The 418,706-nt window shown below is 32.9% G+C and overlaps 12 protein-coding genes and 4 long non-coding RNA genes across 32 annotated transcripts; 7 read left to right on the top strand and 9 right to left on the bottom strand.

The window, feature by feature from the left end:
* Positions 1-1,589: 1,589 nt before the first annotated feature.
* On the top strand, positions 1,590-5,596 carry LOC142230412 (fidgetin-like protein 1). The gene is made up of 7 exons (XM_075301054.1): positions 1,590-2,070; positions 2,225-2,385; positions 3,134-3,270; positions 3,329-3,618; positions 4,845-4,922; positions 4,983-5,324; positions 5,390-5,596. The coding sequence occupies exons 1-7, from the start codon at positions 1,666-1,668 to the stop codon at positions 5,507-5,509; spliced, it is 1,533 nt and encodes a 510-aa protein (XP_075157169.1). The 5' UTR covers positions 1,590-1,665; the 3' UTR covers positions 5,510-5,596.
* An 806-nt stretch (positions 5,597-6,402) lies between these two features.
* On the top strand, positions 6,403-18,004 carry Ucp4A (Uncoupling protein 4A). Of its 2 annotated transcripts, XM_075303149.1 has the most exons (6): positions 6,403-6,629; positions 6,701-7,299; positions 11,108-11,217; positions 12,603-12,919; positions 12,997-13,177; positions 16,788-18,004. In XM_075303149.1, exons 2-6 carry the CDS (start codon positions 7,009-7,011, stop codon positions 16,960-16,962), a joined length of 1,074 nt encoding a protein of 357 aa, XP_075159264.1. In that variant the 5' UTR covers positions 6,403-6,629; positions 6,701-7,008; the 3' UTR covers positions 16,963-18,004. The 2 variants fall into 2 exon arrangements, with proteins under 2 accessions (XP_075159264.1, XP_075159263.1); XM_075303148.1 differs by having other exon boundaries at positions 6,403-7,299.
* Positions 18,005-19,366: 1,362 nt separating this feature from the next.
* LOC142232363 (E3 ubiquitin ligase Rnf121) lies at positions 19,367-22,358 on the bottom strand. Its single transcript, XM_075303150.1, has 7 exons — positions 22,166-22,358; positions 22,064-22,098; positions 21,855-21,996; positions 20,439-20,593; positions 20,154-20,382; positions 19,850-20,085; positions 19,367-19,785 (listed from the first exon to the last, which is right to left on the bottom strand). Exons 1-7 carry the CDS (start codon positions 22,205-22,207, stop codon positions 19,665-19,667), a joined length of 960 nt encoding a protein of 319 aa, XP_075159265.1. The 5' UTR covers positions 22,208-22,358; the 3' UTR covers positions 19,367-19,664.
* Positions 22,359-23,701: 1,343 nt separating this feature from the next.
* LOC142228665 (uncharacterized) lies at positions 23,702-32,986 on the top strand. 3 transcript variants are annotated; one of them, XR_012720237.1, is made up of 4 exons: positions 23,702-24,321; positions 24,380-24,535; positions 31,410-32,228; positions 32,311-32,986. XR_012720237.1 is itself a non-coding variant. In XM_075299154.1 (3 exons), exon 3 carries the CDS (start codon positions 31,481-31,483, stop codon positions 31,943-31,945), a length of 465 nt encoding a protein of 154 aa, XP_075155269.1. In that variant the 5' UTR covers positions 23,702-24,321; positions 24,380-24,535; positions 31,410-31,480; the 3' UTR covers positions 31,946-32,986. The 3 variants fall into 3 exon arrangements, 2 of the variants coding, with proteins under 2 accessions (XP_075155269.1, XP_075155270.1); XM_075299154.1 differs by having other exon boundaries at positions 31,410-32,986; XM_075299155.1 differs by lacking the exon at positions 24,380-24,535 and having other exon boundaries at positions 31,410-32,986.
* Positions 25,973-28,302, bottom strand: LOC142228666 (uncharacterized). Of its 2 annotated transcripts, XR_012720239.1 has the most exons (3): positions 28,144-28,282; positions 27,829-28,072; positions 25,973-27,765 (listed from the first exon to the last, which is right to left on the bottom strand). It is a non-coding gene; the product is annotated as an uncharacterized LOC142228666 (long non-coding RNA). The 2 variants fall into 2 exon arrangements; XR_012720238.1 differs by having other exon boundaries at positions 27,829-28,302.
* Positions 30,529-31,776, bottom strand: LOC142228667 (uncharacterized). The gene is made up of 2 exons (XR_012720240.1): positions 31,637-31,776; positions 30,529-31,294 (listed from the first exon to the last, which is right to left on the bottom strand). It is a non-coding gene; the product is annotated as an uncharacterized LOC142228667 (long non-coding RNA).
* A 4,276-nt stretch (positions 32,987-37,262) lies between the features above and the next one.
* On the bottom strand, positions 37,263-39,194 carry LOC142228664 (uncharacterized). Its single transcript, XM_075299153.1, has 2 exons — positions 38,964-39,194; positions 37,263-38,080 (listed from the first exon to the last, which is right to left on the bottom strand). Exons 1-2 carry the CDS (start codon positions 39,103-39,105, stop codon positions 37,542-37,544), a joined length of 681 nt encoding a protein of 226 aa, XP_075155268.1. The 5' UTR covers positions 39,106-39,194; the 3' UTR covers positions 37,263-37,541.
* Positions 39,195-40,007: 813 nt separating this feature from the next.
* Positions 40,008-41,214, top strand: holn1 (CD2 antigen cytoplasmic tail-binding protein 2 homolog holn1). Its single transcript, XM_075300433.1, has one exon. It carries the CDS (start codon positions 40,193-40,195, stop codon positions 41,117-41,119), a length of 927 nt encoding a protein of 308 aa, XP_075156548.1. The 5' UTR covers positions 40,008-40,192; the 3' UTR covers positions 41,120-41,214.
* Positions 41,215-42,581: 1,367 nt separating this feature from the next.
* Positions 42,582-48,689, bottom strand: LOC142228842 (gametocyte-specific factor 1 homolog). Of its 6 annotated transcripts, none has more exons than XM_075299364.1 (7): positions 48,286-48,434; positions 47,864-48,098; positions 47,146-47,788; positions 46,735-46,891; positions 43,431-43,606; positions 43,049-43,324; positions 42,582-42,843 (listed from the first exon to the last, which is right to left on the bottom strand). In XM_075299364.1, the coding sequence occupies exons 4-6, from the start codon at positions 46,886-46,888 to the stop codon at positions 43,058-43,060; spliced, it is 597 nt and encodes a 198-aa protein (XP_075155479.1). In that variant the 5' UTR covers positions 46,889-46,891; positions 47,146-47,788; positions 47,864-48,098; positions 48,286-48,434; the 3' UTR covers positions 42,582-42,843; positions 43,049-43,057. The 6 variants fall into 6 exon arrangements, with proteins under 6 accessions (XP_075155479.1, XP_075155480.1, XP_075155478.1 ...); XM_075299365.1 differs by having other exon boundaries at positions 42,582-42,832; XM_075299363.1 differs by having other exon boundaries at positions 42,582-43,324; positions 47,146-47,617; positions 47,679-47,788.
* A 1,041-nt stretch (positions 48,690-49,730) lies between these two features.
* LOC142227954 (uncharacterized) lies at positions 49,731-50,201 on the bottom strand. The gene is made up of 2 exons (XR_012720020.1): positions 49,981-50,201; positions 49,731-49,913 (listed from the first exon to the last, which is right to left on the bottom strand). It is a non-coding gene; the product is annotated as an uncharacterized LOC142227954 (long non-coding RNA).
* Positions 50,202-51,546: 1,345 nt separating this feature from the next.
* Positions 51,547-84,402, top strand: Ankle2 (ankyrin repeat and LEM domain-containing protein 2). Its single transcript, XM_075298777.1, has 10 exons — positions 51,547-51,970; positions 76,525-76,680; positions 76,743-77,221; positions 77,287-77,436; positions 77,723-77,800; positions 77,872-79,162; positions 79,230-79,501; positions 79,570-79,688; positions 82,308-82,439; positions 83,700-84,402. Exons 1-10 carry the CDS (start codon positions 51,859-51,861, stop codon positions 84,262-84,264), a joined length of 3,354 nt encoding a protein of 1,117 aa, XP_075154892.1. The 5' UTR covers positions 51,547-51,858; the 3' UTR covers positions 84,265-84,402.
* A 557-nt stretch (positions 84,403-84,959) lies between these two features.
* Positions 84,960-94,889, top strand: p-cup (presidents-cup). The gene is made up of 7 exons (XM_075298778.1): positions 84,960-85,576; positions 87,013-87,164; positions 87,231-87,413; positions 89,371-89,757; positions 89,827-90,119; positions 94,212-94,357; positions 94,444-94,889. The coding sequence occupies exons 1-7, from the start codon at positions 85,333-85,335 to the stop codon at positions 94,809-94,811; spliced, it is 1,773 nt and encodes a 590-aa protein (XP_075154893.1). The 5' UTR covers positions 84,960-85,332; the 3' UTR covers positions 94,812-94,889.
* An 11,921-nt stretch (positions 94,890-106,810) lies between these two features.
* Positions 106,811-278,920, bottom strand: LOC142229152 (uncharacterized). 6 transcript variants are annotated; one of them, XM_075299695.1, is made up of 9 exons: positions 278,713-278,920; positions 275,668-276,028; positions 236,083-236,124; positions 196,778-196,831; positions 148,703-148,802; positions 110,778-110,869; positions 108,013-109,154; positions 107,776-107,955; positions 106,811-107,316 (listed from the first exon to the last, which is right to left on the bottom strand). In XM_075299695.1, exons 6-9 carry the CDS (start codon positions 110,824-110,826, stop codon positions 107,206-107,208), a joined length of 1,482 nt encoding a protein of 493 aa, XP_075155810.1. In that variant the 5' UTR covers positions 110,827-110,869; positions 148,703-148,802; positions 196,778-196,831; positions 236,083-236,124; positions 275,668-276,028; positions 278,713-278,920; the 3' UTR covers positions 106,811-107,205. The 6 variants fall into 6 exon arrangements, with proteins under 6 accessions (XP_075155810.1, XP_075155806.1, XP_075155805.1 ...); XM_075299691.1 differs by lacking the exon at positions 236,083-236,124 and having other exon boundaries at positions 275,668-276,090; XM_075299690.1 differs by lacking the exon at positions 236,083-236,124.
* A 4,648-nt stretch (positions 278,921-283,568) lies between these two features.
* On the top strand, positions 283,569-331,638 carry X11L. Of its 3 annotated transcripts, none has more exons than XM_075299688.1 (10): positions 283,569-283,696; positions 296,440-297,740; positions 299,560-300,327; positions 300,405-300,539; positions 306,534-307,775; positions 316,212-316,515; positions 320,915-321,036; positions 321,435-322,367; positions 324,913-325,053; positions 330,911-331,638. In XM_075299688.1, the coding sequence occupies exons 2-10, from the start codon at positions 297,060-297,062 to the stop codon at positions 330,980-330,982; spliced, it is 4,398 nt and encodes a 1,465-aa protein (XP_075155803.1). In that variant the 5' UTR covers positions 283,569-283,696; positions 296,440-297,059; the 3' UTR covers positions 330,983-331,638. The 3 variants fall into 3 exon arrangements, with proteins under 3 accessions (XP_075155803.1, XP_075155802.1, XP_075155804.1); XM_075299687.1 differs by having other exon boundaries at positions 320,897-321,036; XM_075299689.1 differs by lacking the exon at positions 296,440-297,740 and having other exon boundaries at positions 283,616-283,696; positions 320,897-321,036.
* Positions 283,827-306,374, bottom strand: LOC142229151 (uncharacterized). The gene is made up of 2 exons (XR_012720341.1): positions 305,675-306,374; positions 283,827-285,209 (listed from the first exon to the last, which is right to left on the bottom strand). It is a non-coding gene; the product is annotated as an uncharacterized LOC142229151 (long non-coding RNA).
* A 28,994-nt stretch (positions 331,639-360,632) lies between the features above and the next one.
* LOC142229528 (neprilysin-21-like) lies at positions 360,633-362,507 on the bottom strand. The gene has a single exon (XM_075300090.1). The coding sequence runs from the start codon at positions 362,489-362,491 to the stop codon at positions 360,653-360,655; it is 1,839 nt and encodes a 612-aa protein (XP_075156205.1). The 5' UTR covers positions 362,492-362,507; the 3' UTR covers positions 360,633-360,652.
* Positions 362,508-418,706: the final 56,199 nt, after the last annotated feature.

Below are 418,706 nucleotides of genomic sequence, written 5' to 3'. Positions count from 1 at the left end.
ACTCTATTATGAAACCAAATTAACGTACCCAACTTTTCAAACCCTGTCTGCATTTCAAATGTTGATTTTTTTCGTTATCCAGTTATTCCCGAGGAAGATTTATTTGGTCTGAGGAAAAGATCGATTTATCTAGTTTAGGGCCAGGGCCATTAGTCTCTTAACACTTTCGACCCCGAATTTTTACCGGTATAGCTAACAAATTTTTTATACTTTTAGATCAATGTCGAAGGACGCCAATAAGAACCCCTGCAAACTATCAGAAAAAGTGCATTTTAAGGTAATTGTAGAAGAATCATTGTGGTCAAGTAAAACACGATTGTGTAGATGTTTATAGATTTGATTAAACATTTATAATTTCTTATAAATATAAAATTTTTCGGTTTATCTCATCACATTTAACATATTTTTTTGCATTAATAAAAGAATGATGTTGAGTTTTAAGTAGCAAGTTACATATTGCAGTGTCTATCAGCCAGTTTGTTTATTTTCGATGGAGACAGCGTGCCTGGAAAAATATTTGAAAAACGATCACTTTATTCTATTTGGAAAGTGTTCACCGTATACTTTTCACAATTTTAAGCGTAATATCTATGTTTTCAGAACTTTATTTTCGTTTTTATTTAAGGCCGGTATGCACCTCTAGCGAAATTTTCGGTAGCAAAAATTTATTTAAGTCTACAACAAAAAAACAGGGTTGTGTACACAAATTTTAAACCAGCTAATCACTTTTAAAAATTTTTAATATATGTTCCAAATATTCCAAAAATAAATTGTTTATTATTTACAGACCGTTTAAAACTTTTACGCACACAATGATTGTAATAAATTAAATGTTTGCTGCCAAAATATGATTTTTACAACCCTGTTATTTTCATTAGAGGTGCGTACCAGCTTACGAAATTGAACGCTACCGAAAATTTCGTTAGCATAAATAGCAATGCATTTCTTATGGGAATGAAATTTTTCGCTAGAGGTGCATACCGGCCTTTAAATAAAATATAACAATCTGGTTGCGCTTGGCGTTTCACAAAAAATAAAATGGCTCTTCTAACAGTAGTGATGGCAAAATACTTTCATGTACATTTTGTACTTTTTGATATGCTTCCCCCATCACAGTTCGCGATGGTTGTGGTGACATTTACGAGTCTGTGGTAGCGATGAGGATGAAATGGAACTTTGAAATGCTGGCAGGGTTTACAGACTATCAGTTATTCCGGACGGAATGTCGGTGTTTGTAAAGAATCTTACAGTCGGATCGATACGTCTTGTCGGCGATGATTAAATAATCGGTAAATGTGTTATCGATCCAATAAACATGCAGCAGTATCGATTATGCCTTCGGACTTAACTTATAATGTGCACAATATATGGGATATGTTCGACACGAGCACTGTCGTCCGGAATAACTGATAATCTGTAAAGCGCATAAGATTCTTTACAAACACCGACATTCCGTCCGGAATAACTGATAGTCTGTAAAGCGCATTACAGTGTGTTGGATCGATACCACTTGTCGGCGATGACTAAATAATGTACCAACAATTTTCGAAGCATTTTGCCACCACTATTGTCAGAATATATGCTTCTTATTTGGCAACAGTGATTATTGGAGAACAGCTGATAGGTTTTGCGCCCGTTTGAAAAATTATTGATATTATATTTAAAATGATCAATGAACAATGTCAACTTACTATGAACAAACGTCAACATACTATACTTGCAAGTGAATTTGTGGACAACAAGTTACATATGATGGAACACTTAATGATGGACAATGTTCAAATAAAGGATATTGTGTTATTGCAAGTTTCGCAAAGTATTAAAACGCAAACCGGAGGACCGCCCAAAATTCGGTATCCAGATATAGAGAACTTTACAGGCGATGGTAAAAACGAATATGAAAATATGTTCGCGACTTCTATCAACATGGAAGACGAAACTACCCACGTAAAACAAAATAGAGATACTCCGAGAAACACTATGGATAAATTTTTAAATCGTCAAACCACCAATAGAGATCCGAATGGATTTTTTACAGCGCGTGAAATGTTATCTACAAAAAACATGAAGGTAAGAACATGAAATTTTCTATTATCTCTAATATAATCAAGCTGTTTAGCTTGAAAACATGCACATATCCAAACAATTATTCTGCTTATTTCATAGGTATTTGCATAATTACTTCCAATTGAATCTAGTATTTTGTAATTATATCATCTTATAGAATAATGCCCACGACCCATCGAGCCAACGCAAAAGCGATACCTATATGAGTAACCAAACTGCAGATTTTTCGTTTACCGCCACTAAGAAAAAGCTTGGCGCATTAGGACGCATTTCTAATAATGGAAAAAAGAACTTTGTGCCACCGGTACGCGGACAAATGTAAGTTTATACGAATTTTCATATACTTGATATTAGAGGTCTGCATCGAATAACTTTTCACTACATGTATGCAATTCGCTGTCGAATATAGTACATACACTGTCTTTCTCTCAGAGCGCAAGTAGTGAAGTGAAGAGAACGCTTGCTTGTCAAATACCACCAAATACTTATCCGAAACAATATGTGTTCCGAAAAAAAGGAACAATAAAAATGTAAGTACTTGAGAAAAAAGTACAACATGGATTCTCTTCACTTCACGTGGTACCACAAGTATTGCTCACTTATGTGCGAAGCAAAACTTTCCATTATTATTAATCATAGATATGTATGTATGTCACATATTTCATATATTTATGTATGTCACATACTTACCTTAACGTTTGCCGTTCTTTATATCAATCCGAAAACATATATTATGGAGAGTAACTGTTTTCTTGTATTTCTGAAACTGCATGTGGTACATAGAGTACTCTATGAAGTTTTGTTCTCGCAACATACTCGACGTGATCACTCTGAGTACACTTCAATAAGAGAGAAAGAGGAATATGTGTTTGTTGGTAGTGATGACATCAGAGTAGCAACAAGAAGTTACTCGTGGCTTTTGGTGTTCATCAAAATGTGTACCAATAGTTTTGCGACTCTCTCAAATAGATGTACTCATGTAGCAAGTACACGTGTACTCTGCATGTACAAATGGAATTGTGCAGACCTCTACTTGATATGTAGCTAAATATTGTCGTTCCATAAGGTCATCTACAAAGGAAATGCCTTCAGAAGAAACTACTGAAATGGGAATGGAACCGTCACACCCAGCTTTAAAGAATATTGATCCAAAAATGGTGGAAGTTATCAATAATGAAATTATGAGACAGTTTAAACCAGTTGGTTCGTAGAAAGAGTCAAATTCATAACTACGCTTCAATATTATATATTATTTTAATAGATTGGTCGGAAATTGCTGGACTTAATTATGCGAAATCAATTATCAAAGAGGCTGTGGTTTATCCTCTTTTGCGTCCCGACATTTTCACGGGTCTTAGAAGACCACCAAGAGGCATTTTATTATTTGGTCCACCGGGAACAGGAAAAACTTTAATTGGAAAATGCATTGCATCACAATCGAATTCGACGTTTTTCAGTATTAGCTCTGCATCTCTCACATCTAAATGGATGGGAGAAGGCGAAAAAATGGTTCGAACCTTGTTTGCTGTTGCTGTGGCTCGTCAGCCGTCGGTAGGTATATCACTTAGAACTAATAATTTCAATTCAAAGAAATATGGTGACTAATTTACTGAGGCGGTTAACCACGCATGAACAATTCTGTCCATTGTGAGACATATTACATACAGCCATTTACCTTTTTTCCGTCGAAAACCCAATGATACATTTTCGTTGAATTAAGCTTATTTTTCCTGAAACTTAAACAGACTTTATTATACGGGGTCCATACTAACTTTATCATTCCGTTTGTAACACATCGAAATATTTATCTCAGACCCCATAAAGTATATATATTCTGGATCGTGGTGAAATTATGAGTCAATCTAGCAAAGTCCTCTCATCCGCTCCTCTGTTCAAATCATAAATGGCCATTTATTGACTATTTTTAGGTATAGCTCCCATATAAAACGATCCTCAGATTTGACTAAAACAGCAAATTTCATCCGATCTGGTTGAAATCTGGAATATGCCCTCCAACAACATTGCGAAAATTCGGTCCAAATGATATATTCCCCCATATAAACCAATTCCGAATTTGTTCCATATCGGTCCATAATTATATAGCCCCCACATAAACCAACCCCCAAGTTTTGACTTCTAAAGCCTCATAGAGGAACAAATCTCATATTTACTGAAAACCAGGTGACTAATTTACTGAGGCGATTAACCACACTTAGGTTAGGTAGAGGGCAAACTTTAAATTCTGGCTTACTTAAACAATTCGACCCATTGTGATACCTATTACATTTGTTCCGTTATAATGATTACAGAGGGGAGTTCTTTGGAGACATCCTGTCACACTTTTGAAAGCCACGTGCTACTTGTTTGGGCTTTACTCATTGACTCTGATAGTTCAACACAGAATGGTTTAATACATTAAAAGTTGCAAAAAAAAAATATTTAATTTGTATTATAATTTATGAATAAATGAAATGAAATGAAAATGAAATACTTTCAAGCGGTTCTTGAAGTTCTTGTTTATATGCCCCAGTATTATATATGTTCAATGAATAAAAAAACTATTTGAATTTGAATTTTATTGAATTTTCAAGTTTCACATACAACAAGATATTAATAATCTTATAATTACAGTATGTGAGTCAAGTTGAATGCTAGTTAACAAGATGATAATAAACAAGGAATAAAAAAAAATAATTATAAAAATAATAATAATAGACAAAATAAATATTTAATTAAAATAAAAAACATTTGAATTTGAATCCTGAAAAATATTTTAGGTTATCTTTATGGACGAAATTGATTCATTACTTTCGAAGCGCTCTGAAAATGAAAACGAGGGAACAAGGCGTCTTAAGGTAAGGTAATCCATTCAATATGTATGTCACAACGTGGAAAAAATTAATATGTGAATTTAGACCGAATTCCTTGTAAGATTGGACGGAGCGTCTACTTCAGACGATGATCGAGTATTAATAGTTGGTGCTACCAATAGACCTCAGGAATTGGACGATGCTGTTCGTAGACGTTTCGTTAAGAGACTTTATGTACCCTTACCGGAGTTGGATGCACGTGTTGAAATCCTTAAGAATTTATTACAAACAGTGGACAATAATTTGGAAACATCCGATTTGGCGGAAATAGCCAAATTGGCAGAAGGATATTCGGGAGCTGATATGGATAGCTTATGTCGTGAAGCTTCAATGGAACCATTAAGAGAGCAATCGAATGGATGTATACTGACCGTTACTATGAAAAGTGTATGCCAACTACAAACAAAATTTCTTATCAAATACATCCAAAATTTGTATTTTTATGATTTCAGATACGAGCGGTAAACAGAAATGATTTTCATATTGCACTTAAAAAAATCCGGCCAAGTGTGTCACAAAATGACCTCGATCAGTATGTAGAGTGGAATAAAACGTACGGGTCGAACTGTTAAATTCTTTAAGAATTTAAGAAAAAAATAATGTTCGATGTTCAAATGATTATAATGTCGTTTATTGATAAATAAAGAAACTGCAGAAAAGTTACGAATTTTAAAAACAACAACAACACAAACATTCGATTTGGTGTTGGCGGGTACTTTGAATGGGAATGTTCCAACTCATTGATTGCATAATACATTGTCTTTTGAAATTGATTGGTTCAAATAAAAATAAAGTCCGGAATTTGATTAAAAATGTTTGGGTTAAAATATTTATTATTAATTTAATAAAAATAAAAGTTTATCCAAATAATAAATTATTAAAATTTATTGAAAAATAGTTGAAATTCTTTTCGGAAATAGTATTTACACACATACTACACAGAATTTTTTTCTTTCTTATTCAATCACGAAATAATTAAACTTTTAATTGAAACATCTTCAGTAATGCGCTTTACAGACTATCAGTTTTTCCAGACGGAATGTCGGTGTTTGTAAAGAATCTTACAGTGTGTCGGATCGATACGACTTGTCGGCGATGACTAAATAATCGGTAAAATCGATCCCATAAACATGCAGCAGTATCGAGTATGCCTTCGGACTTAACTTATAATGTGCACAATATATGGGATATGTTCGACACGAGCACTGTCGTCCGGAATAACTGATAATCTGTAAAGGGCATAACGAAAATTTGTAGAGATTTTAGCGATCAAAACTGAAATTTTGTGCAGTGTGTGAACATAGATAAAGCTGTTTGTTGTATATTAAATAATTTCGATGTTCTACTTTTAGTTGTCTTGCCATGTTAATCACTACTTTATTTTCCAACCATGTCAAATGTGACCGCTGTCAAAATACAGCTGATTAGTCCGGTCTTTTGTTGTCAATTCGTTTTGTTGTATTATTTTGTTAGTTGAATTGATAAGACCAATAAATTTGCCAAATAAAAGCGTATAATTCAATACAGCGAGATGAGCAGAACGACGCTAACCTTAACCGAATGAAAGTCGTATAAGTTATGTAAATTACTAGCCTCAATGCAAAAAGAATGAGTTTTTGTGGGCCAAAGATTGAAATTGGTCGTTAATAAGGAGTTGGAGTATAGTGAAAGAAAAAGTGGAAAGTGTTATGAGTGCGTGAGAACAAGATAAAAAGCTGAAAATTTGTTGTACGCTAACAGGTTTTCTTTTTTGATACTGATAGTCGATGTATGTTTGCAAATGCGGAAAATGCAATAACGTCGGAAGTAAAGCTATGCAGACACTTGCCAAAATTTTCGATTTTTATTTAACTCTTGGCGCGCACCATATTTATTTTTGGTGATCAGCACGACACCGACGTCTTTATGAACATTTCCATCACTATCCTTATTGTCGAGTTGCTGCATTATTGTTTTCTCTCTTGAAGGAAAAAAAAAACATCCGAAACAAAGAACTTTTATTGTCTGTTTGTTTTGTTTACATTGACAAAAATAGCCAAGTGAATTCTTAAGGCCACTACAAAAAACCAAAATGCAAAGCCAAAAACAGACCGTACCAGCAAACACTGCCGCTGTAACGCCACCTCCCGCCACCGATCCAAATGCATCACCTACTGCTACTGTTGGTGCCCGTAATCAACTTAGACCCGTCATCTCTTTTGCTGATAGTTTTGCATGTACATACATTGTGTCTGTTGTCGGTGCAGCCAATGCTGAATTAGTAACATATCCTCTGGATTTAACAAAAACTAGATTGCAAATTCAGGGAGAAGCAGCCCGGCATCAAGCTGCAACCAATGCTGTGGGCAAGGCCAATCCACAGGTGAGAAAAAAATTATTGATATATGTGTGACTATACCATAAGAAAGACATGTGATCTTGGTGAAAAAAAAAATCATTATGGTTGGCTTCCAGATGGTCTTAACACAATCATTGATAACATATAGAAAATCGTTATGCTGATAGTATTTGATTAGTTTAGGTTAGGTATAGCGACAGCCAGTTTCTTACGTTCATACCGCAGGTGATAACTGACTAAGATAAATATTTCCTGTGCTGTGAATTCAGCATAACGAATTCACAACATTTTTCGAACTATGGCCAAACGAAAATTTCAAAAAAAAATTTGCACAAAATCGAATTTGGCGACAAAACTTTAGAGGCTCATAAAAGACGAACGGCAACCAATCTAGAAAAATGCAAAAATTACTTTACTCCTCTCATCGAGAATTCGTACTTTCGGCTGGGATAAGTGATTTTTTGTTTGGAATCAAAAAGTTGAATTTTGCGTCACAGTGTTATTTATCGTTCGGTAAAACAGCTAATCCCACACAAAAAAATTACTAGCCAGTGGTCTATCTTCCGTTTAAGTATTAAGCGGAGCATGAGAAACAGGCCATTAAAATAGCGTACAGATCAAATATCATAAAATTTAGCATAAATCTTTCCCGGTCAACTTCGGAACTGAAGCTCTATACAACGGCGTGTGATTAGCTTTATAAAACATCGAAGGAGCAAAACGAAAAACGGTATTGTAATAAATAAAATACTATGTCTATAAAAGCTAAATACCTAAGATAAGATGGCTACCTATTATCTCAGAAATGTAATACCATTTGGTTATCTTTGAAAATATCAATAACGTTACCGAAGTGAAAAAGTTATGGAGGAATATTTAAATGGGAAAGTTCATTTGGAAATTACCAAGCTTCAATCTTTTTCAATAAAATCAAAAACTATTCTCTGGTTAAAACAAAAATTTTAAATTGAATTAAAATAGCAATTTTAGTCATTTATGGGTGTTATATCAAGATATCTTCGAGACATTTTTATATATGTATCAAAATTTTATACTATCAAAATAATATTATATACCATATATCAGTACGCCCATACATTTCGACTCGATATGCCGTTAGGTTAGGTTAGGTTAGGTGGCAGCCCGATATATCAGGCTCACTTAGACTATTTATTTATTTTATTTATTTTATTTTATTTTATTTTATTTTCATTATGTAATTTTAAGCCACATAGCGGCCAATTTATGTAAATTACAATGGACTACTAACCGTGACTAAAGTATAATTGAAGTTATGACAATGTGAAAATATATGCGAGTATATAAAAAGTATAATTACATATATGAGGTATAAAATAGATTAATTAATAATATGACAAAAAATGAAATATGACAATTATAATTAATAATATGATAAAAAAAATATAAAAAAATGAAATATGACAAAACATTTTTAGTTCATGATTGAAAAAAGGCAAAATAAGAAAATATTATTTACTCAAACAAGCACAACAAAGCAGCACTACTAACTCGAGTTTGGATAAGCTTCATGCAGGTGATCCAAGATGATCGAGTAATCTTTTACGATATGTCGAATCAGAAATCGAGAAGTCCTTTAAATTAGTAGGGAGACAGTTATAAGATCTGGCGATTCTAGCCTGAAATGACTTGTCTATTCAGTCCATTGTGATACCACATTGGTGAACTTCTCTCTTATCACTGAGTGCTGCCCGATTCCATGTTAAGCTCAATGACAAGGGACCTCCTTTTTATAGCCGAGTCCGAACGGCGTTCCACATTGCATTGAAACCACTTAGAGAAGCTTTGAAACCCTCAGAAATGTCACCAGCATTACTGAGGTGGGATAATCCACCGCTGAAAAACTTTTATGGTGTTTGGTCGAAGCAGGAATCGAACTCACGACCTTGTGTATGCAAGGCGGGTATGCTAACCATTGCACCACGGTGGCTCCGATATGCCGTTAGTAACAGATAGTTCCATTTAAATATTGTTTTATTACGAGTTCATTTGAATAAGGTATTCCTATAGGTGCATTGTTTACCAAGAAACTAGTTCGTTCGCACCTGTAAAATGTCTGTGCTAATATACTCACCATCGCTTAATGTACATAAACAAGCTAATTATTAATGCTTTTCAAACAGAAAGTATAAATAAAAAAATCTGCAATATTAAAAATATAAGCTTAATAAATGTTGAATTAGTATATCGTATTATTTTCCTATAATCATATGAACAAATAAAAACAAATTAAAAACAATACTTTGTTGATATACAAAATAAGTAAATAATTGAAAAACAAGCACGTGATACAGTTGCAAAATGATCTCAAAATAAACCGAGTTTTAACATATACCAAGAAATATATAGACATCTAAGTCAATTCACAGCACAGTTGTTTATCTGCACTCTGTAGAAGGCGATGATTTCCAATTTGTCTTTAATTTGTTATCTTCCTTTTCTTCTTTCTACTAATATTGATGTTGGGTGACATTGGATTGAAAGGAAAATTTTATTAATAATGCCCATATGCAAAACAATTTATTGATAGTTTATGGAATGAATTTATATGACAAAAGTAGGCTTGAAGTTTTCTTAACTTTTTTGTATATATGGTAAAATTATTTATACGGTAAACTTAATTCATCAGGAGACTTTCAAGGGCTCAGCAAAATGTCAAAACATATTGTTGACATTTTGACTTTTGTTTAAATTTTTAAAAATTTAAATATGAAATTCGTAAATAATTTAAATGCAGTGAAAATGCGTAAAAGTTGTTCAATGTTTTTCACTCAAAATGGATTTACATACCATTAATAAACATTTTTTATGAGTTACACAGAATTCAAACAAATATTTTTGGATTTTTTCATTAACTTTTTACTGACATTGTTCTTTGCTGCTTTTTGAGCACGGTTGGTAGATATCTACAAAAATTGTAGATTTTTACTGTTTGGTAGATTTGTAGTATTCCTGATGATTTTGCGAAATCTAGCAAAAGTATTCCTCTCCAATTAAAAGGTAATTCACATATTTTTTATATTTTTTTTCCTACAGAAATAGATTTTTGATACGCATTGTCTTTTTCATCTAGATTTATTTAAGATTTAAAAAGAATATATTTTTTTATTAATAATTTTCATTATTTTAGAAAAAGGAATCGCAAAAATAAAATGATTTTCAAAAGGAAAGCCGAACATAGTACAACCAAATCATGTTTTGGAAAGGTCGAAATGTAGACTTTTTTCCATTCCAAAAGTTCAATTATTCTTTGTGCCAAGATAAAAGAAAACTCTGAGTAATTTCTACACACAAAAAAAAAATCTGATTCAATCACGAAATTAATTGATCCAATTAATTTTTAATTGAAATGTCTTCAATCACAGAAATGATAGTACCAATTAAAATATTAATTGAAAGTCAATTAAAAAGTTAATTGATCCAATTAAAAAATTAATTGATACTATTATTTTTGTGATTGATTTTTGTTTCAATTAAAAAATTTGTCGAATCGATTAAATTTTTAATTGAATATTTTTTAAATATCAATTAAAATTTTAATTGGAAAAATTTTCGTGAAATTGTTTTGTGTGTACGATTGAACACTCTTTAAATCTTCCAAATGTCGTTACTCTTTTTTGCAAACAATCATCCTCAATGTTTGAAAATGTTTGCAGTCCTTTTTCTTAGAGTGTAGATACTATATTTATTTTTATTCTTCATTCAACACTGGCAACATGCATACACAGTCATATATTTAAGAGTTAATTAAAATAAATTGATCGAAAGAATATAAAAACATTTCTCTTTTTAGGCTCAATATCGTGGAATGATAGCAACCGCAGCTGGTATAGTTAGAGAAGAGGGACCATTGAAACTATGGCAAGGTGTTACACCGGCGCTATACAGACATGTAGTTTATAGGTAAGATAATATGAGCGCAATATATAAATATACTACTATGAGCAAAAACTAGTAAGCATTTGTTCATAATTTTAAAATTCTTTTCTGACAAATAGTTACAATGCGATGGCAATAAGGTGATATTCCTCGATCGATCCTGGCATCCGAACCTCTTAAGGCAGATTTTCAGAATGAATACTTCAAAGTAAAAAAACCCTTTTTGTTATGAATACATATTGTTTTCACGATTCGCATTCGTGATTTTCTTTCCAATCTTCTTAAATTCAAGTAGACAATACGATCAAACAGCAACAAAGTTTCTAAAGCGCTAGATCTGACCTGTCTAAAGAACTTGCCGTGCAAGCTGATGTCTCGGTTACTGAAGTTACAAAGATTCCTTCAATATATACATATGTAGCATTGTTACGTACATTCAATAAACTGACAATATTCAACCTATCCAAATAACGAGGTGTATTCGCTTGCCATACCAAACCATTTTCCACTCATCCCTATATAAGGTGTTTTGCAGAATCGGAAGTAGAATCTCAACTCATTTTTCCTAAATCAATATGTAAAGGAAAAAAATATCATCCATGGTTAATGAAAGACCAGAAAATATAGTAATTGTCCTAATATGTTCGGAATTCACATAATTTTTTTTTGCTGATTCAATCACCAAATTAATTGATCCATTTTTTAATTAAAATGTCCTCAATCACGAAAACGATAGTGTCAATCACAGTTTTAATTGGGCATAACAAATACTTGATTAAAAAATTAATTTCATTAGCAAATTTCAATTAATTTTTTATATGATTCAATTAAAAATTTAACTATTGTTGATTGTGATCCCCAATTAATTTTTTAATTAAAAACGTAACTATTTTAAATTACTATCTTAAAAAACTTACGGCAATTTTCATGTAGTTCCGTAAGACTTTAACTGTCAGTTAACAGAAAATAATTCTCTACGGTTAGCTTATACATAGGCAATGTCACAAATATATCCATAGTGCAATGTGACAAATATATCCATAGTAGCACTAACGAAGCTTCATGAAAACGGGGGTTAATATTTTTAGTTTGATTAAAAAATTTAATGTTTGAAATAAATTTTTAATTAAAAATTATACATTTTTTTTTAACTGGCTTAGTCTTCCGAGTTTGATTAAAAAGTTAATTGTATCAAATAATTTGTTAATTAAAAAATTTAAAAATTTCAATCATTGGCTTAATTATTTTAATGTTTCTATCTTGATTGATTTTCTGTGAATGGCGGAAAAAAGCATATATGTATAGCAAAAGTATAGAAATGATTAATTTATCTTAAAATATGCAATATTCCCTAAGCTCCTTTGGCAATATAAATTTTATAAGAATAATTTATTTTTTCCATGTTTCAGTGGTGTTCGAATTTGCACATACGATTTCATGCGCAAAGAATTAGGCAAAAATGAAAAAGGACAAAATGTATCTTTGCCAGTGTGGAAATCAGCCCTATGCGGTGTTTCTTCTGGTGGTTTGGCTCAATGGTTAGCATCTCCAGCTGACTTAGTAAAAGTACAAATACAAATGGAAGGTAAACGCCGTTTAATGGGTGAACCGCCACGTGTACACAGTACTGCTCATGCTTTCAAAGAAATTCTGCGACGTGGTGGTATCAAGGGCCTGTGGAAGGGTAGTATACCTAATGTTCAGCGAGCAGCATTGGTAAATTTAGGTAATGTACTATGAACCAAAAACTAATATTGGACAAGAAATATATATATAACACAAACTATTTTAATTCAATTCTAGGTGATTTGACTACTTACGACACAATTAAACATTTGATTATGAACAAATTGCATATGCCCGATTGTCACACGGTACATGTATTGGCGTCAGTATGTGCCGGATTCGTTGCTGCTTTTCTAGGTACCCCTGCTGATGTTGTCAAGACGAGAGTTATGAATCAACCCACAGACGAAAAGGGCAGGTATGTACAGTTCTTACAAAAATTTGGATATGTGTTGATGTTTACTTTGAATTTACGTGTTGTGTTCAATGAATCCTATTGATAGGTACTTAGTCTCACAATATGATGTAAGAGTATGACAAGAAAACAATTTACTATGGTTTTAATCAAATCTGTCTACTGTCGAAATTTCTGCCAAAGGGTATATTTAACTTCGATTTGATATTACTCAATATCGGTCTCTGGTTTCACTTGGTTTTGAAAGATAAATCACGCAGAGATTTAAAGAAATGCTGTGTACAGTGACTTTTCTGTTACTGTTACCAATAAAATGTTTTAAAGTGTTTCAATGTGGTCGTAATTCGGTATCGGAAAACAGCTTCCACAGTATAAAGTGAGAAATATTGGACGATTCCATATTAACAGACCGCGGATTTCATTGCAGGAAGTGTATAACAACATATATTCTTTTTTTCGAAATAAAAAATAACCTTGAAAACATAATGGTTTTCTTAGCGTTACACAAAAATAAAGGCGGCCCTTTTTGAGTTCTCCAGTAATATGAAATATGTGATACATTGTCGATTTGTATTTATAAGATTTGAATTTCAAGTTTTTGTTGGTTTTTGACAAAAAATATCTCCAAACCTTTCCCAATATCATTGCAGTCCCATTCTATAATTCTTTATTCGACTTTATTTTTTGTTTATTTTGCAATACCATACTTGATAAGATCATTTGCGCAGAACCCATCAATATGTCACCAATTTTAACCTACACACAATTGTACTACACTATAATAGAAATTCATATGTCAAGATTAGTGCCTTAACAATTAGCACACATTCACATATTTCGTGGGGTCTTATCAAAAACAAACAAACAAAAAAGAAATATAAAGTGAGTTTGCCTTTAATGGAGGCACGGTCTCTTAGAGTCTGATATGATTCTTTTTTGCTTCCACTCCCTCTTGCCGTAAAAAGTTTGTGATTGATTCGTAATCAACAAAATTATCGTATATAGTATATAATTAATTTGAAATTTTAATTTTATTAAAACTCTAAATGGTGACAAATTTTTTAGCTTAACAATCATGTTTTATTACAAAATGAGAAAATGCTAGAAACTATAAATTAATTCATATTGGTCAGATATTGTTTATGAATGGTTGTTGCCAATAAATTAACTTTATCTTTACGATATTTAATTATCTTCAATATATTTATGTTGAATCCACTTGACCCTGATTAATTCTTTCAAGTGGTTAGAAATTAAATCTTTGTATTGTTATGAGTAACTTCTAGCATATATACCACCAATATAAAATAACCTCATTATATTTGACATATAAAAAGTTTTAATCCAGATAAAACAGAGAGTTTTCTGGTTTACTTGAAATGGAAAGTAGGAGCGTAGGTGGAGTTCTCTACATATACACCAGGTGCTCCCTAAAGGACCGAGCGCTTTTTCTTATTACGTAAAAAACAAATAGGGAATTCCATGTTCCCCAATTCCTCGATACCTTGATGGATCTACAATTTCTAATCCAAATAATTGAACCGATTTACGTAAATTTTTTCCCGAGAGCATGAGGGTTGTCTTTTATATTTCGAAAATAGGTTTATTGTTTTTCAAAATATTGCTCATTAAGATCTATACAAATTAGCCAATTGTCAAAGCACTTTTGCCGCTCTGATTGAGGTTTCTCCAAAACATACATTCTGAACGCATCAACCGATTCTTTAAGTGTAAAAAAACGTTGAAATCTCATTTTATTTTTTATGTACGGGAATAAAAGTCATTCGGTGCCTAGTCAGGACTATATGGCGGATGACCCATCAAATCGTAATCGTGAGTGTGCGTGAGTAACGAATTTCGGAAAAATACGCTGAAGAAAATAATCTCGCCAACGGACAAAAACGCTCACGAGTTGAATTCATTTACAATTTTAGTGACACCAGGGACGTTAAGAGTTCAATAACACTCTCGATTTTAAACATATTCATGTTTTCAAACACGTCCCCAAAGTAAATTACACGTAAAACTATTCGTGAGTCACGACATTTTCCGTGAGTCACGATATTTTTCGTGAGCCACGACATTTTCGTTCGTGAGTACAAATTCTCTTTTCGTGATTGTACGTGAGTCCTACCAAACAATATCGTGCGTGTGCGTGAATAAGATTGTTCCGTCGTGAGTGTGCGTGAGCATGTGCACACCTATATGTGGGATTCAACGCGAAAAATTTTTTAACGGTCAAATGTTCATGCAATATTGAATGTATGCTGGATCTAATGCCTAGGGTTGTTTTAATCTCACGATAGGTCACATGACGATATTGCAATATCAGTTGGCGTACAATGATGCTGTATCAATGACTAATTTTGGACGACATTCCCGAAATTCGTCTTGGAATGAACTACGAAACCGGTTGAATTCCCCTTACTATCGATAAACACTGGTTCTTGAGGGAGTTTCGGCGCCAAAAAAAATGCATTAAGTTCATCGATGCACTGTTGTTGATTTAATCCACGTCGAAAGTTGTACGATTTAATTAAATTTTTTCGGCGATATGAATCTTTTAAGTTGCTGTAAACAACGCAAATATCGCTCGCATGTCAAAATCTTCCGAGTACCTATAACCTCAAAAATGTCAAGCTTTACGATAGAGATTTTGGTTTCCAACACTGGGGTTGCCCAATACCGAAATATAAAAAGGCAAAACTCATACATTTTATTTATTTCTTTAAATTGAAATAAAATTCAGCGGCGTTTTTACTAGAGGTGTGCGCGTGACTAAAATGTTACTTCCACTCACGCACATTTACGAAGCAAAATGTTTATTCACGCACGCTCACACACGATACGTGTTGTAGCCAATCCCACTCACGCACATTCACGAAATGAAAACCAGTACTCGCGCACGAACTACTTTTAAAGATTAACGTTCACGCACGATTCAATTCTCGTGATTCACGCCAAATTCACGAGCCCACGACATTTTCCAAACGGAAATCAACAAAGGTAACAAACTTCAAAAATAGAATATAGTTCGAGAGCTAAATTAATTTCAGTTAATTCATACGAGTATGAATTAAATCTTGATTTTTTTCGTGAGCTCGACTTTGCAGAAAATTTATTCACGCACATTCACGAACCGATTTTATTTCACGCATTCGCGAACCGATTTATATCACGCACGACATATTTATTTTAGTCCCATTCACGCACATTCACGAGACTTGCTTTGGATTTTGTTCACGACTCACGTGATTCAGGTGTGAATCACGCGTGTCACGCGCACAACTCTAATTTTTACTTTCTTGTGTATAAAGGGCCTCTATTTGAATTGATAAAATCTTTCCTATTGAGGCCAAAGTTGAAGTTGAAACTGGGCTGGATGATGAGTTTTGGACACTGCCTTGGAAAATTAAAATTAAGAAGCGGTGGAAAAAAGTATTGTCATAACGTATTATACAAAATTACTAAATAAAAACCGATGAAATAAATGAAAATATGTGTTTTACTATAGTACTTGGACCAGATACTTTTCAATTGACCTCTTTCTTTAAATTGCATTGTTTTCAATATATTACTGAAATTCTAATAATCCCACATTTTTTATTTGCAGAGGACTTTTGTACAGAGGAGCAATAGACTGTCTACGCCAAACGGTAAACAAAGAAGGATTCCCTGCTCTTTATAAGGGATTTTTGCCTTGTTGGATACGTATGGCACCATGGTCTTTGACATTTTGGCTATCATTTGAACAAATACGCACAATGATTGGTGCATCTAGCTATTAATTCCATAAACACGCACACATACACACTATTAACGGCAAGTTATGTTTGTTTTTTTGTTTAATCCGACTATCGGAAGAAAAATTCGCATACATAATATACATATAAAGAACTATTGCATGAAAATGTATATCCATACATACAAATCTGTTATATTCGAAATTCGTGATCGTCAATAACTGATAGTAGTGTGGCCCTTTAGCCAATGTGACAGTGCCTTTAAAAATGCGCCAAATAATAAATTTTGAGAAATTATAATAAAAGTATACAAATGTACGTTGAAAAACCGATCAAGTTGAAAAATAATTAAACTGCATTGGCGATAAAAACATTTAAATCGAATATAATTCGATATATGTGTATATACAAGGGTGTGTGCATATACATGTGAATGTATTTGTTGTTATATTTTTGCGTTATTTCCTAACCATAGAAGTAGCCTTTGTTAAATCTTAATCATTTTTCGAAAACAAAAAGCAACTCCTATTTCAGTGCCTATAATTTTAGATATCTTTGCATATGCATATGTACAAAATAATTATCTCTATACTCTTGAGTTTGGCTAAACAAAAAAAAAACAAGAAATGGTTTAAAACAATGTTGAACATTGAATTATTACTCTTATATAGAACAATTTAAAATAGTTATAACTTATATATACATAGTTGTTACACAATTGCTTCGTTTTATTTTATTGGGTCAGTTATATTTTTTATACTAATAATTTTTTTAAAACATTTTTGTTGTTATATATGCATATAAAAATTATTAGCTAAAAAAAGTTATGCCTTGTTTCGGTAGATATATGCGAAAAGTTCTTTAATTTTTTTAGCACTCCAAATAAAAGTAGACTTTTGCGAAGGCTACCATATATTATTTATTCCTTAAATTTATGCTTTATAATTTGATGTTTGTTATATGTTATGGTGTAACTGCATAAAAATTGTAATAAAAAATGAAACGAAATAATGAAACGATAAAGCAAGTGACAATATCAACAAAATATTTTTATTAATAAAACAGTAAAATTACAAAAGATGGAAAATCATTTGTTTTTATTATTATCGTTTTGATGAGACAGATAAAGAAGTGGGGCATTGCAATCTCCCAGCAAATAAGAAAAATAGACAAAAATAATTTCAATTGTTGATTAAATATTGATATTATAACAAAAACATTGGTTGAGTTTCCAAATCCTGACCCAGAAAAATCAAAAAATTATGGAAAAAATCATTTACTCACGTGAATTGTTGTAGTTTTCTTGTTCGAATCTTTGCTGAAAAATGTCATTCCCGATATCGACAACATGCTTTAAAATACACGTAGCGCCAATTTTGCTTTTCATCAATTAACAATAACCGTTAACTTCAAATCCGGACCACATAAGTATCCCAGGAAAAAAAATTTGGAAGTTCTTCCAAAGGCATAACTTTAAAAGCACTTCGCGAAGATGCACTCCAAATGATGTTCTTTATTTTAACTCCCCAGGAAGTTATTTTATATCAATTTTTTATAACTTGGTTTTTTCATACTTTTAATGGGTAATTTTAACTTTTTTGTTTCATAAAATGGTACAAATCATTTAAATTTTGTCGAAAAAATGCTAAATCCAATCTGAAAAAATTGTGATTTTTGACAACATTTGAGTTCAAACGTTTCCGACAAGCGTTAGAATCCATTAAAAATTATAAAAAATTATTTATTTGACAAAATATTACAGAATTTTTTAATTTACATCCAAAACATTGAATTCGGATCACACCTAAAGAAGTGATGTAAATTCAGTGCAACGGCTGTTGAAATGGAGGACTTCCGTCCTATGAGAAGCCCATGTTAAAGTCATCGCTTCTGCGTCAATTTTGCACCACTTCCGGATCCAAAAAGAACATTTTCATTGCTTTTTTGGCGACGCTTTTTTTTGCTGGGTAGTAAAGAAGTTTCCCACGATGATCCGATGCAGTGAAGTCGATGTGAAGTCAACCTGAACTAAAGGATTATTGACTCAAAATTATTATGAATTAATATCCTCTAAAGTTTTTAGAAGATTAAGAAAGTTCTATGCAAAATGGGCGCCGAGTGAGCTCATCTTTGACCAAAATCAACATCGAGTTGATGAATCGAAACATCGTTTGGATATGATACAATTTAACAAATTCTTGAGTCGATATATGGTAAATATTGGTCCAAAATTTCATTTGAAAGTCCAATTGTAAACGGAACATTCGGCTGGAATGCCTGTGGTGTCCGTAGTTAAGGATGACCATCAAATAATTTTCATTTACAGCCTTGAAAAAGGATGGACCCTAAAACAAAAAAGCATATCGCACATTTTGCCCTTTGGGATTCTCCTCGTTGAACAAAGTTCATAATTCAATCAAGATTTTAAATGTGAAGGCATTTGGAATCGTTTGTTTTTTATTTCTTTTGAATTTTTTCATGTATTTATGAAATAAAACTATATTTTCATCTGATACTATTAATATTTTGGTCTTACAATTTACGATATTATTACAAGTTTGTTGCCATTCGATATGGCAACATTAGGCATGATGAATCTCACTTGTTGAAAGGACACACAAAGGACAATAAAAAAAACAAAATCAACAGAACAAAATGACATTTAGCACATAAATTGCTATATTTATGTGTGGATACGGTTTTGACAATGTATAACTAACTTGACTAGAAGTTGAGGAAAATTTTTACTATTCTAATCCTAAAGCGTAATTTATGCCCTGGACGATGAAAAAAATCAGCGGTTGCCAGGCTACCAAAAAGCGAATCCAATCCAAAAGACGGCCATACAGAACATGAGGGCGCTCCCATCTAAATATTCAAAGTAATTATAATTTATATTGATCAAGTTATATAGTAATTTAATTAATCTTACGGATTGCAAAACATCTTTTTCAGGTCCACCTTTTCTTTGCAATAGGGGCATGTTTGCTTTTTACCCACTATGCACCAACCTCGTATGCAAAATTCATGAAATACATGATTACACGACAGCTTGTACGTATTTTCTATAATACCTTCCTCTTTTTCACTAACTAACAGCTGATTTCCACATACAGCACAGACATTTTCTTCCAAATGTCTAGTGGGTATACCCTGAGGAGTATAATACTAAAAATATAAATTAAAATATGTGAATAATTATTGACTTTAATCTACACTAATAGAGAACATTTTACCCCAATTAATGATGCCATTTTCTCTGAACATATTTCTGATATATCTCTCCCAAGGACTCCAATATAAAGTCCATAGAATACAAACATCAAGCCAACGTCCATCCATACATTTGGTGCTTGATTAAAAATAAAATTAAAACCTAAGAAGGTGGCCATCATTATCAGATAACCAACGATTCCAAGGCCATAACTTAACTTGTAGATAAAATAAAACCATTTGTAAACCAGTCTATAACAATATGGAAAAGATTATGATTGAACGTTAAAGAATAACAGTTTTATTACCTTGGAGTTGTTCCCTCGATGGGTTTACTAATAGCCTTTCTTATTACTATTGCTGTTATTATCGAAAATATGGACCAAATTATAATAAAACGTATCCATCCATAAAAAAATGATATTCCAAGAGGTATGACCCACATTGCCAACAATGTGACAGCCTAAAATAGAGAAAGTATATTGAAAAGGAAATCTCCAAATAATTCTGCAAAAAACGAAGAAGCGGCAAGGGTACATAGTAAAAGATTTAAGAGACCTTTATAGCTGACAAGTTGCAAAGATTCTTCCTAAATATCATACAGAATCATGTTTCTAAAGCGATAAAGAGCAGCAAGAGCTCAAAATCTATTAGGCCGATTGAAGTTAGCTCATTGTAGATAATACGATTTGTTTCCGAAATATATCTTGACTTTTAGTCCCAAAAATCCTTAAAAATGTTACATATTGCTGCACAAACCGCTATTGCTTTATATTAGTTAATAAAAAAATGTTGAACTTAAATTCAATATGAATGCAAGGCCGAGGGAAACCATAGTGCATATGTCCTCACGCAAAAGGATAAAAGCGAAAATGGTTTTAATCCAAGAATTATAATTATAAGTAAAAAAATATTTACAGATGGGCTTATTGAAATAATGCATCTACTACTTTTCGATATATTGACCAGTCTGGGGCATAGCTTCGAGCTATCATTGTGATTGGAAAAAGGGCGATACTCAAAATAATTACAGACATTCAACACATTCCACTGAACCAAAAGTACTTCTAACAAAAAATGCTAAGTCTCAATTTTGCAATAAAAATGGCGGAAATTTGTTTGAGATATTTTATTTTTTTTTTTTATTTATCGAACTCAAAAACCTTTGGCCTGCACAACTCTCTCTGCGATGGCTTAATAGTTCGGCAATAACGATGGAAGTCCTCCAATGGTTGCGAAAAAACAACAAATGGTGTGAACACTTCAAGGAATTTGAATTCAATTATGTTTATTCGGTGTCATAAAACCCAAAGTATTTGTGGTTAATAAAGGATCCCGTAACTGCGCAAAACATGGAAGGAAGAACTGACCAATTGAAACAAAATTTTCCAATTATGATAGAAACTTTCATGTTCGGAATAAATTTCTCAATTTTCTCCGCTCAATTACGATTCTACAAGGCGAGTTATGTTGATCTAAAACGAATTTCAGGTATGTGGATTAGGACTCTGTATGCAAGGTGATCATGGTAACCATTGTCACAATGGATGCGACAGTATTACCACGTAAGCTTTGATAAAAATTAATTAACTACTATGTGAAATCACTAACTAACCAAAATGTTTTTTTTAATATCATTTCATTCTGTAAAAAGAATTTAAAACATGTTTCTTATCTTATCGTACAAATTGCACTGAATAGCTGAACACTTTTTATATACTTACAGAGTAGGATCTATAGTGTTTTTGTTTCCATTGTACTAAGGCTATTTGAGCCACGATTAAAGTTATAAACAGTACCAGCACCATTTCTGAATGCATTTGTTCGTGGCCTCTATGTTTTTCATGCATCATTTGGTGATCATATCTGCGGGTTCCAAATGGATAACATTATTATTAGCTAACATCATAGTAAATACTACAAGAAAAATTACCTTAATTTTTCCTCGGGCGTCATATCGGCGATGGACTAAGATGAAAAAAACAGTCTCAGAGTTAGACTGGGTTAAAAAATGTAATTGCAATTCTTTGATTACCTTATTAAAGTCGACGGGTGCATGAAGGCTCCGATGATCCATTTTTTGTTTTTGAATCCTATTGGATAATTATAAATTTGTGTTATTTAAAGAGATTTGTTGACAAATCATTAGTTAAATATAAAAAAAGCTGAAGTATGTTCGTCCAGCCTTGTTAAAATAGACAACATATAGCATTCACAATAGTATGTCGCACAATGAAATGTCACAATCTGAATGATTCAGGAGTAGTGTTGCCATAAAAAACAATATGTGTTCGAACACATCAACGTCGATAAGCGACTGACGAATTACATATCTCATTAATGCGTCTTATGCGCTTTACAGACTATCAGTTATTCCGGACGACAGAGCTCGTGTCGAACATATCCCATATATTGTGCACATTATAAGTTAAGTCCGAAGGCATAATCGATACTGCTGCATGTTTATGGGATCGATAACATATTTACCGATTATTTAGTCATCGCCGACAAGTCGTATCGATCCGACACTTTGTAACATTTTTCACAAACACCGACATTCCGTCCGGAATAACTGATAGTCTGTAAAGCGCATTACAAAATATAAGTTTTTCCGTGTGTTTGTAAAGAATCTCGCAGTGTGTCCAATCGATATGACAATTCGTTGTTATCGAGCCCATAAACATGCAGCAGTATCGATTATGCCATCGGACTTATAATGTGGCCAATATGTGGGATATGTTCGACACGAATTGAGTCAATAAGGTAAATGAGAATAACGGGCCCGTGTTGTTTTTACGAAAACAAATTTCATCTTCCTCACTTTCATGAATGCCGTGGCAGGAAACTTACTGCTAAGAATAATTTTCAATTAAAAGCCCGATAACGAAAATATCTTCAGTTTGCTTTTTGTTAACTAATAGCTAAAGCATAACCAACAACATGGAATGGTCGTAGTTATAAGGTTGTTATAAGGTAAAAAACCCGGTTTGTTAAATACTATGAGCGTCAAAAGTGTGTCAACACCAAAAAACATTTTGCATTTCGTAAGATTATTGAAAACCCATAAAACATATATAGTTTTGTTCAACTAAATATAAAGTTTTATTCAACCGTATGAGAATAAAAGTGAAAAAACAACAAAATTCTTTCTTAACAACATTTGTATAAAAACCTCAACATTTTACGCGTCAAAAGTCAGTCAACACTTGGATCACAACTTATTTATTATTGACTCACTTGGCGTACCGTTACTTTTGCACGAAGTAATGCGCTTTACAGATTATCAGTTATTCCGGACGGGATGTCGGTGTTTGTAAAGAATCTTACAATGTGTCGGATCGATACGACTTGTCGGCGATGACTAAATAATCGGTAAATGTGTTATCGATCCCATAAACATGCAGCAGTATCGATTATGCCTTCGGACTTAACTGATAATGTGCACAATATATGGGATATGTTCGACACGACCACTGTCGTCCGGAATAACTGATAGTCTGTAAAGCGCATAATGCGCTTTACAGACTATCAGTTATTCCGGACGGAATGTCGGTGTTGGAAAGAAATCGTAGAGTGTGTCAATTCGGTCAGATTTGTATACGATAAATTTATTATCGAAAGCTATCGATTATCGTTTAGTTTTGAATTATCGAAATTTGCTGAAAAATAATCAAGAAGAAGAAAATGGAAAACGGTAAAAAGCGCCATATTCCAAATAATTTAATGCAAGAAGAGCAACGCAAAGTTTTGGCCAAATAATCCTCAAACACTTTACGTAACAAAAAAAATACTAATTTTTTGAAAATCTATCTTCAAACAAAATGGACCACGTATTTACCATCGAATTTATTGAATTATACAAGAAGTGCCCACAACTATGGAAAATAAAATCAGATGAGTATAGGAACAAAAACTTACGTCAAATGGGCTATGACGTTCTACTGCAAAAATGCAGAGCCCATAATAATACGGCAACGGTAGAGGACGTTAAAAAAAAGAATAATATTAGAAGCGCATATAGACGCGAACTAAAAAAAAATTCGACAGAGCGAAAGATCTGGCACTGGAACGGCCAGTGTATATAAGCCCACTTTGTGGTACTACAAGCACCTATCCTTCCTTTCGGACCAAGAAAGTCAAGAAGAAGGAACCTGTTCGGAGGAGCTTTTGGAGGAGTTTTTAGATGTTGACGTAAGTAATTATATTATCTAAATTTTATTCGTAATGTTTTAACAATTCCCAGTTCCAGTTTTATTTTTTATATGTTCACATTTTCTACAATAAAACAAGTAAGGAAAGTCTAAAGTCGGGCGGCGCCGACTATATTATACCCTGCACCACTTTGTGATCCACATTTTCAATACCATCTGAATTCCTTCAAATTTGTTGAGTGCTGTATATAAAGGTTTGTGTTCCCATATACATACATTTAAATCTGAACCGACAATATATTTAAGGCTTCTTAGTGGAAAATATATTTAAGACTTGTTAGAAAAGCTATTGACTTAAAATTTAAGTCGGTGAATGCCCTGGGTGGAACACAATGTTAGTAGAAAATAATATGGGATTATATATGAACCAATTTAAAGGCAACTTCGCAAAAGTGTATTTATGATTTATCGGCTGATAGTTATGTATTAGAAGTTTAGGAAAATTGGAGTCATTTTCACAAAATTTCGACTAAGCTGTGGTGGTTTTGCAAAGAAAATGTTGGTATTTTGACAAAATCAGAAAAACATATATATGGCAGCTATACCTAAATGTACTAGTGCAAAATTTAAACTAAATTGGGCTAAAACTCTGGCTTCAGGGACCATATAAGTCCATATCGAGCGGAAGATATATATGGGAGCTATATCTAAATCTCAACCGATTTCAATAAAAATTGGCGCACTTGACCCTATTGCTAATTCTTCTCCGTGTACAAAATTTCAACTAAATCCGAGAAAAACTTGGCCTATTTGGTCATATGAGTGTAAATCGGGCGAAAGATATATATGGGAGCTATATCTAAATTTGAACCGATTTCAATAAAATTTGGCACACTTGACTTTATTGCTAATTGTACTCCTAGTGAAAAATTTCAACCAAATTGGACTAAAACTCTGGCTTCGGAACCCTTATAAGTGCATATCGGGTGAAAGATATATATGGGAGCTATATCTAAATCTGAACCGATTTGTACCAAAATCAATAGGGTTCTATTCTGACCCAAAACACATACCTGTGCCAAATTTGAAGTCGATTGGACTAAAACTGCGACCTAGACTTTGATCACAAAAATGTGTTCACGGACAGACGGACATGGCTATATCGACTCAGGAGCCCATCCTAAGCATTTTTGCCAAAGACACCATATGTCTATCTCGTCTCCATAGTTTACTATACCGATGGTCAATCGTCTGTATGTATATGTAATTTTGTGTGCAATGTACAGCACTCAGTTTATGTCCAATCGTTCTCAAATTCCGAGTTTTACTTTGACTCGGAGACAATCGCTATTGATTTTGAAAAAATATGTTCATATTTAAATATAGCTCCCGATTTACACTCATACGACAACGGTAGGGCAAAATTTCACTCTGAATTACTTAAACTTGTGCACTGAAAATAGAATCACATTTAGAAAAACCTCCTAAATAAAAATTGTCTGCTATTTATAAGTTCGAATACATAAACATGTTTTAGTTTGATAAAAACAAAATATGAACTTGGCTATTGTAATACAATTAAAACAATATGTATGAATATCTATAGTATTTACCCAAAAAGCTGAATATATATGTAGTACTGTAATGCCCCCTCAAAACGGTCAATAAAAATTTGTTATATCTCAGCCATATGTCAGAAATACGTAATAACGTTTATAAGATATAAAAAACAAACAAAATTTGTACGTACCAATAACCATTCTCACAAATTTTAGCAAATTAGTTTGGTTAGCTTCTAAATATGAGCAAAAAAATCGATGCTGTCGCGCCAGTTATAATAATTCTACGTACATTCATTAATACAATAAAATAAAGTTAATAATACTTGTATTCAAGTCTATTTTGTACTCAATTATGGTGCCACCAGAGATGGTCTGTATCAAAAATTTTTAGGTTTGCGACTGTCGCAAAGTTGTTAACGTCACATACGCGTAGTTGTTGTAATTTAGTACTCTTCAATTCAAATACTTTGTTATATTGTTAATTTTTTAGTCATAGCAATCTTTGCATTTTTGGTTGAAAAATTTTTTTCTGTGTTTGAAGTTTTCAAATGTTTTTTTCTTCTTTTTTTTTGTGTTACCAATAAACGTTTATTTAATTTGTACACCACGGCAATTTTATTTGGGAATTTTGGAGTCACGCATTTTTCTGCTGCGTGGAATACTAAATAAAGGAAAAATCCTACAGTAGTAAATGTAGAAAAAGTCACAAAAGTCGAAAACTCAAAAAACTGTAGTCTAGTTAGCTAGGCAACGAATTCGATTATATCCAAGACGATGGAATGTGAAGTTTCAATTCTTTGGAATGTTCACAATATTGCTTTTGCACAAGTAGGGGGCTTTTCTCGTCCTTCCTTAGCTTAAAGTTCAGCCTCCTCAAGGTATTTTGAGCACTCACCAACGGGAATTTCGATACCACCTAAGAAAATGGGCTTGACCGCGGGAAAACTTTCATAAATGTCTGCAGAAACTGGTAAAATTAATTAATAAATGTTCACAACTTCTATTCCAAATAAGGTTTTCTGCAATGGGTTTATGGGTTTTGCGACATACTTTTATACTGACGCAAATGTGTGTCGCAAATGTCACAGTTTGTGACAGGCCAATCCTGGGTGCCACTATACGCTGCACCAAAGCAAAAAGAAAGTAGGTTCACATGAGTTCAAAAACATATTAATGAACAGCCTTTGGTCAGAGTTTAGGCTGTTTTCCTATGGACAGAGAATAAACTGGCCTACGCTAAACAAAATGGTATACGTGACTAGTTTCGGTCTTACTTTCGAATATCTATCACTGCAACGATCATAGATATTGATTCATACGCTTAAACATAGTTGGAAAATGTTCTTTAACCTTCTTTACGGTGCTATTATCACGGTCGAAGTAATGTCTGCACAGTTTCCTGGTCTGGCCCACACGTGATAATTGGACAATATTGATTTCTTTATATGGCTGCTGTGATATAGTCGAAAGCATATTGTTGGACGTTTGTGGTTGGAATTTTTGGAATCAATAGTACCGTTGTTTACAGATTTTTTTAGCGGCAACCTTACTCTTAAAAATGCTCCAGGCACAAAAGTCCAACGGATTGAGATCATTTGGTGGTCATTTAGCGATATAAATTAAGCAAGAAACCTCCTTTTTAAGCCACTCTTGGATGAAGCATACTGGGTGTTTAATCCTCTTTCAATTTCCGTGGCCCGCAGCCAAAAATAACATTTGCTCTTGGAGGTGATCATATTCCTCATCTACGTGTAACGAAAGTCACTTGTAGTTTTCCAGCCAATTATAACGAAATCACACTACCACGTTGGAATTCAATCACAAATAATTGAACGCAATAGATGAAAATACTTTTGTAAGCTTGCATGGTGTGCGAAGGCGATTGTGACAGCATTCCTGGTCTCGATACCTTGTGGCGACTGCTGTGAAAGAAATTGGAAATTTTATTTATAAATTTTCGATACATTCTAATGTGGCAAACTTACTAGATACTGCATTTGCATTTGACTCATCATTTGCTGTTAAGGATTAAATTGGACACGATGGTTATATTTACACACTAATTAACAAACACAGGCTATTTAAATAAATATTTATTATGATTGAGAAGGGTTGCCATTGTAGTTTCCCAAAAATATTAAAAATTCGTAGCCGCAATTGTGAACGTCTCGATATTATCTCAAGTTGATATTACTAAGTTAAAATAGTAGATGTGAATCAGTGCTGCCGCTAGTGAAAAATTGAGTGAAGTAGATTTTGGAGAAAAGTGGAGTAGATTGAATAAAATTGAAGTAGCATACATTTTTGAAAACAAAACAATAGAATTCATTTTATTATACCCTCCACCATAGGATGGGGGTATATTAACTTTGTCATTCCGTTTGTAACACATCGAAATATTGCTGTAAGACCCCATAAATTATATTCTGGGTCGTGGTGAAATTCTGGGTCTATCTGAGCATGTCCGTCCGTCTGTTGAAATCACGCTAACTTCCGAACGAAAGAAGCTATCGACTTGAAACTTGGCACAAGTAGTTGTTATCGATGTAGGTCGGATGGTATTGAAAATGGGCTATATCGGTCCACTTTTACGTATAGCCCCCATATAAACGGACTCTCAGATTTGGCTTGTGGAGCCTCTAAGAGGAGCAAATTTCTTCCGATCGGGTTGAAATTTGGTATATGTATATGGTCCCAAACAGCCATGCACAAATTGGTCCAATTCCCCCCTATAAAACGATCCTCAGATTTATATGGGGGTTATAATAATCAACCAAAACTTTATTTCTGTAGAAAATTTTGTCAAAATTTTATTTCTATAGAAAATGTTGTCAATATTTTATTTCTATAGAAAATTTTGTCAACATTTTATTTATATAGAAAATTTTGTCAAAATTTTACTTCTATAGAAAATTTGGCAAATATTTTATTTCTATAGAAAATTTTGCAAATATTTTATTTCTTTAGAAAATTTTGTCTAAATTTTATTTCTATAGAAAATTTTATCAAAATATTATTTCTATAGAAAATTTTGTCAAACTGAATTATAAACGTATTTAATCGGCCTTCTTTGTTTAAAATATACCCCGTATGGACTAACTTACAATTTAGAAGACGGTGTTAAGGAATTTGAAGTGTTATCGCAACCCAAGTAGTTGCATTGTAGATGACAGTCTTTAGTAGAAGTTTCTACGCAATACATGGTGGAGGGTACATAAGATTCGGCCTGGCCGAACTTACGGCTGTATATACTTGTTTTAACATAAAAATACTATAAAACCAGTAAGGAAAGTCTAAAGTCGGGCGGGGCCGACTATATTATACCCTGCACCACTTTGTAGATCTAAATTTTCGATACCATATCACATAAGTCAAATGTGTTGGGGGCTATATATAAAGGTTTGTCCCAAATACATACATTTAAATATCACTCGATCTGGAAGAATTTGATAGACTTCTACAAAATCTATAGACTCAAAATTTAAGTCGGCTAATGCACTAGGGTGGAACACAATGTTAGTAAAAAATAAATATGGGAAACGTTTTAATCTGAAGCAATTTTAAGGAAATTTCGAAAAAGTTTATTTATGATTTATCGCTCGATATATATGTATTAGAAGTTTAGGAAAATTAGAGTCATTTTTACAACTTTTCGACTAAGCAGTGGCGATTTTACAAGGAAAATGTTGGTATTTTGACCATTTTTGTCGAAATCAGAAAAACATATATATGGGAGCTATATCTAAATCTGAACCGATTTCAACCAAATTTGGCACGCATAGTAACAATGCTAATTCTACTCCCTGTGCAAAATTTCAACTAAATCGGAGTTAAAAATTGGCCTCTGTGGTCATATGAGTGTAAATCGGGCGAAAGCTTTATATGGGAGATATATCCAAATCTGAACCGATTTCAAGCAAATTTGGCACGCATAGTAACAACGCTAATTCTACTCCCTATGCAAAATTTCAACTAAATCGGAGCAAAAAATTGGCCTCTGTGGGCAAATGAGTGTAAATCGGGCGAAAGCTATATATGGGAGCTATATCTAAATCTGAACCGATTTTGCTGATATTTTGCAAGTTTTTCGAGACTCATAAAATATTCGGATGTACGGAATTTGAGGAAGATCGGTTGATATACACGCCAATTATGACCAGATCGGTGAAAAATATATATGGCAGCTATATCTAAATCTGAACCGATCTGAACCAAAATCAATAGGGATCGTCTTTGAGCCGAAACAGGACCCTATACCAAATTTTAGGACAATCGGACTAAAACTGCGAGCTGTACTTTGCACACAAAAATACATCAACAGACAGACAGACAGACGGACATCGCTAAATCGACTCAGAATTTAATTCTAAGCCGATCCGTATACTAAAAGGTTGGTCTATGATTACTCCTTCTTGGCGTTACATACAAATGCACAAACTTATTATACCCTGTACCACAATAGTGGTGAAGGGTATAAATATCGTATTAAAAATCTGATATTTATTAATGGAATGGAATAACATTTACGAAAATTGAACAATAGGTTTTTTGGTAATTTTCCTGGTAAAGTTTTTGCGTTTTATTTTAGCACTGGTTATCAGTGCAAAAAGAAAACAGCTCTTATGATGTATTTATATCCACTACCTATTTACCAGAAGTTCAAAAATGAAAAGATAGCACAAATATACATTAATTTGTTAACAGCATGATTATATTTTATTATTGTTGAAGTAAGTACAGAAATCGTTTCTAACAAGTTTTCCCAAAGATGAAAGATTATCATCTATATTATTATCATTGTTACAATTTTGTTGTGGTATCTCTGCCATTTTTCTATTTTGTAAATATGCATTCGGAGTTTTAGATTTTAAAAAGTTGTGGAGATAGCATATTGCAAGCACAACAATTCTAGTTTTTGCGGGGCTAAGGTTAATAGTATCTAAGAGTATTCTGAATCTTGATGCTATAATGCCGAATGCATTTTCTACAATCCTACGTGCGCGTGACAATCGGTAATTGAAATAAATTTGCTCTATTGATAATGTGGGCGTACAATAAGGTTTCATAAAATGTTTTCCTAATGGAAAAGCATTGTCGGTTACAAAAACATAAGGCAATTCAATATTAAAATTATTAATTCGTTCTGAATTAGGTAGGTTCAACTGGCCAGATTCGTACATACTACGGATTTTGCTGTTGGCATAGACACCTCCGTCTGAAACACGTCCATTGGCTCCAACCTCAACCATCAAAAATTCACAATTAGCATTAACCAAAGCCAAAAGCACAATACTGAAGTTTTTTTTTGTAATTGAAATAGTACGATCCTGAGTGGTTCGGTTTTCTTATTTTAATATGTTTTCCATCCATTGCTCCTATGCAATGTGGAAAGTTCCATAAATTTTCAAAATCAACTGCGACTTCTTTCCAATCATCTTCACATCTTGGCAACTGCAAATAAAAATTTTAATAGAGTATTAATTTCTATGGTTTTATTGTACATCCTATTTAACAGTCAATACAAAAATATATTTTATATAAAATATAATTTCATTATTATTTTCAGAAAGTTGAGCCGAAAAAAAACAGTCCTTCTGGAAAGAAAGAAAAACTCTTTTGGAGAAAGCCATAAATATAATGGAGAACACCAAAGAAGATTATGCTAGCAAATTAGCCAGCACTTGGGAGGAAGAGTTCAGAGCTCTTTCTCCCAAACAAAAAATGTATGCAAGTAGGATTATTAGCGAAACCCTCTATTTAGGACAACTGTCACACTTAAACGAAAACTCATACCGCTCTGTAGAAATTGCTCTGACGCAAAACGCCTCTACATCACATAAACGCCCTAGATGGGACAATATAAAAACTTTAACAGACATCGAATTCGAAGAGGAATATTTATGCGGGTCTTCATTGGACTTCAACCCCTCAACATCAAGGAAACACAAATCAAAAACCAACATACCCATTGCTTCTTCGAGTGAGCGAATAAGTATAAATGTGGAAAGCGATAGCGATAGCTCTGAAGAGGGATGGACGGGAGAAAGAAGCGCAGGTTATAAGTATGAAGTTATCAGTGAGGGAATGCACTTTTCGCACTAAAAAACACTTAAAATTATTTTTTTATACTTTTAATAATATTTTTTACACAGGGCAACACAAAAACTCCAAACAAAAAATCACACCAGCCGAAAGTACTCGATGAGAGAAGAAAAGTAGTATCTGGATTTTGCAAAATTGGTTGCTGTTGGTTTTGTGGCCAAATTCGATTTTGTTCACTTTTTTCCAATTTTCGCATGGCCGTAGCTCGATAATTGCTGTGAATTTTTTTGCAGTCTTCAGAAAAGCTACAACTCTTGACTCGCCCAATAAAATCTTGAATATAGTAAGTCGAATAATTTCATCTACATGTTTAAAACCCCAAAAACGTAACGAAAACAACGATTTTTTCCGTTTTTCGACTGCAGGTCTTGAACTAATGAAAATATTATCAAACAATTAAGGCACTAAGAGCAACAATTTTGATGAAGACTGCAAAAAAAATCAACACTTTTCACGCTATGGCCATGCGAATATTGCAAAAAAGTGCACAAAATCAAATTTGACGACAAAAATACACAGAGGCTCATTAAAAACGAACAACAACCAATCTAACAAAATCCAAATACAACTTTTCTTCTCTCATCGATTGCTTTCGACTGGGATAAGTGATTTTTTATTTGGAATTTTGCGTCGTAGTGTTAATAACGACACGCTAGTACCATTGTTTATTTTTATTTTATGTTCTTTATTAATTAATCCAAACTAAGCGAACTAATATTATCTATGTATCTACGATTTATACATTAACATATACGTTTAATCCATTGATACCTCAATAATATATGTATACATATATGTACATTTCGTTTATTAGCCTAAATAGGCAATCGTTTCACAAATATAGATTTATGTCATATATGATATATTTCCGTACAAAATACATTTTTAATTTTATATTAATATATGTGCCAAAAAAGTAGTATTTACTATAATACGTTCAATGTGATATATCTGTTTTATAGTATATAAACGATAGAATTTATGTACAAAACTAAACCTTACTAAAATTAAATAAAGACAAACTTGAATTTACTATAAACACGTAGTAATTGTTTTTGTTATACAGATAAAAGAATTTCTCTCGAGAAGTAGTCGCTCCACTTTTTTCTAGCCCATATTGTGGAAAATCTATCTTTCACATAAAAATCTGAGTGTCCATAATTTCCATTCGGATACATTTCCATCGAGTAGCAGTGTCTCCACCATTTTAGCACTAAAAAAACTATCTTTCACATATAAATCTGGAAACCTATTCGTTTACATTTTGCAACAGTCGACACATTCAGAAGATTTTTGGCAAACAATTTGTATACCACTCGCAAGCAATAGTTTCAATGTATTTTTGGTTAAAGGTGAGTATTAAGTTCGAGTTTAGCCGCTAAAATTTTCATGAAAAATTGCGATTTTAGCGGCGAAAGGGTGTATTAAGTTCGAGTTTAGCCGCTAAAATCGCCATATTTTCACGATTACTTTTCTTAAATAGTCGATTTTTATGAATACATGTTATAAAATATAAAAAGTTTCTTTGTGCAAATCCCCAAGAGTTTATAATAAAATTTGCAAGAAATAGGTATAGTTGTATGCCCTTTTTAGTATAAAAATGCTGCTAAACTCGAACTTAAAACCCACCTTAAACTATTACTTTTCTATGTCTCCTATTCTTTTGGCCAATTTGTAGGGATTATATCGAACACAAATATTAAAAGTTACTTACACGTATGTAATTCCTAAGCGATTTTATGATGGCAAGACATGTTTCTATTATAATTCCACTCAAGGTAGATGTTCCCATATAAACTTCAAGTCCGAAAAAGTCTGTCCCGTTGCCAAAAACTGTAACGTAGCTATTAATCTTTCATTTGGAGTTTTCGCATCTCTCAAATGAGTGTCCTGTTTTTGGATGAGTGGACTTATCATATCCAGCAATTCCTCGAATACGTGGGTGTCCATTCTCAGATAATTCTTGTAGTCTTGCGGGGCAGTTAAACTCAATTCTCTTACGAGACGCACATTTGAAGGAGATCTCTTCTTCAACCATCCTTGTATCCATATTCTCTTAACGGGCTGCTCCTCTTTTTCTATTAGCTCCAATAAAAACAAAATTAAAGCTAATTTGATTTTTTTTTTTGTTTATGTACATATTGTTATTAAAATTTCACAAAAATTAAGCGGCTTTATTTTCTAGTCAATGTTATTGTTTACAAAAAATATCGATACCATATCGATTTCTGCTATCGATTTTTTCATTGGTCTGTCAAACAAAAATTGCAGTGTGGTTAATGCGTACGATTTTAATCGAAAAGTTGGACGCGGGCATTGTCGTCCGGAATAACTGATAGACTGTAAAGCGCATAATGCAAGAAAATGATTATTTATAAAGGGTGATTCTTTTGAGGTTAGGATTTTCATGCATTAGTATTTGACAGATCACGTGGGATTTCAGACATGGTGTCAAAGAGAAAGATGCTCAGTATGCTTTGACATTTCATCATGAATAGACTTACTAACGAGCAACGCTTGCAAATCATTGAATTTTATTACCAAAATCAGTGTTCGGTTCGAAATGTGTTTCGCGCTTTACGTCCGATTTATGGTCTACATAATCGACCAAGTGAGCAAACAATTAATGCGATTGTGACCAAGTTTCGCACTCAGTTTACTTAATTGGACATTAAACCAACCACACGAATGCGTACAGTGCGTACAGAAGAGAATATTGCGTCTGTTTCTGAGAGTGTTGCTGAAGACCGTGAAATGTCGATTCGTCGCCGTTCGCAGCAATTGGGTTTGTGTTATTCGACCACATGGAAGATTTTACGCAAAGATCTTGGTGTAAAACCGTATAAAATACAGCTCGTGCAAGAACTGATGCCGAACGATCTGCCACAACGTCGAATTTTCAGTGAATGGGCCCTAGAAAAGTTGGCAGAAAATCCGCTTTTTTATCGACAAATTTTGTTCAGCAATGAGGCTCATTTCTGGTTGAATGGCTACGTAATTAAGCAAAATTGCCGCATTTGGAGTGAAGAGCAACCAGAAGCCGTTCAAGAACTGCCCATGCATCCCGAAAAATGCACTGTTTGGTGTGGTTTGTACGTTGGTGGAATCATTGGACCGTATTTTTTCAAAGATGCTGTTGGACGCAACGTTACGGTGAATGGCGATCGCTATCGTTCGATGCTAACAAACTTTTTGTTGCCAAAAATGGAAGAACTGAACTTGGTTGACATGTGGTTTCAACAAGATGGCGCTACATGCCACACAGCTCGCGATTCTATGGCCATTTTGAGGGAAAACTTCGGAGAACAATTCATCTCAAGAAATGGACCGGTAAGTTGGCCACCAAGATCATGCGATTTGACGCCTTTAGACTATTTTTTGTGGGGCTACGTCAAGTCTAAAGTCTACAGAAATAAGCCAGCAACTATTCCAGCTTTGGAAGACAACATTTCCGAAGAAATTCGGGCTATTCCGGCCGAAATGCTCGAAAAAGTTGCCCAAAATTGGACTTTCCGAATGGACCACCTAAGACGCAGCCGCGGTCAACATTTAAATGAAATTATCTTCAAAAAGTAAATGTCATGGACCAATCTAACGTTTCAAATAAAGAACCGATGAGATTTTGCAAATTTTATGCGTTTTTTTTAAAAAAAAAGTTATCAAGCTCTTAACAAATCACCCTTTATTACCTTTAGTCAGTTTAGTTATTATATTACCTAATTGTTATTTGAAGCGAAAAGATCGTTTTTATAGAGAAGTCGCAGTCAGAACCATGAGAACTGAAATCTCCTTAGAAACTAAGAAAATAATAATCGATTAAGGGAAAATGGCAAATGGTTCCGCGAAATTTCCAAAATTATTGGAAGACACCACACAACTATAAAGAAAATTGTAGATAAATTGGAAAACTACGATCAATTGGACAATTTCAAGTAGTCAGGCCGATCAAAACTATTAAGGAAGAGGGATGCAAGACGGATTGTTTCGAGACAGAGAAGATCGTAAACACAACTACCATAAGAAGAATTTAGCATATAAGTGGGTTACATGGCCGCCGTCTTCGAAAGAAGCCATCCATTTCGAAAGTAAATAAGTAGAAACGGCATGATTATATTTAAAACTTTTGTTCATTGAACTCAGAATTGGTCTTCCTTTATATTTTACAGTGCTTTTCGGAGCCAAATATCTAGAACATACATTCGTCAGTAAAAAAAAAACAGTATTCCAAATGAAACGTCGTTTTTTTTTTGTACTTTTGAGCATAACTAAGCAGTTTCTGCTTATTTACTTCCGAAATGTATGGCTTCTTTCAAGGACGGCGGCCATGTAACACACTTTTATGCTAAATTCTTCTTACGGTAGTTGCTTTTACGGTCTTCTCTGCCTTTATTGTATCTTTTTGCAATCTACACCGCACTTGTGCCAGAATTTTTTTTGTTGACTGCGAAAACAATCCATCTTGCATGCCTCTGACTTAATCGTTTTGGTCGGCCTGACTGCTTGAAATTGTCCAATTGATCGTAGTTTTCCAGTTTATCTACAATTTTCTTTATAGTTGTGTGGCGTCTTCCAACAATTTTAATTAAATCGATCTTTTAGCTTCAAATAACAATTAGGAATGAATAAAGGTAATATAAATAATCATTTTCTTGCATTACTTCGTGCAAAAGTAACGGTGAATATAACGGTACACCAAGTGAGTCAATAATAAATGAGTTGTGATCCAAGTGTTGACTCACTTTTGACGCGTAAAATGTTGATTTTTTTATACAAATGTTAAGAAAAATTTTATATTTTATTTTTTCACTTTTATTTTCATAAAGTTGAATAAAACATTATATTTGGTTGAACAAAACCTATATGTGTGTTTATGGGTTTTCAATAATCTTACGAAAAGCAAAATATTTTTGGGTGTTGACACACTTTTGACGTTCATAGTATATTTATAACTAAAATCCAATAATAGGGCCCGAAGTATCAAATAAAGAAGTTTACAATTATTTTTTAATAAAGAAGCAACAGTGAAAGTCTTTCGCACGATAACGTGAGTTTCTACATGTAACAAAAATTTCATAAAGGGTAGTACTAATAGTACTATTTTCTATAAAATGTTCACTTTCAATGTAATGCATCAATTTAGTAGAAGATGTAGATATGAATACTAATTTATAGCCCAATTCTGAATATTATTTCTCCCAAGTTATTCCCTTCTCTTATTGTTTAAAATAGCAAGATTTTATTCCCGAGGAAAATGAATTCCCAGGGAATGCATTTCCCAGAATGCGTTTCTTGTTTAGTGGTTCAAAGAATTCTATAATTATTTTATTAACTACATTTTTATTGATTTCCTTGATTCCCTCCAAGTTATGAATTTTGTTAAAAAAATGTATATTCTCATTGGTAAAGGTAGGAATAAATTCGTGTTAAGCTAAGAAAGTCATTACCAAATGTATAAAATTATCGAATATAAATTTTAATGTCAAATCTCATTATAATTTTATATTTAATTTATTGTCAATAATTGCATCTAATGAGAATATACTAGAATATACTACTTCTACGCAGGTTAATGAAAATATTTTTTACTTAATTACGACTAAGATCTTTTAAAATCTTTTATTTTACTTTCGTTCCATTTATTTTTCCGTCTTAAAGTTGTAAACTCGTTTGTTACTTCTTTGGCATGGGCAATTCCATTAACACCTTGCCTATAATGGAATACTTTGTCTTTCCTTTCTTTTTTCACAGCCCAATATTTTGTCTCATTTGCCGCTATAATATCATTACCATCTATCGCAATGGCATCCAGTTGAAATTGAGTCGGTGCACAAGAATCACATGGCTTGTCCACACATCTTCTCTTAATCACTGGTTTTTTCTCGGGACCTTTTGTTTCGTATTCGAATTCTTCATATGGCTTTACATAGTCTTCGTAATCCTTTAACAATCGAACACGACTTTTAATTCGAATTTTTTTGCCATCTGATCTTTCTTCAATATCACAGAAGTAGTATGTTTTTTCTAACATTTCTGATAACTTCTTTGCCATGTGTTTTTGCATTGACGCTGGTAAATTGAAGTCAGTACCACCAGCTTCATCCTCAATTGCGACATAGCGTTGAGATTTCAGATGGTCTGCCAAAGAAAAATTATATACGTTTTTAACATTACATGTTTAATGAAAAATTGCAATAAAAGCTTGAATCCTAATTGGACGAATCACCAATGCAAATTAAAACGATATTTAAACCTTTCATTAACTCAAACATCATTTATGAACACTTCGGCTTTACAAAACTTATCTATAAGTTTTGCAAAGCTGTAGTTATCGGTTAATAAAGTACCTATGTTGCCGTTGAAATATCTGTATTGCTTAGGCTTTATGGGCTGCAGTAGAATCGTTATTTGCTTTATAGGCTTAGTAAAAATATAATCGGTGTGCACTTACTCATATAAACTATATTTTCTCTTATACTTATTGTAATGTTAGTGGCAAATATGTACACAAAACACCAGTAAATTGAATTATAGGTCCCATATTTATATGGCAAAAATTCCAAAATGTTTTATTTGATCTCTTTAACGTTTCAAATCTTCTCTACTTACTTGCATACAAAACATGAAATGATGAGTTGAGCCCATTGGGTCAATCGTGTAGAAATTACAGGTGTGATGCATATACTAAATGAAGTCTGCCTTTCAAACTGGACTATAAGAAGGCACATTATCATTCAGCTAAATATAAAATCGGGCACCACTCATAGTATTACAATTAAATTAATAGTTTAATAGAGATTGAAACTGTGTCTATGACACATACAGTACTTTGTCTACCAAATCTTTTCGTCACCCAAGTAAGCTTTAAGTAATGTGGCCTCCACGTATATGACCACCTACAGCATTTGCTGACGCAAATGACCTATTCTTTACAAATATACATATATAATAACACTACTCTTTCGGATGGATTAGTTTAAGAAACATTGATAAGTCCGCTTCTTTTTCAGGACAAACTTACCTAGCTTCTCACAAGCTACTTTATTGTTCAATTCATTATCCTCTTCATGTTTATCTTTAAACATGCCATTGTGTAATAGAGTCGTATCAGATGCTTCCAAAAATTTTCTAACTTGTTCCTCATCATCGGAATCGCTCGACATTTATTTTGTATAAAATTGAACGTTTATTTTTCAAGAAATTTCACTTTGTTTACAAACAAATGCACGTGCACCTCAGAGATGAAAAGATATGGTACGGCAAGAATGGTAAAGCAGACAAATGGTACCATACTTTTTTCGTACTTGCAGTAGAGAAATGTCTTATGCGACGTTCAGACGATAAGTTTCTCCGTATGGAATGTCCGGATAACAAAAATTTCGATAAATGTGTTATCGATCACATTAACTAGCTGCAGTATCGATTACCTTCGAACATATCTTATAGTGTCGCCAACATCTGGGATATGTCTTTTTTCATGTGCCGTCCACACTATAAGTTTTTCCGGACGATAGTACTCGTGTCGAACATGTCCCAGTGGTGGCCACACTATAAGTTAAATCTGAAGGCATAATCGATACTGCTGCATATTTATGGGATCGATAACAAATTTACCGATTATTTACAGCCTGTTCCTGTATGTCGATCGAGCTCTGTCGATCGACTGAAATGGAAACAAATAGCTGAATTTACAACCAAAAATCAGTTGTTTCTAGGCATTTCAGTCGATCGAAAGAGCTCGATCGACATCAGAAACAGGCTGTTAGCCATCGCTGATAATGCGTATCGATTGGCCACCCTTTAAGATTCTTTACAAACACAGACATTCCGCCCGGAAAAAGTTATAGTCTGGACGGAAAAAATTATAGTCTGGTCTGCGTTCTCATATACTTGAGAATCCTTTATGTTGACCAAAAACGAATGCATCTCAATTGTTTGATCCAAATATTGGTCGAAAAAAGTTTAGTGCGAATGGTGCAAAATCACCAATATCATAAATCAGGTGATCAGCTGTATTCCTCATTTTACCCGTTGTCACTTACTATGGATATGCGGAGTTTCTTCTTCTTTTTGTCGGCTTTTTGTTTATTACATTCTTAAAGTCAATATTTTTTAAATTTATCTACGTATTTGGAATAAATACAATACAATTCTTATGTAGAATCCATTCTTGCGTCAGGAAAAAGTTAAAAAATACAATATAAATATATTAGCTGTCACCATTATATCTTTCATATAAATATTTTTGCAATGGATTCCAAGAGGAAAAGTGATTTGGATATCAATGATATATCAAATATAGAATGTAAAAAACATACATTAGACTCCGATGAAGAGGACAGTGACGATTATGAAAGGGAAGACAGCAATGATGTGGAAGGTGAAGAAGATGGTGTTTCCAATGTACGGGATGACGTCAAGATTACTCCATTTAACATGCGGGAAGAGCTAGAAGAGGGACATTTCGATAAAGAAGGTCACTACCATTGGAACAAAAGCAATGAAATTAAGGATAATTGGTTGGACAATATTGACTGGTTAAAAGTGAAAGAAGTTGGAAAACAGGAAGATAATAGCGATAAACCAGGAAATGTAGACACAATCGTAAACCAAAATCAAATATATGCGAACATACTTGAATTTATGGTAAAAAACGAGACGGTTTCGGAAACCATAAGGCGCCTTGGTAAACAAAGGAAAAAAATAAGTACTGCCGAAAGAATTAAGAACAAAAAGAATGGTATTGTGGATGTTGATGGTGATAAAATAATGAGATTAACGGAGATGGTGAATACTATACTCTCCACGGGAAATATGGACGTATATGAGATGACATATAAATCTATAGAGGACATAGTAAATTCGGCACCATCCACATCAAAAAAATCCGCCCCTGACTTAGATATGTATGCAGACGACTTTGTTGAGAAAGAAAAAAATTTCAAAAATGAGTACTCCGATCTAAAGGATGTCAAGGAATCTGAAAACAAAGAAGTTCTTTGGGAATACAAGTTGAGCCAAAATGAAGCTGATGAACTTCTGGGTCCTTTTAAAACAATAAAAATGCTAGAATTATCGAAGAGTGGAAAATTTGGCGATGGGGTATACGTCAGAAGAGTTGGTGAAAAGTCAAATTTTTATACAAGTAATCGCATAGATTTTGAATTGTATTTGTGAGAAAAAAAATTACGTATATTATATAAAAATTGTTAATCACAGATGAAAAGTTCATGCAATTAAATGTAGGGCAGTATAATTGCTCAAAAGACGAATTTCATCACACTCCAAATAATTTTTTCTGATTTTAAGGTGAGTATTAAGTTCGCGTTTAAGGTGAGTACTAAGTTCGAGTTTAGCCGCTAAAATAGTCATTTTTTCACGATTACTTCTCTTTAATAATCCATTTTAAGGAATACAAACTTTGTGAAAATTTGGTTTGGGATATTCCCCATCAAGTTATAATGAAATCTGCAACAAATATGTATAATTTTATGGCTTTTTTACTGCTTTAGTTTTCACTTTAGTGAAAATTAGCCGCTAAACTCGAACTTAATACTCACCTTTAGTCGCTAACTTTCACTATAGTGAAAACGAAATCAGCAAAAAAAAGTCATGAAATTATACATTGTTGCAGATTTCATTATAACTTGATGGGGAATATCCCAAAGCAAATTTTCACAAAGTTTGTATTCATTAAAATGGATTATTAAAGAAAATTAATCGTAAAAAAATGACGATTTTAGCGGCTAAACTCGAACTTAATACCCACCTTTAAAGATTATTTTTTCATTGCAGTGAAACTAGTACAATTCTGTATGGAAACAATTTTTAATAATTTAGGACAGTCCATCATATTTTTTAATTTGATCTTGTTGTTTTTCCAAAACAGGAAATAATCTCGTTTAAAAACATGTTGGTTTGTTTTTGTAATAGCTTGGAGAATTTAATATAATATTCCTTAAGTCAATGTTTGCACGTGTGGTTATAACAGGGTTTTGTGATTTCATCCATTTTTGTTATGCGCTTTAATACCTATCAAGGAACTCTGAGATGCGATCACAGCGTATTTGTGGTGATTGGTTTCACCGCTTTTCTCGACTTGTTAATGATAAGTAAGCATTGCTTTAATACGCTAGGTATCCAATTTGGCGCTACTAACCATCGGATATTGTTTATGGTGAAATTCTCTTTTATCAACGTGTGTTGCTCGATTCCATTTTAGAAAATTCACAAGTTTGATAGTAGGAATCTCAAACAAGGCACCTTTGTCGTAAAAGCTAACACACCTCCAAATATGCTATTGAAGGATACTTCAGGCTTTTGTTAAATTTGTTAGCTTTGTGACCCTTAGAAATCATTTGGGGGAGGTTGATATTATTCTAGCCATTGGTTTAATATGGTAGCGCACTGAGGGTACGAGAAATTTTGGCAATGAAAACGATTATTAGAGCATACGTTTACTACGATGGCAGAATTTTTTTCAGTTGCACATGGAAAGTGCGTTAGCCGGGATTACACCGAAGTTAACATTTTTAATTATGTACAATGACGGAGGATTAGCAACTTGTAGGGAGGGAGGGAGCCATATATAGTATACCTTTTACCTTTTTCATGTAAAAACGCTGTTATTGTGAAAGGCTTTTGGTTATGGTTGGTCTATGATGTTTTATTCAAAAAATAGTTCATCATTTATTGGTAAACATTTAAAAAAATATTTGATTTTTAGTAAACGCAATCTTAATATAACCTATATAATGCTTATATTTGTCAAAACATATCATTACCATTTAAAGACCAAACTTTCCAATGGTTTTCAATATAATTAAGGGTTGTACTATTTTCGAGTTAAAAATCACTATATGTCCGCACAGATCTATTAAATTGAATTATCTGCTTTAACACTGACCGCGAAAACAGAACATGTAAATAAAATGTTGAAATTAAGACATAGGTTGCATTAAAAATATATCCAATCAGTAAAATTTAGGAAAGCAGTATAAAATTTAAACAATTAGGACAGTTGCCACTTTTAAAGTACAATGATTTGGTAACATACAAGAATAATCACAACATAAAAATGAAAACAGATACATTGAAAAAAATCACCTTGTAAATCTAGTTATCTATACCTAATAATCGTAGACGTTCCTGCTTGCGAAATGCTTTCCTTTGCGACGGAGGTACTCCTTGTATAGTGCGTATAACATCTGCTTTGGCAGCGTATGCCTGTGGATTATAAGATGGAACGTCTTCGTCATTGTCCCAATTTTCTTCACTATCACAAAGTGGCACAGAGGGAGGAATTATTGGCCGAGTTGGTGCCTTTACTTCATTGCGGAAATGTTCAAATGTTTTGCGCTCGGTGCATACAGTAACATGGAACTAAATAAAATAAAAAAAATCAATTAAATCATCATTAAATCAAAATCAAGTGATTATTTGTTAGAAAATCGAAATTATTCCACATCATTCACCCTTACGTGCTTACCTCAAGCTCTGGTTCGTTTAAGACGTGTGTTACATTAAACGGACACGTTACTTTTTTCTCATTTAGATGATTTTTCCTGCAACGAGTAAGGTGGACTTGCATTCTTGACCTAAGAATTTGGTGATGCTTATCATATGGACATGACAATAAGTCTTGTATGTCGGCGTTTTCCATTGCTGCAGAAAGAAAAAATTACAAAATATCCAATGTGTTGAATGGTTTTTGTTTATAAAAACATGCAGTGTTGCCAAGAAACAATTTTCCCAAAAAGGTACCTAAATTTTACCATGGAAGCAAAATTTAAATTTTATAAGGAAAAAGTTGGCAACCCTGAGAACAAGCAGACGTATATCTTAATATCAGAAAACAATTTTTTATTTAATTTAAAAATATTTGGTAATATTGTTGACCCAGGCAATTCTACTGCAAATTCTGCAAAGAATATGCCTGGCCGTATACCTCGCGACATGGAGTGTGATGTAGTAGAGGTAGAAATACCCTCATCAAACCAAATTCAACAAGTTGCCACAGCCGGCAACAATAACAATGAGCAGCAAATCATAACCCAATCTAATGACCGCAAAAGGCAGCGGCTTGAAAAAACAGCACCATCTGATATTGTAATTCCCGACCTGTCGGAGAAATTAAAAAATTATAAACCTACTGACGAGAACAGGTTTGGTATCTTAGGAGTATTGGCAGATGTCAATATTGAATGTCCAGCACCAAGCACCAGCTCGCAAGCGTCAATTAAAAATAACACCAACAACAAAAATACACAGAAACCAAAATGGTGTCCTCCAATCTTCATCTACAATGTGAATATAAAAACATTAGTTGACACTCTCCGCAATACAATTCCAGCGTTTTCATTCAAAATTAAAAACATCAACAGAAACAAAAGCAAAATTTACTTTGCAGACACAAATGTTCATACATCGATGATGGCAATTCTAAGAGAGAAAAATATCCATTCTTGTTCTTTCACACCGAAAGATTTGAAACAAACTTCTCTAGTACTAAGAGGACTTACATCTGACACTGAGATTGAAGAAATAAAATCTGAAATAAACAACACTGTTCCTGATACTGTGGCAAGCATAGTCAAATTTACAACCCCAAATTCCATTAAAAACAACATTGATACCGGCCTTTTCCTTGTATCTTTATTTCCAGGGAAAACATTGAGTGACATTTCTAAAATAAACAGTTTACAGAGCCAAATTATTCAATGGGAAAAGCCAAAAAGAAAAGGAACAGACGTACAATGTCGCAGATGTCAAAGATGGGGTCACACTTCAAAAAATTGTAACTCGGCTTACAGATGTGTAAAATGCGACCAAACTCATAACCCAGGTGAGTGTCAGAGAAGACGAGAGGACAACAATGAACCCTTCTGCAATAACTGCAAAGAGCCTGGACACCCCGAAAACTGGCGAGGTTGTCCAACATACAAAAAATATGCAGCGGCTAGAAAACAAAGGCTGGTCAAAGCGGCTGAAGAACGTACCTTAGCAAGAAACAATGTCCACAAAGCGATTGGCATGTCTAACGTTATCCCAGACCAAAGTTTTGCCAGTCTTTTTCATTCACGTCCGGTTCAACAACATCAAAACCTTCCATCATTGAACAATTTATGAAGTTGAGTTCAATTTTTCTGGAGTCTGAAGAGCTGTCAATTGAACAGGAGGTAAATATCTTCCTGTCTGAATACCCGAAGATGCAAAAATCTGAAGCCAAAGCCGAATTTATTCGTATTCTGAACAAAATTAAGAATAAATATGGACCATAGATCCATAAATTTCTTAACGTTCAATATAAGATCACTGGTTGATCGCAGTCGTCAAATCGACCTTAAAAATACTCTATTTCACAATAAAATAGATATTGGGTTCATTCAGGAATGTCACCTGAAAAGTAAAAAAAGAGTGAAATTGGATGGTTACAACTTTATATATGACTACTCACCATTGGGTGTTGCTGTTGTTTTAAAAAACACTTTTTTTTATGACAAAGTCTTATTAGACAATGTTGGCATCAAAACTTCTCTCATAAAAGTTGAATCGTCTTTTAATAATTCCACAAAAAGATACTTGTTTGGGTCTGTTTATATACCTTGTAATCACCCTGCTCAGCAACTTGAAAATGATTTGGAAAATTTACTTCGGCTTTGTCAGGATTACGATGCTTTTGTACTCGGTGGAGACCTCAATTCAAAAAACCCCGCTTGGGGGGATACCATCGAAAACTCAAATGGCAAAATACTTTTCAATTGGCTGGAGAATAATACTTTAGATATTACCAGATTATGTGATTCATCGCCCTCTTATCCGAACGGCTCCTCATATCTTGACCATTTCTTAGTCAGCTCTCAGCTGATCAGTGGAAACATGACGAATCTTCAAATATCAACATTATCATCCTTTTCAGATCATTTCCCACTTAAACTTAATTTAAAACTGCAACATACTGACTTTCTCCTCAGAACTCCACGTAAAATTACATCATATAAAAATACAAACTGGAATAATTTTCGCCATGATATGGACTCTGCCTCAAGTAGATTGTTGCCTCAAAACAACAATAATCTAGAAAATACCGAAATCGACAATTTAATAAATGAATTCAATGAGGCATTTAAGGTAGTACATAACTCACACTCACAACAAATAGAGATCAATGACAATAAATTCCCGTTGTCAGAAAGGACAAAGAAACTATTCAAAATTAAACACAATTAGCAGAAGCAATTGAAAAACATCTTCCATCGTACTGGGAACAGAGTGAGTAGCGAATATATCATTATCTCAAAGCAAATCCAGCTGTTAAAAATAATAATAAAAGACTCTGTTAATATTGAGCAAGCGGAAAAATTTAATAAGAAATTACAAAATATCAAACCTGGTCCGTCCGCCTTTAAGGAAATATACCAAATAACGGGTAAAACAAAATCTCCATTTTGTAGCCAAATTATTATCAACAATGATATTTCAAAGAATCCCAACGAAATAGCGTATCATTTTCAACAATACTACAACACAGTCTTTCAGAGAACAATACCCATACAACCAGTTTCAGATTTAAATACAAAAGTACCCGCTTATATTGGCGCCACAACCTCACATATATACTCATTTGATGACGAATTCAGTGCATCACAAAATCCAGATAACCTCCATTTCACTAATATTGAGCGGATTAGAAGCATTATCCAGAATATAAATAATAAAAAGTCAAGTGGGATAGATGAAATCTCAAACTTTATTATAAAAAAATTCCCCAGCTCATCAATAAAATTACTTACATGTATATTCAACCATTGTATCAATAATGGATATTTTCCTTCTGTTTGGAAAATTGCAAAAATCTTGCCTATTAAGAAAAAAGCTGATAGTGTTGAACCGGCAGACTTCCGTCCAATCTCCCTCCTGTCTAACATTGGAAAATTGTATGAACATGTCCTAAAGGAGAAAATAGAAAACGGTTACATAATTGATCCTATTCCAAATTTCCAATTTGGTTTCAAAAAGGGCCATTCCACTCAACACGCACTTTTGAAATTCCACAATGACATAATTTCAAATCTCAACAACAAAAAATGTACTATTGCTATAGCACTAGACATCCAAAAAGCATTTGATTCCGTTTGCCATATCGGAATATTGTATAAACTTGTTGAATTGGAAACAGACCCATACATTGTAAAAATACTTACCAGTTACTTTACGAACAGAAAATTCTCCGTAAACATTCAAGGGATATCCTCCAACCTAGGAGAAGTCAATAGCGGGGTTCCTCAGGGCAGTGTTCTGGCCCCATTATTATTCAACATTTTCCTGAGCGATTTTCCACACACTCATGCGGACTCACAGGCAATTCTCTATGCGGATGATTGTCTAATCTACGCCCATAGCACTTCTCCAGCAGATGCTCTACGCAAAGCCACATATCACCTGCAACTTATCAGTGACTTCTATATACAGTGGGGAATAAAAGTCAATGCTTCAAAATCTGAAGCGATATGCATACGAAACGCTTCTGGCAAATGCCCGAGGTTTGTAGTCCCGGAGAGCAAAACACTCAAACTGACATTAAATGGTATTGAAATTCCCTTTGAGACAGAAATAAAATATCTTGGGATCACATTTGACAACTTGTTGAAATTCAACACACATGCACGATCAACGCTGAAAAAGACGAAACGGGTACTTGGATCTTTCTCCTACATATTGGGAAATAAATACTTGCCTCAAAAAACAAAACTTCTACTTTATAAAGTAGCTATAAGGCCAGTATTGATATATGGATTTCCAATCTGGTTCACTATCTCCCCGACAGTGGCTAATGAATTGGAGATCCTTGAACGAAAAATATTAAGAAAATGCGTCAACGAGCATTACCAAAGCCGTGATAAAAAATTTTCAAATACTTACATTTACGAATTATCTGGAATTCAACCACTTTGCAAGTACGCCCTCAACACTCAACGAAAATTCATTGAGCGGCTTGCCACACATGAAAATGACTTGCTGAGCACAATATATAGCACTGACGAAAACTCAAATTGGTCTGACTCAAAATATCTCTCATCTGTTGCCATCATCAACGAAATTCTTGACAATGAACCAGCTAATCATAACTTGCCACAGTTCTACCAGAAGACGACTCCTGGAACACATAGAGGATAAATAATATATATAAATTAGTTTTCATTAACCTAGTCATAAAAAAAATAATAATGATATGATCACTTATACACTTCACTAGACGAATTTAAAAGTAAACAAATCCTCTCAATACTATGTACCTGAATACATTCTCGATTCAACTGTGATATTAATGTAGAAATACTTACCTTTATTCCCTAATTGTTACTGTATTAGCATTCGTCGCTAACATATAAATTGTTATCTCGTTTTAAGTGTTTTTTAGTTATAGTTTATTAATTAACTATTTATTATTAACACAGACACTAACGCTCTGTAAGAAATCGTAAAGGCCAATGAGCAAGCCTTATCTCCATTCATCTAATGTGCAATGTACGCACAATCGATAATTTATTATCAAAGCAAGTTGCTATCCTACTAAATAACCGTGTATTAGAACAAGACAGATATAGTTCTAAGTTTACCATAACTTATCGATAAGTCAACAACAACAAATGTAATCGAAATGAAAAAGTCTCAAATAAAACATACTTACTTACTTACTTACTTAAATTTTATAAGGGCTGTTTTCTTTTAGCACTGGATATCCTAAGCCGTTAAGGACTAAAAGAAAACAGAGTACTCGCTTATCCAGAACATCTCCAAAAATATGCAACACTGTCATCAGCTGTTTAAAAACAATCACAGAAAAGAAGTTAAATCTTGCATTTTTAATATATGAAATGCTCCAATTTGTAATAAATATTTACTGCTGCGATTATTTATGACACTGTACCACTTTGAATTAAATGTTTTTTGATAAATTAGTCACAATAAGTTGCTATTGTGAATCGCTTTATCACAATACAATCCGGCAACATCGGCGCGACTTGCACTGATGATTTGTTCTGGACAGAACGCCAGTGCAACGATGTTCTGGATAGCCCATACAAATGTTTCATCCAGTGCTAAAAGAAAACAGCCCTATAGATAAATTTCATGTTTGGTCTAAACTTGTGTTTAATAAAAAAACTCGCAGAATAAAAATATTGCTATTTTTAGCATAAACATATTTATACTTATTATACACACGCATATGTTCTCACATTTTCATAACATGAATTTGACTTTATTCATAAGGTAAGTACTATGTTCGCTTTTCGAGTTGAAATTTTCGCGGTTACTTTAATAAAACAGTTCAATATGAAGCAGATAAATTAATTCAATTGATGCGCGGTTTCTTGTTCCCCTAGATTTCGGCAAGACTTTACAGGAATATTTTGGTTTTAATTTATAATTTTGATTATTTCAGGAAAAGTAATCGCGAAAATAAAGTGATTTTCAACTCGAAAACCGAACATAGTACCCACCTATAGTTACCCTGCCAACATTTTTTGAATTTGGGGGCGCTTCTGAGAATCCCCAGTACGTTGAAAACAATCATATACGATATCAAAAACTCGTCGGAAAAGCGCCGTCACTATTGAGAAGTTGTACCACGCCAAGTTACTACAAAAAGGTTTCGCATGAGTGCAATTATTAGGTGCCTTTATAGATCAATTTAGAACGACGCCAATAAGAGACCCTCCAAACAATCAGAAAAAGCACATTTTAAGATAGTGGTAAAAGAATCATTGTGGTCGAGTAAAACACGTTTGTTTAGATATTTAATAATTTGATTAATTATTTACAAATTCTTAAAAATATAACATTTATACCACTATCACGTCACATTTAACATAATTTTTTGCATTAATGATGAGGTAGAGTTACAAGTAGCGAGTTACATGTTGCAGCGTCTATCAGCCAGTGTTTTTATTCGATGGAAGCAGCGTGTCTGTAAAATATTTGAAAAACAATCACTTTATTCCATTTGGAAAATCAAAAATTGTTCACCAATATACCTTTCACAATTTTAAGCGTAAAATATATGTTTTCAGAACTTTATTTTCGTTTTTATTTAAATAAAATATAACAAGCTGGTTGCGCTTGGCGTTTCACAAAAAATAAAATGGCTTTTGTAAAAGTAGTGATGGCAAAATACATGTATGAAGTACATTTTGTACTTTATGATATGCTGCCCCCCATCACAGTAGGATGGTTGTAGTGACATTTACGAGTCTGTGGTAGCGATGAAGATGAAATGGAACTTTGAAATGCTGGCAGGGTAGTAGTCCGTTATACTTTATATAAATTGGCCGCTATGTGGCTTCAATATAAGTAATATAATATATATATTATAATTATAAGTTTATCCTGACAAAATGCTACGAATGGTCGGCCATAACAAAAATATCGATAAATGTGTTATCGATCACATTAGCAAGCTGCAGTATCGAGAATGCTTTGAACACTACTATTCTATTCGAACACTACGACAGAGTTTCGCCTATTTTTTGTGTGCTGTCAATTTTTGCCCTTATGCTTCGTCCAGATTATAAGTTTTTCCGGACGGAATATCTGTTTGTAAAGAATCTTGCAGTGTGGCCAATCGATACGAATAGTCGGCAAATGACTAAATAATAAAATGCTGGACGGCGCATTACACTGGATGAACATACATGATAACAACATAAAAAAAGAATAAGCACAAAAAATTTACGAAAAGTTATTGGTCAATCCATTTGTTTGATAAAAAATAGAAGGAATCAATAAAAATCTGGACAAAACAATGATTCGTGAAGTAATCCACATTTGATAAATTAAAACTTTTTTGATAAATTGCAAAATTCTTCTCGACTAGTTTTCCATTGAATGGAAGTAAAAATTTTCGAAGTTATTTCCACAATTCTGGTTTAGATTTATATATGTATACAAATTCCAAACAGAATTGGCGATCCATACTTATAATGTTGTGCTTTTTATTAAAACGCCATATAATTTGTCAGATTGTATTCTAAAGGAATTTTTTCAAAAAAGATTTAAAAGCGTGCTGGATGTAAGCATTTTTGCAATGCTTGTTTTTATTGACAATTAAAATCATTATGAGTTAAATCAATTTGATATAAAATCCCTAATATAAATATACTATGAACGGAGCATTGATCTCTAGATAAGTTCGGGAACACACCGATTAATAGTCGACAAGTCGAATTCACTGTTTACGACCGATAATTGTTTTAATAAAAGAATATCGTAAATTGTTTGGAAATGTCTAAATCGATTATGAAATAAATATCGATTACCCATTTATTTCAATTATCGTTACTACCTATAGGTAAGTACTATGTTCGCTTTTCGCGTTGAAATTTTCGTGGTTACTTTATTAAAACAGTTCAATATAAAGCAGACAAATTAACTCAATTGATGTGTAGTTTCTTGTACCATTAGTTTTCGGCAAGACTTTACAGGAATAAGTTTGTTTTCATTTGTAATTTTGATTATTTAAGGAAAAGTAATCGCGAAAATAATGTGGTTTTCAACTCGAAAACCGAACATAGTACCTACCCTATAGCAGAATATCGTTTTTAATACACGATTGTTTATAGGTGGCTAGACGTCTTTTATTTGTGATTTTAGCATTTCGCCAAACGTGAGGAAATATTGCAATTTGATTACAAAGATACAAATGACATCAAGAAGGCATTTCTTACAACAGTTAATTGTTCTTTAGAAAACAAAAAAACAAATGCAATGATTTGAAATTTAGTACTTCTGAATAAGTGTTGTGAAACAACGCAAAATCTCCGTAAATTTATTTTTCTATTGTGGAATTTTTACATATACAAGTTGTGAGAATAACCAAACATATTGTGTGAACGAGGTCATCTATAGCCCTCGCAATGCCCTTTTATGGACTATATATACCCGTGAAGGGCGGACCAAGTTCTGGAACAACTTCGAATTCTGGTGCCAGCAGCATTAATGATGACGCTACTAGCGACAACGTAACCGGTAAGTCTTCAACAGAAAATTCCTTGCGAAATATATTTCGACATATTTCAGCATATAGGGATTTTTGCCAAAACATTCATAATGTATTTAAAGGTTAGAATTATGTTCTTGTTTTTCTTGTTGCTTGTGCATTACGCCTTCCTTAGTCTGTTGCTATTTATTCGCGTATTTACCACATATGCGTTTTGTTGCTGTTGTTTTCTTTTTGTTGTATTATAAACTGTTTGTGCTATGGATGCCGTACACACGCACAAGGTATTTCACAACACTGATGTGCAAAATTATGCGCGTAATATTTTTCTGGGAATTTCTTTTAAAAAATCTTGGAAATTTTATAATATGAAATGCACTTTCTAATAAACTATAAAAATTATATTTTAGTGTTTTTGGAGAGGGCTTAAATCTACTTTGGTACAAGTGGTCTTATGGGTCCGTGTAGATTTTTCCATTCTAAACACAAAATTTTTGCCGGAAAGACCTATTTACGGATTTAAGGGCCCCTAAAGTTTTCATTGTCATGTATATTGGTTTTAGTATTTATCGCACGTAATCATCCTAAAAGTACTATATTTAGAATATCATGGACCCGGAGAGGTCCTGGGTTCGCGTTAGCCCACTTTGGACAATGTCCAAAGCCCGGCCGAAGGCCTGCCGTCTGTACGCCAATTTTCAAGTGTCATTATCTCGAAAACCGCTCTTCCGACAAAATTTTTTGCTTCATGTTTTCTCTTTAAAATGTACTATTTTTACCAAAAACGCAATTTCATTCATTTCATGAAAAATTGATGTCAGAATTAACAAAAATATAAAGAAAAATACCGATTTTAAGATGTCGATATTTCGAAAACTAGGCTTTTTAGGCAAATTTTTTACGTAACATTTTCTCTTTAAAATCCCTTCTCCTACACTCAAAAAAAATTTTACTTTTTTAACACCTTTTGCTAAAGTAGATTTGTTCTCTTGATTCCTTTTAAGGATGCCCTGAAAGATCATATTGGACTTTTAACATCATATTGATTAGATAATTGCGCAGTAGCATTTGAGTTTATGATTCCTAACATCATTATGAATTAGCAAACTTATTAGATGACACTGTAAGGACAATTATGGAAAATGTGTAACCGCAGGGTTTCACATTTTCACCCAATCAAAATCGCCTTTCTACCATTCAGTCCATTGTGATACCATAGTTGTGAAAATCTCTAATAACACTGAGTGCTGTCCTATTCTTTATTTATCTCAATGACAAATGACCTCTACCTCCTAACTATTACACCACCCATGGTGGCTTCAACATCAAGTTGAGATTCGTTTTAGCCATATATTTGTCAAGTGTGACCATATTCCTAATATTATTAATTATTATTCAGGTTTGGATATATGACCCAATCCTTACCAGGAGTGGCTTTGGGGCACATGCTCTGTGGAGGTGCCACATGAATAACGAGGTGCGTCGTAATACTCGCATCACCAAAAAATCATGGAAACCGTATTTGTTTGAATCATTGGGAATTTATAAATCTGTTACAAGCTACGAAAACTCGTCATGTGGATCATTGTGGGAATCTTATTTTCATGCATTTTTTGTAGTTTTCATTTAATTCTTGTCAAATGTATAATATTGTGAGAAATTCAAGCGTACACACCTATTTTTACCAATGCACTTTCTAGCAAATTATAGATTGAAATATGTAGTTAAGCATTGAATGATATGCCCCATTTACAGCAAATCGAAAATTATTTGCCGTGATACTTTTTTTACTTTAATGCTCGATATGGTATGGAATCAATCATGGTTAAGTGATAGCTTGTGCAAATCCTGTAAGTCGACTTTAAGAGTTTTCGATTTGTTTTGGAAATCATTTATATTTCCATTTACTATAGTAAGCTTGTATTCCGCTTCATACTACAAAATATATTAGAAAGCTACAACTATTTCCTCGGTTCTGATTTACGCAAAATTCCAAATTTTTCCCCCAAAGTTTTTCCAATAAAATTCCTTTTTCGTAAGAAAAGTAAGAACGTAGAAAAAAGAAAATAGGAACCCTAATCTTGATGATATAGGCATTCTTAATATCGGCATAAATTTGACAAATTTATGTTTTTTTTTTTTTATTTTAATAAATGGAGTATAAAAAATAATACACATTAAATTCTAGATAAGTAAATGCAGAGCACCCACTAAAAATATGCTGCTAAAGTTTTGCTTTCTCCATATCAAATATCTTCATTGGCACGCTTATCGGATAGCATTTTGAATCTCTATATTAAATGCTTTTTCTCATTGTTAAAGATTTTAGTTCTTTTTTGGTTATATTTTTGTTTTCGTTTACAAATATTAAATGATATTATCATTTATTTGGTATGTTGTATGGTGGCTTTATTTTTTATTTTATTATACGATAAAACATTTATTTTTTTCCCTTGTTGACATTTTATGTCATTCACTGAAAAAGTGCATTCAACTTTGAAGCAGTATTGATTTATTAGAGTGTTGTGTAAAAGTAATTCGATACTCTTCCAAATGGGATGCTATTGGCTTTTAAAGGATTAAATAAGGAGTATAGATCCTTATTGAAAGCTGGAAAATATAATGTGTGTGAAGATAAATTCGAATTTAAAATTGCGGCAGAGGCCTTAGCCGAGACACAAACCAGCACCTTCAATGTAATTTTAAATTCGAATTTAATTTTTTAAATTCGAATTTAATTTTACAAATATATCATTTTTTTGAAAACGCTAAGAATTTTTTAATGGAATTTGATAGAATTCGTTAAAGACGGCCCTGAGTATCCTTAATTTGAACAAATTTCATCACAAAAATAACTTAGAAACCGGCAAAATTAAAATTTTGTTTAACAAAAAAGGGACCATTGTGCGAAAACCGTTCGGGGTTCCAAAACGAAACTACCACCATTGGATAGGGGTTAGTGCGTACTATTCAAATTCGAAATAATTTCATTAGAAAAGTATTTCAGAAAGCAGGAAATTGGAAATTATTTTCCGAGTCAATTTTCACAAATGAGGCCACTGTGCGAAAACCCTTCGGGGTTCCAAAACGAAACTACCACCATTGGATAGGTCTTAGTGCGCACTATTCAAATTCGAAATAATTTCATTAGAAAAGTATTTCAGAAAGCGGGAAATTGGAAATTATTTTCCGGGTGAATATACACAGGTGAGGCCACTGTGCGAAAACGGTTCGGGGTTCCAAAACGAAACTACCACCATTGGATAGGTCTTAGTGCGTACTATTCAAATTCGAAATAATTTCATTAGAAAAGTATTTCAGAAAGCAGGAAATTGGAAATTATTTTCCGAGTCAATTTTCACAAATGAGGCCACTGTGCGAAAACCCTTCGGGGTTCCAAAACGAAACTACCACCATTGGATAGGGGTTAGTGCGTACTATTCAAATTCGAAATAATTTCATTAGAAAAGTATTTCAGAAAGCGGGAAATTGGAAATTATTTTCCGGGTGAATATACACAGGTGAGGCCACTGTGCGAAAACGGTTCGGGGTTCCAAAACGAAACTACCACCATTGGATAGGTCTTAGTGCGCACTATTCAAATTCGAAATAATTTCATTAGAAAAGTATTTCAGAAAGCGGAAAATTGGAAATTATTTTCCGGGTGAATTTACACAGGTGAGGCCACTGTGCGAAAACGGTTCGGGGTTCCAAAACGAAACTACCACCATTGGATAGGGGTTAGTGCGTACTATTCAAATTCGAAATAATTTCATTAGAAAAGTATTTCAGAAAGCGTAAATTTGAAAAATATTTTCCGGGTCAATTTTCACAAATGAGGCCACTGTGCGAAAACCCTTCGGGGTTCCAAAACGAAACTACCACCATTGGATAGGGGTTAGTGCGTACTATTCAAATTCGAAATAATTTCATTAGAAAAGTATTTCATAAAGGGGAAAATTGAAAAATATTTTCCGAGTGAATTTACATCAACGGGGCCACTGTGCGAAAACCGTTCGGGGTTCCAAAACGAAACCACCACCATTGGATAGGTCTTAGTGCGCACTATTCAAATTCGAAATAATTTCATTAGTAAAGTATTTCAGAAAGCGTAAAATTGGAAATTATTTTCCGGGTGAATTTACACAGGTGAGGCCACTGTGCGAAAACCCTTCGGGGTTCCAAAACGAAACTACCACCATTGGATAGGGGTTAGTGCGTACTATTCAAATTCGAAATAATTTCATTAGAAAAGTATTTCAGAAAGCGTAAATTTGAAAAATATTTTCCGGGTCAATTTTCACAAATGAGGCCACTGTGCGAAAACCCTTCGGGGTTCCAAAACGAAACTACCACCATTGGATAGGGGTTAGTGCGTACTATTCAAATTCGAAATAATTTCATTAGAAAAGTATTTCATAAAGGGGAAAATTGAAAAATATTTTCCGAGTGAATTTACATCAACGGGGCCACTGTGCGAAAACCGTTCGGGGTTCCAAAACGAAACCACCACCATTGGATAGGTCTTAGTGCGCACTATTCAAATTCGAAATAATTTCATTAGAAAAGTATTTCAGAAAGCGGAAAATTGGAAATTATTTTCCGGGTGAATTTACACAGGTGAGGCCACTGTGCGAAAACCCTTCGGGGTTCCAAAACGAAACCACCACCATTGGATAGGGGTTAGTGCGTACTATTCAAATTCGAAATAATTTCATTAGAAAAGTATTTGAGAAAGCGGGAAATTGGAAATTATTTTCCGGGTGAATATACACAGGTGAGGCCACTGTGCGAAAACGGTTCGGGGTTCCAAAACTAAACTACCACCATTGGATAGGTCTTAGTGCGTACTATTCAAATTCGAAATAATTTCATTAGAAAAGTATTTCAGAAAGCAGGAAATTGGAAATTATTTTCCGAGTCAATTTTCACAAATGAGGCCACTGTGCGAAAACCGTTCGGGGTTCCAAAACGAAACCACCACCATTGGATAGGGGTTAGTGCGTACTATTCAAATTCGAAATAATTTCATTAGAAAAGTATTTGAGAAAGCGGGAAATTGGAAATTATTTTCCGGGTGAATATACACAGGTGAGGCCACTGTGCGAAAACGGTTCGGGGTTCCAAAACGAGACTACCACCATTGGATAGGTCTTAGTGCGTACTATTCAAATTCGAAATAATTTCATTAGAAAAGTATTTCAGAAAGCAGGAAATTGGAAATTATTTTCCGAGTCAATTTTCACAAATGAGGCCACTGTGCGAAAACCCTTCGGGGTTCCAAAACGAAACTACCACCATTGGATAGGTCTTAGTGCGCACTATTCAAATTCGAAATAATTTCATTAGAAAAGTGTTTGAGAAAGCGGGAAATTGGAAATTATTTTCCGGGTGAATATACACAGGTGAGGCCACTGTGCGAAAACGGTTCGGGGTTCCAAAACGAAACTACCACCATTGGATAGGTCTTAGTGCGTACTATTCAAATTCGAAATAATTTCATTAGAAAAGTATTTCAGAAAGCAGGAAATTGGAAATTATTTTCCGAGTCAATTTTCACAAATGAGGCCACTGTGCGAAAACGGTTCGGGGTTCCAAAACGAAACTACCTCCATTGGATAGGTCTTAGTACGTACTATTCAAATTCGAAATAATTTCATTAGAAAAGTATTTCAGAAAGCGGAAATTTGAAAAATATTTTCCGAGTCAATTTTCACAAATGAGGCCACTGTGCGAAAACCCTTCGGGGTTCCAAAACTAAACTACCACCATTGGATAGGTCTTAGTGCGCACTATTCAAATTCGAAATAATTTCATTAGAAAAGTATTTGAGAAAGCGGGAAATTGGAAATTATTTTCCGGGTGAATATACACAGGTGAGGCCACTGTGCGAAAACGGTTCGGGGTTCCAAAACGAAACTACCACCATTGGATAGGTCTTAGTGCGTACTATTCAAATTCGAAATAATTTCATTAGAAAAGTATTTCAGAAAGCAGGAAATTGGAAATTATTTTCCGAGTCAATTTTCACAAATGAGGCCACTGTGCGAAAACGGTTCGGGGTTCCAAAACGAAACTACCACCATTGGATAGGTCTTAGTGCGTACTATTCAAATTCGAAATAATTTCATTAGAAAAGTATTTCAGAAAGCGGAAATTTGAAAAATATTTTCCGAGTCAATTTTCACAAATGAGGCCACTGTGCGAAAACCCTTCGGGGTTCCAAAACTAAACTACCACCATTGGATAGGTCTTAGTGCGTACTATTCAAATTCGAAATAATTTCATTAGAAAAGTATTTCAGAAAGCAGGAAATTGGAAATTATTTTCCGAGTCAATTTTCACAAATGAGGCCACTGTGCGAAAACCCTTCGGGGTTCCAAAACTAAACTACCACCATTGGATAGGGGTTAGTGCGTACTATTCAAATTCGAAATAATTTCATTAGAAAAGTATTTGAGAAAGCGGGAAATTGGAAATTATTTTCCGGGTGAATATACACAGGTGAGGCCACTGTGCGAAAACGGTTCGGGGTTCCAAAACGAGACTACCACCATTGGATAGGTCTTAGTGCGTACTATTCAAATTCGAAATAATTTCATTAGAAAAGTATTTCAGAAAGCAGGAAATTGGAAATTATTTTCCGAGTCAATTTTCACAAATGAGGCCACTGTGCGAAAACCCTTCGGGGTTCCAAAACGAAACTACCACCATTGGATAGGTCTTAGTGCGCACTATTCAAATTCGAAATAATTTCATTAGAAAAGTGTTTGAGAAAGCGGGAAATTGGAAATTATTTTCCGGGTGAATATACACAGGTGAGGCCACTGTGCGAAAACGGTTCGGGGTTCCAAAACGAAACTACCACCATTGGATAGGTCTTAGTGCGTACTATTCAAATTCGAAATAATTTCATTAGAAAAGTATTTCAGAAAGCAGGAAATTGGAAATTATTTTCCGAGTCAATTTTCACAAATGAGGCCACTGTGCGAAAACCCTTCGGGGTTCCAAAACTAAACTACCACCATTGGATAGGGGTTAGTGCGTACTATTCAAATTCGAAATAATTTCATTAGAAAAGTATTTGAGAAAGCGGGAAATTGGAAATTATTTTCCGGGTGAATATACACAGGTGAGGCCACTGTGCGAAAACGGTTCGGGGTTCCAAAACGAGACTACCACCATTGGATAGGTCTTAGTGCGTACTATTCAAATTCGAAATAATTTCATTAGAAAAGTATTTCAGAAAGCAGGAAATTGGAAATTATTTTCCGAGTCAATTTTCACAAATGAGGCCACTGTGCGAAAACCCTTCGGGGTTCCAAAACGAAACTACCACCATTGGATAGGTCTTAGTGCGCACTATTCAAATTCGAAATAATTTCATTAGAAAAGTGTTTGAGAAAGCGGGAAATTGGAAATTATTTTCCGGGTGAATATACACAGGTGAGGCCACTGTGCGAAAACGGTTCGGGGTTCCAAAACGAAACTACCACCATTGGATAGGTCTTAGTGCGTACTATTCAAATTCGAAATAATTTCATTAGAAAAGTATTTCAGAAAGCAGGAAATTGGAAATTATTTTCCGAGTCAATTTTCACAAATGAGGCCACTGTGCGAAAACGGTTCGGGGTTCCAAAACGAAACTACCTCCATTGGATAGGTCTTAGTACGTACTATTCAAATTCGAAATAATTTCATTAGAAAAGTATTTCAGAAAGCGGAAATTTGAAAAATATTTTCCGAGTCAATTTTCACAAATGAGGCCACTGTGCGAAAACCCTTCGGGGTTCCAAAACTAAACTACCACCATTGGATAGGTCTTAGTGCGCACTATTCAAATTCGAAATAATTTCATTAGAAAAGTATTTGAGAAAGCGGGAAATTGGAAATTATTTTCCGGGTGAATATACACAGGTGAGGCCACTGTGCGAAAACGGTTCGGGGTTCCAAAACGAAACTACCACCATTGGATAGGTCTTAGTGCGTACTATTCAAATTCGAAATAATTTCATTAGAAAAGTATTTCAGAAAGCAGGAAATTGGAAATTATTTTCCGAGTCAATTTTCACAAATGAGGCCACTGTGCGAAAACGGTTCGGGGTTCCAAAACGAAACTACCACCATTGGATAGGTCTTAGTGCGTACTATTCAAATTCGAAATAATTTCATTAGAAAAGTATTTCAGAAAGCGGAAATTTGAAAAATATTTTCCGAGTCAATTTTCACAAATGAGGCCACTGTGCGAAAACCCTTCGGGGTTCCAAAACTAAACTACCACCATTGGATAGGTCTTAGTGCGTACTATTCAAATTCGAAATAATTTCATTAGAAAAGTATTTCAGAAAGCAGGAAATTGGAAATTATTTTCCGAGTCAATTTTCACAAATGAGGCCACTGTGCGAAAACCGTTCGGGGTTCCAAAACGAAACCACCACCATTGGATAGGGGTTAGTGCGTACTATTCAAATTCGAAATAATTTCATTAGAAAAGTATTTCAGAAAGCGGAAATTTGAAAAATATTTTCCGACTTAATTTACATCAACGGGACCACGTACCAAAACCCTTCGGGGTTCCAAAACGAAACTACCACCATTGGATAGGGCTTAGTGCGCACTATTCAAATTCGTATTAATAATATTTGGTAAGGATTTGATGAAAAAATTCAACGTAGTTACTAGTGCAAACAAATTTTAATTCGTAGAATAGCGCCGTTCACACTATCATTTATTTATTATCCCAGATTTTAGTCACACTATAATGTCCACATCGTGATCGATTACACATTATAGATTTTTTACTGGTCGCCGACAATTCTTAACGTTAGAACACAATGTAACATTCCGTACGTAAAAACTGATAATAGAACGGCGCATTAGAAATAATATTCAATTAAATAACAGTTTTGTGTTTCCAGGTATCTGAAACAAATATCAATTTTATCAAATTTCATTATATCTTGTTTAATGGGTAAGAATTGTTTTGCGCTTTCGAAAACCTTGTACAACTTAAAATGCAACAACTTGGCAGTACTGACACAATACATTTGGAATGATGTATATATCTCATTCACTCGATCTTATTCACTAGCTATAATTGTGTATATGATATGTTGTATAACTGTCTCGCTCGATGCCCATACCTATAAACAAATACAAAAATGTTTGTTTTGATTTTGTGTTGTTTCTTATTGGTATGGAAATACATAGTGAGTGAAAAATATTCAACTGCGTGGAATATTTTTGGAATTTCTGTATGCCATTTGGGTCATTGAATTCTATGCAAACTTGTGTGGTGTATAGCTTTCGCCAGATTTAGACTCATATGACCACAGAGGCCGATTTTTAACTCCGATTTAGTTGAAATTTTGCACAGGGAGTAGACTTAGCATTGTAGCTATGCTTGCCAAATTTGGTTGAAATCGATTCAGATTTAGATATAGCTCCCATATATATCTTTCGCCCGATATGCACTTATATGGACCCCGAAGCCAGAGTTTTATCCCGATTAGCTTGAAATTTTGCACAAGGAGTACAATTGGTAGTATAGTTATGTGTGCCAAATTTGATTGAAATCGGTTCAGATTTAGATATAGATTCCATATATATTTTTCACCCGAAATGGACTTATATGGCCCCAGAAGCCCGAGTTTTGGCCCAATTTGGTTGAAATTTTGCACTTGGAGTACAATTAGTAATATAGTCATGTGTGCCAAATTTGATTGAAATCGGTTCAGATTTAGATATAGCTCCCATATATATGTTTTTCAGATTTCGACAAAAATGGTCAACATACCAACATTTTCCTTGTAAAATCGCCACTGCTTAGTTGAAAAGTTGTAAAAATGACTCTAATTTTCCTAAACTTCTAATACATATACATCGAGCGATAAATCATAAATAAACGTTTGCGAAGTTTCCTTAAATTGCTTCAGATTTAAATGTTTCCCATATTTTTATACCCACCACCATAGAATGGTGACGGGGGTATAATAAGTTTGTCATTCCGTTTGTAACACATCGAAATATCGATTTCCGACTATATAAAGTATATATATTCTTGATCAGGTAGAAATTCTAAGACGATCTGGCTATGTCCGTCTGTCTGTCTGTCTCTCTGTCTGTTGTAATCACGCTACAGTCTTCAATAATGCAGCAATCGTGCTGAAATTTTGCACAAACTCGTCTTTTGTCTGCAAGCAGGTCAAGTTCGAAGATGGGCTATATCGGTCAAGGTTTTGATATAGTCCCATATAAACCGACTTCTCGATTTGGGGTCTTGGGCTTTTAGAAACCGCAGTTTTTATCCAATTTGCCTGAAATTGGAAATCTAGAGGTATTTTAGGACCATAAAGAGGTGTGCCAAAAATGGTGAGTATCGGTCCATGTTTTGGTATAGCCCCCATATAGACCGACCTCACGATTTTACTTCTTGTGCTTATAGTTGAGATTTAGATATAGCTTCCAGATATATGTTTTTCTGATTTCGACAAAAATGGTCAAAATACCAACATGACTTCATCGTTCTTGTCTAAAATGATCGGTTATGAAATATGATTATATGTATACTAATTTTAATATAAATTGGTTTAGATACCAAGCTATAATGAAAAGCAAATTCATAATATTTAATACATAAAATTATATTACGAGTTATAAAAATAGCGATGCTGATGCTTACATAATCTATCATTTTCAACGTAAAAACATTGTTTTCTTTTTTTATTTTATTAAAAGGAAGACGAAAACTGTATGTACAAGGTTTTATAGTTGTGCTTTTAAAGCAATTTAAATAAAAAATAAATATTTAAAGGCGTAAAATTTCTTAACTATGATTTTGTAAAAAAATTATTTAATGCGAGGCAGTCTTTGTTACTCTTATAGGCTATATGATGAAAAAGCTAACACAATTATTTTAAAATCTTACTTCTAAAGAAAAGCGTAGACTATGCTATTTTATATATTTAGATAAATATTTAGGTACATACATTTTTCTTCAAATGCTTTGATTTTAGTTCCCTTTATATTTATTTAAAAAAAAAATAACAACTGATGTTATATTTTTGAAATATATACATAAAAGTTTAATTATATAAAATATTTTTCGGTTTTGATTTGATAATGAGTAATATAAAAAAAAAAAAAAAATAATTCAGATACTTATGTAATATAGTCTGATAAGAATTTTTTCCATCTACAAAAATGTTTTTTATTTACAGGAAAACTGCACAAAGAACAATATTTCACCGTTTTTAACTATTGCTTCTAAAGTAGAGAGTAGATTATGCTACATTTTGTATATATACTGTTTCGAATAAAATGAATCATTTTTCGAAGCAAAAAACTTTTTTAAATCAAATGAAACCTTTTCAAATGAATCCTTTTTTTATCATTTTCAAATTTCCGCTTTCTGAAATACTTTTCTAATGAAATTATTTCGAATTTGAATAGTACGCACTAAGACCTATCCAATGGTGGTAGTTTCGTTTTGGAACCCCGAACCGTTTTCGCACAGTGTCCTCATTTGTGAAAATTGACTCGGAAAATATTTTTCAAATTTCCGCTTTCTGAAATACTTTTCTAATGAAATTATTTCGAATTTGAATAGTACGCACTAACCCCTTTCCAATGGGGGTAGTTTCGTTTTGGAACCCAGAACCGTTTTCGCACAGTGGCCTCATTTGTGAAAATTGACCCGGAAAATATTTTTCAAATTTCCGCTTTCTGAAATACTTTTCTAATGAAATTATTTCGAATTTGAATAGTACGCACTAACCCTATCCAATGGTGGTAGTTTCGTTTTGGAACCCCGAAGGGTTTTCGCACAGTGGCCTCACCTGTGTAAATTCACCCGGAAAATAATTTCCAATTTTCCGCTTTCTGAAATACTTTTCTAATGAAATTATTTCGAATTTGAATAGTGCGCACTAAGACCTATCCAATGGTGGTGGTTTCGTTTTGGAACCCCGAACGGTTTTCGCACAGTGGCCCCGTTGATGTAAATTCACTCGGAAAATATTTTTCAATTTTCCCCTTTATGAAATACTTTTCTAATGAAATTATTTCGAATTTGAATAGTACGCACTAAGACCTATCCAATGGTGGTAGTTTCGTTTTGGAACCCCGAACCGTTTTCGCACAGTGGCCTCATTTGTGAAAATTGACTCGGAAAATATTTTTCAAATTTCCGCTTTCTGAAATACTTTTCTAATGAAATTATTTCGAATTTGAATAGTACGCACTAACCCCTATGCAATGGTGGTAGTTTCGTTTTGGAACCCCGAAGGGTTTTCGCACAGTGGCCTCATTTGTGAAAATTGACCCGGAAAATATTTTTCAAATTTCCGCTTTCCGAAATACTTTTCTAATGAAATTATTTCGAATTTGAATAGTACGCACTAACCCCTATCCAATGGTGGTAGTTTCGTTTTGGAACCCCGAACGGTTTTCGCACAATGGTCCCTTTTTTGTTCAACAAAATTTTAATTTTGCCGGTTTCTAAGTTATTTTTGTGATGAAATTTGTTCAAATTAAGGATACTCAGGGCCGTCTTTAACGAATTCTATCAAATTCCATTTAAAAATTCTTAGCGTTTTCAAAAAAATGAGATATTTGTAAAATTAAATTCGAATTTAAAAAATTAAATTCGAATTTAAAATTACATTGAAGGTGCTGGTTTGTGTCTCGGCTAAGGCCTCTGCCGCAATTTTAAATTCGAATTTATCTTCACACACATAAAATATATCACCAATATTTTTTAATTAAAATCTTGAATTAAAAAATGAATGGATTAAAATAATTTGATAAATAAAATAAAAAACCAATCGCAAATGTTATTGAATTTATTAAATGCCTTATGTAATTGATATTTAATCTTGCTATAAATTCCGTGATTGGAGCCATTTCTATTAAATATTAATTTCTAGAACGAAACGGACCATTTGGTATTGAGACGTGATAATATTGGTAGATAGACATGAAAGATAAAAGTTTTAAGGGTTGTATTTGTAAAATTGGAAAAAATAGAGGTTCTTTGATCTACTTCAATTTGGGTGCGATTATAAGTAAGCCTGACTTCCTTATAACCGAGAACCATTTATGCCTATCATGGGTCTCACCGCAGTACACCACATAACCAGCGTTGCCAATTTAGCTATTTTCCCTCTAGATTTTTTTGAAGACGTTTAGCGGGAAAAAATGCATTTAGCTTTTTGCTTTTTTTCTGGCTTCATTTATTATTCTCCAAAGTAATATACACAAAGCCAAACCTGGCCTAATTAACAATATATTACAGATTTATGCAGTAATAAACTAACTACAATAACAGGTTTATTAAGAAAACATATTTAAAAAAAATCTAAAAGAATTGAATAACAATTAAGCTAATAAATAAATATATAATAAAAATATTAGAATAAAAATATTAAAATTTTTATATTACAAGACCTTGGCTCCCCAGCCTACAACAATAAAGAAATAAAAAAAAAATATGTGAAATTATGGTCCATTATTGATGACTAGAAAAATAATTGATTTTTATCATTGAATACATTCTTTTAAATGAAGAAAATGTCTTCGAGAAAATTCCTTAGTAGAATAAGAAAACTTTCTTAAATGAAGCGGAAGATGATTCCAGATTCTAGCGACACGCACTGTAAAAGATCGATCACAAACAGCCGTATTAAAGCGAGGGAAAATTATCTGCGGATTTCTGATTGACCTTGAAAAAATAAAACGGCTTCGGAGCAGAGGTGGAGAACCCGTATTTACTAGCCTATAAAACAACATCAAAACCTTATGCTCAATATACATAGGAAAAGGCACCCCTAGAAACTCTAATACACTGCCCGAGGTGTGATCATTGCGCCTTAAAGAGAAAACAAACCGGACAATCATATTCACTATTCGTTGTAGCCTACTAAAACAAGCCAAATTCGCACCTGATACTACTTCAATACAGTAATTAACAGAAGACATTAGTAATGAAAAACCCAATCTCTTCCTAATATGAACTGGCATAAACAAATTTAGCGAGTAAAGCCTCCGAAGAGTGGACATAACTTTCGAAAAAATAGAGTCAACATGATGTTCAAAACTAAGTCTCCTATCCAACACTACACCAAGACATCTCATCTCAGTAACGAAAGGGACTCCATAACCATTGACTTTTATATTCAATTCTACTTCATTATTTGTATGATAAAAGAACATAGCTCTAGATTTAGAGTTATTTATGACAAACTCATTATCACAAACCCACCGACTAAGCTATTTTTGTTTTTTTTTATTTTCGTCATGTTTCTATCGAAATATGGATAAAACGGCACTTTTAGTAAATTATTAGGAATATTAGCATTTGACTCGTTTATCCTTTTTATGTTATTATAATATTCTAAAGTTATTATGATATTACTAAATTCAAATAGTAGATGTGAATTGCTTTGTATACTGAAAAAATATTGTCGTGAGGCCAATTATTTCATGTCCTTAAAATATGAACGTGAATTTTGGTTATAATAGCATTTGAGAATTTCTCTTATATAAACTGTTTTCCTTGTCCAAAAGCCGATAAATTCGTTCTGTCCTTATAGTTAAGTGATTCATCTTAAAAATGGGTATCTTTACAAGAAAGAAGGCTAGGGTTAATTCTAAAAATTTATTAAATTAATGAAATAGTCTTTAAATTTGTGGAGTTTTTGTATCTTGACCACAAACCAAAACAGCGTTCAAAACTAGAAGATATTTTTCAACACTTTATTTTAAAAACTTTATATATCTATCAACATATGGCCCATGGGGGCTCAGTTTGATTAAATAAATAAATAAATAAATAAATTGGACAACAATAGGTTTGTTTGGGTAATTTTCCAATAAAAGTTATTCTGTATAAACTTGATATTATCCAATGCACCTCTATGTGATTTTGTTCAATATATCGCACATCGGATTTGTTGATGATTAGCCAGCTGATAACACACAAAAAAAATTTTTTCTGATTCAATCACGAAATTAATTGATCCAATTAATTTTTTAATTGAAATGTCTTCAATCACGAAAATGATAGTATCAATCACAGTTTTAATTGGTCATTGAAAAAATTCTTGATTAAAATATTAATTGATTTCATTAGCAAATTTCAATTAATTTTTTAATTGATTCAATTAAAAATTTAATTGATGTTGATAGCCAAACTCAATTAATTTTTTAATTAAGAAATGTAACTATTTTCAATTATTTTCTGAATTGGTTTTTATTTGGATTAACAATTGATTGTTTGAAATACATTTTTAATTAAAAATTAAAAAATATTCATCACTTTCTTTAACTGACTTAGTCTTCCGAATTTGATTAAAAAGTTAATTGTATCAATTAATGTTTTAATTAAAAATTTTTAAATTTTCAATCATCGACTTAATTGACTTAATATTTCTATCTTGATTAAAAAGTTAATTGTATCAATTAATTTATTAATTGAAATTTTTTTCAACTTCAATTAACTTTTTAATTGGAAATATTTTGGTGATATTTTTTTCTGTGAATTGCAAGTTTTACTGGGAAATGTAAACGAAGGACTTCCAGTAAAAATTTGTGATATAAATCAAAATGTATCGAGTACGCAAACAGAGCTAGTATGACTTAGATATTGTTACAGTGTCATAGAAGTAGAATTAAAATTATTACAATTAAAATAATATGCATTTTAAGTGAAATAAAGCCTTTAAGTTTGTTAAATTTCAATCAAAAATATTACTTTTGATACAAAACATTTAGCTTTTTTCTAGCTATTTTTTAATCATTTTTTACCTATTTTTTGGGCAAATCTAGTGGTTTTTGGTGAAACAATTCTGGCAAAGCTGCACATAACACATTCTTCACACTTCTCAAAAAGTTAGTTGTTCTGACTCACACGTGAGAACACATTTTTCGGACTTCTGAAAGAAAAATGACAGAAACTATAACCTAAACCTATTATGGCGGTAAACGGATTGTGGAATTAAAAAAATTTTGGATAACTTTTATAGCTTTTCCTATTCTCACCCAGCAAAAACTTTCATTACCCGGTAATCTTGTAGTAATCCTACTTAAAAAGTGATAACCACTGATTAATTGGAATCGCTCCGTATTACTTTTACATACACATGTCCTAAGAAGAAAGTACTTCACCTCAGGCATACATTCGGTTATGAAATAAGTAGTGTATTGAAAGCATATGATCACCTAATATGTAATCATTTAGTCATAGGTTAGGTTAGGTTAGGTGGCAGCCCGATGTATCAGGCTCGCTTAGACTATTCAGTCCATTGTGATACCACAGTTGTGAACTTCTCTCATATCACTGAGTGCTGCCCGATTCCATGTTAAGCTCAATGAGAAGGGGCCTCCTTTTTATAGCCGAGTTCGAACGGCGTTCCACATTGCAATGAAACCACTTAGAGAAGCGTTGAAACACTCAGAAATGTCACCAGCATTACCGAGTTAGTCATAGATGTACCGAAGTTACAAGAAATTAAGTGCTTCTGTTACCGATTCCAATGGATCAATGCTGTAAGATGAACACTACTAGAATAGGAACTTTTAAAGTAAATTAACATTTTTCTAATGAATTGATGTTGAAAATTATGCATAACTCTATACACATAAATTCCATACATGGATATTTTTTTATCAAATCTATATCGAAGCTTATGATTTGATTTATTTGATTTTGATTTTTCCCGGTTCCAAAAATTTTGTCTTTACACTATTGATTTTGATATTAATTCCGAGCCATAGAAACTGAGAATTTAAGTAAGGACACATAACAGATAATGGTGTCTTCTCTTTTAAATTTAAGTTCTGAATACTTGATGCAAGGAGATAATTTTGAATTTATTAGTTTTTTTCTGCTTTTTTCCTTCATGTGCTATCAGAAACCTTTAAAAACGTTTTAACGTCAACTTAAATTTCAAATAATATTAACCATCAGGAATTTCTGCGAGGATAAGAGAGGTTTAACTGAAATCGAACTAAAAAACAGCAAGCTTTTCGATGTTTTAGCAGAGTTTTCTTCTGTCTGCTATTTACGATATATCCTGCAAAATCGCATCTATAAATCGTTGGTGTTCGAATAAACAGTGCTTTGACAGTTTATTCGGATTCGAGCATGATATTTCCTCAGATGTGGTTAATACTTGTTTTAACAAATAATGGAGATAAAAGATCTTTATACAAAATAATATTTTACTACAATATGGAAGCTTTTGTAGAATATTACTGCATTGAGTTTTGTTCTACATATGTATTTTTAAAAAACAAAAACACCACATGTCCCAATTTTTGTGTGATATATGGTAAAAATATAAGCATCAACACCCCCTGCCTTTAACATACCATTCATATTGCTTCTCTCCCGTCTATTATGTATCTGGGGTCTATCATACATAAACATAGAGAAGCTATAAAACTGATGAGCGAAGAAAAGTAAAGCAAAATGCTAAATTACGTACTTTGGTGTTCTTTGTTTTGTTCGTAGATTTTAGTATTAGTTTTTGTTTTGTTTTGTTTTTTGTTTGTTTTTTTTTTTTTTAACTTTGGCAAGCTAATTTGCAATATAGAATTAAATTGTTTGTCTAGAAAAAATATATTGATGTTAATGTGGGGGAATACGAAGTAATGAACTTTGAGTGGTAACATCTAATGCTTTCAACAAACATGAATATCGAATGATTTTCCGAAATAATATTTGATTGGGCCAAGAGCACATGTAGGTAATTGTGTTAAATATTATCGACGATACTACGTAAAGGGTAGTTGACACAAAGTGTTACCAAGTTTTCCCTGGTATATCTGGCAACATGAAAATGACAGCTATATCGTACATGTTTTTTCATCAGCTCACTATAATGTTTCCAAGCCACCAAAAGTTTTTTCGTCTGAGTTATTTAAAAATGCTGTTATTCGTGATGGAGCTGAAGCATAGGTTAGGTTAGGTATAGTGGCAGCACGATATTTTCCTCTCACTTAGACTATTCAGTCCGTTGTGATACCACAGTGGTGAACTTCTCTCTTACACACAAAAATTTTTTTTCTGATTCAGTCACGAAATTAATTGATCCAATTAATTATACCCTGCTCCACACTGTGGAACAGGGTATTATAAGTTAGTGCATATGTTTGCAACACTCAGAAGGAGACGAGATAGACACATGGTGTCTTTGGCTAAAATGCTCAGGGTGGGCTCCTGAGTCGATATAGCCATGCCCGTCTGTCCGTGAACACATTTTTGTAATCAAAGTCTAGGTCCAATCGACTTCAAATTTGGCACAAGTATGTGTTGTGGCTCAGAATAGATCCCTATGGATTTTGGAAGAAATCGGTTCAGATATATATATATATATATATATATATATATATATATATATATATATATATATATATATATATATATATATATATATATATATATATATATATATATATATATATATATATATATATATATATATATATATATATATATATATTATATATATATATATATATATATATATATATATATATATATATATATATATATATATGTTAGCCTTTTGTATATGAATAAAAGACTATGCTTTTTATTGCTAAAAACTTATTATTTATTTTGTAGAACTTTTATGTCTGCTTAGATGCTTCTAGAACAAAATGAATGATGAAATTCAATTACTGAAGTATGTGTGCGCGCTCTGACAATAGAGCTGCCAGATTGTAATAAATATTATATAAGATGTTTATGTAAGATGTAGGGTTACCCCCAACATCTCCCCTTTTTAAGTTGAAATGGGTGATCTGGAAATAGGATCTACAGGTTGTCTTCGTGTGGTGATACGCTTAGGAAACCAATGAGGAGAACCTATAGGTGTTTCATAATTATCATCGCTTGATGGAGGTGTGATGTTGAAATCCTCGAGTAGAAAATCCAATGGCAATTTTGTGTTTGGCTCAGTTCGTGTTTCATGATCTGGAACTCTGGGTCTGAGTTGATCCGTATGTGCTCTTACAAGAATCTTCTTCTCGCCTACATCTATGATGGTGTTGTAGATAACGTTGCCCACCTTTTCGATGATCTCACCATGAACCCAATAGCTTTTATTTCCTTTGAAATTCTTTGCATAGACCAAGTCACCTGGTGCGAACTTTCTATTTCTGGCGCCATGCTTGCTATTGTACTGAGATTCCATTTGGTGGTTTACTTTTCGCTCAGTGTATTGAGGTTTTCTGATTGCGTCGAAAACTGTTCTCATTTTTCGACCGATGAATGACTCTGCCGGTGTTTTACCCTCTGGTGCATTTGGATTTGGAGTTGATCTGTAGACTTCTAAGAACGTCTGAAGTGCTTCTGTAGGTGTTTCTTCCCCTTCAAATTTCTTTAAAGAGCGTTTTAGAGTATCTACAAAACGTTCGGCTTGTCCGTTCGAACTAGGATGGAAGCGTACGGTTCTTGTGTGCTCAATAGATCTTTCCTTACACCAAGTTTGGAATTGGTCAGAGCAGAACTGTGTACCGTTGTCTGATACAAGCTGTTCTGGATTTCCAAATTGTGCACAGTATTCATTCAACATTTTTATGGTTGCAAATGAAGTTGTTGTTGTTGTCTCATAAATCGCAGGGTATTTTGAGAATGCATCAATAACTAAAAGATAATATTTACCTTTCACCGGACCAGCGTAGTCAATATGGATTCTCTCGAGTGGGCGTGTCGTTAATGGCCATGAGCAAAGGTTGGTCTTCACCGGATTTTTTGCTGCACGTTGACAATTTTGACATTTTCGGACGTAGTCCTCGATTTGTTTGTCGATATTGGGCCAGTAGACATAACATCGAGCTATTGACTTACCCCGTTCTGCAGATAGATGTCCTCTGTGAAGTTGTTTCAATACCTTTTGTCTGCATTTTTCTGGTACTACTATGCGGTTGTTGAATAAAATACATCCATCTAGAGTTGATAGTGATTCTTTCCGATTGTAGTATTGTATAATTGATTCATCTACATTTTTACTGCTTTCAGGCCATCCGTTGTTTATGAAATTGATGACAGACTGGAGAGCTTTGTCGTTTTTAGTTGCGTAGACTACTGTATTGAAAGTGAGTGGAAGTGTCGAAACTGCCTCGTCGACGTCTCGGCGTATATCTTCCTCGAGTGCCACTGAAGCAATGACGAAATCATCAGCTGGCTTTTCATGATCACTAATGAGTCTGGATAATACGTCGGCGTGACCAAAATCCCTTGTATTAATATATTTGATTTCGAAGTCATACGCTAATAAAATTAAAGCCCAGCGCTGTAACCGGTTGGCTGTGTAGATTGGTATTCCTTTTTTCGATCCAAATATTGTCAGGAGTGGTTTGTGATCGGTGTGCAAGGTGAATTTTCTACCGAACAGCATTCTGTGAAACCTTTGCACAGCGAATATGAGAGCGAGACCCTCCTTCTCTATTTGACTGTAATTGCGTTCAGCGGGAGTGAGTGCTCTGGATACATGGTGTATCGCCTTCATTCCTCCGCCAGGAAACATATGGTAGATGACACCTCCAACCCCGTGTGATGATGCGTCTGCTGCTACGTGAATAGGCAGATTCGGGTTGTAGTGTGTTAAGAGCAAATTCGATGTTAGAATTTTCTTAAAGTCATCTAAAGATTTTTGACATTCTGAAGTCCAGATAAAATTGTTATCCTTTTTTAATAAGTCGTCGAGAGGTTTGCGTAAGGTGCGCATGTTGTTTACAAACTTGCTGTAGTGATTGATTGAGCCTAGAAGAGATCTAGCCTCTGCAACATTTTCTGGAATTTTCAGATTTTGAATGGCGCTAATTTTGCATGGATCAGGTCGTATGCCGTCTTTATTGATAACCTGTCCTAAGTATTTAATTTCTTTTTGAAAAAAATTACATTTTTCAAATTTTAATTTGAAACCGAAATCTTGTATTCGTTGCAAAATTAAATCCAAGTTGGTCTTATGTTCAGCGATAGACTTACTCGCTAACATAATGTCATCAATATACGCTTTGGTACCCTCTATGCCTGAACATAACTCATCCATAATTCTCTGGAATGCTCCTGGAGCAGATTTTATACCAGGTGTTAGTCGGTTAAACTTGTACAATCCCTTGTGGGTATTTATGGTGAGTAACTCTTTGCTGCTGTCGTCTACCTCTACTTGTAGATATGCATCAGACAAGTCCAGATGACTGAAAATTACGCTGTTGTGGCAGTCTGAAAGAATTTCCTCTGGAGTGGGTAGTGGATACTGGTTAGATTCTACCATAGAATTGAGTCCTGTAGAATAGTCTGCGCAGATGCGAATTTTTCCATTGCGTTTGCTGACTACAATTGGAGCTGCGTATCTTGACGAATTTACGGGTGTAATAATTCCTGCACTTTCGAGTCTCTGTAGTTCAGCTTCGATCTCTGTTCTAGCTGCATATGGAACAGGTCTTTTGGGAATGAATACTTCCTTGGCGTTTGGCAGCAACTGAATGTTGACTTTGGTTTTTGTGCATAAACCCAATGAGTTGTTATCAAACACTTTTTCGTACTTACGTTTCAGAGCTGCGATATCGTCATCGAATTTTATTTGGTGACACCAAGAAGTTATCGGTTTGTCCCAAAGATCGAAAGATTGAATCCAGTCGATTCCCATGATGTTCAGTTTTTCGACATCTGCAATGTAACAATTTAAGAATTTCGTGACGTCATCGATGGTTACGCTGCATTTGAACTTTGCGATGAGGTTGATTTTGTTAGCGTTTGCGTCATTGGCGCTATCCTTTGTTGTGTAAGCTTTGGGCTTACCAATACTTTCCCATGTGGAAGTTGATATGATGGATATGTCCGAAGCGGTATCGATTTGTAGACGAACAGGCTTGTTGTTCATTAGCACTGTTGTGTATTTACGAAGCTTTTGAAATTCAACATTTCTTGTATTGAAAACTGCGTTTGTGTTGAACGTCTTCTTTGATTTCTTAAACTTCTGCTTCTTTCCCTCTTCCATGTTTGAAGGTTTTGGTGATTTGCCTAATTTTGCGCTGACACAATAGTTGTCTTTGTGTCCCAGCTGGTTGCACTTGTTGCATTTGTGTTTTTGAAATGGACAAAATTTTACGTAGTGCAAATCCCCACAGAACCAGCATGGTGTCTTAGGTAGTTTGTGTTGTCTTGGACCTTCGGTAGATTTGTTGACAGAACAGACAGTTTTTGATTGATGTTCAATCAAACTGTTGTCTGATTTCAGGTCTAAAATACGCTGAGTCTCATCTACGAGTTTGTCCAAATTCATTTCGCTGTTCTCGTCGAGTAATTTTAGCAAACGAATTCGTATTTCGTTATCTCTGGCCGACTTCAAACCCAGAACGAAGATTAAACATTTAAACTGATGGATGGTTAACTCACTCATTTTAAACAATTCACATTGGAGATTGACTTTGCTGGCGTATTCGCGGAAATCTTCCCCATCTGTTTTTGCTAATTGCAAACACTTATAGCGTTGTGCGACTTGAGTTTCTGCTTTTCCGAAGAGCTTCTTCAGTTTTTCCACAGTGTCCTTAAGTGTCATTTCTTCTGGTTTTGTTGGCAGAACATAATTTGCGAATCTTTCGTGCACTTGATTTGGCATCTTCCTCCATAAGAGAGCTACTTTGTCATCGTCGTCCAATGCGCTTGCCTCTTTTTCGAAGACATGAACAAATCTATTGTACCACGTTTGAAAGATAAGACCACTTTCTGGCTCATATTCGAAATTTGTCATGGAATGCGCTAAAGATTCCATCAAGGCTGCTTTGGATGTACCTTGTCTCGGGTTGTTATCTGTTGTGGAGCTTGCGCTTTGCGATTGAATGAGCAAAGCCATTTGTTCGAGCAATAGCGTCTGTTGAGCCATCGCCTTTTGCTGCTCCTCCAGTAATTTCACAACTATGTCGCTAGGCATGTTCATTCCTGAATACTGGCGTTTTACAACTGATTTTATTTTACGACCGTCCTCGTCGCCACTTTTGTTAGCCTTTTGTATATGAATAAAAGACTATGCTTTTTATTGCTAAAAACTTATTATTTATTTTGTAGAACTTTTATGTCTGCTTAGATGCTTCTAGAACAAAATGAATGATGAAATTCAATTACTGAAGTATGTGTGCGCGCTCTGACAATAGAGCTGCCAGATTGTAATAAATATTATATAAGATGTTTATGTAAGATGTAGGGTTACCCCCAACAATATATATATATATATATATATATATATATATATATATATATATATATATATATATATATATATATATATATATATATATATATATATATATATATATATATATATATATATATATATATATATATATATATATATATATATATATATATATATATATATATCTGAACCGATTTCTTCCAAAATCAATAGGGATCTATTCTGAGCCACAACACATACTTGTGCCAAATTTGAAGTCGATTGGACCTAGACTTTGATTACAAAAATGTGTTCACGGACAGACACATTTAACGGATGTGATATGGTATCGAACATTTAGATCTACAAAGTGGTGCAGGGTATAATATAGTCGGCCCCGCCCGACTTTAGACTTTCCTTACTTGTTTTTTAATTGAAATGTCTTCAATCACAGAAATGACAGTATCAATTAAAAAATTAATTGATCCAATTAAAAAATTAATTGTAATTGGCTTTTGTTTTAATTAAAAAATTTGTTGGATCAATTAAATTTTTAATTGAATATTTTTTAAAACTCAAATTTTCGTGAAATTTTTTTCTGTGTATCACTGAGTGCTGCCCGATTCTATGTTAAGCGCAATGACAAGGGACCTCCTCTTTATAGTCGAGCCCGAACTGCGTTCCATATTGCAGTGAAACCACTTATAGAAGCTTTGAAACACTCAGAAATGTCAGCATAATCCACGATCTCGTGTATGCAAGGCAAGCATGCTAACCATTGCACTACGGTGGCTCCCAGAGTTGGTGCATAATGGTGTGTAAATAAAAATAGCTAAAAGGTATTATTGTAAGGCTACGATCACTGAAAAAATAACTTTAAAAAGATGAACGTAAATGGTGCGGCGGGTAAAAGATCAATGGATGGCTAACGATACGAAAACACCCCAAGTAATAAACTAACCAATAAGATTCGGAACCGTCACATAAAGGTTGTTCAATGCGCCAAAAGCCAATTCGATGGACATTTCAATTTGAGTTATTTTAGACAGCAAGGTAAGGGCTTAAAAATACGCCAGTATTGATGCGCTGAAGAAAGCCAAAATACCGGAAAATTAAATTCGTACGGCTTTCAACTCATTTTTGATAGACTCAGGGTATTAATCAAGGCAAAAAGTGGACAAATAGAGCAATAGTGGATAATTTTTGAAAATTAGATAACTCTACATTTACATATGGCCTTCTGAGTTGTTGACACTTTATGTTATCTAACCTGTAATTTAATTGAAACACTATTGTCAGATAGAATAACGATGTATACAAAAATTAGTAGCTCTAATGATATTCGATCAAGTATAAAAAAATTTTAATTTAATCCTTTTATTTCATATTTATTTAAATAGAACCCCAATCGGTATTCAAGACTAAAACAGATGCGTTGAAAGTTTTAAAAAAACATAAAGACGCTAGACTCAAAGAATTTCCAAATGAAGACGAAGCTATAAAATACGCCCAAACAGGATTTGAGATTGTACAACAAAAATATAATGATGTTCGCAGTAAGTTTAATTTTTAGTACATAAATTTTGTAGATTATATTAAGAAACATTGAAAATTACAGCTTCTACTGCTTCATTGGAAACACCTGCATTCAGAGCTCCTACGAAGCAAGAATTTGTGCGGTTTCGTAAAATGATTGAGGAAGGAGACTATAAGCGTGTGAAACAACAAATTTGGGACAACCCTAGATATCTTGTTAGTTCTGGTGATACACCGACAACGCTGAAAGAAGGTTACCGCTACAATGCTATGCATGTGTGTGCATTATCCAATAAACCCCAAATTGCTGAACTTATTTTAAAGACTGTCTCTGATACGAAATTTGCCGATCTTTTGACTGGGAAAAAATACGATCAGAAAATGTGCCAAGAATTGTGTATTAATCTCTTGGACTATTATCTCAATATACCGGAAAAAGGTCGCAGTGATACACCATTGCATTTAGCATCGAAATTCGGGAATGTAGAAATGGTCGAAGTTCTGCTCTCTTATCCAGAGTGTAAATTAACTCGAAATAATGAAGGAAGATTGGCAGAAAATGTAAGGAATCTAATTGAAAATAGTGATTTATTCCATGTAATTTTGGTGGTCTCTTTATTTTTCAGATAATCTGTGAGCGTAGCTCAATTAAAGATGGTAAATTTAATAAAATCCAGGAATTGTTTAATGAGAGGTATTATGTGCCTGTTTTACGTTGTGTCGATAGCTCTATACCCGCTCAAATAGGTCAACCATTTGCGGCCAATAACCCACCTGTAAGTTTTTTTGAAAAGAAAAATCATTTACAATTGATTATTGTTGATATCAACTCATTTTTATCAACAATTATCAATTGGAAACGTCTATATACAGGTCGAATATAAGAAAAACATCCATAATTTAAGAAAAATAATTAGCCAAATTTTTTACAATTTTGGAAAAGACAAAGAGAGTAAGGCAGCCAATAGTAGGGACTTGAGAATTCTGACGATATTTTGCAATGCATAGTAAAACTAAACAAAAACCAGAACGTCTAAAATTTGCATCTTGTATATTTTTTAGCAACTTAACTGTGATCCCTTAAGTCCTGAAGTTGAAATTAAAGCATTAGCAGGTCCTATGACCCAGGATCAAGCAAAGGTATTTCTTTTGTATAATTTTTTATCTAATATTATAAACTGTGTGATTAACTTTAATTAAAATATATGTAGAAATTCTATCGACGCTGGAAAACTCCACCTCGTCTGGGTAGTAATGTTTCCTCGCCAATTGCTAATAATCCATTCATATCACCAATGAAATCTCGAAAAAGTCTACCGTCCACACCTCGGGGACCGGGTAGTGCAACTAACTCACCCACTGCCATTCTTCAGAGACGTTCGTTATTTAATTCCACACCGCATCGTCATAATGCAACAAATGATTCCAATGGTTTCGCCGATCAATCAATAATACTTAATGACTCATATGATAATCATCAAAATGGGAATCACGATAAAGAAAATGAGCGAGAGGCGTCCAATAAACAAGAAAATAATAACAACCACAACATAGAGAATAAACTAAAATCAGGCCTTTGTCCTGATACACCATTATTCAAAATAAAAAGAGATGTATTTTTTACTTATCGTGAGCAGTGTATCGCATCGCCCATAGTAGGGGGCATTGACAATAATCGAGACATTACTGACTATATGAATGTTTCTGATATATATGATAGTCCTGGTTTCAAGGAGCGTCATGTAAAGAATACGGATGCTGAAAAAGGCATTGAGTGCATTGGCCGCAATTTAGCAAAAGAACAAAATGTCGAGTGGCGAGAATACTGGGATTTCTTAGAAGAGTTTATAGACATTGCATCGGAGAAAGGCATTGCAATCCTAGAAAAATATCTAGCACAAAAACAAGCCGATTATGAAAACGAACAGAATAAAAAGAAATCCCTTGGACGTAATGATGAAATTATGGAAGACGTATGTTCGGCTTTGGAAAAATTCGGTTTTGGAGCCACTAAAAGCACAGATATGACAGATGCCAACAGTCGATGGAGAAACGGTGTTAACCAGCGATTCGAAAATGGCTTTCGAAGCACGACTACTGCACCAAACATAAATGCTTCCATAGCTCAGCAAGCAGCGACGCCTTATACATATGTAGAGAAATCATTACAAGTGCATGCTCGTCGCATGACTAAAACTATTGTCCATAATATTGAAAATTCTGTTTCCATAAATGATGCTTTAATTTTGGAATTGCGTCGTGTAAAATCATTAATTTATAGTTTCAAAGAAGATGCCAGTTTTGCAAATGTTAAATTCGAAAAAGTCCATTCCCGCGTTGGTAATTTAGTTGCGACATTCTTAGAAAATTCTCAAGAGATCACATGTGAAATGAAGGGGAAAATTTTGAAAATTTTACGAAGCCTTCTTCATACCCAGGAAGAGAGACGTGAGCATATTGAATGTGTTTGTAGACGTATTTTATATAAGTTGGAAAATCCAAGTGAGTATATATTTTAATTTTGTTTCTATAGTTTTTCGTATGATTTTTAAAACGTGATTTCTTTTAGCTGAGCAAATTTTACCAGAAAATTTGAAAACTGAAGATATGTGTTCCAAGGTATGGTCGCAAGAAAATAATTGCACTTGTCAGTGGGAGACTAACTTGAGCCGCAAAACCAGCCATCGTAATCGCATGGAAGCACGATACAAAAATCATCAACGTATGAAACAACAAGAAAAATCAATGAAGCAAGAGGAAGATGAAAAGAATTCCACTGAGTACCGTAATCCAAAAGCTGATATTGATTCTTCTGATGATATTGATGAGAATGTTTTTTGGGTAAGCTTTATTTGGAAGGCGCATAGAAATCTTAATGAAACAAATTTATGGATTTTCTTATTCCAAAGTCTGATTTCAGTTCCGACAGTGAAGAGGAGGACGTATTTGTAACTCCTCCAGAGAGTCCGTCACAGTGGAATCATTTAAGTGAAGATGAAGACGATGGATATAAAACATTTATTTATGGGTAAGTGTCATATTTATGAGAAAAAAAAAACTGATTTGGTTTTCACTGAGAGAGGCATATTTCTGAAATTTGGAATAGACACGTTTTTTTGCAGTATTTATATAGCCCCATATAAACCGACCTGCCGATTTGACTTTTTGACACCATAGAAGATGATCGGTAATCTATAGATAGTATATGTCTACGAAGATATATGACAAATTTGGTATAAATCGGTATATGTTTTGGTATATTATAGCATTGCTTACTGAGTATCGTGCAGTCATCATTCTTATTGATTAGGATATGTTCTAAAAATGGTGTATATAGGAAATTTTCTAATATAGTCCTTTTATCCCTTTTATATACTGAAGCATTGAGTCTGGATATATTTCAAACCTATAAATAGATAATGAATATGATTTATTTCGGTCCATTTACTTTAATCTGGAATGTATCCATTTTAAGGATTTTCACTAGGTATATTTTTGTTCCAATGTTTTAAGAGTCATTTACACTGAATGAAGACTCCAATTTGTTATTAAACAAGTATATACGGACTTAAGCCGGACCGGGAATCTTAAATACCCACCACCATGAATCAAAAAATATAATTTTCCTTAGAAAACTCTTCGGCAGATTACTTGATAACACATATATAGAATTTCAGATTGATTTGATGACAGATACTCTGCCAAGCAAACATATATACCAACATAGAGATCTATAGATCGGTCTTTATGAGGTAAATACGAAAACATGAACCGATACACACTATATTCGGCGTACTTATGCGTAGACCAAAAATATCTTTAGATTTTTAATTTCAGATAAATCGGATTAAAATTGCGGTGTCTAGAAAGAAGCCCAGGAAGTCAAATCGGAAGATCGGACTATAAACGGTGATACGGTCAAAATTTGGTCAATATAAACTCGACTTATTTCTTTCAATTTTGCATTTAAAAAACCTGAACACCCCTCATTTTGAAGGTGTGTGTGTAGAATGTTGCTCCTATTTTGATTTTGGAATTCACTCTTCAGTTGTCAAAATGCCGTCCAAGCAAGAAGAGCAGCGTATCAAAATTTTGCTCGCGCATCGCCAAAATCCGAGCTACTGGCAAAATCGCTAAAAGTTGCCAAATCAACCGTTACAAATGTAATTAAAGTGTTTGGAGAACGTTTGTCGACAGCCAGGAAGTCTGGATCGGGGGAAATCGAAAACCGGAAGCCGCTGAGACGACAAAGAGAGTTGTCGGTAGTTTCAAGCGAAACCCTAACCTCTCTCTCCGAGATGCCGCAAATAAGCTGGGTGTATCGTCTACAACCGTGTATCGAGCCAAAAAACGTGCCGGACTATCGACTTACAAGAAGGTAGTGACTCCAAATCGCGATGATAAACGAAATACGACGGCCAAAGCGCGATCCCGGAGGCTGTACACGACGATGCTGACGAAGTTTGACTGCGTGGTAATGGACGACGAAACCTACGTCAAAGCCGACTACAAGCAGCTTCCGGGACAGGAGTTTTATACGGCAAAAGGAAGGGGAAAGGTAGCAGATATTTTCAAGCACATAAAACTGTCAAAGCTCGCAAAGAAATATCTGGTTTGGTTTGGTTTCAGACAGACCGGGTAAAAGTTCGGATGTCTAGACGCTCAAGAAGTCAAATCGGGAAATAGGGATATATGGAGGCTAAACTAAACCTTGGACCTATACACACCATCTTTTTATGGACCCAAAATACCTCTAGATTTTTAATTTCAGACAAATCGGATAAAAACTACGGTTTCTAGAAGCCCAAGAAGTAAAATCGGGAGATCGGTATATAAGGGGGCTATACCAAAACATGGACCGATACACACAATTTTCTACACATCTATTTGTGGTCCTAAAATACCTTTAGATTTCGAATTTCAGATAAATGGGATAAAAACTACGGTTTCTAGAAGCCCCAGATCCCAAATCGGGGGATCGGTTTATATGGGGGATATACCAAAACTTGGACCAATACACACCATTTTCGACGCCCCTATTTGTGGTCCTAAAATGCCTCTAGATTTCCAATTTCAGGCAAATCTAATAGAAAATACGGTTTTTAGAAGCCCAAGACAACAAATCGGGTTATCGGTTTATATGGGGGCCTGGACCGATATAGCCTATCTTTGAACTAGGCCTGCGTGCAGAAAACAGACGAATCTGTGCCAAATTTCAGGACGATAGCACCATTATTGAAGGCTGTAGCGTGATTACAACAGACAGACGGACATGCTTATATCGTTTTACAATATCTCCCTGATCAAGAATTTATATACTCTATATAGTCGGAAATCGATATTCCGATGTCTTACAAACGGAATCACAAACTTATTACACCCCCCATCACCTATGGTGGTGTGTATAAAAATGTTAAAAAACCACAAATTTAACAAATTTGGATAATTTTTCGAGATCCTGAAAAATCCCGAGATTTCGGAACGGGATTTACCCCTAAATTGAATGCTTTAGAATTTTGTTTCTATGTAATTTTTGGCATAGGTTTTGTTTGGCACTTGTGTGCAATTAAAAGATTAGTTTATTCCATTTTTTCATCGTTTATATTTATTTATATTCTTGTTTTTATTCATTGCCTTCTCTTTGTAGAAACGAACCCACGAAAAGGGATCTTGATGTATTAAATGCAATCTTTCACGTTGACATAGATAAATCAAAACATCCTACTGTTCATTCCTGGAAAACAGCCCTAATGCGCTATTCTAATGATGAAATGGACTTGTAAGTATATGTATTCATTACTAAATAATTTATATTAAATTGCAAAAACATGTCACAGTTAAGTAGCTTTTTAAAAAACACACTTGTAGAATTAGTGGAAGAATCCTTTTTAAAGGTTCGCCTAGACAGTAGTCCGTTGCAGTAGTACATTGACATAAACCTATAAACCTATACATTCATACATGAGGTGCCCGATTGATTTATTGTACTTCACCCCAAATTTTTAAAAATTACCCTATGAGGCTTCGATCTTGTCTTGAAAACATTAGTCATCTAGTGTGCTCTTTAAGTTTAGACGGGGCTTCATTAAAATGATTACATTTGCAAAGCTAAATAGAGGAAACTTATCTAGTCCCGAATATACTGTCTAAACATCAGAGAAACAATTCTTTATATTCAGTTCGAGTCTCTGCATCTCTATTATTGATTTTTATTTTATTTTCATTATTTAATTTGAAGCCACAAAGCGGCCAATTTATATAAATTACAATGGACTACTAACTATGAATAAAGTACAATTCAAATTATGACAACGTGAGAACATATGTGCGTATTTAATATGTGCAAATATGTATATAAAATAATATAAAAATAAATAAATTAATAATATGATAAAAAGAAATAAGACAAAACATTTTAGGTTCCCAATATAATTAAAAAGGCAAAATAAGATCGCATAATCTCTTTCGATATGTTGAATCAGAAATCGAGAAATCCTTTAAGTTAGTAGGGAGGCAATTATATGATCTGACGATTCTAGCCTGAAATGACTTGTCCCTATAACCTCTGGCAAGTGGCCATGTAAAATCGAGGTGACTGAGCACTGAATATCTTGTGGAAAAGAACATGAGACCTGAAGTCAATAAACTTCGAAAATGGGCACCCAGGAATTCCTGAACATGAGGGGAAATATGGTCATATCGACGAAGTGAATGTAGATAACGGACTATTCTATGAATTGCTAGTTTAACCTACCTTATATTACCAAATCTCAATGCCGTAAAGAATATTTCTATTTCTTCAACCATACAATGCTTGAGCAATGCTACATTCGCAATCACAAGTCTACTTTTCTGAAGATGACTACCAATATATATATTAGATCCTAGAATCAAGGAAATCCATCATATGCAACAGAGTTCCTAGCATTTAGTTATTCGGTACTGTGGCAGATTAATAGCAATTATTCAGTGCAATAAATTTGATGTTTTACCTAAATCTAAAAAAGAAATTTTATTTTAAACCTAATTTATTTCACAGTTTCCCATCACCAAGAGTTGTAAAAAAATCCCATACATTCACAACCACAACCAACAAAAACGACTCTGGCATGCTTCCGAAAACACCACCCTCACACCACAAATCTCAAACCTATATGCGTTCGAATTCTAGTGCTTCCTTGATTCTGAACTGTTCCAGGCAGCAACAATCATCACAACCAGCAAATGCAATAATAAGGGAGCCAATACTGCAGCTGCCTATTGCTAAACGTTTGTTTGGCTCACCAGGAAAACCGAAATCTGTGAATGCCACCAAGACCGAAACTATTAATACCACAGATACAATATCATCAACAAATATAACCGATGTTGCATCAGTGGAGTCTATTAATAACGAGAAGTCGTTAGGAGTTAATTTCTCTTCACGCTCAATACAATTGCCTTTGACGCCTTTGAATAAAATTCGAGGCCTTTTTAGCGCCTATCGCGAGCGTATAGAAAGCAGTCCTTTAGCATCGCCCATAAATGTGAACGAGCGAAGTAACAAGGAGGGAAATAAGAATTTATCGTTGCTAAATATTTCAGAAGCAGATTATTTATCATAGAGTATTTAGCAATTATGCAGTGGTATTAAAAAAAAACATTTCAAGTTTTCACTTACATTTTTATTTCACTTTTTTTATGTAAATATGCAATTTATATTGCTGAATATAATTTTTTACCAATACTCACTCCATCGTTAATTGTTGTCTTTCAAAAAATTTGAATTTTTGTTATTAGCCTATTTTCTTTTTTGCAAAATCAACCTGATTGGCCACTCACTATTCTATATAATTTATGCTTAATCATACATACATATATTGCAATGTTTTTGTTTTAAATTCATAAATATGTCATAGATTTTACGAATTTTGCCGAATATGTTTGTGTTTTTTTTTTGTATGATTCCATACGGAGTCTCTTAATAGGGTTGTGTAATTTCACTTCAATTTGTATCCGTTTTAATTATTTCTCTAGAACATAAACACAATGCTGCCGAATTTCGAATAAAATATTCATGCATGTAATATACAATTAAATTTTCTATGATCAATATGTCATTCCCATTTGTATTAAAGAATGATTGATATACGCAATTTTCAATGAAATATAGAAGCGTTTTAAACAAATTCTCTGTGGTCCAGTTTAATTTCTTAAGTTTATATTGAAGTTTGGAATATAAGGTAGAAAACACCTCTGGTGAAAATGTTAATACCCATAAGACGTGTACGACAATTTATGCAATACTTTCGCGAGGAAGAAAACAATTGTTACAAAGAACTTTTATTAAATTCGAAATTTTTTAAAACGATTGAATCTTATTTAAATTGTGTTCAAAAGCTTAAATTGTACCTGTCTCGAACATCGTATGGCGCCAAAGAATTTTAAAATTTTTTAACTCGAATTAAAAAAGCGATAATAGTGCGACCTCCACCGGAGGATTGCCAAAGTGCGTCCGTTTTGTTGATCTATTTTTAAGGTAAAAATAATGGCGGTGAAAAAGTCATATAACTTTCTTGGAAAAGTAGTCAAAAACAATAAAGTCATAAAAAATTTAAATATTGAAAATTTCACTCGAATTATTTTCATTGCAGAACATAAGATTTTTTTTATTAATAATCGCTTTTGATACAATGGTTACTCCAGCATTACAACCTTGGGAACGCATAGCCTGGACTCCAGAACAAGAACAGATAATTTATCGTGACTGGGGCGTATATTTTACTAATAAACAACAATTGGATAAAGCCGTGCATTATTATGATAAGTCTTTGGAATTGAAATCCGACGATCTGAAATCGTTATTCCTTCGAAGTCGCTGTAAGCGAAATATAGCGCAAACAGAGGGAGCATTGAAAGATGGCAAAGCTGCAGCTTGTAAGTGGAAAGTATTGCTTTAATTAAGCATCACGATAGGATGCAGAAAATTTAATAGAGTTTATACAAGTTATTCTATAAAAAAGTGTCCATGTAGTGTGGCGGTACTTGTCTTTCCCACTGATAATCTGAGAGCATGGTAAAATCGATTTTCTATCGTGTATTACATTCTACTCAATGGCCACTGGCAACCAAAGCCGACTCGTATTTGTATTATGTGTGTGGGCGAGAGTTTCCGCGGAGTCTAAAAGAAATGGGAAAATAGAGCAATATATAGTAGATCAATTATCCAATTCATGCTTTTGGAAGATGAGTCGTTCAACGAAATTTAACAACGAACATTTTGTTTTGACAATATCGTATTGGAAGCCCAGCGATTAAAGGTGTGCTAGATAGACGAGTTGTGGCTGTCACGTTCGCTCATTCCGCGCACGTGAAACACAGCGGTGTTTGAATCTGCCTACGAGGCGTACGAGAGAGTTTCTTTTGTTATTTTGTGGTGGAGACCAAGGAGCAATCGAAACAGGGGTATCCACTTGGCGAAAGTGACACGAAGAAGGCAGAGACCGTTAGCCGGAAAGATGATATTAACCGCGCGAGTTCGTACCCTAAACATTGTCCTTGACTAAATATTTTCCATCGTGAGTGATTATGGGCGTAGATGAAATTTTACTCACGTATTTTAGTACACACCGGAAAACAAAGAAGAAATAGCGGACTCCTCCCAGCGAACAAACTTCGAAGAAGGCAAAGACTATTGCATTATCCGGAAAAGTGATAGCCACAGGGATACAAAAGTGGAAAATAGACTTTTTGTCAAAAAAGTCTATGTCGAACTTGCATCCTCATCATCGACCAATTGACTTTTGATTTTTTTTACAGTTCACCATTTGGAAAAAACAAAGTATAAAATTTGACCTTCGGAAAATTCGATTTCGAATCTCATTATAATCCCCATACGATCTAAGGTGTATGCAACTACCAACGAGAGAGAGAGATTTGAGAACTATTGCGAAGTAGAAAATTTGACCTTCGGAAAATTCGATTTCGAATCTCATTATCCCCATACGATCTAAGGTGTATGCGACTACCAACGAGAGAGAGAGAGATTTGAGAACTTTTGCAAACTTGGCTTGTTCTATGCATTCTCAAATTGAACTTGTTCTCGGTACCATCATGTCAAGATATCCAAATAATAAGTGCTCAACTCGTTCAATTCACTTTATTCGTCTGTTCTCGCCAGTGGTTAAAGAAAGAATTATTTAAAATATACTAGAGTTACCATATTAAAACTACTGGAGTTACCATATTAATACAAAAATAATTTCAAATGCAGAAACTATTTTCGTTGCCATCAACCAACAGATATCGTTCATCTTCTGTTAGGTCAAGAATGCTTATTGTGTCCGAAATGTGTTGTAATTCCTTTATTTCAGCAATTGATAATAATAATGCTCCAATTAATTTGGAAATCTGTGACACTTTGTACGAGTTGAATCAATTTGAAAACTTCAAAGTTGAACTTCACGATAATACTCGAAAATTTTGTAGCAGTAAGGTGGCGACGTTTCTAAATCGCTTGATTGTGGTAAGTGAGAAAAAAATACTAACTAAACAAAAATCTGAATAATGATTTATGATGATTTTATTAAAGGTAGATGAAAATTTTAAAGATTCTCTTGGTGACCCATTGGGTCCCTTCATATTGAAAAATGGAAAGCATTTCCCAGCTGTTGTGGAAGATCTAGAACGTTCACAACATGTGGATACACGTCCTTTATGGAAGATACTTAAGGAGCAAGAAAAATGTGATGTCTTAAGTATTTTGGAAAAAGAGGTATGAGCTTATTGTTCCATAGAAAAACAGTTAAAATAAAGAAATAATTGATATTATTAATATATCAATTAAATCAAACCTCAAATACACACAAAAATTGATTTAATTAACATTTTAATAATAGGGCTGTTTTCTTTTTGCACTGGATGAAACATTTGTATGGGCTATCCAGAACATCGTTGCACTGGTGTTCTAACCAGAACATCTCATCAGTGCAAGTCGCGCCGATGTTGCCAGATTGTATTTGGATAAAGTGACGCTTCTTCGATTCACAATAGCAATTTATTTTGACTATTTTATCGAAAAACATGAAATTCAAAGTGAAACAGTGTCATAAATAATCGCAGCAGTAAATATTTATTACTAATTGAAGCATTTCATACATTAAAAATGCAAGATTTCAGTGTGGCATATATTTGGGGATGTCCTGGATAAACGAGTACTCTGTTTTATTTTAGTCCTTAACGGCTTAGCATATCCAGTGCTAAAAGAAAACAGCCCTAATATCCTCTGATAATAGGGCTGTTTTCTTTGTACATTTGTATGGGCTATCCAGAACATCGTTGCACTGGTGTTCTATCAGAACATCTCATCAGTGCAAGTAGCGCCGGTATTTCCAGATTGTATTTTGATAAAGTGACGATTCTTCGATTCACAATAGCAATTTATTGTGACTAATTTATCGAAAAAATTAATTCAAAGTGGTACGTGTCGTCAATAATCGCAGCAGTAAATATTTATTACTATTTGAGCATTTCATCACTAAAAATGTAAGATTTAACTTCTTTTCTGTGATTATTTTTAAACATCTGATGACAGTGTTGCATATTTATGGAGATGTCCTGGATAAACGAGTACTCTGTTTTTTTAGTCCTTCACGGCTTAGTGTATCAAACAGCCCTAATATTTGTCTCCCTTGTTCTGTTTCCATTTTTGGTCTAAGGAAATTAAACCGTTCAAAACTAAAGTCCGCTCTATTCTAAATTCCGATACAATTTACCCAGTAGTAAATGACCGTTGAGCACCTCTGGCACTGCCATTAGGCGTTTAAGCCGTTTGATTTCCAGGAATATGTAGTACCTCTAGTGTTTCCTCATTAGACATTGTCCTGTTTTGAGCCATTCTCATTCTCTCTTATATCTTCCCTGATTGTTGTTGTAAGCGTTCTGGTCCGTTAAGCATTGTTCTCTTAAAGAGCATCCTGGTGGAGTTCCTCCATAGACATTATAATACATAGATAATCCACTATTCTCTTTAAAAAAAATGTGTCAGTTCCAAAAAATAATTTTCTTACATTTCGTTTTGATTTTTTTTCGTAAAGAGTCAGTCCCAAATATTAATTTTCGTGCATTTTCTTTTGTGTTGTTTGTAAAGAGCAATGCTGCTCAAAATTAAATTTCGTATTTTCGCGGTTTTGGTCACAATTTTTTGTTCAAATATAAACTTTTAATATATTAATTTATTTATAATTTATAAACGGTCTAATTTTGTGTAAAATTGGTAAACAACAAAAAGGAAAACGAAAGAGATTGTAAGCGTGCTCTTATTTTTCTTGGTTTATCTTAATCTTCGGAACTGTCAAACATAGTTTGACACCCATTGCTCATCTATGTATTATAATGTCTATGATTTCCTCATATTACATAACTCCTCTCACTTTCTTGGGTGTCCGAAGCTCACATTCAGCGGTAAAGCCACCACGGATATATATAGTTGGTCATTATCTTCAGACAACTCATCACCATGGCCACGAGGCAGGTCGTCAAAATAAACTTTCATTCATTTGATCATTTATCCTATCATCCATTGATTCTACTCTTTGTCATATCGTCCACCATGGTCTCTGAGGGCAGTAGCATTTCGTCTCCCTCATATGATCGGCCCTGGTAGAAGGAACACAAATATTTTTGCGTATTAAATGTACAAGAACCTATTCATTATTAATAATTGCTCATAGGAAATTTTACTTTCACCTCGGGAATTGGCGCGACGGCGACGAGCCTTCAAGGTTTTCAATCAAATCTATTTGAATAAAACTTGGATTGATGTACTCTTTCTGAAACAATTGCGTGGCAACAAAAATCTTCTCTTACAACAATCAAAAGTGTCGACACCTTATCTACGTAATTTATGTGCTACAAAATATGATTTGGTAACGAAATTTTTGAAAATGTTACGGGCCCGTAGCCCACTATATACCGAACAATTGCGTAAATGTCCCAACAAGAAAATAGGAGAGAAACGACGAGAGGAGTATTTATACAGAGTTCAATATCAGACACGTCGTACAATGCTATCGCAATTGCGTGCGATTCGCCGTCTTAGAGAGGACGGTGACATTGAGGTATGTTATAAACGATTTTTAGATTTTGGAGTGGAAAAAATAATATGTCGTTTACTATTCTATTCCTAGAAACTGTCAAAATATGTTGAAGAGGTTCTGGGAGATTATGCCGTGCTCAAGACCCATCGTGTAATGCCTTGGAAATTTGAATTTATCAACGAAGTCTGCAATATTTTGGCATTGACCCATACTGATACATATGTGTTGCTAGATGATGTTCTCCAGACCCAAGGGAAGGAACGATTATTACGCCTCTTACGCATGCCAAATGATAAGTCAAAGGATATTGTGCAGTTTGTCTTTGGTGATAAGTCTACGTATAAGGAACCAGATGCTCCAGATTATAGTCAAATTGCTTATAAGTAAATGTATACAACGTACTGTGGGTCAAAGCGCGAAAACGGTCGAAATTTTCTTTCTATGACAATTTTTGTCGAAATTTACTTTCTATAGGAAATTTCGTCTAAATTCACTTTCTATAGTAAATCTCGTCGAAATTTAATTTCTATTAGAAATTTCGTCTAAAATCACTTTCTATACGAAATTTGATTTCTGTATAAAAATTTCATCGAAATTTGATTTCGATAGGGAATTTCGTCGAAATTGAATTTCGATAGGAAATTTCGTCGTAATTGGATTTTTTTTTTAGGAATTGTCGTCCAAATGGAATTTCTATAGAAAATTTCGTCGAAATTGAATTTCGATAGGAAATTTCGTTGAAATTGGATTTTTTTAGGAATTGTCGTCGAAATAGAAAATTTCGTCGAAATGGAATTTCTATATGAAATTTGGTAAAAATTAAATTTCTATAGGCTAATTCGTCAAAATTTAATTTCTATTTTTTTATAGGAAATGTCGTCGAAATTGAATTTGTATGGGACATTTCGTCGAAATTGAATATTCATAAAAATTTTAGTTGAAATTGAATTTTTATAGGAAATTGGTCGAAATTTCTATATAAAATTTCATCGAAATTTGATTTCGATAGGAAATTTCGTCGAAATTGAATTTCGATAGGAAATTTCGTCGAAATTGGATTTTTTTTTGGAATTGTCGTCGAAATGGAATTTTGATAGGAAATTTCGTCGAAATTGAATTTCGATAGGAAATTTCGTTGAAATTGGATTTTTTTAGGAATTGTCGTCGAAATAGAAAATTTCGTCGAAATGGAATTTCTATATGAAATGTGGTAAAAATTAAATTTCTATAGGCTAATTCGTCAAAATTTCATTTCTATTTTTTTATAGGAAATGTCGTCGAAATTGAATTTGTATGGGACATTTCGTCGAAATTGAATATTCATAAAAAATTTAGTTGAAATTGAATTTTTATAGGAAATTGGTCGAAATTAAATTTGTATGTAAATTTTGTCGAAATTGGATTTCTATAAAAAATGTTGTCCAAATTGAATTTCTATTTGAAATTTCGTCGAAGTTGAATTTCTATACTTTGTACACATAGTTTCGTCAAAATTTACTTCCTATAAGAAATTTCGTCGAAATTTACGTTCATAGCAAATTGATCGAAATTGAATTTCTATAGGAAATTTCGTCGAAATTGAATCTCTATAGGAATATAGTCGAAATTGAATTTATATGGGAAATTTTGTCGAAATTGAATTTCTATAAAATATTTCGTCTAAATTGAATTTCTATTAGAAATTTCGTCGAAGTTGAATTTCTATAGACAAATTCTTCGAAAATGAATTTCGACGAAATTTACTTTCTATAAGAAATTTTGTTGAAATTTACGTTCATAGGCAAATTGATCGAAATTGAATTTCTATAGAAAATTTCGTCGAAATTGAATCTCTATAGGAATATAGTCGAAATTGAATTAATATGGGAAATTTTGTCGAAATTGAATTTCTAAATTGAATTTCTATTAGAAATTTCGTCGAAGTTGAATTTCTATATGCAAATTCTTCGAAATTGAATTTCTATAGGAAATTTCGACGAAATTTACTTTCTATAAGAAATTTTGTTGAAATTTACGTTCTATAGGCAAATTCGTCGACATTGAATTTTATAGGCAATGTCGTCGAAATTTAATTTTCATAGGATATTTCGTCAAAACTGATTTTTTATAGGAAATTCCGCAGAAATTTGCTTTCTAAAAGAAATTTCGTCGAAAATTACTTTCTATAAGAAATTTCGTCGAAATGTACTTTCCAGAAGATATTTCGTCGAATTTCTATAAAAAAATCTCGTCGAAGTTGAATTTCTATAAAAAATTTCGTCGAAATTGAATTTATATTGGAAATTTCGTCGAAATTGAATTTATATCAAAAATTTCGTCAAAATTGAATTTCTATAGGACATTTCTTCGATATTTACTTTCTATAGGCTTATCCGTCAAAATTGAATTTCTAATTGTATATAGGAAATTGCGTCAAAATTGAATTTGTATGGGACATTTCGTAAAAATTGAATTTTTATAAAAAATTTAGTCGAAATTGAAGTTTTATAGGAGTTTTCGTCGAAATTGGATGTTATAGGAAAGTCGTCGAAAGTGAATTTTTATATGACATGTCGTCGAAATATAATTTTTATAGACAAATTCTTCGAAATAGAATTTCTATAGGAAATTTCGTCGAAATTTAATGTCCATAGAAAATTCCGCCGAAATTTGCTTTTTATAAGAAATTTCATCGAAATTTACGTTCATAGGCAAATTCGTCGAAATTGAATTTCAATAGGAAATTTCTTCGAAATTAAATTTCAATAGTAAATGTCGTCGAAATTTAATTTGTATGGGAAATTTCGTCGAAGTTGAATTTCTATAGTCAAAAACGTCGAAATTAAACTTTTATAGGAAATTTCGTCGAAATTGAACTTCTATAAGACATTTCTTCGAAATTTACTTTCTGTAGACTAATTCGTCAAAATTGAATTTCTATATTTTTATAGGAAATGTCGTCGAAATTGAATTTGTATGGGACATTTCGTCGAAATTGAATATTTATAAAAAATGTAGTCGAAATTGAAGTTTTATAGGAAATTTCGTCGAAATTTAATTTTTATAGGAAAGTGATCGATATTGAACTTGTGTGAAAATTTTGTCGAAATTGAATTTCTATACAAAATTTCGTCGAAGTTGAATTTCTATAGGAAATTTCGTGGAAATTTACTTTCTATAAAAAATTTCATCGAAATTTACTTTCTACAGAAAATTTCGTCGAAATTACTTTCTATAGGAAATTTCGTAGAAATTTACGTTCTATAGGCAAATTCGTCGAAATTGAATTTTTATATGCAATGTCATGGAAATTTAATTTCCATAGGATATTTCGTCAAATTTGATTTTTTATAGGAAATTTCGTCGACATTTAATTGCTGTAGGAAATTCCGTCGAAATTTGCTTTCCATAAGAAATTTTGTCGAAATTCACTTTCTATAAAAAAATTTCGTTGAAATTTACTTTCTATAAGAAATTTCGTTGAAGTTGAATTTATATAAGCAAATTCTCCAAAATTGAATTTCTATAGAATTTCTATAGAATTTACTTTCTATAAGAAATTTCGTCGAAGTTGAATTTCTGTAGGCAAATTCGTCGAAATTGAATTTCTATAGGAAATTTTGTCGAAATTGAATTTTTATAGGCAATGTCGTTGAAATTTAATTTCCTTAGAATATTTCGTCAAAATTGAATTTCTATAGGAAGTTTTGTCGAGATTTGTTATCTATAAGAAATTTTGTCGTAATTTACTTTCTATAAGAAATTTCTCCGAAATTTAATTTTTATAAAAAAATCGTCGAAATTCAATAATTTCGTCGAAGATTTTTATATATAAGTAATTTTGTCATAATTTACTTTCTATAAGAAATTTCGTTGAAGTTGAATATCTATCGGAAATTTCCTTGAAATTGAATTTCTATAGGAAATTTCGTTGACTCTCGGAATTTTTGCCAGGAAAAAATTAGTTTTTTTTGATTAAATCACAATATTAAGTGATCCAATTAATTTTGAATTAAGAGTGCTTGATTGAGTCAATTTGTGTGATTATTTTTTAAATTTTTGATAAAAAAAGTTTATTCAACTAACTTTATACCTTTAATCGAATATATATTTAAATCGATTAAGATTCCAATAGAGAAAATATTGCTGAGGTTTTTGTGTGTATAAACTGGCGTCTATCAAATTTTAAACCAAATTATAGAAGATTTTCTGTAGCAGGTTTTAATCTACAGGTTAGAGTTTGCGAGCCGAACTCAGGGATTCGTTGTTGATAAATAGGGGTTTCGTGAAAGTCGAACATTAGCAATGAGAAATAAACAAGTTCGCCAAAATCTTCAATAAATATTTCTTCTATTTTTGAGAGGATGTAATTAACGTTAACACCCTCTATCTCATGAGAAATATATATCTAGAATATCAATTGTTTGATCACCTTTTGGCATTTTGACCCACTGTGCAAATTAACTGAAATAGTAATAATTGGAATGTTCCTATAGAAAATTTCTGGCCCGCTTGGAAAAACGCATGATATTCGCTAAATATTCCATAGAAAAATGTTACCTACTGCATGAAATTTCCCGGGCTCATTTAAAGCAAGCTCATTTCGATGAATGCTGTTCGTGGGCACGCAAAGCTATTGAAGGTAGTATTATCGAAATTTGTTTAATTGTTTTGGAAATGTATCGACCATTACAATCTCGATTTTTTATTTTTTTTTTTTAAATTTAGAAACGAAAAATTGCAATAGTATCATATGGCAATTTCTCAGCATTATGTTAATAGTTAAGGCCTATGCTGTTCTACATAAAGTCGAACGTGCCAAAGAGGCTTTAGATGAAGCTATGGCTATTGCTGTACGTCTACGAAGTCAACAACTACGCTCTTTTATAGATTTCTGCCAGGCTCTTAATGAAGAGGAAATTGCTTTGAAGAAACGCAATCAATCCGTAGAGTCCATACGGAAACGCCGTAGTCGTGTATCTCTGGGCAGTCGAAATTCTATGCAATCGAAAAATAGCACTGAAGATGGAGAATTAGGGCAAGCTTCGTCATCTGTGGCTGGTGCTTCAGATGGAGCGGGAGATGGGGCTATGTGATGACTTAAATAAAATTAACTCCAATAAAAATTTTTACTACTTTGAACTCGCAAGCAATAAAATTGTAAATTTCAAGAAGGTTTCGTCCGCCCAACAGGTCCTGTAACTAGCACAATTAAACATCGAGCTGGAAGTCAGTTGTAAATGTCCAGTTACAATTAGAAATATTTTTTAAATCGTACATTGCTAGGAAATGGGCTAAGGGAAATGGTCTAGGAATTAGGTATAGTGATTCTTACCATTGTATGTTACCAACAATACCAAATTTCAAGAAGGTTGGAACCAAAGGCTTATCGATATATTGAAAACATTTAAATCGACCTATGGACATTCAAGACAATGCCGACTTAGCTGGTGATGCTCATATCTAGCAATGCGTGACTTAGGATCTGTCTCATTAAGTTTCAGGCGTACACAGAAAAAAATTTCACGAAAAAATTTCCAATTAAATTCTTAATTGAGTTTTAAAAAAATATTCAATTCAATATTTAGTTGATTCAACAAATTTTTTAATTGAAACAAAAATCAATCACAAAAATTAATAGTATCAATTAATTTTTTAATTGGATCAATTATTTTTTTTAATTGATGCTATCATTTCTGTGATTGAAGATATTTCAATTAAAAAATTAATTAGATCAATGATTGAATCAGAAAATTTTGTTTGTGTGTATTTATCACCGTTATATTTTATATTCTCTGCGGAGACATCATCCCCACAGGCTTTAGGCGTTCTGGGGCACCACGGTACTTTTTGTACTGAAATATTATCAAAAAAGTACAAAGTGTAAATTTTATCGATCGTACTTAGAATATTTAGTACATTTCTCTTAAAAAAGAGCGTCGTTTCCCCACGGCAACCCCCACTTTAACCATCAAATCGATGGATTGTGTGCTCAAAACTGCAATTATTTGAGTCGATGTGTAAGAGCCCGCATTGTCGTGGTGAAGAGTATCCGGCAGTTGATTTTCCTGATTTCTTGGAATACAACTTGGAAGGAGGAATTGATAGTTATGCTCTGTTCTAGTGGTGTATGCCCAGTTTTTCGAAAAAAGGCGATCATTTGCTTGGAAGAGCTTCGTGCGCGAGTAACTCTTGTGGGATTTGGCTCATCATAAAAAAATCGTAAATCTACGATTCATACTCTGTTACGATCTCATAGATGTGTGTTCGAAGCATCGTCATCGTATTTTTGGAGCTTTTCTTTCGACCAATTGACACGAGCCGTTTTTGAGCGATTGATAAATTGTGTGGGATCCAACGCAAACAAATTTTTCATGCAATATTGAATATATGGCCGTCCCACTAATGCCTAGATTAGGTTAGATATAGCGGCAGCTCGATATTTCAGGATCATATAGGTTAGGTTAGATTAAGTGGCAGCCGGAATTGTTTCAGGCTCACTTAGAATACTCAGTCTATTGTGATACCACACTGGTGAATTTCTCTCTTATCACTGAGGGCTGCACGATTCTAGGTTTATCTCAATGACAAGGGACCTCCATTTTACAGCCGAGTCCCAACGGCGTTTCAAATTGGGGAGTAACTACTTAGAGAAGGTTTGAAACGCTCAGAAATGTCATCGTCATTACTGAGAGCGTATAATCCACCGCTGAAAAACTGTTTGGTGTTTGGTCGAAACTAGGATTGAACCCATGACCCTTTGTATAAAAGGCGGTCATGCTAACCGTTGCATCACTGTGGTTCCCTCTTATTCCTAAGGTCAATCTCACGATAGGTTACATGATGATCTTGAGTTGGGGTACATCACCATAGTTTCTGGAACAACAACTGATTTTCGACCTTCACGATATTCGTCTTGAAGTGAAATACGACCTCGGTTGAATTCACTATACCATCGATAAACACTGATCTTTGACGGAGCTTCATAGTCAAAAATTGAATTAAGTTAATCGATGCACTTTTGTTTAGTTAATACATGTCGAAAGTTGTAAGAAAGTTGTTTAAGTTGCATTAAACCCTGCACCACTTTGTAGATCTAAATTTTCGATACCATATCACATCCGTCAAATATGTTGGGGGCTATATATGGTATAAAGGCGAATTGGATAGAAACCATAGATTCCAGAAGCCCTAGAAATATAATCGGGAGATCGGTCTATATGGGGGCTATACCAAAACATGGACCTATACTCACCATTTTTGGCACACCTCTTTGTGGTCATAAAATACCTCTAGATTTCCAATTTCAGGCAAATTGGATAGAAACTAAGGTTTTTATAAGCTCAAGACCCCAAATCGGGAGGTCGGTTTTTATGGGGACTATATCAAAACTTGGACCGATATAGCCCATCTTCGAACTTGACCTGCCTGCAGACAAAAGACGAGTTTGTGCAAAATTTCAGCACGATTGTTTTGTTATTGAAGACTGTAGCGTGATTACAACAGACCAGCGTTGCCAGAATTGTTTCACCAAAAACCGCTAGATTTGCCCAAAAAATAGTTAAAAAAAGCTAAATTTTTTTGTATCAAAAGTCACATTTTTGATTGAAATTTAACAAACTTAAAGGCTTTATTTCACTTACAATGCATATTATTTTCATTTTAATTCCACTTCTGTGAGACTGTAACAATATCTAAGGCATATTAGCTCTGTTTGCGTATTCGATACATTTTGATTAATATCACAAATTTTTTACTGGAAGTCCTTCGTTTTGTGGCAGCTACCTTCCCAACACCTCTATTTTATTTACTTGTTATTTTAAAATATTAAATGATGCTTTGGATTTGGTAAAAAAATGATTTGTCATATTTTTAAATAAAATTTTAGTTTGGATTTGAAATTGTGAAAAATTCGAAATACATTACTTTTATTTAAATTGTAGAAAATACCTATAGTTTACATTTCCCAGTAAAAACATTTTCCTTTTCTTCATGAGCTATCAAAGTGCTTTAAAAACGTGCTAACGCCAACTTAAATTTCCAAATTCAGACTCGACTTCAAGTAGAAATTAATGTATATATATGTTTTTAAAATAAAGTGTTGAAAAACATCTTCTATTTTTGAACGCTATTTTGGTTTGTGGTTAAGATGAAAAAACTCCTCACATTTAAAGACTATTTCATTAATTCTTCCTTCTTTCATGAAAACATACCCATTTTTAAGTTGAATCACTTAATTATAAGGACAAAACGACTTTATTGTCTTTTGGACAAGGAAAACAGTTTAAATAAAAGAAATTCACAAATGCTATTATAACCAAAATTCGCGTTCGTATTTTAAGGAGACGACAATATTTTTTCAGTGCACAAAGCTATTCACATCTACTAGTTTAATAACTTTAGAATATTATAATAACATAAAAAGGATAAACGAGTCAAATGATAATATTCCCAATAATTTACTGACAGTTTATCTAACAAATTTGTATGGTAATAGTAGATTTAAAGTTTACGATAACTTTTATGTATATAATGAAAAAACTTTACAACAAGGTGTATTTGCTACAAAAATGCCCGCATAATGGCTGGACTCATTATTAATGTTTCAACTGAGCTTTGAAATATGTGGAAACCATTATACTTGCAGCAAGGCTTAGATAAAAACGCCGATTTATCCATATTTCAATAGAAACATGTCGAAAATAAAAAAAGCCAAAAATAGCTAAAAGGGTCATGAAAAAAAGCCAGAAAAAAAGCTAAAAGCTAAATGCATTTTTTTTCCGCTAAACGTCTTCAAAAAAAGCCAAATCTACACGCTCACAAAAAATCGCTTCTGTAACATATACTCCCAAACATATTTTGCTTCAAGCATATATATTTTTGGGTATTGCCCAAACATTTATATGTTTGATCTCTTCCAATATATAATATGTTTGAAAGCACATTGGTCTAAACAATATATGTTTGGGTAGTCTAAGTTCCAAACATTTTGTATTTTTGCATCCAAATTCAATAATGTTGTCTTCCAAAAAACAATATGTTATTATGTGAACATATAATATGTTTGGAAGCATTTTGCACCCAAAAATATTATATGCTTAAAAAAATTCTCCCAAACAATATTGTGCTCAAAATTTTATTTATTTATTTATATATTTACAATCATAATGAATTATGAAAATAAACAGGTAATATAGGTGATAACAACATAGGTTTTCGACCTGAATGCTCAAAATTTTGTTTCTGCCCAATTGTATATTCCCTCACATCTTTCTCACTTCCACGAGAAAAAAGCTAAATTGGCAACGCTGCAACAGACAGACAGCCAGACAGACAGACAGACGGACATGGCTCTATCAATTAGAATTTCTGCCTGATCAAGAATATATATACTTTATATAGTCGGAAATCGACATTTCGATGTGTTACAAACGCAATGACAAACTTATTATACCCCCGTCACCATTCTATGGTGGTGGGTATAAAAATATGGGAAACATTTATATCTGAAGCAATTTTAAGGAAAATTCGCAAAAGTTTATTTATGATTTATCGCTCGATATATATGTATTGGAAGTTTAGCAAAATTAGAGTCATTTTTACAACTTTTCGACTAAGCAGTGGCGATTTTACAAGGAAAATTTAGGTATTTTGACCATATTTGTCGAAATCAGAAAAACATATATATGGGAGCTATATCTAAATCTGAACCGATTTCAACCAAATTTGGCACGCATAGCTACAATGCTAATTCTACTCCCTGTGCAAAATTTCAACTAAATCGGAGCAAAAAATTGGCCTCTGTGGTCATATGAGTGTAAATCGGGCGAAAGCTATATATGGGAGCTATATCTAAATCTGAACCGATTTCAACCAAATTTGGCACGCATAACTACAATGCTAATTCTACTCTCTGTGCAAAATTTCAATTAAATCGGAGTAAAAGATTGGCCACTGTGGTCATGTGAGTCCATATCGGGCGAAAGATATATATGGGAGCTATATCTAAATCTTAACCGATTTCAATAAAATTTGGCCCACTTGACTATAGTACTAATTGTTCTCCTTGTGCAAAATTTTAAGCAAATTAGGGTAAAACTCTGGCTTCTGGGGCCATATAAGTCCATATCGGGCAAAATATATATATGGGAGCTATATTTAAATATGAACCGATTTCTTCTATTCTGAGCCAAAACACATACTTGTGCCAAATTTGAAGTCGATTGGACTAAAACTGCGACCAAGACTTTGATTACAAAAATGTGTTCATGGACAGACGGACGTGGCTATATCGACTCATTAGCCCACCCTGAGCATTTCTCGTCTCCTTCTGGGTGTTGCAAATATATGCACTAACTTATAATACCCTGTTCCACAGTGTGGCGCAGGGTATAAAAATATAGAACATTCCAAACAATTTTTGATAGGATTCCTTGAACAATATCCAGAACTCTGGCAGCATGTGAAAATTGAGCAAGGTAGAGCTATTAAATTATGGGTTTGCCGATCCTTAAAGTGTTTTCCATTATTCGATAATCACTTCAGATCTATTAAATACATTAAATTGGAGACTTTTAATCAGGTTTTTGTCAATTCAATCATCTGTGCAACGTTAAAAAATGAACAAAATGTTTTTTTTTTTTTTGAAAAGGATTTTTATTTAGAGAAAGTTTTTTTTTCAAATTCTTATTTGTGATGTGTCTTATTACATTCCTAATGTATTTTATATATTTTTTGTATTAAAATTAAATTTTATGTATTTCTTGCAATTTAATTATTTTGCTCTGTCGATTTCGTGGCTTTTTTACTAAGGGGATTTCGTTTGATGTATGTTTTTCAGTTTTTATAATCTACAAAAAAGAATCATAATTCAAATGCCGCATACATTGTAGAGTTTAACTTAAATGTTATACCCCATTTTCATAATTAATAAATTAACAAATTAAGTAACTTATAATAAAATCTCTAAGATTTTAACATTTTTCCTTTTTGTATTTTTTTTTGTATCTCGATTTCGTTTCAGTTTTGTTTTGTAAAATTTTTAACAATATTTTGTTTCTTTTTTGATTCTATGCAAAATTATTTTTTTTAAATAAGGATAAGAAAAAAGAGTTTAAAGTTTTGAGATATGGTGAACTCAAAAAACCAATGATCCTAATAATACTTTCTTTAAAAAAAATTCATTTTCTGAATGTGTAACGTATGTTTTTGTTCATAAATAAAGATTTTTAATAACAGGGTCACAGTTATATAGCGGAGGGAAGGGGTGTGGCTGAGTAGGTGTTCACCTCAATCCAATTTCAAAAATGTTATAACATCTAATTTAGAATAATTAATTAATTCCTCCTCTGAAATAAAATCTTGGTTCCACCCCTTATAATTAGAATTTTTCAATGTATATTCTAACACATGTATGTATGTGACTAACATAGGATGTATTTGGTTTTTAAAATAATTTACTATTTTATTTCATATATATATTGTTTTTAAATTGTTTTAATTTTTTAAATATACTTTGAACGGAAAATGTTGTTAACTTTTCTAGGTTTTCTTATAACTAAGATGTTTTTGTGGTATGATATTATGGGATAAGGGAATGACGGATTATAACACAGTTTAAATGGAGAAGTCAATCAATAAATTGTGAAACATTTTAAAGGTTTACACTCAGAAAGATATCATTTATATCCAGGGAAAAATATATGATATACATATAAACAAGCACGGAATTTAATTTCCATAGAAAACATCTTTCCTAAAGGAAGTTTTGTCGAAATTTATGTTTTATAGAATATTTCTCCAAAATTTACTTTCTTAGGATACTTCGCGGAAATTTACTTTCTATAGAATATTTCGTCGAAAATTACTTTCTATAGGAAAGTTCGCCAAAAATTTACTTTCTTTAGGATATATTGCCGAAATTTACTTTCTATAGGAAATTTCGTTGAAAATTACTTTCTTTAAGGAAGTTTCGTCCAAATATACTTTCTATAGGAAATTTCGTCGAAATTTACTTTCCATAGCAAATTTCGTCGAAAATTACTTTCCATAGGATATGTCGTTGAATTTTACTTTCTATAGGAAATTTCGATAAACTTTTTATAGGATATTCCGGCAATATTGTATTTATATAGAAAATTTCGACGAAATTTAGTTTCTATAGGACATTTCGTCGAAATTTAATTTCTATAGGACATTTTGTCGGAATTTACTTTTTATAGGAAGTTGATCGAAATTTATTTATATAGGAAATTCCGTCGAAATTTACTTTCCATAGGAAATTTCGTCAATATTGTATTTATATAGAAAATTTCGACAGAATTTATCGTCTATAGAAAATTTTGTCGAAATTTACTTTCCATAGGAAATTTCATCGTAACTTACTTTCTATAGGAAATGTTGTCGAAATTTACCTTCCATAGGAAATTTCTTCAAAAACTACTTTCCATAGGATATTTCGTTGAATTTTACTTTCAATAGGAAATTTCGACGAAATTTACTTTCTATAGGAAATTTCGTCAATATTGTATATATATAGAAAAATTTCGATGAAATTTAGTTTCTATAGTCGTCGAAATTTCATTTCTATAGGACATTTTGTCGGAATTTACTTTTTATAGGAAGTTGATCGAAATTTACTTATATAGGAAATTTCGTCGAAATTTACTTTCCATAGGAAATTTCGTCGAAAATTACTTTCCCTAGGATATCTCGTTGAAATTTACTTTTTTTTGGAAATTTCGATAAACTTCCTATAGGAAATTTCGTCAATATTGTATTTATATAGAAAATTTCGACGAAATTTAGTTTCTATAGAACATTTCGTCGAAATTTAATTTCTATAGGAAATTTGGTCGGAATTTACTTTTTATAGGAAGTTGATCGAAATTTACTTTCCATAGGAAATTTCGTCAATATTGTATTTATATAGAAAATTTCGTCGAAATTTACTTTCCTTAGGAAATTTCGTCGAAATTTACTTTCCATAGGAAATTTCGTCGAAACTTACTTTCTATAGGAAATGTTGTCGAAATTTACGTTCCATAGGAAATTTCTTCAAAAACTACTTTCCATAGGATATGTCGTTGAAATTTACTTTCAATAGGAAATTTCGACGAAATTTACTTTCTGTAGGAAATTTCGTCAATATTGTATTTATATAGAAAAATTTCGATGAAATTTAGTTTCTATAGGACATTTCGTCGAAATTTCATTTCTATAGGACATTTTGTCGGAATTTACTTTTTATAGGAAGTTGATCAAAATTTACTTTCCATAGGAAATTTCGTCAATATTGTATTTATATAGAAAATTTCGTCGAAATTTACTTTCCATAGGAAATTTCGTCGAAATTTACTTTCCATAGGAAATTTCGTCGAAATTTACTTTCTATAGGAAATGTTGTCGAAATTTACGTTCCATAGGAAATTTCTTCAAAAACTACTTTCCATAGGATATTTCGTTGAAATTTACTTTCTATAGGAAATTTCGACGAAATTTAATTTCTATAGGAAATTTCGTCAATATTGTATTTATATAGAAAATTTCGACGAAATTTAGTTTCTATAGGACATTTCGTCGAAATTTAATTTCTATAGGACATTTCGTCGGAATTTACTTTTTATAGGAAGTTGATCGAAATTTACTTATATAGGAAATTTCGTCTATATTGTATTTATATAGAAAATTCGCCAGAATTTACTGTCTATAGAAAATTTCGTCGAAATTTACTTTCCATATGAAATTTCGTCGAAAATTACTTTCCATAGGAAATTTCGTCGTAATTTGTTTTCTATACGAAATTTCATCGAAATTTAATTTCTATAGGACATTTCATCGGAATTTACTTTTTATAGGAAGTTTTATCGAAATTTACTTATATAGGAAATTTCGTCAAAATTTACTTTATGTAGAAAATGTCGTCGACATTTATTTTCTTCTCGAAATTATTATCTATGGGAAGTTTAGTAGAAATTTACTTTCTATAGGAAATTTCGTTGAAATTTATTTTCTATGGGAAATCTCGTCGACATTTACTTTCTATAGGGAATTTCGTCATTCCTGTCATTAGGAAATTTCATCGAAATTTAATTTCTATAGACATTCCGTCGGAATTTACTGTTTATAGGAAGTTTTATCGAAATTGCATCAAAATTTACTTTCTATAGGAAATTTCGTAGAAATTACTTTCTATAGAAAATTTCATCGGAATTTATTTTCGTTGTTGTTGTTTTTGATTTCAGCATAAAACCATGCATTGACTAAACTACAAGTGTAGTTTAACCAACAGAGGAAAAGTTTTGCTGCAAGTAGAGGATGCTGATGAGAAACGAGCGTCCATCCAACCATCTTGCAGTCTATAGGGCTTTGCCCAAATAAATTTGACAAACATTCTTTTCCTCTGTTGGTTAAACTACACTTGTAGTTTGATCGATGCATGATTTTAAGCTGAAATCTAAAACAACAACAATGATTAAAGAAAAAAGAACCAACAATAACAAAACAAAAGGAATTTATTTTCTATATTTACTTTCCAAATTTTACTTTCCAAATTTACTTTCTATAGAAAATTTCGTCGACATTTATTTTCTATAAGGAGTTTCCTAGAAATATACTTTCTGTAGGAAATTTCGTCGAAATTTACTTTCTATAGGAAACTTCGTCGATATTTACTTTCTATAGGAAATTTCGTCGAAATTTACTTTCTATATGAAATTTCGTCGTAATTTGCTTTCTATAGGAAATTTCGACGTAATTTGCTTTCTATACGAAATTTCGTCGAAATTTACTTCCTTTAGGAAATTTCGTTGAAATTTATTTTCTATAGAAAATTTCATTGAAATTTATTTTCTATAGAAAATATCATCGAAATTTATTTTCTATAGCAAATTTCGTTTAAACTACTTTCTATAGAAAATTTCATCGAATTTATTTTCGTCCAAATTTACTTTCTATAGCCAATTTCGTCGAAATTGACTTTCTTTAGGAGTTTTCGTGAGAATTTTCCTAGAAATTTACTTTCTATAGGAAATTTCATCGTAATTTGCTTTGATTACGAAATTTCCTCGAAATTTACTTTCTATACGAAATTTCGTAGAAATTTTTTTTCTATAGGAAATTTCATCGAAATTGACTTTCCATAGGAAATTTCGTCAATAATGTTTTAATATAGAAAAATTCGACGAAATTAAGTTTATATAGAACATTTCGTCGAAATTTAATTTCTATATGACATTTTGTGGGAATTTATAAGAATTTTTTATAAGAAGTTTTATAGAAATTTATTTATATAGGAAATTTCGTCAAAATTTACTTTCTATAGGAAATTTCGTAGAAATTACTTTCTATAGAAAATTTCGTCGAAATTTACTTTCCATAGGAAATTTTCGTCGAAATTTACTTTCAATAGGAAATTTTCGTCGAATTTACTTTCTAATATTTTTCCGAAATTTACTTTCTATAGGAAATTTCGTCGAAATTTATTTCCCATAGGAAATTTCGTCGAAATGTACTTCCCATAGGAAATTTCGTCGAAATTTATTTCCCATACAACATTTCGTCGAAATTTACTTTCTGCAGGAAATTTCGACGAAATTTACATTCTATGGGAAATTTCGTCGAAATTTACATACTACACACATTGAAAATTTGCTGTCTATAGCAAATTTGGTCCAAATTCAATTTCTTAGGAAATTTCGCCAAATTGAATTGGGCAAAACCTTTCAGACTGCAATATGTTTGGATGGAAGATCGTTTCGAAACTGTTCCATTCCTCATTAGCATTCCCTTGTTGCGAAGAAACTATCAACCAAGTATCAGAATATATTTGTATACTTCACTAAACACACTGTGAATTATACTCGAACCTCCTGAAAAAAAGATTTTTTATAGTCGACTTTGCCTTCATCATGTTTACTGTCTTTTTATAGGAAATTGCATCGAAATTTATTTTCTATAGGAAATTTCGTCGAAATTTATTTTGTACGGATAATTCGTCGAAATTTACTTTCTATAGAAAATTTCGCCGAAATTTAATTTAAATGGGAAATTTCGTCGATAGTTTATTTCTATAGGATATTTCGTTGACATACTTATTACATCCCAGCAAAAAAAGCGTCGCCAAAAAAGTAGTGAAAATGTTCTTTTTGGAAATTGGCGCAGAAGCGATGATTTTAACATGGGCTTGTCATAGGACAGATGTCCACCATTTCAACAGCCGTTGCACTTGATTTGCATCACTTCTTAAGGTGTGATGTGAATCCAGTGATTTGGATGTGAATAAAGAAATTTTGAGATATTTTGACGAATAAATAATTTCTAAAAAATTTTTATGATTTTTAATGCTTGTCTGGAACGTTTGACATCAAATATTTTCAAAAATTCGCATTTTTTCTAGAAAGGATTTAGCATGTTTTTCGGCAAAATTTAAATAATTTGCACTATCTTATTAATTTTTAATCTGTTTCTAACCCGTTTGAAACAATAAAGTTTTAAATTTCCCATTAAAAATATGAAAAAAGTGAGTTATAAAAAATTGACTAAATGAACTTCCTGTGCAGTTAAAATAAAGAATATCTTTGGGAGGACATATTTGGAAGTGCTTTTAAAGTTGTGCCTTAAGAAGAACTTCCAAATTTTTTGCTGGGATGGTATGGTTTAATATGGATGTAGTGCGGCAATACAATTAAGCCTTTATTAACTATTTTCAATGAATTTAAATACATTTCCATATTCATTTTGTGTTTATATTTGTTGTCTTTATTAGTTAATTATTGCAGACTTGCTTTTGTTGTTCTTTATGGTATAGTTGTGTATCAACATTTTTTGTTTAAGAGGGGTTTTAGACGATGCAATTGGTTGCGTGCAATTTTTTGTATTCTCTTTTAAAGTTGCTTCTTAAAAACTTCAGCATTTATACGTTGAAATTTTTCATGCAATCGCTTGAAATTTCAAGTTTTAGAAATGTCAAAAAATTGCAAGAGGAACGGAAAACATGAAATTTTTTCTACCCCCTTTGCTTCTCTACCCCGTTTGCCTACAAACAAGAATTGCGTGCAATTATTGCATGCAATTATTGCATCGTCTAAAACCCTTCTAAGTTTACTTGAGTTAATAATGCCTTTCAATATATAATTTGGAAGGAATGATTTGTTTATTAATAACTTATCAATTTCTCTAAATAGAGATTTTTATAGAGTATGTTTTTCTGGATTCTCTATATTTACTGTCCTATGTAATTAAATAAAATTGAATTTTCATGATTTGATTTGTTGATTGGTTGGTTGTTGTTTGTTTCCCTTACGATTACAATGTTGAGAGAGTGTTTCAAAATGTTTTGTGGATTTTGTTTGATGGTATTTGTTAAATATCTTAGACTATATTTCTTTTTATTTAATAATTAATTGTTTGGTAAACAAGAAACATTTATAACTAAACTAAAACTAATAAAAGAAAAATTAAAATTAAGAAATTTTATAAAATTATTGGGAATTAAAGCTTTGTATGTTTAACAGTATCTGTCCAATAGTTTTGTATTGTCATGGCCTCCAATGAATTCAAAAATGAATCATTATCCAAGCTATACATTTCATCGGAATTATCCTGCAAAAAAAAAAATCGGTCAACAGTTAAATTGAATTTAATAATTGAGATAGAAAATTAAATTAAAATTATGTTTTTGTAGGAAAATCGATAAGTTTGAAATGCCTTTTTATTGGTAATTCAATTTCATTAGGATTTTTTCGAAATTTACATTCTAAAGAAAGTCAAAAATTAAATTGAATTGAATAATCGAGATAGGAAATAAAATTAATATTAATTTTTTTTTGTAGAAAAATCGATATTTTTGAAAGGATCTGGTATTGGTTTTAATTTCAATAGGAATTTTTCGAAATTTACTTTCTAAAGAAAATTTCATCGAAATTGCTTTACATTTTGTTTCTATTCGAATTCGTCTGTAAAATGAAGATGCTTTGACATGGAAATAAATTCTCATTGATAATGGGAATTTATTTTCATCGATAATGGGAAGTTCATTGGAAATATATATTGACTACTTACACTAACACGCATGGTGCTATCGTCAATATAAACACTGGAGTCCGGCTCACTTAAAGCCTGCGGCTTATTTAAGAATCGACGACGATAAAGAACTATGCCTATGGTACCAACTGTACAGCAGATACCGAATACTGTAAAACAGATCGCTGATATTGCACCCACATCCATGAAATAAGCGCGCTGAAAAGAAATCACAATTATATTCCGAAATGCCTAATGAAATGTCGTCTTGCTCACCTGTACAGATAACGCTTCGGACGATATATTACTCTCCTCGCTGTCATAATCATTGACTGTCGTTGAGGCCGATCTGGTCAGTAGATTTTTTGATTCTGGCGTATAATTAATATAGCCTGGTTTAAAGTCGGCCGATAGGCCTTTCGATTGCCTGCGACGTGGTTCATTTTCATCACGTCTCAAATCTTCCGATTTGTGAACATTTTCCAAAGTAAATGGAAATTTGTCCTCGCTCACATCGGTGGTGCTGGTCACACTAGGTGTTGGTGGAGAGACGGCAGCAATTATTTCATCCATGGTCCTGAGCCAATCTTCGGCTGTATTATGGGTCTTGACAATTTGCGGTGTTGAAGGTCGAGCATGGGGTGAAGCTGTCACATTACTGACTGATAGGTAGTTGACGGAGGAGGCCAAAACTGATGCCGATGCTGCCATTTCTGAAGTTGTATTGTTTCCCAAGGTGGTGTTATTTTTAAAATTTTGCGTGGAATTCGTATTACTTTGGGCTAGATTTGTGAAATTGGTATAGTTATTTCTTCTTCCCAGAATTCCAACTGCCTCTTCTTGGATTGGCGACGGTGGTGCTGGTGGGGGCACTGTGGTAATGGGATTTGAATTTGATTTTGTTTCTTCATCTTTTGAGTAATTCTCTGCTGATCTTTTGATTTCGTTAAGTTTCTCATCACTGGGATTCGATTGGTGGTGTCGTTCTTGCGATTTGTCCAGCTCTTCTTCAACATCAACCAATCCTAGAGGTTTTGTTTCAATGTCCTTTGGTTTACTGTCATCCTCATCCTCATTCTCATTCTCATCTTCATCGTAATAATAGTAATCGATCTCCAAATTGTTTTTATGTTCTGCAACAATATCTAATGTTGGAGTGGTGGTCTGGGCAGCTCTAGATGTATCCACACTTTGGAGTTTACTTTTTTCGACTGTCGCTGAGGTCCGGCCCAGCATTGATTGTGTACTTGATTCTGTTATCCATGATAGCGTTGTTGAAGCTTGATAGAGTCTGGTTACTAATTTTTTTGCTTCCTCATTATTTTCCGAATTTTTTAGATTGTATTCTGGAGGGGCGGAAGAGACGGAATCCTGCTTTGGATATGTGTGTACAATCACAATCTGATGGGCTGCGAAATCTGTGGAAAATAGAATATTAAAAATGAAATTAGTAAAGTACAGTAAATTATAGAAATTTAACAAGTCCAAGGACCGAAACATTGTTTTGCGAACATATGAAATATATGATATAAGGACCAACGTTATTTTCTTCAAACCGAATTTCAGAAAGAAACGAAGCTGTTTTAAAGCTAGTTTTGATGTTACGCGAGCATGTTCTGATAAGTTCTTAGCCTACAAAACAAGGTTTAGTAAAGTTATGATGTTCTTTTTGAATCCTTCTGAAAATACCTGTTCTCAAGCCATTCATAATTGGCCTCAGTGACAACGTTAGGTTAGGTATAGTGGCAGGCCAATATTTCAGGCTCACTTAGACTATTCAGTCCATTGTGATACCACAGTGGTGAACTTAGTGCTGCCCGATTCTATGTTAAGCTCAATGACAAGGGACCTCCTTTTTACTTAGAGAAGTTTTGAAACACTCAGAAATTTCACCAGCATTACTGAGCTGGGATAATCCACGGCTGAAAAACATTTTGGTCTTTGGTCGAAACTGGGTTTGAACCCACGGCCCTGTGTATGCAAGGCGGACATGCTAACCATTGCACCACGGTGGTTCCCAGTCGCCCAAATAATTCCGTATATTACAAAAAAATTCTTTCGTTAGGTTAGGTATAGTGGCAGTCCGATATTTCAGGCTCACATAGACTATTCAGTCCATTGTGATACCACAGTGGTGAACTTCTCTCTTATCACTATGTGCTGCCCGATTCTATGTTAAGCTCAATGTCAAGGGACCTCCTTTTTATAGCCTAGTCCAAACGGCGTTCCACAGTGAAACCACTTAGAGAAGTTTTGAAACACTCAGAAATTTTACCAGCATTACTGAGCTGGGATAATCCACCGCTGAAAAACATTTTGGTGTTTGGTCGAAACTGGGTTTGAACCCACGACCCTGCGTGTGCATGGCGGACATGCTAACCATTGCACCATTAAGACACCAAAACATTTTTCAAATATTTTCATACCCACCTCCGGTTTTAATTCCAAACTCGCAAAAACACCGAAACCTTTAACGGTTCTCAATTCCTTCAGTAATACGGGCGATATTTCACAGCATTTCAGCTCTGAAATGAATATACACAAAATACTCATGGCGTAGCGAGTATGAGTACCGATATGCTTGTTACTCGTACAAATCATAGATTATAGACTGCAAAGATTATCCGTTTCTCTGCGCGAAAACATTCAGCTCAAAAGATTATTTTTTTTTGCATTTCATGTTGATTTTTTTTAGGAAAGAGTCGTTCGTAGAAAGCAAAACCTTTTTTTCACGGTTTTGATCGCAATTTAACCATCTATGATTCCATACAAAGTGTATCCGAATATGTATTGGAATATACCCTTTCGTGAGTACTCGTTTTCAGTCTCTGATAGGTATTTAAAACCTAAAACTAATAAAGACAACAGTAGCTACGAGAATACACCGAGAATACCAGCTCGACAGGGTTGGACGATTTCTTTGCTTTACCACGTCTCACCGTTTATTGCTTATTTAATACGATGAGGACAGTATCGTTTCAATATCTCTGGCCTGGGATTTTTTTTAAATTAATATAAATATTTAAATCAACAATACTTACTACAAATTAATGTTATCCAGAACCAATGGGACCACCAATAGAAGGTCATGATGTTCTCCGTGAGATGTTGATATTGATAATGAATGAAGAAACTGCAAAACAGAGAAGAATGAAAACAAGATACCGATAAAAAAATGAAATTTTAAGTGAATCACAGATTTTATTTTTTATTTTTACAAAGACATGTGCCGTCTTGCATATGAAAAATAAGGGAACGAGTCATACAATTGCATCACAATGGTGGTCATTATCTGAGCTTACAGATAAAAATCGCAAGACATGGAAGGGGAAGATATAAAGCATGATGTATGAATGAATGGCTTATAACCTGTCCCTACAGAGTCATTATCGTCTTCATCATTGTCAATCATGACCATAATCGACATGGTTGACACTTGATACACGTCAGTTAATTATCCACCAAAGAAAGCCTACCCACCACATATCCAGTCAGCGGGGTCAGAGTGAATGACAATAACCATCTGGGGGATATTATTAGGTTTAATTAAGCTCCATGGTACACACAGTGGGGGATTTGTAGTAAAATATTGCAATACTATAAATTTTAATAAACGGTGTGGTCCAAAACAATAATGAATGAACCTCAAGTATATTCTACATACACAAATAATACCATCAATATTTTGTCATTTCAATAATAAACAAAATAGGTGGCATCCATATTAAGCCCCATTTACCCACTCCCGCCTCTGGGCGGTCTTCTTAGTGAAATATGCCTAACGACTTAGTTAAGAATATAATAGAGACTTTACAGCATGTATTGGATTGTACTCCATAGATTTTGTTTGGTTTGTTTTCTTACTTTTGGGTGACAAACCCTGAATCTGTTAGCAAAAAAAAGGGTTATTAGAAGGTTAAATAAATGAGCCAGATCGATTAATGTTTCCGCTCATTTCGTTCCCCTCTTTGATTTTTCGAACTGTTAAAACCAGGGCTGTGGAGTCGTGCCAATTTTGCTCGACTCCGACTCCAGCATTTTTCATCAGCTCGACTCCGACTCCGGGTAATATAACTAAATCTCATTTTAATAGCACTAATTTGTAGTTCTATTGTGCGGGTACCTTAAGTGGATCGATATAAAGTATCGTGTTTATTTATGTGTGCAAAAAAGGTCTTAATTTCACATTAGATGCCAATTGAACTCTATATTTCAAATTTAGGGCAATGTTTAATAAATAAAATAATGATATAAATACCCATCATAATATCAGAAGATACCAACAGTATATGTATTTGTGGACCAAAATTATTGATACTATCTCAAATCCTTTAAATTTATTGCGAGCTATATAAAGGTTTATATTCCCATATGCATGAATTTGAATCTGAATCGATTTAGAAAAAATTGTATATTAAAAATTGTACTTAAAATTTAAATCTAACGTTATGGGACGTAACACAATTTTAACAAAAAATAAAAATGCAAGGAAAGTCTAAAGTCGGGCGGGGCGATTATAATATACTCTGCACAACTTTGTATTTAGATCTACATTTTGATAAAATCTCAAATCAGACTTCTACAAAATCTTGGGCAATATTTGGGAAATATTGACGCAGAGAAGGAATATGATCACCTCAACCATGTTTCGAGAGCAAAATAATATTTTTGGACGGAGAACATGTAACATGTTTGCGGCAACCATGTTATTTTCTCAAAAAGCATATGTCTGATTTCGGCAATCATGTATATGTTTGCCGAGAAAAGAACATTTTTGCGACAAAAATGTTCCATGGTCACCGTCCAAAAATAACATTTTGCTCTTAAAACATGTTTGGGGTGATCATATTCCTTCTCTGCGTGTAATTGTTTAGACAATTTCGCAAAAATGCATTTATGATTCATTCATTGAAAAATTTGAAAATTTGAGTCATTTCTACAAGTTTTCGACTAAGCAGTGAGTATCAGTGAGCATACAATTTTGGAAAAATTTTTGTCTAGTAAAAAAAAATGTTGCAAAATTTTATATAGAAATAAAATTTTGCAAAATTTTCTACAGAAATAAAATGTTGACAAATTTTTCTATAGAAATAAAATGTTGGCAAAATTTTCTATAGAAATCAAATTTTGACCAAATATATAGAAATAAAATTTTGAATAAAATTTTTATAGAAATAAAATTTGGCAAAATTTTTTATAGAAATAAAAGTTTGAAAAAAATATCAATAGAAATACAATTTAAAAAAATTGTGTAGCAAACAAAATTTTGCAAAATTTTCTATAGAAATAAAATTTTGCAAAATATTCTACAGAAACAAAATGTTGACTAAATTTTCTATAGAAATAAAATGTTGACTAAATTTTATATAGAAAAAAATGTTTCTATAGTAATAACATTTTGAATACATTTTTATAGCAGTGAGTATCAGTGAGCATCAATAAGAAAAAAAATTTTGAGAAAATTTGCTATAGAAATAAAATTTGACAGTTTTTTCTTATAGAAATAAAATTTTGACAAAATTATCAATAAAAATACACTTTTAGAAAAATTTTTGTGTAGTAAATAAAATTCTGCAAAATATTCTACAGAAACAAAATTTGGACTAAATTTTCTATAGAAATAAAATTTTGACTAAATTTTCTATAGAAATAAAATTTTGACAAAATTGTCTATAGAAATAAAATTTTGATCAAATTTTCTAATAAAAAAATCTATTATTATAAAATTTTGGCAAAATTTTCTATAGAAATAAAATTTTGACTTAAATTTTTATAGAAATAAAATTATCAATAGAAATAAAATTTTGAAAAACTTTTTGTGTAACAAACCAAATTTTGCAAAATTTTCTATAGAAATAAAATTTTGCAAAATATTCTATAGAAACAAAATTTTGACTCAATTTTCTATAGAAATAAAATGTTGACCAAATTTTCTATAGAAAAAAAATGTTTGACAAAAATTTTTATAGAAATAACATTTTGACAACATTTTCTATAAAAAACAACTTTGAAAAAATTTTCTGCCAATATTCCACATATGTATATGGCCTTAAAATAAAATTTAAAAGAAAATAATTTCGATTGTTCGAAATATTTCAAATAAATTGATATGATCCAGCCCATCTGCTAGTCTAACATTCTAGGAAACATAAGATAGCCGTAATTGGAAGTTGATTTTCATTTACAATCATGCTGTACATTGATCGAATGAATAACGCAATGGAAACTAATTCGCGTAAAAACTTGCTTAGTTACAAAAATGTGAAGTGTTTTAAAAAATTTGGTTCAACCGGAGGTTTTTACGACTCCGGCTACAGCAAAATCTTCAGACTCCGACTCCGACTACGACTCCACAGCCGTGGTTAAAACCATATTTAAATCAAAAATATCTACGTATAAACAAGTATATACCCTCCACCATGGATTGCTGAGAAACATCTACTAAAGGCTGACATCCACAATCGAATTATCTGGGTAATGGCAAAACTTGCAGACGGCAAGGTATTTTAAAACATCTTAACATTGTCTTCTAAATTATGGACCCATTTTTGCATGGTGGTTAGATGCCACATATTGACATCACGTACCAAATTTCAACTGGATCAGATTAAATTTACACCTCCAGTGAGTTTCGGAATTCAAATCTGGAGATTGTTTTATATGGGGCTATATATAATTGGGGACAATTTTTGCATGGCTGTTAGAGGCCATAGACTAACACTACGCATTAAATTTCAATCGGATCGGATAAAGTTTTCTCCTCTAAGAAGGTCCGCAAAACTGGAGAGAAATGAATGAAGTGAATAGGTTGAATGAGCCTGAAAAAATGGGCTGCCACAATATCCTACAATAGGTTAGATAGGGTAACAATATGATTATACAGATCACACTATCCTAGGATTAAAATAAGTTTCTAAAAAATATCACCAAAATATTTCGAATTAAAGTGTTGATTGATGTTGAAAAAATGTTCAATTAATAAATTAATAAATTAAGCATTAAGTTAATTTAGTCAATGATTGAAATTTTAGAAATTTTTAATAAAAAAAGTTAATTGATACAATTAACTTTTTAATCAAACTCAGAAGACTAACGGCCATTTTCATGTAGCTCCGTTAGGCTTTAACTGCCAGTTAACGGAAAGTTAATTGCAAATATCTTTTCTCTGGTTAACTTTAACTGAAAAACTTTCGTCAGTTAAGTTCCTAACTGGCCTAGGGAATATAAAGGCAAGATGACAGCTTCGTCCATAATACGGTTTAAAAGTTGGTTAGTTAACGGAACACTAACGGAGCTTTATGAAAATGGGGGTAAGTCAGTTAAAAAAAGTGATGGAATTTTTTTAATTTTTAAATAAAATTTTTTTTCAAACAAACAATTTTTAATGAAACTAAAACCACAAAGATAAGAAAGTAATTGCAATAGTTAAGTTTTTAATTAAACAAAAAATTATTTGATTAATTGATTGCAAAAATCAACATTAATTAATTTTTTTAACCAAATATTTTTTTATGCCCACACTGAAAAAAATATTGTCGTGAGGTCAAAGATTTCACGTCTTTAAAATACGAATATAAATTTTGCTTAGCATAGGAGGCGCATTTCTCTAATATAAAGTTTTTTTCCTTGTCCAAAAGTCGATAAACTTTTCAATGAAGTCGTATTGTCCTTATAATTAAGTGATTTCACTTAAAAATGGGTATCATAACATGAAAGAAAAAATGTTTGGGCTAAGGTCAATTTGACTTAATAATTCAGAAAAATTCTTTAAATTTAATGAAATTGTCTTTAAATTTGTTGTCTTTTTGCATCTTGACTACAAAGCAAAAAATCGTTTAAATATAGGACATGTTTTTCAACACTTTATTTTAAAGACGTTTTTTACTTGAAACATAGCATATTTTCTACTGAAAGGCGAGTCTTAATTAGGAAAATAAAGTTGTCGTTAACTCGTTTTTAAAGGACTTTAATAGCATACGACGAAAAAAAGCTGAAAAAGCGAAAAATTAAAATTTGCTTCCTGGGAACAAGTACAAAAAAAAACCCAAATTTAAAAGAGAATTGTGTCTTAAAATTATCCTTACTTGTATTCTTCGCGTCTTTGGCTCGGAATCAATACCAAAATTTTTAAAGTAAAGACAAAATCTTTGGAACCGGGCATGCTTTTTTCAGTGCAATTAAAACTGTAGCCTATACTATCATTTCCGTGATTGAAGATATTTCAATTAAAAAAATAATTGGATCTATTAATTTCGTGATTGAATCAGAAAACAATTTTTGTGTCTATAATTTTCGTGCTCCATGTACTCCTCCCTGAAAAAAAAAATCATGCCCAGTTCCAAAGATTTTTCCCTACACAAATGATTTTGGTATTGATTCGGAGCCCACGACAAGGAGAATTGAATTAAGGATACTTTAAGACACAATTCTCTTTTAAATTTGAGGTTTGTGTACTTGTTTCTAGGAAACAAATTTTAATTTATTCGTTTTTTCAGTTTTTTTCTTCATGTGCTACTTAAATTTCGAAATTCAGACTCGACTTCAAATAGAAATTATGCTATGTTTTAAGTATAAAATGTCTTTAAAATAAAGTTGTGAAAAAATCTCCTATTTTTGACAGCTCGTTTGCTTGGTACTTAAGACAAAAAAAAAATAAACCGATATAAAGACGTTTCATTTCGAGAATTTTTAAAGCCAAGTTGACCTTAATCAAACTAAATTTTCTTTCATATTATGATACACATTTTAACTATAAGGATTAAAAGACTTTTTTGAAAAGTTTATCGACTTTTGGACAAGGAAAAAAACTTTATATCAGAGAAATGTATCTTCTATGCTAAGCAAAATTCGAATTCCTATTTTAAAACATGAAATCTTTGGTCTCAAGACAATCCTTTTCCAGTACATTTGCGACTTATTAATGAAGCAATAAACCACCGCTGAAAAATTGTTGCTGCCTGTCTGTTTTTCATCCCACAGGACTTCCATGATTCGATTTTAAATCCAACGTTAAGAAATTTTCCTAACAATTTACAACCGGAGTCTCCCAGTGTGCATTGAGAGCAAACATTCGGTTTTTTGATGAGATGAAGTCAACCTAATGGTTAAGTCATTGATGAATTCCAAAATGGTATGATTATGGCACTCTGTCATATCATAAAACAATGGTCAGTACCATCATCATCAACTAAAAATTGCTTTGTTAACATCAAGCAGCAGCGGCATGTTGATCAAGCGCAGTTTAAAGGCCGCTATGGTTGACAAAATAAAAATAATAAAATAAATAAATTATTTGTCATTTGTTTATTTGATTTGGTCTTCCTCTATAATTAGCACCATCGATTTGTTTACAAAATTTATTTAAAGTACATAACGTGAGAGAATCGTTTGTGGATAAATATAATTTTTGTCGTAGATTTATTTAAGGCAACTTTTTTATACCCACCACCTTAGAATGGTGATGGGGGTATAATAAGTTTGTCTTTCCGTTTGTAACACATCGAAATATCGATTTCCGACTCTATAAAGTATATATATTCTTGACCAGGGAGAATTTCTAAGACGATATAACCATGTCCGTCTGTCTGTGGTGGGTATTTAAGATTCGGCCCAGCCGAACTTACTGCTGTATATATTTGTTTTAAGATAATCTCGTATTTGGGTGTGAATTGATTACAAAGTCATATTAAATTGACACATTGTCTGAAAATGCTATGTAAGTGGACGAAATAACAACGGACATATGTTAAATGCGAACATTTAGTTTTTGGCAGCTTTAGCTAATTGCATGATAAACGAATAAATTATAACAGCGGGTTATACACTCATAGAAAAAAGGTCTAAGACAACATTCAGTGTCTGCTGTTACATTTGTAGACTTATTACACTGAAAAAATAATTACCTGATATTAAAGATTATGCAACCTAAATTTTAGAATGAGCAATTTACAAAATATTAAGAGAACATTTCTTTAAAATAATGCAATTTTTATTAAAATAAAGTTTAAAATCTTTGCTTCAATTTTTTTCATTAAATTTAGAACACAACTTTTGGAAATTTGCGTCCCTCCGTTAAAGGCGCATGTCTTTGAACCAAGGCAAAATTTCCTAAAAGTAAAGAAACATATTTTTGAGAAAGAAATCATCCTTAAATTAACTGAATATTGAATCTTTAAATTTAAGATAAAAACACTTCGAATATAGGCAAAACCTTATTTTGGGGATTTAGCATCTTTGGTTTAAAGTTTTTTTTTTTGAAATTAAGAAATCGCTATTTACTTTGAAGTATCTGTTATAATTTGGATTTTTAAACTGGCATTTGCTTGTACGTGCATAGCTTTATTAATATACTGCGAAAGGAGAATGAAAATTCGATGATTTCTGCATACTAATTGTAATTTTTTGATCCTGGATTTAAAGCCAGATAGGTCGCCAAAAAATGTCTTTATTTTAAAGAAGCCGCACCTTTGGCTCCGTATCAATACCAAAATCCTTAAGGGAAGGTCAAAATCTTTGGATCTAACTAACTTTTTTTAGTGTAGATTTTAAAATGTTACCAACGGCGTATTTAAAAATTGTACATTCCTGTTCTTTAATACCATTACAAATACAAAAAACGAATACGGATCTTGTTTTCAGTAATATGTATACTGTCCCATCTACACTTGAATTCAAAGTCCTTGACCTTCCTTTTAAGGATTTTGGTATTGATTCCGAGCCAAAGAGATGTGTGCTTTAAAATAAAGATGTTTTAAGATATAATACCTTATCTACACTGGAAAAGTATTATGCGTGGTATTAAAGATTACACAACCTAAATTTTAGGATGTGCCATTTTCAAAATTAAGGACAAATTTCTTTAAAATAATGAAATTTTAATTAGAAGAAAATTTTTTTACTAAATTTAGAATACAAATTTTGGAAATTTGTGTCCCTTTATTAAAATCGTATGTTTTTGAACCAAGGCAAATGGTCCTTAAAGTAAAGAAAAAATTTTTCATTTTAAGAAATCGTCCTTAAATTAACTGATATATAGAATCTTTATATTTAAGATAAAAACTCTTCAAATATAGGCTAAGACTTATTTGGAGGATTTTGTATTTTTGGTTTAAGTTTTTTTTCTGAATTAAGAATATATTTTTTACTTTGAAGTATAATATTATAATTTGCATTTTTAGGTGACTAAAAATGTTTAAAGAAGCCGCATCTTTGGCTCGGAATCAATACCAAAATCTTGAGGGGATGTAAAAATCTTTGAATCCAAGTAAACTTTTTTTTGAGCGTAGCTTTAAATCTAGGTTGCATCGAATAATCATATTTGCTAAATGTTCAAAATAAAACATAGCCTACACAGAAAAAAAATCACAAAAAAATTTCCAATTAAAAGATTGATTGAAGTTAATATTTTCAATTTCCAATTAAATCTGTGATTGTGATTAATTGGATAAATTAATTTTGTGATTGAATCAGAAAAAAATGTTCTGTGTATATTCAAACCTTTTTATTTTTATTCCAAGGATTCAATATCTTTTATTATTAAAATATTATTTCTTTAAAGATTTAAAGAAGGAAGGTTTTAGGTTTTTTATTTTGCTCAAAACCGGTCAGCCGATTAAAACCGAAGTAATAGAAATTAGTGAAAATGGGTTGTAACTCTCATTTTATTCTTAAAAAAACAAAGAATTAACCATTCCTTGTAATAAAATGAACATTTTAAAACAATCTAAGGATAAATTCATGCAGTATTTCCAGTGTGAAAATACATTTTTTGGTGCAACACAAACACAATTTATCTCTTCAGTTTTATCGAAGAATGCTAAATCTTCAGTTATTTCTCATCTTCAGTACCTCTTTCCAAATAGCTCGACTTTCTGAAGAAACATATGACAAAGTAGATAGAAATTTCATTGAAAAACAGAAAATCGGTTAACCGATAGTCAAAATCCGGTTTTCGCGATTAATCGAAAATGCCAATTTTTCCACTATCCGGTTTCGGTTTGTGTAATTAAATCCTACTAACCGATTAGCCAGCGTCAGTTTTCGACACCCTAGTCATGGACATTGGGACGGATCCAAATTCTAAATGATGCTAAGAACATTTCTACAAAATTTTCTTAAAAAATAGGAAAAAAAAATACTTATTTTATGATAATTTTTCTTTGACTTGATTAAACATATTAACTCGATTGTATTAAGTGGCCACTTGTAACATATTTTACTTAAACATTTCAAATATAAACAAACATTTTGATTAATTTGAAAATTATGAATTTTTTCATAAAAAGAAAGAGAAAAATACAAGAGCAAAGTGCTCATTTCCCACCAATACGGGGAATTTTATTACCATTATTTTAAATCGAATTATAAAAATTTTGAAATTATGTCAACATTCCACATTGATAGAAATCTGTTGTTGGAAATAATAATAATAACAATAATAATAATAATAATAATATTAAACAATGAGTTTACAAATCAAATGCAACCATATGTTAATTAAATATTGTTAATTTTGAGTTTATTCATTTATTCGTTTTGGATTTTTTATTTAAAAAATCATAATCGATTGATTGGGTATTGCATGTAAATATACTTGTCATTGCTATATAAATGACAAAAAACCAGGGTCTTTTGTTTACCAACATTTAAATGGGGAATTATGTAACGTCGTTAATAAAAAAAGATATGATTATGGTGCATCTATTGTATGTATTCAAAACAAAATGACCTCTATCAAATAAAGGAAAATTGTTACAAAATTAAAAAAAAAAAATACACAATGTACTGTACACACTTATATGTATATAAAATAATGTGGTAAATGATTGAGTTTGCTATTTTTCACAATATTATGTTAATTTCAGCTTACAAGCATATGACGACTAAACCACAGGAGTAGCTCAACTAATGGAGGAAAATATGTTTGTCACTTTGATTAGAGCAAAACTCTTTTAGACATTTTTCTTTTGAAAAAGTATTGGATAAGCTCGATATTGGCACCTATGTATGTAAAATCAATATTTTGTATTTATTTTTAATTAAAAGTTAAGGAAAGCAGATTGAAATGGAAAATCCCGAATCCATATTTCAAATTTTTAAAAATGTCGACCTTTCCGAATATTGAAAAGTGGACATTTTGTCTCTAATTACAATCCCTAGAAGAACATAAAAAATGTTTTTAATTTCATAACATACGGCGATGACGTGACACCCCACGAATGATTGAACCCAAAAAAGTGTGTAGTATTGTTTTCATTTGTTTTCGCAAAAAAAAATCCCACAGCGGCAATTCCATAGACACCAACCAAAACGTGCTTTCAATTAAACTATCCTCATGTATACGAGTAATGGCAACAGAAGTCTAAAATAAGTCAAAGCGATTAGCATAAAAAATGGTAATGGGGATATAATTGCCACATTTGGTAGAATTCTACCAAAAGTAGATCACTGGTAGATTGGTAGAAATTTTGTCGTTTCGAAGTTTTTTATTCTATAAGGTCAGTACTAACAGGTTGGCTGATAAGTCCCCGGTCTAACAAAGAAAAACACATTTTTTTGTCAAAATTCGTTTTTATTATTCAAGAGCGATACAACGATTATAACGACCTTCCAATTTTGTGATACCATTTTGGTAGTACTCCTTCGGTATTACCTCAAAATAGGCCTCAGTTTCGGCGATCACCTCTTCATTGCAGCAAAATTTTTTCCCTGCGAGGTCTGAGAACAAGAAAAAGTCGCTGGGGGCCAGATCTGGAGAATACGGTGGGTGGGGAAGCAATTCGAAGCCCAATTCATTAATTTTTGCCATCGTTCTCAATGACTTGTGGCACGGTGCGTTGTCTTGGTGGAACAACACTTTTTACTTCTTCATATGGGGACGTTTTGCCGCGATTTCGACCTTCAAACACTCCAATAACGCCATATAATAGTCACTGTCGATGGTTTTTCCCTTCTCAATATAATCGATAAAAATTATTCCATGCGCATCCCAAAAAACAGAGGCCATTACTTTGAGTCTTTCCACGCTTCGGTCGCTGTCCACTCAGCCGACTTGACTCAGGAGTGTAGTGATGGAGCCATGTTTCATCCATTGTCACATATCGACGGAAAAACTCGGGTGTATTACGAGTTAACAGCTGCAAACACCGCTTAGAATCATCAACACGTTGTTGTTTTTGGTCAAATATGAGCTCGCGCGGCACCCATTTTGCACAGAGCTTCCGCATATCCAAATATTGATTAATGATATGACCAACACGTTCCTTTGACATCTTTAAGGCCTCTGCTATCTCGATTAACTTCATTTTACGGTCATTCAAAATCATTTTGTGGATTTTTTGATATTTTCGTCGGTAACCACCTCTTTCGGGCGTCCACTGCGTTCACCGTCCTCCGTGCTCATTTCACCACCCTTGAATTTTGCATACCAATCAATTAAAGGGTGATACGGTCAAAATTTGGTCAAGGGAAAACGCGTGTAAATCGGTGAAATCGTTTATTTAAAAAATCTAATTAAATTTCTTTTTCAAGTTCAATTAGTATAAAATTCAGGAAAAATATTCAGTTAGGCTTTCGCTTTTCCAAATCTGAATTGCCGGGCCTCACGCTTGACACCTGCCATCAGATTTTGTACAGCCACCTTGTACAGAAAGCCAGTTTGCCTTGAACTGCTGCTCGTCCTTAGCAGTTTTTTTTTGGTCTTCTTTAGGTTCCGCTTGACAATAGCCCAGTATTTCTCAATTGGGCGGAGCTCTGGCGTGTTGGGAGGGTTCTTGTCCTTGGGGACCACCTGCACGTTGTTGGCGGCGTACCAATCCATGGCCTTTTTACCGTAATGGCAAGATGCCAAATCCGGCCAAAACAGTACGGAACAACCGTGTTTCTTCAGGAAAGGCAGCAGACGTTTATTCAAACACTCTTTCACGTAAATTTCTTGGTTGACAGTCCCGGAAGCTATGAAAATGCTGCTTTTCAAGCCACAGGTACAGATGGCTTGCCAAACTAGATATTTCTTTGCGAACTTTGACAGTTTTATGTGCTTGAAAATATCTGCTACCTTTCCCCTTCCTTTTGCCGTATAAAACTCCTGTTCCGGAAGCTGCTTGTAGTCGGCTTTGACGTAGGTTTCGTCGTCCATTACCACGCAGTCAAACTTCGTCAGCATCGTCGTGTACAGCCTCCGGGATCGCGCTTTGGCCGTCGTATTTTGTTTATCATCGCGATTTGGAGTCATAGTCCGGCTCGTTTTTTGGCTCGATGCACGGTTGTAGACGATACACCCAGCTTATTTGCGGCATCTCGGAGAGAGAGGTTAGGGTTTCGCTTGAAACTACCGGCAACTCTCTTTGTCGTCTCAGCGGCTTCCGGTTTTCGATTTCCCCCCGATCCAGACTTCCTGGCTGTCGACAAACGTTCCCCAAAGACTTTAATTACATTTGTAACGGTTGATTTGGCAACTTTTAGCGATTTTGCCAGCTTTGCATGCGAGTAGCTCCGATTTTCGTGATGCGCGACCAAAATTTTGATACGCTGCTCTTCTTGCTTGGACGGCATTTTGACAACTGAAGAGTGAATTCCAAAATCAAAATAGGAGCAACATTCTACACACACACCTTCAAAATGAGGGGTGTTCAGGTTTTTTAAATGCAAAATTGAAAGAAATACGTCAAGTTTATATTGACCAAATTTTGACCGTATCACCCTTTATTCAACATAGTTCCCTTCAAGAGCGATACAACGATTATAACGACCTTCCAATTTTTTGATACCATTTTGGTAGTACTCCTTCGGTTTTGCCTCAAAATAGGCCTCAGTTTCGGCGATCACCTCTTCATTGCAGCCAAATTTTTTTCCCTGCGAGAATCCTTTTGAGGTCTGAGAACAAGAAAAAGTCGCTGGGGGCCAGATCTGGAGAATACGGTGGGTGGGGAAGCAATTCGAAGCCCAATTCATTAATTTTTGCCATCGTTCTCAATGACTTGTGGCACGGTGCGTTGTCTTGGTGGAACAACACTTTTTACTTCTTCATATGGGGCCGTTTTGCCGCGATTTCGACCTTCAAACGCTCCAATAACGCCATATAATAGTCACTGTTGATGGTTTTTCCCTTCTCAATATAATCGATAAAAATTATTCCATGCGCATCCCAAAAAACAGAGGCCATTACTTTGCCAGCGGACTTTTGAGTCTTTCCACGCTTCGGTGACGGTTCACCGGTCGCTGTCCACTCAGCCGATTGTCGATTGGACTCAGGAGTGTAGTGATGGAGCTATGTTTCATCCATTGTCACATATCGACGGAAAAACTCGGGTGTATTACGAGTTAACAGCTGCAAACACCGCTCAGAATCATCAACACGTTGTTGTTTTTGGTCAAATGTGAGCTCGCGCGGCACCCATTTTGCACAGAGCTTCCGCATATCCAAATATTGATGAATGATATGACCAACACGTTCCTTTGACATCTTTAAGGCCTCTGCTATCTCGATCAACTTCATTTTACGGTCATTCAAAATCATTTTGTGGATTTTTTGATATTTTCGTCGGTAACCACCTCTTTCGGGCGTCCACTGCGTTCACCGTCCTCCGTGCTCATTTCACCACGCTTGAATTTTGCATACCAATCAATTATTTATTGTTGATTTCCCTGGGACAGAGTCCGGAAACTCATTGTCAAGTCAAGTTTTTGCTGCCACCGTATTTTTTCCATTCAGAAAACAGTATTTTATCAAAACACGAAATTCCTTTTTTCCATTTTTTTCACAATAACAAAAGTTCCTTCACAAAAGACGCTCTAACTCGCAAACTAATTGATTTACAAACGTCAAATTTTGACACGAATCATTTGAAGGTTGGTACTATATTAAAATAATATGCATTTAATACTAGCGACGCCATCTATCAGACCGGGGACTTATCAGTCAACCTGTTATGTTCGCTTTTCGCGTTTCTTTATTAAAACAGTTCAATATAAAGCAGATAAATTAACTCAATTGGTGCTCAGTTTCTTGTTACTTTAGATTTCGGGAAGACTTTACAGGAATATGTTTGTTTTCATTTATAATTTTGATTATTTCAGGAAAAGTAATCGCGAAAATATAGTGATTTTCAACTCGAAAACCGAAAATAGTAGCCATCTATAGAAATAAAATTTTACTAAAATTTTCTATATAAATAAAATTTTGCAAAAATTTTCTATAGAAATAAATTTTGCAAACATTTTCTATATAAATAAAATTTTGACAAATCTATATATATATATATAAAGTTCAAAGTATGTTTGTTTATTTGTTTGTTTGTATGTTGTAAGCTCGGAAACGGCTGAACCGATTTACTTGAAACTTTCAGAAATCGTAGGGCCTCTAGACAAAGATCCGCTACTTTATTTTTCGATAGTTGATCAAGGAGGGGACCTGTCCTTTGTCCGGCTTATTTTATGAGTGTTGTGAAAAAAACTAAATTCTCCGATTTACTTGAAATTCGCAGAGGACGTGGAATTAATATGGGGTACATTATATTCTCATATTTGGACGTGGAGGGGAGCCTGTCCTTGCCCGACTTTTGAAGCCCAATAACTTAAGTTCTCCGATTAACTTGAGCTCGAAAACGGAAAATTGAACTTAAGTTCTACGATTTGCTTGAAATTTTCAGGGATGGGGTTGGCATTTAGACAAAGACTCGCTACATAAGTTTCGATATTTGGTCGGAGAGAGAGACCTTTTTCCGATTTTTTTTAATACAGCGAAAATAATTTCATTTAATTTCATTTTAAACAATAATAATGATTGAAAAAGAAACCAACAGTAACAAAAAACCAAACTTCTTCGACTTACTTGAAATTTACAGGGAAGGTGGGGGCTATGAAGTTCATATGGGTACCTAATTTTTTAATATTTAGATGGGGAGGGAGACCTCCTCCTTGCCCGACATTTGGGCCAACGTTCTCCGAACAAAAACACCTAACTTTTTTCAATATTTGATCGGGGAAGAGGATGTCATTTTTTTAAATAATAGAGCAAAATTCAAAATACTGAGTAAATGATATGGGGTACGTGATTTTTCGATATCTGGTGGATGGATACGCGATTTTTCGATTTCTGGTGGAGTATGTACACCTCCTCTTTGTCCCATTTTCTTGAAAAATTTAAAGTTTTCTGATTTTCTTGAAATGTGCTGGGAAGGTAGAGGATGGTCCTTTATGGGAAATATTAATTTTTTTGATATTGGCCTTGGATGGGACGCTCCTTTCCATTTATTGACAGACAACATAGAAGGTGCTTCATTTTCCAGTATATATTCGGAAAGGAATCGTCCCTGTAACCGACATTTTGAAAAATGTTATGATTATATATTTAGAACTTTTAAATATTTACTTTCTCTCATTTTATTGACAGGAAACATAGAGTGCTTTTATTTTCCTTCATGGATTCCACACAGGAGGAAGAAAAAGGTGTACTTCATTTGTTATGCCAGTAAGGGGACTTCGTAGGTCCTACTCTTTAAAAGAGTTCTCCGGTTTATTTTTTGGTTGATAACTTGATCAAATTTTGATTGAAGGTCCAGCAATAAAAACGTGGGTTACGAATTGTCGGAACAATGTTATTTCGAATTTCCAAATTTACATGTTATCACATTTTATTAAAATTATTATTCATTAATAATATATTCGCAGAAATTTAAATACACTATATAAGTGTTTCACTTCAATGAATGAAATCTCTCTTAAAAGTAAGCGTGAATTCTGCTGAACGACTAAAAATGCTATGGGTAACAACAATTCAAGAAAAATAAACCACAGATGAAAGAAAAATGTTGTGTTCACCGGGAACCATGTCATCATTGCATTCATGTGAATTTTGCAAATAACTACAAATTCTTTGGATTTTTTTATTACCTTATCCTTCGAAATATTCTGTGAAGGAAAATATCTCATTTTTAGGAAGAACCATCCCTAAAATTGAGATATTTTTTAACAAATAGTCTCTCAGTTTTAATAAATCAGAAAGGCGCAGCGAAGCGGGCCGGGTTCGGCTAGTTTTCTATAGAAATAAAATTTTGACAAAATTTTCTATGGAAATAAAATATTGCAAAAATTTTCTACAGAAATAAAATTTTCAAAAATTGTCTATAGAAATAAAATTTTCAAAAATTTTCTTTAGAAATAAAATTGTCCAAATAGTTTGTATAGAAATAAAATTTTCAAAAATTTCAAAAAATAGAAATAAAATTTTGATGAAATTTCCAACAATTTCAAAAAATAGAAATAAAATTTTGATGAAATTTTCTATAGAAATAAAATTTTGACAAAATTTTCTATGGAAGTAAAATATTGCAAAAAAATTCTATAGAAATAAAATTTTGCAAAATTTTCTATGGAAATAAAATATTGCAAAAATTTTCTATAGAAATAAAATTTTCTAAATTTTTTTATAGAAATATGTTTCTATAGATATAAAATTTTTACAAAATTGTCCATAGAAATAAAATTTTCTATAGAAATAACATTTTAACAAAGTTTTCTATATCTTGACTACAAAGAAAAAAAGTTTTAAAAATAGAAAATGTTTTTCAGAATGTTTTTCAAAGATGTTTTTACTTGAGCATAGGTTAGGTTAGGTTAGGTGGCAGCCCGATTTATCAGGCTCACTTAGACTATTCAGTCCATTGTGATACCACATTGGTGAACTTCTCTCTTATCACTGAGTGCTGCCCGATTCTATGTTAAGCTCAATGACAAGGGACCTCCTTTTTATAGCCGAGTCCGAACGGCGTTCCACATTGCAGTGAAACCACTTAGAGAAGCTTTAAATGTCATCAGCATTACTGAGGTGGGATAATCCACCGCTGAAAAACTTTTTGGTGTTCGGTCGAAGCAGGAATCGAACCCACGACCTTGTGTATGCGAGGCGGGCATGCTAACCATTGCACCACGGTGGCATGATTTCTACTTGAATTCCAATACGGATGTATGGGTTTGACTTCTAGTGCTTCTAGAGACCGCAATTGTTATCCGAATTTTCTGGACATCTAGAAAGGTCTTTCGTTCAACATTACCCAAGACTTTTATTTTGGTTAAACATTTGAACCATTTAAAATGAATAGTGCCCAAGAATTGTGTGTTTGTTATTCAAAGTTCTTATAACTGTTGCGCATGCGCCTCGTATATTCTACTATTGCTCCTCTGTAATTATATGGATTGTATTCATTGTCATATTTATGTTTTGGATGGCAAATACGCAGTTTATTTAACACAGTTCAGAATATATTTGAATTTCAAAGAAGAAAAAAAACAACAATGAAAAATAATGAAAATGATGTCTCCATTCAATGTTTTACCCCCACATCATCACTGGCTTCTATTTTGTAGGTTAATTGTTTCGGGTTGTTTTTTAGTGAATGATGACATCGAATTTGTAATAAAAGTCACCTACACATTTTCATTATCTGAACAGCGATGGTGGACAATATGCTCAATTATTTTGATAATTTATTACATCCTATAACAATTAATGCCGATGTAAATGAAGCCAATATGATGCCTTTATATGTTATATTATTCGTTCTGGAAATAGTGACAATTGCAAGCTCGTGTCAATTTCATCATAGATTGGAAAAAGAAGCACGAATTTATTGGAAAAATTAAAGATTACATAACCTAATTTGTAAAACAAGTAATGTACCAGAGCTTGACCGAAGAATCGGCTTCGACATTCGTCCAAGAATCGATAATCGGCCTTAGGCTTCAAGAGGTCGATTAATCAAAGCCGAAGCTTTTTTAATAATTTATTTCATATCAAAAACACAAAGTACTAATAAGACAAACTCTCAAAGTCCTCCCTACACTGAAAAAAAAAATTTACGTGATATTAAAGTTTACGCAATCTCTATTTTAGGATGCGCAATTTACAAAATATAAAGGAGAAATTTCTTTAAAATAATGAAATTTTAATTAAAATAAAGTTTATAATCTTTGCTTCAAAATTTTTTTTACTAAATGTTAGTATATGGTCTCTAACAACCATGCAAAAATTGGTCCACATCGGTCCACAATTATATATAGCCACCATATAAACCGATCCTCCGATTTGGCTTGCGGAGCCTCTAAGAGAAGCAAATTTCACCGATCCGGCTGAAATTTGGTTATGGTGTTAGTATATGGTCTCTAATGACCATGCAAAAATTGGTCCACATCGGTCCACAATTATATATAGCCCCCATATAAACCGATCCGCAGATTTGTCTTGCGGAGCCTCTTGGAAGACCAAAATTCATCTGATTCGGTTGATATTTGGTACGTGGTGTTAATATATGGCCTCAAACACCCATGCAAAAATTGGTCGAAATCGGTCAATAATTATATATAGCCCACATACAAACCGATCCCCAGATTTGACCTCCGGAGCCCCTTGGAAGAGCAAAATTCATCCGATACGGTTGAACTTTGGTACGTGATATTAGTATATGGTATCCACCAACCATGTAGGAATTGGTTCATATCAGTCCATAATTATATATAGTCCCCATATAAACCGATCCCCAGATTTGACCTCCTGTGCCTTTTGGAGAAGCAAAATTCATCCGATCTGGTTGAAATTTGGTACGTGGTGGTAGTATATGATATTTAACAACCATGCCAAAAGTGGTCCATATCAGTCCATAATCATATATAGCCCCCATATAAACCGATCCCGAGATGTGGTTTTGGAGCCTCTTGGAAGAGCAAATTTCATCCGAGTTGAAATTTGGTACATTGTGCTAGTATATGGCCGTTAACAACCATGCCTAACTAGGTCCATATCGGAATATAGTTATATATAGCCCTCAGATAAATCGATCCCCAATCACACAAAAGTTGGTCCATATCAAGTTCATAATTCTATATAGCCCCCATATAAGCGACCCTCATATTTCAATTTCCATGTCGATTCGTAATTATTTGTAGACTTACCTATACATAACTTTTTTGTCTAATATATACCACGTATGGGCTAACTCACAATTTAGAAAACGATGTTAAGAAGTTTTAAGATACCACAACCCAAGTAATTCGATCGTGGATGACAGTCTTTCATAGAAGTTTTTACGCAATCCATGGTGGAGGGTACATTAGATTCGGCCTGGCCGAACATACGGCCGTATATACTTGTTTAATTTATAATTACAAATATTTTGGAAACAATCAATTTTTGAATCAAACTAAATAGGTTTATAAATAGTTATAGAAATTGATTGATCGGTCGAGCTCTAGTATATGGGAGCTATATATAATTATGGGCCGATATCGACCAATTTTTGATTGGTTGTTTGAGGATTTGCACCTGCCAGAGTATACGGAAGTCAACTCTTGGGATAGATTTATATGAGGGCTATATGTAATTATGGACCGATTTGGATCAATTTTTGCACTCCTCCAAGAGGCTTTGCAAGTGAAATCTGGCGATCGGTTTGTATGAGGGCAATATATAATTATGATTGTTAGAGGAAACGTACAGACATCACGTACCAAATTAGAAACTAGCTCGGATGAAATTTGCTCTTTCTAGCGTATGGGAAAATCAAATCTGTGGTTTGGTTTATATGGGGGCTATATCTAAAAGTGGTCGGATATGGCGAATTTTCAATAATATCCGATTAATAACAACTACTTGTACAAAGTTTCAAGTCGATAACTTGTTTATTTCGGAAGATAGCGTGATTTCAACATACGGGCGGACATGGCTAGATTTATTTATAATTTCACCAGGACCCAGAATATATGCACTTAATGGAGTCGAAGACCAATATTTCGATGTGTTACAAAAGGAATGACAAAGTATACTAACTTTGTCATTCCCATCCTATGATGGAAGAACAACTTTCTTCAAAATTAGATCATTTTAACTTAAAGAAGGGGTCACTTTATTTTGTGTGTAAGTTCTCTAATTTTTCTTACTAACATTTTCTTATTTACATAAAAATGTGTGAAATAACTAACAATAGTAGCTTCTCTTTGTGAATTCATCTCCCCCAAATCATTGGTGTTATCTAATATTATTACATTTCAAGAGATCCATAATCTTATTACATCCCACAAAATTTTTGGTATTCATAAAATTTTTTTGTTTGATCTCTAAGCTGTAAACAATAGCAATTCGGCAATTCAGACACAAACAAATTGTATCAAAAAACTATGAGAGACAATAGAAATGCAATCGAATGCCATAAAAATCATTTCTTGGGGCAAATCTCAAATAGTAAATAATCAAATATTAGCGAAAATATTAAAACTACATAAAGAAAACAAATTCCCATCATTGTCGAATCAAATTGAAATTTTATGGCAACAGTCAACACCATGGTACCCTTGGTTATATACCAACATAAATTGTCATCATCGACGTCATTGTGAATGTAGTGTAATAAGAGTTTTCAGTTTCAATACATTTTTTTCCATTTTGCCAAAATTTCTTTTTGTTGTCAACATTCGAGCCAATTGTTGTCACTTGACAAAGTTTCTGCTTAAAGCTGGTCACAAAGAAAGAAACCATCCAACCAACCAAATTCAAAGGCTTAATTATTTGGCCCATGAAATAAAATGAATGAAAAATGAGTTAATGTTTACATTTTCCCTTTGGCTAATGTTTGGAAGATTTTTTTTGTAATTGATTTTGATGGTTCATACTCTGCTTAGGAGCAAATGCTACCCAACTAAGTAAGTCGGTAACAATGTAGCGTCTTTATTTTGCGCTTGGTAGAAGAATGAGGGGTCTTTGTTCAAACGTCTGCATCTGCATCCGTATGTCCGTCCATTTCAGAAAGTAGAAATCATGCAATTTTACTTGGTACTGCGAATGAGGGTACAATTGTTACATATTGTCTACCTATCTACTTGTCTAACAAAATTTTCCGATTTACTGTAATTTCACTTTCTTTTTTTGTTATTCTCTTTTTTTCTGGTGCTTTGTACATAGTTCATACGGTGGTCTCCCACTAAATGTATGATGTGATTATTAAGCACATTATGATTAAATTTTGATGCTATCATACAAAAAAGCGAAATTAATTGTTGTGATTTATTGTCAAAGAGATGAAATTGATCATGGTGTAAATTTAAGGGAATATTTCCGGTAGATCGAAGGTGGAATTATATAATGATTTCACATTAGCACAAGTTAAATATGTAAAAAGTAGAGAGAGATTACACTAAACAAAACATATTGACATAATTTGTGTGATAAAGTAAATTTTAAGATACAAAATATTAAGGGTAAATTCCACACACAAAAAAAAAAATCTGATTCAACCACGAAATTAATTGATCCAACTAATTTTTAATTGAAATGTCTTCAATCACGAAAATGATAGTATCAATCACAGTTCACAGAAAAAATATCACCAAAATATTTCCAATTAAAAATTTAATTGAAGTTGAAAATTTTTCAATTAATAAATCAATCGATACAATTAACTTTTTAATCAAGATAGAAAAATTAAGTTAATTAAGCCAGTGATTGAAAATTTTTAAACTTTTTATTAAAAAATTAATTGATACAATTAAATTTTTAATCAATCACAATTAAATTTTTAATCAATTCAATTTTTAATAGAATTAATTAAAAAATTAATTGAAATTTTCAAATCAAATCAATTAATTTTAATCAAATTTTATTTTATGCCCAATTGAAACTGTGATTTATACTATAATATTCGTGATTGAAGACATTTCAAAAATTAATTTGATCAATTAATTCGTGATTGAATCAGATTTTTTGTGTTATAAACCTTCATTAAAATTTCTTTATTGCAAAGAAATTTACCCTTAATATTTTGTAAATTTTATATCTTAAAATTAACTTTATCATACAAATTACGTCAATATGTTTTGTTTAGTGTAATCTCTCCCTACTCTTTACATATTTAACTTGTGCTAATGTGAAATCATTATATAATTCCACCTTCGATCTCCCGGAAATATTCCTTTAAATTTACTCTAAGATCAATTTCATTTCGTGATTGAATCAGAACTTTTTTTTGTGTATTTTAATTGGGCATAAAAAAATATTTGATTAAACAATTAATTGATTTAATTTGAAAATTGAAATTAATTTTTTAATTGATTCAATTAAAAATTTAAATAATGTTGATTGCAAAACGTAACTACAGTCGAAGCTCGGTTTAACGAACGATATATTGTCAGACCCATTCGTTATTTAGAAAAATTCGTTAAAACGAACGGGAATATAAAATGTTCAATTTTTTTGAAAATCGTAGTTTTTTAACAGATGAGTAAAAATTCATAAGCATTTGGAAAACTACAGAGGCACTTAAAAATACTACTTTAAATAATCCTTAAAAACTGATGGACTTTAATATATCCAGGTTAGTTTAGATTGAAAAGGGGATCCAAGATTCGCTGTCTCATGATGACCTATGTACACCCATGTCAATATTTTCCTTGATGTGTGCTCTAAGTTCTTAGGCGAATTCCCTAGTTTGTTTCCTGTCCCCGGTTTCAAGATGGGCCAGGCTAGGTAGTGTTCATAGTAACATCGCCCTAAAACGTCCTACATACATCATTACTTTGCTGCTCTTGAAAGAAGCAAAAAATAAAATAAAGGGTGATTCTTTTGAGGTTAGGATTTTCATGCATTAGTATTTGACAGATCACGTGGGATTTCAGACATGGTGTCAAAGAGAAAGATGCTCAGTATGCTTTGACATTTCATCATGAATAGACTTACTAACGAGCAACGCTTGCAAATCATTGAATTTTATTACTAGAAAAGTTGGCAGAAAATCCGATTTTTTAAAGACAAATTTTGTTCAGCGATGAGGCTCATTTCTGGTTGAATGGCTACGTAAATAAGCAAAATTGCCGCATTTGGAGTGAAGAGCAACCAGAAGCCGTTCAAGAACTGCCCATGCATCCCGAAAAATGCACTGTTTGGTGTGGTTTGTACGCTGGTGGAATCATTGGACCGTATTTTTTCAAAGATGCTGTTGGACGCAACGTTACGGTGAATGGCGATCGCTATCGTTCGATGCTAACAAACTTTTTGTTGCCAAAAATGGAAGAACTGAACTTGGTTGACATGTGGTTTCAACAAGATGGCGCTACATGCTACACAGCTCGCGATTCTATGGCCATTTTGAGGGAAAACTTCGGAGAACAATTCATCTCAAGAAATGGACCGGTAAGTTGGCCACCAAGATCATGCGATTTGACGCCTTTAGACTATTTTTTGTGGGGCTACGTCAAGTCTAAAGTCTACAGAAATAAGCCAGCAACTATTCCAGCTTTGGAAGACAACATTTCCGAAGAAATTCGGGCTATTCCGGCCGAAATGCTCGAAAAAGTTGCCCAAAATTGGACTTTCCGAATGGACCACCTAAGACGCAGCCGCGGTCAACATTTAAATGAAATTATCTTCAAAAGGTAAATGTCATGGACCAATCTAACGTTTCAAATAAAGAACCGATGAGATTTTGCAAATTTTAGGCGTTTTTTTTTTTAAAAAAGTTATCAAGCTCTTAACAAATCATCCTTTACTTTCCTCCGGAACGAAATTTTAGACAAACGAAATTCTCCTCTCTTGTAAACTGATTTCTTCTAGAGCAAATAATCCCAATTTATGATAAGTGATTTAACGATTGTCCCTAAACTATTTAATTTGCTTTTAAGGATTTTTTTTGTCAAATGAAAACTTCGCTTGTCTAAAATTGCGTTCCTCTCAAAAGAAAACTCTTCTTTGAGTGTACTCTCAACGAGCACCAAAAAAGTTTATCAGCGGTAGTTTATCCCTCTCATTAATGATGCTGACATTCCTGTGTATTTCATAGTTTATCTTCAGCTACAAGAAGGAATTTCCTTGTCATTGAGCTAAATATAAAATCGGGTAGCACTCATTAATAAGATAAAAATTCACCACCAGTCCAACAGGCGATAATAAAATTTATTCATTTCTATACTCTCTTGATTTTAAAATCCTATTGGATCTAGACGTTTACCTATAGGTCAACATATTCCAAAAGATTTTCCTTTCTGGTACAATTGGGCTGCACAAAATAATACCGGTCCATAAGGGTTTGTCCTAGACTGGGTCACGAGGACCTGTCTAGTCCCACTAAGTTCTCATGTCTTTTGGAATGTGTCCAAGCCGTGTCATGCAGTGTAAATTTACACCGTCAATGACAAACCCGTGTTAAAGTGACCGGCCCTTGCATACGTTTCGACCAGAACTGGGGCAGGTTCATTCACACCAGGGAGTAGTCATGTACCGGTTCTGGGTAGATCCATTTCCCGTAGCGGATCTACCACTCTATCTAACATAACTTTACCCGGCCATTAAATATGTTTTTCCAAACATTTGATCGATTTGATGAAATCTAAACATCTTGGAAATGCCATACTTTGTGGATATTTCCGAAGGAGTTAAGTCATTCTCACAATCGACAAATATTACTGATTTTTTGTTGTTTATTTTGTTAAAATTAAAAGCGTTTTCGTAAAATCGAATGTAAATTTTGTCCAACCGTTCGTTATTTAGAATACTCAATGTTAAGAATTTAGACGTTCGTTAAATTGGATTTTCGCTAAATGGTATATTCGTTAAACCGAGCTTCGACTGTATTTGCATTTTTTAGTTTGATTAAAAATTTGATTGTTTGAAATTAGTTTATATTTAAAAATTAAAAAAAAAATCCATCACTTTTTTAACTGACTTAGTCTTCCGAGTGTGATTAAAAAGTTAATTGTATCAATTAATTTATTAATTGAAACAATTTTCAACTTCACTCAACTTTTTAATTGGAAATATTTTGGTGATATTTTTTCTGTGAATATTTGCTCGAAAATATTTTTTTAATTTTACTCATTTTTGAAATATTCGTTCTTTGATTGAAGTTGAATCTCTTGGAAGAAAGACAAATTGCAAAGAAATACTTTTTTATACAAATAAATAATTCAACTATTTAGACGTTGGTTTTTTTGGATTAAAGATAAAAAATCTTCTAATATAAGCTACGTTTTATTTTGAAGATGTTGCATCATTACATTAAGTTTTTTTTTATAGACTCCACCATACACAGAAAAGAATTTCACTAAATTTTTCACATTAAAGTTTAAGTTTAATTCAGTTTTAAAAAATATTCATTTAACAATTTAATTGACAACAATTTTTTTAATTGTAACAAAAATCAATCAATTTTTTAATTAGATCAATTAATTATTTAATTGACTCTCAATTAATTTTTTAATTGATACTACCATTTCTGTGATTGAAGAAATTTTAATTAAAAAATTTATTGGATCAATTAATATCGTGATTGAATCAGAAAATTTTTTTGTGTGTAGGATGGGGTGTACTAAATTTGTCATTCCGTGTGTAACATATCGAAATATTTATTTAATTATTTATTTATTTATTGTATTTTATTGACCTGCACAAGAATTACAGTCAGTGTTGCCAACTATTGAGAAACAAAAAATAGCTAGACAAATGAAATTTATAGCAGAAAATATCGAAATTATGTAAAAAATTAAACAGGACAAAATAGCTAAATGAAATTTATTTAATTATACCCTGCGCCACACTGTGGAACAGGGTATTATAAGTTAGTGCATATGTTTGTAACGCCCAGAAGGAGACGAGATAGACACATGGTGTCTTTGGCAATAATTCTCAGGGTGGGTCCCTGAGTCGATATAACCATGTCCGTCCGTCCGTCCCTCCGTCCGTCCGTCTGTCTGTGAACACATTTTTGTGATCAAAGTCTAGGTCGCAATTTAAGTCCAATCGCCTTCAAATTTGGCACATTTTCCTAATTTGGGTCAGAATAGAACCCTATTGATTTTGGAAGAAATCGGTTCAGATATAGATATAGCTCCCATATATATCTTTCGCCCGATATGCACTAATATGGACCCAGCAGCCAGAGTTTTATAGCGATTTGCTTGAAATTTTGTACAAACATAACACTTAGTCGTATAGTCAAGTGTGCAAAATTTGATTGAAATCAGTTCAGATTTAGATATAGCTCCCATATATATCTTTCGCCCGATATGGACTTATATGGCCCCAGAAGCCAGATTTTTGGCCGAATTTGATTGAAATTTTGCACTAGGAGTACAATTAGTAGTATAGTCAAGTGTGCACAATTTGATTGAAATCGATTCAGATTTAGATATAGCTCCCATATATATCTTTCGCCCGATATGGACTAATATGGTCCTAAAAGCCAGAGTTTTGGCCCAATTTGGTTGAAATTTTGCACAGGGAGTAGATTTAGCATTGTAGCTATGCGTGCCAAATTTGGTTGAAATCGATTCAGATTTAGATATAGCTCCCATATATATCTTTCGCCCGATATACACTTATATGGACCCAGAAGCCAGAGTTTTATCCTGATTAACTTGAAATTTTGCACAAGGAGTACAATCGGTAGTATAGTCATGTGTACCAAATTTGATTGAAATCGGTTCAGATTTAGATATAGCTTCCATATATATTTTTCGCCCGATATGGACTTATATGGCCCCAGAAGCCAGAGTTTTGGCCCAATTTGGTTGAAATTTTGCACTAGGAGTACAATTAGAAATATAGTTATGTGTGCCAAATTTGATTGAAATCGGTTCAGATTTAGATATAGCTCCCATATATATATGTTTTTCTGATTTCGACAAAAATGGTCAAAATACCAACATTTTCCTTGTTAAATCGCCACTGCTTAGTCGAAAAGTTATAAAAATGACTCTAATTTTCCTAAACTTCTAAGCGATAAATCATAAATAATCTTTTGCGAAGTTTCCTTAAAATTGCTTCAGATTTAAATGTTTCCCATATTTATACCCTTCACCACTACTGTGGTACAGGGTATAATAAGTTTGTGCATTTGTATGTAACGCCAAGAAGGAGTAATCATAAACCAACCTTTTAGTATATGGATCGGCTTAGAATTAAATCGAGTCGATTTAGCGATGTCCGTCTGTCTGTCTGTCTGTCCGTCTGTCTGTCCGTCCGTCTGTCTGTCTGTCTGTCTGTCTGTTGATGTATTTTTGTGTGCAAAGTACAGCTCGCAGTTTTAGTCCGATTGTCCTAAAATTTGGTATAGGGTCCTGTTTCGGCTCAAAGACGATCCCTATTGATTTTGGAAAAAATCGGTTCAGATTTAGATATAGCTGCCATATATATTTTTCACCGATCTGGTCATAATTGGCGTGTATATCAACCGATCTTCCTCAAATTCCGTACATCCGAATATTTTATGAGTCTCGAAAAACTTGCAAAATATCAGCAAAATCGGTTCAGATTTAGATATAGCTCCCATATATAGTTTTCGCCCGATTTACACTCATTTGCCCACAGAGGCCAATTTTTTGCTCCGATTTAGTTGAAATTTTGCATAGGGAGTAGAATTAGCGTTGTAACTATGCGTGCCAAATTTGCTTGAAATCGGTTCAGATTTTGATATATCTCCCATATAAAGCTTTCGCCCGATTTATACTCATATGACAACAGAGGCCAATTTTTAACTCCGATTTAGTTGAAATTTTGCACAGGGAGTAGAATTAGCATTGTAGATATGTGTGCCAAATTTGGTTGAAATCGGTTCAGATTTAGATATAGCTCCCATATATATGTTTTTCTGATTTCGACAAAAATGGTCAAAATACCAACATTTTCCTTGTAAAATCGCCACTGTTTAGTCGAAAAGTTGTAAAAATGGCTCTAATTTTCCTAAACTTCTAATACATATATATCGAGCGATAAATCATAAATAAACTTTTTCGAAGTTTCCTTAAAATTGCTTCAGATTTAAACGTTTCCCATATTTTTTTTACTAACATTGTGTTCTACCCTAGTGCATTAGCCGACTTAAATTTTGAGTCTATAGATTTTGTAGAAGTCTATCAAATTCTTCCAGATCGAGTGATATTTAAATGTATGTATTTGGGGCAATATATAGCCCCCAACACATTTGACGGATGTGATATGGTATCGAAAATTTAGATCTACAAAGTGGTGCAGGGTATAATATAGTCGGCCCCGTCCGACTTTAGACTTTCCTTACTGGTTTTTTACTAAAATTGTGTTCCACCCTAGTGCATTAGCCAACTTAAATTTTGAGTCTATAGATTTTGTAAAAGTCTATAAAATTCTGTCCAAATCGAGTGATATTTAAATGTATGTATTTGGGACAAACCTTTATATATAGCACCCAACACATTTGGCGGATGTGATATGGTATCGAAAATTTAGATCTACAAAGTGGTGCAGGGTATAATATAGTCGGCCCCGCTCGACTTTAGACTTTCCTTACTTGTTTTCACTTAAAATTTATTATTTTAAACAAAATCATACTAAATGGTATATAAATCAAGAAAGACTTCATAGTTGGAGTTGCTATAAAAATTGTTATTTTCAATATTTTTAAGGTATGTTTTTGTCATAACATGCGGCGCAATAAATATGGGCCCCATGAAAATTAACCCAAAAATCTAAACCAAATAGGACCCCAAAAAAGTATGTGGAAAACAACACCAAATATTAATGTTTTTTCTTGGGAAGTAACTTCATTTTATTTTTGAGGCCCCTTTGCATTATGAAAATAAACCCAAATATTTAAAATGAAAGCATAGACCGATGAAAAATATTTAGCACATTTCTGAATTTTTGAAAATATTTGAAATCAAACGTTTCAGACAATCGTTAGAATGCACTAAAAATCATAAAAAATTATGAAAATTATTTAGTTGGCAAAATATCAGAACATTTTATAATTCACATCCAAAACACTGAATTCAGAAGTGATTCATATTCAGTGCAAAATATGACATGGTGGACATCCGTCCTATAAAAAGCCCATGTTAAATTCATCGCTTCTGCGTCAATTTTGCACCACTTCCAGAGCCAAAAAGAACATTTTCACTATTTTTTGGCGACGCTTTTTTTGCTGGGTACTCAAAGAATCAGATTTAGAAATCTGTATATATGTGGGGGCTATATCAAAATATGTGCGCCAGACTAAAGGTGTGCGAGTGACACGAAATTATCGTGACATGCGTGATTCACGCGTGAGTCGAGATTAAAATCTGAAGCAACTCTCGTGAATGTGCGTGAATGGGACTACAACAAATATGTCGTGCGTGAGTAATAAAATTGGTTCGTAAATGTGCGTGAATAAAATTTCTGCAAAATCACGCTCACGAAAAAAATCAAGATTAAATTCTTACTCGTATGTTAACTGAAATTGATTTAGCTGTCGAACTATATTCTATTCATGAATTTTGTTACCTTTGCTCATTCCTGGTTGGAAAATGCCGTGATTCTCTTGAATTTGTCGTGAGTCACGTGAAGTCACGTGAATTCGCGTGAATCGTACGTGAACGTGAGTTTTTAAAAGTAGTTCGTGCGTGAGTACTGGTTTTCATTTCGTGAATGTGCGTGAGTGGGATTGGTTACCACACGTATCGTGCGTGAATAAATATTTGACTTCGTGAATGTGCGTGAGTTAGAGTTAAATTTCACTCACGCGCACACCTCTACTCCAGACTTCGCCTGCCTGCAAACAAACTAAGACTCCTTGTCTGAAATTTCGATTCAAAGAAAAAGGCAAAATATTTCTTCGTAAGGAAAATATTATATTTCTTTGTTAAAACAAAACGCGACGAAAGATCATAGAGATTTTAGTTACAATTCAAATGTGATAAGAAAAGTTTTTCCACATTTTAATGTCTGTGGTTATTACCACTTGGAAGGTGTTTGTTCGCGTGCCACATCCCATAAAACTAAAACAAAGAGCCGACCTTTTTATTTCTTTGGTAGAAAGTGACATTGGATGGGAAAAATATTTCTACTGCTCAACTGCTCATATTTACATATAAAGACTAATCGGAACATATGTACGAATGAAAAGAAATGTATGAATGAGCTAATTATCATACAGTGAGAAGGCAAATAAAACGAATTGTTGTAGGTATTCGAAATAATGAAATACAGATGAACTTTAGAGCTCATAAAAGCAAAGGCCCTGACGAGGTAAGATTTGAAGATCGATTCTATGGGTCTAAATAAGTTAATAGACTCAATAAGTTAATAGACTCAAAAATAACAAGAATGAACTACAGCGAGATTGAAATGGTAATGGCGCATAGGATTTGTTTCTTTATTTTTAGTTCATTTTTGCTATTTGATAAGGACGTTAATGGTAGTTAAAAATCAAAATATGTCGGAATCTGTTCGTTAAATTAATTATTCTCAAAATTTAAAATAAAATTTAGTTCAATTTTTGCCCGAGATAGTTCATTTTTCCAATAACATGGTTGGGTGGTTAAATTGTAAGGGCCGATGTTGATTGTGAACCACACCTAAACGCCAAGTTTTTTTTCGAATTTTATTTGACATTTCTCTATTTCAGACTTACTCAATTTGAACCATGGAGAGATACACAACGTGTTAAAGTTATCCAGACTTATTATGAAAATGGGCGTTCAAATCAAAATGCATATCGTGCACTTCGTGATTTTTTTGGTCAATTTGATCGTCCAAATGTGCGTACAATCGCAAAAATCGTGGAAAAATTCTAGCAAACCGGGTCTGTAGAAGATGTGAGAACACCAGTGCATGCTCGTATAGCTCGTACTGCAGAAAATATTGCTGATGTTCGCGATAGTGTGGCTGAAGAGCCGACCACCTCAACTCGTCGTCGTGCCTACACGCTCACAAAAAATCGCTTCTGTAACATATACTCCCAAACATATTTTGCTTCAAGCATATACATTTTTGGGTATTGCCCAAACATTTATATGTTTGATCTCTTCCAATATATAATATGTTTGAAAGCATATTGGTCTAAACAATATATGTTTGGGTAGTCTAAGTTCCAAACATATTGTATTTTTGCATCCAAATTCAATAATGTTGTCTTCCAAAAAACAATATGTTATTATGTGAACATATAATATGTTTGGAAGCATTTTGCACCCAAAAATATTATATGCTTAAAAAAAATCCCCCAAACAATATTGTGCTCAAAATTTTATTTATTTATTTATATATTTACAATCATAATGAATTATGAAAATAAACAGGTAATATAGGTGATAACAACATAGGTTTTCGACCTGAATGCTCAAAATTTTGTTTCTGCCCAATTGTATATTCCCCCACATCTTTCTCACTTCCACGAGATTTTTTAGTTCTTAGCACCTTTTTCTGTAATACAAACATTGTAGAAGAAATTATTCAATTGTATGATTTTTTATACCCTCCACCATAGGATGGGGGTATATTAACTTTGTCATTCCGTTTGTAACACATCGAAATATTGCTCTAAGACCCCATAAAGTATATATATTCTGGGTCGTGGTGAAATTCTGAGTCGATCTAAGCATGTCCTTCCGTCCGTCCGTCTGTCCGTCTGTCCGGCTGTCCGTCCGTCTGTGGAAATCACGCTAACTTCCGAACGAAACTAGCTATCGACTTGAAACTTGGCACAAGTAGTTGTTATTGATGTAGGTCGGATGGTATTGAAAATGGGCCATATCGGCCCACGTTTACGTATAGCCCCCATATAAACCGATCCCCAAATTTGGCTTGCGGAGCCTTCCCGAGCAGCAAAATTCATCCGATCCGGTTGAAATTTGGTACGTGGTCTAAGTATACGGTCTCTAACAACCATGCAAAAATTGGTCCATATCGGTCCATAATTATATATAGCCCCCATATAAACCGATCCCCAGATTTGACCTCCGGAGCCTCTTGGAGGGGCAAAATTCATCCGATCCGGTTGAAATTTGGTACCTGATGTTAGTATACGGTCTCTAACAACCATGCAAAAATTGGTCCATATCGGTCCATAAATATATATAGCTCCCATATAAACCGATCCCCAGATTTGACCTCCGGAGCCTCTTGGAGGAGCAAACTTCATCCTACCCGATTGAAATTTGGTACGTGGTGTTAGTATATGGTCTCTAACAACCATGCAAAAACTGGTCCATATCGGTTCATAATTATATATAGCTCCCATATAAACCGATCCCCAGATTTGACCTCCGGAGCCTCTTGGAGGAGCAAAAGTCATCCGATGCGCTTGAAATTTGGTACATTTCGTTAGTATATGGCCTCTAACAGTCATGTAAAAATTGTCAAATTTTATTACTATAGAAAGTTTTGTCAAAATTTCATTTCTATAGAAAGTTTTGTAAAAAGTTTATTTCTATGGCAATGTTTGTCAACATTTTATTTCCATAGAAAATTTTGTCAAAATTTTATTTCTATAGAAAATTTTGTAAAAAATTTATTTCTGTAGAAAATTTTGGCAACATTTTATTTCTATAGACAATTTTGTCAACAGTTTATTTCTATAGAACATTTTGTCAACATTTTATTTCTATAGAAAATTTTGTCAAAATTTTATTTCTATAGAAAATTTTGTCAAAATTTTATTGCTATAGAAAATTTTGTCAACATTTTATTTCCATAGAAAATTTTGTCAACATTTTATTTCTATAGAAAATTTTGTCAAGTTTTTATTTCTATAGAAAATTTTGTCAAAATTTTATTTCTATAGAAAATTTTGTCAAACTGAATTATATTATACGTATTTAATCGGCCTTTTTTTTGTTTAATATATACCCCTTATGGACTAACTTACAATTTAGAAGACAGTGTTAGGAAGTTTTAAGATACCTTGCCATCGGCAAGTGTTATCGCAACCCCAGTAATTCGATTGTGGATGACAGCCTTTAGTAGAAGTTCCTACGCAATCCATGGTGGAGGGTACATAAGATTCGGCCTGGCCGAACTTACGGCCGTATATACTTGTTGTACTTAGTAGCTTCATCGGCACGTAATTCCGTGCCTTTGTTAGTGGCTAATGTTTAATGGCTGTTGCATATCCCATTTCTAAAAATCTAGTATACTTTGAGTGGAAATAAGTGGGTGACTTTCAAAACTTGATACACTGATATCAAATACATTTTTCATATGTTTAGGATTGAAAATATTTCATGCGTTATTTAATTGATGTGAATTTAATTTAAGATATTAAATTAACTTACGATAAATTAATTTAAATTAAATTGTAGTAAAATAAAGTGTAAATTAAAATAAACTCGACAAAATTATATATAAGAAGATAATTTCGATAAGAATATTTATTGCACAAAAAAAAAAATACCAAAATATTTTCAATTAAAAAGTTGATTGAAGTTGAACAATTTTTCAATTAATAAATTAATTGATACAATTAACTTCAGGACAGAAACATTAAGTTAATTAAATGTTTTGTTAAAATCCGAATCTTATGTACCTTAGGTTAGGTTAGGTTAGGTTATGTGGCAGCCCGATGTATCAGGCTCACCTATATATATAATATATAATTATGGACCGATATGGACTAATTTTTGCAAGGTTGTGAGTGTCCATATACTAATACAACACACAAAATTTCAACTGAATCGGATGAAATTTGCGCCTCCCAGAGGCTTCGGTGGTGGTCAAATCTGGTGATCGGTTTATATGGTGGCTATATATAATTATGGTCCGATATGAAGTAATTTTTGCATGGTTGTTACAGACCATATACTTACACCACGTACCAAATTTCTACCGGATCGGATGAAATTTGCTCCTCCAAGAGGCCCCGGAGGTCATATCTGGGGTTGGTTTATATGGGGGCTATATACAATTATGGACCTATATGGACCAATTTGTGCATGGACGTTCGATGCTATATATAAACACCACGTACCGAATTTCAACCGGATCGGATGACATTTGCTTCTCCAAGAGGATCTGCAGGCAAAATCTGGGGATCGGTTTATATGGGGGATGTATATAATTATGGACCAATATGGACCAATTTTAGCGTGAATGTGAGAGACCATATACTAACACCACGTATCAAATTTCAACCGGATCGGATGACATTTACTTCTCTAAGAGGCTCCGCAAGATAAATCTAGGGTCCGTTTATATAGGAGCTATACGTCCGATATGGCCCGTTTGCAATACCATCCGACCTACATCAATAAAACCTACTTGTGCCAAGTTTCAAGTCGAGAGCTTGTTTCGTTCGGAAGTTAGCGTGATTTCCACAGATGGACGGACAGCCGAGGTTTTAGACCAATATTTCCATGTGTTACAAACGGACTTTATGGGGTCTTAGACCAATATTTCGATGTGTTACAAACGGAATGACATAGTTAATATACCCCTATCCTATGAGAGTATGTATGTATGTATATCAAACAATCAAATTTTTAATTTAAAAATACAAATTAGTTAAGAAAGTAATCGAAAATAGTTACGTTTTTAATTAAAACAATAATTGAGTTTTGTACTCAAAATCAACTAAATTTTTAATTGAATTAATTAAACAATTAATTGAAATTTGGTAAAGAAATCAATTAATTTTAATCAAATATTTTTTATGCCCCATTAAAACTGTGATTGATACTATCATTTTTATGATTGAAGACATTTCAAGTAAAAAATTAATTGGATCAATTAATTTCGTGATGGAATCAGAAAAAAATTTGTGTGTGATTTATGATTGATGTTTACTATACTTTATTTATAATTTTATAATGTACATTTAAATTAATATTAAATTTATAATTTATATTTAATACACTTGTAAAAACAGTAAACCCTTCAGGACACTAAATCCAATTTAACTATATTTTAACTATATTTAAATTATTAAAGAATAGTAACCGCGAAAAAAATTGTTAAAATTTTTCCAATATGGGAAAGTTTTCTTGACTTTAATAGTCTTTTTTTTTGTATACGTTAATTAAATCCATTAAAAAGGTAAATAATTATACACAAATGAAGTACACGAGGGTTGCCTTTTTTTATAATTCGGGATTAGAGTAAGGTGGACTTGCTAACTATTGTGGATTCATCCTTACAATATTTACATTTAATTCCATTAGAACATTTCCCACGAACATCCCACGAGAGGCAAGGGCAAAGGGAATCTTCTTTTGGTCATAAGAGTTACTGAGGAATTTAATTAGAAATAAATAAGACCAAGTGTAATGAAACTCATAATTTCAGACATATTTGAGAATATATTGTAAATCCCATTTAACATGATTTTACAAAATGTGCAGGTACAGTGGTCATCTCATAATCTGTAATGTTGCATGATTATTTCCTCGTATTGAGTGAAGTATTTTGATATATTTTTTTAACATAACTAATAAGTAAATATAACAAGTATATACGGCCGTAAGTTCGGCCAGGCCGAAGCTTATGTACCCTCCACCATGGATTGCGTAGAAACTTCTACTGAAAACTGTCATCCACAATTGAATTACTTGGGTTGCGGTAACACTGGCCGATGGCAAGGTATCTTAAATCTTCCTAACACCGTAATATATACCACATAGTCCATACGTGGTATATATTAAACTAAAAAAGGCCGATTAAGTTTAAAGTTTCTATAGAAATAAAATTTTGACAAAATAAAATTTTGACAACATTTTCTATTGAAGTAAAATTTTGACAAAATTTTCTATAGAAATAAAATTTTGACAAAATTTTCTATAGAAATAACATTTTGACAATCTTTTCTATAAAAATAAAATTTTGGTAGATTATTTTTGGCTCGAGTGGCAACCATGATTATGAACCGATAAGGACCAATTTTTGTGTGATTGGGGATCGCCTATATAAAACTATAGATCGATATGGACCAATTTTGCCATGGTTATTAGCGGCCTTATACTAACACCACGTTGCAAATTTCAACCGGATCGGATGAATTTTGCTCTTCTAAGAGGCTCCGGAGATCAAATCTGGGGAACGGTTTATATGGGGCTATATATAATTATAGACCGATATGGACCAATTCTTGCGTGTTTGTTGGAGACCACATTCTAACACCACGTTGCAAATTTCTACCGGATCGGATGAATTATGCTCCTCCAAGAGGCTCCGGAGGACAAATCTGGGGATCGATTTATATGGAGGCTATATATAATTATGGACCTATATGGACCAATTCTTGCATGGTTGTTAGAGACCATATACTAACACCACGTACCCAATTTCAACCGGATCGGATGAATTTGCTCCTCTAAGAGGCTCCGGAGGTCAAATCTGGGGATCGGCTTATATGGGGGCTATATATAATTATGGACCGATATGGACCAATTTTGGCACGCTTATTAGAGACAATATACTAACACCACGGACCAAATTTCAATCGGATCGGATGACTTTTGCTCCTCTAAGAGGCTCCGGAGGTCAAATCTGGGGATCGGTTTATATGGGGGCTATATATAATTATGGGCTGATGTGGACCAATTTTTGCATGGTCATTAGAGAACATATACCAACACCATGTACCAAATTTCAGGCGGATCGGATAAAATTTGCTTCTCTTAGAGGCTCCGCAAGCCAAATCGGGGGATCGGTTTATATGGGGGCTATATGTAATTATGGACCGATATGGACCAATTTTTGCATGGTTGTTAGAGACCATATACTAACATCATGTACCAAATTTCAGCCGGATCGGATGAAATTTGCTTCTCTTAGAGCAATCGCAAGCCAAATTTGGGGGCCCGTTTATATGGGGGCTATACGTAAAAGTGCACCGATATGGCCCATTTGCAATACCATCCGACCTACATCAATAACAACAACTTGTGCCAAGTTTCAAGTCGATAGCTTGTTTCGTTCGGAAGTTAGCGTGATTTCAACAGACGGACGGACGGACGGACATGCTCAGATCGACTCAGAATTGCACCACGACCCAGAATATATATACTTTATGGGGTCTTAGAGCAATATTTCGATGTGTTACAAACGGAATGACAAAGTTAATATACCCCCATGGTGGAGGGTATAAAAAAGTTATTAGCAAAAGACAAAGCAAATGAACAGTCAGTCTAAAATAAATAAAAATCGAAATTTTTATGCAAAATTAAAACAGCTGCGATTTATTTTGTCAGTTTCCTATAGCACATTCAGTTCACTTACTGAAAATTAATTATAATTTAATGCAATTTAATTTTATAGAATTTTTTTAATCTTAAATTAATTTAATTTATTTTTGTGTCGTTTTTTTATAGTGTATGACATATACATACGCGAAGAATATTATCCGTCTAGCTTAAGAATTTTCGATACAGTGCAATTTTTAGAGTGTAACTTCATTTTTATCAGCCTGGTGGGCATAACCAGCCAGGCTAGCCTTTTTATTAGTATTCTAGAAATGTTTTTGTATTATGAGTCCATTCAAGTTTTTTTCCTTTGGTTTTGCAGGTTTGCCTGTGAAGTGTTTAGTAGCAATGTTTTCGTTTTATATATTTTTTTGTCATTTTCAGAGTATGTCACGATGTTTTTCTGTGACAGCGCATGTTTGGTTTTTCGTTACCAGTTTTTTTTGGCTTTAAGGCCGGTATGTACCTCTAGCGAAAAATTTCATTCCCATAAGAAATGCATTGCTATTTATGCTAACGAAATTTTCGGTAGCGTTCAATTTCGTAAGCTGGTACGCACCTCTAATGAAAATAACAGGGTTGTCAAAAGCATATTTTGGCAGCAAACATTTAATTTATTACAATCATTGTGTGCGTACAAGTTTTAAAAGGTCTGTAAATAATAAACAATTTATTTGAGGAATATTTGGAACATATATTAACAATTTTTAAAAGCGATTAGCTGGTTTAAAATTTGTTGTACACAGCCCTGTTTTTTTGTTGTAGACTTAAATAAATTTTTGCTACTGAAAATTTCGCTAGAGGTGCATACCGGCCTTTAAATCTTTTTTTGTGTGCTTTAACCTTGTAAAGTAATTCAAATTTTACACCGTTGTTTTTTTTTTTTGTAAATTAAAAAATACTAAAATGTTAGTAATTACTAAATTACAAGAATATGAATTGCCCCCATAGTAAGCAGATTGGAGATTTTACATTTAAGGCTATTAATAAAACAGATATCAACAATAATCCCTGTGTCTATGCTTACCTGTGAAATGTGTGAACGTCGACTGGTTTCCTTTTCCGGAATTCTTACGTTTCAAATTATTTATGAACTAGTGTTGGGCTATTAAGTTGTTGTCATTGATCTGTAAATAAATAAAAAAAACATTAAAAAATTATAAAGTAACATACCAAAATAAACAATAATAACTAAGTATACAGTGAAGCTTTGTTTTTTTGTAAACAAAACAAATTGTTTAATAATATCCCCATATTGTTATGGTTATTATGCTCATGAGAAAATAATTAAAATAAAATTTATTTCATAAACATGACAATATAAACATTAGCGCATAAACCATAATGTTCATATTTATACATTAGGGAGCCTTACATTATATGGAATAAATTAAGAGATGACAATAAGTTATTTATTCCCCAAATGTTAATAAATGTCTTACCTTTAGAACAGTCAATGAAATTTTGTAAACCCAATATAAATTTGTTTAAGTTCATATTAATTACTTTATTCTAGTAAAATTACACTAGTTTACAAAATACAATTTTTTCATGTACATTTGATGAGCGTTGATTTTTCTTATGTATTTTGATCTGCTGAATTCGAAAATGAAGGTTAACATTTTTTTTATGGAACAGTTTTTGAGATATCCCGTTATTTTTAGTTTTTCGGCCTTTTTTCACTAAACAAATCATATATTGAGCTAGAAATGTCCGTTTATATCGTTGTTGGTACTTAAATGCAAGTTATTGAGGTGACGAGTAACCGTGTATAATTGGATCTGCGATAAGTTAAGTTCAAAATATATCTATGCAAATTGGGCGCATTTTCAAAAGAATGTTGTTTTACAGTGAATAGTACAAACCATTGAAAACAAGTATATACGGCCGTAAGTTCGGCCAGGCCGAATCTTATGTACCCTCCACCATGGATTGCGTAGAAACTTCTACACGGATGAAAAAGACTGTTTTTCATATGTTTGGCTATAAACATTATATGTTTGGAACACAAATTTTTAAACACAATATTTTTGAGTGCAAGCATATAATGTTCATAAACTAGCATAACATGTTTGGGACATATATGTTAATATGTTAGAACATATTATGTTTGGAACATAAAATGTTTGTAAATATAATATGCTTGGATGCAAACATATATTAATTTAGAAATAGCCTATAAACATATATGTGTTTAGTAGCTTGGAGCGCTATTTAACAGGGAGCGATATTGAATTAAGTTGGTGGTTGTTGCTTGTTATTAGAAAATTAACATTTTATTTTTCCTTGGGCAATTGATCAGCTACTTCTTTGATCCTTACAAACTGTGTGGTCCGCTGTTCGAATCCCCGTCCGGCAAAAGGTAAAATTAAAATAAAAAAAAAATCATAAAATTGAATAATTTCTTCTACAATGTTTGTATTACAGAAAAAGGTGCTAAGAACTAAAAAATCTCGTGGAAGTGAGAAAGACGTGGGGGAATATACAATTGGGCAGAAACAAAATTTTGAGCATTCAGGTCGAAAACCTATGTTGTTAGCACCTATATTACCTGTTTATTTTCATAATTCATTATGATTGTAAATATATAAATAAATAAATAAAATTTTGAGCACAATATTGTTTGGGAGAATTTTTTTTAAGCATATAATATTTTTGGGTGCAAAATGCTTCCAAACATATTATATGGTCACATAATAACATATTGTTTTTTGGAAGACAACATTATTGAATTTGGATGCAAAAATACAAAATGTTTGGAACTTAGACTACTCAAACATATATTGTTTAGACCAATATGCTTTCAAACATATTATATATTGGTAGAGATCAAACATATAAATGTTTGGGCAATACCCAAAAATGTATATGCTTGAAGCAAAATATGTTTGGGAGTATATGTTACAGAAGCGATTTTTTGTGAGGATGTACAACAGATCGTCATACACAATCGAATTACTTGACAAAATTTTTTCTATAGAAATAAAATTTTGACAACATTTTTTCTATAGAAATAAAATTTTGACAAAATTTTCTATAGAAATAAAATTTTGACAACATTTTCTAGAGAAATAATATTTTGACAAAATTTTCTATAGAAATAAAATTTTGACAAAATTTTCTATAGAAATAAAATTTTGACAAAATTTTCTATAGAAATAAAATTTTGACAAAATTTTCTATAGAAATAAAATTTTGACAAAATTTTCTATAGAAATAAAATTTTGACAAAATTTTCTATAGAAATAAAATTTTGACAAAATTTTCTATAGAAATAAAATTTTGACAACATTTTCTAGAGAAATAATATTTGACAAAATTTTCTATAGAAATAAAATTTTGACAAAATTTTCTATAGAAATAAAATTTTGTGTAGAAATAACATTTTGACAAAATTTTCTATTTGGCGATATGGACCAATTTTTGAGTGATTGGCGATCGGCTATATATAACTATAGACCGATATGGACCAATTTTTGCATGGCTCTTAGCGGCCATATACTAGCGTAATGTACCAAATTGCAACCAAATCGGATGAATTTTGTTCCTTCAAGAGGTTCCTGGGGACAAATCTGGGGATCGGTTTATATGGGGGCTATATATAATTATGGACCGATATGGACCAATTTTTTCACGGTTGTTAGAGATCATATACTAACACCACGTACAAAATTTCAACCGGATCGGATGAATTTCAAGTCGTAGCTTGTTTCGTTCGGAAGTTAGCATGATTTCAACAGACGGATGGATGGACACGCTTAGATCGACTCAGAATTTCACCACGACCCAAAATACGAGGGCAGTTCGGAAACTTCTTAGCCTAGCACAAAAAGCGCGATATAAACAGAAAAAGGTTAAGTATTTTGGAAACTTCTATCTCTGTTATGAACACATGTTAAATTTTGTTTCGATCTGGCAACTCCTTCATATAGAAACAGGTGTTCAAAAAAGACGCATACGCAAGTTTTTTACAAAGGAAAAATTAGAAATGCGTGCGTTAAATATTTACATAAAAAAGATTTATCGGGACAAGAAATTCATAATGATATGGTGAATGTGTTAGGTGAAAGTGCTACTTCATATGCAACAGTAAAAAATTTGGTTGCTGAATTTAAACGTGGTCGTACAAGCATTGAAGATGAACCACGTACTGGACGTCCAAACAGCACAAACAACAGAAATTGTAGCCAAAGTGCATGATATGGTATAAATGATCAACGAATAAAAGTGCGTGAAATTACTAATATCATGGGCATCTCAAATGATCGAGTCCATTTAATTTTGCATGAAGAACTACAGATGGAAAAGCTTTCTGCAAGATGGGTGCCGCATTTGTTAACAGTCGATCAAACACGCATAAGAATGAACATTTCTCAAGCTTGTTTGGATCGTTTTAAGCGAAATAAAATGGATTTTAAGCGTCGTTTAATAACTGTTGCTGAGTCATGGATCCACCACTATACTCCAGAGACAAAAGAACAATCCTAACAATGGACTGAAGCTGGAGGAAGTGCCCCAAAGAAGGCAAAAACAATTCAATCGGCTGGTAAGGTTATGTCAACGGGTTTTTGGGACTTCAAAGGTATTTTATTGATTGACTATCTGCAAAAGAGTAGAACAATAAATTCAGAGTACTACTGCAACCTTTTTTTGGCTTACAACACAAAAAAATAATTTCTCATCAAGACAACGCACCAGCGCACAAGATTGTTTTAACAATGGCTAAAATCAACGAATTAAAGTACGAGTTGCTTGACCTCCCACCTTATTCTCCTGATTTAGCTCCCAGTGAATTTTACTTGTTCCCAAATCTAAAACAAATTCCTTGCTGGCAAGCGTTTTACCTCAAATGAAAATGCAATTACAGTTGTAAACCACTATTTTGAAGACGTTGAGGAAAACTATTTTAATCAAGGGATAGAATTGCTAGAAAATCGTTGGGCTAAGTGTATTGAAGTTTCAGGAGATTATATTAAAAAAATAAAAATATTTTTGAAAAACTAACTATTCTCTTTCATTGATAGGCTAAGAAGTTTCCGAACCGCCCTCGTATATATACTTTATTCTTAGAGAAATATTTCGATGTGTTACAAACGGAATGACAAAGTTAATATAGCCCCCATCCTATGGTGAGGGTATACAAATTAATTGGATTAACTAGTTAATTTCATGAATCCGAAAAGATATTTTATTGTCAAATTATTGTATATTGAATTACATTATAACAAATCAAAATTTACTCTCATTAACCCCCATTTTCATGAAGCTCCGCTAATTAACAACATTTTAAACCGTACTATAGGCATACATGTTATCTTGCCTATATATTTCATATGCTAGTTAGGAACGCAAAAAAGATTTCACGAAAATTTTCCAATCAAAATTTTAATTGAGTTTTAAAAAATATTCAATTAAAAATTGAATTGATTCAAAAATTTTTTTAATCAAACAGTAAATTGAATAGTATCATTTAATTTGTTAATTGGGTCAATTAAATTTTTAATTTGTGTGTGCTGAAAATTATTCAGTTAAAGTTAAACGGAGTGAAAATATCTTCATTTATCTTTTTATAAGTGGCTGTCAAAACCTAACGGAGCAACATGAAAATGACCCTTATTATAATTATAATAAATTAAATAAAAATAAATTAAATTTTTCCATTTGTTTTGTTTTGTTATTGTTGGTTTTGTTCTTTAAGCATTGTTGTTGTTCTTTTATTTCAGCTTAAAACCATACATTGACTAAACTACAAGAGTAGCTTAACCAACAGAGGAAAAGAATGTTTGTCAAATTTATTTGGGCAAAGCCCTATAGACTGCAAGATGGTTGGATGGACGCACGTTTCGGAATTACCACATTCCTCATCAGCATCCTCTACTTGCAGCAAAACTATCAACCAATTATCAGAATAAATTCAGGCAGTTTATTAAACCCAACAAAAACCACACTTGAACCCTCCGAAAAAAGGTTTTGCATTGAGGAATGTGGTAATTCCGAAACGTGCGTCCATCCAACCATCTTGCAGTCTATAGGGCTTTGCCCAAATAAATTTGACAAACATTCTTTTCCTCTGTTGGTTAAGCTACTCTTGTAGTTTAGTCAATGTATGGTTTTAAGCTGAAATAAAAGAACAACAACAATGCTTAAAGAACAAAACCAACAATAACAAAACAAAACAAATGGAAAAAGAAGAGGAGGCACGCTCAAAATAAACCCAGCCATGTGAATTCAAATCGATGATTTGACAGTGGCGTAGGAAAAGAGATATGTTTGTTTCGAGTTTATTTCGGCATAAGCCGGCTATCAATGCAAAACCTTTTTTCGGAGGGTTCAAGTGTGGTTTTTGTTGGGTTTAATAAACTGCCTGAATTTATTCTGATAATTGGTTGATAGTTTTGCTGCAAATAGAGGATGCTGATGAGGAATGTGGTAATTCCGAAACGTGCGTCCATCCAACCATCTTGCAGTCTATAGGGCTTTGCCCAAATAAATTTGACAAACATTCTTTTCCTCTGTTGGTTAAGCTACTCTTGTAGTTTAGTCAATGTATGGTTTTAAGCTGAAATAAAAGAACAACAACAATGCTTAAAGAACAAAACCAACAATAACAAAACAAAACAAATGGAAAAAGAAGAGGAGGCACGCTCAAAATAAACCCAGCCATGTGAATTCAAATCGATGATTTGACAGTGGCGTAGGAAAAGAGATATGTTTGTTTCGAGTTTATTTCGGCATAAGCCGGCTATCAATGCAAAACCTTTTTTCGGAGGGTTCAAGTGTGGTTTTTGTTGGGTTTAATAAACTGCCTGAATTTATTCTGATAATTGGTTGATAGTTTTGCTGCAAGTAGAGGATGCTGATGAGGAATGTGGTAATTCCGAAACGTGCGTCCATCCAACCATCTTGCAGTCTATAGGGCTTTGCCCAAATAAATTTGACAAACATTCTTTTCCTCTGTTGGTTAAGCTACTCTTGTAGTTTAGTCAATGTATGGTTTTAAGCTGAAATAAAAGAACAACAACAATGCTTAAAGAACAAAACCAACAATAACAAAACAAAACAAATGGAAAAAGAAGAGGAGGCACGCTCAAAATAAACCCAGCCATGTGAATTCAAATCGATGATTTGACAGTGGCGTAGGAAAAGAGATATGTTTGTTTCGAGTTTATTTCGGCATAAGCCGGCTATCAATGCAAAACCTTTTTTCGGAGGGTTCAAGTGTGGTTTTTGTTGGGTTTAATAAACTGCCTGAATTTATTCTGATAATTGGTTGATAGTTTTGCTGCAAGTAGAGGATGCTGATGAGGAATGTGGTAATTCCGAAACGTGCGTCCATCCAACCATCTTGCAGTCTATAGGGCTTTGCCCAAATAAATTTGACAAACATTCTTTTCCTCTGTTGGTTAAGCTACTCTTGTAGTTTAGTCAATGTATGGTTTTAAGCTGAAATAAAAGAACAACAACAATGCTTAAAGAACAAAACCAACAATAACAAAACAAAACAAATGGAAAAAGAAGAGGAGGCACGCTCAAAATAAACCCAGCCATGTGAATTCAAATCGATGATTTGACAGTGGCGTAGGAAAAGAGATATGTTTGTTTCGAGTTTATTTCGGCATAAGCCGGCTATCAATGCAAAACCTTTTTTCGGAGGGTTCAAGTGTGGTTTTTGTTGGGTTTAATAAACTGCCTGAATTTATTCTGATAATTGGTTGATAGTTTTGCTGCAAATAGAGGATGCTGATGAGGAATGTGGTAATTCCGAAACGTGCGTCCATCCAACCATCTTGCAGTCTATAGGGCTTTGCCCAAATAAATTTGACAAACATTCTTTTCCTCTGTTGGTTAAGCTACTCTTGTAGTTTAGTCAATGTATGGTTTTAAGCTGAAATAAAAGAACAACAACAATGCTTAAAGAACAAAACCAACAATAACAAAACAAAACAAATGGAAAAAGAAGAGGAGGCACGCTCAAAATAAACCCAGCCATGTGAATTCAAATCGATGATTTGACAGTGGCGTAGGAAAAGAGATATGTTTGTTTCGAGTTTATTTCGGCATAAGCCGGCTATCAATGCAAAACCTTTTTTCGGAGGGTTCAAGTGTGGTTTTTGTTGGGTTTAATAAACTGCCTGAATTTATTCTGATAATTGGTTGATAGTTTTGCTGCAAGTAGAGGATGCTGATGAGGAATGTGGTAATTCCGAAACGTGCGTCCATCCAACCATCTTGCAGTCTATAGGGCTTTGCCCAAATAAATTTGACAAACATTCTTTTCCTCTGTTGGTTAAGCTACTCTTGTAGTTTAGTCAATGTATGGTTTTAAGCTGAAATAAAAGAACAACAACAATGCTTAAAGAACAAAACCAACAATAACAAAACAAAACAAATGGAAAAAGAAGAGGAGGCACGCTCAAAATAAACCCAGCCATGTGAATTCAAATCGATGATTTGACAGTGGCGTAGGAAAAGAGATATGTTTGTTTCGAGTTTATTTCGGCATAAGCCGGCTATCAATGCAAAACCTTTTTTCGGAGGGTTCAAGTGTGGTTTTTGTTGGGTTTAATAAACTGCCTGAATTTATTCTGATAATTGGTTGATAGTTTTGCTGCAAGTAGAGGATGCTGATGAGGAATGTGGTAATTCCGAAACGTGCGTCCATCCAACCATCTTGCAGTCTATAGGGCTTTGCCCAAATAAATTTGACAAACATTCTTTTCCTCTGTTGGTTAAGCTACTCTTGTAGTTTAGTCAATGTATGGTTTTAAGCTGAAATAAAAGAACAACAATAAATTAAATTAATTTATTTTATTTTAATTTCATAGTATCGCTTTAGAAAAACAAAATCAACACAACAATCTTCTTTTAATTTAATTTGAACTAAATTAACTTATAGAAATAATATCATTATTTTCATTGAGTGTACTTATGGTTTGAGTTGCGATTCTCCCAATGACTTGCAAAAGTTTTGTTTAAGAATAAAATAAACGAAACAGAAAATTGTTTTGACCTTGGATCTTAAAGATAATAAAGCTGTTATTAATAATGAACAAATATGATGAGTATTTTAGTATAAAGCAGTGGTAGAACTGTCATTACCAATAAGATATCAAATTCATAAGGAGAAGCTAAGCAATTGAAGTTTTGCTAACGAACTTTTGCATGACCACTTATAATATTTTTTGACCATGAAAAGATAGCTAAGAGAAATCTATTGGCCAAGAATTGACATCATTCTTAATTAATTTTAAAACTAAATAAGAAACGTCATAAAAATTTAGGAATATATTCGCGATATACTTCCTTATTTTCCATTTACAAGTGACCTCATTATGTTGACACCTTTAACGGCTATTCTAGGTCATCAGGGATTGGCTATTGGGCCTGCCACAATTTAAATGAATTTATCATTTCGCTTGACCAAAAGTCCCACCCGCACATTAGGCAATAATCAATTTTGAAATAGGCAAATATTTCATGGTATACATCCATAGGACGTATTACTTTCAAGTTCACTGTCACTGGGTCACATACCAATCCAGTTGAAATAGTGGTCAGTTGAGCTTTAGCCATCATAGAACATAAACATAAACATTTTCACAAATGACCCAACCCTTGACATGGTACAACGTAATACTCGTATTCCTCATTTCTTTAGATTATGTAAAAATAGCCAGCTGCTTGCCTTAAGGGTGTGACCATTGCGAGAGAAGAGTTGATTCCATAAAAACAAATAGACAATATACGGTTGGTTAACTCATTCGTTGAAATAGACAAACGACAAACTGAAGCAAATTAAATGAATGTTACTTGTTGAAACCTATTGGATGGTGTTTGTGTTATCTATTTTGGTTACTTTTTAAAAAAATTGGGTTCGCCAAGAACACCATATTGTAATATTTAGAGTTATTTTCAGAAGATTGTCGAAAATAAATGTCTATGCCATGCTAATGCGTTTCTAATGTGATACGAGGTTAGTATGCCATACACTAAAAAAAAGTTTAATTGGATCCAAATATTTGGCCTTCTATTCTGTTGATTCCGAGCAAAAGATGCGGCTTCTTTAAAGGCATTTGTTGGTGACCTAAAGGGTGATACGGTCAAAATTTGGTCAAGGGAAAACGCGTGTAAATCGGTGAAATCGTTTATTTAAAAAATCAAATTAAATTTCTTTTTCAAGTTCAATTAGTATAAAATTCAGGAAAAATATTCAGTTAGACTTTCGCTTTTCCAAATCCGAATTGCCGGGCCTCACGCTTGACACCTGCCATCAGATGTTGTACAGCCACCTTGTCCACCTTCTTCGCCGCAGAAAGCCAGTTTGCCTTGAACTGCTGCTCGTCCTTAGCAGTTTTTTTGGTCTTCTTTAGGTTCCGCTTGACAATAGCCCAGTATTTCTCAATTGGGCGGAGCTCTGGCGTGTTGAGAGGGTTCTTATCCTTGGGAACCACCTGCACGTTGTTGGCGGCGTACCACTTCATGGCCTTTTTACCGTAATGGCAAGATGCCAAATCCGGCCAAAACAGTACGGAACAACCGTGTTTCTTCAGGAAAGGCAGCAGACGTTTATTCAAACACTCTTTCACGTAAATTTCTTGGTTGACAGTCCCGGAAGCTATGAAAATGCTGCTTTTCAAGCCATAGGTACAGATGGCTTGCCAAACCAGATATTTCTTTGCGAACTTTGACAGTTTTATGTGCTTGAAAATATCTGCTACCTTTCCCCTTCCTTTTGCCGTATAAAACTCCTGTCCCGGAAGCTGCTTGTAGTCGGCTTTGACGTAGGTTTCGTCGTCCATTACCACGCAGTCAAACTTCGTCAGCATCGTCGTGTACAGCCTCCGGGATCGCGCTTTGGCCGTCGTATTTTGTTTATCATCGTGATTTGGAGTCACTACCTTCTTGTAAGTCGATAGTCCGGCTCGTTTTTTGGCCCGCAGATAAACCGACCGCCAATCACACAGAAATTGGTCCATATCGGTTCATAATTGTATATAGGCCCCATATATTTAAAGCGACCCCCATATTTCAATTCTGGCTCTTTAATTACAGCGCAAAAGTTCATATCGGTTCGGAATTGTTTGTAGAATTACCTATATATACCTTTTTTGTCTAACATATACCACGTATGGACTAACTTATAATTTTGAAGACTATGTTAAGAAGTTTTAAGATACCTTCCCATCGGTAAGTATTACCACAACCCAACTAATTCTATTGTGGATGACAACCTTTTGTAGAAGTTTCTACGCAATCCATGGTGGAGGGTACATAAGATTCGGCCTGGCCGAACTTACGGCCATATGTACTTGTTATTGTTAATCTTAAAGTCGATTTTTGATATTGTATTCCCAGTAGAGGATGGTGCTACGACAGTAATTCAGTACCTATTTTTTTGAAATTTGGTGGGGCTCATTTGCTTTCAAAGTATCCTTAATAGACTCAATTTTCAGAAAAGGGAATAACTGTCTTCTTCCGATTGATCTATAATAATCGAGTTGCTGAGATCGACGTATAGTTTTTAAATAAAACAAAAAAATATATATAATTAATACACCAAGAAAAAGATCGACGTACGTACTTGCAAACTTGTGAATGTTCACGAAAACAAAAACGCATGTTTACGAAAAATTAACCGCAAACGTTTTTTATTTACATGAACGGGCCTTTGTTTTCCAACAACTTTTTTGCCTATAACGAATCTTGTCTAGTAATCGTTTTTCGGAAACTCCGTTGGTGCGAGCTACGATGGAGGAAAAAGTTTACATATACAAAATAGTTTCTAATGTAAAGTAAGTACAGGATTGTCGACGCGAAGTGTTGAAAAATCCAAATTCAATTTTATCCGATGTATGAAATGATTCATATTTCCAATAATCAGTAATAGCGTAAAATTTGTCTATAAAAATAAACACTGCTGTAATTTCGCATTTGTTTTCTTTAAATAAACTATTACTTAATCAATTATAATTTTTTCAAATTCTATGAAAATTATGAAAATATTATTGGTCATTTTCAGCTATTTCCAAGAATATTCGAAAACAAGAAAGCCATATAGAAATTTGTCTTAGGCAAAATGCAGTTAATCTTCAGATGGTTTAATCATTCAGTTCATTCAATACGTGAGCACATAACAATAAACATCGTCAAATATTCAATAGCCTAATAAATGAAACCACGAAAAGTAGTCTAAATAAATATATCTAAGTTATATGGATTTTTATTTTCCAAATACAGCCCAGACATGGCATATGATGCTGATTGAGTGCATTTTGTATTGAATGTATGGTTCTCCATATTTCTTGGATTTATATGGCCGTCATCATTTTCATAAATATTACTTTGTTTGAGGTACGTGGAGACTTTCGCGGAAATGGGTCAATGTTAGTTTATAATTTTATTAAGTTTTTTTTGTTGTTGTTTGGAATTTAGAAAATATTTGTTTATATGGCGATATGGTCCAACTACTGCGTTTGTTTATTTTTGTTTTGGTAGATTCTATTATGCTAGGAAGTCTTTGATGCTTTGGATTATGTTTGTTTTCAGGCTAATCCATTAAAATGATAAATGACTGTTGACGCATTTAACAAAGCACGGAAGATAAATTCGGATATATTTTCACTTTTTCTTTAGGAAGTTTTCACAAAAATAATATAAGCCACAAATAAAGGAACACCTTAAAGCACCGAGAGAACAGTTACATCGTTTAAATAGAATTCAATTATAAAGAATCTTGTGAGTATCTATTGTATGATTTAAATATTGTATAGAAATAAGTTTCGGTGAAAGTTATAATGGTATTTAGCTGGCACGAAATGTTACCAAGTTCATAATGGTATTTGTGTCAAATTATGCGTTTCATTGAATTGTTTTGAAGTCGACAATATTTGAGTCTGACAACTTTTATAAAATTAAATTATAAAATTACAAGATTATTATTTCATTTAATAATTATGAATAGCAAATAGAAAAGTTTTCGTTTTGCAATAATTTCGTAACCCTGAAACTTTTAAACTTAAACCTTGCTAATATATGTAGTTCTGTTTTATGATAAGTTCAAATTAAAGTTGTAATGCCCGGTAGTATCTCTATTTTTTTTTTCGTTACAAGAACAATAAATTTTTGTGATTTGCGATTCCGAATATCGGAACAAGGGAGATAAATAATAAAATAATTGATTACCTCATTATTATAAACAAGTTTATAAAGCAGTAAATTCGGCCGGGCCGAATCTTAAATATAATAGGTTAGGTTAGGTTAGGTGGCAGCCCGATGTATCAGGCTCACTTAGACTATTCAGTCCATTGTGATACCACGTTGGTGAACTTCTCTCTTATCACTGAGTGCTGCCCGATTCCATGTTAAGCTCAATGACAAGGGACCTCCTTTTTATAGCCGAGTCCGAACGGCGTTCCACATTGCAGTGAAACCACTTAGAGAAGCTTTGAAACCCTCAGAAATGTCACCAGCATTACTGAGGTGGGATAATCCACCGCTGAAAAACTAGTTGGTGTTCGGTCGAAACAGGAATCGAACCCAGGACCTTGTGTATGCAAGGCGGGCATGCTAACCATTGCACCACGGTGGTTCCCTTTAAAAACTCTTCATCGTAGCGGGTTGATAATATATAGAATTTCTGGAAGGTTTGATGACAGATATTCTTCTAAGCAGATCAGTTCAACCAGCACGCTTCTCGAAGATAAATTTAATGTTTCTACCTATGAACTTCTTCTAAACACTGCCATCTACAATCGAATTACTTGGGTTGCGGTAACGCTTGCCGATGGCAAGGTATCTTAAAACTTCTTAACACCGTCTTCTAAATTGTAAGTAAGTCCATACGTGGTATATATTAAATTAAAAAAGACCGATTAAATACGTATATAATTCAGTTTGACAAAATTTTCTATAGAAATAAAGTTTTGACAAAATTTCTATAGAAATGAAATATTAACAAAATTTTCTTTAGAAATAACATTTTAACAAAATTTTCTATAGAAATAAAATAAAAAAATATTCCATAGAAGTAAAATGTTGACAAAATTTTCTATAGAAATAAAATTTTGGTAGATTATTTTTGGCTCAAGTGGCAACCATGATTATGAACCGATATGGACCAATTTTTGTGTGTTTGGGGATCGGCTATATATAACTATAGACTGATATGGACCAATTTTGGTATGGTTGTTAGAGGCCATATACCATATACTAACACCACGTTCCAAATTTCAACCAGATCGGATGAAATTTGCTTCTCTTAGAGGCTCCGCAAGCCAAATCTGGGGATCGCTTTATATGGGGGCTATATATAATTATGGACCGATGTAGACCAATTTTTGCATGGTTGTTAGAGACCATATACCAACACCATGTACCAAATTTCAGCCGGATCGGAAGAAATTTGCTTCTCTTTGAGGCTCCGCAAGCCAAATCTGGGGGTCCGTTTATATGGGGGCTATATATAATTATGGACCGATATGGACCAATTTTTGCATGGTTGTTAGAGACCATATACCAACACCATGTACCAAATTTCAGCAGGATCGGAAGAAATTTGCTTCTCTTTGAGGCTCCGCAAGCCAAATCTGGCGGTCCGTTTATATGGGGGCTATATGTAAAAGTGGACCGATATGGCCCATTTGCAATACCATCCGATCTGCATCAATAACAACTACTTGTGCCAAGTTTCAAGTTGATAGCTTGTTTCGTTCGGAAGTTAGCGTGATTTCAACAGACGGACGGAAGGACGGACGAACGGACGGACATGCTTAGATCGACTCAGAATTTCACCACGATCCAGAATATATATACTTTATGGGGTCTTAGAGCAATATTTCGATGTGTTACAAACGGAATGACAAAGTTTCATTCAATGCTGCCATTTTATATTTCTTACAAAAAAAATGTACATAAATCTTAACGAGAATATCGATCAACCCTACTGTTCATAATTTGTATGTGTACTTTTTTAAGTTACACAGTTTAAGTTAAATATAAATTGAAGTAGATGACAAGCGGTGAATCTAATTGAAGTGTGCTTATTATTCACCGAAAAGTTGTTTCTGTTATTCACCTCATTTATTGTTTAAACTGAAGTAAATATGGTATTTATACTCAAATGACCTGGGCGACATTTGACTCTGAAAGATTCCCGCAGTGCTACACGTCATACGGCCCAGACATGCCTTAGCGTGTCTGGGCCAAATGCTTTCATTTCATTTTTCTTCCACCGTATCGTGGCATCGTGCAATGTGAACTAAAGCAATTCCTCCTTTAATGGCATTTTGAGTACGTAATACGTAATTTTTTCACTACTTAGTATTTAAAAAAAAAAAAAAATATAAAATAAAATTTATATGCATTGTTTAAATTTGGAATTTTGGTTTAGATTTTCATCTCTTCAAGTGCTTGGTGTATAGTACATAGTTTTAATGTATTTTTCATTTGCTTTGTTTACTTTTTAGTTTTTTTTTATGCAGCGGAAATGTATCCACATTCATCTCTTCGAATGGTGGGGATATATGGTCACATAGCAGCTTGAATGTATGAAATGTGTTACGAAAATACTTTTCAAAATTGCAAACGCGTGACTTTTTCTCTTCAAACATAGAAGTATAGTATATGAGCATTTCTAGTTTTTTGATGGAATTTATTTAGGTTTCGTTTTGTATGTAGTTGCAGCAGATCGTTGCTATGGTTCTACATGAAAATGCAATATGAGCACGAACCATATGATGAATGTAACTGGAACCTTCAGATTAGTTTTAATTGTAGGATTTTAAATATTGTTGGCAAAGTTTACATCGACCGGGCTTAGGGGTTAACAAATGACGTTTTTCTGTATCACAATATTCATAACGCTCGTAATGCCACACCCAGAGAAGGAATATGATCACCTCAAACATGTTTCGAGAGCAAAATGTTATTTTTGGACGGCAAACATGTAACTTGTTTGTCGCAATCATGTTATTTTCTCGGAAATTATGTACCTGATTTCGATAACCATGTATATGTTTGCGGAGAAAAGAACATTTTTGCGACAAAAATGTTGCATGTTTCCCATCCAAAAATAACATTTTTCTCTTGAAATATGTTTGGGGTGATCATATTCCTTCTCTACGTGCATATTCCAATTTTTTTCTATAGCAAATTTTGTAGACATTTAATGGGCTTAAGACCGTGTTTAGTACAAAATGGATATGAGTATGAACCATGTACATGCACTGCAAAAATATTGACCTAATATGGAAGAGTATGCAACCTAAATTTAAGAACATGAAATTTATAAAGGGTGATTCTTTTGAGGTTAGGATTTTCATGCATTAGTATTTGACAGATCACGTGGGATTTCAGACATGGTGTCAAAGAGAAAGATGCTCAGTATGCTTTGACATTTCATCATGAATAGACTTACTAACGAGCAACGCTTGCAAATCATTGAATTTTATTACCAAAATCAGTGTTCGGTTCGAAATGTGTTTCCGCTTTTTTATCGACAAATTTTGTTCAGCGATGAGGCTCATTTCTGGTTGAATGGCTACGTAAATAAGCAAAACTGCCGCATTTGGAGTGAAGAGCAACCAGAAGCCGTTCAAGAACTGCCCATGCATCCCGAAAAATGCACTGTTTGGTGTGGTTTGTACGCTGGTGGAATCATTGGACCGTATTTTTTCAAAGATGCTGTTGGACGCAACGTTACGGTGAATGGCGATCGCTATCGTTCGATGCTAACAAACTTTTTGTTGCCAAAAATGGAAGAACTGAACTTGGTTGACATGTGGTTTCAACAAGATGGCGCTACATGCCACACAGCTCGCGATTCTATGGCCATTTTGAGGGAAAACTTCGGAGAACAATTCATCTCAAGAAATGGACCGGTAAGTTGGCCACCAAGATCATGCGATTTGACGCCTTTAGACTATTTTTTGTGGGGCTACGTCAAGTCTAAAGTCTACAGAAATAAGCCAGCAACTATTCCAGCTTTGGAAGACAACATTTCCGAAGAAATTCGGGCTATTCCGGCCGAAATGCTCGAAAAAGTTGCCCAAAATTGGACTTTCCGAATGGACCACCTAAGACGCAGCCGCGGTCAACATTTAAATGAAATTATCTTCAAAAAGTAAATGTCATGGACCAATCTAACGTTTCAAATAAAGAACCGATGAGATTTTGCAAATTTTATGCGTTTTTTTTTTAAAAAAGTTATCAAGCTCTTAACAAATCACCCTTTATAATATAAAGGACAAATTTCTTTAAAATAAAAAACAAAACGTCCGTCCATCCAACCATTTTGCAGTCCAAAAAAGTAGTGAATATGTTCTTTTTGGATTTGGAAGTGGTGCAAAATTGGCGCTGAAGCGATGAATTTAACATGGGCTTGTCATAGGGCGGATGTCCACCATTTCAACAGCCGTTGCACTGAATTTGCAGCACTTCTTAAGTTGTGATCCGAATGCCGTGTTTGGGATGTGAATTATAAAATTGTGTGATATTTTGCGAAATCAAAAATTTTTATATTTTTTTTATGATTTTTATGCATTAAAGTATTCTAACGCTTGTCTAAAACATTTGACCTCAAATATTTTCAAAAACTTACAATTTTTCTAAAATGTATTTAGAATTTTTTTCGACAAAATTTAAATACTTTGTACCATTTTATTTCTAAAGTATTTGAAACAAAAAAAGTAAAAATTGTTACTTAAAATTTTGAAAAAGCGAGTTATAGAAAATTTAATCAAAACAACTTCCTGGGTAGTTAAAAAAAATAACTTCTTTAGGAGGACATTTTTGGAAGTTATTTTTAAGTTGTGCCAACTTTGAATTTTTTTTGCTGGGAAATTTGCTTTGCTTGAAAGTAAAAAATTTTTCTTAATTCCAAAAAACATTGCAAAATAAGTTTTAGCCTATATTTCTCAAGATTAAATATTTCAGTTAATTTAAGGGCGATATTTTTAAATCAATTGTTTTTCTTTACGTTAAGGAAACTTCATAGAAAATAGATCAAAGATTTTTTCCTAAATGTAATAGACAAAAATGTTGAGTCAAAGATTATAAACTTTCTTTAAATTAAAAATTCAGTATTTTAAAGAAATTTGGCATATCGATCTCATTTATCGAATTTCATTCTCTTTTTGATATACCAAAGATCCCAAAATTCTATGATTCCACATAAGATTATTAAGATTATTTCTTAAAATCAAAGATACTTTTCTAAACCTTAAGAAAAATTGGCTTTACTTCAAAGCAATACGACTATAGCGGAGAGATGCAAATTTCAAGAATATAAACCTTCTTTTAGTTTAAATTTCATTATTTTAAAGACATTTGTCCTAAATAACATATTGTGTAACTTGCGCGCCCTAAAACTTTTGCATAATCTTTCATAATAGATCAATATTTTTTCAGTGTTGAATTTAAAAGTTACACTGAAAAACACATTTCACTGAAAGCTGCTTGCTCTAGAGGAAAGCCAAGGGGAAAAAATCGGCCGCCATGGTGGACTACGGAGAACTGAGAAGGTCTCAACAAAACTCTTGGGATGATTACTGTAGCAGTATTGAGAATACGTCAGAGGCTTCCAGACTACGGAAGGTACTGGTACTAGGTACATCGGAGGGAAATTGGACAACGTCCAGTGAGGAGACGTTGGAGGTACTTTTGGACACACTCTTCCCTGGAAATCAGACGGTTGAACCATGTTCCGGCGGTGTAACAGAGGCTCAGCGATCATTTCCTATCGAGGAAATTGTGTCGGAATCTAGAATAAAATGGGCTTTAAATAGCTTTGGACCATTGAAATCCCCCGGACCTGATGGAATTACTCCGGCGGAGTTACAGGCAGTGGCTGAAAGAATTATCCCCTGGTTGACGGTGATATATAAACTATGTGTAAACTTAGCATATATTCCAGAAAAGTGGAGGGAAACAAAAGTCGTCTTCATACCTAAAGTAGGAAAAGCCTCTCACTCGAGTGCGAAGGATTTCCGACCAATCAGCTTATCCTCATTCCTACTTAAGACCCTGGAGAGGATGATAGACATGTATTTTAGAACTAGCGTGGATTCAAGTTTGCTCTCGAAACGACAGCATGCATACTCGAAGGGCAGATCTACTGAGACCGCATTGCATGAACTAGTCAGCTTTATTGAAAGCTCACTATCTGTCAAAGAATACACAATCGTGGCGTTTCTAGACATCGAAGGGGCGTTCAATAATGTCCATCCGAGCTCGATATTAAATGGACTGACAACTCTGAATGTTGATCCAGGTATACTTGGGCTGTTAGACGAACTTCTAATAAAGAGGCGTATTTCAGCCACACTAGGGCAAGCAAACATACAAAGGTATGTGAACAGAGGCACTCCCCAAGGAGTAGTTCTATCACCTCTTCTTTGGAATGTTGCTATAAACAACCTTCTGGTTTCCCTAGAAAAAGAAAGGATAAAAGTGGTGGCATACGCAGATGATGTGGTGCTAGCTGTCAGGGGAAAATTCCCATCCACAATCAGAGATATTATACAGAGAGCTCTCCGGATGACTGAGAAATGGGCGAAAGATAATGGTCTTGGTGTAAATCCAGCAAAGACAGAACTAGTGTGCAAAATACCTTGGCGTTATTTTGGACAGGAAGCTTAATTTTAGGCTTAATATTGAAGAGAGGGCGAGAAAAGCCACGGTAGCTTTGTACTCGTGCAAAAAGGCAATAGGGAAAAAGTGGGGACTAAGACCAAAAATTGTGCATTGGCTATACACGGCAGTAGTTAGACCTATAATGCTATATGGTGTTGTAGTCTGGCGGCCGGCACTTCAGAAACCGACTTGTTTAGATAAAGTTCAGCGTATGGCGAGCTTATGTATCTCAGGCGCATTTAGTAAGACAGGAACAGACTCCCTTAATGTCATGCTACATCTATTGCCTTTAGACATTTTGGCCAAACAGTCAGCTGCAACAACGGCTGTGCGGTTGCGCGAGCTATCGCTGTGGTCGGAAAAAATGTACGGTCATAGTTCGGTCCTCAAAGTAATGCCAGATGTGCCTAACGTAGTGGATTACACCCTGGCAAAACCACTTTTCGAACAAAAAGTTTGAAACTCTAATTCCCAACAGTGAGGCGTGGTGTACACAGACCCCGGGGAATAAAAGATATATAGATTTCTATACTGATGGCTCCAAATTGAATGGACAAGTGGGCTTCGGAGTATATTCTAAAGATCTGGAAATTCGAATAGCGAAAAGATTACCTAATCACTGTAGTGTTTTTCAGGCTTAAATATTGGCAATAAGAGAGGTGGTGAATTGGCTGAGAAGTAATGTTCCAACAAATATTGGCATTAATATATACTCAGACAGTCAACCTGCAATAAAATCCTTGGACTCTGTGTTCCTTATCTCGAAAACGGCCATAGACTGCCGCAAATCTCTCAACGAGATGGCTGAGCAGTACAATATTCACCTAATATGGGTGCCTGGCCATAGGAACATACCGGGGAACTGCGAAGCAGATGTGTTAGCAAGGCTAGGAACTACCTTACATATTCCAGGGGAACTAGAATCTGTTGGTATGCCTCTGGCCACCTGCAAGCTCTTACTGCGTGAGAAGGCTGTTATGATGGCCAATATTCGATGGGAAAATTGCAAGGGTTGTAACGACACCAAGCAAATATGGCCCCATTTAAACTTAAACCTCACACTAGATATGCTAGTGTTCTCAAGGCGTCAGATAGCACTCCTGATATCTGCTATAACGGGTCGCTGCCTGATAGGCGAATTTGCAAAAACTATAGGTGCGAAGTATAATGACTATTGTATAAGCTGTCATGATGTGGAGGAAAAGGAATCAATTAAACACCTCTTGTGTGAGTGTCCTGCTTTTTGTGTAAGGCGTAAGCGAATTTTAGGAGCATATAGCTTTAGATTACTGGCTGACCTGGAAAACGTTAACTTAAGCAGTTTGTTAATGTTTTTGGAGCAATATGGTTGGTTCCACAAAAGTAAATAATAGAGAAGGTTCAGTGGTTAAGACTAGAAGTGCCCATATGTAATAGGTACTTTTAGTTAAATGTGGTATCACAATGGACTGAATAGTCTAAGTGAGCCTGAAATTTAATCGGGCTGCCACTTTAACCTAACCTAACCTAACCTACACTAAAAAAAATATTAACGTGATATTAAAGATTACGTAACCTAAATTTTAGGATGCGAAATTTACGAAATGTTAAGTAGAGATTTCTTTAAAATAATGAAATTTTAATTAAAATAATTTTTATAATCTTTGCTTCAAAAATTTTTTTAATTAAATTTAGGGCACACATTTTTTAAATTTGCGTCCATCCGTTAAAGTCGCATGTCTTTGAACTAAAGCTAATTTTCCTTAAAGTTAAGAAACACATTTTTGATTTAAAGAAAGTGTCCTTAAATTAACTGAAATATTGAAACTTTAGATTTAAGATAAATACACTTCAAATATTGGCTAAGACTTATTTTGAGGTTTTAGCGTCTTTGGTTTACAGTGTTCTTTGGAATTAAGAAAACATTCTTTACTGTGAAGTATCAATTATAATTTGGATTTTTTTGTTTGTACGTGAGTACATTTATTAATAAACCGCGAAAAGATAATTAAAATTTGATAAATGACGTCTGTATCCTAATTTTAATTTTATTGGTCCTATATTTAAAGCCCTCTAGGTCTCTAAAAAATGTCTTTATTTTAAAGAAGCCGCATCTTTGGCTCGGAATTAATACTAAAATCCTTAAGGGAAGGTCAAAATCTTTGGATCCAAGTAAACTTTTCTTAGTGTACGATGTGTTTTTTAACTGACTGAGTCTTCCGAGTTTGATTAAAAATTTAATTGTATCAATTATTTTTTGTTATTAGTAACTTTAACATTTTCAATCATTGACTTAATTAACTCAATGTTTCTATAGTGATTAAAAAGTTAATTGTATCAATTAATTCATTAATTGAAAATATTTGCAACTTCAATATTTTGGTGTTATTTTTTTCTGTGTGTTTGCAGCCTAGTTTAAATTCAAAGATTTTTTGTTAATTTCTAGCAACGACTCTTCAATGTTTCTTACCTAATAGGCCTCTGTGAAGTCATTAGCAATGACCTGGTAAAGCCGCAACCATATATGCCTTAATTAAAGTTCGAAATCAATTTGTTTTTTATGTTGGTATTTTAAGTGAAGTGAATGCAATCCATTTGGCTTGCTCTACAATTTTCCATTTAAATTGGTTTAAACTTCACAGCTGCCAATTAATGGCAATTTTGGATGGTGTTAAAAGTTTTGGTTAAACTACATAATGGATATTGAGAAATAATAAGAGAAACAAAAAAACCTAAACATAAGTTTTTTTGTGATTTATTAATATTTAAAATATTAAAAAAAGTAAACAAAAACAAAATTTCCACAAATCTATATCAATTTCCGCCAAAGCCATTTATCAGCAGCCTTGGCCACTGCCATCAAATATTGAAATAAATGTAAACAGAGACTGGAAAGAATATTTTGAAATTTTTATTTTTATTAAAACCTATTTCACTGCACATACGCCAGCTGTGGACAATTCTTGTTGGGAAAATTACCCTCAATATGTTGTGGAAATGTTAAATTTTCTTCGACCAAAACCAATAAAAAAAAGTATGTGGGTGGAATTCAATACCTATGCCTTACTAAATCTTTACACCCTCAAAAAAAATCGCTTCTTTAACATATGTTCCAAACATATTTTGCAGGAAGCACATATATTATTGCATACTGCCGAAACATTAATATGTTTGTTTTATGTGAACATATTATATGTTTGGAAGCATTTTGAGCCAAAAATATTATATGCTTGGAAGAATTTTTCCCAAACACGATTGTGCTCATTCCCTAACATACTCGTAATTTTCACTTCCACGAAATTTTTTAGTTATTGGCACCTTTCTCTGTAATACAAATAATGTTGAAGAAATTATTCACTTTTATAAATTTTTTAAATTTTACCTTTCGCCTGCACGGAGAATCGAACCGAGGACCATACAGTTTGTAAGCCAACACACTATCCACTGGGCTACGTAGCTGTTATAGTCACCAGTAGATAATTATCGTTTTAAGTTACATTTATATAGCATAGTTTGCAGCGCCCACGAGCCCATGCAAACATAACATTATTTAACAGAAACATACATTTGTTTGCCACGTGGAGCAGTGGTTAGCATGTCTGCCTTGCATGCAAAGGGTCGTGGGTTCAATCCCTGCTCCGACCGAACATTTTTTTTTGTTTTTTTTTTTTTTTTTTTAATTTACACATTTATATTTATACTATATTAATTTTTTTAAATGAAACATCGAAATGTGCGTTATTAAAGATTTATAGTCAGTAACAGTGCTTGATATAAACGAAATTGAATGATTTTTGGATAAAATATTATTTTTTATTGCAAAAATAACAATCTTGTAATAAAAAACTGTTTTTGTACAAAACTTTAAAATTTGGAATGAATTCAAAAACTAACAAAAGAAGAACGTGGAGTCGAGTATAAACATACATACATAATTTTATAATATAAACATAAATTTATTTAGGAGTGAACAGTTTTTTACTAGCATTTAACACCATCGCTCTAAAATTCCTTTTATTTTTCTTTAATAATTCATTTTAAAGAAAATAAACTTTTTAAATTGTTTTAGCTGTAAAAGTCGAACTTAATGCCCGCTTTTATATTTGATGGTGTCCGTCAACTCCTCGTGGACTACTTTTTAATAAAGAGAAACTAAACTTTGTTTTTTTACATTTTACTGTGTAATTTTTCACTATTTCCTCCTTATTTCATTTTACCGTCCCAACTCTAAAAAGAGTATAGTGCCCTTTCGTTATTTTTATGAAGACCCCTGATTTCTTTTAACGAACCAAGAAAAAAATAATGCCAAAATGATAAACAAAACACATGTCCACACATACATAAAATGCTGCTCTCAAGGCGAAAACATATGCTGTTTGTTTTTCAAATGTCTATTCTCTTGGTTCAGAATGTATATTCTCTTTATTCAAATTAAATAATATTTAGACTTAAACATATCAAATTTTTGGCCTTATCATAAAACAGTTTTCCGAAACAACATACAAGCGGTTTCACAGAAATTGTTCTCTTTTGACTCTTTTGCTGTGTTATATTGATATCTTTCGTCAACTCTCCCGGTTTCCATCTCTATTTCTCTCTATACTCTCTCTGTCGCTTTGAATAAAATATCACAACATATGTATGTTTAGTTGAAATTTGTAAATTTATATATGTTTGTATTCACACATATGATTTTTATGAAACATTCATGCCCCAAACATAATATATTCTAACATATTAACATAGATGTCCCAAACATTTAGTGTTAGTTTAGGAAAATTACATGTTCGCACTTAAATATATTGTGGTTTAAAATCGTGCCCGAAACACATTTTGTTTATATCGGAACATATGAAAAACATATTTTTCTAACAGTGTAGATATAGAAATTTCCCATGCTTCATCATTTTACCCATAGTGGGTAAATAACATAAAAGTTGATGTCAACTTAGGAGATAACTATGAACCCTGTGGAGACGCCTTCAGAATTTCTCGCTGGAATAAAAAACAAAATAAACCACAAAATGTGCTAATTTCAACAGTAAATTAGCTCTTGAAGAAAAAACACTGGAGGAAGAATAGCCAGCAATAAAACCAAATACAAATAAATCTTGGCACTGTTCTCATAGATACATAGGACCATAAAGTGTTATCAGCACCAAAATATGTTGGGTACACCATTAGCCAAAGCTGGAATATAATTAACCAAATATGACCAAATCTGGCGAGGAGAAAAAATAACGCAAATTAGTTAGATACCATCAAAACAAATGCCTTTTGTAGACAGACAGACTGTGGGAAAAGTCATTGTTCTCCCGCCAAAAATCATAAAAAACAACTAAAAGAAAAAATAATTAGGTTAAAACGCCTTAGCATTTTTGGAAGTACTCAGAATAAAGAAATGCCATGGTTTATGTGTACAAACAAAAATTAATGATGTAAATTCGGAAAATTCTTTAATTTAAATTTCTATGGACGTAATTATAGATCATTAAGGGGTTTACAAGAAATTGCAAGAAATAAGGAATACGTTGTTTAGATGCATATCTTTGGTACACTCCGCCAAGAGGAACATATATAATAAATTTTTCCCTTAACTTTAAAATATTTCATGTTGCAAATTGAATTACAAATAAAAATCCCTCGTTTAGTAACATAATGCTATATGTGGGAAAATTATTTTTTTTTTCTGGGAATCGAAATTTTACACCAACCAAGTTTTAAATAAATAGTTCAAATAGTTCGTTGGAGAATACGTGGCAGAAGAGGTGGTAATGTCTTGTACGATGTATCAGGCTCACTTAGACTGTTCAGACCATTGTTATACCACATTGGTGAACTTCTCTCTTATCACTGAGTGATGCCCGATTCCATGTTAAGCTCAATGACAAGGGACCTCCTTTTTATAGCCGGGTCCGAACGGCGTTCCACATTGCAGTGAAGCTTTGAAATCCTCAGAAATGTCACTAGCATTATTGAGGTGGGATAATCCACCGCTGAAAAACTTTTTGATGTTCGGTCGAAACAGGAATCGAACCCACGACCTTGTGTATGCAAGGCGGGCATGCTAACCATTGCACCACGGTGGCTCCCAAAATTGACAACACAGAAAATTGTAAGCAAACCCTTGGACGTCACATATCCCAACAAGATGGCCGCACAGTTCAATATACACTTAATATAGGTGCCTGGGTATACTGAGTGGCTGATTGCTTTATATTTGGCTAGAGTTCGGCTGGGCCGAATCTTAAATACCCACCACCATGAATCAAATATTATAGTTTCCTTTCAAATTTCAGGAGGGTTTGATGACAGATATTCTACCAAGCAGAGCAGTTCAACCAATACACTTCCCGAAGATAAATTTAAAGATTTTACCTATGAAGACCATTGTTGTTTGAGTTTTAATGTGCAAGAAAATGACGAAATGTGCAAGAAAATGACGAAATAAAGCCTTGATTTGAAATCTAAAATCTGTCGATTTTCATCCCCATAATTTAAATGATTGCGAGAAGTAAAATTTGGAAATTTTACATTCAGTTTCAAGCAATTTTCATGATCAGTTCGCCATCTATACCCTCAAGAAGTGAAATCGGTTTATATTGAGGCCGTGTAAATCCGAACACGTTTTTGTGGGTCTTAGATACCAGTATATTTATAATTTCGGGCAAATCGGATAAAAACTACGCTTTCTAGAAACACAAGGATTTAAATCGGAAGATCGGTCTTATGGGGGCTATACTAAAATATGGACCGATACTCATCGTTTTCGGCACATCTCTTTGTGGTCCTAAAATACCTCTAGATTTCCAATTTCAGGAAAATTGGATAAAATACGGTTTCTATAAGCCCAAGAAAGAAAATCAGGAGATCGGTCTATATGGGGGGACCGATACTCACCACTTGCAGCATACCTTTTTATGTTCCTAAAATACCTCTAGATTTCCAATTTGAGGCAATTTGGATACAAACTACGGTTTCTATTAGCACAAGAAATAAAATCGGGAGATCGGTCTATATGGGCGTTATACCAAAACATGGACCGATACTCACCATTTTAAGCACACCTCTTTTTGGTCCTAAAATACCTCTAGAATTCCAATTTCAGGCAAATTGGATAAAAACTACGGCTTCTATAAGTCCAAGAAATAAAATCAGGATATCGGTCTATATGGGGGATATACCAAAACATGGACCTATACTCATCATTTGCAGCATACCTTTTTATGTTCCTAAAATACCTCTATATTTCCAATTTCAGGCAAATTGGATAAAAACTACGGATTGTATAAGCCCAAGAAGTAAAATTGGGAGATCGGTCTATATGGGGGCTATATCAAAACATGGTCCGATAACCACCACCTCTTTGTGGTCCTAAAATGCCTCTAGATTTCCAATTTCAGCCAAATTGGATAAAAACTACGGATTCTATAAGTCCAAGAAATAAAATCAGGAGATCGGTGTAAATGGGGGCTATAACAAAACGTGGACCGATACTTTTCGGAACACCTCCTTATGGTTGTAAAATACCTCTAGATTTCGAATTTCAGGAAAATTGGATGAAAAGTACGGATTCTATAAGTCCAAGACCTTAAATCGGGAAGTTGGTTTATATGAGGACTATTTCAAAACCTGGACGGAATAACAAACTTATTATACCCCCGTCAACATTCTATGGTGGTGGGTATAAAAATTAACTTGGACTAAAGCCATTAAAGTTCCAAGTTCAGGAACTCAAGCTCCGACGATGATAATTGTGTGGGCCGCCGTAAAGGCTGACAATCGCTCCTCAACTATTGGAGTAATTTCGTCTATGTTAGGTAAAAAATACACCAGGTCATTAAATTTTTCTTGTTTTAACAACACTGAAAAAAATATTTACGTAATATTAAAGATTACGCAACCTAAATTGTAGGTTAGGTTAGGTTAGGTTAAAGTGGCAGCCCGATTAAATTTCAGGCTCACTTAGACTATTCAGTCCATTGTGATACCACATTTAACTAAAAGTACCTATTACATATGGGCACTTCTAGTCTTAACCACTGAACCTTCTCCATTATTTACTTTTGTGGAACCAACCAGATTGCTCCAAAAACATTAACAAACTGCTTAAGTTAACGTTTTCCAGGTCAGCCAGTAATCTAAAGCTATATGCTCCTAAAATTCGCTTACGCCTTACACAAAAAGCAGGACACTCACACAAGAGGTGTTTAATTGATTCCTTTTCCTCCACGTCATGACAGCTTATACAATAGTCATTATACTTCGCACCTATAGTTTTTGCAAATTCGCCTATCAGGCAGCGACCCGTTATAGCAGATATTAGGAGTGCTATCTGACGCCTTGAGAACACTAGCATATCTAGTGTGCGGTTTAAGTTTAAATGGGGCCATATTTGCTTGGTATCGTTACAACCCTTGCAATTTTCCCATCGAATATTGGCCATCATAACAGCCTTCTCACGCAGTAAGAGCTTGCAGGTGGCCAGAGGCATACCAACAGATTCTAGTTCCCCTGGAATATGTAAGGTAGTTCCTAGCCTTGCTAACACATCTGCTTCACAGTTCCCCGGTATGTTCCTATGACCAGGCACCCATATTAGGTGAATATTGTACTGCTCAGCCATCTCGTTGAGAGATTTGCGGCAGTCTATGGCCGTTTTTGAGTTAAGGAACACAGAGTCCAAGGATTTTATTGCAGGTTGACTGTCTGAGTATATATTATCAGCCAATTCACCACCTCTCTTATTGCCAATATTTCAGCCTGAAAAACACTACAGTGATTAGGTAATCTTTTCGCTATTCGAATTTCCAGATCTTTAGAAAATACTCCGAACCCCACTTGTCCATTCAATTTGGAGCCATCAGTATAGAAATCTATATATCTTCTATTCCCCGGGGTCTGTGTACACCACGCCTCACTGTTGGGAATTAGAGTTTCAAACTTTTTGTCGAAAAGTGGTTTTGCCAGGGTGTAATCCACTACGTTAGGCACATCTGGCATTACTTTGAGGACCGAACTATGACCGTACATTTTTTCCGACCACAGCGATACCTCGCGCAACCGCACAGCCGTTGTTGCAGCTGACTGTTTGGCCAAAATGTCTAAAGGCAATAGATGTAGCATGACATTAAGGGAGTCTGTTCCTGTCTTACTAAATGCGCCTGAGATACATAAGCTCGCCATACGCTGAACTTTATCTAAACAAGTCGGTTTCTGAAGTGCCGGCCACCAGACTACAACACCATATAGCATTATAGGTCTAACCACTGCCGTGTATAGCCAATGCACAATTTTTGGTCTTAGTCCCCACTTTTTCCCTATTGCCTTTTTGCACGAGTACAAAGCTACCGTGGCTTTTCTCGCCCTCTCTTCAATATTAAGCCTAAAATTCAGCTTCCTGTCCAAAATAACGCCAAGGTATTTTGCACACTCACCAAAGGGAATTTCAGTACCCCCTAAGGAAATGGGCCTAACCGTGGGAGTTTTGCGATCTTTGCAGTACATGACTATTTCTGTCTTTGCTGGATTTACACCAAGACCATTATCTTTCGCCCATTTCTCAGTCATCCGGAGAGCTCTCTGTATAATATCTCTGATTGTGGATGGGAATTTTCCCCTGACTGCTAGCGCCACATCATCTGCGTATGCCACCACTTTTATCCTTTCTTTTTCTAGAGAAACCAGAAGGTTGTTTATAGCAACATTCCAAAGAAGAGGTGATAGAACTCCTCCTTGGGGAGTGCCTCTGTTCACATACCTTTGTATGTTTGTTTGCCCTAGTGTGGCTGAAATACGTCTCTTTATTAGAAGTTCGTCTAACAGCCTAAGTATACCTGGATCAACATTCAGAGTTGTCAGTCCATTTAATATCGAGCTCGGATGGACATTATTGAACGCCCCTTCGATGTCTAGAAACGCCACGATTGTGTATTCTTTGACAGATAGTGAGCTTTCAATAAAGCTGACCAGTTCATGCAATGCGGTCTCAGTAGACCTGCCCTTCGAGTATGCATGCTGTCGTTTCGAGAGCAAACTTGAATCCACGCTAGTTCTAAGATACATGTCTATCATCCTCTCCAGGGTCTTAAGTAGGGATGAGGATAAGCTGATTGGTCGGAAATCCTTCGCACTCGAGTGAGAGGCTTTTCCTGCTTTAGGTATGAAGACGACTTTTGTTTCCCTCCACTTTTCTGGAATATATGCTAAGTTTACACATTGTTTATATATCACCGTCAACCAGGGGATAATTCTTTCAGCCACTGCCTGTAACTCCGCCGGAGTAATTCCATCAGGTCCGGGGGATTTGAATGGTCCAAAGCTATTTAAAGCCCATTTTATTCTAGATTCCGACACAATTTCCTCGATAGGAAGTAATCGCCGAGCCTCTGTTACACCGCCGGAACATGGTTCAACCGTCTGATTTCCAGGGAAGTGTGTGTCCAAAAGTACCTCCAACGTCTCCTCACTGGACGTTGTCCAATTTCCCTCCGATGTTTTAATGAAACCTGGAGCGGTGTTAGTGGATGCTAGTACCTTCCGTAGTCTGGAAGCCTCTGACGTATTTTCAATACTGCTACAGTAATCATCCCAAGAGTTTTGTTGAGACCTTCTCAGTTCTCGTTTATATTCTCTCAGATTCATCTTGTAAGTGTCCCAATCCTCCGGAGCTCTTGTGGACTTTGCTTTGTTAAAGAGCTTCCTGCAGGATTTCCTCATATTACTTAACTCCGTAGTCCACCATGGCGGCTGATTTTTTCCCCTTGGCTTTCCTCTAGGGCATGCAGCTTTCAGTGAAATGTTGAAGGCCTTCGTAATCCGCTCCACTGCGTGTTCGATATCTTGCACAGTGCTCATATTTGTCTCCGGCACTTCCGGTATCATCAAATTGAACGATTCCCTATACCTATTCCAATCAGCTTTCCTAACATTTGGCGGAAATATGGTCTTTGAAGTACGAACAGCCAATCTGAAACTGATGTAGCGATGATCTGAAAAGCTATGTTCCCTCAAAACTTGCCACTCAGATATCTTATCATTCAGTTCCGGAGAGGTCAACGTTACGTCCAAAACCTCTTGTCTGTTCCTGGTGACGAAGGTTGGTGCATCTCCCTTATTGCAAACTACCAGGTTAGTACGCAAAATAAACTCTATTAGCGACTCTCCCCTTGCATTAGTATCACTACTTCCCCAAATACTATGATGTGCATTTGCATCGCATCCCATAATGAGTTTTGTCTTTGTTTTTAGTGACTCCTCAACTAAGGTCTTAACGGCACAGGGTGGCATCTCCCTATCATGTCCCATGTAGACCGAAGATACCCAATATTTGCATGTGGATATCTCTAAACTGGCTACGACAGTGTCTGCATTGCTCAATGAAGGAAGCAGAAACAAGTTTAGTTCGTTTTTAGCAATTATACATGCTCGATTTATATCGTTACCGGTATTATGCAAAAGTTTGAAACCCGGAGTGCTTAATTCACAGATCTTGTTCTTATATATGTATGGTTCTTGAATAAGAACTATGTCTATGTCTCCTTTCATCAGGAGAACTTTTAAGGCAGCACAAGCGGCCTTACAATGGTGAAGATTTATCTGGAGGAACCGTAGAACCATCCAAATTTTCAACCACCGTCACATCAGCCGCTTCAATTGAGTCATCAAGGGCTTCCTCTTCACAGATCTCGGTGACTCTCGCAACAATCCGCAGTTCAGCTTTGGTGAGGCTTGAGCCTGTAGAAACTTCCCGCATATGATTTTCGCCATAGTCTGCAGGTTTTATGTCTCCTTCGGCTTCGCTAGGAGATTTTTTCACTGCTGACTCTACCGGAGGCTTGTCCGTTTCGGTATCCTTTGGCTGATCGCTTTTGTATACCTTCATATGGATATCATGAAAGCCATAACTTACGCGTCCTTGGGTCTGGGCTAGATGTGGCAGCGACTCTATGTTTAATATAAACACCGCATGTCGTCTTGGTCCATCCACCTCATCCAAACGACCAACCTTCCAATCGGCGGTTGGAAGATCTGGGTTACATTCTTTTAGTCTCTCTAGTATTGACTCAGGATCAGGAGGGTTTGCCGGTATCCATGCATGTGCTCTAGGTTTAGCCGGTATGTCTTTTTTATCGACTAACTCCAAAGCGGCTCCTTCCCAAACTTCACCAATTAGCATCAATGCAGCTTTAAAGCAATCCATAGACCTCTGGTCTGCAAAAGCTATTAACTTATATCGTCCTTGATACCATCCAGCATCTTGCCGTCGAGGACTTGGTCCGGGAAACTTTTTTCGCACCTCTGATTAGACACCAGACATCGCGTTCTCAATTTCCCCCCATTTTTGCCTTGGAATCATACCGTCCAATGCTCCTTTATTAATAATAGCCATCACAAGGCTGTCTTTTGCAACTGAGGCAAACGATCTTTGATCCCGTTTAGAGGATGGCAGCTCATCCGGTGATCGTTCCCTTTTTCCAGCTTCAAGAATTCCTTGAGCCCATTTTAAGGAATCGCTTTGCTTAGCCGACAACGTGCTTGGGTCGACTGATCCTAATTTCTTTAGGATAAACAAAGCATTTCTTCGTTCCTTGAATCTCTTTCGAGAGGGATTGCCTCCTTTTGATGTCGTCACCTTAGAAAAGGTTCGACTTGCCAAAGTGTCACCGCCAGTCGACCCGTCTACAGGTCGACTAATTGGGCCTGACTCTTGGTCGCTGCCCAAATTTATAACTTCAGTCGTTACCCGTCCACTGGGCCCTGAAGATAGCAACCCAGTGGATGACTTTGAATTTCGCTGCATGGTGGTTTATTATTTCCACCACACGTGAAATTCGTAATAAGTACTTATTACGATGAAATACTCCGCTATTAGAAAACACGTCCGTTCAGTTCGACGGTTGAATAAATATAACCTAAATTGTAGGATGCGAATTTAAAAAAATATTAAGGACAAATTTCTTTAAAATAATGAAATTTTAATTAAAATAAAGTTTTTAATCTTTGCTTCAACAATTTTTTTTATTAAATTTAGGACACAAATTTTGAAAATTTGCGTCCTTTCGTCGTAAAGTCGTATGTCTTTGAACTAAGGCAAATTTTCTTTAAAGTAAAGAAACACATTTTTGATTGAAGGAAGCCGTACTGGAATTCATTGAAATACTGAATATTTAAATTTAAGTTGAAAATGATTCAAATGTAGACTAAGATTTATTTTGAGGATTTAGCATATTTGGTTTAAAGCTTTTTTTGGGAGATAAGGAAACATTTTTTACTTTGAAGTATTCGTTATAAAAGAGAATGGAAATTCGATAAATGAGATCTGCATTCTAATTTTAATTTTATTGATACTAGATTTAAAGCCAGAAAGTTCACTAAAAAGAGCCTTTATTTTAAAGAAGTCACATCTTTGGCTCGGAATCAATACCGAAATCCTTATAGCCCCCATTTTCATGAAGCTCCGTTAGTGCTACGTTAGCTAACGAACTTTTAAACCGTGATATCTACATATCTGTCATCTTGCGTATATATTCCGTATGCCAGTTAGAAACTTAACTGCTGAAAATGTTTCAGTTAAAGTTAACCGGAGAAAAGACATTTCCATTTTTCTTTCTGTTAACTGTTAAAACCTAACGGAGCTACATGAAAATGGCCGTAGGTAGGATAAAATCTTTAGATCCAAGTAAACTTGTTTTTTGAGTGAATGCATTGTAGAAATCCCAAAAAATTATGTAAAATTTAGTTAACATTTTCATACGAGGAAATTAATTTAATAGTTTTCTTTTTTTCTGTGTAATATACTAAACTCAAGGTAGTTGACGACACATTGTCAAAAGAAATCTAACTATCTTTGTTACCAAGAAACAATTGATGACATATTAAAGTTATGGTCTTATTCATGGTGTCGGCAATAAATTTGCAAATGAAAGTTTCTTTAGAAAAACAGGCAAGGTCAAAGTGACGCATAAATATTTTGTCTCCAATGAAAAGAAACTATTCACCATCACAAAAATCACAAAAAAGTATTGTGATATGTGATTTGAATATAAAATGTAAAATTTAAACTCAATTTTAGAGACAATATGGCGCAAAAACAGGTTCAGACTTTTATTTTCATTTTATGTGGCATGAAACCAACAAATATCAACAATTCTAGAGATGAGTCATTTTGTGAGGCGTGAATTAAAACAAAATACCAATATGGTTGAGACGAATATTATATACCCTCACTATGGATCGCATAATAATAAATTTGTATAAAGACAACTGCTTTACACCAGTAAAGCTGCACAGAAAAAAAAATTCCGTAGTTAAACTAACGCTAAATTTAATTTATTTTTATTGGAAAAAAATTATTTGCTTGTAGTTAAATTTTATTATTTTTATCGAAATTTTCCACAGCCTTATGAAATCTTACCTTTTTTTAAGTATGTCTCAAAAATTTTATGAACTAAACGTAAGTATAAAGTTCAATGACCGTACACATAAGTTCAATAAGAACTAAAACAATTGAAAATTTTCGTACGATTCCCAAAAATAGTAAGAATAAACTACTGGATGGTTAAAATGGTCATGATTTGGCGCCAATGATTTTCTTCTTTACTTTTAGTTAATTTTTTTCTTCTATGAGATGATGTAATTTCGTAAACTGCAGTTAAAAAGTACAACAGGGCATTAAAATTTCCTGGTTTTAACAACGCTTTGTGGAAATCTTAAAATGTACAGTAAAATTTAGTTCAATTTTCGTGCGTGGTAGTTCATTCTTCCTATAAAACAGTTCACTATTGTTTTTCGGTGTGAGAGTCTAAAATACTGAGAGTCTATGGTATCTGTGTTAGTATATGGTATCCAACAACCATGCAGGAATTGGATCATATCAGTCCATAATTATATATAGCCCCATATAAACCGATCCCCAGATTTGACCTCCGGAGCTTCTTGGAGGAGCAAAATCATCCGATTCGGTTGAAATTTTGTACATGGTGTTAGTATATGGTCTATAACAACCATGCAAAAATTGGTCCATATCGGTCCATAATTATATATAGCACCCTATAAATCGATAACCAGATGTGACCTCCGGAACCTCTTGGAGGAGCAAAATTCATCCGATTCGGTTGAAATTTGGTACATTGCGCTAGTATAGGGCCGCTAACAGCCATGCAAAAATTGGTCCATATCGGTCTATAGTTTTATATTGCCGATGGCCAATCATACAAAAATTGGTCCAAATCGCCAAAAATAATCTACCAAAATTTTATATGTATAGAAAATGTTGTCTAATTTTTTTGAAATATATTTTTTATTTACTTCAATTTGTTACAATTCATAAATTCTATGTTGCCCCAGCGCCCTAATGGCTTTATAGGAGCTAACCTTATCAGTACCTGTAGACGTGATATGAATATTTACTTTTTATATAACAAATTCATTTACGTTTAAAAATTGTTTTACATTGAAAATTCATAATAATTTAGTTTAATTTACATGAAAACTATTTACATCAGAAGCATTTCCATATCACGTAATAAAAATGATTTTATTTCTCTTTTAAATGTAGAAATCCTGTCATACTGAATTATATACGTATTTAATCGGCCTTTTTTTGTTTAATATATACCCCGCATGGACTAACTTACAATTTAGAAGACGATGTTAAGAAGTTTTAAGGTACCTTGTCATCGGCAAGTGTTACCGCAGCCCAAGTAATTCTTTTGTGGATAACAGTCTTTAGTAGAAGTTTCTACGCAATCCATGGTGGAGGGTACATAAGATTCGGCCTGGCCGAACTTACGGCTGTATGTACTTCTTTTAATTGACATTGATGATTGATCGTCAATAATTTCAGTGATTGAAGACATTTCAATTAAAAATTAATAGGTCAGTTAATTTCATGACTGAAGACAAAAAATATCTTGAATAAACCAAAAAGAGCAAAATCACATTCATTTCAATTAAAATTCGAATTTTTTAACAAAATCGTTGAATCAATCATTTGCACACTTCATTTTCCCAAGATCAACAAACTGTATATTCATTTTCTTTATAGAACCTAAGCTCCACATAATGAATGATACCTCCATCATATGGTGGGGGTTATAATAAAAGATGTTCGTGTAAAAAGACTGAATCAAAAGATTTGATTGCGGCTTAACTGGAGGCAATCACCTTTTAAATGGTGTTCATCATCAGATAATTTTTTAATTTTATTTTGTTTGTAGTATTTTTGTTTTAATTCATTCCTCCTCATTCATTCCAAAATTTTGGGTGTGCGCGCATCAACAAACAAACATAAAATCAAAATAATTATTATAAAAATAACAACTTCCTTAAATGTATAAAAGAAACCAAGAAGAACACAAAGACTCCCTACATGGAAAAGAGCAACAGCCCTGGTTTTATAAAACAAAACAAAGATAACACAAATTCAAAATATTTTAACATAAAAAAAAAGATTTAGGCTATGCGTGACAATTGTCTCTTCTACAGCTTGGGTGAATGGCCAAAATTCCACAACACGTGTGGAATAGTTTCGATAATCCCATAAAGGTGCTTATTACAAACCAAAAATAAAAAAACTTTATTTTACTTTCTTTCATTAAAAAATTCCCACCACTAACATACATTGAATATAAATTTAAATTTATTTTCCACCCTAATATACATTTCTTATGATCTTATTTACATAACGAGGAATTGCAATTAAATCTAATAAACAATGCATGCAAATAAAACCAGAAAAACAGCCCCATTATCCAATTGTGTTGTATGAGCGACTTTGTGTGAACGATGAGAAAAATTAACCCATTAAAGGGGTCTGTTGCAAAATATATTTATGAACAAAAAAATTGTACTCAATAAAAATTAATCCGCAACAATTAGAATTCTGCGATTTTTTTGAAATTTTTAGGAAGAGTTTGTAGCGTATTCCTCAAAGAAAACTTGGGAACTTGTGAGAGGACTTACGGCAAAATTCAGAAGCTTCCGAATTTTAGTAGAAGTTAGAGACCTTTCCATGCCTGAGTTTTTGAAATTTCAGTTCAAGTGCCACGATTTGCCTGAAACAGGGGCATGCCAAAGGTTGAGTATCTAATTTTCTTAAAATATGGAAAGTGAGGAGAAAGTTAAAAACTTAATGTTTACGATTAATTTGAAATTTACATTTGGAAGTTGGATCCTCCCGACCAATCCCTTCTACACTGAAAAAAAGCATGTCTGGTTCCAAAGTTTTTGTGTTTACTTTAACAATTTTGGTATTAATTCCGAGCCAAAGAAGCGGAGAATACAAGTAAGGATACTTTTAAGACACAATTCTCTTTTAAATTCAGGTTTTGTGTACTTGATTCTAGGAAGCAAATTTTAATTATTCTTTTTTCCAGCTTTTTTTCGTCATATGCCATCAAAGTCCTTTAAAAACGAGTTAACGACAACTTTATTTTCCAAATTCAGAATCGACTTCCACTAGAATTTATGCTATGTTTCAAGTAAAAACGTCTTTAAAATAAAGTGTTCAAAAACATGTCCTATTTTTGAACGATTTTTTGCTTTGTAGTCAAGATGCAAAAAGGCAACAAATTTAAAGACAATTTTTTTAATTTTAAAGACTTTTTCTGAATTATTAAAGTCAAGTTGACCTTAGCCCAAACATTTTTTCTTTCATGTTATGACACCCATTTTTTAAGTCAAATCACTTAATTATAAGGACAATACGGCTTCATTGAAAAGTTTATCGACTTTTGAAAAATGAAAAAAACTTTATATTAGCGAAATACGTCTTCTATGCTAAGCAAAATTTGAATTCGTATTTTAAGGACATGAAATCTTTGGCCTCAAGACAATATTTTTTTCAGTGTATGCTTTACGAAAATTCAACTTAATTTATCCAATTTGCTGGAAATTTACAGGAAAAGTAGAGGGGGCTCTCGCATACAAAATCGCTTCATTATGTTTTGATGTGATATGGATCTGGAATGACGGTTGCCACTCGTGCCAAAAATAATCTACAAAAATTTTAAGAAAAATTTACCAACAATCTATCAAATTTGAAAAATGAAGTTTTTGAACAAATTCTTATCAAAAAATTTTTTGTCAAAATTTTATTTCTATAGAATATTTTGTCAAAATTTTATTTCTATAGAAAATTTTCTTAAAATTTTATTTCTATAAAATATTTTCTCAAAAAATTTTATTTCTAAAGAAAAATTTCTCAAAATTTTATTTCTTTAGAAAATTCTTTCAAAATTTTATTTCTATAGAACATTTTGTCAAAATTTTATTTCTATAAAAAAATTTGTCAACATTTTATTTTTATAGAAAATTTTGTCAAAATTTTTATTTCTATAGAAAATTCTCTCAAAATTTTATTTCTATAGAAAATTTTGTCAAAACTTGATTTCTATAAAAAAAATTTGTCAACATTTTATTTTTATAGAAAATTTTGTCAAAGTTTCTATAAAATATTTTCTCAAAATTTTATTTCTAAAGAAAATTTTCTCAAAATTTTATTTTGTCAATTTTGTCAAAATTCTATTTCTATATATAAAATTTTGTAAAAATTTTATTTCTATATAAAATTTTGTCCAATTTTTATTTCTATAGGAATTTTTTCTCAAAATTGGAAGGTGTTCCCATGTAGTATTTCTATAAAAAATAGAAAATCTTCAAGGATTATACCAATCTACCAAACAGTAAACTCTACCATTTTTGGTAGAACTTTTTTATTTTTTACCTTAAAATTTAAGTTCCCCGATTTACTTGAAATTTACAGAACACCTACACTGAAAAAAATATTGTCGTGAGGTCAAAGATTTCATGTCTTTAAAATACGAATACAAATTTTGCTTAGCATAGAAGAAGCATTTCTCCAAAATAAAGTTATTTTCCTTGTCCAAAAGTCGATAAACTTTTCAATGAAGTCGTATTGTCCTTATAATTAGGTGATTTGACTTAAAAATGGGTATCTTAACATGAAAGAAAAAATTTATAGGCTAAGGTCAACTTGACTTTAATAATTCAGAAAAATTCTTTAAATTTAATGAAATTGTCTTTAAATTTGTTGTCTTTTTGCATCTTGACTACAAAGCAAACAATCGTTCATATAGGAAATGGTTTTCAAAACTTTATTTTAAAGAAGTTTTTTACTTCAAACATAGTATAATTTCTACTGGAAGTCGAGTCCTAATTTGGAAAATAAAGTTGCCGTTAACTCGTTTTTAAAGGACTTTGATAGCATATGAAGAAAAAAAGCTGAGAAAGCGAAAAATTAAAATTTGCTTCCTAGAAGCAAGTACACAAAACCTAAATTTAAAAGAGAATTGTGTCTTAAAAGTATCCTTACTTGTATTCTCCGCTTCTTTGGCTCGGAACCAATACCAAATTTTTTAAAGTAAAGACAAAATCTTTGGAACCGAGTATGCTTTTTTTTTCAGTGTATTATAGGTTATATGGTGAACTCTTTGTATTTGATTACATTATTTTCGATTTTATTCTACCCCAAAGTTGGATCGTTTGTGAGAAACGGAGCGTTAAACGTTTGCAATTAAAGTTGTTGATTTTCTTGAGACGAAGTTTCCTTAAATGTGCTTGTGTGTGCATTACACACTTTTAAATAGATCACCTTGGTGTGTTAGTTTACAACAAGAATGTTCCGTGGTTCGATTCTCCTTCGGGGTAAAAAGTAACATTTAAAAATAATTTATGAATTCTGTTACATTTCAGAAGAGAAAATGGTGATAAATAAATCATGTCGAAATGGCAGACATTCAATTTTAAGTTATTTTTATTGCAAAAAAAATGATTTGCTTGTAGTTAATTTTTTTTATTTTTTGGGAAATTTTCCTTTTTTAAGTATGTTTCAAAAATTTTATGAACCATTGGTATAAAGTTCAATGGCAGAACTCATGAATTCAATATGAACTAAAGCCGAAGAAACTTTTTGTACGATTCCCACAAATAGTAAGAATGAACTACTCTGTAGTTAAAATGGTCATGGTTTGGCGCCAATGATTTTTTCGTTAACTTTAATTCATTTCTTCTTCTATTAGAGGATGTATATTGGAGAATTGCAGTTAAAAAGTACACCTGGGCAATTAATTTTTCTCCTTTCCTTTAAAAGACGTTAATGTTTATGCTAATTAATTTTCTTCCGATTTTCGTTAGATTAAAATTTCGTTTGGGAGGAATCATTGTCTGAAAAGTGTTCCCTTTCAGAAAACACAATTCAGACATTTTCGTTAACAAGTCCTCTTTTCGCGAATATCCCACAAATGTTGTTGTAAGTATAAATGTTTGGTATCTTATATTCGGTTATAACTGGCATTAGCTGGTTTTTTAAATCATTTTAAATCCCTACCATAAAAAAATGTATTTGCCCACAATGGGTTGAGAGGCTTTATTCATGTTGAAAGAATGTCTGCATCACAAGGTTACAGATTTACTGCATTTAAGCAAGGCTACGAACACTCTTCTTGACTACTCAAAAGAAAGTGAAAGAGGTTTCGACGACAAAGATTAATTGCACCAACCTTTGAAGGTGGATATGTGAAGGGCACATGCGATATTCTCAGAAAAGAAAGTGAGTTTTAAAGATATTGTATAAACTTTCTACACAAAAGGTAACAGAAATTTTAATATTGTCTTATAAAATAAATTAATAGTATGGGTTAAAAATAAAAGGACCAGGATTTACATTGTTTTTAAAATACATCATCCACTTAGAGATGCTATAAAATACTCCGAAATGACTTCAACATTACTAAGGGTCAGTCAGCCATCCTACGGTTAGTACTTAATTGGAGGATAAACCTAATCGCCAAGTGGCTACCTCATTTCCTCTATAGCATCACAAATTCTTCGTTTGAGGTCTTGATTGCTTTTGCTGGCCTTCTGGCGTAGACCTTATCTTTCGCCTGGCCCAAAAGGAAGAAGTCGCAGGTGAGGTCTCCAAAAACGGGGTTTTCAGCATTGGTTAGCCGGTTTTCTGTATTTCAATGAAATCTCTATCTACTTTGTCATATATTTGCAACGAAAGTCGAGCTTTATGTAGAGACGTATTGAAGAAGTGAAACCGATGATTCATTACAACACGTACCTCTAAATCGTATGTACCTGCCGATTAATTATAAATCCGCTTTTGCAAAATTGTATGAAAATGGATTTAAATTGAAATTTCACATATTTTTCAATAACGTTTTCTCCTATACACGAATTTACCTTTGCATCTAAAGGCTACTATACACAGAGAAGGAATATGATCACCTCCTACACGGACGAAAAAGACTGTTTTTCATATGTTTGGGTGTAAAAATTATATGTTTGGAACTCAAATTGTTTAACACAATATTTTTAAGTGCAAGCATATAAATTAAGGGGTGCATGTTTATGGGTGCTTTGTCTCAATCTGACTATAGCTCATAGTGTTGCCAGGGAAAATGTTCGGTTTACCCTACAACGATAAAAAAGTTGTAAAAGTAAGTTCAGTTAAGAAATGAGACTTCTATGGTCACACATAAGGTTATTAGGGTCAAATTTTTCAAAATCGGGCGATACATATATGGGAGCTTTATCTACATCTGAACCGATTTCGATGAAATTTTGCACATACAGTGAGTACTATAGAGGACTAGCTCTAGCCAACTTTGAGTAAGATCGGTTGATAAATAAGGGCTCTATGGCCAAATTTGGAAAATCGGGCTACACATATATATGGCAGCTATATCTCAATCTGAACCGATTTCGATGAAATTTTGCACATACAGTTAGTGCTATCGAAGATTACAAAATTAGAAAAATCGGGCAGTACATATATATGGGAGCTATAGCTAAATATGAACCGATTTCCATGATTTTTTGCACATACAGTTAGTGCTATAGAAGATTACATTTAGCCAAGTTTGAGTAAGATCGGTTGATAAATAAGGGTTTTATGGCCAAATTTGGGAAAATCGGGCGATACATATATATTAGAGCTATATCTAAATCTGAACCGATTTCGATGAAATTTTGCAGATTTGAAGGGCGATGAAAAAGATTATTTTTTGCCAATTTTGGTGACGATCCGTTTGTAAAAAAGCACAACGTAACCCCATTTGTCGAAATCGGACGATACATATATATGGGAGCTATATCTAAATTTGATCCGATTTCTTCCAAATTCAATAGGGTTCGTCCTTGTGCCCCAAAAACTCCGTGTACCAAATTTCATCAAAATCGGTTAATAATTGCGACCGGAATCCTGTGAACAACAAATACATGGACAGACGGACACCAAGCGCAAGATCGACTCAGGAGGTGATTCTGAGTCGATCGGTATATATTTTATGGGGTCTAAAGTCAATATTTCTGGTAGGCACATTTTTTGGCAGATCAAACTTCTTATACCCTGACCACTATTTAGGGTATAAAAAGAGGAAATCGGTCAATTAGTTGTGGGTAATATGTTATATATGGGAGCTATATCTAAATCTGAACCAATTTCGATGAAATTTTGCAGACTTAAAGGGTGATGAAAAAGTTTACTATGTGCAAAATTTAATGACGATCGGTACATATATATGGGAGCTATATCCAAAATTTTATCCGATTTCTTCCAAATTCAATAGCGTTTGTCCTTATGTCCTAAAAACGCTCTGTACTACATTTCATTCAAATCGGTTAATAATTGCGACCGGAATCCTGTGAACAATAAATACATGGACGGACGGACACCAAGCACTACATCGACTCAGGAGGTAATTCTGAGTCGATCGGTATATATTTTATGGGGTCTAAAGTCAATATTTCTGGTAGACAAATTTTTTGACCGATCAAAGTTATTATACCCTGACCACTATGTGGTTTAGGGTATAAAAATAAATGAGCTATATCGACTCAGGAAATAATTCTATGTAAATTTCAATTTATAATGTGCGCTCTAAGACCAAGATCATCATTACCAGATAGTTGTTTAACCGAAAAATTTATCTTTATCACAACAAACAACCATTTCCTTGAACAAATTTAGCAATAGCTCTTTATTTACTGTATTCTATTCATAGAGCTCTCCAATTTTGCGAATGTTTTGATTCACATTAGCTTTTCATAAAAAGCGATGAAAAAAGAACATTGGTTAAGTGGAAAATGTCATAAATTATTTCATTTATTTGCAAGAGCAATTACTGATTTGACGGCTAGCAATTATAACCAGCTGCAGTGCTTCGTAGTGGATTTGCCCCTGCTGTAGTAATTGTGCTTTCAACAAAGTTCTCGCCGGCAATTTGAGAAATAATGATGGTTTTTGTGTTTCAATGAAATGATACACTCACAGAAAAACTTTAAGAGATATATTTGCTTTCATCAGTATCAAACGTTTTTGATAGTAAGTTTCAAAAAATCATAACATTTGGGGGTAAAAATATGATACAGTTGTAAATTAAACTAAGATAAGACCAAGTTTTTTTTTTTTTTTGTGGGAGTCTACAGTCCTCCTGATTGAAGGAGACATAGATGTGGTTGCAATTTAATAACCATATGTATAAGAGAACAGAATTTGTGAGTTAAGAATTTCGGATACCAATTTGTTTTCTTCAATGATTAATTCCAACAACGCTTAGCCAGTCTAGAAATTGATCAATGCTAATATTGGGATATGTAATGCTAATTACATTCTAAAATTTGGAAGAGTAGATATATTAATACAATTGGTGCATCTCTGGTAGAGTTTGATTTGTGTACTAGTCTGAAAAGAGGTAGATGAGTCACCTTTCTCCACTAGAAACATGTAAGTGGTCTTTAACGTCACTTTGGCCTTACAGGTGTTAGCTGATAAGATATTTGAGTGTTAGCGTTAAGTGAACATATACTAGTGTTGACTTTAGAGAACAAAACCAAATTAAGATCTGTTCCATTTTGCATGCTTTTGAACCAATTGTCGATGGCCTTTTGAGGTATATCCATACATGAATAAGAAGAAGTCATTCGGTGCCAAGTCAAGATTTTTCGGCGGATGACCCAATGAATCGATGTTTTGAGGGCTCAAAAATTAGTGGTACGCTTGCGACATGTTCACTTTTTTTCGAAAATACAGGAGATAATTTTCCAATTCTTCGTGCGCGAGAAACTTTGGATCATCTTGAAACACTCAGACAGTCGACTGTTTACTTTAGGGCTCATACGATTAAATCCAAGATTAATCACCAGTCACAATTTCATACAGGTGTTTCGAAAAACCCAGTTCGTATTTTTGGAGAATTTCTTTCAATCGACACGAACCTTTTTTTGAGCGATTCACAAATCAATATCGCGATAGATCCATGACGATGTTGCAATATTGTTTGACGCACACCATCAATAGTTTCCAAAACAACAACTGATTATGGACGTCCTTCACGAAATTCGTCTAGGAGCGAACTACGACATCGGTTGAATTCATCGATATACACTGGTCCCCAAAAATTGACATAAGCTCATCGATGCACTGTTATTGAGTTAATACGAAATTTGTAAAAAATAATCAGCCGAAAATGTTCACGATTTAATTCCATTTTTTAATTTTAATTTTAAGTTTTAAGTTCTGAGTAACAAGTTGGCTGATAAGTCCCCGGTCTGACCGTAAAATGAAGTTGATCGAGATAGCAGAGGCATTAAAGATATCAAAGGAACGTGTTGGTCATATCATTCATCAATATTTGGATATGCGGAAGCTCTGTGCAAAATGGATGCCGCGCGAGCTCACATTTCACCAAAACAACAACGTGTTGATGATTCTGACCGGTGTTTGCAGCTGTTAACTCGTAATACACCCGAGTTTTTCCGTCGATATGTGACAGTGGATGAAACATGGGTCCATCACTACACTCCTGAGTCCAATCGTCTGTCGGCTGAGCGGACAGCGACCGGTGAACCGTCTCCGAAGCTTGGAAAGACTCAAAAGTCCGCTGGCAAAGCAATGGCCTCTGTTTTTTTGGGATGCGCATGGAATAATTTTTATCGATTATCTTGAGAAGGGAAAAAACATAAACAGTGACTATTATATGGCGTTATTGGAGCGTTTGAAGGTCGAAATCGCGGCAAAACGGCCCCATATGAAGAAGAAACAAGTATATACGGCCGTAAGTTCGGCCAAGCCGAATCTTATGTACCCTCCACCATGGATTGCGTGGCTGTCATCCACAATCGAATTACTTGGGTTGCGATAACACTTGCCGATGGCAAGGTATCGTAAAACTTTTTAACACTGTCTTCTAAATTGTAAGTTAGCCCATACGGGGTATATATTAAACAAAAAAAGGCCGATTAAATACGTATATAACCTAGTTTGACAAAATTTTCTATAGAAATAAAATTTTGAAAAAATTTTCTATAGAAATGAAACCTTGACAAAATTTTCTATAGAAATAAAATTTTGACAAAATTTTCTATAGAAATAAAAATTTGACAAAATTTTCTATAGAAATAAAAACTTGACAAAATTGTCTATAGAAATAAAATGTTGACAAAATTTTCTATGGAAGAAAAATGTTGACAAAATTTTCTATAGCAATACAATTTTGACAAAAATTTCTATAGAAATAAAATGTTGACAAAATTTTCTATAGAAATAAAATTTTGACAAAATTTTGTATAGAAATAAAATGTTGACAAAATTTTCTACAGAAATAAATTTTTTACAAAATTTTCTATAGAAATAAAATTTTGACAAACATTTCTATAGAAATAAAATTTTGACAAACATTTCTATAGAAATAAACTTTTGACTAAACTTTCTATAGAAATGAAATTTTAACAAAACTTTCTATAGTAATAAAATTTGACAAAATTTTCTATGGAAATAAAGTTTTGGTAGATTACAAAATTTTCTATAGAAATAAAATTTTGACAAAATTTTCTATGGAAATAAAATTTTGACAAACATTTGTATAGAAATAAACTTTTGACAAAACTTTCTATAGAAATGAAATTTTGACAAAACTTTCTATAGTAATAAAATTTGACAAAATTTTCTATGGAAATAAAGTTTTGGTAGATTATTTTTGGCGATATGGACCAATTTTTGTGTAATAAGTCATCGGCTATATATAACTAAAGACCGATATGGACCAATTTTTTTGCCATATATTGACAAAATGTACCAAATTTCAACCGTATCGGATGACTTTTGCTCCTCCAAGAGGTTCCGGACGTCAAATCTGGGGACGGTTTATATGGGAACTATATATAATTATGGACCGATATGGACCAATTTTTGCATGGTTGTTAGAGACCATATACTAACACCATGTACCAAATTTCAACTCTTCCAAGAGGCTCCGGAGGTCAAATCTGGGGATCGGTTTATATGGGGGCTATATATAATTATGGACCGATATGGACCAATTTTTGCATGGTTATTAGAGGCCGTAAACTAACATCAGGTACCAAATTTCAATGGGATCGGATGAATTTTGCGCCTCCAAGAGGCTCCGGAGGTCAAATCTGGGGATCGGTTTATATGGGAGCTATATATAATTATGGACCGATATGGACCAATTTTTGCATGGTTTTTAGAGGCCGTATTCTAACATCAGGTACCAAATTTCAACCGGATCGGATGAATTTTACCCCTCCAAAAGTCTCCGGAGGTCAAATCTGGGGATCGGTTTATATGGGGGCTATATATAATTATGGACCGATATGGACCAATTTTTGCATGGTTGTTAGAGACCATATACTAACATCAGGTACCAAATTTCAATCGGATCGGATGAATTTTGCCCCTCCAAGAGGCTACGGAGGTCAAATCTGGGGATCGGTTTATATGGGGGCTATATATATTTATGGACCGATATGGACCAATTTTTGCATGGTTGTTAGAGACCATACACCTAGACCACGTACCAAATTTCAACCGGATCGGATGAATTTTGCTGCTCCGGGAGGCTCCCCAAGCTAAATTTGGGGGTCGGTTTATATGGGGGCTATACGTAAATGTGGTCCGATATGGCCCATTTTCAATACCATCCGACCTACATCAATAACAACTACTTGTGCCAAGTTTCAAGTCGATAGCTTGTTTGGTTCGGAAGTTAGCGTGATTTCCACAGACGGACGGACAGCCGGACAGACGGACAGACGGACGGACGGACAGACGGACAGACGGACAGACGGACGGACGGACGGACATGCTTAGATCGACTCAGAATTTCACCACGACCCAGAATATATATACTTTATGGGGTCTTAGAGCAATATTTCGATGTGTTACAAACGGAATGACAAAGTTAATATACCCCCATCCTATGGTGGAGGGTATAAAAAGTGTTGTTCCACCAAGACAACGCACCGTGCCACAAGTCATTGAGAACGATGGCAAAAATTCATGAATTGGGCTTCGAATTGCTTCCCCACCCACCGTATTCTCCAGATCTGGCCCCCAGCGACTCTTGTTCTCAGACCTCAAAGGGATGCTCGCAGCGAAAAAATTTAGCTGCAATGAAGAGGTGATCGCCGAAACTGCGGCGCAACTTCCAATAATGGAGATTATTCTATGATATCTAGAAGGTTAGACGAAAAGATTAGTAACGATTCGAAATATCGATTTTAATTTTTGTTTTGCATTTTATTTTTTTTTTTTTTTAAGGTTGCACCGAACAATTTTTTGATATAGCATTCACATATAAACCGATCTTCCGATTTGACTTCTTGAGAGATTAAGTAAGGTTAGGTTAACCTAGTCTTTTTAAAAGGTCTTAGCTAGAGCGATCAATGTCGGTTTTTCTCGGTTTAAAAAAACCGGTGGACGGTGTTTTTTAAAATAAATAACCGGTTCAACCGGTTTTCATAAAAATACGTAATTTTGAAAGGAAACTCTAATTTTAATCACAAAAGATGAACGATAAAACTAACTCAATAATTTATTAAAAGTTGGACACAATTTTTTTAAATTCACCTTTAAGTTGCACCTTTTTGGAAGTGATTTCATTGCAGTTTATTAAAGCCCCAGATGTATTTTATAATTTTAGCATTTAATTGGCAATTTTATAATGGAAATATAAAAACCGAATGCCGGGTTTTGAGGCCTTGAAAACACCGGTTCTACCGGCCCCCCAGAAACCGACAAACCGGTCCGCCGGTTTTGATCACTCTAGTCTTAACATTTTGTCCAAAATAGAAGCCATATTATCGATCCAGATTTTCATACAGCCTTACATAAATCGATTTCTTGGGCGCATAGAAGTCCCCACATTCATTCGATTTAATTAAAATTGAAATTTGGGGCTACGAAATGGAAGATTTTGCTTCTTAAACTTCTGGAAGCAGAATTATTTCTTTATTTATTTATTTTTTTTTTAATTTTTTATAAATACATATGCTGAAGATTGTTGGTATGTGCTCATATTATGATGGGACTCTAATTAACATATGAAACATAGGGTCCAATTGACCTTAAATTCAAAATATATACACTCATAGAAAAAGTCATGCAAAACGATTCGTTCATGAAAGTGAATCAACACACATGTGGAGCATGCGGAGAACAGGCGGTGTCAAACTGACAACGATAAAATGACACCATGCGTTGTCGAAATAACAACCAGCGTTTACGATCTGAAAACGTTATGGTTACGAATTTATAAACAAAATTAAAAAAGATTTCCGCTAGCGTGACTCGAACCTGTGTTTTCTGCACCATACGCGTTAACAGTCGCCTTAGCACATTGCACCACCAAAGGAGTTGCCATAATAACGTCTAACGATTATTTTAAGACTTTTCATGGCCAAAGAAAAACGAATGCCGTTCATGAAATCGTGAACGCCCGTGGACGAAATTGTGAACATTCCGTTTTGATTTTTTGTGAACGTTTCCGTTACATTTTGTCAACGTCCGTTCACGACTATGGAACGTAATTTTTTCTATTAGTGTAGTTTTTTAGAACACAAAAATGATAAGGTTTCTCAGTGTGCAAGTGGCGTCAAATGTGATATTTAGTGCTCTTTTGCACATAAACATATAAGATTGACTTGACTCCACAGCCCCGGTGGAGACTACATGAAATTCGACCTGGCCTAACTTGCATTTGATATAATTTTTTGCTATGTAGCAACTTAAAAGTCTAGAACAACTTTCTGTTATGAATATTTAACAATTACCCCCAACAATTATTTCCAGCTACCGTTGTTGATAAACTTGATGGCTGTTGTTTTTTGTTTGGAGGAAATTGTTGCGAATCTTTTGTTTAATGTAAAGTGACTCTTTGGTGAGAGAATGCAGTGCAGGTTGTTGATAAAATGTTGTAACCTCGAATATACTTGGGGAACTCAAAAGGCAGCGTAGATTTGTGAAGGGTGTTAATTTCACACATTTAGGTATTGTACATTTAATTTATATTTGGTTCTAAGAATTAGTTACTCTAATGCGATAGTTTCAAACAATTGGATGTACTGCTTATTCAACGAATGGTTTGTGAATTATTAATGGATTTCTATATAAATGTCCATTTAGTTAAAACATAAAATTTATCATGTATATAAATGAACATACCTGTTTTGGAAGCTATGCCTTATGTCCAAGGTCAGAGATTTCTATGTATTTAATCTGAAAAGAAAAAAGAAATGAATATATTTTAGATTATTGGATTTAATTTTAATGAATTTATAAAATTTTATAATCTTTGAAAAGAAAGTTTATAATCTTTAATTTAAAAATGTTCTAATTCTTTAAACACGAATTTTTGAAGTTTGCGTCCTGTCGTTAAAGTCGTATGTCTTTAAAGGAAAGCCAGTTTTCCTTAATGTAAAGACAATCATTGGCTTTGTTAGTATATCGTAAAAAGAGAATGAAAATTCGATAAATGATAAATTTAAGTCTACACTAAATGATAAATTTAAGTCTACACTTAAAAAAAAGTGAACCCTATATAACACTAAAGCCAATTTAATTCCTTAATTCTTGCAATTATTACATTTTAAGAAAATTTGACTTATATAGATTTACTAAAAAAAAATCAGAATTTCTTCAAATTTGTACATTTTACCAATAATGCACCCATCATGAACTTGGTATGGAACTAAAGACTTTTTTGCAATTTTGAACTCCAATGTTTTCATTCAAACTTTGAAATTTCTTTTAACAAATTATTATGTCAAATAAATTTTCTTTAATTTGTTGAAAAATATTTACTTATTTTTGTGAAATCCGCGTGATATTTGCATTGGTAATACAGTTTTGTTAATTTTTTTATATCCTCCATCATACACTGAAAAAAAAGCATACTCGGTTCGAAAGATTTTGTCTTTACTTTAAAAAATTTGGTATTGATTCCGAGCCAAAGAAGCGGAGAATACAAGTACGGATACTTTTAAGTCACAATTCTCTTTTAAATTTAGGTTCTGTGTACTTGCTTCTAGGAAGCAAATTTTAATTTTTCGGTTTCTCAGCATTTTTTCTTCATATGCTATCAAAGTCCTTTAAAAACGAGTTAACGGTAACTTTATTTTCCAAATTAGAACTCGACTTCCAGTAGAAATTATGCTATGTTTGAAGTAAAAAACTTCTTTAAAATAATGTTTTGAAAAACATGTCCTATATTTGAACGATTTTTTGCTTGTCACGATGCAAAAAGACAACAAATTTAATGACAATTTCATTAAATTTAAAGAATTTTTAAGAATTATTAAAGTCAAGTTGACCTTAAATAAATTTTTTCTTTCATGTTAAGATACCCAGTTTTAAGTCAAATCACATGTAACACATCGAAATATTGCTCTAAGACCCCATTAAGTATATATATATATATATATATATATATATATATATATATATATATATATATATATATATATATATATATATATATATATATATATATATATATATATATATATATATATATATATATATATATATATATATATATATATATATATATATATATATATATATATATATATATATATAAAGGGGATTTGTTAAGAGCTTGATAACTTTTTAAAAAAAAAAAACGCATAAAATTTGCAAAATCTCATCGGTTCTTTATTTGAAACGTTAGATTGGTCCATGACATTTACTTTTTGAAGATAATTTCATTTAAATGTTGACCGCGGCTGCGTCTTAGGTGGTCCATTCGGAAAGTCCAATTTTGGGCAACTTTTTCGAGCATTTCGGCCGGAATAGCCCGAATTTCTTCGGAAATGTTGTCTTCCAAAGCTGGAATAGTTGCTGGCTTATTTCTGTACACTTTAGACTTGACGTAGCCCCACAAAAAATAGTCTAAAGGCGTCAAATCGCATGATCTTGGTGGCCAACTTACCGGTCCATTTCTTGAGATGAATTGTTCTCCGAAGTTTTCCCTCAAAATGGCCATAGAATCGCGAGCTGTGTGGCATGTAGCGCCATCTTGTTGAAACCACATGTCAACCAAGTTCAGTTCTTCCATTTTTGGCAACAAAAAGTTTGTTAGCATCGAACGATAGCGATCGCCATTCACCGTAACGTTGCGTCCAACAGCATCTTTGAAAAAATACGGTCCAATGATTCCACCAGCGTACAAACCACACCAAACAGTGCATTTTTCGGGATGCATGGGCAGTTCTTGAACGGCTTCTGGTTGCTCTTCACTCCAAATGCGGCAGTTTTGCTTATTTACGTAGCCATTCAACCAGAAATGAGCCTCATCGCTGAACAAAATTTGTCGATAAAAAAGCGGAAACACATTTCGAACCGAACACTGATTTTGGTAATAAAATTCAATGATTTGCAAGCGTTGCTCGTTAGTAAGTCTATTCATGATGAAATGTCAAAGCATACTGAGCATCTTTCTCTTTGACACCATGTCTGAAATCCCACGTGATCTGTCAAATACTAATGCATGAAAATCCTAACCTCAAAAGAATCACCCTTTATATATATATATATATATATATATATATATATATATATATATATATATATATATATATATATATATATATATATATATATATATATATATATGGTATTGCAAATGGGCCATATCGGTCCACTTTTACGTATAGCCCCCATATAAACGGACCCCCAAGTTTGGCTTGCGATTGCTCTAAGAGAAGCAAATTTCATCCGATCCGGTTGACATTTGGTACATGGTGTTAGTATATGGTCTCTAACAACCATGCAAAAATTGGTCCACATCGGTCAATAGTGATATATTTCATCCGATCCGGCTGAAATTTGGTATATGGAGTTAGTATAGGGTCTCTAATGACCGTGCAAAATTGGTCGAAATCGGTCCATAATTATATATAGCCTCCATATAAACCGATCACCAGATTTGACCTCCGGAGCCTCTTGGATGACCAAAATTCATCTGATTCAGTTGAAATTTGGTACGTGGTGTTAGTATGTGGTATCTAACAACAATGCATGAATTGGTCCATATAGGTCCATAATTGTATATGGCCCCCATATAAACCCATCCCCAGATTTGTCCTCCGAAGCCTCTTGGAGGAGCAAAATTCATCCGATCCGGTTGAAATTTGGAACGTGGTGTAAGTGTGTGGACTCTAACAAACACGATATGGACACGAATTGGTCCATATATATCGGTCCATAATTACATATAGCCCCCATAATTATATATAGCCTCCAGATTTGATCTCCGGAGTCTCTTGGAGAAGCAAAATTCATCCGATCCGGTTGAAATTTGCAACGTGGTGTTAGTATGTGGCCGCTAATAACCATGCCAAATTTGGTCCATATCGGACTATAGTTATATATAGCCGATCCCCAATCACACAAAAATTGGTCCATATCGGTTCATAATCATGGTTGCCACTCGAGCCAAAAATAATCTACTAAAATTTTTTTCTATAGAAAATTTTGTCAAAATTTTATTTCTATAGAAAATTTTGTCAACATTTTATTTCTATAGAAAATTTTTTCAAAATGTTATTCCTATAGAAAATTTTGTCAAACTTTATTTCTATAGAAAATTTTGGCAAAATTTTATTTCTATAGAAAATGTTGTCAAAATTTTAATTCTATTGAAAATTTTGTAAAAATTTTATTTCTATAGAAAATTTTGTCAAAATGTTATTTCTATAGAAAATTTTATTTCTATAGAAATTTTTGTCAAAATTTCATTTCTATAGAAAATTTTGACAAAATTTTAATTCTATAGAAAATTTTGTTAAAATTTTATTTTTATAGAAAATTTTGTCCAAATTTTACTTCTGTAGAAAATGTTGTCAACATTTTATTTTGTCAAAATTTTATTTCTATAGAAACTTTTATAAAAATTTTATTTCTATACAAAATTTTGTCAAACTTAATTATATACGTATTTAGTCGGCCTTTCTTAGTTTATATATATACTACGTATGGACTACCTTGCAATTTAGAAAACGGTGTTAGGAAGTTTTAAGATACCTTGCCATCGGCAAGTGTTACCGCAACCCAAGTAATTCGATTGTGGATGACAGTCTTCAGTAGAAGTTTCTTCGCAATCCATGGTGTATGGTACATAAGCTTCGGCCTGACCGAACTTACGGCCGTATATACTTGTTTTCCTTTAATCATTGTGTGTAGCTTATCCAACAGAGGAAAAGTATGCTTGGCAAATTTATTTGGGCAAAGCCCTATAGACTGCAAGATGGTTGATGTTTGGTTGGTTTTTTGAGTGCAGCCATAGAAATAATCGTGAACGGCGTTCACGTTTTAAAACGATCAGTTTATGAAAGAGAATCAATGGCAATCTGACAAAGATGGCACCATGCGTGGGCAAAATAAGCTGCTTCTGTTACGATTCATTACCGTCCGTTTACGATTTTGGAAGGCCATTGAAGAACCAAACAGTGCAAGAGTTCATCGATGCACAAAAAAGTTAGACTAGAAATAGCCAAGGAGTGGCTTCGCTTACACGAAAGAATTCTATTCTAAATTGAACCAAAATGATAGAGTTATTTGTCAAAAAGGTCCACTGAAAATTTGCACCTTCAATTGGTCACCAAAATTCAAGCGCCGCTGGGACCGTGGGATCAAATTAAATCCCTAATGTGATCGCGAAAATGTCCAAAAGACTGTATTGAAGCCCTGAGAAAATAAATATTTCCGCCGCCGAACATGGGCATTCCAATGGGACTCAGCACCATCGTACTCAACACACTGAAAAAAAGCAAAGATTTTGTCTTTTCACTAATGATTTTGGTATTGATTCCGAGCCAAAGAAGCGGAGAATTGAAGTAAGGATACTGTAGAGACAGAATTGTCTTTTAAATTTAGGCTTTGCGTACTTGATTCTAGGCAGCAAATTTTAATATATTCGTTTTTCTGTTTTTTTCTTCATGTGCAATTAAAGTCCTTTAAAAACGTGTTAACGACTACTTAAAATTTCAAATTCAGTAGAAATTCCAGTAGAAATTGTGCTATGTGTCAAGTAAAAATCGTCTTTAAAATAAAGTGTTGAAAGACGTCTCCTATTTTTAAACGATTTTTTGCTTTGTTGTGAAGATGCAAAAAGACAACAAATTTAAAGACAAATTCTTTAATTTTGAAGAATTTTTAACAATTATTAAAAACAAGTTGACCTTAGTCAAACAAAATTTTCTTTCATTTTAGGATATCAATTTTTAATTTGAATAACTTAATTATAAGGAAAAAACGACTTTATAGAAAAGTTCATCGTCTTTCGGACAAGGAAAAAACTTTATATCAGAGAAATGCGTCTTCTATGCTAAGCAAAAAACGCATTCGTATTTTAAGGACATGAAATCTTTGGTCTCACGACAATATTTTTTTCAGTGCACGCGTCAACCAAGAATGGTTTAAAATGGAGGTCCCTCTTTTTTTCGTCCACAATGGCCATCAAAATCTCGTCATCTTATTCCATTTGACTGTAGCTTTTTGGAAAGTAAGATTGGCGCTAAAAAATACGAAAGTGTCGTTCAAATCAAGACAGCGCTTTGCTGGGAAAGGACCAACTTGTGTGTGTGTGTGTGTGTTACTTCATTTTTTGCTTTGAACAAAAAAAAATGAAAAAAATTGTCATCCTGTTCTCAAACTATTTCCAAAATAATTTCTTAAAACATGATATCCTTCGGCATTTTGTTTATTTCATACCCGCCGAACACTTTCACCGTGTAAAACAAGCCAATTTTCTATACCGAAGACAATATACTTAGGAAGATGGGAAATTGGCTGCTGAGAACATTTGAACATTGACGACGCTAGGGCCCTACTTGTCGTTTACGCATTTGGTTCGACACATTAAAATGCAAATAAAAAGAAATTAAGAGTTGGAAATATCTTGGATTAAACGGGAAAATATCATTTTTAATTTATAGCTCTATATTTGACATTGTTCAATTTAAAAAATTAAGTTTTCATTTAAAAAATGCAAATAAAAAAAAATTACAAACACGTATGGACCTAGCGCCGTCAATGCAACATCTGTTATGAAGCAAGCCAATTTCCCATCTCTTGAAGTATATTGTCTTTGTTCTATATTCATATACAAGAACATCAAACAAAAATTCAAATATGAATGTTAAATGGAGGTTATATATTTTTTTTATTCCAAAATAGAAACCTCATACGACAGCAAAGGAAACAACGGTTCAAACGCCCAAACCTAATACACTACGCCCCTATGTGTAGGTGAACCAAATCCATTGGAATACCCATGCATGGTTCTATATCAATGACGACGGTATTCATTTTTTTGAAAATCACATGGAACCCCACCCTATTCCAACAATGTGACGTCGAAACCTTAATTTGATTTTATCGAACATTGTCATCCTGAGCATATTTTGGATAAAGAAACCGATGTGTAAAACACCGTTGAATGGTCAACAGTGATAGGCAGTAAATTGACTTCGACACAAAAAACAAACTGAAAGAATTACCAAAATGGAATTTGTGGATATAATGGCTTAACGTTTTCACATGCAAACATCGCACGTAATTAGAAAAGTATATGGAATGGTCGTGGGTGATGATGATGGTGGTCTACCATTAGACCAAAACCACATATAGAACGCATATTTACATAGAGGTTTTTTAGATGGTAAAATGTGTGTATATTGTGTATTTTGACGATTGACCAAATAATGGCTGGCTTTGTAGTTTCTTTGTAAGGTTTCATTTCGTTTAGGTGTTCCCAATAATAGTTGACCTAATTTCTTTAGATTGGTTTATTCAAATCTTGGATTAGTTGCAATAGGCTTATCTAAATGGTAATTTAATTGGTAGTAATAGTGTCATTGGGTCATGATAATTTATACGCATGTTGGAAGCAGGTTAAATTATATGTTTTAAAAGTAAGAACATTAAAAATAGTTTTTCGTCCTTTGCGGGTCACCATATTTCATGAAAGAAATGAGAAATGTGAAGCCTATCGAGCGAACAACAATAATGGGCGGACAGCCAGAACTAGATAGAATAGGCAAATGGTGTAGATCGCCTCGACCAGAGCCTTAGAGACTGAACTTTTGACCTATAGAGATTCAGATCAACCTCTGGGACTGGAGGACCCAGACCCCGAGATCCTATTCCAATTACTGAACCGCAGCACAATCCTGCAGCCAGAAGTGCGTGCCACTTATTTACAAAATTTGTGTCCTAAATTTAATGAAAACAAGTATATACAGTAGTAAATTCGGCCGGGCCGAATCTTAAATACCCACCACCATGAATCAAATACAATAGTTTCCTTTGAAAATTTCAGGGGGGTTTGATAACAGATATTTTCTTAAGCAGACAAGTTCAACCAGTACGCTTCCCACAGATAAATGTAAAGATTTTACCTATGAAGACTAGATCAGATTCTGAATTTATAAGAACCATTTTTTGTTTGAGTGTTAGAGGAATCATAAACATCTCTTGTAAGTGTGCAAGAAAATGACGAAATAACACCTTGATTTGAAATCTATAATCTGTGGATTTTCATCCCAATTATTTAAATGACTACGAGAAGTAAAATCTGGAAATTTTGTATTTAGTTTCAAGCAATTTTCATGATCAGTGCGCCTTCTATACCTTCAATAAGTGAAATCGGTCTATATGGAGGCCTTACCAAATGGGCTGATAAAACTAAATCATATACATTTTGTTATGGGTCTAAAATGCCGGTTTATTTTCGATTTGTGGCAAATCGGATAAAAACTACAATTTCTAGAAATCCTAGGAGTTAAATCGGGAGTTCTGTGTAATAACTCCCGATTTAACTCCTATACTAAAACATGGAAGGATACACACAGTATTCAGCACATTTAATTGTTGTTCTAGAATCTAGCCCCAAATCGGAGGGCCGGTTTATTTATTTATTTATTTATTTAAGTCTATGGATATAAATCCTTACAGACTACCGCTTAATAATAAATTATTTCTAAAATATGCTTAAATTCAGTTTCACTGAGTGAGAAATCTAAATTATATATTTCAGATATTGAATTGAATTCTCGAAGACACCGCAATAATGGCTCATTCATAGCATAATTAGTCTTATGTAAAGGAATATAAAAAATCTCACGTGCTCTTAACCTTCTTGGAGGCACATTAAAGAAAATTAATTCTAAAAGATTAGAACAATCAAAAAATCCACAAATAATTTTATATAAGAACATAATAGACTGCAATTTACTACGACTTAGTAAAGTTGGAAGTTTAATTAATTTACAACGTGAATCATATGAAGGAATAGGCTGTTCAAAATGCAACGAAGACAAGGCAAACTTTATAAATTTTTGTTGCACCCTCTCAACTCTGTTTACCAAGGAAACAGAAGAAGGTCTCCAAACGAGATTAGCGTACTCCAGTTTCGAGCGAACAAAAGATATATATAATGTTTTACGCACATAAGGGTCAAGGAACTGAGATGAATGTCGTTTAATAAATGCCAAAGCTTTGTACGCTTGAGGTAAAACATAATCAATATGAGACTTAAAGCAAAGTTTAGAATCAAATAATACTCCCAAATCTATAATCTCCTGAACTTGCATTAATCGCTTATCCCTCACATAAAATTCAATAAAAATTGGGAAATGTCTCCTAACAAAGCACATATAACGACACTTGTCAATGTTTAATGACAATTTATTCCAGTCACACCAATTAACTACAGAAGTAATATCCTTTTGCAATTTTATACCATCTAACAAATTATTAACATTTTTATAAATCTTAATATCATCCGCATATAGTAGACATCTGGAGTAAGAAATGCATCTGGAAATGTCATTCATAAAAATGTTAAAAAGGAGTGGGCCCAAAACACTTCCTTGTGGAACCCCAGAAGTACCTATATAAGGCCTAGAACAAACCCCATCTATTTGAACCATAAACACTCTGTGACTTAAATAAGATTTTATCCACCTCAAAGTTTGAGAATGGAAACCCATTTTATCAAGTTTAGATATTAACAAACAATGTGACACCTTATCAAAAGCTTTAGAAAAATCAAGATAAATAGTATCAATTTGATCACCTCTCTCGAAACTGGAAATACAAAAGTTTGTAAAAGTTAATAGATTAGTTGTCGTCGAGCGGCCACTAATAAAACCATGTTGACAATCGGATAGAAAAGGCTTCACACTTGCGAATATTTTTCGGTAAATTGCATGCTCAAAAATTTTAGAAATATTTGAGAGCTTAGCAATTGGGCGATAATGACAAATATTAGTCTTATCACCTGATTTAAAAACAGGCGTTACGTAAGATTTCTTCCACTTACTAATGTATATTCCATTAACTAAAGATTTATTAAATACTTTACTTAAAGGAACACATACCGTGGAAGCTACACTCTTCAAAAGAAAAGATGAAAATCCATCTGCATCAATTTTATATGACACCTTCAACTTCATAATAGCATCGTAAACGTCATTCGATTCCAATTGCAATAATCCGATGTCAACACACGGTTGAACCAGATCTAAATACTTCTCATGATTCACATTTCCAATTTCATCAAAATTGGATTTAAAATAGTCACTAAATAAATTAACAATTTCATTTGTCGAACTACCAGATTTATTATTGAAATACATAACGCTCGGATAATCTCTAGATGATTTAAGGGATTTCACAAAATCCCAAAAAGCATTTGAATTATTCAAAATCCTATCACTGAAATCAAGCAAATACTGTTTGTACAAGAATTTACTTAGAAATGTAAATTCACGAGAATAATGGGTGTAACGATCTCTAAAGGCATCATCATTTGTGGATTTATATAACTTATAAAATTTATTTCTTAAATTTTTTATTTTCTTTAACCCAGGAGTATACCAAGGTAATTTATGGGTTTTTGTTCTAGAAGTACGTACGTAGCAATTTACAAGAGAATTAATAATATTCGTGAATGAAGAAAAACAATCATCAACTGAAAGATCAGAAAAAATATCTATCCAGTTTGTACGTTCAATAGTACAATTAAGAACCGAAAAATCACAATTACTAAAATCAAAGTAACGTTGTTGACAACTGTCTCTTTCCGGATACTTCAAAAATTCAAATTCAATTTCTAAAGCAATGTGATGTACAGTAGGAACAGAAAATGGATTTTGAGCTATGCTTATAATAAATTTAATATTATCACTAATGAATATCAGATCCAAAATACGATTTAACAAATTATGAAAATAATTAATTTGACCCAAGTCAATATCTAAAAACCCATCAATTAAGTTGATTTCAATGTCTGAATTAACATTTGTTGCACACATAAATCTGCTATCAGCGATCTCTGACCAAACTATATTACTTAAGTTAAAATCACCAAATACAGCAACTTCACTATACTCATACGATGAAACTAAATCTAATACATTGCGAATATGAGCATCATAAATTAAATATGGACTATTAGGAGGTATATAAGATACGCAAAGTAATAACGATGTACGCCCACTTATATTGACACATAGCTGATCAAGTACAGAGTCAGGATTCGGCAAATTGATGTTAACAGCCTTTATCTCACGTCGCACAGCTAGCAGAACACCGCCACCTCTAGAGCAGTGCATTCTAGTGAAATCTCGATCTTTTCGAAAAACTTGAAAGAGCCTATAATCAAAGAACTCCTCTGCACAAAAATCAGCATTAAGCCAAGTCTCTACAAATATGATTATATCATAGTCACTCTGTGCAGTTAAGAAATAAATATCGGAAGATTTAGTTCGAATTCCTGACATGTTTTGATAATAAATACGCAGATTGTTATTGACATGGTCACGCATTAAGTTTTGTTCATTACTTGTTGGTTCCTTTGAAAAAATTTAAAAGGACGAACTTTTACATTTGATGGTCAAACTGTAGATTTAAAAACTTTATCGTAGAGATCGGCTGACACTCCAAGTTTGAAGTTTACTTTAGTAAATTCATCAATATTAGCATCCCTTTTTATTAATTTTCGGCAAAGCAAGTGTGATTTATCCACCTCTGCACGCTTTTCAACATAGTTTAATATTTGATCCTCAGTAACACAAGGCTTGAAAGAAGAAACATGAATCCATTTCCTTCGTGTAACGACATCTAATTCATTAGTTACATTTTCACCCATAACGAAACCATTGCGTTTTTTACGACGGCTCGGAACTTTAACCCATTCAGAAATGTTTGATGGGTTACTAGCAGTATCCATGTTATTCACCACACGAGAGAGAGGGCGAGAGCAAACATTCAGATTATCACCACTCAACCCAGTCAGAGCATCAGCATTAAGCAGATTTGCATTAGTTTGTTGGTCACACACAGTATTAATTTCACCACATGGACTTTGAACTATTTCATCTCTCACCTCGACATCGTCGTTACACTCAGCAAGAATAGACGAATTAACAACAGCATCAGTAATAGGAGCACTAGATGTATTACAACGCGAAGCATTACCAACAATGCTTTTGGTATTCCCTCTTAATAAATCATTCAATGCAGCTTTCAACTCTCTTACTTCATTCGAGAGCAAATTAACGGCTTTAATTAAATCTCCTGATGTTTTTATACATTCACCACAATTATAGACGACATTCTTCGATTTTTTTAAGATTAAATATGCTTGTTGATCATCAATTCCAGAACAAAATAAATGTAACTTAGAACTGCAAATGGAACATTTGACGTACTTTTCACTGTGCAAAACTTTAAAACATTTAGCACACAGATTTTTCGGAAGAGAGCACATATTGACTTATTATGACAACAGTCAGTCAACGAATGATGATAAGGGGGCTATATCAAAAACTGTACCGATACTCAAAATATTCCCTTTATGGTCCTAGAATACATCTAGATTTCAAATTTCAGGCAAATTGGATAAAAACTACGGATTCTAGAAGCCCAAGAAGTAAAATCGGGAGATCGGTCTATATGGTGGCTATATCAAAACATGGGCCTATACTCACCATTTTCGACACACCTCCTTAAGGTCCTAGAATACCTCTAGATTTCCAATTTCAGGCAAATTGGGTAAAAAATACGGATTCTAGAAGACAAAAAGTAAAATCGGGAGATCGGTCCATATGGGGCTATATCAAAACATGGACCGATCAAATCGGTACACTTTTTGATGGTCCTACAATACCTCTAGATTTAATATTTCAGGCAAATTGGATAAAAACTACAGTTTTTATAAGCCCAAGACCCCAAATCGGGAGGTCGGGGGGACTATATCAAAACTTGGACCGATATAGCCCATCTTCGAACTTGACCTGCCTGCAAACAAAAGACGAATCTGTGCCAAATTTCAGGACGATAGCGCCATTATTGAAGGCTATAGCGTGCTTACAACAGACAGACAGACGGACATGCTTATATCGTCTTAGAATTTCTCCCTGATCAAGAATATATACTTTATATAGTCGGAAATCGATATTTCGATGTGTTATGAAAAAAAGCCATCGGTTGCAGTTCTCTGGTAGTGGGTATAAAAATGGTAATGAAAAAATTTTGAATCTGTTTTTTTAATAAAATAAAAAAATAGAATTGAATCGATAAGACAAAAAATTAGGCTTGAAATAATAATTTGAATATCGAGAGAATTTGGATTTTTAAGAGGAAAGTACGAATATGGTATTACTTAAATGTCAAATTGAAGATGTATCAAATATATATCGGACCAACCGACTACTATGAATTTAACCTTTTGACTACCGATGCCCACTTAGGAGGACATTCGAAAATGACAACAAACTCTATTTTTGGTATTTTTTTCTCACACTTTGTCGAATAGGCCAAAAAGCTCTTATTTTCGTAAGGCCATTTGATCACAATTCAAGTATTAAGTTCTCAGAACATACTTATATAGCTCTTGAACTAACTTAGGTAGGTCCTCAAAAATTTTTTCTATACTAACAGCATGTATACATGCTGTTAGTACAAGTAAAAAAAGAAAGAGGAAATAATGTTATTCGCATTAAGTTTATTTCGGAAGTGAAAGGGGTTAGAGAAGAAAATTAGCGACGTTCCTTTTTTTCCTCATGCGAGATATGTGGGATACGAGCATTTAAGAATCGCTGGCCACAATTATATGACAAATTTCTGCCTTTTGTCTATTGTTTTTCGATTAGTTTTAAACAACAACTTATTTGGTTACCTTTTTTGGGCAGTTATAAATATGGCAAATGCACTTAAGCTCAATATTCTAGACACGTAAAGTAAACAAACAATGGTAGATAATTCAATTCGATTATTAATATGGAGAATATTAATGATCATCCATTGCGTTTTATATTGTAAATTGTCAAAGTATAAAATTCTTACAAATGTTTGATTTTATAAATCCAAAAATTTTTCGGCACATCTACCCGGATAAATCTCAAGCATAGAGCAAAACCTTTGTCACCATACTTGACTTAGAGGCTAGATTAATAAAGTGTATAAATAATTTCTATTTTGTTTACATTTTTAAATTTTAATTTGTATTTGAATCGATTAAAATTATGAACTGGAGCACTTACTAAAGCTTTGACAGATTGTCTTTCCCAATTCAAAATGTTTTCTCTAAGCTGATATGAGGTTTGCAACATTTTCCCAAAGACCATGAAATTTTCTTCACTTCAGTTTCGGCTTTCCTTACATACAGCAAAGTTATCTTTTCAAGATCACCATGGAAATGGATTCATGCCATGAAAATTTACGCCTCTACCTCAACCAACCATTTTCTAATTTGTACGCATGCGTGTAGACAAATCTAATAAATGATGGTTTATAGCCCCCCGTTAAAAGTTTTTTTTTCTGTTAAGTGTTGCGTTAAATATTTTACTCCATGTAAAATTCATGCAGTAATTCTTTAAAGTTACCTTTTCTTGCCTTCTTTTTTTTTGTTTGGTGGGGTGGTAAAAGTAGTTTAAGTTTTTGTTTCTAATTTGTTTGTGTTTTAATGACTGTAAGTTGGATGTTGTCTTTGTTTGTTAAGAAATACCTAATTACTATTATTTGAAAACATGGGAGTGTTCGGAAAGAAATGTTTTAAAATTTTCGGGATGATGATATAACTTTTGAAAAATTCAGATTCAGATTAGAGTTTATCCAAAGCAAACGAAAAATAAATGTAATGATCAAGTTTTATAAATTCACCTCCACAAATGCTATGAAAAAGATCATTGAGTTTTAAAGAAAAGCAAATGTACATACCATTAAAAAACAAAGTTAATGAAAACTCCTAAATCCAGTGAGTTTGATTTGATTTGAGATCATAAAAATTAGTTGACGTTAAACGTAAACAAATTATTTCCTCTCCAACGAAATTTTAAACAAAAAAACCATCATTTACCTTTACTACACTAAAAAAAAACCGTGAACCCACCAGGAAGAAAACTTTCGGTTAATTTTAGATAATTTTAAATTTTTTAGAAAATTTTAACTAAACAGTATTACTAACGCTAGCATCACGCTGATATCACAAAAATAAGTAAATGTTTTATTAGGCTTTTTCATTTGTTAAAGAAAATTTTGTAGTTTGAAGGAAAAATTGGACTTCAAAATTGCAAGAATGTCTTTAGTGACATACGAAGTTCATGATGAAGTCATTTGTAGTGAAACCTTCAAATTTAAAGAAATAATGAACTATTTGGTGAGAAATACGAATTAAGTAAATCTTTATGCTTAATTTGTGTATAATTTTTTCCGTTTTTTAGTTAATTTTATTACTAGAGTAAAGGAACCTTTCTCCAAACATACAAATAATTACGAACCGATATGAACTTTTGCGCGGTAATTAGAGAGCCAGAATTTAAATATGGGGATCGCTTTATATGGGGGCTATACACAATTATGAACCGATATGGACCAATTTTTGTGTGGTTGGGGATCGGTTTATCTGAGGGCTATATATAACTATAGACCGATAATGATCAAGTTTGCCATGGTTGTTAGACGCCACATACTAAATCAATGTACAAATTTCCACCAAATCGGATGAAGTTTGCTCCTCCAAGAGAGGTCAAATCTGAGGACCGGTTTATGTGGGGGCTATATATAATTATAGATCGATATAGACCAATTTTTGCATGGTTGTTAGAGACCATATACTAACACTACGTATCAAATTTCAATAGGATCGGATAGAGTTTGCTCCTCCTGGAGGCTCTGGAGGTCAAATCTGGTGATCGGTTTATATGGGGGCTATATATAATTAAGGACCGATATGAACTAATTTTTGCATGTTTGTTAGAGATCATATACTAACATCACGTACCAAATTTTAACCGGTTTTAATTGGGGACTATACGTAAAAGTGGTCCGATATACTCCATTTGCAATACCATCCGACCTACATCAATAACAACTACTTATGCCAAGTTTCAAGTCGATAGCTTGATCGGAAGTTACCGTGATTTCAATAGACTGGCATGCTTATATCGGCTCAGAATTTCACCACGACCCAGAATATATATATATATATATACTTTATGGGGTCTTAGAGCATTATTTCGATGTATTACAAACGGAATGAAAAGTTAATATACCCCCATCCTATGGTGGAGGGTACAAAAACGCTTTCGTATTTCCAACACAAGAAATCTGTGACCTCACGACAATATTTTTCTAACGTGGTCACGGTTGCCACAGTTGGTAGAAATGGTAGATTTTTTGTTGTTTGGCAGATTGGTAGAATTCTTGAAGTTTTGGTAGATTTTACAAAGTCCAATAAATAGGTTCTTCAATTTTCTATAGAAATAAAATTTGAAAAAAATTTACTATAAAATTAAAAATTTTCTATAAAATTAAATTTTGTGAAAATTTTCAATAGAAATAAAAAAATTTACAAAAATTTTCTATAGAAGTAAAAATTTTGACAAAATTTTCAGTAGAAATAAAAAAATTTACAAAATTTTCTATAGAAGTTAAATGTTTACAAATTTTTTTAGAAAAAAAAATGTTTTTTTGTTTGATTTCAGCTTAAAACCATGCATTAACTAAACTACAAGTGTAGCTTAACCAACAGAGGAAAGGAATGTTTGTCAAATTTATTTGGGCAAAGTCCTATAGACTGCACGATGGTTGGATGGACGCACGTTTCAGAATTACCACATTCCTCATCAGCATCATCTACTTGCAGCAAAACTATGAACCAATTATCAGAATAAATCCAGGTAGTTCACTAAACCCAAAAGTAAACCACAGTCTTGAAGTAAACAACAAATTTTTCAAAATTGGTATCAGAAGACCCTCATTAGAAAAGATCGCATAATTAAATTTGCAATAAATAATAAGAAATAAACTATTGGTTAGTCACTTCTTTAAAGACTAGTTGTAGTATAAGTTAACTGTAAATATGTATTTGCTTAAATAAATAAAAAAACAAAAAATTTGTGATGAGCTTATATGGATATCCTAACCACTTTACATAAGCTCTCATGTAAAAACAATCCGGATCAGGGTTGGCCTGTCGCAAACTGCGACTTTTGCGATATACGTATGCGACAGTATAATACCTAATTTTTAATGAAAGAACCTAATTTTGAATTAAATAAATTGTAAATATTTTTCAATTTAATTAGGCTCCCCGATAAAAGGAATTCAAATCGGATGAATTTTGCTCCTCCAAGATCGTATCGGATGAATTTTGCTCCTCCAAGAGGCTCCGGAAGTCAAATATGGAGAACGATTTATATGGGGGCTATATGTAATTATGGACCGATATGGACCAATTTTTGCATGGTTGTTAGAGACCATATACTAACACCATGTACCAAATTTCAGCCGGATCGGGTGAATTTTGCTCTTCCAAGGGGCTCCGCGGGTCAAATCTGGGGATCGGTTTATATGGGGGCTATATATAATTATAGACTGATATGGACCAATTTTTGCATGGTTGTTAGAGACCATATACCAACACCATGTACCAAATTTCAGCAGGATCGGATGAAATTTGCTCCTCTTTGAGGCTCCGCAAGCCAAATCTGGGGATCGGTTTATATGAAGTCTATATATAATTATGGACCGATGTGGACCAATTTTTGCATGGTTGTTAGAGACCATATACCAACACCATGTATCAAATTTCAGCCGGATCGGATGAAATATGCTTCTCTTAAAGGCTCCGCAAGCCAAATCTGGGGGTCCGTTTATATGGGGGCTATACGTAAAAGTGGACCGATATGGCCCATTTGCAATACCATTCGACCTACATCAATAACAACTATGTTACTTGTGCGAAGTTTCAAGTCGATAGCTTGTTTCGTTCGGAAGTTAGCGTGATTTCAACAAACGGACGGACTCAGAATCGACACAGAATTTCACCACGATCCAGTATATATTATGGGGTCTTAGAGCAATATTTCGATGTGTTACAAACGGAATGACAAAGTTAATATACCCCTCATCCTATGGTGGAGGGTATAAAAAGCTTGATACAGACCATCTCTGATCCGGATATGACTTTGAAAAAACCCATATCCTAAGGCATAATCGAAATATAGGAAATGAAATTGTCCTTGTTTCTATTCAATTTTTCAATTGATTTAGTAGATATGTTAACCATTGACAGCCTATGTAAAACAAAGGTCAGTTTTTTTGGCGCAAAAAAATATATAAAATAAAGTGAAGTCTCCCAAAATAACTATAAAATACTTTTATGACCCTGACATTGAACACATTTTTGTAGCCATAATATACAATTTTATTGCTAAAGGTCAATTAACTACTAAAGAGAAGTACTCGTACTAGATTAGCCAGCAGGCATATTGCCATCACGAAAAATTACTTGAAATTGTAAACATCTGTCTGGCCGTATGTCCATCACTGTATATACACTTCAGTTCATTGGATAATGCCCAGATCAAGTTGTCCAACACTAGAATGATTGGACTAAGTATCATCCATTCAATTCATTCACACTTCGTGAAATTATAGCCATGAAAAAACCCATATCCTAAGGCATAATCGAAATATAGGAAATGAAATTGTCCTTGTTTCTATTCAATTTTTCAATTGATTTAGTAGATATGTTAACCATTGACAGCCTATGTAAAACAAAGGTCAGTTTTTTTGGCGCAAAAAAATATATAAAATAAAGTGAAGTCTCCCAAAATAACTATAAAATACTTTTATGACCCTGACATTGAACACATTTTTGTAGCCATAATATACAATTTTATTGCTAAAGGTCAATTAACTACTAAAGAGAAGTACTCGTACTAGATTAGCCAGCAGGCATATTGCCATCACGAAAAATTACTTGAAATTGTAAACATCTGTCTGGCCGTATGTCCATCACTGTATATACACTTCAGTTCATTGGATAATGCCCAGATCAAGTTGTCCAACACTAGAATGATTGGACTAAGTATCATCCATTCAATTCATTCACACTTCGTGAAATTATAGCCATTTATAGACCTCTTTATAATGTTCGTGATGTGGTTATGGCCAATATGTTTTTTTTCTGTAATAAATTTAGTACTCCATATACATTTCTGGTACAAATTTGTATTGTATAAAGTAATGAGGAACTACAAGACGACCAGACCAGATTTTAAAGAAAACCCAAAAGCTCCAATATTTTATACATAATTAATGAAGATAATGCACAGTGGTTATACAGCACTAATCCAAAGAAGCGTTGTAGTATATAAAAGAAAACTAAATTCCTTATTATACAATAAATTAATAAAATTATCAAATTTTGTTTAGAGAAAAATTTTCCGCGAAGTGATTGAGCAATTTGATTTTGTTAAAAAAACATCCTTCTTATCTATATTCCTACCACTGTTACCAATTAGTTCCATTATTGGCTTTTATAAATATAAAACACTTAATGTTCCATGCAAAATGTTTGCACCGCTTGAGTAGATTCGTTTAATGCCTAATGTTACTCCTTTTGCTGCTGCTGCTGCCACAATAACTTCAGATAATGTAAATTTGTTTGTTATGAACAATAATTATCCTAATTGAAGCATAACAATGTTGTTGAACCAAACAAATAACATTTGCTGTTTTGTTTACGTGACGCTTGTTATACATGTTGTTCATGTTTATGTTGTTGGAGGAATAAAATGAATGTTTAGTTTTTTTTTAATTTGATGTGCATTTCAATGATGATGTCCAATATAGTTTTCCATGGTTGTTTTAAATGAATTTATTTTACTGCAAATCACTATGTGGTGAGTGTATATTATTTATTTGACAAAATATCACAGAATTTTTTAATTTACATCCAAAACATTGAATTCGGATAACACCTAAAGAAGTGATGCAAATTCAGTGCAACGGCTGTTGAACTGGAGGACTTCCGTCCTATGACAAGCCCATGTTAAATTCATCGCTTCTGCGTCAATTTTGCACCACTTCCGGATCCAAAAAGAATATTTTCATTACTTTTTGGCGACGCTTTTTTGCTGGGATTTAAAAGAGATGTTGAATCTAAGGATTAAAAATAAAAACAGGTGCAAATTTAGAGAAAATTTGTGATTTTTTGAAAATATTTGAGTTCAAACCTTTCCGACAAGCGTTAGAATCCATTAAAAATTATAAAAACTTATAAAAAATTATTTATTTGACAAAATATCACAGAATTTTTTAATTTACATCCAAAACATTGAATTCGGATAACACCTAAAGAAGTGATGCAAATTCAGTGCAACGGCTGTTGAAATGGAGGATTTCCGTCCTATGACAAGCCCATGTTAAATTCATCGCTTCTGCGTCAATTTTGCACCACTTTCGGATCCAAAAAGAACATTTTCATTACTTTTTGGCGACACTTTTTTTGCTGGGATTTAAAAGAGATATTGAATCTAAGGATTAAAAATAAAAACAGGTTCAAATTTAGAGAAAATTAAAAAAAAAAGTTGTTTTCTTGCAGTAAGTTCGACCGGCCGAATCTTAAATACTCACCATCATGAATCAAGTATAATAGTTTCCATGGAAAACTCTTCGTCGTAGCTGGTTACTTGATAATATATATAATTTCAGGGGGTTTGATGACAAATATACTCCCAACCAAGTTCAACTAGTACGCTTCCCGAAAATAAATTTAAAGATTCTACCTATGAAGACTAACTAGGTCAGATTCTGGATTTATAAGAACCAATGTTGTTTGAGTTTTAGAAAAATCATAAACATATCGTGTAAATGATGAAATAACGCCTTAATCTAAAATCTTAAATCTGTAGATTTTTTCCGCCATTATTTAAACGATTACGAGGAGTAAAATCTAAAACTTTTACTTTCAGTTTCAAGCAATTTTCATGATCAGTGCGCCTGCTTTACCCTGATAGAAGAGTTTTCTTTTCTGAGGATCGAAATTTTAGACCAGCAAAGTTTTCTTTTGACACAAATTTTAGAGGCAATCGTTGAATCGCTTATCAAAAATTCGGATTAATTTCCGAGCAAAAAAAGCGTCACCAAAAAAGTAATGAAAATGTTCTTTTTGGATCCGGAAGTGGTGCAAAATTGACACAGAAGCGATGAATTTAACATGGGCTTGTCATAGGACGGAAGTCCTCCATTTCAACAGCCGTTGCACTGAATTTGCATCACTTCTTTAGGTGCGATCCGAATTCAATGTTTTGGATCTAAATTAAAAAAGTCTGTAATATTTTGTCAAATAAATAATTTTTATAATTTTTTATAATTTGTAATGGATTCTATCGCTTGTCGGAAACGTTTGACCTCAAATATTTTCAAAAATTCACCATTTTTTCAGATTGGATTTAGCACTTTTTTGGACAAAATTTAAATGATTTGTACCATTTTTGAATTCTTACTCTGTTTTTAACCTATTTGAAACAAAAAAAGTTAAAATTACCCATTAAAACTGTGAAAAAACCAAGTTATACACAATTGAATTAAAAGAACATCCTGGGTAGTTAAAATAAAGAACATCATTGGGAGTGCATCTTCTGGAAGTGCTTTTAAAGTTGTGCCTTTGGAAGAACTTCCAATTTTTTTTTGCTGGGTTGCTCTTAACAAAAATACTTTATACGAAAAGGGAATTTCGTTTGTTTAAAATTTCATTCCGGAGAAAATATTTTTTCTTTGGGTGTACACTTAAGAAGTGAAGTCGGTCTATATTGGTAGCTTACCAAATGGACCGGTAAAAATAAATGCGATACAGATTTTTAAGGCTCTAAAATACCAGTATATTTGCATTTTCGGACAAATCGGATAAAAAAAAACGGTTTCTAGTAGCCCAAGGAGTTAAATCGAGATATCGGTCTATGTGGGGGCTATACCAAAATATGGGTTGACACACAAAATATTCGACTGACCTATTTGTGTTCATCCGGATTATAGAGGTCCTACAAATAAATTCGGTAAGTCTATATGGGGGCTATACCAAAACATGGACCGATACGGACCATTTTCGACACACCTCCTTATGGTCCAAAGATACCTCTAGATTTATAATTTCAGGCAAATTGGATAAAAACTACGAATTCTAGAAGCCCAAGAAGTAAAGTCGGGAGATCGGTCTACATGGGGGCTATACAAAAACATAGACCGACAACTGCAGGAAGCCGGGAAATCAAATCTGGGGATCCGTTTATATGAGGTATATATATAGTTATGGACTGGATTCAACTGGATCGTATGAGCCATATAAATTTACGGACCGATAGGGACCAATTTTTGCATGGTTACAAGACCGAATCTTATGAAATTTGTTCCTCCAAGAGAATCCTCATGCCAAATCTGGGGGTCGATTTATATCGGGGCTATACCTAAAATTGTTCCGATATTGTCCATTTGCAATACCATCCGACCTACATGGTCGGTGGATGGTATAAAAAAGTCGGTGGAGGGTATAAAAAATGTTCTTTGTGGATCCGGTAGTGGTGCGAAATTGGCGCAAAAGCAATGAACTTATCTTTGGCTCGGAATCAATACCAAAATCTTTATTTTTTTATTTCTTTCTGCTTTCACCATGATAGTGGTCTATAAACGTGAGGCAATATATGATCGAATTTAAAGATTGAAAAATTTTATTAGATTTATTAAAATCAAGATGTCCTCGGTTCAATGGAATTTTCTTTATGCATTGTTACCCATTTTCTGTCGAATCTAAAGGCAAGCGATCATCAAGTAAATATACCTTTCAATATCAAGACAAATCATTGAATTTGTATTTTAAAGATATGCTATTTTTGGCCCTGTGACAATATTTTTTCAGTGTACTTGTGCAATATTCAGTTCCCAACTATAATATTATCGTCAGGAGTATTTCTCATTTCAAGTGAAAAACAACTATAAATTCAATCCCAAAAGCATATTGTTACATTTTCTTCGGATCAACCCAATAATTACTATCACATAACATTTTTCTTTGCGTTTTAATGAAAAGTTTTATAACAAATGTTGGAAATATGCCAATATCAATATAGCAAAAACCTTAAAATTGGCATGCAAAATGGTAAAGTGGGCAAAAGTTGATTGCGAAAGACTCCCAACGGGGAATCATACACATAGATGTTCTTCTACTATGAAAAATTAAATTAAATTTTTAATTCTTAAAGTTTATCGATTTTTAAAATATATAATTTTTGAATTGTTCAATTAAAAAATAGTAAATTAAATTATGTTCGATTCAATTGAATATTTTTCTCGGAAAGATAACACCTTAATATTTTCAATTATAAAGGTCATTGAAGTTAAAACATGATCTTTTCAAAAAAAAAAAAAAAAAAATCAGTAAAGAAAATGATTAAAAATCATTGCTAATTAAAATATTAATTGTTGAACAATTAACATTTTATATAAATTTGAAATTATTTCCAATTAAAAATATTAATTAAAAATTTTATTCGGAAATAATTGTTTTCTATATACATACTATTCATTAATCTGATGAAAAGTGGAAGTGGTAGAAAAAAATAGCCGATGTGTTTGAAATGAAGGAATAAGAATACTTGGTTCCATGCCATTTAATATTTCAATTTCGGTCATATCATTTTAACTTAAATCCAAGTAAATAATTTACTTTAATTATAATTGAAAAATACATAAGAATGTCTGAAATAATTACATGAAATCTTAAAAAGTTGCAAATAATTGTTTCATCTAAAGGTGGAAGAATTATAAATAAAAAATTGATATACTATAAAAAAAATAATTGAAATTTGCTGAAATTAAACTCTCGATTAAGTATATTTATACCCTGCGCCACACTGTGGAACAGGGTTTTAAAAGTTAGTGCATATGTTTGCAACACCCAGAAGGAGACGAGATAGACACATGGTGTCCTTGGTAAAAATGCTCAGGGTGGGTTCCTGAGTCGATATAGTCATGTCCGTCTGTCCGTGAACACATTTTTGTAATCAAAGTCTAGGTCGCAGTTTTAGTCCAATCGACTTTAAATTTGGCACAAGTATGTGTTTTGGCTCAGAATAGATCCCTATTGATTTTGGAAGAAATCGGTTCAGATTTAGATATAGCTCCCATATATATTTCGCCCGATATGGACTTATATGGCCCCAGAAGCCAGAGTTTTACCCTAATTTGCTTAAAATTTTGCACAAGAAGAACAATTAGTACTATAGTCAAGTGTGCCAAATTTTATTGAAATCGGTTCAGATTTAGATATAGCTCCCATATATATCTTTCGACCGATATGGACTAATACGGTCCCAGAAGCCGGAGTTTTACCCTAATTTGGTTGAAATATTGCACTAGGAGTACAATTAGTAGAGTAGTCAAATGTGCCAAATTTTATTGAAATCGGTTCAGATTTAGATATAGCTCCCATATATATCGTTCACCCGATTTAAACTCATATGACCACAGTGGCCAATTTTTAACTCCGATTTAATTGAAATTTTGCACAGAGAGTAGAATTAGCATTTTAGCTATGCGTGTCAAATTTGGTTGAAATCGGTTCAGATTTAGATATAGCTCCCATATATATGTTTTTCTGATTTCGACAAAAATGGTCAAAATACCAACATTTTCCTTGTAAAATCGCCACTGCTTACCCGAAAAGTTGTAAAAATGACTCTATTTTCCTAAACTTCTAATACATATATATCGAGCGATAAATCATAAATAAACTTTTGCGAAGTTTACTTAAAATTGCTTCAGATTTAAATGTTTCCCATATTTATACCCACCATCATAGAATGGTGACGGGGGTATAATAAGTTTGTCATTCCGTTTGTAACACATCGAAATATCGATTTCCGACTATATAAAGTCTGCAGGCAGGTCAAGTTCGAAGATGGGCTATATCGGTCCAGGTTTTGATATAGTCCCCATATAAACCGACCTCCCGATTTGGGTCGTGAGCTTATAGAAATCGTAGTTTTTATCCAATTTGCCTGAAATTTGAAATCTAGAGGTATTTTATGACCATAAAGAGGTGTGCCAAAAATGGTGAGTATCGGTCCATGTTTTGGTATAGCCCCCATATAGACCGATCTCCCGATTTTACTTCTTGGGCTTATAGAAACCGCAGTTTTTATTCAATTTACCTGAAATTGGAAATCTAGAGGTATTGTGGGACCACAAATACGTGTGCCAATAATTGTGAGTATCGGTCAATGTTTTGGTATGGTCCCCATTTGAACCGATCTCCCGATTTGGGGTCTTGGGCTTATAGAAACCGTAGTTTTTATCCAATTTGTCAGAAATTGGAAATCTAGAGGCATTTTAGGACCATAAAGAGGTGTGCCGAAAATGGTGAGTATCGCTCAATATTTTGGTATAGCCCCCATATACACCGATTTAGTATAGCCTCCCGATTTAACTCCTTGGGTTTCTAGAAACCGTAGTTTTTATCTGATTTGCCTGAAATTGTAAATATTCTGGTATTTTAGGCTCACAAAAACGTGTATCGGATTAAGTTTTTATCGGTCCATTTGGTAATGCCTCCATATAGACCGACTTCACTTCTTGAGGGTGTAGAAGGCGCACTGATCATGAAAATTGCTTGAAACTCAATGTAAAATTTCCAGATTTTACTTCTCGGGTGAAAATCTACAGATTTAAGATTTCAAATCAAGACGTTATTTTATAATTTTCTTGCACACTTACAAGAGATGTTAATGATTCCCCTAAAACTCAAACAAAAATGGTTCTTATAAATCCAGAATCTGATATAGTCCTCATAGGTGAAATCTTTAAATTTATCTTCGGGAAGTGTCCTCAAGCCCTCCTGAAATTTCAAAGGAAACCCTAATATTTGGTTCATGGTGGTTGGTATTTAAGATTCGTCCCGGCCGAACTTAGTGCTGTATATACTTGTTTTTTACTAACATTGTGTTCCACCCTAGTGCGTTGGCCGACTTAAATTTTGAGTCTATAGATTTTGTAGAAGTCTATCAAATTCTGTCCAGATCGAGTGATATTTAAATGTATGTATTTGGGACAAAACTTTATATATAGCCCCCAACATATTTGACGGATGTGATATGGTATCGAAAATTTAGATCTACAAAGTGGTGCAGGGTATAATATAGTCGGCCCCGCCTGACTTTAGACTTTCCTTACTTGTTTTATTATTAAGTCTTGAATTTGATTTCTAATTATTTTTTTGTGATTGAAGCAATTTCAATTAAACATCTATTGAATTAATAAATTTCGCGATTCTATGCCTTCCAAGTGATTCCCAAAAATTCAGTAATTTCCAGTATTATGTTATAACATATCTAATACAATTAATGAAATATTGATGGCAAAATTTTGTAATATCGACATTTTGATCATATCAAAGGAATCAATAGCTTTTGCTGATTATAATACATTTTGCCATATTTTGTGAAACACTTACCACGAGCCACAAAAAAAAACTGGAAAGAAAATCAATTTGATGTCATCAATGATGCAATGACCTTCATTAAAATGACAATGAAATCTCCATTGGAAACCATTGATAAATCTATGATAACATCGCACAAAAGTAGCCGGGAGATTTAAGGCATTATTCAATCACAAGCAGAAATGGTTTGCTTTTGTTTTAGACTGCTCCAGTCCTCTTCCCAGGGATGAATCGTTGTGACAACCAAGATGTTTAACATCTGTGTTTCGTTGCTATTGAGAAAAATTGTGGGGGAGATAAGTTTATAAGAGACAATGTGAATCAAGCAAGATATATGTATAGAAACCACATTGAGTCAGAAGATGGCGACTAGCCCATCGAACAATTGTTTTTACTCCCGAAACCATCCAAATAATTTTGCTTTGCATGGATATTTGCTTATCTGATATATTAGTCCTGAACTTGAAATTATATATTAATTAGCTCAAAATCATCTCAGATATAGCCTTTTTGCTTTTCATTTAATCAATTTGTTGTTCCGAAGATCGCAATATTTATTAAAATTTTAAGAAATTTCTTTAATTTTTCTGCTTATTTTTAGAACTCTATTTGTTATAACGATTTATAGAATAATACACAAACATGTCGTGTTTAAATAAATTCAAACGCAAATGCTTTTGGTGGAATCTAAACAATATTGTTAGCTGTGAATAAAAAACATTTTCCCGCTGTTTAGTAGTAGTTTTTTTTTAGACAATCAACATGGTTTTTGGCAATGCTACCGGTGTCGATATAACGATTTATGATGTGGTACACCAACATTTTTATACCCTCCACCATAGGATGGCGAGTATATTAGCTTTGTCATTCCGTTTGTAACACATCGAAGTATTGCTCTAAGACCCCATAAAGTATATATATTCTGGGTCGTACACGCAAAGAAAAAAAAAAACGTTTGGAAAACATGTACGGAAAACGTTTTTCTTTTGTTAGAGTTTTTTGAATTGCTTCGAAAAGTATACACTTTTATCACCAAAAAAATTCGTTTGTTACAAAATGTTTATTTTTTTTTAATAAAAAAAGTTATTTTTGAACCAACAACACAGTCCATTTCGTTTATATCACACACTGTTCTTTTCTGACTTTAGGTTTTTAATAAGACACATTTTACAGTTCATAGTAAAAATTTTATATAGTAGAATGTAATGTTGAACATTTTTTCGGAATCTTCCGACCATATCTGGAATATATGTAAAAAAAACTTTGGTCAAAGCAGGGATCGAACCCACGATGCAAGTCGGACGTAGCAACCACTGCTCCACGGTGCCCAACTAAATGTATTTTTCTGTTAAATAAACTTTGTTTAATCGGCTCGTGGGCGCCGCAAGCTATGCTATATAAATATAACTTATATGGGTAATTGTCTATTGATGACAATAACGGCTACATAGCTCAGTGGATAGTGTGTTGGCTTACAAGTTGCATGGTCCGCGGTTCGATTCTCCGTCCAGGCGAAAGGTAAAAAAAAAATTAAAATTTATAAAATCGTATAATTTCTTCTACATTTTTTGTATTACAAAAATGTGCTAAGAACTAAAAAACTTCGTGGAAGTGAGAAAGATGTGAGGGAAAATGCAATTAGCCAGAAAAAACTTTTTTGAGTTAGTCTTTATGAAATTGTTTTTACATCCTGGAAAAGAATAAACGTTTATCACAAAAAGTATATACTTTTCTTCCAAATGCACTTCCTTTCAACGAAAAGCAAATGAGAAACGAACTTTGTTTGTCTCAAAATTTCGTTTGGGAGGAAAGAATTATTTTTTTGCGTGTAGTGAAATTCTGAGTCGACCTGAAAATGTCCGTCCGTCCGTCTGTTGAAATCACGTTAACTTCCAAACAAACAAGCTATCGACTTGAAACTTGGCACAAGTAGTTGTTATTGATGTGGGTCGGATGGTATTGCAAATGGACCATATCGGTCCACTTTTACGTATAGCCCCCATATAAACGGACCCCCAAATTTGGCTTGCGGGTCCTCTAAGAGAAGCAAATTTCATCCGAAGCCTCTTGGAAGACCAAAATTCATCTGATTCAGTTGATATTTGGTACGTGGAGTTAATATATGGCCTCAAACACCCATGCCAAAATTGGTCGAAATCGGTCAATAAATATATATAGGCCCCATATAAACCGATCCCCAGATTTGACCTCCGGAGCCCCTTGGAAGAGCAAAATTCATCCGATTCGGTTGAAATTTGGTACCTGATGTTAGTATATGATATCCAACAACCATGCAGAAATTGGTTCATATCAGTCCATAATTATATATAGCCCCCATATAAACCGATCCCCAGATTTGACCTCCGGTGCCTTTTGGAGAAGCAAAATTCATCCGATCTGGTTGAAATTTGGTACGTGGTGGTAGTATATGATATTTAACAACCATGCCAAAAGTGGTCCATACACTCAAAAAAAAGTGAACTCTCTAATTCACTAAAGCCGATTTAACTTTATTTTAGTTCATGGAATTATTATGTTTGGAGAAAGTTTCCTTTACTCTAATAATTTTTTGTGTACGTTAGTTAAATTATCTAAAACCGAGGAAAAAAATATACTCAAATGAAGCATAAAGATTAACTAAATTCGTGTCTTCCAGAAAATAGTTCAGAATTTCTTTAAATTTGTAAATTTTACCAAAAATGAGTCCATCATGAACTTCGTATGTCACTAAAGACATTCTTGCAACTTTGAACTCCAAGTTTTTCCTTCAAACTACAAAATTTTCTTTAACAAGTGAAAAAATTTAGTTATGTTTAATAAATTTTCTTGAATTTGTCGAAAAATATTTACTTATTTTTATGACATCGGCGTGATGCCAACGTTTGCAATACTATTTAGTTAAAATTTTCTACAAATATTGAAAATTTTCTAAAATTAACCGAAAGTTTTCTTCCTGGTGGGTTCACTGTTTTTTCAGTATATCAGTCCATAATCATATATAGCCCCCATATAAACCAATCCCGAGATTTGGTTTTGGAGCCACTTGGAGGAGCAAATTTCATCCGAGTCAGTTGAAATTTGGTACATCGTGCTAGTATATCTAGGTGCTAGGTCCATATCGGTCTATAGTTATATATAGCTCTCAGATAAATCGATCCCCAATCACACAAAAATTGGCCCATATCAAGTTCATAATTGTATATAGTCCCCATATAAGCGACCCCCAAATTTCAATTCTGGCTCTCTACGTATCGTGCAAAAATCCATATCGATTCGTAATTATTTGTAGACTTACCTATACATAACTTTTTTGTCTAATATATACCACGTATGTACTAACTCACAATTTAGAAAACGATGTTAAGAAGTTTTAAGATACCACAACCCAAGTAATTCGATTGTGGATGGCAGTCCTTCGTAAAAGTTTCTACACAATCCATGGTAGAGGGTACAAAAGATTCGGCCTGGCCGTATATACTTTTTTTAAACTCAAACGCAAATAATTTAGGTTCTGTATATTATGAGCTGAAAATAAGACGAATTTCATGTAACTTACAAATAAACCGGAAATTTTATATTTATATATTTTATTTAAAAAAAATTATCTATTTTTTTATTATTTTGTTTTCAAATAAATATTTTGTTTGTAAATAAAAGAGTTTTTAATCTTTCGCCTGACTCGACGAGAGATTAGAGGCGTGATTCATTCTTTGGCAGTATTCCAGTATGTAATCTTTGCTCAATATCAAGTTTAAAATCTTTTGAGTAGATTCCAGAATCTATTTGTCCATCCAGTTTGGATGGACAACTGGGTTTACTTATTTCTCTCTTAGTTTATATGTGCAATTTTCAAAGTCAATATTGTGATGACAAACTTCAATGACATTATCTTTGCAAGTAATGAAAGTAGTATTTTTTTCTTCGTCTTTTTTCCTTTTGTCTATCTTCGCTTAAGATACATAAAACAATGGGGGTCTCCTTATAGGCTTCATCTACAAGGTTATCAGCATTGTAAAATTAAATTTAGCTTAGACGACACAAACCTTGATCTGAGAAGCAGTAGAAATTCCCCATTCCAACATCACACACGCACAGAAAAACCATGTTTGGACATGGTTGCCGCATCCATTTAATGCTTATCTAGAGCATGTAATTGTCTTTGTAAAAATAGTTTTCGAGCGGAGAAAAATGTATGGTGGCAATAAGCATTTGAATGGTTCTCAAATACCGCAAACATGTTTTATCATTTAAATAATAGAATTTGAAACCATTAAATGGTCGGGAAAATCATGTTCCAGACCATTCCATTTTTTTACTTTTTTACAGGGAAAAAAGTATTTTTATAGGTTGAGTATAGACATGTCTAGAACCATTACATGGCCATAAAGACCATTTACATTTTTTTCGTGAACATTTAATTTTTTAACTTTTTTGCAGCGAAAAGAATTTTATAAAAACATTGACCAGGTACACACGATTTTCATTTTGCGCGTCAGTCGTGTATTGATTGTTTCTTGGAATGGACGAAGAATACGGATTTTTTGTGTTTTGTGTTAATTTATTTAAGTGGCACGTGGTTTTATGTGACCACAAAAAAAGGAAAGTGTAATTGAAAAAATGTACCTGTTTTTTTGTACTGCATTTTGCTATATGGTATCATTTATTTTTATTTGCAGTTATATGATGTCTGCGTTTGTACATTTGATGAGCACGATGTAAATATGGAATAATTACTTATTGTTGAGATTGAAATAAAATAGAGTGTGTAAAAATATATGATGTTTGCTTGAACGGCATTATAAATACAAATAAACAATGAATTAGTTTATAAATAAATAAAAACCAATAAATAAAATTAATTTTGTGTGTTTCTTTTCTCAAGTGGCGTCCTTTTTTCGACGATGAAAAAAGTTTTTTCATAAAGATCAAAACATTTTAGGTTGTGACCATGTTCTTTTAACTAGGAGAAAAACATTTTTAATGAATACCATAACATTTTAAATTGTGACCATTGTCTTTTCATTCAAACAAAATTCTTTTTATCAATATAATAACATTTTAGATGAGGACAATTATATTTTTCTTAGAACCATGTTCACTGAGCCAACATGGTTGCAGGTTAAAATGTTACATGGTCGCCGCAAAAATAGCTCCTATCATATTATTTTGCTCTTCGAATATGATTGTGACAATCATGTTTCTTCTCTGCGTGCAGTTATAATTGTAATTTAATATTATTACTACAAAAGAAGAGAATACTTGATGCAAGACAAAAGTGCCAGAAACCAGAAACGAATTGACTACTAAGGTTATGGATGACATAATAGATCTACACTCACAAAATTGGCTTACTTGGTAATCATTTGCAGCCAAAGATGTGGTTTCTTTACATTAAATATAGTTTAAGGAAAACAAAATCATTTCAATTTAAGTTTTTGCATATTTAGATCTAGGATACAAATCTCATTTAGCACAAATAGGTAAGCTTCTGGTAGAATAGGTTAGAGATAGTGGCAGCCCGATATTTCCGGCTCACCTAGACTGTTCATACATAACTGAACTCATTAAATCCAAGCGTAAACTTCACAAAAATGACCAATATCGCGTTACCCAATAGACAAGCGGACTTTTAACCATGCGTCGAAGAACTTAAGTAGAAAAATAAAAAAAAAAAAATATATATATAATGAAGATCGGTTTCATAAAGGATAAGAATACAAAAAGTAATGTTGAGAAAGTTCAATGTTTTGCGGTTCCAAAGTAACAGTTCAATGCCAATAGAAAGATATACTTTTATGGATGGGATGCTATAAGAAAATTTGAAAACATAAAAACGCCTGGATTTGATCTCATAAGCGAAGAAGTCCTAACAAATTTGTCTTAGAAAGGTGTAGCAAAATTAACTTCCATAATGAATGCTGTCTGGAAGAAAAACTACTTTCCACCTTTCTGGAAAGTTACCGAAATCATTATGATACAGAAACCTCATGAAGTACAGTCATATAAACCAATCTCGTTACTACCTGTGCTCAGTAAACTGTTCGAAAGACTGTTTTGTAACCGATTGGAAACTGTCGTAACTTCAAGGAACATTATTCCTGACCATCAGATTGAGTTAATAAAACAACATTCAAGGATAGAACAAGTCTATAGGGTAACAAGTTATATAGAAAAATCTTTTGAATACAAAAAAGTCTGTTCTGCGATGTTCCTAGACGTTTCCCAAGCACATGATAGAGTAAAACATGCTGACCTTAGCCGAAAACTTTAAACATTGCTACCACACCATTCTTGTAATCTCCTTCAATCGTAGTTGGAAGATATATACTTTAGATTTCGTTACGAAAATTCATATAGTAAACTACGGCAAATTACATCAGGCTTTCCACAGGGAAGCATTCTGGGAACCATTTTATATCTACTGTACACTCCGACCGTTGAAAAGTGTTTCATAGGAACATTTGCGGATGTTACAGTAATAATGGCGACAGGGTCAGATACGCTGACTTACATAAGTGGACTATAGATTGGGACTTGAAATGAAACAGCAATAAGTCAATCCATATTGACTTTGCTTTACATCACATAACCTACAATCCTCTATTCGTAAACGAAAATCAGATGTCACACTCACGATCAGCGCAAAATATCTTGCAATTACTTTGGACTCAAAGCTTAAGTGGCATGATCATATCGAGAGAAAAAGGGAAGAATTGATGGCAAAGTATAGAGTCGCAATTCAAAACTTTCGCTTGACAATAAAATCATAAACCCTAAATATAGAAAACACAACTTTTTCAAAATAAAGTTCTATGAAATGTAGTAAACTCATCTGATTTACATCGGGATCTTCAAGTAATTTCGAAACGGTGGAGCTTTCACAAATTACCAACATGAGAAGAAGACTGCACAGAGTTAAGACTCATGAGTTTATTACTAATTTTGCAACTACTTAAAATCTTATCCACAAACATTGTTTTTAAGAATAATTCAATACTAATATAGTATTATAAGGTTTTCTGTCTAAACTACTACTTAGTCACTTCTACACAAAGAGACTAGTTGTAGTATTATATTAGCATAGTATGTATTGTAAAAATTGCTTCAATAAAGAAAGAACTTAGACTGTTAAGTCAATTGTGATACCACAGTGGTGAAGTTCAATGACAAGGGACCTACCTCATTTTTCTAGCCGAGTCCGAACGGGGTTCCATATTGCGATGAAACAACTTGGAGAAGCTTTGAAACAATCAGAAATGTCATTAGCATTACTAAGAGGGGATAATCCAGAGCTGATCAATTTTTTGGTGTTTGGTCGAAACTTAATATAGTTTGAAGTATATTTTATAAATTTTCTTATGAAGTCAATATTTTTGCGCGTGTAAAATAGAATGGATTAAACGGCCAACCGACTAAGTGATGATGTTGATGGTGTTTGCTTCTTTAATATTTTTTGCCTCTTCATGGATTTTGAAATCTGACAATATGTTTGGCTTTAGGCCAGATTGTCAAGATTGTTGTCGTCGCTGTGTCTTCATCGTTGGTCATATTGAATTTCCAATTTATTTTGCCTCTTTCTTGATTTAGTTTTCTATTTCTTATTGTCCATTATTATGCAAAATAATCTATGCTTTGTTATTGTTTATTTGCATGCGCAGATGCATTCGCATAATTTAATTTAATTACTTATTTTTACATTAAGTCCTTAATATCTATGGGAGACATTTGAAGAAACTCTACAATAGTTCCACTTTAAGTGAAGAACTGGAAGTTAATATGAAGTTATAAAGCGTAGTAGAAATGAAATGTCCATAAAATCCAATATGGTATAACAATATTTTTATATGAGAGAGGTAGAGGAGAGAGAGGCTAGCTAGTTTAGCTGATACGAAGAGTTATCATATTCTCAATGATATAATAGGTTAGGTAAAGCGGCAGTCCGATATTTTACGTTCACGTAGAATTGGGATATCACAGGCGGTAAACAAAGGTATATATTAACGGTATTACAGCAACTTGATATTTGTTTTCTATAAATTTATTTACATTGTTTACAAGCCGCTTAAAACAAGTTAGTCGTAATGGAGTTCAAGTGTAATATTGTTGCGTTAAAACTGCTTATTGTAGAAGAGCTGATTGTAAACAAAATGCTTGTGTTTCGGACCATGAATCGTTATAATGATACGCGTACAGTTGTTAATTGCCATGGTGCTGGATGGACATGTGAAAAAAATCCATCGTATTGCAATGGTTAGCATACCCGCCTAGCATACAAAGACTCCTAAGTTCAATTCCACATACCAAACAATTTTTGAGCAGTGGCTTATCCCCTCTCAGTAATGCTGGTGTTATTTCTCAGCGTTTCAAAGTTTCTCTAAGTGGTTTCACCTTAATGTGAAACGCAGTTCGGACTCGGCTCGAAGGTCCCTTGACATTGTGGTAAACATGGAATCGAGCAGAATCAGCGACAAGAGAGAATTTCATCACTGGACTAAATAGTCTAAGTAATGCTAATATAACGGGCTGTCACTATACATAATCTAGAGTAGCAGTGCGCCGGAACCCTCTCTAATCGCCAGGTCACAGAGTAAATTCCACATATTATAGGGAAAACAAACTTATTTGGAACCGTGGGCATGTAAACATTTCGATTGTAGACCATGGCTGGATAAAAAGGCTGGTCACCGTCACATGAAACAAGTCCAATTTCAGAATTGCTTAACATTTGTGTAAGCAATTTGTGTAGGACTCGTTTTTCTATATAGATCAAAAGTGAAACGATTCTGAAATTTAGCTGACTTTCGCGGATGAATTTCTAACACTTGAAAGCTCCAACCCTAGATACAATTTCCTAGGATTACTTCTGATAACGGGTCGTTTCCTAATAGGAAGCTTTAAACAAGCTTGACAAGGGACGTCCACAGAAAAAAAATATTTCTTGTCTTCAATCACGAAATTAATTGATCCAATTAATTTTTAATTGAAATGTCTTCAATTACAAAAATGAAATTTCTTCAGTCACAATGTCAATTAAAAATTGATTGATCCAATTACATATTTAATTGATCCAATTAATTTTTGTGATTGATTTTTGTTTGCAATAAAATAGTTGTTGAACCAATTAAATTTTTAATTTAAAACTTTTTAGAATTCAATCAATATTTTAATTGGAAGAATGTTGGTGATATTTTTTGTGTGTATGCAGATATCCCACTTGATCCATCTCTTCATTATGATAAGCATATCTAACCCACCCTAATATACTCATAAATATATCCGCTATTTCACTGCTTCTGGTTTGTCATCAATATTACTTTGCCCTTTTCATTCTTTCCCCCGCTCTCCCAATTATTAATGAATGAAAAAAACGACATCACAATCATTCGGTCCAGACAATTAGTCACCGTTTAAGACCATTTTAGCCAAACACATACTGAGGAGAAACAACAAAAACACACGCATTAAATAAATATTTCAGAATGTTGCAAACGAGTATGATTTTTATGAATTTCAAAAACTGATAGTACAAACAACAATGTCAATAGGGTAATATTTTATTGTTGCCTATCCGTAGATAAGATAAGAAGAAAAAAAATATATTTTAGTTTTGTTATAAAAAACAAATATGAGAAAAAAGACTTTGTTTATGAATCACACCAGCAAAAACAACAAAGAAAATTTATAACCACACATATTGGCCTAAATGATTTATAAGCTTATAAAATATAAGCCGATTTTATTTTATTATTTTTTGGTTTTTTGTTGTATGGGGTCATAATTCGATACAAAATGTGGAGTAAATGTATTTATTTACCCTTTAACTACAGAATTACCTTTTATTTCTATAGAAGATTTTGTCAAAATTTTATTTCCATAGAAAATTTTGTCAAAATTTTATTTCTATAGAAAATATTGTCAAAATTTTATTACTATAGAAAATTTTGTCAAAATTTTATTTCTATAGAAAATTTTGTCAAAATTTTATTTCTATAGAAAATATTGTCAAAATTTTATTACTATAGAAAATTTTGTCAAAATTTTATTTCTATAGAAGATTTTGTCAAAATTTTATTTATATAGAAAATTTTGTCAAAATTTTATTTCTATAGAAAATTTTGTCAAAATTTTATTTCTATAGACAATTTTGTCAAAATTTTATTTCTATAGAAAATTTTGTAAAATCTTATTTCTATAGAAAATTTTGTCAAAATTTTATTTCTATAGAAAATTTTGTTAAAATTTTATTTCTATAGAAAATTTGGTAAAAAATTTATTTCTGTGGAAAATTTTGTAAAAATTTTATTTATTTCTATATAAAATTTTGTCAAGTTTATTTCTGCAGAAAATTTTCTTTGCTTGCAAAATCTACCAAAACAACAAGAATTCTACCAATCTACCAAAAAGTGAACAAATTTACCTTTTTTGGTAGAATTCTACCAACTGTGAATCGTGTCAGCAAGCCAAATCTGGGTCGGTTTATATGGTGGCTATACTTGGTCCGATATGTTCCACTTGCAATACCATCCGACCTACTTGCCCAAGTCGACATATTGATTCCTTCGGAAATTAGCATGATTTCAACAGACGAACGGACATCGCTAGATCGACTCAGATTTTCTCCACGAACAAGAGATATATATGGGGTCTGAGACTAATATTTTGATGCGTTACGAAGATTTTTGTCTTTAACACACAGTTTGAATATCTCATTTAATTTAAAATTTATCAAAAAATTGTCTTACTTCAAAGACAGGCGACTTTAACGGAGGGGTGCAAATTTCAAAGATTGATCAAAATTCAATTAAAAAAGAAAAGATTATGAAATTTCGTTGAATTAAATTCAGAAATTCAAAATTGATTTCCATGTAAAATTTGGGAATTATAAAAGCCGCTATTATTTTTAATGTATTCACCATCATTATATTTTTGCTCTAAGTAATAAGCAGAAAATTTTCTGTTTATTATCAAGAATGACCACAGACAATCGATTATTTCTGGCCACTTAATAATATTTACACAATCATTCATAATCAATTCAAGACAATTCTCACGCAAAAATATTTCTGTAATCTATTGTGTTTTTTTAAGTAATACCCCCAGAATATAGACAACAAATGACGCAGAAAAACACTTAACCAGACAGACTGACAGACGGGCCGATAAATATATCTCTCTATCTTTTCAGTTGTATTATTGGTAACGTTTGTGGTTTTAAAGAGCTAGCAATGTCTTTAAAACGTTCTCGAACTTGTACTCGTTTTAGTTGAGAGTATCAAACAATACATCAACCGCAATACTTATTCATGGCTATAGACATTTTCTCCCCCTTTCCATTATTTGCAAAAGAAAAATATTTTTTCAATATCCCATAATTTTCATGCTTCATTCATGCATTCGATCATTTAGACTGTCAGTCATTTTTTCATTCATTCTGCCCACAGCCCCATAATATTGCAGCACTGTTAGTAGACATTGACCCAAATTTGTATGGATTTAGAATACTTGAATGCGTTTCGTTTTTCTTACGGATTATTTTTCTGCTTTGTAGGAATATTTGAATTTGTTGGGTTTCAAACGTCGAAATTTGACCACAGGAATTCCCAACGGTAGACAGTTTAGTGAGACAGAGAGAATGAGAAAAAAATCAATAGTTATTGATTGTAATATCATAGTAAATACAAAATTTGTTAATTATTTTTAATTACATTTTAAATAGAGAACAGAAAAATGATTCATTAACATGACAAACAGTTTTAGACAAATCATTGACGTAATTGGCTTAGACGTAAGGAACCAGGTACGCCAGTTCTCTAAATCTATATGCCCCCAAAATTCGCTTAGTCCTTACACAAAAGTTGGATACTCACACAAGAGGTACTTGCCTCAGGAGTAAAAATTGATGCGGTTAGAATATTAGAACATCTGCACCCAACAAAAAGTGTTCCCACCGTGGAATAAAATGTAGATTTATTTTAGAAAATTTTAACTAAGATAGTTCTCCAATTGCAACATGTTACAAATAAGTTAATACTTTTTGCAAATTGAAGAAAATTTTTTAAAAATAATTAATTTTTTTTCTGTTGTTTAAGAAAATTTCATATGTTGGACGAAAAAATTGGATTTAAAAATTGTTAAAATGTTTTTGGCGCTGTACGAAGTTCGAGACAGCTACAATATTAGTAAAATTTACTCATTTTGGAGACTTATGAACTCAATTTAAGCAAACTTCTGCCATTTTAGGAAAATATGAACTAATTTATTTTTTAGTAAAATTGTGCACTATATTTGTATACAACTTTTTTTCTTATTTTTAGTTCACGTCATTAAAGTTGGCAAAAAATTATTCAAATAAGGAACATTTACTCATATTGTGCAAAATTTAACAAAAATCAACTAATCCTCATGAACTAAAATAAAGTTCAGTTGGCATTAGAGCCCCTTTTTCTGGGTGTGGTGTATGGATTGTAACCGCGATTGCCACAGTTGGTAGAATTCTACCAAAAACGTTGATTTATTACTGCTTGGTATATTGGTAGAATTCTTGTTGTTTTGGTAGATTTCGCAAAATATTCCTCTCCAACTAAGAAGTATGTCACATTTCCAAAATTTTTTATGGAAATAAAATTTTGACAAAATTTTCTATAGAAATAAAATTTTGACAAGATTTTCTATACAAATAAAATTTTCTATAGAAATAAAATTTTGACAACGTTGTCTTTATAAATATAATTTTGGCAAAATTTTCTATAGGAATAAAATTTTGACAACGTGTTCTATAGAAATAAAATTTTGACAAAATTTTCTATAGGAATAAAATAAATCCAATTTTACTTTAATTTAGTTCATGGAATTATTATGTTTGGAGAAAGTTTCCGTTACTGTAAAAAAATTTTCTATCCGATGAGTTTACTGTTTTTTCAGTGTATATATACAGCTGACTATAAAATTTTCTATAGAAATAAAATTTTGACAACGTTGTCTATAGAAATAAAATTTTGGCAAAATTTTCTATAGGAATAAAATTTTGACAACGTGTTCCATAGAAATAAAATTTTGACAACATTTTCTATAGGAATAAAATGAAGCCAATTCTGTAAAAAAAATTCTACCTGATGGGTTCACTGTTTTTTCAGTGTATATATACAGCTGACTATATTGGTTGATATGTCCAAAGAAGGCAATAGATGCATCATGGCATTAAGAAACTCTGTATAAATGGAAAAAAGTTTTATAAACATTAGGTTAGGTTAGGTGGCAGCCATTGTGATACCACATTGGTGAACTTCTCTCTTATCACTGAGTGCTGCCCGATTCCATGTTAAGCTCAATGACAAGGGACCTCCTTTTCTTCCAGCATTACTGAGGTGGGATAATCCACCGCTGAAAAACTTTTCGGTGTTCGGTCGAAGCAGGAATCGAACCCACGACCTTGTGTATGCAAGGCGGGCATGCTAGACATTGCACCACGGTGGCTCCCCACCACCGTGGTGCAATGGTTAAAAATTAAATGCTCTATTTCCTAAATTCGTAACAGTAAATACTTTGTAAAAGAGTAAATTTTACTTAAATTGTGTCTGTCTTGAACTCCATAGAGATATTTTAAAAATTTCACCTACATTTTCTTTATAGTTTACCAACTTTTTTATTTATAGAGATAGAGGTCGCAAATGTTTCTTACCTCGATTAAATTAGTTATCTTTTAACTCTTTAGAATTTTTACCTGAAAATAAACGAATAGAATAGGAATTAATAATATATACAATATACAATTATTTATGAAATTAAAAAAAAATATATATATTAAAACTTTTCTGAATTTACTTTGTTTTTAGAATAAATGCCAGTAAGAACAATGTCCTACCCAAGATGTTCTTTATTTTAACTACACAACAAGTTCTTTTAATTCAATTTCTTATTATATTTTTTCATATTTTTAGTGTGTATCTATAATAAAACGGTCGAAAAAATGCTAATTTAACTCTAGAAAAAAAGAGATTTTTTTTTTAAATATTTGAGGTCAAACGTTTCAGACATAAAAAATTATAAAAACTATATATTTGGCAAAATATCATAAACATTTTTTAATTCACATCCAAAACACTGAATTCGGATCACACCTTAAGAAGTGATGCAAATTCAGTGCAACGCAGCGTTGCCATTTTGGTCCCATTGGACCAAAATTGGTCCAAAAAATTATTAATTTTTAAAGTTGGTCCGATGGTCGGACCAAATAGAATTTGGTTGATTTTGGTCCATTTTTGCCAAATCAGTATTTGTTTCAAAATTTTCTATTGAGATAAAATTTTGACAACATTTTCTATAGAAATAAAATTTTGGCAAAAACTTCTGTAGAAATAAAATTTTGACAAAATTTTCTATGGAAATAAAATTTTGACAAAATTTTCTATAGAAATAAAATGTTGACAAAATTTTCTATAGAAATAAAATTTTGACAAAATTTTCTATAGAAATAAAATTTTGACACAATTTTCTATAGAAATAAAATTTTAACATAATTTTCTACAGAAATAAAATTTTGACAAAATTTTCAATAGCAATAAACTTTTGACAAAATTTTCTATAGAAATAAATTTTAGACAAAATTTTCTATAGAACTAAAATTTTGACAAAATGTTCTTTAGAAATAAAAAATACGACAAAAATTTTGATAGAAATAAAATATTGGAAAAATTTTCAATAGAAATAAAATTTTGGCAAAATTTTCAATAGAAATAAATTTTTGGCAAAATGTTCAATAGAAATAAAATGTTGACGTTTTCTTTAGAAATAAAATTTTGACAAAATGTTCTATAGAAATAAAAATTTGACAAAATTGTCTATTGAAATAAATTTTTGATAGAAATAAAATTTTGACAAAATTTTCTATAGACATACAATTTTGACAAAATTGTCTATGGAAATAAAATTTTGACAAAATTTTCTATAGAAATAAAATTTTGGCAACGTTTTCTTTAGAACTAAAATTTTGACAACATGTTCTATAGAAATAAAAAAAAAAATTTTTATAGAAATAAAATATTGGCAAAATTTTCAATAGAAATGAAATTTTGGCAAAATTTTCAATAGAAATAAATTTTTGGCAAAATTTTCAATAGAAATAAAATGTTGGCAAAATTTTCTATAGGCATAAAATTTTGACAAAATTTTCTATAACCATAAGATTTTGACAACATTTTCTACCGAAATAAGATATTGGAACATTTTTAACATTTAAATGATATTAAAAAGGGTCCGCTGGTACGAATTTTGGTCAAATTTTGGAAAAATTTTGGTCCAAAATAAAAATTCATTTTGGCAACGCTGGTACAACGGCTGTTGAAATGGTGGACACCTTTCCTATGACAAGCTCATGTTAAATTCATCGCTTCTGCGCCAAATTTGTTTTTTGGCTGGGATGTGGCAGTTCGGATTTTTTCTGTTAAAACTTCTCGCTTATCATTTTACTTAGGAACTGTGACCATTAAATAGTTCGGCGAATCTCATTACCTATCAATAGTGCCACACCTATGAGTAAAATTGAAATCGAGATTAATGTACAATGTCATACAGGCGCCAGTGTGTGAATAAAAACGTTGCTGCAACCAAACTAATTTTTTCTTCTAATTTCTGGTGCCCCTGATTGGAAAATGACATAACAAAACAATTTAAAATGGCTTGAAATGGAATTAGTAAAATTAAAAATCAGATAGTATTGTTGTATTATAGACATTAAAATGCAATTTGAACTAACAAATTAATTTAAAATTGAAATATAAAATTAAAATTTAGTTGCATTCGTACATTAAAAAAAATATTAACATAATATGATAGATTATGCAACCTAAATTTTAGGATACACAGCTAACACAATATTGAGGACACTTTTATTTAAAATAAAGACATTTTAATAAAAAGATAATTCATGATCTTTGGATTCAATTTTTTTCCATAAAAGCAAAGAAACATTTTTTGATTTAAAGAAATAACGTTTAAACTATCTGAGATATTGAAGCTTTGGATTAAAGATAAATAATCTTCAAATATAGGCTAAATCCTTAGAATAAAATTTGCATCTTTGATTTAACGTTTTTAGAAATCAAGAAAACATTTTTATTTTCAAAAAACTTTACTTGAATGCAAAGATTTTGACCATCCCTTAAGGATTTTGGTATTGATACCGAGCCAAAGATGCTACTTTTTGAAATAAGGACAGTTTTTAGGGACGTATCTTACTTCAAATCTAGGATCTATAAATTTAAAATTAGGATACAGATCTCATTTATCGGATTTTCATTATCTCTTTGCGATATAGTAACAAATCTCTTGTCAAAGACAGTTGAAAAATCCATTTTTTGACAGATACTTCAAAGTAAAAAATATTTTCTTAATTTCAAAAAAAAAAAAAAAAAAAACGTTAAACAATGCAAAATTATCAATGTAAGTATTAGTCTATATTTCAAGTTTTTATGTTTAATCCTAAGATTTAAAGATTATCTCTTAAAATCAAAAATGTTTCTCTTTACTTTAAGAAAAATTTGCCTTACTTTCAGACATACGACTTTCAGACATACACTCAAAAAAAGGTTTACTTGGATCCAAATATTTTGACCTTCCTTTAAGGATATTTGCTTCTTTAAAATAAAGACATTTTTTAGCGACCTATGTTGCTTTAAATCTAGGATCAATAAAATTAAAAATAAAATTACAATTAAGATAGAGATTCCATTATTTTACTTTAAACCAAAGATGCTAAATCTTCAAAATAAGTCTTAGCCTATATGTGAAGCGCTTTTATCTTAAATTTAAAGATTCAATATTTCAATTAATTTAAAGACGATTTCTTTACTTACAAAATGTGTTTCTTTACTTTAAGAAAAATTGACCTTAGTTCAAAGATATACGACTTTAACCGAGGGACGCAAATTTCCAAAATTTGTGTCCTAAATTTAATAAAAAAATCTTTTGAAGCAAAGATTATAAAGTTTATCTTAATTAAAATTTCATTATTTAAAGGAATTTGTAATTTGTAAATTTCGCATCCTAAAATTTAGGTTGCGTAATCTTTAATAATACGTAAATATTTTTTCAGTATAACAAAGGGAAGCAAATTTAAAGAAGAACATAGCTAATGCAATATTTTCTTTTTATTAAAATTTCTTTATTTCAAAGACATTTCTTCTTAATATAGTCCTAAGGCTTCATAATCTTTCATATTAGGTCAATATTTTTTTTTAGTGTATATGTTAGGTTAAAGTGGCAGCCCGATTAAGATTCAGGCTCACTTAGACTATTCAGTCCATTGTGATGTTAACTGACATATCTTCGTTATACACATACAAATAAATCGCAAAACAGAATGAAAATTCGATCAACGAAGTCTTTATCTTAATTCTAATATTATAGAACCTAAATTTAAAACCACATAGTTCTCTACACAAAAAACAAAAATAATTTCCAATTAAAATGTTAATTGACATTGATTATGTTTACCACAAAATTAACCTATAGAATTAAATTTTTAATTTAATTAAGCTAAGAAAATGATTGAAAGTTTTTTAGTTTTTAATTAAAATACGAATTGTCCCAATTAATATTTTAATTCATTTTAAAGATATTTCAAATTAAAAATTTAATTGAAAATGTTGGTCGTAATTAGATATACTATTCATTGGTCCATTAAATTTTTACTCAAATTCAAAGAAAAATTTAACTATAATTACAATCAGAAAATACATTCGAAAGTAGTGAAATAATTGTAAATGAATAAAAATATTTACTATAAATAATTGAATACCTTAATTAAAAAATTAATAGAGTTTACCGATCAAACTCAAATCCTTTTTTTTTAGTTGAATCTATTAAAAAAATTGTTAAATGTGCCGAAGAAATACAGTATTTGTTTAATCGGATATATTTTGTATTTCTAATTAATTCCGTGATTGCTACAATCATTTGAAGCAATTTCAATTAAAATTAAAATATAAATTGGAAAAAATAAGTACGCGATTAAATTTAAGCCGTATCGGAATCAATACCAAAATCTTTGAATCTAAATATGATTCAAATCATGTAAATTAAAATATTTTACATTAAATTAAAATCAATTAATGCATATTATTACAATATATTGATTTGAGCTTATATGCTAACTACTTATGGAAATTACATAAATACGATAATTATTCGTCCCCATTGAACCATCCCTTAAACTTTTTTATTATTAAATTACAATGTATCAAATTAAATTAAAAATAGCGCAATAAAAAATGAATTGGATAAAATTAAATTAAAATTATTTATATAAAATTTGCAAATGTTGACTTATTACGTTTTTCAAATAAATATATCATATTCTGTTTTTTTATAAATATCAAAGATATCTATTATTACAAGGGCAAAACTATTTCATATTCACATATCCATGTAAATAACTGCATAGAAAGGCAAAAGATGTGAACTCGGGATAATTAAATCGTGTCTCTGAATAATCGCGATCCTTGGTTGAGAGACTTCTTGTTATTATTCATGAAATCATGAAAGAGGTCGTCATCAACAATATAATAACAATAATAATGATAATAGTAATAATGTTAAAAAATTCTCATTTGATTTCATTCGCTCATGCATTCGACAGTTCTACGAATGTTAATTTTTTTTTATATAAAACTGGCTTTTCCTCAATGTTAAATATGGATGATTTTCCAAATCCCCTTTCACACCCTGGCATACGTTTGCAGTGAATGGGAATTTGCTACAGTTCAAGACATAAATGGAAACGTGTTCGTTTCATTTGTGTTATGGCTCAGTTCGCCTTCACTCTTGCAACGAGAATTTAAAGCCGACTTTGTTATGTTAATTCCGTTGGCGCCAATTGCGATAACTGCTCCTACTTTTTAATTGAATGCAATTCTATTTCGAGATTATTATTGTTTTGACTTGATGTTATTCGCTTGATCTTCAGTTTGTAGTGATTTTGTTTTTATTAGCATGAGACCTGAAACGCCTATGTAGTTTTAGATATTAAAGATTAAATTCGGTTTTTTAATTATGAACATTGTATAATTTTAAGTATTTTTTTTATTGTATATGGAGATTATACTACCGACATTTTAGGAGATATTGTTTGCACATTATTATAGAAAATTGTTTTAACTTTAATTTAAAGTGAAGCAGACCAACTTTTATATTTCGGGATTGGGCAAAAAAAAAACGTGAATACACCAGGAAGAAAGATTTTGGTTAATTTTAGAAAATTTAGATTATTTTTAGTATATTTCTACTAAACAGTATTACAAATGCTTCAAGAAAATTTATTTGACTTAATTAATTTTTTTCACTTCTTAAAGAAAATTTTGTAGTTTGAAGGAAAAATTGGAGGTCAAAATTGCTGGAATGTCTTTAGTGCCATATGAATTTCAAGATGGTCGCATTTGTAGTAAAATTTACAAATTTAAAGAAACAATGAACTATTTTGTGAGAAGTACAAATTTAGTAAATTTGTATGCTTCATTCGTGCATTATTTTTCCCCTTCTTTAGTTCATTTAAATAACGTACGAAAAATATTATTAGAGTAAAAGAAACTTTCTTCAAACATAATAGTTCCATGAACTGAAATAAAATTAAATTGACTTTAGTGAAATAGGTACTACATACACTTGAATTAAAAAAATATGTCCAACTTTTAGTAAATTGTCGATTTTTTTGTTTGTTTTAATTAAATTCGATTTTGTTTTCAAAATTACGTGTTTTTATGAAAACCCGTTATGCCGGTTATTTGTTTCAAAAACTACCGTCCACCAATTTTGGAAAAAAAGTCCGTTTTTAAAACCGAGAAAACTTGATCACTCTACGCCCTCAAAAAAATCGCTTCTGTAACATGTACTCCAAACACATTCTGCTTCAAGCATATATATTTTCAGAATGGGTCCAAACAAAATACTGTTTGTATTGTTCAAACATATTATGTTTCACATTAGGCATACACTGGTCGAAAAAAAATTGTAATGAAATTTTCTTTGTGTGTATATATTTTTAAGGCGCCAATTGGTTACTTTCATTTTTTTACTTGCAGCATACTCTCTTGCTTATAAGTGTATATGTCTTTCTTTCTAAACACATGTATGCTTATAAGGAATTTCTATATTAATATATATTTGCATCCACACATACGAGTATTATATGTAAAAAAAACAACAATTTTTTTCTGATTCAATCACGAAATTAATTGATCCAATTTAAATGTCTTCAATCACGAAAATGATAGTATCAATCACAGTTTAAAAAATTAATTGATTTCGTTACCAAATTTCAATTAATTTTTTAAATGATTCAATTAAAAATTTAATTCATGTTAATTGCAAAACTCAATTAAATTTTTAATTAAAAACGGTAACTATTTTCAATTACTTTCTAAATTGGCTTAGGGGTTTTAGTTTGATTAACAATTGATTGTTTGAAATAAATTTTTAATTGAAAATTGAAAAAAATGTTCATCACTTTTTTAACTTCTTCCGAATTCGATTAAAAGGTAAATTGTATCAATTAATTTTTTAATTAAAATTTTTAAAATTTTTAATCATTGACTTAATTAACTTAATGTTTCTATCTTAATTAAAAAGTTAATTTTATCAATTAATTTATTAATTGAAAAAATTTTCAACCTCAATTACTTTTTTAATTGGAAATATGTTGGTGATATTTTTTTTCTGTGTAAGCGACAATTTATTTGGGTGTATACATATCCCTATAATTATAAATGTGTCGAAGTTTTAAATATTTGTAGCGCCCACCAACAAGGGAAAATTGCTACTTCTACAAAAAGGGAGAACCGCAATGGTCTTAGATAGTATGACCTAAAATGAGAATTCAAAGTTTAAAAGATGTTGACATAATATAGACTTTATAGAAAATTTAGTAAACATTTTTTTAGTAAACATTCTTTTAATTTTTTTTTGAAAATTTTGTCAAAATTTTATTCCTATAGAAAATGTTGTCAAAATTTTATACCTATAGAAAATTTTGTCAAAATCGTATTCTCAGAGAAAATTTTGTGAAAATTTTATTCTTATAAAAAATTTTGTGAAAATTTTATTCCTATAGCAAATTTTGTCAAAATTTTATTTCTATAGAAAATTTTGTCAAAATTTTATTACTATAGAAAATTTTGTCAACATTTTATTTCTATAGAAAATTTTGTCAAAAGTTTATATCTATAGATAATTTTGTCAAAATTTTATTTCTATTTTCAATATTTTATTCCTGGAGAAAATATTGTCTAGGAATTTAATATAGAAATTTTTGTCAAAATTTTATTTCTATAAATTTTTTTTTGTCAAAATCGTATTCCCAGAGAAAATATTTTCAAAATTTTATTCTTATAAAAAATTTTGTGAAAATTTTATTCCTTTAGAAAATTTTGTCAAAATTTTATTACTATAGAAAATTTTGTCAACATTTTATTTCTATAGAAAATTTTGTCAAAATTTTATTTCTATAGATTTTTTTTGTCAAAATTGTATTCCCAGAGAAAATTTTGTGAAAATTTTATTCTTATAAAAAATTTTGTGAAAATTTCATTCCTATAGCAAATTTTGTGAAAATTTCATTCCTATAGCAAATTTTGTCAAAATTTTATTTCTATAGAAAATTTTGTCCAAATTTTATTTCTATAGAAATTTTTTTTGTCAAAATCGTGTTCCCATAGAAATTTTTTCAAAATTTTATTCTTATAAAAAATGTTGTGAAAAATTTTTTCCTTTAGAAAATTTTGTCAAAATTTTATTACTATAGAAAATTTTGTCAACATTTTATTTCTATAGAAAATTTTGTCAAAAGTTTATATCTATAGATGATTTTGTCAAAATTTTATTTCTATTTTCAATATTTTATTCCTAGAGAAAATGTTGCCAAATTTTATTCCTAGAGAAAATATTGTCTAGGAATTTAATATAGTGCAAAATCTACCAAAACATCGACAATTCTATCAATCTACCAAACAGTAAAAAATCTACCAACTGTGGCAACGTGGTTTCAATTCATTTGCGAACTTAATTTTTCAAAAGAATATATTTAATTTCTTCTTTTTATGTCTTCTAGGTATTGTCACCATAATCGAAAAGTCGACTTTGATTTTTTGGAATTTTGAAAAATTTGATTTTTTGAATATTGAAAAGTCGACTTTTTTATGAAATGTCAGCAAAAAAGATCTATATACCACGTTCCCTTTTCAATGTACATTTCACTTTTCGATGTTTTCGTTAAAAGTCGATTAGTTGTTTTGGGTATTAAATTCGAGTTTAGCCGCTAAAATCGTCACTTTTCACGATTACTTTTCTTTAATAATCCGTTTTAAGGAATACAAACTTTGTAAAAATTCGCTTTGGGCAATTCCCCATCAAGTTATAATAAAATTTGCAACAAATATGTATAATTTTATGCTTTTTTTTACTGATTTAGTTTTCACTTTACTGATTTAGTTTTCACTAAGGTGGGTACCTTAATATAAAAGTTCGATTTCTTAAAAGTCAATTAGTCCAAATTGAAGATGACAAAAAATCAAAATTGACAAAAGTCGATTTTTGAATTTCGTAGCCCCAGTGCAAACCATTTAACAAATATTTATCAATGAGACAATGGGCAAATGTTATATTCACTCATTGGCCATTGGCTTTTAAACAGGTCATATACAATATATTGGCAATATACTTAACTTCAGTTCATTGCATTATTGGATCACTGTTTATCATCGCAGGTATTTCCTAAACGGAAATGTTAATATTGAAAATGCCAATGAGTTTACGTTCAGTCTTTCTTTGCAAAATGCACATGGGCATCATTGAACAAAACATATTAATTAACATCATTGATTTACTTTTTTCTCATGTACAATTATTGCTTTTCTCATTCCACAGCGTAATATTGAATTGTTTTATATGAAATTATAGCAATTATAATACAATAGATATACAAATAGCAAACGGGATTGAGTCGTGTTATATGTTAAAATGAAAATTTCATCAAATAATAGTCCATTATTTATCGATCATCTGGATATTAACACATTGAATATTTTGTAATTATTTTAATCGGAAATATTAAATTGAATCCAGATTATAAACAGATAAGTTATGATATGCTAAATATATTAATTGAAAAGGTTATATGAAAGATTAAAAAAAGTTACTTATATCTGTATCACAGTCACGTGGGTTTAAGTAAACTACTATTCCAGCAATCGATCACTATTCAGAGTAAATTCTATTAGTCATATTGGAAAGTACGAATATCCAAGGAAGGAATATGATCAGCTAAAACATGTTTCTAAAGCATAATATTACTTTTTCACGGAGAACATGTAACATTTTTGTCGTTTCTAAATTACTTATTCTGCACTGAAAAAACAGTGAACCCACCAGGAAGAAAACTTTTGGTCAATTTTAGAAAAATTTGAATATTTTTAGAAAATTTTAACTAAACAGTATTACAAACGCTGGCATCATGCCGATATCACAAAAATAAGTAAATATTTTTCGACAAATTCAAGAAAATTTATTAGACATAATTAATTTTTTTCACTTGTCAAAGAAAATTTTGTAGTTTGAAAGAAAAAATTGGAGTTTAAAATTGCAAGAATCTCTTTAGTGACATACGAAGTTCATGATGGACGCATTTGTAGTAAAAGTTACAAATTTAAAGAAATAATGAACTATTTTGTGAGAAATACGAATTTAGTAAATCTTTATGCTTAATTTGTGTATAATTTTTCCCCTTTTTAGTTAATTCAACTAATGTAAATTATTAGAGTGAACTAAAATAAAGTTAAATTGGCTTTAGTGAAATAGAGAGTTAACTTTTTTTTGAGTGTGAGCCAGGATACCAGTTGTAGTTGATACCAGTTATAGTTTTTGTTAGGGATCCCATTTAATAGAATATACCAATAGGAAAACGCACTAATATGATGGATATTCGAATAAAAGCAAGTATATACGGCCGTAAGTTCGGCCAGGCCGAAGCTTATGTACCCTCCACCATGGATTGTGTTGAAACTTCTTCTAAACACTGCCAACCACAATCGAATTACTTAAGTTGCGGTAACGCTTGGCGATGGCAAGGTATCTTAAAACCTTCTAACACCGTCTTCTAAATTGTATGCAAGTCCATACGTGATATATATTAAATCAACAAAGATCGATTACGTATATAATTCAGTTTGACAAAATTTTCTATAGAAATAAAATTTTTACAAAATTTTCTATAGAAATAAAATTTTGACAAAATTTTCTGTAGAAATAAAATTTTGACAACATTTTCTATAGAAATAAAATTTTGACAAAATTTTCTATAGAAATAAAATTTTGACAAAATTTTCTATAGAAATAAAATTTTGACAAAATTTTCTATAGAAATAAAATTTTGACAAAATTTTCTATAGCAATAAAATTTTGACAAAATTTTCTATAGAAATAAAATTTTGACAAAATTTTCTATAGAAATAAAATTTTGACAAAATTTTCTATAGAAATAAAATTTTAACAAAATTTTCTATACACGCTCACAAAAAATCGCTTCTGTAACATATACTCCCAAACATATTTTGCTTCAAGCATATACATTTTTGGCTATTGCCCAAACATTTATATGTTTGATCTCTTCCAATATATAATATGTTTGAAAGCATATTGGTCTAAACAATATATGTTTGGGTAGTCAATTTCCAAACATTTTGTATTTTTGCATTCAAATTCAATAATATTGTCTTCCAAAAAACAATATGTTATTATGTGAACATATAATATGTTTGGAAGCATTTTGCACCCAAAAATATTATATGCTTAAAAAAATTCTCCCAAACAATATTGTGCTCAAAATTTTATTTATTTATTTATATATTTACAATCATAATGAATTATGAAAATAAACAGGTAATATAGGTGCTAACAACATAGGTTTTCGACCTGACTGCTCAAAATTTTGTTTCTGCCCAATTGTATATTCCCCCACATCTTTCTCACTTCCACGAGATTTTTTAGTTCTTAGCACCTTTTTCTGTAATACAAACATTGTAGAAAAAATTATTCAATTGTATAATTTTTTTATTTTAATTTTACCTTTTGCCGGACGGGTATTCGATCAGCGGACCACACAGTTTGTAAGGATCAAAGAAGTAGCTGATCAATTGCCCAAGGAAAAATAAAAAAATGTTAATTTTGTAATAACAAGCAACAACCACCAACTTAATTCAATATCGCTCCCTGTTAAATAGCGCTCCAAGCTACTAAACACATATATGTTTATAGGCTATTTCTAAATTAATATATGTTTGCGTCCAAGCATATTATATTTAAAAACATTTTATGTCCCAAACATAATATGTGCTAACATATTAACATATATGTCCCAAACATGTTATGCTAGTTTATGAACATTATATGCTTGCACTCAAAAATATTGTGTTTAAAAATTTGTGTTCCAAACATATAATGTTTATAGCCAAACATATGAAAAACAGTCTTTTTCATCCGTGTAGAAATAAAATTTTGGTAGATTATTTTTGGCTCGAGTGGCATCCATGATTATGAACCGATATGGACCAATGTTTGTGTGATTGGAGATTGGCTATATATAACTGTAGACCGATATGGACCAATTTTGGTATGGTTGTTAGCGACCAAATACTAACACCACGTTCCAAATTTGAACCGGATCGGATGAATTTTGCTCCTCCAAGAGGCTCCGGAGGTCAAATCTGGGGAATTGTTTATAGGGGGGCTATATACAAATATGGACCGATATGGACCAATTCTGGCACGGTTGTTAAAGATAATAACTAACACCATGTTCCAAATTTCAGCCGGATCGGATGAAATTTGCTTCTCTTTGAGGCTCCGCAAGCCAAATCTGGGGATCGGTTTATATGGGGGCTATATATAATTATGGACCGATGTGGACCAATTTTTGCATGGTTGATGGATACCATATACCAACATCATGTACCAAATTTCAGCCGGATCGGATGAAATTTGCTTCTCTTTGAGGCTCCGCAAGCCAAATCTGGGGATCGTTTTATATGGGGGCTATATATAATTATGGACCGATGTGGACAAATTAGAGCATGGTTTTTAGAGACCATATACCAACACCATGTACCAAATTTCAGCCGGATCGGATGAAATTAGCTTCTCTTTGAGGCTCCGCAAGCCAAATCTGGGGATCGGTTTATATGGGGGCTATATATAATTATGGACCGATGTTGACCAATTTTTGTATGGTTTTTAGAGACCATATACCAACACCTTGTACCAAATTTCAGCCGGATCTGATGAAATTTGCTTCTCTTTGAGGCTCCGCAAGCCAAATGTGGGGATCGGTTTATATGGGGGCTATATATAATTATGGACCGATGTGGACCAATTTTTGCATGGTTGATGGATACCATATACCAACACCATGTACCAAATTTCAGCCGGATCGGATGAAATTTGCTTCTCTTTGAGGCTCCGCAAGCCAAATCTGGGGATCGTTTTATATGGGGGCTATATATAATTATGGACCGATGTGGACAAATTAGAGCATGGTTTTTAGAGAACATATACCAACACCATGTACCAAATTTCAGCCGGATCGGATGAAATATGCTTCTGTTAGAGGCTCCGCAAGCCAAATCGGAGGGTCCGTTTATATGGGGGCTATAAAAGTGGACCGATATGGCCCATTTGCAATACCATCCGACCTACATCAATAACAACTACTTGTGCCAAGTTTCAAATCGATAGCTTGTTTCGTTCGGAAGTTAGCGTGATTTAAACAGACGGACGGACGGACATGCATAGATCGACTCAGAATTTCACCACGACCCAGGCGGTCTTAGAGCAATATTTCGATGTGTTACAAACGGAATGACAAAGTTATTCCATCCATCCTATGGTGAAGGGTATAAAAAATCATCCCAATCACTTGAAATTCTTGAATCGCTGGAAATAATTAAATATACTTTTTTCCGGCACCTTAGAATATAGAATAATTTTATGCTCGATTGTGGTTTATGTACCATGGCAGGTGTCTAGCACTTTGCTATATCTTGTATTTTCAAGTAATAATTACAATTATTGTCTAGAAGTAAATCTAAGGTTAAGGTTATTTGTGTTTTGTTTTAGTGTAATTAATTATCTTGAATATATGTAGTAGTTGTAGAATATTTGTTTCATGCTTATATATTTTTTCATGTATACGTAAATATGGAGCCTTGGTTTGAGGTCGTATTTTTTCTCAATTTAATTTTAAAGCTAATAGAGAATGAGAAACTTAGCTTATAATCACTATAATTAAGAAGGAAAAACAAGTGTGATGTAGTATATACGCAGTTACATTTTAAATTTTAATCACATTTAACGACAGTAATGGGCAATGTCTTGTGTTGCTAGAACACTCACCTTAACTAGACAAGTTAATTGGATAATAGATAATGTGCACTTTATAGTTAGAGGTTTTTTTTCTAAAACTATTTTTGTTAACTGTGCTTCTCCCATCTCATAGATCATAGAACTTAGAACAGCTTCAAACATTTTTGTGTAAAATATCAGCCAGTAAATAAGCATCGGTTGGTTAGATGAGTTTTATTATATCCGAAGAGTTATGTAATTATTAATTAAATTAATTTAATTTAGTGTTATTTAACGTGCATTAATATCATTTAGTAAATTTTATTATTAATTAGATTTAATTTAAATTTGTTTTCATTTTATTTAATTTATTTTAATGGGATTTAATTAATTTTAATTTAATTTAGGAAAGCTATTGTGGCTTTATATTCAAACCAATTTAATAATGTTATGTTCAAGTATATGCTAGAAAACTGCACTTTAAAAATTGTTAGATTATGACGCTTACACTGGAAAAGAAGCTTGCCCGGTTCCAAAGATTTTTTTCCAAAGGAGAAATTGATGTAAGGATACTTTTGAGACACAATTCTCTGATTTGAATTTATTTTAGTTCATGATAATTAGATGATTTTATTTACATTTTGTCAAATGTGAGAACACTTATTTTAATTATTTTAATTATTTATTTTATTTACTTTAATGACGTTAACTAAACGTAAGAAAAGAAAATTTATACAAATGAAGTACACAATTTTACTTAATTGGAAAATAATTCACAATTTACTACACTGGGTGAAGGTTACTTAAATTACGTTCAAAAGTTTCTCAAATGAGTAAATTTTACTTAAATTGTGTCTGTTTTGAACTTCATATAGCCCTAAAGATATTTAAATAATTTTAAATTCATTTTTTTAAACAACAGAAAAAAATATTGTTATTAATACATTTTCTTCAATTAAAAAAAATTATTTACTTTTTTGTAACATGTTGCAATTAGTAAAATATTTTCAAAAATAAACCCGTAGTTTCTTTCATGGTGGTGTTATTATATTTTTATTAGCTGATGGCCTTAGCAGCCAATGCTACGTTTCTCTTTTTATCATACATTTACTGTATGATTAAAATAAACAATAAATAAATAAATAATATTTTTATTTTTAGGACAAAACAATTATATATATAAAATATTAAATTATATATAAAATATTAAAACATTATTATTAGTTCGGCCAGACCGAATCTTATGTACCCTCCACCATGGATTGCGTAGAAACTTCTACTAAAGACTGTCATCCACAAGCCATCAACAATGGCTTGTGCACCCTCAAAAAAAATCGCTTCTTTAACATATGTTCCAAACATATTTTGCAGGAAGCACATATATTATTGGATACTGCCGAAACATTAATATGTTTGTTTTATGTGAACATATTATATGTTTGGAAGCATTTTGAGCCCAAAAATATCATATGCTGGGAAGAATTTTTCCCAAAGACGATTGTGCTAATTGCCTAACATACTCGTAATTTTCACTTCCACGAAATATTTTAGTTCTTGGCACCTTTTTCTGTAATACAAATAATGTTGAAGAAATTATTCACTTTTATAATTTTTTTAAATTTTACCTTTCGCCTGCACGGAGAATCGAACCGAGGACCATTTTTTATATTTGAAGGTGTCCGTCAACTCCTCGGACTACTTATTAATAAAGAGGGACTAAACTTTGTTTTTATACATTTTACTGTGTAATTTTTCACTATTTCCTCCTTATTTCATTTTACTGTCCCAACTCTAAAAAGAGTATAGTGCCCTTTCGTTATTTTTATGAAGACCCCTGATTTCTTTTAACGAACCAAGAAAAAAATTGTGCCCATAATGCCAAAATGATAAACAAAACACATGTCCACACATACATAAAATGCTGCTCTCAAGGCGAAAACATATGCTGTTTGTTTTTCAAATGTCTATTCTCTTTATTCAAATAAAATAATATTTAGACTTAAGCATATCAAATTTTTGGCCTTATCATAAAACAGTTTTCCGAAACAACATACAAGCGGTTTCACAGAAATTGTTCTCTTTTGATTCTTTCGCTGTGTTATGTTGATATCTTTCGTCAACTCTCCCGGTTTCCATCTCTATTTCTTTCTCTATACTCTCTCTGTCGCTTTGAATAAAATATCACAACATATGTATGTTTAGTTGAAATTTGTAAATATATATAAGTGTGCATTCACACATATGATTTTTATGAAACATTCATGCCCCAAACATAATATATTCTAACATATTAACATAGATGTCCCAAACATTTAGTGTTACTTTAGGAACATTACATGTTTGCACTTAAATATATTGTGTTTTAAAATTGTGCCCGAAACACATTTTGTTTATATCGGAACATATGAAAAACATATTTTTCTAACAGTGTGGTAATACTTACCGATGCCAAGGTATCTTAAAACGTGTTAACATCGTCTTCGAAATTGTAAGCTAATGCTATATAATAAACAAAACAGGCGGATTAAATACGTATATAATCCAGTTCTTGACCGGTATATATAGGGAAGTCTACAAATAATTACAAACCGATGTGAACTTTTGCGCGGTAATTAGAAAGCCAGAATTGAAATATGGGGGTCGCTTTATTTGGGGGATATATACACTATTGAACCAATTTTTGTATGATTGGGGATTGGTTTATTTGGTTTATAGACCGATATGAATCAAGTTTAACGTAGTTGTCAATGGCCATATACCAGCACAAATACAAAATTTCAACCGAATCAGATGAATTTTGCTACTTCAAGAGGCTTTGGAGGTCAAACTGGGGATCGAGGTATATAGGGGCTATATATAATTATGGACTGATTTCGACCAACTTTTGCATGGATATTAGAGAGGATATGTAAACACAATGTACCGAATTTCAACCAGATCAGATGAAAGTTGCTCCTTCAAGAGGCTCCGGAGGTCAAATCTGGGGATCGGTTTATATGGGGGCTATATATAATTATGGACCGATATGGATAAATGTTTGCATTGTTATTAGTGTCCATATATTTACCCACGTACCAAATTTCAACCCGATCGGATGAAATGTACTCCTCCAAGGGGCTCCAGAGGAAATATTTGAAGATCGGTTTATATGGGGGCTATATATAATTATCGACCGATATGGACCAATTTTTGCATGGTTGTTAGAAACTATATACTAACACCACGTACCAAATTTCAACCACATCGGATGAAATTTGCTTTTGTTTGGACCAATCCTGAAAATATATATGCTTGAAGCAAGATGTGTTTGGGAGTATATGTTACAGAAACGATTTTTTTTGAGGGTGTGGGGGCTATACATAATTATGAACCTATATGGACCAATTTTTGCATGATTGTTGTGGGGGATCGGTTTATATGGGGGCTATATATAATTATGAACCGATATGGACCAATTCTTGCACGATTGTTGCCGACCATATACTAACATTACGTACAAAATTTCAACCGGATCGGATGAAATTTCCTTCTCTAAGAGGCTCCGCAATCAATAACAACTACTTATGCCAAGTTTCAAGTCTTGCTTGTAGCTTGTTTCGTTAGCGTGATTTCAACAGACGGACGGACGGAGAGACATGTTTAGATCGACCCAGATTTTCACCACGATCCAGAATATATATATATACTTTATGGGGTGTTAGAGCAATATTTCGATGTGTTACTAACGGAATGACAAAGTTAATATACTCCCATCCTATGGTGGAATAAAAATTAAATCGGAATTCGACGAAAGAAAAGAGTGGTTAAATTACATTAATAAATTATATTATATTAAATTATATTTATAATTTATAAAATTCTTTAAGCTCTTTTTGAAAAGTACTTTGTTGCTGAGTAATTGAAGTTAAATTGGGAGATTTTTCCAAAGATTGAGGGTATTAAAACTTGCTGTTCAGATCTAGTGTATTTATATAGCAGTTGCGTTATTCTGTTATGTTAAATACCACAAGCGATATTTAAATATAACCAATAGTATTAGTTACTATGTAGTATTGCTCTAAGAAACAATTTCGTTAAACTGTTTGAATCTTCATCTTTAATCTTCTATTAAATCATCAAGTTTACGGTAAACTAAATAATCACGGTGCAGAGTAATTTATATCCCCCTCAACTTACCTCACTCAGTGCTCTAATTGAATGAATTGCAACTGGCTGAATCCCAAGTGATTCATGTTAATTTTTTTTGCATTCCATACACTTACTGGGGTAGATATTTTGTAACAACGAAATAAAATTTTTGCAATTTCCTGCACCTATTAAGCGAGTGAATACGTAGGTAGATGTGTGAGGATGATGGCGATGATGCGTTTCTTCTTCATCTAAGTCTATAAATTGTAACTGGTTTAGATATTCCTAAGAATTTATAACAGGAAGTAAATGCAGCTTAAACATTTTTTGTAAACTATTTTACAGTGCTTCCAGATGCAGTCTGATTGTTTTATGACCATTAACCATCATTATCATTATCACTTTGAAACAACAATGCATCCTTCCCGGTTGAGTAAATTTTGTTGTAAAGAAGCAAAAAAAAGAATAGACTTTTAGTATTTGGCCATATAAGCACTAAAAGTTATGTTATAGACGAGAGACTTGGAAGAAAGTTAAATATTGATGAACTTTAAATAAGGCTGTTACAAGTTGCAAGGTTCCAGTTCGCTGGTTTACAGTTATCTCTGGAATATTGACGTACTCAACCATCTACTTGAGAAATATGGGACAAACGATGGTCGCCTTGTAGAAGAGAAACACAAGTTACAGGGAAGCACAAAAAGTGTAAAATTGAATATTGAAAAAAAAAAAACTCAAGGTAAATGCTGAACCTTGCTCCAAAAGGCACACGATCTTACACAAAAGGAAAAACAAATTTATATAGTAAAGAGCAATAGACTTGCTATACTTAACGAACGTGGTGTCTTTCCGAACATCGCACGCTACAAAAAAGCTAAAGAAATTCCATGGATTTTGTCTTTACTTTAATTTTTTGGCCCACGAAGGATACTTTTAAGATGCAATTCCCTTTTAAGCTTAGTTTTTGGGTACTTGAAAACGTACTTTATACGGTTTCTTTTTCCCAGTTTATGAATATGTTCGCAATTTAATGACACACCCAGAGAAGGAATATGATCACCTCAAACATGTTTCAAGAGCAAAATGTTATTTTTGGATGGTGACCATGTAACATGTTTGTGGCAAAAATGTTGTTTTGTCGGCAAACATAACATGCTTTCAAAAAACAGATAAATAATTTCTGAGAAAAAAACATGGTTGCAGCGAACATGTTACATGGTCACCATCCAAAAATAATAATTTGCTCTTGAAACATCTTTGAGGTGATCATATTCCTTCTCTGAGTGCATGAAATCTTTGGGCTCACGTCAATAGACAAACTTTAATTCGTGACCACTCCAAAAAATTGAAAAATCCACCCAAAACCTAAAAAATTTTAATTTTTATATGAAAAACTTCTTTTGCCCATATCTCCTAAACTAAGGGTCCTAGAGCGAAAAGGACTTTAATTCGTGACCACCCCCAAAAAATTGAAAAATCCACCCAAAACCTAAAAAAATTTGAATTTTTATATGAAAAACTACTTTTGCTCTCCTTAAATATGTCTCATAGAGCGAAAAGAATTCGTGTCCACGAATTAAAGTCAAGAATTAAAGTTTTTTCAGTGTAGTCTCTCACTACGACAAATTTCACATTGCGCAGTTTATAAACACTAAAAATTGTCCATTTTAAGTGATCGTATGGCCACCTATGACAACCGGTAGCTGCTCCTATTTTCACTTCATCAAGTACCAAATTAAATGCAAGCGATTATCGGGAAACATTTGGGAATCTGTTTGGAGCCTATTAAACACGTTCTCTCATGGGATACTCGCCATTATAACAGCCTTCTTACATAAAGGGTGATACGGTCAAAATTTGGTCAAGGGAAAACGAGTGTAAATCGGTGAAATCGTTTATTTAAAAAATCAAATTAAATTTCTTTTTCAAGTTCAATTAGTATAAAATTCAGGAAAAATATTCAGTTAGGCTTTCGCTTTTCCAAATCCGAATTGCCGGGCCTCACGCTTGACACCTGTCATCAGATTTTGTACAGCCACCTTGTCCACCTTCTTCGCTGCAGAAAGCCAGTTTGCCTTGAACTGCTGCTCGTCAGTTATTAGCAGTTTTTTTGGTCTTCTTTAGGTTCCGCTTGACAATAGCCCAGTATTTCTCAATTGGGCGGAGCTCTGGCGTGTTGAGAGGGTTCTTGTCCTTGGGAACCACCTGCACGTTGTTGGCGGCGTACCACTCCATGGCCTTTTTACCGTAATGGCAAGATGCCAAATCCGGCCAAAACAGTACGGAACAACCGCGTTTCTTCAGGAAAGGCAGCAGACGTTTATTCAAACACTCTTTCACGTAGGTTAGGTTAGGTTAGGTTATGTGGCAGCCCGATGTATCAGGCTCACTTAGACTATTCAGTCCATTGTGATACCACAGTGGTGAACTTCTCTCTTATCACTGAGTGCTGCCCGATTCCATGTTAAGCTCAATGACAAGGGACCTCCTTTTTATAGCCGAGTCCGAACGGCGTTCCACATTCCAGTGAAACCACTTAGAGAAGCTTTGAAACCCTCAGAAATGTCACCAGCATTACTGAGGTGGGATAATCCACCGCTGAAAAACTTTTTGGTGTTCGGTCGTAGCAGGAATCGAACCCACGGCCTTGTGTATGCAAGGCGGGCATGCTAACCATTGCACCACGGTGGCTCTTTCACGTAAATTTCTTGGTTGACAGAACCGGAAGCTATGAAATGCAAAATGAAAAGCATTTCAAGCCACAGGTACAGATGGCTTGTCAAACCAGATATTTCTTTGCGAACTTTGACAGTTTTTTGTGCTTGAAAATATCTGCTACCCTTCCTTTTGCCGTATAAAACTCCTGTCCCGGTAGCTGCTTTTAGTCGGCTTTGACGTAGGTTTCGTCGTCCATTACCACGCAGTCTAACTTCGTCAGCATCGTCGTGTACAGCCTCCGGGATCGCGCTTTGGCCGTCATATTTTGTTTATCATCGCGATTTGGAGTCACTACCTTCTTGTAAGTCGATAGTCCGGCTCGTTTGCGGCTTATTTGCGGCATATCGGAGAGAGAAGTTAGGATATCGCTTGAAACTACCGGCAACTCTCTTTGTCATTTCAGCGGCTTCCGGTTTTCGATTTCCCCCCGATCCAGACTTCCTGGTTGTCGACAAACGTTCCCCAAACACTTTAATTACATTTGTAACGGTTGATTTGGCAACTTTTAGCGATTTTGCCAGCTTTGCGTGCGAGTAGCTCGGATTTTCGCGATGCGCGAACAAAATTTTGATACGCTGCTCTTCTTGCTTGGACGGGATTTTCACAACTGAAGAGTGAATTCCAAAATCAAAATAGGAGCAACATTCTACACACACACCTTCAAAATGAGGGGTGTTCAGGGGAGGGGTGAGGGGTGTTTTTTAAATGCAAAATTGAAAGAAATACGCCAAATTTATATTGACCAAATTTTGACCGTATCACCCTTTAGTATGAGCTTACAGGTAGCTAGACATGCCACCAGATATTAGTTTCCCTAGAATATGTAAGGTAGTTCGTAGCCTAATTCGATTTGTAATTCTCTGGCATTTTTATGTGATTAGGAACCCATTGCTTCGCCATTTAATTGAGAGATTTGTGGCAGTCTATGGCCGTTTTGGGACAATCCTAACATACCTGTCGACTATATAAAGTATGTATTTTTTTGATCAGGGAGAAATTCTAAGACGATATAACGATGTCCGTCTGTCTGTCTAGATGTCTGTCTCTATGTTAAGCAGGTCAAGTTCGAAGAACAGCTTTATCGGTCCATGTTTTGGTATAGCTCCCATATAAACTGACCCCCCCCCTATTTGGGATCTAGAAACCGTATTTTCTATCCGTAGGATCATAAATAAGTGTGCCGAAAATGATACCTATCGGCCCATATTTTGGTATAGCTCCCATATAAACTGACCCACCCTATTTGGGATCTAGAAACTGTATTTTCTATCCGTAGGATCATAAATAAATGTGCCGAAAATGATACCTATCGGCCTATATTTTGGTATAGGCCCCATATAGACCGATCTCCCAAGTTTACTTCTTGGGCTTCTAGAAACCGTACTTTCAATCCGATTTTCTTGAAATTGGAAATCTAAAGAGCCACAAACAGGTGTGCCGAATATGGTGTGTAACGGTCTATGGTTTGCTATAGCCCCCATATAGCCCGATCTCCCGATTTTATTTCTTGAGCTTCTAGAAGCCGTAGTTTTTATTCAATTTGCTTGAAATCTAGAGGTTTTTGAGGACCAGAAATAGGTGTTCCGAATAAATTGTGTATCAGAATAGATTTTGATATATCCCCTTAGGTTAGGTGGCAGCCCAATGTATCAGGCTCACTTAGACTATTCAGTCCATTGTGATACCACATTGGTGATCTTCTCTCTTATCACTGAGTGCTGCCCGATTCCACGTTAAGCTCAATAACAAGGGACCTCTTTTTATAGCCGAGTTCGAACGGCATTCCACATTGCAGTGAAACCATTAAGGAAGCTTTGAAACCCTCAGAAATGTCACCAGCATTACTGAGTTGGGATAATCCACCGCTGAAAAACTTTCTGGTGTTCGGTCGAAGCAGGAATCGAACCCACGACCTTGTGTATGCAAGGCGGGCATGCTAACCATTGCACCGCCGTGGCTCCCCTTATAAACCTATATCCCCCTTATAAACCTGCGATTTGGGGTCTAAATTATGTAGGTTTTTCAAAACCACAGCTAGGTGTGCTGAATTTTGTGTATCGGTGCATATTTTTGGCATAGCACCCATATAGACTGATTTCCTGATTTAACTTCTTGTAGTTTTTATCCGATTTGCCTGACATTGTAACGGATTTAGTTTTTGTCGCTCCATTTGGTAAGACCTCAATATAGACCGATTTCTCTTCTTGAGGGTATAGAAGCCGCACTGATCATGAAAGTTGCTTGAAACTGGGCCACATTTAGGTATAGCCAACATATAAACCGACCCCCAGATTTGGCACGGATATGGTTGTCAAAAATAATCTACGACAATTTTACAAAAATGTACTCTTATTTTGAAGTTTTTAATCAAATTTTTGTGGCCAGCGTAAAAAATGCTTTTTCTTCGAATGAAATATTGTATTATTTTATTTTATTAAATATATTATTTTATTTTATATATTATTTTATTATATATTATTAACAGTTTTAGCTTGCACTTACACAGGAAAGTTACTACTTCTACAAAAAAGAGAAGTTCCTCCCGATGGACTTTGATAGTATGACTTACACACAAAAAAATTTCACGAAAATTTTTCCAATTAAAATTTTAATTGAGTTTTAAAAAATATTCAATTAAAAATTTAATTGATTCAACAAATTTTTTAATTGAAACAAAAATCAATCACAAAAATAATAGTACCAATTAATTTTTTAGTTGGATCAATTAACTTTTTAATTGACCTTCAATTAATTTATTAATTGATACTATCATTTCTGTGATTGAAGACATTTCAATTAAAAATTAATTGGATCAATTAATTTCGTGATTGAATCAAGCAAAATTTTTTTTGTGTGTAACACGTAAATTAAATTAGTGAATTTACAGAAAATTTTGTCAAAATTTTATTTCTATAGAATATTTTGTCAAAATTTTATTTCTTGGAAAATTGTGTCAAAATTCTGTAGAAAATTTTGTTAAAATTTTATTTATATAGAAAATTTTGTCAAAATTTTAGGATGCTGATGCGGAATGTGGTAATTCCGAAACGGCCGTCCATCCAACCATCTTGCAGTCTATAGGGCTTTGACAAATCTACTTTTCCTCTGTTGGTTAAGCTACTCTGGTAGTTTAGTAAACACAATGATTTTAAGATAAAATCAAACCAACTAACAAAATTTTATTTCTTTAGAAAATTTTGTCAAAATTTTATTTCTATAGAAAATTTTGTCGAAATTTTATTTGTATAGAAAATTTTGTCAAAATTTTATTTCTATGGAAAATTCTGTCAAAATATTATTTATATTTTTTTTTTCAACTTTTCAAGAGCTAATTACACTTATATAGGTATTAAATTTGACCTTTTTATCTAACATAGACTCCATATGGACTAACTTCAGTCTTTAGTAGAATTTTGTACTGGAGGGTAAATAAGATTCGGCCATATATACTTGTTTTGCTATCTTTAATGACACGAACTAACTTCAGCATGCCCGGTTCCAAAGATTTTGTCTTTACTTTAAAAATTTTGGTATTGATTCCGAGCCAAAGAAGCGGAGACTACAAGTATACTTTTAAGACACAATTCTCCTTTAAATTTGGGTTTTGTGTACTTGCATCTAGGAAGCAAATTTTTATTTTTCGCTTTTGCAGCTTTTTTTCTTCATATGTTAGCAAAGTCCTTTAAAAGCGAGTTAAGGACAACTTTATTTTCTAAATTAAGACTAGACTTACTGTAGAAATTATGATTTTTTTCAAGTAAAAAACGTCTTTAAAATAAAGTGTTGAAAATCATGTCCTATATTTGAATGATTTTTTGCTTTGTAGTCAAGATGTAAAAAGGCAACAAATTTAAATACAATTTCATTAAATTTGAAGGATTTTTCTGAATTATTAAAGTCAAGTTGACCTTAGTCCAAACATTTTTTCTTTCATGTTATGATACCCATTTTTAAGTGAAATCTCTTAATTATAAGGGCAATGCGACTTCATTGAAAAGTTTATCGACTTTTGGACAAGGAAAAAACTTTATATTAGAGAAATTCGTCTTCTATGCTAAGCAAAATTTGCATTCGTATTTTACTTAATTTGTGTCTGTCTTGATCTTCGTATAGCGCTAACGATATTTTAAAATTTTTTAACTCCAATATTTTGCTTCAAAATATAAATTTTTCTTAAACCAAAAAATAAATACATATTATTTTTAATAAATTTTCTTAATTTTGACAAAAAAAAAGTATTTAATGTATTATTTGTATCATATTGCAATTAACCCTAAACAGCTTATTTACGTCTGAGAGACGTATGCGTTTTTTTTAGTTTTTCGCTCTCCCTCACGAAATTGATTATCGAAAATGTGATTTTTTTGTTACACAATAAATGAAAGTTTAGCCAAAAACGTGTTTAAATGATAAGAATCGGTGTAAGTACAAAAATTTAAAACAAAAATTCACAAATTTTGTCCACGTGATGACAAACTATGATACGTCCCACAGATGTATGTTTACCTTATCCGTGACTTTCAGTAGGATAAGCTTTCTAGGGTTAAATTCTTCAATAAAACTAAATTTCCTTTCATGGCGACTTCCCTTTCTTTTTTTTGTGTGATTGCAGTTTGTTGCTCTAAATGGATATAAGCGAATACAAATTCCACGCTCATTTTTTATTTACAACATATTTCGAAAATATAACTTCTCCAGTTTTTAAGTAAGCTATAATACCTGGCAAAACAATGGGGCTTCTCCCAACAGTTTCTCAACAAGAAGTCATTAAACTTTAAATCCAAACCCCACGTACTTCGAACAATGTTGAGTCAAAGCCCTCTTAACACCAAAATAAAAGACCCACATCTTGTGTTATATATTCGAAGAAGAAGAGCAACAACAAACAGACAAAAGGTGTATTGTTCCTCATGTTGGATGATTGAAAGCCCAGTTGAAAGATGACAACGAACAGACGATTGCATCTAGTCGCCGGTGTAGCCAGTATTACCAACAAATAACAACAATGTATGAGCTTGAGTATGGGGATATGGACATTTTCGTCAACCGACAAAATACGTGACTCATAAGATTTGACTTGTTTCCCGAAGATGGCAATAAGGAAGGAATTTGGAACAAAAGGTAGCACGAGAACTTTACACTTAAAGAAATTACGAGCGAAAGTCTGTTGTACTTCTGGTTTTAGAGAGCCTTAGCAGATACTGAATTCCCTTCGTGGAAACAATGTACTTATCAGATATACTCTGAGAAAAAATCATGTCCTAAGAAAGGACCTAAAAATCAATTTCCTTACAAATTTGGTACCCATTAACTCGTTGTTTAACGGACATTAGGCAGAGTAGAGTCGACGGGGTCTGATAGTTCCGCCATGTTATTGGAGTTTAATATACAGACCTTGGGGCAATGTGCAGCACTACCTCCATGTGGTTGTAATAGTTATTATGGTCACCATTCATGCAAGTGGTCATTAATTCCATTATAGGGGGTAGCTGACGCGAAATATTACCCATTCAATCTGTATCCTAATTTTATTTTTATAGATCCTAAATTTAAAGAAGCCACATCTTCGGCTCAACATTTTTGGATCCAAGTAAACTATTTTTGAGTGTAGAGTCGGAATTTGGAGTTCGATTCTTTGGATGAGAATCAATACCAAAATCATTAGTGTAAAAATATTTGAAGCCATACACTATTTTTTTTTCAGTGTACAATGCTGACTAACATTTCGGCGTGTAAGAAAGTAAATGGACTGCATTTTCATTACATCCTACTTTACCAAGAAAGAACAATAAAAAGTTGTCTGGACAACTTTCCAAGTTGATCATCTTTCCATGTACTTCTACTGATGGCTGAATAGGAAAAGATGCAGGAAACCTTTTCAAACAATAGGAACGACATTTCTGTTTGACTTTAATATGTGTTCTCCGTTATTGTATCTGTTCTTTGTTAGCCTTTTGTTTTGATGCTTTCTCTTCGAAAGCAAGATGCATTTGTGTTTATTCTGGAGTACTTAGGAAGATTTCATACCTTAGAACAAAGGATTTTATTCTTTCAAACTGAAAGGTTGTTCAACCAATAACCCAAGGCATGGATTTGGTGCTTTTCCACATTCCATTAGGAAACCAAACAGGAAACTTTGTGGTTCTTTTCAATACTACTTTAGCTTCATTACAACCACTAGATTGTGACCCCATCAAGTCACCTTCGTGCCTATTAAAAGTTGTTGAAGTCTTACATGTTTTTACATGAAAACAAAAACACAAAACAAGGAAATAGGAAACCTGTTATTCTCGCAAGAAATCTAAAAGATGCAGATACGGAGAGTAATGGAACAGCATCATTGAAGAATTGAAGTTAACCTGCTTATTTCAGAGAGGGAGGGAGAAAGAATTGATAGAAGTACATATCAGTGATGTCAATTTGGTGTTTATAGCACCAAATTTAGTGCTTTTTAATTTCTAAAAAATCACCAACTTGATTCTTTCTGGCATTTTCATTTAGTGCTTTTGGTGCTTTTTTCATTTTGAACAGCATTAAATTTAATTGATACAAAAATTTGGATTAGACTTTCAAGAGCTTAAGAAATTCAACTTTATTGCCAAATATAGAATTTGAATGTTATGAAGGTGGTATTGATTATTATACCCTCCACCATAGGATGGGGGTATATTAACCTTGACATTCCGTTTGTAACACATCGAAATATTGCTCTAAGACCCCATAAAGTATATATATTCTGGGTAGTGGTAAAAGGAGTCGATCTAAGCATGTCCGTCCGTCCGTCTGTTGAAATCACGCTAACTTCCGAACGAAACAAGCTATCGACTTGGCACAAGTAATTGTTATTGATGTAGGTCGGATGGTATAGCAAATGGGCCATATCGGACCACTTTTACGTATAGCCCCCATATAAACCGATCCCTAGATTCGACCTCCGGAGCCTCTTGAAGGAGCAAAATTCATCCGATCCGGTTGAAATTTGGTACGTGGTGTTAGTATATGATCTCTAACAACCATGCATATGTATATGGTCTCTAACAACCAGTCCATAATTATATATAGCCCCCATATAAATCGATACCCAGATTTGACCACCGGAACCTCTTGGAGGAGCAAAATTCATCCGATTCGGTTGAAATTTGGTACATTGCGATAGTATAGGGCCGCTAACAGTCATGTAAAAATTGGTCCATATCGGTCTATAGTTATATATAGCCGATGGCCAATCACACAAAAATTGGTCCAAATCGCCAAAAATAATCTACCAAAATTTTATTTCTATAGACAATTTTGTAAAAACTTTATTACTGTAGAAAGTTGTGTCAAAATTTTATTTTTATAGAAAATTTTGCCAAAATTTTATCAAAATTTTATTTCTATAGAAAATTTTTGAAAATTTTATTTCTATAGAAAATTTTATCAAAATTTTATTTCTATAGAAAATTTTATCAAATTTTTTTCTATAGAAAATTTTGTCAAACTGAATTATATACGTATTTAATCGACCTTTTTTTGTTTAATAAAGCGAGCCACCGTTTTGCAAGGGTTAGCATGCCCGCCTTGCATACACAAGGTCGTGGGTTCGATTGCTGCTACGACCGAACACCAAAACAGTTTTTCAGCGGTGGATTATCCCACCTCAGTAATGCTGGTGACATTTCTGAGGGTTTCAAAGCTTCTCTAAGTGGTTTCACTGCAATGTGGAACGCCGTTCGGACTCGGCTATAAAAAGGAGGTCCCTTGGAATTGAGCTTAACATGGAATCGGGCAGCACTCAGTGATAAGAGAGAATTTCACCACTGTGGTATCACAATGGACTGAATAGTCTAAGTGAGCCTGATACATCGGGCTGCCACATAACCTAACCTAACCTAACCTAACCTTTGTTATATTTGTTATATATACCCCGCATGGACTAACTTACAATGTTAAGAAATTTTAAGATACCTTGTCATCGGCAAGTGTTACCGCAACCCAAGTAATTCAATTGTGGATGACAGTCTTTAGTAGAAGTTTCTACGCAATCCATGGTGGAGGGTACATAAGATTCGGGCTGGTCGAACTTACGGCCGTATATACTTGTTTTTTTTAATTAATTTGGTTATTTAGGGTATTCTGTAGAAAAGTCTAACGACGAGTGCCGAATTTTTGAACTTGATAAAGATGTCGCCAAAAACGTTTGTACTAAAAGCACAAAAGCACGCATAACTGAAATAAGCAATAGACTCCTTCCATATATTAATAGTTTGAAAGTTGAAAGACATTCGTGATCAAAATGAATTGGATGAAAGCATTAAAACTGATCAAGGTGTATACTTGAATAGCGTTCATAACTTCATAAAATTACAAATTCAATACCCAAAAGTTCTATAATACATCTTCGGATTTTTTTTTTTTTAATTTTCGAAGTGGGAAGTGGTATGTTAGAATTTATAAGGTGCTTTTTTGCCTTGGGGAGTTGGCAACACTTGTACATATATATTGTAAGTGAGAAGATCAGATCTTGTCTTGTTAGGTCACAATTTTATAAGGCCATTGGGAAAGGAACAATCCCATAAATCAGTTTATAAGTGGTGAGATTGCACATTGTATATTAGCTATAAAGTTTTTTTTTACAGTTTAATAACATGTTCTTTTGCATATTTCATTTTGTACCTTTTGCCCGCACTCGAACTACGGACCTTCAGTTTTTTAAGGCTACTCTTAAAGAAAAAAAGCGCTTGGAAAACATATACCGAAAATGTTTTTCTTTTATTGGAGTTTTTTGAATTTCTTCAAAAATTTCAAACTTTTATCAAATTTTAAATTTTTGTTACAAAATTCTTAATTACTGCTATAAAATAGATAATGATTTATCCATTCCGTTAATCAAGTACTGTTATTTTCTGACTGTCTTTAATAAAGACAAATTTCATAGTAAAAATTTAATATAGTCCCTACACTGAAAAAAAAGCATACTCGGTTCCAAAGATTTTGTCTTTACTTTAAAAAATTTAATTGATTCCGAGCCAAAGAAGCGGAGAATACAAGTAAGGATACTTTTAAGACACAATTCTCTTTTAAATTTAGGTTTTGTGTACTTGCTTCTAGGAAGCAAATTTTAATTTTTCGCTTTCTCAGCTTTTTTCTTCATATGCTATCAAAGTCCTTTAAAAACGAGTTAACGGCAACTTTATTTTCCAAATTAGGACTCGAATTCCAGTAGAAATTATGCTATGTTTGAAGTAAAAAACTTTTTTTTGAAAAACATGTCCTATATTTGAACGATTTCTTGCTTTGTAGTCAAGATGCAAAAAGACAACAAATTTAAAGACAATTTCATTAAATTTAAAGAATTTTTCTGAATTATTAAAGTCAAGTTGACCTTAGCCTATAAATTTTTTCTTTCATGTTAAGATACCCATTTTTAAGTGAAATCACTTAATTATAAGGACAATACGACTTCATTGAAAAGTTTATCGACTTTTGGACAAGGAAAAAAACTTTATATTAGAGAAATGTGTCTTCTATGCTAAGCAAAATTTGTATTCGTATTTTAAAGACATGAAATCTTTGACCTCACGACAATATTTTTTTCAGTGTACGGGAAAAAGATCGGTAAAGGACTAGTCCTTGGTGTGTACGGACCCAATTCTAGTAAAAACGTATGGAAGGGACCGGTCACTTTAACATGGGTTTTTCATTGAAGGTGTAAATTTACACTTTAGGACATGTCTCGGACTTATTCCAACGGACACGTCCTGAGACAATTTAGTAGGAGCACCCCATAGACAGGTCCTCCTGAACCAGTCTCAGACAAATATATTCCTGTTTCATTTTGCGTATCCGAATCGCACACTCAAAAAAAAAGTGAACCCTATATTTCACTAAAGCTGATTTTATTCTCTTTTAGTTCATGGAATTATTACGTTTTAAGAAAGTTTCCATGCCATTAAAAATTTTTTGCGTACGAAAGTTAACTTAACTAAAGCAGAAGAAAAAATTATACACAATTGAAGTATAAAGATGAACTAAATTCGTGTCTCCCACAAAATAGTTCAGAATTCCTTAATATTTGTAAATTTTACCAATAATGCGTCCATCATGAACTTCGTATGGCACTAAAGACATTTTTGCAATTTTGAACTCCAATTTTTTCCTTCAAACTACGAAATTTTCTTTAATAAGTGAAAAATAATAATTTTGTCTGATAAATTTTCTCAAATTTGTCGAAAATTTTTTACTTGTTTTTGCGAAATCGGAGCGACATCTGCGTTTATAATACTGTTTAGTTAAAATTTTCTACAATTAATCAAATTTTTCAACAATTAAATAAAATTTTCTTTCCTGGCGGGTTCACTGTTTTTTCAGTGCACCAGAAACTTTTGAAATATGTTGAACAATAGGTTCTTCTCAAAAAAAAAATCAAAAACAAATTTTAATAGCAAGCGAGTATGGAATTCATTAAACTATGACTATGACTATTTAAAAATTGTCACAACCTGGAACGCCGGTACCAATCCTATGATAGGTCCGTCAGTGGCAATTTGTACCAACTTCCCGTAGGGTATTGTACAACAAGCATCTGAGATAAAAAGGGACAAGCTGTCTTTCCAGAAAATACTTCTAGATCATTTTATCAAAGGCATTAGATAGATCATGAATCATAAGGTCCATCTAGTGACACGGTCGCATAGTTTATGGAATCCAGGTTGATTACTTGCAGATGGAAAAGTTGTCACACACCTTGGGAAGAGCATTGTCTCAAGTATATTCGCTATTGATGAGAGACAGATCTGTACGATTCATGCTTTCCCCATTCCTTGCATGGCTTCTATAGCACTCTACCCATATTGAAGGCATTAGGTATAATGAGAGCTTCAGAGCACGGTTGCCACAGTTGGAACAATTCTACCAAAAATGATAGATTTTTTACTGTTTGGTAGATTGGTAGAATTGTTGAGGTTTTGGTAGATATTGCAAAATATTCCTCTCCAACTAAGGAGTACTAAAATTTTCTATAAAAAAAAAATTGACAAGATTTTCTATAAAAATATAAATATTCTATAGAAATAAAAATTTGACAAAATTTTTTATAGAAATAAAAATTTGACAAAATTGTCTATGGGAATAAAATTTTGACAAAATTTTCTATGGGAATAATCCATAGTACTTCCATAAGACTCTACTGGCTTGAGGAAGTGAACTATCTCTGCCTGGTACATCCGCAGGAAAATGGAAGGTACCACGTAATCTGATGAGAAGGAATCCTACTACACGAACTTAATATTGCTTCAGGTGTCCAAGCCACGTGTTTCGCTTGTATTCTTTGACTTTCCTACAAAACGCTTAATTTGGATCCCTGATTCAACTTGGAGTCCTGCCGTATTTTCGGTTCAGTTAGACCAGCGATTATGAAGCAAAAGGAATTGGAACTTTTTTTTAATTTCAAGTAGAATTATTAAAAAGCCTTCCCCAAGAACCCTCAAAAGAACACCTCTTAAAAACAACAATCAAAAAACATTCATAATTTATCAACATTCATAATTACTGTTTTATAGAGAAAAAAAAAATAAATGTGGAAGCCCAAACAAATTTGTCAACTCATATTCAAGTGTAGTTCCACCAAAAAGAATGGGGTCATAACATCATACTCAACGCTATTGCAATCGGTTCCATAGTTGTATATTTCCATGTCGCTGCTGTTGGGTGATGACGATGACACTGCAATCATTTATAGTGCGCACCATAAGTAAACCCCGAGTGTAAAGTAAATATGTATGCTGCACCGAAAAACAAAGTCATTTGCATGACTCGCTGCATTATAACAACTCCAATAGTTTATGGGCAATCTAGCCAGTATGTCTGGCGTTTTTTTTTTTACTTTGTAAATTTGCTACTGTAACTCTGACTGATTTTTGGTTGGTGGTGTAAAGTGTCAACATTTGAACAAATATGAGTTAAATGATGGGAAACCAAGTACACAAGTGAAGCAATCAACTGGGAAATGAACAATCAACATTTTTCCGTTTAGTTTGCATAGAAGTGGAAGGTAATGAGAGAGCTGAATATATCAGTCTATGCACCCTCAAAAAATAAATAATCGCTTCTATAACATTTGGGGTATATGTCAGAGTCACATTTTGCTTCAAGCATATATATTTTCAGTATTGGCCCAAACAAAATATTGTTTGTATTGTGCAAACATATTATGTTTCACCTTAGGGCATACACTGGTAGTAAAAAATTTTAATGAAATTTTCTTTGTGTGGATATATTTTTAAGGCCAATTGGTTATTTTCATTATTTTACTTGCAGCATACTCTCTAGGTCTCTATTTCTAAACACATATATGTTTATAGGCTATTTCCAAATTAATATATGTTTGCATCTAAGCATATTATATTTACAAACATTTTATGTCCCAAACATAATATGTTCTAACATATTAACATATATGTCCCAAACATGTTATGTTAGTTTATGAAAATTATATGCTTGCACTTAAAAATATTGTGTTAAAAAATTTGAGTTCCAAACATATAATTTTTACACCCAATCATATGAAAAACAGTATTTTTCGTTCGTGTGGTGCAAACTATTTTCAATACTAAGTTATCTTTTTCGACAGCGAGAGAAAGGAAAATAAAATATTAGTTCTCTGTTCAAGTGCTTCACTTGAGGAAGTCAAGTATTGAAACACATCTTTTCTAAATCCCTCGATAATGTAGGTACAATACTGACGAAAACATGTTTGGGATAAGCCACATACAATTGTTTACTGATAATTCTCTCTGATGATGAGATGTAGAACAAGGACTTCGGGTCCAAGATGTCGCTCTGAATACATAGACCAATCCTAAGTTGTGCGTGGATGGTCCAGCGTAGCCAAAACGGAATTTCATTTTGCATCGGATCTTCCTATTTCAAAGAAATCTTTATTTTTGTACTTTCTTTTCAACATATGTTAAGCAATGCACAAAAATTATTGTAGGATTTCCTCTTTGTGTTTGTTTGTGCCACACATCATGAGTGCTAAAGATTCTAAATAAAAATGTCGTGGTGTAATTAATACACGAACCATGGATCGCGAACAAAGTTCTACCAAAGACTGTCATCTAAAATATTTTAAATCTTCTTAATATTGTCTTCTAAATTGTCCATATACTGATAACACGTTCCAAATTTCATCCACATCACACCCTCAAAAAAAATCATTTCTTTAACATATGTTCCAAACATATTTTGCAGGAAGCACATATATTATTGCATACTGCCGAAATATTAATCTGTTTGTTTTGTGAGAACATATTATATGTTTGGAAGCATTTTGAGCCAAAAATATTATATGCTTTGAAGAATTTTTCCCAAACACGATTGTGCTCATTCCCTAACATACTCGTAATTTTCACTTCCACGAAATTTTTTAGTTATTGGCACCTTTTTCTGTAATACAAATAATGTTGAAGAAATTATTCACTTTTATAAATTTTTTAAATTGTACCTTTCGCCTGCACGGAGAATCGAACCGAGGACCATACAGTTTGTAAGCCAACACACTATCCACTGGGCTACGTAGCTGTTATAGTCACCAGTATATAATTATCGTTTTAAGTTACATTTATATAGCATAGTTTGCAGCGCCCACGAGCCCATGCAAACATAACATTATTTAACAGAAACATACATTTGTTCGCCACGTGGAGCAGTGGTTAACATGTCTGCCTTGCATGCAAAGGGTCGTGGGTTCAATCCCTGCTCCGACTGAACACTTTTTTTAATTAAATTTTTTATAATGAAACTTCGAAATGTGCGTTATTAAAGATTTATAGTCAGTAACAGTGCTTGAAATTGACTGAGTTTTGGATAAAATATTATTTTTTATTGCAAAAATAACAATTTTGTAACAAAAAACTGTTTTTGATACAAAACTTTAAAATTTGGAAGGATTTCAAAAACTCTAACAAAAGAAGAACGTGGAGTCGAGTATAAACATACATAAATAATTTTATAATATAAACATAAATTGATTTGAGCAGTTTTTTACTAGCATTTAACACCATCGCTCTAAAATTCCTTTTATTTTTCTTTAATAATTCATTTTAAAGAATATAAACTTTTTAAATTGTTTTAGCTGTAAAACTCGAACTTAATGCCCGCTTTTATATTTGATGGTGTCCGTCAACTCCTCGCGGACTACTTATTAATAAAGAGGAACTAAACTTTGTTTTTTTTTTACATTTCACTGTGTAATTTTTCACTATTTCCCCCTTATTTCATTTTACAGTCCCAACTCTAAAAAGAGTATAGTGCCCTTTCGTTATTTTTATGAAGACCCCTGATTTCTTTTAACGAACCAAGAAAAAAATTATGCCCATAATGCCAAAATGATAAATAAAACACATGTCCACACATAAAATGCTGCTCACAAGGCGAAAACATATGCTGTTTGTTTTTCAAATGTCTATTCTCTTGGTTCCGAATGTCTATTCTCTTTATTCAAATTAAATAATATTTAGACTTAAGCATATCAAATTTTTGGCCTTATCATAAAACAGTTTTCCGAAACAACATACAAGCCGTTTCACAGAACTTGTTCTCTTTTGACTCTTTTGCTGTGTTATATTGATATCTTTCGTCAACTCTCCCGGTTTCCATCTCTATTTCTTTCTCTATACTCTCTCTCTCTGTCGCTTTGAATAAAATATCACAACATATGTATGTTTAGTCGAAATTTGTAAATGTATATACGTTTGCATTCACACATATGATTTTTATGAAACATTCATGCCCCAAACATAATATATTCTAACATATTAACATAGATGTCCCAAACATTTAGTGTTAGTTTAGGAACATTACATGTTCGCACTTAAATATATTGTGTTTTAAAATCTTGCCCGAAACACATTTTGTTTATATCGGAACATATGAAAAACATATTTTTCTAACAGTGCATATAAAACGTCAAATCTGGTCAAATCTGGTCAAATCTGGTGACCGGTTTATATGGGAGCCACATATATCTGTGCACCGATATGGAGAATTTTTGAATGTTTGTTAAATGGCATTTACTGACATCACATACCAAATTGTTGCCACTCGTGCCAAAAATAATCTACTAAAATTTTGATAAAATGTTTCCAAAAATCTACCAAATTAAAAAAATCTTATTCTGAAGTTTTTGATTAAATGTTTGTGGTTAGAACGCCGAAAAAAATGAACTGTTTTATAGGAAGAATGAAAATCGCACGAAAACTGAACTAAATTTTACTCCACATTTTGAGATTTCCACAAAGCGTTGTTAAAACCAGGAAATTTTAATGCCTTGTTGTATTTTTTAAATGCAGTTCACTAAATTACATCATCTCATAGAACAAAAAATTAACTAAAAGTAAAGAAGAAAATCATTGGCGCCAAATCATGACCATTTTAACAATACAGTAGTTCATTCTTACTATTTTTGCGAATCGTACGAAAATCTTCTTTTGCTTTAGTTCATATTGAACTTATTTGTACGGTCATTGAACTTTATACTCACGTTTAGTTCATAAAATTTTTGAAACTACTTAAAAAAAGTAAGATTTCATTAAGCTGTGGAAAATTTCGATAAAAATAATAAAATTTTACTACAAGCAAATAATTTTTTTTCAATAAAAATAAGTTAAATTTAGCGTTAGTTTAACTAAGGAAATTTTTTCTGTGTATTAAAAAAAAATGTTTTTGTTTTCGTCGAAAGATATGTTTTATTTTAGAACTTTTTTCAGTACTTGCAATATTATATATTATTATCTCTCCTATTAGAAACAATTTTTTGGTGTATAAATATCCTTTCAGTGGTAAATGTGTCGGATTTTAAAGGTTTTAACTATTATAGCTTGTTCAAACAATGGAAATTACTACTTTTACAAAAAGAGAGAACTTACTGACAATGGACTCTGATAGTATGACCTAATCGAAACTTAATTTTTTTTCTCAAAATTTTATTTCTATCGCAGTTGTCTCAAAATTTTATTTCTGTCAAAGTTTTCTCAAAATTTTATTTCCATAGAAAATTTTCCCAAATTTTATTTCCATAGAAAATTTTGTCAAAATTTGGTTTCTATAGAAAATTTTGACAAAATTTTATTTCTTTAGAAATTTTTGTCAACATTTTATTTTATAGAAAATGTTGTCAACATTTTATTTCTATAGAAAATGTTGTCAAAATTTTATTTTATAGAAAATATTGTCAAACTTTTATTTCTATAAAAAATTTTGTCATCATTTTATTTCTATAGAAAATTTTGTCAAAATTTTACTTTTATAGAAAATCTTTCAAGAATTCTACCAATCTATAGTAAATCTATCATCTATCATTTTTGGTAGAATTCTACTAAAATTGTCAAAATTTTATTTCTAGAGAAAATTTTGTCAAAATTTTATTCCTATAGAAATAAAAAATCCAAAAAAAGGGTTTTTTAGAGAGGTAGAATTCTACCAAAATTGTCAAAATTTTATTTCTAGAGAAAATTTTGTCAAAATTTTATTCCTATAGAAATAAAAAAAATTCCAAAAAAAGTTTTTTCATTCTTTTTGTTTTGTTATTGTTGGTTTTGTTCTTTAAGCATTGTTGTTGTTTTTTATTGCAGCTTAAAACCATACATTGACTAAACTACAAGTATAGCTTAACCAACAGAGGAAAAGATATATATATAGAATATAGAAAATAGAAAATTTTGTAAAAATATTATTTTTATATAAAATCGTATAATTTTTTATAGAAAATTGAAGTACTCCTAGTTGTAGAGGAATATTTTGTAAAATCTACACTCATAGAAAAAAGTCTGCTATAAACAGCAGTCGATGTTTGCTGTTATATTTGTGTACTTCAGGGCCTAATGAACAACAATTTATAAAATGTTTAGGTTATAAATTTTTCCCCAAAGCATATTTAAGAAACAAAAGTAGTTTTTGGTATATTTTTGCACAGTAATATACTTACAAGCTCCTAAGTACGATCAGCAAACATTTTGTTTGTTATTAGCCTCAATCCGGTAAATATTCAAATTTTTGGTCAAATAATATAGATATTCATAAAATATTGTTTTAATTATGTTAGGATAGGTCCTAAGTTGAAATTTTTATTTGTTTTAGCCAAATTAAAACATGTTTTAGTGTAATCGAGCCTAAAAATAGCGGGAAATGTTTGCTATTTCAGCAAACAGTGACTGCTGTCCCTTTTTCAGCAGACTTTCTGCTGTTTTAGCAGACTTTTCTGTTGTCCCTACTAACAAATTTCTTTGGGTGTACAAAAAAATTAAGAATTCTACCAATCTACCAAACAGTAAAAAATCTACCATTTTTGGTAGAATTCTACAAACTGTGGCAACCAATATTGACCTGCTTGCAAAACAAAAAACAATCTGTACTAAATTTGAAGACGATAAAGCCATTATTGACGATAAACCCAGCGTGGTTACCCTGATCAAGAATATGTATGGATATTTTCCTGTGTTACAAATGGAATGGCAAACTTAATATAACTCCGTCACCATTCAATGGTATTGAGTATAATAAAAAAAAACTTAAAATATGAGAAAATTTTGATCGAGTTGATGAAAATGGACCAAATTTAAAATCGTTTGAACCATGTTGTGACCAGAAGCAAACAGAGAAGAAAGAGAATTACCCATGGACAATTTCTATCTCGTGAAGCAATACGAATAGATCGATGTAATGGGATTGTATTGTGGCACACCACTATACCAATGACTTAGAAATGGGATTTAATACATTGGACAAGTCTTAGAAAATACACCCAGAGAAGGAATATGATCACCTCAAACATGTTTTGTGAGCAAAATGTTATTTTTGGGTGGTGACCATGTAACATGGTTTTCGCAACCATGTTATTTTCTCGGAAATCATGTATCTGATTTCGGCAAGCAGGTTATATTTGACGAGTAAATAACTTTATAGTGACAAACATGTTACATGGTCAACATACAAAAATAACATTTTGCTCTTGAAACATGTTTGAGGTGATCATATTCCTTCTCTGCGTGTACGCTATTTGTCGGTTCAAAGTCAACATTTTAATTTTGGACAATTAAATGTCGCAAAAAACAAAATGAACAAAAATAAACTTAAACTTTTCACCCTCTCAGGGATTTGAACCTGTGCCTGTTGACTTTTCCACTTCCATGGAAGTTCTTTGGAGAAGGTTTTGCAAATACAAACATATCATATCGTATTTATACAAAAATATCATATTACAAACATTTAAATTGATTTTACGGCGCCTCAATGGCGTTTGTGGCTGAGTGTGTTAATGCGTCCTGTTATGGTGCCAACAAACGTAGGTTCAACCCCCGGTCGGAGCCAAAAATATATAAATGTGCAATAAAAAATATTGATAAAAATAAAAAGTGAAATTGGTGAAAAAAATTCTTTGATAGTTTTACTTTTTTAATTTCTTTATTCAAATGAACTTCCAAGACACAACTTCTAAAGTAATGCAATGGATCCAAAAACTAAGTACTTCCGTCCTATGACATGTCCATGTAAATTTCATTGGAGGTGATCCAAGATTGCACTTCTTCCGTATAACAAATTGGTGATCCAAAATACTTTTTTGGAAACCCGTTTTTGCTGGGTTCTTCATTAAACCCTATTCAATTTCACAATAGAGAGAAAAACAATTTGTACACGATGAAGAAAAACCGCAAAATTTTGAAATTAAAATCGCACATGATAGTCAATGGTAAAAGAAAATTGCTGGTTTGGAACGAGTCGTTCCCGAAACGCAAGATTGCAAAAAGAACAGTAGCAGGGAAGAAAAAACTGATAGAACCAAAATAAGCATCGACAAATACCACAAAATTGCATTGCATGTTGACGAAACTTATATATGGCCACTGATGAAGGAATGATGAGAGATGGCTCCACAAACCACTAGAATCGCTTGACTGCACTCAAGCAAATTGGCGCGAATTGTTTGATGTATGAATTACGGAATACAATTTTACAGTTAAGTATACCAAATAAATGTCACGCTTAAATGATTTACAGAACTTACCTTGGATTTAGCGATGAGCGATTTTAATGAGTTTGAGGTTTATCTTCACCAGTTATCCAGATAGAGGTTGATTTATTCAGGTATCGGGTATAGGGAAAACCTTGATGATTGAGATGAAGGTAAAGATATTTGGTGGTGGAGGGCGTTAACTCATGCGAATATATTTCGATTTTCTCTCTCACTCCTCTCACTTTACGATGACATTTTTGTTTTTTTTTTTTGGCACTTGTTTTTATTTGTACCGTTTTATTTTTTTCTCAGGATGTTTATTTCCTCTTAGGCCTTACATTTCACTTACTTACTACTTCTCATGGATAGGTTTTATAGTTTATTTTACATTGCTTTCCTTTTGTTTTTTGGCCTGTAATTGGGGTTTAAAAAAACACCAAAATTTAATTCAATCACTTCGAATTTTATTGATTTCTTCATTCAGACAAAAGAAACAAATGTTTATTTCTCATTGTGCCATAAACTCTCTTTCGTTTTGTGGTTTACGGTAATTTTCACATACGCGCACTCTCTATATCTCTCTTAAACCTCTCTGTATTCGCATTTATAACATTAACAGTTACAACCAAATTTTTAGTAGCGTATATTTTTATATTTTTGGCAGGTGACTAAAGGAATGATATAAGATAGGGTCGATACATTACGCTCACATACTACATTTTTCGAGATATCAAATCTCTTTTATAAGGCAAAAGACAGTTGAAATCTAGTTAAAGTGAATTTTGGAAGTGTAATGTGAATGTCATATTTTAAGAGATTTGAAATCTAGTTTGTTTCAAATCCTTTGAAATTACCTTGGCATTCGCATCCCTACGATTGTTACAAATGACACCCCAAAGAACCATTTCTCTATACAAATGCATAAATACTACATATTTTCCAATCAAAGCCTTTAGGCGCTTTCAGCAATATTAAAATTTATTGAAGTGTATAAATAAATCCATAATGACTGTCGCCATAAGAATACTTGTTTAAATGTGTTTCTTATGGGAACCGGAATCTAATTCCGCTAAATGACAGTATTATCGATAATTCTTGATTTGGAATTCACCATTGTTGTTGCATGACCACGTGTTCTTTTTTTTTGTCTTAATATAAAGAGACTTTCCTTTAGCACTCGGAGAGATGTTCTTTAGCCAAAGCTATTTAAACAGAGTCACTCCCGAAGGAGGTGCTCTACCACCTCTTCTTTGGAATGTTGCTATGACATACTCATATGCATATATGCTCACTTCCTAGAGCAATATGTTAAGTTATTTTTGGATGAAGAACATGGAACATTTTTACAGCAAAAATTTTGTTTTCTCCCTAAACATAATATGATTGCCGAAATCAGATACGTAATATCCAAGAAATTAACATGGTTGCGACAAACAAATCACATGATCACCATGATGACCCGAAATCGGATGGAAAAGTTGATTTTTGAGTATATTAAAAAAACCTGGAACTTAAGTAGTGTTTTTCAACCTGAAATATTGATAATAGAGGTAGCTGAGAAGTAATGTTCCAACAAATATTGGCTTTAATATATTCCAGGATAAACAATCTGCAACAAAATCCTGGTGTTTCTTAACTCGAAAACTGCCATAGACTACCTCAAATCTCTCGACGAGATGGCCGATCAGTACAATATTTACATAATATGGGCGCCTGGCTAGAGAAACATACTAGGGAACTACAAAGCGGATAAGTTAGAGAAGCTAGTAACAACCTTACATATTCCATGGGAACAAAAATCTGTCGATATGCCTCTGAGAACCTGCTAGCTCATACTGCGTGAAAAGCCGGTTACAATGGCGAATGTCCGATGAGTATTGGTTGCAACGAAAACAATCAAATCGCACACTAGATATGCTAGTGTTTTCAAGACGTCAGATATCACTCCCGATAACTGCAATAACGAGAGGCTGCCTGACAGGCGTGTCAGCTGAGCTATCAGGAGAAGGAATCAATTAAACATCCAATGTAAGATCTTCATTTAATGTGAGGAGTAAGCGATATTTAAGGGGCTTATAGGTTTCGATTACTGACGGAAATGGAAAATATTAACTTAAGCAGTCTGCTAATATTGAAATTCGATATGTGATCTAAGTTGGCGAAGGCTTAAAGTTAGTCCAGGCAAAAATTAATCCGTAGTCACCAGGAATTGACCAGCGAAACCAAGCCATTCATATTTCCTTTGCTCTTATTTTACACATCATTGTAAATGATATATTTGTCGTTTACAATCTATGTATATAAGTGTGTGTAAATACGAATAGCGTTTATAGGATACTGGATAGTCAGCCCAAGGCTGATTTAATTTACAGCAGAGGTGCCAATAAAATATTTTCTCGCGCTTAATAAAGAGGGACAATCGCTTGAGTAAAATAAAAGTCAAAAAGATTAAAATGTCAAAAAGTCATAAAATGTATACACACACACCCAAACTGGCTAAATGGCAATTTGTATTTTGCCCAGTCAATGCAAAAATTTGCAACCCTTAAATAGAGAGAGAGACGATGGGCAACACAGTAGCAGATAACTATTCGCTTTAACTATTATGGCTCAAAGATGAACAAAAATAGATACATAAACAACCGAGCAGAATGGAATGTCTTAATCATGAGTGGGTCGTTTTTCCATTTCCACTTCCTTTTAGCTAAAAGACAAGAAAGGGCCTTTTAAATGTTGTGATACGTTCGCACACACACACACGCACTTTCCAACAGACACTTGCTTGTCACTGCTATAACTATTTCCTCATGGTGATTGTTGTTGTTATGGTTGCGTTGGTTCTCACACAATTGGAACAGTAAAATCCTTTTTTTTTCTTAGCTACCCCACATTTGTCTTATTGTCTTATTCTCATCCCCGTTTTCTTTTGAGAATTCCATGGTAACTCTTGGCATACACACAAACACACATAGACAAGTGTATACAATATTTTTCGTATTAGATTTGCTTTTCCTTTTTCAATTATTGAATTTTTAATTAAGACTATATTTGCATTTTAATTCTTTGTCTTATTTTGTCTTTCTCCTATGCACTCACACTCAATCACACGGATGTGGTTAATACATTATTTAGGTAACTACAATATTTTTAGTATTGCTATATTGTATGTTTTTGTTTCCGGCCTAGCACATCATAATTGTTTAAACGTTCATAATACGACGGACGTTCGAATGACACTAGATAAACGACCTTTACCGTTAACACGTCTCGACCATTTGAAAAACTCCGTTCAACTGAAATATGTTGGCTTTAACGCTACATGCATTCTGGCTTATTACGTTTGATTGTCTCAGTACTCTTGTCTCGCAGCTCTCTCGGTGGGAGAAAATTTAATTCTGCCACAAAGGGGAATTCACGCTCTCTCTCTATCTCTTACAGTTTGCTTTCATTTTTTATATGGGGATAGGCAAATGGGTTTGTTGTTGTTTTGTTGGAATTCTTTTCGTTTTGGGGGGTTTATTTACAAGTGTGTGTGAATGCTTTTTTCTTTTGTTTTGATAGAGATTTTCGTAGACAACAAATCAAAAATATTCATTAACAAAATTCGTGTTTTTCACTTTTCATTAGTACAAAATACAAACTAGTTCATTTGTTTTTTTATTTCTTGTAATAGTATGTAGACATTTCAACAATTTATTTACATTTTGCAAAAGTACTGGGTAAATATTTTGCTTATAATAACCAGAAATCTATATGTGCATATTATTCAAATCGGAGTTTAGTGTTGCATAGATATGACCGTTATTCATTGTAATCGAACTATCGATTAATTATTTAATTTCGATGTGTACCTTTCCGCATGTATAACTTTATCGATTTATTGCGAGAAAGTTTTTTCTACTGGCTGCTGCTTGTTTAAATGAATAAATTATTATAACAAAATAATAAAAAAGAAAATAAAAATAACAAATATTTTCAAATGAGACTCTTTTGCTTTTAATGCGCCTTGCAGACTATAAGTTTACCCGGACGACAGTGGTCGTGTCGAATATATCCCATATATTGGCCACTTTATAAGTTAACTCCGAGGGCATAATCGATACTGCTGCATGTTTATGGGAACGGTAACACATTTACCGATTATTTAGTCATCAACGAATTGTCGTATCGATTGGACACACTGTAAGATTCTTTACAAACATAGACATTCCGTCCAGAAAAGCTTATAGTCTGTAAGACGCATAACATGTTATTAGAAAAATTTATCACAATAAACAGCTATTGTGAATCGTTCAAGATAGAATAGCAGTGAAACAGTGGTGTGGATGGCTAATACATCTTCTATAAAATTATATCACGCCACTCTTTTAGGTCATTGTCGGAAATATCCTCGAGAAAGTAACATTGTATAATATTAGGTTTGTTTTCTGTTTGTACTGGATACCCTAGTCTGACGGACTAAAAGAAAACAGTGTATTCATTTATGCGGGCCTGATTTTAGGCTTCTTTTCTTTTGGACCTTCCACCAGGAAATAAAAAGTTTTTGAAATTTTCGAAACAACACTAAAACATTGAAAAAATTGCAATTTGATTTCACTTTTTAATGTGCACCAAGAGAAGATCAGTGTCAATCAATTTTTAATTGATGGTTGTCATACATGTCGATCTTAAGATTTAAACTGGAAGTTAAAATTTTTATTCAATTTGTCGGAACTGGGTAATGCTTGCATCTTATATTGGCTAGTATTTCCAGTCGCTGTGAGTTATTAAGCAATTCATGTTTCAAATTGTACCAAATAGTTCATTGTAGTACCATCCCTGCTAACATTTTTTGAATTTGGGGCGCTTCTGAGAATCCCCACTACGTCGAAAACAATCATATACGACATCAAAAACTCGTCGGAAAAGCGCCGTCACTATTGAGAAGTTGTACCACGCCAAGTTACTACGAAAAAGTTTCTCATCAGTGCAATTATTAGGTGCCTATTTAGATCAATTTCGAAGGACGCCAATAAGAGCCCCTGCAAACTATCAGAAAAAGTGCATTTTTAACTTAATTGTAGAAGAATCATTGTGGTCAAGTAAAACACGATTGTGTAGATGTTTATTGATTTGATTAAACATTTATAATTTCTTATAAATATAACATTTTTCGGTTTATCTCATCACATTTAACATAATTTTTTGCATTAATAAAAGAATGATGTTGAGATTTAAGTAGCAAGTTACATATTGCAGCGTCTATCAGCCAGTGATGTTGAGTTTTAAGTAGCAAGTTACATATTGCAGCGTCTATCAGCCAGTGTTTTTATTCTCGATGGAGGCTGCGTGTCTGTAAAATATCGGAAAAACAATCACTTTATTCCATCTGGAAAGTCAAAAATTGTTCACCAATATACCTTTTACAATTTTAAGCAAAATAACTATGTTTTCAGCAATTCATTATCGATTTGATTTAAATAAATTATAAGAAGCTAGTTGCGCTTGGTGTTTCACAAAATATAAAATGGCTCTTGTAAGAATAGTGATGGCAAAATACTTTCATGTACATTTCATACGCTTCCCCCATCATGGCTGGCGATGTTGCAGTGTCACTTACGAGTCTGTGGTAGCGATGAGGATGAAATGGAACTTTGAAATGCTGTCAGGGCTTTAATAGTAAATTCACCTAGTTTGCATCATTAATACTTTTCTGCTTTTTATGAAGTCATTTTGCGGTTGTTAGTAACATTTTAAAAATGTGCCCTCTTCAATGACAAAATGAGGGCGAATTAATTATCCCCTCTTTTTATGGTTTACGAATTCGCAAAATTTGCATCTCTCCATAGAATTCAAACTACAAATAATTATAAATCATAAATTACAGATGCTGTTCTAACTGTCCAAAAATTTAATTCGAAAAATAAAGAGAAAAGCATTGACAGCTTTAAGGCCGGTACTCTGTTCGGTTTTCGCGTTGAAACAAAACCAAAAAATGCGAAAAATTTGCGAAATTTTTTCCATTTGTGATACTTTGTTTTTTCGTGTTGAAAAACTGACGTTTATAGCACGGCGCCATTTGCAATGTGAATTAAGAAATAATTTATGTATTAAAACCTATTTGTGCGGGTTTATAAATCAAACACGGACCATATTTTTGTTCCGAAACTATACAAAGGATCAAAGGAATAGCAGATCAATTGCCCAAGGAAAAATAAAATGTTATTTTGTAAAAACAAGCAACAACCACCAACTTAATCCAATATCGCTCCCTGTAAAATAGCGCTCCAAGCTACCTAAAAAAACGCCGCTTTCTATGTGCGAAATAATGGTTTCCATAAAAATTTTTCGCAAGAATGAACATAGTACCGGCCTTTACGAGTTCTTGGAAAAACAAAAAAAAATTGCGAATTAGTAAACCAGAAAAAGAAAAGCGGACGTATTTTTTCTCAGAAAATAGAACAAAATCCTGTCTTATATGCAGTTAACTTTAAACTTTATGAAAGTTAGGGCCAGTTTCTCAATGTCTTGTTATTCTTTATCGTGTCGATAAAACAGCTGCACCCATACAAAAATTTTACTAACCGGAGGTCTATCCACCGGTTAAAATTAATCGGAGGATGACAAACTGGCCATTAGTTTTTTTTTTTATTTGTATTCAGCTACTCATTTGACGACAGGGTTAATACCCACAAAAGGCATATTAATCCAGGTAAAGTCATGCAATCAGGTGACTAATATCGACATTCATCTTGTCAAAGGTTTTGTTTACGTTTAGTAGATTTGTTTACATTCTTTGTTTACATATATATTGCTTTTATTTACATTGTGTTATTAGTATGGGGTTCTTAATCAGTTTTTAACCAATTTGAAACAAAAAATTTAACATTCCTATTAAAAATATGAATAAAACATGTTATAAAAAATTGAATGAAAAGAACTTCCTGTGTAGTTAAAATGAAGAACATCATTGGGAGTACATCTTCTGGAAGTTCTTTTAAAGTTGTGCCTTTGGAAGAACTTCCAAATTTTTTGATGGGTAACTCTGCACTTCTGCCACATAGGATCAGCAATAATTTTTTATGAAATAGCGCAATGCCTCATGCAAACGATCCATAAACGATCTGTTCCTGATGTATTACAATTGCAACCGAATCGTTCGTGTTCTCTCACTTCACCTAGGCTCTGTGCAAATCGTTCCAAAGTTCAGCTTCCTTGGCTGAACGAAAATGTCTACTACGCTGTTGATTATTTTTTGCACGAGGGGCCACGCCGTCAATGGCCATAAAGAATAATTTCTGTGTCAATATAGTTGAATATGTCCTTCAACATATCCTCCTGTTATGTTGAGATGGATGTTTGTATCATCGAAATGGGAGCAATTGTGAATAATGCCATTCATATCCAAATAAAGATTATCAAAATCGGGAACCTAAATAGAATACACAAGAAGCTCATAATTATTTCCTCCAACTTGTTACATGTCTCTCCACACTTACGCATTGTTCCCAGGCCAATTCACTGAGACAAGGATACCGTTCGCTTATGTAGCGGAAAAATTTCGCCCCATTTTTTGTTGTTTTGTATTGATGTCTGCCTTAGGCATATTAATGGTCTTTGATATTTAACTTCAAATGACTTTTTGTTCTTTGTAATAAACAATTGTTGTCTGAAAACAACACTACGCATACACAAAATGTCAACTTAAGTCATCTGCGATTTTAGTTTGACATTATAATTATCATGGGGGGTACACACGTTTGCTCGTGACTTTACCTTTAATTAATATGCCTTGATACCCACATTTCTATGGCAACATTGATCAAATGCCATAACAACCAATCATTGAGTGTGCTTTTCCCATGTCTGAATACAGCCCAATTAGTAACATATCACAATACGAATATTGACACATTACGTTACGATATGAAACAGCTGATTTAAAATCATTGGTGTTGACATTTCTCATAAATGTCAGCGCAAAGCAAAATCATCAAACGGGCTAGAAAAAGAAATCGTGACGGACGTGAAAATTTTGTTTGTGCAACACCAAGAAAAAATCTGCAAAATTGAATGGAAAATTTGCAATATTGAAAAAATGGTAAAGTTTTAATTGATGAAGAAAGCAATGGAAAATGTATAAAATAAATTAAACTACAAAAGTTGTGCAATTTGTGGAAGTGTAAACGAAAAAACAAGAGTTTCGTTGAAAAGAAAGGAAAAAACCGAAGTTGAAGTGATTTTGTTGCATGATGGGAAGGAAGTAGTTTGCAGTGATTTATTGATTTTTTCTACATAAATCTATCTAAAAATAAGGAAATGTATTTATAACAAAGTGGAAATGAATAATTTTTGGTGATAAGTCAAAGTTAAATTATTTCATTAACAAGTGTCTGCTGTATGGTTTGAATAAATGTAAGCAGCAATAGATGGAATAAGATTTGGAATCCTTTGGCTGGTAGCCGTGTCAATGAAAGTCAGCAGCCAGACTCTTTTGTTCGCATCGTCATCATTACCTTGTCGGGTATATGTTTTTTCATTCCTCCTTTAGGTTTTCTTTGTTCCACCTTGGGGTGGTAGTTATGTGTGGTGGAGAAAGACAGTCTCTTTTTCTCCTCGCAGTTACAGAATCAAAGTTAGGCCCTTAGTAGCTTCTCAACCCGGCACCGAAAATTACTGGGAGTTGTGCTTTTTGTCTTGCCTTTACTTTCCCCATCTGTACATCTTCCTTTATGTCGTTGTTGCTGTTACATACATAAATCTGGAAAAAGGTGTAGTTGGATATGTATTCTCCACAACGAAAAGATTGTATGTACATTAGAGTAGGTATGTATGCCGTTTTGAAAACCACTTTGTTGTTGTCATTGTGTGGAGGGAGGTCCACGTCCACCCCCTCTGTGTGCATTGCTATGTATGGTTTTGGTTGGGTGGTTTAGAGGATTTTGATTTTTTTTTTCATTTTTTTTTCATGACTTTCAGATACGTAATAACAATACTGATGAAGATGGTGCTGCTGGGCTGATGCTCTTCTCTGTTGATGCATCAACAAATCTCAGCATCTTTACTCCTTGAATGTTGGCATTCCCTCTTGGCTCTTTCATATACATATCTCTTTTACTAGCAGAACAGACTTTCCTATATGACATTTTCATCATTCATCTCATATACTTGTATGCATTGTATGTTTGTAGGTGGTATAGGCCTGTTGTGGGATGTTTTTTTTCTTTATTTCTGCATTGAGTCTGATGATTTTGTGTCGTGTCCTCTGAGTTTTTTCATGAATGCAGCAAGTATTTTCCCCAGCGGCTTTATCAGTGTGTGTATGTGTTGAGGTCGTCTGTTTGATGCCCATAGACTTGGTTGAGAAGAATGATGTGATGGTGTTATTTTAAAGGCCAAGTTTACGATGACTCTCGGTAGGGTAAATTATTATTGAATGCACTGAATGCCGTCCATAGTTTTTTAATTTTTTTCTTCTTGTTTGGTTTTACAATTTCTGTCATGTTCTGCTTATTTCTCATTCGTTAGAAAGTTTTATATTGTGGTTATCCTCAAACGAGATTGAATGTTTAATAGGATTTTTTTGTCATACTACCAGTCATTGTAGAACAATCCTAGAATGAGAAAATAGAAAAGTGATATACCAAATGGCATATTCTCAATTAATGAATGAATATCTATCTACAAGGACTTATAATGGCTAAGGAGGACATACAAATTAAAATATGAGGGAAACTAAATCCTTATAGGAGAATAATCGTTTCATTCACCTACATGAGAACAATTTAGTTACATTCGAAAACAAAAAAAAAAAAAAATGCAAAAAATTGGTCAAACTGGAATAGATGGAGAGTTTTAACCAAAGAAAACCTGAAACGATAGCTATCGATTGGTTTAAATTTTTTTTTCTAAAAATCTTCTTAATTGCAGTAATACGAATTAGAGAGAAATGTGTCCACTGTGGCCAAATTGAAAATGATGGACATCCAAATTTATATAGGAAAGATAGATCTTTTAGACCCCATCCGATGTTAAAAAAGTGGATACACTGTTCCTCGAGAAAATGTTGTCCTGATGAAGCCATTAAACGTATTTGCTAAATATTGAAGAATAATGAAACTAATACATATAAAAACGATCTCAAGAATAGAATAATTCAATCTCAAGAATAGGGTGATTATTTTATATTGTCCACTACAGCTAATGTAAAATGATGGGTATCCTGATTTATAAGCGAAAGAGACATTTTTTAGTCCTCTATCCCATAAAAGTATATTAAAAAATGTGGGATTACCAATATATGGCCTACAAAAAATGGAAGCGTTGCTCCTCGGGAGAAATGTGTCCAAATGGAAAAGGATAGACATCCAGAGTTATATGTGAAAAATAGATCGTTTAGTCATCTATTCGATAAAACAAATGCATATTGCAGTTCACCAATGTGGTATCAAAATGGACTGAATAGTCTAGTCGGGCTGCCACCTAACCTAACCTAACCTAAATGCATATTGCAAAATGTGTTTGGGATTCCCAGTTAGGGGTTTTTTTCCCGGATTTTTTCCATTCCCGGGAAAGCGAGATTTTTTTCGAATTTCCCGGGATCCCGATCAAAGAGAAATCCGCTTCGATGTGCCATATATTTAGACGTTTGAATAAATTAGATATCGCATAAACCTACGGTTATAAGGCGTTGTCTGGACAACTAACAATGTATATTATGTTAATCTCTTATATCAGCCATAAATCATACTAAAGATATTTTGTACTACACAAAATACAAAAAAAAAAAAAAACGTTTACAATGGTTATAATGGACAGTCACTTTCGATATAGTGGTATATTTAAATATGAAGTTTATTTCGATGCCCTCATTCCAGAGTACGCTAAGTCGACTTAGCATGTGTTGATGGAGTTCGCTTAGCCTGTGTCTAAAGTTTTAAAAAATGTCCAATCCAAAAAGGGATAAATGCTTTGTTCGGTCTGAAGTGGTCTAAGCCATTTTTAGCCATGTTCTATTATCACTATTTTTAGTTCGTACATACTAAAAAAAATTATAAAAAATATGATTTTAAGACGGAAAATAAGGGAATTTTATCTTATATGGGTTTTGATAAATTTTAAAAAACAAAACTTGTTTCTTTTTTCCTGTAAAATTCACTTTTTAGACTTATCGCACTTTGGAATGTAGACATCGATTTTATATTAACAAAAATACTTAAAACAATGGTACTAAAAATAATTAAAACAAAAAACATTTGTTGTATATAGCTCTCAATTTTACATAAAATATTGTAAAGAAAAATTGCCGGGAATTCCCGCACTTAATTTCCGGAAAAGCGGTAACGAAAAAATATCGAATTCCCGGGATCCTGTTCCTGGGAAAAAAACCCTAGTCCCAATACATGGCCTATAAAAATGTGTGGTTGCTGCTCCAGTATGATCTATTCGAAAAAGCATCGAGTATCGAGATTTGTGTGCGAGAGATCGATTTGTAAGTTCTCTATCTGATGAAATATCCGCTTTTATCATTGAATAGACGACTAATGGCCATTTTCATGTAGCTCCGTTAGGCTTTAACTCCCAGTTAACAGGAAGTAAATTGCAATTATCTTCTCTCCAGTTAACTTTCACTGAAAATAATTTCAGTCCATAGTACGGTTTAAAATTTCGTTAGCTAACGTAGCACTAACGGAGCTTCATGAAAATGGGGGTAAAAGTTCTATCTTCCACATATGAATCCGAACATCTTTTTTGCAAAATGGTCGTAGCGGCCACATTTCCCTTTGTTTCTTTATGCTGCCTTATTGCTTTTCGCAAGATTTTTTATTTTATTATTATCTATTTAATTTAAGCAATTAAAAGCCTTCGGAGACCCACGTAGCGAATTACAAGTACAACAGTCTTTTGAATTCGTACACAGTTGCTTTTTTCACATATAGGTGGCGCTAAAACGAATATTCATATACGGATTTATTTTCCCTCGCATCCTCTGTACATTATGTGGCTACGGCAATAGAATGATTCACTTAATAAAGAAAACTGTGATTTAAATGCTTGTTAATAGGTGAGTACACACAATAGATATGATGACTAACACTAATGATGTTCCGATGCAACGTGCACATTTTTATCTACAATAATTGCATCACTTCTATAAATTTGAAGAAAATTAATGCAACTTGGCTTGGGTTATTTTGAATAATATTTAAGTTTTGTTCTCTCTAATACTTCTATGAAATCTTTAATGAAATTAATAGAACTAAAAAAAAAATACAAAATTCGTTCTTTTTCACAAAATGGTTTCCGATTACTAAAAAACCACGAGAAGATTCGAAAGCCTCCCAGAATGTAATAATAAGAAATAGTAAATAAAATATTTCTGTTTCAAAAAAAATTTTATTGAGATACAGAAAACCGATTAACTGAGGGTCTAAAACCCATTAACCGAAAATGTCATTCTTTCCGCAAGACGGTTTCGGCTTGTGGAATTGAATCCGACCAACCGATGGACGCCCTAGTAATGTTCCAACAAATATCGGCATAAACATATACTCCGTCGGCCAATCTGCACTCAAATCCTATGTCCGAGAAGATTAATTACTGACATAATTTAGTTAGCACAGATAAAACCAATTTTTAGCAGAGCTCATAAAGGCGTTAACAAAGCTCTTCAAGGTTTTTTAGATGGTATATAAGTTATTGTGGGACAATCGTTAAGTGATCAATGCACATCCTTTCCAGAAATTGGTACCAAAAATTCAATTTTATGAAAGTTATGAGACACGTGATTGAATGTAGCTATGATTCACAATCGCGGTTGCCAAAATTTGTAGAATTCTACCAAAAATGGTAGATTTGTTATTGTTTGGTAGATTGGTAGAAATCTTGATGTTTTGGTAAATTTTGCAAAATATTTCTAAGAGGTACTTTACAAATTTTTATAGAAATAAACTTATGAGAAAATTTTCCATAGAAATAAAATTTTGCGAACATTTTCAATAAAAATAAAATGTTGAAAAAATTTTCCATAGAAATAAAATTTTGAGAAAATTCTCTACAGAAATAAAATTTTTAAAAAATTTTCTATAGATATAAAATTTAGAGACAATTTTCTATAGAAATAGAATTTTGACATAATTTTCTAAGAAATAAAATTTTGACAAAATTTTCTAAAGAAATAAAATTTTGGCAAGATTTTCTATAGAAATAAAATTTTGACAAAATTTTCTATAGAAATAAAATTTTGACAAAATTGTCCATAGAAATAAAATTTTGACAAAATTGTCTATAGAAATAAAATATTTACAAAATTATCTATAGAAGTAACATTTTGACAAAATTTTCTATAGAAGTAAAATTTTGAGAAAATTTTCTATAGAAATAAAATGTTGACATAATTTTCTATAGAAATAAAATTTTGACATAATTTTCTATAGAAATAAAATTTTGACAAAATTTTCTATAGAAATAAAATTTTGAGAAAATTTTCTATAGAAATAAAATGTTGACAAAATTTTCTATAGAAATAAAATGTTGACAAAATTTTCTATAGAAATAAAATTTTGACAAAATTTTCGATATAAAAAATTTTAACAAAATTTTCTATAGAAATAAAATTTTGAGAAAATTTTCTATAGAAATAAAAATTTGAGAAAATTTTCTATAGAAATAAAATGTTGAGCAAATTTTCTATACAAATAAAATGTTGAGGAAGTGTTCTTTACAAATAAAATTTTGACAAAATTTTCTATAGAAACAAAGTTATGACAAAATTTTCTATAGGAACAAAATTTTCTATAGAAATAAAAGTTTTCAAAATTTTCTATAGAAATTAAATTTTTTCAAATTTTCTATAGAAATAAAAATTTGACAGAATTTTCTATAGAAATAAAATTTTGACAACATTTTCTATAGAAATAAAATTTTGACAAAATTTTCTATAGAAATAAAATTTTGACAAAATTTTCTATAGAAATAAAATTTTGACAAAATTTTCTATAGAAATAAAATTTTGACAAAATTTTCTATAGAAATAAAATTTTGACAAAATTTTCTATAGAAATAAAATTTTGACAAAATTTTCTATAGAAATAAAATTTTTTCAAATTTTCTGTAGAAATAAAATTTTGACAACATTTTCTATAGAAATAAAATTTCCATTTGTTTTGTTTTGTTATTGTTGGTTTTGTTCTTTAAGCATTGTTGTTGTTTTTTTATTTCAGCTTAAAACCATACATTGACTAAACTACAAGAGTAGCTTAACCAACAGAGGAAAAGAATGTTTGTCAAATTTATTTGGGCAAAGCCCTATAGACTGCAAGATGGTTGGATGGACGCACGTTTCGGAATTACCACATTCCTCATCAGCATCCTCTACTTGCAGCAAAACTATCAACCAATTATCAGAATAAATTCAGGCAGTTTATTAAACCCAACAAAAACCACACTTGAACCCTCCGAAAACAAAACAAATGGAAAAAGAAGAGGAGGCACGCTCAAAATAAACCCAGCCATGTGAATTCAAATCGATGATTTGACAGTGGCATAGGAAAAGAGATATGTTTGTTTCGAATTTATTTGGCATAAGCCGGCTATCAATGTAAAACCTTTTTTCGGAGGGTTCAAGTGTGGTTTTTGTTGGGTTTAATAAACTGCCTGAATTTATTCTGATAATTGGTTGATAGTTTTGCTGCAAGTAGAGGATGCTGATGAGGAATGTGGTAATTCCGAAACGTGCGTCCATCCAACCATCTTGCAGTCTATAGGGCTTTGCCCAAATAAATTTGACAAACATTCTTTTCCTCTGTTGGTTAAGCTACTCTTGTAGTTTAGTCAATGTATGGTTTTAAGCTGAAATAAAAAAACAACAACAATGCTTAAAGAACAAAACCAACAATAACAAAACAAAACAAATGGAAAAAGAAGAGGAGGCACGCTCAAAATAAACCCAGCCATGTGAATTCAAATCGATGATTTGACAGTGGCATAGGAAAAGAGATATGTTTGTTTCGAATTTATTTGGCATAAGCCGGCTATCAATGTAAAACCTTTTTTCGGAGGGTTCAAGTGTGGTTTTTGTTGGGTTTAATAAACTGCCTGAATTTATTCTGATAATTGGTTGATAGTTTTGCTGCAAGTAGAGGATGCTGATGAGGAATGTGGTAATTCCGAAACGTGCGTCCATCCAACCATCTTGCAGTCTATAGGGCTTTGCCCAAATAAATTTGACAAACATTCTTTTCCTCTGTTGGTTAAGCTACTCTTGTAGTTTAGTCAATGTATGGTTTTAAGCTGAAATAAAAAAACAACAACAATGCTTAAAGAACAAAACCAACAATAACAAAACAAAACAAATGGAAAAAGAAGAGGAGGCACGCTCAAAATAAACCCAGCCATGTGAATTCAAATCGATGATTTGACAGTGGCATAGGAAAAGAGATATGTTTGTTTCGAATTTATTTGGCATAAGCCGGCTATCAATGTAAAACCTTTTTTCGGAGGGTTCAAGTGTGGTTTTTGTTGGGTTTAATAAACTGCCTGAATTTATTCTGATAATTGGTTGATAGTTTTGCTGCAAGTAGAGGATGCTGATGAGGAATGTGGTAATTCCGAAACGTGCGTCCATCCAACCATCTTGCAGTCTATAGGGCTTTGCCCAAATAAATTTGACAAACATTCTTTTCCTCTGTTGGTTAAGCTACTCTTGTAGTTTAGTCAATGTATGGTTTTAAGCTGAAATAAAAAAACAACAACAATGCTTAAAGAACAAAACCAACAATAACAAAACAAAACAAATGGAAAAAGAAGAGGAGGCACGCTCAAAATAAACCCAGCCATGTGAATTCAAATCGATGATTTGACAGTGGCATAGGAAAAGAGATATGTTTGTTTCGAATTTATTTGGCATAAGCCGGCTATCAATGTAAAACCTTTTTTCGGAGGGTTCAAGTGTGGTTTTTGTTGGGTTTAATAAACTGCCTGAATTTATTCTGATAATTGGTTGATAGTTTTGCTGCAAGTAGAGGATGCTGATGAGGAATGTGGTAATTCCGAAACGTGCGTCCATCCAACCATCTTGCAGTCTATAGGGCTTTGCCCAAATAAATTTGACAAACATTCTTTTCCTCTGTTGGTTAAGCTACTCTTGTAGTTTAGTCAATGTATGGTTTTAAGCTGAAATAAAAAAACAACAACAATGCTTAAAGAACAAAACCAACAATAACAAAACAAAACAAATGGAAAAAGAAGAGGAGGCACGCTCAAAATAAACCCAGCCATGTGAATTCAAATCGATGATTTGACAGTGGCATAGGAAAAGAGATATGTTTGTTTCGAATTTATTTGGCATAAGCCGGCTATCAATGTAAAACCTTTTTTCGGAGGGTTCAAGTGTGGTTTTTGTTGGGTTTAATAAACTGCCTGAATTTATTCTGATAATTGGTTGATAGTTTTGCTGCAAGTAGAGGATGCTGATGAGGAATGTGGTAATTCCGAAACGTGCGTCCATCCAACCATCTTGCAGTCTATAGGGCTTTGCCCAAATAAATTTGACAAACATTCTTTTCCTCTGTTGGTTAAGCTACTCTTGTAGTTTAGTCAATGTATGGTTTTAAGCTGAAATAAAAAAACAACAACAATGCTTAAAGAACAAAACCAACAATAACAAAACAAAACAAATGGAAAAAGAAGAGGAGGCACGCTCAAAATAAACCCAGCCATGTGAATTCAAATCGATGATTTGACAGTGGCATAGGAAAAGAGATATGTTTGTTTCGAATTTATTTGGCATAAGCCGGCTATCAATGTAAAACCTTTTTTCGGAGGGTTCAAGTGTGGTTTTTGTTGGGTTTAATAAACTGCCTGAATTTATTCTGATAATTGGTTGATAGTTTTGCTGCAAGTAGAGGATGCTGATGAGGAATGTGGTAATTCCGAAACGTGCGTCCATCCAACCATCTTGCAGTCTATAGGGCTTTGCCCAAATAAATTTGACAAACATTCTTTTCCTCTGTTGGTTAAGCTACTCTTGTAGTTTAGTCAATGTATGGTTTTAAGCTGAAATAAAAAAACAACAACAATGCTTAAAGAACAAAACCAACAATAACAAAACAAAACAAATGGAAAAAGAAGAGGAGGCACGCTCAAAATAAACCCAGCCATGTGAATTCAAATCGATGATTTGACAGTGGCATAGGAAAAGAGATATGTTTGTTTCGAATTTATTTGGCATAAGCCGGCTATCAATGTAAAACCTTTTTTCGGAGGGTTCAAGTGTGGTTTTTGTTGGGTTTAATAAACTGCCTGAATTTATTCTGATAATTGGTTGATAGTTTTGCTGCAAGTAGAGGATGCTGATGAGGAATGTGGTAATTCCGAAACGTGCGTCCATCCAACCATCTTGCAGTCTATAGGGCTTTGCCCAAATAAATTTGACAAACATTCTTTTCCTCTGTTGGTTAAGCTACTCTTGTAGTTTAGTCAATGTATGGTTTTAAGCTGAAATAAAAAAACAACAACAATGCTTAAAGAACAAAACCAACAATAACAAAACAAAACAAATGGAAAAAGAAGAGGAGGCACGCTCAAAATAAACCCAGCCATGTGAATTCAAATCGATGATTTGACAGTGGCATAGGAAAAGAGATATGTTTGTTTCGAATTTATTTGGCATAAGCCGGCTATCAATGTAAAACCTTTTTTCGGAGGGTTCAAGTGTGGTTTTTGTTGGGTTTAATAAACTGCCTGAATTTATTCTGATAATTGGTTGATAGTTTTGCTGCAAGTAGAGGATGCTGATGAGGAATGTGGTAATTCCGAAACGTGCGTCCATCCAACCATCTTGCAGTCTATAGGGCTTTGCCCAAATAAATTTGACAAACATTCTTTTCCTCTGTTGGTTAAGCTACTCTTGTAGTTTAGTCAATGTATGGTTTTAAGCTGAAATAAAAAAACAACAACAATGCTTAAAGAACAAAACCAACAATAACAAAACAAAACAAATGGAAAAAGAAGAGGAGGCACGCTCAAAATAAACCCAGCCATGTGAATTCAAATCGATGATTTGACAGTGGCATAGGAAAAGAGATATGTTTGTTTCGAATTTATTTGGCATAAGCCGGCTATCAATGTAAAACCTTTTTTCGGAGGGTTCAAGTGTGGTTTTTGTTGGGTTTAATAAACTGCCTGAATTTATTCTGATAATTGGTTGATAGTTTTGCTGCAAGTAGAGGATGCTGATGAGGAATGTGGTAATTCCGAAACGTGCGTCCATCCAACCATCTTGCAGTCTATAGGGCTTTGCCCAAATAAATTTGACAAACATTCTTTTCCTCTGTTGGTTAAGCTACTCTTGTAGTTTAGTCAATGTATGGTTTTAAGCTGAAATAAAAAAACAACAACAACGAAATAAAATTTCGACAAAATTTTCTATAGAAGTAAAATTTCGACAAAAATTTCTATAGAAATAAAATTTTTACAAAATTTTCTATAGAAATAAAATTTTTACAAAATTTTCTATAGAAATAAAATGTTGACAAAACTTACATCAGAATTTCCTGCTTGTATAGTATTTGTAATAATGTTTATTGGCCTTGAAGGCTTTATATATTACAATAAAAGAAAGAAAGAAAATTTAAAAAAAATTATATAGAAACAAACTTTTGAGAAGCTTTTCTATAGGACTAATATTTAAATAAAATTTTCCATAGAAATAAAATTTTGACAAATTTGTTTATAGAAATAAACAAATTTTGACAAAATTGTCTATAGAAATAAAATTTTGACATTTTCTATAGAAATAAAATTTTGACATAATTTTCTATAGAAATAACATTTTGACAATTTTTGACTATAGAAATAAAATTTTGACATAATTTTCTATAAAAATAAAATTTTCACAAAATTTTCTATAGAAATAAAATGTTGACAAAATAGAAATAAAATGTTGACAAAAAAAAAAAAAATAAATAAAATTTTGACAAAATTTTCGATATAAAAAATTTCTATAGAAATAAAATTTTGAGAACATTTTCTATATAAAAAAAATTTTGACAGAATTTTCTATAGAAACAAAGTTTTGACAAAATTTTCTATAGGAACAAAATTTTGACAAAATTTTCTATAGAAATAAAATTTTGACAAAATTGTCTGTAGAAATAAAATTTTGACAAAATTGTCCATAGAAACAAAATGTTGACAACATTATTATCTCATTATTGCTCTACTTTATATATCTATCAACATATGGCCCATGGGGGCTCAGTTTGATTAAATAAATAAATATATAAAATTTTGACAACATTTTCTATAGAAACAAAATTTTGACAACATTTTCTATTGAAATAAAATTTTGACAAAATTTTCTATAGAAATAAAATTTTGAGAAAATTTTCTTAAGAAATAAAATGTTGAGAAATTTTCTATACAAATAAAATGTTGAGGAAATTTTCTATACAAATAAAATTTTGACAAAATTTTCTATAGAAACAAAGTTTTGACAAAATTTTCTATAGGAGCAAAGTTTTGACAAAATTTTCTATAGAAATAAAATTTTTTCAAATTTTCTATAGAAATAAAATTTTTTCAAATTTTCTATAGAAATAAAATGTTTTCAAATTTTCTATAGAAATAAAATTTTGACAAAATTTTCTATAGAAATAAAATTTTGACAAAATTTTCTATAGAAATAAAATTTTGACAAAATTTTCTAAAGAAATAAAATGTTGAGAAATTTTCTATACAAATAAAATGTTGATGAAATTTTCTATACAAATAAAATTTTGATAACATTTTCTATAGAAATAAAATTTTGACAAAATTTTCTATAGAAATAAAATTTTGACAACATTTTCTATTGAAATAAAATTTTGACAACATTTTCTATATAAATAAAATTTTGACAACATTTTCTATAGAAATAAAATTTTGACAACATTTTCTATAGAAATAAAATTTTTACAAAACTTTCTTCAGAATTGTCTTTTGTATATTATTTGTAATAATTTTTATTGGCCTTGAAGGCTTTATATATTACAATAAAAGAAAGAAAATTTGAATAAACATTTTCTATAGAAAAAAAAAATTTTAAAAATTTTGTATAAAAATAAAATTTTGAGATGCTTTTCTATAAGACTAATATTTTTCTATGGAGGTAAAATTTTTAGAAAACGTTCTAAAGAAATAATTTTTTTCTGTTTGGTAAAATTTTCTCCATATACTGATGTTAATCCATCAATAAGAGGGACGAGCAGTTCAATATTCATCAAGAAAATATCAGGTTGCGCAACTTAGTCCACAAAAATATATCATGCTACACAAATCAGTCCACAAGAATATATCATAATACACAGCTACCACAGAACTACATTGGTTACGAATGTGGATGAAAAGTCAATCGAGAATTACTTGTCTAAGTGCTCTGCTTTATGTAAACGTTGAGTGCATAACATTTTAAGAGGAATGTTGTTCACGAAATTTGGTATGGAAGTAAAAACTCACTCTCGCAACGTACTCAAAAGCGTCCTGGGCCCCGACATTATCCCACACCAAGTATTGGCCTAAAAGAGTGGACTGGTAATTTTCAAGGAGTTTTGATGAGAGTGATCTTGGTTCGTAAGTGTGCGTGATATTGAAATTAGTATAGATGAGGATGAGTAATTTTTAACTCTAGTGGGAGTGCGTCGGTGTGGTATACGGGAATAATTAAAGGGAAATAAATTCCCCCAATATGGTTTTATCTTAGTATTTGTCGTTTTAGTAAAAATCCAATAATTTCTCTTGCCTTTTTTCATATAAAATGAGATGATTCTAATTAAATTTCTCACGTGTATTTATTCCTTTTTTTAGTGGCTAAAACGAATACATTTTGCAATTTGACATCAAAAAAGAAGGATAACTTTTGGCAACAATGAAAATCAATTAACAAAACAAATGTGGAAGGTGAATGACGTTGGCCAATAACACCACCAATAAAACAACCAATGGAATAGGAAACATTGTGCAAACATGTTGAATACCCTGGTAAAAAAATGGCCACAAAGAACATAAAAATCAATTAACTTTTTGATTCAGTTCTATCAGAAAATAAATAACAGAAAATAGACATTGGCCAACGGCAGACAATTGACTGATACAGAGCACCATAGCTCAGCTTAATTCAAACATACGACTGAGGGGAAAAAAGACACGACCACATCGACCAACGACGACCATTCCAAGAAGCAAAAGTCAACGGCATTTAGAGATTAGAAATACAAACAAGAGAGAAGAGGGAAGAAAATCCCCCGCAGTTACATAGGAAACGTAAAGCTATTCCACAATAAGACGGGGAATCTTGCGGAAATCAAACAACCGACCTGCCATTAGCTATAGAGGAAGAAATCCAAAAGCACCTGAATCGTAATCAATCAATTTGGAAGAACGTAAAACCTAGAACGTAGTAGTAGTAAATAAGGATTAGCAACAAAATGAATAGCAATAGTGATAGTAGCTGTGGCACTACAGCGATGAATGAATTGAAAGGCAGTAGCCTTTCATCTTCTACACAGCACCAGCGAAATAATTATGCTATGGCACCCACACCACCCAATGACCTCTTGTATAATCATCATCATCATCAACTTACCGGCTCGGGATCTTCTTCCACAATTTCTACGGGTGGTGCAGTTGCAGCTGCTGGGACATCTGCCAGCAACAATAATACTTTTGGCACAATTAACAAAGCAACAGTTGATAATGGCAGCAGTGTCAACAACACTCTAACCACCACAATAATGTCAACAACGGCAACTAATAATAGTGGCAGCAGCAGTACAACAAACAGCAGTATGCACGATTATGATAACAGGCAATCATCAATAAACAATGGTACAGCAACATTGAGTGGTCTTGGTGGCGGAAATATGCCTGGTAGTGGTATTGTTGGGGGGTCGGCGTCGTCATCAGGTTTTTCGAAGCCGCAAGAACGTTATGTGTGGGAAATGCGTGCGCGCAGTCCAAATGTAACACCAGCCAGCACGGTACTTAATTCACCAGATCTCAATACAGACATGCAGTATAGCATACATCCTCATCAGAGACAGTTGCAACAAATACGTGTTGGTCGTAGTCCTGGTAGTCAATTTGAAGAACACAATATACTGCCACAGGTGGGTGGGGTCTTATTTGATTAATTTTTTTTTAATTTGTTTATATCGAATTTCAACACTTGCTTTTATTGAATAGTCGAATAGGGAATTTTGGGATGACTCTTCGGCTTTATAAAAAATCAGGAAATAACTGATATCAACATTTGTGATTATTAAATAGTTGGGAGGAATACTCCTTTTGCCAACGTGTTTACAATGCTTTCAGCGGTTAGGAATGTGAAAAATGTGAATGATTGAAATTTTAATGTTCATAATAAGAAAAACTTTTAACAGAGCAAAAATCCATAGGTATATTTATACCCACCACCATGGAATGGTGAGGGGAGTATAATATGTTTGTCATTCCGTAACACATCGATTTTCGAGTACATAAAGTATATATATTCAGGGAGAAATTATAAGATGATATAACCGTCTTCAATAATGAAGCTATCGTGCTGAAATTTTGCATTAACTCATCTTTTGTCTGCAGACAGGTCGAGTTCGAAGAGGTAGTATATAGGTCCAGATTTTGATATAGCACCCATACTAACATTCCGCTTTGCCTGAATTTCAAAATCTAGAGGTACTTTGGGTGCATAAATAACTGTGCCGAATATGGTGTGATTTGTTCTACATTTTGATATAGGCCCCATATAGTCGAATCTCCCGATTTGACTTCTTGGACGTCTAGACACCGCAATTTATATTAGATTTGCCTGAAATTCAAAATTTAGAGAATTTTAAGTCCATAAATAAGTGTGTCGGTCCATGGTTTGGTATAGCCCCAATATAGCCCGATCTTCCGATTAGATTTCTTTGGCTTCTAGACACCACCATTTTTTTCAAAATCTGGAAGTATTTTGGGTCCACACATATGTACACCGAATATGGTGCGTAGCGTTTTGATATAGCCCCCTTATAGTCTGATCTCCCGATTTTTATCCGATTTGCCTGAAATTAAAAATCTAGAGGTATTTTGGATTCATACAAAAGTGTGAGGAAGATGGTGTGTATCGGTCCATGTGTTGGTTTAGCCGCCATATAGTCCGATCTCCTGACTTCTTGGTCTTCTATACACCGCATCCGATTTGCCTGAAATTCAAAATTTACGGGTAGTTTATGTCCGTAAATAGGTATAGCGAATATGGTGTTGATCGGTCCATGTTTTGGTACAGCCCCCATGTGTTAAGTTTCCCGATTTCCATGTTGGTATATATGTATCTGTCATACATATATACTCTAGATTTTCAATTTCAAGCAAATCGGCTAGAAAATATAGTCTCTAGACGCCCAAGAAGCAAAATCGGGAGGTCGGTCTATATGGGGGCTATACCAAAACATGGACCGATGGGCACTATTTTCGGCATACCCTTTTATGGTCCTCAAGTACCTCTAGATTTTTAATTTCAGGCTAATTGGATAAAAACTACGGTTTTTATAAGCCCAAGACCTCAAATCGGGTATTGGTTTATATGGGGACTATATCATAACTTGGACCGATATAGCCCATCTTCGAACTTGACCTGCCTGCAAACAAAAAACGAATCTGTGCCAAATTTCAGGACGATAGCGCCATTAGACAACAGACAGACGGACATGCTTATATCATAGAATTTCTCCCTGATCAAGAATATATATACTTTATATAGTCGGACATCGATATTTCGATGTGTTACACACGGAATGACAAACTTATTATACCCCCATCACCATTCTATGGTGGTGGGTATAACAAAAAGACAAATATTTTGTTCAAAACTAACGTTTTTTCTTACTTAATTACAAAAACTTGGTATGCCTTATGATTTCACACAGAAATTTGTTCCTCCCATTTTAGGGTCTTGCTTCACCTGGCTCTCCAACCGACGTAGGCAAAGCTGATGGTCATTGCTTGCGTGATGGTGAAATTGTAGTTTTCGATGATATCGATACAAATTGGATGAACAAATCGAACAATTCATATTCTTCAAACCATTCCAAGCAACTTCGTGACTCATTCCATGGCAATGAAGATATCTTAAAAGTGACCAAAATGATTGGTCAATTGCCTATAGCAGAGTATGAGGGATCACCAAGACGTTTTGGTAATCAACCGCCACAGCAAGGCGGTATGCAAAAATCTACGACTGGAAACTCTATATCATCGTCGGGTAATAATATGTTACCAAAACGGCCACCTGGATTCCCACAAAGGGTGTCACCAATGGCTGTATTGACTCCGCAACAACAGCAACAACAACATCAGGAAGCAGCCCATGCACGTCATCAGAAAATGCAACAGCAACATCAATTCTATGCCCAGGCCACCAGCAGCGGAAGTTGTAGTAATGCTTCATTTTTCAACAACGATACCAATAAATCCATTGGCAATTTAATCGATATAGATGCTGATGACATAATCACCAATACTGGAACAACAAATGCGTCCATCAATCAATCACAAATATCAAATCATGATACGTCCAAAGTTAAAACACCCACATTTGATTATTTATATGAATTCTCGGAAACACGTAAAGTTTTAGAGGATTTCTTTAAAGGAAATCCCGATGACGATAAACGTTTTACTGACTTCACAGAAAGTGGAGATGATATGGGTAGTTGTGTAAGTTGAAAACAAATGTCTATTAATATATGCGAGGAACTATTCCATGTTCACGTAATGTGTTTTTTCTTTTTCAGGATACTCACCATGAATATACATCCCAGTGTACAATTGACGATGAGATGAATATAGAACAATCCTATATAGGTCAACGTTTAGCTAGAATACCCAAAGAAGAATTGTATATGGTGCATCGTTCTCCTAAGAAACATGTAAGTCATGAACATAATTTGATAATAACAAAGACTAAAGCCACATACTAACATTATGCAATACAAAATTTCAATACTTCCTTGGATGTTCAAATATTTTTTGTACCTCTTGCAGACTTAGCCCTAGTGTCCATCTATCCTTCTATTTTTGAAGGTCCCAACGATTGTTTTTTTATTTCTTGCGACAATAAAATTATATTTTCTTTCAAAATACGTGCTTTTATGAAGACCGGTTATGCCGATTATATGCTTCAGGTTTTTAAAAACTGAGAAACACCGACTTTCAAAATATCCGGTTTTTAATCACTCTAGAAAAAGCACAATCGACACCATACACTTCCAATGTGCTATACTTCTACAGTACGACCGTTTTATAAAAAAAAAATAAATTTTAAATTAAGGCTGGTAGCGGTCGAAGGAATATATCAATTCAAACACTCTTTGTGTTTGCTGTGCGATTTACCTTCCAAATGCAAAAATGGAAGGTAATGTGCGATTTACCTTCCAAATGCAAAAATGGATAATGTGGATAAAATATTGGGTTATCTACTTCCACATGACACCCACGAACCACATTCTTTTTTTTCTGCAAAAATAATACACATAACAGGTTGGCTGATAAGTCCCCGGTCTAACAAAGAAAAACACATTTTTTTGTCAAAATTCGTTTTTATTATTCAACATAGTTCCCTTCAAGAGCGATACAACGATTATAACGACCTTCCAATTTTTTGATACCATTTTGGTAGTACTCCTTCGGTTTTGCCTCAAAATAGGCCTCAGTTTCGGCGATCACCTCTTCATTGCAGCCAAAATTTTTCCCTGCGAGCATCCTTTTGAGGTCTGAGAACAAAAAAAGTCGCTGGGGCCAGATCTGTAGAGTACGGTGGGTGGGGAAGCAATTCGAAGACCAATTCATGAATTTTTGCCATCGTTCTCAATGACTTGTGGCACGGTCCGTTGTCTTGGTGGAACAACACTTTTTTCTTCTTCATATGGGGCCGTTTTGCCGCGATTTCGATCTTCAAATGCTCCAATAACGCCATATAATAGTCACTGTTGATGGTTTTTCCCTTCTCAAGATAATCGATAAAAATTATTCCATGCGCATCCCAAAAAACAGAGGCCATTACTTTGCCAGCGGACTTTTGAGTCTTTCCACGCTACGGAGACGGTTCACCGGTCGCTGTCCACTCAGCCGACTGTCGATTGGACTCAGGAGTGTAGTGATGGAGCCATGTTTCATCCATTGTCACATATCGACGGAAAAACTCGGGTGTATTACGAGTTAGCAGCTGCAAACACCGCTCAAAATCATCAACACGTTTTTGTTTTTGGTCAAATGTGAGCTCACACGGCACCCATTTTGCACAGAGCTTCCGCATATCAAAATATCGATGTATGATATGACCAACATGTTCCTTTGCTATCTTTAAGGTCTCTGCTATCTCGATCAACTTCATTTTACGGTCATTCAAAATCATTTTGTGGATTTTTTTGATGTTTTCGTCGGTAACCACCTCTTTCGGGCGTCCACTGCGTTCACCGTCCTCCGTGCTCATTTCACCACGCTTGAATTTTGCATACCAATCAATTATTGTTGATTTCCCTGGAGCAGAGTCCGGAAACTCGTCAAGCCAAGTTTTTGCTTCCACCGTATTTTTCCCTTCAGAAAACAGTATTTTATCAAAACACGAAATTCCTTTTTTTCCATTTTTTTCACAATAACAAAAGTTGCTTCACAAAAGACGCTCTATCTCACAAACTAATTGACTTACAGACGTCAAATTTTGACACGAATCATTTGAAGGTAGGTACTATGTAAAAATAATATGCATTTAATACTAGCGACGCCATCTATGTGTCAGACCGGGGACTTATCAGCCAACCTGTTACATGTACATTTCGCAGAAAAAAACTGCCAGCCTTTATAGGAAAAATTAACTGCCTAAAATTTTCAAAATTTATAAGCCGACTTCTTAAAATTTTTGTAAGCAAATCCGATACCTTCGTCATGCATGACTAAAACACTTCCATGGTCATAATGATTCAGTGTCGCCCATTTTGATAATGCGTGAAACCACTTACGGCTTGGACTCAGCTATAGAAAGAAATACCTTGTGCTAAACAGCTTCCTTTGAAAATACAGAAATTCAGTACTTGTTTTATAAAAATGGACTTGTTCGAATAAGTGTGTCAGTTTTAAAATCCGACTCATCGACTTCTGATGTTTTTGACAATCGATTCAATTTAATTACTCGACTTTAAAGTGTTTAAATTTTGTGATTCTGATCACAATCTTTCAACAGGCACCACTATACCTACGGTTGTTTTTGTCTGCTGAAACCTGATGAACCGCCATTTGCTTTTGGTGAAGTGTAAGCGGTGCTTGGAGTGTGCGAACGTTTGCATGAAAATTAACAAAATCGTAGGCATTTCTAAAGGATCAAGCGTCCATCCTAGAAATCATGTTGAACGACCCTTGTGTCTCACATTATTGCGATGGACTCTCTGAGATAGAGAAATACAATTTATATCATCCGCCCGTTGGGAGGAGTACTCTAGGTTATAACTCGTGAATAGAGAATCGCGTTTTGCGGATATAACCTATTGCTGTTGAGAGACATTAATACCTGCTCACTAAGAGCTTTAGTATTTTCTCCTAGATAGGAACCGAATGGTATAGGCAGAACCAATTTATAACTCCACATTTTGCATTAATGGACGAGAATTTCACTATCACACTTATGGGTGATTAAAGCCATTCGCCAGAATTGTCATTAACGTTACTGGGTCTGGGTACAGACCACCATCCTATAATTCTCATCATTGACCGATCTAACGATTTCATTACCTCTGAACGTCGGGCGTTTATTAATCTAAAGTAAACCGTTTCAGATACTAAACTTATCACCGCTTAATAATTCGGTATAGTACACAGAAAAAATATTTTTTGTATTCAATCAAGAAATTAATTGATCCAAATAATGTTTAAATGAAATTTAATCGATCACAGAAACTATAGTATTCATCATCAAAGTCAATTAAAAAGTTAACTGATAAATTAAAAAAAAAAATAACTAATGATTGATTTTCCTTTTTATTAAATAATTAGTAGAATTAATAAAATTTTTTATAGAAATAAAATTTTTACAATATTTTCTAAAAAATAAAATTTTGACAAAATTTCCTATAAAAAGAACATATTGACAAAATTTTCTATAGAAATAAAATTTTGACAAAATTTTCTATAGAAATAAAATTTTAACAAAATTTTCTATAGAAATAAAATTTTGACAAAATTTTCTATAGAAATGAAATTTATACAAAATATTCTATAGAAATAAAATTTTGACAACATTTTCTGTAGAAGTAAAATTTTGACAAAACTTTCTATAGAAGTAAAATTTTGACAAAATTTTCTATAGAAATAAAATTGTTAATTGTTAAAATTCCATAAAAAATAAAATTTAGACAAAATTTCCTATAAAAATAAAATTTTGACAAAATTTTCTATAAAAATAAAATTTCGACAAAATTTTCTATAGAAATAAAATTTTGACAAAGTTTTCTATAGAAATAAAATTTGACAACATTTTCTATAGAAATAAAATATTTGACAACATTTTTTATAGAAATAAAATATTTGACAAAAATTTCTGTAGAAGTAAAATTTTGGCAAAACTTTCTATAGAAGTAAAATTTTGACAAAATTTTCTATAGAAATAAAATTTTGACAAAATTTTCTATAGAAATAAAATTTTGACAAAATTTTCTATAGAAGTAAAATTTTGACAAAATTTTCTATAGAAATAAAATTTTGACAAAATTTTCTATAGAAATAAAATTGTTAATTGTTAATTGTTAAAATTTCCTAAAAAAATAAAATTTAGACAAAATTTCCTATAAAAATAAAATTTTGACAAAATTTTCTATAAAAATAACATTTTGACAAAATTTTCTATAGAAATAAAATTTTGACAAAATTTTCTATAGAAATAAAATATTTGACAACATTTTCTATAGAAATAAAATATTTGACAACATTTTTTATAGAAATAAAATATTTGACAAAAATTTCTGTAGAAGTAAAATTTTGACAAAACTTTCTATAGAAGTAAAATTTTGACAAAATTTTCTATAGAAATAAAATTTTGACAAAATTTTCTATAGAAATAAAATTGTTAATTGTTAAAATTTCCTAAAAAAATAAAATTTAGACAAAATTTCCTAAAAAAATAAAATTTAGAGAAAATTTCCTATAAAAATAAAATTTTGACAAAATTTTCTATAAAAATAAAATTTTGACAAAATTTTCTATAAAAATAAAATTTTGACAAAATTTTCTGTAGAAATAAAATATTTGAAAACATCTTCTATAGAAATAAAATATTTGACAAAAATTTCTGTAGAAATAAAATTTTGACAAAATTTTCTATAGAAATAAAATATTTGACAAAAATTTCTATAGAAGTAACATTTTGACAAAATTTTCTAAAGAAGTAAAATTTTGACAAAATTTTCTGTAGAAATAAAATTTTGAGAAAATTTTCTATAGAAATAAAATTGTGACAAAATTTTCTATAGAAATAAAATTTTGACAAATTTTTCTGTAGAAATAAAATTTTCTATAGAAACAAAATTTTGACAAAATTTTCTATGCGCGAGCAAAATTTTGATACGCTGCTCTTCTTGCTTGGACGGCATTTTGACAACTGAAGAGTGAATTCCAAAATCAAAATAGGAGCAACATTCTACACACACACACCTTCAAAATGAGGGGTGTTCAGGTTTTTTAAATGCAAAATTGAAAGAAATACGTCAAGTTTATATTGACCAAATTTTGACCGTATCACCCTATAAAATTGTGATAAAATTTTCTATAGAAATAAAATTTTGACAAAATTTTCTGTAGAAATAAAAATAGAAACAAAACATTTAATTCCAAGAACAAACAATTTCGAAGTAGTTTTTTTTTTAAATTTGGTAGATTGTTGGTAAAATTTTGGTAGATTATTTTTTGCACGAGTGACCACCGTGAGTGTAAATCCTACCATAAATTCTTTCGTGAGCAAAAATGTTCCATCATATTATGATCATATTGTCCATCGTCAGGTAGTGGATATAGAACTCACCTTGCGCTAAGTATCACTTTTCTGTCTATAGAACATCTTCGCCTTTCGGTTAACTTCGCATGTTGCAGTCCACGGTTTCGAGTGTCACGAAACGGCACAGAAACCTTTTCGGATTACCAAAAACATCGCTCTAAAATGCTATGACATTTGCGATTGTTGTTCGAGGTGATCCACCTCGCCGAGAGCATGTTCACATGTCGAAAATTTCGTCTGCCTCAGCTATCACGAGTGGCTCATCAAAAGCCGACGGCCGGTTATATAGAAACTCGGGCATGATTTATCTTAAAAAAACAAGAATTTAATAACTGACCGTATGCTCTTTTTGCATGTTTCTAGAATCCGCAGACACCCTCTTTTCCACACGCGACGGAAACAAAAATGCGATACAGATATGGCTAAGATTTCGATAGAAGCCATTTACGAGAATGTACTAAATTGTTCTTGCGATAAACATACATCGGGCTGTGAGACTAACTACTTATTACAGCACTCTCATGCCATCCCATAGTGGAGGGTTATTGAAGTATTTCGGGGTTTTATTTTCATGGGCAATGTTAAATGTAGTGTCAACGTACACACAAGACCCACTGATTCACTATTTGCTTTTTTAGGGCCAAATGTTAAATTAGGAATTATTGGATTTCGATTTAAAATTGTACAAGGGTGAGAGACAAGTGTTAGATATGCGCTACATTGGTACACACACACATACACATATAGACACCAACTAAGAGGACCAGACCGCAAAAAGTCAAAAGTGGAAAACATTGTCTATTTTTTGTGGTTTTCTCTTCAGTTTGTTTTAAGCATTATTTCTATGGGATTTATTTTTATCATTTTACTCTCCGTATATTTCCAGAAACAACAAACATCGTCAACGCTACAACAACATCAGCAGCAACCACACCATCAGTCACAGCCACAACAGCACCAGCAGCCATGTGATAACATTCTGTACACTGACAACAACGACATTGAATTGTATATCGATTCGAATAGTCGCAGTAGTGGTGATTTAGCAGACACAGAATTGGAGGCGAATTTACGACATCATTCGCGTAATTTCACATTATCCCCAGAGACAACAGATTACGATTCCAATTGTGGTGATTTGGATAGTTTGTCAAATGATATCAATTGTACCACGGATTATGGTAAACTGTATACGAGTATGCCAGTTCTAGAGGATGGTCTGTCCAGTGGTCATGCATCTGATACCGAGAACAATTGTCAAAAATATGATTCGTCCAATGGTGCTGGAAGTGTTGGCGGCAGTGGTGGTAGTAATGAGAGTGTAGGATTAAATGAAAAATTGCAGCATCAGCAACAAGAAATGCTCGAACAAAATAAATACAACAATAGTTTGAGTAAACAACAACAGCAGCAGCAACAACAACAACAACAGGAGTGCATGGATAATAATTGTAGTGCTAATAATTTAATTACCAATCTAGTTGATGTGGAAGAGATGATTAGTGGTATTGGTAGTGGTCTTTGTATTGGTGATGATTTGAAGCTGCAACAACAACAACAGCAGCAGTGTTTAGATCTAATTAATAACACCAACAGTTCTGATAGCAATTGTTGCATTAATGATAGTATATCTTATGAGCCTATATATGCCACTGTCAATAAACAGCACCATCAGAATCTGCAGCAGCAGCAACAACAACAGCAGCAGCCACAACATCAACAATCACCCCCACCACCACCTGCACCGCAACCACACCGTCCACAGTTACAACAACAACAACAACTACTACAATCTCAACGTCACTTGAAACATCCCGGCCGTGCTGAATCAGTTGAAATACAAGAGGCCATGAAAGAAATACGTTCAGCTTTACAAAGAGCAAAAACTCAACCAGAGAAATTGAAATTTTGTGATGAAGTTCTACCTCCAGATCCAGAATCTCCTATATGGGTACCACGTAAAAATACCGATGATTGTAATGTTTCATTGGATGCTGAAGGTGGTGGGTTGGTGGCAATGGATTCCAATAAATCCCATTGTGAAGATGAGGAACCAGATACTGATTTAGAAACAGATCGCTTGTTGGGTCAACAACGACACGATGAGCAGGATTTCTTTGATGATAAGGTAAGCTTGAAAAATTGTGAACTATTGCCACTTGTCCCTATCTCAAATATATGAGATACCCTAATATCTATGAACAGAATAAAATTTCACGAAAATTTTTCCAATTAAAAACTTAATTCAGTTTTAACAAGTATATACGACCGTAAGTTCGGCCAGGCCGAACCTTATGTACCCTCCACCATGGATTGAGTACAAACTTCTACTAAAGACTGTGATCCACAATCGAATTACTTGCGTTGTGGTAATACTTACCGATGGCAAGGTATCTTGAAACCTCTTAACATCGTCTTCTAAATTGTAAGTCAGTCTTCACGTGGTTTATATTTGACAAAAAAAAAAAAAACAGATTACGTATATAATTCAGTTATTGACCGGTACATACAGAGAAGTCTATAAATAATTACGAACCAACATGAACTTTTGCGCGGTAATTAGAGAGCCAGAATTTTTGTGTGATTGGGGTTCAGTTTGTCTACGTGCTATATATAACTATAGATCGATATGGACTAAGTTTGGCATGGTTATTATCGACCACATACTAGCAAAATGTTCCAAATTTCAACCGGATCGGATGAATTTTGCTCCTCCAAGAGCCTCCGGAGGTCAAATCTGGGAATCGGTTTATGTGGGGGCTATATATAATTATGGACCGATATGGTCCAATTTTTGCATGCTTGTAGAGACCATATACTAACACCACGTACCAAATTTCAACCGGATCGAATGAAAGTTGCTCTTCCAATAGGCTCCGGAGGTCAAATCTGGGGATCTGTTTATATGGGGCTACATATAATTATGGACCGATATGGACCAGTTTTTGCATGGTAGTTAGACATCATATACTAACACCACGTACCAAATTTCAACCGGATCGGATGAAATTTGCTTGTCTAAGAAGCTCCGCAAGCCAAATCTGGGGGTCGATTTATGTGGGGGCTATACGTAAAAGTGGTGCGATATAGCCCATTTGCAATACCATCCGACCTATATCAATAACAACTACTTGAGCCAAGTTTCAAGTCGATAGCTTGTTTCGTTCGGAAGTTAGCGTGATTTCAACAGACGGACGGACATGCTTAGATCGACTCAGAATTTCACCACGACCCATAATAAATATATACTTTACGGGGTCTTAGAGCAATATTTCGATGTGTTACAAACGGAATGACAAAGTTAATATACCACCCCCCCCCCTCCCCCCTTCAAATTAAGTCAAAGGAAAACGCGTGTCAATTGGTGAAATCGTTTATTTAAAAAATCAAATTAAATTTCTTTTTCAAGTTCAATTAGTATAAAATTCAGGAAAAATATTCAGTTAGGCTTTCGCTTTTCCAAATCCGAATTGCCGGGCCTCACGCTTGACACCTGCCATCAGATTTTGTACAGCCACCTTTTCCACTTTCTTCGCCGCAGAAAGCCTTGAACTGCTGCTCGTCCTTAGCAGTTTTTTTGGTCTTCTTTAGGTTCCGCTTGACAATAGCCCAGTATTTCTCAATTGGGAGGAGCTCTGGCGTGTTGGGAGGGTTCTTGTCCTTGGGAACCACCTGCACGTTGTTGGCGGCGTACCACTCTATGGCCTTTTTACCGTAATGGCAAGATGCCAAATCCGGCCAAAACAGTTCGGGAGAACCGTGTTTCTTCAGGAAAGGCAGCAGACGTTTATTCAAACACTCTTTCACGTAAATTTCTTGGTTGACAGTCCCGGAAGCTATGAAAATGCTGCTTTTCAAGCCACAGGTACAGATGGCTTGCCAAACCAGATATTTCTTTGCGAACTTTGACAGTTTTATGTGCTTGAAAATATCTGCTACCTTTCCCCTTCCTTTTGCCGTATAAAACTCCTGTCCCGGAAGCTGCTTGTAGTCGGCTTTGACGTAGGTTTCGTCGTCCATTACCACGCAGTCAAACTTCGTCAGCATCGCCGTGTACAGCCTCCGGGATCGCGCTTTGTCCGTCGTATTTTGTTTATCATCGCGATTTGGAGTCACTACCTTCTTGTAAGTCGACAGTCCGGCTCGTTTTTTGGCTCGATGCACGGTTGTAGACGATACACCCAGCTTATTTGCGGCATCTCGGAGAGAGAGGTTAGAGTTTCGCTTGAAACTACCGGCAACTCTCTTTGTCGTCTCAGCGGCTTCCGGTTTTCGATTTCCCCCCGATCCAGACTTCCTGGCTGTCGACAAACGTTCCCCAAACACTTTAATTACATTTGTAACGGTTGATTTGGCAACTTTTAGCGATTTTGCCAGCTTTGCATGCGAGTAGCTGGGATTTTCGCGATGCGCGAGCAAAATTTTGATACGCTGTTCTTCTTGCTTGGACGGCATTTTGACAACTGAAGAGTGAATTCCAAAATCAAAATAGGAGCAACATTCTACACACACACACCTTCAAAATGAGGGGTGTTCAGGTTTTTTAAATGCAAAATTGAAAGAAATACGTCAAGTTTATATTGACTAAATTTTGACCGTATCACCCTTTATTCAATTAAAAATTTAGTTGATTCAACAAATTTTTTAATTGAAACAAAAATCAATCACAAAAATTAATAGTATCATTTAACATTTTAATTGGATCAATTAAAAAATTAATTGACTTTCAATTAATTTTTTTAATTGATACTATCATTTCCGTGATTGAAGACGTTTCAATTAAAAATTAATTGGATCAATTAATTTCGTGGTTGAACACAAAAAATATTTTTTGTGTGTGTAGGTTTTTTTAATTATTAGGGATATTCTAAGACGACATATCGAAGCCCGTTTGGCTGTTTGTTTTAATCACGCCACAGCCATGAATAATGAAGCTATCATGCTGAAATTTTGCACAAGCTCGTCTTTTGTCTGCAAGCAGGTCAAGCTCGAAGGTGGGCTCTATCGGTCCAAAATTTGATATAGTCCCCATACAAACGGGGACCGATTTTGGCTCCTGAGTGTCTAGACACCTCAATTTTTATCCACTTTGATGAAATTCAAAATTTAAAGGTATTTAAGGCCCTTAAATAAGTGTGCTGAATATTGTACGTTTTCTTATAGCACCCATATAGCCCGATCTGCCGATTTAATTTGTGTCTAGAAGCCCAAGAATTTTAAACACCGCAATTTTTTTCCGATTTGCCTGAAATTGGAAATCTAGAGGTATTTTGGGTCCATAAATATGTGTGCCGAAGATGTTTAGTATTGGTTCATATTTTACTATAGACCGATCCTCCGATCTGACTTCTTTGGTATAGCCCCCATATAGCCAGATCTCTCGATTTGACTTCTTGAGCTTTTACAAACCCCAATATTTATCCGATTTGCCTGATATTCAAAATCTAGACGTATTTTGGGTCCATAAACAAGTGTGCCGAAGATGGTACATATCAGTCCATCACCTGATTTGACTTTGGGGCTCTGCTTGGCACAGTATCTGCCATCAAATCCACCTGAAATTCTATATATTTTAAAGGAATCCGCTACGACGAAGAGTTTTCGAAGGAAACGATTATATTTGATTCATGGTGGAAGGCATTTAAGATTCGGCCCGGCCGAACTTAAGTCCGTTTGTTTTGTATTAGAGAGATCAAATAAATAAGAATAAATAATAAGCTAATAAATTGCAGTGTTTCACAGATCAGGCCTACGCTTCATGCTGTAAACAATTGTCAAAACTTTACCAATGAATACCAAAAAATCGACAACAGTCTATCAAAAGGTTTCTAGTCAAAACCACAGACTTGAGAAACAAAAAATAATTTCTCTAATTTAGAAGCAAGTATGAAATTTCAGTCTTCAATAATTGCTTTGTGTGCGTGTGTGTGTGGTCTGAGGTCTGGTGGCTAATAATAAAAGTTGGCATTTTTAACCCCATGAATAATTAATTGAAGCATTGCACAGAGTTTAGATCTTAGTATGAATACACAATTAACCAGAATAAAACATTTAAAGTTCTTAGTTGAAAATCAAATTACAAATAAAAATTGTCAAAATAAATTAAAAATTCAGTCTTTAAAAATCGATTAGGTAGGTGGATTTTAATTTGACTGTGCGATATATTTAAAACAGGCGGCTGAACAATATTTTTTTGTGTGAAGTTAAATGAGACCGTTAATTGCCATATAGGATTTTTCAAGTTCTTAAGTAAATATGTTTAGTCGTGTTGATTGAAACCTCCTCCCCGATGAAATACTAACAATTTGGATATCTATTTTTTTACAAGAGAAATTTCCCAAAAATTTCAATTAACCCGGATTTGAGTTTTCATAATGTCAAGTTTCTCGTTTTTCGTCTCGTGATTATAACAGACAGATTATGGCGTCTTAGAATTTCTCTCCGATAAAGAATATATTCTTTTTATAATCAGAAATCGATATTTCGATGTGCTACAAACAGAATATCAAACTTATTATTTCCATCCTATGGTGGTGGGTTACAAAAATCGGGACAGGTCCAAAATTTCAAGCAAATCATAAAATATACCTTAAATGTATTTTGAGAAAGTTCCAGATATTTTGGGGTTCCAGATGGGAAGTACTTTTATTTCCTTGTCTTGAGTTCATATGTAACCCATTATGTTGAAAATAAAATTTTCATTCCATGAAACTTTAATGGTTTTTTGAATGGAAAAACTGCAATAAATAAAGCTCGATATCCAGATTTGATTTTTGTGGTGACTCTTTGGATGGGTCCATAATCTTATATTTCCACCATGCTCATATGATTGATCTATCGTTGGGAATATACACGTTTGCTATCAAAAACAGATTTGCCTTTCCTTTTCAGTATAATATATTTTTACGACTTGTATAGCTCTTTACAACCAAAGAAATTTGTTGGTAGACACACCAGTAAAATCTGCTGGAACAGCAGAAATTCTGTTGAAACAAGGGAAGCAGTCATTGTTTGCTGAAATAAAAAAAAAAATTCTCTGTTATTTTTATACCCTCCACCATAGGAGTTAATATACCCCCTTTGTCATTCCGTTTATAACACATCGAAATATTGCTCTCAGACCCCATTAAGTATATATTCTCGGTCGTGGTAAAATTCTGAGTCCATCTAGTGGTGTCCGTCCGTCCGTACGTCTGTTGAAATCACGCGAACTTCCGAATGAAACGAGCAATCGATCTGAAATTTGGCACAAGTAGTTTATATTGGTGTAGGTCGGATGGTATTGCAAATGGGACATATGGGACTCATAAGCGTAGGAAGGCCTCTGGGGAGGGGGCTTAGACCCCCCAGAAAAATTTTAGCCCCCCCCCCAGAATTTGAAACTCTACTTATGATTTTCCATTTTTCAATAAATGTCAATAGTTTTTTTTTTTTAATTTTTATAACAATTAAACAAGTATATTCAATCGCACAAAGTTCCGCTAAAGACTTTCATGAACAATCGAATTACTTGGGTTGTGGTAGCAGTTGCCGATGGCAATGTTTGAAGTCAGATATTTATGAAATACAGATGTGGTTGACCTTTTGATTGATTTAGTTTAGTCAATTTAATTAAATAAATAGTAATTGATATTAAAACTATTCTTTCATAAATTAATATCTTAATAATGCTGCGAAAAAGCGTCGCCAAAAAAGTAGTGAACATGTTCTTTTTGGGTCTAGAAGTGGTGCAAAATTGGCGGAGAAGCAATGAATGTAATATGAGCTTGTCATAGGACAAATGTCCACCGTTTCAACAGCCGTTGCAATGAATTTGCATCACTCCCTAAGGTGAGATCCGAATTCAGTGTTTTGAATGTGAATTAAAAAATTTTGTGATATTTTCACAAATAAATAATTTTTTATTGTTTTTATGATTTTTAATGCATTCTGACGCTTGTTTGAAACGATTTTCCTCGAATAATTTCCAAAATTATCGATTTTTCTATAATGGGTTTAGCAGTTTTATGGCAAAATTTGAATAATTTGTAGCAATTTATTTATTCTTACTCTTTTTTTTTTAACTATTAGAAAAAAAAAGAAAACAAAAAATTACACATTAAAATATGAAAAAATGAAGTAAAAAAACTTCCTGTGTAGTTAAACTAATTGAGGACATTTTTGGAAGTGCTTTTAAAGTTGTGCCTTTAGAACAACTCACAATTTTTTTGCTGGGAAAAGTGTGGAACTACTTTTAGTTGCTTTATTATAAATTAATTGTCGAGTTATTTTGATGTCTAATTTTTTATTAAATTTTATGAAATAAAACATTAATTGAACGTATAAGTTCAGTCTATACATTTTTAGCTAGGGGGGCTATAGCCCCCCCCTAGGAAAATTGTCTAGCTACGCTAATGAATGGGACTACTTCTACGTATAGCCCCCATATAAACCGACCCCCATATTAGGCTTTCGAAGGCTCTAGGAGGAACAAATTTCATCAGATCCGGTTGAAATTTGCTACGTGGTGTAAGTGTATAGCCCCCATATAAACCTCACCCCACCTAATTGACTTTACGGAGCCTCTTGGAGGAGCAAATTTCATTTGATCTGGTTGAAATTGTCTATGTGGTATTAGTATAGGGTCCCCAACATTCATGCAAAATTGGTCCATATCTGTTTATATGGGGGGCTCAAACTATATACAGAGCCCCCATATAAACCGATTCCTAGATTTGGCTTGTGGAGCCTCTTGGACGTGGAAATTTCATCCAATACTGTTAAAATCCGGTATGTTGTGCTAATTTATAGCCTCTACCAACAATGCAAAAATTAGTCCAAATCGCTCTATAATTATATATAGCCACCATATAAACCGATCCCTAAATTTCATTTCCTAGGCTTCCTGGAGGTGCAAACTTCGTTCGATCCGGTTGAAATTTTGAATGTGGTATTAGTCTATTGTCTTTAAAAACTATGCAAAAATGACATATCGGTATATAATTATATTTAGCCGATCTCCAGATATGATTTCCTGCGCTTCCTGCAGGGGCAAATTTCATCCGTAACAGCAAACAATGACTGCTGCTATTAGCAGACTTTTTATACCCACCACCATAGAATGGTGACGGGGGTATAATAAGTTTGTCATTCCATTTGTAACACATCGAAATATCGATTTCCGACTATATAAAGTATATATATTCTTGATCAGGGAGAAATTCTAAGACGATATAACGATATCCGTCTGTCTGTCTGTCTGTTGTAATCACGCTATAGTCTTCAATAATGAAGCAATCGTGCTGAAATTTTGCACAAACTCGTCTTTTGTCTGCAGGTAGGTCAAGTTCGAAGATGGGCTATATCGGTCCAGGTTTTGATATAGTCCCCATATAAACCGACCTCCCGATTTGGGGTCTTGGGCTTATAGAAATCGAAGTTTTTATCCAATTTGCCTGAAATTTGAAATCTAGAGGTATTTTATGACCATAAAGAGGTGTGCCAAAAATGGTGAGTATCGGTCCAGGTTTTGGTATAGCCCCCATATAGACCGATCTCCAGATTTTACTTCTTGGGCTTATAGAAACCGCAGTTTTTATTCAATTTACCTGAATTCTAGAGGTATTGTAGGACCACAAATACGTGTGCCAAAAGTTGTGAGTACCGGTCCATGTTTTGGTATGGTCCCCATATAAAACGACCTCCCGATTTGGGGTCTTGGGCTTATAGAAACCGTAGTTTTTATCCAATTTGTCTGAAATTGGAAATCTAGAGGTATTTTAGGACCATAAAGAGGTGTGCCGAAAATGGTGAGTATCGGTCCATATTTTGGTATAGCCCCCATATAGACCGATTTCTCGATTTTACTTCTTGGGCTTGTAAAATCCGAAGTTTTTATCCTATTTGCCTGAAATTGGAAATCTGGAGGCATTTTCGGGTCATAAAGAGATGTGCCGAAAACGGTGAGTATCGGTCCATATTTTAGTATAGCCCCCATAAGAACGATCTCCCGATTTAACTCCTTGGGTTTCTAGAAACCGTAGTTTTTATCTGATTTGCCTGAAATTGTAAATATTCTGGTATTTTAGGCTCACAAAAACGTGTATCGGATTAAGTTTTTATCGGTCCATTTGGTAATGCCTCCATATAGACCGACTTCACTTCTTGAGGGTGTAGAAGGCGCACTGATCATAAAAATTGCTTGAAACTCAATGTAAAATTTCCAGATTTTACTTCTACAGATTTAAGATTTCAAATCAAGACGTTATTTTATAATTTTCTTGCACACTTACAAGAGATGTTAATGATTCCTCTAAAACTCAAACAAAAATGGTTCTTATAAATCCAGAATCTGATATAGTCCTCATAGGTGAAATCTTTAAATTTATCTTCGGGAAGTGTCCTCAAGTCCTCCTGAAATTTCAAAGGAAACCCTAATATTTGGTTCATGGTGGTGGGTATTTAAGATTCGGCCCGGCCGAACTTAGTGCTGTATATACTTGTTTTCTATTAGTGTAGATACTTTGTTTCATAAACATAAATTCTCATATCAATTTTCTTATTTATTTTGTTTCTTTCGTTTCAGACAATCTGGCCGAAAACTTCACGCATTGGGTCAGGTTTAAATTCCAGTGATCATTCACCAACCACCTCGGATATTGCTAAAGCGCTGCATGTTAAACCGCAATTTTCATCGGCCACAATACGTCAAGGCATTGGTACATCATTAACCCCAAATTCACCTGAACATTGCCAAATGGTTGGTGGTACGGAAATACCAATGACAACACCAGAAAAGATAACCTATACAAAAAGTCCAACGGGTTCAATAAAATCACTTAAGGATTCTGCCAACAGTGATAAGAAAGCAAAATCACGTAACAAAGAGGGTAAGTTTAGCCAATCGGTTTGCCGTAAAAGGACTCATGTTGCAATGGAATTTCGTTTGAAAATTCACCAAACTTGGAAATAGAAAAAAATATCCCCTTTTCAAATGCAATAAATTTAACACATTTATTTTCTGTACTCCTTTTTGTGTCTTTATCTTCAATTTAATTGTCTTTTTGCACGCACTCATGAAATGTTTTTTTTGATTGGGGGCATTCTAACCGAATGTGTGTCGTTTATTTTATCGTGTCACATACTGACTCTTGGCACGAAATTCACAATCGATGTAAGTTTATAAAAGAGCACACAATTGTAATTAGTATTTAATTTCATGTATACAAACATTTTAAATATTTAGGCGTTAAAAAAAAAAATTAAGGATAATGGCGACGTTTGGTCATTGACCCGTAGGATAAATTGTAGGTCAGTGTGTCAGAGTTTTTAAAGCATATCCATCTGAAAGTGCTTTCAGGCTAAATCCTTCCTACCCTTCAACGGCTGTACAACACAAAATAAGATCCCAACGATAATAATTAGCAACGACATGATTTGTTGTAAGGCGGTTGTAATTGATTGAAATTAGGTAGCTTTAGGTTAATTTCATAGAAAAAGTTCAGCTACTAATAATAGGAAACGTCGACTACTGTTTTTAAGCAGAAAAGTTTATTTTGGACAATGAAAAGTTATCTTTTCAATAATATGGAAAAGCAAGCAAGTCAAGTTCGAAGATGGGCTATATGAGTAGCCCGCACATAGATTTTCATCTAGATATCGTCAGTTTATCCGATTTACTTGAAATTGGAAATATAGAATTATTTTCGGTCAAAAATAGGTGCTCCGCACACAAAAAATCGGATTCAATCATTAAATTAATTGATCCAATTAATTTTTTAATTGAAATGTCTTCAATCACAGAAATGGCATTAAAAAATTAATTGAAGGTCAATTAAAAAATTAATTGATCCAATTAAAAAATTAATTGATACTATTAATTTTTGTGATTGATTTTTGTTTCAATTAAAATTTTTGTTGATTCAATTAATTTTTTAATTGAACATTTTTTAAAACTTAATTAAAGTTTTAATAGGAAAAATTTTCGTAATTTTTTTTTTTCTGTATGAATATGATGTGTATCGGTCCATGTTAAAGCCCCATAGACACCCAATATGAATTGTTAGGCTTCTGGACACCACAAATTTTCTCCGATTTCCTTGAAATTAGAAATTTAGAAGTATTTCCTATTGTAGACATAAGAAATCTAGGGATTCTAGTTACACAATTTTTCCGATTTAATTGAGTATTTAAGATTTGGCCTGGCCGAACTTATTGGCGTATGTATTTGTTAGATAGTGTAAATATCTGATTGTGGAATCTGTCATAGGATGGTGTAAAATTAGGTCTACCTTTTGTAGCACATATAAATTAGGGATTGTAATGAGAATCCAAAAGTACACATTTTGAAAAAGCAGATTTTTCGACATTTTAAAATTTTAAAAAAGTAGATTTTCGACATTTGTTGGTTTTCAACAGCAAAGCAGCTACATTATATTCCAGTCTCAACTCATATTCGAATTTGTCGTTTAAGTTCAAATATTTGGTTTTGATCACTGTAAAAAATCGATTAATTGATTTTGACCAACATCAAAAGTCGATTTGAAACGTTTTCATAAAATTTCAAAAGCCGATTTGTAAATATTGAAGATAAAAAGTCGACAATTCGATTTCCGACTTTTTTCTATCCCTAATGGAAATATCGACTTACAGGTATAAAAGATATGTAGAACTTGAACAAATAACAAGTATACTTCGGCCAGGTCGAATCTTATGTACCCTTCACCATGGATTGCGTAGAAACTTCTACTAAAGGCTGTAATCCACAATCGAATTACTTGAGTTGTGGTAAAACTTGTCGATGGCAAGGTATTTTAAAAATTCTTCACATCGTCTTCTAAATTGTAAGTTTGTCCATATGCTGTATATTTTAGACAAACAAGGCAGATTAAATAGCAATATAAGCCTTTTTAGTTCTTGATCGGGTTATATAAAGGAGTCTATAAATAATTTTGAACAGGAGGCTCAAGAAGTAAAATTTGTTGATCGGTTTATATGGGGGCTATCTATAATTATAGACTGATATGGACCAATTTGTGAATGATTATTATAGATTATATTCTAACACAACGTATAAAATTTCAACCGAATCGGATGAATTCACCCCTCCAAAAGACTTCGGAGGCCAAATCTGGGGATCGGTTTATATGGGGACTATATATAATTATGGACCGGAATTATATATAGCCCCCATATAAACCGATCCCTTGATTTGGCTTGAGGAGCCTCTAAGAGAAGCAAATTTCATCCGATCCGTCTGAAATTTGGTATATGGTGTTAGTATGTGGTCTCTAATAACCATGCAAAAATTGGTCCATATCGGTCCAAAATTATATATAGCCCCCGTATAAGCCGATCCCCTGATTTGGTTTGCGGAGGCTCTAAGAGAAGCAAATTTCATCCGATTCGGTTGAAATTTGGTACGTGGTGTTAGTATATGGTCTCTAACAACCACGCAGGAATTGGTCCATATCGGTCCATAATTCACTCAACCCAAAGTGAACTACACTTGAACCTTCCGAAAAAAGGTTTGATAGTCGGCTACTGCCTAAACAAATTTGCTAGCATATCTCTTTTCCTTTGCCAAACTCAAATCATCGATTTGAATGTATTTGTATGCTTGCAAATTTGTTTAGGCAGTAGCCGACTATCAAACCTTTTTTCGGAAGGTTCAAGTGTAGTTCACTTTGGGTTGAGTGAATTACCCGAATTTATTCTGATAATTGGTTGATAGTTTTGCTGTACATCCAACCATCTTGCAGTCTATAGGGCTTTGCCCAAATAAATTTGACAAGCATACTTTTCCTCTGTTGGTTAAGCTACACTTGTAGTTAATCTGAGATCAAAAACAACAATAAAATTTATTTCTATAGAAAATTTTGTCAAAATTTTATTGCTATTGAAAATTTTGTCAAAATTTTATTGCTATAGAAAATTTTGTCAAAATTTTATTACTATAGAAAATTTTGTCAAAATTTTATTACTATACAAAATTTTGTCAACATTTATTTTTATAGAAAATTTTGTCAAAATTTAGTTTCTATCGAAAATTTTTCAAAATTTTATTACTATACAAAATATACAAACTATATACAAATGTCAAGATGTTATTTCTATAGAAAATTTTGTCAAAATTTTATTGCTATAGGAAATTTTGTAAAGATTTTATTTCTATAGAAATTTTGTCAAAAGAAGAAGAAGAAAGAAGTTTTAAGATACCTTGCCATCAGCAATTGTTACGGCAACCCAAGTAATTCGATTGTGAATGATAGTACAAGTTTCTATGCAATCCATGGTGGAGGGTACTTAAGATTCGGCCTGGCGGAACTTACGGCCGTATATACTTGTTTTTTTTTTTTTTTTTTTTTTTTTTTAATTTTGAAAATGATTTTAACCAAAGATGCAAAATTCTCATAATAAATATGGGCCTATATGTGAAACTTTTCTACCTTTAATCCAAAGATTCAATATCTCAGTTAATTTAAAAATTACTGCTTTAAATTAAAAATGTTGGTTTTACTAGTGTTGTAAATTTTGATTACTTTTAGGTAATCGTTACAACTCGTTACTTTAGTAAAAAAAAATTTAAAAATAAATTGTGTGTAATTTTAAATAATATTTTCTTCTTTTTGAAGTTTAAAGACAGTTTAGAAAGGTGGGTTCTTTCTTCCAGTTTTATTCTAGTGTTATAAAATGTGCTGTTTCAGAATACCTCGTTAGAATCAGATATCCACCAATCTGTCGTAATACAAACGTTTTCGACTCATTCAAGGTCTTAACATCAACTTGTTCACTATTCAAAATTTTTTTGTAAGGTTATGTCTAGATGGTATTATGAAATCATAGTTTGCCATTTTACGATTTTCTAAAATTAATATTTTCTCAGAAATCAAGATATTTGATTCCAATCCAAAGACTTGCTTACCGCCAGTAAGTACTCGTAATCAACTACTCGTTACTTTCCCGACACTAGCTCTTACTTTAAAGACATTTTGGCTTAGCAGACTCAGGACTTTAACGAAGGGACGCACGAAAATTTCGTTATTTTAAAGAAATTTATCCTTAATATAGCGTTTCCTAAATTTTATGCCGCATTATCTTTCCTATTAGGTCAATAGTTTTTGTCAGTGTATTTGATCTACTTTTGTAGAAAATATGTATATATCCAAATCAGTGATAGATGTCAATGGGCTTTAAATGTTTTAAAATACATATATTTAAATACATATTTTTAATATCTATTCTTCTTCCACTTCTTATAAATCTATATAGGTTTCTTGGATCCTAAAGTATTGATCGAGGGTGTCCTTTTTCGGGCCCGCTACCTGGGATCAACACAACTTGTGTGTGAGGGTCAACCAACTAAATCAACACGTATGATGCAGGCCGAAGAAGCGGTATCTCGTATTAAGGTAAGCTTTTCGCAACCCCAACTATTATACCCTTAACACTTGGTTCATTGCATTCTCTTTCTCCTTTTTATAATGCACGCTAGTGTAATTCTAAATTCATATTTAAAAAAAATTAATCAAATTAATCTATAAACATTTTTAAAAATTTCCCCCTTTTATAAATGCTGCTAAAAATGTTGAATTTGAATTTGCTTGATTGATTGTCTTAGGCTTTGGTAAGTTAATCACAATATAACCTTTCCCCCAAAATAACCAATCATGAATGTTGTTTTTTATGTTGTTGTCGTGTTGTTGTTTTTGTGTTTTTGGTATCATAACAAAGTATGTCGTCTACAGATCGGTATTATTCATTTATATTTAATACATTTCTTTTCATTCGATTTTTTATTTCCTCCTAGGCTCCAGAAGGCGAAAGTCAACCTTCTACAGAAGTCGATCTATTCATATCAACTGAAAAAATTATGGTTTTGAATACAGACCTAAAAGAGATTATGATGGATCATGCTTTGCGTACCATTTCCTACATTGCCGATATTGGTGATTTAGTTGTATTAATGGCACGCAGAAGATTTGTCCATTCCGATCCTTGTAATTCCAATGGTGGCTCGACCAATGCTGATACAGCTGATTCTGGCGCTGGTGGTAATAATGCCAATGGTACAAACACCTCCACCACCACCAGCACCGCCACCAATGGCAAAGACAAGGACTCGAAGGAAAATGGTTCCTCTGGTGGTTGCACATCAATCTCAACGTCGAATAACAAACACAATCGTACCCCGAAAATGATTTGTCATGTCTTTGAGAGTGACGAAGCTCAATTTATAGCTCAATCGATTGGTCAAGCATTCCAGGTGGCCTATATGGAATTTCTTAAAGCAAACGGTATTGAAAATGAGAATCTCGCCAAAGAAATGGATTATCAAGAGGTCTTGAATAGTCAGGAGATTTTCGGTGATGAATTGGAAATTTTCGCCAAAAAGGAGTTACAAAAAGAAGTTGTTGTGCCCAAGGCCAAAGGTGAAATTTTGGGTGTGGTCATAGTGGAATCCGGTTGGGGATCTATGCTACCCACTGTAGTCATAGCAAATTTGATGTCTGGTGGAGCTGCAGCACGTTGTGGTCAATTGAATATTGGTGATCAATTGATAGCCATAAATGGTCTGAGTTTAGTTGGCCTGCCATTGTCGACGTGCCAGAATTACATACGAAATGCAAAGAATCAAACAGCTGTTAAATTTACTGTTGTACCATGTCCTCCAGTAGTTGAGGTGAAAATATTGCGTCCAAAAGCACTATTCCAATTAGGGTTTAGTGTACAAAATGGTGTGGTAAGTTTAAAAAAAATTAAATTATGAAAATTCGAATATCGGTTGGTTAATGTAATCAGAATCGAGCATACATTCATTGATCCTGATATTGGTTTTGTAACAATCAGAATCCTTTTTTGGGGAATAAGTAAAGTCAACTGGCATACACCTAAACCAGTTCTCGGGTTGTTCTTCCCTCTAACTTTTTTCCCTTTCATACCCTTCCTTTATATCAGGAAGTCGGTGTCGTTAACAAATCCCTTTATTTGTCTCCAGTCCCCAATTTCAAGCTGGGTAAGTTTAGTAATCATCTCTTTCCCGAGATTGTGCGCCCATATACAGCCGCAAATCTATTAACGAGATGGCAGAGCAGTACAATATTCACCTAATATGGGCGCCTGACCACTGGAACACCCCATAGAACTGAGAAGCGGCCGAGTTCTTGCTAACTCATCCGCTTCTATGTACCTTACATATTCCTGATTAACTAGAATCTGTTGGTATTCCTCTGGCTACCTGCAAGCGCATACGGCGACACCGAGCAAATCTGGCCCATCTAGACACTAGAAATGTTAGTGTTTTCAAGACGTCAGATATAACGGGTCTCCGCCTGATAGGCGAGTTTGCAAAAACTAAGGACTACTGCAGGAGCTGTCATGATTTCAGGGACATACAGGTTTAGATTACTGGCGGACCTGAAAAATGTTAACTTTAGAAGTCTGCTAATGCTTTTGTCGGAAACAAGTTCCAATCTTGTATGTGGCGTAGTTACGGAAGTTTCAGGATATTCTTGTTGGCACAAGTTTATGACAACGGAAGTAGTGGTTACAGAAGTAAATTTGGTTGCGGAAGATTCTCACAGTTTAAAAGGCCTGCCGTAGCATCACATATTACCGAGTTTTGTATTCCATCAGAATCTATATTTCTTCTTTATTTGCAAATCCGTTATCGAGATATAAGCGATCATACAATAATTTAAACAAAAATATTAATAATTTCATTTCATAAACAGCTCTCGATTTCTTGCAGTTGAAATCATATATTCATCCCGGTAGATTGTCCATTCTTGGCTGTTTTTCAGCCAGTTAAGTTCTCCCCTGCCTCTTCCTCGTTGTCCTTCTATCTTGCCCTTTATGATGATTTGCAGAAATCTTTATTTGTAATTTCTCATGAGGTACGCAATTTTCGAGCTTTAATATTTCGTAGCAATTGTCTATCCAACCACATTCTTCTTAAAACTTCCTGGTTGGTTACATGATCTGTCCAAGCAATCTTCAAAAATCTGCTATACACCCGTATTTCGAAGGATTCAAGTCTCTTCTCATCAGTATTTTTCATAGTTCACGTCTCAAATGCGTATAGGAATATTTTACAAATCTGGCTTGGCAACATTCTTAGCCCACTGGGAATCGGTTTATATGGGGGTTTACACAGGGTTGTTAGGTGCCATATATTGGCATCACGTATCAAATTTCAACGTGATCAGATATAATTTGCATTTCTAGGAATAATTTGCATTTCCGCAAGCCAAATCTGGATATAGGTTTATATGGGGCTATACCTAATAGTGGTCTGATATGATCCATATGCAATACCATTCGACCTACATTAATAACAACTACTTGTGCGATGTATCAAGTCGATAGCTTGTTTCGTTCGGAAGGTAGCGTGATTTCAACAGATGAACAGACAGACATCGCTAGATCGACTCGGATCTACGTCCCAAAATAGATACATACATTATGGGGTCTGAAACCAATATTTCGAAAAGACAAAGTAAATATACCCCAACCTATGGTGGTGGGTATAATAAAAAGCTGGCTGTCACTTAAAACTAACCTCTCTTCTATCTTGTAATAGCAGGACAATGACATAGGTAGTGTTCCAAGGTCTTCTTCTTTTCGAAACACAAACATATACGATTATCCGCTGCTCCTATTCATCACCATTGGAATACACAGAATGATGTAATTTACATAGACTAATATCGTTTATAGACAACACTTCAAAGTTGAGTAATAGTAATAGGGAATAGAACAAACATTTGTATTTTGTTGTTGTTCTTGCAGCCCCTTCGAATCGTTTGTGTTTGAAAGAAAATAGTGATATTTGAAGATATTTTAAGCGCCTGCACCCTGCTATGAGAAGAGACTTAACTTTCCTTGTGATGTTCAGAGTGAAGATAGTTTCAGGTCTGTTGGGTATGATTATAAATACGGATAATGGTTTGGATGCATAGGATTTTGTTTTAGGAAAGAACTTCCTAATGTGTACTAACGAAGAACATGCTATCACCCCACGAACTTTGGTGGTGTTTCGTCGTAGATAGACTTTTAATAAGTAGCCCCTAATTCAAGTGGGGTAATTTGTAAAAACTGGTGGGTGGAGGATGAATATAAGACTATTTGTCGCTTCGAAAATAATCCAGCATCAATGTAATTGAAAAATGGAAAATTCTGATTACTACTCCTAATCGAAAATCAACTATATATTATATAATGTTATTTTATTTTCTTTTTATACTCACAAAATCTGTCATGCTTTATTTTATTTGGCTTTTGTATAGATTTGTAGTCTTTTACGAGGTGGTATTGCTGAGAGAGGTGGTGTACGGGTTGGTCATCGTATTATTGAAATAAACAATCAAAGTGTTGTGGCCGTGCCTCATGACACAATTGTCAAACTCCTTTCATCGTCCGTGGGAGAGGTAAGTATTGCAAATCATTATAAAGCCATTATTCATTTCAAGGCCTACTGAACTGGACAGAGAAACATGAGGGTTCTTAAAAAGTTGAATATGATAAAAATTGTTCTTAAATCATGTAGAAATCGAAACTTTCATACGAGTTGTACCATATTTTCAATTCGGTATTAGTGAGGACCGAGGAGAAGGTATACCACATACTCGTATGGTCCATGTTTTGCTATATTTCCCTATATATACCGTTTTCAGATTTTTGATATAAAAAGTTGTCATTCCCCTTGAAATACATACACGGATAGAAAAATATGTTTTTCATATGTTCCGGTATAAACAAAATGTGTTACGGGCTTAATTTTTTTTGAACACAATATTTTTAAATGACGACTTCATCTTAAGGATAGACACTCTTGTCAACAAACTCGGGAAGATGAGTCTGCAAAATGGCGAGGTAGTCTTTCTTCTTGATAATACCATCAATTTTCTGCAATGGCCCAATATGCCACCAAGTGAAGCAGCCCCAAACCATGAAGCTTCCACCATCATGCTTCACATTTTGTTTAACATGGTGGCGTTAAATGGTATCACCAGGACGACGCCAGCAATATTGTTTATCGTCCGATTGGAAGCGGTTAAATTTTGTTTCATCTGACCAGATAACACATTTCCAGCCGTTTTATGCTCTCTTGCAAACTTCATTTGATACTTTTCGGATAATGCAGGTTTATTTTTTTTTTACAGCTGAAACATAACCAATGTTGTAGAGCGCTCGTCTTACTGTATATTCACTAACTTGCTTATTTTTGGCAATAGTAGTACTTTTCGGCGTTACGGACTTGTTCTGCCATCATAAGGCGAGCGTCCGCTTCGGTCAACAGTTTTCGGCGGCCTCTGGTTTGCTCTTTGGGAGTAGCATTTCGTCTCCTTTTTGGACGCGAAAGACCACAGACTGACTTTTATTTAGTTCCTTGACTATTTTCCGCGATGAAGACCCATTATTAGTTAAGGAAACTATATTGTCCTCCACATCGCGCGATAACTTTTTCATTTTAATTTTTACTTGATATTATTGCAGTACACTTCCAATAAAGCTTTAACTCTTACTAGCAAACACGTTTCTAAACACAGAGTTGTATTACTGTTCATAAAGAAAGAAAAAAAACTAACGGTATATATTGGTTTTATGCTGAGCAGGGTTGCCATTTTGGTCCGATCGGACCAAAATTGGTCCAAAAAATGATTAATTTTTAAATTTGGTCCGATGGTCGGGCCAAATGGAATTTAGTTGATTTTGGTCCATTTTCGTCAAATCGTTATTATACCCTCCACCATAGGATGGGGGGTATATTAACTTTGTCATTCCGTTTGTAACACATCGAAATATTGCTCTAAGACCCCATAAAGTATATATATTCTGGGTCGTGGTGAAATTCTGAGTCGATCTGAGCATGTCCGTCCGTCCGTCCGTCCGTCCGTCCGTCCGTCCGTCCGTCTGTTGAAATCACGCTAACTTCCGAACGAAACAAGCTATCGACTTGAAACTTGGCACAAGTAGTTGTTATTGATGTAGGTCGGATGGTATTGCAAATGGGCCATATCGGTCCACTTTTACGTATAGCCCCCATATAAACGGACCCCCAAATTTGGCTTGCGAGGCCTCTAAGAGAAGCAAATTTCATCCGATCGGGCTGAAATTTGGTACATGGTGTAAGTATATGGTCTCTAACAACCATGCAAAAATTGGTCCACATCGGTCCATAATCATATATAGCCCCCATATAAACCGATCCTCCGATTTGGCTTGCGAGGCCTCTAAAAGAAGCAAATTTCATCCGATCCGGCTGAAATTTGGTACATGGTGTTAGTATATGGTCTCTAACAACCATGCGAAAATTGGTCCACATCGGTCCATAACTATATATAGCCCCCATATAAACCGATCCCCGATTTGGCTTGCGAGGCCTCTAAGAGAAGCAAATTTCATCCGATCCGGCTGAAATTTGGTACATGGTATTAGTATATGGTCTCTAACAACCATGCAAAAATTGGTCCACATCGGTCCATAATTATATATAGCCCCCATATAAACCGATCACCAGATTTGACCTCTGGAGCCTCTTGGAAGACCAAAATTAATCTGATTAAGTTGAAATTTGGTAAGTGGTGTTAATATATGGCCTTAAACTCCCATGCAAAAATTGGTCGAAATCGGTCCATAATTATATATAGCCCCCATATAAACCGATCCCCAGATTTGACCTCCGGAGCACCTTGGAAGAGCAAAATTCACCCGATTCGGTTGAAATTTGGTACGTGATGTTAGTATATGGTATCCAACAACCATGCAGGAATTGGTTCATATCAGTTCATAATTATATATAGCACCCATAGAAACCGATCCCCAGATTTGACCTCCGGTGCCTTTTGGAGAAGCAAAATTCATCCGATCTGATGGAAATTTGGTACGCGGTTTTACTATATGATATTTAACAAACATGCCAAAAGTGGTCCATATCAGTCCATAATCACATATAGCCCCCATATAAACCGATCCCGAGATTTGGATTTGGAGCCTCTTGGAGGAGCAAATTTCATCCGAGTCTGTTGAAATTTGGTACATTGTGCTTGTATATGGCCGTTAACAACCATGCCTAACTAGGTCCATATCGGTCTATAATTATATATAGACCTCAGATCCATATCAATAATTGTATATAGCCCCCATATAAGCGACCCCTATATTTCAATTCTGGCTCCCTACGTACCGTGCAAAAGTCCATATCGATTCGTAATTATTTGTAGACTTACCTACACATACTTTTTTTGTCTAATGTATACAACGTATGGACTAACTCACAATTTAGAAAACGATTTAAGATACCACAACACAAGTAATTCGATTGTGGATGACAGTCTTTCGTAGAAGTTTCTACGCAATCCATGGTGGAGGGTACATAAGATTCGGCCTGGCCGAACTTACGGCCGTTTATACTTGTTTTTTTTAAATTATTCTATAGAAATAAAATTTAGACAAATTTTTTTTGGGTGTAAAAATTATATGTTTGGAACTCAAATTTTTTAACACAATATTTTTAAGTGCAAGCATATAATGTTCATAAAATAGCATAACATGTTTGGGACATATATGTTAATATGTTAGAACATATTATGTTTGGGACATAAACTGTTTGTAAATATAATATACTTAAATGCAAATATATATTAATTTAGAAATAGCTTATAAAGTATAGAAAGAGAGACCTAGAGAGTATGCTGCAAGTAAAATAATGGAAGTAACCAATTGACGCCCTAAAAATATATCCACACAAAGAAAATTTCATTAAAATATTTTTCTACCAGTGCATGCCCTAAGGAGAAACATAATATGTTTGAACAATACAAACAATATTTTGTTTGGACCAATTCTGAAAATATATATATGCTTGAAGCAAAATGTGTTTGGGGTATATTTTACAGAAGCGATTTTTATTGAGGGTGTAGGTTTGGGACATGTTTTGCGACATAGCATACAGTATCCCAGCAAAAAAATTGGAAGTGTTTCTAAAGGCACATTTTTAAAAACACTTCCAAAAATGTCCTCCGAATTTTATATAGAAATAAAATGTTGACAAAATTTTGTAAAGTAACGACATTTTGACAAAATTTTGTAAAGTAACGACATTTTGACAAAATTTTCTATAGTAATAAAATTTTGACAACATTTTCTATAGAAATAAAATTTTGGTAGGTTATATTTGGGGATCGGCTATATATAACTATAGACCGATATGGACCAATTTTGGCATGGTTGTTAGCGGCCATATACTAGCGCAATGTACCAAATTTCACCACGTACCAATTATCAACCGGATCGGGTGAATTTTGCTCTTCCAAGGGGCTTCGGAGGTCAAATCTGGGGATCGGTTTATATAGGGGCTACATATGATTATGGACCGACATGGACCAATTTTTGTATGGTTGTTAGAGACCATATACTAACACCATGTACCAAATTTCAACCGGATCGGGTGAATTTTGCTCTTCCAAGGGGCTCCGCAGGTCAAATCTGGGGATCGGTTTATATGGGGGCTATATATAATTATGGACCGATATGGACCAATTTTTGTATGGTTGTTAGAGACCATATACTAACACCATGTATCAAATTTCAACCGGATCGGGTGAATTTTGCTTCTCTTAGAGGCTCCGCTAGCCAAATCGGGGGATCGGTTAATATGGGGGCTATATATAACTATGGACTGATGTGGACCAATTTTTACATGGGTGTTAGATGACATATACTAACACCATGTACCAAATTTCAACCGGATCGGTTGAATTTTGCTCCTCCAAGAGGCTCCGCAAGCCAAATCTGAGCGTCGTTTTATATGGGGGCTATACGTAAAAGTGGTCCGATATGGCCCATTTGCAATACCATCCGACCTACATCAATAACAACTACTAGTGCCAAGTTTCAAGTCGATAGCTTGTTTCGTTCGGAAGTTAGCGTGTTTTCAACAGACGGACGGACATGCTTAGATCGACCCAGAATATATATACTTTATGGGGTCTTAGAGCAATATTTCGAGGTGTTACAAACGGAATGACAAAGTTAATATACCCCCATCCTATGGTGGAGGGTATAAAAAGCGAGTTATACAAAATTGAATTGAAAGAATTTCATGTGTAGTAAAAATAAAGAACACCTTTGGGAGAACATTTTGGGAAGTGATTTTAAAGTTGGGCCTTTAGAACAACTTCTTTGCTTTTTTGCTGGGCTATTATAGGTCAAAGTGAAATTTGACGACGATTGTGTGATGTTTTGTTTTAAAGGCCATAGGAGACGTACTGGCTAAAGGTCGCTGAGTCCGGTTCAGATTTATATATACCCAGCAAAAAAATTTGGAAGTTCTTCCAAAGACACAACTTTAAAATCACTTCCAGAAGATGCACTCCCAATGATGCTCTTTATTTTAACTACCCAGGAAGTTCTTTGGATTCAATTTTTTATAACTTGGTTTTTTCATACTTTTAATGGGTAATTTTAACTTTCAAATAGGTTAAAAACAGAGTAAGAATTCATAAAATGGTACAATTTATTTAAATTTTGTCGAAAAAAAAAGCTAAATCCAATCTGAAAAAATTGTGAATTTTTGAGGTCAAACGTTTCCGAGAAGCGTTAGAATCCACTAGAAATTATAAAAAATTATACAAATTATTTATTTGACAAAATATGACAGAATTTTTTAATTTGCATCCAAAACATTGAATTCGGATCACACCTAGAGAAGTGATGCAAATTCATTGCAATGCCTGTTAAAATGGAGGACTTTCGTCCTATGACAAGCCCATGTTAAATTCATCGCTTCTGCGTCAATTTTGCACCACTTCCGGATCCAAAAAGAACATTTTCATTACTTTTTTGGTGACGCTTTTTTTTGCTGGGTAGTTACCATAATATGGTCTTATATAGCTCCAAAAACCAGAGCAAGAAGTTAAATATATAGTATCGTAAAATGTGCCAAATTGGTTGAAAATGGTTCAGATTCATATATCTTTCGCCCGATTTACACTCATATGACCACAGATGCATTCCAAATTTGTTAAAAATCTGTTTGGATTTAGATATGTTATATGTATATGAGAATATAATCCTTTGCAGACAAGCAAGTTTTAGGCTTCGCGGGACTAATGTATACATTTTTTATTGTAATAAATATTAATATTTTGAAAAAAAATATATATAGCACATGTGAAAAATTTGAGATAGTATCGGGTATGGTCGGCCCCGCCCGATTTTACACATTCCTCACTTGTTCGTACTTGTTTTAATATAACATGTTTTCTTTTTTTCCTATTTCAGATTTTGATGAAAACCATGCCCACTTCCATGTTTCGGTTATTGACGGGTCAAGAAACTCCCATCTATATCTAAATCATAATCTATCTCTATTTATGATTTAAGATTAAGCTTTATGGTCTTACGAAATCATTTATTAATAATTAGTATTAAAACCTAAAGCGTTTTTTTGTATAATTTTCACTAAACTAATCAAATCTAGAGAGAACAAAAACTAAAACAAAACTTAACAAAAATATAGTACTTAAAATAGGCAGCAGTTAGGCAATATCATTAAAAAAACACAAGCATAGTATATAAAATGAAGCTTTTGTGCAAAGCTTTCGAAGGCTTACAGGAATAATACCAACATTTTGGCTCAAAAAGCTAAAAGCAGCTTATAAAAATAATAATAAAACTGAGTTTTTTTTTATTTTTTTAATCCAGTTAAAGCATAATGGCAATGAAATTAAATACAATAACAAAAAGTAATACGAAAATAACTGAATTCATTTAAAATGAATTTGGTTAAAATGTAAAGGAGATTTGTTTTTTTGGTGTTTTCCTCGAAAAGTATTAAGAAATTGCTCTTGTTTTCGTAATTTCTCTTTTGAACAAAGAAAGACTGAAACAATTTTCGTTTTTTGGTTGAAGAATACTCGCGCATCGTTTAAAAAAAAACCAAACCAACAAGAAGACGAAGAACAAAATGAAAATTAATTATAATTTCTTGGAAAAATAAAATGATTATACCAATACAACAAAAGTATATAGGCGGCATATATACAAATACTTCATAGGTATTATTTATATGAAAAAAAAAAAAACACTTATAACGATAAAAGATATGCAAATAAAAATACTCACATTTGATTACTATGTGAAAACTGCTGCAAACTGCATTTAGCTAAAATCTAACCTAGACCATATGAATTTTTTTCCAAGTCTCTAATTAAGGCTTTGGCAAAATAAAAATATTCCTCTCAAAAGTAAAAACAAAATGACCTAAAAAGTAAAGTTACACCTATCACTCCCCCCTTCCCTTTACAACACAAGAACACATACAATCATTAAGTTAATAACTCACCCCACCACCCGAATGTATTTTCGTAAGATTTAATTTTTTTGGGTATTTAAATTTAAAATTGAGCTTATTCTTATGAAATCTTTGTTTCTTATATTAATTTTAACAAAATTTAGTGCCATTTTATGGGCTTTGTTCTTAGATATAAATAAAAAAAAAATATATATTTTCATAGATGTAATGAACAAAGACCCTATTTCTATGTACATATACCTATATTAATTGTCTTTATATATAGCAATTATTTTTTATTTTTTGTGAAATTGTTACTTAAATGTTTAAGTTTGTAATTTTTGCAATATTTGAGAAACAAAATAAAAACGAACGAATTTTATGCCCATATACATTTTTTGCAATTTTTGTTGCGCTTTTCTATATCTATATATAAAAAAATATCTATACATATTTATATATATTTAACAATGGATTATTGTAATTTTTTAATTTCTGTTTTTTTTTGTGTATTGTCTTATTGATTTTTTTAGTTAATTTTTCTTCTCACAAAAATATGAAAAACAAAACAGCCTTAAAAAGACCATGTTTATTTTTATAATTTAAATATTTTACAATTAACCTTAGCTTGTATAGTTTTATACCAAAAATTTTTTGTATTAATTTTAATTATCAATAAATGAATATAAGCTATAATATATTCAAAGCTTTTTTTTTGAAATTGATAAACCAAATGATTTTGATTTTACTGAGATTCGGCAAACGATAGGGGTCATAAGTGGCTAGCAACTTCTTTTAACAAGTTTTAAAAGTATTGGTATTTTATCCTACTCTATCCTTAAAGCTTTGTACTATGTTCGTTTCTGGGAAAAACGAATATCGGTATGTATAGCTGTGAATAGGCTCCCAAACACAGGGATGTTCCAATTAAAAAAATAATTTTTACTATTCATTTTTGTGATTGATTTTTGTTTGAATTAAATTTAATTTAAATTTGTTGAATCAATTAAATTTTTAGTTGAATATGTTTTAAAACTCAATTAAGATTTTAATTGGAAAATTGTTTTATTTGTAACTATATTTTCCTATTCTTCCATCAACACTGTACAAAATTTCCTCAAAATCGGTTAATAATAGTGACCTGACAGACGGACACCAAGGGCTAAACCGACCCAGAAGGTGGTTCTGAGTCGATCGGTATATAATTTGTGGAGCTTAAATCTGTATTTCTTGTAGGCACATTTTTGCACAGCTATCTTGACCTCTACACACGGAAAATTTTTTGTTTCATACAATCACAAAATTAATTTATCCAATAAATTTTTTAATTGAAATGTCTTCAATCAGGAAAATGATAGTATCAATCACAGTTTTAATTGGGCATTAAAAAACAAACACTTGATTAAAAACTTAATTGATTTCATTAGAAAATTTCAATTAATTTTTTATTAGATTCAATTAAATTTTTAATTGATGTTGATTGAAAAAATTTAATTAAATGTTTAATTAAAAACGTAACTATTTTTAATCACTATACTATATTTCAAACACTTTCTATAACTATTTTTAACCATTTTTTAGTTTAATTAAAAAATTGATTGTTTCGAATAAATTTTTTATTAAAAAACTCCTTCATTTTTTAATAGACTTAGTCTGCCGAGTTTGTTTAAAAAGTTAATTGTATCAATTAATTTTTTAATTGAAAATTTAAAAATTTCAAATCATTGGCCTAATTGATTTAATGTTTCTAGTTCACACAAGAAACTTTCTTTCCGATTCAATTACGAAATTAATTGATCCAATTAATGTTTTAATTGAAATGTCTTCAATCACAGAAATGATAGTATCAATTAAAAAATTAGTTGAAATTCAATAAAAAAATTAATTAATACTAAAAAATTTATTTGAAACAATCAATTTTTTAATTAAAGTAAAAAATGGTTAAAAATAGTTATAGAAAGTGATTGAAATATAGTATAGTGATTAAAAATAGTTACGTTTTTAATTAAACATTTAATTAAATTTTGAATCAATTAAATTTTTAATTGAATATTTTTTAAAACTAAATTAAGACTTTAATAAGGAAAACTTTTTGTGAACTTTTTTTCTGTGTTTGATTACAAGGTTAATGGTATCACTTAATTTTTTAATTGGGAATATTTTCGTGATATTTTTTTGTGGTTTATGGTACTGTGACAATACTTACGTGTGGCTCTGTATATACTGGGGGCTAATCACGGCATTCGATATCGAATTCATAATCATATGGAAAAAATTGTCGATACGATTAAAAGTTTGGATCACGGCATTCGATCGAAATTTGATGCAATTTCTCAGCATTGCCAACACCAAAAAAACGAAGCAGAACAAAATGGAATGACATAATTAAGTTAGCGGCACAAAATAGAATGTAGAAAAACACATGTTTTTGAAGATTTCAAAGTAAAAAGTAAATTGTATTGCATTATATCTTATGGACCCATATCTCTTTTTACATTCCTCCGAATTCCTTCCTAATTGGAGGATTAGATGAATATAAAATAATTCGGCGACAAATAAGGAATAAAAGTTGGACATTCTTATTGGTGTAAGTACATGGGTTTGAAGTTTGAGTGCACATTGAGCCTTTGAAGGCTCAATGGACGATTTCGGCTGACGAAGGAGGTGTTAAAATGGAAAATAATTTTTGATGGCATGTCAACGTCAATTCTATCGCTTTACAATTGTCTGCCGTCTTAAAACTTTTTGCCAGTGGAAGCCTTCATCATTCACTATTCTTACAAGGTGGTTCAGAAGCGTTATATTGTCACGGAATGGTACGGTAATTGGTTGATCACTATCTCTTGGATATCGATCTAGCATGTGCACTTTATATATGGTTCTTTGCTAAGCTAGGATGCTCGCTCCCGAACTCGACTATGACCAATATTTTTTAAATTTTTATTGGAGTTGCATTAGTCTTAAATATCCAAAATATGTTAATTATATGTAAATTTACTACAAATTACCAACAATTCGAACTAAAACTAATTTATTTACTATTCCTATATGGCGAAGACAATGTAAACAAGTATATACAGCAGTAAGTTCGGCCGGGGCGAATCTTAAATACCCACCACCATGAATCAAATATAATAGTTTACTTTGAAAATTCATCGTCGTAGCGGGTTACTTGATAATATATAGCATTTTGGGGGTTTGATGACAAATCTTCTCCCAAGCAAATCAGTTCAACCAGTACGCTTCCCGAAGAAAAAAATTAAAGATTCTACCTTTGAAGACCAGCTCAGATTCTGGATTTATGAGAACCAATTTTGTTTGAGTTTTAGAGAAATCATAAACATATCGTATATATGATGAAATAACTCCTTGATTTGAAGTCCTAGAAATAAATTCGGGAGTTAGGTCTATATGGGGCCTATACCAAAACCAATACTCACAACCTCTTAATGTTACTCTAATACCTCTAGAATTCCACTTTCAGACGAATTGGTGAAAACTACGAATTCTAGAAGCCCAAGAAGTAAAATCGAGAGATCTGTCTATATAGGGGCTAAACTAAAACATGGACCGTTACGGACAATTTTCGACACACCTCTTTATGGTCCTAAGATACGTCCATATTTCTAATTTCCGGCAATTTGGATAAAAACTACGGATTCTAGAAGCCCAAGAAATAAAGTCGGGAGATCGGTCTATATGGGGGCTATACCAAAATATGGATCAATAGGCACTATTTGCGACACCCCTATTTGTGATCTTAAAATACCTGTAGATTTTCAATTTCAAGCAACCCGGCTAGACAATATAGTCTCTAGACGCCCAAGAAGTAAAATCGAGAGATTGGTCTATATGGAGGTTATACAAAAAAATGGACCAATACACCTCAATTTCGGCACACATATTTGGGGTCCCAAAATACCTCTAAATTTCCAATTTCAGGCAAATCGGATAGAAAATACAGTTTATAGAAGCCAAAGAATAAAAATCGGGAGATCGGTCTATATGGCGACTATACCAAAACATAGACCGATGGGCACCATTTTCAATACACGTCTTTATGGTCCTAAAATACCTCTTGATTTTCAATTTCAGGAAAATCGGATAGAAAATACAGTTTCTAGACGCCCAAGAACCAAAATCGGGAGATCGATCTATATGGGGGCTATACCAAAACATGGACCGATACGGACCATTTTCGACACAACTTTTTATGGTCCTAAAATACCTCTAGATTTTCAATTTCAGGCAAATCGGATAGAAAATACAGTTTCTAGACGCCCAAGAAGCAAAATCGGGAGATCGGTCTATATTGGTGCTATACCAAAACATGGTCTGATGGGCACCATTTTCGGCACACCTCTTTATGGTCCTCAAGTACCTCTAGATTTTCAATTTCAAGCTAATTGGACAAAAACTACGTTTTTTATAAGCCCAAGACCCCAAATCGAGAAACGAATCTGTGCCGAATTTCAGGACGATAGCGCAATTATTGAAGGCTGTAGCGTGATTACAACAGACAGACGGACATGCTTATATCGTCTTAGAATTTCTTCCTGATCAAGAATATATATACTTTATATAGTCGGAAATCGATATTTCGATGTGTTACACACGGAATGAAACTTATACCCCATCACCATTCTATGATGGTGGGTATAAAAACAAGTGAAAAATGTTTTACGATTGCAATTTACCAATCGAAAAAATTGTCGATCAAAAACTCGATATCCACTCCCGTGATCCGAAAAATTTAGATTTCGATCAAAAGTTCTCGATATCGAATGTCGTGATTAGCCACTTGGTTCGTGCTGAAATTCAGAGTCGATCTAGCGATGCCGTATACAAAAAGACAAAATTTTTACTATTATTGTGTAGGAGTTCAAATGGTAGAAACATTTTAAAGTCGACAGAAAACTTCGTTTATTTTAGACAAACGAAATTTTATTTGGACGTTAAAATGTTTCTACCATTTGAACTCCTGTTTCGTTCCGCACAAAAGATAATTCTTCTTTAATGGAAGTACTCAACAACGTTGCTTTATTCACTATCCAATTACGCTTGAACTCAGTGTCGTTTTTTCTTATTTGAAGTTTAATTTGCATTTATAATAATTTACATTATTAAGAAACATACAAACACACACACATAAATTCTAAAAACAAAATCGGTTATGTTGTGAAAACAAAAATTAAATAATAAATATATTGGTGTATATTTATAAAAAATAAATAATTTGTATAAGAAATAAATAAAATATATTTAAGTAAAAAAGAGAATCATTAAATATATAGGAGAAAAAAAAAACAAATAAATAATACTAATTCGATAAGAAACAGCAACACAAATTTACTAATAAAAATTATTTATAAATTAATATTTAAAAGCGCAGCTTTTTTTTGAATTAATAAAATAAAATGCAGACGAAATAAAAAAACTCAACTGTGCATGTTTTATTTTTATGTTTTTATCGGAAATGGATGACAGATTGGTAAGAACAATGTGCTATGTCTTGTTTTCGAAACGGCTTTTAGTTAGTAGAAATAAAATGACATAATTGCAAAGTCCCCGGTATGAGTCCTAGACAGAAAATCCATTATGGACCTAAATCTTTAAAAGCCAGGTGCATAGAATTTTTTTGTTGCCTGATTCAATCACGAAATTATTGATTTAATTAATTTTTTAATTGAAATCACGATAATGATAGTATGAAATATAGAATTGGTTAGAAATTAAAATGTTCTTTATTAAAAAATGATTAATTTCTTTCGCACTTACTGTGTTTTTTGGGTGTGATTGCAAAATTCAATTTACTTCTTAATTGATGCTATCAACTATTTGTTGAACTTCACCTCATTTTTCATTATTTTTAATATTTTTTCTTTTACTTTTTTAAAATCACAAAAATTGTGAGACTAATTCATTGGAATAGTTGAAGCTTACCAAGTTCGATGACGGAGCACAAGTAAAGACAGTGGGTATCAATTAGAGGTGTGCGCGTGAGTGAAATTTCATTCACACTCACGCACATTCACGAAGCAAAATGTTTGTTCACGCACGCTCACGCACGATATGTTTGGTAGCCAGTCACACTCACGCACGTTCACGAAATGTAAACCGGTACTCACGCACGAACTACTTCACGACAGTTTCTTCAGATTTTGTTCACGAGTCACGTGATTCACGCGTGTCACGACAGTTTCGTGTCACGCGCACACCTCTAGTATCAATCAGACATATGAGTTAACAAGTGAGTAACATAAAATAGAAAATCGGATGGGGCTGACTATCTCATACCCTAAACCACTCCTATTAAAATGGTAAACGAGATGTTGCAATGTCCGATATTTTGCAATAAGATTGGTAATATGACTATATCGGGCAACACTGAAAAAATATTGTCGTGAGGCCAAAAATTTCATGTCCTTAACCCATTCGACCCCGAATTTTTATCGGTATCGCTAAAATTTTTTTATACTTTTAATCATGTTGAAGTCATTTAAGAAGCGTGTAGCCAAAATTTCGGTTCGCCACGCCCATTCGTTTGGGTGAGTGAAATTTCACTCACCCTCAGGCACATTCACGAAGAAATATTTATACTCACGCACGTCATGTGGATAGGAATTCATGCCCACGCAAATCCACGAAATGAAAAGTCATATTCGCGCACGAACAACGTTTATGCCTCACGCTCCCGCACGATTCACAACAATTTTCGTAATCCACGACAAATCTCGTGATTCACGAATATTTTCGGAATACGACAATTTTTGGTGGCTCAATAAAATTCTCGTAATTAACGAAATTTCTCGCGACTTATGACAATATTCTTCATTCACGAAAATGTTCGTGATACAACAAGTACCATTCACGAAAATTCTTGTGATTCACGATAAATCTCATGACTCGCTGCAATTACTGATGAGTAATAAACATTCATAAATCACGACGGAACAATTAGCACAATTAATTTTTTTTGTGTCTCTGTTTTATCGTGAGTGAATTTTATCGTGAACATCGTGAACACAAATTTTATCGTGAAAGCGAATTCGATCGTGAGCGTGCGTTGGATCGTGAACGTCAATTTTTACCGTGATCGTGATTTCGGAGCAATTTTACTCACTTACAATCACGAACATAATTTAATTTTTACTCACGTATGACACATTTTTGTTTAGCCCCGTTCACACACATTCACGAGATTTAGTTTAAATTTCATTCACGGCTTCGAGTGAATTACGCGTGATTCACGAAAATGTTTGTTTTTACTCACTCACAATCACGAACATAAGTGAATTCGATCGTGAGCGTGCGTTGGATCGTGAACGTCAATTTTTACCGTGATCGTGATTTCGGAGCAATTTTACTCACTTACAATCACAAACATAATTTGATTTATACTCACACCCGACACATTTTTGTTTAGTCCAGTTCACGCACATTCAAGAGATTTAATTTAAATTTCATTCAGGGCTTCGAGTGAATCACGCGTGAAGAAGTTCAAAATTTATTCAATACCATTGTTTTCAAACCCTTTTTTGCAATTCTAAGATTTGACTTCCACCAATATTTTATTTGACATGTACGAGTACTACAACATATTTGATAAAAACTTTCAACATTTTTGTTTTAATTTTTGAAAAAAAGTCACATGTATAAAAACCTTCTTCCAAATTTGCAAACATTTTTTTCTTGAGGCACCTGCGTACTAATGAAAAAAAATTGCTAATTGACAACCAAATTGTCTATTTTTTATTCAACTTGTAGAAAACACTTGCAGCTTTCGATACCGTTACAGTTTTATGAACAAAAAAAAAAAAAAACAAAGCTGACAGTGAGTCTCAAAACACAAAAAGTTGCCTGTGGGCAGTCAGTCTCAAAACACAAAAAAGTGCCCACAGGCAACTTTAGGGTCGAAAGGGTTAAAATAGGAATGCAAATTTTGCTTAGAATAGAAAACGCATTTCTCTGATATTTTTTCCTTATCCGAAAGTCGATAAAATTTTCAACGAAGTCGTCTTGTCCTTATTGTTAAGTGATTCGACTTAAAAATCGGTATCTTAATATGAGAGAAACTCCGTTTGGTTAAGGTCAACTTGGCTTCAATAATTTGTTGTCATTTTGCATCTTTATTACGAAGCAAAAAAGCTTTCAAAAATAGGATATGTTTTTCAAAGGTTTATTTAAAGACGTTTTTAGAACAATTTCTACTTGAAGATGAGTCTGAGTTGGGAATTTTATGCTGTTTTTAATACATTTTTAAAGGAATTACCAGCACATGAAGGAAAAAGTTGAAAAAATAATAAATTAAAAATTGTTTCCTTGAGACAAGTACGCAAAACTCAAATTTAAAAGAGAATTGTGTCTTAATTGTATCCTTACTTCAATTCTCCGCTTCTTTGGCTCAGAATGAATACCAAAGTAGTTTCATATATCTGGGAAGTATATCTAAAACTGAACCGATTTCGATTATTTTATGCAGGTATAGTTACACAGAAACAAATTTCACGAAAATTTTTCCAATTAAAATCTTAATTGAGTTTTAAAAAATATTCAATTAAAAATTTAATTGATTCAACAAATTTGTTAATTGAAATAAAAATCAATCACCCAATAGTATCAATTAATTTTTTACTTGGATCAATTAATTTTTGAATTGGCTGTCAATTATCAATTATCATTTCTGTGATTGAAGACATTTCAATTAAAAAATTAATTGGATCAATTAATTTCGTGATAGAATCAGAAAAAAAAATTGTGTGTAGTATCACAGAAGATTACATTCTGTTAACTTTGAGTAAGATTGCTTAATAAATAAGTGTTTTATAGACAAATTTGGAGAAATCGCGTGACAATATGTTATATATGGGAAATGATCCAAAGTACACTCAAAAAACAGTGAACCAACGAGAAAGTACTTTTTTTTAATTTTAGAAAATTTAGGTTAATTCCAGAGAATTTTTACTAAACTGCATCGTAAACGCCGAAAAAATCAAGACATTTTATTAGAAATAATTATTTTTTTCACTTGTTGAAGAAGTTTTCGTTATTTTAAGGAAAACAAGTATATACGGCCGTAAGTTCGGCCAGGCCGAAGCTTATGTAGCCTAAGTCCTAACCTAAGTCCATATGTGGTATATATTAAATTAAAAAGATCGATTAAATACGTATATAATTCAGTTTGACAAAATTTTCTATAGAAATAAAATTAAAAAAAAAAATTCTATAGAAATTAAATTTTGACAAAATTTTCTATAGAAATAAAATTTTGACAAAATTTTATATAGAAATAAAATTTTGACAAAATTTTCTATAGAAATAAAATTTTGACAAAATTTTCAATAGAATTAAAATGTTGACAACATTCTCAATAGAATTAAAATGTTGACAACTTTTCTATACAAATAAAATTTTGCCAAAATTTTCTATAGAAATAAAGTTTGACAAAATTTTCTACAGCAATAACATTTTGAAAATTTTTTCTATAGAGATAAAATTTTGACAAAATTTTATATAGAAATAAAATTTTGGTAGATTATTTTTGGCTCGAGTGGCAACCATGATTATGAACCGATATGGACCAATTTTTTGTGATTGGGGATCGGCTATATATAACTATAGATCGATATGGACCAATTTTGGAATGATTGTTAGCGGCCATATATTAACACCACGTTCCAAATTTGAACCTGATCGGATGAATTTTGCTCCTCCAAGAGGCTCCGGAGGTCAAATCTGGAAAACGGTTTATATGGAGGCTATATATAATTATGGACCGATATGGACCAATTCTGGCACGGTTGTTAGAGACCACATACTAACATCATGTTCCTAATTTCAACCGGATCGGATGAAATTTGCTTCTCTTAGAGGCTCCGCAAGCCAAATCTGGGGATCGGTTTATATGGGGGCTATATATAATTATAATCCGATGTGGACCAATTTTAGCATGGTTGTTAGAGACCATATACCAACACCACGTACAAAATTTCAGACGGATCGGATGAAATTTCCTTCTCTTTGAGGCATTGGCGGAGCTAGAAATTTTCTCTGGGGGGGGGCTATGCCCCCCCAGACATCCTTCGAAATTTTGTCGAAATTTCCGAAGCGATAAATTACCCCTATTGATAAAACTATACATCCTCAATTTTATTGCGGTGTTAAAGGCAATATGCAGCAAAATCAATCAAAAACAAAAAAAACTCAATCACAAAAATTAGTTGTATCAATTAATTTTTTAATTGGCTTTGATGATTGATACTATCATTTTTTTTTTGATTGAATACATTTCAATTAAAAACAAGTAAGTAAAATCTAAAGTCGGGCGGAGCCGACTATATTATACCCTTCACCACTATGTAGACAAACATTTGTGTTACCATCTCAACTACTTAAAATTTGCTGGGAGCTATATAAAGGTTTGCATTTCCAGATACAAATACTTTTAATGGAAACAATTTTTTGTACTTCTACAAAAACTCTAGAATTAAAATTTAAATCGGCTAACGCCCTGGGATGATACACAATGTTAGTAAAAAATATGGGAAATATGAAGCGAGAGAAATTTTAATGCAATTGTACAAAAGAGATTTTTAATTTTTCAGGCGATACATATGTATTCGAGATATAGGACAATTAGAGTAATATTTACAATTTTTGCTACTCAGCAATGGCGATTTTACAAGGATATTGGTTAGATCTCGCCATGATATGTGTAGGGCGACTTGGAGCCTTATTTAAAACTCATCCGTTCTGTGGAACTTTTGGCATTGCAGTGTGTAGGATATGGGGAAATCATCACAGAATTTTGTGTAAACTGTGAGAATTTTGGCCATATTTGTATTCTCTGTGGAAACTATCCAGTCAATTGGAGGAAAATCCCATTGAAAATGGGTCTAAAATATGAAACAGTCGACCATATTTCCCCAACTCGGGTGTACGTATATATGGGAGCTATATACAATCTGAACCGATTTTGAATAAATTTGACATGTATAGTTAGAATAATAATTCTGCTATCTATGCGAAATTTCACGTAAATGGGAGTATAACTTTGGCCCCCCTGGTCATATGAGTGCAAATCGGACGGGAGATATATATGTAAATGAATTAGTGATGTAAATGAATTAGTGATGTAAATGAATTATGGGAGCCATATCAAAATCTGAATCGATTTCAACCAAATTTGGCACAATTACCTATACTACTAAACGTACTCCTTGTGCGAAATTTGAAGCAAAGCACGGCAAAACCCTGGATTTTGAGGCCATATAAGTTCAATCGGACGAAAGATATATATGGGAGCTATATCTAAATCTGAACCGATTTTAACAAAATTTGACACACTTAACGATACTATTAAACGTACCCCTTGTGCAAAATTTGAAGCAAATCACGGCAAATCTCTGGCTTTTGTGGCCATATAAGTTCAAATCGGACGAAAGATATATATGGGAGCTTTATCTAAATTTGAACCGATTTCAATCAAGTGTACCAAGCATTGGTAGAATGCCAATTCTACCTTCTGTGCAAAATTTCATGAAGATCGGTAGTAAATTTTGGGCTCTGTGGTCATATGAGTCTAAATCGGACGAAAGATATATATGGGAGCTATATCTAAACCTGAACCGATTTGGCTGATATTTTGCAAGATTTGCGAGATTCATTAAATATTTGGATGTACGGTATTTCAAGAAAATTGGTTGATAAACACGCTAACTATGACCACATCGTAGATAATTATATATGGCAGCTATATCTAAATTTGAACCGATTTTTTCCAAAACCAATAGCAATTGTCTCTGTCTCAAGAAACGGCCCTATGCCAAATTTGAGAACGATCGGACTTAAATTGCGAGCTCTACTTTGTGCACAAAATTACATATACATACAGACGGACGGACAGACAGACAGACAGACAGACGGACATCGCTAAATCGACTCAGATTTTAATTCTTACCCGATCGGTATACTAAAAGATGGGTCTATGACCACTATTTCTTGGCGTTATATACAAATGCACAAACTTATTATACCCTGTACCACAGTAGTGGTGAAGGGTATAATTAATTAGATCAATTAATTTCATGGTTGAAGACAAAAAATATTTTATTGTGTGTGGGAGCCGGTTCCACGACACCGCTATAAATAATCAAATAGCAACTTACCGTTATTTAATATAACAAAAAATAAAAGCATTGCTTTAAGTATGTGTTTGAAAAATATTGTTTGTTATTTATTTTTAATTCAAGACAACAAACATATGATTTTTAAATTTTATTTAAAATGTGTGTTTTAAAACAGGACTAGAAATCATAAAGCAAAACATAAACTTAATATATTCATCGTGTATAAAAAATACTAAGAATAAAAAATTAAATAAAAGGCAAAAAATAAATTGAATATTATAAAACGTCTATCTTCGATTAGTTTTTAAAAATTCTCTGAGAACAGAATACAACGAAGCAACTGTCGAGAGCAGCGGTGCCAACTCTGTGGATTTTTCGTGATTTTGACGATTTTAGATGGTAAATTGGGCATGTGACGATTTATGATTTTAATCAACGTAGTTATAAATTGACTATTTTTGAAAATGTGCGTCTCAAGTTTCCTTTTAGTGTTTTTATTACGTGTTTTTAGTTGTAATGTAAATATCAACACCAAAAAATATGCTTAACATACTCTCTCTGCCACAATCTTAATTGGATTAAACACATCGCAAAGCTTGAATTAAAATATAAAACAACTGTAGCTTTGATTATTCTGGGGGGGGCAAGAACTATTCTGGGGGGGGCATAGCCCCCCCAGCACCCCCCTAGCTACGCCAATGCTTTGAGGCTCCGCAAGCCAAATCTGGGAATCGGTTTATATAGGGGCTATATATAATTATGGACCGATATGACCCATTTGCAATACCATCCGACCTACATCAATAACAACTACTTGTGCCAAGTTTCAAGTCGATAGCTTGTTTCGTTCGGAAGTTAGCGTGATTTCAACAGACGGACGGACGGACATGCTCAGATCGCTAACTTCCGAACGGACATGCTCAGGCCGAACATGCTCAGGCTAACTTCCGAACGGAACAAGCTATCGACTTGAAACTTGGTACAAGTAGTTGTTATTGATGTAGGTCGGATGGTATTGCAAATGGGCCATATCTGTTCACTTTTACGTATAGCCCCCATATAAACGGACCCCCAAATTTGGCATCCGATCCGGCTGAAATTTGGTACATGGTGTTAGTATATGGTCTCTAACAACCATGTAAAAATTGGTCTTCATCGGTCCATAATTATATAAAGCCCCCATATAAACCGATCCCCCGATTTCGCTTGCGGAGCCTCTAAGAAAAGCAAATTTCATCCGATCCGGCTGAAACTTGGTACATGGTGTTAGTATATGGTCTCTAACAACCATGCAAAAATTGGTCCACATCGGTCCATAATTATATATAGCCCCCATATAAACCGATCCCCCGATTTGGCTTGCGGAGCCTCTAAGAGAAGCAAATTTCATCCGATCCGGCTGAAATTTGGTACATGGTGTTAGTATATGGTCCTTAATGACCGTGCAAAAATTGGTCTACATCGGTCCATAATTATATATAGCCCCCATATAAACCGTTCTCCAGATTTGACCTCCGGAGCCTTTTGGAGGAGCAAAATTCATCCGATCCGCTTCAAATCGGTTCATAATCATGGTTGCCACTCGAGCCAAAAATAACCTACCAAAATTTTATTTCTATATAAAATTTTGTCAAAATTTTATTTCTATAGAAAATTTTGTCAAAATTTTATTTCTATAGAAAATTTTGTCAAACTGAATTATATACGTATTTAATCGGTCTTTTTTAATTTAATATATACCACGTATGAACTTACTTATAATTTAGAAGACGGTGTTAGGGGGTTTCAAGATACCTTGCCATCGGCAAGCGTTACCGCAACCCAAGTAATTCGATTGTGGATGGCAGTGTGGTGAAGGGTATAATATAGTCGGCTCCACCCGACTTTGGACTTTGCTTGTTTGTTGTATGTTTTTTTTTGCATATATTTTTTCCATTAAAAGTCAACAAAAAATAAAAAATTATCGTAATTTGTAAAACCTTCTCAAAAAAACTTCCATGGATGTGAAAAAGTCAAACGGCACAGGTTCAAATCCCTACGGGGATGATATTTTTATTATTATTTGTTTTTTACTTTTTCATTGATTTTCTATTATATATATTGAAGTTTAATTGTCCAAAACTTTAGTTTTCACTTAAAACAACCTGCATAGGAAGTGGAAAAACATCGATAGGGATCCCGGGATGCGCTTTAAAAGAAATGTTTGTAGACTTGCCTTTAGATGTTTAAAGGTATATATGTCCCCCAAATGGCAATTTTAAGATGAGTGTATATTAAAGAAAAGAATCATGCTTGTTCGTTTTATTTGAATGTTCATTATAATTTCCATAAGCTTTTGAAAAATAAAAAAAAAAGTTTCATTACATTTTGTCTGAAGTACAATGACCATTAATGTAATGAATTCATTGCAAGACATCAAATTGGATGTAGCTGTAATCGAACTATTGTTTTATGTCCTTAAATTACACCCATACAGTTATAACATTTAATTGAAGTACTCGTTTTTTTAAATGACGTCAATATTATTACAACAAAATTCCTGGGTATGACAAAATTCGAAATTAAATTCGAGCTATTTTTAAATTAAGAGATTTTCTTTCCAGAAAATAAAAACAACTACGGAAATATTCCATAATTGTATGGGGAATGTTTCAATTGTAATCGATTATGTTTTACAAACATGAAATGACATTCATTGAGATCCAGGCCATCATGTCATGATGAAAATATATGAGAACTGTGAGGGTCATTGAATCAGCAATTAAGGATATCAAACTACATTTATAAGGGTGGGTATTAATGGACTTTTAAGCCTTTGCATGTAGAGATGAAATATGATGGAATATAATTCAAGAGAAATATGAAATATTTAATTCTAAATATTATCAGGGTACACGGATGAAAAAGACTGTTTTTCATATGTTTGGCTATAAACATTATATGTTTGGCTATAAACATTTTATGTTTGGAACACAAATTTTTAAACACAATATTTTTGAGTGCAAGCATATAATGTTCATAAACTAGCATAACATGTTTGGGACATATATGTTAATATGTTAGAACATATTATGTTTGGGACATAAAATGTTTGTAAATATCATATGCTTGGATGCAAACATATATTAATTTAGAAATAGCCTATAAACATATATGTGTTTAGTAGCTTGGAGCGCTATTTAACAGGGAGCGATATTGAATTAAGTTGGTGGTTGTTGCTTGTTATTACAAAATTAACATTTTATTTTTCCTTGGGCAATTGATCAGCTACTTCTTTGATCCTTACAAACTGTGTGGTCCGCTGTTCGAATCCCCGTCCGGCAAAAGGTAAAATTAAAATAAAAAAAAAAAATCATACAATTGGATAATTTCTTCTACAATGTTTGTATTACAGAAAAAGGTGCTAAGAACTAAAAAATCTCGAGGAAGTGAGAAAGATGTGGGGGAACATAAAATTGGGTAGAAACAAAATTTTGAGCAATCAGGTCGAAAACCTATGTTGTTAGCACCTATATTACCTGTTTATTTTCATAATTCATTATGATTGTAAATATATAAATAAATAAATAAAATTTTGAGCACAATATTGTTTGGGAGAATTTTTTTTAAGCATATAATATTTTTGGGTGCAAAATGCTTCCAAACATATTATATGTTCACATAATAACATATTGTTTTTTGGAAGACAAGATTATTGAATTTGGATGCAAAAATACAAAATGTTTGGAACTTAGACTACCCAAACATATATTGTTTAGACCAATATGCTTTCCAACATATTATATATCTCTTCCAAGATCAAACATATAAATGTTTGGGCAATACCCAAAAATGTATATGCTTGAAGCAAAATATGTTTGGGAGTATATGTTACAGAAGCGATTTTTTGTGAGCGTGTAGGTATATAACATTTTCATCAGTATAAATTAGAAAACATACACAGAAAAAAATTTCCGTAGTTAAACTAACGCTAAATTTAACTTATTTATTAAAATTATTTGCTTGTAGTTAAATTTTATTATTTTTATCTTAATGAAATCTTACTTTTTTAACTTTTTCTTCAAGATGATGCAATTATTTCATTAAATTGATGAATATATTTGATGAAAAATTGATGTAAAATTCTTCATTACGATGATGAAATGCGTTGTAAGCTCAAAATCGAAGAAACATTTCATCAAATTAATATTGAAAATCATCATATTGATGAAGTTTTTTGCGTTCAGTGTGGTGTGTATCGGTTCATGTTTCCGTATTTACCTCATATAGACCAATATCCCGATTTTACTTCGAGACACCGCAATTTTTATTTGCCGGAAATTTCAAAATCAAGAGGTATTTTGAGTCCACACATAAGTAAGCCGAATATGGGGCGTATCGATCGATTTTGATATACTCCACATATGGGCCGATCTCCCGATTTGACTTCGAGACAACGCAATTTTTATACGATTTGCTGTAAATTCAAAATTTAGAGGTATTTTCGGTCATTAAATAGGTGTAGCGAATATGGTGTTGATCGGTCCATATTTTGGTATAACGCCCAATGTGTTATGTCTCCCGATTTCTATGTTGGTATATATGTTCGCATGACAGAGTATTTGTCAAGTAACCTGAGCGAGTATTTTCTAAGGAAACAATTTTATTTTTTGATTCATGGTGGTGGGTATTTAAGATTCGGCCGGCCGAACTTAAGTCTGTATATACTTGTTATTAAATAAATTTATTTTATATTTGTTATTAGCTTTCAACTCAAAACATAAAATCTTGCTAATTTTGCAAATGTAGCGTTAATTTTTCAGAAGTTTGTAAAAGTTGTTAAATTTTCACATTTTTCCTTTTTGGCCATCTTGGTGGCATTTTGAGTATTTGTAACAAAAAAATTTAATTTCACATAATTTTATTTTTGTGAATGATAGTTAACAACAACAAACATAAACTGAAATCGAAAGCTCAAACGTATTAAAATTGACATAAAACGCAATACATCATAAAAACTCGTTTAGTTTATTTATTTATTACAAGATTTACAATCATAATAAATTATGCAAATAAATATAAAAAAAGATTAGGTGCTAACAACAAAGGTTTTTGACCAAATAAATTTTGTAAAAACCAAAAATATATTCAAAAAAGCAAAAATAATTTAAATATATTTATAATAATATCTATAATACAAAAAAAAAAAAAAAAAAAAAACAAGTAAGGAAAGTCTAAAGTCGGGCGGGGCCGACTATATTATACCCTGCACCACTTTGTAGATCTAAATTTTCGATACCATATCACATCCGTCAAATGTGTTGGGTGCTATATATAAAGGTTTGTCCCAAATACATACATTTAAATATCACTCGCTTTGGACAGAATTTGATAGACTTTTACAAAATCTATAGACTCAAAATTTAAGTTGGCTAATGCACTAGGGTGGAACACAATTTTAGTAAAAAAAATATGGGAAACATTTAAATCTGAAGCAATTTTAAGGAAACTTCGCAAAAGTTTATTTATGATTTATCGCTCGATATATATGTATTAGAAGTTTAGGAAAATTAGAGTCATTTTTACAACTTTTCGACTAAGCAGTGGCGATTTAACAAGGAAAATGTTTGTATTTTGACCACTTTTGTCGAAATCAGAAAAACATATATATGGGAGCTATATCTAAATCTGAACCGATTTCAATCAAATTTGGCACACATGACTATATTTCTAATTGTACTCCTAGTGCAAAATTTCAACCAAATTGGGCCAAAACTCTGGCTTCTGGGGCCATATAAGTCCATATCGGGCGAAAAATATATATGGGAGCTATATCTAAATCTGAACCAATTTCAATTAAATTTGGCACACATGACTATACTACCAATTGTTCTCCTTGTGCAAAATTTCAAGCTAATCGGGATAAAACTCTGGCTTCTGGGTCCATATAAGTGCATATCGGGCGAAAGATATACATGGGAGCTATATCTAAATCTGAATCGATTCCAACCAAATTCAGCACGCATAGCTACAATGCTAAATCTACTCCCCGTGCAAAATTTCAACCAAATTGGGCAAAAACTCGGGCTTTTAGGACCATATTAGTCCATATCGGGCGAAAGATATATATGGGAGCTATATCTAAATCTGAACCGATTTCAATCAAATTTTGCACACTTGACTATACTACTAATTGTACTCCTAGTGCAAAATTTCAACCAAATTCGGCCAAAAATCTGGCTTCTGCGGCCATATAAGTCCATATCGGGCGAAAGATATATATGGGAGCTATATCTAAATCTGAACCGATTTCAATCAAATTTTGCACACTTGACTATACTACTAATTGTACTCCTAGTGCAAAATTTCAACCAAATTCGGCCAAAAATCTGGCTTCTGCGGCCATATAAGTCCATATCGGGCGAAAGATATATATGGGAGCTGTATCTAAATCTGAACCGATTTCTTCCAAAATAAATAGGGTTCTATTCTGACCCAAATTAGGAACATGTGCCAAATTTGAAGGCGATTGGACTTCAATTGCGACCTAGACTTTGATCACAAAAAAGTGTTCACAGACAGACGGACGGACAGACGGACATGGTTATATCGACTCAGGGACCCACCCTGAGCATTATTGCCAAAGACACCATGTGTCTATCTCGTCTCCTTCTGGGTGTTACAAACATATGCACTAACTTATAATACCCTGTTCCACAGTGTGGCACAGGGTATAAATAGCGTGAGAACAAAACTAAAGGATAAATTGCAAAGCGTAGGAAAAATCCCAAAACTTTAAAACATAGTCAAAATTTTAATTTGCTCTAATTTATTTTTTTTTTGTTTTACTTCAAAAACCACCACCAATACTTACACAAAATATTTAACTTGGCTAAAATCGGACCGTTCGTTCTTTCAACTATTATGATGAATACGATGAATACGAGCGAGGTGCCGAATATTATTGGGAAAATGTCTCAAAAACAGTATTGAAGCTCTGGGTAGACCAACATTTCGACACGTCCATCACACTCATCACAAGTCAATGGCTTAAAAATGAGGTTCTTAACTGCATTTCAACCGCCCAATGGCCACCAAAATCTCCGGATATCAACCCTTTGGTTTTGTGTCTTGGGAATTTTGTAGTGTAAGGTTGCAGTAGGAAATCCTTTGGTGATATTTCACCAACATAGATAACAACCATTGGTCAATGTACGGAAGAGATTACGAGGAGGCCCCCGATGCTTTGAATGAAAGGTGCACCGATGAAAAGTAAACTGTTTTATAGGAAGAATGAACTATTTTGTGCCAAAATTGAACTAATGCCCTGTTGTACATTTTAAGTGCAGTTCACGAAATTACACCCTCTTGTAGAAGAAACAAGTATATACGGCCGTAAGTTCGACCAGGCCGACTCTTATGTACCCTCCACCATGGATTGCGTAGAAACTTCTACGAAAGACTGTCATCCACAATCGAATTACTTGGGTTGTGGTATCTTAAAACTTCGTAACATCGTTTTCTAAATTGTGAGTTATTCCATACGTGTATATTAGACAAAAAAGTTATACATAGGTAAGTCTACAAATAATTACGAATCGACATGGACTTTTGCAAGGTAAGTAGAGAGCCAGAATTGAAATATGGGTGTCGCTTATATCGGGGCTATATAGAATTGTGAACTTGATATGCACCAATTTTTGTGTGATTGGGAATCGATTTATCTGAGGGCTATATATAACTATAGACCGATATAGACCTAGTTAGGCATGGTTATTAACGGCCATATACTAGCACTATGTACCAAATTTCAACTGACTCGGATGAAATTTGCTCCTCCAAGAGGCTCCAAAACCAAATCTCGGATCGGTTTATTTGGGGGCTATATATGATTATGGACTGATATGGACCACTTTTGGCATGTTTGTTAAATATCAAATACTACCACCACGTACCAAATTTCAAACAGATCGGATGAATTTTGCTTCTCCAAAAGGCACCAGAGGTCAAATCTGGCGATCGGTTTATATGGGGGCTATATATAATTATAGACTGATATGAACCAATTCCTGCATGATTTTTGGATACAATATACTAACATCACTTACCAAATTTCAACCGAATCGGATGAATTTTGCTCTTCCAAGGGGCTCCGGAGGTCAAATCTGGGGATTGGTTTATATGGGGCCTATATATAATTATTGACCAATTTCGACCAATTTTTGCATGGGTGTTTGATGCCATATATTAACACCACGTACCAAATTTCAACTGAATCAGATGAATTTTGGTCTTCCAAGAGGCTCCGGAGGTCAAATCTGGTGGTCGGCTTATATGGTGGCTATATATAATTATGGACCGATGTGGACCAATTTGCATGGTCATTAGAGATCATATACTAACACCATGTACCAAATTTCAACCGGATCGGATGAAATTTGCTTCTCTTAGAGGCTCCGGAAGCTAAATCGGGGGATCGGTTTATATGGGGGCTATATATAATTATGGACCGATGTGGACCAATTTTTGCATGGTTGTTAGAGACCATATACTAACACCGTGTATTAAATTTCGGATGAAATTTGCTTTTCTTAGAGCAATCGCAAGCCAAATTTGGGGGTCCGTTTATATGGGGGCTATACGTAAAAGTGGACCGATATGGCCCATTTGCAATACCATCCGACCTACATCAATAACAACTACTTGTGCCAAGTTTCAAGTCGATAGGTTGTTTCGTTAGAACTCCTATGAACTAAAAGTAAGGAAGAAAATCATTGGCGCCAAATCATGACCATTTTAACCATACAGTAGTTCATTTTTACTATTTTTGGGAATCGTACGAAATTTTTCTTTTGCTTTAGTTCATATTAAACTTATGTGTACGGTCATTAAACTTTATATCCATGTTTAATTCATAAAATATTTGAGGCTTAGTTAACAAAGGAAAATTCCATTGGGCTGCGGAAAATTTCGATAAAAATAATAAAATTTAACTAACATACAAACAAATATTTTTTTTTGCAATAAAATTTTGCGTTAGTTTAACTATGGATTTTTTTTCTGTGTGGCTATGCCAACCAAGAACGACATAGAATCTTTATTTATTCTAACGCCATGTGATTATCTTGCTACTCAACATGCACCTGAATACTATTTTGAATGGCCTGAATTTCAAGTCATTTGTATACCTCCAGCGGAAGCTGCAACAAGCTTATGACAATATTTAGTTATACTTCGCTTTTGGACTTCCATAAATTCTCATGGGTTGAAAAGTCAATCTGTATGCATTTCATTTTTCATTTCTTTGTTGTGTTCACTTACCATTCACACTCACCATGCTTCATGCTTCAAATTGTTGTATGCTCGAACATCAAAGTTTAATGTTGTTTTCCACACTAACGCGCACGTTTGCAACACTGATTTATTACCAACTATTATTCATACGTAAAATCCTTGTTTCGTCCATTTGATTGATTCTCAATAGAATGCTCGATATCGAACGTCCCATGGCATTTGTTCATTCATTCAAATAAAAATCGTTAACCCATACTCACATAGAAGAGCGAACGTGGATTGGATAGTGGCAATCATAAATATGAAGATTAGGGATACCACATCGGGGATTTATAAGATCACAAGGTATAAAGACATTGATATTTTGGGCAGTTTTGGCAAACTAGAGAATATGTTTGTAAATAAATGAAATTATTGTGAGGAGTAAGTACTGCATAGAAAAACATTACCAAAAATTAAAAAAAAAAAAAAGAAATTGCTCACGGAAAAAAATTTCCGTAGTTAAACTACCGCTAAATTTAACTTATTTTTATTGGAAAAAAAAATTATTTGCTTGTAGTTAAATTTTATTATTTTTATGGAAATTTTCCACAGCTTAATGAAAACTTAATTTTTTTAAGTATGTCTCAAAAATTTTATGAACTAAACGTGAGTATAAAGTTCAATGGCCGTACACATAAGTTCAATATGAACTAAAACAAATGAAAATTTTCGTACGATTCCCAAAAATAGTAAGAATGAACTAATGTATGGTTAAAATGGTCATGATTTGGCGCCAATGATTTTCTTCTTTACTTTTAGTTAATTTTTTCTTCTAAAAGATGATGTAATTTCGTGAAATGCAGTTAAAAAGTACAGCAGGGCATTAAAATTTCCTTTGGTTTTGTGGAAATCTCAAAATGTGGAGTAAAATTTAGTTCAATTTTCATGCGTGGTAGTTCATTCTTCCTATAAAACAGTTCACTTTTTTCGGCGCTTGATGCTGAAAACTTTTTCAATTAAAAACAAATATATACGGCCGTAAGTTCGACCAGGCCGAATATAATGTACCCTCCACCATGGATTGCGTAGGAACTTCTACGAAATACTGTCACCCACAATCGAATTACTTGGACTGTGGTATCTTAAAACTTCTTAACATCGTCTTCTAAATTCTAAGTTAGTCCATACGTGGTATATATTAGACAAAACAAATATATACAGCAGTAAGTTCGGCCAGGCCGAATCTTAAATACCCACAACCATGAATCAAATAGAACAGTTACCTTTGACAACTCTTCGTCGTAGCGGGTTACTTGATAATATATAGAATGATAATATATAGAAATGATTAAATAACGCCTTGGTTTGAAATCTAAAATCAGTAGACTTTTACCCTCATTATTCAAATGATTAGAAGAAGTAAAATCTGGAAATTTTACTTTCAGTTTCATGTAACTATCATGATCAGAGCGCCTTCTATACCCTCAAGAAGTGAAATCGGTCTAAGTTGAGCCCTTAGCAAATGGAGCGATAAAAACTAAATCCGTTACAATTTCAGGCAAATCGGATAAAAACTATGTTTTTTATAAGCCCAAGGAGTTAATTCGGGAGATCAGTCTATATGGGGGCTATGCCAAAAACATGCACACCTAGTTGTGGTTCTGAAAAACTTGCAGAATATAGACCCCAAATCCAAGGGGGGGGGGGTTAATAAGTGGGATATATCAAAATCTATACCCATTCACAATTTATTCGGAACAACTATTAATGGTCCTTAAAACCTCTATATTTAAAATTTCAAGCAAATTGAATAAAAATCGGGAGATCGGGCTATATGGGGGCTATAGCAAATCATACACCGATACACACCCTATTGGCACACCTGTTTGTGGCCCAAAATACCTCTAGATTTCAAATTTCAGGGAAATCAAATTGATAAAATGGTTTCTAGAAGCCCAAGAAGTAAAATCGGGAGATCGGATAGAAAATAACTTTCTAGAAGCCCAAGACCGCAAATCGGGGGGTCGGTTTATATGGGGGCTATATCAAAACATGGACCGATAGACACAATTTACGCCACACCTATTTATGGTCCTAAAATACCTCTAGATTTTTTTATTTGAGATAAATCGGATCAAAACCACGATTTCTAAAACCCCAAGAAGTAAAATCGGGCGATCGGTCTATATGGGGGCTATGCCAAAACATTGACCGATAGACACCATTTCTGGCGTAAAAGTGGTCCAATATGGCCCATTTGCAATACCATCCGACCTACATCAATAACAACTACTTATGTCAAGTTGATACCTTGTTTCGTTCGGAAGTTAGCGTGATTTCAACAGACGGAAATGCTTAGATCGACTCAGAATTTCACCACGCAATATTTCGATGTGTTACAAACGGAATGGTGGAGGGTATAAAAATTGAATTAAAAGAATTAAAGATGTCCATCTTTGGAAATGCTTTTATAGTCGTGCCTTTAGAAAAACTTCTAATTGTTTTTTGCTGCGTACATGCAAACATTTTTTTCTGATTCAATCGCTAACTAATTGATCCAATTAATTGAAATGTCTTCAATCAAGAAAATTACAGTATCAATTTTAATTGGGCATAAAAAATAATTGATTAAAAATTTATTTGATATTGATTTAAAAAATCAATTAATTTTTTAATTGATTCAATCAAAAATTTAATTTTGACTTTCCCGCAGAACTTATAAAGGTAATATTATCTTCCTCGTCTCCCTTCGTTTTCCATTCAAAATAATCATATTGTTTTCATTACAAAATTCTCCCATTACAAACTTTGTCTTTGGAACTACGTCTGTCCAAACCGGATGGGAATAATAATGGTATAATTTCTTGTTGGAGTTTGCCTTATTGGTATGTTAATATTTTCTATAGTGGGTCAATAAATGCATTAAATTTACAAACATTTATTGATGGCGATTGGAATACTCAAAGTTTTTTTATATACCCTCCACCATAAGATGGGGGTATATTAACTTTGTCATTTCGTTTGGGTCGTGGTGAAATTCTGAGTCGATCCGAGCATGTCCGTCCGTCCGTCCGTCTGTTGAAATCATGCTAACTTCCGAACGAAACAAGGTATCGACTTGAAACTTGGCACAAGTAGTTGTTATTGATGTAGGTCGGATGGTATTGCAAATGGGCCATATCGGTCCACTTCTACGTATAGCCCCCAAATTTGGCTTGCAGACCCTAAGACTCTAAGAGAAGCAAATTTCATCCGATCCGGCTGAAATTTGGTAAATTGTTTTAGTATATGGTCTTTAACAACCATGCAAAAATTGGTCCACATCGGTCCATAATTATATATAGTCCCCATATAAACCGATCCCCGTCCGTCCGTCCGTCTGTTGAAATCACGCTAACTTCCGAACGAAACAAGCTATCGACTTGAAACTTGGCACTAGTAGTTGTTATTGATGTACACTGAAAAAACGGCGAACCCACCATGAGGAAAATTGTTGGTTAATTTTAGAAAATTTAGATTATTTTTAGAAAATTTTAACTAAACAGCATTACAAACGCTGACATCACGCCGAATCACTAAAATAAGTAAACATTTTTCGACAAATTCAAGAAAATTTATGAGACATAATCAATTTCTTTCATTTGTTAAAGAAAATTTTGTAATTGGAAGGAAAAAATTGGAGTTCAAAATTGCAAGAATGTCTTTAGTGCCATACGAAGTTCAAGATGGGCGCATTTTTAGTAAAATTTACAATTTTAAAGAAATAATGAACTATTTTGCGAGAAGTACGAGTTTAGTAAATCTTTATGCTTCATTTGTGTATAATTTTCTCCTCTGTTTTAGTTAATTTAACTAACGTACGCAAAAAATTATTAAATTCATGGAAACTTTCTTAAAACATAAAAAATCCATGAACTTAAATAGAATTAAATCAGCTTTAGTGAAATATAGGGTTCACTATTTTTTGAGTGTATGTCGGATGCTATTGCAAATGGGCCATATCGGTCCACTTTTACGTATAGCCCCCAAATTTGGCTTGCAGACCCTCTAAGAGAAGCAAATTTCATCCGATCTGGCTGAAATTTGGTACATTGTTTTAGTATATGGCCTTTAACAACCATGCAAAAAATGGTCCACATCGGTCCATAATTATATATAGCCCCCATATAAACCGATCCCCAGATTTGGCTTGCGGAGCCTCTAAGAGAAGAAAATTTCATCCGATCCGGCTGAAATTTGGTACATGGTATTAGCATATGGTCTCTAATGACCGTGCAAAAATTGGTCACATCGGTCCATAATTATATATAGCCCCCATACAAACCTATCACCAGATTTGACCTCCGGAGCCTCTTGGAAGCCAAACTTCATCTGATTCAGTTGAAATTTGGTACGTGGTGTTAACATATGGCCTCAAACACTCGTGCACAAATTGGTCGAAATCGGTCCATATTTATATATAGCCCCATATAAACCGATCCCCAGATTTGGCTTGCGGAGCCTCTAAGAGAAGAAAATTTCATCCGATCCGGCTGAAATTTGGTACATGGTGTTAGTATATGGTCTCTAACAACCATGCAAAAATTGGTCTATATCGGTCAATAATTATATATAGCCGCCATATAAACCGATCTCCCGATTTGGCTTGCGGAGCCTCTAAGAGAAGCAAATTTCATCCGATCCGGCTGAAATTTGGTACATGGTGTAAGTATATGATCTCTAATGACCATGCAAATTGGTCCACATCGGTCCATAATTATATATAGCCACCATATAAGCCGATCACCAGATTTGACCTCCGGAGCCTCTTGGAAGACCAAAATTCATCTGATTTAGTTGAAATTTGGTACGTGGTGTTAATATATGGCATCAAACACCCATGCAAAAATTGGTCGAAATTGGTCAATAATTATATATAGGCCCCATATAAACCAATCCCCAGATTTGACCTCCGGAGCCCCTTGGAAGAGCAAAATTCATCCGATTCGGTTGAAATTTGGTAAGTGATGTTAGTATATTGTATCCAAAAATCATGCAGGAATTGGTTCATATCAGTCCATAATTATATATAGCCTCCATATAAACCGATCCCCAGATTTGACCTCCGGAGCCCCTTGGAAGAGCTAAATTCATCGGATTCGGTTGAAATTTGGTACGTGATGTTAGTATATGGTATCCAACAACCATGCATTAATTGGTTCATATCAGTCCATAATCATATATAGCCCCCATATAAACCGATCCCGAGATTTGGTTTTGGAGCCTCTTGGAGGAGTAAATTTCCTCCGAGTCAGTTGAAATTTGGTACATTGTGCTAGTATATGGCCGTTAACAACCATGCCTAACTAGGTCCATATCGGTCTATAGTTATATATAGCCCTCAGATAAATCGATCCCCAATCACACAAAAATTGGTCCATATCAAGTTCATAATTGTATATAGTCCCCATATAAGCGACCCCCACTTTTCAATTCTGGCTCCCTACGTACCGTGCAAAAGTCCATATCGATTCGTAACTATTTGTAGACCTACATACCTTTTTGTCTAATATATACCACGTGTGGACTAACTCACAATTTAGAAAACGATTTAAGATACCACAACCCATGTAATTCGATTGTGTATAACAGTCATTCGTAGAAGTTTCTACGCAATACATGGAGGAGGGTACATAAGATTCGGCCTGGCCGAACTTACGGCCGTTTATACTTGTTTTTTTTTTTATTAAAAATTAAAAAAAAAATCAATAATTTTGTTAACTGACTTAGTCTTCCGAGTTTGGTTAAAAAGTTAATTGTAACAATTAAGTTTTAATTAAAAATTTAAATTTTTTTCAATCATTGACCTAATTGACTTAATGTTTCTAGTTTGTTTAAAAAGTTAATTGTATTAATTGTTTTTTTAATTAAAAATTTAAAAAATTTTCAATCATTGACTTAATGTTTCTAGTATGATTTAAAAATTAATTGTATCAATTAATTTTTTAATTGAAAATATTTTGGTTATTTTTTGTGTACTTTTCTAGTTTTTTTTTCTGTATATCTTTATTCCAAATGGATTCCCTACACTGTACATCCAATGTTTATTCCTTCGAATGTTGGTTGTAAATATTTTACGGTTTGTTACATTCAACTTTGTTAACTATTCCTGGTTTCAGTTCTACAAGTTCCAACTTTGCTAGCTATTTCACTATCATGAGAAGTAAAAAAATATATGTATATTTCCTTCAAATGAATATGCCTGAGAACAAAAACTGCAGTATATTGCAACGAAGTGACTACGTATAAAATAAGAACTTTGTATGAAGATAAAATCACGGGAAAAGGAAATGGAACCATAGAAAAGAAATAAAACGGGAAAATTATATCACATGAAGAAGCTCTTAGCTATCACGGTATAGTCTTCCTGTGCTATATGTACGGTAGTAAATTCAACTACAATTTCTGTAGGAGCTACAGCTGAACGAAGGATACAAACGAAAAAAAAACGTAAAAGATAATCACTTTGAAGTTAATTGAATCTTTGCTACCAATGAAAATTTTCTGTTATATATTTAATTCACCTAGAGCTTGTCTTATCTTATATAAGGTTATGGAATTAGCTGGTATTTCTCTATTTGCCAAACTTCAATTAATGAATGGTACGGAAAACGGAATTTAAAACTACTGCAATGAATGGTACGGAAAACGGAATTTAAAACTACTGCAATGGGCTGAAGAAGATTTTATGCCATCCATAGGAAGGATAATAAATAGGTGTGTCTAATGTGATGTGAGCCACCGTGATGCAATGTTTAACATGCCCGCCTTGCATACACAAGGTCGTGGGTTCGATTCCTGCTTCGACCGAAAACCAAAAAGTTTTTCAGCGGTGGATTATCCCACCTCAGTAATGATGGTGACATTTCTGAGTGTTTCAAAGCTTCTCTAAGTGGTCTCACTACAATGTGGAACGCCGTTCGGTTTCGGCTATAAAAAGGAGGTCTCTTGTCATTGAGCTTAGCATGGAATCGGGCAGCACTCAGTGATAAGAGAGAAGTCCAACACTGTGGTATCGCAATGGACTGAATAGTCTTAGTGAGCCAGATACATCGGGCTGCCACCTAACCTAACCTAATATGATGTGCATCGGTCCATGTTTTGCTATAGATAGATTTGATTTCTTGAGCTTCTACACACCGCAATTTTTATACGATTTGATTTAAATGGCGTTTATTGGCCCATATTTGAGTATAGCCCCTATATAGACCGATCACCAGATTTTAGCTTCTAGATACCGCAAATAACATAGTTCTTTATTTAAATATTTCTTCATTTATTTATTGTCGAATTTCACATAATCAGTATTCAGTTTCCCACACCTCGTAAATTTTCGAAAGCTTGTAGAAAATGTCTCAGCTTGCAATGGAAGAGATCAGAAAATTCAGGAAAATGTGTCATATAAGCATTCAGATCATGATCCACCAAGACATCACATTTTATTTGGGCACTATTCAGAAAGAATATCAATTGAGATTCTCTAATGAAAGTCTCATTTCTGAGATCATCAGGAAGCGTTGAAAGAAATGCTCCATATGCTGAATGAAATCCGGAAATTTCCACTAATTTTTGTAAATCTTCAGTTTCTACGGCACAAGTTTCCATGAGATCTTTAATTAGGAGTATGGCAAAACGATTACCCAAAGTACTGTATTTGAAGACATCATCATAACCCCAATGATAGAATGGCTGACGCATAAGTGTCAATGGGGCAATCATAACATTGGGAGTATTCAGATAGTAGGGTAAAAAGCTGGAACCTTCATAATAACTATCGGCATTGAAGAGTTCATTAATGTTGTGCGTTAAGGAGTTGCCATAGCCCGAATGACTGACATTGAAAAAGAAATGGGAGACTTGTAAGACATTGCCATAAAAATCCTGAGGATTGAAATGAAGATTTTCGTAAAAGGAATTGAGAACTTCAAGGGTATTTATTCGAGGTAAATTTCCCACTTTCAATTGGACCTTTTGTAATTTCTCCAAAACTTTTGGCGTTACAATACCACTCTTATCCTCCTTCATTTTCTTTTTTATGTATTCGACAATGTTTGTAAATATTTCTTGAATTTTGGGAATTTCTTGTTCCAATTCGGGGTATAGCTGTTCATAGATCCAATTCATAGGCAAAGAGAGAAAACCCCTGGTCACAGCTACACAATTGGTTGATGAAAAGTTTCGCGGTGTTTGCGATAGTTGCCATAAAAATCTCAATTCCAAATATCGACATAGGAAATCATTTTCATATTGCTGTAGTAATTCATCTAAAGCTTTCATATAGGGTATATTGAGGATTTGAATTTTCATATTGGGATCCACTGACAAAAGATTCAAGACCATCTGCAAGTACTTAGGAAGCCAAGGTAATGGAAGATTTTTAAACATTATTTCTGCTAAACCTACATCGTCTGGAACTTCTTCCAATTCCATTAAATTTCTTTCAAAATCCAATATTTTGTCCATCAAATCCATAGCTGGTTTTAACTCATTGCGAGTAATTATCAAATTCTCAATTAGCCATTTCCAATCTTGTTGGTTGAGAGATAGAAATCCTCCATTTACCGTGGGCTTATCTAAAACTATTACCGATTCCAACTTGCCATCATAATTGTCATAGACATCTTCTTCGAGAAAAATTCCATTCAGACCATATCTTCGTAGTCTACCCAAAGTTTCAATCCAATCGTAAGAATATTGGGCCATTAGCGTCCATTTCATATTGGTATTTTCCTGCATCCATTTGATAAAGTTCTTCAATTCGATTTTTTCACCAATTAATCTCAGACACGATGAATAGAATGTATGTGTCTTCTGGACAAATTTCGGTTTATTTCTTAATATCATGGTATCCAAATATTGAACATATTCCTGATTAATTTCATAATTCATAATTTCCACTGTCGAGGTAAGGGAAATATTTTGTGCATCTTGTTGATGTTGATTCTTTGACCATTTGCCACAAGCATATTGATAGAAATTTTCACATGGATTCACTTCAACATCTAAATAATTTTGCATTTGTTTTCGTAGTTTTTGATTAAAGAAATGACTTGAGTTGGAATTTACAGCTTCACAGATTGAACATCTGTTGGGTCCAATCAAGAGCACTGCCACTGCTATTATTGATAACCAATTAGAACTTTTCATTTCAATTCCTATGAAATGTATTCACTACTTGTTGCGTATGGAGTGAATTGTCAACTGATAGCGATAAAAATTTGTGATGTTGATAATTTTAAATTCACCATAAACCAGAGTTTAAAAAATATTTTCAATAATAGTCGACTTAGTGATACCCTAAGAATGGATCTGTAGTATATTGGGAATTGTAAACATGCAAAATTTACAACGTTTTATATATATATATATATATATATATATATATATATATATATATATATATATATATATATATATATATATATATATATATATATATATATATATATATAATCTTATGTACACCCTCAAAAAATTTCATTTCTTCCAATATATAATATGTTTGAAAGCATATTGGTCTAAACAATATAATATGTTTGGGTAGTCTAAGTTCCAAACATTATGTATTTTTCCATCCAAATTCAATAATGTTGTCTTCCAAAAAACTATATGTTATTATGTGAACATATAATATGTTTGGAAACATTTTGAACCCAAAAATATTATATGCTTAGACGAATTTTCTCCCAAAAAAGATTGTGCTCAAATTTTTTTTTCTGCCTAATTGTATATTCCCTCACATTTTTCTCACTTCCACGAGTTTTTTAGTTCTTAGCACCTTTTTCTGTAATAAAAACATTGTAGAAGAAATTATTCAATTTTATAATTTTTTTAAATATTTTGCCGGACGGGGATTCGAACAGCGAACCACACAGTTTGTAAGCCAGCACACTATCCACTGGGCTACGTAGCTGTTCATCAAGAGATAATTATAGTTATAAGTTATATCTATATAGCATAGCTTGCGGCGCCCACGAGCCGATGCAAATATAACATTGTTTAACAACATAACATTGTTGAACATACATTTGTTGGATCAGTGGTTGGTACGTCCACCTTGCATGCCAAGGGTCCTGGGTTCGATCCCTGCTTCGACCGACACCAATTTTTTTTTTACATATATTTTTTTACATATATTCCAGATACGTTCGGAATATCCCGAAATGTGTTCAACATTACATACTACTATATTAAATTTTTACTACGAAACTGTAAAGTGTGTCTTATAAAAGACTTAAAGTCAGAAAAGAACAGTGTTTGTTATAAACGAAATTGACTGAGTTCAAATCATGTATTATTTTTTTATTGCAAAAATAAAAATTTTGGAACAAAAAAAAGTTTTTGTATACAAGTTTGAAATTTTCGAAGAAATTCAAAAACTCTTACAAAAGAAGAACGTGAAGTCGAGTATATATATAAATATTTTTCCATCGAATCCTAAGGTTAACGATAACCATTCAAAAGCACATTATATTTATATTCTAAACAGTAATTTTACAACCAGCACATACATTTATTTTGGTGTGAACAATTGTTTGCTGTAGCATGTAGCACCATTAATTTAGAAATACAAATAAATATGAATTTGTATTAACGAATAATTTTGTTCCTAATTTAATTCTTAAGGCCGGTATAAAAATTGGCATTATCGCGTTAAAATGGCCATGTTTACCCTTTTACTTTTCTTTAATAATTTATTATAACGAAAATAAACTTATTCAATTGATGCTTTGCATCATTCTCCACCATGTTATTATACAATTTACCGAAAAAAGTTATAATGTTATTCTGGTTTTACCGATTCGAGTTTTGCCGCTACATATTTTTCAACACTTTATTTTAAAGACGTTTTTACTTGAAACATAACATAATTTCTACTGCAAGTCTTGTTTTTAACGGACTTTTTATAGCATATGAAAAAAGCTGGAAAAGCGAAAAAATAAAATTTGCTTCATAGAGTCAAATACACAAAACCCACATTTAAAATAGAATTGTGTCTTAAAAGTATCCTTACTTGAATTCTCCGCTTCATTGGCTCGGAATCAATACCAAAATTGTTAAAGTAGAAACACAATCTTTGGAACCGGACATGCTTTTTTTTCAGTGTATAGTGCCCTTTCGTTAGTTTTTATGAAGATCCCTTTAATTACCTTTGTTTGAATATTTTGACTTACTCGTCCGACGTTCCGATATGTTTTGACGAAACAAAAAAAAAAATTGTGCCCGTAAAGCGAAAATTATAAACAAAAGTCATGCTGTTTTTTTTCAAATGTCTTTTCTATATATATATATATATATATATATATATATATATATATATATATATATATATATATATATATATATATATATATATATATATATATATATATATATATATATATATATATATATATATATATATATATATATATATATATATATATATATATATATATATAAATTTGCAATCAATATTTCGATGTATTCTCTTATGTTATGGTGGTGTGTAGAAAAAGCATTTAAAGAAAGTCTATAACCAGGCTGGAGCGAGTTTTAATTTTTATATGAAAAACTTGGCCATATCTCGTAAACTAAGCGTCCTAAAGCAAAAAGGACTTTAATTCGTGACCACCCTAAAAAAATTGAAAAATCCACCCAAATACCAAAAAAATTGAAATTTTTATATGAAAAACTTATTATGGCCATATCTCCTAAACTAAACTTCCTAGAGCGAAAAGGACTATAATTCGTGACCATACTCAAAAAATTGAAAAATCCACACAAATCCTAAAAAAGTTTAAATTTTTATATGAAAAACTCCTTTTGGCCATATCTCCTTAAATATGCGCCCAGAGCGAAAAGGACTTTAATTCGTGACCACCCTAAAAAAATTGAAAAATCCACCCAAATCCTAAAAAAAATTAAATTTGTCTACCAATTTTGACCACCCTCAAAAAATTGAAAAATCCACTCAAGTCCTAAAAAAAATTTAAATTTGTCCGTCTACTGATTTTACTTCTTGGGCTTCCAGACATTAGAAATCTAAAGGTATGTTAGGACCTCAAACAGGTGTGTCTAATATGGTGTGTATTGGTCTATGGTTTGTAATAGCCCCCATATAGCGCGATTTCACTTCTTGAGGGTATAGAAGGCGCACTGATCATGAAAGTTGCTTTAAACTGAAAGTAAAATTTCCAAATCTATAGATTTTAGATTTAAAATCAGGGTATTATTTAATCATTGTTATATATTATCATTATATACATTATCTAGTAACCCGCTATATATTATGAAGTAACACGCTACGACAAAGAGTTTTCAAAGATAACTGTTATATTTGATTCATGGTGGTGGGTATTTAAGATGCGCCCTGGCCGAACTTACTGCTGTATATACTTGTTGAACTTCGATTGGGATCTCCCAGTGATCTTCAGAGCTGAGGAGGAATTTGGAAGGAATCGTAAAAAGGGAAGAAGAAATAGATATCGGACTTCTTGGCAACATATTGGTGGATTAGCACGAATATTTGCGCTGTATTATACTTTGCTTTTTTAGACCGCCAGTTAAACTGACATGGGTTCAGAACAAAAAACAATACATTTTCGTGAATCACGCGAAGCCGTTAATGAAATTTAAACTAAATCTCGTTAATGTGCGTGAACGGGACTAAACAAAAATTTGTCGTGCGTGATCAAAAATCAAATTGTGTTCGTGATTAGCGTGAGTAAAATTTCTCGAAAATCACGCTCACGATAAAATTGACCTTCACGATAAAACTCACATTCATGTTAAGACAGAGACAGAAAAAAAATCACACTCACGAACACATTCACCAATGGTCACGAATTAAAGTCCCTTTCGCTCTAGGACGCATATTTAAGGATATATGGGCAAAATAAGTTTTTCATATAAAAATTTCAATTTGTTTAAGGTTTTGGGTGAATTTGCAATTTTTTGAGAATGGTCACGAATTAAAATCCTTTTCGCTCAAGGGCGCTTCGTTTAGGAGATATGGGCAAAATATAAAAATTTCATTTTTTTTAAGGTTTTGGGTAGATTTTTCAATTTTTTGGGGGTGGTCACGAATTAAAGTCCTTTTCGCTCTAGGACGCATATTTAAGGAGATATGGGCAAAAGAAGTTTTTCATATAAAAATTTCAATTTTTTTAGGTTTTGGGTGGATTTTGCAATTTTTTGGGGGTGGTCACGAATTAAAGTCCTTTTCGCTCTAGGACGCATATTTAAGGAGATATGGGCAAAAGAAGTTTTTCATATAAAAATTTAAATTTTTTTAGGTTTTGGGTGGATTTTTCAATTTTTTGGTGGTGGTCACGAATTAAAGTCCTTTTCGCTCTAGGACGCATATTTAAGGAGATATGGACAAAAGAAGTTTTTCATATAAAAAATTCAATTTTTTTAGGTTTTGGGTGGATTTTTCAATTTTTTTGGGGGTGGTTACGAATTAAAGTCTTTTTCGCTCTAGGACGCATATTTAAGGAGATATGGGCAAAAGAAGTTTTTCATATAAAAATTTAATTTTTTTAAAGTTTTGGGTGGATTTTTCAATTTTTTGAGGGTGGTCACGAATTAAAGTCCTTTTCGCTCTAGGACGCATATTTAAGGAGATATGGGCAAAAGAAGTTTTTCATATAAAAATTTAATTTTTTTAAAGTTTTGGGTGGATTTTTCAATTTTTTGAGGGTGGTCACGAATTAAAGTCCTTTTCGCTCTAGGACGCATATTTAAGGGGATATGGGCAAAAGAAGTTTTTCATATAAAAATTAAATTTTTTTAGGTTTTGGGTGGATTTTTAAATTTTTTGAGGGTGGTCACGAATTAAATTCCTTTTCGCTCTAGGAAGCATATTTAAGGAGATATGGGCAAAAGAAGTGTTTCATATAAAAATTTCATTTTTTTTAGGTTTTGGGTGGATTTCTCAATTTTTTGGGGGTGGTCACGAATTAAAGTCCTTTTCGCTCAAGGACGCATATTTAAGGAGATATGGACGAAAGAAGTTTTTCATATATAAATTTCAATTTTTTTAGGTTTTGGGTGGATTTTTCAATTTTTTGGGGGTGGTCACGAATTAAAGTCGTTTTCGCTCTAGGACGCATATTTAAGGAGATATGGGCAAAAGAAGTTTCTCATATAAAAATTTCAATTTTTTAGGTTTTGGGTGGATTTTTAATTTTTTTGGGGGTGGCCACGAATTAAAGTCCTTTTCGCTCTAGGACGCATATTTAAGGAGATATGGGCAAAAGAAGTTTTTCATATAAAAATTTCAATTTTTTTAGGTTTTGGGTGGATTTTTCAATTTTTTTGGGGGTGGACACGAATTAAAGTCCTTTTCGCTCAAGGGCGCTTAGTTTAGGAAATATGGGCAAAATATAAAAATTTCAATTTTTATAGGTTTTGGGTAGATTTTTCAATTTTTTGGGGGTGGTCACGAATTAAAGTCCTTTTCGCTCTAGGACGCATATTTAAGGAGATATGGGCAAAAGAAGTTTTTCATATAAAAATTTCAATTTTTTTAGGTTTTGGGTGGATTTTTCAATTTTTTGAGGGTGGTCACGAATTAAAGTCATTTTAGCTCTAAGATGCATATTTAAGGAGATATGGGCAAAAGAAGTTTTTCATATAAAAATTTAATTTTTTTTAGATTTTGGGTGGATTTTTCAATTTTTTGGAGGTGGTCACGAATTAAAGTCCTTTTCGCTCTAGGACGCATATTTAAGGAGATATGGGCAAAAGAATTTTTTCATATAAAAATTTTAATTTTTTTAGATTTTCGGTGGATTTTTTAATTTTGTGGGGGTGGTCACGAATTAAAGTAATTTTCGCTCTAAGACGCATATTTAAGGAGATATGGGCAAAAGAAGTTTTTCATATAAAAATTTCAATTTTTTTAGGTTTTGGGTGGATTTTTCAATTTTTTGGGGGTGGTCACGAATTAAAGTCCTTTTCGCTCTAGGACGCTTAGTTTAGGAGATATGGGCAAAAGAAGTTTTTCGTATAAAAATTTAAATTTTTTAGGTTTTGGGTGGATTTTTCAATTTTTTGGGTGTGGTCACGAATTAAAGCCCTTTTCGCTCTAGGACGCATATTTAAGGAGATATGGGCAAAAGAAGTTTTTCATATAAAAATTTCAATTTTTTTTAGGTTTTGGGTCGATTTTTCAATTTGTTGGGGGTGGTCACGAATTAAAGTCCTTTTCGCTCTAGGACGCATATTTAAGGAGATATGGGCAAAAGAAGTTTCTCATATAAAAATTTAAATTTTTTTAGGTTTTGGGTCGATTTTTCAATTTTTTGGGGGTGGTCACGAATTAAAGTCCTTTTCGCTCTAGGACGAATATTTAAGGAGATATGGGCAAAAGAAGTTTTTTATATAAAAATTTCAATTTTTTAGGTTTTGGGTGGATTTTTCAATTTGTTGGGGGTGGTCACGAATTAAAGTCCTTTTCGGTCTAGGACGCTTATTTTGGGAGATATGGCCAAAAGAAGTTTTTCATATAAGAATTTCGATTTTTTTAGGTTTTGGGTGGAATTTTCAATTTTTTGGGGTGGTCACGAATTAAAGTCCTTTTCGCTCTAGGACGCATATTTAAGGAGATATGGGCAAAAGAAGTTTCTCATATAAAAATTTCAATTTTTTAGGTTTTGGGTGGATTTTAAAATTTTTTGGGGGTGGCCACGAATTAAAGTCCTTTTCGCTCTAGGACGCATATTTAAGGAGATATGGGCAAAAGAAGTTTTTCATATAAAAATTTCAAGTTTTTTAGGTTTTGGGTGGATTTTTCAATTTTTTGGGGGTGGTCACGAATTAAAGTCCTTTTCGCTCTAGGACGCTTAGTTCAGGAGATATGAGCAAAAGAAGTTTTTCATATAAAAATTTCAATTTTTTAGGTTTTGGGTGGATTTTTCAATTTTTTTGGGGGTGGTCACGAATTAAAGTCCTTTTCGCTCTAGGACGCATATTTAAGGAGATATGGGCAAAAGAAGTTTTTCATATAAAAATTTAAATTTTTTTCGGTTTCGGGTGGATTTTTCAATTTTTTGGGGGTGGTCACGAATTAAAGTCCTTTTCGCTCTAGGACGCATATTTAAGGATATATGGGCAAAATAAGTTTTTCATATAAAAATTTCAATTTGTTTAAGGTTTTGGGTGGATTTGCAATTTTTTGAGAGTGGTCACGAATTAAAGTCATTTTCGCTCTAAGACGCATATTTAAGGAGATATGGGCAAAAGAAGTTTTTCATATAAAAATTTAATTTTTTTTAGATATTGGGTGGATTTTTCAATTTTTTGGGGATGGTCACGAATTAAAGTCCTTTTCGCTCTAGGACGCATATTTAAGGAGATATGGGCAAAAGAAGTTTTTCATATAAAAATTTAAATTTTTTTAAGTTTTGGGTGGATTTTTCAATTTTTTGGGGGTGGTCACGAATTAAAGTCCCTTTCGCTCTAGGACGCTTAGTTTAGGAGATATGGGCAAAAGAAGTTTTTCATTTAAGAATTTCAATTTTTTAGGTTTTGGGTGGAATTTTCAATTTTTTGGGGTGGTCACGAATTAAAGTCCTTTTCGCTCTAGGACGCATATTTAAGGAGATTTGGGCAAAAGAAGTTTTTCATATAAAAATTTAAATTTTTTTAGGTTTTGGGTGGATTTTTAAATTTTTTGGGGGTGGTCACGAATTAAAGTCTTTTTCGCTCTAGGACGCTTAGTTTAGGAGATATGGGCAAAAGAAGTTTTTCGTATAAAAATTTAAATTTTTTAGGTTTTGGGTGGATTTTTCAATTTTTTGGGGGTGGTCACGAATTAAAGTCCTTTTCGCTCTAGGACGCTTAGTTTAGGAGATATGGGCAAAAGAAGTTTTTCGTATAAAAATTTAAATTTTTTAGGTTTTGGGTGGATTTTTCAATTTTTTGGGGGTGGTCACGAATTAAAGTCCTTTTCGCTCTAGGACGCTTAGTTTAGGAGATATGGGCAAATGAAGTTTTTCATATAAAAATTTAAATTTTTTTAGGTTTTGGGTGGATTTTTCAATTTTTTGGGGGTGGTCACGAATTAAAGTCCTTTTCGCTCTTGGACGCATATTTAAGGAGATATGGGCAAAAGAAGTTTTTCATATAAAAATTTAAATTTTTTTAGGTTTTGGGTGGATTTTTCAATTTTTTGGGGGTGGTCACGAATTAAAGTCTTTTTCGCTCTAGGACGCTTAGTTTAGGAGATATGGGCAAAAGAAGTTTTTCGTATAAAAATTTAAATTTTTTAGGTTTTGGGTGGATTTTTCAATTTTTTGGGGGTGGTCACGAATTAAAGTCCTTTTCGCTCTAGGACGCTTAGTTTAGGAGATATGGGCAAATGAAGTTTTTCACATAAAAATTTCAATTTTTTAGGTTTTGGGTGGATTTTTCAATTTTTTGGGGGTGGTCACGAATTATAGTCCTTTTCGCTCTAGGACGCATATTTAAGGAGATATGGGCAAAAGAAGTTTTTCATATAAAAATTTCAATTTTTTTAGGTTTTGGGTCGATTTTTCAATTTTTTGGGGGTGGTCACGAATTAAAGTCCTTTTCGCTCTAGGACGATTAGTTTAGGAGATATGGGCAAAAGAAGTTTTTCATTTAAGAATTTCAATTTTTTTAGGTTTTGGGTGGAATTTTCAATTTTTTGGGGTGGTCACGAATTAAAGTCCTTTTCGCTCTAGGACGCATATTTAAGGAGATATGGGCAAAAGAAGTTTGTCATATAAAAATTTCAATTTTTTAGGTTTTGGGTGGATTTTTAAATGTTTTGGGGTGGCCACGAATTAAAGTCCTTTTCGCTCTAGGACGCATATTTAAGGAGATATGGGCAAAAGAAGTTTTTCATATAAAAATTTTAATTTTTTTAGGTTTTGGGTGGATTTTTCAATTTTTTGGGGGTGGTCACGAATTAAAGTCCTTTTCGCTCTAGGACGCTTAGTTTAGGAGATATGGGCACGAATTAAAGTCCTTTTCGCTCTAGAACGCATATTTAAGGAGATATGGGCAAAAGAAGTTTTTCATATAAAAATTTCAATTTTTTTAGGTTTTGGGTGGATTTTTCAATTTTTTTGGGGGTGGTCACGAATTAAAGTCCTTTTCGCTCTAGGACGCTTAGTTTAGGAGATATGGGCAAAAGAAGTTTTTCATTTAAGAATTTCAATTTTTTTAGGTTTTGGGTGGAATTTTCAATTTTTTGGGGTGGTCACGAATTAAAGTCCTTTTCGCTCTAGGACGCATATTTAAGGAGATATGGGCAAAAGAAGTTTCTCATATAAAAATTTCAATTTTTTAGGTTTTGGGTGGATTTTTAAATTTTTTGGGGGTGGTCACGAATTAAAGTCCTTTTCGCTCTAGGACGCATATTTAAGGAGATATGGGCAAAAGAAGTTTTTCATATAAAAATTTAAATTTTTTTAGGTTTTGGGTGGATTTTTCAATTTTTTGGGGGTCGTCACGAATTAAAGTCCTTTTCGCTCTAGGACGCTTAGTTTAGGAGATATGGACGCATATTTAAGGAGATATGGGCAAAATAAATTTTCCATATAAAAATTTAAATTTTTTTAGGTTTTGGGTGGATTTTTAAATTTTTTGGGGGTGGTCACGAATTAAAGTCCTTTTCGCTCTAGGACGCATATTTAAGGAGATATGGGCAAAAGAAGTTTTTCATATAAACATTTAAATTTTTTTAGGTTTTGGGTGGATTTTTAAATTTTTTGGGGGTGGTCACGAATTAAAGTCCTTTTCGCTCTAGGACGCATATTTAAGGAGATATGTGCAAAAGAAGTTTTTCATATAAACATTTAAATTTTTTAGGTTTTGGGTGGATTTTTCAATTTTTTGGGGGTGGTTACGAATTAAAGTCCTTTTCGCTCTTGGACGCATATTTAAGGAGATATGGGCAAAATAAGTTTTTCATATAAGAATTTCAATTTTTTTAGGTTTTGGGTGGAATTTTAAATTTTTTGGGGTGGTCACGAATTAAAGTCCTTTTCGCTCTAGGACGCATATTTAAGGAGATATGGGTAAAAGAAGTTTCTCATATAAAAATTTCAATTTTTTAGGTTTTGGGTGGATTTTTCAATTTTTTTGGGGGTGGTCACGAATTAAAGTCCTTTTCGCTCTAGGACGCATATTTAAGGGGATATGGGCAAAAGAAGTTTTTCATATAAAAATTTAAATTTTTTTAGGTTTTGGGTGGATTTTTCAATTTTTTGGGGTTGGTCACGAATTAAAGTCCTTTTCGCTCTTGGACGCATATTTAAGGAGATATGGGCAAAATAAGTTTTTCATATAAAAATTTAATTTTTTTTTAGGTTTTGGGTGGATTTTTCAATTTTTTGGGGGTGGTCACGAATTAAAGTCCTTTTCGCTCTAGGACGCATATTTAAGGAGATATGGGCAAAAGAAGTTTTTCATATAAAAATTTCAATTTTTTTAGGTTTTGGGTCGATTTTTCAATTTTTTGGGGGTGGTCACGAATAAAAGTCCTTTTCGCTCTAGGACGCTTAGTTTAGGAGATATGGGCAAAAGAAGTTTTTCATATAAGAATTTCGATTTTTTTAGGTTTTGGGTGGAATTTTCAATTTTTTGGGGTGGTCACGAATTAAAGTCCTTTTCGCTCTAGGACGCATATTTAAGGAGATGTGGGCAAAAGAAGTTTTTCGTATAAAAATTTAAATTTTTTAGGTTTTGGGTGGATTTTTCAATTTTTTGGGGGTGGTCACGAATTAAAGTCCTTTTCGCTCTAGGACGCATATTTAAGGAGATATGGGCAAAAGAAGTTTTTCATATAAAAATTTCAATTTTTTTTAGGTTTTGGGTGGATTTTTCAATTTTTTGGGGGTGGTCACGAATTAAAGTCCTTTTCGCTCTAGGACGCTTAGTTTAGGAGATATGGGCAAAAGAAGTTGTTCATATAAGAATTTCGATTTTTTTAGGTTTTGGGTGGAATTTTCAATTTTATGGGGTGGTCACGAATTAAAGACCTTTTCGCTCTAGGACGCATATTTAAGAAGATATGGGCAAAAGAAGTTTCTCATATAAAAATTTCAATTTTTTAGGTTTTGGGTGGATTTTTAAATTTTTTGGGGGTGGCCACGAATTAAAGTCCTTTTCGCTCTAGGACGCATATTTAAGGAGATATGGGCAAAAGAAGTTTTTCATATAAAAATTTCAATTTTTTTAGGTTTTGGGTAGATTTTTCAATTTTTTGGGGGTGGTCACGAATTAAAGTCCTTTTCGCTCTAGGACGCTTAGTTTAGGAGATATGGGCAAAAGAAGTTTTTCATATAAATGTTTCAATTTTTTAGGTTTTGGGTGGATTTTTAATTTTTTTGGGGGTGGACACGAATTAAAGTCCTTTTCGCTCTAGGACGCATATTTAAGGAGATATGGGCAAAAGAAGTTTTTCATATAAAAATTTAAATTTTTTTAGGTTTTGGGTGGATTTTTCAATTTTTTGGGGGTGGTCACGAATTAAAGTCCCTTTCGCTCTAGGACGCATATTTAAGGATATATGGGCAAAATAAGTTTTTCATATAAAAATTTCAATTTGTTTAAGGTTTTGGGTGGATTTGCAATTTTTTGAGAGTGGTCACGAATTAAAATCCTTTTCGCTCAAGGGCGCTTAGTTTAGGAAATATGGGCAAAATATAAAAATTTCAATTTTTATAGGTTTTGGGTAGATTTTTCAATTTTTTGGGGGTGGTCACGAATTAAAGTCCTTTTCGCTCTAGGACGCATATTTAAGGAGATATGGGCAAAAGAAGTTTTTCATATAAAAATTTCAATTTTTTTAGGTTTTGGGTGGATTTTTCAATTTTTTGAGGGTGGTCACGAATTAAAGTCATTTTAGCTCTAAGACGCATATTTAAGGAGATATGGGCAAAAGAAGTTTTTCATATAAAAATTTAATTTTTTTTAGATTTTGGGTGGATTTTTCAATTTTTTGGGGGTGATCACGAATTAAAGTCCTTTTCGCTCTAGGACGCATATTTAAGGAGATATGGGCAAAAGAAGTTTTTCATATAAAAATTTCAATTTTTTTAGATTTTCGGTGGATTTTTTAATTTTGTGGGGGTGGTCACGAATTAAAGTAATTTTCGCTCTAAGACGCATATTTAAGGAGATATGGGCAAAAGAAGTTTTTCATATAAAAATTTGAATTTTTTTAGGTTTTGGGTGGATTTTTAAATTTTTTGGGGGTGGTCACGAATTAAAGTCCTTTTCGCTCTAGGACGCATATTTAAGGATATATGGGCAAAATAAGTTTTTCATATAAAAATTTCAATTTGTTTAAGGTTTTGGGTGGATTTGCAATTTTTTGAGGGTGGTCACGAATTAAAGTCATTTTCGCTCTAAGACGCATATTTAAGGAGATATGGGCAAAAGAAGTTTTTCATATAAAAATTAATTTTTTTTTAGATTTTGGGTGGATTTTTCAATTTTTTGGGGATGGTCACGAATTAAAGTCCTTTTCGCTCTAAGACGCATATTTAAGGAGATATGGGCAAAAGAAGTTTTTCATATACAAATTTAAATTTTTTTAGGTTTTGGGTGGATTTTTCAATTTTTTGGGGGTGGTCACGAATTAAAGTCCTTTTCGCTCTAGGACGCATATTTAAGGAGATATGGGCAAAAGAAGTTTTTCATATAAAAATTTAAATTTTTTTTAGGTTTTGGGTCGATTTTTCAATTTGTTGGGGGTGGTCACGAATTAAAGTCCTTTTCGCTCTAGGACGCTTAGTTTAGGAGATATGGGCAAAAGAAGTTTTTCATATAAGAATTTCGATTTTTTTAGGTTTTGGGTGGAATTTTCAATTTTTAGGGGTGGTCACGAATTAAAGTCCTTTTCGCTCTAGGACGCATATTAAAGGAGATATGGGCAAAAGAAGTTTTTCATATAAAAATTTAAATTTTTTTAGGTTTTTGGGTGGATTTTTCAATTTTTTGGGGGTGGTCACGAATTAAAGTCCTTTTCGCTCTAGGACGCTTAGTTTAGGAGATATGGGCAAAAGAAGTTTTTCATATAAACATTTAAATTTTTTAGGTTTTGGGTGAATTTTCCAATTTTTTGGGGGTGGTCACGAATTAAAGTCCTTTTCGCTCTAGAACGCATATTTAAGGAGATATGGACAAAAGAAGTTTTTCATATAAAAATTTCAATTTTTTAGGTTTTGGGTGGATTTTTCAATTTTTTTGGGGGTGGTCACGAATTAAAGTCCTTTTCGCTCTAGGACGCTTAGTTTAGGAGATATGGGCAAAAGAAGTTTTTCATTTAAGAATTTCAATTTTTTTAGGTTTTGGGTGGAATTTTCAATTTTTTGGGGTGGTCACGAATTAAAGTCCTTTTCGCTCTAGGACGCATATTTAAGGAGATTTGGGCAAAAGAAGTTTTTCATATAAAAATTTAAATTTTTTTAGGTTTTGGGTGGATTTTTAAATTTTTTGGGGGTGGTCACGAATTAAAGTCCTTTTCGCTCTTGGACGCATATTTAAGGAGATATGGGCAAAAGAAGTTTTTCATATAAAAATTAAAATTTTTTTAGGTTTTGGGTGGATTTTTCAATTTTTTGGGGGTGGTCACGAATTAAAGTCCTTTTCGCTCTAGGACGCTTAGTTTAGGAGATATGGGCAAAAGAAGTTTTTCGTATAAAAATTTAAATTTTTTAGGTTTTGGGTGGATTTTTCAATTTTTTGGGGGTGGTCACGAATTAAAATCCTTTTCGCTCTAGGACGCTTAGTTTAGGAGATATGGGCAAATGAAGTTTTTCACATAAAAATTTCAATTTTTTAGGTTTTGGGTGGATTTTTCAATTTTTTTGGGGGTGGTCACGAATTAAAGTCCTTTTCGCTCTAGGACGCATATTTAAGGAGATATGGGCAAAATAAGTTTTTCATATAAAAATTTCAATTTTTTTTGGTTTTGGGTGGATTTTTCAATTTTTGGGGGTGGTCACGAATTATAGTCCTTTTCGCTCTAGGACGCATATTTAAGGAGATATGGGCAAAAGAAGTTTTTCATATAAAAATTTCAATTTTTTTAGGTTTTGGGTCGATTTTTCAATTTTTTGGGGGTGGTCACGAATTAAAGTCCTTTTCGCTCTAGGACGATTAGTTTAGGAGATATGGGCAAAAGAAGTTTTTCATATAAGAATTTCGATTTTTTTAGGTTTTGGGTGGAATTTTCAATTTTTTGGGGTGGTCACGAATTAAAGTCCTTTTCGCTCTAGGACGCATATTTAAGGAGATATGGGCAAAAGAAGTTTGTCATATAAAAATTTCAATTTTTTGGGTTTTGGGTGGATTTTTAAATGTTTTGGGGTGGCCACGAATTAAAGTCCTTTTCGCTGTAGGACGCATATTTAAGGAGATATGGGCAAAAGAAGTTTTTCATATAAAAATTAAAATTTTTTTAGGTTTTGGGTGGATTTTTCAATTTTTTGGGGGTGGTCACGAATTAAAGTCCTTTTCGCTCTAGGACGCTTAGTTTAGGAGATATGGGCAAAAGAAGTTTTTCATATAAAAATTTAAATTTTTTAGGTTTTGGGTGGATTTTTCAATTTTTTGGGGGTGGTCACGAATTAAAGTCCTTTTCGCTCTAGAACGCATATTTAAGGAGATATGGGCAAAAGAAGTTTTTCATATAAAAATTTCAATTTTTTTAGGTTTTGGGTGGATTTTTCAATTTTTTTGGGGGTGGTCACGAATTAAAGTCCTTTTCGCTCTAGGACGCTTAGTTTAGGAGATATGGGCAAAAGAAGTTTTTCATTTAAGAATTTCAATTTTTTTAGGTTTTGGGTGGAATTTTCAATTTTTTGGGGTGGTCACGAATTAAAGTCCTTTTCGCTCTAGGACGCATATTTAAGGAGATATGGGCAAAAGAAGTTTCTCATATAAAAATTTCAATTTTTTAGGTTTTGGGTGGATTTTTAAATTTTTTGGGGGTGGTCACGAATTAAAGTCCTTTTCGCTCTAGGACGTATATTTAAGGAGATATGGGCAAAAGAAGTTTTTCATATAAAAATTTAAATTTTTTTAGGTTTTGGGTGGATTTTTCAATTTTTTGGGGGTGGTCACGAATTAAAGTCCTTTTCGCTCTAGGACGCTTAGTTTAGGAGATATGGACGCATATTTAAGGAGATATGGGCAAAATAAATTTTCCATATAATAATTTAAATTTTTTTAGGTTTTGGGTGGATTTTTAAATTTTTTGGGGGTGGTCACGAATTAAAGTCCTTTTCGCTCTAGGACGCATATTTAAGGAGATATGGGCAAAATAAGTTTTTCATATAAACATTTAAATTTTTTAGGTTTTGGGTGAATTTTTCAATTTTTTGTTGGTGGTCACGAATTAAAGTCCTTTTCGCTCTAGAACGCATATTTAAGGAGATATGGGCAAAAGAAGTTTTTCATATAAACATTTAAATTTTTTAGGTTTTGGGTGAATTTTTCAATTTTTTGGGGGTGGTCACGAATTAAAGTCCTTTTCGCTTTAGAACGCATATTTAAGGAGATATGGGCAAAAGAAGTTTTTCATATAAAAATTTCAATTTTTTAGGTTTTGGGTGGATTTTTCAATTTTTTGGGGGTGGTCACGAATTAAAGTCCTTTTCGCTCTAGGACGCTTAGTTTAGGAGATATGGCAAAAGAAGTTTTTCATTTAAGAATTTCAATTTTTTTAGGTTTTGGGTGGATTTTTCAATTTTTTGGGGTGGTCACGAATTAAAGTCCTTTTCGCTCTAGGACGCATATTTAAGGAGATATGGGCAAAAGAAGTTTTTCATATAAAAATTTCAATTTTTTTAGGTTTTGGGTGGATTTTTCAATTTTTTGGGGGTGGTCACGAAGTAAAGTCCTTTTCGCTCAAGGACGCATATTTAAGGAGATATGGGCAAAAGAAGTTTTTCTTATAAAAATTTATTTTTTTTTAGGTTTTGAGTGGATTTTTAAATTTTTTGGGGGTAATCACGAATTAAAGTCCTTTTCGCTCTAGGACGTATATTTAAGGAGATATGGGCAAAAGAAGTTTCTCATATAAAAATTTAAATTTTTTTAGGTTTTGGGTGGATTTTTCAATTTTTTGGGGGTGGTCACGAATTAAAGTCCTTTTCGCTCTAGGACGCTTAGTTTAGGAGATATGGGCAAAAGAAGTTTCTCATATAAAAATTTCAATTTTTTAGGTTTTGGGTGGATTTTTCAATTTTTTTGGGGGTGGTCACGTATTAAAGTCCTTTTCGCTCTAGGACGCATAATTAAGGAAATATGGGCAAAAGAAGTTTTTCGTATAAAAATTTAAATTTTTTTAGGTTTTGGGTGGATTTTTCAATTTTTTGGGGTTGGTCACGAATTAAAGTCCTTTTCGCTCTTGGACGCATATTTAAGGAGATATGGGCAAAATAAGTTTTTCATATAAAAATTTAATTTTTTTTTAGGTTTTGGGTGGATTTTTCAATTTTTTGGGGGTGGTCACGAATTAAAGTCCTTTTCGCTCTAGGACGCATATTTAAGGAGATATGGGCAAAAGAAGTTTTTCATATAAAAATTTCAATTTTTTTAGGTTTTGGGTGGATTTTTACATTTTTTGGGGGTGGTCACGACTTAAAGTCCTTTTCGTTTTAGGACGCATATTTAAGGAGATATGGGCAAAAGAAGTTTTTCATATAAGAATTTCGATTTTTTTAGGTTTTGGGTGGAATTTTCAATTTTTTAGGGTGGTCACGAATTAAAGTCCTTTTCGCTCTAGGACGCATATTTAAGGAGATATGGGCAAAAGAAGTTTTTCATATAAAAATTAAAATTTTTTTAGGTTTTGGGTGGATTTTTGAATTTTTTGGGGGTGGTCACGAATTAAAGTCCTTTTCGCTCTTGGACGCATATTTAAGGAGATATGGGCAAAAGAAGTTTTTCATATAAAAATTTAAATTTTTTAGGTTTTGGGTGGATTTTTAAATTTTTTGGGGGTGGTCACGAATTAAAGTCCTTTTCGCTCTAGGACGCATATTTAAGGAGATATGGGCAAAAGAAGTTTTTCATATAAAAATTTAAATTTTTTTAGGTTTTGGGTGGATTTTTCAATTTTTTGGGGGTGGTCACGAATTAAAGTCCTTTTCGTTCTAGGACGCTTAGATTAGGAGATATGGGCAAAAGAAGTTTTTCATATAAAAATTTAAATTTTTTAGGTTTTGGGTGGATTTTTCAATTTTTTGGGGGTGGTCACGAATTAAAGTCCTTTTCGCTCTAGAACGCATATTTAAGGAGATATGGGCAAAAGAAGTTTTTCATATAAAAATTTCAATTTTTTTTAGGTTTTGGGTGGATTTTTCAATTTTTTTGGGGGTGGTCACGAATTAAAGTCCTTTTCGCTCTAGGACGCTTAGTTTAAGTTCATTTAAGAATTTCAATTTTTTTAGGTTTTGGGTGGAATTTTCAATTTTTTGGGGTGGTCACGAATTAAAGTCCTTTTCGCTCTAGGACGCATATTTAAGGAGATATGGGTAAAAGAAGTTTCTCATATAAAAATTTCAATTTTTTAGGTTTTGGGTGGATTTTTAAATTTTTTGGGGGTGGTCACGAATTAAAGTCCTTTTCGCTCTAGGACGCATATTTAAGGAGATATGGGCAAAAGAAGTTTTTCATATAAAAATTTAAATTTTTTTAGGTTTTGGGTGGATTTTTCAATTTTTTTGGGGGTGGTCACGAATTAAAGTCCTTTTCGCTCTAGGACGCTTAGTTTAGGAGATATGGGCAAAAGAAGTTTTTCATATAAAAATTTCAATTTTTTTTAGGTTTTGGGTGGATTTTTCAATTTTTTGGGGGTGGTCACGACTTAAAGTCCTTTTCGCTTTAGGACGCATATTTAAGGAGATATGGGCAAAAGAAGTTTTTCATATAAAAATTTCAATTTTTTTAGATTTTGGGTGGATTTTTCAATTTTTTGGGGGTGGTCACGAATTAAAGTCCTTTTCGCTCTAGGACGCATATTTAAGGAGATATGGGCAAAAGAAGTTTCTCATATAAAAATTTCAATTTTTTAGGTTTTGGGTGGATTTTTAAATTTTTTGGGGGTGGTCACGAATTAAAGTCCTTTTCGCTCTAGGACGCATATTTAAGGAGATATGGGCAAAAGAAGTTTTTCATATAAAAATTTAAATTTTTTTAGGTTTTGGGTGGATTTTTCAATTTTTTGGGGGTGGTCACGAATTAAAGTCCTTTTCGCTCTAGGACGCTTAGTTTAGGAGATATGGACGCATATTTAAGGAGATATGGGCAAAATAAATTTTCCATATAAAAATTTAAATTTTTTTTAGGTTTTGGGTGGATTTTTAAATTTTTTGGGGGTGGTCACGAATTAAAGTCCTTTTCGCTCTAGGACGCATATTTAAGGAGATATGGGCAAAAGAAGTTTTTCATATAAACATTTAAATTTTTTAGGTTTTGGGTGAATTTTTCAATTTTTTGGGGGTGGTCACGAATTAAAGTCCTTTTCGCTCTAGGACGCTTAGTTTAGGAGATATGGGCAAAAGAAGTTTTTCGTATAAAAATTTAAATTTTTTAGGTTTTGGGTGGATTTTTCAATTTTTTGGGGGTGGTCACGAATTAAAGTCCTTTTCGCTCTAGGACGCTTAGTTTAGGAGATATGGGCAAAAGAAGTTTTTCATATAAGAATTTAAATTTTTTTAGGTTTTGGGTGGAATTTTCAATTTTTTGGGGTGGTCACGAATTAAAGTCCTTTTCGCTCTAGGACGCATATTTAAGGAGATATGGGCAAAAGAAGTTTCTCATATAAAAATTTCAATTTTTTTACGTTTTGGGTGGATTTTTAAATTTTTTGGGGGTGGCCACGAATTAAAGTCCTTTTCGCTCTATGACGCATATTTAAGGAGATATGGGCAAAAGAAGTTTTTTCATATAAAAATTTAATTTTTTTTTAGGTTTTGGGTGGATTTTTCAATTTTTTGGGGGTGGTCACGAATTAAAGTCCTTTTCGCTCTAGGACGCTTAGTTTAGGAGATATGGGCAAAAGAAGTTTCTCACATAAAAATTTCAATTTTTTAGGTTTTGGGTGGATTTTTCATTTTTTTTGGGGGTGGTCACGAATTAAAGTCCTTTTCGCTCTAGGACGCATATTTAAGGAGATATGGGCAAAAGAAGTTTTTCATATAAAAATTTCAATTTTTTTAGGTTTTGGGTCGATTTTTCAATTTTTTGGAGGTGGTCACGAATTAATGTCCTTTTCGCTCTAGGACGCTTAGTTTAGGAGATATGGGCAAAAGAAGTTTTTCATATAAGAATTTCGATTTTTTTAGGTTTTGAGTGGACTTTTCAATTTTTTGGGGTGGTCCCGAATTAAAGTCCTTTTCGCTCTAGGACGCATATTTAAGGAGATATGGGCAAAAGAAGTTTGTCATATAAAAATTTCAATTTTTTAGGTTTTGGGTGGATTTTTAAATGTTTTGGGGTGGTCACGAATTAAAGTCCTTTTCGCTCTAGGACGCATATTTAAGGAGATATGGGCAAAAGAAGTTTTTCATATAAAAATTAAAATTTTTTTAGGTTTTGGGTGGATTTTTAAATTTTTTGGGGGTGGTCACGAATTAAAGTCCTTTTCGCTCTAGGACGCATATTTAAGGTGATATGGGCAAAATAAGTTTTTCATATAAAAATTTAAATTTTTTTAGGTTTTGGGTGGATTTTTAAATTTTTTGGGGGTGGTCACGAATTAAAGTCCTTTTCGCTCTAGGACGCATATTTAAGGAGATATGGGCAAAAGAAGTTTTTCATATAAAAATTTAAATTTTTTTAGGTTTTGGGTGGATTTTTAAATTTTTTGGGGGTGGTCACGAATTAAAGTCCTTTTCGCTCTAGGACGCTTAGTTTAGGAGATATGGGCAAAAGAAGTTTTTCATATAAAAATTTAAATTTTTTAGGTTTTGGGTGGATTTTTCAATTTTTTGGGGGCGGTCACGAATTAAAGTCCTTTTCGCTCTAGAACGCATATTTAAGGAGATATGGGCAAAAGAAGTTTTTCATATAAAAATTTCAATTTTTTTAGGTTTTGGGTGGATTTTTCAATTTTTTTGGGGGTGGTCACGAATTAAAGTCCTTTTCGCTCTAGGACGCTTAGTTTAAGTTCATTTAAGAATTTCAATTTTTTTAGGTTTTGGGTGGAATTTTCAATTTTTTGGGGTGGTCACGAATTAAAGTCCTTTTCGCTCTAGGACGCATATTTAACGAGATATGGGCAAAAGAAGTTTCTCATATAAAAATTTCAATTTTTTAGGTTTTGGGTGGATTTTTAAATTTTTTGGGGGTGGTCACGAATTAAAGTCGTTTTCGCTCTAGGACGCATATTTAAGGAGATATGGGCAAAAGAAGTTTTTCATATAAAAATTTAAATTTTTTTAGGTTTTGGGTGGATTTTTACATTTTTTGGGGGTGGTCACGACTTAAAGTCCTTTTCGCTTTAGGACGCATATTTAAGGAGATATGGGCAAAAGAAGTTTTTCATATAAAAATTTCAATTTTTTTAGATTTTGGGTGGATTTTTCAATTTTTTGGGGGTGGTCACGAATTAAAGTCCTTTTCGCTCTAGGACGCATATTTAAGGAGATATGGGCAAAAGAAGTTTTTCATATAAAAATTTAAATTTTTTTAGGTTTTGGGTGGATTTTTCAATTTTTTGGGGGTGGTCACGAATTAAAGTCCTTTTCGCTCTAGGACGCATATTTAAGGAAATATGGGCAACAGAAGTTTTTCATATAAAAATTTAAATTTTTTTAGGTTTTGGGTGGATTTTTCAATTTTTTGGGGGTGGTCACGAATTAAAGTCCTTTTCGCGCTAGGACGCTTAGTTTAGGAGATATGGGCTAAAGAAGTTTTTCATATAAAAATTTCAATTTTTTTAGGTTTTGGGTGGATTTTTCAATTTTTTGAGGGTGGTTACGAATTAAAGTCCTTTTCGCTCTAGGACGCTTAGTTTAGGAGATATGGGCAAAAGAAGTTTTTCATATAAAAATTTCAAATTTTTTAGGTTTTGGGTGGATTTTTCAATTTTTTGGGGGTGGTCACGAATTAAAGTCCTTTTCGCTCTAGGACGCATATTTAAGGAGATATTGGCAAAAGAAGTTTTTCATATAAAAATTTAAATTTTTTTAGGTTTTGGGTGGATTTTTACATTTTTTGGGGGTGGTCACGAATTAAAGTCCTTTTCGCTCTAGGACGCATATTTAAGGAGATATGGGCAAAAGAAGTTTTTCATATAAAATTTTAAATTTTTTTAGGTTTTGGGTGGATTTTTCAATTTTTTGGGGGTGGTCACGAATTAAAGTCCTTTTCGCTCTAGGACGCATATTTAAGGAAATATGGGCAACAGAAGTTTTTCATATAAAAATTTAAATTTTTTTAGGTTTTGGGTGGATTTTTCAATTTTTTGGGGGTGGTCACGAATTAAAGTCCTTTTCGCTCTAGGACGCTTAGTTTAGGAGATATGGGCTAAAGAAGTTTTTCATATAAAAATTTCAATTTTTTTAGGTTTTGGGTGGATTTTTCAATTTTTTGAGGGTGGTTACGAATTAAAGTCCTTTTCGCTCTAGGACGCTTAGTTTAGGAGATATGGGCAAAAGAAGTTTTTCATATAAAAATTTCAAATTTTTTAGGTTTTGGGTGGATTTTTCAATTTTTTGGGGGTGGTCACGAATTAAAGTCCTTTTCGCTCTAGGACGCTTAGTTTAGGAGATATGGACGCATATTTAAGGAGATATGGGCAAAATAAATTTTCCATATAAAAATTTAAATTTTTTTTAGGTTTTGGGTGGATTTTTAAATTTTTTGGGGGTGGTCACGAATTAAAGTCCTTTTCGCTCTAGGACGCATATTTAAGGAGATATGGGCAAAAGAAGTTTTTCATATAAACATTTAAATTTTTTAGGTTTTGGGTGAATTTTTCAATTTTTTGGGGGTGGTCACGAATTAAAGTCCTTTTCGCTCTAGGACGCTTAGTTTAGGAGATATGGGCAAAAGAAGTTTTTCGTATAAAAATTTAAATTTTTTAGGTTTTGGGTGGATTTTTCAATTTTTTGGGGGTGGTCACGAATTAAAGTCCTTTTCGCTCTAGGACGCTTAGTTTAGGAGATATGGGCAAAAGAAGTTTTTCATATAAGAATTTAAATTTTTTTAGGTTTTGGGTGGAATTTTCAATTTTTTGGGGTGGTCACGAATTAAAGTCCTTTTCGCTCTAGGACGCATATTTAAGGAGATATGGGCAAAAGAAGTTTCTCATATAAAAATTTCAATTTTTTTACGTTTTGGGTGGATTTTTAAATTTTTTGGGGGTGGCCACGAATTAAAGTCCTTTTCGCTCTATGACGCATATTTAAGGAGATATGGGCAAAAGAAGTTTTTTCATATAAAAATTTAATTTTTTTTTAGGTTTTGGGTGGATTTTTCAATTTTTTGGGGGTGGTCACGAATTAAAGTCCTTTTCGCTCTAGGACGCTTAGTTTAGGAGATATGGGCAAAAGAAGTTTCTCACATAAAAATTTCAATTTTTTAGGTTTTGGGTGGATTTTTCATTTTTTTTGGGGGTGGTCACGAATTAAAGTCCTTTTCGCTCTAGGACGCATATTTAAGGAGATATGGGCAAAAGAAGTTTTTCATATAAAAATTTCAATTTTTTTAGGTTTTGGGTCGATTTTTCAATTTTTTGGAGGTGGTCACGAATTAATGTCCTTTTCGCTCTAGGACGCTTAGTTTAGGAGATATGGGCAAAAGAAGTTTTTCATATAAGAATTTCGATTTTTTTAGGTTTTGAGTGGACTTTTCAATTTTTTGGGGTGGTCCCGAATTAAAGTCCTTTTCGCTCTAGGACGCATATTTAAGGAGATATGGGCAAAAGAAGTTTGTCATATAAAAATTTCAATTTTTTAGGTTTTGGGTGGATTTTTAAATGTTTTGGGGTGGTCACGAATTAAAGTCCTTTTCGCTCTAGGACGCATATTTAAGGAGATATGGGCAAAAGAAGTTTTTCATATAAAAATTAAAATTTTTTTAGGTTTTGGGTGGATTTTTAAATTTTTTGGGGGTGGTCACGAATTAAAGTCCTTTTCGCTCTAGGACGCATATTTAAGGTGATATGGGCAAAATAAGTTTTTCATATAAAAATTTAAATTTTTTTAGGTTTTGGGTGGATTTTTAAATTTTTTGGGGGTGGTCACGAATTAAAGTCCTTTTCGCTCTAGGACGCATATTTAAGGAGATATGGGCAAAAGAAGTTTTTCATATAAAAATTTAAATTTTTTTAGGTTTTGGGTGGATTTTTAAATTTTTTGGGGGTGGTCACGAATTAAAGTCCTTTTCGCTCTAGGACGCTTAGTTTAGGAGATATGGGCAAAAGAAGTTTTTCATATAAAAATTTAAATTTTTTAGGTTTTGGGTGGATTTTTCAATTTTTTGGGGGCGGTCACGAATTAAAGTCCTTTTCGCTCTAGAACGCATATTTAAGGAGATATGGGCAAAAGAAGTTTTTCATATAAAAATTTCAATTTTTTTAGGTTTTGGGTGGATTTTTCAATTTTTTTGGGGGTGGTCACGAATTAAAGTCCTTTTCGCTCTAGGACGCTTAGTTTAAGTTCATTTAAGAATTTCAATTTTTTTAGGTTTTGGGTGGAATTTTCAATTTTTTGGGGTGGTCACGAATTAAAGTCCTTTTCGCTCTAGGACGCATATTTAACGAGATATGGGCAAAAGAAGTTTCTCATATAAAAATTTCAATTTTTTAGGTTTTGGGTGGATTTTTAAATTTTTTGGGGGTGGTCACGAATTAAAGTCGTTTTCGCTCTAGGACGCATATTTAAGGAGATATGGGCAAAAGAAGTTTTTCATATAAAAATTTAAATTTTTTTAGGTTTTGGGTGGATTTTTACATTTTTTGGGGGTGGTCACGACTTAAAGTCCTTTTCGCTTTAGGACGCATATTTAAGGAGATATGGGCAAAAGAAGTTTTTCATATAAAAATTTCAATTTTTTTAGATTTTGGGTGGATTTTTCAATTTTTTGGGGGTGGTCACGAATTAAAGTCCTTTTCGCTCTAGGACGCATATTTAAGGAGATATGGGCAAAAGAAGTTTTTCATATAAAAATTTAAATTTTTTTAGGTTTTGGGTGGATTTTTCAATTTTTTGGGGGTGGTCACGAATTAAAGTCCTTTTCGCTCTAGGACGCATATTTAAGGAAATATGGGCAACAGAAGTTTTTCATATAAAAATTTAAATTTTTTTAGGTTTTGGGTGGATTTTTCAATTTTTTGGGGGTGGTCACGAATTAAAGTCCTTTTCGCGCTAGGACGCTTAGTTTAGGAGATATGGGCTAAAGAAGTTTTTCATATAAAAATTTCAATTTTTTTAGGTTTTGGGTGGATTTTTCAATTTTTTGAGGGTGGTTACGAATTAAAGTCCTTTTCGCTCTAGGACGCTTAGTTTAGGAGATATGGGCAAAAGAAGTTTTTCATATAAAAATTTCAAATTTTTTAGGTTTTGGGTGGATTTTTCAATTTTTTGGGGGTGGTCACGAATTAAAGTCCTTTTCGCTCTAGGACGCATATTTAAGGAGATATTGGCAAAAGAAGTTTTTCATATAAAAATTTAAATTTTTTTAGGTTTTGGGTGGATTTTTACATTTTTTGGGGGTGGTCACGAATTAAAGTCCTTTTCGCTCTAGGACGCATATTTAAGGAGATATGGGCAAAAGAAGTTTTTCATATAAAATTTTAAATTTTTTTAGGTTTTGGGTGGATTTTTCAATTTTTTGGGGGTGGTCACGAATTAAAGTCCTTTTCGCTCTAGGACGCATATTTAAGGAAATATGGGCAACAGAAGTTTTTCATATAAAAATTTAAATTTTTTTAGGTTTTGGGTGGATTTTTCAATTTTTTGGGGGTGGTCACGAATTAAAGTCCTTTTCGCTCTAGGACGCTTAGTTTAGGAGATATGGGCTAAAGAAGTTTTTCATATAAAAATTTCAATTTTTTTAGGTTTTGGGTGGATTTTTCAATTTTTTGAGGGTGGTTACGAATTAAAGTCCTTTTCGCTCTAGGACGCTTAGTTTAGGAGATATGGGCAAAAGAAGTTTTTCATATAAAAATTTCAAATTTTTTAGGTTTTGGGTGGATTTTTCAATTTTTTGGGGGTGGTCACGAATTAAAGTCCTTTTCGCTCTAGGACGCATATTTAAGGAGATATTGGCAAAAAAGTTTTTCATATAACAATTTCAATTTTTTTAGGTTTTGGGTGGATTTTTCAATTTTTTGGGGGTGGTCACGAATTAAAGTCCTTTCCCTCTAGGACGCATATTTAAGGAGATATGGGAAAAAGAAGTTTTTCATATAAAAATTTATTTTTTTTTAGGTTTTGGGTTGATTTTTCAATTTTTTGATGGTGGTCACGAATTAAAGTCCTTTTCGCTCTAGGACGCACATTTAAGGAGATATGGGCAAAAGAAGTTTTTCATATAAAAATTTTAATTTCTTTAGGTTTTGGGTGGATTTTTCAATTTTTTTGGGGGTGGTCAGGAATTAAAGTCCTTTTCGCTCTAGGACGCTTAGTTTAGGAGATATGGGCAAAAGAAGTTTTTCATTTAAGAATTTCAATTTTTTTAGGTTTTGGGTGGATTTTTCAATTTTTTGGGGTGGTCACGAATTAAAGTCCTTTTCGCTCTAGGACGCATATTTAAGGAGATATGGGCAAAAGAAGTTTTTCATATAAAAATTTCAATTTTTTTAGGTTTTGGGTGGATTTTTCAATTTTTTGGGGGTGGTCACGAAGTAAAGTCCTTTTCGCTGTAGGACGCATACTTAAGGAGATATGGGCAAAAGAAGTTTTTTTTTATAAAAATTTAATTTTTTTAGGTTTTGAGTGGATTTTTAAATTTTTTGGGGGTAATCACGAATTAAAGTCTTTTTCGCTCTAGGACGCATATTTAAGGAGATATGGGCAAAAGAAGTTTCTCATATAAAAATTTAAATTTTTTTAGGTTTTGGGTGGATTTTTCAATTTTTTGGGGGTGGTCACGAACTAAAGTCCTTTTCGCTCTAGGACGCTTAGTTTAGGAGATATGGGCAAAAGAAGTTTTTCGTATAAAAATTTAAATTTTTTAGGTTTTGGGTGGATTTTTCAATTTTTTGGGGGTGGTCACGAATTAAAGTCCTTTTCGCTCTAGGACGCTTAGTTTAGGAGATATGGGCAAAAGAAGTTTTTCATATAAGAATTTAAATTTTTTTAGGTTTTGGGTGGAATTTTCAATTTTTTGGGGTGGTCACGAATTAAAGTCCTTTTCGCTCTAGGACGCATATTTAAGGAGATATGGGCAAAAGAAGTTTCTCATATAAAAATTTCAATTTTTTTACGTTTTGGGTGGATTTTTAAATTTTTTGGGGGTGGCCACGAATTAAAGTCCTTTTCGCTCTATGACGCATATTTAAGGAGATATGGGCAAAAGAAGTTTTTTCATATAAAAATTTAATTTTTTTTTAGGTTTTGGGTGGATTTTTCAATTTTTTGGGGGTGGTCACGAATTAAAGTCCTTTTCGCTCTAGGACGCTTAGTTTAGGAGATATGGGCAAAAGAAGTTTCTCACATAAAAATTTCAATTTTTTAGGTTTTGGGTGGATTTTTCATTTTTTTTGGGGGTGGTCACGAATTAAAGTCCTTTTCGCTCTAGGACGCATATTTAAGGAGATATGGGCAAAAGAAGTTTTTCATATAAAAATTTCAATTTTTTTAGGTTTTGGGTCGATTTTTCAATTTTTTGGAGGTGGTCACGAATTAATGTCCTTTTCGCTCTAGGACGCTTAGTTTAGGAGATATGGGCAAAAGAAGTTTTTCATATAAGAATTTCGATTTTTTTAGGTTTTGAGTGGACTTTTCAATTTTTTGGGGTGGTCCCGAATTAAAGTCCTTTTCGCTCTAGGACGCATATTTAAGGAGATATGGGCAAAAGAAGTTTGTCATATAAAAATTTCAATTTTTTAGGTTTTGGGTGGATTTTTAAATGTTTTGGGGTGGTCACGAATTAAAGTCCTTTTCGCTCTAGGACGCATATTTAAGGAGATATGGGCAAAAGAAGTTTTTCATATAAAAATTAAAATTTTTTTAGGTTTTGGGTGGATTTTTAAATTTTTTGGGGGTGGTCACGAATTAAAGTCCTTTTCGCTCTAGGACGCATATTTAAGGTGATATGGGCAAAATAAGTTTTTCATATAAAAATTTAAATTTTTTTAGGTTTTGGGTGGATTTTTAAATTTTTGGGGGTGGTCACGAATTAAAGTCCTTTTCGCTCTAGGACGCATATTTAAGGAGATATGGGCAAAAGAAGTTTTTCATATAAAAATTTAAATTTTTTTAGGTTTTGGGTGGATTTTTAAATTTTTTGGGGGTGGTCACGAATTAAAGTCCTTTTCGCTCTAGGACGCTTAGTTTAGGAGATATGGGCAAAAGAAGTTTTTCATATAAAAATTTAAATTTTTTAGGTTTTGGGTGGATTTTTCAATTTTTTGGGGGCGGTCACGAATTAAAGTCCTTTTCGCTCTAGAACGCATATTTAAGGAGATATGGGCAAAAGAAGTTTTTCATATAAAAATTTAAATTTTTTTAGGTTTTGGGTGGATTTTTCAATTTTTTGGGGGTGGTCACGAATTAAAGTCCTTTTCGCTCTAGGACGCATATTTAAGGAAATATGGGCAACAGAAGTTTTTCATATAAAAATTTAAATTTTTTTAGGTTTTGGGTGGATTTTTCAATTTTTTGGGGGTGGTCACGAATTAAAGTCCTTTTCGCTCTAGGACGCTTAGTTTAGGAGATATGGGCTAAAGAAGTTTTTCATATAAAAATTTCAATTTTTTTAGGTTTTGGGTGAATTTTTCAATTTTTTGAGGGTGGTTACGAATTAAAGTCCTTTTCGCTCTAGGACGCTTAGTTTAGGAGATATGGGCAAAAGAAGTTTTTCATATAAAAATTTCAAATTTTTTAGGTTTTGGGTGGATTTTTCAATTTTTTGGGGGTGGTCACGAATTAAAGTCCTTTTCGCTCTAGGACGCATATTTAAGGAGATATTGGCAAAAAAGTTTTTCATATAACAATTTCAATTCTTTTAGGTTTTGGGTGGATTTTTCAATTTTTTGGGGGTGGTCACGAATTAAAGTCCTTTCCCTCTAGGACGCATATTTAAGGAGATATGGGAAAAAGAAGTTTTTCATATAAAAATTTTAATTTCTTTAGGTTTTGGGTGGATTTTTCAATTTTTTGGTGGTGGTCATGAATTAAAGTCCTTTTCGCTCTAGGACGCTTATTTAAGGAGATATGGGCAAAAGATGTTTTTCATATAAAAATTTAAATTTTGTTTAAGTTTTGGGTGGATTTTTCAATTTTTTGGGGTGGTCACGAATTAAAGTCTTTTTCGCTCTAGGACGCATATTTAAGGAGATATGGGCAAAAGAAGTTTTTCATATAAAAATTTCAATTTTTTTAGGTTTTGGGTGGATTTTTCAATTTTATGGGGGTGGTCACAAATTAAAGTCCTTTTCGCTCTAGGACGCTTAGTTTAGGAGATATGGGCAAAAGAAGTTTTTCATATAAAAATTTAAATTTTTTTAGGTTTTGGGTGGATTTTTACATTTTTTGGGGGTGGTCACGACTTAAAGTCCTTTTCGCTTTAGGACGCATATTTAAGGAGATATGGGCAAAAGAAGTTTTTCATATAAAAATTTCAATTTTTTTAGATTTTGGGTGGATTTTTCAATTTTTTGGGGGTGGTCACGAATTAAAGTCCTTTTCGCTCTAGGACGCATATTTAAGGAGATATGGGCAAAAGAAGTTTTTCATATAAAAATTTAAATTTTTTTAGGTTTTGGGTGGATTTTTCAATTTTTTGGGGGTGGTCACGAATTAAAGTCCTTTTCGCTCTAGGACGCATATTTAAGGAAATATGGGCAACAGAAGTTTTTCATATAAAAATTTAAATTTTTTTAGGTTTTGGGTGGATTTTTCAATTTTTTGGGGGTGGTCACGAATTAAAGTCCTTTTCGCTCTAGGACGCTTAGTTTAGGAGATATGGGCTAAAGAAGTTTTTCATATAAAAATTTCAATTTTTTTAGGTTTTGGGTGAATTTTTCAATTTTTTGAGGGTGGTTACGAATTAAAGTCCTTTTCGCTCTAGGACGCTTAGTTTAGGAGATATGGGCAAAAGAAGTTTTTCATATAAAAATTTCAAATTTTTTAGGTTTTGGGTGGATTTTTCAATTTTTTGGGGGTGGTCACGAATTAAAGTCCTTTTCGCTCTAGGACGCATATTTAAGGAGATATTGGCAAAAAAGTTTTTCATATAACAATTTCAATTTTTTTAGGTTTTGGGTGGATTTTTCAATTTTTTGGGGGTGGTCACGAATTAAAGTCCTTTCCCTCTAGGACGCATATTTAAGGAGATATGGGCAAAAGAAGTTTGTCATATAAAAATTTCAATTTTTTAGGTTTTGGGTGGATTTTTAAATGTTTTGGGGTGGTCACGAATTAAAGTCCTTTTCGCTCTAGGACGCATATTTAAGGAGATATGGGCAAAAGAAGTTTTTCATATAAAAATTAAAATTTTTTTAGGTTTTGGGTGGATTTTTAAATTTTTTGGGGGTGGTCACGAATTAAAGTCCTTTTCGCTCTAGGACGCATATTTAAGGTGATATGGGCAAAATAAGTTTTTCATATAAAAATTTAAATTTTTTTAGGTTTTGGGTGGATTTTTAAATTTTTTGGGGGTGGTCACGAATTAAAGTCCTTTTCGCTCTAGGACGCATATTTAAGGAGATATGGGCAAAAGAAGTTTTTCATATAAAAATTTAAATTTTTTTAGGTTTTGGGTGGATTTTTAAATTTTTTGGGGGTGGTCACGAATTAAAGTCCTTTTCGCTCTAGGACGCTTAGTTTAGGAGATATGGGCAAAAGAAGTTTTTCATATAAAAATTTAAATTTTTTAGGTTTTGGGTGGATTTTTCAATTTTTTGGGGGCGGTCACGAATTAAAGTCCTTTTCGCTCTAGAACGCATATTTAAGGAGATATGGGCAAAAGAAGTTTTTCATATAAAAATTTCAATTTTTTTAGGTTTTGGGTGGATTTTTCAATTTTTTGGGGGTGGTCACGAATTAAAGTCCTTTTCGCTCTAGGACGCTTAGTTTAAGTTCATTTAAGAATTTCAATTTTTTTAGGTTTTGGGTGGAATTTTCAATTTTTTGGGGTGGTCACGAATAAAAGTCCTTTTCGCTCTAGGACGCATATTTAACGAGATATGGGCAAAAGAAGTTTCTCATATAAAAATTTCAATTTTTTAGGTTTTGGGTGGATTTTTAAATTTTTTGGGGGTGGTCACGAATTAAAGTCCTTTTCGCTCTAGGACGCATATTTAAGGAGATATGGGCAAAAGAAGTTTTTCATATAAAAATTTAAATTTTTTTAGGTTTTGGGTGGATTTTTACATTTTTTGGGGGTGGTCACGACTTAAAGTCCTTTTCGCTTTAGGACGCATATTTAAGGAGATATGGGAAAAAGAAGTTTTTCATATAAAAATTTCAATTTTTTTAGATTTTGGGTGGATTTTTCAATTTTTTGGGGGTGGTCACGAATTAAAGTCCTTTTCGCTCTAGGACGCATATTTAAGGAGATATGGGCAAAAGAAGTTTTTCATATAAAAATTTAAATTTTTTTAGGTTTTGGGTGGATTTTTCAATTTTTTGGGGGTGGTCACGAATTAAAGTCCTTTTCGCTCTAGGACGCATATTTAAGGAAATATGGGCAATAGAAGTTTTTCATATAAAAATTTAAATTTTTTTAGGTTTTGGGTGGATTTTTCAATTTTTTGGGGGTTGTAACGAATTAAAGTCCTTTTCGCTCTAGGACGCTTAGTTTAGGAGATATGGGCTAAAGAAGTTTTTCATATAAAAATTTCAATTTTTTTAGGTTTTGGGTGAATTTTTCAATTTTTTGAGGGTGGTTACGAATTAAAGTCCTTTTCGCTCTAGGACGCTTAGTTTAGGAGATATGGGCAAAAGAAGTTTTTCATATAAAAATTTCAAATTTTTTAGGTTTTGGGTGGATTTTTCAATTTTTTGGGGGTGGTCACGAATTAAAGTCCTTTTCGCTCTAGGACGCATATTTAAGGAGATATTGGCAAAAAAGTTTTTCATATAACAATTTCAATTCTTTTAGGTTTTGGGTGGATTTTTCAATTTTTTGGGGGTGGTCACGAATTAAAGTCCTTTCCCTCTAGGACGCATATTTAAGGAGATATGGGAAAAAGAAGTTTTTCATATAAAAATTTTAATTTCTTTAGGTTTTGGGTGGATTTTTCAATTTTTTGGTGGTGGTCATGAATTAAAGTCCTTTTCGCTCTAGGACGCTTATTTAAGGAGATATGGGCAAAAGATGTTTTTCATATAAAAATTTAAATTTTGTTTAAGTTTTGGGTGGATTTTTCAATTTTTTGGGGTGGTCACGAATTAAAGTCTTTTTCGCTCTAGGACGCATATTTAAGGAGATATGGGCAAAAGAAGTTTTTCATATAAAAATTTAAATTTTTTTAGGTTTTGGGTGGATTTTTCAATTTTATGGGGGTGGTCACAAATTAAAGTCCTTTTCGCTCTAGGACGCTTAGTTTAGGAGATATGGGCAAAAGAAGTTTTTCATATAAAAATTTAAATTTTTTTAGGTTTTGGGTGGATTTTTACATTTTTTGGGGGTGGTCACGACTTAAAGTCCTTTTCGCTTTAGGACGCATATTTAAGGAGATATGGGCAAAAGAAGTTTTTCATATAAAAATTTCAATTTTTTTAGATTTTGGGTGGATTTTTCAATTTTTTGGGGGTGGTCACGAATTAAAGTCCTTTTCGCTCTAGGACGCATATTTAAGGAGATATGGGCAAAAGAAGTTTTTCATATAAAAATTTAAATTTTTTTAGGTTTTGGGTGGATTTTTCAATTTTTTGGGGGTGGTCACGAATTAAAGTCCTTTTCGCTCTAGGACGCATATTTAAGGAAATATGGGCAACAGAAGTTTTTCATATAAAAATTTAAATTTTTTTAGGTTTTGGGTGGATTTTTCAATTTTTTGGGGGTGGTCACGAATTAAAGTCCTTTTCGCTCTAGGACGCTTAGTTTAGGAGATATGGGCTAAAGAAGTTTTTCATATAAAAATTTCAATTTTTTTAGGTTTTGGGTGAATTTTTCAATTTTTTGAGGGTGGTTACGAATTAAAGTCCTTTTCGCTCTAGGACGCTTAGTTTAGGAGATATGGGCAAAAGAAGTTTTTCATATAAAAATTTCAAATTTTTTAGGTTTTGGGTGGATTTTTCAATTTTTTGGGGGTGGTCACGAATTAAAGTCCTTTTCGCTCTAGGACGCATATTTAAGGAGATATTGGCAAAAAAGTTTTTCATATAACAATTTCAATTTTTTTAGGTTTTGGGTGGATTTTTCAATTTTTTGGGGGTGGTCACGAATTAAAGTCCTTTCCCTCTAGGACGCATATTTAAGGAGATATGGGCAAAAGAAGTTTTTCATATAAAAATTTTAATTTCTTTAGGTTTTGGGTGGATTTTTCAATTTTTTGGTGGTGGTCATGAATTAAAGTCCTTTTCGCTCTAGGACGCTTATTTAGGGAGATATGGGCAAAAGATGTTTTTCATATAAAAATTTAAATTTTGTTTAAGTTTTGGGTGGATTTTTCAATTTTTTGGGGGTGGTCACGAATTAAAGTCTTTTTCGCTCTAGGACGCATATTTAAGGAGATATGGGCAAAAGAAGTTTTTCATATAAAAATTTCAATTTTTTTAGGTTTTGGGTGGATTTTTCAATTTTATGGGGGTGGTCACAAATTAAAGTCCTTTTCGCTCTAGGACGCTTAGTTTAGGAGATATGGGCAAAAGAAGTTTTTCATATAAAAATTTCAAGTTTTTTAGGTTTTGGGTGGATTTTTAAATTTTTTGGGGGTGGTCACGAATTAAAGTCCTTTTCGCTCTAGGACGCATATTTAAGGAGATATGGGCAAAAGAAGTTTTTCATGTAAAAATTTAAATTTTTTTAGGTTTTGGGTGGATATTTCAATTTTTTGGGGGTGGTCACGAATTAAAGTCCTTTTCGCTCTAGGATGCATATTTAAGGAGATATGAGCAAAAGAAGTTTTTCATATAAAAATTTCAAGTTTTTTAGTTTTGGGGGGATTTTTAAATTTTTTGGGGGTGGTCACGAATTAAAGTCCTTTTCGCTCTAGGACGCATATTTAAGGAGATATGGGCAAAAGGAGTTTTTCATATAAAAATTTCAATTTTTTTAGGTTTTGTGTGGATTTTTACATTTTTTGGGGGTGGTCACGAATTAAAGTCCTTTTCGCTCTAGGACGCATATTTAAGGAGATATGGGCAAAAGAAGTTTTTCATATAAAAAATTCAATTTTTTTAGGTTTTGGGTAGATTTTTCAATTTTTTGGGGTGGTCACGAATTAAAGTCCTTTTCGTTCTATGACGCATATTTAAGGAGATTTGGGCAAAAGAAGTTTTTCATATAAAAATTTCAATTTTTTAGGTTTTGGGTGGATTTTTCAATTTTTTGGGGGTGGTCACGAATCAAAGTCCTTTTCGCTCTAGGACGCATATTTAAGGAGATATGGGCAAAAGAAGTTTTTCATATAAAAATTTCAAGTTTTTTAGGTTTTGGGTGGATTTTTAAATTTTTTGGGGGTGGTCACGAATTAAAGTCCTTTTCGCTTTAGGACGCATATTTAAGGAGATATGGGCAAAAGAAGTTTTTCATATAAAAATTTCAATTTTTTTAGATTTTGTGTGGATTTTTCAATTTTTTGGGGGTGGTCACGAATCAAAGTCCTTTTCGCTCTAGGACGCATATTTAAGGAGATATGGGCAAAAGAAGTTTTTCATATAAAAATTTCAAGTTTTTTAGGTTTTGGGTGGATTTTTAAATTTTTTGGGGGTGGTCACGAATTAAAGTCCTTTTCGCTCTAGGACGCTTAGTTTAGGAGATATGGGCAAAAGAAGTTTTTCATATAAAAATTTAAATTTTTTAGGTTTTGGGTGGATTTTTCAATTTTTTGGGGGCGGTCACGAATTAAAGTCCTTTTCGCTCTAGAACGCATATTTAAGGAGATATGGGCAAAAGAAGTTTTTCATATAAAAATTTCAATTTTTTTAGGTTTTGGGTGGATTTTTCAATTTTTTTGGGGGTGGTCACGAATTAAAGTCCTTTTCGCTCTAGGACGCTTAGTTTAAGTTCATTTAAGAATTTCAATTTTTTTAGGTTTTGGGTGGAATTTTCAATTTTTTGGGGTGGTCACGAATTAAAGTCCTTTTCGCTCTAGGACGCATATTTAACGAGATATGGGCAAAAGAAGTTTCTCATATAAAAATTTCAATTTTTTAGGTTTTGGGTGGATTTTTCAATTTTTTGGGGGTGGTCACGAATTAAAGTCGTTTTCGCTCTAGGACGCATATTTAAGGAAATATGGGCAACAGAAGTTTTTCATATAAAAATTTAAATTTTTTTAGGTTTTGGGTGGATTTTTCAATTTTTTGGGGGTGGTCACGAATTAAAGTCCTTTTCGCTCTAGGACGCTTAGTTTAGGAGATATGGGCTAAAGAAGTTTTTCATATAAAAATTTCAATTTTTTTAGGTTTTGGGTGGATTTTTCAATTTTTTGAGGGTGGTTACGAATTAAAGTCCTTTTCGCTCTAGGACGCTTAGTTTAGGAGATATGGGCAAAAGAAGTTTTTCATATAAAAATTTCAAATTTTTTAGGTTTTGGGTGGATTTTTCAATTTTTTGGGGGTGGTCACGAATTAAAGTCCTCTTCGCTCTAGGACGCATATTTAAGGAGATATTGGCAAAAAAGTTTTTCATATAACAATTTCAATTTTTTTAGGTTTTGGGTGGATTTTTCAATTTTTTGGGGGTGGTCACGAATTAAAGTCCTTTCCCTCTAGGACGCATATTTAAGGAGATATGGGAAAAAGAAGTTTTTCATATAAAAATTTATTTTTTTTTAGGTTTTGGGTTGATTTTTCAATTTTTTGATGGTGGTCACGAATTAAAGTCCTTTTCGCTCTAGGACGCACATTTAAGGAGATATGGGCAAAAGAAGTTTTTCATATAAAAATTTTAATTTCTTTAGGTTTTGGGTGGATTTTTCAATTTTTTGGTGGTGGTCATGAATTAAAGTCCTTTTCGCTCTAGGACGCTTATTTAAGGAGATATGGGCAAAAGATGTTTTTCATATAAAAATTTAAATTTTGTTTAAGTTTTGGGTGGATTTTTCAATTTTTTGGGGTGGTCACGAATTAAAGTCTTTTTCGCTCTAGGACGCATATTTAAGGAGATATGGGCAAAAGAAGTTTCTCATATAAAAATTTAAATTTTTTTAGGTTTTGGGTGGATTTTTCAATTTTTTGGGGGTGGTCACGAACTAAAGTCCTTTTCGCTCTAGGACGCTTAGTTTAGGAGATATGGGCAAAAGAAGTTTTTCGTATAAAAATTTAAATTTTTTAGGTTTTGGGTGGATTTTTCAATTTTTTGGGGGTGGTCACGAATTAAAGTCCTTTTCGCTCTAGGACGCTTAGTTTAGGAGATATGGGCAAAAGAAGTTTTTCATATAAGAATTTCAATTTTTTTAGGTTTTGGGTGGAATTTTCAATTTTTTGGGGTGGTCACGAATTAAAGTCCTTTTCGCTCTAGGACGCATATTTAAGGAGATATGGGCAAAAGAAGTTTCTCATATAAAAATTTCAATTTTTTTACGTTTTGGGTGGATTTTTAAATTTTTTGGGGGTGGCCACGAATTAAAGTCCTTTTCGCTCTATGACGCATATTTAAGGAGATATGGGCAAAAGAAGTTTTTTCATATAAAAATTTAATTTTTTTTTAGGTTTTGGGTGGATTTTTCAATTTTTTGGGGGTGGTCACGAATTAAAGTCCTTTTCGCTCTAGGACGCTTAGTTTAGGAGATATGGGCAAATGAAGTTTTTCACATGAAAATTTCAATTTTTTAGGTTTTGGGTGGATTTTTCATTTTTTTTGGGGGTGGTCACGAATTAAAGTCCTTTTCGCTCTAGGACGCATATTTAAGGAGATATGGGCAAAAGAAGTTTTTCATATAAAAATTTCAATTTTTTTAGGTTTTGGGTCGATTTTTCAATTTTTTGGAGGTGGTCACGAATTAATGTCCTTTTCGCTCTAGGACGCTTAGTTTAGGAGATATGGGCAAAAGAAGTTTTTCATATAAGAATTTCGATTTTTTTAGGTTTTGAGTGGAATTTTCAATTTTTTGGGGTGGTCCCGAATTAAAGTCCTTTTCGCTCTAGGACGCATATTTAAGGAGATATGGGCAAAAGAAGTTTGTCATATAAAAATTTAAATTTTTTAGGTTTTGGGTGGATTTTTAAATGTTTTGGGGTGGTCACGAATTAAAGTCCTTTTCGCTCTAGGACGCATATTTAAGGAGATATGGGCAAAAGAAGTTTTTCATATAAAAATTAAAATTTTTTTAGGTTTTGGGTGGATTTTTAAATTTTTTGGGGGTGGTCACGAATTAAAGTCCTTTTCGCTCTAGGACGCATATTTAAGGTGATATGGGCAAAATAAGTTTTTCATATAAAAATTTAAATTTTTTTAGGTTTTGGGTGGATTTTTAAATTTTTTGGGGGTGGTCACGAATTAAAGTCCTTTTCGCTCTAGGACGCATATTTAAGGAGATATGGGCAAAAGAAGTTTTTCATATAAAAATTTAAATTTTTTTAGGTTTTGGGTGGATTTTTAAATTTTTTGGGGGTGGTCACGAATTAAAGTCCTTTTCGCTCTAGGACGCTTAGTTTAGGAGATATGGGCAAAAGAAGTTTTTCATATAAAAATTTAAATTTTTTAGGTTTTGGGTGGATTTTTCAATTTTTTGGGGGCGGTCACGAATTAAAGTCCTTTTCGCTCTAGAACGCATATTTAAGGAGATATGGGCAAAAGAAGTTTTTCATATAAAAATTTCAATTTTTTTAGGTTTTGGGTGGATTTTTCAATTTTTTTGGGGGTGGTCACGAATTAAAGTCCTTTTCGCTCTAGGACGCTTAGTTTAAGTTCATTTAAGAATTTCAATTTTTTTAGGTTTTGGGTGGAATTTTCAATTTTTTGGGGTGGTCACGAATAAAAGTCCTTTTCGCTCTAGGACGCATATTTAACGAGATATGGGCAAAAGAAGTTTCTCATATAAAAATTTCAATTTTTTAGGTTTTGGGTGGATTTTTAAATTTTTTGGGGGTGGTCACGAATTAAAGTCCTTTTCGCTCTAGGACGCATATTTAAGGAGATATGGGCAAAAGAAGTTTTTCATATAAAAATTTAAATTTTTTTAGGTTTTGGGTGGATTTTTACATTTTTTGGGGGTGGTCACGACTTAAAGTCCTTTTCGCTTTAGGACGCATATTTAAGGAGATATGGGAAAAAGAAGTTTTTCATATAAAAATTTAAATTTTTTTAGATTTTGGGTGGATTTTTCAATTTTTTGGGGGTGGTCACGAATTAAAGTCCTTTTCGCTCTAGGACGCATATTTAAGGAGATATGGGCAAAAGAAGTTTTTCATATAAAAATTTAAATTTTTTTAGGTTTTGGGTGGATTTTTCAATTTTTTGGGGGTGGTCACGAATTAAAGTCCTTTTCGCTCTAGGACGCATATTTAAGGAAATATGGGCAACAGAAGTTTTTCATATAAAAATTTAAATTTTTTTAGGTTTTGGGTGGATTTTTCAATTTTTTGGGGGTGGTCACGAATTAAAGTCCTTTTCGCTCTAGGACGCTTAGTTTAGGAGATATGGGCTAAAGAAGTTTTTCATATAAAAATTTCAATTTTTTTAGGTTTTGGGTGAATTTTTCAATTTTTTGAGGGTGGTTACGAATTAAAGTCCTTTTCGCTCTAGGACGCTTAGTTTAGGAGATATGGGCAAAAGAAGTTTTTCATATAAAAATTTCAAATTTTTTAGGTTTTGGGTGGATTTTTCAATTTTTTGGGGGTGGTCACGAATTAAAGTCCTTTTCGCTCTAGGACGCATATTTAAGGAGATATTGGCAAAAAAGTTTTTCATATAACAATTTCAATTCTTTTAGGTTTTGGGTGGATTTTTCAATTTTTTGGGGGTGGTCACGAATTAAAGTCCTTTCCCTCTAGGACGCATATTTAAGGAGATATGGGCAAAAGAAGTTTTTCATATAAAAATTTTAATTTCTTTAGGTTTTGGGTGGATTTTTCAATTTTTTGGTGGTGGTCATGAATTAAAGTCCTTTTCGCTCTAGGACGCTTATTTAAGGAGATATGGGCAAAAGATGTTTTTCATATAAAAATTTAAATTTTGTTTAAGTTTTGGGTGGATTTTTCAATTTTTTGGGGTGGTCACGAATTAAAGTCTTTTTCGCTCTAGGACGCATATTTAAGGAGATATGGGCAAAAGAAGTTTTTCATATAAAAATTTCAATTTTTTTAGGTTTTGGGTGGATTTTTCAATTTTATGGGGGTGGTCACAAATTAAAGTCCTTTTCGCTCTAGGACGCTTAGTTTAGGAGATATGGCAAAAGAAGTTTTTCATATAAAAATTTAAATTTTTTTAGGTTTTGGGTGGATTTTTACATTTTTTGGGGGTGGTCACGACTTAAAGTCCTTTTCGCTTTAGGACGCATATTTAAGGAGATATGGGCAAAAGAAGTTTTTCATATAAAAATTTCAATTTTTTTAGATTTTGGGTGGATTTTTCAATTTTTTGGGGGTGGTCACGAATTAAAGTCCTTTTCGCTCTAGGACGCATATTTAAGGAGATATGGGCAAAAGAAGTTTTTCATATAAAAATTTAAATTTTTTTAGGTTTTGGGTGGATTTTTCAATTTTTTGGGGGTGGTCACGAATTAAAGTCCTTTTCGCTCTAGGACGCATATTTAAGGAAATATGGGCAACAGAAGTTTTTCATATAAAAATTTAAATTTTTTTAGGTTTTGGGTGGATTTTTCAATTTTTTGGGGGTGGTCACGAATTAAAGTCCTTTTCGCTCTAGGACGCTTAGTTTAGGAGATATGGGCTAAAGAAGTTTTTCATATAAAAATTTCAATTTTTTTAGGTTTTGGGTGAATTTTTCAATTTTTTGAGGGTGGTTACGAATTAAAGTCCTTTTCGCTCTAGGACGCTTAGTTTAGGAGATATGGGCAAAAGAAGTTTTTCATATAAAAATTTCAAATTTTTTAGGTTTTGGGTGGATTTTTCAATTTTTTGGGGGTGGTCACGAATTAAAGTCCTTTTCGCTCTAGGACGCATATTTAAGGAGATATTGGCAAAAAAGTTTTTCATATAACAATTTCAATTTTTTTAGGTTTTGGGTGGATTTTTCAATTTTTTGGGGGTGGTCACGAATTAAAGTCCTTTCCCTCTAGGACGCATATTTAAGGAGATATGGGCAAAAGAAGTTTTTCATATAAAAATTTTAATTTCTTTAGGTTTTGGGTGGATTTTTCAATTTTTTGGTGGTGGTCATGAATTAAAGTCCTTTTCGCTCTAGGACGCTTATTTAGGGAGATATGGGCAAAAGATGTTTTTCATATAAAAATTTAAATTTTGTTTAAGTTTTGGGTGGATTTTTCAATTTTTTGGGGGTGGTCACGAATTAAAGTCTTTTTCGCTCTAGGACGCATATTTAAGGAGATATGGGCAAAAGAAGTTTTTCATATAAAAATTTCAATTTTTTTAGGTTTTGGGTGGATTTTTCAATTTTATGGGGGTGGTCACAAATTAAAGTCCTTTTCGCTCTAGGACGCTTAGTTTAGGAGATATGGGCAAAAGAAGTTTTTCATATAAAAATTTCAAGTTTTTTAGGTTTTGGGTGGATTTTTAAATTTTTTGGGGGTGGTCACGAATTAAAGTCCTTTTCGCTCTAGGACGCATATTTAAGGAGATATGGGCAAAAGAAGTTTTTCATGTAAAAATTTAAATTTTTTTAGGTTTTGGGTGGATATTTCAATTTTTTGGGGGTGGTCACGAATTAAAGTCCTTTTCGCTCTAGGATGCATATTTAAGGAGATTTGGGCAAAAGAAGTTTTTCATATAAAAATTTCAATTTTTTAGGTTTTGGGTGGATTTTTCAATTTTTTGGGGGTGGTCACGAATCAAAGTCCTTTTCGCTCTAGGACGCATATTTAAGGAGATATGGGCAAAAGAAGTTTTTCATATAAAAATTTCAAGTTTTTTAGGTTTTGGGTGGATTTTGCAATTTTTTGGGGGTGGTCACGAATTAAAGTCCTTTTCGCTTTAGGACGCATATTTAAGGAGATATGGGCAAAAGAAGTTTTTCATATAAAAATTTCAATTTTTTTAGATTTTGTGTGGATTTTTCAATTTTTTGGGGGTGGTCACGAATTAAAGTCCTTTTCGCTCTAGAACGCATATTTAAGGAAATATGGGCAAAAGAAGTTTTTCATATAAAAATTTAAATTTTTTTAGGTTTTGGGTGGATTTTTCAATTTTTTGGGGATGGTCACGAATTAAAGTCCTTTTCGCATTAGGACGCATATTTAAGGAGATATGGGCAAAAGAAGTTTTTCATATAAAAATTTCAATTTTTTTAGGTTTTGGGTGGATTTTTCAATTTTTTGGGGGTGGTCACGAATTAAAGTCCTTTTCGCTCTACGACGCATATTTAAGGAGATATGGGCAAAAGAAGTTTTTCATATAAAAATTTCAATTTTTTAGGTTTTGGGTGGATTTTTAAATTTTTTGGGGGTAGTCACGAATTAAAGTCCTTTTCGCTCTAGGACGCTTAGTTTAGGAGATATGGGCAAAAGAAGTTTTTCATATAAAAATTTCAATTTTTTTAGGTTTTGGGTGGATTTTTCAATTTTTTGGGGGTGGTCACGAATTAAAGTCCTTTTCGCTCTAGGACGCATATTTAAGGAGATATGAGCAAAAGAAGTTTTTCATATAAAAATTTCAAGTTTTTTAGGTTTTGGGTGGATTTTTAAATTTTTTGGGGGTGTCACGAATTAAAGTCCTTTTCGCTCTAGGACGCTTAGTTTAGGAGATATGGGCGAAAGAAGTTTTTCATATAAAAATTTAAATTTTTTTAGGTTTTGGGTGGATTTTTCAATTTTTTGAGGGTGGTCATGAATTAAAGTCCTTTTCGCTCTAGGACGCATATTTAAGGAGATATGAGCAAAAGAAGTTTTTAATATAAAAATTTAAATTTTTTTAGGTTTTGGGTGGTGGTCACGAATTAAAGTCCTTTTCGCTCTAGGACGCATATTTAAGGAGATATGGGCAAAAGAAGTTTTTCATATAAAAATTTAATTTTTTTTAGGTTTTGGGTGGATATTTAAATTTTTTGGGGGGTGGTCACGAATTAAAGTCCGTTTCGCTCTAGGACGCATATTTAAGGGGATATGGGCAAAAGAAGTTTTTCATATAAAAATTTTAATTTTTTTAGGTTTTGGGTGGATTTTTCAATTTTTTGGTGGTGGTCATGAATTAAAGTCCTTTTCGCTCTAGGACGCATATTTAAGGAGATATGGGCAAAAGATGTTTTTCATATAAAAATTTCAATTTTGTTTAAGTTTTGGGTGGATTTTTCAATTTTTTGGGTGTGGTCACGAATTAAAGTCCTTTTCGCTCTATGACGCTTAGTTTAGGAGATATGGGCAAAAGAAGATTTTCATATAAAAATTTAAATTTTTTTAGGTTTTGGGTGGATTTTTCAATTTTTTGGGGGTGGTCACGAATTAAAGTCCTTTTCGCTCTAGGACGCATATTTAAGGAGATATGGGCAAAAGAAGTTTTTCATATAAAAATTTCAATTTTTTTAGGTTTTGGGTGGATTTTTGAATTTTTTGGGGGTGGTCACGAATTAAAGTCCTTTTCGCTCTAGGACGCTTAGTTTAGGAGATATGGGCAAAAGAAGTTTTTCATATAAAAATTTAATTTTTTTTAGGTTTGGGGTGGATATTTCAATTTTTTGGGGGTGGTCACGAATTAAAGTCCTTTTCGCTCTAGGACGCATATTTAAGGAGATATGAGCAAAAGAAGTTTTTCATATAAAAATTTCAAGTTTTTTAGGTTTTGGGTAGATTTTTAAATATTTTGAGGGTGGTCACGAATTAAAGTCCTTCTCGCTCTAGGTTTTGGGTAGATTTTTAAATTTTTTGGGGGTGGTCACGAATTAAAGTCCTTTTCGCTCTAGGACGCATATTTAAGGAGATATGGGCAAAAGAAGTTTTTCATATAAAAATTTAAATTTTTTTAGGTTTTGGGTGGATTTTTCAATTTTTTGGGGGTGGTCACGAATTAAAGTCCTTTTCGCTCTAGGACGCTTAGTTTAGGAGATATGGTCAAAAGAAGTTTTTCATATAAAAATTTAAATTTTTTTAGGTTTTGGGTGGACTTTTCAATTTTTTGGGGGTGGTCACGAATTAAAGTTCTTTTGCGCTCTAGGACGCATACTTAAGGAGATATGGGCAAAAGAAGTTTTTCATATAAAAATTTCAATTTTTTTAGGTTTTGGGTGGATTTTTCACTTTTTTGAGGGTGGTCACGAATTAAAGTCCTTTTCGCTCTAGGACGCATATTTAAGGAGATATGGGCAACAGAAGTTTTTCATATAAAAATTTAAATTTTTTGAGGTTTTGGGTTGATTTTTCAATTTTTTGATGGTGGTCACGAATTAAAGTCCTTCTCGCTCTAGGACACATATTTAAGGAGATATGGGCAAAAGAAGTTTTTCATATAAAAATTTCAATTTTTTTAGGTTTTGGGTAGATTTTTAAATATTTTGTGGGTGGTCACGAATTAAAGTCCTTTTCGCTCTAGGACGCATATTTAAGGAGATATGGGCAAAAGAAGTTTTTCATATAAAAATTTCAATTTTATTAGGTTTTGGGTGGCTTTTTCAATTTTTTGAGGGTGGTCATGAATTAAAGTCCTTTTCGCTCTACGATGCATATTTAAGGAGATATGGGCAAAAGAAGTTTTTCATATAAAAATTTCAATTTTTTTAGGTTTTGGGTGGATTTTTCAATTTTATGGGGGTGGTCACAAATTAAAGTCCTTTTCGCTCTAGGACGCTTAGTTTAGGAGATATGGGCAAAAGAAGTTTTTCATATAAAAATTTCAAGTTTTTTAGGTTTTGGGTGGATTTTTAAATTTTTTGGGGGTGGTCACGAATTAAAGTCCTTTTCGCTCTAGGACGCATATTTAAGGAGATATGGGCAAAAGAAGTTTTTCATATAAAAATTTAAATTTTTTTAGGTTTTGGGTGGATTTTTCACTTTTTGGAGGGTGGTCACGAATTAAAGTCCTTTTCGCTCTAGGACGCTTAGTTTAGGAGATGTGGGCAAAAGAAGTTTTTCATATAAAAATTTCAATTTTTTTAGGTTTTGGGTGAATTTTTCCATTTTTTGGGGGTGGTCACGTATTAAAGTCCTTTTCGCTCTAGGGCGCATATTTAAGGAGATATGGGCAAAAGAAGTTTTTAATATAAAATTTTCAATTTTTTTAGGTTTTGGGTGGATTTTTACATTTTTGGGAGTGATCACGAATTAAAGTCCTTTTCGCTCTAGGACGCACATTTAAGGAGATATGGGCAAAAGAAGTTTTTCATATAAAAATTTCAATTTTTTTAGGTTTTGGGTAGATTTTTAAATATTTTGAGGGTGGTCACGAATTAAAGTCCTTTTCGCTCTAGGACGCATACTTAAGGAGATATGGGCAAAAGAAGTTTTTCATATAAAAATTTCAATTTTTTTAGGTTTTGGGTGGATTTTTCACTTTTTTGAGGGTGGTCACGAATTAAAGTCCTTTTCGCTCTAGGACGCATATTTAAGGAGATATGGGCAACAGAAGTTTTTCATATAAAAATTTAAATTTTTTGAGGTTTTGGGTTGATTTTTCAATTTTTTGATGGTGGTCACGAATTAAAGTCCTTTTCGCTCTAGGACGCTTAGTTTAGGAGATGTGGGCAAAAGAAGTTTTTCATATAAAAATTTCAATTTTTTTAGGTTTTGGGTGGATTTTTCAATTTTTGGGAGTGATCACGAATTAAAGTCCTTTTCGCTCTAGGGCGCATATTTAAGGAGATATGGGCAAAAGAAGTTTTTCATATAAAATTTTCAATTTTTTTAGGTTTTGGGTGGATTTTTCAATTTTTGGGAGTGATCACGAATTAAAGTCCTTTTCGCTCTAGGACGCACATTTAAGGAGATATGGGTAAAAGAAGTTTTTCATATAAAAATTTCAATTTTTTTAGGTTTTGGGTAGATTTTTAAATATTTTGAGGGTGGTCACGAATTAAAGTCCTTTTCGCTCTAGGACGCATATTTAAGGAGATATGGGCAAAAGAAGTTTTTCATATAAAAATTTAACATTTTTTTAGGTTTTGGGTTGATTTTTAAATTTTTTGGGGGTGGTCACGAATTAAAGTCCTTCTCGCTCTAGGACGCATATTTAAGGAGATATGGGCAAAAGAAGTGTTTCATATAAAAATTTCAATTTTATTAGGTTTTGGGTGGCTTTTTCAATTTTTTGAGGGTGGTCATGAATTAAAGTCCTTTTCGCTCTACGATGCATATTTAAGGAGATATGGGCAAAAGAAGTTTTTCATATAAAAATTTAAATTTTTTTTAGGTTTTGGGTGGATTTTTCAATTTTTTGGGGGTGGTCACGAATTAAAGTCCTCTTCGCTCTAGGACGCATATTTAAGGAGATATGGGCAAAAGAAGTTTTTCATATAAAAATTTAAATTTTTTTAGGTTTTGGGTGGATTTTTCAATTTTTTGGGGGTGGTCACGAATTAAAGTCCTTCTCGCTCTAGGACGCATATTTAAGGAGATATGGGCAAAAGAAGTTTTTCATATAAAAATTTCAATTTTATTAGGTTTTGGGTGGCTTTTTCAATTTTTTGAGGGTGGTCATGAATTAAAGTCCTTTTCGCTCTACGATGCATATTTAAGGAGATATGGGCAAAAGAAGTTTTTCATATAAAAATTTAAATTTTTTTTAGGTTTTGGGTGGATTTTTCAATTTTTTGGGGGTGGTCACGAAATAAAGTCCTTTTCGCTCTAGGACGCATATTTGAGGAAATATGGGCAAAAGAAGTTTTTCATATAAAAATTTAAATTTTTTAGGTTTTGGGTGGATTTTGCAATTTTTTGGGGGTGGTCACGAATTAAAGTCCTTTTCGCTCTAGGACGCGTATTAAAGGAGATATGGACAAAAGAAGTTTTTCATATAAAAATTTCAATTTTTTTAGGTTTTGGGTGGATTTTTACATTTTTGGGAGTGATCACGAATTAAAGTCCTTTTCGCTCTAGGACCCATATTTAAGGAGATATGGGCAACAGAAGTTTTTCATATAAAAATTTAAATTTTTTAGGTTTTGCGTGGATTTTTCACTTTTTTGGTGGTGGTCACGAATTAAAGTCCTTTTCGCTCTAGGACCCATATTTAAGGAGATATGGGCAACAGAAGTTTTTCATATAAAAATTTAATTTTTTTAGGTTTTGGGTGGATTTTTCAATTTTTTGTTGGTGGTCACGAATTAAAGTCCTTTTCGCTCTAGGACGCATATTTAAGGAGATATGGGCAAAAGAAGTTTTTCATATAAAAACATAATTCTTTTTTAGGTTTTGGGTTGATTTTTAAATTTTTTGATGGTGGTCACGAATTAAAGTCCTTTTCGCTTTAGGTTTTGGGTGGATTTTTCAATTTTTTTGGGGGTGGTCACAAATTAAAGCCCTTTTCGCTCTAGGACGCATTTTTAAGGAGATATGGGCAAAAGAAGTTTTTCATATAAAAATTTCAATTTTTATAGGTTTTGGGTGGATTTTTCAATTTTTTGAGGGTGGTTACGAATTAAAGTCCTTTTCGCTCTAGGACGCTTAGTTTAGGAGATATGGGCAAAAGAAGTTTTTCATATAAAAATTTCAATTTTTTAGGTTTTTGGTGGATTTTTAAATTTTTTGAGGGTGGTCACGAATTAAAGTCCTTTTCGCTCTAGGACGCATATTTAAGGAGATATGGGCAAAAGAAGTTTTTTATATAAAAATTTCAATTTTTTTAGGTTTTGGGTGGATTTTTCAATTTTTTGGGGGTGGTCACGAATTAAAGTCCTTTTCGCTCTAGGACGCATATTTAAGGAGATATGGGCAAAAGAAGTTTTTCATATAAAAATTTCAATTTTTTTAGGTTTTGGGTGGATTTTTAAATTTTTTGAGGGTGGTCACGAATTAAAGTCCTTTTCGCTCTAGGACGCATATTTAAGGAGATATGGGCAAAAGAAGTTTTTCATATAAAAATTTCAATTTTTTTAGGTTTTGGGTGGATTTTTCAATTTTTTCAGGGTGGTCACGAATTAAAGTCCTTTTCGCTCTAGGACGCATATTTAAGGAGATATGGGCAAAAGAAGTTTTTCATATAAAAATTTCAATTTTTTTAGGTTTTGGGTGGATTTTTCAATTTTTTCAGGGTGGTCACGAATTTAAGTCCTTTTCGCTCTAGGACGCATATTTAAGGAGATATGGGCAAAAGAAGTTTTTCATATAAAAATTTCAATTTTTTTAGGTTTTGGGTGGATTTTTCAATTTTTTGGGGGTGGTCACGAATTAAAGTCCTTTTCGCTCTAGGACGCTTAGTTTAGGAGATATGGGCAAAAGAAGTTTTTCATATAAAAATTTCAATTTTTTTAGGTTTTGGGTGGATTTTTAAATTTTTTGAGGGTGGTCACGAATTAAAGTCCTTTTCGCTCTAGGACGCATATTTAAGGAGATATGGGCAAAAGAAGTTTTTTATATAAAAATTTCAATTTTTTTAGGTTTTGGGTGGATTTTTCAATTTTTTGGGGGTGGTCACGAATTAAAGTCCTTTTCGCTCTAGGACGCATATTTAAGGAGATATGGGCAAAAGAAGTTTTTCATATAAAAATTTCAATTTTTTAGGTTTTGGGTGGATTTTTCAATTTTTTGGGGGTGGTCACGAATTAAAGTCCTTTTCGCTCTAGGACGCTTAGTTTAGGAGATATGGGCAAAAGAAGTTTTTCATATAAACATTTCAATTTTTTAGGTTTAGGTTGGATTTTTTAATTTTTGAGGGTGGTTACGAATTAAAGTCCTTTTCGCTCTAGGACGCATATTTAAGGAGATATGGGCAAAAGAAGTTTTTCATATAAAAATTTAATTTTTTTGAGGTTTTCGGTGGATTTTTCAATTTTTTTGGGGGTGGTCACAAATTAAAGCCCTTTTCGCTCTAGGACGCATTTTTAAGGAGATATGGGCAAAAGAAGTTTTTCATATACAAATTTCAATTTGTTTAGGTTTTGGGTGGATTTTTCAATTTTTTGAGGGTGGTTACGAATTAAAGAACTTTTCGCTCTAGGACGCTTAGTTTAGGAGATATGGGCAAAATAAGTTTTTCATATAAAAATTTCAATTTTTTTAGATTTTGGGTGGATTTTTTTAATTTTTTGAGGGTGGTCACGAATTAAAGTCCTTTTCGCTCTAGGACGCATATTTAAGGAGATATGGGCAAAAGAAGTTTTTCATATAAAAATTTCAATTTTTTTAGGTTTTGGGTGGATTTTTCAATTTTTTCAGGGTGGTCACGAATTAAAGTCCTTTTCGCTCTAGGACGCATATTTAAGGAGATATGGGCAAAAGAAGTTTTTCATATAAAAATTTCAATTTTTTTAGGTTTTGGGTGGATTTTTCAATTTTTTCAGGGTGGTCACGAATTTAAGTCCTTTTCGCTCTAGGACGCATATTTAAGGAGATATGGGCAAAAGAAGTTTTTCATATAAAAATTTCAATTTTTTTAGGTTTTGGGTGGATTTTTCAATTTTTTGGGGGTGGTCACGAATTAAAGTCCTTTTCGCTCTAGGACGCTTAGTTTAGGAGATATGGGCAAAAGAAGTTTTTCATATAAAAATTTCAATTTTTTTAGGTTTTGGGTGGATTTTTAAATTTTTTGAGGGTGGTCACGAATTAAAGTCCTTTTCGCTCTAGGACGCATATTTAAGGAGATATGGGCAAAAGAAGTTTTTCATATAAAAATTTCAATTTTTTAGGTTTTGGGTGGATTTTTCAATTTTTTGGGGGTGGTCACGAATTAAAGTCCTTTTCGCTCTAGGACGCTTAGTTTAGGAGATATGGGCAAAAGAAGTTTTTCATATAAACATTTCAATTTTTTAGGTTTAGGTTGGATTTTTTAATTTTTGAGGGTGGTTACGAATTAAAGTCCTTTTCGCTCTAGGACGCATATTTAAGGAGATATGGGCAAAAGAAGTTTTTCATATAAAAATTTAATTTTTTTGAGGTTTTCGGTGGATTTTTCAATTTTTTTGGGGGTGGTCACAAATTAAAGCCCTTTTCGCTCTAGGACGCATTTTTAAGGAGATATGGGCAAAAGAAGTTTTTCATATACAAATTTCAATTTGTTTAGGTTTTGGGTGGATTTTTCAATTTTTTGAGGGTGGTTACGAATTAAAGTCCTTTTCGCTCTAGGACGCTTAGTTTAGGAGATATGGGCAAAATAAGTTTTTCATATAAAAATTTAAATTTTTTTAGATTTTGGGTGGATTTTTTTAATTTTTTGAGGGTGGTCACGAATTAAAGTCCTTTTCGCTCTAGGACGCATATTTAAGGAAATATGGGCAAAAGAAGTTTTTCATATAAAAATTTCAATTTTTTTAGGTTTTGGGTGGATTTTTCAATTTTTTCAGGGTGGTCACGAATTTAAGTCCTTTTCGCTCTAGGACGCATATTTAAGGAGATATGGGCAAAAGAAGTTTTTCATATAAAAATTTAAATTTTTTTAGGTTTTGGGTGGATTTTTCAATTTTTTGGGGGTGGTCACGAATTAAAGTCCTTTTCGCTCTAGGACGCTTAGTTTAGGAGATATGGTCAAAAGAAGTTTTTCATATAAAAATTTCAATTTTTTTAGGTTTTGGGTGGACTTTTCAATTTTTTGGGGGTGGTCACGAATTAAAGTCCTTTTCGCTCTAGGACGCATATTTAAGGAGATATGGGCAAACGAATTTTTCATATAAAAATTTCAATTTTTTTAGGTTTTGGGTGGATTTTCAATTTTTTGGGGGTGGTCATGAATTAAAGTCCTTTTCGCTCTAGGACGCATATTTAAGGAAATATGGGCAAAAGAAGTTTTTCATATAAAAATTTCAATTTTTTTAGGTTTTGAGTGAATTTTTTAATTTTTTGGGGGTGGTCACGAATTAAAGCCCTTTTCGCTCTAGGACGCATTTTTAAGGAGATATGGGCAAAAGAATTTTTTCATATAAAAATTTCAATTTTTTTAGGTTTTGGGTGGATTTTGCAATTTTTTGGGGGTGGTCACGAATTAAAGTCCTTTTCGCTCTAGGATGCATATTTAAGGAAATATGGGCAAAAGAAGTTTTTCATATAAAAATTTCAATTTTTTTAGGTTTTGGGTGGATTTTTCAATTTTTTGAGAGTGGTCACGAATTAAAGTCCTTTTCGCTCTAGGACGCATATTTAAGGAGATACGGGCAAAAGAAGTTTTTCATATAAAAATTTCAATTTTTTTAGGTTTTGGGTGGATTTTTCAATTTTTTGGGGGTGGTCACGAATTAAAGTCCTTTTCGCTCTAGGACGCAAAAGAAGTTTTTCATATAAAAATTTAAATTTTTTTAAGGTTTTGGGTGGATTTTTCAATTTTTTGGGGTTGGTCACGAATTAAAGTCCTTTTCGCTCTACGACGCATATTTAAGGAGATATGGGCAAAAGAAGTTTTTCATATAAAAATTTCAATTTTTTTAGGTTTTGGGTGGATTTTGCAATTTTTTGGGGGTGGTCACGAATTAAAGTCCTTTTCGCTCTAGGATGCATATTTAAGGAAATATGGGCAAAAGAAGTTTTTCATATAAAAATTTCAATTTTTTTAGGTTTTGGGTGGATTTTTCAATTTTTTGAGGGTGGTCACGAATTAAAGTCCTTTTCGCTCTAGGACGCATATTTAAGGAGATACGGGCAAAAGAAGTTTTTCATATAAAAATTTCAATTTTTTTAGGTTTTGGGTGGATTTTTCAATTTTTTGGGGGTGGTCACGAAGTAAAGTCCTTTTCGCTGTAGGACGCATACTTAAGGAGATATGAGCAAAAGAAGTTTTTCTTATAAAAATTTATTTTTTTTTAGGTTTTGAGTGTTTTTTTCAATTTTTTGGGGGTAATCACGAATTAAAGTCCTTTTCGCTCTAGGACGCATATTTAAGGAGATATGAGCAAAAGAAGTTTTTCATATAAAAATTTCAATTTTTTTAGGTTTTGGGTGGATTTTTCAATTTTTTGGGGGTGGTCACGAATTAAAGTCCTTTTCGCTCTAGGACGCATATTTAAGGAAATATGGGCAAAAGAAGTTTTTCATATAAAAATTTCAATTTTTTTAGGTTTTGGGTGGATTTTTCAATTTTTTGGGGGTGGTCACGAATTAAAGTCCTTTTCGCTCTAGGACGCATATTTAAGGAGATATGGGCAAAAGAAGTTTTTCATATAAAAATTTCAATTTTTTTAGGTTTTGGGTGGATTTTTAAATTTTTTCAGGGTGGTCACGAATTTAAGTCCTTTTCGCTCTAGGACGCATATTTAAGGAAATATGGGCAAAAGAAGTTTTTCATATAAAAATTTAAATTTTTTTAGGTTTTGGGTGGATTTTTCAATTTTTTGGGGGTGGTCACGAATTAAAGTCCTTTTCGCTCTAGGACGCATATTTAAGGAGATATGGGCAGAAGAAGTTTTTCATATAAAAATTTAATTTTTTTTTTAGGTTTTGGGTGGATTTTTCAATTTTTTGGGGGTGGTCACGAATTAAAGTCCTTTTCGCTCTAGGACGCAAAAGAAGTTTTTCATATAAAAATTTCAATTTTTTTTTGGTTTTGGGTGAATTTTTCAATTTTTTTGGGGGTGGTCACGAATTAAAGTCCTTTTCGCTCTAATACGCATATTTAAGGAGATATGGGCAAAAGAAGTTTTTCATATAAAAATTTCAATTTTTTTAGATTTTGGGTGGATTTTTTAATTTTTTGAGGGTGGTCACGAATTAAAGTCCTTTTCGCTCTAGGACGCATATTTAAGGAAATATGGGCAAAAGAAGTTTTTCATATAAAAATTTCAATTTTTTTAGGTTTTGGGTGGATTTTTCAATTTTTTGGGGGTGGTCACGAATTAAAGTCCTTTTCGCTCTAGGACGCATATTTAAGGAGATATGGGCAAAAGAAGTTTTTCATATAAAAATTTCAATTTTTTTAGGTTTTGGGTGGATTTTTAAATTTTTTCAGGGTGGTCACGAATTTAAGTCCTTTTCGCTCTAGGACGCATATTTAAGGAGATATGGGCAAAAGAAGTTTTTCATATAAAAATTTCAATTTTTTTAGGTTTTGGGTGGATTTTTAAATTTTTTCAGGGTGGTCACGAATTTAAGTCCTTTTCGCTCTAGGACGCATATTTAAGGAGATATGGGCAAAAGAAGTTTTTCATATAAAAATTTCAATTTTTTTAGGTTTTGGGTGGATTTTCCAATTTTTTGGGGGTGGTCACGAATTAAAGTCCTTGTCGCTCTAGGACGCTTAGTTTAGGAGATATGGGCAAAAGAAGTTTTTCATATAAAAATTTCAATTTTTTTAGGTTTTGGGTGGATTTTTAAATTTTTTGAGGGTGGTCACGAATTAAAGTCCTTTTCGCTCTAGGACGCATATTTAAGGAGATATGGGCAAAGAAGTTTTTTATATAAAAATTTCAATTTTTTTAGGTTTTGGGTGGATTTTTCAATTTTTTGGGGGTGGTCACGAATTAAAGTCCTTTTCGCTCTAGGACGCATATTTAAGGAGATATGGGCAAAAGAAGTTTTTCATATAAAAATTTCAATTTTTTAGGTTTTGGGTGGATTTTTCAATTTTTTGAGGGTGGTTACGAATTAAAGTCCTTTTCGCTCTAGGACGCTTAGTTTAGGAGATATGGGCAAAAGAAGTTTTTCATATAAAAATTTCAATTTTTTTAGGTTTTGGGTGGATTTTTAAATTTTTTGGGGTGGTCACGAATTAAAGTCCTTTTCGCTCTAGGACGCATATTTAAGGAGATATGGGCAAAAGAAGTTTTTCATATAAACATTTCAATTTTTTAGGTTTTGGGTGGATTTTGCAATTTTTTGGGGGTGGTCACGAATTAAAGTCCTTTTCGCTCTAGGACGCATATTTAAGGAAATATGGGCAAAAGAAGTTTTTCATATAAAAATTTCAATTTTTTTAGGTTTTGGGTGGATTTTGCAATTTTTTGGGGGTGGTCACGAATTAAAGTCCTTTTCGCTCTAGGACGCATATTTAAGGAAATATGGGCAAAAGAAGTTTTTCATATAAAAATTTCAATTTTTTTAGGTTTTGGGTGGATTTTTCAATTTTTTGAGGGTGGTCACGAATTAAAGTCCTTTTCGCTCTAGGACGCATATTTAAGGAGATACGGGAAAAAGAAGTTTTTCATATAAAAATTTCAATTTTTTTAGGTTTTGGGTGGATTTTTCAATTTTTTGGGGGTGGTCACGAATTAAAGTCCTTTTCGCTCTAGGACGCATATTTAAGGAGATATGGGCAAAAGAAGTTTTTCATATAAAAATTTCAATTTTTTTAGGTTTTGGGTGGATTTTTCAATTTTTTGGGGGTGGTCACGAATTAAAGTCCTTTTCGCTCTAGGACGCATATTTAAGGAGATATGGGCAAAAGAAGTTTTTCATATAAAAATTTAAATTTTTTTAGGTTTTGGGTGGATTTTGCAATTTTTTGGGGGTTGTCACGAAGTAAAGTCCTTTTCGCTGTAGGACGCATACTTAAGGAGATATGAGCAAAAGAAGTTTTTCTTATAAAAATTTATTTTTTTTTAGGTTTTGAGTGGTTTTTTCAATTTTTTGGGGGTAATCACGAATTAAAGTCCTTTTCGCTCTAGGACGCATATTTAAGGAGATATGAGCAAAAGAAGTTTTTCATATAAAAATTTCAATTTTTTTAGGTTTTGGGTGGATTTTTCAATTTTTTGGGGGTGGTCACGAATTAAAGTCCTTTTCGCTCTAGGACGCATATTTAAGGAAATATGGGCAAAAGAAGTTTTTCATATAAAAATTTAAATTTTTTTAGGTTTTGGGTGGATTTTTCAATTTTTTGGGGTTGGTCACGAATTAAAGTCCTTTTCGCTCTACGACGCATATTTAAGGAGATATGGGCAAAAGAAGCTTTTCATATAAAAATTTCAATTTTTTTAGGTTTTGGGTGGATTTTTAAACTTTTTGAGGGTGGTCACGAATTAAAGTCCTTTTCGCTCTAGGACGCATATTTAAGGAGATATGGGCAAAAGAAGTTTTTCATATAAAAATTTCAATTTTTTTAGGTTTTGGGTGGATTTTTCAATTTTTTGGGGTTGGTCACGAATTAAAGTCCTTTTCGCTCTACGACGCATATTTAAGGAGATATGGGCAAAAGAAGTTTTTCATATAAAAATTTCAATTTTTTTAGGTTTTGGGTGGATTTTTCAATTTTTTGGGGGTGGTCACGAATTAAAGTCCTTTTCGCTCTAGGACGCATATTTAAGGAGATATGGGCAAAAGAAGTTTTTCATATAAAAATTTCAATTTTTTTAGGTTTTGGGTGGATTTTTAAATTTTTTCAGGGTGGTCACGAATTTAAGTCCTTTTCGCTCTAGGACGCATATTTAAGGAAATATGGGCAAAAGAAGTTTTTCATATAAAAATTTAAATTTTTTTAGGTTTTGGGTGGATTTTTCAATTTTTTGGGGGTGGTCACGAATTAAAGTCCTTTTCGCTCTAGGACGCATATTTAAGGAGATATGGGCAGAAGAAGTTTTTCATATAAAAATTTAATTTTTTTTTTAGGTTTTGGGTGGATTTTTCAATTTTTTGGGGGTGGTCACGAATTAAAGTCCTTTTCGCTCTAGGACGCAAAAGAAGTTTTTCATATAAAAATTTCAATTTTTTTTTGGTTTTGGGTGAATTTTTCAATTTTTTTGGGGGTGGTCACGAATTAAAGTCCTTTTCGCTCTAATACGCATATTTAAGGAGATATGGGCAAAAGAAGTTTTTCATATAAAAATTTCAATTTTTTTAGATTTTGGGTGGATTTTTTAATTTTTTGAGGGTGGTCACGAATTAAAGTCCTTTTCGCTCTAGGACGCATATTTAAGGAAATATGGGCAAAAGAAGTTTTTCATATAAAAATTTCAATTTTTTTAGGTTTTGGGTGGATTTTTCAATTTTTTGGGGGTGGTCACGAATTAAAGTCCTTTTCGCTCTAGGACGCATATTTAAGGAGATATGGGCAAAAGAAGTTTTTCATATAAAAATTTCAATTTTTTTAGGTTTTGGGTGGATTTTTAAATTTTTTCAGGGTGGTCACGAATTTAAGTCCTTTTCGCTCTAGGACGCATATTTAAGGAGATATGGGCAAAAGAAGTTTTTCATATAAAAATTTCAATTTTTTTAGGTTTTGGGTGGATTTTTAAATTTTTTCAGGGTGGTCACGAATTTAAGTCCTTTTCGCTCTAGGACGCATATTTAAGGAGATATGGGCAAAAGAAGTTTTTCATATAAAAATTTCAATTTTTTTAGGTTTTGGGTGGATTTTTCAATTTTTTGGGGGTGGTCACGAATTAAAGTCCTTGTCGCTCTAGGACGCTTAGTTTAGGAGATATGGGCAAAAGAAGTTTTTCATATAAAAATTTCAATTTTTTTAGGTTTTGGGTGGATTTTTAAATTTTTTGAGGGTGGTCACGAATTAAAGTCCTTTTCGCTCTAGGACGCATATTTAAGGAGATATGGGCAAAGAAGTTTTTTATATAAAAATTTCAATTTTTTTAGGTTTTGGGTGGATTTTTCAATTTTTTGGGGGTGGTCACGAATTAAAGTCCTTTTCGCTCTAGGACGCATATTTAAGGAGATATGGGCAAAAGAAGTTTTTCATATAAAAATTTCAATTTTTTAGGTTTTGGGTGGATTTTTCAATTTTTTGAGGGTGGTTACGAATTAAAGTCCTTTTCGCTCTAGGACGCTTAGTTTAGGAGATATGGGCAAAAGAAGTTTTTCATATAAAAATTTCAATTTTTTTAGGTTTTGGGTGGATTTTTAAATTTTTTGGGGTGGTCACGAATTAAAGTCCTTTTCGCTCTAGGACGCATATTTAAGGAGATATGGGCAAAAGAAGTTTTTCATATAAACATTTCAATTTTTTAGGTTTTGGGTGGATTTTGCAATTTTTTGGGGGTGGTCACGAATTAAAGTCCTTTTCGCTCTAGGACGCATATTTAAGGAAATATGGGCAAAAGAAGTTTTTCATATAAAAATTTCAATTTTTTTAGGTTTTGGGTGGATTTTGCAATTTTTTGGGGGTGGTCACGAATTAAAGTCCTTTTCGCTCTAGGACGCATATTTAAGGAAATATGGGCAAAAGAAGTTTTTCATATAAAAATTTCAATTTTTTTAGGTTTTGGGTGGATTTTTCAATTTTTTGAGGGTGGTCACGAATTAAAGTCCTTTTCGCTCTAGGACGCATATTTAAGGAGATACGGGAAAAAGAAGTTTTTCATATAAAAATTTCAATTTTTTTAGGTTTTGGGTGGATTTTTCAATTTTTTGGGGGTGGTCACGAATTAAAGTCCTTTTCGCTCTAGGACGCATATTTAAGGAGATATGGGCAAAAGAAGTTTTTCATATAAAAATTTCAATTTTTTTAGGTTTTGGGTGGATTTTTCAATTTTTTGGGGGTGGTCACGAATTAAAGTCCTTTTCGCTCTAGGACGCATATTTAAGGAGATATGGGCAAAAGAAGTTTTTCATATAAAAATTTAAATTTTTTTAGGTTTTGGGTGGATTTTGCAATTTTTTGGGGGTGGTCACGAAGTAAAGTCCTTTTCGCTGTAGGACGCATACTTAAGGAGATATGAGCAAAAGAAGTTTTTCTTATAAAAATTTATTTTTTTTTAGGTTTTGAGTGGTTTTTTCAATTTTTTGGGGGTAATCACGAATTAAAGTCCTTTTCGCTCTAGGACGCATATTTAAGGAGATATGAGCAAAAGAAGTTTTTCATATAAAAATTTCAATTTTTTTAGGTTTTGGGTGGATTTTTCAATTTTTTGGGGGTGGTCACGAATTAAAGTCCTTTTCGCTCTAGGACGCATATTTAAGGAAATATGGGCAAAAGAAGTTTTTCATATAAAAATTTAAATTTTTTTAGGTTTTGGG

This window comes from Haematobia irritans, chromosome 3 (genome assembly GCF_050003625.1).
Source record: "Haematobia irritans isolate KBUSLIRL chromosome 3, ASM5000362v1, whole genome shotgun sequence".
NCBI lineage: Eukaryota > Metazoa > Arthropoda > Insecta > Diptera > Muscidae > Haematobia > Haematobia irritans.
The sequence above is the reverse complement of the archived record's forward strand: the minus strand, read 5'-3'. Positions and strand labels throughout refer to the sequence as shown.

Coding starts and splice junctions, on each gene's coding strand:
- LOC142230412 (XM_075301054.1), top strand. CDS start 1,666: ATGATCAATGAACAATGTCAACTTACTATGAACAAACGTCAACATACT. Junction 2,071..2,224: donor TATCTACAAAAAACATGAAG/GTAAGAACATGA, acceptor ATCATCTTATAG/AATAATGCCCACGACCCATC. Junction 5,325..5,389: donor TGACCGTTACTATGAAAAGT/GTATGCCAACTA, acceptor TTATGATTTCAG/ATACGAGCGGTAAACAGAAA.
- Ucp4A (XM_075303149.1), top strand. CDS start 7,009: ATGCAAAGCCAAAAACAGACCGTACCAGCAAACACTGCCGCTGTAACG. Junction 11,218..12,602: donor TACAGACATGTAGTTTATAG/GTAAGATAATAT, acceptor TCCATGTTTCAG/TGGTGTTCGAATTTGCACAT. Junction 13,178..16,787: donor CCCACAGACGAAAAGGGCAG/GTATGTACAGTT, acceptor TTTTATTTGCAG/AGGACTTTTGTACAGAGGAG.
- LOC142232363 (XM_075303150.1), bottom strand. CDS start 22,207: ATGGATCATCGGAGCCTTCATGCACCCGTCGACTTTAATAAG. Junction 21,997..22,063: donor ACGCCCGAGGAAAAATTAAG/GTAATTTTTCTT, acceptor TGGAACCCGCAG/ATATGATCACCAAATGATGC. Junction 20,383..20,438: donor ATCGAGGGAACAACTCCAAG/GTAATAAAACTG, acceptor ATATTGTTATAG/ACTGGTTTACAAATGGTTTT.
- LOC142228665 (XM_075299155.1), top strand. CDS start 31,481: ATGGAGAACACCAAAGAAGATTATGCTAGCAAATTAGCCAGCACTTGG.
- LOC142228664 (XM_075299153.1), bottom strand. CDS start 39,105: ATGTCGAGCGATTCCGATGATGAGGAACAAGTTAGAAAATTTTTGGAA. Junction 38,081..38,963: donor AGTAGCTTGTGAGAAGCTAG/GTAAGTTTGTCC, acceptor TTTCTTTGGCAG/ACCATCTGAAATCTCAACGC.
- holn1 (XM_075300433.1), top strand. CDS start 40,193: ATGGATTCCAAGAGGAAAAGTGATTTGGATATCAATGATATATCAAAT.
- LOC142228842 (XM_075299361.1), bottom strand. CDS start 46,888: ATGTTCATACAATTTTCCAATGTTAGACAGGAGGGAGATTGGACGGAA. Junction 43,607..46,734: donor TACAATGGTTGAATATACAT/GTAAGTAATTTT, acceptor TTCTTTCTGCAG/CAATGGAAAACGCCGACATA. Junction 43,325..43,430: donor TAAACGAACCAGAGCTTGAG/GTAAGCACGTAA, acceptor TATTTTATTTAG/TTCCATGTTACTGTATGCAC.
- Ankle2 (XM_075298777.1), top strand. CDS start 51,859: ATGCCCTTTTATGGACTATATATACCCGTGAAGGGCGGACCAAGTTCT. Junction 51,971..76,524: donor TACTAGCGACAACGTAACCG/GTAAGTCTTCAA, acceptor TTATTTAAATAG/AACCCCAATCGGTATTCAAG. Junction 77,801..77,871: donor TGACCCAGGATCAAGCAAAG/GTATTTCTTTTG, acceptor AAATATATGTAG/AAATTCTATCGACGCTGGAA.
- p-cup (XM_075298778.1), top strand. CDS start 85,333: ATGGTTACTCCAGCATTACAACCTTGGGAACGCATAGCCTGGACTCCA. Junction 85,577..87,012: donor AGATGGCAAAGCTGCAGCTT/GTAAGTGGAAAG, acceptor CCTTTATTTCAG/CAATTGATAATAATAATGCT. Junction 87,165..87,230: donor TTCTAAATCGCTTGATTGTG/GTAAGTGAGAAA, acceptor ATTTTATTAAAG/GTAGATGAAAATTTTAAAGA.
- LOC142229152 (XM_075299691.1), bottom strand. CDS start 110,826: ATGACCTTCTATTGGTGGTCCCATTGGTTCTGGATAACATTAATTTGT. Junction 109,155..110,777: donor CTGGATAACATTAATTTGTA/GTAAGTATTGTT, acceptor TATTTTCCACAG/ATTTCGCAGCCCATCAGATT. Junction 107,317..107,775: donor ATAGCACCATGCGTGTTAGT/GTAAGTAGTCAA, acceptor TTTTTTTTGCAG/GATAATTCCGATGAAATGTA.
- X11L (XM_075299687.1), top strand. CDS start 297,060: ATGAATAGCAATAGTGATAGTAGCTGTGGCACTACAGCGATGAATGAA. Junction 297,741..299,559: donor AACACAATATACTGCCACAG/GTGGGTGGGGTC, acceptor CTCCCATTTTAG/GGTCTTGCTTCACCTGGCTC. Junction 300,540..306,533: donor ATCGTTCTCCTAAGAAACAT/GTAAGTCATGAA, acceptor GTATATTTCCAG/AAACAACAAACATCGTCAAC.
- LOC142229528 (XM_075300090.1), bottom strand. CDS start 362,491: ATGAAAAGTTCTAATTGGTTATCAATAATAGCAGTGGCAGTGCTCTTG.